At 29.7% G+C, this 576,716-nt stretch overlaps 1 protein-coding gene across 3 annotated transcripts; it reads right to left on the reverse strand.

Moving 5' to 3' along the window:
* Positions 1-127,900: 127,900 nt before the first annotated feature.
* On the reverse strand, positions 127,901-381,973 carry LOC129980848 (glycoprotein 3-alpha-L-fucosyltransferase A-like). Of its 3 annotated transcripts, XM_056091274.1 has the most exons (5): positions 381,248-381,973; positions 298,247-298,289; positions 276,763-276,852; positions 220,481-221,810; positions 127,901-131,764 (listed from the first exon to the last, which is right to left on the reverse strand). In XM_056091274.1, exons 4-5 carry the CDS (start codon positions 221,692-221,694, stop codon positions 131,386-131,388), a joined length of 1,593 nt encoding a protein of 530 aa, XP_055947249.1. In that variant the 5' UTR covers positions 221,695-221,810; positions 276,763-276,852; positions 298,247-298,289; positions 381,248-381,973; the 3' UTR covers positions 127,901-131,385. The 3 variants fall into 3 exon arrangements, with proteins under 3 accessions (XP_055947249.1, XP_055947250.1, XP_055947252.1); XM_056091275.1 differs by lacking the exons at positions 276,763-276,852; positions 298,247-298,289; positions 381,248-381,973 and adding an exon at positions 270,880-270,973; XM_056091277.1 differs by lacking the exons at positions 276,763-276,852; positions 298,247-298,289; positions 381,248-381,973 and adding an exon at positions 258,159-258,227.
* Between the last annotated feature and the right edge of the window lie 194,743 nt (positions 381,974-576,716).

Consider the following 576,716-nt stretch of genomic DNA (forward strand, 5'->3'; position numbering starts at 1 on the left):
ACATTATCTTTAACTTTCAATCCATTTGAATGCAACTCTTAATTGCAAGGTCCCACATTTTCATTAAATATTACTATGTTCTATAAATATTCATCCAAAATAATCTAGATTATTATTATAGTTTTTTTACATCCCACCTGGTCTTCAACAACAATTATGAAATTTCTCATTTAAAGAAACATTACCGTACATTATCTTTAACTTTCAATCCATTTGAATGCAACTCTTAATTGCAAGGTCCCACATTTTCATTAAATATTACTATGTTCTATAAATATTCATCCAAAATAATCTAGATTATTATTATAGTTTTTTTACATCCCACCTGGTCTTCAACAACAATTATGAAATTTCTCATTTAAAGAAACATTACCGTACATTATCTTTAACTTTCAATCCATTTGAATGCAACTCTTAATTGCAAGGTCCCACATTTTCATTAAATATTACTATGTTCTATAAATATTCATCCAAAATAATCTAGATTATTATTATAGTTTTTTTACATCCCACCTGGTCTTCAACAACAATTATGAAATTTCTCATTTAAAGAAACATTACCGTACATTATCTTTAACTTTCAATCCATTTGAATGCAACTCTTAATTACAAGGTCCCACATTTTCATTAAATATTACTATGTTCTATAAATATTCATCCAAAATAATCTAGATTATTATTATAGTTTTTTTACATCCCACCTGGTCTTCAACAACAATTATGAAATTTCTCATTTAAAGAAACATTACCGTACATTATCTTTAACTTTCAATCCATTTGAATGCAACTCTTAATTGCAAGGTCCACATTTTCATTAAATATTACTATGTTCTATAAATATTCATCCAAAATAATCTAGATTATTATTATAGTTTTTTTACATCCCACCTGGTCTTCAACAACAATTATGAAATTTCTCATTTAAAGAAACATTACCGTACATTATCTTTAACTTTCAATCCATTTGAATGCAACTCTTAATTACAAGGTCCCACATTTTCATTAAATATTACTATGTTCTATAAATATTCATCCAAAATAATCTAGATTATTATTATAGTTTTTTTACATCCCACCTGGTCTTCAACAACAATTATGAAATTTCTCATTTAAAGAAACATTACCGTACATTATCTTTAACTTTCAATCCATTTGAATGCAACTCTTAATTACAAGGTCCCACATTTTCATTAAATATTACTATGTTCTATAAATATTCATCCAAAATAATCTAGATTATTATTATAGTTTTTTTACATCCCACCTGGTCTTCAACAACAATTATGAAATTTCTCATTTAAAGAAACATTACCGTACATTATCTTTAACTTTCAATCCATTTGAATGCAACTCTTAATTGCAAGGTCCCACATTTTCAATTAATATTACTATGTTCTATAAATATTCATCCAAAATAATCTAGATTATTATTATAGTTTTTTTACATCCCACCTGGTCTTCAACAACAATTATGAAATTTCTCATTTAAAGAAACATTACCGTACATTATCTTTAACTTTCAATCCATTTGAATGCAAGTCTTAATTGCAAGGTCCCACATTTTCAATTAATATTACTATGTTCTATAAATATTCATCCAAAATAATCTAGATTATTATTATAGTTTTTTTACATCACACCTAGTCTTCAACAACAATTATGAAATTTCTCATTTAAAAATATGATATATTGGTAAAAATCGAAACTTACCAATATTTTCTGTAAAAAAAAAACACAATACATTTTACAAAAAAATTAGGCATCTACATATAATGCTGAAGGACTTGTGAATGTTAAACATTATGAACACATTACCATTTCTCAATCTAGACGCATCATCTATAGTTCTGATTTTCTAAAGCATGATCAATTTAATTCAAAGCTTATAACCATGTTATCACGCCATTCAGTCTTCCGTAATACATCACTGCTACCTTCACTTTCAGTGTGATTTCTAACAATTCCAACAGAAAATCAAGAAATTTTAAGATTTTTGGGGAAAATATAACAATATATTTCGATCTGCAGCATTGTCATATCACACTATGAGACCATATAAACCATAAGAACCATATAATGAGACCATATAAACCACGTAAACTATGTGACCATATAATAATTTAAAAACAACGTATTTAAAAAAAATTAAATTTTTAACTAAATTACAATAAAAACTAGTTTAAAAAAATAACAATGAAAATACAAGTCGTGTATCAGCATCAAAATATCTCATATCAACAACTGTTGGAAAAAATTAAAATGAATTAAGAAATGCAAGATCTGAAAACGAAAGAAGAAATTATTTTCAGAAAAACGGGTATTAGAAAAAAAAATCAGATTCCAACATTGAAAATAGAATAAGGAAAAAAGGAAAAGAAATAATCATCCATGAACGTTAAAGTGATCCAAAAATGTTCTGGAACGATTCTATCAGGGTGGAAATGAAGGAAAACGTATCGCATCCGAGTTGAATATTCTTTGCATTCATCTTTCTTGCGACAGAATAAAATGTCTCCATAAATAAAAAATAAAATCAAACTATGGTATGGAATATATTGAAACCGTAAATAGCAAATATGCAGGAGGAAGAAATGCTAAATTGGAAAAAAAATGCACAGTATTCGCAAGGAAAAATTCAATCAAATATTGCAACCAACGGAAGTAAAAGAATTTTTATTTGTAATGTAGAACTCCCATTTTCATAGTAGGCAACGGTTTATTGTAAAATATCTTCCATCAAACAACATTCGGAGACTAAGAAGTATTTTTTTTTCATCCAAAAATGCTCTGGAACGATTCTATCAGGGTGAAAATGAAAGAAAACGTATCGCCAAGTATACCAAACGTATTTCCAAGGTTGATATAAAACATAAAAATGTTCCATTCAGGGTTTGTTTTAGGACTAAAAAACTTATAGCACTACAGTCAATTTATTGTCAATGATTACAATCAAATTTTTCAAGAGTAACTCCATAAAAGTGAAAACAGTGTTTCTAGTTTTATGTATTTCATACAGATATTTCTTTATTAAGCCAAAATGAGTTGAACTACATCATATAAGCTTCTATCTAGCTGTTTTAAAATATTTTTTTCATATTTATGCATATTGTAGATAATTAATAAAAGCTTAACATCGATCGATGACAACAATCCAATAGAAGAAAATAAAATAAATATTAATTAATATTCGTTTATTCCATAATTTTTGGATTTATTCATAAATATTGCATATTAATAACAACTGCAAGTAATTCTCAAATTTTTAGAAAAAATATGAAGGTCTGAATTTTGGATAAAAAATTTCAAGATCTCTAAAATGGTTTTATTTTAAATTAATTCTTATTTCCAATAAAAAAAAATATTTTAAACGTTTTATAGTTTTTTTCAAGAATTAATCAGAATTATATTATGTGATTATGAAAATTCAATTTCATAATACTTTTGCTTTATTCAAAAGTCGTGCATGTTCCCAAACACTCATACCTTTTGAGTACAATGCTGAGAAATAATTCGATTTGACTTCAAGCTGAATAAACTTCAGCAAAATTTCAATACTCAGCATTAATGCACTAAGAACTATTATCTAAACCAGCCGGTACTCGATTCGAAGTCACTGAGACGATATTGAAGTATTATGTTTATTATAAAACATCTTGCATAAAACAGCATTCGCCGACTAAAAAATATTTCTTGCAATGAAGTTGAAACAAAATATACAAATATTCCATTCGAGATTTTTTTTTTTTTTTTGAACTGAAAAACTTAGGGCATTACAGCTAATTCGTCAGAAAAGATTGCTATCAAATTCTTGAAGGGAAACTCGAAAAAGAGAAAAAAAAATTATCTCTAATCTATCTCTAATTAATCTCTAAAAATTTATCTGAAAATCTAGTTTATGTATTTTATACTGAATACTATTCATTAAGCCAGAATGAATTGAACCATTTCACATAAGCTTTTTTACAACTGTATTAAAATATTTTTCACCTTTACAGTTATTATAGATAATTATGAAAAAATCATAGCATAGATGTCACCATTCAAAATAATAGTAAATAAACTAAAATAAATTTATGCTACAGTTTTAGGTATTATTCATAAATATTGCATATTAATAACAGAATAAAAGTAATCCTCAAGTTTTCAGAACAATAGAAAAATCACTGAGATTTAATATAAAATATGAAGGCTTGAATTTAGGAATAATATATTTGAAGTTCTTCAAGTTAGAACTCATTTCAAATTAATTTTTATTTCCAATGAACACAATTTATTTTATAACGTTTTGGAGAATTAAATTCGATTTCACGATCACATAATATAAATTTTCTACTCAAAAGTCAAGGAATGCAGACAAAACATATACACAAGGATAATTCGTTTTGTTTTCAAATTGAATGAACTTCAGTAAAATTTCAATTCTTGATATTTCTACACTAAGAACTATTATTTAAACCAGTCGGTACTTTACTCGAAGTCAATGAGACGACATTGTAGTGGAAACTTAAGGGATTTAATTAAATCTATTGCACGACCTGTTTCAGGATTCTTTAGAAAAGTGCCCGAGTGAAAGACAATGCAATTAATCAAATTCCGGATTCGTAGAGACAGGCGGTGGCCCAGAGCGATGAACCAATGACAGGAATCTGTTCGCGTGCAATCTCATGGGAGCACCAATCAATTATCTGCAACAAGAGAGTATTCATGATTGCCTGTGAGGGTAGCACTATTTGTGTTTGATACAAGATAGAAGTCTGTACACAGTCAATACCAGCGTTTGAAACCGAGTGCAATGATTACCATAAAGAAATCAAAACGTACTAACTTCTTCTGTAATCAGTCAGTATTCCAGTTCATTTCAAATGCACTATAGGACATCTTAAATCATTCTTTTCCAAAGAAGATAGCACGAGTTTTGCGAAGAATGTTTCGAAATTAGATTTAAACTAAAGACAGAACGGCGTCAATAATTAGAAATATTATTTTGAAAGAGGAAATCTTTCCTTTGTTCAAGGCAAAAATTTATAGTATAAAATTATACTTATCCAAATAAAACGTCAATGCCAGTTAAATTGATAAACATAATTATTAACATCTTCCGCTAATTATATGCAAGTAATTGGAGAAAATATTATGCCTTTTTGCTAATGCAGACTCATATTTTAAAACAGTCTTAGAATGACAATAAGCAAACAACAAACGTAAAATTAAATGCCCAAAATAATATGTCATTTAAAAAGAAAAATTTTCAAATAAATTACAAATTAATTCAAATTTACATTAAACAAATCATTTATACTATAAAGAACAAAAACAGAATAAATGCTGTATGAGAAATTTAAATAATTTATATTTATGCCAGGTGTACATTCGGCTTATTATAAGACGTCCAGTAGTCAGCACATGCTCAGAAAGAGACTGATTTATTTTTGGCCCGATTTCATAAGATAGATTCAGGCATTCCAAGCTTGGCTATAAATTGGCGTTTTGACGTTCATGAATTTCTGTTTTCATAGAAATGATCTATATTAATTTCTTAAAATAGTAGATCTTTACAAAAAAAAAAAAAAAAATTGTAAAATAAAAAAGAATGGGCAATCTACCTAAATTCGGAAAGCTATAGAAAAGAAAAGACAAATAAAATTTTAAAAAACACAACCTCGCATCAGAAAGAACAAGAGCAAAAATATTTTGGAATTAATCTATGATAAGCTATCACATTTTTCACGCCAAAAAAAATTCGCCAAATTTTACAAACGCATGCGCAGTAATAAAAAAAATATATATATTACGGCGGCATGTTGCCGTCCCGTCGGGACAATTACTTGCCATCGATCGAACAACATTTTTCAACCTTCCTACGCATGCGCTGCCTAATGGTCTTTTTATTACTGGGCTGATTGTAAACCCTGCATTATAACTGATAATATTCGACATGGGAAATCGATATATTTGTTAATGACTTTTTGTATGTATGCTTAGCGAAAAAATCTGATCAGAATAGAAAAAGCTAAATTATTTGTCTATTTGAATAATCTATCCAAAATATCATCATAATTGAAAGTTTAAACGTTTTGTTGCTTGATTCTTTATTTTTTTAAATAGTATGCATCCCTAACAAGAGAAGAATGAATTAGCAAATGTTCCTTTCTTCTATAAAATGACGTTTTGCCATGTCAGAAGATTAACATTTATGAAGATTCTTACTAATAACCTCATAAAAATTCTCCATTAAATAAGAAATAAAAGCGTTTTTTTACAAACATTTATGTCTTATGTAGAGCGAAATTATCTCATCTCATTGGATGCCTGATTCTACTACATAAAAAGATAATCAACATCATCCATCATTATTTTTTAATGTTGATCCATTTCAACACAAGTTTAAAACTATTTGGTCATTTTTTTAAAAATAAGATGGGGGACCATATTATTAATCCAAAGTTTTCGGATAATGGCAAAACTTATTCATTGACATAAAAAAATAATAAAATCGATAAAATATATATTCTAGTTGTTTTTAGATATATGTGTTTTGTTTTTCTGCACGAAAAAAAAATGCATGAATGGGTTTTTTTTTGGACATAAAAAAAAGAAATTAAAAAAAATATTTATTTTTTTCTCTCAAGACTATGATATGCTTTTAACCTGTTAACTGATGATGAAGAGATATTTCAATACGAAATGAGTTGCCTCTACGTTAATTGCCCGATTGAAGGTTAATTTGAATAGTATTTTTTCTACGAATGTAGATTAAACGCACATTTTTTTTTATCTCCGTGCTTAATACACTTTAATACTTATAGTCCGAAAGAGTAAAGTAAATCTGATTTTTTCATAAATGATATCCAATATTTCTTAAACGTTTTTTATATAAGACAAAAGCATATACTCACATAATTAGGCAATATTTTGAGGAACAAGTCTTAAGTATTCGTTATTGGTTATGGAAAACCCAGTTTTCTTTTCTCTTTCTGTAATAATTCGAAAATTTAAGGGCAGGTGGCGTTGCTTGAAAAACGAAATATATTTTGTAAATCTATGTAAATATTTTAAAGATTAAGGAAAATTATTAAAGTCTTATTTTTGCTTTGTTGTTAAATTAAAACGATTAAATATTTATTTAAAAATGTTTGATGGCATTTTTGATGCAAAAATGTTTGAGCACATTTTATTTTGAATATTTATTATTATTTCCATTCATATAAGAAGGAATAGGACAAGGAAAATATTTAAGGGTGTCCAAAATATTTTTCTTTGTTTTAAAATATTGGCTATTTAACTGAAATTCACATCTGAAGTGCAAGCATTCTTTGCTTCTACGTACGAGTCTGACACGGCTTTTTTTGTAGAAAGTATCAAAAATTAAAAAAAAAACAATTGTTTGAAATAATTAATTAACCGAAAGAAAGGTGGTGAACTACAAATCAAAGCTGTCAGAAGAATTACAAATTTTTAACAATAATGTACAGTTTAAAAGCCCCACCCGTTATTTTGATCCGCCGAAAAATATCAAATCTATCACCTAAATAAATTACTATATATTCAACCCTTTGCATCATTCTTATGTTACGAGATTTGATCACCGAAAGGTAAAGTTAATGATCACTTTAGACTCTTCTTGTATTTCGGATATAAATTGAAATCCAGTTTTTTGAATCCTAGAAGGCTTTAATATCTGAATATCTCCAATCTTAATAATTCAAGAAATTGATGAACTCAATAGCTCAAGAAATTGATGAACTCAATAATTCAAGAAAAAGTTGAACTTAATTATTCAAAAAAAAGTTGAACTTAATTACTCAAGAAAAAGTTGAACTTAATTACTCAAGAAAAAGTTGAACTTAAGTACCAGATAAGGAAGAGCATCATGAACTTATTTTCTTAAAAAGCGAAATTAAAATGAATGTATATCAACCTTATGGAGCAGCTGCGTTACTTTTATAAGCGTGGAATAATGTAGAAACAAGTGCAAATGATATTTCACAATGAGATGATTGGTGTGTACGAGTTTTCCTGTACAAATTAGCGGTTTATTCACAGCAAGGAAGAAATTATTCAAATGAAGTTTGATCGACTTTCTGTTATTTTAATCTCCAATGTATTGATGATTTAGCTTAGGTTTTTTGGTTCAAGCTTAAAAGCGAATAAAACATCTAATTTACGACATATTCAGATATGTCAAAAATCAACTTTCAATGCAATAAAATCATTTACAAAAAGCAATTTTAAAATTTAATGAGCAAACTTTATAACAGGAAGGGAACATTTTATTAAAACCAAAATATGATATGTTGTTCCTGAGGTTAACAAGTAAAGAATGCTTTATTTTCAATAATTAAACAAAATTAAATGAATCATTAATTCAGAGGAAATGTACTGAAAGTTTCATGAAAATGAAAATTTTTCCTTTTTGCGTAAGTTGCACTTTTTTTACAATGAAGAATGTGGAATGTCGACGTATGTCTAAAATTTTAAAAGATACTAAATCTTTTATGGAAAAAAAACTCACAATTAAATAATTTTATAAATTGAAACAATTTTTGAATAATTGTATTAAGTATAATTTATTTGCCCCAGAAAATCCGATTTAAGAAAGGGGAGACTAAAAGTCGTCTTGTTCCCTCTTATCCTCCATTAATTCGATGTAAATACTCATGAACATTGTAAATAAAGAAGTTTTAAATGAATTTGGAAACCTTAAGAAAAATATATTTCAAAATTAAGTTGATAAATCATTAAAACATCTTTTACAGCTTTATCGAATCATAGATTTTTAAGTCAAGCCTTTAATTTAAAGCCCTTTGCAGAAGATGATTTCAGTAAAAGCAGGAAAACATTAATGAATTAAATACAAGAGATATATTAAATACTTTCTGCAATGTTCGAAGTGAAACTTTGTGCACAATAATATAGTATGTTTGAAAAAATTATTTCTAGAACGAAAAATCTCAGAATTTATAGGATAATCAGATAAGAGAAAAATTGGCACAGAAAATGAAAAAATAACCTGAGGTATTTGGCTCCTTGAAATGTCCTTCCATACCTTCGAATAAATGTGCTTCCGAATCATTAAGTCTATGCCATTGGTGAAAAATTAAAGAAAGGCCTAGCAGAGTACGATCTTTGGTGATTAGTAGAGGTTAATAAGCAAATATGACGCAATTTTATATTATGGGCTACTTCTTCCAGACTGAGTGAAACAGATATTTCGTTTTATTACTTCACTCGAATTAATTGTTGTAGAAATAGGATTCTAACACCAAAGAAAATTATTTAATTCAATTAAGTTTAGAATTTAAAACAAAACGGAACACAATTTAGTTTTGGAAAATAAGAAAAAAATCATTTTTTCTTCTTTAAACACATTTTTCATTAATTAAATTTTAGAACAAATTTCTGAATTTTTAAAAGCTCAATCCTTGTGAAAAAAAGAGAATCTCAAGAATTTACTCTTATTTTAGCTCTGTATTCATTTCTTTGGAAATATTTCTTTCTTCGAGTACACTTTTACGTAATCCATAATCTTTCATTTATTGAAAAGACAGGAGGATATAAATAGAAAAATTAGAATCCAAAGAGGCTTAACATGCTGCACTTCATAAAAATTAAAAGCATCTGTAGATCAAATGAAAGATTGATATTGTTTCTTCGATAATCAAACACTGGTCTCATGTGTTTATTAAATTATTAAAAAAAATGAAGAAATTTGGTATAACTCTTCCATTAGGAAATTTTTTCTCTCTAACAAATTATATTTATAAATTTATATACCATCGAAGGATGCGATAGAGAACTTTGTTTCCTTTAAGACATTTCATCTCCCAAGAAATCTCCTCTTTTCTTTTCCACATTCCATTGTTCAGAAACCATCAGAAATAGATTTCAGCTTATAGTGAATATATGAAGGGAATAAAATAGGCTAAAGGACCTTCAGGAGTGGCAGAGAATTTTTCAAGGAAATTTTTTTTTAATTAAATCGTATGTTTCCGTGAGTGTTAGAGATATGAATACTTTCAAAAGGAATAGTGAAGTTAACAATTTCTTTCGAAAGAATATTTTTAATGAGACATAATTAAGATAAAATGTCAGGATAAATTTTTTCATTGTTCTTTTATTAATTTATTAATTTTATTTTTATCAACATTAATATAAAAAGTTATATTGTTAAAAATGAAAACCAAATTTATTCTTTTCCCCACAATATCATTAAATATTACAATATTTCTATCCATGTTCTGTCAATATCCATCCAAAGTAATCCAGATTATTATTGTCTTTTATTACATCGCATTTAGTATTCATCAACAATTATGAATTTTCTCATGAAATTTTCATTGTTATTTCATTTCCGTTTTATAAAAAACAAGGCATCTAAGTATAATGCCCGAAGAACTTATAAGTATTAGACATTATAAACAGATATTACCTACTCTCAATCTGACGCATCATCGATTGTACTCACTTTCAAACACACGATCAACTTATTCAATGCCTAAATCTTACAAACACGTCATTTTAGTATGAAATATACAATATCATTGCTGTCTTCATCTCCAGTGGGATTTCTATAAATTCTAACTGGAAATCAAGAAATTTGAAGATTTTTGGGGAAATAAAACTAATATTTCTAAATGTTTTACGTTTGATGCACAGCAGGATATAAGTATAGCATACATAAATCCTAAGACCACGCAATAGTTTAAAAACATCGTATTTAAAAAACATTCAGTTTTCTCCAATACAACAAAAACTAGTTTCAAGAAATAATGGAAATACGAGACATGCACCAGCATCAAAATATTCCATGGTAACAACTGGTGTGAAGAAATAAAATGAATTAAGAACTGAGAACGAAAAAAAAAATCATTTTCAGAGAAGCGAATATTAGAAAAAAAAATCAAATACCAGCATTGAAAACAGGATAATAAAAAAAAAAGAAAAAATCATCCATGATAGCGAAAGTAATCCAAAATAGTTCAGGAACGATTCAATCGCGAAGAAATGAAGGAAAACATATCGCATCAAAGTTGAATATTCTTTGCACTCATCTTTTTCTTGCGATGGAATAAAATGTCAACATACATAAAAAATAAAATCGAACTATGGTATGGAATATATTGAAACCGTAAATAGTAAATATGCAGGAGGAAGAAATGCTAAATAGGAAAAAATGCACAATACTCGCAAGGAAAAATTCAATCAACCGATGGAAGTAAAAGAATTTTTATTTGTAATGTAGCATTCCCATTTTTCGAACAGACAACGTTTTATAATAAAATATCTTACATTAAACGGCATTCGGCTATTTAAAAGTATTTATCTGAATGAATCTGAAATTAAACATAAAATTTTTCCATTCAGGATTTGTTTTCGAATTGAAAACTTCATTACAATTAATTCGTTCCAAAATAATTTCCAAATATTGCTATCAAATTCTGCAAGAGAAACTTTATAAAAATGAAAGAATTATTTCTAATTTAAGTATTTTATCGTATTAATTTTTCATTATGCCAGAATGAATCGAACTACTTCATATAAGCATTTGTTCGGCTGTATTAATTTTGTTTCTCATTTAATAGAAGAAAATAAAATAAATTTGAATTAAATAAAATTATCAATGCCACATTTTTGAACTTGGAATATTTATATTTATAAAGTTATTAATTTTTTAGAATATTTATTTTTATGAATAAATATTGCATATTCATAACAAATAAAAGTAATTCTCAAGTTTGTAGAATAATAGAAAAATCCCCAAGATTTAATATAAAAACATAAAAACTTGGATTTCGGAAAAAAAATTTAAAAATCTCAAAAATAGTTCAATTTTTATTTATTTATTCATTATATGAATTCAAAACCAATTATTTTATAACGTCTTAGAGCTTTCATCGAGAATGAAATTCGATTTCATTATGAGATATTATAAACTTTCTACTCAAAAGTCATTAAATGCAGACGAAGCATCTACATATAAGAAGGATAAGTCGTTTTGAACTTCAGTCAGAACTTCAGAACTGAAGGAATTTCAGTAAAATTTCAATTCCCAATTTCTACACTAAAAACTATTATCTAAACCAGGCGGTACATCATTCGAAGTCAATGAGACGATATTGAAGTTGAAACTTAAGGGATTTAATTAAATCTACAGCACGACCTGTTTCAAGATTCTTTAGAAAAGTCTATGTGCCCGAGTGAGAGACAATGCAATTAATCAAATCCCTGATTCAGAAAGACAGGCGGTGGCCCAGAGCGACGAACCAATGACAGGAATCTGTTCGCGGGCATTCTCATGGGAGCAACAACCAATTACCTGCAACAAGAGAGTATTCATGATTGTCTGTGAGGTTACCACTATTTGTGTTTTATACAAGATAAAAGTCTCTACACAGTTTGGTGTTAATTCAATACTAGCGTTTGAAACCGAAGGCAATAACCTTCGGTTATTACCTTCCATAAAGAAATCAAAACGTACTAACTTCTTCTGTAATCAGTCAGTATTTCAGTTCATTTCAATTGCTCTATAGAACTAAATGTCTCCGGGCACCTTAAATAATTCTTTTCCGAAGAAGATAGCACGAGTTTTACAAAGAATGTCTCGAAATTAGGTGATCGTCAATTGTTAGAAATATTATCTTAAAAGAGGAAATATTTCCATTCTTTAAGGCAAAAATTTATGGTACAAAATTATACTTACGTAAATAAAATAGCAATACGAGTAAAACTGATAAACATCATTATTAACATCATCCTCTCATTATGAGCAAGCAATTGGTGAAAATACTGAGCCTTTTTTGCTTATGCAAATATTTGAATCGTTGAATGAGAATAATCAAATTGCAAACGTCAAGGACCCAAATAATGTGTCATTTAAAGAGAAAAATCAGCAAATTTATATTTTGAAGTTTGCATTAAGCAAATTTTTTATACCATAAAGAACAAAAACTAATTAAATGTTGTGTGAGAAATTTGAATAATATATATCTGATAACATTCGACGTCGATAAATTTTTTTATGACTTTCGATATATATGCTTAGCAAAAGAATTATCAGTATAGAAAAATCCAAATTAATTCAGCACATATATTTTTCTATTAGAATAGAATCGAACATTCCTAATAGAATAGAACATTCGACGTCCATAAATTTGTTAATGACTTTCTATATATATGCTTAGCAAAAAAAAAATCATCAGTATAGAAAAAACCAAATTAATTCAATACATATATTTTTTTCTGTTAGAATAGTCTATCGAAAATAGCATCTGAACTGAAAGTTTATTTACTTCATTTATTATTTTTTTTAAAAAGCAGACACACCCACCAAGAAAAGGATTAATTAGCAAATGTTCCTTTTTTTCTATAAAATGACGTTTTTCCATCCGAGAATTTTAAATAATATTTATGCAGATTCTTACCAGTAATCTCATAAACATTCTCCATTAAGAAAGAAATTATAAATTTATTGCTTTCAATAGTGCATTTACCTTTTACATTCTAAATTTGATGAAAAGCTTTTTCTTTTTTAAAAGACATTTATGACTTACGTAGAACAAATATTCGTCTCATTGGATGCCTGATTCTACTACAATAAAAGATAATCAACCTCATTCATCAAACAATTTCAATGTCGATCAGTTTCAGTAATAGTTTAAAACAATTAGGCTATTAAAACTATTATTATTTTTGAATAATATACGAGATGATATTTATTAATCCAAAGTTTTCGATAATGGTAAAACATATTTATTGACATCAGTAAAAAGATAATAACAATATCGATAAAATATTTTTAAATTCCTTTCTTTTATGTACATGTGCTTTGCTTCTACCTTTAACAAATTCAAAAATATTGTTTTACACATGCATATTTTTTCTAACAGGATTTCGTTAAAAATTTTTTTCCTTCCAAAGTAATAATATGATCTGCATTGTGTTAATTTGAATTCTGATAAATGAAGATTTTCTTCAGGATAGAATTCGTTTAAAATTTGATAAATGTCTACAAATTTGTTGGAAAAATCATACATCAAATTTCATCAGTTTAGATTAAAATGTCTTTCAATTATCGTTTTCATAGACACATAGACATAATTCGAAAATGTTCTTTTTGCATCCAGGATTGTCTGAGTCGGGTAAATTCGAATACTTTAAAAATTATAGTACTTTTTCTTCGTATATTTCTTATACGGGAAAGGAAAAAAAAAGACTGTTGGCATCAATATCAAATAATTGAAAGAGAAATATCTAGTAACTAAGTCTAAGGATGCGTGTTCAGATGACTTTCAATATTTAATTTCTACCAATTTCCTTATTAAAAAATCAAGTAATTTTAATTATCTGATATAATGAAAGATTCCAATAATGGATAATTCCTGAGATACTGATAAATAAATAGAACAGAATAGAAAGCTATGAATATTATAATTATAAGAAATCAAATCATTTCATCTTTTAAAATTTAAATTTCAAAATTTATATATGATTATGTTTGATGATACCTAACTTTTTAAATATATCCCATATCTACCGAATGCTGAAAGATAGACTTTATTGTATTATTTGACTACCTTGTAAGTTACAAAGCACAGTACAATTGATACATTGTACAGCACATTGTAAGTTACAAAGTACAGTACATTACAGTAACAATTGAAACACTAGATAGTGATAAAGTAAGTCAATGTGTTGGCCCTATCTTTTGCTTTAGAAGAGTGAAAATTCGATTTATTATCATGTACAAAAGTAAAAAATGATACATCAAATGATTCATTACCAAGGAATTCAATAGACTACGTTGAATATAAACATGATTTTTCCGACTCAGAAAATGCAAAACTTTCTCTAAAGTACCAGATAAGGAGAGAGCATCACGAACTTATTTACTTAAAATGTGAAACTAAAATAAATGTACATCTGGAGCAGCTGTGTTACTCTTAGAAGCGTGGAATAATACAGAAACAAGCGCAAATGAGATTCCATAATAAGATGAGTGGTGTGTGCAAGTTTTCCTAGACAAATTAGAGTGGTTTATTCATAGAATAGAAGGAATTATTCAACGAGGTTAACCTTCTCTCTGTTATTTTAATCTCCTAAATATTCATGATTTATGTCTCAATTTTTGTTTCAAGTTTGACTAAGAATAAAGTATTTAATTTTCGCCATGTTCAAATATGGAAAAGGAAATTTCAGTGCAATAAAATCAGTTACACAAGAGGCGATTTTAAAATTCAAGAGCAAACTCGATAATAAGAAGAGAATATTTTTTTAATATCAAAAGAAATGCTGCCCTAGAGGCTAAGAGTAAAAGAGCCTTTATTGTCAATAATTAAACAAAATTAATTCAATTAAAGGAATAGTTGATTCAGAAGAAATATATTCAAGGTTTAAAGAAAATTAAAAGCTAATTTTTGCACAATTAGTATTTTCTTTAAGATAAAGAATGAGATATGTCGAAAATTCCAAGCGATATTAAATCTTTTATAGGAAAAAAAAACCATCACTTATGTAACTACCCCAATTCGAACAATTTAAGAGTAATTGTCTCAATTGTTATAATTATATTTGTGATAATATTCGTATAATACAACGGATGATTGATTCGTACAAGAAATAACGATTTTAAGTAAGGGAAGACTAAAAGTTGGTGTGTTCCCTTTTGCCATTCTTTAATTCATGCAAATTCGCATGAAAATTGAGAAGAAATTTTAAATGAATTTTACGTAACAATTTTATTTAAGAGGCCTCTGTAGAATCTGACTTTTCAATAAAAGCAGAAAAATATTCGTGAATTAAATACAAGAATTATGTTCTCATACCTCTTCCTAATGATAAATGTATGCTTACTAATGCCTTATACTAGCAATAAAAGTCTTTTCAATAAATGTAACATTGTTCTAACATTTTAATGACTCCTGAAGTCCTAGGACAAAACATGCAATCTGAAACATTGAATAAATAAATATCAAGTTATAGCTATAATTAGTATTATATGTAAAGGGACTTCACTATTATATTTAATATTGCCTAAAATTCTTTCTTCATGTGAATTAAAATAAAAATTCATTTAAATTTTTTCAGAAATTTTGAAAGTATTAGTATTATAAACAAATATCAATTAAGTTAGCAAATCTGAAATGTTAAATAAGGACAACAAAAAAATAAAAGATTTTACTAAGTTTAAGCAATTTATATTAATTTCGATTTTTTGTTGAATACGAAGAAAACCACTTTATACCAAAAACAAACTTTCCTTATTGAAATTATAAATAAAGCAATCAACACTCATCAAACATCAGTAGATTTAAGTTCTATTCTATGCTGTGCCATTTCATTAAATTTATCGCTCAATTCTAGAAATTGCATGCTATTTAACGTCCCTTAGTTGACATTTAAATCAGTTTGGGATTCCGAGTGTGGCATAATCATTCTTATAATAAATCTCAATTTTAACAACTCACCGTTAAAGAACAATTTTTAACTTGTAATTATAATCGCCGCTATTTCCAAAATATTATATATTACTTATAATGCAATGCAGGTAAATCTCCTAGAATAATCTTAAAATCTAAATAATATAAACCCATTTTTTATTTAAAAAAATATTTTTTTTAAATATAAGAAATTCGATTGACGACTCGCATCTCTTATGAAAATAATTTATTCTTTTTTCCAATAAGAATTTCTATTTTGTTTAATATTTTATATTAACACCCCATTTTTTAAACCTGATTTTTTTAAAATCCGGAAGCAGGATTTATTCCGACAGAGTAATTGTAATTTTGAATAATAAGCAGAAATCCTAAAAATAATTGCCAAAATTCAGCTCTCCAAAAAATCTTTGCTCAGCTATTAAATTAGTATCGTTAAAAATATAATTGTTTAGTTTCAAAATGGTATAAAATTCATTTTTGATCGATATTCCCAAAAGTTATGGCGGGAAATTTTCAAAATTCATCTTAACTTTTAATTAAATTAAAATTATAAATGAAATTTCAAAAAAAAATCGCACCCTTCAATCATATTTGGGCAGTAATACTTTAACACAGAATTTTTTAACACAGAATAAACACAGAATTTAGCTTAAATCAAATTAATTGAAATTTAATTTTTTGTGGTTTAAGGTTAATTAGGAGAGATTCTAATTACAGTTTCAAAGAAACTCGCTCAGAAATGCATATTCTCAATTTTCAAAGTTTATACTTTTCAAATTTAATTGTTGTAAATCAAACAGCCCGGCTTGCAGAGTGCCAAACACATATACCTAAATTTAACTATATTAGTAGTATAGATTAGCAATAGAAAGTTAGGGATTTCGATTACCCTTAAACGTCTGCTGATGTCGTTTCGACACCGCGAAATAAAATATACAAGGGGTGTTCAAATGAAAAAGTACGAAACGACACTGTGGGAATAAACTAAGACTTTATTCAAAGTATACACCATAGGCCTGAGCACAATGATCTCATTGATTAACGAGCAGAAGGATTCCTTGTTCCCAGAATTCCTGTAACCGTGACCCAGTCCTTCACAGCGTCCTTGAATTTGCCGTCCGAATTGAAACGCTTCCCTTTCAGTTTTTACAGGGGACCACACACAAGAAAATGGCAGGGCGATATGTCCGGGCTGTGGGGCGGATGGTCGAGTTGCTTCCACTTTAACTTGACCAATTCTGCGCGTGTTACCCTGGAGACGTGTGGACGCGCATTATCATAGAACGGAACCACACCCTCCGGGAGTAGTCAAGGTCTTTTGATCTTGATGGACCTGCGCAGTCTTCAGTGTCTCACAGTACACATCGGAATTGATGGTTCTTTTGTACTCGAGGAATTCAACAAATAGCGGACCTTGGACGGCGAACTCAAAGACACTGCGAAGAGCTGGATCTCGTCACGGCCACAGGAATTCTGGCAACAAGGATTCCTTCGGCTCGTTAATCAATGGAATCGTTTTGTTCACGCCTATGGTGTATATTTTGAATAGAGTTTTCATTTATACCCACAGTGTCGTTTCGTACCTTCTCATTTGAGCACCCCTTGTATAAAATAATTGTAATAACGAAATAATTACAGGACTTCTGTTCAGTAGGGTCTAGTTTTAAGTCTTTTTAATATTATTTCATGTAATTATAATTTATTATGACCCTTTATGTCATAAAAAATTGTAACAAGACAAATTACTTAATCTTGTTAAATGAAATAAAACAATAATATTCATAAACAGTAGTATAATCAGCAAAATCTTAATTTTTGTGAGAATGCATGCTTTTAATCATTATTTATCGTTTTTATGCATAATGTTTTGTACCTACCTCTTCCTGATATAGTAGTATTGAGTTTTTTCTGTACATTTTCTGTACACCATTTTCACGCAAGAGACACTCATTTTTTTGTTGCATTTCCATTACACTCTTTAATTTCACAATTTTTGCGTTTCAGGGAATTTGTAATTCCTTTAAATTCAGTATTTATTACGGGAATATTACCCATTTCATCTGCACTTTCTTCAGATTCTTCGCAGTCATATTCATACAGTCTTATGTTTTCAACGGAATCTAAATTAGAATAAGACAGATCACCGCCATCCGATTCATTCTCAAAGCCCTCATAACAAATTAGTAATTTCATCAGGACTTAGACTTTTTCTACCAACCATCGTTTCAGAGTGTCTGCTGTGTCTGCTTTACACAAGGTTTAAAAATCGAATGATTTTTTTTATGAGTAGATAAGCAAATGCTATGTAACCAAACATTTAGACATAACAATTTTAGTATAATTGATTCATTTCCGCTGTAAACCCAATAACGCCGCATTCAAGATCAAACAAATGTGCGATAGTACTTAGAGAAGTTTGTTTTACTTAGTGAACTATCGTTTGTTTTACGACAGCTATTTATAATAATAAATTGCCTTGGTGTCAAAACGACACCAGCGGGCATTCTAAGTATATTTAGTTGTAAAATATCTCCTAATTAACCTAGAACTATAAAAAAATTTCTGTATAATCACTGTTACGAGCGCCTTTGGCTAAAAACTAATTTTAACTTTAATCATACTAGAGCTATAACTTGCTTTTAGAGCTCTTAAATCAGAATTAACTGCGCGCGAAACCAATGTATATTTTTGTATATGGCAACTACGCAAAGCAAGCAACTAACTATATATATAGCATGTAAATAGAATTGTAATATAGATAGATAATAAAATGGAGTCAGGTTAATAACGAGTGGATTATTTCCCATTATGATCCCACATCTTTGAATCTTATTAGCGGAGAAGCGACTGAATGAAATGAAATTCAGGTAGAGTCTCAACAATCACCATGGAAAATAATTAAAAGTCACGAAAATTTTTCAAATTCCCTGTAAAATTCTGAAAGGCCAACAAACTAAACAGACTACGGTATCCTATAGACACCGACGGACGTTCTAGTGTTAGGCTAAGTATTGTCTATTTCACCTTCGAAGTCATGAAAAGCATTATATGGTTTTCTTGTTTTCATCTGTAGAATCTTCAACCTCTTCATTTGTCCTACGTGTTTCACTATATTAGTTGTTCATATGCTTGCTTATCTTATTGGGGTAATTTTCGTAATTTTATTAACTGTTTGAATCACCACTAAATAATTTTCTATTCCTTAACAGTAATTTTCCATATGCACTTTTCTCTTTTTAACTAATAAGCAATTCCCATCCTCAAACATGACTGTCCATTCCCATTCCCCATTTTTTCTTTTATATTTCAGCTTGAGAGAATGACTTTATATCCATCTTTGAGCGATATAGCAAACACTGAAGATATACGTTTTGGAATAACAAGAATAGTTTATTCACTTGTCGATAGCCTTGTTTTGCTATAGGTGTCTGGATTACTTATAATTTCGAGTTTCCTCTGTGTTTCTAGAACTAGATCTTTTTCTAAAAGAATGCTTGCTTCTGGAGATAGATTTGATCGGGAAGCAAGTGTTCTAGAATGATGGTTGCATCTAGAAGAATAGACCTGCATGTAGTTATTCCAGAAAGCAAACAAATGGTCAAGAAAACTGTTTCTGGCCAATAAATTTCTGATTAGTTGGGCATATTTATTGTAATTAGCATTCCTACTGTTTTAAAAAGAGTCACAACATAATGCTTGGAACCTTGATAAAGAAGAAAAACTTTTTAAGAGTGCGCTGCAAGGTATACAATTTCATAATTTTAACAACATCCCTCAAATTGGTCAGGAGTAATTTACATTTTAAGAATGGGGATATGATGAGGTGTAGTAATGGTGGAAATAGGTACCCTGTAGTTGATAATACATATTCAAAGGAGAAAATCTTGCGGCTGCATCCCGAGATAGCAATATGACAGTTAATTAAAAGAAGTAACCTTTTTTTATTTTTTTTCTTAAGCTTTTTTTGTAGGTGAAAGAGCTGGGGTGAGCTTAATTCATGGTTTTGAGGTCTATGCAAAATTTCGAAACTAAAACGAAAAAACATTCTATCTGCTTTCATTCAGAAGGGCTTCTAATTCGAACAATGTAACAAATCAAAAAATTTTCAACACCCTGTTTGTTTAAAATCCAGGCTGTCTTTCATTTATTCTTATTTAACATCCATACTGACATAGCCTACGCGATTGAGTGTAAGGCCCATAGTAATCAAATGAGGATATTCAAATACATATATACATTACCTAAGACAAGGTTATTGATTACATAAATTATATGATTATGACTTCTGTTTTTTATGAAACTGTTCAACAGTCTGTTACAGTTATCTTCATTTCGCCAGTAGTCTAGAATTCACATTTTTTTTTTTTTTTGGTTGTAAAATTACATGCTAATCTTTGGATATTTGTCGAAGTTAATACAAAGGTATACTATCTAATTGTAAAAATTATATACTGTTCATTATTTTTTACAGAAAATACAGAAATACAAGGGGCATAGTCCCAACCCCCTTTACTAGTCGCTTTCATAAAAATCAGTTTATTTTTTCTAACCTTTTCCTTCTAAGGTACTCTGTGGAACATTGAAGTATTTTGCAGCTTTCAAGCTCACTATCCTGTCTTACAGAACCTCTTTTATAGTATCTTTGCATGCTTTTTTAATTCCAAGATTGTCCTGTCGATTTCACTTCCGTTGGAAAGATTCATTGGTATAACAGCCTTCAAAAATTTAATTTAGTCTTAATTCTTGTAACAAGACAGATGATTACTCGGTCTTACTACGAATACAGATATTATAAAAATAGAACAGAACTATGCTGTTCTTGGAAAAAATCCTTTTTATGTTTTAAGATGTGACATAAACATTTAAAAGCTGAACTCAATAGCGTTTGTATAGATTTAATGGCTATAAAACAAAGATAGTATAAAATCAAAACAACATTGAAGAAAAGACATCATAAAGTAAACACAAAGAATTTTCAGCATCGAGCCATCTAAATATTATTATTATTGCCTTCATATCATCAAAATGTATTGTAGGATCTATCTTAATACTACTACTAAATGCAACAATGAATTGGCCTAATGTAAGCATAGTGCATGATTAGTGACATGTGAAATGGCTTGGCAGTGAAAAGGGCTACAATAAAAGTAACACCACTTGGGCAAAGGAATTCAAAAGAAAGTTATTATGTAAGCAAATGAAATTTTAAACTACTTTCTGCATAATATTTATTTTTCCAATAATTTTTTTTTCAAATAAATTTCTGCATAATATTTATTTTTTTCAATAAAATTTTTCAAACAAATTTCTGCATAATATTTATTTTTTCAATAAAATTTTTCAAACAAATTTCTGCATAATATTTATTTTTTCAATAAAATTTTTCAAACAAATTTCTGCATAATATTTATTTTTTCAATAAAATTTTTCAAATAAATTTCTGCATAATATTTATTTTTTCAATAAAATTTTTCAAACAAATTTCTGCATAATATTTATTTTTTCAATAAAATTTTTCAAACAAATTTCTGCATAATATTTATTTTTTCATAATATTTTACTACTTCAATCATTAATAAGGAAGTAATGAGTATTTGTAATCAAAAAATCATTTTTAATAAACCTGTATTTTAAATTGCAATGAACTTTTTAGTATCATTTTTATTTCAATTTTATATTCAAGATAAAAGTTTCTCTACATATTTGTTATAGCTTTTAACAATCCTATGAATAATGTCATTGATGATTACCATATGCAAATGGTGATGATTACTTTAAATGTTACTTTACGTTTCTCATGCAAGAACTTTCCTGATGTCAGATAATTTCAAATCGATAACACATCTTAAAAACAAAAACAAAAATCCTCCAAATATTTGATTTTGTTGGTATAATTAATTCTTTTAATAAAGTACAACTTCGTACGAATCATACACTCAGAGTAACACTATTTTGAAAGATGTTCTCCTGTATTTAAAAGTGAGTTGAGAATTGAAAAGGGCTACAAACGACAAAAATACCACGTAATACTCTTTTACTAATAAAAAAAAAGTTTAATTTGACATTCTTTTCTTACTTATACTTTTATTTCAGAAAGGGATTTAGTTCATCCATTAAGGATCAAATTTCCTCTTGGTTAAACATTTTCCAACTGTAAAAACATAAAATAAAAAAATAATACCTTTGTAATAATATCTGTTTCGAAAAATAACTTCTTTTATTTCCAATATATTGGGATTAAATTTCTCCTACTTTTGTGGTCACCTAAAAAATGTAAAAAAAGAAAAAAGGAAATATTACTTGTACCATGAAAGAAGAAGAATGAATCTCTATTGAGTGGAGCATTTCATATCAAAAACTTACAATAGTGTATTGATAGGGTTGATTGAGAAAGTCTGACAAACACTTTTTTTTAAGAGGGCATCTTTGTAAAAATTCGACTTTTAATTTAAAAAATTAAAGAGATATGCTTTCCTCGTCTTACTTAATTTTGATTTCAAACAAAATACTTGTATTAAACGATTAAGACATTGTGCACCTTACAGAATCATTTGCCATGTGATACAATGCGGCCCTCGTAAATTGTTCGCTTGCACAGTTCAGTTTAACAAAAGTAGCATTTTGATTTACTGTAATTCTCATTGCTTTCAAACATGCAAGAAAACAGATGAAATTTTAAAGAAATCGATTTTGTAAGCTTCAGATATTACGAGGAAAGTTAATTATCGCTAATAAAAAAAACTAGATTAGAAAAATCATTTGTCAACCGATTCATGGGGAGGGAAGTGCAGCTTCTGTGAGTCAAAAGACTGGAGCACCAGGAGATAGAAGACTGTCTTAGCTACTTCGCCTGCAGATTTTAGCTGGGCATAGTGGAATGGCCTTCACGCCTTGGGTGACCCTACCAAGAGCAAGCTCCCGACTTACTTCACCCATTCCGTACAGGGACACCCTCCCGCCACGATGAAGCAATTTGTAGGACTGAATTGAATATTGAATTGAGGGTATTGAATTCGATGGTACCCCCTACTCATGATTGGTATAGGGCCAATAAGCCGGTCCAGTCCTTAATTCTTCCTTGTGGTTGAAAAACCAACACTTGCCTGTCACGCCTTGCCAGTGCCCACCTTAAATGTCTTTTCTTTTCTCAGGGTGAAAAATCTTATCCTCTTTGCCCGAAATGCTGCTAACATCGGGCCTCTGCTGAACATATTCTAGACTGTTTAGGACTTCTTTGGGGAGAAATGTATTCTTCTCCCTTCCTCGTTTTTGACTTTCTTCTTGTCAACGGATTTTTGGATTTGATCTGACTAAGTCAGGCCATGGACATTAGCAACAACAACACAACAACAGATTACAAAAACAATTTTCACGAAATTTGTTGCCAGTGGCACTTTAGATAAGATTTTGTTTTCAAGTTTTAAAAAAACTATATTGTTTTATGGTACTGTAGTGAAAGCTTATAAGCCAGTTAACAGCTACGCTATACGAACAATTGCTTTTGAATTGTGATCATGTCACTCGGCTGCGAACCACAAGGTCACAGGTTCAAGCCTTGCCCAATTCAATACGCTACAGTACAAATGATTATGTTAAAAAATTAAGGCTTTTTTTTACTTTAGATATCTAGACTTTTGTTAAAGTTTGTTCATTTCCTTTATTTATTTATTTTTTGAGAAAATTATCCACATAAAATCTATTTGATCTTTTGAACTATGAAACTAATCAAAACACATAATTATACAAATATAAATCTAAAAATTTTTTGCAGTAATTATAAATTTTAAATATATAATTATAAATTTGTTATAATTCCTACAAATTAATGCGATATTTTTTGCTGTCATACGATTTTTTTATGATCTTTATCCAGCAAGAACATGAAAACTATACCTCGTTTAGAATGTAGAGTCAAACTCGGCAGAGAAACTCAAATAATAAAATTAAATATTATCTATTTCAAAAAAATTTAAGACCAAACTAAATTACCTAAATATCACGAATTCTTTGATATCATAATATCATACGTGATATTATAGAATATATATCATAATATATATTCTATAATATCACGAAATTTAGAAGATATATGAACCAGGTATTTATTATCTTAATAGCGCTACGATGTTATAGGATTGCTTCCATTATGAAAGCTTCGTTTACATGATAAATAGAATCCAATTGAGTCAATTAAAAGAACACGGATTTAAAGTCAGACAATTTGGATGCATCTTGAACATAGAGTAGCAAAAAAAAAAAAAAATTAATATATATGAAATCAAATAAAATCAATATTCCTAGTGAACCAGCTGTTCGCATAATGTGACTAGTAAAGAAATGCATAGGACAATGAAATAATTAGTTATTATAAATAAGTTGCAAATATTATTGCAAATCTTGAGAAAAGCAATGAAATCACAAGGGAAATATTTCGTTTTATTAGATTTATCAGAAAATTATGTCTGTATATTATAATAAATGAATGGAAGAGGTCTATGAACAGATTATGAAATATCGAGAAGTGCGATGGTGAGTTATGAATATTTTATTCAATGTACATTGTTTTGATTAAATTCACACATTCTACAGCAAGGGGGAGGCAGACTTTTGTAGGGTACGGGCTTCTTCTAATTTTTTTCAAGGTGGCTCAGTGGCGTAGGTTTGGTGAGCTGAAAAAAGGGTCTACAATATTTATTCTAACTTAATAACAAATATGGAATATGTATTTACCAACAAAACTAGAAGCTACTACATATAGACACAAATTTAACATTATCAAATGATGCATTTCATAAGAAACAATTCAAAATACTTTAGAAAATAAATCATTTTCATCTAAAGTTAGTTCTCGTAATTATAGTTAGTAGAAGACTTAATCTGCATACAGTCCGCCAATCTTGAATATCTCGGTATTTATTTACTAACTGCTAATCTTGTACTGGATTTTAAGTTGTCGTCTGGGAGACGGGAAATATATTTTATATTAATTATATTCTCGTTGAAAATGCAGATTCACACAGGGAGGTACAGTCAAAGAACAATATTAAATGATACGCAATTTTTTTTTAATTTTAGGATAATTTACTTTGTCCATTAGATTTCAAAAATTATTCTTTTGTTTTGAACTACGTGCTTTTAAAATTATGTCCTTTTATAAGAGAAAAACTTCGCTTTTCTTGAGTAATAAAGAGAATATATAATTTATTTTCAGTTATTTCTTCCACATCAGTATTGCCAAAAGGGTAACACATGAATATAACAACTGGTTCTAATAAATTTTTCTAGTAAATTTTTGAAAGCGTCCCTCAAATTCGGAGTGATGTTTTATTATTTCATCCTAATATTTCTCTTTGTTTAATGTACCTCCATTTTTAAACAACTCGGCAGAAATATTTTTGAAGTTTTTAGTCGGATTTCTATAAAGAGGTTTATTTTAGTATGCGGGGCTTAGTAAAGGCGGTCACTCATATGTTTTGTTGGTTCACCGGTCGATCGCGATCGAATTAATACCCACCCCTGTTCTATAGCAACTTTGCTGAAAGGAAATGTACATGTTTATAGTAAATATGTTGTACAGTAGATATATTTCCATGAAGGGCATTTTTATTACAATAGAATTGGGAATATATTAATTCTGAATGTGAGTGCTTAAAATGATCCAGTATATGAGGAATAAATTCTATAGTAATAATAATTCGGAAACAACGATTTTATATTTAATTTTAATGCATATTTTTGGTGGTGTTAGGACATTTAGAGTCATTTATTTACATTTCAAATCAAATAAGCTGTAATAAAAACATAATTATTAATTTCGATTGAGCTTCAGGAAATGTTAGAATTCATTAACCAGAGACACAGATTTATAAGGATTGTAAGATGTAAATGATACCTTTCATTTGCTTGTCGGAAAGCTATGCCATTACATATAATAAAGATCCCTTAAAATAGAATTTAGTTATAGCAAAGAGGTTCTTCACATTCAACCAAACTATGCTTTGTAACACAGAATTTGTTCGCTTATAATGTATTTATTCTCTTCCCATGCAATTTTATAGCAGTCATCTGGTAAGGTATCAGGTCATCATCAGATAATAAGCATACAACAACCATGAATATTTGATACAGTCAACTGCTTAATTTATCCGGCTCATTACATTAATTTGAAATAATAAAAACTACAAAACATCGCATAAAATAATGGCAACACGGAAATGAGTTACCATTCAACAAATCGCTAATGCAGGCGATGTTTGGACTATGTTCAATTTTAGGGTCAACTTTAACAGCAGATCATGTATACATCCAGGCTTGTAATTATTCAAAAGACGACATCGCGCAGATGAAAACGGAGAACATGTTTCCAAACATAAAATGTCATTCCGCCCATTATGGTATATTCGTTACTCTAGTAGGAAGGAATATTTTCGTAAATTGACTTAGACAGTTACATTTGAATACGCATTAGTATAATTTTCCCACTATATATAAATAACAAGCTTTTATTCGGTTGCAATTAATCTCAACTGCCTATAACGATTATTTCGTCTCATTTCTCTTGTGATAGGATATCTCTCCTGCCATTAAATTATTGCCACTTTGCCACGTAATTCTATGAAATTCTATGTTTGTTATTACCTGCCAAGTACAATTTACAAAGAGCGAGAACCGCAACTAATATTCTTTTAAATTTGAACGGCCCTGATACTCATAAAATCTAGAAATTATTTGAAATTCGAAAGAAAAAAAAAACACTAACTAATTTGAAGAATTTTTTAAAAGGTATAATAATGCCAGTAATAGTTTCAAAATCATAAATAAAAAGCAAACTTGGTCTTATTTGGTTGCATAGTTTTAAATGCTCAATCATGTTATCGACGTTTGTGCTAATTTCTATGACGTCACAATCGGTAAACGAATTGCATATTTCACATCTTAATTAGCTACGGGTTCTTTTACGATGTTTGTAACGTCACCTTTTCTGTATTACAAAATGAAATACGAATACATCACAAGAAGCAAGAATTAACTGGATCATATACTACAATTTATAAGTTAATACAAGATATTTTGCGAAAGAATTGAAAATTTAAATGAATTTTCTTATAATATGTTGTTAAATTCAGTTACAAATTATGCGCTGCTCTCAGTATTTTAACTGGATATATTAATACGAGGGATGTCTATAAAGTATCCGATCTTTGGCCTGGAAAAATATATTACTTACGTGACGAAATTGGGACTCTAATATCCATCGAAGTAGGCCCTTTGCGCTTTCCCACACTTTGCCCACCCATCCTTCCACTACCGAACACATTCCTAGAAAGTTTCTTTTCGAAAGGTGCTCATCTCCGTTGTCACGTTATGCATTATCTTTTCTCAACTCTCAAACCAAGATCCTTTCGACGACATCTTCAATTTCAAAAACAACCAGAAGTCGGAAAAGCCATATCTGGGAAGTATGAAGTTTGGGAGAGGGCTAAAATTCCATGTTTCGCCAACAAAGTAGGGGTCAAATGTGGCAAATGCGCCGGAGCATTTTCATGATGCAACTGCTAGTTTTTCGTCGTCCAGAAATCTGGTATTTTGCGCCGTAATGTTTCTCTAAATCGACATAGAACTTGTTGATTGTACTCTTTTGTCATCGTTTGTCGTTCCGTTGCGTAATTGAGATGCATTCATGATTGTCTCCGCCAATGTGCCAATTTTGAGTCGGTTAAACGACCCCTTCACTTGTGCAACCACCATAGCATCGTCTCCCAAACACTTGCGGAGTCTTCGTCTCCCAAACACTTGCGGAGTCTTCGTCTCCCAAACACTTGCGGAGTCTTCGTCTCCCAAACACTTGTGGAGTCTTACGAATTGTTTTGCTTTGTGAATCACCAAGCTTTTGACAAAATCTGATGCAGTATCTTTGGTAAATTTGTTCAGTCATTTTGAAAGAAATCAAAACTCCGGCGAACTCTTAAACTCTTAAATCAAACACCGACTCTTAAATCAAAAACCGACGACAGCACCTTATCTAGCTGCCAGCAGACAGCGACTGACACAATCGAATACGAAGAAAGCATTCAAGCACGTGCATTAAATTTTCTTATTCCACTGTGCACAGCAAGGCCGCTTTAGCATCGTTATCGTATTCAAGAAATTTCAAGGTTCAGATATAGATATACAAGGTTCCCTTGTATATTATGCAATATGATACACATACTATGTAAAATATATTAAGTTTAGGGACATAATTGTCCACATTCTCTTCGAAATCAACATCAATTCCTGATATTAAATTCCAAAATGATGATTTTAAACATTACATATCCAAGTTATAATATAATTATATATAAGTTATCATAAGAAAAGTATAAGATCGAAAAGAATGTAAAGCAGTTTCTTATGTTTGAAGGTATCTAAATAATGATACTCATAACTATTTTTCAAATTAAATGGCGATATTTAGTTACATAAATTTAAGATAGAATTATTATATTTTTATAAATATGCATAATATCAATATTATATAATAAATGTTTTTTTTTTTGCTGTTCTAAATTTTTCATTAAAATGAAATGAAACAGAAATTAATAATAAAGATTACTTATTATTAAAAAAAAAGAAAGAAAAGTTCTTATGAAACATAATAAATGATAGAAGTCTTATAGACTTACAAATTTACTTAATCATTAAAAACCTGGTTTCTCAAATCTTTTAAGATTTGCCATTTATTCAAGACTTTGAAATGTATCGCGCCCTCAGAGCTTGAAACAATACAAATAAAAGAAAAAAATTAATAAATAAGTGAAGAAAAGATTTTGCACTTCGAGTTAATTTTTCAGTGTTATTGTAGTATTTTCGCACTACATTAACACTAAACAATTAATGTCGCATTCTGTAATGCGTTGCTTTAGCTACTTTTTCACAATTTAGGATCTGATGTAGCAGAATTAAATAGTTTTATCATTAGAATTTTCAAAAGTGTCAGTTAGATTCCTTTAATAATAAATAACGTTATTTTAAAACAAATGTTTTGTAATTCACGTAAGGAAAAGTAACAGATAATTTCATTAAAAATTAAAACAATTATAACTTTGCACTCAAAACAGTTTGGAACAAGTAGAAATTGATCCTTAACTTTATTAAACTAGCTTTATACACAATGCTTTCATCCAAAAAGGCAACATAATTAATTACATAAAAATCCCCAAACAAAATCATTCCAACACAGAAAATATCCTAGACATTTAGAAGAGAATCTTAACCCAGAAATAAATGGACCCGTTTCTTCTATTCCGTCTTCCACTAATTTGAAACTGGAATCACTCCAGAATTATCATCCGAAATTTCCAAGTTAATCACCCCAAATTCCAATCCTAAAGTGACGCCGGAGATCGGCCATTGTCATCAGCATTTACCGGCAGATCGTTCTGATCCTAACGACTGCCTGGAATGGCTCCCTAGGGTATCGTCCAGAGCCCATCAGCCATCCGTACCAATAAATAACTGGGCAGTTGCTTCAAATTACTCCTCGGCTAAGATATGTATTTACGGATTTTGGACTAATGATTCTTAGAATAAGTTTTATTGCACAAATTAAATCCATTGTACAAACTGAGATGATTTAGTTAAGTTTAACTGAAGTTTGGGGTTTTTAATAAAAATTAGATTATTGAATATATTTAATTTTATTGATTTAAATCAGTTAATTGAAGAGAAGTTGATGAAAAAATAAGTTACTTTTAATTTGCAGTTATACTTTTAATATATTGTCCCGTAGGTACTCTAGTGTGGAACTAGAGTATATGATACATACACAAGAAGTAGAACTAAACCAATTTATTAACTCAACTCTGAACTCAGAACACAGTGACTGGCAGATCTTCTGCTGTTATACTAACAGGGAAAGTTCCAGAATACTTTTCTGGAGACGGTAAGAAAAATCCAGAACACTTATCTGGTAAACTAAAGAAAGGTCCAGAATCTTCTTGAACATGAAATAAAGGAAAACATAAAATGAAGGAATTAAATATTTACACAAACTGTGAATCGCATTGTCCTTAGCGGGATTCGAACCATGCCATGGAGAGTCGACTGCCTCTTTTCATTGTGGCAATAACAATGAAATTAACATTCTAATTTTTTTAATAATATAAACATGTTATCTATTTTAAGTAAAATATGCAAGTACAATGCAACTCTCCATAATATAATTTTTCTTTACTTATTATCCTAAAATGTAATAATTGCATCATATATAGTATGTAACATTTATAAGGTTTATAAGCAATGTCTTTGGTTAATTATTAGTCACCTACAAGTCTCAATTTTTGATGTTCGATATAACTGTCGACAAACAACTATTAATAGGATACATATTAAGTTATTAAGAATAATATTATTATAAATGGTTTTCTGAAAGATCCTACACAACAGTAATAGAAGATTATTCATAGAGTATTATATAAGATTTTAGTAAAAAAATGTACCTGAAATAGTATGGAGTTCAACAACCTGAACATTAAACATAGAAGACTGCATATATAAATGAAACGTAGAGGTGATATACATGATTTTATAAACTAATAAAAGAAGAAATACATAGCAAACTCTTAAATCCTAAAGTTTCAAAGCGCAAAAATCATGTCGTGCAGCTTAACATCATTGAGAAATGGGAAATGGTAATTTCTCTGCTCAGACAGTCTCATTACGGATGTAAGTTATCTCTTATGTAATTGCAGTGGTATGGGTTTTCAGAGCGTTTTACACATCAATGACAACATATATAATACCTGGAGGTATCTTATCGATGTAACAGATTCATTTCCTTCCTTTTCCATGGCCATCACTTCCCTTTATTTGTCACTATGTATCTGTTTTTCCATTGAAATTAATATTGTTAAGGTTTTTCAATAAACGCATGAGCAACACTATCTACAGTCCTACAAGAGTGTATTATGACATAACTTTAAAATTAAAAAAAAATAATTTAACATTGGCCAAAGATCGACTTATATATATCGTTTTACGATGTTTAGTGCTATGTGCATGCTTTCCTTGTTTGAATATAAAACCTGATCAGCAAATATGTTTTAATCTATCTAAACTGCAACAAATGGTAATGAATTAAAAGGGTAACTAGATTTTTTACAGAATTAATTTCAAGGGTTAAATAACCAAAAGAATGGATGAAGAGTCGTCTGCAATTAGTCTTATTGTCAAAGTATGTATCTGTAAAACAATTTCAACTTCAAATTCAAATAGAGGAATAAATTTTGCATTTATCTTCTAAAAAATTTCATTTATGTTTATCGTGTTAAAAAATAAGTAATAAAATTTTTTCCTTTTAAACAAAACCAAACTAATTATTTACAATATTTTTTTTCATAAGATGTTATTTTAATTACACAAGTTGAACCAGCTAATACGTGTATTGACGAATGCATGTTCCAAGTGCATCAGAGATGCTCTATAGTTCTTAAGGAAATAATTATTCTCTGTCGTAGATGATTTTAATAAAATGATTGAGATAATTTATATTAATCAAGCATCACATAAATTAATACCATAAGCAAATATACTTTTACGAAACTTTTTTAAAGTAATGAATAATATGAGCAAATATATTATGAAATTTTTCCCAAAGATCGTCAAATGAGTGTTACGATGAAAGGTCTAACGCAGTAACAAAACGACACTTTATTCTACATGAAAATACGAAACAATGAGGACAAAACAACAGCCAAAACATACGCAAAAAAAGCACTCAAAGTAAAAAAGTTGCAAACAAGTAGAAAAATAGAAATAAACAGTCGTATCAGCATAACGTTCTTAGAAAGAACTCAGGAGAGATACTTCATTCAACTACTCGTCTCTTGAATCATCGTTGAGTTTATCTCAACAACCGATTCACTATTGACTGTCTACTCGCAGTGTTTCTCGGCTGTATATAGATTCCAAAACTGAGAACGTAGGTAGGTCTCTAGAAGAATCATCATAATTCGATTTGTAATGGTGTTATTGCCAAGATTCTAGTAGCTTCGGGAATCTTCAATTTTATTGTCAAATTCATCGATAAGTCGTTAAATTGTTGCCATGAGAGATATCTGTACAACTTACTAGGAGATTTACAGTGCTGAGAAGTAATACTTTAAATTTGGAACAATATCAGAAAAACTGCAAATTATTATATTTGTAAAACAGCCTTTTACACATCACATCATAAAATCATGAGAGGGTCCATTTTTGACACTTCTTTACTCTTTATTTTCTTTCGATTTTTTTTTTAATTTTATTTACGCTCGAAATTTAAAAGTAATTTTCCACCAAATATATGCCAATCCTCATACCGATGTTTACAATTAATTTAGCTTCAACTTAATTTTCCAGTTGACATTTCTTGCGAAGTGGAATAATGTTTTCTTAAGGGGCTACTAGTTTATGAAGTTAGTGAAATTCCCCCATGCAGTAAAAGTTTACTCTTTTATTGACAAATCGACATCATTAAACCTCCTCAGTATGTTAGGTTGCTCTGTTGTTAAGCTTCTCGTAAATTACCTGTAACAGCGAGTAGAATTTTCCAAAGGAGAATTTTAATTACTTTCTCTCAGAAAATGGCTTTCGAGAATTGGAAGCGTCTCAAGAATCATTCTCTCTTCAATTTCCATGGAGGAAATCCAGTCTTACAGATTCTGCCATTTATCCCGAAGGGAGAACCTGAGAACTTATCATAGATAGGCATAACGCAACTTCGAAGACAATCCTCTGTGGAGTTCAGTAATAACCTTCGTAATTAGGAATAGATTTATAGTTAGAAGAGAGATAATCTTAGGGAAACAATTATTTCGAATAATACCTATTACATTTACGAACAGCAATATAGTTAAAGTATTTTTAAATGATTAGTTGATAATTTTACTGACTTTCCCACTTTTCAAGTCCAGAATATATATTTATTGATGGATAAATAAAGTTGTATTCGCATTAGAAAATGTTTAAATAATTATGGTAGTTTCACAAATTTTGTTCCGTTTTTAATGATTTTCTGTCATAAATTTCAGAATAATTCATTATATCAACAAATATTGGGAAAAAATGTTTATTTATAATACTGTAGAATATAGAGAGTTTTGGTTCCAAGGATGTCAAACCTTTAAAATATATTAACCGTTTCGTACTTTCTCAATATGCGATCTATCATATTTAACTTTCTAGTTATTATACGGATCAACAGATGGCATCAAATATATTTTTTATTAAAAAAACGGTATTTTCTCAATATGTGATCTTATTTAACTGTCTATTTATTATATCAACCAATAGGTGGCGCCACATATAGTTTTATAAAAAAAATTTAAGCATAATTTATATTAAATAAAATAATAAAATTATGTTAACTGTTTATTATTTTATATTATTATTGAAAAATAAAAATAAATTGTTTATCAATTGAACACGTCGAACTTAATACCCATGGTCCTTCTAATAATTTGCCGTTGTTCCTTTGGTTGTGAAATTTTAACAGGTCAGAATTGTTTCATTACAACTCTTCGCATTCACGCATTATACTTGACATAATACAAGGATTCTCGAGCTTTCTATTATTCAGGTGAAAAATATACTAGAATAAAAGATGAAAATAAAAACTTTAAATAATTATTTTACATTCCCAAAATGTTTTCTTTAGAACTTAAGTATTCTTCGAATCTCCGAATACTTCATACCTAATTCATTGTGATTGTGTTAAAAGAAAATTCACTTAAAAATAAAAAACAAAATATATATATATTAATTTAGCAAAAAAAAAAAGTTTAATCTGCTCAATTCAATGTTTTGAATGTTCTACTAGAAGCTTCGTTAGGGGAACGCACCAGCAAAAGAGCAATTTCCAAACTGTTTTACTAAGAAATTAATTCCTTAAATCTCTTACCACCCTCTTCTGTATTTTCTTCACATCTAATGAGTCTGTGGGGAAACATAACTCTCGTGAAATTCTAAAGATAGCTAAAAGAACACATAAAAAAAAGAAAGAAAGAAGAAAATCACGATTCTGTTTAAGAATTGTCATTTTGGATATTCTGCGTTTTAATAACGGAATTTGCACATTCTCTTCTTTGCTTTATGCTGCTATTTTACATTAGTATCAGCAAGTTGACTTTTGCTGAAGAAATGCCATGTATATATAAACAATAAATCTGAAAAAAGAAGAAATTATATTTAATTATGTGATAATAGGCAACAAATGTTTCAGACTATAATGTGAAATAGGTTTAGGAAATTGAATTCGTAAAATAAAGTTATAAAATCGTTTCGCTTACTCTATATTTATTTTTACACAGTTTTTAGTCTATTCCTTAATTCTTAGCTAGTAAAACTGTTTTAATTCGCTTCCATCTAACTATATTATATATATATATATATATATATATATATATATATATATATATATATATATATATATATATATATATATATATATTATTCTTAGTTTTTGCAGTAAAATATCCTTGACACAGGGAAGCTTTAAGCAAATAAAGCTCCAAACGACTGACTAGACCACATAAAACTGACTGAAGCATGGAGTATGATTGTTTAAGGGAACCCATGACCTTTTTGAGGAAATGCCGCGTTTTGATTGCGAGATCTTCTTCAAGGTAATCATTAAAATGGAGGAAAATTTTCTAAAATTTTGATATTCGAAATTTAAAGTAAAAACCTCCAAAATGAAAAGTTTCAAAGTACATTTTAATAAAGCATGTGCAGGTTTTTACCTCAAAAAATTGAGAATGCACCAATAAAATTTTATAACATTTTATATAGAAAGAAAATGTTAATAATTACTTGCATGTCGTTTTGGCATTTATAATTTCCTCCAAACTTCGACCTATCAATCAACTTTTGTATGGCATCTAAATATTTTTTACCCTTTTTTTTTACAACATTTATTTTAATTCCAATTCCTATCAAATGGCATTTCTTTCAAATTTTGTGTCTTTGCACATGGCTGTTTCGAAGGTGACCCACTGAATTTCTATAATATTGAAGTAGGGGTATTCTGGTAATGTGCGCAACTGCTGTTTACAATAGAAAAGACCACATTTTTGACATTAAATGCTGCGTCTCGAACTGTTTTTTTAATATCCGTATAAACCCAAATTTTAAACACTTTCTTTTAGATCGTTTTGAAGCATATATCCAAATAAACCATATCGCTCATAATACCATCTATCAAAATTAATTTTTCTATTCCGGTTGAGGGCACATAACCCTAGATCAAGATTTCCACCACAATATTGAACTATAGGAAGTAAACATTTTTGGTTCCAAAGCAGTATAGGGCTTTCTCCTTACAGTGGGAGACAGCGGTCTCTGCCAGAAATGTTGAATTTACTTTCATCACTAAAATATAATTTTCCTCCAAAAGTTATTGGTCAATTGAACTTTTTTTTTATATTGCATGCTAGTAAATCGACATACTAATAAATTCCTTTCTAGCAAATCGACTTTTATATCCAATTTGCCTAGTTACATTTGCGCAATTTCAGTACTTACATTTCTACCAATGATTTGAGATGCTTCAGCAGCAACTTTGATAGCACTTACTTTAGGATGAATTTTGATTTCTTTCAATTTCTTTTCTTTTTAGGGCATCACTCAGATTACGTTTTCTTCCTTCCTCTTCCATATTTGTTTCCCATCAATCCTTTAATTAAATATTTCCATGACTTTCTGGACACTCGTCCAGCTTTCATCAACAATTTTGGTCATTCACTACAAGATTTTCCTATCTTAATTAATTTTAAGACATACTCCCTTGCATAAATACTAGTTTCTCTCCGAGAAGTCATTTTCAATTCCAATGTTACTTTCAAGTTCCTCTAATACACTACATCACACAAAAATGACCGATGAAAAGGTTTAAGATAAGATTACGCAAAATTTGATTAAAAGAGCAGCCAAATGGAAAATATTTTGTTCTAGTTAAACATATTTTTCATAAGTATTCTCAATTGTTTAACCGCAGAATTTACCTGATAAAGATTTAAAGCTATATAAATAATTTCGTTTTTAATGAAATATTTTTGTATGCATACTGAGAATAAAATCTATATTGCTTAATGCCGCTTCAAAAATGATTTATTATAATTATATTTTCTGCGCACTGTTCACTATACAAATGGCTAATCTGCCCTAAAACGAAGTATATTCTTAATTGTTTGGCCACTGTATATGAAGGTCTAAATAATTATTTTAGTTTTATTTGTTGACAATTTACATATTTGAGATTAGTAACAATTCAGTGAGTTATAAATGAGTACCTTGATTTTAATAGTTTTTATTTTTAATTTTAAAATGCCATAATTCACCAAAAGAATTAAGCATATGTGCTAACGCTCTCACGCATATTAAAAAAAAATAGATGGTCATTAACTAAAGCCCTTTATTACCTTAGCACTTAGTCTTGTTCGTAATAGCTATATACTGATTATAAATATTTCATGAATTTATAGAAAAAGGAAAAATCGCCTAGTGTATGTACAATAATTGAAATTCAAAGAATTATAAGAAACTCTTCACAATGGTTTTTGTTTTAAATTAAATCTCAGTTTCTATCAACAAATATCGTTTTATGGAACTCTCATTATCAAATAATATAAACATTCTTCCCGAAATTTATAGCATACTGACAAGACATTCATACATTATATGAACTAACTCAACTTTTCAATTACAGGCTATTCTACTGCAAGGATTATTTTTAAACCGTCAGTATTTCAATCTCAATCTATATCATCATAGCCAAGTTGAAACTTAAGAGCTTTAATTAAATTTATAGCACGGCGTGATACACGATTCTTTAGACAGGTTCGTATGTGCTTGAGTGAGAGGCAATGCAATTAATCAAAGCTCTGATTCGTAAAGACAGGCATTGGCCCAAAGCGACGAAACAAATGATAGGAATCGGTTCACGTGCATTCTCTCGGGGTATCATTTCATTACCAATCAAAGAAGGAAATTCATGAAAGTTCGTAAAGTTGCCAATATTTGTATTCGGTGCCAGAATAAAAGTATTTATGCTATTTTGTGTTACTAATCTTTTGGGACTGAATGTTCTGCTATTCCGATGTCTAAATATATAATTTTTTTTATAATATACAGGTTTATTTTGAAATCACTATAAAACTAAAAGATCAGGAGCATGTAAAATATTTTTCGTCTGCAAGAATAGATTCACCATATTTTACAAATAATCATTAAGAATTAGATTTGCACATAACTTTCTAAACAAAATAAAGAATAGAAACTATCAGAAGAGATAATAACAAGAAATAAAACCAAGAATGAGCAGGAAAAATTTACTTATTGTTTACTTATTGGATTATTAATCCAATAACGAATTTTTACATCTATACTACATGCTAACTAACTGTAATTTTCTTAATAACAATCGTGTTGTTTCCCTTCATCTAAATATTTTTTAATTTATTTAAAATATAGTCTGTCTCACTATATCAGTATGACCCGTATCTTTTTTTCACACTTATTATCCAATTAGATGACCCCTTAACCGTTCCTTATAGTTAAGGAACGGTAGAAAAAAAACCATCTAATGAGACAGAATGTGCGAATCGAATGTATGCCATAAGAGAAAATATGCTAAAATCCATTTATCATCATATGATATTAATTTATCATAATCACAATTACTTTATATTATTTTCAATGGTCTATGGTAGAAGAAAAGGTAATAAAAGAAGATATATAAATACAGAATATAGCCGACACTGGCAGCCAGCTTACTCGCCAAGATTGTTGATTTTTTTTAGATTATTAAACGATTAATATAGTTTGTATTTTTTTTAAATTTCATTTTATTTGACGCGATTTAAAATGATTTAAAATGATTTCTTTTTTAACAAATTAAAAATGTATATATTATGAAATATAAGAGGAAGTGAAAAATATCATTTGGAATTTAATGATAAAGTAATTTTTTAATCGTAATTTTAACATTAGCAAAAGCCCGCTATTCAATATTTTGATGGATGAATTTGAATTTCATAACATTAAAAATGCAACTGAAGTGAACATGACTTAAAATGCTTTCTTCGAGCTACACCAAACCTAACATTAAAAGCATCGTAACATTGTAAATTAAACTAGAAGAATCTATTAAAAGTAAAGAAAAAACTGAATAGAAATGAAATCGATATCATTAAAGATAATTTTTTGAGTTTTGAGATAATGTAAAAAACCGTTTTGGGAAATTAATAGTTTTGGAAGGCATCTATTTCTTATAAGAAAGTCATTGTGAGTATCCATAGTGATGGTTACACCTATTTTCATTCTCGATCATTAAACTTTCAGATTAAAGTTTATTTCTTAAATTTGTTCATATCTTCTAAATGAACGAAATGTTTGATACGGCGAGTATATTTTATAATATAATAATTTTGTTTAATTAGCTAAGTGCTGAATTAAGTGCAGCTGAAAAACGCTGAATAAAGAAGTCTGCTGAAACTTCCGTAGATCGATATGTTTAAATTTCATTGCTGTCATTTCTTAATGAGTAATGAGAGCGATTTTTGTACGACGTAAGTTAGTGTTTTATATATAGAGATAATTTATAATGAAATCTGCATCTTTTAAGTCTGCATTAAAACAAAATAAACAGAGAACTTATCCATGTATTATGAAAATCAATATTCATATACCAAACGCAATAGCAGTGGCAAATGTGCGTTTTAAAAGAGAGATCACGTGATCACACTTGCAATGTCGTAAAATACTATTGCTAAATAACGATTTTCTTTAAAACAATTCCGTATAAGAAATTTATATAGATTGGGAAAATGTGAACATTGCTATATATCAAAAGGCTGTGTATTTAAGACCTCATTAGTGATTCCATGATGATCCTCAAGATTTAAAACTCAAAGTTTTGATATAATAACCCTCCAATATATATAATATAATATTATATATATAAAGTCAAAATATAATTTTTTTCAAGTGATAACTCGCTACATCTGACCACCCGCAAGATTTCATTTCTTGAAATGTTTCTCAAGAAAAGAGCAATTATTTCTGCGCTAGCTGTGATGATAGGTATTGGGCAAGTAATTTTATTAGTTGGCGAAACATCTACTAGTTTAACCGACGAAACTCTACAGTAAGCTGAAGTTCTAATCAATAAATGTGATTAAAGAAGGATTAAAGAAGAATTTGCAAGAGTATCTTATCCCAATTTTGGATTTACGACAGCGGTTTTTTGGAGTGAGTTGAAAAGTTATAGTCAAAAGATTGAATTTATGAGTCTGTCTAAAAAAATGTGTGGCATGAGAGTATGGCAAGTAATAGATCATAACAATACTCTTATTAGATGTCAACATGAAATCAAGCAGGATGTTTGTAATTGCTTACAAATAAGCGATTCAGACAACATAGAGGCTCTGCCATTGCTGTGTTGAAATTCATCAATTCTAATTGCACACTGGATGAGACACAAATGCAAATCCAACGTAGTCAATACCAAGTAAGGAGATTTTGTTACAAAAAAAAATCACAGATAAGAATTATTAAGAACTTCTCATAACATTCTCCTGTTTTCTCTCGATAGTACTCCCAACGATAATTTTTTGCATATATGCCAAGATTCTTTTTATTTTATAACTTTGCACAATGGGGATATGGGTGTTAAATGTATTCGCATTAGAGTTAAGATTTTCAAATAGCAAATATTTTCTTAAAACAAAAATTTAAGATATGAAATCACATTCGTTTGAATAAAAAGGCATAAATATATATCAGTTAACCCTTTAAAGGGACATTTTTTTCTAGTCATATTATGTTAAAATATTTTTAGGCTTGAAATTAGAATAAGAAAAGGGATTCATTTAGCCTATTAGATAAATTTAGTTTGATAAATTAATTTCGTCAATTAATAATTAAGCAGCAAATCAAGACACATCATTTTGTGTAAAATAAAGAACTAAAGCATCTAAGTTTGTCTTTCTAAAAAAATTTGTCAGAACTTATGCCAAACTACATAAATTCATACTAAGATTGATAAATTTGGTGGGAAGCATACTTCCCACGGCCCTAGAAAACGTTAAACTATCAAATATATTATATAATTTCATTAATTATTAAGAGAATAAGAAGGGGGGGAAACCCTCAAGATAGCCTCAGAAAAGCAAAACAGTCATTTATGTGGCTCATCATTTATGTGTAAATTTATGTGGCTCAAACAACATACACATCTATAAATTTTATTCCATTTAAAAGCAAAAATTAGCATACGTTAATTTTTCTAAGTTTTTACAAAAGATTAAGAAATTTTCAGACTGTAAAGAACGAAAACAAATGAAATAAGTTGTATTACTAACTTTCACATATTTCAAATCCCGGATTTTAATAAAAAAATCGTTCCACGTTGAATCAGATACACACATTGAACGCTCACATTAAATCAAATGGAGGTATAAAATCCAAATTATTTTAATAAAATACTTGTTCAATTAATACTGTTTAAATATGCATTTCAAAACATAAATAAAACTTTTGGATTTAACTTGTATCTTTAACCACTTTATTTTTGTTGATAAAGAAAAAAAAATATTCCTGAACATTAAGATATAAATAATTCAATCTTTTTTTTTTAATAGAATTACTTTCTTTCAATTATAAAGAACTTAAAATTAATGTTTATGTTGATTCTTGATAATGAAACAAGGTTTCACCCCCACAGAGAAATAAAAGGCATAAATTTATCTCATTAATTTTAGAATCCCTCTCCCATCCTCTGAAAATAATGAAAAGCATTTTTTAATAAATTTAGAACTCGTATAATACAGAATACCCAAATCTCATGGGCCGTTTAGTTCATAAAAAGATAATTAATCGCATCCATCATAAGTTTTTAATGTCGATCGATTTCAGCATAAAATTGCTTTGCTGATTTTTCTTTTTGGAATAAGATATGAGATCTTATTATTAAATCATAAATTTTCGAATCATGGTGAAAGATATTAATTGGTATCAGACAAAGTAATAACAAAAATCTGTAAAATATATTTTTAGTTCTCTTTATTTTGGAATATGCGTTTTATTTTAACTTAAAGAAAAATATAAGAACATTCTTTATAAAAAGAAGATGTGAAAAATTTTTACAGTAAGAAATATATTTAACCCCCAAAGCAATTATGCATTGTTAAACTGAATATAATTTTTATAAATATATATTAAATATTTGTTATACTATATAGACTTTCAATAAGCAACAACTTATAGGTTATTTTCAAAAGTTCTTAAACGGAAAATATGGCGAGATAATTTTTCGGAAATAATGAATGTTCGTGACCTTTTTCCTTATGTAGTTTCACGATTATATTCGGTTTCGAAAAAAGTCAAAGGTATTCGTTTCTAGTTGGGATAATTTCTTTTTAAATGTTTTTTCCTATTTTAAAATTAGATAAAAATAGAGACTATCAACAGTGGTTATGAAGCGGTAATACAGTACTATTATTAAAAATCTAACTTAATTATTAAATTAGAAATAATAGATATTTATTTCTAATCATCCATTACCTTCCTTTAAAAGAATATTTAAATACCGAATTGGATGCCAATTTATTTAGAACATATAGTTCTATCCATAGACCGGTAAATGCATTAATATGCTTGCAGATTTTGCAATGAATTTTGTCTTTAAAATGAGCAGCTATTCAAATTAAAAATACATTTGCATAGCAAAATCTGTTCAAATTGTCTAAAGATTCTGGGGCACGTCATTTCAGCTTAAGGAAGTAAAGTCAAAATTCTGGTATGAAATTTTTTTTAATAATTATACAAATTAATTGAAAAAAGATAATAAAAAAGGAATGGCGCATAAGAAAATAATGAGCTATAAATCTCCAGTTTGAATTCTATTTTCGTCATTTTGGATCGTCTTTAGAGGTAGAAAACATAACCTAAACTTGAACCTGAGTGCATACATTTATGTTATACAACCAGCGAATTTTACTAGGAGTAAAAACAAATAAGTGCTTGATGCCCAAATACATGAGAAATTTTAAGTGAAAACCAATTTCAGATCTAAAATAACCAGATTTTGAAACTGAAACTGCGATTAACAAACCAAATCAATCCGGTTTCATTGATGACTGATTTTTCATTATACACTGGTGGACAAAATTAAGAGATGGAAGACATTTTCCCAAATATCTCAAAAAATACTGAATATAAATAAATGAAATTTGGTATGGATATAGCTTATACCATGATAATAAAGTATGCGAAACATAAATGAAAGTGCCATTCACTGGCAAGACCTATTGCCAATAAATCCAATGTAGTCTGAACTTAAGGATAAAAGATGACAATAAAAGTGAGGCTTGTATAGTGTGTGTTGCCTCTAGTATGGTGTATGGTCACCCCTGACAGACAGACAGCATGCACAACGAGTATGCATGCTGTTAATAAGGAAGTTAAGGAGGGGTTGTGGAAAACTCTCCCATTCTTCCACCAGAGCAATTTTCAACTCTAGAATGGTTCTGGGGGGATGTTGGCGCATCGCAATATCTCTCCCAAGAGCATCCCAAGCAAGTTCAATAGGATTCAGGTCAGGGGATTTGACTGACCAATCCATTCGTTGAATATCCTCGCTTTCCAGATACTCATCAACCATGAGTGCCCTATGTGGTCGCGCATTGTCGTCTATAAAAATGAACGCAGGGCCAACAGCGCCCCTGAAAAGACGCACATAGGGCTCTAGGACCTCCTGCCTGTACCTCTGGGCATTCACGGAACCATTGTCAAACACATGGAGCGGTGTGCGGGTATCTTGCATGATCCCTGCCCAAACCATGAGTCCTCCACCAGCATAATGGTCCCTTTCGATAATGTTGCTGGGATGGTATCGGGTTCCAGGTTCAGTCCATATCAATAACCGTCCAGAATCAGGTTGTAGACTGAATCTGGACTCATCGGTGAAGAGAACATTAGCCCATTGAAGCTGTGTCCAATTCTGATGTTGTCTGCACCATTCTGCACGCGCTCTTTTGTGGGAAGGAGTGAGTGGGATGCAAATAGCGGGCTTCCTGGCATACAGCCCTCTTTCATGGAGTCTTCTGGAAACTGTCTTACTCGAAATTGATGTTCCTGTAGCAGCCGCGAGGTCCCTAGACAAATGAGTGGCTGTAGCCGTCCTCTGGCGCTTAGCTGAAACGAACAAATACCGGTCTTCATTGGTCATTGTAGCCCTCGGGCGACCTTGTCCTGGTCGTCTGCATACTGCCCCACTACTTTTAAATTGACTCCCCAAATCGGAAATGACGCTTGGTGTTATATCCAATTCCCTAGCAACCTGAGCTTGGGACTGGCCTGCCTCAAGTATACCCACAATTCTCCACCTCATACCGTCATCTAAACGATGATGTTCACTCATTTCACCTAAAACCCAGCAAGAAACAACACGATTATTCAAAAAATGCACTAAAATCTGCAACTGTATTGAAGAGTGGAATGAGATGAACAGATCGATGCGGACTTTTATACCTCCTGCTGGCTTAGCAACGCCCACAAGAATACGTAAACTTATCTCAGGGCCAATAGCGCTACAGTGACCATATATGGCAATCAACTGCCCAGGTTTTGTGCGGTAGTTTTAGAGAAATGTGCGAAAATGCTTTCCATCTCTTAATTTTGTCCACCAGTGTATATAAAAATTCAAAAGAATAATAAATAATTTAAAATATTAGAGAACAACTCAGCAAAAATTACAAAAAGAATCACTTTTAGATCTAATTTTGGAAAGAGTTAAAAATTTAAACAATTATACTTCCTTACATACATGTTTTTATAACAAGATGAAATTGGTACTAAAAATAAAAAATGAATGTAAAAAAGTTTAAATATACAAGTTCAAGTTACTTTCATCAACACCAGTTATAAGAAATTCATGGATCAATTTACTCACCTGAAATATCGAAATGAAAGGCAGATTCTGCTTCATGAGATATATTCCTAAAAGTATAAAATATAAAATAACAGCATCACTATAATAGGAAAAAATATTTAATTTTTAATAAGATTTTAATTTTAAAGTTTCTCCAAGAGTTATTGCATTATTTATGATTTTTAAGTATACATGTAAGGCAGGATCTGTCTCATGAGATTTTCATAAAATATATATTATGTAATGATATTTTAAACTCTTAATTTAATCCAAATTAATTTCCAAAACTTTACCTTAATTTAGCCCTTCCTAACTTCATTCTAAAATATTCTCTTATTTCGTGATCCAATTCCACTTTCAGTTTAATTAATCCCTTTGTAAAAATAATGCGCCATCAAGAACTACGTTTCAAATAAGAGTGACACTTCGGTACCCTTGAAAAGATGTCAAAGATCATTCCCTCGGCGCGTGGCAGGAAATCCTATGTTATATAAGGCAAGTCATCATCTGTTCGTCCCTTTTTTCCCTTTTCTTACTTCTGTGTGTGCCGCGCTGCGTTTTCTTGTATATAATCATGCCTGCCACTCGGAATAGAATAAAACGTAATTAAAAATACCAAGTCTCTTCACTGCTTCGAACTTGCATTCTACTTCAATCAAATTATGTTACATATTATTTAGCCGACAGGATTCGAAATGTTATATTATATATAAACTAAGAGCATTACTATAATAGGAAATTAAATATTTAATCTTTAGATACATTTTAATTTTAAAACTGTTCCAAGAGTTATTTTATGATTTATGATTTTTAAGCATACCTCGTGCACATTGTTTGTTAATTTATTAAATTATCACCTGGCATTATTAAAACAGTATTACGCAAATTAGATTAAATTTATTCTATCTCAATGAGTGTTTAGAACTTAATCGCTCTTCAAATATACACACTGCAGCGAATGCTTTTCAAATTTTCATCTTAATTCTGCTAAAAAAATTTCAACCCATCCAGGAATAGAATTAAGTCTTATGATTACAAAGCAAGTCATACATAGCAATTGAAATATTAAGTAACGACAATTCAAATTGAAGGATTTTCCCTTTCCTATTCATCAGGTGAGAAAGTGTTGATTTATTATGGTACATAAGGAGAGAAAGATATCAAATGATTAATGACCAATGATTTTAATGGAAAACGCTGAAGGTGAACAGCATCAAGAGGAAAACACCACTCTTAGGAAATGTAAAATTTCACTAAATGACTAGATAAGGTTAAAGTTTCACGAACTTGTCCTCTAATGCGAAATTAAAACGAATGTGTATCAACTTCTTGGAACAGCTGAGTTAGATTTAGAAGAGTGGAGTAACTAAGCAAGATTCCACGAAGAGATGAGTGCTAGCCGAATGAGTTTCTCTAGACAAATTAGAGTGGTTTATTCACAGCAAGGGAGGAATTATCCACAGCGCAGGTTTAATCGACATATTGTTACTTTACTCTTCTAAATAATCAAGGTTTAGTTTTTCATTTTATGCAAGAATTAAACATTTTGCTAATGTAATAATTAAGTTTCATCATGTTTAACTATAGTAAAAACAAAACCCGATACAAAATATGACAAGGAAGCTTTAAAAATAAAAAAGGGGACATGCTTTAACACCAAAATAAGAAATATTGTTCCCGATGCCAAATGTTTAAGAATTTCTTTTGTCCAATCTTGAAACATAATTCATTCAGCTAAACATTAATTAAACAAGAATTAAGACATTCATAATGTGAATGAAAAAAAACATTTTAAATCTTGATTTCATCATAATGATAATTCTGACATGGCATGAATGTCCACAGATTGAAAAGATATAGACGTTTATGAATAAACACTCATTTACATTATTAATTATTAGGATTTGCTGAAATGATCAATGGTAAAAATAAAATTTGGCATATTGTCTTTTATAGATTTTTTCAAACATTATAGAATTCCTTCAAATCAGTCTGGTTTCCGAATAGATATGTACACGATAATTGCAAAACGAAAAAAAATTAGATGGGTAATATTTTTTTATACAGGTCTAACATCTGAAGTGTATATGTAAATGTATATATGCATGTAAATGAATAAAATGTATATATATATAAATGTATATATGCATGTAAATGAATAATATATATATATATATATTATATATATATATATATATATAAATGTATATATGCATGTAAATGAATAAAATGTATATATCTTAACATTCGTAATTTTCATAGCCTTGTTCCAAGGTCCACAAGTTTATGGATCGAGGGGGGGGGGACAACTTTATTAGAAAATGTTCAAGAATATTTCAAAGAAACCACTCTCACTACAATCTTCATAGCTTTTACATACTTATAAAATCATTTGGTAACTTTTCAAAATTCGTGAAGATTATTAAGACTATTCCCTGTTTATTAGAATGTAAAATTATAATTGCAGCAATATTTGTAACGAAAGTGACATCAACAGATTATATATCATGGGAAATATACATTCCTGAATCAGTCCATAATCTTTAATTTTGAGATCCAGTCCATAAATTTGTAATCATATATTTTTCTGGGATTTATTTATTTAAAAATAACGAAACTTCAATTTTAGCACATAAACGTATGTATTTTATTTTTATCAATATACTAAATACCTAACAGTTGCGTCAGAAAGTTATAAATAATTTTTTAAATGGTTGAATAACCTGAGGCATTAACTTCACTCAATCTTTCTACAATTATTTTCACTTTTTGACTGTACATTTTTCAACTGAATTCTAAAATTCAACCAGGCATGATTTCCTAATCTGGAATTAAAAATTCCTGTTATATAGGCTCTGTGAGGATACTAATACTCTGTCATTTATTTGCGTTAAAACTATTAATAGTTCAACAAACAATTGGATATAGGATTAAAGCTGAGTTGAAAACATTTTCACTGGATTTCGATTTTAAAACAGACTTCATCTTGCATCCGAAACAATGCAGCCGGAGGATATAAAAAGATTTTGGCATATAAATAGATTTAAAATCGAAGGGATATCTAATACAGCATAGAACTATTCTATATGTTCTAAATAAGAGCAAAATAATCCTCAAACTGCTATTTAAAAATACCACCTAATGCGTTTCTTCACTGAGGACAATGAAATACAAAGGAAGAAAAACTTTTCAATTCTAAAGCCCCGGGATGAAAAAGAAGTCCAAGGACAATAAAGTCTATAAAAACTTTCATAACTTGAGGAGAATTTTTTTTTTCGTTGTAGAAGTTGCTGTAACTTGGAGTTGAAAAGAAAGCATCCTTTCAGTAGAAGAATAGAAAGGAAGATAAATAGAAATATTTTCTTAAGGCCAGTGAAATGCAATGCTGCGATATAGGATCATTTCTGTGTCCAAAACCATCCACTTTGAAAATCGATAAGAAAAGTTGACTCTGAAAAGTATTTAGTGTCTGCAGGACTTTTTATAAGAAATCGACAAAACTTTTTTTATTTTATTTTAAGAAATACAAAATTAAAATATCGATTAAATGTACGTAATTGTAAGACTTTCGAAACAATTCAAATACAAAATCATATGTATGTTTTATTCTTAAAATCAAAATGAAATAATACAAAATATCCGTAAAGGATTTTTGGATTTAATTTAAATTAAAGACAACCAAGAACGATAAATTTGAATTGATTTTTAGAGAACATTTAATTCTTAAATACTTTGGTCAAGAAACTAACTTTTTAAAAACTGTGGGCAAACAAAAGAGAAAATTAGTTTCTACAAGCACAAACATTGACAGAGTATTGACTGAAGCAATCTCAATAATAATATTGTTGCGAATCTGTGATGCGGCTTCCCAGCATAGTTGGTACCATAGGAGGTTCCAGAGCTTGGCGACAAACTTGGCGATCATTTGGTGACTTTGGCGCTAAAATAGATTATACCTGAAACATCGAGAATTTTCCCGATCCGTCCGGTAGGAACCGAGTTACGCCTCGAACAACGTTCCTGATTGGTTGAGAGGCTTCTAGCCCCGCCTCCTAAGACCTATAAAAGGAAGCAATCCTGCCGCTGCCGCGTCGTCGTGAATTGATTAGTCGTGAACCAGATCGGAGAGAGTCGTCGTGGACCGGTGGAGTCGAAGAGTAGTCGGGATCGAAGCTAAAGAACTGGCCTTCCGGAGATAAGCGGAGCAGCGACGGAGTGAAGCTAGTGCTGAACTAAGCTGTGCGCTACTGTCTGCAGTAGAGAGTAGTGTATGCTGCACATCTCGGCTGAAGATAATCGTATTCTGTGCTGTATATAGTTGTCGTCCTTGTGCTGTCCTGTGTGTCTTCGTGTAAATAAACGTCGTTGTTTTATTTTCTACTGCCGCCTGCTGATTGAGCGTTCTCCACACCATATAACTCCCACTCTCCAAACGAACCCCCGGAAATTTCGTAACAATATACTTAAAAATATGCAAGCATTAAAAATAAAAATTGCAACATATACTAGTAGATTATTAAAAATTCTTAATCATGACATGTTCTAAAGAGAATATAGAATTACATTTTCCATTTTCAACCAGCACTTTTTTTATAACAAAATACAGTAAAAACGGTATTAGAAAAGATCGTTTGAGTGTAAATTGCTAGCTTCTTGATGCATAGAATGGCGTTAAGAAATGGTAAATTAATCTCAAATTTACTACATCTTTAAGATGTTTTGAAAGAGAAGCAACTTAAACTATCCAACGTTTTCATGTAATCAAATATAAATTATTCAGCTAATTTTTACAAGCAGAAACGAGATGGATTCACATTTTATAAAATAACCTTAATGATTGCAATGTAGGAATTTTACTTTAATTGCGTCGTTCCGCCAACATTCCTACCTTTTCTTTATAAGCTTAGTAATATATAAAACTGATATAATAAGAATAAGCTTATAAATAATATAGATATTTTAATGAAGTAATTAGTATTTTAAAGCATTGTCACTTATTATGGTAAGATTTGCCTTTAATTAGACAGGACGACACAGAAATATTAAATTTTAATCGCTTTAAATATTGTTTTTTGTAAGCTGAGAACTACGTGTTTTGTTTGTATGATTTTTTGCGGTTAATTTCTACTAAGCTGAAATTTCTAAATAATTTTAAATATTTTAATAAATAAAAATATTTTCTTTTGATAAAATAGACTGAACATTTAATAATATTTTATCTTTGGATGTTAAGAATTAAAACTTCTTTAATTGTTAGAGTATGCTTTTGCGTATTATTTTGCAATAAATTATAATTCAATACAAAATATTTATAAATAATTTCTAAATTTTTTCACATAGATCTTCACTGAAAGTGTTATTTGAAAAGATTTCTGTCAATTTAGATTTATTAAATAATTAACTTAATTATTTAACAAATTGTATTTCTTTCACTTACAAAAAATAGCTTATGCGCAGATGCTCCAACATGCAATATGTTAGCAGAATGTTTCAACAGGTTATTTTAAAATATTTTATGACATTCTATTATAAATATATTAATGTAGTTCCAGAAAACTGCTGTTAAAAATACATGATTTTTATTAATTGTTTATTGAAAAAAACATGAGTAAATTGAAATCTAATTTATGAACTACGAAGAAATTACTTTTATTTATTTCACTTTAGATCAAAGAATTTTCAAATATTCTCAGTTTTATGAATTGCAACAAAAAAAGACTGATTGCAATCAAAAACATACCATGCAATAGAAAGGTAAGGTGTGTCCCCTGGTTATGGGAAAAGAAATTTCCTCAAACAGTTCACAGACCATTAAATTTCAACCAAATGAAGAAAAATCAAAAGATGGTCTAAACAGCCTTCGAGAAACCGGACATTTTGCATCACGGAAGAGATCCTTCGTTTCCCCAAGATCGTTAGATCAATGGATAACGTTCGTGTCTTCTACATGTCTTTTTCTGGAGATAATTATAGATTAGAATTTATGCCATAAACGACCGCAACAAAGAAGAATTAAGAAATCGAGTAGCCATGGAATCCACAAATAACTAGCGACATCTGAAGGAAAATAGAAAAAAAAAGGACTTCATACTGTCCAAGCAACATTTTTAATTGCTAAATTAAGAATGTATTTTACCTGTATCTTAATCCGCTTTATTCATCAAAAACTTTATTAAGTATACAATTAATAGATAGCATGTACAAATATGATAACACTAAGCCAAAGTTTAATGCAAGTACTTGTTAATGATGAAATATTTTTCAATTGGTTCTTGCAACTTACACAAATCTACGATGACTTTTTATAAGAACTTGTTGACCAAAAATAAGTTCGAAATTTTTTTATTTTATTTTATTAATTAAATAAATCAAGCATCTGGTAACTAACATATATCAACGTTTATGAGAAGCCTAATTACATTGTATGTTGTTAGAATCGAAAATGTGCGTAAATTGTAGAAATCGATGATGGTAAAGTCTATTCTAATTAATATGCCTCGAGTAAAAATTCGTTAGTCCTTGACAATCTCTTATGTTAATAAATCGTTGCAGAATTCAATATGACTATATGTAAAAGTAAATGATAATTGCATGTTTTTATTATTTTTCAACTACGACACTGATTTGTGCTAATTATTAATTAAACATATATTAATCAGAGTTTTAATAAAGATGTTTTTAAGAATCATTAATTTAACAATGTAAATTATTCCCATTATATTATTATTTTAATGATTATTGAAGTTCCCAACTCAAAATATGCGAGTTGACACTTTGTATGCCTTTTATTGAAAAAAAATAAATATATTAATTATTGTCGTTCTGATGTTCTGTGTAATTAGAATTCTATAAAATTAATTACATAGAATATTGAATTCGTGTTTTTGAAAATTCCTGTTTTGTAGAAATTGAAATTGGAAAATAATCTAATTTTACAGAAATTATGCAAATATTAAAAAAGATGAGAAAATTTTATAAATCTGAAAGGTCCAATAATAAAAAGCGAAATAACACTGATTTTGTAAAAAATTTTATACTAACTTAATATAACATGAGACATGAATCAACAAATTGCAATTATTACTATCATTGCACCGCTGAGTTGTAAAACTTTTAATCCCCATATTTAACGGGAAAGGAGCAACAATGGTAACATAATGTCATCCAATAATTCGTAAATCATAATCAAAGTTATCACTCAACTGAATTACTGAAAAATGCTGAACCGCAAGGCAATATGTATAATAGGATTCATAAATCTGTAAATCACAATCAAAGCTATCATCAAACAAAGCAGGTGGAAATTTCTTAAACTCGACGGATGTAAGTAGACAAGGTTTTGAGAGGTTTCGGATTCATAAGATAAAAAAAAAATAAGCATTTTGGAAATATTCATTCATTCATTCATTCATTCAGACACTGATAAGAAGTTAAGAAACCACTGCTTTTATAGGTATATCAAGTTCAAAAGAAAATGCTCGTTTTCAGAAGAAGGAAATATTCGACATACATATAGAAATATATTAAAGAAGTATTGAAAATACATCATACAAGCAAGATTTTCATATTTCCAACAAAAATGGGAAAAGAGCAACAATAATATCATAACGTGATTCAATAATTCGTAAATCATAATCAAAGTTTTCACTCAATTCAATTACTGAAATATGCCGAGCCTAAAGGCAATATTTACAATATGACTCATATATCGGTAAAACACAATCAACTGTATCATTTAACCACGCAGGTGGAAATTTCATCAGACTCAACTCAATGGATATAACTGAACAAAATTTTGAGAGGTTTCGGATTCATAAGATAAACAAATAAGCATTTTCGAAATACTTATTCATTCAGACACTGATAAGAAGTTAAGAAACCACGGCTATTAGAAGTATGCGTCAAATTCAAAAAGAAATGTTTTCAGAAGAAGGAAATATTTGACATATGTATAGAAAAACATTAAAAAGCATTGAAAATGCATCTTACAAGCAAGACTCATATTTCCAACAAAACACATGACATTAAGATTTCATCAGTTATCATATATTCATAGTGGAAATGAATACCTATAAAACATTTGATCGTTTATTAATAACCGAAACTTTACAGCTAAATAAATACATATAAAAGAGATTGAGATAACTATTTATAAAACTAACTTCCACTTCCTAGTAAGAGCTGTATTATCCAAATAGTAGCTCCAAAGTAAACATAAGATTATAAATTAAAGGCATAAAATGTGGGAACAATTTTGATGAAGTCTATTAATAGAAGTATGGGAAATTTCAAGAGTGCCAATACTGAAAAATATTTTTTTTCTGCTCCTCAAATTTGCCTGGGAGTCCGAAAGAAAGATACCATAAAATGTAAGGGAAATATTTTATGGTATACTATTAATATCTCTTACGTTAGTTTTTACGACTTCGTGTAGTTTGCGAAATAGGCGGAAATACCCATAATATAAGTTGAACCATAAATTCCTGAATCATAGTCGAAGCTATCCTCGAATGGCTAGTTTTGGTTTTTGTATATCATGTATCATGCAAATATTAGTTAATGGCAGAAAAAAAAGAAAACTTAAATGTTAGCGAAAAGTTGTAAATAAGTGATAAAAAGTTTTGCAAAACTAACAATGTATAGATGTCTAAAAAGTTATATTATTTTTATAATGAAAAGTGAAACTAAAATACAATGAGATCGAAAATTGACATTTTTTGAAAATATTTGTTTAATTTTAACATGAGTTAAAACTAAATGTATTAAATCAAAGTTCATACAGAATACGCTTAAACCACATGCTCCTATTAAACTATAAATAGTCATACATATTCATACAGATCTAATAACCGCAAAAGCCCATATGTGAAAAAAAAATTAATGAATTAAAAAAATTAATTCAAATTAATAAAGGGTTCGAGTTTTAAAATTTAATTGATGCATCGTATTTGACAATTTATTATTGGCAATTATTTTGGCATCGTATTTGGCAATAACTAATTCTATTACCGTCACTACATGTTGGCAAGAACACATATAGAGAAAAATGAAGAAAGTTCAGATTGTTAAGGTTCGAAGACGCGTTGAAGCTAAACTATTTAAGATAGTCATATTTTACAAAATATTTTTTATTTTATTGAATGTGATTTAATATTCCTTAAAAGTCAATTTTCCTTTTTGTTATATGATTTTTTTAATATAAGAAATCGAAATTCACCCAGTAGAGTAAGACAGTGCGCAGAAGTTAATTTTATGGAAAAAAAGGAAAATTTTAGTTTTTGATAAAAATTAGCAGATATTCATATTTTATACAATTCAAGAATATTATTTGCGAAATTCATCCGTTAAGTCTTCCAGGCTGTTATCTTCCTCCGCTCCATTGTGGTTTTCATGAGACCAGCCGCTTCCCATATCGGACCCATTCTTCCCCTTTCTTTGAATAAATCATCATTTCAAACAAGTCAGGATTATAGATCTTCGCAAAGCGATGTTTGTTTAACGTATTTTTACATTTCCACCAGTAAAACCATACAGGATCTAATGCTTTTTACTTTTCTCGAGATTCGAGATTCTTTCTTTTCACTTTTCCGAATTACAGATTTTGACGACCCTCCATGTTTTAGATCTCCCTGAGTTCGAAAAACACATTTTTGGAAAATGTTCGTACGTCCATCTGTCTGTATGGGGTCAAGATAACTCAAAAACATTTTAGATAAATGATTGAAATTTGATATATGGCCTTTAAATCAAATTTGCAGGTTTTATGAAATTCTGAGTAAAATCTGTCCAGAGGAAGTTCGTCTGTTCGAATATAAGTTAATACGCTAATTACAAAAGAAAGAGATCTAGATAAATAACACAAATTTAACATATGTATTGTTAGACAACTGTCAAAGTTTCAGCCAAATTCGAAAACGGGTTAATTGTTTTTTGGTCTTTATACATTCAGAAACATATAAATGAATAATTCGAAAACGTAGATTTCGAGACTTAAATGTATCAATTTTAGTGTGGGATTTTGTGATTAAAAGTGCAATTTTGTGCCAAATCTTTGTTCCAATTGATTGGGTAAAACTTGTCTAAAGCATAAATTCGATTTTTGGATATTTTTAAAGAAACACCAGAGATTAATCGCCAAAAATTCTCGCCAAGGATAACACAATAGATTCAGTAAAGATGCTGAATTCGCTACAAAAGTTAATACTTCATAACTTTTGTATGCAAATGTCATGCGAGGTCTTCTCTGTCTTGAGAAGTTAGAGTATGCGAGTAGGTCACATTAATTATTTGTAATTTTTTCAATTGATGGTAATGTTTAAAGAATTTCTTTACTGATTGAGATATCACGAAAAAATTATCTTTCGTAATCACAATTTTTCACAATTCTTCATTTGTTTTTAACTCGCATTCTAATTCAGTTTTATATCGTGAAAATGTTTATGATCAGTGTTTTTCTTTCGTTTTTATGTAATTTGCTTCAGGTTTTATGCTATCTGACTGAGGAGTTTGATATACGGTAATGATTTTAGTATTTAAATGGAGACCAGCTCGGCGACCTTTCATCGTTAGTTCAAGTGGAATAAATGGGCAGGCCGCAACCAATATAAGCTGAGCATGATTTTTAAATGAGAACACTGATTATACTAATAGTGAGTGTCTGAGATAATTACATTTTATTCCGTTAAAATTGTCATTAAAAAATTACAGGAGACTGGAAGAATTCTTTAATTATTCAAATTTAGAGAATATATTTTCAAATGTTGAAGATATGACCATGTTCCTCTAGTCAAAATTTGCAATACCAAGCTTTCAGATTAACAGGGCCATTTGAAGACGATTTTACAACTTTGGCTAACAAAAAATTTCTTAGCTTAGCATTCTAGCATTTCTTTGTATTTCAAGAACTGTTTAAAACATATAGCTGAATTCTCTTGAGGAATTTTATTTGCTCTTGGAGTTGGATTCTTAAGTATGATGTGTCAGTTCAATTTCTATTTGCTTAAACCCATTTATGCAGTTTGTATTCTTAAATTAAATCCTTTGCTATATAATTGAATACATTTTCAAAATAATAGTCCGAAAAAATAAGTGTTTCTTGTTTAGTTCAATTTTAAAATAAATGTCCGTCTTTCAATTGTTTGCCTTCTAAATTGAAATGCCGAAATTTAATTTAATTACAAAATTCTCTTTATTAATAAAACGTTTCTGCCAGAAATTGGAACTTTTACTTTAGAAAAAGTTTAGAGTTAATTCATTAAGGATTGTTTTCTATCCTGGAGGAGGGTTTTTTTTTTTTTTGAATAAACAGAGATTAAAAGAAATGCAATACATTCGTCTCAATAGTCATTTTTTTTTTAAACAATGGCCTTAATTTTTTTCTTGTGGCGTTTAAAAAAACATAAAATACTTGTACCATGAAAAAAAATGAATAAATCTATGAAAGAGAACAATTTAAATTGAAAGCCCTAAGTAGAGTAATGAATAACATAATTTCAATATTTTTTTTTCCTCCTTAAATAGCACTTTCTAAAAGCTCGTCTTCAAAGTATAAACATTAAATCTAAAAATAATGAAATACTGCTTCATCACTTTGCATATAACTTCAATTCCAAGCTAAAACACTGGAGAAAGAAACTTGAACATTTTACATTTAGTAGAATTTAGCTATGATTTGTTAAATAGTAACCTTTGTTTGCTTTCAGAGTTAATAAAATAGGATACAAATCACAGCTTAGCAAAAATAATTGGTTCCTTCTCTCAGTTTTCATCACCTGATTTAATATTTGCTAATAACTTTCAAACATATAAAACAGCCAAAAATAGAAAAATATATATTGACGGTGCTTTAAAGATTAAAAGGGAGATTAAATAAAAATAGGTTAAAAAATTAATCACTAACAACATATCTTTAACTAGTAATATTCTTTTAAAAATGTTGTTGCAATGGCATTATAGAAAAGATTTTATTTTCAGATTAAAATATACACTGGATGGCCAAATTATTATGACCACCCCCTCAATACAGTGTTAGACCACCTTTAGCCCGTAATACTACTCACATTCTTCTTGGTATAGATTCTGTGTGTTGTTGGTAGGTTCGATGAACTGCACTTTCCAGTTCCTTCAGATTGGATGGCACTGGATCCAGCTGTCTGTGTGATGCTCCATAAAATGTCATCCCACAAATTATTAATTGGATTGATATCTGGCCAACGAAGGTAAGTAAATTCAGCGTCATGTTCTTCGAACTATCTGACGATAATATCACTGTATGACAAGGAGAATTGTCTTGCTGAAAGTATCCATCCCCGGAAGTGTGAGCCATTAACATAACAGGATGTACTTGATCTAAGAGAACACTTAAATACTCTTGGACATTCTAACGTTGCTCCATAGTAATCAAAGGACTCATGCAATGCCAAGAAAACATACCCCAAATAATAATATTGCGTCCATCAGCTTGAAGTGTTGTGGGAATGCAGTTGGGGTCCATGCTTTCGTGCTGTTTTCACAATATCCGAACCCTGCCATCTGCATGGTGTAATTAAAAACGCGATTCATCAGACCACATGACGCTTTTTCAGTCATTTACTGCCCAATCCTTAAACGCCTTTGCAAACTGGAGACGTCTGCTTTTGTTCAAGGCTGACAGCAGAGGCGTTCGAACAGGTCGTTGGCTCACATAGCCTATACGGTGTAATGTGCGCCGCACAGTTCGTTCAGAGACGTTCACAGTTGCTCCGTCATTAAGATTCTCCGCTATTTGACGTACTGTTGCTCTTCTGTTGGAGTGGGAAACTCTGGCAAGTCTCCTTTCAGCTCGAGCATTCAGTAGCCTGTGACTTTCGACCACAAGCCTGACGTTAAGACCCAGTTTTTTGCTTGGTATTCCACTCTCTGTACACATTAATAACTGCTGCTCTAGAACCCTTCACAAGATCAGCCGTTTTGCTTATATTGGTTCCAACGCTTCGAGGCCCTTTAATCATCCCATGTTCAAACTCAATTAAGCCATGTTTTTTGCCCATATCTCCGGGCGTAACACAGTGCAGTTGATGGTTCACTTGCCTTGCATTCCCTTTTTTCAACTATCTCGCCCTTTCGCTGCAATACTGTGTCGCAATAGCTCATTTTACATAAAACTGTCAGGTGGTCATAATAATTTGACCACTCAGTATATATCTTAATAAAAAATCGAAATAACTGACAAATCCATTTTTACATTAGAAATTCACATTTCTGTAATAAGTATGTTTGAGTGAAAACTTTATCCAAATATTCTTTTTACCTGAAAAATCATCAGAAAAGAGCTAAATTTAGACCGCCACCTACAAGGGGGGGGGGGGTCTTGATGTGTAAAAAGTGCGGGATGCGATTCAGTATGATGGTATTATGACTTTAGGATTTTCATTCATTAAAATATTAAGGCAATATTTTCAAATGCAGACCAATGGCGAAATATTCAATTTGAGTTTCTCACCCCAAAACATTTGTCTGCTGTACTGAAAGTCATAAAAGAGAATCGAGAGAAGAGAGAAAAAAAAACAATTTCTAAGCTCTAGATTCATTGTGTATGGCTCTTCTCCAGCATATTAATGCAACTACTTGTGCCACCTATAATAACTTGTTTAGATGCCAATATTTGCTTCTTTTAATATATAGGATGATCATTGAAAGCTCGGTAACCAAATCCATTCTCGGAGTGAGGTTGAATAAGAAATGCGTTATCACGTTTCTTGCAGGATTTCATTTCAGTCGATATTGTGTTCTAAGAGGATAAAAATAATTGCATGTCCTCTTTCAGATTGATTTCATGGACTTATGTGAAATCCTATAAATAAGTTCATCCTGAATAACAATAAATATTGAAATGAAAGATGGTTTTTATTTCAGATTACAAACTATACTTTTATTTTCTCGTATACGCAGCATAGAGAAAATATGATAATAACCAAAGAATTCGAACTCGAAAATTGGACGAATCTCCACGTTATAGACTTCCACGAGATCAAAAAATACATTTTTAGAAAATGTACGTCCATCTGCTTTTGAGTTAGACGGTTGAAATTTGGTATACGGTCTTTACACCAAATTTGCAGTTTTCTTTCAAATTTTTGATTAAAATCTGTTCATGAGAAGTCCATTTGTCCAGCTGTTCGATTATAACAGGATAACTGCAAAATGAAGAGAGATGAGATTTTGTACTTAGATTTAACATCCGTAGTGTACACCTTAGCAAAAAACAGCAGCGTAAACTTTCAGAAATATGTAAACGCGATAATTCAAAAACGCAATGACTTAAATATGAAATTTTGTGTCTACAAGTCAAATATGGATTTTGTGTCTACAAGTCAAATATGGATTTTGTGTCTACAAGTCAAATATGGATTTTGTGTCTACAAGTCAAATATGGATTTTGTGTCTACAAGTGTAATTTTGTGTCAAATCTTTGTTCCAGTCGGTTGAGGAAAACGTGTCTGTAACAGAAATTTGGTTTTCGGATATTATTAACAGCATGCCAGAGATTTCCAAGGATGGCACTATAAATTCAGAAAAAATACTAAATTCAAGCCAAAAGTTACCATCTCGTGACTATTTTACGCCAATGTCATGTAAAGGGTTATCTGGCATGACAATTTTATTAGAGAATATGTGAAAAAAATTTGAGGAGACCAATTCCTATAGTTTTTCCAATTGTCTTGTGGCATTGAGATTTGAAACAAAAAGTAGTGTATTCTTTAAGTGCCTTCTAATAAAAATATTAAATAAATGTTTGAAGATTATATCAAATTGCCTTTCATAAAATTGCTTTTTCTCATGTAGCATTTGAACACGTGAAACGGCTTTAAAGTGGCTCACTTTCTGCTTTGATTATATTTAACTGTTCGGTCATAACATAGACTTTTGTATATAAAATTAAGCTTTTCATATTTTTAACATATGAGCATAGAAACACATTCTGCTTCGTTTCCTTAAATGGTTTTCTTGCTTAATGAAGTTTAGTAATTTTTCTTGTTATATAACTGTATTAAATATCGGCATTCTTTTTCTTTTCGGTTCTATTCTTTAAGGTATTAAAAATATCACTTGCTGTCATTCAAACGTTTCGGAACAACCTGTTTCATTTTTTGCCCTTCAATATCAACATGATTTTTTTTCTTATTTTTTATTTGCTTGCATCGCACACTTGAAAACACTTTTCGAGTGGAAATTTTAAGCAAGTTCTGCAAATATCTCCCTTTTTTTCTTTCATTTGAATAGAAGTGGGAAGCTCTGCTTTCTTTGGGAATAAATATTCACACAGAATTTAGTTACTCTGAATGGGGCTTCTTTTTTGTCACGAGAAGTCCATTATTTTTCTTTGATACTTTTACTACATTTTTAAAGCAAATTCTTTTTAACGGAATGATAAAAGATGTGTCTCAATTGACAAAGATTATTTCTTATGCTTTTAGGTTCTCATTCTCATTTCCATATCGTCAAATTTTATGGTATTTCTTTTGTGTGCATTGGCTACAATGCGGAAAGAGTACTAAAGATCTCAACTTTATGGAAGGTGTTACCTAGATTTATTTCTTTTTACACATACTAAGAGAACTAAAAAAGAATGGGGAGATTACCAACTAAAATTGAAAAAAATTTTGAAAGACATCTCATTTTCAAATATATTTTTCATTTGAAAGATAGAAAGATTGTTGTATTTCACGTTTGTATATTTTCTAATGATTTTGGTCACATTTTTAAAGTACCTTAATTGGAAACGCAGATAAAATAAACATATTAGGAATTACATAATCTTACCATTATAATACATATTATAAATAAAATTAGGGTTTCAATCATTAAATATAAAAAGAAAAAATTATTTTAAAATATAAAGCTTGGAAAAATTAAAATTGTGTATAATCTCAGAGGAACCACAAGAAATTAAGTCATCGAGGCCTCCACAAAAGGTCAATCTGTCCCTACTATAGACTACTTCAACAGTCACAACTTTTTCCCCTTATAATTGCGCAATTACGCATTTATCCGAAAACTGACCAAGATCCAATTTTAAAAATATCCTTAAAAAAAAGATACATCGATCGAATACATCTGCTTTAAACGTGACTCGGAGAATAAAAGAATTCGGATTCACGAAATTCATTTTACACACTATTCAACAATGATATTTTCATCTCAAAAAATACTCGTGTCTTTACAGAAAAAAGTATAGTGAAGAGGTAGGATTTATAGTGTGGGATGAAAGAATATGATCGTTGCCATGGTTACAAGCTCTACTCAAACAAATGAGACATGAGATGTATTGAAGGTATAACACATTTATTTCTATGTCTGGGAATTGGATTGTATATTTTAGTCACTAAGTGTGAGTATTGTTTAGCCTAATCAGCAATATAAAAACATCCACTGAATTGAAAATTCTCTGAACATATCGGAGGGGTTAGAGGGTGAATTGTGATCTCTGATCTTAATTTTTTCTACTAAAACATATTTTCTATATTGAGAATTGAAGTAAATGGCGTTATTTTCTGTAGATAATACTATGTAAGTTCATTGAAATAACTACTACAATCAGTTTTGAAAACTTGCTGTAATAAGTAATGTGAAAAGTGTAAATAGGAGGGCTGGCTAAAAAATATTTAACCTTGAATTTTCCTGCCTATGGTAACGATGCTAGGGAGGCGTCACTATACACAGTTGAAGAAGACAACTTAATGCGCGAGCTTGAATCTTTTTTCTCCGTCTTTGTGCGAGTCATTCGCTGCCTGCTGGTGGCTGAGTACGGTGCTGTCATAAGTGTTGGTCGGATTTTTGGTTTCTTTCAGGATGCCTAAACGAATTGAGCAAAGATACTGCATCAAATTTTGGCAGAATCCTGATGACTCTCAAAGTAAAACAATTCGTATAATTCTGCAAGTGTTTGGAGATTATACTATGGGGGTAACACAAATGAAGGAGTGGTTTAACCGATTCAAAAATTGCCGCACATCAGTGAAAACGATCAAGAATACACACCAAGGATAAACAGTGACAAAAGGATGCTATCAACAAGTTCTATGCTGACTCAGAGATTCAATTTGGCTCAAAAGACCATTGGAAGATGAAAAAGTAGCAGATGCTTCATGATAATGCTACGGCTCATTCGTCACACCTCGTCTAGAATTTCTTGGCGAAACACGAAATTCCTGACGTCTCCCTACTCTCCAAATAGGGCTGCCTGCGATTTCTGGTTGTCTCCGAGCCAATTGTGTGGAGGCGTAAAAGGAGCCTACTTTGAAAGTGATTAAGGTCCCAATTTCATCATATAGGTAATATATTTTTCCTGGGCAAAGATCGGATACTTTTTAAACAGCCCACCTATAATTCTAATGTAAAAAAACTTAGCTTCTTCAGAACCGCAGAAGGTTGCATGCAGATTTGGCATTTAGAATAAACATACTGGAATAATATTGGATATTATATTTATATCATCATCACAAATATGAGCTTAATATATGTACTTAATCGTATAATAAGTTAACTGCCCAGACTATATAAAAGAAATTTGGTCATTTTTTGGTTGACAGTTAAACTGTTTAGCAAAGGCTTTTGTACTAAAATTACAATGCCATTTGAAATGTCTAATGAACAAAGATAAAAATCCAAATCTTCAGTAAAACAATGAATGTTTCTAAAATATTTAGTAAGAATTCCTGATAAGCTTTACAAAAATTATTACAATAAGTCTTGAAAACGTAAAAGATTTAATGAGGGCGATTAATAATGTTAGAAGTGTATTCTTAATACTCTCGAATAATGTCAAACTAGTATTTTGACTACATTGACTCGAAAATCAATAATTCCTACTCATTACCAAGTACTTAATGTGAAATGTATGTTGCCTCTAGCGATCTAATCACTCCGTATTGACTTTCGTATCGATTCTTAGAGACTTTCACCCAACTCATTCTCAATAAAGGATTAATTTGCTTTGGTATACTTTAAGGCGAACAAATCAGCACTATTCTTCGACAAATACGTAATAAATAAACATAGAAATCATGTTTAATTAATCCTAAGATCAATTTAGTTATATTTAGGATGACCTTTCAAGTTGGCTGATGTAACGAAAACTCCTTATTTTATTCTGACCTGAATATTTCAAATATATTAGTACTCATTTTACTTTCTTGTATGCTTAGTATAGAGAAAATCTAGTAATCGTCAAAAAAATTCGAACGTGAGATTTCGACGAATCTCCACGTTTTAGAAATCTGATTTCGAAAAACACATTTTTGGAAAATGTCCGTCTATCTGTCTGTGACAAAAATAACTCAAAAATGCTTTGAGCTAGATGGTAAAAATTTGATAAATAGTTTTTACACCAGTTTTCTATCAAGTTTTGATTGCAATTGCAATTCTAAGTCAAATCATTGCTTCAATCGTTTGAGAAAAACGGGTTCCAAAGCACAAATTCGATTTCTGAACGATATTAACGGCATGATAGGTATTAATCGCCAAAAAAACTCGCCAAGGTTGATATAGATTCTGTAAAATGCTAAATACATATCAAAAGTTAATATTTCATAACTATTGTTCGCCAATGCCAAGCAAGGTGTTCTCTGGCATGACATGTTTATTAGATAGCATGCTAGAAAATTATGGGGATGCCACTGTGGCTGACAATATTCTTGTACATGAAATATACATAGAGAAATTTATCAATTCACCTTTTACAAGTGAATCCAAATGCATAATTGAGAAAGAATGAAAACTTTATTATTTACTGATAAATGATTGCAACACAGGCCATGACAGTGCACTTACTGTTCGTCCTTTCTTTAGATATTAGTCTTATATCAGCAAAGGAAAAGTTTGAGCTTATGAATAAATAAAGAAATTAAGAAATGCTCAAACAAGTCCACAAGTTTATGCAGCAGTTAGGAAAACTTTTTAAATTACTTTTATTACTTTAAAAAACTTTTTTTTAAATTACTTTAAATTACTATTTTACCTTTACAGGGCAAGGAGTGAAACATTTTTATAAATTTACAAAAAAATGGAAATTAAGAGTTTCATGGGCTAATGCAAAACAAAAAAGTTAATACTAAATGTTCTAATCAATCTCCTCAGTTCAGTTTTTGTCCATTTCTCCATTTCTTTGGACATTTTTTTCCAAATGGTAATAGAAATCAACCAAATTTTATTTTTAATTCCCTCTTTAGAGCTTAGAACTACATTCAGTTAAGTAAATGTTAGTCTTTTATGATATACAAGAGAGAATTCCTTTTATACTACAAAAATCCATTTCTCCCATAACTTTAAAATTTCCGTTTGAATGGAATAAAATATTTTCTCTGCGCTTCTTATTGAAATTCAATAAACGGTAAAATCCCCAAAGCATTCTATGAATGCAAAGGGCCTTGCTTCCTTTGTTCGAATAAAAAAATATGAAATCTGTTTGTTCAAAAGATCAAATTTCTCACTTTTTTTTATTATATAATTTCATTTCATGGATAAAAAATTCTTAGTCATGAATACATGAATGCTGAACTCTTTAAATAGCATTCTATTGCAAATAACAAATTTTCTATAATATCTTTTTTTAAATGTTTTCATAGAATCCAACAAAATTTTCTTCGCTTATATCTCTTCATGCTTTTTTATTTTCAGCAAAATGGGCATATATATATTCATTCCCAATCTTTTGATAGCACACAAGAGAAGTATTTCATCTTGCATCAAATCATAGCGCAATCCTCCTTATGAATGCCATCTTGCATCTAATTGTAAGATATTAAGTTTTGCTCGAACAGTTGTTGTTAAACTTTTATTTTAACAGTTAATATTGATATTGTCACGTAGATGAAGTGAATGTAGTAAGTCCAATAGAAATGAACACACTCAAGATCAACTGAAGAGTTTTAATACCAATCTAACCGAAAGTGAAACTACTTATATACAGTTCAAGAACCTTCTAGAATTTGAAGGTCCGCAGAAATGAAGTCCCGCAGAAAATTAGGAATTTACATAAATAACATATTAGAATAATTAATATAAATTTGCATATTTAACATAAGTCTGACATAAAGCAAACTGAAATTAAAAATCAATTTTTAACTGTTCGCCTCGCTTGTATTTGAACCCGCAACCTTCCGCTCCGCTATAAAATGCGTCGTTCAGCCGACTAAGCCATTGGCGCTTCGTCGGAAGGAGCAATTTTCGCTACAATATAACTATCAGCATCATTATGTCGAAAGTTATATCAATATCAACAGTTGTATCAATATATATCAGCTGGACTCTAAGAAACTACTCACCATATTTCCTTAAAGAAGCCAGCTGAAAGAAAGCACTGGTTTCATCAAAAAATAGAGTAAGCAGCTTATACTAAAAGTGATCACATCCCGTCCTTATCGGAGAAGGAAATTAATATATTGACATACAATAAGCGATCACCCACTCATCTACATAGGAGAAACCAAAAATAAAGAAAAGTGAATTAGCTATCAAGAGATCCTTCTACAATGCAATAGTCTTCAGAAATCTTGTATGTTCTCCTTTAATATTAGATAGCATTTAGTTTTCAGAGTGGTGAATTCAAATGTTTTGAGCTCGCTGGAAATCAACATCATAATGTACTTCTTTTAATAAAATAGTCTATTTACTTTCATATTTCAACACATTTTTAAGTTAGCCAACATTTAATTATTTATTTAAATTAATTATATATATATTTTTTTTATTTTAGTAGCTCTTTGAAAAAGTTATTTATTTATTTACTCATGACTTGAAGTATTCATGTTTGTATGCAATTTCAATTATAAATAGATTCTTGGTGTTTTTAAATTCTATAATACTTATTTGAATATAATGAAATAAATATATACTTCAAGAACTACACTACAGAAAATATTAATATCCTAAAATTTTACAATTCATAGAATTTACATTATTTTCCAAATTTATTTAACAACTGTGTTATGGTATTTTTAAATGAACTACTTGTGACCCTTCTTAAGCCCATCAATAATAAGCATCTGCTTAATCTGAAATCGACAGCTGAATTTTCGAAATTAAAGTTGACGCCCTATGTCTAACATAAATTAACCCTTTCTAGAGCCATAAGAAGTATGTGTTCTATTAAATTCATCAATCTTTGAGTGAAATTATGTAAGCTGACAAAAGCTCTCACAAATAAGACAGAATCTTAGATGATTTATTCACAGTTATTAATTAATCAAATTAATTAACAAATCAAATTAAACTTATCAAATAAGCTAAATGCATTAGTTTTCTTAAACCAATCTCAATGATAAAAATATTTTAAAATAGCATGATTTGAAAAAAATTGGCTTCTTAAAGGATTAATATAATATGAATTGTTTCCATTACCGTAAGGAAAAATTTTACTTATTTCGACTGGACATATTTTTCAATGTCATTTAATCGAATTTCACTTTTAAAAACTCATTCTCCTTTTTCTTGAAACCGGCAATTGCCTTTTCTTATGCTCAAGATAGGATAATAGTGTTTAAAACTGAAAAAAATAATTAGATATATTACTATTCTAAATAAATATAATTCGGTAATGTCCACAAAATTAAAAAAAAAAAAAAAATCATAACCCACTGTCTTCTCAGGAATCAATTCATACTTCATATTCATAGCACAGACATTCATTAAATTATGTAATTTAAAACTAATTCCTCGGTATTCAAAATCTATTTATTCAAGATTTGGTAAAAGAGAAGAAATTAATAATATTCTTTTATTCACTTTGTTAAATAAATATTTTCTTCATTTTAGATGTAGAATTTCTATAAAAAGCACTTTCTCCTATTAATTTATGTACTAATTTTGTATAGAATCAGTAGATTTTAATTTCAATCACAAAATACTAGAATTACGTTTTTTCTTCGAAGAAACACATTGGTAAAATTTGTACCCAGCAAATAGACAATTCTCTAATAAATTTCTCAAAATATAATTAATACAGTAAACTTTTTATTTCTTTTGAGAGATTTTTCAATTATATTTGCAAAGGCATATTTTTTTAAAAATTGTTGTAAATTAAAAGACATTCCTTGCAACAAATCCATACAAATTTTGAAACTGTAAAATATTTCGCTTGATTAAATTTGTCAAGAATCATGTCTTCTTTGCAGGCTATTGAGCGGAAGAAAGAGACAAAATGCCAAAGATCACGAGGGATTGAAGGAGTGTGATAAAGTAATATTAATATTCTCCGAAGCAGATTGTTTCGATTAATTACACGCATCCTTGAGAAACTTCATGAAAGGGAAAGTAAAAGAAGGAAGGGTGTGGCATACGGAAGATATATCTCAAAGAAAACTTGTCAAGATTAGGATGGTATTAAAAAGAGTAACTAATAATTCATTTGAAACAATAAAGACACGAGGTAACAAAAACATGACAGCTTAGTATTTTTTATACCAATATTTCTATTCAGACTTTTAAAGTTCTTTCGTTTAATATTGAAAAATAAAAGTAATATTAATATAAGTAACAATATTATAATCCTTTTTATTAACTAAAAAATTGAAGTAAAAAAAATATTGAAACTTCTAAAAATTTTATTAAAACGTCAAATCAATCACTTACACCTAGAATTTAAGTAAATGAAGGAAACGAATGACATTAGAAAGACAGAGCGAAGGTGTAGATATCTCCCATGTTTCAGCATAAAATTGCGAGCCAAAATATCAGCCACTCTTGTACAAATAAAAACTATTCTAAAACATTGACAGATGGGTTTTCTATCATTACATCTAGATTTTCGATTTTCTATGAGTGGTAAAAAGAAAAACAACTGGGTCCGATTCTCTGAACATAGAGATTCACAGAAATAAAGAATATTAGTAGATTACTATCGTTACGAATCTATATTATTGCGCCTCTACGCAATTAGTTTAAAAGTAAGGGCTAGGTTTACAGAAATTTCAGTAAATATTACAGGGATGTAAAGGCAGTCACCCCGATCTTTATGATAAACTTGTAGAACCATTAGTACAGGTTCTGGAAAATGCAAGAGTTTTGGTATTATTCTTATTAAATCTTATTATTTTTGTAGATGTTTTTTATTCTAGGAAACTTATATAATGAAAAAAAAAAATTAAAGCAAATCAGTCTAGTGAATTTTCTCTTTGAACTTAAATTTCAGAGGGTCCTCTGGCTCCAATCTGAGCACTTTTGTGCTGTTGCTGCTGTTGAAGAGCGAATTATTTCTTGCGTGTGTGTTGCGGATTTTTTCAAGTGTAGCCTTTGTACATGCTTCTGCAGTGTTTTACTACTTATAACTCATGTTTCTAGGGGATTGAAGCATCGTTTTGTTGGACTTCTCACCATTTAAACCTTGGATGATATTGATATCACAATATCAATGTGAAAATTAAGAGAAATGATAATAGAAAGAAAAATTAATAATACAAATGGCAATGGATATATATATTTTACAATGTACAATCAATTGTCAGATGCAGTAGAGATTCTAAAAGCAATTATCAGTTTCTTTTTCCTCTGAAGCGACTTTAATTTTTTGTGAAAAACGAAATATCATGGAAAAGTTATTGAATATTGACAAATAATTTCAAAAGTTCAGTGAATCTACAATATAACTCCGAGACTGTTATTATTAAACAAAAATATACAGTAGACGTTAAAAACTGTTCTATTTTACTATGAAAAGTTTATAGTATTTAACTGTTTTTGACGAGTATATTCGTCATGGAAAAATTGCAACATTTTTCGTTATGACGAGTTTATCCGTCTCGAGTAATAAGTAATTTAGAGTAATTAGTAAGAGTAATAATAATTTAGATACACATTCTTCGAAGAGGTGAAACAGTTGACTGGTTAATAAACAGTGTCAAAAAATAATGGGTATAATTAAAGTTTAAGATCAAAGATAAAATCATTTCATAATAGTTCTGATGGCCTAAATAGACTATGCCTACAAATACATCAGTCTACCGCTTTTAATGCGCTTAATCTCATCACTTCTGACTAAATCACTTGGGATGATAAACATTCAAACAACCGTAAATCTTTGATATGGGTAACTTCGCGATTCGTCTCTTGCCAGACTGGGTCACAGCATTAAATCTGAATAATTATGACCAGAATTGCAGAAACTGCAGCATTTATGTAACGTTTAACTTGTATTCAATTCAATGGGAACACGAATATTGGAAGCAGGATACTTCCAAATTTGAATTTATTATGCAGATCAATATATTTACAGAAATTTCACTGCTTTTAATTCTACTATTGAGTCGGCATAGTGAATACTGAATCTCGTGACTATATTTGAAAACGACAGCATGGGAAAGTCAAATAACTCAATAATGATTTATGTTAATTTTAAATTGCCAATAATTTTACTATAGAAGGGTTGCGAAAATAGGATTATAGTAACGCTGTGTTTCGTAAATATTCTAGAGATTGTGGTGAAAGCTTATAAGCCAGTTAACAGCCACGCTACACGAGCAATTGCTTTTGTATTGTGGTCATGTTACTCTATCTGGTCATGCGAACCACAAAGTCTCAGGTTCTATCCTCACCCATACCAATACGTCACATTGGTGACCCGGACGTGATTTGAACACGCAACAATACGCCACAAGATAAACACATAAAAAATATTTGAGATATTTAAACTGCCTATAACAGCTGTTTATTTTCAATTCTCGACAAATTAACATGAAAAACCTGAATTACTTGTTTCTCCATTTAGCATTGTATTCTGTACAGTTACGACTGGAGAAAGTTGCGGATATTCCTGTTTGAATATAATGTATATACCAATATTAATACCAAACAAAAGGATTTGATACCAAAATTTCGACTTATACTTTTATTAATGAAAGTATAATTCACGGCATACATAAAGCAAACAAACACTGTGACACTACGCAAATTCAAAAGTTTTAAGAATTTAATTCTTTGATTAATCGTTACATTTTTTTTTTATATCACCTCAATTTGCACTATTCAGATTTCTTCACAGTTTTACGAAAAAGGTAAATACGCATACGTTCTAATTGGAAAAAAGTTGAAAAGTGTTATGTGGACTTTAGACTAAATTCATAAATCAAATTTTGAACAAAGTCCATTAAAAAAAAGTGTTTGACACTTCTAGTGTCATTGGGTTCGATAACTACGAGACTTAAAGACGTCGAGAGATAAAATTCGGAATACAGATAGATAACATTTGGAATACAGATAAATAAAATAGATAACATTTGGAATACAGATATATAAAATAGATAACATTTGGAATACAGATATATAAAATCGATAACATTTGGAATACAGATATATAAAATCGATAACATTTGGAATACAGATATATAAAATCGATAACATTTGGAATACAGATATATAAAATCGATAACATTTGGAATACAGATATATAAAATCGATAACATTTGGAATACAGATATATAAAATCGATAACATTTGGAATACAGATATATAAAATATATAAAATTTGGAATACAGATATATAAAATATATAAAATTTGGAATACAGATAAATAAAATAGATAAAATTTTGATAAAGAGTTTGATAGATAAAATATCGATCAACCTATGAAAGTTAATCTTTTTTTCTTTTTTACTCTAAAAGGTTCGTTCTTTTAATTAAATTTACTCTTTTATTTTAACAAATTCAGCTCTAATTTAATCAAATGTACCTTTGAAGATTTTGTTAATTTAAAATATTTTTTATTTGTATATTATTTCCAAGACCAAAGACAAATACATTTTCCATACCCCTACGAAAAATCCATGCCATACAATCTTGAAGATTTCAAAATGTATAGCATTGGCAAGGAATTTTAACGCGTTGCACCAAAAATGCCATTTTATTAAATTTCGAACAACGTGTTTTCGCGCAATTCGAGTTGAATAGGAGAAAGTTGAGGATTGAAAAGAAAAATCAAGTAACTGAATATGCCTTTTCTTTTATTAACGATACTTACATACAGCAGCGTACAAAAGACAAAGGGCCATATCCCAACTTCAAAAGATATCGTAATCGAAAGATTCAATTTCTTTCAATATGACAAGAATAGTGAAATATCATCTAAAACATGAGAAGGCGCCGTTTTTAGATTTTTGAACCAATAGCGGGCGGATCGAAATGAAATAAAAGATTAAATTAACAAAGTAGAAAAAATTTGAAACAGATTAATTTTCATAGCTGCAAATAAGGAGAAAAATATTGTATTCCAACTCTGAAAAAGAATAACAGAAATAACGGAGCAAAATAATATTATGTGATCACGAATGTGATCCAAAGACACATGCGAGTGCCTTGACCTGGAAGAAAGAAGCTATAGAAAAGAGAAAAAATAAATGAACGTAAAGAGAACGAATAAAATGAAACTATACATAGCAAGGATAAAACGCGTAGATTTTTTTTTATTAAAGTACTTATTTCTAAAGAGATGTTCCATACGAATATCGTTTCCCATGAAAGTAAAAGAAGACCTATTTGAAAAATAAAATTGACAGTTATTACCAGAGGCAACATTTTATTATATTTTCAATAAGAAGAGGTTTTAAAATTTAAAAAGAAAAGTATTTGGATAGAAGTCTTAGAAGATAAGTCAATATGGGTTGAACAAAAAAAGTGTTATACAATAAGTGCTTTAAAATTGAAAATGGTCGCGCATCTTAAAATCAGCTCGATGTAAAATACCAAATATGAAAGTTTCCCATAATAAATTTTTAAGCTAAAAAAATGGATTTATCTTTTGAATTTTATTGCATTTTACATTCGCCATGCTTTATTAAACGAAGAATAATTTAATTCTATCTATATTTTTATTTCTCAGCTCTATCATTTATTTTCTATAAAATAATTATAATTTACTAAAATATTAATTCATCCATGTTTATATATATAAATGCCTCTGAAGGATTTTGGAAAATATTTTTTTAACCATTTTTTAATTTTGTGTACATGACGTTAAAATAATAATGAAATCACAAGATACATGATGAGTGCAACTCACATGTCATCAGTCATTGAACTTCTTAATTAGTTTGTTTCCTCACAATCTAATTAGATAACAGCATTTTAGGAAGGTTGTCATTTTTTCAAGTGAGAAGCAGTTAATTAAAATATTTATTCATTCCAAGCAACTCTTCGTTAAAATTTATATTTATAAATGACATCTCGAAGTATGCTACATACGCTCAACCCGGTTAATGGATTAACTGAATGCCGTTTTGTGAAGTCTTTTTGAAGTCGTATCGAAATTCATTTCAGATCGCATTTCAAAAAATCATTTCAGATTGCTCTGTATCTGCATTTAAATTTTTTTGCCTCGGATTTGTCTTTGGCGAGCTGAGTTAGGACAGTGCATCAAATTATTAATTGGCCTTTTACGAATACATACAAATACATCGATTTGGCTGTTTATTTTTGGAATCTTCTTCCTTTGGAGCTTTTATTATCCCTGAGCGACTTAGTAATGGATATGGAAAATATGCCACCCCCTTCGTACAATAAGTTAGCCGAAAGTACAAAAATATATCTGAAGACCCTAGATCAAAATATAAAGAACTACAAGTCTTTTCAGTTCTACTAGCTACTACTCAAAAGACAGAAGGAATCTAGAGCTGAAAAAATGGATAGAAGGAAATGAACAGATTGCGTTTTCCTTCGCCTGCCCTTTCTTCCATGTATAATTATTTTAACTGATAGAGAACCATTCCAGTTTTCTATCAGTTGAATACATATTTCTGAACTCAGAAATATGCTGTATCATTACGTCAGTGTCCGTCAATATGTGAATGTCAGTATCCATATTTACTTTAAGGTAATAATATTTCACTAAAATAAAAACTACAAGAGAAAAGTATGAATTCAATAAATATTAATTATTTATTGAATATAGACTATTAATTTATTTAAACATTCTATATAACAATTCTTTTTGTGTTTAAAAAAATACATTTCCATTTCACTTTTAACAAGCAATACATGCATATTGATACATATTGAATCTAATTTAATTAATTTAAATAAATATTCTATATAATGATTATATGTTTAGTAAAATACATGTCAATTTAACTTTTAAGAAGCTATATATGCATGTTGATGCATATGGAAGCCAACTTTATTTATTTAAATAAATATTCTGAAATGACGAGTTTTTTATATATTTATAAAATACATTTCCACTGCCCTTGATATAATGAAAAAATGATGCATATAGTCATATCTGAAAAAAATTGTACTTTTATTTTAAAAGGGATAATTATTTTTAAAGGATATAAGATACCAAATTATATTCACATGAATATGAAATGAAGCAAAAGAAGGAACTAAAACCAAAAATTGATGCATAAAATCTTACTTTAACCCACTTAGAAAATGAGAAATGTCCGTTGTCATTTTTAACCTGAAACACGTTAAGCCTAAATTCTTTCAAACTTGTGTTTGCATCCATTTGTTTTCTTTATAAATATTAATTCTTAATACGCTCATTGTCACTGTTTACAACTCAGGTTCAGGTCTTCCTTCTAATTAAATCACCTTTTCCTTTAATATATCTTAATTGTAGGAGAAATCGAATAATTGAATTAAATATTTGGTGTGAACTAATTAGTTGGTAGATTTGAACCACAGGCAAGTCAAGTAGCGACGAACATTTTAAAAGGCTTTATTTAACAAAACACAGTTAATTTTACAATTTATACCGTCATGGTTTTATTTATATTAATTTCAAAATTAAATAATATCTTAGATATTGCATCCATTATACTTTGGAATAATAATAAACCAATTAATTTATCATGGACATCAAGAAGGAGGTGTCCGGTACCTATAATCCACTTTTGACTTTAGGATGTCACACACTTTCAATCATTGCAGAGTATTCTTTCAAAACATTTTTATAAATTTAATTTAAGATATTGCGTATCCAAATAGACATAAAGCAACATGATAAAGAAAACTAGATGACATTTAGCACATTCAGAAACAAATTTAACATAAAATTAATATAAATTTAAACGAATGCCTACAAGAAGAAATCTATAGCCATTCAGTTAAGCAAAACAAACTATTGGCCAAAATGATTTGTTTGACAGAAAAATCGTTCTCTCTTTATTTCGAAGACCCAAATATGACATATCAATTTAACAAGGTGGTCATTATCCGGGAGTTATGGGAATCATATTTTTGATCATAGGGTGTGACGGCTGGCAATCCCTTAGCGATCAATAAAAATGTATTACACGGTTGATTAGTGGCGCAAGATAATGGTGTCAAAATTGCCCGTTCGCAAGGACAAAATCAATCTTTGATGGATTTTGATTAGTGGCTTTGTTAGAGATATATAAAAGAAATCCTAACAGAAAAGTCAAGACGAAATGAAAACTATTGATATCAAACATCGTTGAAACATGGTGCAAAATATATATATATATATATATATATATATATATATATATATATATATAGTGAATCAATATTACCAATTACACTAACCCTCTTTGTCAGAGTAATTGGGGTATGAAAAATAATATTGTACATTTCAGTTAATAAGGAATGAACTTTGATCTGTCTAAAAGGATTAGTGGTGCCCGGGTCCTAAGGTATTGGCTTTTGGGCTAGAAAGTTGCAGATTCGTAATCCTGATTTCATAGAATAACTACAGTATAAATAGCTTTGTGCTCATTGAATCAGTCAAGTCTTCACCAGTTGTAGCAATGAGGAAAATCAGAAAAGTGCCGGCGTCATGGCATAGGGGTAGAGCGTCTTCCCCGTGATCTGGGCGTCGCGGGTTCGAGTCCCGGTTTGGGCATGGTTGTTCTATGTGTGAATGTGCCCTCCTGTAAAAAGGGGTTGTGCAAGCGAATGAGTGATGCGTGAGTAGCTAAGTCGTACTCTTGGTCCTAGTTGGCGCTACTATAAAAACAAGAGACGCTCCCCCTCCGGCTTAAAATCGCTGTCTTCGAACATCGGGCTTGTCAGTGGAAAGTGCCATAAGAAACAACAACAGCAAAGAAGTGTTGCTAACACATTCGTCAATTCAATTTAACCATGATTCAAAATTGTTTTCAAATTGATTCAGAGTTGGGCATAATATAAATAAAACTTTAAACTGCTTATAAATGAAGATTTCAATTAATTTTTAATCGTATAATTGGAAATGTTTAAAAGCTACGAGCTCCAAGATGGCATCTTTAAGGCAACATGACAGAAATTTTGCATGTGAAAGTAAATTTGAGACATGAAACGGAACTTTAAAATGATAATAATTAGAAAACAAGAAATGTAGAATATTTAGACAATGCGACAAAACTGAAAAATAGGTTCTGTTTAAAAAAAAATCTAATATACATATATATTTACCTTCGTCGAAATATTAATTATTATAAAATGCTAAAACTTTATTAAAATGTAAATATAAAAAAGCCTATGCAGAATTTCCTATGCAAAATTAAAAACAAAATATTCCAAAATTCCAAACAACGAAGGAAAATTAAACATTTTTCGGTAGTAAAAAATAATATTATACAAAATTTAAATTAAAAATATGCTTGTCCCAATATAATTTTAGCATAACAGAATTTCTCAAAAGATGTTTTAATAGAATAAAATTTGAATTTAAATATAAAATCTTTATTTTTAATTTCTATTTTTTTTCACTCCTGCCTTTTCCACTTCAGTTTTCTTTTCAGAAGAAATTAAATTCAAAAGGTATATATGCAAAAGGTTTCTGAACTAAGTACAAACGTAGAGAGGAAAGGTAGGAAACTTCGATTGGAATCAAAATCACACAGGAAAGTAGAGTTCCAAATGTCGCTCTCAAATTATCAAAAGACATCAAAACAAAACAATGACACAATATTTCTTCTTCGTCTTGATGTACTGAACGAAGAATGTAATGAGGAAAAATATTACCGAGTGCTTTATTGCACAAAAGAATAGTCCAAAAGTAAGAAGCATCAAAGGAAGTTTCGAAATTCCGACCATCAGCTTTCAAGGATGATCGATTCAATACGGTGCATGGATTTGGGAACAATATCAAAAAGTGAATGTCGACTAATTTGGCATTAATGAAAGAACTCATGATCACCTCACTCAGTAGTCGTCTACAAGGAGAAATCCGTGCATGCAGACCTCAAAAACCCACTTATTAGGTCATCTATTCATTTGGGACTCTGCTTTATGTGATTCTGATTTTTTATTGATGATTACAAATGCACTTCCAAGTTCACATGTGGAGTTCAGAAATACCCTGTGCATAATAAAAAAAGATACTATCAAACTATTTTTAACAAAATTATTTTCTTTCGCCATGAAATATCTCTCTGATACATTTATTTCGACTCTTAGTGTAAGAAAGATAGTATGCCATAAAGTGATACAAAACTGAACTGAATTCGTCCTCCTTTCCGTCTCCAATAGAAAATATCCAAAATTCTAAACAAAAGATTTTTTAAATAAATAAAAATTATAATGAAATCTACCATCGCAAATTTCAAGTTATCATGCGAGAGCATTATTATTTTTAAGTCAATATTTGTCTTAATTAATTTAAGTCAATTACCAGATTAAACGGTTTGAAACAATCACGAGACTTCTCTATCAGTCTCTCTCCTTCCCTCATCCTCCTCTCTTATATATTCATATTATATAAATTTTTTAAACTTTCATTTTAAATTTTTCTAGGTGGCAAACAAAATTTTGGAGCTCGACCGATTTTGAGATGAAATAACAGCTATAATGTCATAGTTCTACGTCAACCTTTTAAAACCGCATCTGCTGTCAAAGAAACATACATAATAATAATGCAATATTGGTAAAAGCAGATAAAAAATATATATTCGATTAAAAGATGATGATGAAAATTGCCATTTATGCTTTATTCATTGCCTACGCGATTTCCATCTTCAAAAACCCCTAACCAAAACAACATCATGTTCTCACATAAAAAAATTTTTAGTACAACACTAATATTAGTATTTTAATATATGCATCTGTGTTTTCAAAATGTAATAAATGATTTGAAAGAGCCATATGGTTTCGTTATGGATTTTATCTATTACATTTTATGACAGAAACAATTTCTTTTAGTTATGTCTTATACAAAAACCTCAAAAATATGCAACCTTTGACAGATATTTCTGTCATATTAACATCTCGCACTATTAATTTATTTAACATCTTAATTAGATGCCACATCCTATTTGGAACATTTACTGTTATTACAATCCTTATAACAAAAAAAAAACACAAAATATAAAAAAAATTTTAATGATATTTGCATTTTAAATTATTTAATACATTCACTTAACTGCAGATTTAAATAATAAAAATTCAAAATTTAATGCACATGTCTGACACGTAGTCATTATAGCGCAAAAGGTTAAGTAAATAATCAGAACGAATTCACCTCTACCTGCAAAGTGTTTCTATTTAACACACTGACTGCAGTGTGACTCGCCTGTGATCCATACTTAATATCTTATTTTTTTTTACACTTCCTATCTAATTAGAAGACAACTTCTATATTATATTTAGATCTGGCGAAAGAGAGGGTCATCGAGTTATATAGATGATCCAAATCACAGGCATAAACCATGGCAAAGAACGTGTTAAAGATTCATCATTTAAATTTCATTAAATTTAACAAAGATTTAAATCATCCTACCAGAAACCATATCAGAACATATCAATCGAAATAGTTAATGAATAACCAGGTCACAATATCTTCCTGTTCCAAGTAGGAACGAGTCGATTTACTAGCACTTCCAAGGGTGGAGGTAGGTTGCACATGAACTCATTAATTACCAAGAATTTTAGTTGAAAGAGAATGAGGAGAAAAGCACTTCACGGCCGAGATATATGGAAATTACTCCAAGGAATAGGTTAGCACAGAATACCACGAGTGCAGTCTTCTGAAATGCGAAATTAAAACGTATGTATATCAACTTTCTGGAAGAGTTGAAATAGTTTGGAGGGTTGGACAAAGTGGAAACAATGTGCAAATGAGATTTTGAGAATATATAGCGTTGTGCTCAAGTTTCCCCTTGACAAATTAAAATGGTTTATTCATAACAAAAGAAGAATTATTTAAAGGTCATGTTTGGTAGTGCTGTCGCTACTTTGTTATTTTCTTCTTATGTTATACTTTTGTTTAGTTAGGACAAGATGCAAACAAGAAAAAGGTAATTAAGCTATCCTAAGATGGTGTAATTTTAATTCGACAAAAATAATTGAGAAATTCCTGTCATTTAAGCCAGCATAACTTAGGTTTAAAAATAATTACTAGCATTGATTATAATGCAACATATTTTCTTCGATGTAGAGTTTCTTGCGATGTAAACGCCAAAACAGAAGAGCGAAACAAAACCGCGTTTTTTACAGTATTTCTTAATTGTAGTAATAATTAATCACATTAAATACAAATTCAATAAAAAAAACTCAATTTTAATACAGATTTATTAAGTAAGGGGAAGAACGAATTTTAATCAGGTTCTTAAGTTGGCTATTTTTCCTCGTCAGGGGAAAACAAGAATTTATGGATTCGAAGCTGCTTTACAGATAAGTAGGTTCTCGCTTCTATTGTGTACATAACAATGATTTTTGCAGCCGAGTTTGTCTAATCTAAATTAATGGAACCTGTTTCCAATAACAATAGTTGAAGATTAATGCAGATAATGATTATGTGATTGCTCTTAGGTCTTCATCTTCAATTTTAGCCCTTGCCCTAAAGTCAACAGTTATTTGGATCAAACCAAATGTTTTGGAAAGGCGAGATTAATTCTTATCTAATGGAATATACTTAAACTAATCATACACATTATCCATAATTTGTATTAGTTCACAGTAATTATATATTTAATTTTCGTTTAAAATTACTCGAAACACTATTTTAAAAAAATTAAAAAACTATTCTTTCTCCTTTTCTATATTTAATTGAAAAAGGATCTCTTGATAATAAATTACAATTTTATTTTTCTATTTCTCCACTGAATGGAAAGTTGATGACATAAGAAGTTGGTATATGCGTATATATTTTCCACGGTGAAATGAAAGAGTGTGGCACCTAGTGACAGTGGGAGGTTAATTAGCATCGGTATATAAATTTATTTTTCCCCTATTCATCATATATATAACTTTAAAAAGTGGCATAAGAGCATTAATGTTTTGTTTCCAAATATTAATGTTCAGAGTATCTACATCCCTTAAACTAATTAACCCCATTTTACTTTTGTCCTCATTTGTTACGCCACTGATATTAGCAATTTGACTTTCCTTAGAGCTTGAATTTCTGCTTGAAACTCATCATTTCTTACTTTTGATCACTTCGGGGAACTAGAATAAAAAAAATAGGATTACATGATAACATGACACTCCTAAGGCGTGGCAAGAAATTGGAATGAAAGGATAATCTATCATTAAAACATTACATTTAGAGAGGATCTATTACATTTATGCTATTTAAAAGGATATATTATAATCACTACATTCCAAACTTTTAATCTTTTGAAATATTTATCTTAAAAACTGGATATGAAAAGTGGAAATTACCGAAAGTTCAGAAAATCTGCACTGAAATAATTTTATTCTTACCCAACTAATGAAACAAATTTCTGGTTATTTTCGTCTTTTCTAAAATTTAATTTTTGGTAAATAATTTATCATAATCGATATAACAAAACCTCACAATCAATTATTTTATCAAATTCCCTACCAGATGTCACCACTATTAAGAAATCAAAATATAGTTAGAATCAATCAAAAAATCAGTCAACACAATTCAATTATTATCAACACAAGAGCTAAAGCTTTCAAAATTTTAGAGCTCTAGTGCATCATAAAATGAGTAAAACATATCGATTTTAAATTTCCATCATCACAAAATTTAAAAGTTATATAAATGGTCTGAAAAACAAACGATAATAAACAATCGCGAATACAAACGATAATATTTAAAAAAAGTAAAGCATTTATTTATTTCTGATTACTGATATAAAAACTATGGTAATAATAAATATTGATTGTTTGAGTTTATAAAATAATGGTTGTTTATTGTGATTTATCATTTGCTTATTGTTAATAATGGTTGTTTGTTAAAATCGTTTATAAAATATTGGCTGTTTGAGTCAAAATTATACCTTTACATACCGGATTTTATTCGAATTCTGAAAGAACTATTTTATTTGCTACTGAAGCTTTTACTATAGAGATTTTCCTTCGTGAAAAAGGGCCATAAAAGAGGAAGACAATCTAAAGGAAGGTTATTTACTATGCAGGCGGAATAAATGTTTCTGATGACGCAGTGAACAGATTAAACCAAGATATTTCATAGACTTTACAAATGCAGGCAATTTTGAAAGATTAGAAAAGAAGATAAAACAATCTGCGTGTTTTCATATCAGGTAGTTTTCAAAATTTTATATTGTAGAAATGCAAGAACGGATATAATTACTTCACATTTTACTTTTACAGAAATGCTATGATTAAATAGGAAGAAAAACTGCTTTTTTAATTAAAAAGTAAGAGTAAAGAAAAGATAAGAATAAACAACATTTTATAATGATTGAAATAAAGAAAGAACTAAATGAAAAATAAATCAAAATATCAGAAATCAGTGAGATTATTTCAAAAATGAGAAGAAAAAAAACCATTTCGGAATTAAAATCGAGGTGATTTTAGCCATCTCATTTCAAAAAGGAGTCAGTTATAATTTTGGAAAATATTGAAGCATATTTTCTAGTGACGCATATTCCCGCTATCTGAGTGCATTTAAAACGTTGTTTTGACCAATGTATCTCTTTTTAATAAATATAAAATTAGATTGTACTGAGTTTAATCAATTACTGTTGCTTAAGGTATCCGACTACGTTAAAAACAATGGTTTTCGACCACATTGGCGAATTCTTTTATTATTATTTCTCGTAGTTCAGGCTTTCCTCTTTCCAAAATAGTATTTTCTAGGAAAAGGAAGGTCTGATCTATCATCCAGGAGAATTTTAAGCAATTTTTTAGCTAAAATATTTCTTTAACTTCAATTTTCTTAAACTTTAATTTTTATAAAAATTATCCACCGTTAACATGATATCTCAAAAACTAATAAAGGTATTTACATAAAAATTTCAGCGTGTGTTTTAAATACTGTGGGCAATGAAATGAACCAAAAGTTTTATTGTTGGTGAAATACTTTTTCATTTATAGGTGTTTTTAGAAAAATTAAGTTGTAAATTTATGGAAAAAATGTATATATACGTACATTTTTACCCATAATTTCTTTGCATCTCAAAATGTTTCTTAGATTTTGGTTCATTTCATTCATCATTATATTCTATAACTTGTGTACAAAGAAAAATAGGAATGCTGCATTACAATTTTGTGTAGAGTGTTAAACGTTTAGGTTAAATTTCATTAAAATTACTACAAATTTTCCTATTTCTGAAAATATTTTATATTTCCAAATAATTTTTTTGTATATATAGTGTTTATAATTGACAATACATCTAAAAACCATAAATAGTTTTTAAAAAATCCAATTTTTCACAAATATTGCTTCGAACGTAGTCGGCTACCTTAAGTCTTACTAAATATCGTTGTGTAAATCGAATTAACACATCGCTTTATAATGTCATAAATTAATAAATTTATGCACACGTGTGTACCTTATAATTTGAATAAAACGGTTTAAATAAATAGATTTCACGTAAACTTGAAATAGACTTATGTACGGAAAACACCATTAAAATGAAGAGCAGTAAAAGTTCGAACTCCGTCTTTTTCTATGAATCGATGAGGTAAATGTAAAGCAACAAATGCATACTTCTCTGAACACTGAGAGTAAGAGCAGTTCTATACCAGCCGTTCCTCATTAATTCGGGACATGTTTTAATCTGTTAATCGGTGAATTAACTTTTGTTAAATCATTTCACAGCAGAAACTTTTTATTGCAGTAAGAAGTTTATGCCTTAAGTAATAAAAAAATCACTTTTAATGAAAATCACTTTAAAAAAATCACTTTTTAAGTATACAAAAATATATAAATTTAATAATTTCAATTACATAGTGTTAATTAAACAAATTCAGATTTTGTTTTTATCTTATGGTATTTTCTACAAAAGGCATACTACAATGAGACATAGACATAGTTACATTACAATCGGGACACCCAATTCTTTCCTCAAACTTTTTTGAGTAATACAGTTTGCACCTCCTGGTTAAATTTGCTCTTGTAGAATTGTGTGATATATTAACTCCACACAGCTTTAAAGTTAAACTAGATATTTTTGATATCAAAGAATGACATTCTGTGCTACTAGAAGATGGCTGCAGTCATTTCCATATTTTTAGACATTTTACGTTCTCGTATAGTATAAGAGTATAGAGAAAGTATAGCAATCGCCAAAAGATTTGAATTCGAAATTTCGACGAATTTCTACGTTTCAGACATTTTTGAGTTCGAAAAACCCATTTTTGGAAACTGTCTGCCTATCCAGCTTTGACAAGGATAACTCAAAAACGCTTTGATCTAGATGGATGAAATCTGGTATACGTTCTTTATGCCAAGTGGGTAGTTTTCTATCGAATTTTGAACAAAAACCATTCAGAGGAAGATTGTCAGCCGACTGTCCGAATATAACACAATAACTACAAAACGAAGACAGTTTGATATATAAAATTCTGTACATAGATTTAACATCTATAGTGCAAGACATCCATCAAAATTTGAACCAAATCCAACAACCGGTTGAACGTATGTCTATACTTTCTGAAATACGCAATCGCAATAACTCATAGAAACCATGACTAAAATATATGAATTTTGGTATGGGATTTTGCGACTACAATTATATTCCTGTGTCAAATTTTAATTTAATCGGTTGGGGAAAAAAATGTCTAAAACACACATTCGATTTTCAGATACTAATGCATGCCTGTGTTTTATTGTCAAATAATTCGGAAGAATGACATGACAGATTCAGCAAAAATGCTATATTCACGACAAAGGTTAATATTTCGTAACTATTGTACGTCAGTGCCATATAAGGCATTCTCTGGGATAACAGCTTTATTAGCGAGTATGCGAGGACGTTTGAGGAAGACCTCGCTTTCGGATTCAAAATATCTTTCATGATAAGAATCTCTCTTTATACTTCAATTTTCAATAAAATTTGATTTTAAAACTAAAACTTCAAAATCAAATAAGTTCTTGCGCTGTTATCCTACGACATATTAGATCACAAGATTTGGTTTGTTTATGGTTTTGCCAAAATCATAAATAATTCTCAATACATATTGGCGGGGAACTGAATCTGAAATATCCACAATATTTTACTTTTAAAATAGGCACAAGGCGCTATAGAAGTAAAATTAGATTACATTTAGGGTGGAAAATAATCTACAAAGCTTTTTATTTAAGGATTCCATCTAATACTCATCTGGTAACCACTTTTCGGTTTACTTATCCAGGACAAAAAATAAAAATAAATAAAAAATAAAGAATAGTGTCAGTAAGAAGCGTAGTGAAAATAAAACCCCGATAGAATTCAAGATTCAAAAAGAAAAAAAATTCTCGAAACAAAATAAAAAGTAGGAAACTCCATAAGTTGTGAAAAAGAAAGATTGTTTATTTTTATGTGGGAAAAGCCATTACTTGGAACTGAATGGAAAAGTCTCTTTTCAGTAAAAGAACTGAAAGAAAATAAACAAAAATTCTTTCTAAGAGCCTGCAAAAAATGATACTGCTCCTATTTTTTGTGAAAAAAAGACCATCCACTTGGGGTATTTATACTAAAAGCCAATTTGAAAAACTACCCAGATCATCAGTTTCCAGAAATTTCAAGAAATAGCATCTTGACTTCTATTTTAACCGAAGACGTATAGATTCAAAATGTTTTTTTTAATGATCAATATAAGTTATTAAAAACAAGTTCAAAATCAAATAATCAAAATTGAAATATAAATTAAAATTTCTTAAGATTGAAATATTTTAAAATAACAAATATATAAAATGAACATATAAAAACCAGTTCAATAAATGCGAAACAACCTAATATCAAAATTAAGTTACATCACATTTATTTTTTTAAAAATTCCAATCGACGAAACATTTTTTTTTTTTTTTTTTTTTTTACACAGGAAAAAAATGTTTCAACTGAAAGAAATTTATTAGTATAAAAAGATGTATTTATTATTTAAAACAAATAAATTTATTTCAACTTTTTACGCGTATAGATTTATTTCAACTGTTAGCTTAACTTTGGTTTCTGAATACTTTTTTTCAAAGCACAGGATTGTTTTCTTTTATCAAAAATTGGAAACTGGAAACTAATTATTACCCAAAAATAACAATTTAGGAAATTTAGAAATTTTAAATTTTGGAAATTTAGCTTATATTTATTTAACTTGCGAATTTATTATGACATCCACTGCAAAAATATTATGGGGAAGAAATCAACCAAACACCATTCTAAACGATGAGTAGATATCACTTAGATGTATTTTTTTTCCAGTGAATCATTAATAGAAAAAAGTTTTCTTTAAAAATATCTAAATAAAAAGTTTATTGCTTCTAGAGAATATTAGTTCTCATGGAATTTAAATCCTCCGAGCTTTAATGTGCGATTTTCATGTCTGAGGCAATCCAGGTGCAAGTCTAAAGATATCCCAAAATAAATTGCTTTTTCTCCTTTGAGTAAAGAAAAAATCTTACAGCAGATTATTTATTCCTCCCAAAAGAGCAATAAGAAGGTGGTTACTATCAGGAAATTAAGATTGAAAGATGATATTTTAGAATTCAACAGCTCGCTTGAGATAAGGGATATTAAATATGCAAATAGGTACGAAAATGCTCCACAATTTTATTTTATTTATTTATTTTTTTGCAGAGGACTTTTTTTTTATTCCATACAATATTTTTTATATAATTTTGTATAAAATTATTCTTAAAAAACTGTTGGAAAGCAATATTTTTAAAAATTCAAAAACACAGCGAAGCTATTTGAGAGTAATGAATACATCAAAGAGGCTCAATCGCCTACTGATAAGTTGGGCAGAAATGGGCTTTGGGACCGGAAGGTACTTAGTGTGAGCCCGTATTCCTCTAAAGATTGTCCTATATATGTTTCTGGTGCACATCAAAGAGCTGCAATAGCCTACTGATAAGTTGGGCAGAAGGGGACTTTGGGACCTGATCATACCGAGTTTGTATTCGTATTCCTCTAAAGATTGTCCAGTATATTTTTATAGTGGGCATCAAAGAGACGTAACAGCCTACTGATAAGTTGGGCAGAAGTGGACTTTGGGACCGGAAGGTACTTAGCTTGAACCAGTATTCCTCTAAAGATTGTCCTATATATGTTTCTGGTGCACATCAAAGAGCTGCAATAGTCTACTGATAAGTTGGGCAGGAGGGGACTTTGGGACCTGATGATACTGAGTTTGTATCCGTATTCCTCTAAAGATTGTCCAGTATATTTTTATAGTGGGCATCAAAGAGACGTAACAGCCTACTGATAAGTTGGCAGAAGTGGACTTTGGGACCGGAAGGTACTTAGTTTGAACCAGTATTCCTCTAAAGATTGTCCTATATATGTTTCTGGTACACATCAAAGAGCTGCAATAGTCTACTGATAAGTTGGGCAGGAGGGGACTTTGGGACCTGATGATACTGAGTTTGTATCCGTATTCCTCTAAAGATTGTCCAGTATATTTTTATAGTGGGCATCAAAGAGACGTAACAGCCTACTGATAAGTTGGCAGAAGTGGACTTTGGGACCGGAAGGTACTTAGTTTGAACCAGTATTCCTCTAAAGATTGTCCTATATATGTTTCTGGTACACATCAAAGAGCTGCAATAGTCTACTGATAAGTTGGGCAGGAGGGGACTTTGGGACCTGATGATACTGAGTTTGTATCCGTATTCCTCTAAAGATTGCCCTGCATATATTTCTGGTGCACAGAAGACCCATCATCAAGTGTCAAAGGGCCTATCTGTAATGCAACATTGAAGGTGGGAGACTTGGCAAATAAGGGATGATCATTGCATTTGAACACGGATCAGAATTACGATGTCCGTACTAAAACAGTCTTCCTTTTACTAAAAAAGAAGTTACTGACAAGTTTCACGCCACTACATAAATAAAATCAAAGATTTTCATTCAGTATGGATGAGTAAACTTAGATGGAAAATGGGAGTCATATTTGCATGAGAAATCATCAGAAAGAAAAAAATTAATATAGCATAGAGACAACCAAAACAAAAATAAACTGCTGTATTGAAGTTTTGCATAACAAAAATGTACAGGGTCAGAGAATAAACTTTCTTGCAGAACTATCTCAAACATAAAACACATTCAAATCAAAATGGCACAAAATGAATAACTAAAATATACAAAAAAATGGAAGCAAATCCTATACTAAAGATAAATTAACAAAATACAAGAGAAATAGTAAGAAAGAAAATGAAATATTTTGTTAATTTAGATTCAAAATTGGTTTGCCAATTCTATGAAAAGTAGAGATGGAAATTTTAAAGTTGGTGGTCTTGGTTTAAAATCTGTCTCCAAGAAAATATTATATATAAAGCAGTACTTCGTAGAGGAATCGGGTTCTGAAAACGCCATTTAATTTGTAGTGAACTAATCAGGCAGCCTTTTAGACTTCATTTTTAGTTAAAAAGAAATCAAATTAGAATAAAATAAACCAAGCGAAGACATAAATTTAAAAAATCTTCTAATAAAATATTTACCATTGAACATTGATGGGAAAAAAAGTAATAAAATGTAATAACCATTAAACAGAAACACCTTAATATTTATCAAATAATATTCTAGAATACATTTGAAATAATTACTGCAAATAATCCTAAAATATATATTAAAAAAAATTTATTCCTTCTAATTTGAAAACTAAACTTTTTAAAGTAGTGTTATGTATTGTATCATTTATATATTATATCACTAGCAGTACCCGCATAGCGTTGGTCCAGCCATAACATCGCAGATATTCTTTCTCTGATATTCCCTAACCTAACGTTTCTTTCCTCTACATTTTCATTATCGAGCAACAAACGAAGCGCTTTGGCATTTAATGTGCTCCGGCCAAGGTTGGATTTCCATTTTTTCGGGGGAGGGGAGGGAAATAATGAGTTTTGAATGAATTTAAAGTCAGACGTAAACAAAGAAATGAATTGCATATGCATATGACAGCTCTTGCTATTTGCGCTTGCGCAGTTTGAGGTTTTTTTTTTTTTTTTTTTTTTTTTTAAATTTTGATATGACTTCAAACTAAACTAAACTATACTAAATCCTTCCCTAATAAATGCCTTACAGAATGATACAAATATCTCCAATATCAGCTAAGTATTTCTCGAGTTTTTCTCTTTCAAACATACAGACGCTTTCAGGAGACTTCGTTTTATACTATGTATATAGATTATCATCAGCATCTGTTAGAGTTAGCTATATGTAACCATGAAATTATATTCGTTAGAATTATCTTTCTGATCAAGAAACTAAATGCGCAGTGAGAACCCGATTACAAATCCCTAATAACATAAAACAGTAATCATTAATTTACAAATTAACAAGAAAATACAAATTCGAATTGTTGCTTATAAATATTTAGAATCATCCGATACCTCACAAGTACTGTATTCAAACACAATATTTAAAATATAATTTACAAAAGATAGAAAATTTTAGCATACTCTAAATAGAGTTCATCAATAGAAACATAGTAAATTTCAAGATAATTCTTACTGAACACCAATAATTATTTACTGTTTTCCAAATTTGTTTTGTAGGGCAAAAAAGACAAAACCAGGCGAAACGTTTTACTGACTATTAATTTCGTTAGTAAGTTTTTTTTTTTTTACGAATGACGAATTCCTGAATTTACCGAAGAAGCAAATACTCATAATATATTTGCAGTCTTAAATCCCCAAATCACTAAAATATCAAGGAATGGCAAATTTTGCATTTTACCCGCAACGTATATTAGATATGTTTGAATGACAAATGGAAATAATTTAAAAAGAACGAGAAAATAATGAATAGATACTGAAGCTTTTGCAAAGAACAGTGGGTAGTACACCATATGATTTAAAAATCGACTCAAAGAAAGTTCTAGAATCCATAATACAAACAATGGTTTATTAAAATAACAATAACAATAAGGTGTAAAAGGATAATATAATTAAGAAACAAATTGAAATTGGAAAAAGCGATCAAAGAAAAGAAAACACGCAGCAATGAATATAAACATTAACATATTACTACAACTGTCAGAACGTATTTTAGCAGTGTATATATATGCATTACAAGATTGCATTTACTATATCAATGGCATCATCTATTGATGAAGATCCACCATTATACCATGAATGATTCAGAAAAAATAAAGCGTGTAAGCTTTCATAATGTAAACCAAATTCTAATAGTTGAATGAAAATGAATGGACTAAAACCAACTAAAATTCACTAATTCACTCAGAGAAAAAGCTTTTTTCCCTGTTACAGAAGTAAAATAAAATAAAAGACGTAATTGCAACACATCCCTCCCGTTCTTTCAACATAAAAAAACATTAAAATGCGACCATTTATCTCAATTTTAAAGCTAATAAGGGGAACTTCTTAGCGTTTCTTATGATGTGGAATGGCTGAGAATTTTTCAACCCCTACTGGCTCTTACGCTTTTCATTCGTTTTCCACTCTCACATAGGAATTTCAAAGACGTTTTAAAAGTAAAAAACACAAGTTTATTTATTTATTTTTTCGAAAAAATATTTCAACGAGAAATTCAATTACATTAACCTTTTAAAAGCTTTAGTATATCAATATAGTATGCTTGAGTTTCGATTTCCGATATATAAAAGAAAGAATTGAAATTGCCATTATAATATACAACCTTAAGTTACAATTTCTGCCTGAAATGATATATGAAAACCTGAAAAAGTGTCCTTAGTATGTTATAGTATGTCCTTAGTATGCTTTGTTAAAATCGGAGTTATATACAAAATGCACAAAATAAATTAAAAAACAGCACCAAATAGAATTTTGTGAAAACTGAATTAAACATTACCTGAATGTATTTTTGCTTAAATATATTCCAATTTATCAACCAAGATTTCTTGGATTCAATCTCCAGTCAAAATTCAAAAATTAAACATCAATCATTACAGAAATTACCTGCTCATAAGCATAAGAGAAACATTTATTTAAACTTATGTAACTTAAAAATCGACAATCAAGTGTCTTAATTATTACAAATACTACTTTCGAATCCTAAATTTTTACAAACATTTTACAACGAGGCTTTTAACGACGCCATACAAATCGGGACATCCAATACATTCAAGGAAGAAAGGAAAAACAAAAGAACTCCCGATTAAATTCCAATTAGTGTGATTCCTTTACTTTTTTATTACGCAACTGAGCCTGTAACAAGAGTACTGTACTGTAAATAACATACTGTAACAAGAGGCGAGTTACACATGAAAAGTAGCATGATTTAATATCCCAGTATATCTTGTAGAACAAATGTTTTGAGGCGTTCCTACAAAAACAAAAATATTTTAATGTTTATATGATATTTTATAATTATAAGGATAAAATGATGAATAAAAGTGAAATATTTAAATACATATGTAACTTTTGAAGAAAACGCATATCCCGAGGTAAATTTTAGTATGTATTTATGAAAAAAAAATGTTAGTTTTTCAATTTTATTTATGTTATTTCCTACATGTGTGACATATCTTAGAATGTAACTATTATCTAAGAATTATGTTTAAACTATAAAATTTTTGTGTCGAATTTACGAAATTATCAATGAAATTTTGGAATGTTTTCCCAACATTTCCATTAAATAATCAAATCCACTTCTAGAATATTTAACATCAGATCCATAGTTCATTATATTCTGCATAATATAACGAGCATTAATTATAAATTCCATTAACATCTTGATTTTTTTTTGAGATATGACAATACTCATACAGTAGAATTATGAAAAATCTCGTTCTTCAGAAAAGGCATTTAAAGTTTTTATCTGTCTATAAATAAACATCACTTGCATGCCAAATGTTTGCCACAACTTGGCTTCTAATTGACATAAAGACAAAATAAAGATATATTTTGGAAACAGAAACATACCTATTTTTTGAAAACTGTGGAAAAATAATAAGGCGAATTTTCATCCAAATTTATGTTTCCAATCTGGTCGGATATACCTTAATATCCCAATATATTTCCAATTATCTGTTGGAACAAAAATGCAATTTAAATTTAAAAAAATATATATTTTTACCTGAGAAAACATACCAAAATTAATTGAATGTATTTCAATTAGATTTAAAATCAAGGCTTTATAATACGTTTTATATCTGATTCTGGTATCATTTCATTGAATACGTTTAAACAATATTGCAAACAACATCTAACTCAGTTGCATTGTTATAAATGCAAATATTGTACCAAAACAATTAATTGATTTCTTAATCTAATTAACATATAGTAATGGTGAATTTTTTAATGTATTTTCATTAAACAGCAGAATTAAACTGATATGATTCCTTTACTGAATTAAATTAGAATAACAAACACATAAAACAGCAAACGATAAATGATATATATCCTTCAAGATGTCTTAATCCTAAATTGAGGCATTATGTATACTTCAGGACAACATAAGATGCATTTATCAAAGAAAGTTTCAGTGGTTCTTTTTTGCTTAGTGATTGTTAGAATTAATTAATTAGAAATTCCGCCAGAAAGAGAATTAGGTTACTTCCGATTCAACTCCCTAATCCTCTTTAAATAAATGAATAAATAAATCTCTGGTGGATTGGGAATGTGCTTTAAAGAGTTTCTAATTTAGTCTTCAGAAACAGCAAACAAATTATTGAACAACGAAGCAACGTCTCATTATACGTTTACAACAAAAGAAGACTTTTCTCTGAAAGAAATAATCAGAATATTATTCAGAGCTCTTAGAATGTTGTGCCAACGCAATAAATGACATTAGATTTTAAACTATTTTAAACACGCAAAGTGATTTAAATATGGAAACATTCGAAAATTAAGTTTGCGCATTGTTCTAATTGCCACACAACATTATTTTTCTTGCTTCTAGAAGCAGTCATAAATTATACATCAAAATGTCAAATTTTAAAATTAGAGGTATTAAAATAATATATTAAACTTCAATTTTTGAATGCAGAAATATTTTCTAAAAATGTTGATTATAATTTAAATATGAAGTTTTAGATTGCACTCAAGCATTTTCTTTATTTTAAAAACTATAATATTCTAATATGTTTTTCAGAAAGGTACCTCTTGTAAGAAATATTACTTATACTTACGATGCTTTTTATTTATTAACTAATATCTATGCTAGACTTTACTATTAGTTTAGTTTAATTCAATATTAATATTATTAACGTCTATTATTATTTATTAACATTATATTAACGTCCCATTTTAAAGCAATACTAGAATATTTTGTGACGGACCTCGTAATTGTGAACCACGGTCAGATGACGAGGACGACACCTGAGCTGGCACCTCCCCCTCCACACCACACCAGAGGGAGGATGCTTGGCCCTGACGGACTTAACGTACACCAGACCAGCTTACACGACGGTTCTTCGGTGGAATCGGGTCTCGAGCCGGAAACCTTCCAGTTTCGAAGCAGAGGCCTTATCACCAGGCCCCCACGGTCTTACAAAATTTTACTATATTTCAATAAAAAGAAACAACTCAACCGTTGTTAAATGCTTTAGAAATTGTGAATATGCCAAAAATAACATAAAACAATAGTTCACCCTCCATTCCTATGTGTTATCTGGAATTTGTGGATCCCTTTTTAAATCATAATTTGATGAGAAAAAATCGTTACATTTCAGTTTAAACAGCATGCAACTGATACATGTAATTATAGTTCGTACACTTTGCATTACACATTTCATACATAGAACTTTAATTTGAATATATATCCTAATACTCGTATATTTTAGGATGTTACTAAAAGACATACAAGGTGAGGTATCTTACTTATTTAAATTAACTCAGTTAAAAAGTCCTAAATTATGGCAAGCGAATAATAACGCTTTGTTTATAAGATGCAAAAAAGAGGTTAAAGTCTCAATGACACGCACTAAATAGAAACTATAGTATTTACTGAGTAATTGTTTCATTTCTTATCAAATTAAAATATTCCATTCTTATGCAGCAATAAATTAAGCCATTTAATGAGAAAAAAGTGATTTAATGTGTCAGTCGTTCAGCTGGTAAAATCATTTAAGCCGTGACTGGTGTAAGGTAGTAAATTTTGGTCTGCCAAGCGATATGAAGATTATAAATGCAATGGGAATTCTTTGATTTTTGTCAATAAAAATTTGTTTTTATCGACGCTTTTTTATTACTTTTAAAACTTTACAGAATTAATATGTAATTCGATAATTACATATTAATATTTTTACAAATGTTTTTAATTATTGTTAATTATTGGCATAGTCTTTTTTTGGTATAATTATTACTTTCTTTTTACATATTTTCCTCGAGATTAAAATAAATTATAATACTTGAACAAAAAAATCTGGCGATAGAAATAAACCACAATAAAGTTGACGAATAAAAATCATTAAAATTAGGATCCTTTTGTATAAAGCATATTCAATAATATTTAGGCATAAAATGCAGGTTTTCGTAGTATTTAATTTATATTCCAGTATTGCCGTAGACTTGTTATCAGTTTTTTTCTCAAAAAATTAACTTGAGAAAGCACTATATGCTCTTAGTGAAAATTCAATTTATTTGCATTTTTTTTTAACTTTAATATGCATTAAACCGTATGATCATAATTCTTATTTCTGCGACTTTTTATGAAAATATGTATCCGTTTCTTCTAGGAACAGTGGATTGAAGAAGTCCAAATACATGATAAGAAAGAAATTCTAACTTTTAACAGAATTATATTTCACTCCCCTGTTCTAGTTTATGGCAGTCACAAGTGTTGGAGCTTAATTCTGCAAAGTCTGAAGATCATTTTGATTCCAAACAGTTAGTAGAAGATATCTAATTATGTTCTTTTTAAGGACATCGAATAAAAAATCTCCCATTAAATTGGCAGAAAACTGTCTTCCAATCTTACATAAGAAAAGGATATTACATGAATCATGGGGAAAAATGTCGCGCCTTTACTATAATTCTATTTTAAAGGTAATGAAATGTAGAAAAAAAAATTGCTTCAGATAATCCAAAATAAATAAAATTAATAAAAAAAGTACATATCTTTGATTAAATGCAAACGATAATTTATTGGGATATTGTAAACTTAAAAGAAAAGAGAACAAATAAATTTGGAAAAGAAAACCAAAACTATTAGAAAAGAAATCGTTTTCAAAAATGTGAATCAAGAATAAATTTGACCTATTATAAAAATAAACTTAAATGTAATCTTAAAAGTATCGTAACTAAAGTATAAAAACAAATTACAGGCTATTTTAAGAAAAGCAAATAAGGTTTTGAGAATATATTACCGAAATTCAAACTTTGAAAAGAAAACAGATTAAACAGAAAGAAGAAAAAATTATATCATTTAGAATTTACAAAGGAATATTTATTTTGTTAATATTAGTAATATTACAATTAAAAATAATTATATGACATCTACAAAAAAGAAAAAAAAATCTTATATCCTCATTTTTTTTCTATTTATTATTATTCTCAAATGATTTATAAATTATATATTTAATGACTTAAGAAAGTACTGCACCAAAATTTGATGCTGTCTGGAAATATTTGTTTACATAACATATTAAATAAAAACACTGTTTTATAGAAAACATTTGAATTAATAAAAAAAGAAGTATATTTCCAAACATTAAAAACCATGAAATAAATTAACGTTTATTACTTCGTGAGAATCCTAGAAAAATAAGGAGCACTATTTCAATATTATTCTCTGATTACTTTGCCATTTTAATAGTAAGTCTCTATATTATATTCAGAAAGATTTGGGATATTTATAAACGTTTTTAAACTGATATAAATTATTTTATATCAATAAAGTCAATCCTTATCGTCTATTTATGACTGAAAATATTCAACCAAAATTTTCCTATAATTTTACGAATTTGAAGAATTTCTTTTCCATTCCATTGGGATAAAATTAATTAAATGCTGACTTATAAAAATAAATGATTTTCTTGAAATTCATTGCTTCTCATATGCAAAAATTATGATGCCTTTATCGTGTTTATAAATAATGATAAATTTAATTACACATTTTTATTTACCATAGAATGCATAAAAGTACTTAAAAGTAATACCTAAGCCTTCAAACTTTTCTTCAACACATTTCTTTTGTAGAAACTTTTTCTTTCTAATACCTGATGTCATTATAGAATGAATTTGATACTTTACGATAAAAGAAATAAGACTCTTAAAGAAAATCCTATTGTCTTCGACACAATATACTGAGAAACACAATTGATATAAATTCTGTTTTTACTTATTACTTTTCAAGTAAAAAACCATATCAAAAGGAATTTTTTTTAAGTGTAACTTTCTCATATTTTTTCCTCCACATTAATTAACGGGTGACTAAACACATTATTCACATTTTGGAATACAGTATTAAAACTCTTTTGACAGCATTATTTTAAGTATCCAGCGTTCACCTTATGCAACTGCTGTAAGTTTTTTTTCTTCCTTTTTTTGTATTCTACTTTTAAAACGGCTAATTTCTTCCAGCTTCTATAGGACGCTTTATTGGATTTATATATTTCAATACGAAGTACTTCCATATTAAAAAGCAATTTTCTTTCAAATAAAATCATTCAAAACTTTCATTAAAATATATAGTTAATATTATAATTTATTATTTATATCTGAAAAACAAACTTTACTTAGATTAAATAATTTTAATAAGGTAGGTCTATTTTAACCATTTTATGATATATTTGTTCAAAGATATTTTAAATATTTCTTTTATCCAAATTTCTTTTTGATTTTGCACGTATTTATCAAATAACAAGTTTTTTTCACTACAAAAACATTTTGGAACAACATTTATTCTGTTAACTAAATAAATCTTTAAAGCTAACCAAATCCTTGAAATGTCAGTAGTTGAATATTGGAAGAATTTATAGACATAAAGTTATGACATAAGTTTTAATGTTATAAATTAAAAATCGAAATGTTATAGATTTTAACTTTAGGAATAACTATTATATTTTTAATATGTATTTAATGTAATTTCAATGAAAATTAAATTTACAGATGTTTTGCTGTACAATTTCTGAATATATTTGCAAATAAAGTAAACGTATGCCGTCAGATAACATTGCAAAAAGTGAGTGTTTTTCTTGAGGATATCAATTACTATAAATGATTTTAAGCTCACTACGGATTTATGGTTTTCACTAAGGAATTATCAATCACTAAGGATCTCTGTCTAAGGATTTATGGTTTTCACTAAGGAATTATCAATCACTAAGGATCTCTGTCTAAGGATTTATGGTTTTCACTAAGGAATTATCAATCACTAAGGATCTCTGTCTAAGGATTTATGGTTTTCACTAAGGAATTATCAATCACTAAGGATCTCTGTCTTCTCATTCCCATTTACCCTCTCTAATTGTATCCCGCTTTTTTATGAGCCAAACTTATTTCTAATCTTTTCATGATATTTTTTTTAAAGTACTGCAATTGTTCGATTGTGCATTCTCTTCTCTGACCTTCTATCACATTACCTTTTCCTTTCTGATATCAAATTAAAAGAATTTATTGATCTCTCATTTGGCTTTTATTTGATTACCTGCATCCTGTCAAAGTAAAAGGAAATTTTAATAGAAAATTTTTCACATTTGTTTGAAAATTTCTCACTTTGTCGTTTTCCGAATTTCATATCAGTAATTTAAATGATAATAGTATAACCCTAGTCAAAATCCGACAGCAATGGCAATTTATTGTAATGTATTATTGTCATTCATCTTTAGAATATATATATAATACATGAATTGAAGAGAAACTGTCCTTTGTAAAAATTCTTTTAACAATTTTTATTCTTAACTTAGTGGAAATATACCAATTCTTATATCTTTTGTCAAGATTTCTTTGCTAAAGCCATGACGTCAGCAGTGATGCAAACCAACTAAGAAGATAAAAGCATTTAAGAGAGATCGTGAGGAAATATTTTGAGCTTATATATTTTTAGAAAGGAATTTGTTGACACAGCTGTTTGATTACATGGTAAAAATCATAACGCGATCAACTCAAACGATAATAATCAAGTTACTTTGAAGCCGAGATCGAGTGATTAGAAAATAATTTTTAAAATTTTTCGATGAATATAGTTTTCTTTTACTGGTTATTTGTGATTTTTTTCTATATGAGGAGGAAATAAACAGCCAATAATGAATTATTATGGAAAATATATAACCGTGCATAATAAATAAAAATTGGCGAACATATTTTTTTTATTCCAAAATCAATGATCTGGAACAAATTCAGTTTTTAAGTATAAAAACTATACAGTCATAGAAGTAAAAACCATTCAGTAAAATAAATAGTAACAGATATGAATAATATAAAATAATAGTAAAATAAATAGTAACAGATATAAATAATATAAAATAATAGTAAAATAAATAGTAACAGATATAAATAATATAAAATAATAGTAAAATAAATAGTAACAGATATAAATAATATAAAATAATAGTAAAATAGTAACAGATATAAATAATATAAAATAGTAAAATAGTAAACAGATATAGCTATCTGACTATTTATTTTACAGAGGAAATTCCAAGTTCATTTAAGCAAAGTTTTAAAGTTTATAATTTATGAATAAAATTTTATTTACTCATAAATTTGTATGTTTCTCTTACAGCTTTCTGATAAAAGGCAAACATTACTAGTAACAAGCATTAGAATATCATTAAATTATTTCAAACAAAAAAAAATTATATAAACTAATTATACTACTATCGATTTTACTAACTTGAAAGAGGATAAACCAAAAATTAAGGTAATCATAAAAAGATCTGTCAGCAAAAGAAAATAGGAAAACAAAAAGACGTTATTTTCTAAAATGCTAATAATATTATATTTATAAAACTTTATTACAAAATATTTTTCTTTTCCTTCCTTATTTTCCACACCTTAAAGCCCTTAAAATGATATATAATATTTAACTCTTAAAATTAGAATATTATGAAAATAAACTTAAGGCTCTAATGACTGTTTTTGCCAATAGAATATATACTGAAATTGTTTTTAAATCAGATTACAGCACACAGCTGTGTTGATAAAAATCGAAATAAACAAAACAGATGTTTTTATTTTTTGACTACATTATTTGTTTCCGTATTTTCTTTTTATTACTGAAAAGATCACATTAACGCTGAATTAAAAGATGTTATTGTAGAAATAAGATATTAAATCCATATGTATCACGGTTAACAAATTTTTTACTCAAGTAAGCCCTGATGTCGCAAGCAGGAAATAAACTGTTTATTAAAAAATAAACCATATGCATAGCAAAATAATTTTATAACATTATGTCATTCTATTCAAGAAATGGAAGCCATAAATTTTATATCAGTTTTAAAAACTCTGACAATTAAGTGTTAAGTACTAAGTCATTCTTGTATTGTCTATAAAATTTTATGGAATGGCGGAAATTCGTGAATTTTATATTAAACTAAACAAAGATGCAAATATATCAGGATATTTGAATGTTTCGCGTTTCATGAATACGCATCTGCAATAAAGGATGGCATACTAATCATACGTTTGCTCATTAGTTGTGAGAACTCGCAGGTTTCAGCCATTGATTAATGCGATTTAAGGTGAATGCGATGCATGTAGTCAGAACAGAACAGAACAGAACAGAACATCATCTGTTCTAGTCTTGTAGCATTTAATCTAATGCATACATGATATCTGCCTTATTCATTATTTTTATCAAACATTCTAAATATAAAAATTCTAAAAAAATGTGGTGAATCTTTCGTTTAACATTCTTACTTTTTCTGGCACGTCTTATATCTTAATTCGATCTGAAAAGCGATGCGTTTAATTCGCCAAATTGACGAAGGTTTACCATTTTTTTCTTGGGGGGGGGGGGGGTGTTTCTCGCAGCGGCTTAAAACTAAACAAGTACCCACAAACGTATCATTTATTCCTTAAGAAAAGCAGCGGATTTCTATAACATTAGTTCGAATTTTTACCATCCTTCAACTGATGAAGAAAAAAAAAATTTTGCTTCTGCATATCCATCTTCCAAAAAATATGCATTCAGTTCAAACCAACAAAATTTACATTCCATATTTATTACCTAAAACATGCGTCTAACCGATGAAAGGACATAAAAGAGGTAATAAAAAGACAACCTAGTAAATTCCAAGCTCCAGATTCTTTGTTTATGGTCCTTATGTGGCACATCAATGCAGGTATTTGTATCAGATGTAATAAATTTTCATGGATGCAGATATGTTTCTTTTTGCAGAAGAAATGGATATCTAGAATTCGGTCCACAAATCTATTCTCCGAGTCTAGTTTTATATGGAATATTTTTATTCACTCTGGAAGGATTTCATTTCTGTCGATGTAGTATCCTTAAAGGACAGAATGGTTTGCATGTCCTCCTTCCTATTGATATCGTGTATTTATGGGCGGTTCGATAAATACGTTGCTTTGAATAAGGTTGTTTTTCTGAAGAGGGAATACTTCAAAACTTAAAACTACTACCCTTATTTCAATGAATACTTAGATCTTTCATTCTTACAGTGCATTAAGATGCACTGTAAGAATTAAAGATGCGAGATTCTTACAGTGCATATTCTCTTCGTATTTGATTACTTTGTTTCATGGATAGTAAATACATCAAATAAAGGAAAGTAGAATAAAAATGCATATTTGGTTGAAAAAACATTTTAACATTAAATCATTTTTACTTTCTTGTATACCTAATACAAAAAAAAAGTAATTATTAAAAAATTCGAATCCGAAATTTTGATGAATGTCCATGTTTTAGACCTCTTTGAGTTCGAAAAATACATTTTTGGAAAATGACCGTCTATCGATCTGCCTCACTGTGACAAGATAACTCAAAAACGCTTGGAGCTAGACGGATGAAATTTGGTAAATGATCTTTACACCTCATGTGTAGATTTCTATCAGATTTTAAGCAAACTCCATTCATAGAAAATCTGTCTGCTGGCTGTTCGAATATAAGTTAAAACGGTAACTACAGAACGTAGAGAGATACATAAAATTAAGTATACAGAATTAACATCTATAATGTAGGCAAGAATCAAATTTTGAACCAAATCCAATAAGAAGTTAACTGTCTGTCGGTTATTACCCTCAGAAATGTATAAACGCGATAAATCATAAACACAATCATTTAAATATATCAAATTTGGTATGGGATTTTATGCCTACAAGTGTAGTTTTGTGTCAAATTTTTGCAAAAAAGCTTTTAAAACATGAATTCGATTTTCGGGTACAATTAACAGCATACCAGGGATTAATTGCCAAAAAATTGTAGAATCATACACGATACATTTGAATAAAAATGTTAAGTGCTATTCATGCCGAAGGTTGATATTTCGCAACTATTGAACCTCAATTCTAGTCGTTCTTTTGGCATAACACCTTTATCAAAGAGTACGATAGAGAGAGAGACAGAATACACCCGTTTGTAACGTAATTTTCATCAGATTTATTGCACCATCATACGATTGTAAAGATATTTTATGCCATAATGCTCCCCCAATATAGTCATCGCTTCAGATATTATATAATCATAATTTTATGACCCTATTCCTTGAAAAGTGATATGTAGAACAGAAGTCACCAACCAAAAAATAAAGCAATTTTTATGACATCAACTTAAAAGTAAATAATTTCTGAGTGAAAAACAATTAAAAGAAAGACATTATATTTAGAGCGCGCTAATTCTGCTGCATCGAAAATACAAAATTAACCCATCCAAATTAGAAATAAATAGGTTTTAAGTTTAAAAGCAAAAAGAATGAAATGAATTAAAAGGGATAAACACGAAGAAAATGAAGAATCAAGCCTGAAGATTTTATCAAGGGTCAACTTCAAGAAGGGATTCAAACCAATGATTTTTTCTGAATCTCGTAGAAGTATTTACCCCTCAAGAAATTGAGATTTTGAAGATAAAGATTAATATCAATAAAGCAATGACAATAAATTGCACAATAGTAAGCAAATTATTGTTTCAAATCTAAGCAAGACTACAGTAAAACCACTACAAGACAATTATCAAACTACAAAATCAAAAAACATCAATAAAATATAAAAGCAAAGAACATACCAATTGAAAACAAAAACACTTCAAAGGATTTTATAAAGAAAAGGAAACTTGCCACTTTTGACAATTATATCAAACTAAATTCAACTTTCCCGCACTTAAAGCTGTAAACGCCCACAATTCTTGGTCAGTATGTTTCGTTATCAAATGAAGTAAATTGAACAATCTTAGCGCCATCTATTGAGTTGTAAAAAAGAAAAACTAGAAAGCATATCTTTAGTTGCGAAAATATTAAAATATAAATTAGAAATTAAATAAACCTTCTCTTACTGAAACTTCTATATTGCAATAGTTTTGAGGAAAATCATTAAAAGCTAAGTATTTAATGAGACTGTTTGTTGCTTGAGCATAAGAAATTCTGTTACTATGCTTTTTTAATCCGGTTAAATTTTGAAAAAAATAAACTCTTGAAAACTTTAGAATTTAAATTAGAACGGTGATTACTAAATTTAATTGTTTTGAAGTTAAATTCATTCCTTTTATCATAAATATTCACCAGAGTTTTTCCATTAGAAATTTCTATTTTTAAATCCAAATAGATAGTTTTTTGTTGATTTTCGTTCGTTTCAGTTAACTTAATTCTTTTAGATAACAATTAATGACATCATTAGCACTATCTATGTTAATCAAAAGTAAATCATCAATATGTCTCCTGCCATTTATTAAATTATGTTTAATTATTATTTTCTCATAATAAAGCAGGAAAATATTAGCTAAAACACTTCAAAATGCTGCTTCCTTTGGAATTTCCTTCACTTTTTTTATAAAAATTAATCCCGTTAAAAACATAATTTACGTAATTCAATCCAGTTACTTTTTTTTGTAATAAATTCTCTATTTAAATATTCGTCATATATAAAAACACAAGAATCTATTAATTTCTCATGAGGTATATTTGTATACAAATTTTCAAACTTAATATTTAAAGTTTATTAATATTGTTACATTTTAGAAATTCCAGAACTTCTTTGTTACTATTAATTAAAAAATTATCTCCATCTTTAATCTTATTTAGGATAATTTTTAGATATTTCAGTAAAGTTTTCCCGTATAGTAATTATAGTTATCAGTGCTACAAGTCACGAATCTAAATTTTAAAGTTCTTTTTATAGAATTTTACTGTTTGGAACAAATAAGAATAGTTTAAGGAACAAATCTTTATCTAAATCTTTTTAGCGAAAGCTAGCATTCTTTTGTCGAATTCATTTTTCCCGATTCCATTTAAAATGTATGTCGAATTAGAATTATATTTGTTAATTATAGCTTCTTTACAGAAATTTTTACAAGTTAAACAAAAATTGTTTGCTGCCTTATCTACTGCAGTATTAATAAACCGTTCTTTTAATTTTTTATTTCTTTTTTCATCAATGTGTTAAAATAAATTCCTTGTTTTTTGGTTCTGCCACTATTAGAGTTAATTTTAGTCCTTACTTCCTCTAAAATCCTCACTTTCCTTTCAAATTTGTATTATTCTTTTAATATTAGTAATAATTAATTAACTGCTTTTTAAAAATCGTTTCGTAAATCTATAATTGATGTAGAAATGACGAAATAAAAGCACTTAAATGAAACAGAATTTCTCATTTTAATTAAAAATAAATTTGCAGACGATAAAAGGATTTGAATATTATAGTATTTTATATTAATAATTTTTTGCATTGAAAGTAATTTTTTTAAGAATTGTTTGTTTACGGACATGTCGGAACTCCGTTGAGTTCTAATATTAAATAGATTTCCGTGTTTTCGTATATGACGTAATCTTAAAATGTTGATCCTAAATGCTGAAATACGAGCAATGGTTTAAATATACTTTTGTAACAATTAATTGAGTCGGTAATTTTTTATTTGTGAAAGAACATTAAATTATCTTCCCGACAAGCGATAGTATAACAAATAATTTTTAATAAAAATAAAAGCCACGAGTATTTGGAGGATAATGTATCATATTCTTAAAATGAAATTATATGATTTTAACATCACGTGCTGAGTCACATGATATCACGGACATTATATCGAAACGCACATTATTTATTTGGAATGATGTGTTATAGATTCGAAATTAATACAGCAAGGCACATTTCTATGATGCAAGAAAAATTGATCCTTCACTTAAAATTTACATATTTAATTTTTATATAATAACAAATTTATATATTTAATTTTTAAATATTTAAAAAAATATATATTTAACATCACTTTAAACTAATAATTAAATCAGTGTTAAATACAAGAAATCCTATTTATTTTAATGTAATAATGGCGGTACAGCTGTATTTGAACTTGAGAATAGATAAATGAACTTTTGATTTTATTGATTATTTCAGTTTAATCAAATTAATGTGCGGTTTTTAAGCAACACAAGGGATACTTTGGGACGGACCTAATAATTTTGAATCACAATCATATGATGAGGATGGTACATGAACTATTACCCTCTTTCTAAATTTCAACACTACAATAATCGCGAGGATTTTTTTTTTTTTTTTCATTTTCTCGAATTCTTGTGCGAAGAATTGGCTCAATATAGTTATATTCCTATCATTTTTTAACACTTACGAATATAGAAACGATTTTATTGCTGTTGTCTCTTATAGGTCTTCTCATAGACAAGCCCTCTGACAAATTCAGCTATTTGAATCCAAGAGAGCGTCTCTTGTTTCAGTAGCGCCATCAAGAGCCAAGAGTACGTTTTAGCTACTCATGCGTATCATTCGCTTGCACAACCCCTTTTTACTGGAGGGCACATGCACACACCTTACAGATGAAGAAAAACCATATCCGAACCGGGATTCGAACCCGGGACGTCCAGATCAGGCGGAAGACGAGCTACTCCTATGCCAGGACACCGGATTGATTTTATTAGTTTTGCTTGGCAAATTTTATTCGTTTTATGATTTTTTTTATATCAACAATATTCACATTCTATTTGCCTTAGTATATTCACTTTCGGATTGAAGGCATTAAAGAAATATTAAACTACATTCAATCCCAGCATTGTAGAATAGCCAAAAGGTTCATTTTGCACCTAATAGTTGGTATTTATTTCGTCTCTTTCTCTACATTCGTTTAACATTCCGAAAAGTTTCTCCAAATCTTTTAGATTATTCTATCTTTGCTTCCATATGAATGGGGAGAAGAGTTTTGTTCCCTTTTGGTGTAAATATTCATGTAGAATATACTTAATTCTATGACTGAAACTGCATTACATTTTCTGAGAATCAGAATCCCAATCCTCTACCTTTTATTCACCGTTATACTTGTTACATTTCCAAAGTAAAGTCTGCCGAATGGAATGATCAACGAGATGTTAGAACTACTTCAATGGACAAAGATTCTTTTTATGCTTTCAAGTCCCATTCTTATTCTACGTCGAGTCATATTTTATGGCACTTCTTTTGTCTGCTTTTTGATAAGAAGAAGAAAGAATAACTGAGATCTCGATTCACTGGAAACTGCTGTCTAGATTTATCGCTTTTTGCTCCTACTGAGGAGCTATTTTGGAGAATGAAGCCATTATCACCTGGTGCATCTGATTTCTTTTGTGTGTTTCTCTCGTTTCCGGTTGTATATTCTAATGGAAATGTGGGAACCGTAATGGATTTCGGTGCTTTATTGCATTTCATAAATCTTTTCGAACGTTTCATTTTATGAATAAATAGCAGATACCCCATTTTTATTTTTTATTTTTTTCGAATACGAAGCATACAAACAGAATGTATTGTAATTGTCCAAATAGATTTTACCTTGATTTACCTTGAGAGTATGAAGTATCTTCACGTTTCAGATATCCTTCGGACCGAAGTAGACATTTTTCTCTTTAGAATTATGTATGCATCTCCATCGGTATGTCAATGAAATCGGTAACTCAAAGACGCATTGAGCTAGAGTAATAAAATTTTATATATATTCTTACAACTAAACTTGTACATTTCATTTAAATTTTGGACAAAATTCATCCATAGTAATGTTTGCTAATATGCCCATATGCATTTGAACTCGATAACTCAGAAACGTAAAAATTTATATACATAAAATTTTGTACACGGATTATCCCTAACATTATAAATTTGTATGAAATTTGGAATCAAATCCATCAATTAGTGGATCTGCTTGTTGCTCTATATATTCAATTGCATCAGAAGGCTATAACTAAAAACCGCGAAAATTAGATAAAAGAAATCTGATTGGCTTGTGGCTTAAAACTGTAGACTCGTGACAACTGATGTATCAAAATGATGGAAAGTTGTCCAAAATACACTCTAGGCGTTCTTTATTGTATTACGAAGCAAAAATGCAAAGATGTGGTTCTTCTCATACAATCACGCTTGCGGACTGCACTTATTACCTTCGAGAGTTTGCCGTCTCTGTCGCTGCATCATCCCTCCGCTTATATATGTCAAGGAATGCAGAGTATACAAATATGAGCACAGAAGAGCAAGTGCTAGATTATCTAATAAAATTCACAAGGAAAATATTTTTGCTGGTTTAAACTGTAATTATCTTTTTAGAAAATAGCAACTGGAATTTTATTGTTAATAGACATATGATTGCTTTACATATTCGAATTGTAGATTAACAGATTTTTTTTTCAATTAGAAGAATTTTAATTTAAAATCTCTAAAAAATATAAATCTTCATGTATGAAAATTACCCATCAAAAATGATGCTGATATACATATACAGCCTGAGTAAAAACTTTAAGGCCAGTAAAAATTTTTTAGAAAATGGAAACCTATAAACTGAGGAATTAAAATACCATTTGATTGATAATTATTGAGCTTAAATAAAAGTATAAAAAGTAGAAAAATTAATTTGCAAATATTTTATTATTAGAAAATATTACAGAACACACAGATGAATATTTGAGCATGAGTAAAAACTTTAAGGCCAACATAGAAAATAACATATAAGAAAAAATTACAAATTCTTAGAAGGTTGTGTAGGAGCCATTTCTTCAAATATTCTTGTTTTCATGGATGAAACGAGTTTTTGACAAAGGGTGGGGTCGGTTTTATACCATTCATCTTCGATAGTAGATTTCAGCTCTATTGTTGATGTAAAATGTCTCCCATTTGCATAAACTCTTCTTGCTAAGTCGCCCCAAAGGTTCTCGATTGGGTTGAGCTCAGATGATCTAGCTGGCCATTTCACAGTTTCAGCATTGTTGACTTGGAACCAATTTTTTGTGCTCTTACTCGAATGGATCGATGCATTGTCTTGCTGATATTTCCAATTTTATCCAGCAAGACATTCAGCATTTGGCAAAAGATGATTTGTTAGGACATTTTGGTATCCTTGTGAATTCATTCTACCTGAAACGAATGCAATTGAGCCCACACCATTGTAAGCAAAACAGCCCCAATTCATGACAGATCCTCCACCTAATTGGCGCTTGGAGAATATTTCTTTTTCATTTCTTATATCATGCCAGTAGGAATTCCAGCCATCTGGTCCATCCAAATTCCATTTTTTTTTTTTTTTCGTCAGAAAAAATAATTTCTATCCATTGGTTGTCCCAGGTCATGACTTTCTGGCCAAAGTTCAAACGCTCTATTTTGTGTCTCTGCAGTAACTGAGGCTTAGTCAATTTTGCTGTATAAGTGAACCTTCCAGACCTTCTAATTGTGTTATAAATCGTTTTTTGACAAACTTTTAAACCTATCGTCGGAATCAGTTTCTTGGTTGAGTACTATCCAGTAGATGCAAGTTTGCAAACTCTTCTTTCATCACGCGAGGACAAAGCTTTAGGTCTTCCCCCAGTATTCTTTTTACCATAATTGTCTTTCAATTTTTAAAAAAAATGTTGACTACAGTCTTTGATCTTCCTATCTTTATCGCAATAGCACGACTACTCATTCCTGTTGAAGACAAAGCTTCGATCTGTCCTCTTTCACGATCAGTTAACTTCTTACCCTTCGCCATCTTCACAAAGAACACCAATACTTCGAAGAAACGTATGACAAATATTAAAATTGCAGCGTTGTTCACAAGCTAGTAGTTGCAAATGTAATTACACGATTATATTATATTTATTTTTAAAAAATGACTGGTGGCCTTAAAGTTTTTACTCAGGCAGAAATACTAACTTTTTAAATAACCACATGTTTCTCATAATTATGTATTTACAAATTATGTTTATGGCATTTATTTCTTATCAATGAACTTTAATAATTAATATTATTTGAATCCCTTTTATTTCATTTTACATTTTCTCAAAATTTTTTACTGGCCTTAAAGTTTTTACTCAGGCTGTATAAATAAATATATACTTTTAAGATCAAATGTTCATTATTATGCTATTTTTTCATTCTAATTATTAAGCTCACATATACTAAACAAAGTATAATATTCATAATTATGCTGTTTCTGTTGTAATAATATCCCAACTAACTTAAGGCATAAAAAAAAAAAAAAAAAAAAAAAATTAACAAGGCATTGACATTTTATAAATAATTTCTATTAGCATTTCTATAAATATTTTACGTGTTTTAGTAAAGGATTCTTTTCCTGCATCTTATCGATTTGATATAAAAAATACAGCCCCAAATTTAGCTATTAGAAATCTTGGAATGTGATCCGATGGCAGGTATAAGTTAATTTCTCTCTCAAACTTTACAGCACATTGTTTAGAAAACATTAGAGTGGAATGGATATAATATGCAACAGTTTGAATACATATTTTGCTAATTATAGTTATATTAACCATTTCACTGTTTTACTTCTTTACTATCTAATAAGATGACAGCTTCTATTTTGGGAATATTTTCTTATTTTGATTCAAATAGAAATCCATTGAATACTTGACTTATTCGAAGTAATTTTATTATAGAATTATAATCGTTATGAATTGTTTATTTTTGGCTTACAGCTATCAAAATTCGATAAATCGATGTACGTATAGCATACGGGCATAACAGTTAAGGGGTTAACGTCCTGTTTCGAAGGAGTACTAAATCAATTTCCTAAAATACAAATTCCTTCCTCATAAACTAAATAAATTTCCTCGCATTAAAGCCTCCCTAAAGCTATTCCTATACCTATTGATTTTAAACTGCTGTCAAATTACAACGACAACTTCTGCGCCTCGTTGGTGGGAAAATATATGACCCAAACGGATTAATAGTGCATCATACCTTACACTATTGTTCATCGGTGGAATTGTGATGATGTTAATTGCAATAATTATTATATGAAATTACATTTATAAAATGAAACTATACTGTAATAAGTATAATCGTATTAGCAAGCGAATTTAATGAACTTTAAGTACCAAATGAAAATGTAATTTTTTAATTTAATCCATTTTAAAATGCAAGAAGAATTATGGATAATATCACCATTAGTTAAATATATTTTTAAAAATTCCAATAAGTTATTTTGGAATAGAAAACACTTACCTAAGCAATAATTTTCAACGAATTCCTAAAAGTGGAAAAAAAGAATTATCAACTAATTCCTGTAAAGAAAAAAAAATGTCAACGTTTACCCTTTTCCAATAAAAAAATAATATTTGTCAAGCAAATTCGAGTGTACAAATAAAAAGAAAAGAAAGCTATATTGTTTGGAGATAAATGATTTTAAAACAAATGATGTTTCACAATTCATTTTCATTTAATGTTTTCGAGACTAGATGAAAACAATTTTTATTTTTTTCAAAAAATGAAATAGATTAGGAATAATTGCATCAACGTTTTTAATGTTCTGAATAATGTTTTAAAATTTGTTTTAAACTCTTACCAGAGCTCCGAAAATATTGGAGAAAAAAATCATTTTTAATTTGAAGAAAGTGGATAGTTATGGACGAATATTTAACAAAAATAGGAGTTTAAAATGAGTTAAATCTTTGCATCTCGCGATAAAACAATAATTCTACATCTGGGTATAATGCATTAGTTCAGTATTTCTATTTATTTTCACAAGGAAACTAAATACCAAAAAGAAAACAAAGCATTGTTATTTAAATAAGTCATTTTACAAAATGTGTGCTTCCCGAAAATTTGTTCATCTATTTTTTATATTTTTTACAAATCTAATTTAAATAAGCTGCATAAATTTTAGCGAATGCCTAATTTTTTCTTAATCAAATATACAATTACAAACTGAATTAATGAAGATAAACTCATAAATTTTGCATTCAATTACTGAAGAACAGCATTAAAGAAATCAAAAACCAACTTTTTAAATTATAACACAGGAATAAAGATTTAATTTCGCACACGTATTGTACATTAATAACAGGCCCCCATGAAGTCCATTATGTAAATCTCGCATAACTATAAATTTTACTGGAAATTTATTTGCTTGAAAAGAAATCTTTAAAGTATTAAAATTTTAATGCATGACAAAATTTTATTATTTATTTTAGTTTTGTTTGAGTTTTTCTTTTAATTTATTTATATAGTTATTGACAAAATGTGTCAATAAAATTTGCGTGAAACTATATAAAGGAACTATAAGAAATAATATAAAATCTGGCAATATATATAATATATTTAGAAATTTTAGTTCGCTTTGTTTAATTTTACTAATTCTTGTATTTTGGAATCATTTGGAACAAATGGTTTCGATAGATGATAAAATAAATTTGAATTCATCTAAGAATTATTTTAAATCGTTTTATCTTTCCAATAGGAAATTCTTGAGAGAGTCCTCTTTCTTGTACTTAATCCTGGACATAATTTGAGGACAAGGGGGAAGGGGATAAAGAAATTAGCACTTCAGCCAGCCAAAGTGCATAATTTATTTGCGCGTTTAATGTAACTTTGCTAAATATGATCTAGAAAAAAATTTATTTCTTAATTAAAGTTTTGATTTAAAATTTTAATATACAAATAATATATATACTCAGCATTTTAATCCATTTGACAGATCGTTTCTTTGATATATATACTTCCAATTTTATTAAAATTCAAATTTAATTAAAATTAATTAATATTTATTAAATTTAATTAATATTAATTAAAATTTTAAAATAAAATAAATTAAATTCTGTGCCCAGCTTTCGAATCCGTTTGACTCCAACTTTCTGTTATGTATATACTTCCAATTACAAATATCCTAAATTTCTGATTTTCTTGTTAAATATTTTTAACTAAAAAACGCATTTAAAATTCAAAGTTGCAAAGATTCAAATGCGAAGAATCTTTTCCCCAGATTCTTTCGACACAGAATAACGATGTACATACATGCAGCCAAACGCAGTTTAAAACCTTATTGACAATAGTCTTCACGAAGCAATTTGTTTAGATACGCTACAAACTTCTAAATGAGAAAATATTTCTCTTGATAAGAATTATCAGAAAATATACATTCCATTTATGGATAATGAATGAAGGAGAGGGCTCAATGTCTAAGATTAGAGACACCGAAAAGATGGGATAATGCAATGTTAATATTTCAATGGAAGCAGATCGCTTTGATTAATTTCATACATCCTTCATTAGTGTTTCTGCGAGGGAAGGAACAAGTTGAAATAGGGTGTGGCTTCCAAAAGATGCATTTCAAAGATAACTATTTAGATTATGATTTGTAACACTTGCATTTAGAGATAACTGAATGAAAGGAGCAATATTTGTAATTCTAAACATAATCTATCGAGCCGCCTTAGAATTCCAGTATTCTTGCACAAATATATACATTTATATTTATTTAAAAGTACCAATTTTTTGGGTAATATCTTTATACAGACACTTTTTTCAACTTTATGTATTGTCTTCTGGAGTAATTCATTTTAATGTGAAAATTATATGCAATGCTGGTACATTTACAGAAATTTACAGCATTCCATTTACATAAATTTTTATGCTCTACAATTTTTGTGCGAATCGTTTCTTGCACTGAATATTTTTTTTATAAAAATATTCAGTCCAAAGATATTTAAAAGATATATTTTTATAAAATATTTAAAAAAAATGGATTTCACTCCACGTTTTTTTTTTCTCTTATCTGACGTATACAAAAAAAAAAGTAAGAACGAGTAAGTAAATTCTAACTCGATATTTTGACAAATCTCTCATTTTTAGATTTGCCTGAATCCAAAAGCACTTTATTAAACTCAATAATTCGGTAAGTGAAATAACTCAAGAACACTTAGAATTAAATAGACGAAATTTGTTATATGGTCTTTACTCTTAATTAAACTCAATAATTCGGTAAGTGAAATAACTCAAGAACACTTAGAATTAAATAGACGAAATTTGTTATATGGTCTTTACTCTTAATTAAACTCAATAATTCGGTAAGTGAAATAACTCAAGAACACTTAGAATTAAATAGACGAAATTTGTTATATGGTCTTTACTCTTAATTAAACTCAATAATTCGGTAAGTGAAATAACTCAAGAACACTTAGAATTAAATAGACGAAATTTGTTATATGGTCTTTACTCTTAATTAAACTCAATAATTCGGTAAGTGATATAACTCAAGAACACTTAGAATTAAATAGACGAAATTTGTTATATGGTCTTTACTCTTAATTAAACTCAATAATTCGGTAAGTGAAATAACTCAAGAACACTTAGAATTAAATAGACGAAATTTGTTATATGGTCTTTACTCTTAATTAAACTCAATAATTCGGTAAGTGAAATAACTCAAGAACACTTAGAATTAAATAGACGAAATTTGTTATATGGTCTTTACTCTTAATTAAACTCAATAATTCGGTAAGTGATATAACTCAAGAACACTTAGAATTAAATAGACGAAATTTGTTATATGGTCTTTACTCTTAATTAAACTCAATAATTCGGTAAGTGAAATAACTCAAGAACACTTAGAATTAAATAGACGAAATTTGTTATATGGTCTTTACTCTTAATTAAACTCAATAATTCGGTAAGTGATATAACTCAAGAACACTTAGAATTAAATAGACGAAATTTGTTATATGGTCTTTACTCTTAATTAAACTCAATAATTCGGTAAGTGAAATAACTCAAGAACACTTAGAATTAAATAGACGAAATTTGTTATATGGTCTTTACTCTTAATTAAACTCAATAATTCGGTAAGTGAAATAACTCAAGAACACTTAGAATTAAATAGACGAAATTTGTTATATGGTCTTTACTCTTAATTAAACTCAATAATTCGGTAAGTGATATAACTCAAGAACACTTAGAATTAAATAGACGAAATTTGTTATATGGTCTTTACTCTTAATTAAACTCAATAATTCGGTAAGTGAAATAACTCAAGAACACTTAGAATTAAATAGACGAAATTTGTTATATGGTCTTTACTCTTAATTAAACTCAATAATTCGGTAAGTGAAATAACTCAAGAACACTTAGAATTAAATAGACGAAATTTGTTATATGGTCTTTACTCTTAATTAAACTCAATAATTCGGTAAGTGATATAACTCAAGAACACTTAGAATTAAATAGACGAAATTTGTTATATGGTCTTTACTCTTAATTAAACTCAATAATTCGGTAAGTGAAATAACTCAAGAACACTTAGAATTAAATAGACGAAATTTGTTATATGGTCTTTACTCTTAATTAAACTCAATAATTCGGTAAGTGATATAACTCAAGAACACTTAGAATTAAATAGACGAAATTTGTTATATTGTCTTTATTCTTAATTTGTTGATTTTTGTTAAATATTGAACAAAGTCCATTTAGAGGAAGTCTATATACCAGTAATCTTAATATAAGTTAAAATAACTGCAAAACGAAGAGAGCTAAATAAATGAGATTTTATACGCAGCTTTAATATCTAAAATGCAATTAGGTATCAAATTTGGAAAAAAAAAATCAAGGAGTTGATCATCCGGGTTATTTATTATTTTAAGTACATTAAATTGGGTAAATTACATGGTTTACTCTTTTAAATACATATAAAGGGTATAATTCAAAAATCGTAACAGATTAGGCATATGAAATTTGTATTGCAGTTTTAGAATTTGAATTGAGTATCTTTGTTACATTTCAAATTACATATGTTAAAGAGTTAACCGTCTGTCGATTTGTCATTTCAGAAGCATGTAAACATGATAACTCTAAATACCCAATGATATAAATATGAATTTTGGTACGTGATCATGTGATATTAATTGCAATTAATTGTCAAATTTTCGTTTAAGTTGCAATCCACTTAGCACTCCAAACTTAATGTCTGGACCAGCCGGGCTAGAGGGGACTTGTTAAAGTCATGCTAAAGTCCCTAGAAGTGTTAAAAACAATAATATATATATATATAAACTTAATTTATTCCTAACTGATTTCCTAAATTTTTAGCCTAATTCAGTCCATGTAAAAGTCATTCTAAAATATTCTCTTACTTCCTGATATCATTTCACTTTTAATTCAACTGAAGCTGTGTAAAAATTACTGCACAATCAGTTCAACGTATCAAGTGAAAATGATACCACCGTTGCCCTTGATCAACACGTGTATTCAATCACACACACACACACACACACACACACACACACACACACACACACACACACACACACACACACACACACACACACACACACACACACACACACACACACACACACACACACACACACACACACACACACATTTAATTAATAGGAAGACACCAAAGCATTTAATGACTAGTTCATTATTAATTAATGTTATATCCATAATTTTCTCACAATTTTTACAAGGTGTAATAGAAAAACTGTGAAATATTAGCAATTTATTGAAAAGGCTATAATACATTAATATACAAATTAATTTTTAGCGCTCCAAAAAGAAAGCATAACAAATTTCTTAAAACACCTACGAAATCATTTCAAATGACCTTCACAATCACAGAGATATTGTCTCTGTACAAAAGTCTACCTCCTTTTAATCCGGTAGCACTCATTTGGGATTACGAACTTGCGCACAACAGTAAATATTCGATGTGGCTAACCGCCCGGATCATCTCCCGTCTGGAATAAAGCATAGCATTAACTTTAAAAAATATTCATGTTTAAATCCTAGATGCTAGTAAATTATTAAAATTATTATAAGGTTTCGAGATTAAGGACCTACGAGTCCAGGTGCTCCGTTGAAATACCCATCACGTCGTCGTTAACTTTAAATAATGAAAATTCGAATGGCAATAATTGTAATAGTAGCTATATAGAAAAAGTGAATTTAAGTCACATTTATGTTGGTATCCAATACAAGATCAAATAATACAAGAATAGATCAACACAATTTTGAATTTACTGAAAACAATTTTACTGCACAAGCATAAGTATCACGTATAAATTTCAGTGCAGACAATCTCATCTACAACGATGGAATGAGATTAATGCCATGGAAAATTGTTGATTTAAGTCAAATTTATATTTGAATCCAATACAAGATCAAATAATACAAGAATAGATCAACACAATTTTGCAGCACAAGCATAAGTATCAAGTATAAATTTCACTGCAGAAAATCACACTCTACCACAATGATGGAATTAGCACCATGAAGAAATGCGGATTTATATCACATTTATATTTGAATCTAATACAAGAATAGATAAACCCAATTTTGAATTTACTGAATAACATTTTCCAAAACACAAATATCACGTATAAAATTTCACTGCAATCTACCATAACGAAACACTTATCTGTCGATCTGTGAATGAAATGCGTGGTGCTATTTAACATATAAAGGAAATACCCTATTGATGGGTATGACAACTAATAACTGCAACATACAAAATTCTAATCCCACAATAAATTAAAGATTTTTAATGCTTAAATCGTTCTTAATTTTAATGGAAATTACAGGAATAAACGATAATGAATTTTGAATTTCAGAAATTATTCCAAAAACTTTGTAAACTGCCAAATCTCTAATGACACTCTCTGCGATGGTAAACTGATGAAAAGTGTACTTACTCTGAAAGAAATATTTTCATAAATTGACTTCCCACAAATACGTTTGAATACAGGCTTGGGTAATTTTCTCCAGTGCATGTTAATAACGAATAGTTATTCTGTCACAATTAGTCTTAACTGTCTATAACAGCTGTTTCCTCTCGATTCTCGAGCAATTAGCACGGCACTCTGACATTCCAGCTCCCATTAAACCATTGGCTTTGTGCCACCGTTATTCGATAGATTTCGAAAGCATTCCTGAAGTTATTACGTGCTTATAATTATTGGATGCGAAATGATTACTAAGCCTAACTGTAATTGAACATTTATTAAAGTAACGCTAACATTCGTAGAATGGAGAAAGTAATTGAAATTCAAAACAAACGTTTTGAAAGTTTATAAAATTTGCAATTTAAGAAGTCAATATCATGTGGGAAATCATACGAATTCCAATAAGTAACTGATATATTCATTGCTAAAATTTGTTCTACTGTTTGCTAAGGTTAATGTACATGGCGCAAAAATTATACGACAGATGTAAACGTTATTGTCATTTAATTAATTAATACTACAATGCCTTACACTATACAGCCTTCCATACAGCATAATACATCTCATACATTTTTTTGCCATAAAATGGAAATCGCCATTGTAATCAAAATTAAATTGTTTGCGAACTTTCCATTATATCAGGTGAGTTTTTTCCCGACTCTATTTGATTCGTCAAAATTATACCTATCACAAAAAAAAAAAAAAAAAAATCAGTGCAGATTTAAAAATAATTATTTTTTATCAACCCTGATGATAATAAATGAAACAAAGTGTGAAAAAAGAAATTTGATTTAAATCTTTTTTCAGGAGGAGTTTAATGCCAGGTATAAACAAGTGATAAATAAATAAACAAACAAAATGTTGATGAAAAATACTGATTGATTTTTTATATACAGTATTTCTTAAAATCCAACTTACAACTCACTGATTTAACAACTTGACAATCTATACTTCTAAGAAAATAAATCTTTTAAGATTTTTGTTATTATCATGTGTGAATTGTTTTGGTTAGGGGGTTTGAAGCTCGAAATCGTGTAGGCTATGAATATTGAAGATCGAAATCACGTAGGCAATAAATAAAGCATAAATGGCAATTTGCATCAGCATCGCATATATTTTTTAACTTGCTTTTACCAGTATTGCATTATCATTATGTATGCTTCATCAAAAGCATATGCGTTTTTAAAAAGTTGGCCTGCTTTTATCAGTATTGTCTTATTATTACGTATGCTTTTTTGACAGCAGATGCGTTTTTAAAAGGTTGACGTAGAACTATGACATCATAGCTGTTATTTCATTTCAAAATCGGTCGAACTCCAAAACTTAGTTTGCCAACTAGAAAAATTGAAAATGAATGTTTAAATAAATTATATATATATATATATATATATATATATATATATATATATATATATATATATATATATATATATATATATATATATATATATATATATATACAGAGAGAGAGAAAAGTCTAGTGATTATTTCAAACCGGTTCGGTTTAAACTGGTTAATGACATAAATTAATTAAGACAAATAATAACTTAAAAATAATAATGTTCTCACATGATACCTTGAAATTTCCGATTGCAAATTTCATTTTAATGTATATTTATTCTTATTTTTGTTTACTTTCTTCGTTGCTTCAATTTTGCTTCGCTGTTGCTTAACTCTTAAAAATTATATAACTGTATGATAATGAATTCTCATTTTTAGGACGAGCCTTATTTAAGTCACGGAAAGTTCATCATTTTAATCCCAAATACATTTATCAGTTTTGTAGTAAACTCCATAAAACATTTTCCTATGTTTTAATTATGATACAGCATACATTTTTCTAATTGGTGTTTTTGGATGATCTCCTTTAATTTTTTTTTCTAATTTCCTCATTCCACCGCTAAGGACGCTGTAACCTCTCTCAATGAATTTAGCATAGTAATTTTATTATAGCTGCACATTAATTTTATGGCTACACGAGACGTTATTTGGAATTTAAAAAGCTCAAAACGACCTTGCCGATCACTTTTTATATCAATATTACCTTGCTAACATGCTAATTAGAACACTTTTGATTATTTTTAACTGGGGTGAGATATGTTGTAAGAACTCTTGTGAATTCATAGATGTGTTATCTAACTCAAAGGGATCAAAAACATGAAACCCCTTTAACATGAAAATTTTCATTTCCTGTTAATTTTCTTAGGATTGAAGTTAGAAAAAATAACCAAGTTACAGAATTAACTTCGCGTTAAAATAAACAACTTCTGTACTAAAATAATTTTGATAACTGTCATTTCTTAGAAGTTATGGACCTAAAAGTGATTTTAAATATCTACTATAGCCTATGTAAACATGAGCTAAATCGTCAGTTTTAAAAAAAAATAATAAAAAAAACAGCTTTTATGCATACTGTTTCATTGCTTTGCAAATGCTTAAATGTACATGAGCTAAACTAATAGAATGCAGAAATTTAAATAAATAATGTTGTTGTTGTTTCTTATTGCACTTCCCACGGACAAGCCCGCTGTTACGAAGACAGCGACTTAAGCCGGAGGGGGAGCGTCTCTTGTTTTTATAGCAGCGCAAACTAGGGCCAAGAGTACGACTTTGTTACTCACGCATCTCATTCACTTGCACAACCCCTTTTTACAGGAGGGCACATTGACACATCTCACAGATAGAACAACGGAAGAACAGCCATGCCCAAACTGGGACTCGAATCCGGGACACCCAGATCACGGGGAAGACGCGCTACCCCTATGCCAGGACGCCGGCTAATTAAATAATAAAATAAAGGGACAGAAATATGCATTGGCAACGTTATATAAAAATGATCAACTATAAGAAAAATTCAGAAGCATTAATCATTAGTTGCTTTTTAATGTATAGAATTTTATTATAATCTTTATTTTGGAAGAAAGAGTATAAGAAAGGTTGTTTTGACTTTGTCCCATATTTTAAAATAAATCCATTTATCTTCTGATTTGTATTTATTTTTCCTGACAATAAGTATAAAACCAAAAATCTATTTAATCATTAGTTATCATCTATGGTTGTTTCAATCTGCAATGCCTCATTATTTTTTATCAAAAATTGAAAGAAAATTTCAAACTGTTAAGTTAGTTGAAAAAGAATCTAATTTTCCCTTCCAACTTACCGAGATTTTTTAAAATATATAGTCACTACACATTTAGAAAATTATACTTTACTTGCAATGGACCATTAAATTTAATAGTGATACATCCCGTTTTCCTTTTGAGGACATGTTCCAATTTAGCTAACCCACTTTGGGACTGATAGAATCTATTTTTCATTTCTATTTCGAAAATAAAACATTGATTTAGAAATAACTAGGTTGGGTTCGAAAGGCATAGAGCTGAATAGAGATAATAAATAGGGGAAAAAAAAAAAAAAAAACCAACATAGATTCTGACATTTGGTTTGCAACTGATTTTAACTTTTAGAGCTAATATCTTTCTTTCTAACTGCAACTGAGAAAAAAAATTAAAAAAGGATTTGAATTTTTAGTTTGAATATCGTAATAATTTGTAATCGTAATAAGTTTGATTATAACGATAAGCAATATGTGTGATTCTGTACATAACGAATTTACAACAAACAAACAAACAAAAATGTTTACCTTAAATTCATCCAAAGTTTTGTAAAATAGCAGTCCCTCCTTTCGCTTTTTCCTTTTAATGTCCCTAATGTTTTCGTGTACTTAACGGCATTTTTTATTGGTCCCCTTAGATTAAGTTTAAATAGTAATTAATGTAAGTGGTTACCCGCGAGCTACGTTTACTTCAGTATATGCCACTGTACCTCTAATCTTTGAGAAAGTGAAAAAGTGCATTTTAAAGCATTAATTAGTAATAAAAAAAGCAAAACCTGATATTTGTTTTTCCTTCGTCACACAGGAGTTGTTAAAATGCTCACATTGACTTTTTGTAATGTTGTTATTTTGTTGCAGGCGGTTATATAAAGGAAAACACTTTTACTAAACTGTTTTAGTATTAAGTGAGGAAAATTTACTATTGTTAAAAAACAAATTGACGGGAATAAAATTGACATCACTAAAAATCTAATATTTTAAATTTGAAAATGGTGCGCAAATGGGTTCGAGCGATAATATCCTTTCTCAATATTTTAAAAAGAAATTAAAATAGAAAAATGAAAAAAAAAATATTATAAGGCATTGGATTTGCATCCCTTGGGTTGTGAGTTCGAACCCCGAAGGCCGAAGACTCTCCGTGTGTGGGGGGCTGGCACAGGTATAAATCTGTCATGGTCACAAAGTCCTCCATGTCAAGAATAATACCACTGGGGTTCCTAGTTCAGAGGTGATCGTTCTCTGATTCAGGTCTAAATTACGATCTGTGGATGAGTGAAAGAAATGCATGAATGAAGTCCGACCCGTAAAAAGGGTTCTAACGCGTGAGTAGCTAAAACGTACTCTTGGCCCTAGATGGCGCTACTGAAAAACGAGAGGAGCTCCCTCGGCTTGAAATCGCTGACTTCGTCAGTGGGCTTGTCTATGATAAGTGCTATTAGAAATAACAACAACAAAAATATGTTAAGATCTGAACCAATTTTTAATTAATTCTAAGCGAAACTGGCAACTCTAGGTTGCTTTAAAGAGACTTTTTAAAATGATTTTATCATCTTGCATGTCGCATCAAAAATTTTACAAATAGATTACTAGCCCACAAACATTGCGATATTAAAATAATGTTGGGTTAGGGAATTGCATGCCATCTGTTTTTCTGTTTTAAATACCAAAAGTCTTATTCACTTTTATATCATTATATTAAAATTTTATATCATGCAATAGTCATTCTTTAAACACCATTAATTACAGGAAGAATTATTCTCCGCATTGGCCAAAAGATCATAAAATATTATAATCATAACAAATAGCTTAACTATCGATTTTGATCCGATTCCCTTAAGATGAAAAGATGATATTAATTAGATTGTTTCTAAAAGAACTTACAGTTTTCACATTAACGATATACATACACAAGGTGCCCATTCTAATTAAAGTCTGATGTACAATTTCAGATCAGTTATGCACTGAAGAGGTAGAGAAACTGGTACACCAATCAAAAATTGTATAGAGCTCCAACAAGTGCGAAGAAATGCTGCAGCACTGAGTGTCATGGATTTAACTAATTTGTAAAGATATTGCAGAGATAGTTCACACCATGATTCCTGCAGGACAGTTCACAAAGCCATGGAAATGCGAGGTAGTGGAGATCTCCTAAGGACAGCACGCTGCAAAGCATCCCAGATATGTTCGATAATGTTCATGTCTGGGGAATTAGGTGGCCAAGAAAGGGAACTACACTCAGAAGAGTACACCTCGAGCCACTGTGTAGCTACTATAGAACTGTGGGGTGGCACATTATCCTGTTAGAATTGTCCACATTCATCGGAATGCAAAACAGGAAATGAATGGATGCAGATGATCAGAAAGGATCTTAACGTACCGTTGGCCTGTTATAGTCGTGTCTAAACGTACAAAAGTAAACGTTTCAAGCCAACTGCACACGCCCATATCATCACAGAGCCTTCACCAGCTTGAACAGTTCCTTGTGGGTATGAAGGATCCATGGAGTTTTCTACACACCCATGCACGGTCATCCACACGTATAGAATTGGATATCATACAATTGAAAATGTGACTCTTCAGACCAGACAACATATTTCCAGTCATTAAGAATCAAATAACGGTGTTGGTGAGGCACAAAACTTTGTACCCCTGAATCAACAAGTTGGTCTGCGGCTGCGAAAGCTCATATGAATTAAAGTTCGTTGCGCAGTGCATACGCTGACACTTGTTGACGGCTCTGCATTCAATTTGCAGCAATTCGAGGAAGTATTGAACGTCTGTCTCGTTTGCGAGCAGAAAATCGAAAGAGGCAGAGGACAAAGATGATTAAATATATCTAAAATTTAAATTTCTAAATAATTTTTTGTATAAGAAAACCTTAAGCTTTCCAAAAAATAACTTCCCTATAATAATTGTTTAGTGGCGTCTGCAATTAAAACTAATGAGAAGAATTAAAATAAATTTAATCTCCGAATAATGGAAATCATGAGGAATTAAATTAGTCATAGGAAATAGAAATAAAAATCAACAATAAGAGAGAATTGTCGATATTTTGCTCCTGTCAGAAAAAAATGGGTGAGTGTAAATATACAGAAATTAGATTATGCAAAATTTCATTAATATATGAATGATAAAAAATATACGCACGGAAAAGAATGTTATATAATATGAAATTCACAGAACATAATCTTTATTCAATACTAGAATCCCTTGGACAAAGTACAATATTTTAATGTAATAACCTTTTGTGTGTATAGGATATTGTATAGTTACTTCATAATACAAATTTTTATATCTCCTACATCTTCCACATTATGCATATAAGATTTTGCTTCATCTCATTCATTAAGCGCAGTTACATGTGTCTATAAACAGAGGCAATTCATCTATGTTCATCTTACTAAGTTTTTTCATAGTTTTACATAAAATGACATTTATATAAATTCTCATTCTCTCCCCCCCCCCCCCTCCTTCAATCCTTTTCAATTCTTTCGGGTGCCTATTCTAAATAACCGTTCTTAATTACTTCTGTCAAAGAATGGCTTCAAAATTTCGTCATTAATTTTAGTTTAAATGGATATTATTTGAATGAGTAGAGTCCAAAATGTTAATTTAACTATTTCTATTAGAAACAATGTCCTTAACTATTTCGAATATGAACGAAACAAATATCATTTCCCAGTTTTCAACAATCAACTTTGCGGCTTTCCAAACTCAGTCGTGGGTGAAATATGATTTCATACGATGATATTTTTGAGTGCATTTCAATACCGATTTGAATAGAAGTCGCGGCTATTTAAAAATGAGTAAATATGATTCTTCAGCATTTCAATAGCATCGACAATACATGGAGGATTAAAGTTACAATAACAGTTGAATATTGTTCGCTTGGGAGATAAATAATAAAGTGTCGATTGATTTGATCAAAAGCAGCATGATTTCTAATTCAATAACAATGCTATCCTAGAACTATCTTTACCGATTAATATCTCAGTATGTATATCTCAATTATTAACAAAAGGAAATGTGCGTATGTCTGCTAATGGTCTATAGGATGCACTGTTTGACCTAGAGTTAACATATTTCGCCCCAATTTAGTTTGAAGAATAATGCACTTTATGATACGACTTTTATTTATATTTTAATTCATTAGAAATTCAACGAGATTTTGTTTTTGTTGCGATAATTCGTGAACATATTATTGCAAAAAAAAAAAAAATCGGTTTTTCCCTAATTATACATTGTCTTTTTTTAATAATAAAAATTTAGTCCGTATTTTTTTTTTTTTTTTCTGATTTTGAACATTTTTTTATATACACAGAGAAGGCACTGTAATCTAATCGGAATCATATTAGTAAATCTGTGCCAAATTTTGAAGGTTTAGTTTAGCTTAGTTTAGTTATATTAACGTCCCATTTTAAACCAACACTAGGGCTATTTTGGGATGGACCTCGTAATTTTGAACCGTGCTCAGATAGCGAGGATGACACCTGAGCTGGCACTCCCCTCTCCACACCACCGGAAGGACGTTTGGCCAGGGCGTTTAGCGGGCACTGGACCCCCTTACACGACGGTTCTTCAGAAGGAGTCGGGTCCCGATCCTGAAACCCTCCGGTTCCGAAGCTGAGATCTTATCACCAGGCCACCGCGGCCCCTTAAATTTTGAAGGATATTCAGTTAGAGAATGTCCGTCTCTTCGCATATCTAAATATAAGTTAACACGATGATTACAAAATGAAGAGATCTAAATGAATAAAATTTGGTACACAGATTTAGCATCTAATATATGGACACTTAACAAATTTGGAGCCAAATCAATCAAAGGGTTCACTGTAAGTTAGTCAATAATATCACAAGCATGTAAATTCGATAAACCCAAAACCTAATTACCGAAATGTATGAAATTTGTTATGCGATTTTATGACTACAGTTGTAGTTCTCTGTCACATTTTGGTTTCAGTAGGTCAAAAAAAAAAGACGTCCAAAATAAACATTTGGTGTGTTTAATATATGTGGATTAGCTGCATCTCGGAGATTAATCATGAAAACAAATAGCCAAAAATCGTGCTTTTATAGTCACTTTTGTAACTATTGTTCGCCATTTGCAAACGGGTGATAATACAAGAGTACATTTATTTTGGAGTACACGAGAAAATATCGAAAAGACCACTATCTTTGGTTTAAAAATATTTTTTGGCATGAATTTCTATAGTACATTTTAATGCTGCTATAAAAATATCCAGTTTTACTGTTTCATTGAATATTTAATAACGTCATTTGCTTCCATGCTTAAGAGCTCATGAAAAAAATTGTTTATTTTCGCCGTAGGTAAAAAAAAGAAATTGAATAGTATTATTGCGGTAAATTATGTTCATCTTGAAATCACTCGGATAATGGGATTTTAATGACTCTACTTATCATAGGGCTTCACTTTAAAAAGAAGGTTTATTTACACAATAAGCAAAACGGATGTTTAATGTCAACCACAGTTAATACTTATTATTAAATTATGAAAGAACTATCATCAATGACTATCATTATGCACAAGAGAGTTAACTGAAACAAACATGGCCAGATCCCCAATGAGCAAGCTGATCGTCACAACTTGTTAGTATTTAATAACTAATTCACTTTATGATCATTTGAAATTTTGTTGAATGAAAACACCAAATTCGTTGTTAATGATAATTTAATGACTGCTAAAATGCAATTTCAATTTAAGCGTAAGAAAAATATGAGGAGGAAATCATTTAAGGAATTTGATATAGAAACTATAAGCTGATGGCAGCGAACAATCTTATGATAAAATTTCCAATCGGATGATAAGATTTCAGGATAGAGGGTTCGATGTTTCGCTGCATGTGTGAATCTGGTGAGCATTTAACCTATTACAGAATCTTCACATAGCAAAGTATTGAAATAGAGAGAAGAAGTATGCCAAGTGTCGTTCTTGTCGTCTCATTATAATTCAGAGCTGTTATAAATTCCAAGATAGCTACTGTGCAATATTACCAAACGGAATGGTAGTTTTCCAAAGTAAATCTATTGATTTTTTACAGAAAGTAAAACTGGAAATAAAAGCAAAGAAAAACATATTATATATTAATCAAGAAATCAATTTCAGGTATCATCACAGCAAAAAAAGAAATAACGTTAGAGTACTTTGATGACGACAAAAGATATAATGGTTGGTGATATTTCTATCAATTGTTGACAAAAGACTCCACATGTGCGAGTTTGCTTTTTCACACAGTACTACGTAGCAAAACAATTTATTAGATTCAATATAATAGCTAACTAGATAATGTGACGCAAGATCATCGCCCAAAAACATCCAATGTTAAGGATTCAGTCAACCACGTGATCTTCCTGGGCGGAGCTAGCTGCCAATCATGTAAATATCACGTGGTCTCCCTCTTGATGTTAGTATTTTTTTCCTTTTCCCCGATCAGAAGCGAACTGGACCCCTGTACTAGGGGGAGTAATCTCGGCTCTCTCTCTCCCGAGAAATTTTATGTGTAGTTCTCTAGGCTTACTACACTATGGCGTACTCATGTACCTTTTGTTGTTGATGTTACCAATAAACCCCATAAAAGACAACATGTGTCTTCCAGTCATTTCACCCAGGACGCAATCTTCACTATTGAATAAATTATTGTGTAAGCAGTAATTTATATCCATTATTGGCAATTCGTAAGGTCTTCTCAATGACAAAAGTAGACTATAAGTGTATTTGGTCACCTGCCAGAAGTAGTTGGGGCTTTCCTTGGATATATTCCTTTATTTTGCACACAATCTTGATTACTTCTTAGGACTTATATCTGGGCCCTGCAAAATTCACAATAGGGAAAAAATTTCTATCTTCAGAGAATTGCAAGCAGTACATTAAACAATCAAGTATTCAGTGCAGAAATCTTGAGACTCCTATGAGAAAGGAATAATGGAACTTATTAAATTATGACAATAATTATGAAATGAAATTGCGCAATACTGATATGTTAGTGCAAGGCAAAAAAAAAAAAAAAAAAAAAAAAAACCTCTTCAGACAAAGGCGACGATTTTCCAAGCCACATATAATACTACATTGTCCACTGTAAACAACATCTCCCATTCGGGGGAGGGGGGGACTTGATATACGGGGGTGGGAAACTTTCAGTTTGGTAGTTGGTTTTCACTGCACCGGTGGATGCATAAAAGGTGGTGGGTCGGCTACCCTCAACCGATGATAAGACGTGTTTCTAATAAAAGGGGTTGCACCGTCGCCAGTGATGATCTTTATGACTCAACTATAGTTCTGACCATGAAGGTCATTCATATTTATGTGAGTTATCGGAGTATGCATTTGTGCTAAACGACATCTTGTCCCAGTGGAAGTAAGTAGACATTTAAATAACCATGATTTTTCCTTAACCAAGGATGATGGAGCCAAGCATTATGATCAGATAACTTAAAAATTTGCATACCAGGGCTCTTTTCGCCTCGTAAAATATTCAGCAGTCTTGGTTCAGAAGCGAAGACTCGGATGAATGACAATGTCAAAGCAAAGAACTTTACTTTCTTTTGAACGCCACAAATGATAGCATTTCTTTTACAAATCTTTGCCTGGCAATGCTGTATTTCGCACAGCAAAACGAGTTGAATGTCATTATATTTTATTACAAAGATCTAAATTCATAAGAAAATGATAATTTTGTCATTTGAAAAAAAAATGTAATTTTGATTCCTTAACTTGGTGCATGAAATATTTGAAGCAATGAAATGTTTCATTCAATATAAAATAATGAAATGCTGCAAATTTGTCAGTCACAAAATTTAGGAGTATAATATTAATTTTAAAAATACCTTAATAAAAGTTTCTTAGAAATATCTTGGTATTATTGTTACCCATTTATTTTTGCCCCAATTGCGAAGAACTAAATCTTTCATCTACCGCTTGACACCACAGAGAAGGAGGAAACCGTTCTTTTTCTGTGGACTGACACAAATTACTTTTCTCCAATTAATTTCAAATATTCAGAATACCATACGAAGCAGCCAAATTATATAGTGCTTAAATTAAATAAGGTAATTAACAGAAAATGAGTTGAATTAACATTTAACTTCATATTATTTTCGAAGAAATAGCATTAATCGAATATACTTATTTGATGAATTTGCCACTAGTTTTAAATGAGACGGTAATTAATTTATTGATATTTATTAGTAAATTATTAGAGCGCTTATTATCTACAATTCTCATTCTAACTATTAATTATCTACAATTCTCATTCTAACTATTAATTATCTACAATTCTCATTCTAACTATTAATAATCTACCATTCTCATTGTAACTATTAATTATCTACCATTCTCATTGTAACTAGTAATAATCTACCATTCTCATTGTAACTATTAATTATTTACAATTCTCATTCTAACTATTAATTATTTACAATTCTCATTCTAACTATTAATTATCTACCATTATCATTCTATTAATTATCTACAATTCTCATTATAACTATTAATTATCTATAATTCTCATATATTAACTTTCAAATTGATTTTTCACACACAGTTATATTTTGGAAATTAACTGAGAAAATTTTCAGACAACCCGACATGTATTCAATGTTTACTTAGGAGTTAGTAAATTTTACATGACAAGAAAGAGACAAAAACACAATTTAAACCACATTTTTAATTCTGTACATTATCTTGACACAATCACGATATATATTCCACAAGCTGTACATCGATGGGAAACAACAATAAATATTTATTTACCAGCGAAACTAAGTAATAAATAGAACAGTTCAATATGCAATGCTCACATAAATACAATTAATTTATAAATAAAGAAAACATTAAATTTGATCACAAAAAAACTTGAATAAATTGGTCCACTAAAGTGCAAATTAAAACATTTTATTTGTGGTTATAGAGTATCTTAGTAATTGGAAAAAAGAAATTGCATTAAAAAAAATAAAGACATTCCATAATGAATTACGTCAAATTACATTTGACATAATTTATTTGTAAATTACATTTAAAAATGCTGAATAATTTCTGTATAATTTTAATTGTTTTCGTGGTATTAATCATAAAAAGTGTAATATTTTTATAATAATCACCTTTACTTTTTAATGTTTTATCACCTTTATGACTTTAAAAATAAAGAAAACGTAATTTTAATTCAGCTAATGTGAAATCTTGTGAAATGTTTGTGAGGTTAAAAAAAATGTGTTTAGTCTAATACTATTTTTTGGATATATATGATGAGAAAATGCAATTGTTTTTGACATAACAGCATTTGTGTATTAATGCAATATAGAAGAGGAATTTAAAGAAAATTTTTGAAATTGTTCAAATGTATCTTATTATTTACTGGCATAAAAGTCATTTACACACATACGTTTTCCAACATAATCAAATTGAAAATAAAAAGATTATATGTTGTTAAAGAAATGTTATGAGTTACTATTATGAACATATTAATTTTTTATTGGTAGATTTTAAGTACCTTTAAAACATTAAGATATCTTGCCTTGAAATTAAAGCAAGACACACAATACCAGTTTATTCTGCAAATCTAAATAAAAATCTATTGCGGAAAAATTTTATATAAATAGATATAAGAGACAAAGGACATTTTGAAATTTTTTGCGCCTTTCTCGGAAAATCCTGATAAAATGATCAATTCAAAACAAGAGATTACAACGAAAACCTGGTTTAAAGTGACTTGAGATTCACAATGAAAATAGGAAAAAAACTGAAATTTTTGCCCATATTATTTAAGAAAAATAAACCTTTTTTCAACTAGATTAGAATTTCAATATTATTTTAATAAAGGACAAAAATTCTAAGAGAAAATTTGATTTCTTTTAATTTTAACTTCTTAAATAAATACCGTATAATTCCTGATGTGGAAAACCAAAAGAAGAATGACAATTAAATGTTTGAAAATCAATATTAAAAAAATAAGATATATGGACATGAATATTAATTTTCTTACGAAATTTTGGGAATCGGTGCAAGTTATTTTTATTAAGAATGGTAGAGTGATGATGTTCATCTCGCGGAAAAATATATTAATAATTATTAATGATACGTAACGAGGAGGTCAAAATCGTAGAAAGAAAGAGAATATTTAAGAGCAAGACATTAACCTCCTGGCCAAAGTACAGATTGAATCCAAATGAATGCCCTGATTTCAAAGCTTTACTGTACAACAGATAGTCGTTGTATATATGTAAAAGATATGTACTTCAACATATAATATGTTCATGTTTTTTTTTTAATGCCAGCTCACAGATGGTTAGTTACATTTATTTTATTACACAGCATAAGTTGGAAAAGTTGGCTCAATAAATAAACAATCTCGTTGATGAATTAGTAAAGAGTAATAAATTGTGGCTTTGGCCTCTATAATGCCCAAACAGCACTTCGCGAGCATTTTTTTAAAGATATTACAAAAAATCACATGTACTTTCCTTTAATAGTAATAGTTCATTTACTGAAAGTCCCTATTTGTGGCAATATTGATAGAGACATGCGATAGAAGATTTAGAAATAATTGCTTTACAGATTTGGAGAATGCCATACAACACAAAAGAGCGCTTACAATAAATACATTTATGGCGATTGCATCAAAAATCCTGAATGTTTTATCTTTTGATGTAGATATCTTTCAAAGAAAAATGCAGCAGCTATTTCAAGCAAAGCTCTGATATTATAGCAATTATTTTGCATCATTTTATAGTTAATAGCATTTCATTTATTCCACAGATGGCTGATGCATCCATCTTCTAATCATAAAGAACGAGCGCATCTCATTTCGTTCTATTATTTTAAAAATGATGCAGCAATTACAAAGCAGATGAAAAGGAACGTTTGCATTCCTTCCTCTTACTCACGAAAGCTATGACATTAGGTCTATATGTTTTGGAATATCAACACAGAATTAAGAAAATGGAAAATTTTAGGACACAGGAAGCATTTAAGAATGTAAACGTTAATGAGTTGAACTTCAGGGTTAAATTCGGGTATCATAAAATGTTAATAAAATGTCATTGTTTTGGATGCACAGTATCTGATCATAATGCAGAAAGTAAGTGGTACTCATTCGATATTATTATTATGGTATAAATATGTAGCATTTTTTTTTTTTTTTTTTTTTTTGCCAGTGCAAATAGTAATATTGGTTGGTGTTGCTTCGGTATAAATAGTAAATTTTTATGTTTCATAATATGTTTATTAGTATTTTTTATTTTGCAATTACAGATTATATTTTTATAAGTAACAGAAAATCATTACTTCGATAATTCACTACTGTCCCAGTTCTAGATAAACATATAATTTATTTTTTTAAATAAAAAAAACGAATCCCTAAGTAGCACATATATTTTAAAATAATGTATGAAGGGAAACAATATTCGTAATATTGTATTGTTGAATTGTTGAATACTGAGTAATATAATGCCTCACAATATTGCACAACAGACTTGCTACCTGGGATGTAAAAGCAAACTACAGTAGACTCCCCATTATCCGCGCCTGCCGTACTGTTTTTTTTTTTTTTTGCTTCCAAGCAAAGAAAAAATGCTTCCAAAGCAAGAATCAAATACAAATGACTGATTTTTTCAAAAAGGTGTAGTTTTGCAGTTATGCTTTTGTAATTACATAATACATTACAGTATTAAAACAGTACATATGTATTAATTTTTCGGTGCATCCTTGACGCCTCTCGTAAGTGCAAAGCACTTTTCTGTTTTCATTAACAAAATGCATTTTAGGTTAGTTTTGAGTGATATACTAAAATATTAAGCATTAGTGAAACATTTCCTGCTGTTTATTTTACATTTCATTGTACATAAAACGATTTTTCAAAGTTGGAATGACTGTTTTCTCTTTTGCTATACCCGTTTTTAACTTTTTTCGGATTATCCGCGATTTTTGTTATCCGCGGCGGCCACGCCACCCAATTCCGCGGATAATCGGGAGTGTACTGTATAACCATAAAACATTCATTTCTCGTCCCATTGCATTAAAAAATGAACGAAGCCTTAAAGCATACATTGTGGAGACAGAAAACATTCAGGCATTAAGTTTGAATAGAGTAACAAAGAAATCTTTACACGAAAAATATAGAGCAAAGAAATCATGAGTGAAAATCAAGTAATTTACTCATTTTCTTTGCTACACAGAAGAACACATTTTCTTGGTGCCCGAATGTGGAAAACGTACAAATACATCACAAATATACATTATCTTGATGACCAAATACAGGAACAGTACAATATACAAACACACAACAATTTATGCATTCAGCTTTGCAATATATATACAATACAATCACAACCTTCTTGTTATACTTGCTCTTGACTGAATTGTTGAATCAGATTATATATCTTACGAGTTTTTTTTTAAATTCTGTTAAAAATTAGATTTTATAATTAACATTTTGATCAGCAGAATTTTAAAGATTTTCATCATGTTAAAAGTATACTGAACGACCTAGAGAAAAATTCCAGAGGCTGAAAAGTTGCTTTTTAAGCAATGCGTCTTAACCATTCAGTAAAATGCTTCCCAAGTACGTGTAAAAAATGCATATAACTGCAAAAAAAAATATGAATTTGAATTCATAATTCAAATGCATGTTTTCAATAATTGTTCAACAATTTATTCTCTGGTAGTATAGAGTTTGCAGATTACAGGGTGTAATAATGAAAATACTTTTAATTCTGTATTAAAATAAAAAAAATGAGAAAAAATACATAAGATATTTAAAAGACAAAAAAAAAAAAAAATGCAAGACGTTTTGGCAATATTTTTCAACTAAAGTTTAACCATGATTCTGACGAAATTTGTAGGTTAAGAATATTTTGCAAGAATCGTATAGTTATAATTTAACAGCTTATATAATACAGAGTTATGAATGTTGAACAACAAACTCATCGCAATTTTCCTAAGATGACGTTTTTAACTAGACTGGTGTTTTAATGATCAAAACTGAATTTCATAAATTCTTTCTTCGTAGTTTAAGCGTAATTATATCTTTCCGATGCAAACTTTCTTATTTAGATCCACGTAAGTGAAGTAGCCGTAACGTTTCAATAAAGTGATAATTCAAATCAGAATTATGACCTTCACTAAATTTCATTTTTATGCATTTAAGCAGTAAAATAAATCCAGTCAATGATTTTTAACACTACCAACAATAAACAGTCAAGAGCAAATACTTCAAATATCATCACATTTTGACCTGTGCGCTTCCGATCAGTTAGTTTGAAAAAAGGAATAAATAATAATTACAGAAACAGAAATTAAAAACTATGCATGGTTTTGATAAAATATTTCGCTACTCAAAACCATTCATTCTCAAAATTCATTCACATCATATTTATCAATTTTTATGCTTAGTACATCCAGTGCTACATGAAATAAGGGACTGCAATTTATCCACATTTTACGAAGATGTGTTATAAAGTGTTTAAATGAAGCGACATTTAAGAAAAGTTATTTCCACTATTTGCCAACGGTTTCCTACAATAACTTATTTGAAAACAGCAATATCCAGTTCCAGTGCTTAAATTTCATTAAGAAGGAAATATTTATGTATATTAGGTAATACTTCATTCAAATATTTTTTGAAAAATACTCATTGAGTTTTCTTTAAAAAATGGTAAGAATGTAATAATAGTTTTTAAAACATTTGCATTCCAAACCGCTTTCTTTAAATAAGTATATTACTTGCTTTGGAAAAGTACTGAATAGGAAATCTTCCATTTTTAATATAAATTCAGTGCACTAATTTCGAAAGTTTGTACACCAGTGCTGTTAAGAATTAAAATTCAGTACAACGAAAATGCTTACGAAAAAATTTAGCATATGATTTCAAAAATTTAGTTAGAAAAAAAATTTAATTCTTAAAAACAGAACATATTAATACCCGTATAATAAAAATGAAGACTCGCACATTCATTTTCTAAGCTTTTGCAATCAGCAGCAAACAAACAAATTAACAAGAAACATAGAGCACTGCACATGATATTCTTATGCAGAATATTTATCATTTCAAATATCTTTCAACTTCACATTAGAAGCTAAGTATATCAAAAGTCCCTTTAAGGAATGATCTGATACACTGTCAGAGCATTAAATAATAAAATCACATTTAGTAAACGAATCCATATAACAGTATTCCTTATAGCATGACGGTGAAAACATTTATAAATGATTTTACATGCTTCTGAAAGACAAACTAAATTGAACATGCTGTAACGAAATTACAAAGCAAAACACTGGAATGCATCGAAATGGAAACAAAAGACAAATAAATTTATATAATTACGAACTGTGGCTTAGGATAAAAACTTCAACGAAACAATTAGTGCGGTGCAAATCGTCTCAACCAGCATAAAGTTAATATGCTGGTTGAGTACCAGCATAAAGTTATAATGCTTATATCAGCTCATTATATCATACACAAATGTATCGTCGTCACAGATAAATACAAAATCGTTTATGCCAGCCAAACTTTTGGCTTGTTGATGATAATGTCTGACTTGCTTGATAAGTCATTGTAGCATCAGCAATTTAACCTTGAATTCAGAGTTTGTGACTAACCACCAGTTAATTTGTCACCAAAAATTACCCGTTATCGTCCTTGATATCAACCGAATTGGCAGTTAACTGCTGCGGCGGTTTCGTTGCACGATTCCGCCAGTTTCCAGCGCTGCAAGTTCCTGCCCCTGACCACCACTTGTGCATATCAGGATAGGACTTGTGGTAAGGAGGAGCGTGCAACATGGCGCACATCCGACACCAGAAGTAAGTGTTGATGAATTCCCCGGTACCTTTCCAGCGGAAGTACTCGTTGTACAGAGTATCGTTCTTGTCCAGAATGGAGAGGTATTCTGCCAATTCCTTTGGCGAAGCGAAGTCATCAACATGGATGTAAGAGTGGGGTGGTGCAGCTCTAGCATAGTCTTCAGGGCGAGCTCCCATAACAATTGGTACAATATTCCGACTACAAAGAGAAAGAAAATCATATCAATATAATGTTGCAATGATATTTAAATTGCAAGTAAGTACAACAATAATTATAAAACTATTAACTTTTCAAGTTCTAATAAAGAAACATACTTCGCGACTTATATTAAAGAAATCCCCCCCCCATATTTTAAAAATGAATAGCAGATCAAAGAAACCCTTCTGATCTTGATTTTTAAAAACAAAGATATGTAGAAAAATAAATAATTTTAATTTGCTTGAAAAAAATATTCATGAAATCGAATAATTTGAAATGTTGAAAAACCTTATAGTTATTCATACTTTAGATTACATTTTTAAATAATTTCAGCTTATTTCTACAATTGGCTGTACATTATACCAGCTGACAATATAATTTGTAATTGAGGGGGACTTAAGGATAAGACGGATTTAAGGTCCATTCAGAAATATTTCAATTTTTGAAATCATATCTCTTCAATGTCTTTTTAATTGAATGCAAGGAAATAATGTTGGACCCATTTCTTCATTTGTAAGATCTCTGCCTCCAAATGCCATCTTATGCTTTTTAACTACCTGCGTATATATTATCTCTATTATTTGGTGCAAAAAAAAAATCTAACAGTTTTTTTTTTTATTTATTTTGAAAACTTTATTATGCATACAAGATTGATGAGATTTTTCGATGAATATACAAATGTATTTTACTTTAAACAAATTTTTATTCGAAAAAATAAGTAACTAAAAAAAAAGAATTATTAGTAAATTAATTGAAAGCAACTAAGAATTAGCCTTTGAAAACGAATGCAATTCGCAGGAAATAACGGATTAATAATTTTAATAAAAAGAGAATAATTCAATTTTTTAAACAAAAACTGTAAATATTTTCTTAATAAATGTATAGCAAAATACTTTAAAAAGGAAAATAACCGCCTGTTATCAATCTTTTAAAATTTATAAAAGTCCTTATTTTTTATGCTTTAAAAACAAAGTAAAATTAACAACCAAAGTTATAGGTAAAGAGAGATTTCGATAAATACAAGAATATTCAAAGCTAATTTGTATTAATTAAAAGATAACAGGTTTATATTTAATATCTGTTATCTTTATTATATACTAGCCGCCTTTGGCGACCAGCCGGTTCGCCAATCTTAATGTTCGTTAAAATTTTAATAATTAAATATTTTATGCAATTTCTACTTTAATAGCTTCTTCATCAAAATATTTTAAAACTTCAAATTTTGATTGTCATATAATTCACTCATAATATTATAAAGGCCTTCAGTCATAACGTAATATGTATCTCTCTCATTTTCTGTTAGCACCCGTAGAATTTATGCTTTAAATTAAAGTGGAAAGAATTAATCTTCAATTAATATAATAATAATATTTTTTACTGAAACAAAGCATTTTTTTTATAATCTGATTACTGAAAATAGAGTCACTCAGCATTTAAACTTTATGGGCACTAAAGAATATCTTTTTTAATTTATGTAATATCTCAAGAGTTTGTCAACAAAATTTTCTTAGATTCATTATGAGCAGATCGATTAATTAACAATGTTTAAATTTAAATGCATCAAACACTAAGAAAATAAAACGAATCGTTTAAAATAAACGGTTGAAAACAGGCTTTAAAAAAACTACTTAAAAAACGATGTACTTAAAACTATAAGCATATACAAAAAATATATAACTAACGTAAATACAATTTACTTACAAAAGCATGCAACTAACCCAAAAATAATTTAAATCGTCCATTGATAACGGTTGTCATGGCAACAATCAGAACGGAATGCACATGCGTGAATTTTCTTCCCCAGTTACGTAACGCAAATACATAATTTTTCTACGCCAGTTGGGGTAACGCTATGCGGATTAGAAATTTTTAATTTCCTTTATTCTGTTTTATTTTAATTCAAAAGTACTTCAGAATGAATCTGAAAGATCGATTCATTAACAATGTTTAATTTTAAATGCATAAAACATTAAGAAAATAAACAGAATCGATTGAAATAATCCGCTGGAAAATTTTAACCCTAGCCTCATTACTGTTGGGAGAAAAAAAATACTGAAGCTTTACTCATTTGGCGGTGGGGAAAATGGAAGATTTTTTTGGCGAAAAAGTTGGCGGTGGGGAAAATGGAAGATTTTTTTGGCGGGAAAGTTAGTTTTTAATTAATAATTAAAATTCTAATTAAAAATTCGAAAAAAGGAACCCCAGGTGCACATTCCCAACCTCCAAGGTATACATGTACCAAATTTGGTAGCTTTAGGTTCAATGGTCTGGCCTGTAGAGCGCCAACACACACACACACACATTGAGCTGGTCTGGCCTGTAGAGCGCCAACACACACACACACACATTGAGCTTTATTATAAGTATAGATATATCTTTTATATCTCTTAATATTAGAAAGAATATTCAAAGCTAATTAAAAGATAACAGATATATCTTTTAATATTTAATCACGCAAAGTGAATACCCATTACTTAGTGTTCCAAACATCTGCTGCAATCGTGTGTTAATATCTATTGATAAAATCAAGATAAATATTTGACTCCGAATGAATGAGTTGTTCATCTAACATTTTACAGCTTTTAAATTATTTTTACTAATTTCATTGGCTTCAACTAGATTATCTAAGTTAAATTATTATTCTGACAGAAATAAAAAATTCTAGCTTTACTTTTAAATCACAGAAAAATCTTCAGAATTCCAAACGCTGCAAGTAATAGGTTCAGCAATTATAATGCAATATAGCAATAAAGTGAAGGAATCACATATTCAGAAAAGCATTATCATCATTCATATAAAATATAAGACATTGATGCGTTTGATTATGGCATCTAAGGAATGTCAGTAGAAGAGTCAATAATCTTTTGATATAGCAACTATTCTACCATTAAGAAGGATGCTACATATAATTACAAATATTCAGCGGAAAACTTTGATATTATTTACAGAATCTTACCTTAACACTGAAAGTAAACCAAGTGTTTCCATCGATTAAAAAAATCGTGGGCAGAAGTCACCTATTTTAGCAGCGCACTCGTACTTAAATTAGCAGGCACACAGCAAAACAAATAGTTCCACAAAAAAACTTTAAGCGCAATGCATTTTAAGATCCAAAACACAAGTTACCCTCGGGAAATCTGAAGGTAAATCTCACTTTTTTCATTCAGATCACGCCCCACCTAGAAGGATTAGATTTCCACCCAAAAACCTCCCAATTTTTTGAAACCACACACTTTGGCATCGCCAGAAAAGAAGAAAAAAATTATCAATCCACTCTAGGGTTTCTTCCATACTCATTTCTTCTTTCGGAAAATATCCTCCTCCAAGTTTAATTTCCAATGTAATCCATCACTTTTCTTTCGCACAGACGGAAAGGTGGAGATATATCTATAAGAAAGCCAAAATCCAAGACGGCTTAAAAGAGTTGAAGGACATAACAGATAAAAAGCATCTGTAGACCAAAGGAAAAAGTTATACATGTTCCACTGATCATCAATCAAACTCCGGTCTCGTATGCCTTTACAGTTATTTAAGAAATGCGGAAGTTCAGGTAACTTTTTCCATCAGGAAGAAGTTGAATATCACGTAAGAAAGTATAGGGAACATTACTTATAAATTTATTTTCTGCGTCCTTTAAGTCTCTGCGAATCGCAAGGGGTTTCCCGTGTTTTTACGTTTTTCTCTCTGGGAAATTTTAGTTTAGATACCTGCAGCGAATCGTGGATATACGATGGAAATAAAATGAACAGAAGTGCCTTCAGGGATAAGTAAAGAATTTCCAAAGAACGGAGCGATTTCGTATAGCTTGTTTTTCCAAGTCCCAAGTGTAATGATGCATTCTCAAAGAGTAACAGAGATTATAGTTTAAAGCAAAAGAATATTTTTCAAAATGCTTAAATGGAAATGAAATGGTTTGATTTTTCACCAACGTTGAATATTTTACAAATAACACTTGTTAGAGAAATTTTATTCAGAAAAAAATAAATATATCAAATAAATAGAAAATTAACTTTTAAAATTAACCCTATTAATGTATATTTATAATGTTGCCCAATTATTAAAAATGCTGATAATTATAAAATAAAATCTTAATGAAGCAAGATTTAACTAATTTTATATTATTAAATACAATTGGAGCTTTCGCATTATAGCCGTTATCATAAATTTCATTACAGTTATTACAAATTCTATGTAAAGAATTATTTTATTTCTAAATTCAAAACAAACAAGAAATATAATTTTTTTAAGCCAATTCCTACTTTCGCAAGAATTGAACTCGCATTCTTCACCATCACGTGAAAAATACTGAAATCCTCGCATTTTACCGATTGAGCTACTGCTTGTTGATTTCAATTTTCATTACAAACTGCTAAAAATCTATTTAAAATATTAAAAATTAATTAAATTTGATAATTAATGAATTAATATTTGAAAAAATTGTATTAACATCAAGTGTCATCCACTACAAGTTTAAAAAATTGTATTTGAACTTGAGTGGATGAATAAAAAGTATTTTATTAACGATTGAAAATTTGAACAAGATATATAAATATATATAGGGAGAGTGTGAACTAATAGTAGGAATTGAAAAAAGATATAAAAGATATTTTAGAGATACATTTACACATTCTAAAAAATTGCCAGTGTTTTAACATTAAAATCAATTTCAAATAAAGATACTTCAATCTATGTCATAAAAAAAATTATGAATGTTTTCTGTTTCGTTTAATATTTATACTGAAAGCAGATCACTAGTTGTTTTTCTTTAATAAAGTTTATTCAACCCTCATACTTCAAAACAACTATTTTTATGCATATGCCTTTGAGAAATTTGATTTCCTTTTTTGTTATGAAATAATTTCATTTAAGTTCACAGATCTTTTAACCCTTTGCGCTCGGTAAAGTAATTCGATGCATAATTACTCACCTAATACAAAGAATTGTTTATTGCTCCGAAAAATAAATATATCTGATTGTTTTAAGTAGAATTAACCCGTTTAATTAATTTGCATCTTTTTATTACTCAGCAGGTATTTTTTAATCGGGACACTTCAAAAATGGGGATCAGAAACTTCCTGTATGTTTTGTACTTTTGTTCTTGCCATCCTGGTGGTTATGTAAAGGTGTGGTGTCGAGATATCTTCTGCCGATGACAGAACGAACCTCCTAAGGGTGGGGTTGTACCGTGACCAGTGATGGACCTTAGGATGCTACCACAGTTCCCCCCTGTGCTGACGGGGCATTCTGATCCTTCAATATGATCACATGCCTTTAATTGAGATGGGTAAGATCCCGGTAGATGGATCTTGAATTTCCCCGTTTAATTAATTTGCATCTTCTTACTATTCTGCATGTATTTTTAAAAATCAAAATTGAATAAATAAAATGCCAAAATGATGCACCGTCTTGAATGGTGCGTGAGAGTTACCATTCGAGTGCAACGGGTTAATACTAAATTTCCTTCATTGGATGCAATAGGAAAGTATTATTTAATTTTTCAGACTTTCAGAGATTTTGCTGTTTATTACTAAAAAGTACAGCATATTATTTGGTTTTATTTATTCACGAATATAGATTTGCAGCGGCCAAACAGACGATAAATGGCTGTTTGTTTTGCCAGTTGGCGATAAGCATCAATCATACCTACGGAGATGAACTTTGCTCTCCAACGAATACGAGCGACTCACTTCCTGCCTTTGCCAGCTGGCTTAGAACGTCTGTCTCGTGCTGGTCGATGGAATTACGGCCAATGTATCATATTCTATATTTGTTAATTTAATTTGTAATTAAAATTTATTTTTGTTATTTACATGGCTGGCAGTTTTCATTAAGTAAAAATGTTTTAATACTTTAATTTAAAGTAAATTTGGCAATGCGTGTTAAGCCACGCACCAAAGATTCAAAGAAATAAAACTTTCATTCAAAAAGAATTCTTTAATACACCACATTCGTTAAATAACGTCCTTTCATAAAAAAACTTTGCAATGTTTTTGTTTTAAAAGCGTACATTCTTTCAATCTATACAACATCCATGAAAAAGGAAATGGCATAATGAAAAGTATAACTGTAAGCTGGCTCCTTTTCAGACATCAGGTGTTTAAGATTTAACGTTTCCTAAAAGGTATTGAAAACAGAAAGCTGCAATTTTTAATCAACTTGGAGCTGAAAAGTGATCCTCACCTCTAACTGGCGTGCCTTCTCCCGTCTAAACTTTAAATATTTTGTTGAAAAGTTCTGAACAAAATACATGAAAATATTTCAAAAAGTTTCGGAAATGCGGAAAATTCTCGTGAGTTTCTATAATCAAGTGAACGGGACATCAGCTGTATGTCTTCTCCATTCAGATGTGTTTCAGCATGTTTCCTTAAGTTAGCGAGTGCCGTTTTCAAGTTATATGCGTCTGTATTCAAAATTCACGAAAAGCATAAATAAAATTTTGCAAACCAAAGGACCCACGTTTCACTGCATCTCTCAAAGAATATATGCGACCTTTGAGCGAGTAAAGACGTTTAAGTCACGCATTCTTAAGTGACTAACTGGGCCAGCATCACGTGATTTCTCCACATTTACGTAAGTCTAAGGTATTCTTCTCTATAGTGAACGTATCCTATATTATATAAGAGAAACTCTTCCATGCCTTTACTGACATATTCAAATTAATCTTTTTTTATTAATATTTAAAAATATATATGAAAATAATTTTTATCAGTCTAAGAGAGATCTTGATGAACTGAGACACAGCTTTACAAACAACTTCACACAGTTTTCAAGAAATCTTTTTTTATAAGTATAAGTTGATTTTCAAATTGTCGAGGGAACGGAAAAAAAAAAAAGATTTCTCGAAACCATTTCATTTTTTTAAAGATAAAATTATTTCAAAAGATCGAATTAAGAGCTATCCAAATTTTGCAAGGGAGCCAAATCCAAAATTCGATATCCAAATAATAAAAAAGAAGAATGCAAAAAACTCAGGTAAGTTCATAAAGGAAACTAAAAAAATAAAGATTTTAATAAAAGCCAATTTTATAAATAATATGCAAGGTAATATGCTAATTTTGAATTTGCAAGAAACAATGCAAGAAAAAATTATGACAGTAACAGAATATCAATATAAATAAATGTTTAATTTGAAAAGTAACCGTTTCACTGAATTCAAAATGAAACGGATCTATTATGAATGGAACGCTGTTTTAAATCAATAGGTTATCTTAAAAAGAAAAAAAGAGCAAGCTGTCTTAACATTATAAAGTTGGATGCCCTATCAAAAGCATAATTACGACTAATAAAAAAAGGCAATAAGTGAATCGTTACCTTTAAAGCATTAGCTTTCAATGAGACATTGAAATGCCTATTTAATTAAAATAATAGCGAAAAATATCTTAGAACCATACCGCAGCATCAATCACTGGTCCGAATTCGACAATTTTTATTTTATACGAAAAGTGATTCCCAAGAATGTCATCAAAGGATGCTTCCTCCTTATAACCTTCCTGATTTTCAGAGAAATCTCAAAACAGTCCCCCAGTCATAAGTACTGTACCGATTTTTCCAAATTTTATAGCAAAAAAAAAAAATCCTTATACATCATCAACAGGTAACCATTTCCACGGGTCTCCATTTTTCAGAGATATCGTAAATTGACTGATTTTGTCACTTTGCAATCAAAATGCTCAATATTTATTGCAAGCAAAATTTTTAATAAAATTATCATTTGCACGATGTGAATAAGAATTAGCTCATCAAAATTGGTAGATAAGCCTTAAATTAATATTAATAATTTGATGGGGGGAACAGCTGGTCACCGAAGAAGAATTTTATTAGTTTGTATCTTTTTAATAGATAGTTACAAACAAATTTCATGGCACAAATGTCTAACATCAAAAGTACTAAATTTTTAATCAATTTTTTTTTTGTTAACACCTGGAAGTATAGTCTGTAATAGGAAAAAATTTGTAGAGAATTTGTTTTCTTTTTATATTTGCGATTAATATTGTTTTGGTATGGATACACTTCTTATTTTCATGTGTGTCTTACTTCTTATTAAACAAAAATTAATAGTATTAACCATTTGCAGGAACAAGAACTTCACAGATGTGAGTGCCAAAACAATTCATTATAATTCGCAACGAGGCAACACAAAGTATCTAATACGTCATACAAATCGGAAAAATATTTATATTTTTTTTCCGATTGCACAATTCGAAGACAGCATGCTCCTCTTCTTTTTAAGATATATTATTGATTTAAATTATATTATTGATTTAATTATTATTGATTGTGTTATTTATGTAATGAATCCGTTTTAATTCCAGTCTAGTGAAAAGTTAGTTTTAGCTTAAATATATTTATTTATATTGATATTCTTTTACCATCATAATTTTTTCTTGCATTGTTTCATACAAAATTCTTCTAAATGAATTAATTTTCTATCCAAGACTTACACCTGTAAACTGTGTTTCGGCAAACAATCTCAATCTAAGGATAGCGAACATCTTCTGTAGTAATTGCCCGCTGAAGTGTGAAGTCTGCCGTAGTGAATTCTGTGACAAAAGCATATCAATGTGCGACGGGCACATCTTTTCACACAGCTGGTTAACTGTTAGTGTGTACTTTGTAATGTGATGTCCTATTACATTATAAAATGCATCAAAAATATGCTATTATATCACAAGTCTAGACAATATTTAATTACATGGCATGTATATTTAGCTACATGTAATTGTAGTGCAACATACATTAACGCAAACCTTACAAAATTCTGCAATATATGACTGTCCTTAGCATACGGTATATTTACTATACGCATACACATTTCGTTTTTGGCGAGGCTGCAACAAAGTGCACCCCCCCCCGTCATGTGGTGTGTAATTTATAATAAATCACATTTTAATCGAATATGCTTTTAATTCCTCTCGTTTATACATTTTTAATCATCATCATTAATCTTACAAGACCTTAAGATGAGAAATACCACTCAAACATTTTTAAACTTTTAAAAACCTTCAGCTTTTATACTTATATCTAGTACTTTCGGTTCATGTTTAACCCTTTTTAAGGTCGTGGGAAGTATGCTTCCCACCAAATTTATCAATCTTTGTATGAAATGGCATAAGTTCTGACACATTTTTTTAGAAAGACAGAAACTTAGATGCTTCAGTTCTTTATCTCACTCAAAATGATGTGTCTTGATCTGTTACTTAATTATTAATTAACCAAATTAATTAATTAATCAAATTAAATTTATCTAATAAGCTAAATGAATCCCTTTTCTTATTCTAATTTCAAGCCTAAAAATATTTTAACATAATATGACTAAAAAAAAATGGCCCTTTAAAGGTTTAAGGTAGTTCATGTTTTACGTAGATTCATTGTTTCGTCGGGGCTTTTTCCTCTGGTATCAGGGTTTTACTTAAATTTATTAACATTGTACAATCTTGCACAGACACTTTTTTGCATTTTAATGTTGATATTTTCTGATTTTACATTTTAACATTAGTTTCTACAATCTGCTGCGACTTGCTTTGCTTGGTGCAGCATCTCCAAACATGGCTCTTACGCAAGAAAAACCGAAACAACAAACCAACCAACCATCTGCGATATATTTTAACATTCAATACTTCAACAAATTATTGGAAATATTATGATTTATTGGCTTAAATCCAGAATATTTAAAACAAACTTTTAATAATCCAGATGAATGGTAAAGTTTCAGAATTCTTTCAACGTGTCGATTTCCAATGTTTTCTCAATGTTTAAATTACTTCCTTGAAAGCGTGAATGTCAGCACTGCTTTAATAAAAACATAACGACTGATTGGACTCCAAATCGCTTCGCATGACAATAATGAGAGGTATGCAATAACAAATCTCTAGTAATGTCTCCAATTTCATCGAGTAACGGTAGCACAAAGGCAGTGGCTTAATGAGAGCAGGAATGCCAGAATGCCACGCTAATTGTTCGAGAATTGAGAGGAAACAGATGTCATAGGCATTTAAGACTAATTGTGACAGAATAACGAGTCATTATTAACTTCCAGTGGGAAAATTACCCTGAGCTTATTCAAACATAATTGCGGGAAGTCAATTTACGAAAATATTCCTTCCAGAGTACACTTATCATCAGACGTCAATTACAGAGAGAGTGACATTTTGTGTAACGAAACTTATTTATATTTATTTGTGTGTTTGTAAAATGGCTTGAATGATTGCAAATCTCGTTATTTCTACTCTCCTATTCTTCGAACGCACACTGAAGTGGCAATTTTACTTAAATCTATTGATTGATTGATTACCCTGTTTCACGTAAATGCTGAAGTGAAAAGGAATTGAAAAGGATTTTTTTGGTAATAATATTTTATCATTGAATCCTCACCTAAAAAGGATTGTATATCTGCTCTTGGCGATGCTAATAGACAAATTGTGTATTCTTTTGTCCGTTGAAATGAGAGTTTGTGGTATCACGTTGGCGATGCTGCAAACGTGATTTATTATTATTATTTTTTTTTTAACTTAAAACTGTTAGTTTCTTAAACTGGATACGGTGGACTTCACCGCTATAGCAAATTTAAATTAGCCACTCACAAAAATCTTGCGTTTGCAAAACACGGTGATAAAATATCCGATACCGCATGTAAGTGACCTCAAAGCCAACCAATGACGCCCACAACTCAAAAAAATCAATAAAGAACATAATGTATTTATATTTCGTTTCAAGTATAGGAAAATGTGTAAGATATAAGGACAATCTGATTGCCTCTGATTTTGGCAACATATAATTCTAAAATGTGCCGCTTTCCTACCCTTTAAAGGGCCATTTTTTTCTAGTCATATTATGCTAAAATATTTTTAGGCTTGAAATTAAAATAAGAAAAGGGATCCATTTAATTTATTAGATAAATTTAATTTGATTAATTAATCAGTTTGGTTAATTAATAATTAAGTAAAAAAGCAAGACATCATTTTGTGTGAGATAAAGAACTGAAGTATCTAAGTTTCTGTCTTTCTAAAAAAATTTATCAGAACTGATGCCAACCTACATAATGTCATACAAAGATTGATAAATTTGGTGGGAAGCATACTTCCCACGGCCCTAGAAAGGGTTAAAGGGAAAAATTTTTGCTCCTAGTAAATTTTATCTAATTCAAAAATAGTATTATAAAATTAGAAGTTTAAACCATACCAAAATTTCCCCCCAAAAAACTTGATCTTTTCAATCTTCCAATAATGTTTATATACTTGCAAATAAAATATTTATTAAAAATAGCAAACTGGGACATGTCACAGTAATTAAAATTTAATCTGGTTAATAATTAAATCCAGAAATACTTGCGTATGGTAATGAAACTCCTCAGTCAAAACAGAGAGCTATCACTGACACTTCGAAATTTTTATGATCCTCTACACTTTTGAGAATGAAGAGCGGGTGTAAACATATAGGACGCAAATAGACGTGAAAAAGTATCGACTAATCAAATTAATTTTTCTCTTTTTCTTCCAACATTTCGAAGTCTATACATGTTTCTAAGCAAATTTCATGCCAAGCGTTTCTGTCCTCAAATATCTCTAAGGTTTTATTGTATGAAACAAACTGGAATTTGAATTAAAGCAACTAGAATTTCATTCATGATATTTAGGTGACTCATGATCATAATAAAGAAGACCAATTGATATTAAAACACATGAATGAACTCAATCTGCATAAGAAACATCTAAATCGATTAAATAATAAATAAATAAAAACCACCCAGGGAAAATGGTCTTCGAAAAACTTTCTTGCATACTCTCTAATAAATTTCTCATGCCAGAGAACGCCTCACATGAATAATAGTTACGAAATATTAACTTTTGGCGTAAATTTAGCATTTCTACTGAATCCGCTGTGTCACCCGTACCGAGTTATTTGGCGATTGATGTTAATAGTATCAGAAAATCGAATTTCTGTTTTAGACTCGTTTTTCAAAACCGATTTTAACACCGATTTGACCCAAAGCTGCGTTTGTAGTCACAAAATCCCATACTAAATTTGATATATTTAAGTCATTGCATTTTTAAATTAACGCGTTTATATGTTTCTATAAGAATAGGACGACAGACGGTTAACCACTTGGTGGATTTGCCGGAAAATTTGACAGATGTCTATATTATAGATGTTAAATCTGTTACCGAATTTTATCTATTTAGCTCTCTTCGTATGTAGTTATCGTGTTAAATTATATTCGAACAGCCGGACAGACGGATTTTCTCTTCACAGATTTTACTCAAAATTTGATAGATTTGATGTAAACATCGTATATCAAATTTCAATCATCTAACTCAAAGCATTTTTTGAGTTATCTTTGTCACAGACAGACAGACATTTTCAAAAATTGTGTTTTTCGGACTCATGGAGGTCTAAAAGATAGATATTTGTAAAAATCGCGAGTTCCAATTTTACGACGTTTACTATTGTTACGGATTCCACTACTACTAAGTCCGTAAAGTCACCGGATTCGCCTGTAGTGGGTGTATGGTGTGAAAACAATCAGCAGGCCTCAGTAGGAAACACGACAACTTTTATTACACAAGAAGAGACGAATACACAGAAACGACAAATATGCACAGCCGAGACGAATACAGGACAGCACACCACAGCAAACAATAGCCCACAAGTAGTAATCGACCACAGTACACAAAGCGGCAAGACAGAATTCAGCTTCGCTCTACGGTCTCCCCAAACAGCTGAAATTCTCCACCGTCTCCTCACTTTAGCTGTATCCAATTGCCAACTCACTATTACACGACTGGCTACTTGACACGACCACACACAACTTGATGCTGCTTCCACTATAGACAGAAGGACTCGGCACACAGCTCAGTTCAGCAATAGATTGGGCTCCACACAGCGCTGGTCCTCCACCGTTGCTTCGCTATCCTCTCGAAGACTCGATACTTGACTACGTTTCCAACTGCGATTCATTGCAGCTTGAGACTGCCGTCCTTTTATAGTTCCCAGGAGGTGGGCCGAGAACCTTCTGGGCCAATCAGGCGTATCTCAGTTCCTATTGGATGGATCGTTAAAATTCTCGAAGTCTCCAGCATTATTTATTTTGTTGCCAAATTCGTCGCCAAGTTGCCAAATGGTAGTTTGTAGCCAATCTCTGGGGATTACTGGCTCGACACCTGAGCAGCATCCAATACAATACAGATTATTGTAAATCGGTCTTTCCGGTGATAGAACTAACATGGCTGGAAAGCAGCATTACAGGTTTGAAACACTATACTTTGTCTACACCACGCATACGAGAAAGTAAAAAAAAAAAAAAAAAAAAAAAAAAAAACCTTGTGCGTGTAAACTTGTATTTGGTCTAACACGGCAACAACACTACAGCTATCTAGGAAAACAGTAGTAGCCAGTGACTGCATACATACAGCCGACGGCAAATTCATATTTTTCATTTGATGTGTAAGCTATAGTCGAATTTAGTAAATTATTACAGAAATGACGGCGACAGCTGATTTTCTGCATTGGAAAAATCGACCATTTGTGTAACTAGCCTTACATTAGGCATTTGAAGCTGCTGCAATATGTAGGTGGAATTCCTAATGCCTACAAATTGTAGCAGAATTATTATACACAATATTTAGGAATAAGACGCTCATTATACAGGTTTAGCAATATTAATTATTATATCCACTTCAATTCTATTCATTCTACTTCAATATGGAGAATACAGATAAAAGTATATTTTCTGGAGAAAAATTTTTGAACGATTTTAATTTAAATTTCTCATAAATAACGTTAACTGCTTATTTGCTTTAACATTATTTCAGCTAGTTCTGAAATTAAGCATACATTCAATGTTACATAAACAGAAAATTTATCAAACGCTTTTCGATGACGATTCGAATATTATACGTAGTATCTATGAATAATATCAGTGTCATGGAAATTCCTGTAGATTCTAGTCATTACTATTCCGAGTTAATATTGTGACCCAGGCGATTCTGGCAGTAGCTTGGTCAATATATTACAATTAGGGATTGCAATACCGGGATACCGAATACCGGTATTTTGAGCCATTTGTACAATTTCGTAATACCGGTATTCTCAAGTTTAAATACCGGTTTTTCGGTATTTACTAGAAATTTTTAAAATTGTCTCCACTATATGTTCAGGTATCGCGAACATAGCAAAATAGTATACATTTTTGTTTTTATGTCTCCCTGACGGGCGAAATTAATTAGCTAATTAATGGTTTAATTAATTGCTTAAACCTAAATTAGCGAAGCATGGATTATCTCTGAAAGAAAATATTGTATCCATAACGACTAATGGAGCAACAGTTATGAAAAAAAGTTGGAAAGTTGATTGGTGCAAATTCCTACCTTTACATGTGCAATGATCAAATCAATGCTCATGGAATTCAATTAGGAGTAATTAGGAGTATTATACCAAAAATATAAAGAACAGAAGAATCCAAATACTGTGGATATCGAAACTTCGGATTCCAACTTTGAAAAGAGTAAGAGTGAGGGTGATATTGAAAATGAAGATAATGACAATGTAATTGTTGAAGAAGATATTGCTAATGAGGATGAAATATTAACCTATCAAGAATTGCTTCCTATAATTTATAAAGTTCGAAAAATTGTTAAGATATTTAAACGTTCCCCTATAAAAAAGGATATATTACTAAAATATATACTAACTGAAAATAAAACAGAATATATGTTAATATTAGATTCTAAAACACGTTGGAACAGTTTACTCCTAAAGATGGAACGATTTTTGAAACTGAGAAATCCAATCCAAAAAGCAATAATCGACTTAAACTTGTAAACTATTTTTTCAGATAGTGAATTCGACTTAATATCCAGAACTATATCATCTCTACTTCCAATAAAACTGACTATTGAGGCATTATGTCGTATAGATTCTAATTTATTAACAGCTAATGCAACAATAAATTTCATGTTGCAGTCACTGAAAGAACAGCACACATTAGTATCTGAAGAATTATATATTACATTGAAAAATCGCACAGAAGAAAGGCATACCGAAATAGAAAATGTCTTATGGTATTTACATAATTCTAATGATTTTAAAAATGATAATGAAAAGAAGAAAAGAAAAGAACCAATTCAAATCTGATTAAGTTAGAGTAAAGTTTCTAAAAATTTTTTTTCCCACAGACCTATCCACATTCAGAATTCGGTTCAATTATCGAAGATTATGATGTCACTACTGTCGATAGTGAAAAGGAATTGTCTCTTGAACAAAAATTAGAATTAGCGATAAAAAAAATTTCAACGAACCAAAATACAATACAGAAATCAGCTATATCCAAAACCATCCGACCAGAAATCGATTAATTTGAAGATGAGGGATTTAGAGGTAAATACTTGGAAAAAGTATATCGCGCATTGCTGACAGTACCGCCAACTAGGCCAACTAGCGTAGATGCCAGAAGAATGTTTTCGACAGCTGGTAATTTTTACACAAAATTACTTTTCAGGCTTAATGACAGTGCAATAGAGGCATTATGTTTTTTTAGATCACATTTCAAAAATTTGTAATGGTACTACAAACTGAATAGTGATATTTACACTTTTTTTGTGATTTAAATAAATAAGATGTTTCTTTACTTTTTTTTGTGATTATATACTGTTATAATTTATAAGTTACAAATTATTTGTTGTGATATTTGCATTCTCTAACAAAACTGGCAAATAAAACAAAAAAAAAACACCTGTGTTTTCTTTCTTTTTCCAAAATTTCTAATACCGGTATTAAAACCGGTATCCCGGTATTAAGATTTAAAAAATACCGAATACCGGTATTGAAATTTTGGTCCGGTGTTGCAATCCCTAATTACAATGTTTGCAATCTCTGAAGACTGCTATAGGATTGTATACGGAGAGAGTAAACACGTTAGAAGCGAGTACTTGTTATGTTACTCTATTTATGTACTTCAATATAGAGGAAATTAGTTTTGCTATGAATTTTTCAGGTGTTATTATACATATTCTATGATCTTACGTTTCTAATTAGTTTGTACAATAAAACATTGTAAGATCTTTATTATAAAGTAAAGATAATGCCTGCAAGCTGATATTTAAGCCATAATCAAAATGTTCCAATCTCAACTGATAATAAAGGATAATGTGTTCCAATTTATAAAGATTGAAGAATCAAGGTTTAATCATATTTTGAAATAAAGTTCAAATCATCTTTTTCATTAATAGTTCTTCATATTGGTTTACATTATTATGTTTACCACTTATTTTGAACATTAAGAGCTCTTTTCGGCCCCATAATTTTGAAGCAAAATGAAATGACAAAGTGCAAACCTGAGTTTGTAATAACTTTCTCAAGTTACCACGTTAAACCAGTATAAGGACATTTAGATTATTTTAACATGTCCGGAGACCACAACATGCTTTTCAGAGGGTAAAATCGGGTCTCGAACTTGGAGCTGTTTGTTTAATATACTTTTTAAAGATTTTTTTTTAAAAAAAATTGTCTTAGATTTATTATTTTGATTTGCATTCCATGCTTATTAAAAGAAAAAGGTCCATAAAATCACAGGAAGATATAATGCAATGTACAGTTAATTGTTAAATAGCAATCATATTTATCGCATGAATTTATAACCTTTTATGTACATAAAAATCTTAAAGCCTTGTAATATGTTTGTTCAGTCGAAAGAAAAGAAGAAAAAAAAAACTATTAATGTAGGGAGAATTTTTTTTTTTTTTTTTTTTTTTTTTACTACACAGACTACTTTTTTTCAGAAACATTCAAAATAAATTACTTATTGAAATGCGAAGTCATTCAAATGGAAAATGGGGGAAAAGTTCAACTTTCACAAATTCTACGATGCAAAATATAATCCTCTTTTTTTTGTATGGGAAATCTGTTTAATAAATGGTAAACTAAAATGTTCATTTACTTAAAATATTTTGGAAGATCTTGCTTTTACAGAATTTCCATGATATATATGCAGAGAAAATATTTTATTCAAATTAAAGTTGAAAAAAAATATGTATTGCTGCGCAAGGTTTAAATTTTAAAAGCAATTTTTAACATTGTATTTAAAAGGAATTATATTGGCACAAATAGAAATTCTTTACACAAAGAAAGGAGACCTTGTTTAGCATAAAAGGAATTTTCTTTGCATTTTACAAAATATAAACATTTACTTAAACTACTTACAATTCGTAAAACGATTGAATAAAGAACAAATTGAACTGTGTTTTCTTTTTGATTTTAAATTTCTTTCAAAAATATTAGAATAAATGAAAAATTAAATTAAAGGCGACAGCCCTCGTAACAGAATAAGAGGAACATTTGGCTTATTAAGGTTTTGTGTGTGTGTGTGTGTGTGTGTGTGTGTGTGTGTGTGTGTGTGTGTGTGTGTGTGTGTGTGTGTGTGTGTGTGTGTGTGTGTGTGCGCATTAATCTCTTGAACATTTCCTTTTATCAGTTTAAAAACAATATTTCATTCTTTTTCTTCTAGGAAAACAATAAATTTTAAGAGCTAATATATGTTTAAAATAAAAAATTTTACTTTTTCGCATTTATTACTCAAAACACATTGAAGACTAGCGCATGCTGAACAATTTCTGATCTGTTACTTTATTTTAAAAAAATTACTTTTAGATACATAAATCATTTTTTTTTATTTCCTTAGTTGTTTCTTTGCCAAAAATCAAAAGAATAAATGAACTGTAAACGACATCATTCGTTTTGAAATCATTTATCAGCAAAGGATGTAACATTCTTTCGTTTTCATCTGTGTATTCGAATCCACCAGTCAAAGTTCGATATTTTCCATTGCTTTAAGTGTCTTCCTAAAACCATTTTTCTGATAGGAAATGGCGATCACTTACAATTCCTTTTTATTTTTATTTACTTTTTAGAGATTTAATTTAAAAAAAGAAATCGTAGATAAATGCTTTCAATTCCCAAACGATTTATTGGAATTCTCTTGTTTGATAATTAATGGAGTTTATTTCAGGAAACTGTTTGTGCTATAGAAAGCATTTAAATAGAAAATAAAAAATTCTTTTTTTTAACGTTGCACATTATTATTATTATTAGATTTTTATTTTGGCAACTAGCTTTCTGTCACGATTACTGCATCGCTTATTAGCTTTCAGCTGCTAGTTTTTAATGAAAGGTTTGATTTAAAGACTGAAAAATTCTCTAAAGATCTTTTATTTATCATTTTAGCTCGCAATTATTTCATTTGTTCTAAATACTAAAATCAGGTCTCCTCTTTCGACCAACTGATAAACAAATGTCTTCTTACACCAACTGAAATAGAATGATTAATAGCTTTTCACATCATCAGTTCTTCATATAGCGGTTACGCAAAACATGAGAGACATTATTTTTTAGCTTTGCAGGTGTTATTCTATACTAGCCGCCTTTGGCGAACAGCTGGTTCGCCAATCTTAATGTTCGTTTAAATTTTAATAATTAAATAGGTTGAACCGGAGTTTAACCCCCTTCTTCGCCAAGTTGCGATAACGTTCCAAAGCTGGCAATCTTTATTATGCACTATAATTGAACATCTGCTCCTTTGCTTTTGAACATTTCGAAAGGTCGTTGTTGGCGATTTTTAAAAATTGCTCTAAGCAGGAGGTTAAACTCCGGTCGTACCATTAAATATTTTAAGGCAATTCCAACTTTAATAGATTCTTCGGCAAAATATTTTAAAACTTCAAATTTTGATAGTCATATAATTCACTCATAATATTATAATGGCCTTCAGTCATAGCCTGATATGTATCTCTCTAATTTTCTGTTACCTCTCGTAGAAATTATGCTTTAAATTAAAGTGTAAATGATTAATCTGCAATTAATATAATAATATTTTTTACTGAAACAAAGCATTTTTTTAATACTATGATTACTGATAATAGAGTCACTGAGCGTTTAGACTTTATGGGCACTAAAGAATATCTTTCTTAATTTATGTAATATCTCAAGAATTTGTCAACAAAAATTTCTCAGATTCATCATGAACAGATCGATTCATTAACAATGTTTAATTTTAAATGCATCAAACACTAAAAAAATAAAATGAATCGTTTAAAATAATCGGTCGAAAACAGGTTTAAAAAAATACTTAAAAAACGATGTACTTAAAACTATAAGCATATACAAAAAAGTATATAACTAAGATAAATACAATTTAATTACAAAAGCATCCAATTAACCTAAAAATAATTTAAATCATTGAAAATAGGTTAAAAAAAACTACTTAAAAAACGATGTACTTAAAACTATAAGCATATACAAAAAATATATAACTAACATAAATACAATTTACTTAAAAAAGCATGCAACTAACCTAAAAATAATTTAAATCATCCGTTGGTTGCCATGTCAACAGTCAGAAAACAATGCGCATGCGTGAATTTTCTTCGCCAGTTACGTTAACGCAAGTGCGTGAATTTTTCTACGCCAGTTGGGGTAACGCTATGCAGATTATACATTTTTAATTTCCTTTATTCTGTTTTATTTTAATTCAAAAGTACTTCAGAATGAATCTGAAAGATCGATTCATTAACAATGTTTAATTTTAAATGCATAAAACATTAAGAAAATAAACAGAATCGTTTGAAATAATCCGCCGAAAAATGTTAACCCTAGCCTCAATTCTGTTGGGAGAAAAAAATAACTGAAAATTGGCGGTGGGGATTTTTTTGGCGGAAAAGTTGGCGGTGGGGAAAATGGAAGATTTTTTTTGGCGGGAAAGTTAGTTTTTAACTAATAATTAAAATTCTAATTAAAATTTCAAAAAAAGGGACCCCAGGTGCACATTCCCGACCTCTAAGGTATACATGTAGCAAATTTGATAGCTGTATGTCAAATGACCTGACCTGCAGAGCGCCAACACACACACACACACACACACACACACACACACACACACACACACACACACACACACACACACAAATTGAGCTTTATTATAAGTATAGATATAGATTACGGTTGCGTATAAGATCAGAGGCGTTTATTTAGCAGATGTTATTCTACATTACGGTTACGCAAATGATCAGGCATTGCTTTAGCGGATGTTATTCTACATTACGGTTACGCAAATGATCAGACATTGATTTAGCAGATGTTATTCTACATTACGGTTACGCAAATAATCAGGCATTGATTTAGCAGATGTTATTCTACATTACGGTTACGCAAATAATCAGGCATTGATTTAGCAGATGTTATTCTACATTACGGTTACGCAAATAATCAGACATTGATTTAGCAGATGTTATTCTACATTACGGTTACGCAAATAATCAGACATTGATTTAGCAGGTGTTATTCTACATTACGGTTACGCTAAAAATTATTTAGCTTTTAGCAGGTGTCATTTTAAGGTGTTATTCCACGCTAAAGGAACGGAAAATGTGCAGACCAGTTTACATGAATAGAAAGATTATGTTTGAAAGGAAAATTATTTATTTCACATTAATTAGGAGGCTTCGTTTGAGAATAGACTCTTAAATGATAGCAAACGAACGATTAAGGTCGGAAACTACTAAAGAACGTAAAGGCCATATAAGGATCGTGCTTCCAGAATTAATATTGTATTTGTCTCTGTTTCTATTGTACTGCTAATTATTAATGTAATAATGTTAATTTATCAAGTCGAATATGATTTTTTACTGTCAGTTTTAAAAATAACTTCAGTTATGATAAAAAAAAGTTAGTTTAGTTTTCATAACAAAGAAAAAGAAATAGAAAGAAAGAAAGAAATCTAAAATTTTACCCTGGAATCTTTAGTTTATTTTAAATGCGGATAACCAACTGTTGCGAGTAATTTCATGGCCTTATAATACACAAAAAACGGTTTAATTCCTTTAAAATTCCTTCAACTTTTTAAAAATTACCCTAGATATCAAACAAACGCTTAAGATCGTGATGCAATATAAATTTCAGCATTATTTTGTTCTGTGTTATATTAATCTCTAATTCCTTAAGAAATCTTCTGTTTCTTTTCCAAAATGTTTAAATTTCCATCTCTATTTCAAACATGCATCTGATAAAACAAAATTTCAGTTATAACTTCACTTTATGTTTTAATTAGCACGAATTTTTAAATTACTAAAATGAATTTAATGAATAGAAAAAGTTACTAATCCAGCAATCAGGATCGACTTTAATCTAATGAATATATTTTAAAACTTCAAATTTACTGGAATTTTGATTTATTGCTCAAGATAAAAAATATATATTCAGTAGTTAATACAACTAACCCGGTTCCGAATCATCGATATATATTTATTTTAACCCCAATTTACCACACGTGTCCTTGCCTCATTTTGCCCGAATAGTTCTCGTAACCATAGCAACGAACATATCCTCGCATTCCACTCGTGGATGCCAACCCTCCACCCTTTACCGCACCCCCTTCTGGACAGATACAAGTCTATTTCCCGAAACGAGAATATCTTTCCAGTCCACTGAGTAAAATGAAATCCGTGTACCCAACTTCTTTTATTTGGTGAGCCGAATTTAAGGGAGATGCTATTCATTCAAACAGAGACTTTTTTTTACGGATATTCTGAAATTGACCCGTGGTCAGGAGGAAGTATAATTGCACAATGGTAGAGAGAAAAATACAGGCTAATAAACAGAATTAATTATCACCAAATCAAGCATAATTAGCTTTTCGTATGAGACTAAAAAATAATAATAATAAAAAAGATTCTTTTGGTTCACTGTCGCCTCGGATAACAAAAGAAATATGGTCTAAGCTAATTAATTTAACCAAGTTTGATAGCTTTATTCCTATTCTTCCGTTGTTGGGTCAGGGAAATTTACAGAAGGGGGGATGCGAGATCTAGTGCTATTCTCACATTTAGAATTAGCCGATGTGTTCTAAAAAAAACGTCACTTTATTTCAAAATGGCATTTTAACATAATTAACCCTTTAAAGGGTCATTTTTTTCTAGTCATATTATGTTAAAATATTTTTAGGTTTCAAATTAAAATAAGAAAATGGATTCATATAGCTTATTAGATAAATTTAATTTGATTAATTAATTAATTTGGTTAATTAATAATTAAGTAACAAATCAAGGCACATTTCTCTGAGATAAAGAACTGGAGCATCTAAGTTTCTGACTTACTAAAAAAATTTGTCAGAACTTATTGCAACCTACATAATTTCATTTGGTGGGAAGCATACTTCCCACGGCCCTAGAAAGGGTTAAATCACAATCGATCCCCAATGTAAGTGGGTTTTACGTCTGTCCAGAATTATCAACGTTTATCATGTATGATTGATTATATGCAGTGTTGATGACAATTAGCAATCTTTACAAAATCAATTTAAAATCAGCCACATATATAACCACTAATAAGAATGAATATTCAATTAATGAATGACCGGAAAAAATAGAGAAACATCTGAATGGATTGGATGAAAAGAAATGCGATTCATTTGCAGAAAAAGTACATTGTATATTAGGATGATTATCAAGATAGAAGCAAATAATAAACAGCGGGTGTAGTCTCCCGAAAAGCTTTTCGCATACTCAATAATAAACTTGTACCAAAGAACACTTTCTATGGCAATAGCGTACAATTATTACAAAATATTCACTTTTGGCGCGAATTTAACATTTTTTTTTGTGAATCTATGGTGCAATCCTGTTGTTGTTGCCTTATAACACTTGCCATGGACAAGCCCGCTGTTACGAAGACAGCGATTTTAAGCCGGTGGAGGAGCGTCTCTTGTTTTTATAGTAACGCCATCTAGGGCCAAGAGAACGACTTAGCTACACACACGTCACAACCCTTTTTACGGGGCGGACTTCATTCACGCATTTCATTCACAGATCGTAATTTAGACCTGAATCAGAAAACGAACACCCCTGAACCAGTAGCCCCAGTGGTATTACTCTCGACATGGATGACTTTGTGACCACGACAGATTTATACGCGCGTCAGCCACCAAGCACGCGGGAAATCTTCGGCCGGCGGGGTTAGAACTCGCAATCTAAGGGACGCGAATCCAACGCTCTACCAACCAGGCTATCCCGGCCTACTTAGTGTAATCCTTGGGGAGTTATTTGGTCCTTAATCATTGGCATACCGTTAATTGTATCTGAAAATCAATTTTGTACGTCAGGCAAGTTTTTTTCAACCGATTGTAACAAAGTTTTGACACAAAACTGCACTTGTAGTTACAAAATTCCATATTAAATTTGAAATATTTAAGACGCTGATTTTTTGAATTATCGCGTTTACATATTTCTGAAAGTACAGACGGACAGATAATCAACCCTTTGTTGGATTTGGCACAAAATTTAACAGGTGTCTGCACTATAGATGTGAAATTTGCATATAGAATTTTATATAGCTACCTCTTTTCGTTTTCTATTTATCGTGTTATATTCGAACAACCGAATAAACAAACTTCCTCTGTACTTATTTAAATCAAATTTGGTGTAAAGACCGTATATCAAATATCAACTTTTTAGGTCAAAGCGTTTTTTAATTCTTTGTCACAGACAGACAGATGGATATTTTCCAGAATCGTGTTTTTCTAACTCAGGGAGATCTAAAACGTGGAGATTCCTCAAAATGGCTAATTCGTATTTTTTGACGATTACTATACTTTATTTATACTACGTATACGAAAAAGTAATTAGATTATTGTATGAAACTGAAATCAAAATAAATTAAACCTTTGATAATTCGCCGATTCGGACAGAGTCGATTCTGATCAGAGGCCATTGAATGGCTTAACTGAAAAGATATGAGCTTCGCTTGCGTGAAACAGACGTTATCTGCATATTAATAAACAACTTATGGTAATAAGTAAAATGTAAAGCAATAATAATTAGGTTCCTATGAAAAAAAAAAAAAGATAATTTAAACTTTTACTTGCCACCGAATCGGATAACCTGTCTTATGCTTCGCTTGCCGTAACTGCCGAGTTCGATCCCTAGTACTAGTCGATAGATTCTACGGATGTTTAAAATTTTCAGCATCGATCTTGTATGATTACGTACCATTATAGTGACAAGTAGCGGTCTTATTAAAAACAAAGTTAAAGATAACAGAAAAGATAAGGATTGATAAGTAAATCAACCAATGAATTATTAGAGAAAATATGGGGTCAATCGATATCCCGTTTACGAAATTTCGATGTTGCTAGTACATTAAAAAGCTGAACAACACAAAAACATAAATAAAAATGTCTTTATGATGCAGCCTAGGGATAAATGGTAAATTATCTGTCCTTAAAAAAAATGTAACTTACGTTTGACACAGTGAATTCTTCATACAGATTTCTTGACAATAACTAATTAGTGAAAATAACAAACATCACGCGAGAAAAATAAAAACATTTGAATTTTTTTCTATCATTTTTGTACAAGATTGAGTATTAAAAATAGTAATTATAGAATTTTTTTACCAGTGTTGTAATTAAATCACAAAAATAAAATTCGCGAAGTGTTATTTAAGGATGTAAAATATAAAAATTCAGTTTATAAAGGAATGCCATAATGGCAAAAGAGGATTATTGCAGAACAGGCTGCATTTTCAAATTATTATTATTATTTTGAAAAGAAATAAAATTAAAAATCAAAAATACGAGATAAAATTATCCCAAATTGTGCAGACCTAATACACATTCAGTGTGTTATCGAAAATCAGATTCCTTCTCATTAGTGTGATATGGAAAGGGGACCACTTCAAGTATAGTTCTTATATTCAACTGAATTAGTGCTACTGGGTTGTTGCGCGGCAACTGCTTTGGGCCTGCCTTCCACTGCAACGACACTTTTGATTTGTCAGCTCTGTTTCAACCCCTGATGAGGCGGCTTTGTTAAACCCTCCCCACTAGAGTGGGTGAGCCATGTGCACAAACTAGATGTATTTGCTCCCCACTTTTGAGGGAGTATCCATGTAATTAATTGCCCAAGTCAAGGGCAATGTTTGTATATTTTTCTTTGAGGCATAATAAATCTGCCCATATGGTGGTTGGCTCTTGGGTTCTTCGGTGTTCTGGAGTGGTCCCGTTTCCTCGTTTGTCCTTTGTTGTTTAAACTGAGGGACCCGAGGATATTCATTCATTCAGGTATAGTCCTTTTTATAAAATCCAGATGTCTATCCCCGGCTGTTTTCATGTAATTGAGAAAATCTATTAAATCAATAAAGTTCTGCAAAGAATCGCTTTGTTTAAAAATAGATAAACAGTTATTTAAAAGTGTTAATAAAAGGCACAATTAAATGCTGCTTTGTTCGAATTTAATTTTTTTGTTATATAAACTGATATTATCACAGAAGAACTGCCACACTCTAAATATTATGCGGCAACTTGTTCATCAGATTAGCGTTTTAAAATTATAAGGATTTTTATCTTTATTATTTAAATTCCAATTCTTTTAATAAAGAATTCTGCGACTGTTTCCTCGGCATTTTTAAACTACTCATGCATAATAAATAACTGCCCAAAATAATAAAAAAAAAATATACAATAAACCCTCAATAAAAGTTTCAAAAGCTGTTTATTCAAAAAATATTATGCAGTCTAAAAAGAAATATATGCTATCATTCCACTGAATAAAAAGTTGGAAAAAATATGTGATTTATAAAGCAGAATTGGAATTTTCTATGGTTTCCACATTTGTGTCAATATATATGAGAGACAAATTGAAACAGAAACGCCTGTAACAGACCAGGTGACAATGGATCTAAAAGTCGCCTTAGCTGGACAGAAAGAGATAAATCTATCTAACATCTTCTACAGAATTGAGATCCCAGTTATTTTTTCTTCTCTGCGTAAAAAAACGAACAAAAGAAATCCCGTAAAATATGATACAATGGAAAATGAGAATGGAGACCAGAAAGCATAAAAAAGACGCTTTGTCCATTGAGACAGGTCTAACCTCTCAATGACCATTCAATTCTATGGATTTTACTTCAAAAACGTAACAGAGATATACAGTAAAAGAGAAGAAGGGGAAGGGGGAAGGAGCTTCATTTAGAGAAAGCAAATTCTACAAGAATATTTATCCTAAAAGCAAACAAAAACTTTCTCTTCCCGTTGATATGGAAGCAAACGGATTTGAGGACTTCAGAAAACTTTTCAAGTGGAAAGTTTAAACGAGTGTGGAAACGGAGAGGAAACAAAAAAACTGTTCAGATATTGAATGGCGGAAAATGAAACTTTGGCTATTCTACGATGCTTGAATAGGAAGCAGTGTAGTTTCTTTTAATGCGTTCGGAACTAAAGTGGAAATAACCAGGAAAAAAATTACTATAAATATATAGAAAAAAAAATGTGAATCAAGAAAACAAAAGAAACATAATTCCTCACTATGTTTATATCTGAAAAAAACTTAACAGGCATATGGTGCTAAATATATATACTTTTTTTTCTGATACGATTGGATGGAAAATGATATTTTTTTTTTGGTCGCAAAATCTCACAGCTCTTATTATGGTACAATGAATAACAATTTATTTTAAGAAGAAGCATAGCAACAATTAGTTTAACAATTTAGAGCAGAAGTTTCCACTTTTCCGGGACCATAGGTATCTTTACAAGAAAAAATATTGCTCAGAAATCTTTTATAGTAGATAATCGTACTAAATATTAAAATATTTTCGCCATTGGAGCCACCCCCATGTAAGGCTCAATCCTCCAGACAATGAAGGCACCGTCTTCGTTGGGAAACTATCGTTTAGAAGATTCTTTATAAAAAAAGATCCAGTATTTTAATATGGAGTTGATTTTTTTTATCGTGACATCTTGACACACATCATCAATATAATTTTGGAATTCACTGAGCGTTTTAATTCTTTAAATGTAGGTTAAATTCTACGCGTCTAAAACGTCAAGAACAAAATTAAAAAATGAAAAAAGTCAATTTAAGAATACATAAATATGCCTAAAATTACTAATTTATATCAGTACACTTATTAGTGACTACTTTATATAATATGATTTTTAGAAAATTTTATTATTATTAATGAGGTTATTTTTTTAAAAATAATATAATAATTATTATTAATATTATTATTAATAATAATTTATTATTATTAATAATACCATTTCCATCATTTAGTTAAAATCCATTATTATAATATTTACTAATATTTATTACCATCAAGTTTATTTACGACTTGTAGCTGGATTTTTAATTAATAGGACTTGGGTATTTAGACATAACGGAGCGTCTTCTGCAGCCCGTTCAATAGTTCTTCGCAAATGGAAAGCAAAATTCTCATATTTCTATGGTTGATAAATTCAGACAGACTACCAGCAAAGACAAAAAAATTCAGAATGCTGCCTTCATAAATATTTGTGAATGCCATTTTAAGTTGCTTGGTTGTTAGATATACAATCTTTCTCGATCACTTCCTATGCATATTTAGATATATATTATTTAATTAGCAACTGATGTATAATGGAGTTCCAAATTGGACTTCACACATTAGTATTTGGGGAGATCTTTTGCCATCATCCTGTGTTCGTGCAAGCACCCGTGGATATTATTAAGATATATATAGTTAAGGAAAAAATGCACTCGTGTTTAATGCGAGGAAAAGCCCCAACAGACTAAATAATGGATAAAAAATACTTTACTCAACACGAAAACACAGTAATCAAATACAGCAGCAGCGTTCGCTAGAACGATATTGGCAGAAAACTGTAACACAGAAGCAAGAAATAAGTAATAAATGACCGCAACAGTGCAACGATCTCATACAGAACTTGATGGAGATGAATATCCCAAAGAGAATTCGCTCAACTACTCGTCTGAGCTCAACTCAACTCCAGTGACTGACACTCATATAGACCACCAAATTTTCTAGAAAAGACGTCTTCCCAAATGTTCCGAATCCTTCATTTCAATCGCCAAAATTATCAAACTCGTTGCCAACGCTTAGAGTTATTAATCCAGCATTCTTTCAGTATCCCTTAGACCTATCTGTAAAATTCTTCTTCATCAAGAAACTGCGCTATCGAGCAATATCAGAAATTCGTATCAAATATTATTTAATTATTCATTTATGCTGAATGGCATTTTAAGTTTTATTTAATTTATCAGCGAATAAAATTCAATTGAGGTGATATCAACAAAGTACCACATGTATTTGAAACAAAATTAATTCCATTTAGTATGTAGTGAAGAATTTGGAATATGGTTTCTGATTAAGTGGTTACACATTTCAAAAATATTACTATTTTACAAATTACAAATTTTAGCAAACTTTATAATACTGTATAACGTTCGTGTTAAATTGTGAAATATTTATCTAAACGGATGCTCCCGTAATACGAAAATTAGCAAAATACTTTTTAATTTTATACCACATATAAACAGTAGCACACGACAAAAGATATTATGTGTTTCAGATACACAACGATTAAATTTTGATGAAATCGGGCTCAAATTTATGCTTTCCACGAATAAAATCAAAACTGCACTACCAGACAATTATTACCAAGATACCATTACAAACAAATGACACAATACATTTAAATGTCACAAGAAAATGAAAATAAAAAAGGTTTTAAATTAAAAATCTTCGATTTTAGGAAACTGTAATTCAACCAGAATTTATTTATTGGTCGCTCCATAAATTCACAAAACCGATGGGAATGGGGGACATGCAACCAATTTTATTCACAAAAAAACACCACATCAACTGAAGTGAAATCCTTCCAAGGAGAGAATAAAGTATTCCTTATTCAACAAGATACAGAGAATCGATCTCAGCATCGAATCCTTAGTGACCATTTCGAGCGCAAGAAAGAAGAGCATATCCACAGAAATGTATTATAGCTGACACAAATGGTTGCATTGATATCCCACATAAGGACTATAAACAACGAATCTAGAGTTTGGAAATTACTGTTTTTCCTCTTTTATATCCAACCTTGCATCGGATGTATGTTTTTGAGTAGTACATTCAAAATGTAAATTTTATTTTTCGTTTGTATCGGAATGATATTTTTCGGGAAAAATGATATGCAGTATACCGAAATTTGTTTTCTAGAATGTCATTTGTAGGATGGTAGAACCTCCAATTGATGTAGTTGTTTAGATTCAGTTTTTTATTTATTTTTTATTCTGAAGAGAAAAATGCCAAATTTAAGCAGGGAAACTCATATAAAGAGCTCTTGTAATTTATTATTTTACAGAAAATGACATTTTTTTTTTCTTACATAACAGTAATTTTTCAATGTAATATTTCACCGCCGAATAAAACATTTCTTTATAACATACAATAAAGTATTTATGTTTGCAATTTGATGTATTTTATAGAAAAAGGGAATATTTTTAGTTATTTTACGTTTTTTTTTTTTATTTTTACAATTTCCTTGCTTTGTTTTTTACTTTCTCCTATACGTAGTATAGAAGACATTTTCTAAAAACACATTTTTGGAAAAAGTCCATCTCTCTGTCTGTTACAAAGATAACTTAAATTCCGCTTTGAATTAGACAAACGAAATTTGGCATGTGGTCTTTACAACAAATTTGTAGATTTCTTTCAGGTTTAGAGCAAAATCGATTTAGAAGTCTGTCTGTCCAGCTTTTCGAATGTTATTTAACATGATAACTACAAAACGAAGAGAATAAGATGGATAATCAAAATTCGGTACTAAGAATTGACATCTGTAGTCTACACACCTCTTGAATTTTGAGCCAGATTCATCACAGGGTTGACCGTCTGTCCATCTGTACTTTCAGAAACATGTAAATGCGATCATTCAAAATCGCAATATTTGTATACATTTGATATATGATTTTGTGAATACATTTGTGATTGTGTATAGCAATTTTTTCTCAATCGGGTGGGCAAAATGCATCTAAAACACAAATTCGAATTTCGGTTACTATCAGTTGCATGCCAGGAATTAATCGCCAAAAAAATTCATTAAGGATGACACAATAGATTCAGTAAAATTGCTTAATTCACGTCAAAATTTAATATTTCGTACTATTGTACACCAATACTATGCAAAGCGTTATTTGGGATAGCATCTTTATTGCGAGAAAGTTTCGATGAGACCACTTCCACTGTTTTTTGGGGGGTTTTCTTTTATGAATACATTTTATCCATTATACCATTATAAATCAAATATTGTAAGGAATATACCTATCACTCAGTAGAATCATCAGTAAGATAATTTTTAACTAATTATAAATAAAAATAATTTTTTCTACTTGAAATTTTTTTAAATTTGACGTATCTACGAAAACGTAAGGAATCTCCACTGTTTTTTTCCACCTCCTGAGAAGCATTTACTAGCATTAGCTTAATTTTTTTAGCGCATAAATTCTTAATTCATTCTAATGAAGTATCTAACATTATGGAAAACCTTTTTTTCAAATTCGTTTTGTTATGATTTTATTTATTTTGAGTTGTTAATTTAAAAAAATGAAGAATAATTGGGAAATATATAGAATAAGAAATTCTTTATTTCTACTGGGGGCCGTGGTGGCCTGGTGGTAAGGTCTCGGCTTGTGAACCGTAGGGTTTCAGGTTCGAGACCCCATTCCACCGAAGAACCGCCATGTAAGGGGGTCTGTTGCACGATAAATCCGACAGGACCAAACGTCCTCACGTTGGCGTGGTCCTCCGGTGTGGTGTGGAGAGGGGGTGCCAGCTCAGGTGTCGTCCTCGTCATCTGACCGCGGATCAAAGTACGAGGTCCGTCTCAAAATAGCCCTAATGTTGCTTTAAAACGGGACGTTAATAAAAACTAAACTAAACTATATTTTAGTTTGTATTTAAAAGTGGAGTAATTCAGCGTTTTATATAATGTCAAGATATTTCATATCAAATTGCGACTAACCTTAAAATAAAGCGAAAGCAAAATAAGTCATCATTATTTTTGTAGACTAAATTCTTTTATGTTGAAGTCGAATATTTAAAAAGATAATCTTAAAGGAAACTATTTCCTAGACTTCGCCTTAAACTATCACAATACTAAAAGCTTCAGATTTGAACTTCTCGTTACTATATAAATTCAGTTTTTTTTTATATATAATAGTAACATTATTTTCATCTTAAGATGCCTAACAGGATAAATTTGAAACAAATGCAATGGAAAAAATGTCAATCGAGTGAGGCATACTATTTATATTTTTCTTTTATCGTTGTCTATATAGAAAAGGTTAGCTTGTGGGGAAACAGAAATCTTAATGGATCGACTTTATATCTTTTCTGAAATTATAAGTAAAAAGAAAGAATTCGCTTGGGTTTTATTAGAGAAGTGGAGTATGGATTATTTTTATTGTTTGCACTACACTTAAAAAAATGTTCACTCGGAAGATGATATCTTTTCATAAAACTGCTATGCTTGCAGTTATTATGATTATTTTTTTTTTACAAAACTATATTTTTGTAATAAAACTCATAGTGCCGAAACGTTCAAATCATTTTTGTAATTTTCCCCCCTTATTTCAAACTATTTTTTAAAGGTCTTATTTTCTTCAATTTTTGGTATCTACTGTGGCATCACAATAGAACAAGAATTGCATAGATTTTATTTAGTTTAGTTATATTAATATCCCGTATATAAGCAACACTAGGGCTATTTTGAGAAGGACCTCGTCATTTTGAACTGTGGTCAGATGACGAGACGGGTACCTGAGCTGGCACCCCCTCTCTAAACACAAGTTATATCACTCAGTAATCTCGCAATTCATGACTGTTAGAAGTAACATTTGAAGCTTTTAGGTTGCTTCTCAGACTGCTACTAAAATGCTTTGTTTGTTGTTTGTTAAAATGAATGCTTTGTTCTTCCTAATATAATGAAGAAAATGCAATGCGCATTTTGGGCTCTTTGTGTATGTCAACCAATTAAAACCAAAATTCGGCACAGAACTCCACTGTTAATTATAAAATAAATATAAAAAATTTCATATAAATCATTGTGTTTTTGAGTTATAGCTTTTATTTATAAATGTGAATGCGCATACGCGTAAAGACAGGCGGTCAACCCGGTGACAGATATTCTTAAATTTCATATGGATCGACACTTTCAGTGATAAAATTGCGTGCCAAATTTTATCCATTTAGATTATAACGTTTTGTAGTTATTTTATTTATTTGCTCACGAACAGATGGAAGAGCGAAGTTCCTGATAATGGACTACAAATCAAGGTGAAAAGACCATACACCAAATTTCATTCACCTGGCTGAAAGAGTATTTGAGTTATGCACAAGCAGACAGAGGGAGAGATAGATATAATTTCAATACGAATGTGTGAAAAGAGGATTCGTCAACATCTCGAGGTTGTATTTTTCAATACTTTCTCTTTAATACAAGAATTATATATATTTCTCTTTAATACAAGAATTATTGATATTTCTCTTTAATACAAGAATTATATATATTTCTCTTTAATACAAGAATTATTTATATTTCTCTTTAACACAAGAATTATTTATATTTCTCTTTAATACAAGAATTATATATATATTTCTCTTTAATACAAGAATTATATATATATTTCTCTTTAATACAAGAATTATATATATTTCTCTTTAATACAAGAATTATTTACATTTCTCTTTAACACAAGAATTATTTATATTTCTCTTTAATACAAGAATTATATATATTTCTCTTTAATACAAGAATTATATATATTTCTCTTTAACACAAGAATTATTTATATTTCTCTTTAACACAAGAATTATATACATTTCTCTTTAACACAAGAATTATATATATTTCTCTTTAACACAAGAATTATATATATTTCTCTTTAACACAAGAATTATATATCTCATTAAATCCAACAGGTTTTGCTTATTTATATTCTGGAAGTTTAAAAACGTATTTTTAATAAAATTCTAGCATTATTAAAATATAAACCATTGAAAAAATTTTAATTTCAATATTTAATTTGAGTGCATTCAATTAATCTCAAATGCCTCTTTCAATTAGAACCCCTTTTTAATCCAGCCAGAATGTCGGAAGAAAAAACATGGGATGATTACTTTCTTTTTCATACAGTACTTCTTTTTTCACTCAGTAACACCTTGAACCGGTTCTTCTATAAGAATCTAAATAATTAAGTCTTGTTAATTTTCTTATGAAACTAGTTTCCCGCTACGGCTTACAAGTTCAGTTGAGTAATTAAAAATAAAGGAGTCGTCCTAATTGGGATTTCATTGGGGAAGTTTTTTTCCCCCCTTCACTGAATTGCGATTCGTGCGGCAATCGTTAAAAGGCTCGTTAGCTGTGGGATCTGTAAAAATGTTGGATGTAAAAGAGGTAGCTGTTGGAATTAATGATCGCGGCTCGAAGTATTTGAATAATATGAATACTAATTAATGCTATTCTAGTTATACCGAGACTGAGCTATATATGAGTAGTTTGGGGAATGTTCAAGTGTATAGTTTGGGAACTAACACTAAAAATATTGCTATTTGAAAATCAATCTCATTAAATTTAACGGACGCAAAAAGAGAAGTCTTAGTTTTCCCAAAAGAATATGTATGTGTTACATTTATTGATGATGATGTCTACTTGCAAACCAGCAGGGGTGGTCTTTCCAAAACTTTCTCGCATACTCTCTAATAAACTTGTCATGCCAGAGAACGCCTTGCATAGTATTGGCGTACAATAATTATGAAATATTAACTTTAGAAGCAAATTTAGCATTTTTACTGAATCTACCGTCTTATCCTTGGCGTGATATTTGGCGATTAATCCCTGGCATTCGTTAACAGTGTTCAAAAATTGAATCTGTATTTTGGACACGTCTTTCACAACCAACTGAAACAAAAATATGACAAAAACTTCACGTGCTGTCACAAAATCCCATGCCAAATCTCACATATGTAAGTCATGGCGTTTTTGAGCTATCGCGTTTACATATTTCTGAAAGAGCAGACCGACAGACAATCACTCCGCAGATGGATCTGGATCTTAATTTGACAAGTGTGTACATTATAAATTTGTGCTGTGTACTGTAAAGCTGTATGAATTACGTATGTCTACTGAACGTAGAAAATATTGCGCTTAGGAAACCATTAAGATGTGGTTCTACAAAATATTTAATTAAAATTTTCGTCAATTATTAATCTTAGCGAAACATGTCCAGTTATGTATAATGACATGGCAAAATGATTAAGAGATTTATCATATTGCCCTGTTACTAAAATAATAAATAATATTAGAACTACATAAATACCCTGTTATTATTAAAATAGATTAAATACATTGATTGTTAATTCATATTCTATAAGAATTTCCTTTTTATTTTTAAATACATTTTGTCTTGTTTATTTAGTTCTGCATTGCAACCAGTTATAACTGATTTAAAAATAAAACGATTTTTCACACACCCTTTTCTTTTCCTTAATTTAATAAGATATCAAAATTCATGGTCCAAAATTTAAAGCACATCAACATTTCTGGCGATAAAATTCTATACAAAATTTAACCAGCTAATTTTTTTTTACGTTTTCACATGCCAAAGGACAGACAGATAAAAATATACGCTGTATTTCTAGCAATCTTTTAACTAGGTTCAACAGACAAATAACGAATTTTTAATGTTTATCATATTGTGACGCATTAAACCATTTCTAAATTTTTAAATGAATCAATTGTTTATTTTCTAATTCAGAAATTGCGGAATCTACTGAGCAATCAATACTAAATTGGAACAAAAAATATTGGATTTTAATTTATAATGGCTTTTACAAAATGACATCATTGGAATTTAGAGTTTTTAAAATAGCATTGAAAGTTATAAAATAGCATTAGAGTGTAAAATATAAGATAAAAATGAATGATATTTCTCAAAGAATTCTCGAACAAAATCAAATTGCAGCCGCTCTTGTAATACGTCAAAGACGTCGCCCTCTGAAGCCTTGCGGCGCTATGACTCAGTTCAGCTCAAGTGACGGCATGTACCGCACGCATTCACCCATGCTGTTACTTCTGCACTGTTATTGTATCTATCTTAAAATTATTCGAAAATTTTGTATGTAAATTGTCTTTGGGTAACGCAACCTGTACATAAATACCTGTTAGACTAATTAGGGCTTTTTACTAAACCCCTTAACTACCCCACAAAATGAATTTTATAAGATTTGGTTTGATTTAGTTATATTAACAATTCGTTTTAAAGCAACACTATGGTTACATCCGAAATAGCCAATTTTGGGACGGATCTCGTAATTCTGAACCGCGATCAGATGACGAGGACGACACCTGAGCTAGTACCCCCCTCCCAAACTTCCGCACCAGACCAGCGAAAGGACGTTTGGCTTCAACGGATTTAACGTGCACCATACCCGCTTAACACAACGGTTCTTCGGTGGAATTAGGACTCGAACTTGAAACCCTCCGATTCCGAAGCCGAGACCTTACCATCAGGTCACTGCGTCATTAGGTTTTTTTTTTATAAGAAAAATTATTTAAAAATTAAAAACGTTAAATTTAAAAAAAAATCTATAATATCTTTTTCACCAATCTTAATATATAAAGGTTAATGCAAATAAATTTCCCAATTGAAAGGCTTTCAATTCTCTCCATCAAGAACATCAGCGAAATTTTTTTTATAAAAAGCGAATGAAAGAATAGAGAGTGAAAGTAAATTCTCGAAATTCTCACCCATTTCACTTCACGAGGAACGTTAAGAATTTTCCTCTATTAGCTTTGAAATTGAGACAAACGATCGCCTTTTAGTGCTTCTTACATTCGAAAAGCGGGAGCGATCCATCACAATTACGGTCTTTTATTTCATTTTTATTATTTTTATTTTTGAGCGAAAGACGCCTTCTGCTACGAATGGATTCGAACAAGGGGTGGAAATGCAGATCACGCTTTTCAGATGGCGCTTTCTATTACTTAATCTTTCGACGGCGCAAAATCCATTAAAGGATTAGAAATAACGCCGAAAGCCGTTGTAAAAGAGACCTGAATCAATTTTATGAGTTCGGCGCTGCGTTAGTTGTTAGACACGTCTTCGGCTCTTTTCCAGATTTATTGCCTTTCCCACTTTCGTGAAATCTTTTGTACTTGGAACTCGCGACCATTGCTGGGTCTGAATGGTCACGTTTATTCTTTCATGTTGGTAATTCAAACAGCAGCTGTATTTGTCGGTTTAAAGCGGAATGCGAAATGTGGACATTTGTTAAACTGTGGCGTGAAGTTCAGGAATTTGAATATAACTTTATGTTCTGGATAAAAGAATTGAAAAACATTTTTGAAATATTTATGATCGAAATAATAACTTAATAATATCAATGAAAAATTTGCTCATTTTCAATTAATTTGTGGCCTGAAATTTTATGTCACTTATTATTTTCTATATCATAACCAGTAACTATTTAATATTTTAATCTACAATTCACGCTCTGATATGAAAAAAAAATTACTAATAATAATTAGTATGTCAGTGTGAGTTTTGGCATTTTACAATGTTTGTACTGGATCTACGAAACCGATTCAAACAAAAATTTGACATAAAAATAAACTTGTAGTCATAAAATCCCATTCCTAGAGGTAGCGCATCTTCCCCGTGATCTGGGCGTCCCGGGTTCGAATCCCGGTTCGGGCATGGATGTTCTTCATCTGTGTTCTATTTCTGAGGTGTGTGAATGTGCCCCCCTGTAAAAAGGGTTGTGCAAGCGAATGTGTGAGTTTCATCTTCATGTGAGCTAGAAGTCGGACTTCTGCCCTCGGGTGCTCAGGGGTCTTTACCCTCAGAAGCTACTGCACCCCTTTTCCGTGGTAACGCGGACACGACATTATCATAAAATCCCATATCAAGTTGGATATATTTAAGTCATTGCATTTTTGAATTATCACGTTTACATGTTTCTCAACGTACAGACCGACAGACAGTCAAACCGCTGTTGCTTTTGGCTGAAAATTTCACAGGTGCCTATATTATAGATATTAAATCTGAGTATCGAATCTCATTTATATAACTCTCTTCGTTTTGTAATATCGTGTTAACTTATATATGAATAGCCGAATTTTCTCTGAATAGATTTTACTTAAAACTTGATAGAAATTTAAGATATAATCTTGATAGAAAATTAAGATAAAAAATTTGGTGTAAAGACCACATCCCAAATTTCAACCTACTAGTTCAAAGCATTTTTAATTTATTTTTGCCACAAACGGACATTTTCCAAAAATGTGTTTTTTGAACTCATGAAAGTCAAAAGTGTGGAGATTCGTCAGAATATTTAATTCAAATTTTTTAAAGATTACAATAATTTTCTCTTATCTTTCTGATATGAATACAACTGCTTTCACTTAATGTGAAAATTATTGTAAGAAATAACAGCGCGATCGAACTTCTACGCAATTTTGCCACAAGAGCAGTACGACAACGCTAAGCCACATTCGAGATTTATGATTTTAGAATGTTGGCAATATCTTGAAATGGGAGAAATAATCACAGAAGAGAAGGTATGAAGAATAGAAGAGGTCAGTGAATTAATTAAATAGGAGGTGTGAATCACAGGCAAGTGAACCGGCAGCCAATGTGTCAATTATAAACAAACTGGACATGCATGCGTTGCAAAATTTCCTGCCAATAACTCCCTGGATATTAAGCCTAATTATCTTATTCCTTATATTAAAACAAAAATAATAAATATTCAGAAGAGAAAACAATGTTATATTCATTATCAATCAATTATTACGTTTGTTTTTACGATAAAAAAATACAGACAATTTTTACCCCAGAAATCCTTTACACCGCTCGTTTCAAATATTTTACTTTCTATTTATAACTCCCCCCTACGGTTTTAACTTGTTTTATAGTGTCATTGAAATGCATATATTCCTCCGTTATGTAATGGCTAAAAGGCAAGACTTGCCGTTTGATGATAACTTTGATTGTGATTCGTGGATTTATGACTCGAGATATATTATGAATACTTGCATCTCCTTCGAAAAATTCAGGGTATCGTAAGAAACTAGTAAAAGAAATTAATAGCGGATCGTAAAAATGTTTCGCTTGCTTTTATATTCCACTTTTTTTGCACTGCCGGCGCAAATTTGAGAAGCAGTAAAAAAGTATTGGTTTTCAGTATTGGCTATCTTGGAATTTCCCATGCTTTTGTAGATAGACTCCATCTAAAGTGTACTCAAATTTTATGCCTTCTGTAAATGATCTGATATTTAACTTTATCGTGGGGAAGGAATGTATGTGCAGAGTAGTTCTTGCAGTCTATCAGATGATAGTTATTTTCTACCAACAGCCATATAAGCTTCATACTTTTGCTTGATAAACTATAAACCGTCGATTATTGATAACTATTTTCTGTGATGTTTTTCCGTGAGTATTCACAGTTATTTTAAAAATACCAGAATTGATAAAATCTTAATGCCATTATTTTTCTTGGGAATTCTTACTACTCCACATTCCTTATACATACTTAAAATATTTTCTGCTTGAATATTTCCTTTTTAGGCAAATAAATAAAGAGCAGTTTTAAACTTGATATCTGAAAACAGCGATGATGAATTTACAACATTTTGTGAATGAATGTTTTTCGAAACTTTTTGTGAACTTTGATGGCCTGTTCGCAAAGGTCAGTTTCAGGAAACTATTCCACCCAATATTTGATGTATACGTTTTGATTATATTAATTCTGTAAAAATTAAACGTTTTTCTGTAATATGATAAGAAATTCTGATTTAGGAATATTTGCGTCTTGTTTTAACCCTTTAAAGGGTCATTTTTTTTTCTAGTCATATTATGTTAAAATATTTTGAGGTTTGAAATTAGAATAAGAAAATGAATTCATTTAGCTTATTGGATAAATTTAATTTTATTAATTAATTCATTTGGTTAATTAATAATTAAGTAACAAATCAAGACACATCATTTTGTATAAAATAAAGAACTAAAGCATCTAAGTTTCTGTCTTTCTAAAAAAATTTGTCAGAACTTATGCCAACCTACATAATTTCATACAAAGATTGATAAATTTGGTGGGAAGCATACTTCCCACGGCCCTAGAAAGGGTTAAAGAAGCATCTATGAATATTTGGATATTTGTTATTACTGATTATTCAAACTCTTCTTCCATTTAACCAAATCCGTTAATCAGAGAATCGTGGTTATTGGAATACGACAGTCATCAAAGCAGCAATAAACATTGCTAACTAGTTATATTTTGAGGTAAATGTCTGAATTTAACTCCAGTAATTGAAAGTAGATAACCATCCTGATGGAATTCCAAGAAAAACTAATTCACACCCGAGCTTTAATTGAAGGAAAATTTCCAACGCGCAGTCCGACTGCAGCCAGGATTGCTACAGAAGAGCACATCGGCCTACAGTTTATAGCAAACGTTGGACAGAGCACGGCTAAGATAGAATCTATGACTTCCTTCCGATACAGTCTCATGCCTTACCTTCTCATGAAGGAAAACCTCCGGTACACAGCAAACAGCAGCGACAATTGCTGTTAAGACACAATTTGCAAACAAACGCTGGATAATAAACAAGGCTAAGGTAGAATCTATGCCTTTCCTCCAATTCAGATCCAATGTCATGCCTTATCTTTACGTACTATGTCACTGAAAGAAAGGTAGCAGTGCCAGTTCAACAGTCGCTCTCGTCCTTTGATCAAGGTTTAAAATTACAGTGTGTTAAAAAACAGCTTCTGTATTACTTGAAAAAAGAGTGTTGGCGATTTGAATTAAAGGAAATAAAATCCTGCTTTAAATATTGGGTCTGAAAATATAAGAATTTGCTAGGGTATTAGTCAGTTGCATTTCCGTTATGCAAAAATTTTATCTTCATTTTTAAAATAATGAAAAGCAATTATTGAATATGCAAATTTTCTTTTGGGTTTATTTATATACACGGAAATAACATCAAACATGCTTATAATGCTTTATTTCAAATACCAAATAATTAGGTGAATTTTGAAACTAAAACAGAAAAAAAATGAACATGACGTATTTATAGTCATAAATTTAATTAATCATTACATAATTAATGCTTAATTACAAAAGTTTAATAGCTACAATTGAATATTAAATTTAACCAAATTATACAACAATCTATAGCAATTTATATATTTGCTATCTGAGCTAATTAATCAGTATACTGTTTTTATTACAAAATTAAGCACGGCAACGAGATACTTGATACATATTTTTCACAGAATTAAGAGTATAAAGAAATTATATCATACAAACTTACTGCAGTGACTTATTATTATTACTACAAACTGGTGATTATTAAATTAATATTTTTATTATTTCTGAAAATTAAAAACTTGCATTTCAATACACGGAAAAGAAGATTCTCCAAGACTTTTGAAATATTATTTAGAAACCCAATAATAAAGAATGAAATTAGATGAAAATTAATATGTTCATTAGTACATTCCATAGGTTAATGCTTCCAATTTACAACTTTAGAAATGACAAAAATTCTTACCTAATTTATTGGATTAAATTAATCGATCTTAGAAAGAATTTTATGCTCATTAATATTTGTTTATGCTGAAATTGCCCAGTTTTCTGTCATAGCTACAATATAATATAAAAGAATCGATCTTTAAATTTCTCGTCGAATAAAATCGAATTTTGAAAAGCTTTATCATTATAACAAGCAGCACAAGTGTTAACCAATTTCCAGCATGAATTACATTAACTATGATGGATTTTACCATTATCGGTTTAATGAAACGACCTTTAAATTTGATCATGTCTTTGCTTTTAACACCGTATGGTGTCCGATGGGTTCCTCTTAATACATATCGCTTTTCGCAAAGCATGATTTATTTAATCGATATATCGAAGACAAGTAATTTTTCGAAATTATTCTTAGACAATATTCTCTAACTAGTATCGATTGGAGCATTTCCATATTTGTAAGTGTCAGCTTCGAAAATATTTGATCGCAGATTAGTGCTTATAATGCATTTTGGTTTTAATCCTATTCTGCAAACTTTTAAGCAGTAATTATGTTAATCCATTTAGTTATGTATTATGTACTAGTAGCCTTGGGAGATCCAGCTGGTTCGCCTGGCATATTGGTTGTGTTTAAATTCAGTTAAATTATTTAGATTTAACTTCATGTCTATGGTTCCTACTAATTATCTCATACTAATGCCATATTATTTTAATTGTCTTAACATATGATCACTTCATTTTGTATATAAACCTTTGTAATGGAAATCAGTCCCATGACATCATAGCGCTATTAAAAGTGTGAATGTTCGGTTCATCTATCTTTTAATTTCATGGTATTGTAGCTTCAATTTTTTTAATCCGACTCATAAATTATGCAAATATTAAATATAATTGTTTTTTAGTTTTCAGCAGAGAAAAAAAATAAAACGATTAAAGATTTGATGAAACAATGAAAAAAGTTTGAATTTCCGAGCAACAATGAAATATACTATAAGAAATTCAAAAAAGTTTTTAATTGCCATAAAAAATTTGCACGACTATGAAATTGGTATAATTTTTAAAACCTTGAAACAGTGCACAATTTATTTTTGTTCAATAATATTTCTGGAAGTTATCGCGAAAAAATGGTAAAAATTAAAATTTTAATTAAAAATTAAGTTATTTAATTTTAAAAATCCTTGCTTTGAGATGTACTGGCCCACTCAAAATTAGGTTCTGTAGATCAAATGGTCTGGCCTATAAAGCGCCAACACAGACGCACAGACACATCTTCATTGTTAGAGATAAGGAACACCAGAAAAAGCTTTAAAAATAATAAAATTGAACTCATGGGCAACTAATAAGGTTTCATTTCATCAAAAAATCTGTTTGTGAAATGAACATTACACTTAAAATTTTTATTACATTTCCTGGAAATTAATTACAGAGCTATAGGAATTTACGGAGTTATTATAGTTTCATATTTTTCTCTTAAGATACAGAGGAAGTATATACAATTTTAAAGGTTAAATCATAGAGGAAACTAACTTAAATATTTGATACTAATTTTTTCATGAAAATTTCATTTCAGTCCATATTACAAATAATTTAGACATTTGACAAAAAATGTAATTTTAACTAAAATATATAAAATGTAATAGTGGATGTAACAAAATTTTACCCTAGGGTCTATCTATTTGTAACCACTTGAAGTATAAGAAGTAGAAGTTTATATATAAAAGTGACAATTTTCTCAGTTCAAGTGAGAACCAATTTCATTATTATTTTTTGTGTTGAGGAGACTCAGTGCATTCATTCGATGTTGACTGAAAAGTCATTAAATGTAGTTTAGTTTATTTATATTAACGTCCCGATTTAAAGCAACACTAGGACTATTTTGAGACGGACCTCATAATTTTGAACCGTGGTCAGATAACGAGGACGACGTTTGAGTTGGCGCTCCCCTCTCCAAACTGGCCCTTCACATTTAACGGATGCACTAGTGATGTGAGAGTTATTCTTTCTGGTTACTATACTCGAATTATAATGTCAGCTTGAATAAACTCCCCCCTCCCCATACAAGCTAATAATATATTCAAATATTTTAAGAAATACATTTTAATGAATTAATAAGGAAACATCTTTTATTCAATTTAAATAAAAATTAAGATCAGTAAATTAAATCATTGTATCAAAGAGATAAAAAAAATAAGATGATGCAGATATAACTACAGAATAAAAGTAAAATATTCAAAATTGTGTAATTATTTTAACTGTAAACTGTTTTAATATGAATATTCATTACCAAATCATCACAAGACCTTTAAGTTGAAAAAGGTCTTAGACCTTATGTTATTTAAAAAATTCTTTGATGCGTCATAAAATTTGAGGCAATATATTGGACGCAATTTGACGCAATATATGGACAATTCACACCTAAAAATATGCAGCAAGTCTTTAATGATTTCATTTACAATTAAATAATAATTCATTTTCACTTACAATAAAATAATAAATTATGTTCTTTGTAAATCTTATCATGAAGGTTGCATTCCAACGTGACTTTGTCAGAGAACAACGTATGAAAGAACAACAAGTGTGTCAGTAAACAAGACAATGAAATAAATTCTTTGTTCTGCCACAAAAAATAGTATGATAATGAATTAGAGAAATGACTGATGTCGGTGATTATTTCAGTTCTCCTTAATATTTCAATTTAACATACTTTTTGAAAAGAGTTTCATATTTCCGATTGCTTTTAATAAATCCAGTTGCTGAATAATTATTTTTTTTTAAAATTTATATTTTGAAGCGTCTTTATAAATAATTTGATTGAGAAAGTAAAAATTAAGTGAAATGTCATAAATTCTAGCCATTTTATTAAACATTTGTTAAACAGATTGCATACTCTTTCACTAGGCCCCTTCTTTCAAGCTAACGTTTTGGTTACTAAAACATTCTCTTAAAAATCTAACTTGCTGCGAAAGTAATTTTTTTTTTCTTTTTGTGAACGCCCTTTTATGACTCTTTTGGGTAGGATAAACAAGCCCCTGCAAGAGCCTTCTTTACTCGATAGACAGCTGGTGATTTATTCAAGGATATCAACGCGGGCACATCTGGATTATCTAAATCTCAAAATATCGTTAAAAAGAAAAGATTTAGGATTTCGTGGATCTTCATTTTCATGAGGCAAAATAAATCTTTTTTTTTTTTTTTTTTTAGATATTTTTGAAAGGAAACTTATATTTTCTGATGTCTTATAATTATAGAAAACGAATGTTAATCTGCTTAAAAAGAATTTGTTAAAAATAAGAATTTTTTATTCGGCTTTTGTTATAAACATTCCATATTATGGAATGTTTAATAATATTTCTTATCCTAAAAGAAATTGCTAAGTAAATCAAAATGCTTCAGAATAAAATTTATCCGAAAATTTGTTCTAATTTCTGAGAAATTCATTCATTTTCACTTTCTCATACAAATAGTATAGACCCCCCCCCGGGGGGCACCTCGAAATGAGGATGAGATGCTTCCGGCATGGTGGTTGGATCTCGCCATCCTGGAGGGTACACTAATAGGTGGGGAATCTGACTCCTCCCATCGATGACGGGACGTACTTCCTTCGGGATGGGTTGTACCGTGGCCGGTGTTGGCCCTTAGGACTCACCCACAGTTCCCGCCAATGTTGCTGTTGCTGCGGTCCTGTCATTCAGTTTTTATGGTTTAAATCCGCGTGCCTTCGTGGCGGGTCGGAGAGTTAGATGGCTGACTTACACATAGTATAGAGAAAGTATAGTAATAAAAACTCCAATTCGAGATTTTGACGAATCACCACGTTTTAGATATCTCCCTAAGTTCGAGAAACAATTTTTTCAAAATTGTCCATCTGTCTGTGACAAAGATAACTCAAAAACTCTGCGTTAGACAATTGGAATTAGGTAAACGGTCTTTACTCCAAATTTGTAAATTTTTATCAAATTTTGGGTAAAAAAAATCAAAGGATATCCGATATCTGGGTGTTCGAATATAATTTAATACTATAATTATAAAACGAAAAAATTTAGATAGATAAAATACAGTACACATTTAACATCTATAGTGTAGACCCTTGTCAAATTTTGCGCCAAATTCGCCAACGGATTGATTGTCTGTCGGTCTATACTTTCAGAAAATGTAAACACGATAACTCAAAATCCCAATGACTTAAATTTCTCAAATTTGGTATGGGATTTTGAGATTATAAGTGTAGTTTTGTGTCAAATTTTTGTTTTACTCGTTTGAGGAAAGTATGTCTAAAACATAAATTCCATTTTTTGGATATTATTATCGCATACCAAGAATTAATCGCCAATTAACTCGCCAAGGATGACATGACAGATTCAGTAAGGATGCTAAATTCGCGCCTAAAGTTAGTGTTTCGTAATTGTTATGCCATTGCTATGCAAGGCATTTTCTGGCATGACAAATTTATTAGAGACTTATCAGATTTATTGAAACCACCCCCATTAGTTCATAATTGCTTCTGCTAAATTTATTCATAAAAAGTTAAATATGAATGTTTGAACGTTTCTTTGTTATTTAAAACCTAATTAGATTATTTTAATTCTTTGCTAATTGCATTCAGAAATAAAATCAAACAAACTATTTTCACTAGTAAACGAAATTGGTAGTTGCGCGCTCAGGAAAAAAGTCTTTGCTTGAATTAAATATTATATATATATATATATATATATATTCAAAAGAAGTACTAAATATATATTATATATATAGGGCCTCAAAAGAAGTACTAAACACAAATACTATTTTGTGAGTCTTTAAAAAATCAAATGGCATCGGGACTTGTATCTGACTCTTATATTTTAGTTAGGACAGTTGTAACAATTTACTCGTTTTCTTTTGTTAGAAAAAAAAAAAAATCCGAGTTTTTCGTAAAATTTTTGAAAATCCTTCATGCGCTAAATACTTCAACCAAGTCAGCATTCCCTATATTCACTTTAAGTGGATGATTTTCGGGAGAAAAAAAAACAACCTTTGAGTATCTCTTTCCACAGGCTTTTAGAAACAACTTCTGCTTATCTTTGTTTTCATTCTTCTATTGAAAAGATGCCTTCCATTCGATTCCAAGTTACAGCTGCTTCCACACACTCACACACACACACACACACACACAAAAAAAAACCTTTCTCAAAGTTATGAAGCTTCTTATACACTTTATTCTTATTCGAGTTATCCTCCCCTCCCACTTCCACCATCATCTCCGAGTCTTTGAATTCTAGCAGTTTTTGTTTAGCTTCACTGATTCTTTTTATCGACATTGTGCTTTATTCTTTTTTTTGTATCTTTATTTTATTTCATAAAGAACAATCCAAAATGTGGTTAAAAGAAGAGCATTAGATGGAATCCCCAAGTATTTGTTTTGATATTACTTTTCTCATATTAGGCACTCAGAAGATAATTATTTATTTATAAATATGCATTCGAATTTTTAAAACTTCAACCAGTGTTTTTATTTTAAATCTGTCAATCGGATATTGTTTTGGATCCAAATTCAAGTCTACTTTTAAACACTATCAATTTTCAATTCTATCAATTCTGTTTTGGATCCAAATTCAAGTCTACTTTTAAACACTATTAATTTTCAATTCTATCAATTCTGTTTTGGATCCAAATTCAAGTCTACTTTTAAACACTATCAATTTTCAATTCTATCAATTCTGTTTTGGATCCAAATTCAAATCTACTTTTAAACACTATCAATTTTCAATTCTATCAATTCTGTTTTGGATCCAAATTCTAGTCTACTTTTAAATGCTATCAAGTCAAATTCCGCTTTTCTGAAGGAATATTCTACGCTTTTATCTTATCTAGACCGTCTATTTCAGGCCGTTAGATTTCAAAGACACGGAGATCTAGAATTAAAAACAAAATCTTACAAAAAAAAATGTAATTCAGCAGACTGGGAATTTGCCAAGAAAAAAAAAGGAAAAATATTTCATAGTAAAAATGCAAATATTTTAAATCCAGTTAGTTCTAAATTTATTCATTAGAATTTCATAGAATTGACACATAATTCTTGTTATATAAGAAAAGCAAATGCAAAATATTTGGAATGATATTTTAAACAGTAAAATCAATTTAACAATATATATATATATATATATATATATGGAAAAAAGGAGGGTTTTTTGTTATATTCTGATAAATGATTCTAGCGTTGTGATTAATATTATAAAAACTATAAACAATTCCTTCTATTAAGCAGTTAATAGTTTCACCAATCTCTAAGCCTTCACAGAAATTTCTGTTAGTTTTACATTCAATTATAGAATCTTAGTAAGTCAAGAAAAATTATGAAGTTAAGAGTATTTCTTATTTTAATCTAATTGAAATCTGGTATATACGCACATTTAGTTTCAAAACATCAATTATACAAAAAATGAATATAATTATTAGACAAGCAGTTTTTAGAATAATATATGCACGTACAGATACACCAATCAGCTGCCATGGAATTATTTAAAATATATATGTTTAAATAATTATTGCATTTTAAAATTAAAATGTATTCCTTGAACCCTTTTTATTCTTGTTTATAGGATATATTTCTTTAGTACCTCTCTAGTATTTATACATGTCGGAATCTATTAATATGTATTATCATATGATGATTGAGCAAAATAATTAATATGTATTATCATATGTTGATTGAGCAAAGTAATTATTATGTGTTATCATATGACGATTGAGCAAAGTAATTATTACGTGTTATCATATGACGATTGAGCAAAGTAATTATTACGTGTTATCATATGACGATTGAGCAAAGTAAATAATATGTATTATCATATGACGATTCAGCAAAGTAATTAATATGTATTATCATATGATGATTGAGCAAAGTAAATAATATGTATTATCATATAACGATTGAGCAAAGTAATTTATCCAACAATAGTTAATAAATGCACAGTGTTAAAATTGTTAAAAAATAAATTTGATTATTTTAAAAAGATCCAAATGTTTTGAAATTGATGGAAGTAAATCATTTGGCCATTCAAAATTTTCAGGATTTTTAAAAACATTTTATATAATTTCCAAAATGAGATTTAAAATCTTTTTTTTAAAAAAAAAGCATCAATGCGTTTTCTCTTTAAGGAAGTAACTTTCCCAAACCCGAATCTTTATAGAATTTCCATAGTAATATATTTTTTTAAATTATAAGATTTTGACATTTGCCCGATTCTTAATAAATAGTGATATTGAATGAAAAACTCTAATACTTTAAAAGATACCTTATTAGTATAAATAATAATTTAACGACTAATTTAGATTTCATATTAATTTAGATAAAATATTTTTAATTCTGGACACCTGGCATTTCTAATCAAAATACTTATATTTTTAAAGGATAATTCTCCCTCCCCCTCCCTCAGTCCATTTTTTGCTCTTTCAACTGGTTAGATAACTCAGCACAGCGTAAGTAGGCGCAAGATAGTGTTATGTAGTGTCTCTGCAAACAAAGAATTAGAAACTAATTTATAAAATAAATACAGATTTCGAAAATATATATTTTATCATCAGACTGAAGCTGTAAAGTCTAGTAAGAAGTAGACTACATTTTAATTTTTAATTTTCTGCTCCAAATGGGACATTCATTGACAAAATAACCTATTTTTAAAGAATCTTTTTTTTTTATTCATTATTAATATTTTTTATAAGTCCATAAAAACAATTAAATATGTTTAAATTATTCATTTATTGAATCAAGTTTCCCTCCCAGATTTTTGCAAGGTATGAAAGTGACATGTTTTTATTTAAAACAAAACAAAAAAAATATTTCATAAGATATTGTGACAGCTTTTATATCTGCCCTTGATATCATATCGCCTCTTCATGGTCCTTTCTATTTTAATCATAAATTATGATTTCAAAAGTTATCTCTTATAACTCATCTCTCACAATATGATAATATGCAAAGATAATTTAAAGATTTTAAGGATTATGAAGAAATTATTGCTTTAAATTACATATTAAAAAACAATATCGGAAATGAAATAATCAATGGTTTCTTTTATCGAATAAATGTTTAACGTTGAAGAACTACGGTTTGCCTATAAATCAAGACAGCCTTGATTTATAATCAGGGATAATAATTAGTTAGTTAGTTGGTTTTTATGGCGCAAGGACCAGATCTGATCATTCTGCGCCAAACATTTGTTAAAAATGGCTTTCGTGTTAAAAATTAAAACATTCTAAATAGATACAATTAAATATGATGTAAAATTTGAATATCTTTTAAAAAAGTAAAAATATTTGGATGAGGGTTATCTCCTAAAATGTCATTTAAGTTAAAAACAGTCGCTCCAAAATGAACTTGTCGTTGTGTACTAAAATCTTGGCATTCACACAGAATATGCTTAACCGTTAAAACACAATTGCATTTATCACAAAGTGGTGCAGGATCAGAGTGCAAAAGATGTTTTTGGGTCAAATAGGTGTGGCCTATTCGAAGTCTCGCGATAATGACATCTTTCTTTCTAGTCAGAATTTTACTTTTGAAACCCTTGACAGATGGCTGTATTTGAAAAAGTTTATTCGTAGATAGCTTTCCCCATGTAGCTTGCCAGAATTTACTTTGAATTATTTTTATTGCTTGTAATGCATCGGATAATGGAACAAAATTTTCCTTCAACAGGGTTGAGCTTTTTGCTGCCTTGTCAGCTTTTCCATTCCCCCAAATTCCAACATGCCCAGGAATCCAACAGAATTTAATCGTGAAATTATTTTTGAATGAATTATATATGTGCAAACTATTTAGAACTAAGGGATGACTTTCCGATGACACATTCTTAAAAGCTGCAATACTACTTTTAGAGTCAGTATATATAATAAATAATCAGGGATAAAGATGAAATGAACGAAGAAAACGTGTACTATAAATAAAATGCAACAGTCAATCCAATGAAAGAATTTAATATATATAGAAAAAATAAAGAACAAAAATAACGAAATAAAAGGTTTATAATAACTTTTAACTTTTATAATAACTTTTTTGAAAACCATTTAAGATAAAATTCTTATCTTTGCATCTTTTTTTTTTTTTTTTTTTTTGCAAAATTTTTATAATTGCCTTCTGGAAAAAGCAAATTATATATATGGCTCAGACAAAAAGATATTTAGGCACTACTCCGGACTAGATAATATGCATGAAGTATCAAAACTTATAATGCTTCATAAAATACTTTAATTCAACATAGGTTTTCTATTTACTTCTATAAATCCCAGTGTAATGTTCTCGAAACCTTTTATTCCTTTTAGTAAAATTCTAAAAATAGACATCCTGCATAAAATACTTTCATACATAATTGACTATATAGAGTTTCTCGTTTACTGGAATTGGTATTTGTTACACTAAAAGACATGGCTTTTTCATTTCGCTAATTTCTTTCCGAGGACATCGAGGACCATTTTCTGCAAACTTATCTCACGAAAAAGTTAGTCATCAAGTTCTTAGGGACCGATAAAACTACAAGTAGGACAATTTCTTTTTCATGATCCACCAGCTCATTGTTAAATCACACGGGTTCTTCTTCCAGTTTTTGACTCAGCTTAAGGGCTTCTTTCTTCCCAATCTTCCCGAGTGCTTTTATTGAGATTGATGGAGGACAAGTGGGAATATGCTGACCTTTAGTCCGCCCCCACTTTATTCAGAACTTAGTGACAAATCAGTCTTGATTCACTTGATGACTCATAAATTGTTTTGAATTATTTCTACGAATCCAAGTAAGCCAAATAAATATTTTTAAACAAGTTTGCATCATTTGAGTTACTAGTTCTTAACGCATATGATTTTTATCATGTAAAGAAGGCAAAAAAATTGCGAGAAGTTTCTTTTCTTAGAGATTAAACTGAGAATATTCAAGGGATATTTAAAAACTAAGTTCCTTTTTTCACTTTTTGCCGCAGAAACGTTGACATCATGTCCTCCGATCGTGCAGTGGATAGAAATAGGATTTAATTAGACTGCCATTAGGTAACATAGTATTCAAATAATCCTTGGGGTCCTGTTCTAAAGAACAGAAAAACTATAATGTTAGAAGGAATGATATGTAATTATATTATAAGTTCGAATTTCATGAAGTTTCTGTATCAAGTTTTTGTATGTTGTTTTAATGATGTTATCGAGTTGATGGTTGTTACAAATAAAGACTGCTTGGTACCTTCAAGTGAGTCACTGGTTCAGTTTTGAAGGTACCAAGTGGTTATATGCTGATCTTTAGTCCTCCACCATCTTATTCAGTAATTCAATGACAAATCAATCTTGATTCACTTGATGACACGAAAATTGTTTTGAATTATTTCTACGAATCCAAGTAAACCAAATAAGTATTTTTAAACGAATCTGTATCATTTGAATTAATCGTTCTTAATGCATATGATATTTATCTTGTAAAGAAAACAAGAACTTTGCAAGAAGTTGCTTTTCTTAGTTTCTGAATAATTTTCTCAATTTAATCCCTAAATCCCATTTTCAATTTTTGCCGCAGAATCGTTGACTCACTTATTGATCATATTGTCTTTCGATCGTGCCTTGGATATACATAAGATTTAATATTAGAATTACCAAGACCATCATTTTGACGGTTTTCAAATTTCATTCTTAAAATTTTTGATAAAATTTATGTATTATTTTATAACTTTAAGACGACTTTTAATGAAATATAAGAACAATGACATATTCCAATTCAATTTCCATTAAACCATTTTAACTTCCGTAATCAGTATGACCTATACCTATTTATACCAAGACCCGTCAAAATGAAGGCTTTAGAAATTTCAAAGTTTATAATAATGGATCATTTATGCAATGGTGGACATCAGTACGAGTTTACATTCATTTACACATCGCATTTAGACAATTCCTCGAAAATTTTGAATTACACTTTTCATGTAAAATTATATTGATTGATCCAAAGTGTTGGGCAGCTGTTATAATGGGATCTATTTTATTCCGATAATGATTCAGTTTATAACTAAAAACTGTATACCCAATAAATAGAAATACAAAATGTTTGTTTTTTATTAATAATTAATGAATTATTATATTAAATGTTGTTTTTGTTAAATTATATTCTTTTATTTATGTAAACTAAGCCAAAAGTTAAGTAAACAAAGCCATGATGATAATAAAAAACTGTCAATTTGACGGTAAAACTATGCAATTATTTAACATCAATAGATCTAATGTTAGTTAAATTGCCGTTCGGTATCATAGTATTCAAACAGTTTTTGTGGTCTTGTTATACAGAACCGAAAAATTACTATGTTGGAGAGAATGATATGTAGTTATAGTATCATGAATTCCGATGTCACGAAGAAGGAGTTTATATAATTTTGTTTATGTTGTTTTAATGATGCTATCGAGTTGATGGTTATTAAAAATAAGGACTGCCTGGTCCCTCAAACATGTAATTGTTTAAGCTATCGAGTTATTAAGCTACTTTGCATTCTAAGAGAAACCAATATCACGATTTCACGCTTGGACATCCACTTAGCCGACGCATTGGCAAACAGAAGACATTTTCAGAACTTTGAGTATTGGGTTAGACGCACGTTGAGTGTTAAAATATTTTTAGATATTGAATGTCCTTCAATATACGAGTCACCCACTTTCTTAATGCTAGGAATTAAATTGATTGAAAATTTCAGATAAATTTCTGAGATTTACGAACAAAACACGATTAATAATCTGAATGGTAAAGAAATGAATGTCATTTTGCAATGAAATACTTAAAAATGTTCACGACTGAGCAAGCAACAGTCAGTTTATAGAAGTTGAAGAGACATTAAGAAGAACTGTAGATTGTCGACTGATTGTTCCTTTATTACCAAAGGTGACATCTTTCTACGACGAGGAAGATGCTATCACAGATGCTTCAAAAATGGTGGTAACTATGTCGAAAAATAATTCAAGCATTGTACTTCATTTTGTAATGAAAATGTTATTCTAACAATCCTTGTTCCATTAAGCAATAAAAAATACAACTTTGGATAATTCTCGCATTTCTATTGCAATTGATAGTATTTCAAGAAATGATTAGGCCATTTGGGGCCCATATTTCCATTTCGCTCTTAATTCATGTTCCCTTCTTACAAACGTTTTCTATATACAGTTTTGATATTTTAATTATCAGTATCAAACTGTCTTTTGGGTTATTCGCATTATTGTGACATAATCTTTTATTTTTGACGATACTAGTATCCAAATAACACTAATAAAGTCAGAAATAAAAATACATTTTATGAAAATTAAATTTATGGTTGAAACACAGTTTAACTTGTAACGATACCCCACAGCAAAATCTTAAATACAAATTTATAAAAAGAATAATTTAACAGCTTTCCTATTTGAATACTTTTACCTTCGCTCTAAATGAATCATTCCAATCCATTAAGGAAATGTCTGCATATCGTATCCATCTTCACTGAATCTCTTTTAACTTCATATTACTTCACCCTTCTAAGGCAAACCCAATATCTCCAGAAAGTCGATATGCACTTATTTTAATTTTACATTTCAACAGCGAGAACACTTTATCCTTAGCTTAGCCCTCAGGAAATATTAACATTCTTTGGACGAGAAGCACCATCATTATCCAGTCTACCTCCATCTTTATCCACTGAATAGTAAAACACTTGAAGGAGGTCTTTCCACTCTATGCATATGCTAATGAATGGACTGCTTCGCAACCGAGTTACAATAATTCTGTGCTGCTGTGTCATTAACACGTTGTGGTATTCCGATTGATACGTTGTAGCTTTGTTCTTGGTTGAGACAACTTCAATCTGTCTCCAGACAGAGAGAAAATTTATATCATAATGGAGTGGAAATGTTAGACAGCAGGGGTGTTTGTGGGACCCCAAAAAATCCCCTGAAACTTTTACGGACTTACTACCGACATTTTGGAGTTTCGAGAAGGGGGGGGGGGAGAAATGAAAAATTACGATTATGAAGTATTGAATGACCTAATTATAAAAGTTCAATGAATTACTTTTTTTGCAAAATTAATAACCATTAATTTTGCAAAATTAAGACCTTTGAACCCAGGTCACGTGATCGCACATCTGGTCGAACGAAGTCTCTCCCTTTTTTTTCTGCCGCGCCTAATTGCCGAAAAGAATCCAGAAGAGAATGTCCGAGAACCGGGGGAATGAGTCATAACTCGCAATAAGGAAAGAACAAAAAAGAAGTTTTTTCCCCCTTTTCACGCATTATCACTGCCTTTGGAGAAAGAAAGGAAAAGTTTTCACCACACACACTGACCTTGCGTTTTCTGCTTTCCAAGCAAACAAAATTACCCAGATTAAAATAAATAATTCATTATTATTCCTACTTCCTTTTGAACGACGATCCCCGGAATTTCCGGGTATCGAAGCTCAAAATCCCCGGAATTCCGGGGTTTCCCCGGAGCACAAACACCCCTGTAGACAGAAAGTAATATTACATGCTAGAAATGTGTGCTTGAATTCTAGAATTTAATCTCAGTTGTACACGTTTATTATTTTCTGTAGCATGAAAGTGTAACAATTTTCAATTTTCATTTCATACAAATAAGAAAACGGTGAATCTTAACATAAATCAAAAGAAATAATATTACAATATGCAGACTTTAATCAATATTTATTCGATATAGTTGAGATTTCCAAATTTCAAACCTTTTTAATGCGTTAAATATGCTTTTGAATTAATATCGAACTGGTGATCTGTCTAGGAACACAATAATTCGAAAACATTTTGTGCTAGACAGGTGAATTTTGGTATATAGTTTTAATACCAAAGTTATATATTTCTTTCAAATATTGAACGAATCCATTTAAACGAATTCTGCCTATCTAATCGATCGCGTACAAGTGAATACAATAAGTATGAAACGTAAAGCACTAGCTAGATGAAATTTGGTACGCATATTTGCCATCCAAATTTTAGATCCGTATAAAATTTGAAACCACATCCGTGAAGGAATTGACCATTTGTTGATTCATATTTTCTTATGCATGAAATGGGAGCATTTAAAAGCAAATTTGGTGCAAAATGAAATTTGGAGCAAAACAAATGAAATTTGATATGTAATTTTGTAATTACATCCATTGTAGTCTTATAACAATATTTCGGTAAAGTCGTTCGGAAAAAAGCTACCCGAAATACGTATTCGATTAGATGGCTCTTGTGTATTACTCGCATTTATTCTACGCTTATTTGATTTAATTTGAAACTATTTAATTACAAATAGTTGAAGTTTAATCTCTCAAAGAATGCTAATTAAACAAAAATGGGGAAGAAATATTTCTTGGCAGAATTATATAAAAATGATCACACTCAGAGAATTTCAAAAGCTGTGCAAGCTTTAGTTAATTATAAACGTGGTAATACAGAAAACGTTAAATATTTATCGTGCAACAAATGCTAAATGTCAATAAAGTCATTGTTAATGGTCTCTTCAGTGTTCAATATTTCGTTGCTTTAGCTCAAGTATCAAAAGAGATTTGAAAATATCTGATGATAAAGAATTTACTTTCGGTTTCCAGCTTGCCGAGAGGAATTTTTTTTCAGAAAGGTTAGTCACCAACAAAAATAACTGAGCTACAGTTCATGCCCCAATTACGCCTCCTTAGATAGACCATCTCTGATTCACTTTCGGTCTTTTTCATTTTGTACCATCTTCCGATGTCCTTTGACGTCAATGGTTTCTCGTTTCATCATGTCTATTCCGTTTGGATTTCTTCTCTATCTCTCTAACGAGACGATTGTCCGGGGAGGCACCGGAGAGGGACTTTGTCCTTGGAGAGCGGCCGACTTTGACACCATTAACTTGCTCCACTAATCAACCGTGGTAATGCCTCTCCATTGATCGCCAAAAGGATTGCCAGCCGTCACACTCGATGACCAAAAATATGGTCCCCATAACTCCCAGATAATGACCACCATGGCCAAAATGGAATGTCGTATTTGGGTCCTTGAAATGGAAAAGAACCATTTTCTTTTTCTGCCAAACAAATTTCTTTGCCGAGTAGTTTAATGCTTCGTTTAATAGAATGGTAGTAGGATTATTACTTCTTATAAAAGATACAACAAATAATTTATGTTAACCCTTCACATTGATTTTGAGTTTACTCATTTGGATGACTACTGGTATAACTAGTTATTAAACCAGTATACACCATGGCAAAAATAGTTGAAGATTGACTCAAATATTAACCTTAAATTTAATAATCTGACATAAAAATCAAATTTATATAGATTAAATATTAATCTTTTGAAATATTATTTTAATGACACTTAAAGAAGGCAAATTGGATGTGGGAAGTTGATATTAAAAAATATATATATATCGTGATCTTTGCATCACACACACACACACACACACACACACACACACACGTAATGATATTTTAAACTCTTAATTTAATCCAAATTAATTTCCAAGATTTTATCTTAATTTAGCACATCGTAACTTCATTCTAAAATATTCTCTTATTTCGTGATCCAATTCCACTTTCAGTTTAATTAATTCCTCTGTAAAACTAATGCGCCATCAGTACTATGTATTGCATGAAAGTGATACCTAATTTGATACTTTTGCCCTTGTCAAAGGTCATTCCAGCGGCACGTGGTATATACTGTTTGGATATCATACAATATTGCTTAATAATAGAGTATGGCGTTAACAAAATATCCCCAGTATCATATAATATTGCTGAATATTTTATAATAAAAAATCGCACAATATTAGACTATATTGTGTAACATGCTGTGGTACATGAGTCAATTTAATTGCGGTCAGTTGACAAGGTCGACAGCTGAGCTGGCACCCTTTCTCACAACACCAGCGGAAGGGTATTTGCCCCCGACTGATTCAACATGCACCAAACTCACTCACTTGCACGGCAATTCTTCAATGGAAAATGGTCTCGAACCTGAAACCTTTCGGTTCCGAAGCTGAGACCTTACCACAGGTCACCACGGTTTCTGAGTGGTGCATGGGAAATGACACTATAAAATACGCGTGATGTATTTTAAATCTTATTTTTTGAAATTCGTTCGAGAGAAATAAGAATTATAAGAATAAAACTTAAATATAATAAAGTGACGAATCAGTTACCGTGGGACTTTTATTCATGAATATTGATTTATCTACAAATATCTGACTGAACATTGCAATTACACATTCACACGGAATAACACATCATTCTTGGTTTGGTTTAGTTATATTAACGTCCCGTTGTAAAGCAACACGAGGGCTATTTTGTGACGGACCTCGTCATTTTGAACCGCGGTCAGATGACGAGGACGACACCTGAGCTGGCACACCCTCTCCACACCACACCGTACCAGCGGGAGGACGTTTGGCATGACGGATTTAACGTGCAACAGAATCCCTTACATGTCCGTTCTTCGGTATAATCGGGTATCGAACCTGAAACCCTAAGGCTCACAAGCCTTACCACAGGCCACCGCGGCCTCTACATCATACTTGGAGGATACTAATTGGAAACATAATCCATAGTTTGAATTATCTGCTAACATGCAAAAGATACATTTGTTGCATATAACGTATGTAAATTATAAAATGAGTAATATATGGATATGATATTTTATAATCAATAGACAACACAATACGTAGTAATGCCAATATCATAACAGATAATATTTAAATATTTGCACCTTCCTCTTTTTGACTCAACAATCAATACTAAATTAATTACAGTTCTCTTTAAACTATTTGATCATTTTTTTTTCTTCCGTTCAGTAATTTCTAAATTTCAAGTACGGAAATATCTTTCACATTATTAATGGTGAGCAAGAAACAGGAATTTTTTAAAACTTTTTTGATCGAATATTTTCCGATTTTTTTAATTAGTCATTCCATAAATTGAGAACACTGTTATAAGGGGACATGGCTTTTGCCGCTTTGGCGTGGCAGCATATTGGACTTGGTAATCACTGACTTTAAAGACCCAATTTCATCAAAGGTTCGAACGAGGATCGTTGGCGGTATCGCATGTTAGATTTGCCCAAGACAAACTTCCTCAACCTTGTGTGGAGTAGAAGGTAGGACTGGTGATACAGACTCAGACCCTGTTCCCGTTATCTGAACATGATTCAAATTTAAAAAGGCCGTATTGTAGCTTCCAAATGGGGCATAAACCAAATTAAACTGCATTTGGAATTTACGTTTTCTGTTAAATTAAATCTACTATGGTAATGTCTATTTAGAGAAATCTCTGTTAAACAACAACTACTTGTTAAAGACTTTTAAATTGTTATCACGCACTGATGTATCACAACATTGTATGTACAGCGGCAAGTGCTATGGATGCTTCTGTACTAGATTGTCTTAGAGCGGCAATTGGACTAAGTGATACTTTCACTTAGTAAACAATCTATTAAACTATACAATAAGAAATACAAAAGAATGATGTTACAAACCTGGATTTCATTTATAAATTCATAAATGTATCTGAAATCCACATTAAAATGTTTACATTTTATTAAAAATTATCTCAATACGAAGTCAATAAATCAGAATGAGGGGCAAAAAAGATGATATAACGAGTCATTGACCTAAAACCAATTCAGCAATATTTTACATCTTTGATAGTGCTGCCCTCTATGAATGAGATGCAGAAACTGCAGTTTTTTATAATTTGCAAATTTTAATTTATGGTAATAATAATTTCAAATGATATAAACTTATAACGTTTAAAACTTTCAGTACAATTTATCAATTCTGTGAAGATATCTAATACAAATCCGTTGGAAATGAAAGTTCGGTAAGAGAATAAATAAAAACAGAAAATTTCTGACCATCTTTTAACACAGAGTTTAGAATTACTATTTTAACGGAAATGACAAAAGTCAAAATAATTCATTCATATGATGACAAAATTATACGCGCTATGCTATGTAATTGAACCTTGTCTTATAGGAAGCCATTTTTTATTCGAAGTGAAATGGATTCCATAATAAGATTGGCGAGACACATTTCAGGAGCATAACCTGAATATGATTTCAATCCATTATATTAAATGATTAAATAGACTTTTCATAAAAAAAAAAAAAAAAAAAAAAAAAATTAATACTTTTACACATAAATTAAGATTTATTTTTATGTTTAATTTCTAGGATTTGTAATATGTAGTAATTAACACTTGGTGTCCACTTTAAAATTGGCAAATAGGGCCTGCAAAGCAGTTTACTGAATAGAATTGCAGTAATTAAAAAATGAAATAACAAAGGAATGGAAACAAGTCTTCAAATTCTATTTGTTAAATCCGCGAATAGCGCAGGAATCTGAGGGGAAAAGAGAGAGAGAGAGGTGAATTATAAAAAGCCCGTTTTTAGGAAGCTCAGTCTGAATGAAATAGTTAACTGCAGCCGCGTCATCTATTGGGGAAGTTCTCATGCTGGAATCATTCCTAGCACATGATAGGAAAAACCGCTATAGTTATATGATCTGTTGGCACGACAGCATTCTAGATATTTCAGAAGAATAAAATATTTTTATATGGAAATATTATTTTAATTATTTTAATGGTGAATTGAATTAATTTCTCCCAGTTTTGACAATGGAATAACTGAAAATTTTTTTTGAAAATTAGCATCTCAATAAAAGAGCCAAGCACGGGTTGCATTCCAATTAGAATATCGCTACACAGAAATCACATTTTAGTTGATTTCACCATTTTTTTATCTTTTGTGATATCTTTTTAGTTAAAATAGTAAAATTATACTAATATGTACTGAATGTCCTAAATAAGAATATAACTTTATTAATTTAGCGAGAAAAAAACGATGTAGAGTATTTATTAGTAATAAGTAAATTTTTCCACTTAGTCGTAAACATCCTCGGTGATAATTTTGATACAAAATCGCAGAAATTCTCACCTTTCACCGAAGTGTTAAAAAAAATACTTATTAAATGGCAGCTTCTACAAATGAGCAATAAAGCATCTGCATAGGTCTTTTATCAAAAATGTCATACATGATCAGCCAATTAATCCATGATCAGCCAGCGTAAAATGTAGGGGCTAATTCACTGGAAATATACGCGATAAAACAAATAATGTAATTGGAGAAGTAGGATTTATAATAATCAGTATTGCTTATCAAAATGACAGGGGACGATTTTTCATTTAAGAAGAAAGCTGACCTTAGAGTTCTTGGAGTGTATTCTTAAGACGCTTCGTTACGCCCACTTCGTAAACGTTAACCGTGGTCAGATAACCAGAAATGAATTTTTTAAAAAAGTTTGAGTGGTCCAGACTTGAGTAATTTCACAACTCATCAGATTGATAACAAAATATTGGAGCGAATCTGATCAAACAAAATTATTTATTTCATAATTTAATTGAAGACGAGAAATAAAGCTACTTTTCTCCGAAATGCTTCATAATTTTGAAAAACGGCGTTTGATTAAATTTTGTTTAATTATAAAGTATTTCCTACTTCCGACTGCATACATGACAAAAAAAAATTACTATGCCTATAATAAAAAAAGTTTCTTTTTCTATTCTTTAAAAAATAATACAGCAATACTCTATTTGAATAAATATAATAATAATTTTATTATATAAGCATCTTGTGCTTTATAAAACATTTTAATACATAATTATATTAACCGATATAATATACCAATTAAATATAAAACATTTAATGAGATAAGATGGCATGAGACGGTACTGTCGAAAACAAAGATACCCGATTCTTCTAATTGATACATAATACCATCCTGAACGTGTGAGATACCGAAGGAACATAAAAGTTGCATCATATCTAGATACAAGACGGATATTTGTTAGAACCCTGTCATCAACATGCGATCCTCTAATCTTATAACGAAATAAATAGTACTCTATTTTTATGAGTTTGATTTATTTTAATTTTCAATGAGAAAAGAAGGTACATCTTCAGGTTTTAGAAACTGGAATAGTCAGAATTGAAACAGAAAAGTTATCTAAATTTGTAAAATCAGTGGAATTACTACACAAACTTTTTTCGCAGACATTCTAATAAAGGTGATATCGCAGAGGATGCCTTGTATAGCAATGGCGTACGAAATATTAACCTTTGGCGTAAATTTAACATTTTTATTGAATCCATCATGTCATCCTTGCCGAGTTATTTACCGATTAATTCCTGGCATGCGGTTAACAGTTTTCGAAAGTCGAATTTGTGTTTAGACCGATTAAAATAAAAATTTCACACAAAATTTTAAAATTAAAAATTTTCCACACCAAATTCGATATATTTAAGTCATTGCGTCACTGAGTTGTCATGTTTACATATGTTCTAAAAATAAAACCGACAGACGGTCAATCTCTTGTTTGGTTTGTCTCAAAATTTGAATATTGTTTGGACTATAGGTGTTGTTTCTGTGTATCGAATTTTATCAATCCAGCTTTCTTCGTTTTGAAGTTATCGTGTTAAATTATATTCGAACAACTGGACAGACAGACTTCCTCTTCTTGTGTACAGCCGACCACCCCGCCATCACTAAACGTAGCAGTATGGACAGGATTTGTTGTAGCCGACTTCCTCTGAGTGGAATTTCCGCAAAATAAATAGAAAAAATAGAACAACACTAATAGAAATCTACAAATTTGGTATAAAGACCGTATACCAAGTTTCATCCATCTAGATCAGAGCGTTTTTTAGTTATCTTTACCACAAACAGACGGCATTTCGAACTCAAGGGGGTTTAAAACGTGGAGATTCGTCAAAATTTCGAGTTCGAAATTTTTCTCGATTACTATACTTTGTCTACAACATAACTACGCATGCGAGAAAGTAAAAATGGGTTTTGTATATAAGGCTGATATTTCATTGTGACTTGGATGAACTTACACTCAAAAACTTTTAGAAAAAATACTCTTTAAATCAGTATGAATTTTGAAGCCCTTTATTCTAATAATACTTTTAAGAAATGTATACTGTACATATGAAATTGACATTAAATACTCTAAAAAGATCTTTTAAATATAAGCTAAACACAGTTTAAAAACTTCAAGCAGTAAATTACTCTTTAAACGACCCATAACCTTCTAGATTAATTTTTTCTACAAATAAAAACACCAATATAAAAGAAATAGCGATTAAATTTTTTTTTACTAAGGATATTAGCTAACTGGTCATAGTTAAACTGCTAAACGTATATTTAAAGGGAAAAAAAAAAGACAATTTCCATTTAAATTAAAAAAAAGAAGTGCAGATCCTAAAAAGGAATAAGCAGAAATCTCTGATCTATAAAATGTGCAATTTATTCAGACAGAAACTGCGCATATTGCTAAAATAACTTCTTTCCGGACTTTAAGCAAACAGTAACTTAAGCTGAGTCCGCTTTTTTCACTTTCTGAAAAATCTGGAAAGAGTGCTTAAAAAATAAGAGCGAAAAGGGCACACTGCTTTTAAGTTCCACATCACGTATCAGAACCCTGCCTCCCCCCCCCATCTCACTTGCTTATTTATTTCCAGCAAGAAATGCATTTTTTGAAGACAAGGGAAACAAGTTAATAAATAAGTTCAAAAATTCATCAGATGAAAGATTTCGCTAACTAAAAAGTTTAAAGAAAAGGGGATTTAATAAAGATGTGTAGAACTTTAATAAATATTTATTAGCCTTTAAAAGTAAATAAATAAAAGAATGGGCAATAATGCAGATTTGCTTCATGGGGAAACGTTTCAACATGTATGATTAAAATGTTGAAAAATGTGTGAATTCAATGAAGGGAAATAAACAGCTGCGAAATATAAGCGTTTCTTTTCCTTCTCTTTTAAATGAGATTTTAAATTATTTTTCTTTTGGATTTTTCGCTCTCTCAGCGAATTATGACCTCATGAAATGCATGTTATTATTTATCATCGAGAGTGTTAAATGTAAACAAAAAACTTCAGAATAAGCCTCAAGCAGATGTTAATGTTTTCGCACATGTTTAAAACGTGGCTCAGATTGCCAAACGATTACATATAAACGCGCGGCAAAAGTTTCAAAAAAAAATTATATATATATAAGTTCAAAAATATCATTGAGGATATCATAATATAATAGCGTATTTTTTAATTTATATGTCATTTCATTACACCAATATTCATTCGTAACCATTGAAGTAATATAGAACTTCGTTTATACGAACAAATCTTCGATTATACGTCATTTGTAGAGTTGAAGATGATTAAAATGTGATCTTAAGATGCATCAGAGATTGTTTAGATAATCATAGATGGTTTCCAATTTAAAAAACTTATATTGCTTATCTAAAACTAAAGAGACCAGAGGAAATGGTCTCCCCAAAACTTTTTCGCATACTCTCTAATAAAGGTGTTATCCCAGAGAATGCCTTTCACGGCATTCGCGTAACAATAGTTATGAAATATAACATTTGGCGTGATTTTAGCATTTTTACTGAAACTATCGTACCATCCTTGGCGATTAATCCCTGGCATGCAGTTAATAGTTTCCAAAAATAAAATTTTTATATTGGGCGAATTTTGTCATCCGATTGAAACAGAAATTTGACACAAAATCACACATGTAGTCACAAAATCCCATACCAAATTTGATATATGTAAGTCATTGTGATTTTGAATTATAGCGTTTGCATATTTCTGAAAGTACAGACCAACAGGCGGGCAATCCCCTAATGGAATTAGCTCAACATTCATTGATATCTAGATTATAAATGCTAATTCAGTATATCGAATTTTATCTGTCTAGCTCTCTTCGTTTTGTAGTTTTCATGTTAACTTATATTCGGACTTCCTCTGAACAGATTTTACTCAAAATTTGATAGAAATCTGCAAATTCGGTGTTAAGACTGTATACCAAATTTCATCCGTCTAGCTCTAAGTGTTTGAGTTATCTTTGTCACTGTGTTGATTACTATGTTTTCTCTATACTTCTTATAGAAGAAAATAAAAGGCTTACCTCAATTGTATTTGATTTATAATGGTGTGCTTAGTACAGGAAACAATCAACAAATCAGACGATGATTAAAGCTTTTTAACTATATATATCTATCTACCAATTTATATTAATTAGATTCCTACCCCATTTACAAACAACACAAGATTCGTTTGGGGATGAGGTTCGTAATTCTGAATTCCAGTCAAATCACGAAGATGACACCTGAGCTAGCACCCTATTTCTCAAAACTCCACAACATATGGAAAAACTGACGAATGAATGAACATAGATCCATTTACTCGGCGGTTCGTCGGTGGAATAAAGATTCGAATTTTGAAATTCTTCCCTAAAACTAAGCCTTATTTTAAATTATCGAATATAATTTCTCAAATTTCTCAGCATCAGTAATTTGAACGCATATAATCCGATAATGGTATTTGGATTAAGGCATTTGACAACGTTCGGGATGAATTTTTTTTGAAAAATGTTATATTTTTCAATATTTCTATAAAAAAGATTGAAAAAAAAAACATTTATAAAATAAAAATATCAAAAAAAAAAGTTAAGTCCTAAAAAATTTTTAAAAACTGGTAGAAGTGGCTTTTTTTTTTCTTGGTTGAAAAGAAAAAATAAAGCAAAAATCTTCTAGTTTAGTTTATCAAACGATTTACTTAGAATCTTTCAGATAAGTTATGAAATTTAATATCTGTTTAATGAATTAAAAAAACCCTTAAATTTATATATTTCTTAAATATTGGGTTTCGAATATTAAGCAACATGCAATTTTCTACTTTTTTTTCACATTATGAAGCACTAAAATAACTATAAAATATTTTACCAAATGAATAGATTACCTATTCTTCAGCTCATGAGCTGCAAAACGTATTCAGAAATTATAATACCAAATTTGAATAAAAAACATGCATTAAATTTTAATTTATATAGTTTTTTTTGTAAGAAAATTCTTTCGTATTCTATATTTCTATATTTGAGAAAATAGTATCTAAAGATGCAAAAACGTATGTAACAGCAAATATAAAAATCAATGTAACTTCCCAAAAAAATAGACTTAGATACAAAATTCTAAAGGATTATAAAGAAACCTGTTCAAACATTCAGAATATTAAATAAATAAATACAAAAATCATAGTTTCGCAGAAAGACTTTTCAACTAGTGGCATACCATAATAATTTTTAACATCTTGTAAAGCAATCATTTCATACAAAGATATCATCTCATCAAATCGTACTCTTTTACAAAGCAGCATAATTCATTAAATTAGAAATTTATATAGAAGACAGCTAATCGAAACTTGCCGAAAAACTAATTTCTAAACATATAACAATTAAAAATATACTTCCAGATGGGAAAATGCTTTAAATGCTGTAAATTATATTTCGTGATGTTTAAGTTCATAAATGTTAAAAAGATATAAATAGAGTGGACACTCTTCATATAACATCTACTCTCATCTCAGAAATTAAGCGCTTCACAAAATACCACATTAAAATTCAGCCACCGTTTCGGCATTCATAAATGTGCTACAAGCTGTTCAACATCGGAATGCTAGTTATTCCCTTCCTCATTAACCTCAGTATCTTGCCTCTAATGATTTGTTTACAGTTTCTTCATCAAAACGATTCCTCTTTCAAATCTGCCAGAAGGCAAGCATTAACTTCATTTCGTCAACAACTTAACACCTTCGGCTTATGCTAACTAACGGTCATAAATTCCTCATCCAAGACAGCATGTATAGCAGTCTTCACGTTTATAACATTACGTTGCCTTACAGAAATTCTGAAGAAACGGATATCCCTTAATCTAAAGTCATCAAGAGTTGTGTTGAACCTCTTTAGGCAATCATTTTTTCAGTGATATTGATATGCAAACTATTTGTTTCCATTATTATTTTATACTGTCGGCATTTCAGCGAGACAGAAAAAAAAAAAAAAGGAATTTACTTAAAAATAATTTTTTATACATATTCATATGTATTAATATCCTTCAAGAGGTTAAAAAATACTAAAAAGCCCAATGTTTATGTGATTTTATTATTTGTAATTTTTGCTTTTATTTAATTATTTTTTTTTGTGTTTTTTATTCTTTATATAGTTATTCATATAGTAAATATTAATTAATACTGAACATAGATGGCGCAGTATGCTCTAAACCATTTGTATATTTGGAATGTGAGGGAAACGCACTTGCAGACCCATTATTGTAAACATTTCAACTTGAGTGTTGATGTGAAACTGGAGCAAGTAGGCACAGCTCGCTCTTTGTTAGCGGCCAAAGAAATAATGCGTTCGCTTTTTGTTAACAGCAATTTCTATATTTAAATATATTTAATATATAAAAATCACATGTCACGGTGTTTGTGTTCGTACTCCTCCGAAACGGCTCGACCGATTTTCATGAATCTTTTTTATGTGTATTTGGTAGGTATGAGAATAGGTCGTAAAGTATATTTCATAACGCTAGGTAATTAGGGTGTTCCTATCCACTTCACCGTAAGCTGAGGAGATCGACGCTTGCTTGAAATCATCGCCACTGTGACGTAACGTTGAAAAAATTCAGCTAAAAATAAACACGCGCCTCCAAATGCTACAAGATCCATCTGCTGCCACTTTCTCGGATCAATTGTTAGGTATCGGCGATGGAAAAGTTGCTGTCTATGAAAATACTGGATATTTCCCGATGTACGCACATAATACATAAATCATGCGTGGCTGACAGAAAGAGCTATTTTGGCAGCAAAAAATGTGGACGTCGACAATTTCAAGAAACAGCAGTCTTTGCCAGGTGACTTGTATCATACAAATTGATTGATACAGTTTGAGATGCTAACGAAGTTGTAAATTATCCAACACAGTTTGTGAACTCACTGGATTTGCCAGGCATGTCACCACACCTTCTACGACTGAAAGTTGGATCTCAGGTTATTTTACTTCCGAATTTAACCCACCATGTCCATGCAATGACACGCGATTGGTCATTAAAAAATGAAAAACTTTATCGAAGCCACCATTTTGAATGGTAAATTTCGAGCCGAAAATGTTTTGCTGCCACGAATTCCAATGATTCTCACAGACGTGCCACTCCAATTCAAGCGCGTTCAATTTCCTATTAGATTCGCATTCGCAGTGATAATCAATAAGTCGCAAGGCCAAACGATGTCTCTTTTCGGCTTAGATTTGGGCACACCATGTTTTTCACACGTGGCATGTTCTCATGTGGGCAAACTATCGAGCTTTGTGTTGGCTAAAGACGGACTGAGAAAAAATATCGTACACTCAATTTTTCTTCGAAATGAATATTGATTTTCTTTATTTCACTTTTATATTTTAGGACAAAAAAGATATAATTTTTTTTTCACTTTACGTTTAACTTTTAAAAGATCAAACAATGTATATGATCGTTATGTTAATGAAATACATTGTATTGAGAAAATGAATGTTGGCGTTTTTTTGTTTTTATCGGCGATCATCGTCCTCTTTCTGTCAGATCCCATCCCCACACACTTACAATGCATTCGTTAACAACCAAAATATTCAATCGAAATAATTTATAAGGCAGAACAACGTTTGCTGGGTCAGCTAGTATATATATATATATATATTATGTGTTACCTGTTATATGTGTGATCATCGTCCACGTGTGTTCTTATATATAAATATGTGTGTGAGAGAAAATAAACAAGAAAAAGACAAGAACACATCTTTCCTTGGATTCAGCACACACACCCAACAAATTGCGATGCCTTACAAAAAAAAGATATCAATTATTTTCCATAACTATGAAACGAATGTATAAATAGTTTAATATATATTATAGTAAAATATAATATATTAGCTGCCTTTGAATACCAGTTTATTATCCGTACTACAGTTTTTTTTTTATTTGTATAACTAGTAATATAGAATGTGCCGGCGTCCTGGTATAGGGGTAGCACCTCTTCCCCGTGATCTGGGCATCCCGGGTTCGAATCCCGGTTCGGGAATGGTTGTTCTTCATCTGTATTCTATCTGTGAGGTGTGTGAATGTGCCCCCCCCCCTGTAAAAAGAGGTTGTGCAAGCGAATGTGTGAGTTTCACCTTCATATGAGCTAGAAGTCAGACTTCTGCCCTCGGGTGCTCAGGGGTCTTTACCCTCAGAAGCTACTGCACCCCCTTTCCGTGGTAAAACGCGGACACGACATCATCATCATCAGTAATATAGAATGCATTTTTAAAAAAACGTTACCTTGGTTTTGATAAGACTGAAATTAATGGATGAATCTAATTGAATCTGACTACTGCAGATTCTTCAGGGTAAAAATTAAAATGTTTACTCTACGAAAAAGCAGCAAAAGTGAAGATCTTGCTATGGAGAGTTATTATCCAAAGGAAACTATATTTTCATTTTAATTTTAACATTGGCAAAAAGTGGCGTAATTCGTGCAATGGTTGAGGTTTATTCATTTTTTTTCTTTGATTTTGTTAATTACTTTAAACAAAAACATTATAAAAACAGTTACTATTATTTTATAAAAGTCAAATAACAATATAAATATCAAACTTCAAAGCTAAAACTATTATCAACTTCAGACAAATATTGACAAGAGATAATGGATTGAAATGAGAATCGAATACAGAGATTCCATCAAGCACATCATCTTCATATCACCAAAAATCTTATAATTACTAAATAGGTCAAAAGTCAATAAATTAGAACTATTATATTCAAAATGCATCTAATATAATGCTTATCTGATCGGCCACTGCTCATTTTCTGATATTCCTGATATAATCTGATTATTATTAGATTTCACATTCTACCAGAAACGAAACTCAAAGTTAATAAAAACTTTCTGTATCGAATTAAAAATTCTTCAACCCATCAATTTAAATGAAAAACAATACAAACTCAAGTAATTTTAAATCGTTGGTACTTGCACTTATCGGAAGATATTCCTTCAGCTGATTTTCTAAGTCTAGCTTGTTCAGACACTGCAATTAATTTTTCAAACTAACATTTGTAAATATTTTAAAGTCGATAACTTTTATAAAACAATGATGCACAGCTATTGGTATACGTCGATTTTAAAAAAAATGTGGATAAATTGATAATATAAATGCAATTAGAAATTTCCCCCTATATTGTAGGAAGATGATGCAAAATTAGCAGAAAAACAAAACGATCATTAGAAGTAAATTAGCAAATTACGTGACTCGATAACATTACGCAAGCTTCATAAGGAAATATTTCATAAAAAATCTAATTACTAAGATAAATCTTTCCTTTTTTTCATGAAAAACACTACGGTAGTCACACATCACACCGAAAACAAAGTAAACAAATACAATTATGGATTTCTTTCCAACAAATATAAAAAGCTTGCAAGCAACAATCACCAAGAAAACCAAAAGAATTAGCCATGACTTTTGTTTAATAGGAAACGTATAATTGTGAATGAATCTTCTCGATACTAATTAAATGCTAATACTAGTAATTTTTTTTATTTTAAATCAATGTTTAAACATGGTTTAGTTTTAGGCCAAGAAAAAATCAAATTAAAATTTTAGCACTAAATTGTAAAAATGCAATTAGACGCTCATATTATTTACTGGAATTATAGATCTTTAAAACAACGTATAATTAATTTAAAATGATAAAGAATTTTAAATCATTGTGTTGTCAATTATAATTTTGAACATGGAATGTAGCATAGATGAGTGGATAAGTATGCACGATTTCGTTTGAATCTACCAAGAGGTATGGAATTGTATAAAGTTAAAACAAATAAACAGCGAGAGTGGTCTCCAAAAACTTTCTCGCATATTCTTTAATAAAGATGTTATGTCCCAGAGAACGACTTATACAGCATTGGCGTGAAATAATTACGAAATATTAACCTTTGGCTTGAATTAACCATTTTCACTGAATATAACATGTCATCTTTGGCGAGTTATTTGGCGATTAATCGTGGTACGTAGTTAATAGTATCTGAAAATTGAATTTGTCTTTTAAACATGTTTTTCCTAAACGATTGAAATAAAAATCTGACACAAAACTACACTTGTAGTCACAAAATCACATATCAAATTTGATATATTAAGTCACTGCGTTTTTGGGTTATTGCGTTTACACGTTTCTAAAAGTACAGACCGACGGACCGTCAACCTGTAGTTGGATTTGGCACACTGTAGATGTTAATTCTGTGCATCGAATTTTATCACTATCTCTTTTCGCTTTCCAGTTGAATTATACTTGAACAGCCGGACAGACAGATTTCCTCCCAGTGGATTTTCCTCAAAATTTGATAGAAATCAATAAATTTACCATAAAGACAGTATACCATATTTAATCTGTCTACCTCAAAGCATTTTTGAGTTATCTTTGTCACGCAAATAGTCAGACGTACATTTTTCAAGAATGTGTTGTTTGAATTCAGGGTGTTCTAAAACGTGGAGATTCGCCAAAATCTCAAGTTCAAATGCCTTGCTGATTACTATACTTTATACTAAGAATACGAGAAAGTAAAAATAAATAAATAAATGCATTTGTAATTTTATATTATATAAACAGATACATTTTTTCCCCACAAAATAGTTTTATTTTTTTTAAACACAATTCGATTTCTTTGTACTTATCTCTGCCAGTACATTTTTAAATAATTTAGAATAAAATACTCTTTATGAATATTTTTTACCCACCCCAAATTTCCTCAATGCAATGACCCAATCAGGCCAGGAAAAGCTTACAATGGCGAAACCCTTTCCCAAATGGGAAAACATATCAACACAGAAAAGTAATCGGGCTCCGAAACATTTCGTTTATGCATTAGTTTTTTTGCTATTGGTCTCGCGCTCAACGGAAATGAAGCGTCCAGAGAATCCATCTCGCTCATTTCCTGGGCCAGCACATGGTCTATTTATTCCGGTTCAACCCCATTACAAATTACCCGAGATCGAACAGTTGGGAAATTGACGGCTGTTTTTGTTTCATAAACCATATTTTCTTGTGGGGATTTCTTTTTGCAGCGGCAGGCAATTTCCGTAACTGGATGCCGAGGAAAAAGAAAAGAAATTACTTTATTATTTTTCAATGGGTAGTATAAAACGGTTACACGAAGAAAGAACTGTGGTAGACACTAAATTTGTAAATGTCATCATGGAAACCTGTGGGTGTGTTTCTTTTTTTGGAAGGAATAAATGATGGTAATCGATTTGGAGGTATTTTATCCTATTATGAAGAAATGTCAGGGGTTCACTTGGTAAGTTGTTTCAGTTAATAGAAACTGTCATAATTATGTTTGCTTGGATATAGGATTTGCATATTAGAAACATTCTCATTTCCGATAAAAGACTATAAATAAGTCTTTCTCTAATATTAAATCATTCGCTCAGTTTATTAACTTTTTAGATTGTTAAATGATTTATTTGTTTTTTGATTCGATTGAAAAACATCAATTCAAACAGTATACAAATTGAAACAGTATATAAATTACGAAATATTGTAAAAACGGAAGTAAAAATCCTGTTGCTGAATTAATAACTGGTAAAAATATAATGTTTTGATGTATAATTTAAATTCCTTCATAGCACTTAAAACAATTTTTCAGATAATGAATCAAATTAAATTAATAGTGTTATTTCTTTTAAAGAGAAAACTGCGCAGAAATGAAATTGATATCACTAAAAAAATAATTTTTTGTGTCACAAGATAATACAAAGATCATTTCTGTAAGATAAATGTTTTAGGAAATATAAATATCAGTTTCCATAGGGAAGTCAAAACGATACGATTCGACTTAAAATTAATGTATGGTCGCCAAAATTGAACTATTTTGAGACGATTTGTCACCAAAAGCCATTTGTTGCCATATCTGGTATCCATCCAGAAAAGCTGTTTTTTGGCGAGTTTTTGGACGATTGGCACGATGTTGATGTGCTTATCGAGAAACCGTTAATTAATCCGAAACCCTGCCACGATTACTTATCTCCAAATGTTTTAAGCCTATTTTTGATCTAGATTAAACTTTTTGTTTGAAATCTATTTCTTTATTTCATTTATATCTTCTTTCCTCTGACTGAATGCACTTTTTGGTGAGAAGCGAAACATCTCCAGAATATTTGTAATAATAATATGCAGTTCCAATAATTAGCTGAGCGACGCGTTGGATTTAATGTACCTGAAAAAATATTCAATAAATGAAGCAGCCTGAAATTCGTATGACTGTTTGTTGAAATTTGAATGTTGCCATTCTACAGTAAAGTAATAAGCGCTATTTCTGTGCCACATACATTAGCGTTTTACATATATAGATATTTCTTTGACATACTGTTTTTAAATTTCAATTAATTTAAAACGAAATATTATAAATTTAAATTACTTTCCGTTTATGTAGAGACGTAGAGCTAGCTGCTTTATATGTTCTTAAGATTACGCTTGTCATCCGGACCGTTGATTCACCAATTTTGATTAAACATAGATTTTTATGAACTTACTAGCCGCCTTTGGCGACCAGCCGGTTCGCCAATCTTAGTGTTCGTTAAAATTTTAATAATTAAATATTTTATGCAATTCCAACATCTTCAGCAAAATATTTTATTCTTCAGCAAAATATTTTAAAACTTCAAATTTTGATAGTCATATAATTCACTCATAATATTATAAAGGCCTTCAGTCATAACGTGATATGTATCTCTCTAATTTTCTGTTACCCCTCGTAGAATTTATGCTTTAAATTAAAGTGTAAAGGATTAATCTGCAATTAATATAACAATATTTTTTACTGAAACAAAGCATTTTTTTAATAATATGATTACTGATAATAGAGTCACTGAGCGTTTAAACTTTATGGGAACTAAAGAATATCTTTCTTAATTTATGTAATATCTCAAGCATTTGTCAACAAAATTTTCTCAGATTCATCATGAATGGATCGATTTATTAACAATGTTTCATTTTAAATGCATCAAACACTCAGAAAATAAAATGAATCGTTTAAAATAATCTGTCGAAAACAGGTTTAAAAAAACTACTTAAAAAACGATGTACTTAAAACTATAAGCATATATAAAAAATATATATAACTAACATAAATACAATTTAATTACAAAAGCATGCAACTAACCTAAAAATAATTTAAATCATTGAAAACAGGTTAAAAAAAAACTACTTAAAAAACGACGTACTTAAAACTATAAGCATATATAAAAAATATATATATAACTAACATAAATACAATTTAATTACAAAAGCATGCAACTAACCTAAAAATAATTTAAATCATTGTAAACAGGTTAAAAAAAACTACTTAAAAAACGATGTACTTAAAACTATAAGCATATACAAAAAATATATAACATAAATACAATTTACTTACAAAAGCATACAACTAACCTAAAAGTAATTTAAATCGTCCGTTGATAATGGTTGCCATGCCAACGATCAGAACACAGTGCGCATGCGTGAATTTTCTTCGCCTTTTACGTAACGCAAATGCGTGAATTTTTCTACGCCAGTTGGGGTAACGCTATGAAGATTAGACATTTTTAATTTCCTTTATTCTGTGCTATTTTAATTCAAAAGTACTTCAGAATGAATCTGAAACATGGATTAATTAACAATGTTTAATTTTAAATGCATAAAACATTAAGAAAATAAACAGAATCGTTTGAAATAATCCGCCGAAAAATCTTAACCCTAGCCTCATTACTGTTGGGAGAAAAAAAGAACTAAAGCCTAAATCATTTGGCGTTGGGGAAAATTGAAGATTTTTTTGGCGGAAAAGTTGGCGGTGGGGAAAATGGAAGATTTTTTTGGCGGGAAAGTTAGTTTTTAATTAATAATTGACTACCCCTAACATTTAGGGGGATGAAAAATAGATGTTGGCCGATTCTCATAGATACCGGATAAGCACAAAAAATTTCATCAAAATCGGTCAAGCCGTTTCGGAGGAGTATGGCAACGAAAACTGTGACACGAGAATTTTATATATTAGATGATTAGCTCATTCTGGAAAACTTTTCTCTAAAATCCTACAGTTACTTATTATGCACATCATTTTGTTGATCTTTCTATTCAGCGAAATTCGTTGGATTTCGTTCATTTACGGCCTCGTAATACAATTAGTTAAAAAAAAAATAACGCTTGAAAAACATTTCTAAAAAATTCACAGAGCAGCAATCAACTAATATATATGTAGGACGGTGTCCAAAGATAAAGTGAATTTTGAAAACGGAATAATAATAACCGAGTCAAACAAACAATTCATTTAATAAGATTAAATACAATTAAACATTTCAACATTAACAATATTACACTAACTACAGAAAGGGGATAAGACAGTTTAAATAAAGAACATGGTTCACCTGTAAGATAGGGATACCAAACATGATCAAGGCTTAAAGAGGGTTTGCTTCCATTTTTTCCTTTTAAAATGGAGCATATAAAAAGGGTATCGGAGCGTTTGCGCTCGGTAAATCATTCCCTACCCCTGTTGCATCGTAGGTTTACTGGGATTTGGACCTTTGGCAAGAAAACTTGGCGCGGGTGACGGTTTTTAGTTTTCCATAGCTGCATTTCCGGTCGGGCTAATTGGTAATAATGGAATGGCGATAATTTTTGTAAAAAATTTATTTGATCTTTCATTTATGAGATCTTGTACATTCATTTATCTTATTCATATATCTTGCAATAAATGATAATTAATTCTATTATTAATAGAAAAGTAAGACTGTTTTTATCAGAAAAATAAATAGCGGAATTAAATGCATTTAAAAAAGTAAGATATAAGAGAATCTATAGCTGTTTTATTTACTAATATTTGAACAATCTCATATTTCTGAATGAATTTTCTTCAAAATCGCTATTATCTTTACTCAAAAAGGGAAAAAATATACGTGTATGTATATATATTACAATAGTTCACTTAGCAATTTTATGTTTTTTAATCTTATTATACTCAACACTCGTTTGAAACGTGGTAAGGTCATCAGCATTTTTCTCAAGGAAGTTTCGTTTCGTTATCAGAGACAAGGAGTATCTTTCTCATTCATAGTGAGTTGATTACCATTTGGCGTACATTGTAAAATCGCCAAATCTTACATGCAAAGATAAAGTTTATAATGTGGTAGTCTTTCTTGACACTTGAGCGGAAAGGGGGAAATTTATCGAGCGCAAGTACCATAGAACCTATAAAAAGCGTCACACGTCCGATTTTTAAAAGATACGCACAGTTAAAACTTGGTTTTCAGATTCCCCCTCTTGTTTGAAAAGAAGTCCTCTAAATACAGAGTGTCTACTAAAGTCCTTCTACACGCCCTCAACTTTAGAACAGCGACAACTATTGCCACAAATTTGTCATCTAGATATTAAAAATGACCACACGTTACATAGTAAAATCGGTTAAAACGCCACCTGCAGACAAAGTTGTGTCTCTATTTTTAAAAGAAAATAAGATACGGTATACGATACTTTGAATTTCTATAGAATAGAATGCATCTCTTCGATATTCTTAATATTTTGTTTGCCTAGCTTTTATCATTCTAAATATTAGTTACATGGCTCATATATAATATTGTTACGGACCTGGGATGCTGCTTCCCAGCATAGCTGGCTCAATAGGAGGTCACAGAGCTTGGCGTCAAACTTGGCGACCATTTGGCGACTTGGCAACGAATTTTGCGACCTTGGCGCCAAAATAGATTATACCCGAAACATCGAGAATTTTCCCGAACCATCCAGTAGGAACGGAGATACGCCTTGAGCATTCCTGATTGGTTGAGAGGCTTCTAGAACCGCCTCCTAATGTCTATAAAAGGAAGCAGTCCTGCCGCCGCCGGTGTGTGTGAACCAGTGGTGAATTGAGTCGTGGACCAGTGGAGTCGAAAAGTAGTCGGAAGCGACGTTAAAGAACTCGTCTTCCAGGGACTAGCGGAGCAGCGACGGAGTAGAGCTGCTGTGTATGCTGTTGTATACTGCACGTCTCGGCTGAAGATAATCGTCTTCTGTGCTGTATATAGTTGTCGTTTTTGTACTGTCCTGTGTGTCTTCGTGTAAATAAACGTCGTTGTTTTATTTTCTACTGCCGCCTGGTGATTGAGCGTTCTTCACACCATATAACCCCCACTATCGAAACGAACCCCGGGGAAATTTCGTAACAATATTAAAGTAATTCCCAATTCGTTTTTCATACATAGCTGGTAATCGATTGACATCTGGAAAAATCCCAAAATCCCTTTTTTTTTATTTGACAAAACTGATAAATTATTATTTTTTTATTCATTCACTTTCAATCAAAATCATACAAAGAAAATAATCAAAAGAAAAAAAAATCAGTATTAGTAGAAAACAAAAAACAAATTTTGGAATAAAGATGAACTTTCAGTGAATAAATCCCGTTAAGAACTGCAGCTCAGAGACAATCGACCATTTAAATATAATAGCTAGAGTTAAAGCAGGCAGACTTTCAGTATCATTATAACAAACTGCTGATCCAATTGCCATAACGAACTGGGTGATTATTTCTACCAACGACGATATAACAAGATCTCTTTCTAAGAATCGGCGACTAAATGATTTCGGAAGAGTATAAGAGACACTTTTCCTCAAAGATGATTACCCCAGATCGTATTCAAATTAAATGAACTTCCCTCCTCCCCATAGAGACAGCTGAAAATCAGAGTTTCTAAAATATTCTCAAAGAAGTCATGAAGACTTAACTATGTATAAAAATGAAAGTGTGTGCAAAGAGAAGAAGAAAAAAAATACTTGCTATGTAGATTTCTTTACGTCACAATTTTCTTATTTTGTTTCTAATTTGATAACATGAATTTTATTCTTTTTTTCAAGCCTTCTTGTTTAACTCTATCTCTAATCATTTCAATATATAAACTTAAAAAGAAAATCTCAGCATAAAAAAATGAATAAATAAATAAAGAAAGAAAGAACTGTGTGCTAATCTTAATTCAAACAACGATAAAAATACTTATAACTGCTTGAAACTGGTAGGAATTCACACAGATTTCTTAATGTTTCAAAAACATTATATATATATATATATATATATATATATATATTAGGGTCAATAATGCAGATTTTTCAAAATTCAAAAATAGATATTCATACATAGAGACTTGCAGCTATAAGTCACCATGAATAGAACACAATATACAATAATATGAATCAATTGTTTTGTTTAAATTTTATCTCTCCAAATTAATTTTTCGATTTCACCACTAAATGCCACCATTACCTTGAAATTGTCAATGGAAAATAGACACCGATCGAGCACAAACGGTAGAATAGAAAGTTAAATGCATTGATTATCAAAAGTTATGTACAAACATGGTTACATTTCGATATATTTGCCATGAAAGTTGAAGTATTTTTCATAACGGTGCACCAAGTTTTTAATCCCTTCTCAAAATAACATTGCCATCAGTGATGTAAGATGAGCCTTAATGTTCGAAGCTCCTGAGGCATTGGTTTCTAACAGTTTTTCAGTTCAGGGAAGCGATGGAAATCACTCGGATCTAAGTCATGTTCTCAATGAAGGAAAGCGAAGACGCGCGTCATGTTCATGAAGTAGTTCGAAAGGAGGATGTTGAAATGCAAAGCAACAAGCTGGGTAACAAGCATATCAAAACTACAACGTCGGAAGTTTAATGTTTAGACATTCTTGTTCCATATTTCTGTTCCTAAATTATAAAAACTTCCAGAATAATTAGGAGCTTTCAAGGAACGTTAAGGCCCCTCTTACATCAGTTGACGGTTTCGAAGAGGAAAACGAAAATCTTCACTAATATAAAAATGATCCCCTCCCACTCGAATCATTAAGACGATAAAGTCGAAAGATTTTTCGAATTATATTTGTGCAGACCTTCTGGTAATAAATTCCTTTTGTTATCTGCCATATTTTCCCCTCATCAAAGCTAGGGGAGGAAGAATTCGACCTCGAATACGCATTTCTCTTTTTAAATGCCAAAAATTTATTTAGTTAAGAAATTTGTGATTTTTTTTTTTAATTTGGAAATAATAAATAGTTCTTAAAAAACTTTTTTTATTTTTTTTTTAAAGTTTTGTTCATGTTTATATTTATTTGCATCCTCCGTCGTGCCTACTTCGTTAAAGAGCGGACTCATTCATTAAGAGACATTTTGAATAGAATTTTAACTGCAAAATTATTTTATTTATTTATCTATTTGATAATTATTATAAATAGGTGCGTTAATAGGTTTCTTTGTTAGTTTATTCATCATTATTCACTATTCTTCTTCATTTATATTTCAAAAATTTCCTATTAATTAATTTTTTTTAATTACCATGAACTGAACGTTAGTGGCATTTTAAATATTTTTGCAAATTATGAAAAATTCTTATTCAGAAAAACTCCCAACCCATGGTTGCATTAAGAAGGCAGACCAGTAGATATCACTGAAATTTTAACAGTTTTTTTTTTTTCTACGCATCGAGTGAATATTTATTTTTTGATTCAATTACTTTTATTTTGTATGTGAGAGTTTATCTTGAACAAAAATACGATGTTAAGCAGATAGTTAAATATCTATTTTTTTTTACCTAAGAATTTAGATTAAAAAAATTTTTTTATCTAATAGGGGAATTTCTTTATCTAAGAATTGTCATCTAATTTCTAATTAGATGACAATTTATTATTTCAATGCATATAAAAATGCTACTATGTCTGCGTGATTTTTTTCTATAAGTTAATTATTGCATCTTTCAATATTAAAAGTTCTGTAATTCATTCCTTCAATCAACATATGTCACTATACGAAAAGATTAAAACCATAATTTAAAGTACTATGTTAAATATTTCTTATATAATTAAATATTTTCTTTCAAATATATTAATGACAATTCTGTCAGTGATAGTGTAACACTTGAAAAGTTACTGGTTGCGCTAACCAGGTTGTTATTTATCATGGATTTAATTTTTTTATCGATAACTCTGTTCACTGATTTAGACTTACTAATTGAAGCACTACCGATTATTCTGTTATATTAAGCGAACAAAATAAAAAAAAAACCTTAATTTGTACTTTTTATCACTTGTCAGCACTTCAAATTAGATCGCAAAAGATTTACTTAAATTATAGCTTGAAGTCATTTCCATTACAAAAGACAACAGCCATTACATGGAGAGAGAAACTTTGTCCTTCCTTTTGTTGCTTCATCAAGAAATCCAATTGACACTCGTGGTAGTTAACGAATGTCAATCCAACCGTGTACCTTATAAATTCGATCTCACACAATTTGTTCTCCTCTCAAAGATTCTTGTTTTCTTCTGGTTGGAGATGCTAGGTAAAGAACGAGGGAGGGAGAGTGAGAGAGGGAAAAAAATAGAACGACATTCGGAGATAGAAGATCGTCCTCATAAATAATTCATGACGCGCAAATAAATCCGACTCTCTTTTCCAGTGTTCTCTAAGTTTTCGTTGCTCTCCTGGCTGGAAACAGAAGCTTCCCTACCATTGCTGGTTCTTCCTCCCATTTTCGCCGGTTCTGTACCGTTTTTTTTTTTCCTCCACCCTTTGCATGTTTCCCTTTTTATTGGCAAATGGAAGTTCAGTCTCTACGGACTAAAAAGAATTTGGTGATACATAGACTTGTCATTCGAACTTTTGCTTGGCTTCTTTATTATTTTTTATTTGCACCACCATGTGGAGCTGGAGTTTTGAATTTCAGTTCAGTCGGGAAAACGCCCGTGGGTCGTCCAGTGGCATGACGGAATTGAAATTGTTTTCTCTTTTTTGTTATGCATGGTTCGTGGAATTTATATTGGTGCCACTCAGGAAAGAACGGGAATGAAATATATGTTTGTTTGCATTCTTCAGTCTTTTGGGTCTCAAAATCGAATCAATTCATAAGACGCTTTGCTCAGAATTTGCATGAAACAAATAGTTAAGCAGGATTTTCCCAAGTTTCGTAAAAGAATAAGGGATTAATCAATATGAATAAATCCTTATGTGTCAAAAAGTAAAAATACATTTTCGAAATAAATTTTGGTGATTCCACATTACTTAGTGACACTTAAATACATTCATCGCTATGGATGAGAAGAAATGTCCAGTATAATAATAGAAATGTTCACCATCCACTTTTGCAAGGTTATTCTTTGATAAGTTTTGATAAATAATATTCAATGATTTAACGATAAATTTAAGATTATATATATATAACATTTTTAGCAGTTGCGTGGCCGAATAGAAGAAACTTTTAAAGATTTAAAAACTTCACTTTATTCCATCCTAGGAGGCATAATTTATGCACAAGAATAAGTGTTAAGAAATACGTCAGTCTACATTGCGACACCAGAGCAAAATAGAGTGAAATAACTGAAATTGTAATTTGAGTCAGATTTGGATTTTCGGTCGGCTGGATTTTCGGTTACCTATTTGATAAATGTCAGGAATTAATAGACCAAAATAATTACACTATTAAATTCAGTAAAAATTCTAAATTCTTACCAAAAATCAATATTTTGTGAATATTGTTCGCCAATGCCGTGCAAGGAATTCTTATCCTTACACAGGTTAAGTTATACAGGATCCATAAGACGTAAGTGGGGAGGGAGATCACTTTTATTAGGGTATACGAGAAAGCTTTTAGGAAATTATTCTAGCTGGTTTGTAATGCAATTTCTTGCAAGTAACATTCTTTTATTTCAAGATGTAATATATCTTTTATTTCTTGAAAAATCGTATGATTTGCTACAATATACGAATTGTGCATAACTCATCAGAGAAACGCCTGCTTTTATGTAGCCACTGGAAATGGACCTAAATTAACTAATATATCTCAAGGGGCTAACGAAACGACGGCGCGCAGCGTTCAATTTATCATGCCACCATGAGGCTAGAGTTAATACTAAATGGCTAATAGCAAAAGTAGGTACGCGAGAACAAATAACAAGAAACGTCTATGCACGATTTAACCTGGCTGCTTCGATTCGAACCATGTATCTCAATTATAAGAATGAAATAAATTGTACTTTAGGCATCCTTGTTACGAACATTTTGTCTTAATATATCTAAAAGCAACTGCAGATAGATTTACCCATAAATATAATTACTAATAAAATCAAATCAATGGTAAGATGAGTTCAGAGTTTAATCTTATACAACATGCATCAAATTAATCTTTTGATACATTTAACACTAAATAATGAATATTTTAGATAAAGTTGCTAAATTACAACTTCATTTTGAAAATATAAGCAACAAATAATTCTCCATGAAAGACGCGTTTAATTTAAACAGATCTTTTCTTGAAGCTTTCTGGAAGTTTAATCTGGGTTGGATTGCACTGATTTGAACTGTTATCTATTAACATTAACAGTTCTGTGATGCCACAAGTTTCCGCCACACCAATATGATAGCACTTACCGCATAAACTGCCACGCTGAATTTCTTACAATGTAATTTATATGGGCCGGCCACCGGTGATCCCCACGGTAGTCATGGTAGATCCCCACGGTAGTTAATTTTCAGCAAATATTTTAAACTTAAATCAATCCTCCAAAAAGTTCATTTTTGGTGAAATTAACTTCGAAACAGAGATCCTCCAATGCTGAAGCAAGAAGTCACAATTAGCACAACTTAAAATTGAAGCTGAATATAAGAGAAAAAAGAAGAGTTTGACGTCAATAAAGTTATACATTTGTCAATTTAGTACTAATTCAATTTAATGCAAATCATAACCAGCAGGAGTCAACTCCTCAACATTTTCTCGCATACTCTATAATAAAGGTATTATCCAAGAAAACGCCTTCAATGGAATTGGCATACAATAGTTAAGAAATATTAACCTTTGGTGTGAATTTCACATTTTTATTAAATCTATCGTGTTCATGCTTGGCAAGTTTTATAATCCTGGGATCCGGTTAACAGTACCTGGAAATCGAACTTGTCCTTTAGACGTGTTTTTCCCAACCAATGGAAATAAAAATTTTATACAGAATTCCAATTGTAGTCACAAAATGTCATACCAAATTTTATACATTTAAGTCATTTCTGAAACCCCCGCCATTGGATTTGGCTCAGAATTTGATAGAGTCTTACACTATAGATATTAAACATGTGTGCCGGATTTTATTAATCTAGCTCATTTCATTTTGTAGTTATGGTGTTAACTTATATTTGAACAGCAGGACAGGCTACCTCCTTCTAACGGAATTTGCTAAAATTCCATCTGTCTAGATCAAAGTGTTTTGAGTTATCTCTGTCACAGATAGAAAGAGGAACCTTTCCCAAAAATATTTTTTTCGAATTCAAGTATGTCTGAAATGTGAATATTCGTCAAAATCAGGAGACCAAATTTTTTTGACAATTACAATATCTCCTCCATACTACTTTTAAGAGAAAGTAAAAACAGAACACTAAAACAGCAGCTGGCCAGATTATAATTAGGAGTCCATATTTAAAGGCTGATTTAAATTAAAAAGTTTTTCTCCATACAGAATGAATTACAGAAAACTAGCCATACAAATTAGATAATAGTTCCACAATCGATCTACACTTTAAACACATTGAGAATGATTTCAAGGATGTTACAACAAATTTCCCCCCAAGCCAAACTCAAAGATTGTACATAAAACTCAACTTTGCAATTTTGGACTTCAGGAATTTATTAACACACAGCAGAATATATAAATATAGACAATAAAACAAATGGGTGTAGAAATTCTGAATGACATAGTTTACCGCCATTTATAATACAGTAGACTCCCGATTATCCGCGCCTGTCGCACAAAGTTTTTTTTTTTTTTTTTTTTTTTTTTTTTTTTTTTGTACAAGCGTAAAGCAAATGCTTCCAAAGCAAGAAGCAAACACAAATGACTGATTTCTTCAAAAAGGTGGAGTTTTACAGATATGCTTTTGTAATTACATAATACATTACAGTATTAAAACAGTACATATGTATTAATTTTTCTGTGTATCCTTGACGCCTCTCGTAAGTACAAAGCACTTTTCTGTTTTTATTTTACGTTTTATAGTGCATAAAACGATCTTTCAAAGTTGGAATCACTGTTTTTTTCTTTTGCTATACCCGTTTTTAACTTTTTTCGGATTATCCGCGATTTCTGTTATCCGCGGCGGCCCGCGCCACCCAATTCCGCGGATAATCGGGAGTGTACTGTAGATGGAATCTAAATTAAACTAGCATTCAAATGCAAAGATACAGGAAACATTGCATTTTTTATAATTAGGTTGTAGAAGAATCCCTTTTTATTTCAAAATCACACTATAATTCGGGCACATTTAGCCTATCATCGGACTACACTATATGAGACTCAGCATGGTGCATGGAGTAACATCTAAAATGTTCATCAGTTAAGTACACTAGCAACGGATTTATACTACGCCACTTGATGACAACTCACAGTAACTGTTCAAGGAAAGCTACGGATAATTATACACCACTTGGTGACAACTCACAGTAACTGTTCAAGGAAAGCTACGGATAATTATACACCACTTGGTGACAACTCACAGTAACTGTTTAAGGAAAGCTACGGATAATTATACACCACTTGGTGACAACTCACAGTAACTGTTCAAGGAAAGCTACGGATAATTATACATCACTTGGTGACAACTCACAGTAACTGTTCAAGGAAAGCTACGGATAATTATACACCACTTGATGACAACTCACAGTATCTGTTCAAGGAAATCTACGGATAATTATACGCCACTTGCTGACAACTCACAGTAACTGTTCAAGGAAAGCTACGGATAATTATACGCCACTTGGTGACAACTCACATTAACTGTTCAAGGAAAGCTACGGATAATTATATCCAGTAAATGCCATAATAGATGCTTGTATGCATTTAAAGACTTATATTTGAAACCAAATAAGTTCTGTCTAAAATATTTCATTATCAAGAGATCAGTTCATAGTGTTTATAAAAATTAATTACTAAAATACAATAATTACATTTAAATTAATTAAGATCATATTTTAGACAATTATTCTGTAAGTTATGATAAATTAATATAGCATTCCTTGTCCAATCAGCCTTCACAGAAATTATACAATTTTAGGATTTTACAACTAAATAGATAACATAATAAATGTCCTTACACAAACTTTTGCTTTTTACGATCAACCGCATTTTTAATTCAAACAAAAAAATTTTAACATTTTTTTTTTTTTTGTTGATAATTCTATAACGATTTTGTTTTTAGATCTAACCTCTTTTAACACCTAGCCTAGAATGAAAGCAATTCGTAATTTATTTTAGTGATACTAATACTATATGTTCGACAAGTTATTATATTATATATATATATATATATATATATACTTTTCACTCTATATTGAACAAGACACTCATGCATCAAAAACACTATGATAAATTCACCGTACAATTGAAGTTATCTAATATAACTAAACTATTGGAAACTTTATTATACTATATTAAACCAGAGAATAGGAAGAGACATCCCATACTTCACTGCACTTAATCCAAAACCAACTTTTCTTTTTTAAATGATAAACGTGCTCCTATAAATGATTCTTTCTGAAAATATAAATCATACCTTCTTCAAACTTTTCATTTGTTTTCAGTCAGTAACAAATATTGACAACTTCAAAACTACAAGATCATCAATATTTTATAGTTTTAAAATATAATACATCATTTTCGATTAGCATCAGATATATTGTGTAGCATTTCCATTATCCAGCCGACTGATTATAGCATTTTGTCAAACCACATTAATGTACTGTCAAAATACACGGGGAAGAAAATACATTTAACCTTTTTTATAGGGCTTTTGATAAATGACTACAAGCCGGTCAATACTTGCAACAGTCAATACGCCTCACTTTTATAAATTAAAAAAAAAATCCAACACTCTTTTAGAAATGTCGCTCTATGTACTAAAAACAAAGAAGGGACTCCAATTTGCTCCAATAATCATGTTCTATGAACAAGTGCCTTTTATTTCATTTATTTTCAGGCAGTAGCAAATACTGACGATTTTAAAACTATAAGATCATCAATATTTTATAGTTTAAAAATATAATACATCATATTCGATTAGCATCAGATATATTGTGTAGCATTTCCATTATCCAACCGACTGATTATAGCATTTTATCAAACCACCACATTAATGTACTGTCAAAATACACCAGCAAGAAAATCCATTTAACCTTTTTTTTTTTTTAATATACATATAGGAACTTTGATAAATGACTACAAGCCGGTCAATACTTGCAACAGTCAATACACCTCACTTTTATAAATTAAAAAAAAAATCCAATACTCTTTTGGAAATGTCGCTCCATGCTCGAAAAAAAAAATGGAAGGTACCCCACTTTCCTCCAATAATCATGTTCCATGAACAGGTGCCTTTTATTGATTAGCATAAAGATTATGAACTCCCTTGTAACGAGGGAGCAGGGAAAAAAAGGGGCAGAATAAAGAATTACGAATGAAATATTCCAGATTTTTTTTCTCTCTCTCCCTCCCTGTAGTAACTTCTTGGGGGTAATAATCTTTTATTCAGACAGAACGAAGGGAATAAAGATGCGAGAGTACGGTCATTATTCAAATGACTGCGATCTTCTTCAAGAGAGCAATGGACTGCCCGTAATTTTATAGCTATCAGCTTCCACAAATCGGACGGGGAATATAAAGAGCCGTTTTGTAGTTTTTATTGCGTTGCGCGACGACTGGGAAGAACTTCCCATCGCAGCCACGAATATTGCTTCCCTTCCCTTTTTATTCCTTGCGTTGTTTGTTGGAGTCGTAAATCTTGGGAGGAAAAGTCGGTGCTTTTAACCGAGTCAGGTAGTATAGGTACCGTTCCTTTATTATGGCGGAACAAAATGTGGCCTTTTTTTTATAGTAAGGTTCCATGTTGTAGGACTTTTGCATTGAGGATAAATAAACTGCTCTCGTTGTTCTGGCCTCAGACGGAAAGTGGGCAGTAAATTAACGTGTTTTACATGCAAATGTGTTTCGCCCTTTTGGTAACAACGGGAACTGAATTTCTCCCCCTCCCTTCCCATCAATCACATCTGTGTCTTGACTGCACTGGCCTAGAATATATTGATAATATATTAGATGCTACATTTTACTATTAAATAAATAAATTTATACATCACGTCGAAATAGTTCATAATTAATTCTATTATTACTTCCGCTCTGTAAATTAATGCGGTAGAAATTTATACGAAAATCAGTTAATTAGTATTATCAAGGTCATATTTGCCATAATTAGCAATCGTTTGTATTTGTCCCCTTGTTGTATGGTTTTATACATGCAAATAAAATTTTTAATAATCAGTATATATAATCGTCCACCGCCGTCTTTGACGCTGGGAGCAATTAAAAATACACCCTCTCATCTGACCTGCATTAATACAGGAAATGCAAATTCTAACTTCTGTTTTGGTGTCAAAAGGATGAGGCAGACTTTATTAATGAGGGAATTGACTAATTTATTCATGTGTGTATAAAATTAAGGATGAAAAAAAGTTAGTTATGAATTCGTAAACTGCTATTTACCTTTTTGAATTTTGGATTTTAGCAAAAGCGAATGAAGTATCTGGAATCCTGATTCATCATATTTTCACTTCAAGGGCAATTAAAAGTTATAACTTTTTTTTTTTTTAATTTACCAATGCATTTTTTTTTTCTTGGGTCATTATTTGTTTCAATTCAATTTCAGATATTAATTTTGAATTGAGTGCTTATGAATATTAGGTGCAGACAAAATTTTATTGCAAGGAACCAAAAGCCAGCAAGGAGACTGAAGGTTTCCAATGAATTTATCAGCGAAATCCTATATTGACTTTTTAAAGGACAAATTCAAGAAATCAGTTCGTTTTTCAGAAAGCTTGTCCTTAGAAATTTTAATTTGTCTCTATTTGAATGCACAAATTTTAGAATTATTTGTTTTAACTACTACTGTTTTTAACCCTCGGATATGATATTTTTTTTCCATTGCACAAGTGAATATTTGCATAATTTAATAATTCACCAACCTTAATTATTAGAATATCTATAAAAAACTTAACAGAGTTCGCTCTAAAGTAAACATCATTGAAATTTAAACATTTGAAATTTTTAAAAGTCTTAGATATTTGTATGGTATTCATGTTTATATAAATAAAATAAAAAAAATATTAAAAAAACTTAATTATTTATTGTACTAAATTATCTTTTATATAATATGTATAACCAAATTTTTAAAAACTAATACAGGAGATAAAATACTTTTTTGTTAACAAATGAGTCCGGAAGCTATGCAATTTATTTAACGAAGCGGTTAAATAAATTTTATTGTAGAAAATTTTAAAGAGTCCGAAAATATAGTTAATTTTAGCAGAATTATGCAGTTACATTGTATACGCAGTCTAGTAAGATCCGTTTTAATGAAATGGTCCCTCATCAAATTATAATTTAAGTATATACTTCAATTAAGCAATTAAAATTTTGTTTGATTTGGCCTTCTATTTAAATAAGTCTGACCTTAGACTTATTTTCTTTCAAAATAATGGCGTATAATAATCAAAATAACGAACCACACAAATGAAGTCAGCAATTTGACATCTGTCTAACGAATGACACATTTGCGTGGGAAAATGCAAGAATAACTATTGGCCTAGAAAAGTAAATAGGAAGAAAGAAAAAAATCCACTCCCGCTGAATGGCACAGTTTCCGGCTCATTCAGAAAACTGTGAGCTATACGTCACACATCCGCTGAAACAAGTGCAACAAAAAGAAAGTGTGAGAGCAAGCAAGCATAAATGAGTATTTCCTCATCCGGTTTTTACACTACAGGATGAATCACAAACGCTACACCTGTTGAAAAAGTGTCGATCGTCTGGTGTCGGTTGATACGTTTATGCGGCATCGAATACATTTTAATTCATTTTGCATTACAATTTCGAATACATAGTAACGGATACAAATATATCGAAATATATACATTATGATTTCTGCAAGAGTCAATGCAGATTTATGGTAAGATAAAACTAACAAGCTATCTTACACCTGCATAGTTGTAAGTATAGTTTCCACGTTAAGGAGTATTTAAGAAAACAGAATGAGAAAATGGATTTAAGGTATCCGACTAAGTCCGGAGGGGATTTTTCGAAAAAAAAATATTTTAATGTTTATATGATGTTTTTTTATTAATATGAAGATAAAATGATGAATAAAAATGAAATTATATAAATATTTATGTAGCTTTTGAAGAAAAAGCATATTTTCATGTAAATTTTAGAATTTATTTCCAAAAACTTTGTTACAGTTTTTTTTTCTTTGCAATTTTACATGTGTAACGTTACATAGAGTGTAACTATCATCTAAGAATTATATTTAAAAATAAAATTTTTGTATGTAATATTGAAATTATCTACGGAATTTTGGAATTTTTTTTCAACACAATTTATATTAAACAATCAGAAATCCACTTCTACATAATTCAACATCATATCCCTGGTTCATTTTCATCACATTCTGTATAATATAACGAGCACTAATTATAAATTTCCTTTAGATATATCGATTATTTTTTGAGGTATGACGATATATTCGTTCAGTACAATTATATATATATATAAAATTATTCTTTCGAAAATGCATTAAAAGCTTTTAAATCTTTATAAATAAGCATAGCTTACATGCCAACACATGCAAGCGATACATGTCATGACATATTTTGCTGTAACTTGGCTTCTAATTGACATAGTGACAAATTAAAGATATCATTGGAAACAGAAACGAACTTATATTTTGAAATTGCAAAATAAATAAATAAAACGAATTTTCATCCAAATTCATGTTTTCAACCTTGTCGGACACCGTAGAATATTATAAAAGATATTAATTTAATATACACTTAGTAGTATATTAAAAGTAGTAAAGCAGCCATCATAATCTAAAAACTTAAATGGTAAAAATACAAAAATATAGGAAAAGAATTAAAATCCATCCATGGTTTGATTAAATAATATTTTAAATTTATTTTGTAGACATTAAAATATTAGAAAACTGTGTAAAGCAATTAAAACGACGAAATTATTTTTATTTAGAAAGAAAGAAATGTGTCATTTTTTCACGAGTCTTATTTAAGTGAAATTGAATTTAATGTCATACTTTGCGCAAAAGAAAGATTGTTGCTATCTGATCAATTACATCTGAAATAGATCAAACACTTTTCCTTATACCGCCACAAAGGCCACTATAAATTTATACTTGTTTTATTCATAGAAAATATCAACCACCCCTTAAAGACTTGTTTGATTATTTTACTAAACCAATGCCTGTCGGAGTCAGAAAACTACAATGTAATATACAGATATCTTTTAAAGGATAAAAAATAAAATCTTACCTCAAACCGTTCACGAAAAACTTCTCTGTAATATAGTCTTTACAATTGGAATTCTCAAACGCAAGGTAAAACTTATATTCTTTGTCAAGCATTCGGAAACACTTATGTGTTAGAGTTCGGGGGCATTTCTTGTTACCGCAGGAACCATAAATATCGACTTCGATATGCTGTCCTAATTCTTTGGCGTATTCTAGGCGTTTATTCTTTGCATTGCAATTAGACACGAACCATGCTACTTTCTTAGTCTTGTTTGAAGCATAGTTTGTCATTTCTGCTGGAGCATGGCTCTTCTGACCAGGAATGTAATCGAAACTAGTGTTATAAGAAACAAATTTTTCATACGGTGCTACAAGATCCGAATCATGTCGGTAGGTAGCTGTCCAATTAAAAACATGCTTCAGATTCTTAAATGCTTGAGTATGCAAGGGACATTCAAGCAAAAACAGAATCCACACTTGATGAGGTTGCCGTTTGTAGAACGGCCATAAAAATCTGTCCTTGAAAAACAAGGCATCCGCCTGCTCTGCGTCTTTGAGAGACGTCGTCAATTCGCACGTATTGACAGGACATTTATCTCTCAGAAATACTGTCCTTCCCATAGGCAAATCGTTCCAACCGCCTTTACCGAAATATAGCAGAATCTTCTTCAATTTCGGTTTAGAAATGGAGTTCATTGTTGATGACCCAGATGAAAAATTCCAGCTTGACGTGTAGTTCGGTGGGATATACATCAGTTGTTCTACAATGCGATCACCAGAACTTTGTTCTGGCCAGAGATTTGGTTTTGTATTGGCCATACCTGGTTGTGGCCTGACTCCACCTCCTTTCATGAACCATAATTTAACAATACCATTTTCATTTTCAGCAGGCTGCTGTAGTGGTCCTACCATGAGGTTGTTCTTTCTTTCCATTTGATGATGATTAGACTGATCATCCGATTTGAAGAGGAATTTCTTGACCTCACGCCCTTGAGTACTTTTCACCAGCACCTGTTGTTCCGAAGACTGCTGCACCAGAAGGGTTGGAGAATTTTCGAATTTCGGTTTCCGTCTTTGAGGTGTCTCGAACATGATCGGAAAAAATTCTCTATCATTAGATTTTGTTGGGAACAGTAGGGCCTGCTGAGAATTAGATGTCAAATTCAAGACCAGAACCGTAGAACAAATGACTATGACCAAAGTCAGAAGCATCCGGCGAATTCGTAGACGAGGCATTTTGTCTATTTTCAAGCACTATCAAACAAATAGAGAATGCAAATAAGCAGAAATGTCTATCTGTGTAAATTTGGAATGATTTCCTTCGTCATCTTTTCCTATATGATGATAGACACCTGAAATATGGAAAAGCAAAATATCAATATTTGGATATATAAAATTTGCATTATGAAAACAAAGTAAACATTAAACTTCATCATAAAAATTCATAATTAAAAAACATTTTTAATGGCATACAATGTTTATATAACATAAAGCATACAATAAAATATAATTAAGACTGTTTAAACTATTTCAACAATATTTATCCATACAATCTGTGCTAACTCAAGTACAGTTACTTTCAAAATCGAAGTGATGAAAATAAATTTGTTGTTCGTTTCAGTATCCTGAGACTACCACTTTTCGACGATTCTATTTCACCAAAAGGTGAGATCCGGAAGGATGAGCGCATTTCCAGAATTTTTCGTCATTCTTTGACATTGATATCCGCCCTATTAGATATTTTTTGGTTCAATTTTTTCGCTCGTGTATTTGAGTGTCATGACACTTCTGACCGTATTGTTTTATTTTAATTCAAAATTTATTTTGTTTCCGTGAGGAATCGGAGTTTATTGTTAAATGTAAAAATCTCCTCCTTTCATCTTTCCTCTCATCCCTATTTTGACGAATTAAACCCATCCTAACGCATGCGCAAAAGCGCTGAAGGTTTTAGAATCCGTTTGCCAACGGAAAATTAGGGTATGTAGTCAAGAAGAGCAAAAAATATTTTTTAATAATTTTTTTAATTATAAGCGAAAAGGCTTTTTTTAGTTGAATTCAATACATTCATGCGTTTTGCGCACTGGTTTAACGTTAAATATATTGATTAGCAATCTCACGAAATTATCCATCGATCTTTTATTTTTTTCCAACCCAAAGGAAGAGATTACCTGCCGCCAAAAGCAAACTTTGGCCACAGGATAAAAGGAAGAAAAAAAGAGGCTAATAGCTTTTATTCAGTAACGATATCTTTTTCTGTGACTATATACAAGCACTGAAATAAAACACGCAAGGTTTAAAAGCAAACTAAAAGAATAATAAAATAAATTAATGAAGCAGTGAATTAATGATATACAAAATAAATTTTATTCAAGGAATATCTCATTGCAAAATCCCAGTTAAATTCTCCGAATCCAAACTACTTAATAATTTCCTGCGAATAATCTTCTCTGTCAGCCAAAATTTGCTGTGTCTGTCCAGCTCTTTTTTAAGCCAAAAGAAGAGACTATGCGCCAAAAGCGAAATTTGGCCGGGTGATAAAAAAAAAAAAAGACATATCTTTATTCAGTAACGAGACCCTTTTTTTTTGACTAAATACAAGCACAGAAAAAAGAAAGAAAAAAAGAAATTGCCAGGCTTAAAAGAAGAATAGAAGAAAAAAAAAATGAAGCGGTAAATTAATGACATACAAGATAAATTTTGTTCAAGATATATCTATTTGCTAAATCCCAATTAAATTCTCCAAATCCAAAAGACTTAATAATTTCCCGTAAAAAGTCTGCTCCGTCAGACTTCACAAAAATTCCAACCCTAAGTTTAACACAACCTGGTTTAATAAAAAGCCCTTTGAAAAGACTAAGTGCTCTTTATTCTTTGCATAATATATCAACTTTCAATATTTTGTTAAATCTGTTTGTCTTGACGAATTAATAATTTATAAGGAAAAGCAAAACTATACACTTAACAGACTTTGCAAATACCGAATGCCTAATATATCGTCGCAATCCTACTTGACAAGGTCTTAAAGTCGAAGTTTACATATCGAAGCTTTGCTTATCGAAAAAGCCAAGTCACTTTTTTTTTCAAATACAAATTTTTCAATCTATGAAAAAAAAAAAAAGAATTGCTGTTAAAGGGAGAAAAAATGTGAAAGAAGAATTTCCTAAACGATCTGACTGACATTTTTAAGAAAGAAAAAGAAGGAAGTAACAATTTAAAAAAAAAAAAAGAAAGAAAGAAAGAGAAGTGTAAATGAGATAGACTGAAAACATGCATAGTCTAAAAAAGCGTTGAAAATAATTTAACTGCAGGGTCACATAAAATGAGCTACGAAGTCATAAAAAAAATGTTCACATTTGGTAGCCATAGCAACAAAGAAAACTTTCTACATTCTTTAGTAGGGAGGGAAAAAAACGCGTCAAAATGTGTAAAAAAGTATTTTCCTGCTTTTCAGATGCTTTTTATGTTTTCCTGCCTCAGCAGAATTAATATTGACTTATTCGAATAAAGTTTTAAATGGAAAAAAAGAGCCAAAAAATAAATAAGAAAAAAAAAAGTCGGATCAGAAAGTTTGATTTTGAAGAATTTGCTATGACATTTGCCTTGCTTCTGCTCACACTTCTTGCAGTTTTTTTTCTTACAGATTTTTTTTTTATCTGTCTTTTGGCTGCGCAGAAATATGTTCCATTTTAAACGCGAAATCCATATTCTTGTTTGCTTTATAACTTGCTTCTATCGTAAGAATTTTATAGATTTTTCGTGCCACGCATAAAAGGAAGTAAAAATTTACTAACACTTAATTGATAGTAAATCACTGTTACTCAAACATTGTTTCACAAAAAAAGATTAAGAACTATTCTACAAACGAGCAATTTTCTTTTTACAAATAAGTCTAAGGAAAATGATATAGAGAGATTCTGATCTCCATTTAGTGAAGGATAATTCTCATTTCCATGACTATCATTTGAAAATATTAATTAAATTTAAAAGCATTTAATATCATTATTATATTACAAAGTTCTTATTAGTTGCATATTTTTTAAACTCTAGAAAAAAAATTACAAATATAGCTATTAGGGAGAGGTAAAATTTTCTATTGCTTCACTCACTGAAAATAATCGAGCAACTGTAGCTATGACAACAATTTTTAACAAAATATGTTCATTGTTGGTAAAAGGAAATAGTTTCTACAAATAGTATAGCCTTTTTATCTTCAATAGTAAGAGAATCAGGAGGAAAATAAAATTTGGACCTTATTTATTTGAGTTGGTTAGTCCATCTACGAACTCGGTCGAGATCTTCCAATTCCTTACTTCAGGATGTTCTCACTGGTTCAAATCGAATTGAAATAATTCAAATTATTGGTGTGTAAAGCAACTGGGACATAATGCGGAAAAGCACCCAGTAGTCATTGCATAAGTACAATTTTTAACACATATTTTACATTTTGTACCAACCTATTGTGTTCTTTCCTTTCCTAACATATTAATCATGAATTTTGAAACACTTTATAAGTTGCATACTATTAATACCGTTGTGAATTTGCAATAATGATTCCCTAAATAGATAGAGTAATAAGGGAGTTTTACGGGTATCTTAATGGCTACTGAATGTTAACTAAATAAATAATGCTCGTCCGAGGCGACAAATTTAGAGAAAAAATGGAAGATTCTCGAATATACAAGAATTTTGTCTTCTTAAATGCTAATGGATCTGTCTAGAGAATTTGATACATGTTCTGGTGAGAATTAAAATGCGAGAGAGAACTAAAATCCCAATCCATCAATTCTCTTTGGAGTGCTAATTGCTGAGAGAGTTCTCCAATTGTTTAACGGTGAGCGCTCGAGTGTTGAGTCACTATTTAATTATGAAGCTGGTGTCCACTATTGTACCGTTGTTTTTGCCAATACTGTGCTTGTAAACGCTTCGCTGTGTTTTGCTAATTATGTTTCGAGTTTTCTGCAGGAACAAATCTCAATTTTCCTTTATCAAATTTGTTTGGCTTTTTGCCGTAGACAGACAAATGAATTTTCCTTAACAATACATAGATATGCGATAAACGGCAACAGAACTGACATATTAAAACAAGAATGCACTGTACAATTTTCTTTTTTTTTAATGGTCTATATTTTACATATATTCTAATGATACATTATATATCACAGTAATTTTTAAAGAATACACCAATTGAAGTATTATATTATTTTTTATTTGTTAGCATACATAACGGAACTTACAGTCCATTTTTCGGTCACTTCCATCACATTCGACACTACGTGAATCATCTGTGATTCATGAGTTATTGCGAACTAAATTACTCATCCGCTACGTTAACATCCTACATACGTTACGTTAACATACATACATAACATACATACGTTAATATAACTACATCCGTTAATGCTTGCAAAAAAACATGTAATTAGATAAATGGTCGTTATCAAAGGCGTGTGTCGTGGCAGTTACAGCTTTAACAAAGTTCCATGAGCAAAATAACAATTTTTACATTTCAAAATAAGCTTTAAGGACAAAAGTCAAGTTGTTCCTGATATAAAAACACGTTACAAACAATATTTTAATAATAAAAATCAATATCAGAATGCTTAACAAGGTCGATTCCTCGCTTATTGATTTATTACTTAATCTACTTGAAGCCTAAAAACCAAAACGAAACGTGTTTACGAACTTTACGAGAAAACTTAAAAAAAGGAGAGGAAATAATGATAAAAAACAGTCATTAGGGGGATATTAAAGTTACATTAGAATAATCAACGAACATTTTTATTCTTTCATAAATATTCAACGAAATATTATGCGATAAAAAAAAAGTATGATCAGTCCGTCAAAAAAAAAAAAAAAAATGACAAAATGAAACAAAATTCGGCAGATCATTAAGTAGACATTAACCGATTAAATGGCGTGAGATAAAGTCAATTTGTACAAAATGTAACCATATTTTCAAAGTAAGGTAATGATCGTTGCCATTTTAAATTTAAAACAGCATCTAGGTCTGTTTAACAAGATTAACAGTAAAAAAAAAGTTCATAAATGTTTCATTTAATTTTTGTTTAGTTAATAATTATAACATCCATGTCTGTCCTTTAGTGTTTTTATTGAAGATAATTAGAGTAGGAGATCCGAAACTGTGAGGCGGTAAACAATATTTGGTAAGTTGTGTCATAATATTAAATGCCTGTGATTTTTTTCCATTATCAAAAATGCAATAGGGCTTACATTCTTCATCAAATTCTATGGTAGAATTTAAGAAGAAAAAAAACAGTGCAATACACAAACAGGCAATTCGTGTCGAATGATACGAATTGAAACAAAAGAAGCATCTGTTCATCGAGTGAATTAACTCTTTAAAGGGTCATTTTTTTCTAGTCATATTATGTTAAAATATTTTTAGGCTTGACATTAGAATAAGAAAAGGGATTCATTTAGCTTATTAGATCAATTTAATTTAATTAATTAATTTGGTCAATTAATAATTAAGTATCAAATCAAGACACGTCTGTGGTGGTAACATCATAAGCCAGATAACAACTTCCGGACAGGAGTGTACACTTTTGTCTAGTGGCTATGTTACTCGGCTATGAACCCTAACGTTGCGAGTTCGAACCTCAAACATACACAAGATAAAGAACTGAAGCATCTAAGTTTCTGTCTTTCTAAAAAAATTGTCAGAATTTATGCCAACCTACATAGATTCATACAAAGATTGATAAATTTGGTGGGAAGCATACTTCCCACGGCCTTAGAAAGGGTTAAGGAACATAAAGAGGCTACTTTTTTGAAATGATATATCTATCCCATAGCGTATTGCGTTCATTTGCGCCTTCCCTTCAAGTTACATTTCCATGCAGCAACTTAAACACGAACTCCTCTCAATTAATTAGAAATTTTTTTCGCTATGAACGTTCATTTCGGTTTCCGTACGGTTTTGAATTCGAAGCAGTTCATTAGAATAGTACATGAATATAAAGTATTTCAATAGCCATAAAATTCGAAAACGTAATTTTGACCCATCTTCGGATTTCAGCCCGAAATCACATTTAAAAAAAATCACATCAGTCAGTTATTCTATCTGATAGCACGATAAAAAACGTTTTGAGATATAATTTTTATACCATTATAAAGCCGGCAGAACTGTCCACTAAGGTTCATTTAGTAAATTGGTGATTAAACAATTATTCTCATTACTGTACAACGATAGGGATGCATTTATTTCAAGATGGCGCCCTATAGGCCAAGGCATGATTTTCCCGCAAACCGAATGAAAGTATGCAGTGCAGAAAAAGGGAAATGCCAATACATTGCCTGCAGGCGAGACAGGTGTCAAATATTTTTATTTTCAGGATGTTCAGTGCGATTTATTGTTTAGACGAAAGGCTGTGTCAGCTTATATTCTATATGCCAATAGTCTATTTATAAAAACTAAATAAAGTAAAACTATTATTTGAAAGTGGTCTTCGATTTGTGCTAAATAATTTAACTTATAAATTAATTAGTTTTAAAACACTGCAAAGCTTAATAATTTTAAAACAAATAAAAGATAATATAAGAATAACATACAAAAAAAATTGTGAAAATAAAACAGCAAAAATAAAAAGTATTTAAATGCCATGTTTATTCTTAAGTGTGTAAATGTAAAAAAAAAATGTTTAAATAAAAAATCTAGAGATTGGAGAAAAATTCTAAATGTCTGAGACTCGGATACTTTAAATAAATTGGAATTTTGATCGCATTTATAACAGGCCAGTCGCTTTTTACGACTAATTGGTTCGCCAGGATTAAATGGTTGCCAAATATTTCAAATAAATATTTTGTGTAATTATGTTAATTATGTCTTATTTGCTTCCTACCAACGTGTTTTTAAATTTCGAATTTTCATTGCTTATAACTCATTATTTTATAAATCTTACACTGTTCACTATGCTATTTTTTTGTCTATATTTTTATACATCCAATTATATCACAGTAAAAAACAGCATACGCTAAAAAAAGTTTACACTTTTTTCCCCCAAATTCTAAAGTTCAACCATAATTGGAATTAAAAAAAAATTTTTTTTAAATATTACAATTATTCTTTACGCTAAAAAATCAATCAAATCTTCATATCCTGATCATCAAGAACGGAGAAAAAAATGCCAATATGAAATGAAATATTGGTTACGACATGACATAATTCAGTTTCATTTTAAGAATAAAATATACTGTTCGCAAAATATTTTTTTAAAAAATGATTAAAAATACACAGGAAAAAAACAACAGTATTTTTGAAATAATAATCCCTTGATTATTAAGATGACATGAAAATCATTTCTGTGCTGTAATATCTTCGTAAGTTATTTACGAAAACATCAAAATGTCGCTTATTTTTTCATTAAAATTTCAAGAACATAAAGATGAGAAGCCCAACTCCACTTTCAGAGATATACAGGAGCCAAATTCAATAGTTTTAAGTCAAGAGATCTGGCCTGTAGAGCGTCAATACACACTTCTTTATTATTAGAAAAGTTTTCAACTTTTAATATAAGTGAAATTCCATGTTTATTACTACTTAATATTCTCATCTTATTGAATCATCATCTTAGACATTTGCCATGCTTTACTTTTACTTCATATTTTTGATCAAAAAATATTTTTCTATTTTTGCATAGTATTAAATAAGATGATTCTTAAAATATTTTTCTATCGCTGTTTACCTTTGAAATTTTTACAAAAAAATATTTTCGTTAATTCCCAACCAGATGGCGCCTCTATAGCATGTAATCATATAGGTAAACAATTGCATATTATATGTTTGTAGACGGAATTTTGTCTTGTGAAGTAAGTTCGGGTGCAAAGAAAAAGAAATTAAATTTAAATCAAATTAAAGTGACGATAAAAATCTGAGGTGAAAGGATTGATTAAGCAACAGCCCAGTTTTTCAATCTGCATCGATCAAAAATTAAAGCTGAAAGATCATTTAAAACTTATTTATAACAGAAAGTTTAAAAAATTATTTATTTTTAGTATTATTCATTATTTTTTACCAGTCGCCTTTAGCGAGTAGCCATTTCAACGGAATGATGGCTGTTAAAATTTTCAATTAAGTATTTTACTTAGCCTTGCATTTAATACCTCCATCAGCAAAGTAATTAGGAGTTTCTATAGACATATAAGGCATACTATTTTAGAAATCTTACACCTTTTTATTCATTGTGAAATTCCTTTATCTAATTTTCAATCATCGCATTTAATATTGGAACTTTAATTTGAAACAGCAATGATAAAATTTCAACTAATACGAAAAGAAAAAAAAAAATCTTCAGAAAATTATTTTTAAAAAAATGGACGCACGTTTCATAATTGGTTATTTGTGAATTTAAACTTTAAATGTAAATAAAGCAATATATCAAAAACTTTATTAAGATCATTCTTTTTACTGAAATGTAAGTATCTGCAAACATAGGTCGTATCTTCATATTTTCATCAAGAATGGAAGAGATTTCCATGATGAAATATTTGTAGCAAAAAATGAAAACAAATTAACTTTTTTTACAATCTATATACTTAAAATAATGAGGAAAACCAATCAGACAGACATCCAACCAGCAAATGGTCAGCTTTTGCTAATTTTTGTTTCGCATGGAGGCACATAATCTCTATATATGTCACTTTTGGTCCACTACCTTACATCATCATAAGAATTCGTGAGAAACTGAAAAAAGTTCACAATGCAATCCTTAGGAGAAATCTTGCGACAGTGTTCGCCATCAAAATCACTGGACCGTTTTCTTTAATTTTGGTTTCATATGAAAGCTCACAACGACTAAATATGTCATCACAAACTTGATGACCTCCTGCTATTTTTCAGAAAAAAATAAACTCCGTAATGCATTCTCTAAAGGGAAATCTTGCGACAGAGACGGCCGGTTGCAATTACTGAACCGATTCATAAATATTTTATTCCATATGAATGCTCACGACAACCACATATGTCATCAATGACAGTTTGCTTTTCAACACCCTACTTTTTTTAGATCTCTTTGAGCAATTAAGAGTGCATTCTTACATTCTACAGAGCATATTTTTTATGAGAAAAATCTTACGAAAGGATTCGCCAATTCTAATCACTGTACCGATTTCAAACAAATGTACTTCACATGAAAGTCCATGATACCTAGATATGCCCTGAAGGGTTACCTATCAACCGTTATTCTCCATTTTCAGAGAAATAAAAAATTTTCATCGTACATTCTCTACGGGAAAATACTGTGACAAAGTTTGCCGACCTCAACAACTGAAACTATTTCCAAACTTATTTCATATGCATGCTCATGAGCCGTTATGTCATCAATGATCATTACACTCTTTCCTCAACATCTCAAGACATTTTGCATGGTAAAATTGTTACAAAATTTTTCATCCTCAACAATTGGAATGATTTCGCCATTTTTACCGCCACATGGCTAACTCCACTGAAATATAATTAACCAACTTAATGCTCTAACCTTATTGTGCAGTTTTTATTTATATTATTGCAGATATTATTTCATTATAGTTGGGATAAAATATAGTTAATGTAATTGACGTGATTAAATTAACATTATTAATAGGGGACCTTCGACAACAATATTAATGATATTAATTTACTCATGTCGATGGATTTTGACGAAAAATATTTTTTCAAAGGGAAAGAATGTATTATTTTACAGTTATGATCGCATAATAATAGTAGAGAATTCTGATTGGTCAGTTTTGATTGCAATGTGGCGAAAGCAATTGGTTAGGAAAATTAGCAAAATCGATTCAATAACCGAGATCAGGAACTGTATTTTATTTTACGAACTATCTCGGAAATGGGTGTGGAAGGTACAGGACTTTTGATGATATATTGAGTTGTAAGATTTTGCACGAAACTGAAATTGAGAAAATCGAAAAGTTAAACATTTTATTCAGTAATTGTAAATGACAATATCTGAAAAGAATATTCCAAACAGAGAATAAGCGTTGAAGTAATGCTCTTAATATTTCTCTCACAAACGAAAGAAAACGAAAAAGGGGATCATTGGCTTGATATGAAATTCATATAACATTGACATTATTAATTATAATTTTTTAAAAAAATAGTGAATTTGGTACAATGCTTGTGGCAAGGAAAATAGTTTTCTTTTTGATTTTGCTAGCTTTTTTTAATATTATACATACATTATGTATATAGTGGTCGAACAACTGGTCGTCAAGGCGGCTAGTAAATTAACCTTAAACATTTTTTTAAATATTTAAAATAAAAACTACACAGCAATTAAATTGATATTGAAAATATGTTTTTTTTTAATAAAATGGTATATAAGATAATTGTGTCTTATAAAAGTCTGGCATTTACGAGAAGGAAAAAATAACCCGATTAATTTCTAATTAATACAAATTTAATTTTAAAAAAAACCATTCCGAGATGCTCATTTCTATCCTCAAAAATAAAACTAATTTAACAGCTGTAAACCTAACTTCGCCAATAGCTGTAACAATAGATCGCCAACACATACACAGGCGTATTCTGTTTTATTATTACAAGAGATGAAAACTAAAAATTTCAAAAATCTTTTAATATCCGATTGTGGGATTGGAAAATTGTATTTTATAAAATCAAAATGTAGACAAGGAGTGACAAATATATTTTTCCCGTGAGAAAGACAGAGGTGGGGGTGAGGGTCAATGAACTTTCAAAAAGATGCGTCTCTCGGCTTAAAATAAGAAATACAGATTATTAAAATGCCTACGCAATTTATAAAGTGAAAGTGGCAAGCGGGTGTCAGTTTCATGAAATAAAATATCATAAACTACAAAATAATTACTTCCGCGGACTTCCCTTTTCGGAAAAGAACTTTTCGCAGCTATCTTAGAACATAGACATATTCAGTTTGGAAATCATAAACTATTTAAAAGGTAATATTATGATCAAAAGAAACGGAATTTTAAAGCTAAGCTATTTGTCTTGTCGGTTATTCTATTGGAAATACTCCGCAGAAAACACAAAAAAATCAATCGGTTACAGAAAAAATTCTTCTACAAGGCAAGATAAATATAAAACATTAAAATTTTATAGTTATAATTATCAATTCAAGCTTATACTAGCCCATGACATCGATAACATTTATTTCAATCCGTATAAATACGTCACGACAAATGAAAGCACTATTTAAAATTATACTGGCACAATAAACAGAACATTCCGATTAGTCAGCTAAGCACGCAAAATAATAAAATTGAGGAAATCGGTCTAACTGCGAAGTTTGGGAGCTGTGTCAAAATGTTATTCTGAAATAAGTCTATGAAATTTAAATTGATTTTTTTTTAAATAGTCGAGTTTTGGACCGCAGAAGATTGCTGACGACTTATTTTAATATTATAAACTTCGATATAAAAAAAACCCGGCGAAATTAGGCCTGTGGATAAGATTAGATAACTCTTTTAATAGTTTAATTATTATTTTAAATATTATTTTTACAAGAATTTTTTTTCTCATTTCATTTAAGAGCTTTCATATCCAAATGCCGTGCATTGAATATATATCTAAGGAAACTTTATACAACAAATATAAATTCGAGGCGCCAAAAATGAGGAATAAATCAACATTCGAAGAACGGAAGATTTGAAAAATTACGCTACGTATGCTGTTTTAAATTAAAACATAATGATACAGGTTGACCTATTTAAAACCCATCTTTCTTCCTTCCAAAACATATAAAAAAGCAGTGTAATGTTTATAAAAATACAAAAAAAAATCATATATTCCAACGATACATGCTTAAATTGGCCACAGTTAGTATCGCATCAGATTTTTGTTTGATAGATTGTATTATGGATTACTTTATGGAACACCAATACCAAAATGGATCGAATGATGCCTTCAGATTTTTTTTTCGAAGAACTGATATAGTGATATAGTTTGCGGATTATTCGTTTGCGAAACAGGACATTTTTTTAGAGAACTCCTTTTTTTATTTCTCGGCATATTTTTTCGAAAATAAAATTTCCCTGTGGCAAATTTAAAATCATTATTGAGTGTCATTCTATTTCCCGCGGTTATTTTATCGATATTGAACTGTCTGGATCAATGCCATTTGGTTTTCTATCAGAATTATAATTGGGTATTTAATTGCCTACCGCCATAAAAATAGTTGAACACGAAAAACATTTTCCTGTTTTCAATTAACACTTTGGAGTTCTGCAAATTGACGTTTTCACAAAAAATGATTTTGCATGATTTAACTTGTATTTTAGAAATAATTTAGGATTTCCTCGCTGCTTTTCCTTCCATGAATATTGTTTGCATTAATAAGTATGTGTATTCAATAATAAGAATCTGATGATTGGCTGATTCCCATGAATCAAATTAAATTCTTAGATTTAAAAAAAAATTAAAAATCAATACCAAATTTTTGGGCGTTCTTAGATGAATATTGCATTATGTGTTAAAAACTTATTTATTCCATTATACAAAAGGCCCCGATCTTCCTCTTTTATAAAAAGGGTATTTTCCTGTGTGACTCCACATATGCAAAGACTCAGATTGATGATTCAGCTTATTGGATTCGATATGGTGATGTTGCGCTACTGCAGTTGCGCGTAGTTTCGTAGCTTGAGTTACATCTTATATGGAAGACTTTATATTTGAAAGGCGTGCCATATAATTTTGGACCATGGTCAGAGGAAAATAACAATATTAGAAACGACTCTCTACTCTAAGTTTCCACATCACATCTGTGATCCAGTCTGGAGCAATAAAAAATTATATTTGGAACATTACATAAGTTCATCTCAAAGCATTTCACATGCAAAGACCCGCGCAATTAATTTAGCGATAGCTTAAAAGTATTGATATTAATCCATGGAAAGTTAATAACACATATTTGCTGCAACACTTTCTTACAGACTTTTGTAGAGCGTCGGCACTTCCTTTTGGAGAAATACACCAGATGGCGCTGTTCGATAGGGAAAATTTGTGAAGTTTCGAAAGATATTTGTGAGGAAATTCAGAAAAGGCAAAATGACGGTTCTGTGTCTAGAATTGTTTCAAATCTTGTTTTAATTGATTATTTACGTAATTATTCTGGTGCAGCTTCTAGTTGTTTGTTTTTTATGTAGAATTATAGATATTAAAAACTGTACGTTTCTGCTCATATTCTTAATTTACCTTCTAATTATTGTGCGTGTGTGTGTGCGTGTGTGTGTGTGTGTGTGCGTGCGTGCGTGCGTGTGTGTGTGTGTGTGTGTGTGTGTGTGTGTGTGTGTGTGTGTGTGTGTGTGTGTGTGTGTGTGTGTGTGTGTGTGTGTGTGTGTGTTATGCGTTTGTCATTCTAGATGTTTTGGTTTTGTATATTTTCACCTTGTATTTGTGTCATTCACTAATTTTTCACTTTATATAACGGAATAGATATATGATTTTAGATACTGGTACATTGGTACACTGTATGATATTTTATGCTTATGTGTTTTACTGCTTTCTATATGTACGTTTCAACTTTATATCCTGAACCAAGAATAGATTTACTAAATATTTAACTTAAATATTTTATTTTAGTAATATTTAATAAATTAATTTTTTTAATATTTAATAATTATTAAATATTAAATAAAATAATAATTAAATAAATTAATAAAATAAATCAAATTATTAAATATTTAATAATTTAAATATATTATATAATTACACCCTTATTTACCGCCCATATTCTGGCGATGACTATAAGAATTTTAATAAATAATGGTTCTCTCCCCGGCGACTTTCAAAGTCTTACACACTTTTGGGTAGGCGGGTCGTCGAGGAGTAAACCAGACCAAGATGGCGATGTTTCATTAAATAAATGCAAACATGATATGTATGACAAATAGATAAATAGTGTTTGTGCAGCGTCATAATTATTTACACCCACAACAATTACTTTATTGAAGATAACACATATTGTTTTATATAACCTTGCTATAAAAAGAATAATAGTTGAAAAGTCAATTTGGAATTTATTCATCACAGAGCCACATTTGAAATAGGTTTGAAGACAAATGTTTTTAGAGTTTCTGAATAAAAATTCAAACTCAATATCAAAAGCGAACGAGCCAAAACAAACTCATCAATATTGCAAATCTCCAAAAGAAAAATGCAAAGAAAAATTAGTCAGCCGCTCCGGGTAGAAAGACGCAAGAGGATCCTGAATGCATTACACTGTCAGTGCCACAAACAAGCCTGGTGGCATTAGTGACATGTTAGCATGAGCGGAATGCCAAAATATCCAGGAATAAATTCCTCTTCTCGCCTGTAACAGTTATCACAAACACCAGCCTTCTCATTTTTCGAAAGAAGCTATTAATGGTTTTCTTTTGTCGAGAGGTACTCGAGCGTCAAAAGACCCCGAACAAAGAGCCTCCGGCAAATGACACAAATTTTGAAAATTAACCAGACAAAGGCAGCGACAACCTGCCACAATAATATGTCACAAAGAGAACTGTCAAAACTTTTTCCTTGCTCAGGGGCTTCTCAGCGATAGCGGGCTAACTCTCCCTCCCCTGGCAGAGGTTTTGTTCTCAGGTGTCTCAACAAACAAGAGCCTCGCCCGAATAATGTTGGAAGTTTTATAAAAATGACGGCTGTGCATTATTATTATTTAGTTAGGAACAGACGAAGATGAATGCAGAATCGATATTGTATTTTTTGCATTGTTTCCGAAGTTGGATATTACAGTCGCACTGACATTAATTTGATCATTTATTTTAAAATCTAAAAAAAAAAAAAGAAAAAAAAGTGAAATTTTACAAATAGAATAAGAAAATGTTTATTGAATAAAATAGAAAAAAAAATGCATAAAACATATAAACAAGACAAATCAAAAATTATTTCGAGAAAGGGAGGTGAGATGAAAATCCATTTCAGCAATCAGATGTTTGATATTCCTTCAAAAATAATCAATTCTTTTACCTTTATTCTTCCAAATATTTTTATATTATTACTGTTCGTGTACATGTATTAAAACTAATGCAACATTTTGAATCTAAATAAATTTTAAACAAATCCATTTTCTAAAGGATTTTCATCTTTAGATTTATTAACAGCATTTAATTATATTTACACATAAATCGTTATTTTATAAAGACCATTTCCTTAACATACATACATGCATACATCCATATATACATATACATACATCCATACATACATATACATACATACATCCATATACATAATACATACATATACACACATACATACACATACATACATACATATATACACACACACATACATACACACACATACATACATACATACATACATACACACACACACATACATACATACACATACATACACACACATACATACATACACATACATACACACATACATACATACATACACATACATACACATACATACACACATACATACATACATACACATACATACACACACATACATACATACACATACATACACACACATACATACACACACACATACATACACACACATACATACATACACATACATACATACACACACATACATACATACACACACATACAAATACATACATACACATACATACATACATACATACACATACATACATATACATACATACATACATACATATACATACATACATATACATACATACATATACATACATACATACATACATATACATACATACATACACATATATAATTTTATTCGTTACTTTTAGTTTAGTACAAAATCCGAACCCAGAAACAACAACCATTCCTAAAACCACAGAAAATGGGAAGCGACGCTATGCAAAACTATACATGTTATAAATTGCGGATTATTTTTTAAATAATTTGTTCTAAAATTGAGATACTGAAAGATATCACATTTGCACTGCTTACTATAACCTCTAGTTATTTACAGAAACTGTCCTATTTTCATGCATTTGACAAGAATATAATAGAAATAAAAAAAAAAAGAATATAAATTCTTGCTGATAAAGGAATACAAATGAAAAAATAATGATATGCATAAATAAAAATTAAAAAAAATAAAGAATGCAATAATTAATTTAAAGATTCTAATCAAATTTTCAATTTATTAGAATATAAAAATCAATTAAAGATTCTAATCAAATAAATAATAAACATATATCAATTTTATTCCCCTACAACGCTTACCGACTTTGTGCATACTTTTTTTAAAGCGTTTATGTTTTCAGAATTAAAAAAAAATGCTTTAAGTACAGAGAAAAAAAAAATTAATATTAAATGCATATATTAATGCATATAATTTGGACGAAAATGCAATAATCATTAAATGGGATACTTACATCAAAAGTCTGTTTTTTAGAAAAAGAGAAACTCTAGTTCTGTTTCAAAGATATTATATACAATTCTAGTACATTTAATTATGCCTATTTATCGTAATATATCGGCTATTGTTTTTCCTGACTGTAAATATACATTATTGATATTAATACCAAAGAAACATACTGATAACAGAATATTATGAAAGCTTTTGGGCTTGCTTCCCACATAGTACAGCATGGATAATCTAAAGTCGAAATCTACTGTCTATTCTCATAAATAGTTCAATAATAAATTCGTGTTTAGCATCAGAAAAAAAATAATATTTGAGAAAAAAAAAACATATGTACTTACACGTAAATCGAAACAGTACTTTATAATAGAATAACTAAAAATTGCAAAACAGGAAAATTTTCATAACTAGTCTACCGCTGTACATACAAAATGCAATAAAAAGAAAATTATTGAATGGGGATAGATATTAACATAAAAGCATTGCTTGCTAACAATAAAAGAAAACACGGGCACGAAAATACCTTTCAGTTTTAACTAACATAGCAAAAAAAAAAAAAAAGCCTTTGAATAAAATATGAAAGAGCCTTTTAACAGTGCATTAAAAAACCCTCTAACAAATACAGCACCAAACGTATTGAATCAAATATTTATAACGCCGACAGCAATTATGATTATTTCATGAAATTACTTCAGCATTAGTTGCAAAACTTTCGTAGAGCAGAAATATCATTAAAAAAAAATTCTCTAAAAGAACTAACAAATGAGATACAGCAGCAGTTTCTTTTCTTTTCTTCCCCCCCCCCCCTCTTTTTTGTCATAAAGCGATAGACACGCAAAAATCTTCCAACGCAAAGTTTCAAAAGAATGCATTTATTTCTCAAAGAGATTTTTTTTTTTTATTTTTTCTCGAAGACATACAAGAACTTCACCGCGGGCACGCTCAAGTCTTTTCGCAACAAATATGCCCCCCTCCCCCAGTTTCTTTTTTCTCCCCTTTTACCTCATTATTTTCTTCTCCCCCAGTAAATGGGATTTAGAATTATAACGGGAGTGAGTGATTCTGTGGAATGTTTTCCAGCCCGCTTAACAAGGAAAGGACAACAAAGGAGAAAATGTAATCCTGAAATACGATTTTTCTTTCTCCCATTTATATTTACTAATAAATAAACAAGCATAAACTCCTAAAAAAAGGATTACTCTAAAGACTACGTCATCTCGTTATGTATTATTTGAGCGGTCGCTTTTAATTACTAAGAGATGAGGAAGTAGCAGAAAGGCAATTTTTATGTTTATGCAGAAAATGGGTGAAAAACACATTTCTTAAAAAATAATCTCAAAAAAAAAGGGGGGGGGAGTTCCACGCGGAAAGTTGATAGATGTTAATCTAGTTATTTATTCCTTGAAATGCAAATGGAAACAAGGATTAGGCGAATTTTATGTAAAAGGGAAATATTTTAACTCATTAAAGGGCCATTTTTTCCTACTCGTACTATGTTATAATATTTTTAGGCTTGAAATTAGAATAAGAAAAGGGATTCATTTAGCTTATTAGATAAATTTGATTTGATTAATTAATTTGGTTAATCAATAATTAAGTACAAATCAAGACATATCATTTTGTCTGAGATAAAGAAGTGAAGCATCTAAGTTTCTGACTTACTAAAAAAAATGTCAGAACTTATGCCAACCTACATAATTTCATACACAGATTGATAAATTTGGTGGGAAGCATACTTCCCACAGCCTTAGAAAGGGTTAAATAACTCTAAAAACATTGTTTGAATTCTTTCTTTAAACGCTAACAGTGACTACTGTTTGCCAATGGATTTTAAAACCCTCCGCGCTTTTGCGCATGCGTTAGGATGGGTTTAATTCGTCATAACATGAGTAAAAGAAAAGATGACAGGAGGATATATTTACATTAACAATAAAGTGAATTCGGATTTCTAGCTAACGCAATTAAAATAAAATGAGGTCAGAAACGACACGATACTCAAATAAATGCGAAAAAAAAATTGAACGGAAAAGTATCTAATAGGGCGGAAATCAAGATAAAAGAATGGCGATGAATTCCGGAAATGTGCTCATCTTCAGCGTCTCGCCCCTTAGTGAGATAGAATGATCGAAAAGTGGTTGTTTCATAATACTGAAACGAACAGTAGTTCATTTTATATATTGCTAGCCGTCTGCGATGACAAATTTATTTCCCTTGAATACTGATTCGAAAAGTATTTATATAGGATTTTACAAATGTATATAAATAAAAAGCTTATGCAGAGCAAAATCGGGCCGAAATTGCTAATCGTTTTTCGGCAACAGCTAATGCTTACACATTATTTACATGCTTGGCTTGGAAAATATGAGACAATGCTATTTTTGATTTGGAGTTGGAGAACAAAATTACGAACAAACAAAGAATGTAAATCCAGCCATTTCGATTAAAAATCAAAATCGGAAATGAGATTTTGAACAAATGAAAGTGTCGAAGAATCTTTGTATATAAAACGTTAACGTACGTGGCACAGAAATCGCTAATTTTACATATTCGTAAATGGCAACAATCAAATGTAAACAAATCACTGTATGAATATCTCAGATTATTTCAATTAATGTTACTTTTGTACAATAAATTCAGAAGTTCGCTAAATAATGAAGCGGAAAAATATAAAAAATATTCTGCAGAATAAAATATAGGATGGTGTAAATATAAATGATCTGGAAAAGCTTTGAATAGAAATACTCTAAAGAAATACAGAAAGTAAAAATATGTATCTCTCTGCTACTAGAAAATTGAAATTTTAGAAACTGATAGATAACTTTTAATAATTGATTAATAAATAATGTTAGCAATTCATGCAATTTGAAATAATTTAAATTTACTTTTAATAATGGGTGTACTTATAATTTCTTAATACTAATAGAAAAATTTATTTACTAACTCGTATGACTAACAGATAATTATCTATACAGTAAAAAAAGCGAGCTGGGGACACGTAGAGATTTTTGGGAATTAGTGAGGAAGGCGAGCAGGGGATGAAAGAGTTTAGATATTTATTAAGACTAAAAATATAAAAATTTTATGGAATCAGTCTACTGCAAAATACTGTATATGCAAATAATAATGTTCATATATTATAAAACATAATCGAAAATAATCACTTTCGGAATTAATATCTGAAGAAAAAAAAATTTTTTTTAACCTTAACGTTGCCCAAAAGATACGATTAAATGGATTGATGAACAAGGGAGTTGATTAGAATTTCATCATTGCAATAAAAATTATATATTAAATAAGATTTTAATTTATATAGAAAAAAATATAAAGATATGAAATTGGTATCATTAAAAAAGGTACTTTTTAAATTTTAATTCAATGTAAAACTCATTCTTGTGAGATAATATATTTGGAGGACATTGCAGAAAAGCAAAATCTTGCTTCATTTTTAATTAAACTAATATTTTAATTAATTTTTGGGAAAAAAATGTTGTCATCGACTTTTCTTTTATCTCGAAGAGTATATATGTTAACTTTCTTCGAGGAAAAAAACCCTGTAGATTTGAATAAAAAACACTCTAAAAACATTCAACGTTATATATAACAATTATAAATTTATATAAGGAAAATAATCATATATTAAGGTTAAACATTCACGTAATAAATTTATTGCGTAATTTTCAAATAAACAGTCATTAATTGACTGATATGTCAGATTAATGTAATCACAAATTTAAAAAAAAAAACAATATTCCCCTTGATCGATGTAAATTGTTATTTTTTTTAAAAAAAATCCTATATAAAAGAATAAAATAGCATTTAAAATACATATAAATAGTAGCAAGAATATTTTACAACTGCACCAGCGCTATAAATTTCGAACAATTTCAATTGTTTCTCAAAATTTAAAAAAAGTGAAAGAATATGAGAAGAAAGAACAATTCGAAACATCAGCTACAGCGAATGAAACAGCAAATGATGCGAAACACTGGGTATAACAGTGGAAAACGACGTAAATAAGATGACAAGGGAATCAAGAAGGCATGACCAAAATTTTTTGCCCCGTCCTCATTCTTCTAGGCATTCCATGAAATCCAAAAGAAAACTTTAAACAACTCGAACGGGAACAAAAAGAAATCTTAATAAATCAAACCCACATAACATTGATGCAAATAATAAAGAATATTCAAACATTTCCATTTTTATTTTTCTACTTCTTGTTGTGTTATCAGTCCCATGAGAACTACTTTCGTTATTTTTCTTTTCAAAGCACAGGAAAAATGAAGTCGATTTCATTTATGTATCAGAAAAACATACTCTTTTTTTCCCCCTGTGTTTGAATAATGATTTCAGTTTTTGTCAAAGAACTACAAATAATGATGGCAGGAGGTAAAAAATGGGAAATTGATTGTTGCACATAAGCAAAAAATGACACATTTTAAGGTTATTATGAGTGGTTCGGAAAGCTGAAAATGAACTGAGAAAAAGTTTTGTTCATGGGATCTGAGTTACGTTGCTAAAGACTGAAGGAATTGTAATTTAAATACATTTAACATGAAACATTAAGAAAAGGGTGAATTAATTTCGACTCTAACCACTGAATTTCTCTTCATTTGCCAATCAGATTATTAAACAAGATAATCAAATCCTGATAGAACTGACAAACAACTTTTTTAAAATGATGGTAATTCCTTATTTAGTTTAGTTTAATTTAATTTAGTCTCTTAGACCTGTTTCGAAGCAACACGAAAATTGTTTTTGATCTCTCTCTCTCTCTCTCTCTCTCTCTCGCTCTCTCGAAAACCACATTGTTGGAAAATGTCCGTCGGTCTGGAGTGATAAAGACAACTCAAAAACGCTTTGAGTAGGCGTTCTCCTGTTCGAATATATAATGAATGCGATAATTACAAAAACGAAGAGAGCTAAACAGATAAAATTCGGTGCACAGATTTAGCATCTATAGTTTAGACACCTGCCGAAGTTTAAGACAAAACCAACATAGGGTTGACCGTTAGGAACGTGTAAACATAACTCAAAAACGCAATGATTTAAATATATCAAATTCGATATGTGATTTTGTGATTACAAGTATAGTTTCGTATCAAATTTTTATTTTAATCAGTTGAGAAAAAGTGCATCTAAAACAAACATTCGAATTCATGATAATATTAACCGCATTCCAGGGATTAATAGCCAAAAAACTCGCCGAGATAAAACTCGCCACCGGTTAATATTTTCAGGAAAGTGTAAACATAATAACTCAAAAACGCAATGACTTAAATGTATCAAATTCGATATGTGATTTTGTGATTACAAGTATAGTTTCGTATCATATTTTTGTTTTAATCAGTTGAGAAAAAGCGCATCTAAAACAAACATTCGAATTCATGATAATATTAAGCGCATTCCAGGGATTAATAGCCAAAAAACTCACCACCGGTTGATATTTTCAGGAACGTGTAAACATAAGAACTCAAAAACGCAATGACTTAAATGTATCAAATTCGATATGTGATTTTGTGATTACAGGTATAGTTTCGTATCATATTTTTATTTTAATCAGTTGAGAAAAAGCGCATCTAAAACAAACATTCGAATTCATGATAATATTAACCGCATTCCAGGGATTAATAGCCAAAAAACTCGCCGAGATAAAACTCGCCACCGGTTAATATTTTCAGGAAAGTGTAAACATAATAACTCAAAAACGCAATGACTTAAATGTATCAAATTCGATATGTGATTTTGTGATTACAAGTATAGTTTCGTATCATATTTTTGTTTTAATCAGTTGAGAAAAAGTGCATCTAAAACAAACATTCGAATTCATGATAATATTAACCGCATTCCAGGGATTAATAGCCAAAAAACTCGCCGAGATAAAACTCGCCACCGGTTAATATTTTCAGGAAAGTGTAAACATAATAACTCAAAAACGCAATGACTTAAATGTATCAAATTCGATATGTGATTTTGTGATTACAAGTATAGTTTCGTATCATATTTTTGTTTTAATCAGTTGAGAAAAAGCGCATCTAAAACAAACATTCGAATTCATGATAATATTAAGCGCATTCCAGGGATTAATCGCCAAAAAACTCACCACCGGTTGATATTTTCAGGAACGTGTAAACATAAGAACTCAAAAACGCAATGACTTAAATGTATCAAATTCGATATGTGATTTTGTGATTACAGGTATAGTTTCGTATCATATTTTTATTTTAATCAGTTGAGAAAAAGCGCATCTAAAACAAACATTCGAATTCATGATAATATTAAGCGCATTCCAGGGATTAATCGCCAAAAAACTCACCACCGGTAGATATTTTCAGGAACGTGTAAACATAATAACTCAAAAACGCAATGACTTAAATGTATCAAATTCGATATGTGATTTTGTGATTACAAATATAGTTTCGTATCAAATTTTTGATTTAATCGGTTGAGAAAAAGCGCATCTAAAACAAACATGCGAATTCATGATAATATTAACCGCATTCCAGGGATTAATCGCCAAAAAACTCGCCAAGAGTCAAACGATAAAATCAGTAAAAATGCTGAATTCGTGCCAAAAGTTAATATTTTGTAACTATTGTATGCCAATGCCATGCAAGACGTTCTTCGGCATGATAAGTTTGCTAGAGAATGTGCGAGAATGTTTTGGGGAGACCATTTCCCGTGCTAATCATCACAACTGCAACTGTTTCTTACATATGTTAAAAGACTAATGAAAAATTCATTATGTAATATTTTGATAAGAGAGAACTTTTAAAGATAAAACCTCAAAATTAAAACTTCTGGAAGAAAAAAAAAAAACGAATTTCATTTTCTGTATTTTCAAGACGCTCTCTGCGATAAGTGTCCATTCATTTCGGAAACGTCTCAAGTTGAAAAGACCGTCTCAATTAATGAGCATTGATTTTTATTACCAATATCTGAAGGCTACATACTAAAAAAGAGATTCTCTAAGGAAATTAGTATCTTCGCTCGAGTAGGTATAGAATTTTTGAAAAGAGTTTAATCAATCATAACTTTCTGTGACACTTTCAGTAATTAATAACCATGTTCTTTAGCAAGTTCCAAATGACTGAATTACTTGATTTTTACGTCTGAGAGTTTTAACTTTTTGAAAATTACGCCATTGGAGTATTGAAATTCAATTCTTTTAAATTAATTTTAGAGGGAAAAGAAAATCCGAGATAAGTGAAATCAGTGGTACTTGACCAAGTGCAGTCCCATTTGGGTCATAAGGAACAATTTTTATTCGTGAAACGTTTCATGCCCCCCCCCCCCCCCGATTCTTCAAAATCTACAAGATACCATTTTTAAAGAAATCATTGCAATTTTAAACTTTTCCAAATCATTAACAGATTAGCAACTTAGATTTTTCTTAAAAGTATTATTAATCAAGGTTTCGCTAATTATTTCTAATTATTAATTTATGTTTTATTATTAATGATTAATTTGTCAACTTAATTTACTCATTAATTATTAATTTATAAAAATGATTAAATACTGCTTTATAGCACTATTTTATTTGATATTAATTCAATTATTGATGCATTTTAATTATTAATTTATTTTTGTTATTAATTGGTTAACAATTTGTGCCTACAAATTTATATTTGCCTCTGCACGTTAACCTGTACAGTGTTCTAGATACACTTAAGATTTAATTAAAACTTAGTTGCGCATACAACAAACTGTAATTCGAATAATTCAGTCTTTATTAAAAGCTTCAGCCCTTTGCCAGTAGAATACATAATAAATGAAATTAACTTTGAAAAGCAGTCTACGAAGTGTATTTATTCCATTATAGCAGGTGAAAAATAAAGTTATAAAGAATGAATCCTTTGAGGACAAATAGAAACAATAGTGCGATTATTATCAAGTACTTGCCAATAAAACTGTTAAATCTGTATAACTTGGCATTAAACATTTTGTATCAGTAAATACAAACAACTTGGATTCTTATTTCTGCTGGCATTTGCAATGTATGGATCTTCTTTATCGTATACCAAGAACAATTGTCATAATAATCAATGTAATCGTCAGAAAATAATCTCGAGATTTTTACAATTTTCTACATATTAGAATTCCCTTGGTTCAAAAAACATAGTATTAATGCCTACAATTCGAATCACATATCTGTAAATATATCGCACAAATTTTTGGGTTAGAGGGTAGAAATCTGTACGCCTTTATCAAATTTTGGCGAAAAATGGGCAAGAGAAATCCGTCTAGTTATGTGTCGGTATGTGTATAAACAAGATAACTCTACGCCAGTTTTCGTTTTAATACCACAGCATGTGGAAAGAGTAATGCGAATTTTATATGCATAAATTTTTGAACTGAGGTTGGTTTTGAGTTCTAGGGACCAAGACCGGTGAAGATTTGCAAAAATATTTTCAAAATCCTGCCATGAGAATAGGTATTCTTGCTATAAAGAATCTACCTAAAACAAAATGATTTAAATCATTGGGATTTTGCGGGACTGTGTAAGTTTGATGTGTTCTCCTTTCGGCTTTCATACAAAATATGACATTTTTATATTATATAACATATTTTTGGTTGAAGCAGAGTGCAAGTTGAAGATATAGACGAGACGTTGTATTTTTAATTCCGTTTTGTTCTCTCTCGGGAGGTAAACATGATTTTTTTACAAGAAGGTGCAGCGCGGCATAAAAGCAGAAGGCAAAAAGAGTTGAACAAATGATCACTAGTTTTATATAACATAGGATTTCTGGCCAGGCGCCAATTCAATACATGTGGTGACCTTTGACACCTTTTCAAGGGCAACGAAAAGTATCACTTTCATTTGATACGTAGTACCGATGGCGAATTATTTTTACAAAAGGATTAATTAAACCGACAGTGGAATTGGATCACGAAATAAGAGAATATTTTAGAATGAAGTTACGATGGGCTAAATTAGGATTAAGTTTTGGAAATTAATTTGGATTAAATTAAGAGTTTAAAATGTCATTACATATATATGCACGTCAGCCCAAATCATTTTATCAAGGTAAATGTGTAATTTTTTTTTTCTATTTAATAAGAATGAAATATTATTCGCTTTATTATGTGTTTTTTTTTAATTACTATGCAACCATTTGCACTGTGTTCAGCTCGCATATGCTCTCGCTTGACTTTAAAAAGGGGGATATTGAAGGACTTTAAAAAATAAATTCCGCAATTAATTGGTTAAGTCTCAAAATACTACGAAGAAAATATAGTATTTATTTTTCATTTCTTCCTTTTCACCACATTCATCTAAAATATGACCTAGGGTTAAAATTGTGGGATTAAGATTATAAGCCAACTTTTATTGATCTTTTGAATTTTATTATTCATTGGTTCACATATACAACAACAGACTAACCGATAGACAGTTAGCTCGTTTTATAAGTTAGTCCAAAATCTGGCATGGATCAAAAAAAAAAAAAAACCCTATGTGCCACACGTCATTTCACTAGTTTGGTTTGGTTTGGTTATATTAACGTCCCGTTTGAAGCAACACTTGGGCTATTTGGGGACGGACCTCGTCATTTTGAACCGCGGTCAGATGACGAGGACGACACCTGAGCTGGCACCTCCCTCTTCACACCACACCACACCAGCGGGAGGACGTTTGGTCAGGACGGATTTAACGTGCAACAGACCCCCTTACACGACGGTTCTTCGGTGGAATCAGGTCTCGAACCTGAAACCCTACGGTTCCGAAGCCGAGACCTTACCACCAGGCCACCGCGGTCCGTCACTTCACTAGATTTTTTCCGTTTTTAAATTACGATGTTCACATGCGCACAATATATATAGTCATAATGAAATATCATATAGTCCCACCACTGTAGAATCCATTTGAAGGAAACATACATTTTGGTATCAAATCCACAAATCAAATTTCATATTTTTAGATCACTGTGCTTTTGAATTAATGTTTTCACACACCAACCAACATACAGGCAGACAAAATTCCAAAAATGATTCGCTTGAACAGCGGAGAACTAAAACGTGAGGATTTAACAAATTTCGTGGGTTTTCTTCCAACGACTGCAATGTTTGCTATTTTTCAACTTCGTAAATGAAAAAGTAAAAAAATATAAAATACATTTTAGGTTACTACAAATTCTTTAAAACTTTTAACTTATCGGGTAACAAGATTACAAATTTCAAAGAAATAACGAAAGATACCAAAAATACATCGGAGTCAGCTTTCGTGACAGAACTTAAGAAGAGAACTGTGCATCGACTGAATAATAAAACCCGGCATTGCGAACAATAAAGTTTGTTATTGTGCTCCAGAATACAAATCTTCAAAAGTATAGCGTGTTCTTTTTTTTCCCCACCCCTTTCACTCCTAAAGCGCGAAATAACCATCCTCGCAATACAAAGTTCATTTCCGGAAGATAAGAAACACAAATACCCAATACCCCATTCAGTCGTTTCCTTTAAATTATTCAGCGGTAGAACACGAAGAATACAACAATGATAGTATTCCATTTTCGAAAGTTTTAAAAGGAAGAATGCGTATATGGCGCTTTTAACCCGTCAGAGGAAAAGACTGGTGCTAAAAATATCAATAGCTCGCTTGTAGAATCTCTTTACGAATGTTTTAAGAGAAATATAATTTTATACACCACCAAGAAAGATGAATACCAATCTGAAATTCAGGCAGAGTTCAAGATCTAAAGCTACGTGTCTAGGAAGTAGACAGGCATTCTAAAATGTATAACTTTGAGCTAGGTGATACCTGAGAACTCCAAGATTTCTAGACTGCAAAATATATGTTGAAAAGGCTTATATTAAGCACAAAATTCAAGATGGGTTCAAGCTTTATTGCAACGTGTTTTATATTTCAATGAAAATTAGTACAAATGTTGCTTTTTTATTTTATTTTTAAATTCACCAATGGAGTATATTATATATATAAAGAACAGGTAACAAAATGAATGTATTGCCAAAAGTTACGCACAAGCATCATGCTTACTTTTCGACATAATGGCTGTAAAGATCCACAAATTTGCCATATTGGTGAACCGGGTTTCTAGTTCTCTCTTCGAAAAATGCTGCCGCCAATGATGCGAGACGGATTTTAATGTTCCTTTAAAGTTTTTCATTGATTTGGAATTTCTTTGAGGGTTTTTCTTTTTAAAAAAGAAACATGACAGGAATAAGTAAACATTCATCTTCGAAAGTTGCGATTTCGGCATGCTGATCGGCCACTTGTTGCCTGCTATTCAATCATTTTTAGCTTCTTTTGGACTTGATCTAATTGTTGAACAAAAAACTTTTGTAGGAATACAATTGCGTGCTTGTCCAACTTCATCAAAAAAGAGATTCGGAGAGAGGAGAAAGCATCGATTGATTTGCATTGTAGCCAGAAGACCAAAAACTTCCATACAAACAGACAAATTTGGAGTTTAAATAAATACGTTCTCGTCTTAAATCCCCGTAGTAAATAACCCTTTGCATACGATTAAGAGTACCTGAAGGTCTAATTTATTTTTAGACACATTTTTTTCAATCTACTGAAACCAGAATATGATGTAGAAATAAAATTGTAGTCACAAAAGCATATATCAAATTTTATATATTTAAATCATTGTGTCTGAGTTATTGCATTTAAACGGACATGAAAATCCAAACTGACAGAAGGTCAACAAGCAGTTGAATTTTGTTCCAAATTTGGCAGTTATCTATATTTTTGATATTAAATCTGTGTACCAATTTTATCCATCTAGCTCTCTTCTTTTTGAAGGCATCGACTTTCCGCTTATATTCGGATTGCTTGACAGATAGACTTCGTCTGAATAGATTTCGCTCAAAATGCGATAGAAATCAATACATCCTTAAGCAAAGACCATATACCAATTTTATCCGTTGAGCTCGCGAGCACTTTTGAGTTATCTTTGTCACATATGCAGACAGACAAATGTCAAAAATGCGTTTTCCGAACTAACGGAAATCTGAAACATGGGGATTTGTCAAAATCCTGCTTTAGAAATTTTTGACGACTATAAAACTGTCTCGATATGATGAAGTAAAAAAAAAAATCATTTCTAATTGCTTATATAAATATTTTTATTTAAATCGACAATTTATACCTGATTTAGATATACATTCTGTATAGTATAGTTATATATTGACATTCTTTTATGTAACAAACACAACGAGGGTTATTGCGCGGATGCTCTCTTAAATTTGATTCTTCATCAGACGATGAGGAAAATACCAGAGCCGGCACCTTCCTTTTTAAACATCCATCACGACAGTTCTTTGATAGAATCGGATTTTGTAACTGGAATGCGTGGCCTTTCAGCGAAACCTCACAACTGGAAAACCGCATCATTCTACAAAATTATATATTACACATTTTTGAACTTTCATGAAGTATCTAGTACATGAATAACAAAAAAAGAAATTATAAGAACCTTCTTTTTATTTGCTTCCATTTACTCAAAACATAACTTCTTGTTTACTTCCCTCAGAAAATTATTAACCTTACAGTAACAGTTTGAGAAATCCATAATCAAAACAAATAACGAAAAACCAAAAGTAACCAACCTCTCGCTAGTACAACAACAATCTGAATGATCGTTCTTTCAGCCCAACGACGGCCCGTTACTTTCACCCGAGTTACGCAGGTGTATAATTACTTTGTTACTTTCTCCACATCCGATACTAAACAGTAAATTGTGAGATGAGCAAAAAATTAAAAACAAACAAAACGACCATTCATCAAGGCGATGTGGATACCGATTAATAAACCGGACACAGGCTCCCCGAGAGAGTTTAGATTACATTGCAAGTCTTCCTCACCCCCCAACACATTTCCAACCACCCCCCTTTCAGTTCGGTAGTCCGTCCTATCCGGCTAGAAAAACCATTAATTTCAATCTCGAGCGTTAGTTTCTTATCCGCTATTCGAATCCTTGAGATCGCCCGAGAGTTACTTCAGTGAAAGCACGTTGAAAGTCGGAACCTTCTACTGCAATTCCACCAACAGTGTCTACCCCACCCCCTTCCTTAAAGCACTTGGGGAGGGGGGAGAAGAAAAAAACAAAGAAAAGGTGAGAATAGATTAATGGAAGGATTTCTTGGAGGGTAGCCAATGAGTTAAAAGCAAGGTCCTCCTCGGCTCTTTTTTTCATCGCGTAGACAACTCATCTTTCGGTTGTAAGGTAGCAATTTTGTTTTATAAGTTGATTGGTACCAATTTAAGTGGTTCCGTCTTTGGAAATAGCTTGGAGGGGTGATAGAGAAAATTATCGTTTGATTGGTTTCGGCTCTTAATGAGCACGGAAACATGAAGTTGGGGAAAGGGGGTGATGACGGGGAGGTGAGTCAAAGCGAAAATTGTTTTGTTGACTCGCAGTGTCTGAAGTTAACAGCGCAATGAAGTATTTATTTTTTTTTAAGCTTAGGGAAGCTTTTTCTTATGTTTTATAGTATCCAGTAAGACCAAAAACGAAACATATCGAATTATAAACAGCCTCAACAATTTAGCCTAAAGACTTAGACAAATTTTCTTAATTAAAATCCAGGCTTTGGCTAGAACAAAGAGTGAGGAACGTTGGGTAATATCCAAAATATATTTAATTAAATAAGATAAAACACAGAAACAATAAGACAGTTGATTAGAAAATATTTTTTAAAACTAAGATTGAAAATCATAACTAACTGATTTTACAGTTACTTTTATTGGTTTTGTCTCCGAACTGATTCATTCGCGTAAGGTACATGAAAGAAAAAAGAATTCATAACAAATTAGCTTTTTAAGGCACGTAATTACGTCCAAAATGATTACCCTTATATTAAAAAACGTTTTAATAAAGTTATATTTTTGAATTATTGCATAAAAAATTGAAAAAAAAAAAAAAACGTATAAAACCTATACCAATTAAATAACAATCGTTAAAATTGGGAAAAAATATTTTTTTTTTTTTTTTTTTTTGGTTAAAAAGCGACAAAAATCCAATTGCACTTTGGGAGCTATAGAATCAAACACAAAATATTAATGCTTCAATAATTACACAAGAATGCACAGAAACTATGATTCATCAATCGATAGACATCAAGTTTTGAATTTTTACGCATCACTCAATTTCGCTGACTCTCGAATTTCTCCTACAAAATGCCTGAAAAAGAACGAACTCAAATATATTGAATAAAGAAGAACATGGAAGAAAAGTTGTCAGGGGAAGATGGAACATCGCCGTTCAGCTTTTCGCTGAATAAATGTTTCAGTTTCGAATAAACGCAAGCAAACTGACAAGATCGGACAATTTCTTCAAAATGAAAAACGACGAGACTTCAAGAAAGGGGAAAAAGAAGCAGAAATGGGTTTTCAAATATTTCCTTTCCAAACACACTATGCAGTGGATTTCAAGTTATATCAAACATTTAAAAAAAGTTTCATTCTACATGCAAATACAGAGTGGAAAAGGGAGATTAAATCTTAAAAATCTCAATATATTCCGGCAATTGAGCATGGAATTGCTTCTTTTGTGCTGATAACATATTTGAATTCAAAAGGCTGTTTCCGGATTTACTCTGAAATTGTTGTCTGAATAATGTATTTACATTCAAAAGACATTTCCAGTTTTAATTTGCGTTTCCAAAGAAGTTGCTGGATTTTGAAACGGGTTTAATCTGTTGGAAACTCGGATCTAAATTTCCATGTTCCTCAAAAAGGCAATAAAAAACAATGAATTTAATAAGTCTGATCTTTCAATAAAATTCAACTGCCTTTTCAGAGTCAATAATAAAAGAATTGCTTTATAAACAAAAGCACTTTTACCAATCTATAATAGATTATTACCAATATTTTGACACATCATAAAGCAAGTACTCTTCAAACAGACTTCTGTTTTTAACGTCTATTTTTTTCTTCTTATGTCTGAATAAAAAATACGTGCACACCTGAAAACGAATATGAATGAACAAACATATCGGTAGCACTGAATTCTTTTTCTCCTATTAAGAATCTTTCATTAATTTTGCAAAGCACTTTATTTTTCGGTTAGTAGATCACCACTTGTTTCAATCTAATTTTAATAGTAAATTTTAATCGGAGTACTCTTTGTGTCTTTCATAAAAATAAATCGCAAACTTCACGTTGTAATTGCATTTTTTAAAGGTAGATTGCAATAAAAGTTAATAAACTGAAGTCTTCTGCTTCACAATACTCTCATTTCAATTGTAAGTTCATGGTAATATTTTTAGCTCTTTTTTTAAATTTATTTATCTATTTATTTTGTACTACCGCCTTTGGCGACAGGCCGGTTCTCCAATCTTAATGTTCGTTTAAATTTTAATAATTAAATAGGTTGAACCGGAGTTTAACCCCCTTCTTCGCCAAGTTGCGATAACGCGCCAAAGCTGGCAATCTTTATTATGCACTATAATTGAACATCTGCTCCTTTGCTTTTGAACATTTCGCAAGGCGATTTTTAAAAATTGCGCCAAGCAGGGGATTAAACTCCGGTCGTACCAATAAATATTTTACGCAATTCCAACTTTAATAGATTCTTCGGCAAAATATTTTAAAGCTTCAAATTTTGATAGTCATATAATTCGCTCATAATATTATAAAGGCCTTCAGTCATAACGTGATATGTATCTCTCTAATTTTCTGTTACTCCTCGTAGAATTTATGCTTTAAATTAAAGTGTAAATGATTAATCTGCAATTAATATAATAATATTTTTTACTGAAACAAAGCCTTTTTTTAATACTATGATTACTGATAATAGAGTCACTGAGCGTTTAAACTTTATGGGCACTAAAGAATATCTTTCTTAATTTATGTAATATCTCAAGAATTTGTGAGCAAAACTTTCTCAGATTCATCATGAACAGATCGATTCATTTACAATGTTTAATTTTAAATGCATCAAACACTAAGAAAATAAAATGAATCGTTTAAAATAATCGGTCGAAAACAGGTTTAAAAAAGCTACTTAAAAAACGATGTACTTAAAACTATAAGCATATACAAAAAAATATATAACTAACATAAATACAATTTAATTACAAAAGCATGCAACTAATCTAAAAATAATTTAAATCATCCGTTGATAATGATTGTCATGTCAACAATCAGAACACAATGCACATGCGTGAATTTTCAACGCCAGTTACGGTAACGCAAATGTGTGAGTTTTTTTCTACGCCAGTTGGGGTAACGCTATGCAGATTAGAAATTTTTAATTTCCTTTATTCTGTGTTATTTTAATTCAAAAGTACTTCAGAATGAATCTGAAACATGGATTAATTAACAATGTTTAATTTTAAATGTATAAAACATTAAGAAAATAAACGGAATCGTTTGAAATAATCCGCCGAAAAATGTTAACCCTAGCCTCATTACTGTTGGCAGAAAAAAAAACTGAAGCCTTACTCATTTGGCGGTGGGGAAAATGGAAGATTTTTTTGGCGAGAAAGTTAGTTTTTAATTCAGAATTAAAATTCTAATTAAAATTTCAAATAAAGGGACCACAGGTGCACATTCCCGACCTCTAAGGTATACATGTACCAGATTTGATAGCTGTATGTCAAATGATCTGGCCTGTAGAGCGCCAACACACACACACACATTGAGCTTTATTATAAGTATATAGAAGTGGCAATGCATTTTCTAGGAAATACGGAATACCCAGCGTTTTCGAAATACTCAAATAAAATTAAGAAATCAGTGATAAAAATCAATTTGATATTCAGTTCGCAAATAAAATACACACCAAATACGGCAAATTCAGTACAATAAGTTGCAAAAACCTAGGTTTTTTTTGGCAACGTCACCTTTATTGATTGCAGAATTTCGTACAGTTGCGCAAATGTTAATAATAATAGTTTGAATCGAAAAATTACATTCTAAACAAACACACAATATGGGTTACAATTACTGCTCTCAATCATATATATATATATATATATATATATATATATATATATATATATTTCATTTTAATATTTATTACTTTCTCGTATACGTATTGCAGAGAAAATATAGTAATCGTCAAAAATTCGAACTCCAGATTTTGACGGATCTCCGCATTTTAGACCTCCATAAGTTCGAAAAAAAAAAAAAAAAACATTTATGGGAAATGTTTGTCTGTCTGTGACAAAAATAACTACACGATGCGAATTAGAAGAATGAAATTTGGTATGCCGTCTTTAAACAAAATTTGGAGATTTCTATCAAATTTTGAGCAATATCTGTTCAGGGATGCTTTTCGAATATAAGTTAATACTTACAAAGCAGAGCTGTACAGATAAATTTCGGTACACAGATTTAACATCTAAAGTGTAGAAACTTGTCAAATTTTGTGCCAAATTCAATGATGAGTCGACTGCTGTCGGTCTTTAATTTCATAGGTATACAAACGATCTGCAAATTCAAAAATGCGATGGCTTAAATATCTAAAATTTGGCATATGATTTTGTGATAATAAGTGCAGTTTTGTGTCAAATTTTTGCATAAAACAAAAATTCGATTTTTGGATGATAGTGCTAATCACCGCCTGCTAGTGATTAATCGCCAAATAACGCGCGCAAGATGGCAAGATTCAGTAAAAATGCTAAATTCACGCCAAAAGTTAATATTTCGTAACCATTGTACACCAATGTCATGTAAAGTGTTCTCTAGCATGATAAGTCTATTAGAGAATAGGCGGGGAAATTTTAGGAATATCACTTCTGTTAGTCATTTGATATTGCTTAATTGAAAAATCAAGCAACCATTTGTTTCTCTAAACTGGATTTTCAATAATATAAGAATACATATTTAAGATATTCCAATAATATGGAATTTTTTTTAATTAGTTATCCTTACTTTTTGTTTAATATTTATTGTATCATTCACATATAAAATAATAATGTGCAGTGCAATCAAAACTAATATTTGCAATGTGAAAACTAAAAAAAAAAAAAAAAAAAACATTCATCGATCTAGAATATAATTACATTTGCCTCTTTAACTATAATTTATTTCGTTCATATCCATTAAACTAAGAATAACATTCACAAAATTAAAAACAGAAATACCAGAGTTCCAAGAGAGAAAATCATATAAATCTAAATGAATCTCCCCACCAGATTTCGCGTATAATTAGTGCACAGAAAATAAAAGAATGCAGCATTTTTACTAAACCTCGATAGTAAAAGAAAGCTATTTGCTGTAGAAAAATTCTACAAGCTTCATTTCGGGAACTTAAGTGCTTCATGCCGGGTTATTTACGCTTCTCTAATCATTACTCCTTAGAAACCCAATTCTTTCCTTTTGGTAATAAACCAAGCAGAAATCTGAAGTCTTATACTGGTGCAGCTATCCAAAACATATGTCGGTTTACTCCGAGCAATCATCCGAATAAATAGAAATCCGAATTCGTATTAAAAATTATTGATTTCGAATTATTTTCACTTTTGTAGTTGAATATACTAGTGCGTAAATAAATTTGCATTTTTACTTGGATGATAGAAGAATGAGATTGTAGAGAATCATATTAATTTAGAAATAATAATGAAATCGTTTGCTTCTTTCCGACAAGAATTAGCAAATTGTGTTGCGAAATCGTTTTCATTTTAAGGACAACTAAACTCTACAGAAATATTAAATGAAATTTTTGCTTAAATGTCATAGTTCATTGTTTAATTTAATCTTAATTAGTCGGGAAGAATGAATTTGTTATAATGATTAAAAGAAATCAAATGGTGCCATTTTAAAATTTTATTAGTATTATATGCTCTAATAATGTGAAAAACAAAATATTTCTTATGCGATGTATTTTAAAATTATATATATATATATATATATATATATATATATATATATATATATATATATATATATATATATATATATATATATATATATATATATATATATATATATATATTTAAAAATATATATTCATTTGGAACATTAACTATTGACACGCAACCTCCACAGACCAACTGTTTCCCACTTATATTAATAGAACTAATTTATTATTACAAAATAACTTTAATGAACAACACCTTATTACAGTTAATGAAAATATTACAAATATATTTTCAAAGTAATATTTCTAAATTAACATTCTATTTAATTAAACATGCTAGAAAAATATTATTAATTAGCGGATACAATGACGAAATCGGTCCAATTGTTGATGCTAGAGCTGTGTCAAGATTTATTTTACGACAACTCTCAAAAGTGAGGAGACAGACGACCATTTCCCAGTATAATACATATATTGCAGAATACTATATAACATTAAACAATATTCGAAATATCGAATAATATTATCGAATATTAATGAATGCAATACAATATCGCATAATATTGTATAAAATTCTATCTAGTTTGATAACGTATCTATATCATTAACTTTAAGAGAAATAAAAAATCTAAAGGCCTTTTTTTTCCACCCATAGAAACCGGACATTGAAGTAATTTTTAATATTTTCTTGGAAATTCTGATGGGGAGAGGGTAACAGGCAAGGATTGATAAAACACCAGGGATCATAAGTTTTGGAATGGAACAAAAATTTGCGAAATCTTATTATTCTAATTATAACATCATAAGAGCTTTAAGTGATTTGAGCTTAAGAATTGGTTTATTGTTTTTATGCTAACTATTTTAAATACACAAATATGTTAACTGCGAAATTTTAAATATCGTATATACATGAAGATTTCACATTCATTTGCAGTGGTTTTTCATTAATGCATTTACAATGATTTAATGACTTAACACCCAGTAACTTATATTTGCATCTCTACGATGATAGTGTTTACTTTTTTAAAAATTTTGAATAACCTAATTTTTATTGAATATTTATTTTGTTATTAATTGAATACCTCAACACATTGTTTACACTTTCACTTTATAAAGAAAAGTATTTTTTTTAATAATATTTTTGGAAGTTGTTGCTGAAAAATAAAATTCAGCTTAATTTTTAATTAATTAAAATCCTAATAAAAAATTTAAAAAAACTCGCTGAGGTCCACATTCTTACTCTCTAAAGTAAATATGTGCCAAATTTGGCAGCTGCAGGTCAAATGGTCTAGCTTGTACAGTGCTGAAATGTACAAACAAAGCATTAGTTTACATTATTAATAGAAACTAAGCATGAGATACTTTGTCACAAATAATTTTTTAAACAACACGCTTTAATTAATTTGAGACGTAATACAACTCAATTTTCTAAACACTTTGTAAAATATATTCATTTCCTTATCCCACTCGTATAAAAAACAAAATCCATACAACTGCATCTTTAAATTTTATATACGTTTCAGTCTAGGTGACAAAATATGAAAAGTTGATGCATTCCTTCTAGATATCTTAATCGAAAGGATTTTAAAATTCAAAACTGACGAAATTAAGCAGCTTACCATTCCCGACAACTGAGTTTTCTTAAATGAATTAAATTTAATACAACTTAGTAATTTTTTTCTCTCAACTAAGCAAAATAAATGAAAAAATAAATAAATAAAAGCTCAGTCATTTCCCATACCGCAGTATGCAATCAGCGAAATTTAATACTAGTGCGAAACATATGTTACAGACAGATATTCTCGAGTTTTCAAGTTTCAAAATAAAACTCACTATCACCAGTCTAACTAAGTAGACAACAGTATGATGCGATTTCGCACTCAATGCAAATAAAGAGTAGCACACGAGGAAATGTCTAGATAAATGATTAAGTCGTCTGCTGAGTAAATACACATTATCTAACATATGCGTGACGTTGAGTAATTTAATATTCCACGTTGCTGAGCGAAACGAAATGAAATAATTCAGAGGTGTTTCCCGGTCATATTAGTGTACTCCAAAATAATATTTATAATGTGTAGTCAAAAATGATAGATTATGTATTATTCTGTGAGTGGTAACTATAATGAATGTTATATAAGTAATTAAAATACTATATAAGTAATTAAATATACTCTATTCTTATCCAAAATCGTTATATATTATGCTTATAGAGATTATGAGTTACTCAGTCAAGTATTTCAAATTAATAATGATAATTAATTCTGTTAAAGTAACTAAAAAGGGAAAAATATACCCTATTCGTATCCGAAATCGGTAGTTTCAGTTCGTTAGAAATTATGCGTTAATCTACTACGCATTTTCAATTTGTAATAGTAACGAAGCTATAAACACTAACCAAACTTGCCAAAATGAACTTTGTTCTAAAATTGCAAAAATAAAATTAATTAACATTCAAAATCGCAAAATATTCTCTATTAATATTGAAAATCATCATTTTTCAATTTATAACTTTGGAAACTAGAGACCGATATTTTTTCCCATTATCAAATTAAAAAAATATTTTTTCCATTTTCTTAGTTTGATAACTTTGTTATTTCTTTTTTTCGATTGGTAATTTTCAAATTTTCGTTTATAGCTGTGATAATGTATAAAATATCTTTACATATATATTATTTGAAAGGAATACACTTAAACAAACGTAAATAAAAATCCATATATATTTTAATAAGAATGCTAATTTCAGTGATTTTAATTTCATGCGTACTAAGGTACACAATTTTTTTTTTAATTATTTCATTTAACCTTTTCTAGGGGCATGGGAAGTATGCTTCCCTCCAAATTTATCAATCTTTGTATGAAATTATGTAGGTTGGCATAAGTTTTGACAAAAATTTTTAGTAAGTCAGAAATCTCAGTTCTTTATCTCAGGCAAAATGATGTGTCTAAATTTGTTACTCAATTTTTAATTAACCAAATTAATTAATTTTCAAATTAAATTTATCTAATAAGCTAAATGAATCCCTTTTCTTATTCTAATTTTAAGCCTAAAAATATTTTAATATAATATGACTAGAAAAAAATGGCCCTTTAAAGGGTTAAATAATTCTCTGAAAGCGTAATATATCTTCTTTTAATATTTCCTTTCAGATCGGTCACCAAATTCTATAGAGTTTTGCCAGTTTCTATAAAATGATGAACCAACTATTTCTTATCCATTGCAATCGAATTCGTTCTTACACGTTTAAAAGTCCTAGTTTGGAATAATCTGCGACTCCAATCGTTACTAAAAATCTGAAGGTATATGGGATAATGAATATATCTAATTAATAATGAAATTATTATGTTCATTAGCATAACGCTCCATAATGCGATTAAAAAAATTAATGCACTAATACAATAATGTGTGTAGACATCTATTTTATCATTAATAATATAGGTAAACTTCTGCTGCATAGATAATTAAAAATTCTCACTGTCCGCTTCAGTATGCTTTTTTATGAAATAACATACATGCTTATGAAATATTGCACAATCGATCGTTAGGTAAAACACTGTTTATATAGATATATTTTCCTCTTAACACATAAAATTAACGATATTTTTAATTTAAAATTAAAATAAATCCACATCATTAAGTTATTAAGTGCCATTGGATAATGATGCCCAGGGACTGCAACTTAATTAACATCATGATATAAAGGTTTAGATTAGGGGTGAACAGAATATCATATTAAATTTATTGCAAAGTTCTAAAAATCTCGCCATTAATCTTAAAAGAATATTCTAAAATCAAAATTACATCCTTATTAGACATAGCTTCCCACTATTTTTCTTAAATAGTGGGTAAAAAAATCCTTTATTTAAAATTTTTTGTATGAAATAGATTTTAATTTTAAAATCGACATAGTTAATTATCAAGCATCTTTAATTCAATGGCAAACTATCGCCAATTAGTTGAATGGATTAGCTTAGTTATATTAAAGTCCGAATTTTTAAAGCAACACTAAGGCCACATTAGGACGTACCTCATAATTCTGAGCCGTGATCAGATAATTAGGACGACGCCTGAGCTGACATGGCAACTCCACACTTCCGCACAACACCAGTAAGAGGACATTTGGTCCCGACGGATTTAACGTGCACCAGACACGCTTACCCGACGGTTCTTCGGTGGAATCGGGTCTCGAAACTGGAACCTTCTAGTACGAAGCAGACCACTGCGGCCATAACTAAATGGTTACAACGGTTTTAAAGACATTCCATATTAAGGATATAATCAAATTATAAAAAGTCTTGTCACTAATCTTTTGCGCTTTCTTTGAAATTAGATTTTCTTTAACATTAGATTGATGTCATTATTATAAAAGGTGTTAGAATAAAATCAACGAAATTTAAAAAGTTAATCCCAAATTTTTTTATTTCAAAAAATGTGAAAACTACAATAAACGACTGTTAACGTACTTTTGATGTTAAACTTTTCAAAAAAATCGCCAGTGTTAATGCATCTTATACATATGACAAGCAATATGCAAAGTATATTCAAAATTTACACAGACACCTTTAACAAACTTCAAGGGTGTCCTAAATTGTAACAGGAAATATCAAAATACTGTCCGCCTCTTTAATCTAAAAACGAGACGAAATAGAAAAAAAAGTTTCATTTTAAAAATATACCATATATATGCTGCTAAATCTGAAACAAAATTTCAAACTGAAATATTTACAGTTCATTCACAAACCCAGACATTATGTTAAAGCAAACGCACGAAAATTGCATTGTCTGTCTTGACATTTTGATTTAGAAGAAAATTTACAATTCTTAGATTCGGCATTTTCGCTTAGAGAGACTGAAATTTCAACTCTTCTTTTTATCTTACTATTTTAAATTCGGAAAATTCTGTCTTTCAACTTACAGTTGAATGGCACGAAGATTAGAAGCAGCTGCCCTTTTAAGGAAACATGAAAAAAAAAGTTCGCACGCTTTCTGTGAGTAAATGTATGTAAAAATGGCATTAAAAATTAAACAAAGTTATAACTTTTTACCAAGTCACGTTACTGCTCTGCCAGGTTAAACATTTCAAAAATTTTCAACATAAGAGTATTTGAGATTGAGCAAACTTTAAGACGGAGTCTTAAGCAAAGAAGAAACTAAAAGTATTTAAACTCACCAAGCGAAAATAAGTATTAAATATATTTCGTACTTAAAGTTTAGTAAGTGTATGAGTAAAATCAACCTTTATTATTATTAATAAAGATGTGGGCGAGTTGGCATTCTATAAAGTACACCGTTAGAGAAACAGCTACCAAATTTGGTATAGTTTATAAAAATTGAAAGTTGCAAATGTATACCTTAAAAAAGGTTTTTTTTTTTTTTTTTTTTTTTTTTTTTTAAATTTTAGTTAGAAGTTTAATGAAAAATTAAGCAGAATTTTGGCTTTTTCCCGCAATAACTACCGGAAATATTATCCCCCCCCCAAAAAAAACCCGGATTTCATGCTATTTAAACATTTAAAATTGCCTTTTTAATGATTTCAGTTTAATAGTTCGGCAAATTTTTACCAAAATTTCGACTTTTTTTTTCCCTTTTTAATATCCTTTTTGCCTAACTTCCGATACAATTGCTCTGGAATTAAAAATATTTTTACGGTTATATTTAATCACGTGATTTTCCATTGCTGAAAGCTAAACATGAAATATTATGTTTCATATCTGTAGTTTATAAGACGAAAAAAATAAAAAGTGAAGTTAAATACTTAGAAGAGATTAGAAGACAGATAAACCCTTTTGTTTACGTTTTTAATAATGCTAATTTTCTAATGTTCTCCATTAGAAAAACTTATGAACACAATAAATATAACAAATGTAAATCAATTAAAATAGCTTGGTAATTTGAAGACACCCAGTTACATACAACAGTCCACACACCCAAAAAGATTTATTTTGCTAAGATCTAAATTCAAAATAAAAGAAATATTTGAATGATTTGTCTCTTTTGGAAATTTACTGAAATGTAAGCATATACATTAACACACGTTATACATAAAATTATCTATTATAAAACAATGATTTGTCATTTTTTTTCTCATTCCTGCTTTGTTGCGTACCCATCAAATATAACATCAAAAGTGCAAATTTTGCTTGGTACATTTATTTGACAGACATTAATTAGGAAAATATCTCGTGCTTCCAAACATGTGCTTTAAGTTTTGTTTCAAACCCACATCAATGCGAGACTATTGATGTGGGATATCGATCATATTTAATGCCTAATAACCCAGCATAAGTAAATGATTTCGATTGAAATTCGAATTGAGTGCCCTTTCTCTCATGTGTTTACAGCATTATCCCAAAATAAAACATGAATAGGAAATGATAATGATAATTTATTTTGCAGTTGACCAATACAAATTACGTGTACAGAATGCTCCAAGGTTCCTTTTTCGTTTAAGGCGCTATTAAGAAATCAACATGTCAAGATATATCGTTCTTATTTTTAAGGAAGAACGATTGAAAGAAACTAAGATATTTTTCAATGAAAGTTTGTTGAAGAAAATACAGGAAAAATCCAGCCAAAATCGGATTTACATTGCAATCACTATACAAATGCATTAGAACAGTTGTGAGAAAAAAAAGAGAGGGAGCACCAAGCTTTAATCTGGCAACGTCCATCATACAATTTATAAAAGGGTATCATTCGAATGGAAAAACGCATTCGTGAAAATATTTTAATTAAAAAATATTCAATTAAAACCCTCTTAAGGGGTCTTCTATATATTGAAAAAAAGAACAACCTGTAAAATTTAAAATAGCAACACCCATTTTACATAAAATTTCAATATTAAATCAAAAGTTATTCCCAGGACCTGATTTTCATTTATTTAGGTTTATTAGTTTGGAAATTATGTATTAATAGAATTTTGAATATGTAATGTTAAAATAGAATTTTGAACTTTTATCCATATCTTTAAATTTAACATAGTTATTAACCTAATCATGTAGAAATAAGATATTCTATACATTTTGCACATATATTTATTTTTTAAAAATTTTAATAAAAGATGTAATTTTTCGAATTTCTAAAAACTTTAAATATCAGCTTTCTTATATTTGAGCATAAATCAATCAACAAATCCCTTTCGTGAGGACATGCAAAATTTTAGTTCAATCCTACGAGTATTTTTTTTTTCTGTTAAATTGCCTTTACTGCTTCTAAAATGAAGCATTTAGATACGCATTCACAGTTATTTTGTACGATACGAAACACTTTACGTATTATTATATGCATTTTTATGGCCAGTGTGAATGTTCCTAAGCTATGGATAAAAAAGTAAAATATTTCATGCGAAGCATATGTGATCGATATGATCGGAACAAATCCATTATCAAGGAAACATTTGTTTTAATTGGCGATTAAAGCGTTAAGAAAAAATTATACAGATAATTAGACTAATGTATTAATAATCCTAAATAATTCAACGTGCTGAATTTAGTCAAGTAAGAAAATAAATTGTTCGCTCAAAAAAAATCTTTCATAGACTTGTTACATACAATCTATTATAAATAATGGTTTGATCTCATTTTTCCAGAAATCTAAACAGCGTTCAAAAAACAAATTTCAATCGCTTTCTTTTAAAATACCTTCTCTCGAAATCCAAAATGTTTTCATCAATAAATTTATTGTTTCCATATCGATTCTCTTTCAACTGGATCTATTCTGAGAATTTTACAGAGTTCGGTTTCAATAATAACCTGCAATGCATCATGTATTATGACACATATTTCGAAACATTTTCACCAGTGCCAAGAATTTTCCATTTAGAAAATTTTCAGCAAGGGGATTTTTTTTTTTCATGCGTGCTAAATATATTAAGATAGAAAGCGAGTCTTTTTCCGGAAAACTGGATCGAAACAATATTTCAATTTTAGAAATACGATAAAACTTTGTTTCAATTTTCTGTAAATGGTATACGACGCAGCGAACTCCTTAAATTAAGTTTTAGAAGGAAATAAAGAATTCGTCGATTGGCAACGCAGTGATCTGTAAAATAAGATACACATTAGTCAAATCTTTTATAGCCCTCAAGTATTACTTTTTCTTTGTATAGGAGGAAGTAATGCAATCCTTAAAAATTTTGAATTCGAACTTTTGATGAAATTTGACGTCTTGAATCTCCCCTATTCCTCCCTTAACATTTTTGGAATTCTGACCGGTTGCCTGTGAATACGATATTATATATATATATATATATATATATATATATATATACAAAAGTATTAGAATCAAGTTAATAGGAAAAACAAAACAAAAAAAAATGCAGGAAAATATTAGCTAAAGCACTTGAGAAAGCTGTTCCCATTAGTTGCGATTTCGAAACTGTTTTTGTTTCGTTTTCAAACTTTTTCTTACTTAAGATTGGTTACTCGTTTTTGCATCGGTTGGAATTTAGCTGCAGGTGCGCTGTTCCACGAACTGCAAAGTTTTTAAATAAAATATTTTTAATAGTTTTTTTGGGGGAGGGAGGGTTCAATAGGTTTTTTGGTGTATTGCCTAAAAAATTTAAGAATTTTCAGATCATATTTACTTTTTCGAGAATTCCTTGTTTTTGGCGTTTGGGAGATATACTTTCATTTTAATAAATAAGCATTACTATGAGAAAAAAATAATTAAATATAATTTAATAAACGGGTGGAGATATATTGATGACCTACTTTTGATTAACTTCGAAAATACTAATATTATTACTAATTGCTATCCAAAAGATTTAATTCTAAAAGATACAAATAAAAATCAACTTGAGGCTACCTTTCTGGATTTAAAAATCGAAATTGCTAATGATAAAACAATAGTTGGTATATACGATAAAAGGGATGATTTCAACTTTAAAATAACAAAACTATGTAACTACCATTCCAATCTAAACTCTAAAATTTTCAAAAATCTAATTTTCTCACAAGTTAACAGGATCAAAAGGGTTTGCAATAATAAAAATTCTTATATTGAAGCATCCAACATCCTCTTTAAAAATTTAATTAAAAATGATTTTCCTAGAAATTACTGTAATGTCAATTTTTTAATTAAACAAGGTATGGTTTGGGATTAATCCTTTGGCTTAAATAAAAATAGAACTTTACTTGCATATTGGATCACTCAATAGATGGCGCTGGGTGCCTACCTCTGTTTACATAATTTACCGTTAATTTTTTTAAAAACAGGAAATCACAATCGATTGTTTAAAGTTTCCTTGACTGTTGGATGGTATGTTCTGGCCTTTTCGTTTTTAATTTTAATGCTGTTTTTGTTTTTATTGTTATTTTTGTTGTATTTTTACTTTGTTGTGGTTATTTTTTTTCTAATTTGTTATTTTTGTATTTCCTTTCTGTTAAAATAGTATATCTCTTGAGCATAATTTCAGGGGATTTTCGGGTCACGAGGAATCATTATTAGACAATGTCTGTATGTCCTCACAGAAAAAATCCCTTTATTTGAATCCCTGCCTGAGGGTGACCCTTGAAAAAGTCTTCAGGCCGGATTCTTTTTTTAATATTTTTTAATAATTTTTTTGGTTTAATTTTTATTTGATTTTTGTTTTTCCTATTAACTTGATTCTAATACTTTTGTATCAATTCATCTGTGTTTTAGAAGTAGCTGCAATTGCGCTTTCTAAATACTATGAAGTTCTTTTTTTGGTTTTAGTTTAAATAGGTTATAAATTTTAGTTGCGATTTCGAAACAGTTTTTGTTTCGTTTTCAAACTTTTTCTTACTTAAGATTGGTTATATATATATATATATTACGAGTATAATGAGCGAAGGAAAGAAAGATTGAAACATGGCCTTAATATCACATTTGTTGATTTCTATAAAATTTTGAAAAAATTCATTCACAAGAAGTCTGTCGTTCTGGCAATTCGGTTACAAGTAAACACGATAAACATATAACTAGATAGATATCGTTTGATACACAGGTTGTAAAAACGTAATTAACCCCAAAATACTATCTAACTAAATGCAAATCCAGTTCAAATTTTGAACCAAGATGATGACGGTCTGTTTCTTTGGACTTTCGCGAGAATATACACGCATAAAAACAAAAATAACATCCAATAAATGAAATTCAGTATATAATATTGGAACTAAAATTGTAATTCTGCATCAAATTTAGGAGTCAATCGATCGACATTTTTTTTTAACAATTTTACGAAATACAAAACACTTGTGCGAACTATTAAAATAAAAATATGGGCAATTGTGGCGTTCACTCCCTTGATCAAATTAGACACTTTTATGTAGGGAGGGGGGGAGGAGGAGATAAACTTATATTAGAAAGTATGCGAGAATGTTCGAGAAAGCTACTACTTCTGCTTTTTTCCCCCTTCTTAACTATCATCAGGTACGGAAATATAAAAGTTTTCATTTTTTTAAATGATTTTTTTCTTCATTTCGACACTTTTGTTCTTCAAAAAAAAAAATCAACTCTAAAGCAAAATTTAGTACATTGAAAACATGTTCACTAAATGCCATCTAAAAAAAAAAAAATTGAAACAGCATAATGCTTTCATGGAAAGGAAATAAATCTGTGTTTCCTGTTTCTTAAAAAATATCGGTTTTGAATTACTTTCATTAATACCCATAATTTTCATAAATATCTTTTACAATACAATTTTTAATACTTTGTTACATAATTCTACTACCCTCTCTTTTGATGCAACAGATGGTGTTACCTTACTAACATCAAGGTATATTTCCCATGATACTTCTTTGAGGGTCATTATTAGATTGTATTCGAAATGAGTGCCGTGTCATTTCGTGTTCGTGTTTGTTTTGTCTTGTGAAATGTGGAACTTAGACGATAATAAAATAACTATTCCAGAAACTCTATTATATTCATCTACCTCATAATGAAGTTTTAAGAGTCTCTCCCTCTACAAATTTATATTAAAATTAAAAATAAACCTATCTACAGAATTTAGGCCGACACATTTTTGCATATATTTTTATGCCTCAAATGCGTGCTGGAATTTTATTGTTAACATTCAACAAAAATTGGATACGACAAAATTGCAATTAAAAAAATTTAGATAAACTCGAAATTGACTTTTAAAACATGAATGATATTTGATTGACTAAAAAACGCTGCGTTAAAAAATAGGCTTATTATAATTATCTAAGGGTACTGAATATATGTATGACTGCAATGCTACATCTGAACATAGAACTCACTAAACATAAGCAAAATCTAGAAATTTTAAAAAATTAAAATTTGTTCAAGGCCCCTAAAAAGCATGTTAAAGCGTCGGTTAATTAAAATAAATCGTCTTGGAAATAAAAAAAATACTAAAGATTACAGTAATTATAAACTGCGATAAAGTTTTTTTTACCCTATAAACTTCTTCGCACTAAGGTGATAAAAGTATGTGGAATGCATCGCCCCAAGTAAAACAACTTTGCGATTTAGCTATATAATTCATTAATATTTACTTCTAAAAAAGAGTAATTTACGTTCTACCAGCAAACCAGAGATCGTAAGGTGAAGGACGAACTATTAGAGGCATTTCGTGCTGTATCATTACGACTAAGTAAAAAGACTACTAAAAATTCATGAAGCCAAACAATTCATTCAACAACAACAAATAATGACCTTAAAAATTTAATGAATCGCAATATTTAGACTTCCTTATGTTTGAAAAAAAAACATTTCTGGTATTATATGCTTCTTTGTGAACACGGTAATAAAAAAAATAAAAAATGTAGCTAATTTTGGACAGTACCGACAGCAGAATTTGATGTAATATCATATCTAAAACGTTACAGGCATTATAAAATTCTGAATCATACCTAACAATTAATCAAGACTGTCTATATGTTTATATGCCTTTAATTAATACAATAATGCAAACTCATGCTTATTTAAGACAGGGCTCTAGAATAAGTACCTCAAAACATACGTTGAGATTGGGGAAGATAAATGCGATATCTGGTCTTCAAACCAGGATTGTAAATCTATCGATCTAACCGATAAAAGGGTTCACAAAATGAATATTTCTAGCTTCCTTCACTGTATGAACGAAGATAAACACAAAACATTATATTTGCGAAACTTCGAGAAAGGGAAGAATATACTCGCTTATTTTTCACAGTATTAAGTGTTAGTCCTAAGCTACGAATATTTCTGCAAAATCCTTTTATGGCTTAGAACATTAAGAAACTACATTATAATTATTTCAAAACTATTTAACCATAAATAATCCAAGAATTTGTGTAAAAAATATTGTCTCTCGTTTCTATATAAAATACTTAGAAAAGAAATCAAATAACAATTGCAATTTCCTGAAATTTATACAATGGAGCAACGTTTTCCTCACAAGTGTGTACCCGTATTCAATGCAAGGTTATTCACCCAAAGGTTCATTACACAAGGATAAATGTCAATATTCCTCACTTTGTTTACATGACAATTCATATATCGAAGGTGGCCATTTCCAAACCATCCATACATGGTTCTTTAAAATTGCATCATTTAGAAACATTGATCATTATTTTGTATTATAATCATAAAATTTAGTCTTTGTGTCATATAGAACTGTTACATTAATTAAATAAAATATTCGAACCTCAAGGTTAAAACACAATTATGTCTCAGATATAATTCATATACCTTTATTTTTAAATTTTACTTTAACCCTTTAAAGGGTCATTTTTTTCCAGTCATATTATGTTAAAATATTTTTAGGCTTGAAATTAGAATAAGAAAAGAGATTCATTTAGCTTATTAGATAAATTTAATTTGATTAATTAATTAATTTGGTTAATTAATATTAAGTAACAAATCAAGACACATCATTTTGATTGAGATTCATTTGATTGAGATTGAGACTAAAGTATCTAAATTTATCAGAGCTTATGCCAACCTACAAAATTTCATACAAAGCTTGATAAATTTGGTGGGAAACATACTTCCCACGGCCCTAGAAAGGGTTAATATAGCACAGACAGAAGTTCTTGCAAAAAATGTATTCATATATCATTGAATGCAGTTTTATTATAAGTAAATTTCAAAGCCAATGAGTAGTATTTTTCCAAAATATATTTAAAAATTAATTATTTAGGAAAAAAATATGTACAGAAATGAAATTGATATAACTGAAATTATTTTAATTCTAAAATCAGGTAAAAATAGTCATGTGATATTATGCTTCAAATGTATTAAGAATTTTTTTAAGTTTAACTGATTTTTAATTAAAATTTAAAAGTTTAAAATCCTATCATGGTGAACATCTACTAATTAAGAAGCAATTACTAGCTAAATGTGGTAGCTATTTTTCCATCATATATATCGCACTTACTGCTAGTATGAGAGCCCATAAACATCACAATGAAAATTCTAGATATTTAAATAAAATCTAATCAATACTTTTCGAATTTATTTTACAGAAATAAATAAATGCGCTTCAGGCATGTGGCAACGTATGGAATGAATTTTTTGAGATACGTTCGAACATTGTTATTTTTTTAATATTTGCATAAAAAACATGAAAATCATCAAGCCAAAATATACTAGTTAAATGCCAAAATATATTTTTAAAAAATAGGAGAAAAAATAATTCATTTATTTATTTTTTGGCTAAAACGAGGCTAAAATATAACCTTAATCATAAACCTTTAATGATTTGATTAAAGGTCTATCAAATGATTTGCTTAAAATTTTGTGTATAGCATAAGGGATATATTGTCTAATTCCTGAAATAAAACACAAGCTGAATTTTTATCCCCTTTTTAAATACTGACGTTCAACTGATAACACGAAATATTCACATTGTGAAGCACTCAAATGACCATAAAATATTTCTAACTGAATAGATTACTTATTCTTTAGTTTATCAACTACAGATCCTATTGTGAAATTATTACACATAATTTGAAAAAAATATATATGCATTAATTTTAATTTATGAGGTTTCTCATAAGAAAATTCGACCAGAGATTGAAATTTGGAAAAAAAGCATCTGACGATGCAAAATAACATTAAAAATACTTATATCTAAATACAGATACAAGTATGAATGTAACTTCGTAAAATTAAACTTAGAAACAAAATTCTAACGGTTTTATAAAAAAACTGTCCAAACATTAATATTAATTTTTTTTAAAAAAAAAATCATGGTTTCGTTAAACATTGACTTTTCCACGCAGTCACCTAAACATATGTAATTCTACTTGGACATGAAAATTAAATTAACTATTACAACAAATTGCAGCAAGAACATATAAAAGAAAGGCCTCACAAAGTGCAGTAAAGAAAAAGAAATTACCCAACACAAAACGCATCCTTTCACATACCTTTAACCCATCGGCAAACTTTGTTCAGAAGTCAAAGCTTTCGAAAAGCAAAACCTGCCCGCCATTATTTTCCCCGTTGTGTTGCAGACAGGGCATCCAACCACAGTGAGCCCGCATTCCAGCCCCATGACTTTTACCTGATAGAACCCCACAAAAGGTGCAATTAGAACGGTGTGCCGGTGACATGGCAGTGGCAGCTACGAATTGCAGATAGGAGAGGGGGAAACAAGGGAGAGCGAGTAAATTCGCATCAAGGTCAAACGATAACAAGCCACATCTTGGAGAAGCAGATGGTACTTAAGAAAGAATCCTATGGCATCATCAATGATTAAACATTTTTTTTTTCTTTCCAAATTTCTTGAATACCATTGTGTTCGGTCAATATTATTTGGTGTGTGTGTGTGGGGGGGGTAAGATCTGATGCAAGTTTCGGAAGAAATTTCAGCAAAAATTTATTAATACGCTTGCAGTTCAAAATAAATTAAAGCAACACAATATTCAAACAATTAACAATTTAAAAATTCACTCAAAGAATCGGACCAAAAATCAAATTGTTATTAAAGCGGTTTCGAAGCCCAAATGTAATAATCAGAAATCGCATTGAAGCTATCTAAATTATTCAAATTTTTCATTGTAAATTTAAAAAGTCGTTTATAATAATCGTTCTTTTAATGAAGCAAATACATTGTGATTATTTTAGTTTCTTGAAGTTCAAAGAGATGCACAAAAAATCTTAGGGTCAAAAAATTTCTCAAGAAGGTTTTTCTCTACGGATTCATAAAATATTTATATGCAAAATAAATAAATAAATAAATAATTAAAATCAGCTGGATATAAAAGATATGAATGTTTTAAGATTGATTTCCTAAATTTTGAAACGTTTTATTTTTAACGGAAAATGGGGTCATGGAAATTCTCCAAACACTGTAGGGAGTGGGGAGAAAAATTCAAGGAGTCCTGATCTAATATTATTCCTTACACGACTTGAAACGTAAGCAGTCAAATTATTTAAGTTTCAATCAAGTTTCATTATAAATAATAGTAGTTAAAAAAAAAGTGTTCCAGACAGGAAATTCATTTATACCGGATGTTGATTGTGTTAACCATTCGTCAAAAAAATTTAAATATGTTGATTTTGAACGCTTAATGGAGTGAATTTCGCATAAAATTTGAAAAATTGAATAAATTGGACATTGCGTCTATATATCAAATCCAAACGTCTAGCTTAAATCGTTTTTGAGTTAGTATAATGTTTTCAGACAGACGTAATTCAAAAAACAAGAACACAGGGACTTAGAAGGCTTAGAACTCCGGGAAGTTTGAAACGTGTAGATTTCACAAAATACCCAAATCGATTTTTTTTTTTTGACACACCAAAAGTGAAAAAAAAAGTAATCTTATCGCTATTAATAATAAAAATTTGTGTGCGGACATGTGCTGCGATTCTACAGGCCAAATCAAGTTTGGCACAAATATACTTTTGGTAGACGGAATATGCACATCAATGCGAATTTTTCTTGAAATTTGAAATACAATTTTAATTAAGCCCAAATTAATTTGAATTTAGGAGTTTTCGCTTAAAAATGTTTCAAAATATTATCACACAAAAATAGGATTTTACACCGTTTCAAAATTTAAAAACTGTCTTTTTAATGATACTAGTACAAATCGTACGAATTATTTTTCTAAGGGTAATGATTCCCTCACTCTCCCTAATTTCCAACAAAACATTATTGCCCAGAAATTCAAAACGTTATCTTTGTTTCATCAACTATCTGATAGCGTATATTTTTTTCAATTGTTGAATTTTAAAGAACAAGGTTATTTATCTCTGTCTTTTACGAGACGGATAAAAAAAAGCAAAGTTAAAATATCGCGATAATTAAACTACATATTTACATTTTTATAGCACCCTGATGTCATGGTTCTGGTCACCGTTAGCAAGATTCTTGCATACGACACACTTAAATGGCCTGCAAGAGAATTAAAAGAACTCGGATTTAATGGCAAACAGCTTGGCGGAATCTTGGACATGAAGATATTTCAAATACACTTATCTCAGAGCAAATATAACCAATATTCCTGAAAAACCAACTGTCAGCTAATGGTGACTAGTATGATAATTATGAAGATGGTTGCTACCGAAGTAAAAAAATGAACATTGCACTCAACATTATAAATGTAAGTTTTTTTTTTTTTTAAATATAAAGTATAGATAAGTAATAGGCAAGCTTCCAAAGGTGCTTCGTTAGCCCCAAGCAATGACATGACAATATCTCAAGAAATTTCCCCAGAAAATAAATACTAAACCTTTTTTTTTATATATATAAATACTAAATTCCAAGATATCTTTCATAAGTTAACTGAATAACACGGCGCGATTACGAATAAGGGTTACTAATTTATTTATAGCAATATGACATTTACTTTTATTGTTTCATTTATATGCATTGTATTTCTTCATTTCCTTTCTACTGATATTTGTAAAAACCATCGAGAGTGCTGCCCTCTCAATTTTTTATATGCTTAAGCATTATACTACACTTTGTGTTCTTAGTAGTATAATAAAGATAATTGTGTGAACACTTTGGAAAATTTCCTTTGGATTCTTGAGATTAAAGATCTTGGTAAAGTAAAAATAATTGATGTCATAACTAAATACTAAATCGTTTGTTGGGCTTTTGAGTTTTCGGGTATGTACGCAAATATGCGAATAAACGAATAATATAACTTCTGAAAAGATTTAATCTAAAAATAAATATAACTTTATAATTTTGATATAAAGATCATTTACTAAATTCAACTAATGAGTTTGAATAACAACGTTCGCCGGCGTCCTGGCATAGGGGTAGCACGTTTTCTCCGTGATCTGGGCGTCCCGGGTTCGAGTCCCGGTTTTGGCATGGTTGTTCTTCCGTTGTTCTATCTATGAGATGTGTAAATGCGCCCTCTTGTAAAAAGGGATTGTGCAAGCGAATGGGTGATGCTTGAGTAGTACATTCGTACTCTTGGCCCTAGTTGGCGCTACTATAAAAACAAGAGACGCTCCCCCTCCGGCTTAAATCGCTGTCTTCGTAACAGCGGGCTTGTCCGTGGCAAGTGCCATAAGAAACAACAACGTTTACGCACGCACGCTTGCCAGAAAAGCAGACCGCTCACAAATTTAGGCTAAATTCTGTCTAAATTCTAAAAAACTAAATGTATCGAATTCCGTCTACTAAGCTTTTTACATTGTTAATTTATCGTATTTTCATGAAAGGATGGACTAAGTTCATACAGGTTGCTTTTGTACTAAATTTAACCCTTTCCACTTGGATGGTGTCTCACACTCCCCCCATTCAAGACGGTCTATCATTTTGACGTTTTATTTATTTATTTTCCAATTTTGATTGTCAAAAACACGTACAGAGTGGTAAAAAAAAATAAAGATTAATTTTTCAGAGCAATAAACAAATCATTGCATTTGGTGAATAATCATGCATCGGATTACCTTTCCGAGTGCCAAGGGCTAATAAAATATGCAATTTCGGTGTAAAGAATGCACATCAAAAAAGAAACTGTATCGAATGTAAAACATGAAGATTCATTAACTAAACCTCTTATTTTAATAATGATTCCACGATTAGAATATCTTTCTTTTTAAACATTGTATATCAGAAAAAAGGCAGTTTCATCTTGCATCTTTTATGATAAATGCTTCCCTCCTTTATAATTCGCAGAATATGTCTTATCTCATTCAGAAACCATCCATTTACAAACTAATGAACTTGCACTATCTGACAAAACTAGCCGATTTAGAAGATAACACTAAATAGTTACGTTCCATAAAACAGACATGCACCAAATTAACTACAAGAGATAAAAACAAATTAACCACAATCCACGATCCATGTAATGACCTCTTTTTTAAAAAAATTGCCCCCTTTAACATTATTAGATTTGAAAAATACAATTATCTCCATTGTCCATCCTTGATAGAGATATGAGCATTAAGAAAAACCACTCAACGAATCGTACAACGTTAGGGGAAAAACAGCATGTTCAGAGCACTTCGGTTATTAGAGCTACCAATTGCATTGTTATTCTGTAACAGTCGCGGAAGATCCACCGGTTCTGGTATTTGATCATGAATTGGTCAAGTCCCGAGACTCGCTTCATGGAATTAATTCAGCAGACGCGCCAGGCGTGCAGATGGCCTATAGTAGATTATAAGGCTTTTCGGTCACGAAGTGCTTGATTTCGGTAGGATAGGAACTAGGTGTTCACCGGAATTAAATGATGCAGTCATTATTCCCCCAAGCCCACGCATGCGTAGTAGATTATTCATAATACTAGTTAGGGTCGTCAGGGGGGTGGAGAGAAAATTACTCACCGATCTGCATTAATCATAGACAACTCATTACCTGTCAGAACAAGCGGTTTGCGTTAACATACAGAAGCAGTTCATAATGACCTTATCAATTTGAATATAAAAAAAAGTGATGTAGTTGCTTTTAGGACTCCGCGTAGGTTCGGTCTTGACTCTAGTCATTGGTTACTTCCTTTTCCAATTAGTTGAACAAAAATGGCAAAATTCGATTAGAAGCATATGCACAAGACAGATTTTTTTCGGTGGGAGGATAAATGCATTTGAAAGATCGCGATATTTTAAATGAAAACCTGTCAAATGCAGTCCTTTCTTTTGCATTACATGCTAGCACACTTAAAGCAATAACCAATTAAAAAATTTATTTCGTCTTCAAAGAAATTTACATAAAAGTAATTTATGCAAAAAAAAAGATGAATTGAAAGTAGACAATTCATCATTAAATTCAAAATTTTGAAGGGAAAAAAAAAGGAAATTACAGTTTTATATGCATTTACCCTACTGGAAATAAGAAATTATTTATTGTCTTTATTATTATTTATTGATTATTATTGATACATTTAATTGTGAATCCGATTTGGTGCAAGAAAATATTGAATAAAGACTAGGAAAAACGAGTTCACCAATTTTATCAACTCAAATCAACTTATTTAAAATTAAATTTTTCTAGCACTAAACAAGTATCAGAACTTCAAGGTTTATTATTTTTTTTTTCAATTTTAACCAATCAACATAAAATTATTAATTTTTTAATTTTATAGACTTACAAAATCATTAGCATTAATAAATGAAAGTTGATAAGAAAAACATGAGAATATTTCCGAAATAATTTCTTTGTCAGCTGATCATAGTTTTTAACGTTTTAGATCCAACACTAATTTTTGTTTTATAATTGATGGAAATAAATTTTATAGTACGATGTAGTAATTAATTTTACACAGATATGAAATATCAAATATTCATAAATAGTAACAATACAATTCATAAATGATTATTTTACATTTTTTATTGGAAAGATATACTGAATACGAGTTAGTTCTTATCAATCGTAAATATATACGATTTTTAAAAAATACTATTTTAAAGATTTTCCAATTTTAATATCTGAATTTACATGGATGAACTCTCCTGTTGTTCTCAAACTTATTTTTCTTTTTTCTTCTTGGTAAAATGAATATGTCTATTTATAGTAAAACTAATTCATTTATCTTACAGTTATCTCATTGTCTTTGCTCAAATAAATCTCACGATATGCTAAATACAGGTAGATAACAATCAGTCTAAACAGCCATTGAATAGATTAAATAAATTTTAACCATAAAACTGGAAGAAAAAAATATTAAATCAAAGCATAGAACTATTAGACGCTATAGTTCATCGGTTTTCTCTGTAAAACAGAAAAAACTGCTAATATTATCACTTCGAAATCATAACATAAAACAAATTAAACTGATTGATCTAAATAACATTAAATATATTTAGCAAAGATAATTTACACAGTGAAAAAATCCACTCACCAAAACTCATCATTGATAAGAGCTCTTTACAAGACAATCAGTCCAGAGAAGAGATGTTTAATTAAGACGTCCATTTTTTAAAACGAAAACCTAGAAAGTAAAATCTGTATCAGAGAAATTATGGCAATTGCATATTAACACAATATAATCTTTAGGTTGAAATCTACTTTCATATGAATCTTAAATTAGCCGTCAAGATCAAGCAAGCGTTAGTTCTTCTGGCAAGCCTAATGCTAATTTATTTACTAATGTTTCATTTTGTTGAGTTGCACTCCTATTTTGACGACTTGGCAATGTGAAGAGGTACATAAAAGTAGCTTGTTACCAACTAAAGTAATTTATAAGAATAATAAGACAACACATCAAAACTCATCAATAAAAAATAGACATAGTATCAATTTTGATATAGAATTAGATTAAAAAAAATAATAGTATACTTTTATATCGGCGATTGTTAGTAAAATTGTTTGAAAGATGTAACTTCCTAATACATAATAGTAAGCAGAAAATTAAAACTGTGGATCATATAAGAGATAGAAAGAAAAAGTAACTGTCCGTTTCATGATCGCGAGATTATCACCTTTTGACGATTGTACTTCGGTAAGGGAAGGTATGCAGCAAAATGAGTGCTTATAACGCCTCCTAATCCTGCAATCATCTGTATTTGCCCAATTGCTAAATATAAATGTCTTCCTTTCACCTTTTCTCTCACTGGTTTTTTGACGAAATAAACCCCTCCCGACGCAAACGCAAAAGAGCGGGGGGGGGGGGGGGTTCGAATCCAAGAATGAACAGTACGAAGCAAGAGATCCTAAGGATAAAGTTCATCAAACTGTTTAACCATTTAACTGTTTTATTTTCTTTACCATCTAATAAAATTACACCTTCTATTTTGGGAACATTTTCTTATTTTGACTCAAATGGAAATCCATTGAATATTTGACTTATCAATATATTCGAAGTAATTTTAATACTGAATTATAATTGTCATGAATGGTTTATTTTTTGCTTACAACTTTCAAAATTCTTTAAATCGATGCACGTATGGCGTACGGGCGAGACAGTTAAGCTGTTAAAAGTATATCATTACATTTTTAATATGTTAAAGATTTATTTTAAGATAATTTTTTTTTTAAATTTCCTAAATATAAATAATAAATATAAAAAATAAATATACATTATTAATCTATTATGAATCCAAACTAAAAGGCATTATTGAAACAACTGTTCACTTTTATAAGTATTCTAAAAATAGGCGAAAATGATGAATGCTAGAGGTACCTGACCGATCATACTTGATAAAGCGTTAATATTATCCTGATACTTCCACCATTCATAGAATCTAAGTTTTTTTATATTTTTCGAAAAATAAAGTTTATTAATCGAACTGCTTGTGGCTTGATTCAGCCTAGAGGCTCTAGGAAGCTGCCTACCTAGCTGGAGATCCGCTATTACAGATGTCTTCAAACAGGGAAGGTTATTTTAAAACCACCTTGTATAATCTATTAATGAATAACAATTATTATAATTCATTAAAATAAAATGAAATTTTTTAAAAAAAATATCTCTATAAATATTAAACATATTTATTAAATTTCAGATACGAATAGCATAAAGGATGAAAATAACCTTCACCGAAATAACTCTTTCAAAAACAAAAATATCCAACTATTATTAATTCCTCCAAAATAAAATTATGATTCCAATATTTTTACTTTCTCGTTTTTGTAGAGTAAGTATAGTAATTGTTAAAAAATTCGAAATCGGGATTTTGACAAATCTCCACGTTTTATACCTCCATGACACTTTTGAAAAATGCCTGTCCGTCAGTTTGTCAAATTGATAACTCAAAAACGCTTTGAGCTAGATGGTTGAAATCTGGTATACGGTTCTTATTCTAAATCAGAGATTTCTATCAAATTTTGAGTAAAATCTGTTTTAAGAAAGGACGTTTGTGAAGTTGTTCGAATATAAATTAACCTGATAACAGTAAAAAGAAGAGAGCTAGGCAGATAAGATTTGGTACAAGGATTTAATATCTATAGTGTAAACACAGCCAAATTTTAAGCCATATCCAAAAACGGGTTGACTGTCTATTGGTCTTTACTTTCATAAACATGTAAATGTAATGACTTAAATATATCAAATTTCTTGTGAGATTTTTGTGATTAGAAGAGCAGTTTCATGTCGAATCTTTGTTTCAATCGGTTAGAAAAACGTGTCTAAAACACAAGTTCGATTTTCGGATACTGTTAACGACATGCCAGAGATTAATCACGAAAAAAAAAACACGCCAAGAATGATATGATAGATTCATTAAAAATGCTAAATTCACGCCAAAAATTATTTCATAACTATCGTACAGCAATGACATTCAAGGCGTTGTCTAGCATGACAACTTTATTAGAGAGTTTGCAAGAAAGTTTCGGGGACACCACCCCCGCTGGTTTCTGGTTCGAAAACAACCATTCCAACAGAAAACAATCCAACAACATTAAACTTATGAATTAAAATGTAGCTAAAAATAATCCGACAAGAATGATAGATGGGGCTTTTATTCATTGCTGATATAAATTTAGAAAACTTATCATTACGGCCTACACAGATGAAAGAGAAAGCAACGCTAGAGAACCGAGAAGGAAGTTCTTCATCAGAAGATGAAAACGAACGACACTCACATCCTAATTAAAGCACGCCCATTCACATGCGTCACTAATTGAGCTTGGAGTCGTCTAAGCCCTGTAATGGATGCAAGTTTGATTAAGTTTATCTCATTTCTTAGAGACGAATCGGAAATGCGAAGAATAAGGTAAAGGAATTAGTTAAATTTCTTTCCCTTTACAAGGTATCTTATGTTTTAAGACATTGGCTGTAGAGTAAATCACCTGCCATTCATACCTCATTTCTATTTTAATTAAATAACCCGTTTATACTTCATTTAAAAGATAGCAAAAAAAAGAAAAAGGATAATCTAAATAGCTAAATGGTTCGACTCTTGAAGTTTAAAATAGTGCAATGAAAGCGTTAAAAAAATAATCACTTTAGTTTTCATTAATATTGTGTCAAAATAGAATTTCAATTTAAAAATAAATGTTAAAAAAAACCGTGTAATTAGAAATAAACGCTCTTAGCATTTTAAAATTAATTCTTAAAATTTAAAAAAAAAATATTTTTTTAAGTAAATACATTAGAATCTTTATTATTAGCCTTTTCGGAATAGACGGAAATTTCTAACCATATTAAAAGGTAAAGGTGGCACCCGAGACGGCATCCCATTCAGCAGAATCCCGAACAACACTATTATGTTGATATCTGAGCAATGGTGGCAGATTTATCATGTAGCATGCCCACATACATAAAGTATCTTCAGTGGAATCTGGTATCGAATGAGTGATATATCGACTTCGACATCTTATAATTTAAAAAAAAAAAAAATCCTCCCTTTGCCTTAAACCCATTTACTGCCATTTACAAGATATAGAAAAGATTCAAGCAGTTTCCAACGAGATATCTCATAGAAATCTGAGGTAAAATGAAGCGTTTATAAATTTCGCTCGCAGTGAATGGGTTGAAAATGTTATCAACAAAGGAGAAAAAAAAAATTAGGGTAATACTGATTATACATTGTTATTGAAGCGTTAATAATAAGCAATCGAGAATTAGAAAATTCTAAACAAATTTTGACCACATTTAAATTTAAAGGTGTATCTCAAGAATGTACAGAGAATTTATTAGCAAAATATTATTCAGCTTAGTGATAATTTCTGAACAAAGAATCGAGCAAACTAAATTAATTTATCTTACATGTAAAATAACAACCCTAACCACTAAATAATCAAACAAGAATAAACAAATAAAAAATATAATAAACCAAATAAAGCAATAAAACATAAATTGAAACAAGAAGATATCTTCAATAAACATGAATGATAACCCATTTCTCATGTCTTCTCAGAGGTGATTAGCTTAAGAAAAATACTCAAGAAAAACGCAACTGTTTTAATTAGACTCTTTAATTTTCTAAATGTTTTCGGTTTAAGTATACGAAATAGAAAGCTCTGTTAAGCACCGAACGAAAATATACTGTTCGGTGTTTCATCATTTTGGAAATATATATATTTATTAACATACTACCATGAATGCAATTAACAATGACTGATTTCAGCATATTGTGTTTTGACTCTACACTAGATGCACTTGGACACGAATTTCATTATTTTAAATAGTTTCCAAATGATGTAGATGAATCATTTCTTCTCCAAATTTATTACTATACTAAATATATAACGAATTCAGCATACCAACATGCATGATAGGTTTCGGAATTCGAAGTAACGATTCTTTGATAACAAAATCGTGATTTTTCCATTACAACGACGGGTTAGGGTATAATATTGTCAAGGAACGTAATTCAGTAAAGTTTTCGTATAAGTTTCCGTAATATAACACTCCGCAAAAGTTTCATAGTATATATTTTTCTTGTCTATTCTATTAATTTATTGTCTATTCTATTCTATTAATTTATAAAACAAACATCATTATGTTCATTTTTTTAATAACAACTGTACAAGTTTTATATAAAGGAAATTATCGATTTTAGAGCACAAACCGAATTCAGATAGAACTTAACCAGTTGAATGTTTTTGACGAATATACTCGTCATGGAAAAAGTACAGCATTTTGCTTTCCTTGTCAATATTATATATATATGTAATGATTTTCAAATCCTGTCGGCTAAATAATATGTAACATTATTTTTGTTTGCAGCAGATGGCAGGTTTGAAGACATATATGAAACTTTGGTATTTTTAATTTCGTTTTATTCTCTCTTTAATATCCATCCAGGAAAGCATAATTATTAACAAGAAGAAGCACCGCGGAGCAAACACAGAAGGCAAAAAGGACCGAACAAATGATCACTAGTCTTATATAACATAGGATTTCTGGCCAGGCGCTAATGTATCACTCTCATTTGAAACGTAGTTCTGATAGCACATTAATTTTACAGAGGAATTAATGAAACCGAAAGTGGAATTGAATCACGAAATAAGAGAATATTTTAGAATGAAGTCAGGATGGGCTAAATTAAGATAAAATCTTGGAAATTAATTCGTATTAAATTAAGAGTTTAAAATATCATTACATATGTATGTTTATGAAATTTAGATACTCATTTTCCGAAGAGGTCGAAACAGTTAACGGGTTAAAAAATGTGCGAAAAACAAAATGGTACAAAAACCAAATAATATAGCATTAAAGATTAAAACTACCTATTTAAAAGGAAAAAAGTATTTTCAATCCGGATTACACAAACTCTTAATTTAAATCTTCAGGTCAATAGCACATTAGTATTACCAAAGCAATCCAAATTCTTTACAATTTCATACTTCATCCTGAAAAAGAATATACCCAACCATTTAGGAAAACCAGTAACCAAAAACAACTTGAACACAATGGCACTCAACTGTAATTAAATTTGAAGTGCTCTGCCATCTTTAAAAGGCAAAATGCTTTTAAAATCAGCCACCATAAAATCCGAAATGAGAAATACATCAAACGCAACGGCAAAAAGACAATTGGAAACTGTGAGCATAAGGGATTAACTTTCAAAAAATGCCAACCTCTTTCAGGTCATCATGCTGAAAGGCGTTCAAGGTTGTGAAAAACGGACGTGAGGGAATCCATTCTTTAAAAGCAAGGCGTAACAAAAATCCATAGAAATACCAAACGTTTTAACAGCTTCCGTTTCTTTTTTACATAAATGGAAACGCCGTTTGTATAGAAAAAACTAAACGCTTTACGAAAAGAACAAAACTTCAGGCGTTTTCGGATATTTGTTTGCACATTTTATCGTTACGAGGTCAATGCTGATGGTAATTTTATCATATTCATATAAAGTCAAGGTACCGTGAAAATAAATCCTAACGTTTCATTTTTAAACAAAATAAAAAAAAACCGTTAGATTATAGAATATGTATGCTATATAAATGATAGTTTAAAATATTTACAGCATCTATTTATGCATATTTATTTATCAGTACATTCAAGAATTTTGTCTATTTCTAGTTATTACAGTTTAGTTCAAATGTACAGATATTTTTTTTAAATTCAGTTTCCAGCCATTTAAAATTGATGAGATAAGAATTAATATCTGGTATTACCTAAATTGGAAACTTTCCATATCTATTATTAATAAAGTTGCATTGTGTTTGTTGGCGTTGTGTAGAAAAGACTGTTTAATCTGGAATTACTAAACCTGGCATAGTTGCACTTTTAAAAGTGGTATTATTTTAAAATTTTAACGAGATTTAATTGCTTATATGCCCGAAACTATTGTTGCCAAAAGCGACATTTTAAATTCTTTTAAAAATTCTATTTAATGATACCAATTTGATTTTCATATTGTCACGTAGGTACTTAAGTATAGAACTCAATAACACACACAAGAAGTAGAGCTAAACCAATTTATTAACTAAACTCTGATCTCAGATCACAAATCCTCTACTTTTATACTAGCAGGGAAAGTTCCAGAATACATTTCTGGAGACAGTAAGAAAAATCCAGAACACTTGTCTGGTAAACTAAAGAAATGTCCAGAATGTTCTGGAACATGAAATAAAGGGAAACATAAAATCAAGGAATTAAATATTTACACAAACTGTGAATCGCATTGTCTCTAGCGGGATTCGAACTCACAATCTCTTGATTATGAGACCAGTGCTATGACCATTCGGCCATGGAGAATCGACTACGTCTTTTCAATGCGGCAATATAATTTTTTTCTGAAATCTATTAAAACTTTTTAAAACATTTATTTGTTACATTTCAGCAGCAGAGTCCATCATTGTAAATGAAATTCAAAGTTTTTTCATTATTCCATCAAATAATCACGTGATTTATCTCCATTTTTGAAATCTAACGATGAACGATCTGATATCTGTACAATTTACTTCAGGAGTCAAAAGGTGAAACTATATTATGGCAAAAGAATAAATGTAATTTCAAACAAATCACCTAACTTAGCATTTTGATGTCATGGGTCTCGATTTCATTAGGAAGGTTAAGGAAAGTAAATATAATTAATGTACATTTATTAAAATAACGGGTTTTTAATGCATCAACATCAAGTTTCGCATAAAATGTTTAATTAGATAACCTTATTTCTTGGCGAATCAAACGATCGCTAAGAACAATTAATTTTAAATATAATTTAGTATTATATGTAGCTTAAAAAATACATTAACCTGATAAGTGTGAAATGCGATTTAATTTCAAAGGAACTGAATATCTTTCAGCAAAAAACACGACTCTACTGTATAGAGGGACAACGTCATCATGTAACTGCTGTGCCAACGTGAAGCGCCTAAATTTTAAGAGAGAATTTTCCTTTTCAGTTTTCAACAGAACACCAAAAATACTAGAAAAGTCGAAGTAGATTTACTGAAAGACAAAACCATCTATCCATTATTTTTAAAACATTATTTTCCATTAATTGGCGGAGACTCAGGATCGACACCAAATCTGCGATCTTTCAATCCCAAATTCTAGCCACTTCCACCGATTCCCGAAGTCAGCATAAGAATTTTGAACGAAAAGATATATGTCTCAAGAGGAAAGACTTATAGATGTTGTTGGATTATGCCACGAATATTTAGAGAAAATCATGATTGCCTTTGAATATAATAATCTACAGATTACGATTATTGAATTTGAAATAAGTTTATTTCACCATAAAAGAATAGATTAATATTTAAAAAGCAATATATTTTATAACAGAAAATTCATTTCAACCCCATTTTTTTTAAATTCTTGTATACAAAGTATAAAAATAGAAAATGTTTTAATCCTTATCAAAATCAACTCGGTATTTTAATACATCTCTGTTTTAAACCACACTGATTCCTCTCAAAAAATTATTTTTTCACAGTTATATTTATCTGCTAGTAACCATCATGGGATTTTTAACATTTCAAAATTATAACGAGTTTGAGGAATGAAATTCTGTACTTATTTCTGTACTTAAAATTAAAATTGCATATCTCTATCAAATTTAGGAGCATTTCTACAGTCGATCTTGATATTTTCATGCAACTCATCGCTTTAAATCTCCCTATGTCCACAAAAAGGTTTTATTTGATTACTAGCCGCCTTTGGAGACCAGCCGGTTCACCAGTATTACCGCTCGCTACAATTTTCAATTAAATATTTTAAGTAACTTTCTCTTAATAGCTTCTCAAACAAAACATTTTTAATCTTCGAATTTTGATAGTCATGCCAAACTTATACTGTTGTTTAGATCGTTTCGTTCAATTTACTATATATATTTTGCTAATTTGTTGTCATTTCCGGTAAAACTTCAAATTTAATTTAAAGTGGAAATTCCGAAATTGCAATTAATGTAAAGATATTTTTTAATGAAACCAAGCGTTTTATTTTATTTATCATTTTTGTTGTTATTTATTCATTATTATTATTATTGAATATGAGTACTGCAAACAGAATCGTTCGGTATTTAAGTCTTATGTGAACTACAAAATATTTTTCATAATTTGCGTAATATCTCAAAGAATAATTCAACAAAAATTTCTCAGATTCAGCATAAAATTCAGTTTTTAGTTTTGCTTTCAAAAGGATTGAAATGAAATCAATAATAATATTTTGTTCCGGCCTATAAATATATTTCAAAAATTATGAAGTCTAAATTTTATGCAGTAAGGTATCATATTCTGAGAAATATTCTGGACACACCAAATTTTAAATAAATGAATGAATGTTTCTATTTTCCACGATTAACTAAGACTGATTTATAAAGTTTTAAATGTTAAAAATTTAGAAAAACTCAACATTTTCATAATCTTAGGCCAATTAATCTTGAGAAACCTGCGCGCTGATTGGCGTATTTTCTTTAAAACGATCAATGGAAAATCTAAAATAATCCTTTTTTTTTTTTTTTTTGAATAGTGATATTCAAATTTTTATAAATCAGTCAGTTTAAGTGATTAATTTTGTTGATTGGAAATTAATTCGTTATTTAAAATATTAGTGTTTCAAGAACATTTTGTTAAACGTGATTTCCACAGCAGAAGCTTTATGTAAAATCAAAAATTCGTTATATATTAGAGTATTTATTGGATCAAGTTACATAAAATATAATCATTTTCCATTTAGACCATTTTAGCAGATTTGTGTCTATTACTAAAGGTTTACAAATTAGCAGTGTGGCCCTGATTTGAATGGATATCCTGTTCATATTAAACAAAACCTGCCTTAAAATAAAACTGATTTATTGGATTAATAATACAAATAGTGTAAAAGATCATAAAATAATTTTCTTGAATTTATTTTTTAGAAAAAAATAATATTTCATATTTGTTTCATTTCCTACAGACACGTGACGAAAATCATATTTTTGCAGATTTCATTTCCAAAAAGATTTAATTTATTTTTAGTTGGAGCTTTAATCAATGTGATGGCAACACTTTTAAAAAAGCTAATTTTTTCCCATGAATGCGAAACGTGCTCGTGCAGCTTAAATTTTATTTTTATTTTGTACGAAAAAAATTGTTGAAAAATATAGTTAAATTATTTATTTAAAAATTAATTAAAAATAGAAATTTAATGTTAAGGTTAAAACATTGGTATCATTTAAAAGATAAATTTTTGATCTTTAACTTGATGTAAAAATCTTTTTTGTGCGGTAATATTTTCGGAAGTTATAGCAGAAACACTCTAAAATTTCGCTTATTTTTTAAATAAATAAAATTTTAATTAAAAATTTGAAAAAATAACCCCGAGCTGCACATTCCCGGCCTCCAAGGTATACACGTGCCAAATTTCGTAGCTGTTGGTCGAACGGTCTGGCCTGTAGAGCGCCAACACACACACACACACACATTGAGCTTTATTATAAGTATAGATAACTATCCATTTGTGATCATCATGGTGTTTATGATTGCTCCGAAATTATGTCAGTCAGACAAATGAAATGCTTTACACTGAAATTACAGACTCCCTAACAAATTTAAAACAAATGCTATGAAAGGGAAATTGTCTGGCCATCCGCATGCATGTGACATAACTCGCAATTACAACCAACTACATAGATGCTTTATAATTAAAATTGCAGATGTATATTAAATTTTGGGTGCAACCCAACGCCAGGATGACTACGCATTAATATGTCTTTTCTTATGTGTATAAATGAGAACTCAATGTAGTAAGTTAGATATATACATTTTTACTATGTAGTGACCGCATTATTACAAATCTGCACTAAATTTTCCCCTCAATCAATCAAAAGCAAGAAACACTATTCTAAATCGCATATTCCATTAACTTAGCGACTCACAATAGAAGAAGTAAAGAGAAGAACACAGCACTGGTTAAATACTAATTATTATAGAAAACCACCACCAAATATGTGGCAACATATTATATTCGGCAAAACTCCAGAAAGAGAAAAACCAAAAATATATCGAGATTCATAAGCAGCAGTGCAGCAAAATATCGAGAAAGCGCCAACGACGACTTTACATAAAGCTCATTTCCTTGGGATCATCTCGCATACTTATGAAAAATTACTCCCCAAACTTCACACACACTATTGACATTCTTGTCAACTCTGAGAAAGATGGACGACAGCAATGCGACGGGCATACAAGGGTGATGACCCAAGCGCGGCGGGGACTTAAGAAAATGTGCGTTACTGAAGAGAGGGATGACTTCAGTTATTGATCAGAAACGAAACTTTCACGGCAAATACGTCAAACAAGGAACTACAGAGAGTTCCTGCTAATTAAAGACTGGGGATGAAGTGCGTGGCAAATTTATTTATGTTTCTTCACGGTTACGAGGAAGCCAGTGTCTCGATTATGTCAGCATCAGATTAAAAGGTACAATGTTGAAGTTTTCAAATTTTTGACTGAAGCTGCTCTTATGTGATGTAAAGTAAGGCGATTTTCATCTACATACTGTGTGTGTGTGTGTGTGTGTGTGTGTGTGTGTGTGTGTGTGTGTGTGGCGCGAGTGCTTATACGTCTGTTATACAAATTTACGATTTGTGTTCGATCTTTATAAAATCTGGCTCACGTATTCTCCGATAAATGGTCATTACCAAATTTTCAAAATCACAAAAATGGATAGAAGTTCATCAAAAATGGCAAAGTATTCATGTTTGTAACTATAAATTCTGTAAATATACTTTAAAACATCATGTTCCGACAGAAAAAAAAATAATGTTCTCACATGACTCATATTTCGTAATCACCATTATAAAAAAAATCGATAGTTTTCGACCATCTAAAATTTAATTCAGTTTATTTTTTTTTTTCTACAGGGCAGAATTTTTTTCGTGAAAAACCGGTTTTAAACAATCACGTGATTATCGATTACGCATGCTTCGATATTTAAAAAACAGTGGCCTCCCCCGCCCCGCCACCTTAAAATCGTTCGAGCCCCAAAACTTTTTATTCAGCTAGAAAAATTGAAAAAATTATATATGTATATATATATATATAAACTTTGGATACCTCTCCTCGCCGTTTCGCGTTCCTTCCCATTTTCTTCTCAGTACTTCTTCGGACGATAACTTCTTACGACCTTCACTTTATCGGCTAGACAGGAATATCGGGTATATGGCGGACATTCATGCCAAGTTTTAACTTTTTGTTGGAGATAAGTCTTCAAATGAGATCACTTTATCATTATCATTTGCTAATAATCTTAAAAGCGAAAAATTGATGCCTTAAAAGCGATAAATCACCAGTTTTCAAATGTGTCGGAAGCCATGGAACCAACCAATGTGTCGGAAGCTTTGCATCCTCATATTTGGGGTACCCCGGGGTCATATTTGTAAGAGTATGGACCGAAATTTAGAGGACTGCATTGTCCATTGAAGAGAATGGTGGCAGGCTTCTAAAATAATATAAGCTAAATATCTGTTAGATTTGAAATATAAAAGAATTTTATTAAAAATTATTGATCAAATTATAGAAATTATTTTAACTGAAATTTATTATTATTGTGATTCAAAATCATTAATCCCAGCAAACTAACTTGTCGCCAAAGGCGTATACATATTTCGCCAAGTTTTTGCATGGAATTTTAACATTTATGGATAATTTAATTATAAGATTAGAAATGCGCTAATTTGACGGTTAATCGGTTGAAGGCTAAAAACTTCAAGGACCTTGTTTCTATACATGCGTGATTTATTTTTATTTTTTTAATTTATATTCCAAGCGTAGAATAGGCCAAATCATCAATCAAAATTTTGATTCTAACTTCTCTTGTTTCAGTGTACTATTGCCGATATAAAAAAAGCAAAATATAATCAAATAAAAATTAAATATGTTTTACTATTTTAAAAGAATTGTCCTTGAAATGATTAAAGAGGGAAAAAGGCAAAATTATAAAGAAAATTCTATATAATCTTCTATACGATAATCATACAAAGTGGCATACATTTTTCTCGGAGTAACAAAAATAAAGGTAAGCAAAATACGGAACAGATTTAAACCGACTAACCCCACAAACTTAAAATTTCGATTTCAATTATCCGTTCATCCATTCTCCAATTTGTATTAAAAGTATTAAAATGAATATTTTTATGTCTCATAATTTAATGCTTAACATTTTTTCCCGCTAATCACATTAATCAAATAAATATAATTTGGCTGTCAATAACTGGAGTTATTCCTGCCGTGTTACTTGGAATTGGTTATCGTTGAAATCACATAAATTACTCTCCTTCTTCCCCTGACAGTTTTTAGATCCGCGAAGACATAACATTATTTTCTAAGTTACTTTACGATAATGTAGTTCCTGCTAGACTGAAATAAATTTTTATTAACTGCATCCTTGAAGCAAATTTAATGGCTTTATTCGTGTCATAAATAACGACTTAATGATAGCAGAAGCGGTGCATTCTTTTATCTAGAAAATTCATTGTTCTTATTTCAGTCACTATTTTTTTTCTCTGAGATTTCAATATGAAATGTAATACCTAAAGAATTTCTTGTTTATTTAAAGCAATATTTCAAAGCAGAAATGCTCAGAACGAAAAAAAATGTGTTAAATCATATTACAGGGGAAATATTAATTGAAATTTTGTTATTAACACTCTCATTGCTAAGATTATTCCAGTCCCGGTATCTCAGAATACTGGAAGTCCGAGATTCTCTTTCAAAGATAAGAAAAATTCCCTATCCCATCTCTTAGAACTCACAAAAAAATCAGTGATATTAAATATTTGATGTACCAGAGTGAACCCCTGTTTAGCTGTTTGTTATATAATCGGACTTCCTTTGTGAGATATCAGAAAAATCTCTGTCCTGCATCTGGGCAAACGTTTCTAACGAACAAAATTCTCGTCATGGATATTTAAATCAATCATACTTAAAGAAAGGGAAAGGAAAATAACAGTGATATTCACCGTTTTGAGCGCACGCCGTAATTTCATTGAACGGATGTTTGGGCCTTTTCAGTGTTGATAGAGTTGAACCAGCCAAATACAATTCATTCTTTATGTCTTTCAGCTGCCTACCAAAATAATAACACCTGGGAAGATGGGGTACTTCTGTCATGGAGATAATCTTCTGCAGTGGAAGGAAGTTTTTGCTTCCCGGGTGAAAACACTAAGGATATGAGACCGTGTTACTTCTATTGTGGAATGTACTTCTTACGATAAGAGTTGGGACGTATCCGATGGTGGCTATTACGACTCAATCTTAATTTTCATCTCCATGCTGTAGTGGTGACGGCTATTCACCTACTATGGTAAGCATTTCTTAAGTTCTGTGATAACTCTGTATGGTGGTATATATGAGCTGTATACATACATATGTGTAGGTGAAGTGTAATAAGACATATTATATTATATACACGTAAGACGTCCGAAACTATGTAGTTGAAATAAGCTTTAAATACTCCATTGCTGCCTCAACAAAGATATTGGATCACATGTGCAATTAGGCTTAAACCATATATTATACAATTTTTAATTGAAACAGACATATATTTACTGATATAAAAAAAAAAACTAGTATCAACACTTACTAATATATTGAATCTACTATATGTAATTCATTTACTTCCAGATAGCTTTCGAAGTGTTTTTAGTATATGGCATATAAAAATAGACATTGTTAAAGTTTAAAGGTAATTTTAAACAAAATAGTAAAAAAAGTGAAAAAATATTCTTTAATACAATTAAAATAATATTTAATTACAAGATCGAATATTTTCTTTTAAATACAAGTCACAATAATTTTTCAGATTCATTGAATTGAAAATAGTAGTAAAATGGAGATATTTCAACAACAATGCTCCAAACTTTCAACAACAGTTGATTTTTTATGGAATTTAGTTTGACTGCATTCTCTTTATAACTGAATAAAAACAAAATTAAATCTCTTTAAAAAAAATTGTTGTTGGTCTACGTAATTGCTTATATTATCTATTGGATAATCCATCCTTGAATGCAACCAGCAAAAGCAGTATAAGAATCTATTTAGTATGTGGATGGCAAAGGGGCGTTAAAGCTAAAGAACTGTTTTGTAATTACATGGAACCTATTTTTGGAAACGAATTCGATTGACATAAAAAATTGATTTGACGTGATTTTTCGCTAATATTCTATACAAACTCTTCATTTTTTAAAAATAAAATTCACTTCCGCTCACGTAATTTTGTTAGAACCAACAAGAACAAAAACCGATAGGCACCTACGCTTGCGTCGAAATGCTCAAAATGACATCTCGTAGAATGGCCACGCGACCGGAAAGAAAAGCTAGTAGAAAGAAAACAAGATGGGAAAAAAAAAAAAAAAAGGTAATCGCATCTACAGTTTCTGGAGAGATCAGAACTGGCAACAAGATTTCTAGCTGTCACCGAACCGAGGCTAATAGAACGCTTGAAGAAACGGCGAAGGGTAACAGCCGCTGTGACCAGAATGGAATTTAAGTGTCACGTTCACTTAACTGAATAACTTGGCGCCCCCCCCCCGAAAATAAAGGGCGGGTGGACATAGCAAATATCGCCATGTTTCTACCCTGATGTCTACCCAAGCTGAAATAAGCCGTAGCCAGTTGATGTGGCAGCACATTCTGGGAAAATCCGCTTTGGCAATTGGGATGTAGTGAAAAATGACACATCCCACACATAAAGGAAGTTGTCTTGAAATGTTCAACTGGGATAGGTGTCGCCATTTGATTAGAACTTTGGTCTACTGCAGGATTTAATTAAATATAAACATAAAAATGCATAACTATTTTAAGAATAGTATTTCTAAAGGAAGAAAAAGATCCAAGATTAGCAGTAAATTTCCATAAGAAAAAACAAATAGATAAATAAAATAGCATATTCCATCCAATAATGTATGCTACATTTGAAACATTAACAGTACAATTTTGGGATGAAGAAGAAATTAGATCCTCGGAAATTAGATCCTTGCAATTCTCGGAAAAAATAAAAACAGTCAAATTCATTTTATTAAACAAGGTTCAAATTTAGTTTTTAGAACTATACTTAAATACCCACTATCTTAATAAATTGAAACGTGGTTTCTACCAAATATCAAAGGTAAAAGTCAATTAAAATCCTGTAAACAACAGCTATCAGATACCATATGTGAAAATAATCTGTCAATTTATTATCACTTTTGCATATATATGTAACAAACAGCATATATATGTAGCAAGCAGTATAAGCGTAATTATACCTTTAATTTTCTTCGTGTTTAAACAAAAAGTTAATTCTTAACAGTTTTAAATTTTGCCAATCATGGCTGTATATAAGCAACATATCACGATTATGAAAGAGGGCCAAAAAGTGTAGTTTTCACGATATTTTCTCGCCAACTTTTAATACAGGCATTAACACTCTTTTCTACGGCATAAAAACTAGAAATCATGGGAAAATTTGTGAAAGCCACAAGGGATCAGATTTTAATGTACTTAGACTCAAACATGAGTGTTTTCTGCTTCGCAGTTTAGTGAAGAGAATTACGTATGTATTTGAAAAGCGCCAGTCAACCGACTGAAAATAAAATTTAGCACCAAATTATTTTAGTAACCAAATCACTTACCGAAGTTCACTTATTTAAGTCATAGCGTTTTCGATTTGTCGCATTTCCACTCATATAATTGTACAGACCGAAAAAAAACCATTACACCTTAGATAGAATTGGCTCAAAATCTGGTACAGAACTACATTTCATTTGATAAAACTGTATTACAAATTTTTTCCTCCTAATTCATAACGTCTTATTTTACATTTATCTTATTTTCTCGTATACGTAGTATATATTAATCATCAAAAAATTCGAACTCGAGATTTTGATGAATCCCCAAGTTTTAGACCTTCTCGAGTTTGAAAAACGTATTTTTGGAAAATGTCTGTCTGTCTATCTGTGGTAAAAAATAAAAACACTTTGAGCTAGACGGTTGAAATTTGGTTGTTGTTTCTACTGCTCGTCTAGCCAAGCCCACTGACTTTAAGAAGTCATTTGTGGTTTTAAGCTAAGGATACATCTCTTGTAATGAAATTTGGTACATGGTCTTTTGGTCTTTGAAATATGGTCTTTTGTATATGGTCTGAAATATGGTTTTTGTATATGGTTTTTGAAATTTGATATATGGTCTTTGAAATATAGTCTTTTGTATATGGTCTTTGAAATTTGGTATATGGTCTTTGAAATTTGGTATATGGTCTTCATCAAATTTGCAGATTGTTGTCAAATGTTGAGTAAAATATGTTCAGAGGAAGTCCGATTATCTGAATATAAGTTACCATGATAACTACAAAACGAAGACAGCTAGATAGATAAAATTCGGTACACAGATTTAAAGTCTATCAAATTTTGGGTCAATCCAACAAGGGATAGACCATCTGTTGGTCTGTACTTTTAGAAATATACAAACGCGATAACTCAAAGATGCAATGACTTAAAATATCAAATTAGGTATGGGATTTGTGACTACAAGTGTATATATTTTTGTGTCGAATCTGTGTTTTAATCTATTGTGAAAAATGTTGCTGAAGCACAAATAGAATTAATAGTTATTATTTAGATAGTATTAAGAGCAATCCAGGGATTAATCGCCAAATAATCCGCCAAGGATGACATGAGAGATTCACTAAAAATGCTGAATTTACGCCAAAAAGTCGTAGCTATTGTACATCAATGCCACGCAAGGCGTTCTCTGGCGTGATAAGTTCATTAGAGAAAATGCGAGAAAGTTTTATGGAGACCAATCCAGCGGGTTCAGTTATAGTTTTCACAGACAGATAAACAGACAATGTGTTTGAACTCGGACTGGTATGGAATGCTAAAATTCACTAACATCTCGACCACGGTTTTTTTTTAATGTTTACAATACATATTCAAAAAAAGTAAATAAAGTAAAAATTTATATAAAAAATCTTATAAATAAAGTAAAAATTTATATTAAAATCTTATAAATAAAGTAAAAACTGATATTAAGTTATAAAAGTATAAATAAAAAACTTCAGAACTTCAAACGAAAACTTTATAGGTAACTATCTGGGTAAACTTTCATTTTAGCCGCCTGATAATGCAACTGAAATTCCATGTAATAATGCAGCTGAAATTCCATGTGATAATTCAGCTAACATTACGGAAATTAAAATCTGAGAAAAGTGGAAAATACAGAATACAGCTCAGAAGAAGTGAAATTAAAATACAACTGCTTAGAAAATAATTAGTTTTTAGAACGAAGATAAATTGAATTTACTAAGCTACATATAGAAACAAGGAGTATTTATTGGAAACTATCTGGGTAAACTTTCATTTTAGTCACCTGATAATGCAGCTAAAATTCCATGTGATAGTTCAGCTAAAATTACATTCTGAGAAAAATGGAAAATACAGAATACAACGCAGCTCTGAAGTGAAAGCGAAATTCAAACACAAGTGCTTGAAAAATAATTAATTTTTAGAACGCAGAAAAATTGAATTTACTAAGCTATATATAGAAACAAGGTGTAAAACTCGTGCATAATATCGCAATAACTTTTTTAAGAGTTTAGAACAAAAGAACAAATGCATTACGGAAGAATTTCATTCATGAACAATATGAAACGTAGAATTCCATTTCGAATAAATGTATAATTCATACAAAGCACAATGATAAAACAACAAAAAGGACATTATTACGTTCTAAACAAACCCGCATAATCAGTATCGATGCCATCTATACTGATTATACTGGTATCAAATTCGGAAATAATACCGTAAACCGAGACAGGCGTCCGCAGTTTGTCCAGCACAAACATATTATATTCTCACTGTATTCAAATAAGGTAGAAAATGGGCTTTGGATTTCTGCAGGAAGCGATATTTACTATCCATTTTTCGCTGTTGTATATTGTTCATTGTAATAGGATTAATACATGGATATCTGTTTCATTTCGTAACGCAGAATCATTGTGTTACGCGCAATAATAAATGAAATGGAATGTTACGAAATGGAGTCAAATACTCTGTAAAGACTAACTTACAAAGAGATCGTTGCGACATTTTGCAATTATGGAATTAAATTTAGGAATGATGTTATGGCCATGTGTGGCCAATTAGATACTTCAAACGGAAACATTAATTTCAATTAGTTAAACCTATGATAATGTGAAGAATCGGATCAAATTTGGGGATGGATCAAATGTAGGGATGGCAGGATACTAATACAAATTTTCACAATATTGAGATGAAATTAAAATCATATCTACAACAATGCTTTGAAGAATAATTTAAAACATTTCATGATAATATAAATTTATCTTGTAACTTATAATTCTTGTGTATATTCTTGTATATATATTCACTCAAGATTTCTCATTTTATCTATATAGGTGTCTTACTTGAAAAAGCGAGATTTTACACACGGAATTTTTTTTTATAACTAACTATACTAGAGTTAATTTTTTATCTGCTCTCATGCAGACAATGTTATATAACTCCAATTCGGATCCGATTTTACCATGGTAGAACTGAGTGAAACAATCTGTATGAATACCACTCAAAAGCGCTTTGAGTTAAAAGGGGAAAGTTCAATATATGATGCTTATACCGAATTTCAAGATTTCTACTAAAATGCGAACCAAATCTATTCAGAGGAAATTTTTCTAAATGCTACTTAATGCGATAATTACAAAAGTAAGAAATCTAGATGGATAACATTTGATGCAGATTTAAAGTCAAAAGTGAAAATATGTATGGTATTTCGAAAAAATCCTTTAAGGGTTTGATAGTCTGTCGGCCTGTAATTTCAAAATGGCTAAAAAACGCAATGGCTAAAATAAATGAAATTGGATGCGCGACTTTATATCTAAAGTTTTAAAATTTTGGGCAAATAGTGGTTTCAATCGGTAGGAGAAAAAACGCCCGAAACTCTTTCGATATTCCGGTGCTTGTGTATCAATAGTATTCCAGGGTTCAATCGCCATAAATAAGCCAACTGGAATAGTCCCCACAAAACTTTCCAGCATTCTCAAATAAAAGCGTTGTATCAAAGAATATCTTGCATGGCAATGGCGTACAATAATTATGAAGCACTAACTTTTGGCATTAATTTACCATTTTTGATGAATCTATTGTATGATTCTTGGCGAATTATTTGGCGATAAATCCATGGCATGCATTAATAGCATCCAAAAATCGAATTTGTGTTTTAGATGCGATTTGGTCAACCAATTAGAACATAAATTTGACTCCAAACTGCACTTAAAGTCACAAAATCTCATACCAAATTTGATATATTTAAATCAATGCATGTTTGAATTATCGGGTCCATTTATTTCTGAAAGTACAGTCCGACAGACAATCAACCCGTGATTGGATTTGGCTCAAAAATAGAGAGTTTAGTTATATTAACGTCCCGTTGTAAGCAACACTAGGGCTATTTTGGGACGGACCTCGTCATTTTGAACCGCGGTCAGATGACGAGGACAACACCTGAGCTGGCGCCTCCCTCTCCATACCACGCACATCAGCAGGAGGACGTTTGGCCCTGATAGATTTAACGCGCAACAGACCCCCTTACACGACGGTTCTTCGGTGGAATCGGGTCTCGAACCTACAACCCTATGGCTCACAAGCCGAGACCTTACCACCAGGCCACCACGTCCCTCCAAAAATAGAGAGAAGTCTGCATAACAGATAATAAATCTGTATGCTGAATTTTATCTATTTAGCTCTCTTCGTTTCGCAATTATCGTGTTAACTTACAGGACGAACAGACGGACTTCGTTTAAACAGATTTTACACAAAATTTAATATAAATCTGCATATTTGGTGTAAAGAAGGTATATCAAATTTCAATCATCTAGTTTGAGTTATTCTTTGTCACAGACAGACAGACATTTTCCAAAAATGTGTTTTTCTAACCGAGGGAGGTCTAAAACCTGGAGGTTCGATAAAATCTGGAGTTCAAATTTTGTTCTATATGAAAAAATAAAACTTAAAGATCACACGCTAATAGGTTCTTTCATAACAATTGTTTTCTAATGGCAAACGATTAATAATACAAATGCATATTTATTAAAAGTATACAAAACATTTAGGAGAAACCACTCGCTCTGATTATATAATGACCTTATGTTTGCAAGGTAAAAAAAATGTGCTATTTACGGACAAGAAATGTATTTTGCATTATGATAAATCTTTAAAAAAGCACGGAGGAATTTTCATTTGAAGCTTTATTAGTTCAGAAGGAGGCTGGCCAATCACTATGAAACAGTACTTTCCAGAAATGGGAGGAAAAATTTATACTTTGAAAATACATTATCTTCGAAAATAAATACTTCGACCAACATGGGACATTCAAATTTTCAAGATATATAACGTACAGCTTATGAAATTTATTTTTATATACCAACAAGCTGTCAGTCCGTGACATTTTCTGAAATACCTTTATGAAATGAAACTAAGAGAAAGGCGTGAGACAACTCTAGCTTCGACTAGCGACAAATAAATCTTATTTTAAAAAAGTCACACCCATGCCAAAACTGAAAGAGTGTGAAATAACTGAAAGAACGTAAAAACGGAAGAAGGAACCGAATTCGATTTGTTACGAAAATAGAGGAATTTTTATTTCCGCTGGGACCGTATATATGTTTCAAGCAACTAGTTTTATATAAACAAAGTGAATTGCTTATGTTCTTAAAATAACTATTTCTCCACTGTTTAGAAGAAAAATTCAGCATATCTTATTTTTTTCTTTCCTTATCAGAAGTTAAGTATACTAAATTGTTTTTACATTACATAGTTGCGGCATGTAACATAATTCGAGTTAAAAAATTGATAGCAAATATAGCAAATAATATTAAGATATCTCCATTTCCTAAAGGGTTACTTTTAAAGGTTTTTATTAATCTAAAATGCATACATTTAAAACTTTAATAATAATCTGGGGGACTTTCGTGAAAAGGTACAGCATAAAAGAAAACTATACATCGATAAAATTCTTACTTGCTAGCAGTGGAAATACAGCATATGTATTCATTCTTGAAATCTGTAAGAGAAAAGGATTCATTAATTAAAATATAAAAACTGCTATTAATATTTCTTTATTTTAATCCATTAACTGCTTTTTTAGTACTAGGGGGGCCGCCCCCTGCTCGCTTATGTTCGCCAACTCTCAATAGTTTACATTATATTATATATATATATACACAAATTTTGAGTAATAGTATAATTATATTCTGTTTTGAAAATATTTGACATTGTTGAAAAACAGCATCATTAAAAAATATCAATAAAATTATTCCAATATAAAAACAAAAGACCGACTAAATAACATATCGTTACTACAGTCTTTAAATTACATATTTATGTAAAGTATTTCAATATAATATTGAAATCAAACCAAAAATATTCTATTCAACTTACAGATGAATTTCAAATTTGTTCTCTTGTTGCAAAGAAGGGAAGCACAGAATACACACTTTCTATTACACTCAATATTGGTTGATTTATATAAAATGAAACTAAACTACCAGGCGTACCAAATATTTTTGGCGCCGAGTGGTGTACGAGAAATTCCAAAATCCCCAAATGAGATCTTGGCAACTAATTTCTTAAAATACGCGACTACCTACGGGGGAATTTTTTTTTATGAATATCATAAAATATTTTGAATTTTTGCAGTAAATAAATTTGAAAAACATCTATAAGACAAATTATATATATTTAAACTAGAAGTTGTGACAAACAGATGTATGTGACAAACAAAATTACTCAAATTCAGAAGCTTATCAAAAGATTTGTTCAAACTAGTACCTTAACTAACTTAACGATAACTTAAGAAATGTCATCTAGCGTCTCTACCAAGAAAAAAATGTATTTCAAATCAATCTTGAGGCCAACAACTAAAGAATACGAAATCCCTTCTTTCATGCTATGAAGTATTAAAGTAATTTAAAATCTTTAAGCAAAAAACTTATTCAGTAGTTCCGGAAAAAAACACAATGATAAATTATTATATTAAATTTAAACATATGCAATGATTTCCAATTTATAAGGTTTATTTCAAAACGAATTTACCAAAATTAAGAATATGAGAAAATAGCATTAAAAGAAATAAATGTAGCATTCAAATGTAAAATACTAAATATATCTATCATTGCAATTTCCCTAAATAATGAACCTAGAAACAAAATTCAAACAGTTTTATAAAAAAATTCATCAGAGATGAAAAATATCAAATAAAGAATGTTTGATATTTCCCCTCAAACCGATTTCTCAACATGCCATAAAAAGAGAAGAAATTTATAAACATTCAGTGTTAGTTTTCTTTAAAAAAATAATTTTGCGCTCCTTATTTTCAAAGCACTTATTGAAATACAGTTTGGTTTATTAGAGTACGGTGTGATTTAGCACTTTGTAACTGCTTGCGAATATTTCATTCCAAAAAAATTAACAAAGATTACATTTATTAAACTACAAAGGTGGACTCTTTCTTTTCATTAGATACAAAACTGAAGATTATTTCAGGCAACTCAGAGATAATAATCAAAATTTTTAAAAAATGAGACAAAATTTCTCTCAAAAATTTTTAAACTCACTAATTAAACTCGTAAATTTCATAGTGCACAAAAAATATTTCGAAATCACTTTATCTTTGACTCTAAATCCTTAATAAGGTGTTGAAACATTTTTCATAATCGTTTTCATAAAAAAAAAAAAAAAAAAAAAAGATATACGAAATGAAATTCTAAAATATTCTTCCGCGGCAAAAGCAGTCATTAAGCACATGACGTGTAAACAAAAGGAAGAGTTGAGTTATTCTCGATTTGCACGCAGCCGATTCATTTCAATAGCAATTCTTTTCGTTTGCTTTTATTTATTCTTTGTTCCTTTTTATTTCAAACATGAAAAAGATAATTTCTTTTAAAGATAAAAACATTCATACATGCAGTCATCTACTTTCGTCCAATTTCATTAAAAGTAATTGCAAACTTGAACTCATTTTAAGTAGGTTAATAAATTTCCATAATAAGATTTTTTCGTCTGCCAACCAGAAAACAATGAGATTTGCAATGGAGAAGAGGAATTATTAAAAACAGCATACATAAGTAATCAAATTCTGCAAGCCACAATTACTAACAATTAAAGAAGTAGAGTCCACTAATTTATTTACTGCCTAAGTTGGGGAGAAACAAATTCTTCCGAATATAAAGCATTCTAGTTTTTTAAAAAGCTGTTTTTCTAATGTTTTTTTTCTTTCATCTTTCATTTATTTCTTTATTGAGGAATATAAAAGTAATGAAGGGTAATTACAGGCTTCATAAGCTTCTAAAATCTATTATCAATAAAAAATTTCAATCAAATATATAATAAATATATATAATAATAATAATTGAAAATAATTGATTTATTATTTTCTCGCATTATATTTCTATATAATAATGCGAAAAAATTATTTTATATTTCGTTATATTTCTACATAATATAATGCGAGAAAATAATTGTTTTTTAATAAAAAATCAATTTAATTGATTTTTATACAAGACATTTCAATTGATTTTTATTTAAAATCAAATTATGCTTAAATATTTTGAGTGTTCGTCATTCCAAGAGCTCATATGAATTACAGGATGGCCTATTTTACATATCTTCGGCATGCAAGGTTGTATTTAAAAATCAAATGACTTACACGATTGAAATTACAAGTTATATGATTTTGAAGTATCATGCGTTTCAATAAAAATAAACAATTTACAAACATTTACAAGTTCAAAAACTCAATTAAACACATTAATTTACACTTAGAAAACAAAAAACAAAGTTGCAGCAAGTTTATGCAAATTTCTGTATAAAATGTGCTCTTAAAAATTCACAGCACACTTAATTTGAAAGGCAGAAAAGATTGATTAATTCCTTTAAATACGAAAAGAACAATATTATATAATGATTTAACTTTATTCACTGTTAAATTACTCTATTTTTCCCTTAAAATTAGATGTGTCTTCATTTCATTTAAATAAAAAAATGTAGACCACAGAAAATTCTATAAATGTTTGAGTTGCAAAATTACTAAAACATGCGCGTGCGTTATAAAAGATAATCTTGCTTTTTCAAGCTTGAGTGCTTTTGATTTGGAAAGATGGAGGTTAGAAAGTCAAACACACACACGCACAAAAATAAAAATCAAACCATTACTGGCCCTAGGATGTCTAAAGATTTTTGGGTTCCCATCATTTTCCCCATACCTTTCTTCACTATAAACACCGTCAAAGCCCAGACTTCTTTTATTCAATAAAAGATTTGAACAGACAAATATTTACTTCAAGAATGGCTGGTATGTTGGATTTGTTGACCCTAAAGCCATATTTGTCTAACTTGTTCCAAGCAAATGGAAGATCAACAAGTAAATGGCATAAACGAAAGCATGGTTCAAATATGCCATACGGCGATTTGGTTTGGCAATGATAAAAAGAGGTCAAAATCAAGCTGTACTTATGGAATTGGTGATAAATTTATAGCATTCAAAATTGAAACTAAAATGTAGAATTAAAATTACAGGATGAGACAAAATAACTAGTTGAAGTTAAAATATGAAATGCAAAATAAAAATTCATAATGCCGAAAAAGGATGTTTCTCTGTTTATATTTTTATAAGACAGCGTTGCTCTGTTTATATTTATATATTTTAATATTTTAGAAGGGGATGATAAAAGTGCGAACTTCTCCAGGCGATATCGCTTCCAATTCTGGTATGTAGTATTCTAAAATATTATTGATCGTAGAAGTACTTGCAGTGCTAATCTCAAAATCAGCAGCCATAGATTTCAAATCCTTTGTTTCTGCAAAGGAAAGAATACCTTTGCAGTGAAGATCAGCATGAATTAAATAAGATTTCATATTAGCATTGATAAATATTATTTGGTGTATGTAAAGAACTGGTACAAAGAATGCAAGGGGGCGAGATCGACTCGGTGACACTGGATTCCGAATTTATCACAAAGATTTCAAATTTATTTTATCATCAGTTACTAGTTCAAATTCTTTTAAAATGTCTTCTTGTGCGTAACTCTTAAATTCTGGAGAGTATTTTGAAAAAGAAGACATTTCTCGAAATTAAATATTAGATAACTAGCAGAAACTAGATTCTTCACAATTTATCCTAAATCTTGATATACGTAGCCTTTCAGCTTAAGATCGGCACTATTGTGATTTGGGCGAAAGTTACCAAAAGAGTGAACAAAAATTGAGCCAAAAACACCAATAAGTCTCTATTTGCAGCCAACATAATTAGCATCCCGAAACTTTCTCACAGGGGCTTATCCCTTTACCACCGGATAAAATTAAGAATGAAACTAAGAATACTTTGCATGACATTGGCGAGAGAAAGTTACAAAATACAATCTTTGGGGTGAATCCAGTATTTTTGCTGAATCTATGGCGAGGATATGCATTTTGGACGCCTTATTGCGGGCCGCTTGGCAGCAAAGTTTGACAAAAATTAAAACTGTAACCACAGGATAACATGCCGAATTTCAATGAATTACATATTTGTGAAAATACAGACGGACAGATGTCAGCCATTCGATGGATTTGGTTCAAAATTTAATATATCTTAAATGCTAAACTTGTGTACTAAATTTTATTTACCTAGTTTTTGCGTTTAGCAGTTATCGAGATTATTTGTACTCGAATAGGTAGACATACAGTTTTCCTTTAAGTTTATTTCTTTCAAAATTTGATAGAAACCTACAAATTTGGTTGCAATTCCATATACCAAATTTCAATTGTCTTGCTCAAAGCGGTTTTGAGTTATTTTATTCATACACAGAAATAATGTCAAAAATGTGTTTTTTGACCTCGGGGAGATCTAAAACACGGAAAGTCGACAAAATCTTGAGTTCAAATTGTTCGACTATTACAATATTTCTCTATATCTCTATACTAAAAAGTAAAAACAAAAGACTGCGCCGGGATTCACCACATTTTAAATATTCTCAAAATGACTATAAGTCAAATCATCGTCAAATAATCCCAAATCATTGTCCGCCCAAAGGTTTAGAAATTTAATAGGTAATACAAGCAACTGATTTTCCGTTGAAATGCTAGATATGTGTTTATTAACCATTTCTTGGATAATTTCTAAGATTTAGTAAAATTTTTTCACCCAAAATGAAAGAATTAAAATAAAATATTAGATTTATTTCATATGCTTTATCATGAATAAATTTAATTTACAAAAAATGCCATATCAATATTTTTTTATTTAATAATATATTTTGTTATCGCTATATATATTAAGTTATCGGAGAAGAAAATATTAGAAGTGTTACTTTATTACCCTCGGCATTCATTATATCATTCATTAATATAACAGAAAACCCGCGTTTTAATGAAAATTGACGATTAACATGTGTGCCAGAAGAAAATAAACTAAAAAATGTTATGTATTTGTAGTGAAAAGCTTATAAGCCAGTTAAAAGCTACGCTACACGAGCAATTGCTTTTGTATTGTGGTCATGTTACTGGGCTGCGAACCACAAGGTCCCAGGTTCTATCCTCGCTCATCACAATCCGCCACATATTCAATATTCAACTGAAAATTTACAGCTTAGGGAAAGGTACACAGCAAAAGTGTTGTAAATAAGGGCAAAATGATTCGATTTAAAGCATTTTGAAAATGTTCAATGCCATAATGGCAAAAATGGGCCATAAATTAACTCTGCATTTCCATTGCAGATATTTCAGAGCTATGGCAATCAAATAGAAACCAACGGTGGTGGTGTACCCCAAACTTTCTAGCATACTTTCTAATATATTTGTCATGAAAGAGAAGGCCTTACATTTCATACACTAGTTACGAAATATTAAATTTTAACGTGGATTTGGCATTCTTACTGAATTTTTCGTATCATAATTGGTGATTTATTTAGCGATTAATCCCTAGTTTGCATTAATAGGTGCAAAAATCGAATTTGTATTTTAGACAGGTTTTTCTCAATTTTAAACACAAATTTTACTCAACACTACATTCGTAGTTTCAAAATTCCACACCAAATTTGATATATTTAAATCATTGTGTTTTTGAATTATCGCGTTTATTTGTTTCTGAAATTATGGATTCACAGACAGTCAATTTATAGCTGGATTTGGCTCAAAGTTTGATAGTTGTCTTCACTACAGAGGATAAATCTGTGCACCGAATTTTATCTATCTAGCTCTCTTCGTCTATCGTGTTAACTTATATTCGGAAAGCCGGTCAGACGGATATATTCTAAACAGAGTTTTCTCAATTTTTGATAAAAATCGGCAAATTTGGTGTAAAGACCGTATACCAAATTTCAACCTCTAGGTAAAAAAATGTTTCTGAGTTATCTTTGTCACAGAAAAACAGATGGACATTTTACAAGAATGTGTTTTTCGAACTCAGGAAGAACTGAAACGTGGAGTTTCGTCTAAATCTTGAGTTCTAATTTTTGACGATTACTACAATTTTTCTCTAAACTGTGTAAACGAAAAAGTAAAAATTAGGACGAAGAGAAATATGAAAGATTATGTATACCATAGAGTTTTTATCATTTTATTTCATATATAAAATAAATTAGGTATTAATGACAGATAATTTTTTATTTCACTTCTACAGTAATAAGAATTAAAAATCAAAACCTTCTCCTGTTAATTAAAATTTCTAATTAAATCATTCATCCCATTAGCAAAATTTAATCTTATTTTAATTCGTATGATAAAATAAAGAATATCTGGAAGTACTTAAAGATATTTGAGATACATTTCATTTATTTGCTTCTTACAAATGTAAATACAGAAAAATCGTGTAATCCGATGCGCAAGTGAAACACATTTTATAATAAATGATTAAGACGGATTACAGCTATGATCGGATTATTGTATGATGAGATGACTGCGTCATTCTTTTATGTTTGGAGCTTTGAATCTCATTTCTCTTTTAATGTTCAGAAATGTTTCCAAATTCTTATGGCCGATTTTTTTTTCTCTGTAACACTGAGATTAGGAATTATTTTATTGTAACCATTCGATACGCTAAAATAGAATAAAGGGAATCAATGAAGGAAATCCGATTATCAGATTCATAGAATTATTCATAAGAAGGAAGTGCATAGTTACTCAAATTCACTTAACTTGCATTCGTCTTTGAAATTAGTTTCTTTTAGGATGTCTACCTATTTTTATAGCTAGCTCACTTGGAATGATTTCCTGAAAATTTCTGAATATCACTATCCTTAACATATACGAAGATACAGATGTCCTTATGAGCAGCGTAGAGTGAATTTGATTGGATTTGAAGCAAGGGAATGTTACTGGGACGGTGAAAATCTCAAACGAATTCGTAGAAGAATTATCCTGGCAAAAGAAATGACAGGAGGTTCAGATTTCCAGTTCTCTAAAATTCCTTAATTATTATCAAAATTAAGAGATTAATTGCTCCATTATGTTATAACTTTAAATGAGCAATTCTTGTATATGTATATAAACTTATTTCATGTATCTCGAAAACGACTCTAAAGATTTAGATCAAATTTTATATTTAGATAAGGTTTTTCTTTTTAAGTTCATCTTCATATAGTCTTTCTTGAAAAAACGCGATTTTACACAAAAATAAAAACTTTTTATAGCTAAATATTAAAACCTTTTCCCATCTCTCATTCTAACAATGCCATATAGCGCCGTCTCGTAAAATTTTGTAGTACTTGCATTTTTGCCATAGGTAACCTATTGATATCTCAAAATTTAGTGGGATGGATATAAGATGAGGTAAGATTGAAAAATATTCGTAAGTAATCAATATGTGATTTGTATCAAAATATTTTCTCCGAAAACACACGAATTCACTAAAAAACTTCCGAGCGAAGCTAGGTTTTTCCAGATATTAAAAATAATTATTAATATTTTTTATAGCTGTCATTTCTTAGAAGTTAAGAGCCGATATCCTCATTCGAAGATAACTAGGGTGAGCGACCTCCCACAATTTTAACGCATACTCTCCAATAAAATTACCCCCCTCCCCTGCGCATACAATGATAGTCCTTGGGCAAGGCTATAAACATCCCGGATGCTTCCATTTTTATTTTCAGAACCCAACACAGAGTTTTATACCTCATGATATAATTAAAGAAAACTGATATTTATGTATTAATTACATCAATACACATAAATAAATTGATACTTCGTAATATTGGCATGATCTGGTGAGAGATATGTGTTTGTTTGTTATTAATCATTAGCGTGTGGTTAATACACAAGTACCAGAAAATCGACTGTATATTTCGGACACTATTCTTCCCACCGATAAGACACAACTACAATTTTATCCATAATATCACATACCAAACTTCACAGCGTTTTTAAGTTATCGCGTAAATGTGCACGAGAAAATACACGTCAACAGACAGTCAATCCCATGATGGATATGGTTCCATATCCCATGATAAATATGGATCTACATTATAAATGCTAAAACTAGCCACCAAATTTTATAAAGTTTGTTCTTTACATTTTGTAGTATGTTCTCGCATAGTCTGATACACAGGCTTCTAAATGGAATAGACTTGTGGTGAAGCTTTATAAGCCAGATAACAACTACGAGGCATGAGTAATTACTTTTGTCTTGTGGTCATGTTACTCGACTCCGAACCCAAACATGGCGAGTTCGGCCCTCGCTGTCGCCAATCGCTACAGACTCAACGTTTCATAGAAATATGGTCTTAATTTTATGTACTAATTTTTATCTGTCTACCTTAAATCGTATCTGAGTTATGTTTACAGATACATATAGACATAATTCCAACAATGTATTGGCTGGACTCAGGAAGATTTGAAAGGAAAAGATTCCTCAAAATCTCAAACTCGAATTTTTTTTGAGGAATACAATACCTTCCTTCATATACGATAAAATTATTTTATCGTCTACAATACGATAATAATTTTATCGTCTACGATACGATAATAGTTTTATCGTCTACGATACGATAATAGTTTTATCGTCTACGATACGATAATAGTTTTATCGTCTACGATACGATAATAATTTTATCGTCTACGATACGATAATAATTTTATCGTATATGAAGTAAAAATGCATATTACAAAATACATAATCATAAAATATATATTAAGTTTTATTACTCTTTAGTTGCCAAATCTACAATAAAGAACCTCGCGTTTTCCAAGTAGGATTGCTATTGTGTCCAGGTATAGTTTCAATGTAGACATATATATTTGCCCTTGACAAAAACTAATTTATTTTCTACTTAACAGGCACAAACATTTTTTTATATATATAAATCGAATCAATAAATATTTTGAATTAAAAAGCAGCAAAAAGTACTTCAAAACAACAAAGTTTAATACACAAAAAAAAATTAGCAGACAGAGACAACGATAAGCGATTGAACAGTTGAAAACTTCAAAAAGATTCCCAACTAATACACTTCTCGTGCATTAAGTTACAGCAATCTAATCAGTTCCGAGAAAAATGGCTCTTGAAATCAAGTTTCCATTCTCTTGGGTCGTTATTTTCCATTTGAGGAAAGTGACTATTGCCAGCGCTTGAAGCAACCGTAAATGCAATTATACGTTTCCAAGCAGTGCAAAATTGATTCCCCCTTTTCTTAGAAAGGATTGGGGTTTATTGGATTCTAACTACGCGTACTGTAATTAAATTTAGTGAAATTAGCAATAAAAGGATGAAATTTGGATGATCTTGCTGTTGTTAAATAATCACGTGGAAACTAAGCATTATTTATTCTTTACTGTTTCCTATATCATGAGTTTAGTTTTCTGGCTTGAAATTAAAGTAATTCGAAGAACTTCGTGAGAAAAAAAATCATATTTCATGTCAATTGTTTTTATTTCCAGGAAGATACACGATTTGAATTCGAATAATAAGCTTTGTATAAAATAGTGATCTTAAAATAAAAGAAACAAGTCAGTCAAAATTTTTTGCATTCTCTCCAAAAAAGATCTTATTTTTCCAACACCCTCTCCTACTGGAAGGTACTTCAAAAATGAGGAAGAGAAACTTCCGGTATGGTGGTTGGTTCTCGCCACCCTAGTAGGTAGAAAATAGGTCGGTAGTTTGGTCCTCCCATCGATGATATCATCGGACACAACTCTTCCCAAGAAGGGTTTATGTACCGTGGCCTTTAGGACTCGACCACAATACCCGCTAGTCTTGCTGCCCCGGTCATTCAGTTTTTTTTCCGTGTGCAGTCAATTCCTGATTCCCCTACGCCTGAATAAAATTAAGGACTATAGCATGTAATGCCACGAATGCCTTGCATAGCATTAGCGAACAATAGTTATGAAATATATTTTGGCGCCAGTTTTGCATATTTTCTGAATTTATCGTGTGAATATGCATTTTAGACGTTTTTTTGTCGACGGATTAAAACCAAAATTGGTATATTCCGAATTGGTACCATATTCCGAATTTTATTGATTTCGGTCACAGTTTATGTTATTAATTTTCCATGCTATGGAATTATGTTATTAATTTCCACAAAGTATTGATAGACAGACGATCAACAACTTCACAGATTTGGTACAAAATTTGATAAAAAATCTACATTTTAGATGCTAAATCTATGTACCAAATTATATTAATATAACTCGTAACATTTTGTAGGAATCGAATTATTTTGTACATGTACAGCAAGACAGATAGACTTCCTCTTATTGGATTTCGTGTGAAATTTTATAGAAATCTATAAAATCTTATCTAAAGTACGCATTCCAAATTTCATCCGTCTAGCTCAAAGCGTTTTTAAGATATGTTCATAAAAAGACAGCGAAACGAACAGGCATAATGCCGAAAATGTATTTTTCGAATTCAGGGAGTCTGGAACGAGGAGTCAAAACCACGAATTCGAATCTTTTGATGATTACAATATATTCAGGATAATTTGTATATCAGAGGGGAATAAACAAAAATATTAGAATGATTTAGAGTATCGAGTATTCGCTTTTTCTATTTAATATTCAACTGAGCATACGGATTTTATTTTCATTCCCACCTGAGGGATATCTCTGTTTCTCGCTAGTCTTTCAATAAAAAGATGAAATTTTGAATAATTAATGCCGGAATGCTTTCTTTATGTTATTATTATGCTTCTGTTTATTTTTAGAATTCATTTTTAGATGCACGAGATGTATTTTTATTTTAATTTAGGCTTATGAAGATAAACTTTGATTACAAAACAAAAGAACCATTGATATTCAATGCTTTGCTCACTTTTTTTCTATTATTCAAAAAATAATCACTTCGCGTATTCATACTGATTTGCTAATGGAAGAAATGAATGCTAATCTGCATAATACTTAATCAAAAGTACTTTTAAAATTGAATATTAACGGCATTTTATAATATGATTACCCAATATGATTAATGAAGAGCTAATTTAGCTAAATGGATTTATTTATTTATTTATATTCAATATTAAGAAAGTTGTAACGAAATGAAGATTTCGACAATTCACCATTTCCACTCTCCGCCCTTTTGAGCTAGATGGGCAATTTACGAACTCGTCCGAGATTTTTACATTTTTAACAACATATTCCAATCCAGTTAAAATCCAAACAAAAATATTCTAGTTACTTTGTTCACAAGATTACATGGTCAAAGCGTCACATTCATATATAACTTCTGAAGGAAAGGTGGTTTTGAGTTCTAGGGACCATAATAGGTGAAAAACTGAAATTTTTATTCCAAAGTCTTGTTATGAGAACCATTGAAACAGGTAGTCTTTCTATAGGAATCAAACAAATATCTTCAGCTTTGGAGGTCATTTTCTTAAATTTTAAAAAATAAACTGCACAAATATGCGCACTTGGCACTACACATTTACAAAACTGCAAGAGCTCCGTTAAATATAAAATATCAAAACCAGAAAGATTCCAGATTTAAATGCTTAAGAAGTTTAATCAAAACATCCTGATCTCTCGGTGATCGTAACTTCTAAATTCTAAAGGCATGACAAATCGCCCTGCCAAAACTGTCAGCTTTATAAACCACACAGATGTCACCAGGATGTTCATTTCACAAATTACATGTCTCTTAGAGACTGGAAGAGGGGCACTGCGTACCATTACATTCTAAATTCAGATTTAATGAAAACTCCCTGCCAATTCCAGGCAATGAAAACCTTGTCCTGTCCCACCACATCTCGGCCCCTTGAGAAAGCAAACACAAAAATGTACTTGGGATGGGGGATTCAAATTTTAATGGAAATCCGACAGCCATTAATTGAATCCGCTTTCTCGAGGTAACCTGAGCCGGGTGATGACGATGCGATATTCATTACGTGCAGCTGCTACGGCCTTTAATTAAAGTTTAAATGTCTTTTCCGAAGCACACTTAGTTAATTTCGGACGAATGAAGGAAGGCGCTGTCGCCCGATTGCAAATATTGGGACAAGGTTTCCAGTTGAATGGTAATAGTTTTATCTCTCTGGAATGGATCCGGGCTTTCTCCAGAGAGAGCGAGGAAAAATTCGGGAGAGATTCCGCTCTAACGATGGGAAAACTCGAAGATAATTTAAATTATTTCAGATGAGGCGGATAGAAGAGCTTATAGTTCATGTGAGACGTTTTCGATACGGATTTAATTCTTAGCATATGGATGGAAAATAAAGAAAATTGGATAATTGGAAAATAACGATAAAGAGAAATAAAATTTTAATTAAAAGTTTACTTCTCTTTGTTTAAAGGTCTTTGTCCTATAAATATTGTTTTTAATCAAAATTCTACTAGCTTTTTAAAATTTGTTTTTAATTTATTTATAAAGCAGCGAAAATATTCCCCCTCTATATCTTTGTATGCTAATATATTAACTTTTGAATTTAGTTTTATTACTAATAGGATAGTGATGTAACATAGTAAAAGTATTCATTTTTGGAGTTGATTAAAAGTATGCATTTTTGGAGTTGATTAAAAGTATGCAGTTTTGGAGTTGATTAAAAGTATGCAGTTTTGGAGTTGATTAAAAGTATGCAGTTTTGGAGTTGATTAAAAGTATGCAGTTTTGGAGTTGATTAAAAGTATGCAGTTTTGGAGTTGATTAAAAGTATGCAGTTTTGGAGTTGATTAAAAGTATGCAGTTTTGGAGTTGATTAAAAGTATGCAGTTTTGGAGTTGATTAAAAGTATGCAGTTTTGGAGTTGATTAAAAGTATGCAGTTTTGGAGTTGATTAAAAGTATGCAGTTTTGGAGTTGATTAAAAGTATGCAGTTTTGGAATTGATTAAAAGTATGTATTTTTGGAGTTGATTAAAAGTATGTATTTTTGGAGTTGATTAAAAGTATGCAGTTTTGGAGTTGATTAAAAGTATGTATTTTTGGAGTTGATTAAAAGTATGCAGTTTGGAGTTTATTTCATGTACTTGCAATTTCATTGTATTTCGTTACATTTCATGTACATGCAATTCAGTACATTTCATGTAGATCTGCAATCTTTATATGCAGATTATATATCAAAATTCATTTATGACAATAATTGTATTTTAAAATTGGAATTCACTAACAAAGAGTGCCAGGCCAAAAAAAATCATCTATACCTTAAAAATTTGGTAAAAACCTTGGAACAAATCTATAATTCTAGAGTAATGATATATTTATGAATCAAAATTCAAAACTGCTAATTGTAATTATACGATACTTCTTTTGGATAAACGAAGATTAGGCGCAAATAAAATTCAGTAATATGAATTTGAAAAAAGACTCGAGGTATTTACGTTCCCTTAAACTGTGAAGGATTTAACCATACTTCGACCAAGCTATGAAGCCTCTGAAGATCTCTATAAGGATTGACAAGCCTCTCAAGATCTCTATTTTCTTTGGTCATTTTATTATTATTTGTCGTCAGATTACAAAAGTAATATCTGAATTGCAATATTTTACTTTTGTCGGCGTCCTGGCTCAGAAGTAACTGGTCTTCACCGTGATCTGGGCGTCCAGGGATCGAATCCTGGTTCGGACATGGTAGTTCTTTACTCTGTGTTGTATCTGTAAGGTGTGTGAAAGATCCCCCTTATAAAAACGGGTTGTGCAAGCGCGTGTTTAAGTGTCATCTTCATCTACTAGCTGCAAAAAAAAAGTATAAAGACACAATAATTTCCTCTCTCAGTGTGATACACATGGTATTCTAGCGAAAAAAGATTAGAAAATGCAAGTTCGCAATTTCACACAATTCTCTAGAACGCTGCCGTAAACACAAAGATTTTTTTTTTAATGGTTGAATTTGAAACCAAGAGTAAGAGCTTCAAAAAATATAACATTTCTTTATAATGCCACAAATCTATCTGCGATACTTGTTGCTAGAATGCAATGGTACTTGTGCTCTACCGCGTTGTTTTCTAGTAATTATTATTGTTTTACATTTATAGCAGGTGTAACAGTTGCATTACTCTTCCCTTTTGGATACTAGATGGCGATGCCTGATTAGGCCATCCCATTTGTCATCCCATAGTGCATTGCGATTGTAATGAGAATGAGATGTGACGCTGAACTGTGAGGCCGCGCGCGTGAATGTTTTGTGTTTGTGCTTGTTTTAAGTGTGTGAATGTGATTATTAAAAGAAATGTTTCCAACAACATTCGTCCTGTTGCTTCCTGCACAGATCATAATAATCTACATACCACCACATTGGCGCCCAACGGAAAATAATTTCTGATGAAACGGAAGTGAAGTCGTCCCGACGATCACAAGAAAATTTTCCCGCCACCACATTGGCGGCCAACGGAAAAGAAATTCTGATGAAATGAAAGTAAAGTCGTCCCGACACAAGTTATAATTTTTCCCATCCCGGGAACAGTTCATCATTGTGTTCCAGTGAAATGATGAAACGAAATTGAAGTCTGCCCGACGATCGCAAGAAAATTTTTCCGCGCGCAGCAAATTATAAAACGTGTCGTCCCGACACAAGTTTTTCTCATCCCGAGAACGTGTCATCCTGACACATGTGATTATTCTCATCCCGAGAACTGTCTATCATTGTGTTCCAGACATCAGTCCTAAAAGATGAACCAGCGTCTGCCATCTTCGCTTCCTTGATGTCCTAAGGAGTATTCAGTTTTAAATCCTAACTCGTACGGGACGTCGACCCCTGTACCGAGTATAATTTATTATTTGCGCATCTCCAGCAAAAATCTGCATTTAAATCCAGTGAAGAAAGTGTGTTTCTGTTTTTCAAATTTACAGCACGGAAAAGTGCATCAGTTTTGTTTTGGTGGTTCCTGTCCGTATCTGTTCTCAGATAAGTATCATAATACTTGTACATTTTTTTTTTTGTTGTTGTTGTTGGTTAAATTCAATAGCATCCAGCATTTGTTTCGTTGAAATATATTCTAACAACATTCTTTCATGTTTGAATACACCAAAGTGCTTCGTCTTCTGTGAAATGTTTTCATACTATTTAATAATTTCTAAGTTACTTCTGTTTTTATAGCCTATTCATCGTTGCTAGTTTGCATATTGAAATATCTGTATGGTTTTGTTATTTGATCTCAATCATTGAAAGTGCGTAATAATATATCTTTTAAATATTAAGATATTCTATATAGTGAATTTCAAGTAGTTGTTGTATTTCTGTATTTTAATTAAGCACGAAGTAATTTATCGTACTTGATACATTTCTTGGTCCGTAAATTTGCGAACCGAAACCAAAGCTGTTCTCGTTTACTGATACCACTGTATGTGCCCTTGAGTGACGCGCCAAGTCTCATTAAGTATTCATAAGCTCAGTCGCTCTCAAAGTGATTAATCTAAACAAGTATTGAATATGTTTTCTTTTTTCAGTTGCATGGTGTTTTGGTATGAAAAACTGTTCTGATAGATTTATTATTTTTTTTCAGAGTAATGATTCAGCATTTAATCGTATAAAATGTGCAATTTTATTTCTGATTCTCAGAATGTTATTTTTATGGTTAAGAATACTTCTTAATTTAAATTTTACTTGGAATTATTCTGAAAATCTTATTTTCTGTTTTGTTTTAATGATAATGTTTACGTTTTTTTTTTATTCTTTTGAAATTTGAGTATAGGATTTAGATATGATGATTATGATATGAGTATATGATTTGATATATTGTTATTTTGAGAAATTCCATAATATATCTCAAACATAATTTTGCTTTACAAATGTTAATTGTGAATTTTTTATACATATTTTTGCATATTGAAAAGTGAATTAGAAATTGTGTATCAGTAAAATGTTAATATTGATTATTTCTTTTTTTAATTAATTGCAACTTTTATTGTTAGTATTTTGAATTTAAAGTGAACTTTTGAGGAACATTGACTTTTATTTGAACGTTTTTTTCAACTGACTGTGCTTAGAGGAAAAATAACTTTTTATTTGGTTTGCGTAAAGATAAACGTTCAACATGGCATTTATGTCTAAAGGCAGGAAACAAGATTGAATAAAACTTGCCACAGAACTTGGTGAGGAGGTGGAAGGTGATCTTAAAGTGATTGAATTACGCGAATTAATATTGAAAACGTCGATTTACAAAGAAGATTTAGACTTTGTGAAAGATACCCTAGAAAACATTATAACTGAAAGATTAGAACGTGAGGAACGAGAATGTGTCGCTGATGAAAAAGAAAGAATAGAACGGGACAGAGCTTACGAGTTGGAGAAACTCCGTCTGCAAGTGGAATCTCAGAAATTGGAGCAGACTCCTGGTCTTGAACTTTTGCCTGCAGACCAACAAGCTACATTTAACTTGAAAAAGTTGCTCCCTGACTTTGACCCGCAGGACGGAGACATGACCCTATTCTTAAATCTATTCGAACGTCAAATGAAAATTCTAAAAATAGGTAAACAGAACTGGGTTGCTCATCTTCTAGGGCTACTACCTAATAGTGTGGCACAGCTCATCGCAAGAGAACCAGAACAGGAAGCACATAACTTTGATTATATTAGATCCATGTTACTTCAACGGTTTAAATTAAGCGCTGAGAGGATGCGACAACTCTTTGTAACTCACAAGAAACAACCTGAAAGCACATGGAAAGACTTCCATTTTGAACTGCGTAGCTATTTTGAAGCATGGCTTGCAGAATTGAACATAACGAAAATTGAAGAATTGAAAGATCTAATGATCCTGGATCAAATGAAGAAACGAGTTCTTCCCGAAGTCAAGAACCATTTTATTGATGTATGGAGTGAATGGGTTACCCCAAATGATCTAGTGGAGAAACTGGACAGTTATGACAACTTACGCTCTGTAAACCTAAAGCTTGCCTCAAAACCACATGAAACAAAAGCTATTTACCCAAAAAGAAATCAATATAAATCAACCCGATTTGAACAGAGAGATGATAGACAGGGTCTGCCATGGATTCCCAGTCAAAGTAGGCGGAATCCCGGGGTCCCCAGTCAAAGTAGGCGGGATCCCAGCTACAAAGACAGACCCCCTCTGTCATGCTATGGTTGTGGAGAGCCAGGAGTTGTAAAGGCAAAATGTGCGAAATGTAATCCTATGGTTCAAGGAGACCGCACTCAACCTCCAACCCTTAATCACATGAACTTTTATAGTATCTTAATGGAAAGCCAGCCATCAAGCATTATTGAAATTACGATTTGTGGTTCCCAAGCAGCAGTGTGTGCCGACACTGGAGCTACACATTCGGTTGCCGGAGAAAAACTTTACCATTTCCTCAAGAATAAAGGACTAAGATTCGAAAATAGTACTGTTGACATGGCCCTAGCCGACGGGCATGTACAAAAAACAGATATACTCACAATGACGGTAGATATTGGTGTGGCAGGAAAAGTTATCCCCACGAAACTTATAGTCCTGAAGAATTCCAAGGGAAACCGAACTCTTCTGGGTACAGATTTTCTGAGAGCCGCAGGTATCGTCCTGGATCTTCAGAAAGGACTTTGGTATTTCTCAGAGGCTCCTCACCAATCGTTTAACTTTATTGAACCTCCGGCTGATATTAAGTCTCTCCTGGCTGTGCCTGTTGCATCCCATCCCTGTCAACTTCGAGAAAAGGAGGGTACCCATCTCTCGGGCGAACAACGGACGAAATTCAATTCCCTGCTCAAAAGGTACGAGAAATGTTTCCAACCAGGGGGAGAACCAACTCCTTTCATCGAACATCGAATCAACACTGGTGATCATCTCCCAGTCGCCGTACCACCGTATAGGATGTCTCCAACTAAAAAAGAAACATTGAAACAAGAAATTGACCGACTCCTTGCTGAAGGAATTATTGAAGAGTGCGAGTCACCATATGCCTCTCCAGTGGTCCTAATTCCAAAAGCCAATGGTACCATGAGACTTTGTATAGACTACAGAAAACTGAATTCCATCACTATTCCAGACTCTTATCCATTGCCACGAATGGATGATCTTCTAGATGAGGCAAAGCCAACCCCTTTCATGTCAGCAATTGATCTGAAAGCCGGTTATCACCAAGTAAAGGTCCATCCAGATGATCAAGACAAAACAGCGTTTGTTTGCCCGTTTGGAACATACCGCTTCAAAAGGATGCCATTTGGACTCAGAAATGCACCGGCAACATTTCAAAGATTAATAGACCGCTTCCGCAATGGTCTGGAAGATATCTTTACTCTAGCTTACCTAGATGACATTATCATTTTGTCAGAGACATTTGAAAAACACCTCTCAGATTTGCAGTGTGTCTTTGAAAGACTGATCCTCTTCAAACTTCAAGCCAACCGCGAGAAATGCTGCTTTGCATCCCGCAAAGTGAAATATTTGGGTTTTTGGATAACTCAGAAAGGAATAGAAGTTGATCCTGAAAAAATTGCCTCTATCCAGAGCATCCCACCTCCGCAGAATGTTAAACAGGTCCAATCATTTCTACAGACATGTTCCTGGTTCAGAAGATACATACAAAATTTTGCCGAGATTTCACGACCCCTCAGTGACCTCACAAAAAAGAAATCTCCTTGGAATTGGGGATTTCCCCAGCAGACCGCATTCGAAACCCTTAAAAAGTGCCTTACAACACCCCCAGTGTTGAAGCAAGCTAATGGCACCAAGCCATACATTATCCGGACTGACGCAAGCCACTATGCACTTGGAGCTGTTTTACTTCAAGGTACCGGTTCAGAAGAACATCCAATCGAATATGCAAGTCGATTGCTCACTCAAGCAGAACGCAATTATTCAACAACAGAACGGGAAGCACTGGCTGTTGTTTGGGCTTTAAAGAAATTTCGTGGGTATTTAGAAGGTTCTGAAATCACTGTGGCATCCGACCACCAACCTTTACGATGGCTCTTAACTTTAAAGTCTCCGACGGGTCGACTTGCTCGATGGGCTTTAGAAATTCAAGCTTTCAACCTGAAAGTTTTGTATGTTGCTGGAAAAGCCAATGTAGTTGCAGACATGCTCAGTAGACCTGTATGTGATGAGAAAGAAACTCCTTATGAAGTGTGTAACATAGCCATTGCTGACCTGCCTGTCAGAAGTGCTAAAGATATGCGTGAAGCTCAACTTGCTGATGAAAATCTGAAAAAGATTATTGACAGTTTCGAATCTACTCAGAAAACAGAAGATTATGCCAACTGGACAGAACGTGGGTTCTTAATGAATCAAGGTGTCCTTTACAGATATTTGCCAGATGCTGATTCCGAAGAGGCACAACTGGTAATTCCTTCTTCAGAACGTGATTCTATAATGGAAAAACACCATGATGATCCGATGGCTGGTCATTATGGAGAAGAAGGTACTTTTCAAAGAATTGCTAAGCGTTACTATTGGACTGGTATGAGAAAATACATAAATGATTATGTAAAAAATTGTCCAGAATGCAACAGATATAAAGCAAACAACCAGAAGCCAGCTGGTTTACTGCGAACCCCAGTCTATTCTCAAAGATTTGAGATAATCTCGATCGATCTTTTTGGTCCATTACCAAAGACTGAAAATGGTAAGCAATGGATATTTATTATTGAGGATTGTGCAACCCGATGGGTTGAACTATTTCCACTATCTCAAGCAACTGCTAGTGAGTGCGCCATTACACTCATTGAGGAGATATTCCTGAGATATGGAATTCCCAGACGAATCATTAGCGACAATGGGTCTCAATTCGTCAGTGCTGTTCTTCAACAGGTGTGTTGCACCCTCAACATTAGCCAAAATCTCATTCCTGTTTATTTTCCTCAATCAAATCCTGTAGAGCGAAAGAATAGAGATTTAAAGCCTCGACTGGCCATATTGGTTGGAGATGATCACGGAAACTGGCATTCGAAGTTACCAATGATTCGTTTCGCCATGAACACCGCAGTTTGTGATACCACTGGCCATACACCTGCATTCCTCCAATTCGGAAGAGAATTAAGGACTGTTGATGATGTTGTACGAGATTTCAAAGCAGTTGTCGAGAATGACAATTTTGTACCTGAGATAACGCCTTATCTTAAAAGGTTTGCAAACATCATGAATGAATTAAGGGAACGAATAGAAATGAAACAAGACAGAAGGAAGATATATTACGACAAAAACAGAAAGCAAGTATTTTATTCTCCGGGTGATAAGGTTTGGGTAACATCACATCCCATTAGTAACAAATTTAAACGTAAAACGTCGAAATTTGCACCACGTCGAGATGGTCCATACATCATATTAACGCAACGTTCTCCAACTACCTATGAAATTGCTAGCCCAAGTGATCCATCCACCTCCTTAGGAACATATCATACCTCAGCTCTACGTTCGTAGAGTCGAAACATGGAAGCGGATACACCACTGCATCCGATTCGCAAAAGAGGCCGACCACCAAAACTTAATTCCCTTTCCTCAGGAACCAATAGACTTCCGGACAATTCAAATTCTGTCTCCTTGCCGAGACGTCGTCGGAGCCAGAGGGGGAGGATGTAACAGTTGCATTACTCTTCCCTTTTGGATACTAGATGGCGATGCCTGATTAGGCCATCCCATTTGTCATCCCATAGTGCATTGCGATTGTAATGAGAATGAGATGTGACGCTGAACTGTGAGGCCGCGCGCGTGAATGTTTTGTGTTTGTGCTTGTTTTAAGTGTGTGAATGTGATTATTAAAAGAAATGTTTCCAACAACATTCGTCCTGTTGCTTCCTGCACAGATCATAATAATCTACATACCACCATACAGGCTTAATTCGATCTTATTACATTATGACATTTCAAAAGAACTGATTTGATCAAAAGGAAATTAACGGAAAATGGTCACTTAGAGACCTAATATTTTTAACTAATATGCACTTTTGCAGCTATAACTGTTTACTCCTTCACTAATGAATTTATTTAACAAATGGATTAGATAGTTTGGGAACATTCCTGTTTGGGACAATTGTAATTTTCAGTTCAAAAAAATTAAAAAGATATCCAAAATCATTACACGTGCCCAAGAAATTGTCATAAATTAACTGAGTGGTATAATGCAGACTGATCTCATATTTAGCTGCATGAATCAGACATGTCATTATATAATGAAGGGGTAGTCAGGTAACTCTCCAAATTAGAACTAATTTGAGGAGTTATATACAGGGCTATTAAGGAAAAGAAATGCAAAATAAACCTTTTTGTTCTTTGTAAATAAAAATCAAATGAAAATTGAACTTAGTTATTTTAATATTAACCTCTAGAAACACGAATGGCATCGATGCGGTACGATTATTTACTCTATACATCTTTCCCAGTCTCAGGTGTAACGCTTGAAAAGGTTGCAGATATCTGCGCGTGTCTTAATTTCGTCAATGTTAGTAAGTAACGGTGAAATAAACACCTACTGAAATCTGAAACGCTGAATCGTCAAAATGCCAAACACTTATTATTGTTATTATTATTGCGTATGAGAGAGTAAACAACAAAAATTCAAAATTCCTATACACAAGAAAAATTCCACCATGATTCTATTTCGCATTGATGATTCTGCTTTAATATTCAAAGACCTTTGAAAAATCTTTTAAATAATCAGAGTATTTCATTTTGGATCAATAATTCAAAACTCTGAGCTACATATTTTTAAAAAGCCTATTTATGGCATTAAAACTGAAGACGGTTCCATTAAAATAATGGAAACATAGAAATGCAGTTCCAAAGAACATATTAAAATTTTCATTACACAAATATTTCACCTTTATTCCTATTTATCATTCAATTTTTTTTCTTTTCATATTTAATTACAGTATTAGTGATGTTCCAGTATCACATGATTTAATTTTATGATGCTTAGCCAAACCCAAAAAGTTAATTTTTCGTTATCACGAATCCTTATCTTCTGTTCGTCAGAGCGATCTTGGAATATTTAAGTAAAACCTTAAGATTGATTTACATTCGATTTAAGATTGTGACTATGCCTTTCAGGGTGCATGTTAAGAAAACGATTACATTCGTATCTTGCTTGAAAAACTGTAGCCAGACCAACCACAGAAAGTAGTTCATTTTTAAAGCGCACATCGACCTACAAGTATGTGAATAACTTTCATCAAAACCACAGCCAAACAATAAAATCTATAATCCTTTTCCTAGCATGCATATCATGCCTTAACCCACTAAGCCGCCGATCATCTAACAAAAATGGTTTTGCATGAAAAACAATTTTTTTTTTATACGAAATTTGTAAAAAGAGAATATTTTAACGAGACAATAACGAGAAAAATTATCGAAAATATTTTCAATTCATGATGATATTTTAAAACATTAGATGAAAAATTGTTCAAGATAAATAATTTGGAAATGTAAATCTAATTAAAAGATAAAATTGAGTAGACCATATCCATTGCAATCCATCAACATTTCACAGCTCATTAGTTTCTGGCTCTTATGTTTTGAGAAAGCATCTAAATTAATTAGTCTGCGAAAATATAATTTTCGTCACAGCGAATAGTTGGAGAAAAATCGGTCATGGAGTCAGAAAAGCATTCGTCGGGATGTACATTAATTAGCCTCAGGAATTCTGGAGCATGTTTCCATTAGCATACGAAAACAAATTAAGCAAGCACAAGCCACAGCAGAGAAGAAACAAGTGGACTGTTAAACTAATAATATGAATTACACAGAAAGCTGACGCTGAAATTGGTTTTTCTTATAATTAGGATAACGTACTGCCCTCCCCCCCCACCCAAATTCGCCAATTACTTCTATTTCAGAAAATTTGTTTCATGGCAAAGAATAAATTACTTGTGTTTAAATAAAAATTGCATTGCATTTAAAAAAGTTGCCACAAAAGCATTTCCTTCTTATCCAGATTATTCGAAACATTGAAATGTGTTCAGAAAATGAATAATTTTATTTGAATCCTCTAATACTCCATTTGAAAGTCCCTATTTCCACGCATATCATAAACCTTTGACTACGAATTTTTAGAAATCTTTTTCTCTTCATTTTCTATGCAAATGAAGTGAATAGGTTCTAAGCAGTACAAATTCATTCGAAAGTTTTTTCCCAAATAATTTTTAAACTAGAAGCTGGAGCACGATGAAATTCAATCATTTTAACCCAAAAAAAATTTCACTGAGAACTATTTAAACTAATCTTAAAAGGTTAATAGAATGTATATGCCCCGTTAGTAGCCAACAAATTAAGATGCTATTTCTCAAATAAGGAATACATACAAAAACTATCATCTCATCACAAAATATTTTTATATCACTAATATGAGGAGAAATGGCTATATTATATTTATAACTGAAAGGTAACAAGATACATTAGCTTAGAACAAAAATATCTTTAAAAAGAATTAAAAAAGCATTGACATAAAACTAAAAGCACACAATAATCAATTATATCAACAACTATTTACAAAAATATTATTCTTATTAAATCAAATCTGATGAAATGCGTACAGATTCAAAACGAAATAAATGATAGATGAAGTTAGTTTAACCCTTTAAAGGGCCATTTTTTTCTAGTCATATTATGTTTAAATATTTTTAGGCTTGAAATTAGAATAAGAAAAAGAATTCATTTAGCTTATTGGATAAATTTAATTTTATTAATTAATTAATAATTAAGTAATAAATCAAAACACATCATTTTGTCTGAGATAAAGAACTGAAGCATCTAAGTTTCTGACCTACTAAAAAGTATTATCAGAACTTATGCCAACCTACATTATTTCGTACAAAGATTAATAAATTTGGTGGGAAGCATAGTTCCCACGGTCCTAGAAAGGGTTAATAACGAATATATTTTTCTAAACATAAAATTTAATGAAAAAATATATAAAAACATTAATATTACGAATGTTATAGAACAATAAATAAAACTCGATTATATTTAATAATATCGATAATAAATTAAAATAATTAAAGAAATTCTAAAGATATACTCACAAGCAATTCATATTTTCCATCAACAGAGTGTTACCAAACATTAATTTTTCTTTACTCATCTAAATCTGTTTTTGCAATCTAAGTGTGAACAGGGAACTGAAACCGCATGCGATAAAAAAAAATCGCGTGTTTTTTTGTCAGAAAAGGGGAGATTATCCTGCAGTCACAAAAAAATATTTGTGTTTATTCAATAAACAAAAAAGGATTTGACCACCTGTTTCCTCAAAGGCTTTTAAAAATACAGCGTGTGATAAAAATCTAGTGAATCGTTGCATTCGATATCATCGCACAGATTTTTTTTTCACCACAATTTATTTTTAGTCACGGATACTAGGAACTTCACGTTTTTCCAAATGAAAATTGTTAAATAATAATGAAACATAGTAGTTTGCAACATACATTTGTAGTCATACAAATTGGAAAACAGATTTTCATATAAAACAATTCCCTCATCCTTTTATTCCTACCACATAAAATATCGAATTAAATTTTCGCCCCAAATCCACAAACTTTTCTTCGTATAAGCATTGTTTAAAAAAGAGAATAACTTAGGGAAACATTTTTTTTAAGAGAACAAATTTGGAATTTAGAAAATAGATGAAAAAAACTACTGAAGCACTTCTTTATGCAGGAACAAGGAAAGTTTGGTATCTTTGCAAGACATTCGCGCCTTAACACTTCAAAGAACTGTTCCCTCCAGTGAATCCGCTGGTTTTGAAGTTTTATGAAAATACGGATTCCTTTTGTGACACAGGCAAACCATGTTCAAAAGACAAATATAAAAGCTTTTAGATTAAAAAAAGTTTCTTAAGTACATTTAGTAACATTTTAAAGAGATAGAAAGAGCCAGTGAACTGTTTTTTTTTTTTTTTTTTTTTTGGTTGAAAGAATTTAGATGAACTCTCAGCCCACATTGTTGAATAAAATTTTAAAATTCCAAATTTGATAATACATTTCAGAAATGTATCGCTAGGACATACTTGATACATACAGAAATGTTCGCTAATGACATTCCAAAAATTTGGATCAAATTTAAAAAAAAAAAAAAAAAAAAAATATTAGTTTAAATTTTTGCTTTGAAATTTACTCCGAATTAAACTATCATAATCTTCGATAGCTCCTTTCATAAGTATTTTTAATACTTACTTAATACTTTTAATACTTAAGGTTTACATTAGTTTCCCCCACTTGGATTAAAAGGCCAGTGTTTCACCTATTTTATTTAAAGGCAAAAAACCAGCGTTTCACCTTGCAGTCATATCTTTTTTATCCAGTAATATAACTGGTTGTAAACAGCCTCTTTTGAGTAGCCAATTAAACCAATAAAATTACAGTTTTGAAAAAAATTTTCAAGAGCAAAATAACAATTTGATTGGAATTAACTAGTTGTCTACAACTGTTATACCGAAAAATGAAAAGCATTAAAAAAACTGAAATCACTACATCAATCTCGAATTCAATTTAACTACAATAATTCTGTTTAAATTCCTAATATGGAGAGTCAAAATCACTATGAATCAGTCAGCTGATGATTCAATCTCCCCCAGAAGCAGAGCTTCAATACGTTTTAGTCTTCTCAAAATCCTTATATGTATTCCCCCGCATACAAGCCAGATATTCGAAGGAATCGTGAACTTGGTTTTATGTTCGATACACGACGAATTAGGAAAGATTCGCGGCTCGGAGGATTAAAAATATTAAATCAATTGTTCATTAATTTTAAAACAAATGCTCCAATGGCTGAAAAAATAAGTTTGAGAATTTATATTTAATTCATATAACGATAACGGTAATTATCGCTATTTACATAACGATATTTATATTATATTTACATAACGATTTAATTCATATAACGATCACGGTCAATATATTCTAAAAATTAAAAACAGCTTTAAAAAAGAAGCTAGGGAAAGAATAATTAAAACTGAATGAACTAGTACCATTAACATAATTTCAAATTTAACTTCTTATAATTAATTACATAAACGCTACGCTTTCTCCCAGATTTCTTTGTATCCCATTTATTTTCAGATTTATGAAACACGCAACAAAAATTTGAATCCTATTGATAGAATGATAGTGAAATTGATAGTGAAATCCTATTGATTTGTTACTTTCACTCAAAATATTGATTTGAGTAGAGAGAGAGAGAGAGAGAGAGAGAGAGAGAGAGAAAATTAACAGAAATGCCAGAAACAACAAAGAAAAGTAAAAAAGCTTTCAAATTACCAGCAAAGTAGAGAGACAATAAAAAGTGAATGCCAGGAGAAAAATGGAAGCTAAACTTCAGAGTCAAATGCTTCGTTTGGCATTTAAATTGATATTAATAATGTATTAAAATAAACACAGAAACATTTTGTCAATACTTTTTTTAAATTAAATTATTGCATAACATACTTCACGAGCGTCATGTGTTTCCGACTTATTAAATTCAGATTATTATTTTGAAACTCAACAGAATCAGCTTATGTTTTTCTTGTAAAAGTCGAATGTTCAAAGCTATAATGGATACACATTTCAAACCGGAAACATAATAAAATAAAGCGAAAAAAGGCACTTCGTTATTCTGTTTAGATGTCAACTGATCAATTTCAGCAAACCTTTTCAGTTCAATGATTTTAAAGTTCACTATTTGATCAGAGATTTCATAGTATGATGCACTTCAAAATTATCCATTGTGTGTACTGTATAGTAAACAACTTCATAATCAAAACGCGTGCCTCTTATATTTATAGTGATAGATAACCTTAAATATAATCCAGTCAGATTTTAATTATTCTAAACTACTTATTGACTGGATTTTAGGTAATTACAGAAAAGAGCGATTAAACAAATGTTTACAGAAAAACCGTATCCTTATAAAGCCTGTAGCAGTTTTTTGCGAAAAATTGGGAAATAACTAGTTTTATACAGATATAAATATAATGTATTATATTTTATGGAAGCATCAGATTCTATGTTCATATTATATTATATTATATAGGCTTTTCTTTTAGCAGTAAATCATTTTGCAGATGCAACTAATTTACTATCAAGATAAAAAAAAAAAAAGGTCAGATTTGTTACCCATTATTTCAGTTTAGTAATTAACTTATAATTTAAAGACAAAAATTTTATTACATATAATATTCATGTTTTTCTTCAATGAAAAGCATAGTATTTTTAGTTAAATAGTTTATCGTGTTTTAGTGTTAAACGACTACGTACGCCAAAAATTAAAATAAACTTTAAAAATTTATTTAAAATCGAAAAAAATGTACAACTAAATTGATATCATTAAGAAGATATTTTTTAAATTTTAAAAATGGTATAAAATTTATATTTAAAATGAAATGATTATGGCAGATTATATAAAATATATATATATAAAAATAAAAAAAAAAGATAAAAGTGGAGGAAAATAGAAGAATACATAATAATGTAATACTGATAAAAAGCAGGTAAAAAAATATGCGCGATTAAAAGATGATGAAAATTGCCATTTATGTTTTATTCATTGCCTACGCAATTTCGAGCTTCAATATTCAATGCTACACTATTTTGAGCTTCAATATTTATTTCCTAATCAATTTCAAGCTTCAAAACCCCCTAATCAAAACAACATCGTGTTCGCACATGATGATATGAATAACTTAGATTACTTTCACAAGTTCGTCATAAAGGATTAACATTTTATGTAGAAATGTAGTAAATTATTCCATTATACAAGTGTTGTTACTTTTCAGCATTGTTCTTGAAGACAGCACATTTATTAGACATAGAAAACGAAAAGACTAGAACACAGGTATTGACAATTACGCATACAGAACCATGTTTAGCAGTTTGCGGAAGGAATAGCGCCGGAACGAAGCAGAAGCGTTATCACACAGATATTCCTACGCGAGAAAAATAGTCCGCTCGCTTCATCCCAACAACAATTCAACACTTCATACAAATTACAAAATGCAATAAAATTAAATTTATTTAGATAAAATAATTTGGTGAACAAAAAAAACCCAACAGGAATGGCCTCCCTGGATCTTTCTCGCATTCTCCAATAAAATTTTCATCCCCATCCACAATCACATAAAATTGTAGAACTAAGGTGATATCGCGAATGTCTCGCATATAATTGGCTAATAAAAGTTGCGAAATGTAGATCATTGGCGTGTATCTAGCATTTTCATGAAATTTATCGCGTGAGTACATATTTTGAACGTCTTTTCGCCAACCGATTGACACCACACATTTACAGGAAACCAAAGTTGCACTTACAAGATAACACATTAAAATTTATTGATTTAAGTCCTTGTATCTATGAGTTGTTGCATTTATATGCAGAAGAAAGCACGGAGAAATAGCCGATCAACCGTTTGACAGATTTCGCTTAAAATTTAAGAATTTATATTTTAGATTCTAAACGTGTAAATCAAATTTTAAGAACCTCACTTTGCGTTTTGTAGTTACAGAGTTCACGTATATTCGAACAGCTAGACTCCTTGTGAATCGATTTCATTCAAAAATTGATAAAATGTACTATGATTTAGCATTAAGTCCATGTATCAAATTGAATCCGACTATCTCGAGACGTTTTTGATTTATCGTCACAGACCAACAAATAAATAAAACGCAAAAAATGTGTTTTTCAGATTCGGAGGAGGTTTGAAATGTGGTGATTTGTCAAAATTTCCAGTTAGAATTTTTTTATGATTACAATACTTTCTCTAAACTTTATATGCGAGAAAGTAATAAAATATACATTTTTTAAATAATCTCTGTTCCTTTCTCAAATACGGAGTATAAAGGAAATATAGTAATCATCAAACACGTAGAGCTCGAGATTTTGACGAATGTCCACATTTTAGACCTTCCTGAGTTCTAAAAACACATTTTTGGGAAATGTTCGTCTGTCTATCTGTGACAAAGATAGCTCAGAACTCTGAGCTTGACGGATAAAATTTGGTATACAATCTTTATACCAAATTTGTAGATTTCTATCAGATTTGGAGCAAAATTCATTCACGGAGGAAGTCTGTTTGTCCGCCTATTAGAATATAAGTTATGATGATTACAAAACGATGAGAGCTAGATGAATAACATTTGGTACAAATAATTGACATCTCTAGCCTATACACTATCGAATTTTTAACCAAATCCAACAAGGAATTGATTGTCTGTTTATATTTTTAGAAATACGCAAACGCGATAACTCAAAAACTACATGACTACAAAAACTGCATTGATTTTGTGAACTACAAGTGTAATTCTGGGTCAATTTTTTTTTTTTTTTTTCCAATCAGTTGGAAAAAACGCATCTAGAACACAAATTCGATTTTGAGGTAATATTAAAATCCCTCCAGGAATTAATCGCCAAAAAAGTCGCCAAGGATCTCGGAATAGTACCTTTATTGCGAGAAAGTTCGGAGGAGACTACACGATCTCGGAATAGCACCTTTATTGCGAGAAAGTTCGGAGGAGACTACACTCGCTAGGTTTTTAGTCCTACATCACTACTTAAATCTTCTCTCACTTCAAAATTTAATGATGTATAAGTCATTAAATTTTAATTAATAGATAAAATAATATGCTGATATGGAAAACTAAATATTACATTTAAAAAATTCTTGCGTTTTCACTTTCCACCTTTTCTACATCTATAAACCAAAAGACTTGCTACTCCAGCAAGTCTGAGCACAGACAAGTAAAACAAATAAATAAAAGAAAAGAAAATCGTTTTCAATCTCTCCAATGTCTGATTACAGCCGCGTATCAAGCAGGCGTCACGCAGTCATTACGAAGGCAAGAACCATCAAGATAAAAGCCAAATTATCTAGTTTTAGATCCTAACATCCTGCCGGTTTTACCTTTTGCTTGTTGTTAGGAAGCAACCTTCCGTTACGGTACACGTGGTTTCCTGGGACTTTTCTTTCGACTTGTTTTTCATCCCTTTCCAGAAGCACTTTTTTATTTCAACACAGCGCTTTGGCAACGTTTATATGACTTCTTTATTTATGATAGTAAAACTGGCAGCGGTATGAAAGATTTGAGCAAACGATAATTAGAATAAAAGTGGAATTGCTTTAAAAAAGAATTACGAAGGCTTTGTTGATGCAATTTTTTTAACCAAGGAATCTTAACTACTGTACGTTTGGTAATTTTTTACTTTGTTCAGATTTGCTTCTAAACGGAAATTAATCACTAACTACAATCGGATTAAAATTTATTTCTTAAACCTGCGGAAGTGGTCTCCCAAAAACTTTCTCGCATGTTGTATTATAAAGTTCTTATCCCAGAAAGCGCCTTGCATGCCACTGGCGTAAAATAGTTATGAAATATTACCCTTTGACATGGATTTAGAATTTTTAATGAATCTATCGTGTCAACCTTGGCAAGTGTTCTGTCGATTAATCCCTGGCATGCCATTAGTAATATCCAAAAATGTAATTTGTGTTTTAGATTAGTTTTTCCCACTTAAATGGAAAAAAAAATGACACAAAACTACACTTGTAGTAACTAAATCCTACACCAAATTTGATGAATTAAAGTCATTGCGATCTTGAGTTATCGCGTTTACATGTTTCTGAAAGTACTGACAGACGGTCACTCCTTATTTGTATTTGACTCAAACTTTCATAGATATTTATACTATAGATCTTAAATCTGTGAACTGAATTTTCTCTTCATTTTGTAGTTGTCATGTTAATTTATAATCGAACGGCCGGTCGGACATACTTCCTCTAAACAGATTTCACTCAAAATTTGATAGAAATTGTAATTTCACTCAAAATTTGATAGAAATTGTAATTTCACTCAAAATTTGATAGAAATTGTAATTACACCAACATTAGGAATTGTAAATTCACTCAAAATTTGATAGAAATTGTAATTACACTTACATTAGGAATTGTAATTTCACTCAAAATTTGATAGAAACTGTAATTACACTTATATTAGGAAATGTAATTTCCCTCAAAATTTGATAGAAATTGTAATTACACTTATATTAGGAATTGTAATTTCACTCAAAATTTGATAGAAATTGTAATTACACTTATATTAGAAATTGTAATTTCACTCAAAATTTGATAGAAATTTTGGTATAAAGATCATAACAAATTTCATCCGCCTAGCTCAAATCATTTTATCAAAGATAAGTCACAGACAAACAGACGGACGGACATTTTCTTACACGAGAGGTCTAAAACATTGAGATTTGTCAAAATCTCGGTTCAAATTCTTTGACGATTACTATACTTTCTCTATATTGCGTATACGAAAAAGTAAAAAGATGATACATTTACCTGTCTTTGTTGACGGCACGACATTTCACGAGGCGATTTTATAACGCTGATGAAGAAAATAAAAATTATCTTTGTCAAACAATTATATTTTTATGAAGGGTTTTAATAAATTTTGTATACTATGGGAAATAATTCTAATAAAGAGATTAATTTCGTACTACCGCTTTCATTAAATTCGCATAATTCTGTGTTTACTTTAGAAATTGCCAGAAAACTTAAAGTGGTTACTAAATATATGTATGCGAACAGATGGTCCGGTAAAAGACCAATAGTTTTAAGTCTTTAAATCTTTAACTTCCCTTCACGTAACTTTCGGCAATGCACGTTTAAGGTTAAGTGTTGTTCTGCGAATATAAGTATTTAAAGTGAAAATGAGTACCAGAATTCACCGAGAATATTTAAAGAGTCATTCTAGTTCCGCAAGCCTTGCTTTCTAAAACATTATCAGGGAAGAATCCAGGGGCTTTAATGCATTTATTCGCAATTTGTACAGGAATGCAGCAAAGCTTGTGATTTGTTTGCCCCTACATAAAGAATGCAGCAGATTTCCTGTATATTTTCAAAAGTTAATTCTTATTTGAAAAATGATGTCGAGGTTTAAATTTAGATCAATACACCTGGAAAAGTGGGTTGTATATAGACGGGGGAGGTGTCTTCCAAAAGAATGCCAGATATTAAATTCTCATAAACACATAAATATATGAATCTATTTAAGTAAATTGAAAATTCTTATTTATTCTATAACGTTCTCAATAATTTATAAGTAATAATATGCGTATATAAAATAATTTAATAATATTTTGATATAAAAGTCAGTTTCAGCATACGTCGTGTAGAAATGTGATATAATTTTATTTAATCAATGAAATAACTTGTTCTTCTATGTTTAATGTTCCTTCTTTTAATAAAATCATGAAAAAATATCAGTATTCTTATCAACAGAATAATTCTAATTTTTTGTTCCATAGAATTTTCATGCCAATGCAACTATTAATATTCTAATAAAATTGAAATTTTTGAAAATTCAATAGTACATTTTCTGTAAGAACCCAGAATTATAAAAATACATTAATAAAAAATTATAGTTTATTTGTTTAGATATTAATCTGTCTAAGCTTGAAATTAAAATTACTAATCAGATATTAATTGATTGTATAGAAATATTTGGAAAACTGATTGATTTTTTTTCTTTTTCAATAAAATAGTATATTCTAATACAATTTAATTAAATTCATTTCAATATATCAGTTTACTACTAAGCAAATTTAACTACTCGATAGCGAACAGCCTTTCAAATCTTTTTTTAAATAAAATCAATCAATAGGACGGAAACGATATTAAATCTCCAAAATAAAAACAACTACCATTGATATCTTTAAAAAAGAGGCGGGAGAATTTTGTGCTATTTCCTTTTCATGATACTATAGTTATTACATTAATATTCAAACACAGAATAGATTTAAAAGAACACTTTGCAAAAAATTAGTCATGTATTAATATAAGAAAGAGATTCCATATTAATGGCATTTTATATGGCAAAGAATATCGATTCACATAAATATGTATCAGAAAGAAGCATCAAACTCGCTATTAAGAGTGATGAACGTAGCCATCTTAGGCGCATATTATAATGATGTTCATCATAGTATCTAACTGCTAATTGGATTCAAAAGAATTACTGAACTTGTAGTCATTTCTATTTAATAACAGAAAATTATTAAAAATGCTTTATTATATTTTTTAAATAACTCACGCTTTCTTTTAGCATTAAAATGCTTTTTAAAAAGACTTTTCCTAATTTTATTCGATTATTTATGATAGTAAATTGCATTGTTAAATTATTAAAATTTAGGATTTTCAAAATAATCAAAGCAAAATTCGCTTGTTTTGTATTGAAAGTTGAACAAATTCAATTATTTTTTTAAGTTAAGACATAGGATGTCAGAAAAGTATTAACAGTTTTTGCGTGCATTGAAAAAAAAATCAAATATATGTGATATTGAAATCAGGATTTTTATTTTTAGTATTCTAAGTATCGTATGGACAGGCTGAAATATACAGCATTGTCGCCAAACGAGGGTTTTTCTATAGCGATGAAACCATCCACCTGTGGGCGAAACCAATGTGGCATGGTTTGGCACGATTCGGCCGATATTAATAGAAAACCGATACCATATACTATCACTCATTGTACATTATCTTACTATTTATACTGTTATGTGTATACATAGCGAATTGTTAATAGTATTATTACTACTGTTAAAAGTACGCCATAGAGCACAAATACTCTGTACAGAATCAGTTAATTCATTTTAACAATACATAATTCTTCATTCAATTATCATGTCACTGACACATCAACTAAGAAATACTATATAACATCTTTAATATTAAAATCATTGACATAAACTAATATGCGATTGAAACCTGAATTAACAAAAGTTTGAATACGTAATCTCTACAGTGCAGTTATTATTCAATCGAAAAATTTGGTCAAACTTATCACTCACCAAATTGAATAGAAATCAAGATACACAACAATTATAGAGAAAGTATAATTATATAATTGTACATTTTGACCTCCAAGGAACTCTTTTCTTTCAGAATAATTTATTCAACAAACGATAATTTGAATTTCAAAACAAAATAAAGCTTAAATGGCATTGATATACTATAGTCAATATAAAAATATTCAAAATTTATTGACTGTTTTTATGACCGAAACAGTATTAAAAAATTCCACTGAGGCAAATGCAATTTTTTTCCTTCTCGCTATTCCATATTTTTAACCAAATTAAAATGCGTAAAGGTATACACCATTTACGGTCAAATTACATCCATTACAGAAAATAATTTACCCCGCTTCTTCACCATAAGAGAAAAAAAAACAAGTAAAAAAAAATCACTTTGCCATCCTCGAGCGCGGTTTTTAACTTAATGATCGCATGTTCGTTTTCCGCCTCTAACGAGCAGTTTCAGTTTTCGTCCATGAAAAATTAATAAAATTTGGAAGTCATCAAGCTTTACTTGCACCTCTAATTAGCATTCATAACCGTCACGCTTGTTTAGTTGGCATTTGCTCAACTATTATTGTGGGAATAGTTAGAGATCAGCTTAATGAGAATATGACTGAGGTCTTGATTTTCTTTCTCGGTAACTGCTTAAAAGGAATTAAATCAGATAAGTTTTGATTTATCGCTGTTCATAAAATAGTGAAAGAGTGTGATAGCGCCATAGGGACAGATCATTTGGGAAAAGTAACCTGTATACGTGGAAATGTGGTATTTTTATTCTTCGTTTTATAATTTGTTTGTGTAAACAAGCTTATTACATTAACATGATCCTTAGGGGAGGATAAAAATTGTGTCCAAGTAAAATATTTTCCTCTTTGTTTATTCAATGGCGTGATTAAACAGCTACACCACTTATATTGTCTAGAGTCACTGAAGAACACCAGTGAGTGGTCATAAGTTTATTCTGGACATACACATACAGATGGTAAACACTCAATGTTGTGAGAAATCATTGGAAGATACGACTGACTCCTAATGTCAATTTTGTTCTCTTTTCGTTCGGTCACAACAGTGAATGAGAACTGTCAAGAATTTGACCGGAAAATTGCCAGAAGATAGATGGCAGCACGTATTGATGTAGATCAAAAACGTGATGACATCACACCGGTAGTACGTTGTCAGACGGAGATCTTTTTGCGGCGGTAATCAGCGTGGTGTTGTGCTGTGTGATGTTGTGTTGTGTTATGTGATGTTTAAAGTAAAAGGCATTGATGCCTTATGATGGTGTTCTATCTTGTGGATTAAGATAATGGTCGTGGAAATGGATTTACAAATATTGTAATGTAGGAATTTCCTATTCTTTATATGTTGTGAATGTTTGTTTTTTTTATGTTGTGTATTTTGCACGACTGTGATGTCATAAATAAACAAATTTGGCCTATTCACTTGGCTGTTCTTTGATGACATCACAGAACACATAAATGAGATTTCATAGCAACTGAAGCAGTAATTTATCTACTATAGTTATTCACCAAATACTTTTATCCCCTATCTTATTGTAAGACTCCAGAGGATCCATTAAGGTGGTTTTAATATCAATATCCCCATTATTTAAGGATCTATGATAAAGGGGAGATGCGACATCTCTTGTTGAGCAATGTGATTTTGGAGCAATTCTATAGTTCCTGATATATAAAGGTAACACAGTTCCAGTACATGGGGGAGTAGTTATATTCTTTATGTTACTGTATTATCCAGGTGGTGTTTTAATCCATTAGCTGCATGATCGCTATTTGGGGATTTTGGAATTTTAAGTACACTACTCGATGCCTATAATATGTTTCGTACACCTGACAGTTTAGTTTCATTCTGTATATATCAACTACTATCGTGTGCATCAGTATGTGTGTATTCTATGCTTCGTGTCTTTATAACAAGCGCAAAAAACTGAAATTCATTTGTAAGTTGATGTTTTCCAAAATTATCAGATATTTTCAAAACAAAATATAATGTGAGTATCATTATACTGTTATTCAACTTTTTGTTCATGTATAATTTTTTTCGACTAATAAGTTCAAAACAAATAATTTGGCAATTACTCGGTCAATATCACTATCTAACCACTTCCATTAGTAATGGTAAAGAGGAAATAACTTATCTCTAGATGGTCAGCATGAATTCTAAAAGAACAAATCGTCAGTTATTTTCAGAATAAAACCGTATCCCTTGTTTCTGATTCATGTTCTTCAACCATATTATGACATACTTTACTACGCCACGGGCGGTTTGACCATGTGTGACAGTTCTATTTACGGCAAATAAACTATATATTTTTTTTATATTTATGTCTCATTTTTCAGCAACATGACAGCTACTTTGGATGAACCTTGCAATTTCAAATTGTGAATGGTCGATGAGAACGACACCAGAACCAGCACCCCTGTCAGTAAATTTCCGCTCCGCGTTGATGGGAGAATATTGTTACAGAATACAGGAATAGGTAACTTTAATGAAGGTCTATACTATATAAAAATACGACAAAAATTTAAAGTATATTGCTCTTATAAATAAAAAATGTATTTTCTAATTTCTCAGAAGAATCCCCGCAGAGAAAATTTGTGACTTAATTCAGAAGTAGTTTAAAATTTAAATATAAATATGGAAACATAGAAGTTTAAGTGAATATAAACTGAAGAATTAAGGCTTCAAAACGAAATTGTGTTTTTGTCCCTCTAAACATTAAAAAATCTTCTATTATTCTGGTTAGAAACCATGATCTATGTTCTTAACTAACCTCAATGGACTTCCGTGGAAAATACATAAAAGGAAGGGCAAATTATTAGCAGCATATGAAGAACAATTTTAAGACCTTCAATTCAGGCAGAAAAATACAGCGTGCTTTGTTACATTAGTATCCTGTTCAGGAATTACTTTCCACTAACATCAACATAATTGCTCTTCGTAATTTAGCAGAAATTTACAATTTCACAAGTCACGGAAACAATTCAAAATTATCATTTTCTTTAAGCTGATTCACGCAGCTAGGAAGTTGCTTAAGAAATTACAATTCTCAAATTTATTAATCATTTTAAACTTTATTTTTAGCATCTATGTTCACTGCATAACTGAAGCCTGAGATTTAGACCATTTATCTACTAAGATGCTCTCTTCTTCACTGTGTCAATTATGGTACATAAGACATCTAATTAGATAGGTGTGGATCACAAATGGTTCATATGACACTAAATGTTAAAAAATTAGGCGATAGATTCCGTGACTAATCACTGAAATAGTTCAATTTAATCAGATAAACTAATTTAAAGCTGAAACAAATTACCTTTATTTAAAAATTAAGTTTTAGCTTTTGAACCAAAAGGATGACATTTCACTTTTCGCACACACAAAAAACTTGAGAAAAAAAATGTAAAGTACATAGAAAAAAGAACAAATAATTCTTAAAGAAAATACAAATAATTTTAAAAAATAATGCGCGAAATTTTAAATAGAAACTAAAATAAACTTCTAATTATGGGTAAAACTATACATCTACGATATCAAATGCAAAAACCTTCATTAAAACAAATATAAAAAGTGAAAGAATATAAAGGTACAAATATAAAATTACAGATGAATACCTGTACATGCATTGGTGGCCATCGCACATATATTAAAAAAACGATTCATCTGTTGCTTACTGAATCGCTTATTGACCATAGCTGAAATTGTAGAATTAAATGAGTGAAATATCAGACAAAAACAGTAAAATAACGCAACAAAAATAATGAACATGTAGCTAAAATACTAGAAATTAGAAAGGTCTTTATTAATAAAATTTATTAAAAAAATTTCAACTATGACTATAAACATAATCCAAAAATATTCAACTAGAAAATTCGGTATAGGACAAAATACATACTTAGCAGTTAACGGAAACGTCTTTTTGCAATTACCCCATTGAAAGCCAAGCAATTACCCCAATGCAGCAAGGAACATAAAAAAAGGGCAAAAGTATTTACAAAATTACGTGTCCCAAAAATATCGAAAGTCCGTGTCCCAAAAATATCGAAAATTACATTTAACCATGGACGACAGAATGAGATTTTCCAGTTGTTCCGGAATCTTGTCCCATAATTGTTTTTAATGTATTTCAAAAAACGCATAAAGAAAATCGGCACCCACAATACCTAATTACTCTAAAGAGAAAATACAACACTTTCACCTATGCTCCCATTGTTGCAATAATTATTCATCAGCGCATCTTCCAAAATTTATTATGCGCAACTCTTAATTTCGGCAGAACGTGAACTTCCATCCTTGCCCATGGCGAAAGAGAAAATCAATCAGGCAGAAAGGGAATCATTTCTTCCTTCTTTATTTTAGCATTTCGTTGACTAACTAACCGACCGACCTATTATCAGCCAGATGATGTCAGAAAAACTGGTTAAAAACGTCTAGGTACAAATGGGTTAGTGAGGTAATGACATAGGCGGTAGATGAAAAAAGAAGCCAAGGGCACATCGTTTCAAGAAATATTCCATGAATCACGATTTTGGGTTCATCTTCGAATATCAAAATATAAAATTTGCTTTGAACTGTAACCTTTGATCATTTAATCTATCCTAGATTTGCGAAACAGGGCTTTAACCTGTAAACTCCCCAAGCTCGAATAATCTTCGTCAAATCTTGCATTCTGAAAGTTGATAAGTTGCTTGTAACCCTTATTTGCATACGGTTCGATGAATTCCACAAGATACAATGTACTGAATTACAACACACAAAGTGGTCAGTGGAATACATGCTACTACCTGACATCTGATGTTCAGTTAAATTGTTTTTGTACGGCTTGCATAAACCATTTAGGCTGACTAAGTGTAATGAAACAAGCAAACATAGATTAATTAACTGTTTCGCAATACAAGTTATAATGCTTGTAAGTTGCATAATCTTCAGTCAGCGGTGGGTGTCTGCTACCGAATAAGGTGGTTTTTGATTTGTTTTTTTCCCTCATTAACTTTCAAAGTGATTTATGGGGAATGTTGCATTTGCGCAGCTAACTCATTTTAACAGAAGGTTTCATGTAAATAGGTCAACAAAATCCAGAATATTTTAGAGTGGATCTTCATGTTTGTAAGGTCAGTTTCATAGTTGAAAATGTCTCATCATCGCTTGCTGTCAATTATCTTGTTCTAGTGCGTTTCGGCCAAGTTTGGTGGCACAATGTTAGTTTATAATTTATGAAGAATCGACAAAACTAAGAGTTGTCTGTTGAGTCCCACGATGAATTCAGAAAGTTTAAAAAATGCAAAATGTATGTCATAGTTCATGTATGTTTCAAATACATTTATTTCACAATGAATTTTCAGTTGCATTCGTGAAATGTGAAAGTAAATATGTTATCATGGTTCACATTAGTAAATCGAACATCTATTTAAATAGATTCTCTTCTTTGCTATCTCTTATCTCTTCTTTGCTTATTGAGAAGGGGCCATGTAATAAAATAGGTGTGAATCATATTCGATTCATGTGGCGTCTAACTTGTCAAATGAGAAAAAAAAAAAAAAATATGCTTTTTTTTTCTAAAGCTAAATATGAAAGTGCAACTGATATTAGATAATGAAATAGACAAAGATTACCATTTTTTATAAACATTTAATGTGGCTGTACTTCATTATTCTAGGCATGGCCCACAGGAAATCCGATTTTAGTTTGTAATTTAAGAATTGCCAAAACTTTTAGATTTATAATATTTATGTATCATTTTTCTATCAATTGGTATGGTGGATTTTGAAAAGTGAAATTAAAAACAAAAATTCGTCGTCATATATGTATGTTAATTGGAAAAAAAAGAATAGTTATATAACACCACATGATATACCAAACTGGAGAATGCGCTGCCTGATATACGATAATGAAATACACAGATTATCTTTTTTTAAACAAATATTCGATATAGTTGATCCTCTTATTTTAAAAATGCTCCATCAGTAAAACAATTCTTGATGGATATTCACGTTCAATAATACCTTTTCCGGTACTGGTGTTCTCGATAACAATACCATTCCATTCCATTTACCAATAAAATCGTTTAGCCTACATCGTAGCAAGAACATTAAAAAAAAAGAATTTAAAAAAAACCAAGAATAAATCTTATTCTATTGAAATATATAATACTACTATTTAACTCAAATACGAAATGGATGTTTCGAAAATTATTCAATTATGAAATTGAACAAAATCGGAAAAATATTCACAATTCAAATTTCTATATACTGCATAAATTATTCTTTTATCAAATTCAGTATGGATCAATAAAATTTCATTCCGGTCATGTTTATCCCAATTCCTTTAAAATAGAAAAAAAAATTCTTAGTTATCTATTGTATCTTACTCATTTCAATAAAAAATATGACAATAGACAATAAATACCAAATGCAAAAAAATTATCTCTCTAATACAGACAGATGTCAATAAATATGAAATATTGTCAGCCAAAACACAACAGTCGTCTGTCATAAATAATTAACAAATGGCATATCTTTTGCATTTTTAAACAATAATATGACTAAAAGGTAAATTCACTGATAACACGCCATACATCAATCATTTACGAATACGATTATAGAAAGAATTAAACTTTTATTCAATGTTTCAAATCTTTTTTTAAATCAACAATGGTACTTAACATTTTTGAATCGACATTAACATAATAGAAGAGAAAATTGGGAAAATGAATAAAATAAGCTCAAAAACGGACAGAGGATTTCGTAGTATTTGAGAGAGGTGAAAATTATTTTCCGATACTTCAACTGTTAACCTCAATTGTAATCATAGATTTTCCATTCTCAGTTTACAGGGATTCACCAAACTTAGAAGTTGCAAATTGTTTTCATGACCAAGCGAAATTTTTAGATTTCTTTTAACGAAATACACTAATTAAAAATCTATAATATACTTAAGTGGAATTTAAAAATGAGCTAAAACGAAAAAAGAGCTACATGGTTGTCAGATATTTTAAAATTATATTTCATGTAAAAAAAAATGCTGTTTTCACAAATAGAAATCATTCTAAATGATAACTAAACTGTCAATCATCCGATTGATTTCTTTGATGTTAATAATTTGATGGTTGAATCGTTTTTATTTTGTGTTTTGGGTTCTTTGACTTTAAAACAAAGGAAAAATAATTTTCTTATTTTATTTCATAAATGGAAGAAAGCTATTGAAGATAAAAATATAAGTCGAGTTAGTAATTTATATTATGTATATCTACCAATAACAAATATGAATGTGTGTGTCTGTATGTTAGTTCTCTATAAGGGAGATGGTTTGAACTACACAAATTACAAAATTTCGCACATATATACTTTGGAGGGTAATAATGTGCCCCTCATAGCAATTTTTTAAAACTAGAATTAAAAATTAAGATCAATTTTGAGGTTTTTCCGTGATATGTTCTGAAAATGCTTTTAAACAAAATTAAATTTTGCTTCTGGTTTTTTTTTATAGCCAGACAATTTTTTTCTGAATTTTGGCAATTTTCTTATAAAATTTTTTGCCTAATTTCGAACAATATATTACATTTCAATATTTTAATATCTATTGACGGCAAAAAGATCGCGTATATCAAATATAAAATTATCAAGTAAAAATACCAGTTAAAATCGAATGTCAAAATCAACCTGTTACTTGATATAGAGAACCTCAGTTACATTTTTAGAAGTAACTTATTAGGAATTCAAAAATAAAGCAAATTCTTTATATTTTGACAACGCTAAATTTCACGTATCATTTATTTAGAATTCAGTAAATTAATGCAAATAACAAACAGAAAATTCAGAATATAAAGGTAATCGATATATTCACCAAGAAAAATACTTCTTATGAGCCAATTTTATTTCAGTTCATTTGACACTAAAAAATTGAAATCAACAGCACGTCGCTTTTTTAATAGTTATAAATATTACGTTACATGTAAATACAATAAAACATAAGCTGCCATGGTCTGAAATATATATCCCAAAAAATTGCTAATCTTATGGTAAAACAACATTATTTGATTAATAAACACTTCATATGAAGGTTCGTAAAGGAAAGCATATAAACTTATCCTTATAGAAATAGTCACTCAAACAGCTTTTTTAACAATCAGTTCCAGAAGTTTTTGTAAATAGTTCGAAAAATATTTCATGGTTATTTTTTTATATAAAAATTTTATCTCCATTTGTTCAAGAAAGAAATAATATATCTATTCAATTTAAATAAAAGCGATATGCATAAAGAGAAAATTTTAAACAATTCAATTAATAAAACAATATGCATGTATTACCACTTACCCACTAAAGTTGAAGATCGAATGGCAGCGACAGCAATTTTAGATCCGAAGATAATGGAATCTTGATTTACATACAATGCACTATGATTCAACCCAAACGTCATGAAAACATTTCTGGCAAATATTTACCAAATACAACAAAAGATCGCAGTATATGTTGGAAAATTCTCTATCCAATTATTGTAATGAAAGGAAACTTCTAAATTCCAAGTTTAATGAAGATTCATAGGGTTTGTAAATTTGAAACACTATAAATTTGATAAAAGGTCAAATTGTTGAATAGCATCATGTGGTACAAATATGGAAAGTGTGATACCAATTCAGATGCTGTCATCACAAAAATTCAAAATTGTTAAGCCTTTTTCCTATAAGCGACGCCATTCGGCTTTATAACGGAGCTTGAACAAATTAATCAATGTTATTGGACACTTGCTTACCATCATCTGTGTCAGCCAATAGAATGAGAGCTAATAAAACAGTAAGTGGGAAGCTCGCATCATTTATACACAAGGGAGGAGATATTTTACCAATGATCATGAATGAATAAATTTGATTTTTGGAATGGAAAAAATTAATCAAAGTAATAATAAGCAAAATGCATGTAATAAATGCATTCGACAAATGCCGTCAAGAAAAAAAAATGACTTTTCAGCTTTAAAAATAGGTTTCTATTGTTTAATTTTTCCAATAAAAGAAAAACTATGCAAGATGATTAAATATGCAAAAAAACTTAAAGCACTAAAATAATAAACAGCATTAAAACATATAAATAAAAAATGCGAGAACTTTTGCTATTAACGAATCCGAAAAATGATTAATTCATACTGCTACCAGCAGAAAGAAGCGATCACGATAAAGCGTCACCTCTTGCTCAACTTGCTATGAATTAATTAAGGATCATAGAGTTTGACACCGAATGTCAAGAGTAGGCGGTCCATTGACTGCGACCCGAATTTTCACCATGCGAGATGTGCGGCTTATTTTGTTGATGTGTCCGGCATCCCTCCAACAAATGGATCATTAAACTTTTTTGCCAGTGACGTTTTCACCTCAACCGCATATTTTATTGCTCCTCGTCAATTTTATTGATTTTAAATTACCATGTTCCGAAGCGGGCGTGTATATTTAGATGCACTTTGTGCGGATGTGTCCTCGATTCCGCAGAGAAGAGGTTTGGGTGGGCTATTATTGACTACGTGGAACCGGGCGAGAAAGGACTGTCAAAGTCAGCCAGTAATGAATAAAACATTCGAGTTTCGGAATGTGCGTTATCGGATGCAAAAGAGTGAAATTCTAGTGGCAGGCAGTTGTCAAAAAAGGCCGGGAAAATGTCTGCGTTTGAAGCCCAAACAAGATAGAAATTGAACGCAGTGAATTTCTCTTGCGAAAAGCAAGAGAGGCAAATGAATGCTTTAATTGGCCAGAAAAGCTCGAATTGAACTTGTAAACGTGGAGTGATTTCAAGGACTTTAAAACAAAAGTTGGACAGACAATTGGAAAAGTTCCTTAATTGATAAAGGGAAATGAGTGATTTTCTCAGCTCAAAACTTCTAATTAGATTTCGGAATTCTTTTTAAGAAATAGTAATTATTGGAGACATGGTGAAAAGTTTAATTAATCGAATGACTTATCTATACAAATATTGTCGCTATTGTATTTGTGAAGTTCAAATAATTCAATTTCAAGCAAGATGTATCATTCATTCCTAACAATATGTATATGTTATAGTCAATATGACTAAATAATTGTTAACAATCAGTATATGACTAAGCAATTATTATTTTGATTATGACAACAATTATTATTATTATTAACAATTCAATTATTGTTTTGATTATGACAACAATTATTATGATTATTAACAATTCAATTATTGTTTTGATTATGACAACAATTATTATGATTATTAACAATTCAATTATTGTTTTGATTATGACAACAATTATTATGATTATTAACAATTCAATTATAATTTTGATTATGACAACAATTATTATTATTAATAATTCAATTATTTTGATTATGGCTTAAGAATCATTATTATTATTAATTATTAATTAACTGTGATTCACGATAATTTCAAATAAAAAAAATCAATGATCAATCCGTTAATCATTTTTACCGATTTTTCTTAATAATGAGAAATCAATCATTGATTGTAACATACAGAAAATAATTGTTAAGAGCACCAAAACAGCTGAATTATTTTAATTTAAGTATTAAAACGTTTCTTTCTTAATTAAAACACCGGAACAATTTCAAATATGAAAAAAAAATCGTAGTATTTATATAATTTACAATACTACTATAAACAAAATAACTGATGAATATCGTAACGAAGAAAAAAAAATAGATAAAAGTAAAAGTCACACAATAAAATTGAACATAGTGGAAATACCCTTAGCATCCAACACAATAAAAACTGATCTTTCCTTCCAAAAGGTCAGACATTGCCTCAAAGAAAGTATACTTTTGGTGGAGTGAATTTAACAAAGGTGGTTAACCCAATTGCAAAGAAATACACCGAAGGAATATGCAACAGCGAGAGTTATTCTCTTTGTTTTATTTTTTAAGGCGGCCTTTAATACAACAGTAGAGATACAGATTGTCCTTGATTTTTTTTTTAATCTTTTCTTTTCTCTCTCTCTCTATGCTCAAGGCATAGAAGACACGTTTCTTCACAGCAAGTAAACAAAGAAAATATAAATGGCGGTGTTTTTTTCTTCTTTTTTTCTTTTAAAGAAACCGTAACTACCTTTAAAAAAAAATGAGATCGCAGAGCTGTGAAAAAAATTCTAGCGTAATGCGTTTTGTAACAATGTGACATATTTGAATGCGAGAAATGGCATAAATAATAGAAGTCAGAAATGGCAAAACGTGGCTGATATAAATTTTCAGAGCGGATAATTATTTAATATTTTTGGTGCTAACTGCTCAAGTATAATATTTACTAAACAAGAATACGAACAGCTATCAAATAATTTATTACAATTCTACATTCTACTTATTTACATTTCGAATCAATTCCTTCCTATTTTAATACCGTAATTGTTACGGTATTAAAATAGTTTTTTTTTCAGAAATGCAAGCGATTATTATTATTAATATTAATAATTAATAGATAAAATTATTATTAATAATAATATTAAAATGTTAAATAATGCAAACAGCAATACAGCATTGTTTCATTCAACTAAACTAACACGCTAAATGGTAGCTGCACTTGAATTATTTTCAGATGGACCTCGTATGTTTCCCCAGCATTTCGATGAGCCGTTCTATGATATTCTGCAGCATATTAAATGAAAGCAGATGAGCTACGCGGTGTTTTAAAGGTCAATAGGTTCATATGTACCAAGGTTATCGTTGAAAGAAGCGAGTTTCGAACATGCGATCCTTCTACGCCAAATACCAAACTTCACCTCGAGATCAAAGTGGCCCCACTAAAATTTTGCAGACTCATATTGGAGGGGAGGGGAGTTTTTGTGTAGAATGGTATATAATCCTGATAAGGTCACTCAAGATGTGGAGATCATCCCATTTTTCTCTGTTAAGGTGAGCAGGCCCTTAGGGCCAGGTCAGTTTTCTCCCTCTGGTTCCCTAGGTTTTCTGGCCATATGAAGTTGCTTCATTCCTACTACCATTGGCAAAATGGAAAAAATACGTCAAACTTTTATACTCCTTATAGAGTTACTCAAGACATGAAGGCCATCCCATTTTGCTCAACTAAAGCGAGCTGGCACTTAGAACCGTATCCACCTTCTCCCTCCGGTGCCCCAGGTCTTCGGGCCAAATGAGGTAATTTCCTTCCTTCTACCATAAATCAAGGACCCGATTTTATTCATCCATTTTATAAATTCATACTAATGAGTAAGCAAAATTAGGTCATTCGGGATAAACAACAAACAACAGTAGGTCAATATGGCCCTCACAAAATATCGAAAGTGTGGCCATAAAAGATTAATTGCTTTTAATTAATATATACCTTATTACCATTACATGTGTTAATCAATGAGATTGGTCGCCCCAAAATTTTTCTTGAATCTATGGCACTTTTACTGAATCTATGGTATCACCCTTGGGGAGTTATTAGGCGATTAATCCCTGGCGTGCGGACAACATCCGAAAATCAAATTTGTGTTCCAGACGGGTTTTCCCCAACTGATTGAAATAGAAATCTCACACAAAACTGTACTTATAGTCACAAAATTACATACCGCATTTGATAAATGTAAGTCATCTCATCTTTGAATTATTGCATTTACATGTTTCTGAAAATACATATCGACAAGCCAAGCCGTCGTTGGATTTGACATTACAGATGTTAAATCTGTGTACCGAATCTTATCTATATAGCTCCCTTCGTTTTGTAATTACCGTGTTAATTTATATTTGAAAAACTAGAGAGACAGACTTCTTTTGAGCGGATTGTGAACAAAATTTCACAGAAATCTACACATATGATATAAAGACTGTATATTAAATTTTAACCATCTAGAGCAAATTGTTTTTTAGTTATCTTTGTAGCAGACAGACAAACGGACATTCTCTAAAAATGTGTTTTTCTAACTCGGGGGGGGGGGAATTCGTTAAATCTCTTCGAATTTTTGTGACGATGAATACTATGCATTCGAGAAAGTAAAAATCAAGAAAAATTGCAACAGTGTAAGCCCATTATTTTTCCCAACTCCTCTTAATTTTCACTTCACCAAATAAATAAGTAGGCTTATAGCTTTCATGAATTAAATGCCAATCAGCACTAAAGCAGATTTTCGATGAAATAAATAAGGTGCCAAATGAATTAATTTAAAAAAAATTGTTAAATAAGATGTTTTTGATGAAATATCAAAATCTTGTGTTAGGGCACCTAAGTCATATCCAAGAAGATTTGAGAACCCAGTTTCGTTCAAGCTGTGTTCTAGTTACAATTCTAAAAATTAATTTAATGAGCTAATAATCTCCGACCAAACCAAATGTTAAATGATGTCGGCACAAAGCAACCCCATCTAGCAGAAAGACGCAAGCGATACTTGTCGATACAGAAAATTGGAAACCGCCATACATTCCAAAGCGTCAAGGAGAACGGATTAAATGTCTTAATCAGAGAAACAGCCACCGAATTGCATCAACATAACCAATATAAAAACCACCTGTTTTCCTTAAAATACTTAAACAGATTTCAATTTTAATAAACATGAATTTATATTTTATGCTCACTAAAATATATCATAATTATAAAACTATTAAGAATGCACATTATATTAATAACCCTACCATTAATCAAATCATGCAATTAAGTAAAGAATACACAAAGCTTATTTAAGTTACAAGAATTCAAGACCAGCTTCAAAATTTGTATATGCCATATGACAACTACATCCATATGACTTACAACTACAAAATATTTTACCACCAAGTTGCTCAACAGTTGTCCATAATCTGTAGCTTTCATTTAGATTAGCTTTCAAAAAAGAAAAATTTATTGTTTGTAACAGAACAATTTATTGTTTGTACACAAAATCATTTTTACTCTCTTCACTCTTTCAATACTATAATTAGTTCTATGACTTGCATTTAAATATTCTTAAATAAGGTTTTTCCCATTTTTTTTATCTCCATTTTAATGAAAAATAAAGAGAAAATTATCATTTAGAATGAAAATGCCAAAACTAGATATTTATGCGTAATATTTATTAAAAGCTATTATTTCGATTAACAAGACAGCATTGTAAAAAATTTGGACTCTTTTTTTAAAAATGAAATGCATGAAAAATAGACTTAATAGAAAAATAGAAATGCAATATTCGAAACGATGAAACTTCTTACTGAAGTCAGCTATAGTTGATGAAAGTGCTCACTCAAAATCGAAAGCATTGTCCGTCAGCTACCTGCAAGTAATGCGTATATACGAAATGAAATGTCTGAAACACATCAATGCTATAAATCATTTTTAGTAGACATCACGTTTGAAAAGCTCTTGACAGAATTATTGGAAGAATATCTTCGTAGATGAACTAAAGCAAAAAAAATCCGCCAGCGTTCTTTTTTTTTTTTTTTTTTTTTTTATCAAATAGTTTCAATACCATTTCTTTATTTTTTTTATTTAAAAATGAATGATGTGCAATACGTGTAAGTGTATATTGCATATTGTGCATTTAATGCAAATTCTTCATTGATAAACTGGAAAATGATGTTGAATTTAGTTTTGATAAGTGAAATAGGATCTTAATCAGATAAAAACTTCGGTAAGCCGATTGTGAAAAAGTCAAATAAACATTTATTAAAAGAATTTTATGAAAACAAATCGTTTGGCTAAAAAATACAAGAAATAAATTTACTGATTAGATATTTATCTTTTAAATGCCTAACTCATACGTAATAGAATCATCTTTTTTAAAAAAAATTATAAGCTAAAATTAAACCATTCATATTACATTTCTAGCTGCTCGATGTCTTGCGCGGGAAAAGGATTATGTTTTCCAATTCCTGATATTTAGAAATGGAAGAGAATCTTTCCCGACCTTCAACAATGGAACAAACGTGAATGAATATTTAATAAAATGATGAAAGTTAATTGAATTTGAATAATGAAATGTTTATTTAAAAAAATATTTAAATAATATTGTTTTTTAAAAATTTCTAAAATTCAGGAAAAAATTGCACAACAACTTAACTGATATCATTAAAATGAAATTTATTTTAATTATAAATTGGTAAGGGGAAGTGGTCTCCTCACAACTTGCTCGCATACACTCTAATAAAGGCATTATCTCAGAGAATGCTTTGCATGGCATTGGGGGTACAATAGTTGCGAAATATTAACCTTAAGCGTGAATATAGAATTTTTACTGAATCTATCGTGTGACCACTGGCGCGTTATTTAATGTTTAATCCCTGGCGAACGGTTAATAGTACCCGAATAGTATGCGTTTTTCCCATCCGATTGAAACGAATCTTTGATCCAAAATTAGACTTGTAGTCACAAAATCCCATACCAAATTTGATATATTTAAGTCAATGCATCTTTTAGTTATTACATTTACAAATTTCTGAAAGTACAGACCGACAAACGTATTAACCCTTTCCTAGATCTGGCACAAAACTTGAAAGATATCTACACTATAGATATTAATTCTGTGCATCGAATTTTACCCATCTGGCTTTCTCCTTTTCGTAGATATCGTGTTAAATTATATTCGAACAGCAGGACAGACATACTTCCTCTAAGTGAAGTTTACTCAAATTTTGATAGTAATCTATAAGTTTTGTTTAAAAACCATATACCAAATTTCATCCGGCTAGATCAAAGCATTTTAGTGCTAGCTCTGTCAAAGAAAAACAGACGGTCAAAGTTTTTGTGAATTCGGCCCAACATTTGATAGGTGTGTACACTATAGATACTAAACCTATGTACCAAATTATCCATCTAACTCCCTTATTATTGTAGTTATCGTATATTAATTTTTATTCGATCAGTCGGGCAGACTCACTTCCTTTATACTTATTTAGTGCAAATTGATAGAAAATTGCAAATACCAGATTCCATCCATTTAAATCAAAGCGGTTTTCAGTTTATCACAGACAGACATTTTTCAAAAATGTTTTTCGAACTCAGAGGTCCAAAACATGGAGATTCGTCAAAATCTCGAGTTCGAATTTTTTTACAACTATTATACTTCCTCTATATCACGTATACGCAAAACGAATTTACTAAACAATGCCTAAAAGTAAGATCCATCAATCGCTAAAACGGAGGCAAGAAATGTAAATCTCTTGAGAGGAAATAAAATAGACATACGTCGACAGCAACTGCTTCAGACCGTGAAAAATTAAGGAATATTTTGCCCTTTCGTCGCTGAAATTTTAGAGGAAATTATACCAAGAAAAATTTACCCCATCTTAAAAATTTTACTAGTTTAATGGTGCCAATCCATTTCAGAATAATTTTTCTTTGCATTTTTATTAATTCTTTAGAAAATTTAAAGAAGGTTGAAATAAGGAAATACGTAGACTGGTACTTCTTTGCTAGACAATGTTAAGACTTTGAACTAACCTTCTACCATTATTTTTTAAACATTTCTTCTTTCCTTCCATGTATAGTAATAAAAAAAGATTTGTAAATTATAATATTCTACAGAAAAGGAGTATCTATTTAAAACATTGTACATGATAGGATTTTAATCCCAATCAAAGCTGGAATAGCAGCTAGTTGAAAATAAACTCGTAATTTATATTTATATTTAGGTGATCCGCTTTGCATGTGAATATTCATCAAATTTACGGACAGCTATAAATGTTTCACCTTCAAAGGAATCATGATTCGAAGCTTAAAACCAGAAACTGAGTAAATAATTTCCAGAAGTTCCGATTTATATCTAATAGAAAAGCGTGTGCTATATGGCAGACACGTGATTTCGTTTTATGTAGTATTCAGAAATCAAAAAACCCAGCACAAAGAAGATTTTCAATGAAATAGCAGTACCTTACTACTAAGTATTAATTCATTTATAAGCGATCGATCCATTTTTCAGCATTTCATAAATTGTTTACTAGATAGACCTTTTAAAAGCCAAATTAAAATAAATTACAGTTGTAATCAATAAATTGGTATCCTAGTTTGGAAGCTACAAAAAAAGGATAGATTTAATCATTCTGAGTCAAAGTTTAGAAAAATAAAAATAAAAATTATTAAAAACAACAGCTTTCATCGGTTATAAAAAAAAATATATAAAAAATTTGGAGTCCAAAACAAAGTTTGTATAAAGAAGGAGGGGTATAAAAGATTAAAAGAAAGATAATAAAATATCCAAATAATAAGCATTCCAAATATCCAATAAGAAAAATATCCAAATAATAAGCATTCCTAGCATTCAAGGCATCAAAATACAATACACTACGATAGCAATTTTAATTGTTTAGAATATTTCAACCAGCGCCTTACGTTTTTTCGGTCTTTGTCTTCATTTCAACAAAATCTTTTTAAAAATAAGTTATTTCCTTTTTAAATGGATTGATAAAAGCTGATATTTAATTTTTTATTTATTTTAAGTATGAAGAAACTGATTATTTGTATGGCAAAAACAATTTCGTTCGGACAATAATTTTTGTAGGAAACTAAAGTCGTACACAAAATTCTAGATTTAATAACATCTGTTTACAGGATCTAGTACATATTTTAAATAGCCATTATAGTTATATAAATGCGGCTTATTGAAATTCAAAATTCCCTTAAAGAAGTTCAGATATATAGATCAATGATATAGATATAGAATAAATCCCATATATCCCCCCATATGTCTTAGATATAGAATTCATATAGATATAGATCCTTGATTATATGGGAAAAAATCAATGAAAATTCTTTCAAATTGTAATTAAATCAGTAATTTATTTCGCTTTTAAAAGTAATATTATACTGCAGTTTAAACATTTCCCGAAATTACTTTTTTTGCACAAATATATTTCTGCAGCAAAAAAAAAAAAAAGCATTTTACAATTTTTTTTTTTTTAATTTCACATTACAAAGAAACGTTTTTCAAACAAAACAATACAAATAAGGACAATTATTAGGATAACTTTACTATCAATTTTCTTTGTGTTATTGACAGCAAAAAAAACAAAAAAAACTTCCTTACCATGATACTAGAATTATTTATAGGTTTAATTTTTAAAGAGTTAATTAAGATCATTAAACAACGTCTGCGGTTGCGAAAAACTTCCAAGCGAAAGTGGATGTAGTTAATCATCATTCTCCGCATGTCGTCCGAAGACCTCGGCATTCATCATTAAGCTCGCTAATTTATGTATAGCGTATAATAAATCAAATTAACGGGTTATATCAGGTGACGTAAAAATAGCCTAACGCGAATGATATTTGAAATGCCTTATCAATCTTCTAAAAATTCTCGCATTTTCTTCATCGCAAAGATTTCTATGTCTCGAAATTAAATTTCACTACGATGCAAAGTTATCACCGAAATTAATATAAGATTTAGTTATTTATTGATAATTAACTAAAAATGGCAACATCAAACTATTTAAGATTGTTTATTTTTCATCAGCTTATCATGAATATCAAACAAATGATTACATTAAAATTAGTCGTCTGCGCAAGGCAGCTTTGTGTCTGTGATTATTTACATTTTGTTTTTCAGTTAACAATGTTGCAAACTTTCAGCCAATTTTCACCATTGGCTGAAAGTTTGCAATGTAATGAGGAATTTATGAAAATTCCTCATTTTCATAATTCCTCATTTATCATTCTTCATCTATTTTTACTTCCAAACTTTTTTCTTTCCAGGAAGTGTTTTTAAAAACTCATGTATTGTTTAAATAATTAAAAATAAAACCATTGTAATAAGAGCATACTTCAAAAGATCAATTGCAATATTTTATACATTTTCACGCGAGTTCGCAAATTGTACAGACTAAGTCTATGGCAAAGGATACCGACGTGCTCTGGTTGGTTTAAGCCTTGGCATCTTTTTGGCAATGTTTTGCACTCATAATAGTGTAGTTTTTGCTTATTTGGCTCAAACCTTGTACCTTTCATTAGTTTTATGAAAGATACGAGTGAATATCAACACAATCTAATTTTTATTAATGTAATTGTTTTCTCTAAATATTACTAGTAATACTACTAATACTAATTAATAATAATAATAATAAATATTACTAATAATACTAGTAATACAAGTAACTAATGTTTTTTATGCACAGAAGTATAAAAACTATATTAAAGTAATTACTCAACATATGATGCAGTAATTAAATGATTCTTATTTTTCTGTGATTTTCGTGCCTTTATTAGATAATTTATGCAGTCATTGCAACTTGTTGCTGAACGTTTGTTCCTTTCCCATCAACTACATATGGGGAAATGATTACTTAATGCCCAAAACGTATAAATATGTAAGCTTTGACGCAATATTTGATTTCGTAGCTATTTTTTTTTTTTTTAGTTATATCAAAATAATATTAAGAAACACACGAAATTTTTTTAATAAATTGTAATTTTTATATTTCCTGAATTTAGGTTTCTTTTCTTTTTAAATCTTTTCTGCTGTATTTGTGTTCCAGGTTAATGTTACATGTAAACCGTAAAAAATAGGGGGGGGGGATAAATTCACATATTTTATTTATTTTTATAAAAATATATTTCGGTATGGCATCTTTTTGGCAAAACATTGCCAAAAAGATGCCAAGGCTTAAACCAATCAGAGCACGTCGGTATCCTTTGCCATAGACTTAGTCTGTACAATTTGCGAACTCGCCATTTTCACACAAACATAACAAATACTTTCAAAGCAATTCTAGTCCAAATGAAAAAAAAAAAAAAAAAAAAAGCAACTAACTGATAGTTGCTTCAAATACCAACTATCAACATCATGTTCCAAACGATTTAATTATTTCTTGATCGTTTTCAGCTTGAAACAAATTTCTACTAAAAGATATTAGCTTTTATTCACATTCAAAGATACGGATAGCAAAACAAATAGTTTTTCAAAAATTAATTAGCAGTTTCATTACTGAAAAAAATCGTTAGAATAAGGCGATATCTTATTTAATGGAGTAATAAATGTGGAAACAAAATATTTTATTTTTATATACAGGGTGGTCAAAAAAAAAAAACTTCCCCTATATATGAAACCCTAGCGGCCTATCCGCTCAACCAATCGAACCAAAATTTCAGACATGGTTGTTTGAAGGTATGCGCTGGAGATTGTGATGATTCTAAACACAATCACAACTCACAGAACTCACGGTTACGGTTACAGTGAGAGAATTTTGAAATTTTCGAATGGCAACGCCCACTTTTTCCTTGCGCAAATTGATCAACGTATTGAAAAACCACAAATGGCGTTGGAACGATTAGCGTGTGACGAAAATTGCCGCCGTAAAGCATATGCAAAGAAGAGCATTATAAAGGAATAATGACAACACAGAGAGGAAAGAGAAAAAATTTTTTTATTGGAATGGAAAGTTATAATTACAGGTTTTCAACGTGTTCATCTTCGCAGGAGACAACGCATTGCATTCGGGAGATTGTGGACAACAATGCCGAACGTAACAAGAAAGGAGGAATCCGCATAACTCCACGTGTTATGACATCTTGCAATTCTGACACATCTCGTGGACCAGGCGTATACACCTTACATTTCAGATAACCCCAGAACCAGAAATCCATAGGAGTGAGTCGGGGGATCGCGGTGGCCACGAAACTGCAAAGTTACTAGAGATGACACTATCACCAAAGTGTTGTTGCAGCACTGGTCGAACACATCGGGCGACGTGTAGAGGAGCCCCATCGTTCCACGCTAATCGTTCCATACAATGTCCCTAATGACATTTCATTGCTGCAATTCAGGAATAATGGAATTCTGCAACTGTGTCAGAATTGCAAGAGGCGATAACACGTAAAGTTATGCAGATTCTTCCTTTCATGTTACGTTCGGCATTGTTGTCCACAATCTCCCGAATGCAATGCGTTGTCGCCTGCGAAGATGAACACGTTGAAAACCTGTAATTATAACTTTCCATTCCAATAAAAACTTTTTTTCTCTTTCCTCTCTGTGTTGTCATTATTCCTTTATAATGCTCTTCTTTGCATATGCTTTACGGCGGCAATTTTCGTCACACGCTAATCGTTCCAACGCCATTTGTGGTTTTTCAATACGTTGATCAATTTGCGCAAGGAAAAAGTGGGCGTTGCTATTCGAAAATTTCAAAATTCTCTCACTGTAACCGTAACCGTAACCGTGAGCTCTGTGTTGTTTAGAATCATCACAATCTTCAGCGCATACCTTCAAACAACCATGTCTGAAATTTTGGTTCGATTGGTTGAGCGGATAGGCCGCTAGGGTTTCATATATAGGGGAAGTTTTTTTTGGACAACCCTGTACATATTTACATTTAAATTATTATGTGCTTGTTTCTATTAGAAGTAAATATCTAAAATTGTGCATGAATAGTAAACTAACAATTAGCTTTTAAATAGTTTACTTAAAAAAAATATGACAAAATAAAGTCGCATGAAAAATCTTAAGTAAATTGGTCAATCTTAAGATTCGAAAAAGAGTATTACTTTAAGCAATATTTTTTAGTACTACAGTCACTGCATCAAATTAAGTAAATTTTCTGAATATCGAGATTTATGTGGCAAGGGTTGTAGTGAAAATTAAAAATAAATAAATAAAAATAAAACTATTTAAATCGTTTTCGATTGCCGTCGTTGCTGAAAAGATAAATTTAAACTGTTCCGTTCTTTAAATTAAAAAACAAAAGCAATAGCTGAAAAAGTAAACTCACCTTTCTTCTAATCTTTGGTTAATTTAAGTGTTTTATTTTTTATGATACAAATAAACAGTTGAATAAACCAATTACGGCACAAACAAAGAAAATACGTGTATATACAAAGCAAATAAAATTATCTTGCCATCTTTTTCGTTTATAAACAAACGTTGGAATATTTGTTGTTTCACTTTATGTTTAAATCTTTAAAAAAAGTAAAATTCCAAGTTCATTATTATGTTTAAACATGTTGTTTAGGTATATAAGAAGTAAACATAAAAAAACAAAAGAAAAAAATATTTTCAACAAGAAAAATTTGTAGAAATAATAATTTCAAGCATGCTTTTACCACTAATGCTATAAAAAAAGAAAGAAAACAGCAGAAGGAGAGGAAAAATACCTATAAGTAGTTCCCTATTTTTAATTTAAAAAGAATTCATAAATTTTAACATTAAAAATATTTTGTTCATTTTTTGTGGTATTTCAAGAAGAAGAAAAAAGCTCAAAAACTCAGATGATTCAAAGAAAAAAATGAGATTAGGAACTCAATTTAAACTGTAATGATGCATATTTCACATTTTAATTACTTTACATAATTTATTTAATGTTAATAAAATAAATAATAAACAATTTATTGGCCGCAGTTTTATGAATGGCAACAGATATAATGTTTTGAAGAATGGATTTGTTTTAAATCATATGGTTGTGATGAAAAATAAATACTTTTTGAATTTTAATTATGCTTTGAACATAAAAAAATTATTTTTTAACACCTTTTGTAGAATTTAGTTTTGAATTCGTGCTCCTTCTTATTATTAAATAAAAAAAAATCAGTTTTGTTTTCAAGAGTATTATTACATAAAGACGCTGAATTAGATAAATTGTAGAATAACAAATATTACTTCAAAAAATAAATAAGCGGTTGAGATCTATTTTAACGCACTCCTTGAGTTCCTCGAAAATATGGTAACCCAAACAACTAAGCAGAGTAGATCTACAAGTAACCCTTTGGCTAATATCTTTATGTTTTCTTTTATACAATTGCTATACGAACTTTAAGAAAAATTAAATTCAACATATTGTTTCGTTTAAAAGTTTACAATGTAAATCGTTTAAAAGTTTAAATCTGAAAGCCAACAACATCGTTTAAAAGTTTAAAATGTGAATCTGATTCCAAGTTAAATAAATTATTTTGTATAACAATAACATTTTAGACATTTTTTACAATAAAACTTGAAATTATTTGCTGAATGAATTTGTATTATCAATGCAGTTTTCAATTTATATTTTAATAAAAACCATGTTTTCTCAAACATTTTGAAATTGTTCAAAGTATTCTTTTTATACTAAATTTTTTTTCAACGAAATTTAAAATAAAATACACTTTTCAACGGAATTCTAACAATTTTTTCACTCTTTCCAGTCAGAATTTAAAATTCCCTTGATATTTTGATAGTCTTTATAAGGAATTCATGACAGAGAAAATACCGCAAATAGCGGATCTACTAATAACTAATACTCTTTCTTTCCATACATTTTTCCCTTTTAATTAATTCAGAAACCTTACTTTCAATGGTCTAGCGAAGTTACTAAGTTACTGCTTTTGTGATTAGAGAAGCCGTACGATACTTTAAAAAATGTAGAGTGCCCACTTGAGATATCGGAAGCATCGACAGCTGGGTTATAGTTTTGTACTAAAACTATCGACGGAACCAGATTGAAGGAAGTCTTACTTCCGAATTGAAAGAAGCCAAAATACATTATGCCACCATCGCCGGTATTATCATACAGTTTTTCCAAGTTAAGCAACGGCGAACTTAAATTTAAGTAACGGAGAAAGTAAACGAAAACAATAATAATAAAAAAATAATAAAATTTTTTCTGAAAAACACACTTGATGAGGGGGGATACATTTTTCAATTTTAAGAGGAACTCTTTTTCAGGTCACGGAAATTTCATAATTTTAATCGCGAATATCAGACCAATTTTGCAAATGACTGTAAAACTCTGACCTTCATTTTTATTATGACATAACGTAAATTTTTCTAATTAGACATCTTGGCAAATATTCTTCATTTATATATACTTTTTGTACTTTAATATTTTCCGCCTCGACACTGTAATCTGTCTCAATGAATTCAGCATAGTTTACTTTGCTAAAGGTACAACTCACCTCCCTGGCTGTACGAAATACATTTTTGAATTTAAAAGGACTTTACCGATCATACAGTATATAGAGCCTTTCACAAAGAAAAGCCAGGCAGGAAAACGTGAATTTGTATTTGAAATAATTCATAGAATATAAGAAAAATAATAATTAAAAAAATGTATATACCTTCAGCTTGATAGTTCTATGTTTGTAAAAGAAAATCTGATACACATGCCAGCGATTAATCGTCAAAAATATTATGTTTATCACAACCAAAGATGAACCTCTAAAAAATTATAAAAAAAATGTCATATTAGTCATCTGATTATGTTACCAACGTCATGCAGTTAAACCAAAAGTTATTTTTTTGGTTTAACTACCTGCATAAGTTTATAAAAAAATAAAACGAAAGAAATGAGAAAGAATTTTGAATCATGATTTGTAAAAATTATGGAGGCAAAAACAAATCCAAAATATTTAGTTATCAATATTCACAGCACGAAGAATCATTTCATCTCAGCACTAAATACTCATTTCATTAATAACAGGTATTAGCTTTTACATTTCCACTGCATCGAATATTGCTAATGAATGGAAATGGATTTAATTTTTATTGATAAATTATGTTATACAACATAAGTATGCAATGTTATAACATTTTTATTGCATTTAATAGAAAAAAAATTAAATAAAAACAAAGCCTTAGTGGTTGTTCTCCAATACTTTATAATTTATTTAATATACTTTTTCTTTCACTATATCCTGAAATGCGATCAAATGCAAGTTAGAAATATGTATTAGAAATAAGCGCCTGATTGTAACTATAGACAAAATTTAAATAAAAGCAGTTAAAAGAATAAGCCGATATCGATCGTAGAATGACATGAATTTCAAAAAGACTGTACCAAATAAAAACTAAATTGCCCTTGAAGCAAACTCTATAATTGATGATAAAAGCTCGCACGTGCTCGCTTACTGGTTCCAACAAACAATAATTCACAGAAATTGCTTTCGCTCATATTAAATTGCAATAATCTTGTAAATCTCCTTTTAATGGAATAATCGTACGTCGTTATTGAGTAATGAAATGTAACTACATAATATTCTTTTTTCTTCAGCAATACTCAAGTGTATCTCAGAATTATTCAAGAACTAATTGATTCTAACCACATAGTTCAGTTGCAGAAAATAATTTTTCTAGAGTAACCAGAAATTAATAGCAACCGCTACGTGGCACGGGACAATTTATCTGAAAGAGAATTAAAACTCTTAATTAATATTTAATTCAAACTTCGCAAGCGCAATGTTTTGACGTGACTGCAATATTTTTGTGAGCAACAACAGTAATCTATATCATTAAGAAAACATGATTTCAGAATAAATTATTCACATTTTTCTACTTTCTCTCAAAATGGAAGCCGTATGATTATAATTTTTAGAAAAAAAAATCCACGTGTTTTAAAAAAAGTTGATTAAAGTAATTAGTAAACCAAAAATCATTTTTTTTAATCAATCACGTTTTAAAATTTCATATAAAAATAATTTATAGCAAGTATTTTTTAAGAATATTAAATATCCATTTGATATCTGATTGACGCGTAATAACACAGATAAATTGAGGTAAAATGCGATATTTTGAAATATCTTTACGTACTCTAAAATAATGATAATACTAGAAATAAAGGGTGTCCCAAAAGATTGAAATGCGGTTTAGTTCTTTACTCATTAGAGATAAGTGGATGATGTAAATTGCAAAACATTTCAAAATAAGATACACAATAAGATTATGTTAGTATAAAACTTGTGGCGTTAATCTTCAAAAAGTAGACATTTTAAATTTTTAAGCGACCCCTTTAGATAAATTCGGTCAGTTAGAAAGTTTTTCTTTTTCATTTTACAAGGTCATCAGAAAAAATCGCAAAATGATATCTTTAAAACCAAATGATCTAGAACAGAGAAAGAAAAAAACTTTTCACATTACTCTGAAACACTGCTTCTTCGATAAAAATATCGGCCATGTGCAAACTGATAATGGAAATTTTTTTAGATAAAACATGATTCTTACAATGTTTTTTTTTCTTTCTTTCTTAAATAATTTAAGTTCGGCTTATAAATATGAAAAGTGGTAATTCGATGCCCGCATGACGCACAGCCATGCCTATTCAAAGGATGACATATATTTCTATTTACTGCCAGATTTGCTAAATTCAGCCATTGATTACGATGTCAATACAGCATCTAAACGTACGATCTCGCATCAAACACACATAATTAAGCATTTCATTTTGACGTTCTTCTTGTCAAAGCATTTATTCTCAACAAAAGGGGTATTGAACTGAACCAGAAAACAAACTGCTGAACTGTAAACAAATTCCTATGTATTTGTTTAGATTCTTTAAAAAAAAATAAAAGTATAAAATTAGGAAAGTGGCGCTATTACAAATAATCCAAGCGTAAGGAAAAGCAGTTTCATGTACTATCAGCATCTGTTGGTGCATCTTTGCATCAACAATTCTTATTTTACAATTTCCTATTGAAATAGAAAAGGAAATTACCCCTTATTTTCTATAAAGTAGACTTTCCCTAAGAAAAAAAAGCGACAACTAGGCGGAGTTAACAGCAATTATAGCGAGATTCTTTAGTTCCAAATATCTTTTTTTACACCATCTTTGTTCCAAATAAATAAAGGTTACGGTTACTGAATATCTGAAGCAATGACGATGCATTAAAGATCGGGAAAAACTTTTGCCAGCAATTTTTTCTTTCTTTATTAAAAAGTACGAAAACAGTTTAGAAATTAGAGACTTAAAAGAAAAGGCAATATAGCGTTTACATAAAAGCAAAAATGCAATTACACGGCAGATATTTATTAACAAACCCAACTTATCTAATATGGTATGAAAGCCAAATTCTGGAATCAAAATTTTGATAATACAAAAATTTAAAAGGAATTCATACGTTTATCTGTTTTAATAATATGTTAGTAAAATAGGTAAATGGGTATTACAAAATTAATGCTAGATTCTAAATTATTTTTTTTTTTAAAGTTCAATGAATTCAATGGGTGCCACCATAATATTGAAATGCTGATAAAAATACATGAAATAAAAAGAATAAAAATGTTATTATCATCGGTTGGACAAAATTGTTTTAAAAAAACTTTTTTTTTTAAATCCTATCGCATATTCAGGTTATTTTAATAAAATATCCACATTTAAATTTAATCATCCAAATGCATAACATCATCAAATTAAGTTTATGCGAAAACATTACTGACATTCAAAATGTTACATTTTTGTACATTTTGTTTAGTACCTGAGAATGTCCATTAAAAACAATAACAAAAAATATTTACAGAAAAACTGTTATTACGTTATTTGTAGATTGAGAGTCAAATTTGGGTGCGATGCGATCTTGAAAATAAAAGAAAGAATTTGAAAGATTTTAAATTTCCCTGCAATTTGAAAAAAATATGTGACGCAGGCGTAAAATCTTCCTCATAGCAATATGGCAAAAATATAGCGCAATACACAAACAATCGACTCATGTCGAATGACAGGAAAAGAAGGGATAAAAAAGTGCATTTTCAATGAGAAATGAGATTCATATATAAAGAACCAGTTTTCTATACATAGTATATCTCCTACATCACTTCTTCCTCCAATCTGCTGTTTCACTTAAGGTTAGCTTTCCAAGTAGAACCTTAGATTTGATCCATCTAATCAAACTTTTTCTTTTTCGTTCAGAACGTTCAATTCAATTTACACATGCTAAAATTCCGACGTGGTTCGTTATAATTCATGAATACATTTATTATATGTAATAATAAAAACGACTCTTTGCAAAAGCTCATTTTATGTTCATAAAACCTCCTTATGATATAACAGATACTTTAATTTTTTTTTAATTTATTACTTTCTATTTTCACATATTTTTTTCAATAGGAAGAAACGAATTAAGTTCAGATAGAGGTTGAATTCAAACAAATTTAATTTAAAATTAAGTTTTTCAAAAAGAAATTTTAACAGCTTACTAAATACTATATATATTTTTATTATTAATAATATTTAAAAAAAAATTTTTAACACTAAAATTAATATTTTTATATTTCGTTTTGGAATCACCAATACGAAAGCGTAATCAGTTTAATTAATCAATCAATTAAATGATAATTAATTTCTGAAACTGTTAAAAGGTGTACTGTTAGTAAAAATACATAAGAACACAACATTTCAATTTTAGTAAACGAATGAAAAATTGATTTTAAAAAAATCCTTCCTCGCAAATATGAAACAAGTTTTTGAAAAAATAATTAAAACCTAGACTCTTAACACAAAGAGAGAACATCAGCTCTTAAATAATTAAAAGATCTAACCCTTTTTATTATAACAATGCTAAGTTTTGAAACTACATAATCTTCTACGAAACCTAACATATAATTCATATAATTATAATAGAATTTCCCAGAATTCCATGCACTTCTTACCATCAATATATATAAAGACCTTCAAGGATATCAACGTGAGAAATTGGAGAGATTTAATATGTGTCAGTCTCACACTCATAATGGATCGTTATGTAATCCGGATATTAACCTATGATTCTCCGATCATTAAACAAACACTGCTGCCAACCGATTTAAACAAATATAATAAATTTGAAAATATAGTAAATTCGAAATCCTTCGAAATTTATCAAATGTAAAAAAGAAATAATTTGATTTCCTTTCAAAATATCTTGCTTTGAAATTACTTTTGGCTTTAATTAATTTATTTCTTTCACATATATATTTTTCAATAGGTAAATATTAAAAAATTTAAGTATTTTTGAATCTTTATCGATTCAAAATTCTATTTATGAATTTTTAGAAACAATGCTATTTAATACTTATATTTTTCAATTTTTACCAATTGAAAAAATGTAAGTATTTTATAACATTGTTTCTAAAAATTCACCCCGAACATAGCCACAGACTTAACGATTAGCGGCTGAAAATGCTAAAACCAATTGAATTACGAATTAGCGATATACTGTTGTAAATTGCTAATTAATTTCTTTGTAAATCTGATTCATAATTTTATAATCCTATGTTTTAGGAGAGTGTCGTCTAACCAGTATCGTATTTCTGATTAGGCTGAATAGACTGCTGCTTAAGGCTACTATGGTGAAGATGGGCCATAAGCAAGTCATTTTAAAAGATATTATTAGCCTATTTGCCAAAAATATCAAATTCTATCAATTTATCAATTAAAAAAGTATTAAGAAAATATTGCCAAGTTAATTATATTTGGTCAATCTCCAATCTATTTCATTAGGACTAATTGGTTATTACAGTTCTAATAAACAAATATATAGTTTACAAAGGTGAAGCCGCGCAATCTTTAGTTATATCTACTATTAGTAAAGATCAAAGAGCGCGTCCACCTGTGAGTGTGTGTGTGTGTGCGCGCGCGCGCGCGCTTGCGAGTCTGTGCATAGTCGCTCCGCAATCCAGATTTGGTTTACAGCTACGAAATTTGGCACATACACATCTTGGAAGGATATATTGCAATTAAAAGAAAGTCTGACATTTTCCGAAGATAATTTCCGAAAATATTATTACACTGCACTAATTGCCAATTTTACATCGTTTTTAAACATTTTTTAATTATATATACCAATATAGTAATCGTATTGGGTTCTTCCTCATTTTTTACAATTTTCTGAAAACTACTTTTTTGCTTAATTTCTAGCAACAGCTTGCTTTGTTGCCCTGATATTTAAACTGTTTTCAATGCGAGTTCGCAAATTGTACAGACTAAGTCTATGACAAAGTATACCGACGTGCTCTGATTGGTTTAAGCCTTGGCATCTTTTTGGCAATGTTTAGCCAAAAAGATGCCATGCCGAAATATATTTTTATAAAAATAAATAAAATTTGTGAATCCCCCCCCATTTTTTATGGTTTACATGTAATATTAATTTGGAACCATATATAGCAGAAAAGATCAAATCCTGAAACTTAAATTCAGGAAATATAAAAATTACAATTTATAAAAAATATTTTGTGTGTGTGTTTCTTCTTAATATTATTTTGATATAACTAAAAAAATTAGCTACGAAATCACATATTCCGTTAAAGCTTACATATTTATACGTTTTGGGCATTAAGTAATCATCTCCCCATATGTAGTTAATGGGAAAGTAACAAACGTTCAGCAACAAGTTTCAATGACTGCATAAATTATCTAATAAAGGAACGAAAATCATAGAAAAATAAGAATTATTTAATTGCTGCATCATATGGCGAGTAATTATTTTCATTTAGTTTTTATACTTCTGTGCATAAACAACATTAGTTACTTGTATTACTAGTATTATTAGTAATATTTATTATTATTATTATTAATAATAATTAGCATTAGTAGTATTACTAGTAATAGTTAGAGAAAACAATTATGTTATTAAAAATTAGATCGTGTTGATATTCACTCGTATCTTCCATAAAACTAATGAAAGGTACAAGGTTTGGGCTAAATAAGCGAAAACTACACTATTATGAGTGCAAAACATTGCCAAAAAGATGCCAAGGCTTAAACCAATCAGAGAACGTCGGTATCCTTTGCCATAGACTTAGTCTGTACAATTTGCGAACTCACGTTTTCAAGGCGTTATCAAATATTTAATCACGCAATTTTCTTCCATTATTGAAAGCTAAAGAAAAATTTGGTTTAATGTCTGTATAATTTACAAGATAAAAAAAATAAAGTTACAATATCACAAAATTTAGATGGCAGATGAATCGGATAATTAGATTTTAAATAGAGGTACGATATTATATGATAGTTTCCATCAGTAAATTTCCTGCACACAGTAAAGAGAATTTAGCCGAGACAATTAAAAAACACAGCTTTAATGTCAGACAATTTGTAGGAATCATGAACATGGAGTTATGAAAGAACGCTCTATCTTAAATCCAATATACCAAATTTGAACCAGCTTCAAATATTTGAACCAATTGATTGCCTGAGGTGACTAATAATTGATTTAAAACAAATATTTGTATAATGTCACTAAAATGAAAAATAAACCTAAATTAAATCATTACAAATGTGATCAAATTGAAATATTAAACTAAACTGCAGAGCTTGTTAAAAGAAGGAGTCTTAAAATATACACTATTTAGGGCAACAAAATGTCTAAATCTGCCATTACTTTTAAGTTAACATTAAAATAAAATCACAGCACTTGAATGTAAAGAAAAGTTACTCTTTGTTTCATTACATCAAAATTCAAATTCGTCACCGATATCTTTAAACGAAGGTATGTCCCGATTAGAATACGTTAACACTTGTACTTGTAAACTACAAATTATATTCTGTCAAAGATAAGAATGACCGACTTGGTTTAGAAAATTAGATTTACAAAGCAAGAGAAAAGAAACTAAAACGGCTGATAAGGGAAAGCAATTTTTCAAGACCGCATTTAGTGTTTCAGATATCGTGTGCTGCCTGCAATTAGAAACGGCTATCTCTTCAAGATTCAGTCTTTGTTCTGTAAACGTAAGAATGCATTTTGGCACCAATGAAATGAATTTGATGCAGTCGAGCCATATGATTTTCTAACACAAAGTGAAGATATGTTTTTAATTCCTTGTACAGGAAATATACAAAGAGAAAATATTGCAATCATCGAAAAATTCTAGGTTGCATGTTTGACATATCTCTTCGTTTCGGACCTTCTTCAATACAAAACATACATCTTTTAAGCTATAACCATCTATCTCTGAAACTGATAATTCCAAAAGGCTTTGGGCTAGATAATGAAATTTGATATGCCGTTTTTAAACCAAATATGTAGGCTTATAGAATATTTTGAACAAAATCCAATTAAACAAAATCCTTTTGTCCAATTATCTGATTATAAGTGTACATGATAACGCTTGTTTGCCAACGGATTCTCCGTGCTTTTGTGCATGTGTTAGGATGGGTTTAATTAGACAAAATATGGGTGAGACGAAAGATAGAGATGTTTACATTTAACAATAAATTCCAGAAATACGCACATACCTTCCACGTCTCACCCCATAGTGAGATGGAATCGACGAAAAGAATACTGAAACGAACAGTACAAAATATAAAGAGCTAGATACATAAAATTTACCAAGCAGGTTTAGCATGTATCTACTATTATAAATGTGAAAGTTAGGATGGATGGATGTTTGTTAGCCAATCACGCCAGAACGGCTAAACGGAATTGGATGAAATTTAGCTGAGAAATAGATTATAATCTGGACTAGGACATAGGCTACTATTTATTCCGCTTAATTGAGTGGTTAATTGTTTATAATTAACAACTAACTTTCCCGCCAAAAATCGCCAAATGACTAAAGCTTCAGGGGGGTTTTTTCCCACGCCAATGAGATAAGGCTTAACATGATTTTGACTATTTCAAACGATTTTGTTTATTTTCTTAGAGTTCGATACATTTAAAATGAAACATTGTGAATTAATCAATCTTTCGGATTCATTCTGAAGTACTTTTGAATTAAAATAAAACAGAATAAAGGAAATTAATTTATAATCTATATTGCTTTACCCCAACTGGCGTAGAAAATTCATACATTTGTGTTGCTTCAATTGGCGTTGAAAATTCACTGATGCGCAGGAGTAACAAAAGATAAAGCCATTGATGCTATAAATTCCAATCTATTTCCATGCGTACAAAGTCGCGGGTAAAAGCTAGTAATCCATATCTGTCAAATTCGGAACCAAATCCGTCAAGGGTTGATGATCTATCAGCCAGTGCTTTATCACAATACTAATTCAGCTAAGCAAATGGTCCTAAACGCATATCATTCAAAATTTGACAGAAGTCTCCAAATTTGATAGTGAGTCCATACCAAGTTTCATCCACATAGATCAAAGCATTTTTTAAGTTATCGTGCTCATAGATAGATGTAATTTAAAAAACATCTTTTTCGGACAGGGAGGTTCTGAAAAGTAGAGATTCGTCAAAATCTCAAGGTTGAATTTATTTATTTATTTATTTTAAGATTGCAATACTTTCCCCTTGTATATTTCGTACACAAGGTACTTAAAAAGATTTTTTTAAGAGGAATGTCGAAGTTTTAAAATCATTTTATGCATATTGCCAAAACACTGTGGTTAGTGGGGAGCTGGTTTAACGATAATACCTTTTGTTAACCGTGAGCTGCAAGCTCGAATGAACCTTTTTGAACATTTCTAATTTTTTTATGACATAATACAAATAATTTCTAATAATAAAACTTATCCTGGTTTTTACAATATGTTAAATGTGTGAAGTAATGTAGTTTCCTTCAGTATTATTTCCACAGAATATGTATTAAATTAACCGCATGTACTATAGGAAGTGTTTATATTATATATAGATATGTATGCTTCAAGCAGGAATGCGTTTAATGGACAAATATTTTTAATCGTTTCCCTGAATACTGAATGGGATTCATTTTTAGAATTATTAAAATGACATACAAATTTTTGGCAGGAAAAACTAGTATATGAATTTAACATGAATTTGAATATATTTTAATCGTTGCAATTCTATATATCATTTTAGAAGAAAAGAATTAAAAATAATTTTAATTTAAAAACTTGTCTCCCGAAATATTAAATTCGAAAAAATAATGATGATAAACATTTAATATGCAAATTTGTATGCATATGTCGTAAAGCCAATTACATATCATCAAAATGTGACATGTATGTAAAAAAAAACATACTAAGGAAAATATAAGAACTTCGATGTTTACACTATAGCAACTTATGACATTTTATTACAAGAATCAGGTATCAAATTCATCAATTTGAGAATGTATGGGTCTAACTAATACAAGCATTTTACAGCAATAAATGTTTTGGTAAATTTGAATACGACATTTAATATGACAGTAACAGTAATTTGCATCGTATAATCAGCCTACCAATAAGTTACAAAATTAACACCGATAGAAAGTCAAAAATAGGAAGATAAACTAAAAAAAAGATTAATATTTCACACATTATCAAAGCATGCCATATGGATCGAAAATATAAGCTAGAAGTGTGAATTATCTTACAATCATAATTTTCATTACAAAGAAGTCAGTAGAGGTCGTATTCCTACATAAATTGTTGCCAAAAACCCTTGCGTAATCTTTGAGCGTGCCTATAATGATGATTAAAATGGAAGTCTATGATGTCGATATTTTGGCGTCGATCCAATGCTGAAAACACCAATGAAAGCAAAATTCAACATAAACAGAATTTGGGAGAGTAAGAATATATAGCTCGGGTGTAGAGTATTTAATCAGGGTTCCCAGCCATTTCATTTTGGCGATTTTTTTTTCCCGCCAATAACAATGTTCTTTTTTCTTTCTAAGATCTTCTCAAGAGAGGCATTTTTAGGAGTAATATTTTAAACTATAACGTTTGTTTTTCTACAAAAAAAAGAAAAAAAGAAGAAGAAGAAGAAGAAAAAAAACAGAATTTTGGACTGAGGTACATAAAATTTGCAAATTATCTAAAATAACCAAACCAATTTTTTCGGTTATTTCCTGCCTTGACTGAAATCATCTAGATGAATAGTAATATTTGTCTAGATATGCAGTCATAAACTACATTGAAAAGATTTTTTCAAATCAAATGTTTTCTACCTTGAGTTCTAATAAAAAAAAACGTTAAGCTTCAAACGAAACACAAGATCATATGTCTAAGTTAAAATGCTTATTTTTATACAAAAATGCTTATTTATAAATCAGAGCAATAGTTTTTTTTTTTTTTTTTTTTTTTTTTCATTTTTCTCCTCGATCCCTGCTGAACGAGGGTTGATGATAAAAGGGCATCAAACCTAAAATTTTCGCTAACTAAAGAATATATTAAAACAGAAAATATTTTTTTAGTTAATAATATATCCGGTAAATAAACCAGAAAAGTTTAATTGACTCTTTACTATATAGCACGGGTGCCGTTTTCATTTATTATAAAATAAGATGCCTTGTGCAGTTTAGACAAATCAATGGATTTGTTCTTTCTTTTCTAAATATCTAATTATAAAATAACCTTTAGAACTGCCCCTTGGGTTGCTCTTTAATATTACTTCGATTTAAACAAATAATATGAAACTTTAGAGTATGTATTTTTACAATGCTAAGCATTTCTTGGTTATATTAATTCCTAGAAAAAGCAAATTTCTGAAAGGAAGGCAACTTTTTATAGAATTGAAAAGAATAGTTTACACAGAGAAAAACCTTGTCGAAGTTAGAATTAAAATTTTACGTTATTTTCATACGATTTGGCGCTTAGAAACAAACATGAATTTTGAAGGTAACATGCGTAATGAAGAATTTTCTTACAAAAACAATTTTCTCCATCTGTATCAACTATTTATTAGTACATTACTCTGCATAATCTGACAAATAATCCAGATCCGATCGCCAGTTTTGAACTCGTATCTAAGAAGATTCCAACAAATAAGAAAGCAATGAACACAATGACTCTTGAGGATGGCCGTTTTCAATACCTAAAATGAGTGTGATTGCGTGAGATCCGAATTCGTAATTATCTTCATACATTTCGGTGACTAGATAATACTCGAATGTTAAAAATAACATGCGTCAAGGAATTTCCTTACAAAAGTTTCTCAGGCAATACAATCCACGAACACCAAAAATAAAGAAATCAGGAAGATTAAAGAAAATCTGATAAAGGCTAAAGAGACGAAGTGCATTAGATTAAATTGGATTAAGGCTCACATCGGAATATACGGAAACAAAAGACCAGATAAATATGAAAAAAAGGATGCGGGAAAGACCAAATAGATATTGTATTGTCCCAAAATTAAAGAAGGAAATTAGAAGAGACATGACGATACGGTGGCAATTAGAAGAGACATGACGATACGGTGGCAATTAGAAGAGACATGACTATACAGTGGCAATTAGAAGAGACATGACTATACAGTGGCAATTAGAAGGGACATGACTATACAGTGGCAATTAGAAGAGACATGACTATACAGTGGCAATTAGAAGAGACATGACTATACAGTGGCAATTAGAAGAGACATGACTATACAGTGGCAATTAGAAGAGACATGACTATACAGTGGCAATTAGAAGAGACATGACTATACAGTGGCAATTAGAAGAGATATGACTATACAGTGGCAGGATAGATGGATAAAATCGTGCAAAGGGCGCATTACATATGAATTCATACCGGAACCAAAAATTATAAAAAGAATATTTCACCCTATAATAGTGCAAGTTATATCAGGGCATGGAACATTTCCTGAATACTTCGACAGATTCGGAAGGATGCAAGACAACACATGTATATGTGGGGAAATAGGCTCGGTTCAGCGCAACATTACAGAACGTGTTGAACTCAAAGAATTAAGAGGAAGACTCATTATGGATAGTGATATTTTGACTCAATATTATAATACCCAGAAATTTTTAAAAAAATAATGGAAAAGATATCTAGCTTTTTATCCAATAATTTGAAGCTGGTGTGGCATGTCACAATGGAACATAAATGTTGTACCGTAGCCAAAAAATGTTGTAAATGATTGTATTTGCTAAGTATTGTCAGGACTTTGTAATACTGCTTTCTTACGCAGCAAATCTCTTGGTGACGAAGACGGCTTTACAGATATAGTAATGCTGAATGATCCTGAGTCAATAACTCCCGATTTTGGTGACCATTCGGTGATTTGGTGATAAAAATGAAGGATCTAGAATATTCGAGAATCTTGGTGATACCTTTATTAAGACTCGAAGTATCCAACCTCTATTCCGCTTGTTCTAGAACATTCGAAGCTTTGCCACGGAGGCTATAAAACCCCAACGTAGTCGGAAATTAACTAGTTAGCTATTGAGTCAAGAGGTGTGGGTGATGAGATATGTTGGGCTTAAGAGGGTAATTTAACGAAATCTTTCTTTGGAATATTGATCTCCTGTAAGTTTTCTTTTAGTGCATCGTGTTATGTTTTTTATTACCAAAAGTGTGTGTGTGTGTGTGTGTGTGTGTGTGTGTGTGTGTGTGTGTGTGTGTGTGTGTGTGTGTGTGTGTGTGTGTGTGTGTGTGTGTGTGTGTGAAGGTGTCGCCACTGTTTTCTTATGCAAAAATTCGAAAGTCAAGAGCATATCAGTCACAATAATCCCTGCTTATACGACTTAGTTCTGTGGAAATAGAGAGAATGACAGTAATTAAAAAAAATGTTTGTATATTAAATATTCATAGTTATATTAATCTTTATAATCTGGCAAATTCTGACATCGATAGTTGACTTGATTGGTAATTTCAAACTCGAATTTAATAAGGAACCAACGATTCAATAGAAATATACTACGAAAAGTCTTGTGGATCTGCATTCCTGTGATTGTATTTAGAAAATGGGAAAGAATTCAATGAAAGAATGCCTAAAAACATTTAAAAATCATGAATAAAAAAAAGAAAAAAAATCTACTTTGGAACTAATGTCCTAAAGGATTTTTTTTTTTAAATTTTTACTCTAAATTTGATAAAATGCGCAAATGAAATATTTTACGGAACAAAATTGTTTCATTGGAACAATAAAAGGCATTTTTACAAACTATGTTTAAAATTAACTTCGAAGAATTTATTAAAACTAAAGAAAAAATTGTACAGAAATGTGTTTGATTTTTAAAAACTAAAATAGTGTACATTATACTCAAAATCGTCAAATATCTTATAAAATCATGATAAATATCAAGCTTACTTTACATCAATAAAATTCAATCACAAGTCATAAACGAACTTCACAAATTAAATATTATAGATCAAAAATATCAAAATCAGAAATGGAGATTTCAGCATCTTTAAAAGACTAATGCAAAAAAAAAAAAAAAAAAAAAAGTAAGTATTTTACAATAACAATGATGGTTTTTTTTTCCTTGTGAAAGTCTGCAATGTTTGAAAATGAAAGTGCAATAAAATTGGAAAAAATTGTCCGAAACAAAAGAATTCTTTGGTTTACAATCAGGATTAAGTAGTTCTTGCGTTTTATGACTTCCAATGCTATTTGTATTCAAGTCTTTTCGTGCCATCCTCTTTCAAGGTAAGCAGTGCAAGTTTTGCTCTCGTCCGACTTCAAAAGCAACAAGAATAATAAAAAATAAAAAAAAACTATAACTGACATTCACCCGTCAATTGATTGCCCGCTTTGCCGTCTGCCATTTGAAAACAAACCAGTTTTCAGCTGCATTGTTGGACAAAAGCTGGATGATAAATACGACGCATCCGAGCAAAGTCGAAATCTTCGGAATGAAATTAAGAGCAGCTTTTCACTTTCTGCCCAATCAATGCCAGACGTATGCATTGTTGTGAAATTTATTTAGCTCAGACGTGAGGTCTGGACTGTGGTAATCGTTGGACGCAGTAGGGAATTTCTAACCAAGCAGACGTTAATGGGCTATAGGATGAAATAGATTGAAATCAGGTCTATTTAAAAAAGTTATTAGCCTTGCTGTTAAATTAATAAATTTATAGATAGCACTATAAATTTATTAATAGCACTTTATAAGAGTAAAGTGCTAATGGGCTGATGAAATAAATTTTGTTGTTGAAGAACGAGAACACATAGGAAAAGCTGTTGCCAGAACACATAAGCAGAATTTAAAAGCAGACGATTAACAATTTGTACCTGAACAAATATTAATATATTTTCATGATTATTTTTCCAAAATAAAATCTTATATGATATATGAATTCAATGAATTATAAAATATTAAGGCTACATTGTGTCTTTATATTGAATTTTTAAAATCATTATAATTACTAATTGTTAAATTTATCATAATTATCATAAATCATTGTTGGATTTTTTAAATTATTTTATAAATAATTACTTATTAATAAAAATAATGAAATATTAATTTCTTAAATGGTTATGTTATATCTCACTCGGCAAGTACCACAAAAATGTAGTTCTAATATTATATTTGTTCGAAGATAATTATTTCGGTATTAATATAAATAAAAAGGGCTAAATGTAAGTAGGTTCCATATCTCCTTCTAAACATACTGGACCGAATTTTACTAAATTTTGAATACCTATTATTTAAGACAAAAGAAAGATTGCTATCAACTTTTTCAAGTGCAAAAATCAATAACTTAGTTATTTTCTAATTACTCAGAAAATAACTAAAATTTTATGGAGATTTTTTATTCCCCACAACGATTTTGTAGAAAATTGTTCCAGAAAAAATATTTTCACAACTTTACAAGTCAAAATTCAATTTCTTCCTATTCTATTTCTTACCATCTTTACCACTAATTTGATAGATTTTTAAAAAATGTCATTTTTTTTTTAATTTAACGCAAACGATACTGAGATAATGAAATATGTACGTTCTTAAGCGAAAATGCAAATCATCGATCAAATTCAAACTAAGGTTATAAGAGTAAAGCGCTAATGGGCTGATGAAATAAATTTTGTTGTTGAAGAACAAGAACACATATGAAAAGCTGTTGCCAGAACACATAAGCAAAATTCTAAAAGTCTTAAAAAGCAGACAATTAACAATTTGTATCTGAATACTATTAATATATTTTCATGATTATTTTTCCAAAAATAAAAGATCCTTAGTTAATTGTCTCGAAATATTTCTTTAAAACCTTTTTTTGGTGAAAAATCAGCTATAAGCTTCAATATTCTAATTTTAAAACATTTCACTGTGTAAAAGGATATTTATAATATTTTATGTAAAGGCAGTTTTCACGTTAAAAATATTATAGATGAAAGGCTTTTAATTTAGCAAAGCCGATTTTATCAATTAGAATATTACAATGATTAAACTCTTATTTCTAAATAATCATAAACTAAAAATTAAGATTCATTTCTTAAGATTCTTTTTTTACTTTTAGTTAATTTACCCGTGTCATACATATTTAAACCAGCGGAAATGGTCTCCCCTAAACTTTCTCGTATATTCTCTAACATACGTGTCATACCAGAGAACGCCTTGCATGGCCCTGACGTTTAATAGTAAAAAAAATATTACTTTTTGGCGTGAATTCAGCATTTTTACTGAATTTATCGTGTCATCCTTGGCGAATGTTTTGGCGATTAATCCATCGCATACGTTAATAGTATCCAAAAATCGAATTTGTGTTTCAGATACATTTTTCCTCAATCGATTGAAAGAAAAATTTGCCACAAAACTACACTTGTAATCATAAAATTAATTCCATGCCCTATTTGATATGTTTATCTCATTGCGATTTTTGGATTATCGCATTTACATATTTCTGAAAGTACAGACCGACATATAGTCAACCTGTTATGTTTGAATTTGTTTGTACCAGTTTATTTGTATTTTCTGGCACAAGAGCCATCTTTGGCTAAACTGCGCCAAATCAATCTGTTATCGGATTTAGCTCAAAATTTGGCAGGCGTCTACTCAATAGATGTTTAAACTTGCCTACCAAATTTTATCTATCTAGCTCTGCTTTTTAATTATTTTTGACTTATATTCATACAGCCGAACAGATGGACTTCCTCTAAACATATTTTATTCAAAACTTGATAGAAATCTGAAAATTTGGTGCAAAGCCCGTATATCAAATTTCAGACTTCTAGCCCAAAGCGTTTCTGAATTATCTGTCACAGACAGACGGACATTTTCCAAAAATGTGTTTTTCGAACTCAGGGACGTCTGGATGGAAATCCCTCAAAATCTCATTTTTTTTTTTTTTTTTTTTTTTGACGATTACTACACTTTCTCTATAATACGTATACGATAAAACAAAAAAAATTAATGTTAATTAGTCTAGATATCAAATAAAAATACATCTAGTGAGTCTAGATGTAAATGTCTAGATGTAAATACAAATTCAAGGGATTATAAAACAGTTGGTCTACAATATACGCTTATATTGAATCGTTAAAATCATTAACAATGCAGTCGCTCGTTCATTTGCGAGACTGAAAATAAAATTCTGCGCAGTCATGGCATACATGACCTTGCCGAAGGCCTCCCTTCTTTTTATACGAAAGCGAGGAGATAACACCTTTATTAGGGAATATGAAAGTAAATTGAACCACTACCTCTTGCTTTGAAACTATGAGATGTTTTTTCTATAGAAAAAGGAAGTTTTGAAACATAAAACAGATTTTAACATTGATGAAAGTAATTTTTGCTATGTAAGAAAGATTACCAAGATAAAATTAAGGATGGAATTTATATACGTGTTATTTATTTATATAAACCTATATATATGTATACAATTTAACAATCTAAAATGAATTGAAATAGTAAGTAAAACTAAATGCATGCGTTCATTATCTTTTAATCCGATTAGTTTGATAAATTATCAATACTCTAAGCTCTAGTTATTAATGACAATATGTCTATTTGCAGATAGAGTATTTTTTTTTTAAGTCTAAACATATTTCATTTGAATATAGCAATGTCACAAAACATTTACTTTAAAATTAAATGTATAAATGAAAAAGTTCATTAACTTTCGCTATGAAACATTACAAATGCAAAAAACTAATATCAATTCTTCATATATCATGATATCTCTGACTTGGTATCCAATCACATAATTTGATATTTAAAACTGCAACTAAGTCGAAACAATTTAATTAAGTAGCAAGTCATTTAAAAGACAAAATTTCCCTTCAAACGCATAAATTTCGCAAAAGCTTTTGCTTTTTTCCCTCCCTCTAAGGTTTAAGTATTACAAAATATCCCAAATAGCATATGTCGTCTAACTGGAAGGTTAACAAAATTCATGGGTCAAGGGGTATGTATGGCAAGCGCTTCTGTGCAACCGACGCAACAGGTGTCGGTTCAGTGGATAGTATTCTAACAACAACAACAAAAAATGAGACGCTCTCTGAATTAGAAAATTTCAGTGACAATTTAGAATCATTTTTTTTAAATTTATTCCGCTCTTTATTTATAACAATTCGGAAATTCGATTTCCCTTATAAACTGAGGATTAACATTGCAGCTTTATAGTAAGAAAAAATGTGTGCACTCTTCGGCACTTTTTCGAATTTAATATCTAAAAAGTAAGTGCTCTACTCCTTAAAAGAAAAAGAAAAAAAAAACTTAGGAAAGTGTCTCGGGAGAAACCAAAGCTCGTCTAGAAAGTTGTTTGAACTTTCTCTTAAAAAAAGCGAATACTGCTGTCACTTCGGTTGCAATAACTAGCCAATGCCTGTCAGCTGCAAGTACAATTATGTGTGGTTATTGTGACAAATCAGATTATGATTAGCAAAGATAATTCAGACAACACAAGAGAGCTACACTTTAAAAATAGGGTCGAAATGTGGTGATAAAAAGCAATCATGTAACGTCATTAGGATCTTCGTTGAATGGGACGTAGTTACATCTTTCACAAATGAACATGATACAGACCTTGTTAGAATAATGTATAATGTTCGGTCTATACGAAGGCTATTTCGGGGCGACCTTTAATTTAGAACAGGAATTAGACATCTGAGCTACCCCACTTTCTTTTCAAACTTCTACGCAAATCAGCGGAAGAATGACCTGACAGAATTAGAGTGCACTAAAACCATGCACACAGTTGGTATCAAAATTATTACACTCATGTCCTGATGCCGAAACTTTGGCACCAGGTAAAGCATAAGCCTTGCATAGTTCTAAATTTATGCAGGCCCATGATTCTAATTCTTTGATTTTAAACCTCCAGATTAGGGATTGCAATACCGGTATACCGGGATACCGAATACCAGTATTTTGAGCCATTTGTACAATTTTGTAATACCGGTATTCACAAGTTTAAATGCCGGTTTTTCGGTATTTACTAGAAATTTTTAAAATTGTCGCCACTATATGTTCAGGTATCGCGAACATAGCAATATAGTATACGTTTTTGTTTTTAAACCTCCCTAACGGGCGAAATTAATTAGCTAATTAATGGCTTAATTAATTGCTTAAATATAAATGAGCAAAACATGGATTATTCCTGAAAGAAAATATTGTATCCATAACGACTGATGGAGCAACAATTATGAAAAAAGTTGGAAAGTTGATTGGTGCAAATCAGCAGTTCTGCTATGCACATGGAATTCAATTAGGAGTAATAGATGTATTATGCCAAAAAAATAAAGAATAGAAGAATCCAAATACTGTGGATATAGAAACTTCGAATTCCAACTTTGAAAAGAGTAAGAGTGAGAGTGATATTGACAATGAAGATAATGAGAATGTAATTGTTGAAGAAGATATTGCTAATGAGGATGAAATATTAACCTATCAAGAAATGCTTCCTATAATTTATAAAGTTCGAAAAATTGTTAAGATATTTAAACGTTCCCCTATAAAAAGGATATATTACTAAAATATGTACTAACTGAAAATAAAACAGAATATATGTTAATATTAGATTCTAAAACACGGTGGAACAGTTTATTCCCAATGGTGGAACGATTTTTGAAATTGAGAAATCCAATCCAAAAATCAATAATCGACTTAAACCTGTAAATTAATTTTTCAGATGGTGATTTAAATAAATAAGATGTTCCTTTACTTTTTCTGTGATTATATACTGTTATAATTTATAAATTACCAATTATTTTTTGTGATATTTACTCTCTCTAACAAAACTGGCAAATAAAACAAAGAAACACCTGTGTTTTCTTTCTTTTTCTAAAATTTTTAATACCGGTATTAAAACCGGTATCCCGGTATTAAGATTTAAAAAATACCGAATACCGGTATTGAAATTTTGGTCCGGTATTGCAATCCCTACTCCAGATCCGTCATGGGATTCAGAATAGCTTGCGATTTATTTGAATTCAAATGCCAACTTTTGTTGCATCTTTATAAATTTAATGCAAGATAAATTCACAAAAAGCTATCTAATCATTAAAAAAAGAAAATGCTACGCGTTCCATATTATTCATATGTGATTCTGGAGCTTGCGTGTGTAATGGTATTTGTAAAAAAACCATGTAACATTACATTTTTTCAACATTCTTCAGCAATGATTATTCGACAGTTTTGTCCACATATCGTAAAATTCGTTCATTTAAATAAATATCTTGTTTTGGTTCATCTAGAAGAATTATTGGGAGTGGATCTCTTAGTTTCGAATCATGGAACGACAAAAACGATAACATTGTCGATATTCACCTCTTTAAACAATTGATATCATGCCAAAATTTTGATTAATGATATATTAACAATACACAGCGGATATTCAATTCAGTCGGTGTCGATGGTAATTCCGAATTTACGAATCTGAAATTGATACTCTCGCAGCAGGTTATCGTAGTCCACATCCGGTGGAAATTCGAACAGGCAAACCAATGTAATGTCCCAGTAATTGAACATGATCTTGAAATACTTTTATTTATTTCTAAACACAACTTGCAAGCATGGAACTCAAACTTATTATAAAGATCCACTTTTAAATCTAATTAATTAAATACAACGCTCCATAATAACATTTTATGGATTTATTTATTTGCACTGCATATAACACAGACTCCACAGAGAAATACCAATTATAATTCCAATTTTCTTTACCATAACCATATACAAACTTTTTTTTTACAATACTCCACCAAGATCAATGTAATGAGCAGACGATTTCATAGTCTTTGTATTATTCATGAAATTCGAATGTCTTTTTTTTTTTTTATGAATGTATATGGATGACATTGATTCTCATACCATTTTTAATAGAATGAAATAAAGAATTTCAGATTATCTTGGTCTAATTATCCACGCATATCAAATTATGCTTATTATTTTAATTGAAACAAACGCCAACAGTTCAAAGCGTTCAGTATGTTTTCTGCATTTACCAGAAAAATTACTTCTATTTAAGGTTTTGCTGGATAGTTGGAACTTGGATATTGCGACATTTCGTCAGAAATTTCTGCACGACATCCATGGAAATTACTAGTGAAGATTTCAAGGCAATAGGTCGAAGATGTAGAAAGATAATTGATGTTGCTGTCATACACTTTAATGGAATTTTTTGATTACATAAAAGGAATATAAACAAAGGAAAATAAATTTCATCATTCATAAATTACTTCTGCTTTACTGCTGACTTGAGATGATGAACACAGAAAAAGATTAAAGAATTCAAAAAAGACAGACTCAAATATATTTACTATTTCAAATTTTTGTTAAAACTGATTGATTTACTTCATGTCTATACGAAAGCAGGTGAGAGCTACATAAGAAATGGACCAATAATACTGAGTAATAAAGAGAAGGTCGAAACACCGAAATGTACAATAATTATCATATGCCAGATTGTTTTTCAAAGAAAACTGGGGAAAAAAGGAAAGATAGCAATCGATGTTCAGATTAGTCCTTATTTTATATTCTGAAAACACGTCCGAAACAATGCCTTATAGGAAACAGATGAACACAGCGACCAACAGAATGAAATACTTTAATAAATTTCTTTAAAACACACACTTGCATATATACAGAAAAAAGAGAGCGCCCTTCTGCAATGTCTACGCATGGTCGTCATTTTTTTCACACGGTCTCTTTCCTGAGAGCCCTGAAAGTGGTTGTTTGGATTCCGAGTTTTCAGAACAAATTGCATAAAAGACCTACATGAGTGTTTCGGAACAACAATTGTCATCAAATATACCGCCGGCGTTTGTATAATTAGAGAAACCAAAGAATCATTCCATATCCCCAACCACGTACAATTTAATCTTTTTTTAATTTTATATGAAATACAAGCCTTTTAGATATGTCATTAATGGTTGACTGCCCTCTCCTCACCTTTCATTTAAAGAAAGAAAATTTTAAATACTACTTTACTAAACAGAGTAATCGGTTAAAGTTTTTTTTAAGCACTTTATATTAAAACACAGAGTTTCGTATAGGTAGGGAAATAACGTGTACCTATAATGAAGAGACTATGATAAAATTATTGACAGATTACAGCACCAGTAGCGGCAAAATGAGAAAGGTACAGAAAATAACTCAAAACTAATGGATATCAACCATAAAGTACGTTTAGAAAAATGCAGGTTATATTATAATAAAAATACAAGAAAACGTTTCAAGGTGTTATTTATAAATTTGGCAGAGATGTCTGCAATACAATTATGAACTTTCTATGACTTCTTAAAAGAGTTCGTCCTAAAACTGAAAAATGTATTGTCCGGTATTTAGCATACAGTTTTCCCAAGTTAAGAAATGCCACAGTGAAATTAAAACAAAGAAAATAAACAAAAATAATAATTTAAAAAAATGCGCTCGAGAAGAGGGAAAACTGACAATACATTTTTTCAATTTAAAAGACTTAAAAGGACTTCAGTAATCACTCAATATATTTCTACGTGGCTAAATCATAGCGGAATCCAACCCTAACCACTCTACCAATTTCATCTTTTTTGAAAGCTCATAATCCTTAAGTGATCAATCGTCCCCCACCCCCCTCCTCTCTGCCCTACATATTCTGGAAATTTGGCAAAATCTTGAAACAGTTCCTAGTCTCAATCGATTTGCAATAAAAATAACTAAAAATTGGCAATATATTTTTTTAAATGCAACAGGTACCAATCACAAAATCGACCGATAATGAAAGCAATATTTTATGAAAGGCAAAACAATTTTTTTACTTCGGCGCATACGAAGTAAACTGTGAGAAAGCACTCTAATCATCAAAAACTTCGGGATTTTGATCTAGCCTCAAAATTTCAAATTTTCCGAAAAATGAGTCAAGAGTCCAAAAAATACATTGTTTGAATTGCATCTGTCTGTCTGTGAACGTTATGACTCAAAAACACTTTAAAGCAAGGCGAGTGAAATTAGGGATATGATTTTTACTTTAAATTTGTGAATTTCAATGAAACCTTGAAAGAAATTTATTTTGAAGATATCTGTCCGGCTGTTCGAATATAAGAACTACAAAAAGAAGCCCTTTATCCGGTATTTGTATATTAACTGCATCCGAGCAATTAATCATCAAAGAAATATTCAACGATCTCAGTCTCATTAGCTTTTTCATTCGGTAAGGGCATGCGGTTAATACACAAGTGCATTTATTAAAGAGTATGCGAGAGCGTTTAGATGAGGTCACTTCTACAGGTTTCTTTTTGATATACTATTTTTACTTGGTCATAACTTATGAAGTAATGCATATAGAAACATTCCCAAACAAAATATGAATGAACCCCCAGCATGATCTTTAGCAATGAATGCACATTGCTAAGAATAAGTTAAATATATTAAGATCAATATCACATTTCTTAAGTCATAGAATAACTAAATTAAAATGAGCCATAGATACGTAACGATAATCGATCAACCACCATGTTTCTAACTTTCACACCATACCAATGTGAGATCATTCAACTATAATCGCTTTAATAAGGAACGTGGTCATTTATTCGATGAATCTTAGGAGGAATCAGATCTGGAGTCAATTGAACCCGACAATTTTGTCATTAGATCCCAGTTGTCACAAATTGTTAAGGAATGATATAAACTCTTGATAATCATCTTAATCGATGAGTACGTTGAGCTTCTCAACGTACTCATCGCTCTGAGAAGAAAGAAATCACAATATAAAAAGGAAAACTTTACAATTATCTTAAGTGACAAACTTTAAATTGAGTTTGCGGGAGTCAAGTTTAGTTTTGTTTAGTTTACATAAAATAATTTTTTTTTTACAGGAAAATTTCTTAAATTTTATTCTTTTGTTTTTCAATAATTTCTCGTGGTGTGAGTATGAGAAGGAAATATAGAGCTTACCTACCTCTAATGCTTAAAAAATAAAATCAATTTTTTTTTAAATTTTAATTAATTGGACAGATAGTGTAAAAGACGTTGAGTAGTATAATTTCAGTTTATCATAGTTAAAAATGATTAATTAAATATATTAAATAAAAAATTTTGCAAAGTATATGTTGAATCTTTTCCAATGTTTTTTTATATTTTACATCATATTTTGGATTCCATTTAATTTTATAATTATTTTTAATTTATACATGTATTATCGTTAATTTTATATAATTATTAAATTTTCAAGGAAGGGATTCGAAACTTATTTCCTCCTTCAGAAAAGTTGAAATTCCCAATATTCAATTAGCAAAAGACTGCTTAAATAATAATAAACAAAAGGTCTAAATTATGTCAAACAGAAAATTCTAATTTTAAATGGTTTAATAAATAAATCATACGATAGAATAGAAGGTCATTTTTATATCATAATCACATAATAACAATTAGTTTATTCGTTTCTATAGTTGAATGGAAATGGCAGATCAATTGCAAATAAAACACGAAAACAAAAGCAATCCAATCCTTTGTTCCTAGTCATATAAAATGCCAAAGCAAATTCTGAAACAACCTGCCAGGCCAATATATATTATGCTCAAACATACCGTCAATACTGGGATATTCGATTCCACTTAACTTGAATTTCGCTCGACAGAGAACATACTAATGCAAACACTGTATTAGAGTGTATGTGCAATCAATAATCTTTGAATTGGTACATGTGAATTCGAAGTCTGTGCTTTCGATATACTTAGGATAAAATTAATTTATTGTTTCAACTGAAGTTCAAATATATCTTTATAAAACCATTTAAAGAATTCTGATTCAAGAAATTAAATGTTTGCAATAAAGAAAAGGTGAATGGAATGAAACAATTTTTTCTCAAAATAAATGAGATGTAATCAAGTATACGTTTGAAATGCACATAAATTTTAATGGAACATTAAAAGCATCATAGGAAAGTTAATTTGCTTCTTATAAAGTTAAGATTTAAAAAAATCTTTTTTGCTTCTATTATACTTTTATTTTTTATTGAATGTTAAAAATTAGAATGAGTAACTATTATGAATATGATAAGAATCAGTTATTAGAAAAATGCAAGCATTTAATTCCGGAATGCAAAATGGAACGGTATTTTAAATACAATTCTTTCTACTCGTGATTTAAAATTACAAAAGAATGCTAATTAAATGGCCGACAGGAAGCTGATTCAATTACTTCCTTTTTCGCACTGATTAAATAAAAAATATATGCAATTACAAATCACAATAAATCGTCTGCACATAAAAGCGTGACTCGTATGAAAGGAAAACAAAACAATGAGTGAACGACTTACTCACCTACTGAACTTCAGCAGAACTAGCAGGTGTCTGGCATCAACATTCATTCATTATTCGTTTGTTAGAACAAGATAAATTGTTTTCTCCTTGTTAGGCTGATGAACTGAATCGTTTTCTAACACCATATCACAATATACATTACACAAGTCCAAATGTCGATACTTTCTTGTACAATATAGTCCAATACTTTTTCTCTGATCCTTATCTGAACTGAAAAGTTCCTTTTTTTTTTTCTTTAGAGTAGAATAAATTATTTAGGTTCGCTTTACAAATCAGAATACATAATATCTATACGTGCTGACTCAACTGCTCTGCAGTTTATAGGTCAATAAATTTTCACACTTAACCCGTATTTATTCATTTATTCGGAATTGTTCGAATCAGAATATAATTATGGTGCACTAATAATTCTTCAATTGTTAATTCGGTGTGCTAAGAACAATAGTCACAATGATGTGCATATTCGAATAGAATTATCTGAATATGGAATGTTACAATGGCAAAGAAGAGTAATTCAATTTATCTTCGGGGATTATCTATCGTTCGAATGACTAGAATGCAAATATCACAACCTAAAGGGGTAAATTCTTTCGTCAAAAGGGTGATAAATGGGGTAGAGCATGCTCAAGTGGCGTCAGCATGACATGTTTTGTTGTGGCATCCACGGTTGTGTCTTCGCCTGAGTTTCGGCATGAACGAAACGTCTCTACCGGCACCACCGGCGAAGCCATTGCAAAGCCAGTCCATAAACTTCATCCACCGCGCATTGTGTTAGTGTATGACGTCACACATTCAGAGCTGGGCGAGTCCACTACCTGCGCGGGGAACTGGAAACTACATTTCGGTGGTCGTGCGACAAAAATATTAAAAGATGTTAGGAAGCGTGGATCGATTTTGGCGTGAGGGACGATGCAGAAAATACGTTCGGGAGAGCAGCAGCATATAAAAAAAGAAATAAAAGAGCCCGCCCTATTAGGGGTGGCGATGAATAGCGGGGGGGGGGTATTTTCTAGTAGAGACCAGGTGCAAGCTCGCCGTTTGTTGCGAGATGAACGAAGAAAGTGGAGTTGGGAGAAAAAGGGAGAGGGGGGGGGCACTGTAAAAGTTGGGCGAAATCTTCATAATATTTTTTGTTGTTATTATTTATGTTATTTCTGTTTAGTTTATATTTTATACATGTTTATTTATTTAGTTAGTTTACATTTATACAAATTATTATTCAAATATTATTTTAAAAATTGGTTTTCAAGACATATTTAATTTTAATTAATATTTATTTATTTTTGTCGAATAATTTATATTTTATACACGTTTATTAATTTTGTTAGCTTATATTTTATACATATCATTATTCAAATGTTATTTTAAAAAGTGATTTTGAATACAAATTTGCTATATATATATATATATATATATATATATATATATATATATATAAAGTAATTCTGTTTTTAAAATTTGAATTTCTTTTAGCCCAAACCAGTAAATATTAAATAAAACTCAATAAATAAAAATAAAAAATAAAAATCCATTGGATACATTAATTAATATTATGAATTTCACACGAAATGAAGTCTGAAGGTGTATGGTGACAAAAATCACTCTCTCAAACTTAAAAAATTGAAAGCTGAGATTAAAAATTTGCAAGTTTTCAATTTATTCCATTTCAGAATTTCAAAAGAATACCAATGAAATGAAAAATCATTTATAGCCGATAAAAATCTTACAATATCAAACGCCTTGTAAGCGCTTTCGCAAGTTGGCGAGAAAAAAAATTACAAATATATTTTTACGAAACTTTAATGCAGTTATTTCCTGCCCATGTAACGTACGTCAATTCCGGAATTCGACGACTGATATGATTGCAACATAACGATATGATTTCTTTCATCGGATTTATTATATACTTTTACATCTTCGATTCTTTTAACATCCTAATGTTTATCGGTTGGCATTTTAGTATAAATTGTCATATACATATATGATCCAACATGAATGATGGAAAAATTTTGTTTATAGCTCTCTAATTAAATTCAGAATTACCAAATTTGGTACATAGTTATTCCTTGGATTGAAGATAATCTAAAAAAGGATTTTTTATAATTTAATTAAGTTTTAATTAAGAAATTTTAAATCCCAATACTTTTGCACAGTGTTCTTGTGCTATTTATTGTATTTGTTATATATTATTGCACAAATAAACCATTTTACACCTCTCAGAAATTCAGAAAATTAGCGGTATCTTTCTCTAGTTTTAATGAATATAATAATAATGTTTGGTTCCATGAAATGTACTCACATTCGCTTTTTACACATTGACAGGACAATACTCTCTGTTTTTATTGTATACTAGCCGCCTTTGGCGACCAGCCGGTTCACCAATCTTAATGTTCGTTCAAATTTTAATAATTAAATAGGCTGAACCGGAGTTTAACCCCCTTCTTCGCCAAGTTGCGATAGCGCGCCAAAGCTCGCAATCTTTATTATGCACTATGATTGAACATCTGCTCCTTTGCTTTTGAACATTTCGCAAGGCCGTTATTGGCGATTTTTAAAAATTTGGCCAAGCAGGGGGTTAAACTCCTGTCGTACCATTAAATATTTTACACAATTCCAACTTTAATAGATTCTTCAGCAAAATATTTTAAAACTTCAAATTTTGATAGTCATATAATTTACTCATAATATTATAAAGGCCTTCAGTCATAACGTGATATGTATCTGTCTAATTTTCTGTTACCCCTCGTAAAATTTATGCTTTAAATTAAAGTGTAAATGATTAATCTGCAATTAATATAATAATATTTTTTACTGAAACAAAGCAATTTTTTTAATAATATGATTACTGATAATAGAGTCACTGAGCGTTTAAACTTTATGGGCACTAAAGAACATCTTTCTTAATTTATGTAATATCTCAAGAATTTGTCAACAAAATTTTCTCAGATTCATCATGAACAGATCTATTAATTAACAATGTTTCATTTTAAATGCATCAAACACTAAGAAAATAAAATGAATCGTTTAAAATAATGGGTCGGAAACAGGTTTAAGAAAACTACTTAAAAAACGATGTACTTAAAACTATAAGCATATACAAAAAATATATATAACTAACATAAATACAATTTAATTACAAAAGCATGCAACTAACCTAAAAATAATTTGAATCATTGAAAACAGGTTAAAAAAAACTACTTAAAAAACGATGTACTTAAAACTATAAGCATATACAAAAAATATATAACTAACATAAATACAATTTACTAACAAAAGCATGCAACTAACCTAAAAATAATTTAAATCATCCGTTCATAATGGTTGTCATGGCAACAATGAGAAAACAATGCGCATGCGTGAATTTTCTTCGCTACTTACGGTAACGCAAATGCGTGAATTTTTCTACGCCAGTTGGGGTAACACTATGCAGATTAGACATTTTTAATTTCCTTTATTCTGTGTTATTTTAATTCAAAAATACTTCAGAATGAATCTGAAACATGGATTAATTAACAATGTTTAATTTTAAATGCATCAAACATTAAGAAAATAAACCGAATCGTTTGAAATAATCCGCCGAAAAATGTTAACCCTAGCCTCATTACTGTTGGGAGAAAAAAAAAAGACTTAAAGCCTTACTCATTTGGCGGTGGGGAAAATGGAAGATTTTTTTTTTGGCGAAAAAGTTGGCGGTGGGGAAAATGGAAGATTTTTTTGGCGGGAAAGTTAGTTTTTAATTAATAATTAAAATTTCAAAAAAAGGGACCCCAGGTGCACATTCCCGACCTCTAAGGTATACATGTACCAAATTTGATAGGTGTATGTCAAATGACCTGGCCTGTAGAGCGCCAACAGACACACATTGAGCTTTATTATAAGTATAGATAAAGAGAGAGTAATGTAATCGCAAAAAATTGCGACCTCGAAATTTTAACAAATATTTATGCTTGAGATAATAATAATACCAGAAAAATAAATTTTTGGAATTATATTTGTAAACACGATAATCCAGAAACCATTAAAAGCAGCTGGATGAAATTTGGTACGTGGATTTTTACCTCACATTTATAGACATCTATAAAATTTTGCACAAAATCCAGTTTAAAGAAATCTGTCTGGCTTTTCGAGTACAGGTGAACACGATAACAAGAAAACTAATAGCCGGATTGATAAAAAGTATAATACAAGTTAAGCATCTATAATGTAGATCTATCATAAATTTGGGACCAAATCCGCCAAGGGTTAACCACAAGTTGGACTGTACATTTGTATGTAAATGCGATAATTAAAATACTTAATAACTTAGACAAAAGAAATTTGATTCACAGTTTCAGCATCTAAAGTGTGGGCTATCTTCAAATTATCAACCAATTCTGTCAAACGGTTAACCGTCTGCCGATGCGTATTTTCGCATGCACGTAAACACAATGATTCTTACAAATGGAATTTTGTATGTAATTTTGTGATTACAATTATATATGAATGTCATTGCTTTAAATCCATCGGGAAAATAGAATCAAAAATACATATTCGATTTTCTTGTATTTGTGTATTAACCTCATGCCAACAATTAATCATCAAAAATAAAACCCTAAGATATCACGTTAGAGTCATACCGAAAATCGATATTTCGCAACTGCTGCTCGAAATTTAATTTAATAAAGACTTTCATTTAATAAAGTCATTTATTTAATACAGAGATATCGATTTTTTTTCTTCTTTGTTATACTACGAGACACACTACTCTAATATGTGGGAACATGAAAATAAAGTCGTAACATTTTCGGATTCAAGGTCCACACTTTTATATGTGATGAGGTAGGGAGATAACACCTAGGAGATAGATACAGGGTATACAAAAAAGTTTCGCAAGACCACTGCCGCTGTTTTGAGTTAATAAGTAAAATGCTGAAAAAAAAATTCAATTTAATTTTTCCCTAACTTTTATTGATATGATTTTACCTTTGTTTATTTATTTTGATTTAGAAAATCAAAAATGTAAGGCTGTTATTTTTTTTACACAATTTTTATAGATATATATTTTGATACAACATGTTTTAACATAAATTTTAAGAATAATATTTAACTGATGTGTTCGACAGGTGTATATTTTAATAATGTTAAACTAAAAAAATCGGTTTATTAATACATTCTCATTTTATAATCAAATATTATTTTATAAAATATTTTCTTTCTCTGTTTTTATTCCGAGAAACAGTTTCATATTCGTTGGTGCTATATTTTGTTTGGATGCTACAGTTTTAAAATAACATTTCATAACCTTTTCAGTTTATATTTTGTTTGAATATTACAATTCTAAAATAACAATATTATTTTATAACCTTTTCTGTTTTAAATAACTTTCTTCCTTTAATTCGCTGCATTATTTTCGTTGTATATTATTATTTAAATCATTTAAATCAAATTCATTGTTAAATCTTACTTTCATTTGCGTAACAAATAAAAAGTTGGGAAAAAACTTTAAAAAACAAATAACTGTATGTTTATATTTTCTTTCGCTTGACGATTAAACATGTATAAATATTTTCGAATTCAAAAATGTATTTTAAAACTCTAGACGAAAACAGATCTTCATTATCTTCTGTTAAATCTAGTGATGGTTGACACTTCTATCTCAAAATTTATTGCAATGATATGTCTACTCAGAAGCGTATGACAAATGCCAGCGTCAGGTAATAAATAATCAAAAAAAGAAATACAAAACATAAGTAGATTTAAATGTGAAGCAGATCTAGCATTTCAAAGTTCAAACACTCGTCTCTGAAAGTAATGCTGACACAATCAAAGGAACAGAAGTAAAAATTTATTTATGAGAAGAAAAAAAAAGCTGATTTTATCTGTATTAGTATTGACATATAAGGAATTTTCACTTGAATTGTATATAAGATAGTAAATTTTGCTCCTTAGATGCAGATATAAATTTTTACAAAGAAAAATTTATTACAGATAGAAATGACTTTTCAAAATTATTTCTATGTCTTTCGAAAAATTTTCAAAAATCACTATCATTACTAATAATAAAGATTTATGCAAGTCTGTATCCAAGCAAGATGTAACGATTTTGTTTAAGTGATTTGATTAAAAATTCAGCTTAATTTTAACGTCAAGCACCATATTTTCGAAAAATTACACCATAAAAATGACTTTAACATTATATTAAATTTTTTAATTATCTTTTCAATAATATTAATTTTTTACAGACAATTTTTAAGTAATTTTCGAAAAATATTTCGAGCATATTTTGCATCAATATAATTCATTGTTGAAGTGAAACTCAAATTCTTTTCTTTGTTGCTATTAAAATATTTTCTCATTTTTTCCCATTGTTGATGATCGAGATATGAAATTTTGCTTGTTTTTCCATAATAAACTTCTGTAAAAGGCATCTTTTTAATAAGATTTTAAATATTTTTTGTACTCAAATTTAAGATTTAAGTTTAGAACTATACAAGAATTTTTTTAAGTGAATTTATTTTTAAACATGACTGCTCTTGAATGAATTTTTAAATGAATTTATTTTTAAACTGACTGGTGTCATTGGTTGTATAAAGATTTAGACAGAAGATTATGGAAGTACATAGCAGAATGGACGTAGCAATATAAGAAAATTATTTGAGCTATATGTTTGAAAACAAAATCATTAATTTTCATTATGCTTCAAATTATTTATGCATATTAGGGGAATAATGGAATAAAAGAAATATAGTAATCTGTACCATTTACAAACAGAATTGATAAATTCGAGACATAAAAGGAGAAGGATCAACTAGATAAAAATTCTTGTACACTGTCTACTATTTCATTTATAGACAGAGATATGTATGATCTTTGAGGAGTTATATTCTATTCTGTTTCAAAGATAGGAGTAAGATATGCAATATTTTAGATGGGTTGTATTGGATTCTATTTCAAAGATAGAGATAAATTTTGCATTTTTTCTGTTTCATGGAAGGAAATAGGTTAAGAACTATTCTATTTTATTGGTAAAATAGATAATATAGATATTAAGTTTCACTTAAATGAATAATTTGTCTGCCTTCTAGCTCTATTTAGGACCATTTTTTTTTCTCTAAAATTATTCTTTCCTTCTTTCTAATCTTTTATCCAGTCGCTTGTAAAAATATTATTTGAAAATAATGAATTACATTTGAAGCAATTTCAATCAATTTTATAATTCTGCATTTCCTGTAACAATTTTATCGTTTAAATACGGGTGGATAATCAATAACTAATGCACATAATTATTGCATATTGTAATAAAAGATGCAATGAATAAATATATGAAACGAAAGTGAAAGTATTGTCCATTTACTACGTTTCGAAACAACTGTTATTCATGTTGAGGCATTTCGCCCAGCTTGAATCAGTTTGAAAATTAGGCCCTCATAGAATGTATCTGCTCGCATGAAGTCATCGTTAGAATCAAATTTCTCTCTGCCTAAAAAACCTCTTCTTGAATCGAACCACAAAAAATTTGTTGGTGCTATGTCTGGACTGTACGTTCGGTGACCAAAACTTTTCTACCGTATCTTTACAGTATTCATTCTTTTCAGACAAATTCCAGTAAAATGCAATAGCATTGAAGTTAAATTTATATCTTTATGAATTCTTCTGCTAAATATCAGCAATATATGAATTCTTAAAGACATGATCTATTTGTATACAAACCCTTCTGTATCACGAACAAATGTCGACCATGTATAGGTCGAATCCAGCCCTGTAAGACGTCTTTAAGCAATGCCACTTCAAGGGGGTCTCTTTATCTACAAGTTCTACCATCACATATATTTTTTATTGTTTTATTTTAATGTCTATAGAAACAACTACCGAATGGAAATAACAAATGAACTGTGGTTTATCTAATTTTTAGAGGTTTAATATCAATATAGAAACTTTAAATTTATATTTAAAATCTATTTTAGACGTGGTAAAATATTACAACTTTTTTTTTAATATTATCTTAATGCTATAAAAATACGTTTGCTAAAACCGTTATCACTAATTCCATTTACATCGGTTGTCTATAAGCCCATCAATCAAGTAAAAAAAATTGGACTACGCTGCTGTACAAGCCAATATAGATACACGAAATGAAATTTTAAGAATAACATTCTAAAATTTAAACCTTACTTGATTTTAATTTATATAATTTGGAGCACACGACCTTTCTAAATTACATTAAAGAATTAAATTACTTAGAAAAAATATTTTGAGATTCCGAGGGTCCTGAAAGATGTGAGATCTCTAAGTAGTTACCTAATTTTCCTATTTAATAATCCGGTCTTGGCAGTATAAGTTTTATTTTTATCTTCTCTGGTTATGAACAGCTTTAAAAAGTCAAAGAAATGCATAAATATTTATCTTACGGTTGACTATCTCTAAGCTGACTACCGGAATTTCTATTTTTCCTTACCCTCTATTGTCTTCGAGTCCACCCATTTTAAAGGTACGGGGTACTATTTGGCACTTTTACGATTTATTCACTTAAGGTTCAAAAAATCTTCTGTTTATATGTATTAAAATATAAATACGTCAATTTTTTTTAAAAAAACTTTTTAAAACTTAATATATAATTTAAAAAAATAAAAGATATATATTTTTAAAAATTTCCAAATATTCCAAGCAGCTTATTTTTTTTTATTATTATTATCTTTTCCTTATTACCCAATATAAATTTATTTAGAATAAAACTATGAACGATTTTATAATTCCAATTAAAGGCTAATTTTTTAGAAATATTTTTATGCACATTTACTGAATTTTGATAAGAATTTTATTTATTTTTTTCTGAACAAGAATTGACTTTTAACTATCTAAAATAACTCGAAATATAAAATGCATACCCCATTTTCTTTTAATACTTAACCGAAATCTTTGTTAAAAATTCTATTTAATTGCTTCAAAAATTAAGACACCTGGAACATTTCAAAGATACTTAAATCTAATTACAATATCATTTTGAAAAAGAGTCATTGAGATCATTTTGAAAAAGAGTCATTGATTTCCAGCCCTCTAAGCCCTTCAAATATTCATTTTATTCTACAATACATTTTATAAACTTATTTTAGTTGAGTATAAACATATATTTAAATGATGAAACGATCAAAATAAATAAAATGTTTACATGTTTTAGTTCATTTTTGTTTATTTCAGAGTCCACTGTTCCCTTAAAAGACAATGAATAGTTTCTTTAGCTAAAATGGTAATACTTGGTAAAAATATACTTTAAAAATCTAGTATTTTCTATAAATCACTTGTCAAAGAAGATATAAGATTTAACTGATCATATAAGACATAAAATAAACATTCAATTAAAAATGAAACCAATAATCAAATAATATTTTTGAAATTATTTTATTGAAATAGGAACTCATTCATCAAATTAATGTTTAAAAGGCAAAAAATGTCACTCCTCCACCAAACTGAGTAAGAATAATAAATGAAACGGATCCCATTATTCAAATGATATTTTATATCAGCTTCATTGGACAGTTCCATTTTCGATTTCTTTTGTTTTTGAAGGTCCTGGATGTTAAATTCGGTTGCATTCCTTTATTGTCTAAACTTTATGCTATCAATAAATATGTACAACAATTGACCTTAGTGATGAAACAAATAATATTGAAACAGGAAATGCATGCGTTTAGAACAATGCGAATCCGCAAGAAGCGAATTGATCCCACGCCCATGCAACGCGTTTTGGTTCATTTATTTGATTTGGTTTGATTTGCATATCATTTTCAAGCTATACTTCAGTGATTATTTATTTCATACGGCAGCGGAATTGAACATGGCAGTAAGAATTGAACTCATCCGTTTGAATTTTATAATTAACATAATATTTACGTTTTAGTTAGTGTTTGTCGCCTTAGGCGACCAGCTGTTTGCTGGGATTATATTTAATTATATTTCATTTTAATTTAATCATCTAAATATAGTTTCTTGTATATGATTCCGAAAAATTGGCAGACATTAAAATTATTTAACTTTGTCTTACATATGATCAGTTCATTCTGTTCATGGACCTTTCTAACAGAAGCTAGTCCCATAACACAATAACGATATTAAAAACAAAAATGCCCATTCATCTGTCGATAATTTTACTTTTTACTTTCACGTATACGTAATACAGAGAAAGTATTGTAACCACCAAAAATTTACACTCCAGATTTTGACGGATCTTCATGTTTTAGACCTCCATGAGGTTAAAAAACACATTTTTGGAAAATGTCTCTCTGCCATTCTGTGACAAAGATAATTCTGAAACACTTTTAGCTAAGCGCTGAAATTTGGTATACTGTCTTTTTATCAAATTTTCAGAATTTATAGTCTTGATTTTAAATTGCTATCTAATATTCATTGCTATCTAATTGCTATCTAATTTCAAAATTGATAAAGAACAATAATGCTGCTCAATTAAATTTGATGAATATTGAAATACAAACAGAAGAATTTCAATTGAATTAGTATAATATGTTTCATGCATTCATTCAAAATACAAAGTATTATTTTTATAATTGGTAATAATATAACACTATATAGCGTTTTTAAAACAACTGAATTCATTATATTACCTCTGAACATTCATATTAAACCCAGTAACTTAAAGGAGATAAAGATCTAGGTTATCAGTTATTTATGAATTATGTTTCAGTTTTAGAGAGTTTGAGTACATAATCAATATCTTGTTTCTCAGCTTAAATGGTTCATTACAGTTTGCACTACATGGTGGTGCCGTTCTTACTGGTGGTATGCGTTTGCCTCTTCTTGATATGGAGTCATGTATTTGTTATACTAGAATATTTTTAGATATTTAGATAGTGAGAGCGAACTATCGCTGCCTCATTAACAGGAAATGTTAGTATAAGAATGCATCTAATTCAGATGTATTTAAAGTTTTTAAAACCATATTTTTAATTATGACATAAAATTGCCTAATAAAAAATACTTGGGGGAAAAAGCAGTCATAAATTCGTAAACTAAAACAAATATAAGAATGGTATAAAAAATGAATTCAAAACATCTATAATGTTTTCATCACTTTAAATATTTCAGAATATTTCATTTCTATACTTTTTTATTTCGAATAAAATACATAAATGTATTGAATGATTGCCTACTGGAGAAAGTTCTCAATCCAGTCAGTACTTACTAAAAATAATAGCACAGATGAAAATGATGTCAACAGACTATTTCCCAAGAAATTAAACATAGCTTTGAAGATAAACTTGGTTGGTATCAGGCCATTTAACATTTGAGATGCCGCGGGACATCAACATTTGGTGCTCAAACGTGTGACGATCATCAGCATTAACCAGACTTATTGTCTTGTCTTAATTGTTCAGACATCATGTCTGCGGCTTCAAAAGGGTGAAAATGTTTATGCTATTGTATATATCATAAATGCTAGAGGATAAAGTCTTGAATGATGTAGTAGAATTATTATTATTATTTTGTTTTATGTATAACGTTATTTATTTTTTCTAGATATGTTAACATTCTATAAATAGGATAAATTAAGCAAAAAAATTATATGTGTTGAAATACGGTATCGAAAAGGAAATTCAAATTGAAATCTACTGAAATTTTAACTACTTTAATAATGAAATAACCCTTATAATATTAAAAAAAACATTTTTAAATAAAGCAGCATTGTTTGCTTTTATTTATTTTGTTTTTATCACGTTAATTACTGGAGTTTATGAGGAGTTCAGTTTAGTATAGTTAATTTAACTTCTTTTATAATTTGGAAATTTTTGAAATAAAAAGTATTAGATTCAAAGAAAGAAAGGTAAAAAATCCTATTCATGTTTCATACAATTTTGGAACTTTTACAATTAAATTTATATTTTTTGAAACGATTAATTTGAATTTAATCAATTAATTATTTAATGGGCACTCGCTTCTTTTCAGAGGAGGTTCAAAAATAAGGTAAACCAGACAAATTTTTAATCAAGTAAAATAATGTATCTCAAGTTTATATAAAAATAGTATGTAAAGAAATACCTTTTGAATAAACAATTTTTATTTCAAGAAGATTTAGAACATTTTTTAGATTTCAGAAGATGAAGGTTCAAAGCAAGATTTTGTTCATTGAAATGATTAAGCCCTTTTCCAATGTGTTGCGATGATTTGATGAGCATGTAACATAAATGTTCGAGGAGAATGACGAGTCAGTTATTCATTTATCTGACTCATTACAGAGATCCAGAGTTCGTTCCCCAAATACTCTCTTGTATTTGATAATGAGATTTTAACCTAACAAAACTAAGTTTACTCGTCTTTTCATGTCATTGTGTAAAATGATCTACCATAACTATCACAATTGACTAGTTTATGTATTATCATTTTACATTACTAACAATAAATATAGCCTTGAAATGGCATAATTAAATATGGAAATAAAACTGTCTCAAGGATGATTAGTTAGTAATCTTGGTATGCCATATATATCCGTCAAGGCCAAGTGCTGTACGTTGCAAATGTCGTATCCATCGTGCTTTCTTTCAGAAAATTTTCCATTAAGGCATCCAGCTCTCTTCGTTTTGTAACTATTATATTAATTTATATTCGAATAGACGGACAGACGGACTTCCTCTAAACAGATTAATTCAAAGTTAATTAAAAACATTTTTTTTAAAAAATCTTACTTTTATTCGTGTGGATAAAGTAGAAATTTTCCATGTTCCCATTTTCTATATTCCACTTTTTAATTTAAAAATCATAATTATAAATATTATAAAATCTTAAGATCATTTTTTCCTCAAAATGACTATTAGTTGACTCGCATCGAATCAAACTTTAATTAAATGAATCGATTAATTAATAAAGAATGAAATTAAAAGTATTAATTATATGAATCGATTAATAATTAAAGTATGAAAATACTTAAATAATATATTGTCACCAAGAATTTCTAAATATACGAAATTTTAAAACTTAAGAACAGAAAGAGAGTGTCTAATCGATTATGAGATACAATCTTTACAAACCTGAAACAACTCAACTGAAATAAAAATGCTTAAAAATTGAAATTTTCATCATGAAAAAGCATATGTTCATTGAATTGATTTAACTTCTTTTTTACATTTTTCATATATTTAAATTACTTTTAAACCTTTCACCTTTTTTTTCAGAATTTAAAAAATAACTTGGTTCAAAATAAAGAGAAACAGCTCTCAAAATGTATTGTTCATGTTTTGTTTGAAAACTTAGAACTTTAAGGGGTATTTTTTTATATATAAAATTCCTTTCAAACTTCATTTAAATAAATTCTGTGGAGTTTTAAAATTCTTGGAAAGTTTTTCATAAATTATTGTCTTAATTCCGATGTCTTTTAATAGTTCCATTTGTGCTATTCTAAGGTTAAAACATGTCATTTACTAAATCGTTCGGAAGTTTCATTAAAAGTTTCATTAAATCCCAGGATTTCTTTTGCTTCTTCGATTGTGTTTTCGCGAACAGTTTCCGATTCATTAAAGACAGTTTCCGCCTTTGCCTTCCCTTCCAATGACTTCAACTAAAATTAAACTGAGCAAGATTCTTTTAGTGTATTTTTGTTTTGTTAACCTTTCTTTCAATAATTTCTCGGTACTTTTTTTTAGCTAAGCCCGAAGAACACGCCATTAACCGCTGAATAAAACCTTAAAAATGTTTGCAATCATTTTGGAATTGAAGAAATTATTCGTTTCTTGAAATAAAATAAAGATAATATTAGAAAGAGATATGTAAGTATGGAATAAACATTAAAAATCAAAACACATTGGATAAATGTTAAAATCTAAGCATTTAAATGCATTTTTTGTCGCTAGAATATAAATAAAACCCTTCTTAAAACAAGTGATTATGCAATTTACCATTAATTTATTATCTTATTAAAAACATTCAAAGAAACAAACTTGTCATAAACATTACGAATGATTTTTAAAGATATTGCAGTGTTCATTTCAGTCGAATCAATCAATAAATATTATCGCCATCATATTTAAAGAAACTTTATTCTGCAATTGAATATTTGCATAGAAGAACAGTGCTAGCTCAAGATAATTATCTCAAAGTAATCAAGATTAAAGTTTGAATTGATACTGTTCTTCTGTACTCAAAAATAAATCAAAACATGCCTGAATTCAATTTAAAAAAGACATAAAATAATATTCTTTCACTTATTGTTTATAATTTTTACTAATCTATAATATTATTTCCTTAAGATGTTAGTCTCACAATAAGAGAGATTTGCAGATATTTTGATGGATGCTGAATAAATTCCAAATGAATAACTCCCATCTTGGCAAATATTTGGCAACTTTTCTAGCAAAAATTAAGGTTCTGGATAATTCAGGAATTATGGCGATATCTCCATTATCAAACGAGGTTCAAAGATCTTTCTAGATAATTCTATACCCAGTAGGAAAACTATATAAAGGCTGGAGAGCTAAAGTGAGTCAACAGAGTGAATTATCTATTTAGTACAGTGATCACAGATCGAATGTTGCGATTGTTTTACATTGAGCGGCGGTTTGCTGTATTACTATTCAATTAGACACTCAGAATCTGAATGCTGCTTATTTTTGATTTGTGCAAGTATCATCTTTGTGAATGCTTTGTATGTGTGCCTTGTTACTTATGTTTTGTATTTTAAATGAAATATGACATCGTTATTCGTTATAAAGCTTTCTGAACTTCTTTCACAGTACTCATCAATCAATTTTTCATAACAATATCTGCATTTATCGAGTCTATTCATAAATAAAAGGAGTACTTTATATTTGTAACGCCTTCTTTGCGAAGATTAAATTACTTATTGACAGGAGAAATAAAAAGGGTTTTTCTAAACTTGTGATTCGGGAGTATGGAAAAATCTTGTAGCTAAAGTTTTAAAAAATCCAAATTTGAAATTTTATAATTTTTTTCAAAATTCTTTTTTAAAAAAATGCAATAATATAATCTTAATGTAAATAATTTAATTTAGAGTTACTAAATAATTGCATCAAAACAAATGTATATTTATTTCTCATTTAAATGCTCCATTTTTACTTTTTCGTAAACAAAGCATGGAAAAAGTATAGTCATCGTGAAAAAAATTCGTGGCTTTTATGAATCTCCACGTTTCAAACTTCCCAGCATTCGAAAAACACATTTTTGGAAAATGTCTGTCTATCCATCGGTGACAAATCAAACTCAAAAGCGCTTTGACCTAGACGGATGGCATTTGGTATATGGTCTTTATACTAAATGTGTAAGTCTCTATTAAATTTTGAGCAAATTCCGCTAATAGTAAGTCTTTCTGTCCGGCTGTTAAAACATAATTTGACACGATAACAACAAAACGATGAGGGCTGGATAGATTAAATTCGATACATATGATGACCATCGAAAGTCTAGTCACCTATCTAATTTTATCCTAGCTAATTTAAGGATTGGCTGTCTATCGGTTTGTCTTTTTAAAACATGTAAACGCGATAATTCAAAGTCACAATGACTTAAATGTATCAAACTTAGTATCTGATTTTGTGATTACAAGTGCAGCTTTGTGTAATTTTTTTTATTTCAATCGGTTGGGAAAAACGCGTCTAAAACGCAAATTCGATTTTGCGGATACTATTAATCGCACACAAGGGATAAATCACCAAAAATCTCGCCAAGGATGATACGATCGATTCAGTAAAAAATTAAAAAATCTTAAATTCACGCCAAAGAGTGAAATATTTCGTATATGTTACACTCCATTGCTATGGAAGGCGTTGTCTAGGATAACATCTTTATTAAAGAGTATTCGAGAAAGATTTGAGTAGACTACACCTACTGGCTTATATATATTTTTATACACAATTTTTAGGTTTTCCAAAAAGTTTTTTAAATTAAAAATTATTTTTAATAATTTCTTTCTGTAAAAGATACCATCAGTAAAAAAATATATAAAAAAACTCCTTTGGATGCAATTTTTTTATACAGTAAATGACATACATCAAAAAATAATCTTGGGCAAAAAGAAAATCATCGACAATAACGGAGGTAAGCACCATAAAAAGATAAATTCACATCGTTATGGAAACTCTTAGCTATACAAAGTAAAATAAATAAGCGGAAGACGATTACAATTTTGTTGAGATAGAGAAAGTCATTCTACTTCCAGAAAAATTTTACATACTTAAAGTAAATACTGCTCGTTATCTAGTTTTACGAAACCGAATGCGCTGAAACATTTTTTTTCCGTCAATTCGAACACTAATGCATCCTACTTAAAACGAAAAAATACGAATAACAATAGAACTAAAGCGAAATAATACAAATAAAATATCCGCTTAAGCCTCTGTTTTTATTATATATACTACTTCTAACTGCCGTCAGTCCCGACTTTAAAAGCTTTAAGTTCAGTATTTGTGTCTGATAATTCTTTTAGTTTGGCTAAATCCTATTGGATCTACTGTTGAAAGCAGGTCTTTGTGATTCAACTAAAAATTGCTTTTTTGACCTTCAAAGGGATTAAGACCAAAAATTTGCGTGATGAGCTCAACAAAATAAAAGATTTTTTTTAGTGATCAAAACTGCATAATGGCTGTAAAAGGAAACTTTGAAAAGAAGTCTTAAAATCAGTCAGGTGGATCTTTAAACGGTCATCAAAACATAGATTATTGTTGAATATCTCTAGAAAATGACTTTTTAATAAAAATTCTCTTTATTACAAAATAAGTGATGAGACTGGTATAGCCTTTTTTTTACGGCTGAGAATGACTGTTTGAAAATTACAACATTGCACTTCCTGGAAACGGTAATATTAAAAAGATATAATGCTTTCTGTGCATGAATATGAACCTTTAGTTTAGCCTTGTAATCTTTAATATTTTTTTTCAAATAAAGAAAGGTTCGTGTTATAACAAGAATAATAATTCGTTTAGAGATGAGTCATTAAATATGTGCAATCACTAACTATTGCATGAAATGAATGCTACAATATATGACCATTTATCAATATACTGGAATTGCCTGAACAGAAGACCGAGATTTATAATGTCATTGTTTAGAACAATAATGAGTAGGTTAAAACTGTAAAAATGTCTTCTCAGCATGAATATGAGCCTTTAGTTAGCCTTGTAATCTTTATTTTTATTTATTTTGGAAAGCCCTTTTTTCAACTAAAGAAACATTTGTGTGGTAACAAGAATGACAATTCGTTTAAGGATGAGTCATTAAATATGCAAAATACTAACTGTTGCATGAAAACGGTCATTTATCAATATAATGGAATTCCTTAAACATGGGACCGCGATTCATAATGCCATTACTTAGAGCAATAATAAGTACATTAAAACTGTAAAAATTTCTTCTGAGCATGAATATGAATCTTCACTTTAGCCTTGTTATTTTTATTTATTTTCGAAAGGCCATTTAACTAATGAAACGTTCTTGTTGTAACAAGAATGAAGATTCATTTAGAGGCGAGTCATTAAATATGTAAAATCACTAACTTTTGCGTGAAATGAATGCTACAATATATGGCCATTTATCAATATACTGAAATTCCTTGAGCAGTGAACCGCAATTCACGATGACATTACTTAGAGCAGCGGTTCTTAACCTATGGGTCGCGACCCAAAATTGGGTCGCGAAGCATATTTCTAGGGTCGCGCTGAGTCGCAATTAATAGAAATACAAAGTGACCAAGCATTTTGATACAATTTCTACAAAAACACTGAATCTCTATGTGCTTTCTGGTTAAAATTAAAAACCGAAAAGCCAATAATTGTTAAAGAAGCCCTAAAAGTATTATTGCCCTTTTCAACAACATATATGTGTGAGGCTGGTTTTTCGGCTCTGTGTGTAATCAAAAATAATTACCGGAACAAGTTAAATCCTGAAATAGATATAAGGTGCTCCTTGACAAGCATTCAACCGAGATTTGAAGATCTTTCAAAATGTATTCAAGCACAAGGTTCTCATTAAAACTGTATGACTTGCATTTAAAATTTAAAAGACTTAACATATGTATTGATATTTCTTTTTTTTTTAGGAATAAGTTAAAATGTCAATTATTTTCAAAAAGTTATAAATATATTTTAATTTGGTCAATAAAAATTATTAAAAACACTTGATTATTAATTAAATTTTCCTTGGATCGAAAAGTACTTTTGTTTATCTTTATTATTAAAAAAAATAAATGAAAAATTTGTAAGTTAAAAAAATCATCATCGTAGGATTGAAGATTTTTTAAAAACATGAACATATTTCTCAAATTTGGATCGCGGCTAAAAAAGGTTAAGAACCACTGACTTAGAGCAATAACGAGTACTTTAAAACTTTAAAAATTTCTTCTTTCGTTTAATATTCCAAGACTAATAAATAAATAATTTTGTCGTGATTGATTTTTTCAACCTTTTAGAAACTATTATTTCATATCAAATTGATCTATGATTAATGTTACTGCACCCCTAAAAAGATCTTTCTTGCAAAGTTAGTAAGAAAGATTCCTAGATGGAGGTCTAAAGTTAGATGAATTGACAATTTTAATAGAGATTTTCCTGATTCCTCTGTCATTACATCAATCATATCATCAATTATTTCAATATCATCAATCATCATATTATTAATTATTTCAATATCATCAATCATCATATTATCAATTATTTCAATATCATCAATCATCATATTATCAATTATTTCAATATCATCAATCATCATATTATCAATTATTTCAATATCATCAATCATCATATTATCAATTATTTCAATATCATCAGTTGGATCAGTATCATTTATCATCATATCATCAAATGGATCAATATCATTAATCATCGATTGGTTCAGTATCATCAATCATCATACCATCAATTGAATCAATATCATCAATCATCAATATCATCACTTGGGAAAGTGTTGCTGAGAGCAACTTAAGATGAAACGAATCTATAAGAAGGCAAGTGGCGATGATGACTGATTGAATGTTTGAGACTTCAAAGAGAACCATAAACGTAGTTTAAGAAATCATTTTATAGAATCTTCTTAGATGCGTAAAATAACCTTTATCAATTCAATTTAGGCACTAGTTCAATATTTTTTTTTAAAAAATTTATGTCTATCTCATTGTCCTCGTGCGGAAAGCACTAAGAGATGGTCATCCAATAGCTGAAATGAGAATCAATGGAAGAAATGCATTCTAAAAAACACTATAACATCTACTATCTTTATTGATGATGGCCAAAATCTATCGCTTCTAATTATTTACACTTTATTAGATTCATAATATAAAAGCAGTTGACACTCAAATATTTACAAGAGTTCGAATTTAATTTCTTTGAATTATTTTCCACTTATTCCCAAACAATATCGAAGTAACCTGGCTAGAGATACTAGTTCTCGATTGATGTAAAGCGTCCAATCTCGGAATTCAAAGATTCTTGCTGGAAGCGCAGATATGTCATCCATATTTATTTTTCACTTTAATTCTTAGATTAATAGTGTTATGTCAGTCTATTTGCTATAACATCTTCAAGTGACTAGTTGTAAGAAAGTTTCCACAAATGTCTTATGTAAGCTGCATCACCTAGGTGTGATCTCATCCTCTCCTACAGCAGAGAAAGATTTTTTAAAAAAACTAGAGAATTCCTCATCATCCACGAAAAATTGTTTACTTTTGATCGATCAGCCAAGAATTGAAATAAAAATCTAATTTTTTATTCAATAGGTCTATCTTCTACCATTATTATTGCTAAGGAGTAAGTTGTTTATTTTTGTTCAGCCAAGAATTGAAATAAAAATCTAATTTGTTATTCAATAGTTTCATATTCTTCTATTATTATTGCTAAAGAGTAAGTTGTTTAATTTTGATCAGCAAAGAATTGAAATAAAAATCTAATTTTTTCTACCATTATTATTGCTAAGGAGTAAGTTGTTTATTTTTGTTCAGCCAAGAATTGAAATAAAAATCTAATTTGTTATTCAATAATTCCATCTTCTTCTATTATTATTGCTAAAGAGTAAGTTGTTAACTTTTGATCAGCCAAGAATTGAAATAAAAATCGAATTTGTTATTCAATAGGTCCATCTTCTACCATTATTATTGCTAAGGAGTAAGTTGTTTATTTTTGTTCAGCCAAGAATTGAAATAAAAATCTAATTTGTTATTCAATAGTTCCATCTTCTTCCATTATTATTGTTAAAGAGTAAGTTGCTTAATTTTGATCAGCCCAGAATTGAAATAAAAATCTAATTTGTTATTCAATAGTTCCATCTTCTACCATTATTATTGCTAAGGAGTAAGTTGTTTATTTTTGTTCAGCCAAGAATTGAAATAAAAATCTAATTTGTTATTCAATAGTTTCATATTCTTCTATTATTATTGCTAAAGAGTAAGTTGTTTAATTTTGATCAGCAAAGAATTGAAATAAAAATCTAATTTTTTCTACCATTATTATTGCTAAGGAGTAAGTTGTTTATTTTTGTTCAGCCAAGAATTGAAATAAAAATCTAATTTGTTATTCAATAATTCCATCTTCTTCTATTATTATTGCTAAAGAGTAAGTTGTTAACTTTTGATCAGCCAAGAATTGAAATAAAAATCGAATTTGTTATTCAATAGGTCCATCTTCTACCATTATTATTGCTAAGGAGTAAGTTGTTTATTTTTGTTCAGCCAAGAATTGAAATAAAAATCTAATTTGTTATTCAATAGTTCCATCTTCTTCCATTATTATTGTTAAAGAGTAAGTTGCTTAATTTTGATCAGCCCAGAATTGAAATAAAAATCTAATTTGTTATTCAATAGTTCCATCTTCTACCATTATTATTGCTAAGGAGTAAGTTGTTTATTTTTGTTCAGCCAAGAATTGAAATAAAAATCTAATTTGTTATTCAATAGTTCCATCTTCTACCATTATTATTGCTAAGGAGTAAGTTGTTTATTTTTGTTCAGCCAAGAATTGAAATAAAAATCTATTTTGTTATTCAATAGTTCCATCTTCTTCCATTATTATTGTTAAAGAGTAAGTTGCTTAATTTTGATCAGCCCAGAATTGAAATAAAAATCGAATTTGTTATTCAATAATTCCATCTTCTACCATTATTATTGCTAAGTAGTAAGTTGTTTATTTTTGTTCTGCCCAGAATTTAAATAAAAATCTAATTTGTTATACAATAGTTCCATCTTCTTCCATTATTATTGTTAAAGAGTAAGTTGCTTAATTTTGATCAGCCCAGAATTGAAATAAAAATCTAATTTGTTATTCAATAGTTCCATCTTCTTCCATTATTATTGCTAAGGAGTAAGCATCAGTAGGTAAATACCAGAAAGACATGTGGAAGACAGTATAAACGTTAAAAAAAATTATTGATTCAGAAACATGAAATATTTCACAAAACGTCTTGAAATTTCTTCAAAGGAGTGCTTTAGTAGATATTTTAAATAAAAAAAAAAACTAGAAATAAAAACATTCGCAAACTGAGGTTTCGAAATATGTAAAATAATGATTTTTTTTGAATAAAATGATTGAAGAAATAATTATAGCATGTTAGGATGTATTTAAAAATGTTAAATCTTGAAAAGCAATTTAAAGTTTTGAGCAATAAATATAACAAATAGATTTAATTAAAAGAAGCAGACTAAATTAATTATTACTGAGAAATATATTGTCCAAAACGAAAGAAAAAAATTTCAGTTAAAATATTTTTGAAAGGAATACCATGATTTTAATGAATTGGAATAATAAGTACGATCTAGTATTTCTTAAAGATAGCTTACCTGCTTTGTTTGGATATTGAAAAACCAATTTGTGAAAGAAATATGATGAATAATTTTTTTAATCATTCTCTTTATAAAAATCAAGGCTATTATTAAAAAAACTTCGCTGATTAACGAAGAAAGAAATATTATCGGAGAATCTTCATTTGAAAAAAAACTTTATGAAAATTGTTTATTGACGTCTCTCGGTAATTAAAAGAAGCTGGTTCATAAAAGATGACAAAATTAATTAAGAAAGAAGGGAATATATTTCAATATTTTTTTTCTCCTTTTCAAGATTTGTAATTGAAGATAATTATAAGAAACACAAATCAGCGTTTTATGTTTTATTTTAACATCAATATTCGTTGAAGATTTTTAAAAGGATTCTTATATGAATTCATTTTTGACTAAGAAATGACTAGTTTTTTTTCTTTCTTTTTTATAATAAGATAAAATATCTTATTAAATCACAGTTTCTTACATACGAATTAACAGAAGAAAATAATTGCTTTTTTTTAAAAAAAAGGTCTTCTTTGTATTCCCTTTTCTTGAAAATAAATTGGATTTTAGTATATCTTTTTTTTTTGTACGCTAATTGGATATAACATTATGATATTGTATTTGATAGATTAATGCTCCATTTTGATACTGTACTACATCTATAACTAGGCTGTATGTGACAGGCTATCTTGCTTTGATATTACAAGATGGCTGAGATGATAAATGAATTGTCATTAAGATTTCCAAACCTATATGCCACATTCATTACTTCTTACTCAACATGATAGATTTATCTTCTTCCTTAGGATCGATAAAAGATAAAACAAGTGTAGATTTTGTTCTTTTGTATACGGGTTGGTACATCTGTCTTGGTTTCAAATCCTAATTAAATGACTAAAAAGATATTTGAAACGGTGTCGAGATATCTATAATTTGAAATCATCGGGGAAATTCGGCAGTTATCTTTTCTTTTAAAATATTGCATCCCTTTTATCAAAAAATGTCCAACAACATTTCATAATAATACCCATCATTCAGAATATAGAACAATATCGTGGAAATAACGTACAATATCTTATGTTAATAGTGATACCTCTTATTTCTGTGCACATGGTTTAGTATAATTGTTCTCCCAATATATCATTAAAGTTCCCAATGTTTTCTTACCATATATCAGTAAGATTTATAAATAAACTTGTGGATAATCTACAACTAATATCCGATTTACATATCAAATGTATGCTTTTTGGAATTGACCAATAACGAGGAAGGACAAGAATAGTAATATTGTATACAAGCGAATTACATGATAGCAATCAACTTCTAGTCAGTTATGAAGTTTCTTGGATAAGCTTCTTATTTCTACGATGAAATTCCCGTTTAAAATACATATTTCAGATTTCGTTTTCTGGAAATTCTGAGATTTAAGTGCATTTTGTCCATATCTCGGTGGACCTTCGGAAGATTTGAATATCAATACCACTATCTATCTTCCTATATGAAAGATTGTGGGCTTTTCCACCATGCTAGTAAAGTAACATAAGGTTAAGAGTTGCAAAGAAAAAGAAAATATGAGTTCTGACTATTTATTAATTATTGGCTATTTATTAAGCATTAGTCATCATCATTATTATAATTCATCATTAATAATAACTATTATTTTAATCCTTCACCTCAAAGGAAATCCCACTGGGTTATTTTCGAAAATGGTGAGAAAGCGATCAGCTATGTAATTTCATGAAATGTCGTTGTAAAACTTAATTGAATTCTAAAAAATTTTATTTCTTTGTTTTTTTAATGATACTGCTCGAAAAAGTGAGTGCATGTATTGTGTTTCTATCACAATAATAATTTTAATTCTAACAGTTGTTCTGATTTGATATTTGAAATTCTGGATTAAATTTTTCCTTCAAGGTAGCTTTCAAAAATTTTTAAGTTTCATGGCAATCACTTCCATTATATGTTTTCCTTATTTTATAAATATGGATTTATAGATTTATAATCTTTTCTTAAGCATATTTTTAACTGTCACCATTTCTTCGGCAAAAAATGTGTCTTTAGACACGTGACTCTATGATATTCCCATTTGCAAAGTTATTGATTTTCATGAAATCGATATATAATCCAATAGTTAATATGTAGTCACCATTAGTTTTCATAATTGCAATTCAAAATTAAAAAAACAAAATAAAAAAGAAATTAGCAAACTTCAAGTCAACTTTTTTTGTGAAACTTCGTGAGGGGAACTTGTTAAGGAGTTCAGAAATTTTACTTTTTTTTCTTGAATATGAAGCGTTGAACAATATCTCTCTATATATAAAATGTGGCACAGAAATCGATTTTATTTATGTTATTCTCGGATTCTAAAGCCTTTAACGTTTTTGAACATGTATCAGAAAGAATTTATTTCGTCAAAAAGGGACAAAAGTTGGAGATTTTCATATTTAGGAACAGGGTGAACTCAAGATTATTCGCGGAAGTAGAAGGCATAATAACCGCTTATCTTTCTTTGTATTACCTCTTAACGAAGTACCAGGGCCTAAAAATGCTAGTCTCGGTATCCTAAAACGAACAATGCTTATTACCGAATGGCAACAAACCCTCATACAAATTTCAAACTGTTTCATTGAGTGTTTCTACAGTTGTATTTGAATTGAGAGCTTCGCTTAGCTAATTAATGGAGATGCAAAATGTTGTTAGAAATATTTTATAGAACGTTTACTCTCTTATTATAAAGTCTATTCAGGCAGAGGGAAGAAGATGTAAAGGAAATCTAGAAGTAGATTTTAAACTGAAAGTAATCGAGAGCGAAAATACACTTAACCGTCACCTAATGGATAATCTGCCTAATGATTACGATCTGCCTATTGAAATTGCTATTCATATCTAATAAAAAAATCATCTTACAAAAGTGGTTTTCATATTATCTTAACACCGAAAAAATTACCTTTTGAATGATATCGATTCCATTATCATACGAGTTTTTTTTTCATTTTAATAATAATTTTTAATTCTGTTTGTAACTCAATCTGAATAATATCTTTAAATATTATGATGGCTTTCAATTTCATTTATCAAAGCATTCACCCGCGTATTTTCAACTTTATAGTAAGTTTTATTTCCTTATTTCTTACTATATGCAATTTCATAATTTGCAGAAAACTTTTTTTTATTGGATTCATGCATTTCAGTCGTATTACATAACAAGATGAAATTTTTTAAAGAAAATAATTCCATTTTAACCATTTAACAACCTCAAAAAATCAATAATTTAGGCGAAAACGCTGGGTTAAGGGGGAGGGGACTCTCTAATTTTGGGTTTGTATAGAACTAACCCGAAAGGATTAGTTCTACACAAATTAAAAAAAAAAGATTGGGAAATAAATAATTTCTACAAAACAAAGGACCAGACGTGGCAGCTTAATGTGATAGACGGGCATAAACAGACAATTAGAAACTTCTCCATCAAATCACTACATTTGCAAATTTCAGTGGTGAATATTTGAATTGATTTTAGGTAAAAGGAACGAAGTTTACATTTGTACAAATAAAATTGTAACACATTTTTTAAAAAAATTTAAAATAGAAATTAAAATTACTCGAAACACGTTTTTAAATTTAATTTTCAAATACAATGAAGCATAAGGTAGATTTTATTCAAAATTTCGTGACAATGAATAAAGTAGTTAATTTATTATTAATTAAAAGTTTTTCAATTGCACAAGTAACTAACATGGTGGACCCAAAAATTTGTTTAATAAATAAGTACTAAAAGAATTTTTTTTTACTTGAAAATTGTTTTGAGGTTGCTTGTTTCTTAAAAATTTATTTCAAAGTTGATTATTTGATTTTAGTATTCGATAGAGATTGAAATTCAACGTTCAGAACGACATTCCTCCGACATTCAAATCATAAATATATATTTAAGTTACCCTTCATAATGTTTGTTTTGTATGATTCTTTAAATGTTACTAATAACTCATAAAAGAAATTAGCTTTATGAGTGTCTTGAAAAAATTATTTGTCACACTTTGTTATTTCTCGAAAAACTATGAGATACTTAAATTCCTTGGAACAATTCCTATTATCGCAACATAATGTCCAATATTTTGATATATCTCCAAGATTTTCTTCGATATTCTGAATGCCTGACAATATTGTGAGGATATTATATCAATGTTGTTTCGCATTTCCTCTTCTTGATGATGATGATGAGTAGACTATTTTAATCAAATGATGTTTCCTCGTTTTGATTGCAATATTTTTCGAACTAGTCAATTCTAGAATATTAAAGTATATTTATTTATTTAATCTACACTAGTTTCATTTACTTAACTAAAATCCTGTTTGGCCCATGAGAAAAAAGTGTGGTTTGATGAAACTAAAACATGCGATAAGTACATGAACATTCAGAAAAAAATCAGAAAACACTGACAAAAAAAAATTAAGGCTAGCAACTGAAAAAAAGAGTTAATATAGAAAATAATAATACCAAAGTAACAGGATATAACAATATAGAAAAATTAATAAAGTAAAAGGAGAAAAAAATGCTATATTAAGCAGCCATTCACTACAAAATTCTAGAGTTAAAAGTTTGTTAAGAAAAGTTCCTTGAAAAATTTTGAAAAGTAGGGTAAAAGAGAAAAGTTTTCAATGGAGCCTTTCAGCCTACTTCAAAGCCCCTTTTTCATGTTTCCATATTCTGCACTTCAAAAGAATATGTTTACCTCGGCTGTTCCACTTCTTGATATTATCAAATAATCTCTTCTGGTACGTTCTGAAGATACTATGCCCAGTAAAGATCTGATGAAGAAAAAAATCACCCTTTAATCCTTTTAGACTTGCTCTACCATTCCCTTGTGACCATTTATAGTTAGGCCTTCCTTTCTGCGGAAGGTCCGTGGAATTTTTTCTGTAATTTCATTTTAAATTGAGCTTTCGTATCGAAAATCCGTGTGTGCAATCCGTGTAATTTCTTGGTTGCGAGCTTCGCAAGTTCATTGGCTCTCCCGTTTCCTATTTAGCCTGTGTAGGCTTTAACCTAACGTAATTTAATTCCTTTGCCATATTTATCTATTTTATCTTCATCGTTTAAAATTTTCTTTTTTTCATATAAAATTATAGCAATGTATTTTTTCATTTGAAACGACTATATAGTAATCCTATTATTGATTGATTATATATATTCAATATGAAGTGTTAGGACCAAAAAAATTTGAAGAAATATTTAAATGTAGATTCATAATAATTAACTGAATAACTAATTTTTTCAATAGTTAAAAAATGATAAGTAAATCCTTATCAATGCTGGAAATGTTTGCTAATATTAAATAAGTAACAGCAGAATAAAACAGGTAAGAATAAGGCTAAATCAACCAGTTCAAAATTGCACGAATCTCTTAATGCAGTTGCTTTCTAAAACAAATTTGCAGTTATGTGTATTTTTAAAGCTCATTCGCAATGATGCATATAATTCAAGAATTTAAAAAATGATTGCACCAATGAATTCGAAAATTTATCATTCATATTTATATTTTTCGTTATTCTCTCTCTTTCTACATATTGAAAATGAAAAATTACATGCTATTGAAATCTTCGTAAATCTAAGGTCTACAGTTTTATTCTATTACTACACTAAAAATAATATGTATAAAGTACAACTGATAACCGTCACGACACATTTTTGATTTAGTTTAAAATCTATTTCCCCTTACGAAATTGGAAATGACCACCAGTAGCAGGCATATATTATATAATATTGCATGATATTAAATAATATCCATGACACTATATAATATTATTGAATAATGAATAATACAATATGGTACAATATTGTACAACATTATGCAACAGGATGTGTTACCTGGGATTGAAATTTTACTGAAGAAAACTTCTTACACTTTTTCTGATAAACTTTTAAGAGCTGCGAATTAGTTTAGTTGCCACTGGCACATAAAGTAAAATTCTTATTTTATGTATATGATTTTAAAAACCATCAAATATAAAATGCTTTTTGAATCTCCAAAATTATTCTCAATATATTTAGATAACTTGAAGCACAAAAAAAAACGATCTAGAGCACCATATATTTATCATCAATTCTAAATTTTTACAAATTATCGAACAGCTGAGAATTTATTATAATTGACACTTTATTATTAACTGGCGTTAATATAATACATTTTATAGTAACAGTATTAATATATTATATTTTATAATAGCAGTATCATGCTGTTCTGAACTCATTTTCTATTTTTTAGTATATAAAAAAAAGCCCCATTAGTGCATTTTACGATGTATGAAATTTGTATTTTTGGATATATTTCCATGTGAAAATACCATACATTTGACCTATTGCTTTTTAAATGTTTTTAATTAATTTTGAATACTTTTTAAAAGAAATATCTTAATTCACAAAAATGCATCTCATGAAAATACAATAAATCAAACACTAATAAAAAATAAATATTAATTAGACGAAGTTGAAGTTTAAGATATCTGACCAAGCGACTAAATGCTTGCATAAAAACTGCATTAGGTTTTCGATATTAAATGAAGTGCCTAAACACCAGATGTAACAATACTTCAGAAATAAACATTTATCAATATCTCTTATTAACGAAAAATTAAAATTAGTTAGCTGTAATAATTATAGTCTGGTTTGATAAAGGTTAACAAATCAGCTAGAATTGGAGTTACAAATAAAAAAAATCTGATGATAAGTCGAAAGATGATCAGTATGTGCAATTGCCATTATACATTTTAAAATTGTTTTTTACCTCTTATCTTTCTAACCTGAAATAAAAAAACTGAATAGTTACCGTTTTAATTTTAATTTCGATTTATCATTGGTTCTTTTGTTTTTGATATTTCTAGTGAAAGCAATCAAATGCTTTTCCTTTCATGTTCATTTTGATTAATCGTTTGGGATTTTAATTCCGAGATTTCAAGTGAAAACATTTAACATTTCGTGAACTTCAACTTTGATAAATTCATCATTTTAAATCGTTTGACGTTAATAGCCTTTTAATAATCCATTTACTTCATTCTTCCTGAGTCGCTTATTTTATTTATCAGCAAAAAAATATTTTTATTTTTATTTCCGATTCTGTTCATTTCATTCAATTCTTAATTTTATTTAACAATAGTTATTTTTTTTTTTAATTTAAAAGCAATCGAGACTTTCAAAAATCATTTTTTTAACCATATCTCTGGAAGAGACTGTAATTACTTTTTGGAAACTACTCAATTCAATAAAATATCTTTTTTTATATCTTTTTTTTTTCTTCTTATTTTTTTCTTTTCCGCAATGTCATCCTGAGTTGCCCTGCTGATAACATTTCCGTTGCTGTCTTGAGGTGAGGCTTTCCTTCCTCTTCCAAGGTTATTTCCAATGAATTTATTTCCTTAAGTTTTTATCATATTCTTTCACCAAAATTGTAAATAAATCTGAATTTTAAGGTATCTAAAAATTAAGTGTTGTTAACCTGTCTGAGTGAACAATTAAATAGTAATTTTTTCAGTAATTGTTATTTATTCTGGAATATTTTTCTTACTGAGTTAACATTTATATATTAAGTAACAAAATATATAAATTCAAATTATTATGGAAGAAAGTTCATAAACAAAAGATCGATTTCAGATTATATTTGAAATGATTTAATGATTTTTTTTCAATAAAAAAGTCTATTTATAAATTGAATAGTTTATTTCTAATTAAAAGTATATATAAAAATATATTTCTAATTAAAAGTAGTACTATAGTAATTAAAAAGTTGATGAAACTTTTGGTGTGATTGTTTCATAGATATAGATATAAAAATTTAACAAATTTAATTCATAAACTCTTATATAAACTTGTAACCTCATATAAACTTGTTTACCTCATTACCTCATCTCTGATATTTCACCAATTTATTCAACTATTGCAAAATGACATGGAATGAAACACTTTTAAATAATTAATTTAATCTTGCAACTAATCTTCAAATATATAATTTTCATTTAATATTTTCTTATGAATTTTTTATGACAGATATGCAAGAACATATGTCAGATAAAATTCAAAATTTGTACATTCTTTACCCATTTCTTTTACGTACAATTTTTGAGTAACTTACAATCTCTAGAGTTTTCATCAGAATCATCAGTATTTTCTGAGATCAAGTTTTTAGTGTGCATGTATAAGAAGAAATACTTAACAGTCAAATCTGTTTCGTAGTGACAGAAGTCTTAGTCCAAAATATTTGATTGTACGACTTTAAATAAGCATGATCCATGTATTAGTAAGTTTGACCACGTTTGTTCGTAAGTAATTTCAGATGTCATTTCAAGTGCAAGCTAACATTCCATTATGCTGAAGGAACTACTGAAAACGCCGTAAACAATCTCTAACGAGATATACTTATTAACACAAAATGCCGGACAGAATTGTTACGATATTTTCCAGACAATGGCCGGCATGATACCTTCGCGAGATTGACTGGCGTTCAGAACATCGAACAACATCGTGAACATATCGTACAAAATCTTGTGCTAATAGAGATCTTGTGTAAAGAGGCCGTACATGCAGAAAATCATCCATCCAAGAAGAAGATATGGCCGTAATCTAAAAACTTTTGCGCCGTGCGAGTCCTAATATTTGTGCACATTCTTTCTTGATAAGTATGCTATTGTAAGTCACATGGACTATCATGGTGCTCGAAATCGAGAAGTTTATATGTGAAACTCATTCAAATTTGTAAACGTAGTGTCCTCCGAGTTCCATTCCGGCACTTTAATTTGTAAACGTAGTGTCCTACAAGTTCATCTCCCATTCCGGCACTTTAATTTGTAAACGTAGTGTCCTACAAGTTCACCTCCCATTCCGGCATTTTAATTTGTAAACGTAGTGTCCTCCAAGTTCATCTCCCATTCCGGCACTTTAATTTGTAAACGTAGTGTCTTCCAAGTTCACCTCCCATTCCGGCATTTTAATTTGTAAACGTAGTGTCCTCCAAGTTCACCTCCCATTCCGGCACTTTAATTTGTAAACGTAGTGTCCTCCAAGTTCACCTCCCATTCCGGCACTTTAAAAGTTCTTTACGTTTTCTCCATGTATTTTAGAATCAGCTGTAAGTATTCACTGAGGTGAAGATTTTTCTTTCTATATTTGTGGCAGTTAAACATTTCTAATGTTTTAAATCCATCCGTTTTAGTCTTCGTCATTCAGTGGGGGTATTCATATAATTATACGTATGGTTATTAGCAATCATGTATTAGTTGTTTTTTATTATTATGTATAAATTAATTTATTATTATTATATAATAATTTGTTTCAACCTAATAATCTCTGCGAATACTGGATAGGACTGGGTTTCGAAAATTTAAACTACAAGTTCAACGATTAATTTATGCAAATATTTCTCCTAGCATCCAACAAATGTTTGTAAAATATTTTAAAGAAAAATTATTATTCCATTCATGCTGAGTTTTCTATTTTTGATTCCTAACAATACAAGGCAATAGCTACATTACCAAAAATTAAACAATAAAATGAAAAAAAAAATTATGAAGATCGCAACAGAATGTGGTTAGTATGAGATCATTAACTTATCATTATATAAATGACGGAATTAAAACTCTTTCATAGTCATCATTTAACTTTAAAAATGCTTTGATATCTGATCAATTTACATGTTAATTAGCACTGCTTATTATTATTTTTTTCTTTTTGTGAATGCAGTAAATTCTCAATTAAATGGCTGCAAAAGTTTTTGCATGAACTATGGAAAGCATTAAAAAAATTTGATTATGCTATAAATTGAAAAGTTCATGTCTTTAAATTGTTTGTGTCCTTAATCGCTTGAGGGCATTAAAATGCTTTATAATGTTTGAAAACTTAAAGCTAATCTAATAAGGAATATAAAATTTAAAGAAGAAAAAAAAGCATAATACAGTCTTAAAAAAAGACCCAAAAAAGTAACTTTAATGAAGCAATTATCCCATAAAACTTACATCTTAAAATTAAGCTCATATTTTATTTCAGTTATTAATTAGATTAATTTAATATCGCCCGAAAATACTTCTTAAATATAAGAAAATGAAGAATTCAATATTCTTTGATGAAAATTGGTACTCATATTTCTCTGTTTTGTTCCACTACACAGGGTGTTCATTAATTATTGTCGGGATTTCCGTACCTCATAACTTTCGAATAAAAAATATTACGTAAAAACCGATTACGTATTCGTAAACTCAAAGAATTTTATTAATGATATTAAAATGTAAAGCAAATGTGCTAAGATCGCATTGTTGCCAAGTAAAATTCTTTGAGTTGTAATTTACGAATACAGAACCGCCTTCAGCTGAATGCCTAAAAAGTGCAAATTGTGCAAGCTTTATACTTTAATATCATTAATAAAATTCTTTGAGTTGTAATTTACGAATACGTAATCAGTTTTTGCGTAATATTTTTTATTCGAAAGTTATGAGGTACGGAAAGCCCGACAATAATTAATGAACACCCTTTATGTAATTAAAGGTACATCATAAAGCAAAGCAATATTATATATCTTGGTTCTATTTTCTAAAGGATTTAAAATGGCTTTTCTGAAAAATATTGTAATTACCAAATTTTTTTGTGTCATTTATTGCAGTAAACTATTAGAATAATAGCTATTTATTGTAAGTAAATTTTTAAGGCTTTGTAAAGATAAACTAAATGCCTATGGTTCATTTTTCTATGAAATAGCAAATTTTAATCAGTTTAAAAAAATATTTATTAAGGACAAGAAGGTTTATCTTTATTCTTAATGTCATAAAATAAAAAAAATGGCATTTTCTTTACTACAGGATTTAATGAAATATTTACTTTTTTATGATAATCAGACCTTGAAAAAAAACTAAATTCATTACATATTTGACATTTACACTAAGTCGTCTAAGTCTAAAGAGGTAAATTTTATTTCTGAATTCTTTCAGACAATTGATTTCGCATATTTAAATTAGCGAATTTTTGCAAATCGTTTGTATGCGATTCACAGATTAGGCAAACTTTGTGTATATATATTTAAACAAATTTCCATGACGAATGTTTTAGAAAATTTTGTATTTTTACATTAAAATAATGTATTAAAACAGATACATGATATGTTTTATGACAAAACTTAATGACACCTGAAAAATCAGTATTTTGTTATTAAAAACTTAATTCTTTATATTACGTTTTATTTTTTAATGTAATCTATTTTTGTCAAAAATCTAATTAATTATTGTTGCTTATTATATGAATCAATAAAATATTATATTATAGTAATGATGTATTTTTTTAATTAAAAATATTAATATTCTGATATAAAATAAATCACAAGGAAATTTTGATCATATAGTTCTCCAAATCCAAAGTTATAGTGTGAAATTCAAAATAATAAAACAATTGTTCGTTGATTGTATAAAAAATTAATTTGTATAAAATATTTCTGTAAATCTTTAAAAAACCTCATATCTTTGTATTTATATTTTTATCTGATAACTAATTTGCAACATTTATAATCTCTGATTTCAGAATAATGTTTCATGCAAAAATGTTTCAACAGGCTAGGAAGGAATTTTGAAAAAGAATGAGAATAACATTAAGCAATTTCCTTTTATACTTTTTCTCATTTCAGATATTCACAGTGGCATCTAGTGAGACTTTGAGAAGTTAATATGCTCAAAATCGTAAATTAATTAAAATGCAAAATCTTGGCGTGCAAACATTCAGCTTCAAGAAAAGATGCTTCATTGCTTCTTTTCTAAGCAGATTAGATCATTCTGAATCATGATCGGATTAGGGCAACACTTCGGTCGACATTCCTCCTGAAATCTCCCACACCGAGCTTTTAACTACCATAAGGGTTGTTGTTGTTTCTTAAGGCACTTGCCATGGACAAGCCTGCTGCTACGAAGACAGCGATTTTAAGCCTGTGGAGGAGCGTCTCTTGTTTTTTTAGTAGCGCCAACTGGGGCCAAGAGTACGACTTTGCTACTGTCTCATCACTCATTCGCTTTCACAACCCCTTTTTACAGGAGGGCACATTCACACATCTCACAGATAGAACAACAACCATGCCCAAACCGGGACTCGAACCCAGAACGCCCAGATCACGGGGAAAACGCGTTACCCCTATGCCAGGACGCCGGCACCATAAGGGATGTCATGTAAAGTACTCTAGCACTAAGTAAATCCCATTTTTTGCGCAAGAAAATTGAATAAAATGTCTTTATACGGTTTTTAAAAAATTCAATCCAGTTTATTGTTTTCTAAATACACATTTTAATAATAAATATAACAAAAGATTCCATTCCCTAATTTTAATCATGAGTCTCTTTATAATTAAAAAAATTATAAGCAGGCAATTAATTCCTTATTTTAAAATCCGGAACTACATTTACAGCAACATGTCAAAGATTAGAACTACCTACCTTCCACTTCGGAACGCTTAGTCATTTTGCATGTGTAGTGAAAGATGAGAAATATAATTTATTTATTTTTATTCAAAATTAAATGTAATTATTTTTAATTGAATATAACTTATCTTTTCTTTAATATGAGTTATCTGCTAATAAGTATAATCCTGGACAATCTGAAAGGCTTAATATCAATTTAGGAAAATCAGTAAGACTCGTTCCGATTTCAGCATAGCTCCACCTATTACTCTGGTTTCTCATTATTATAATACAATCAAATTTCTGATACCTATACTCAGAAGTTATATCTTTATTGAAATCCTAATTTTTTTTACATGATTGAAAATAAGTAAAAAAAAAGAAGTTTTTGAAATGTTTGAGGATAACAAATAACTAAATAATTAATTATATGATGATAAAAGTAACACATTTTTATTTTTTCCCTTAAACGAAATTTAAAGTGAAAAAGAGCCCATTTTGAATTGTTCGAGGATAAGAAATGCCTATATAATTGATTATCAGATGATAAATATGATATTTCTTAATGGAATTTATTTTTTCATAAAGGAATCTATTGTTAAAAGAAGGAATTTTTTAAAAAAGGAATTTTTTTAAACATATGAGGATAAAAAATCATTATTTAATTGATATTTTAGTGATAATAATGTCAAACCATAATTTGTTTTAGTACAAAAAATTAAAAAGAGCATGTGTTTTATTTAAATTATAAATGACATTCCTTATGCGAAAATAAAAATATCTAAAACTCAAAAACCACTTTCAAATAAGAAAATATTTGTTTAACCACATTTTTAAAAATTCAGTTACAGAAAGAAGAAACTTCATATTTTGGTTTGGAGAAAAATCTCCCCCAAAAAGCTGTGATTCCGTCACCTGGGAGCATGGCAGTTTCAGCAAGCTTCTGACAACTTATCAAAGTATATCTAAAGATTTCAAAACTACGAGAAACATCAATAAAAGATACGGGAACGTTTCTGGATTTGTTTCCTTTTTTCCTCGCATGCAGTCTGTAAGGTTTCAATATTGGAAAGCCTTTCTGAATTAGTAATTTCGAACGTTCACGTTTCTTTGGCAGGCAAACTTTTCGGTTGCTTTGGAATTTCTTAGTAGTCATTCCTCGACTTTATTTGGATTGGAAATGGATTATTCGAATGGCATAAATAATATAGAAATATTTCTTCAACTCATTTTTAGATTTTTTTTTCTTTTCTCCTCACTTTTTTCACTCACACAAACCTTTAGAACCCAATTTGGTTTTCTTCCTTGTAATATGAAGCATAAAACGCTCAAATTCGAAGTCAAAATCTCAGTCCTCGTTTATGACCTTGCCTTCATAATTTTTATTTCAGATGCTGGGGTGAGTAACACCTTTAGTTTGGAGTAAGCGAGCAAACCCATCAGAGACACTTCCACTTCTTATAATTTATATTTGCATCCTGTCATTACATTTATTTAATACTATTGACCTTTGGTGATTAACTGGTATACCGAATTCCGCTGTAGCTGTTTCGGTGAATATTTGTTATATTTAATTTCAATTATTTCGTTTAGATATAACTTCATACCCATTATTTAACCAAACTTCTAGATATTAAAGCCGGATTATTTCAGCTGTCTTATATATATATATTATTTTTATATATGTATATGAACTTAGTTGCCCCCGATGACAACTCATATTACAAACAAATATCAGGTTCATCTATTTTTTAAATTCCGCAGAAAAAAAAAACTTTTAAATTAATCTTTTCTTAATCTTGTAAGCTACACTGATAATAAAATGAATCTTTCTTCTTTAACTTTCAGCAATGGGAGAAAATATTTTCGGAAGCTATCGCGGAGGAACGCTAAAATTCAGATGAATTTTCAGTTAGTTAAAATTCTAATATTTTTTTTACATTTTTAAAGGGTACATTCTAATCTTACAAAGTATATGTAAGTGCGATTTGGTAGTTATAGGTCAAATGACCTGGCCTGTAGAGTGCCAACACGTACGCACGCATTCACACAGTCACAAACTTCATCTTTACTATTAGTAGAGGCATATTTCTGGTAATTTATTGATTCAAATTATCAGTTTTAATGGTGACAAATTTGTCTTCTTACATAATAACTCATTTAATAAACAAATAAACGAATTAATTATCTTTTTGAAATTTCTTCAAAATGGTAACAAAGGCGATGATGGTGTATAAGTATTTAAACATTTTATATATTTATTTATTTCATTATTTGTCATTTTAAAAATTTTCTTTTGGCACAAAGATTGTAGCAAGATATCTTTCTTTCAAGTGATCTTTCCTTTAATTTGATAACTGTTGGTAGATTTCTAACAATAATGACTACTGTAATTTCCTAACTCTGGATGAAAGCAAATGTTAAAGAATGCGCTTCAAGGAAGAAGGTAGTCATGAGTTGAATTATGTCTAGAATGTTTTTCAATTTAGCTCCTTTAATTATGACAAGCTTCAATTTAATTTTATGACTGTCAGTTAATGTGTACCCATCACGATATTTCCTCTACTGATAGACAGAACGTTAAAAAAACTGTCCTATTGCTGAGGTTTAACCCGAGTATAATTATGACTTGAACATCCTTTAGTTTAGTTTAATGACAGTTATTTAGATGGCTAATTTTGGGACGGATCTCATAAGCTTGAATCTTGTTCAGATAACGAGGACGATACTTCAATTTGCACACGCCAAGGGAGAAGTTTGGCTCACAAGAATATGATATGCAGAAAAGTATGATATGCCTGAAAATCTTATAATATAAAACTTTTATCATCAATAGAACTTTATCGACATTTTATTATCAATAGAGCTTATCAGTTTTGCTTGAATATTAATTCTATGAATTTAAACAAGTGAATTTCACATTGCAACCATTAGAACATTTCACTGAAATTTGATCATACCATTTTATTTTTCTAGTGAATAAAAGCAAATTAAGCTCAGAATGAGACAATTTTCAAAATAAAATAAATGAAAGATTTATCAACATCTTTTAGCTTATAGTATAGAAAATAAAACAATTCTGTATAGTTAAAAAAATATTTGTAAAATAAAACATCGTGATTTTAAAAATAGAAAATTAGATTTAAAAAGATGCGAAAATATAATTTCTTAAGTCTTATTTCATGAACAAAATGCATTAATGCCACTTTCAGTTTATTCATTCGTTCTGCTATTCTTAGGTTTAAGCTATCCAATCGCTTAAATCTGAAATCACGACATCAGAAATTTATTTGGGGGAGAAGTAATTCGCGAGTTGTATGCAACGAAGGTTAATGGATTCAAAATTTTCTTTTGGTTGCGAATCCAAATCTGGGTAGAAATGTTACACGGATCATTCCATTTCATTTTTTTTTTCTTTCTTGAAAAATCAGGCAATGATTTTGTTTTCTGATCATGATAATTTAAACCAAGTAAGACATATTTATAGCAACCAATATTTTTTTTCAAATGAAAAAAAAAACTATTGAAGTTTATAATGTAAAGAATATATTTCTGTTATAAAGTTTGCATGCTTTTGTAATTAAATTGTATTTATGTTAGTTATATATTTTTTGTATATGCTTATAGATTTAAATACATCGTTTTTTAAGTAGTTTTTTAAAACCTGTTTTCGACCGATTATTTTAAACGATTCATTTTATTTTCTTAGTGTTTGATGCATTTAAAATTAAACATTGTTAATGAATCGATCTGTTCATGATGATCTGAGAAAATTTTGTTGACAAATTCTTGAGATATTACATAAATTAAGAAAGATATTCTTTCGTGCCCATAAAGTTTAAACGCTCAGTGACTCTATTATCAGTAATCATATTATTAAAAAAAATGCTTTGCTTCAGTAAAAAAATATTATTATATTAATTGCAGATTAATCATTTGCACTTTAATTTAAAGCATAAATTCTACGAGGGGGTAACAGAAAATTAGAGAGATACATATCACGTTATAACTGAAGGTCTTTATAATATTATGAGTGAATTATATGACTATCAAAATTTGAAGTTTTAAAATATTTTGCTGAAGAATCTATTAAAGTTGGAATTGCGTAAAATATTTAATGGTACGACCGGAGTTTAACCCCCTGCTTGGCGAAATTTTAAAAAATTGCCAACAACGGCCTTGCGAAATGTTCAAAAGCAAAGGAGCAGATGTTCAATTATAGGGTATAATAAAGATTGCCAGCTTTGGCGCGTTATCGCAACTTGGCGAAGAAGGGGGTTAAACTCCGGTTCAACCTATTTAATTATTAAAATTTAAACGGACATTAAGATTGGCGAACCGGCTGGTCGCCAAAGGCGGCTAGTATGTAATATAGAAGAATTAATGACAATAATGGGCGTTAAACAATAAGAAAATATTTCAAATCTTATAAATGAAGTAAATTAAAATGATGCTTAAATTTTTTTGTGGAAACATTCTATTGATCTTCTATTTTAAAGGAGATATTTTTGCATAATCATTTTCTTTCTGTACGTCGTTTTTATTTAAATTCTGTGAATATTAAGATTTTTTTAAAAAAAATTTATAGACTAAGTCAACGAACAATAATTAACAGAACATTTCGCTCTTTTGACAATTGTTTTAGACAGGAAATTATTCACACCATAATGCTAATAAGTTTTTCACTTCACTTACTTTTTTAAAAAAACAGACAAAAATAAAATTAGAAGCGGATAATTAGCTGTGTTAAAAATAAATATGATGCATTTCGAATAACTGAAAATGTATGCTTCCGTTAACAGATTAATGAGATTAATATTTTATACTAAGTTTACGGCTCAAAGTTCTCATGTGCAATGTTTTATATTTTAAGTTTGTAAAACAGAAAATGAAATAAAATTTAATAGAGAACAACACCTAAAAAATATTATTTTGCTATTTGAATTCAAAAAGATAATTTTTTTTTGTGAACTATTTTTGGGAGAAAAAATATTTACCATTTATTTCCCAAATTATTATTCAGATTTTATAAAAGCTCTTCATGAATTTTTATGAATTTATTAAAATTATCTTTTAACAAAATTCATACAAAAACTAGAAAATAAAATGATTAAAAATAAAACATTAAACCAGTTGTTTCTTAAGCTGTGTATACTATAAGTTAATACAAACATAAAATATCATCCTTTAAATTAGATGAATCATTATTAATCAAAGACACAAATTAAATAACTATAAATAATAAACTTATATTAATTAATTAACTTAATTGTATATTGATATTAATTAACTTAATAAACTTAATTAATAAACTTTATTAAAACTTTATAATACTGGATAAAACTGTAGAATTAATTAATGGACTGTGAGTATTTCAATTTACTTCAGATGATAATTTGAATTACACAATCTAGAAAACTATTAAGCTTAAAAAATTATTTATTAATGGGCTAATATTATTTCAATTTAATTTAGATGATAATCTGAATATCACAATGTAGAAAACGATTAAGCTTAGAAAACTATTAATTAATGGGCTGAGTGTATTTCAAGTTACTTCAGATGATAATCAGAATATCACTATCTAGAAAACTATTAAACTCAGAAAACTTTTAATAATACTCAGATTACTTTACTTAATGGGATTGAAATTGTCATCGGAAGTTTCAATTAACTTCAGGTGATAATCTGAATATCACTATCTGAAAAACTATTAATTAATGGGCAGAGAGTATTCCAATTTATTTCAGATGATAATCTGAAAATTAATATCTGGAAAACTATTAATTAATGGGTTGAGAGTATTCCAATTTACTTCAGATGATAATCTGAATATTACTATCTAGAAAACAATTAATTAATGGTCTGAGATAATTTCAATTTACTTCAGGTGATAATCTGAATATCACTATGTAGAAAACGATTAAGATTAGAAAATTATTAATTAATGGGCTGAGAATATTTCAGTTTACTTCAGATGATAATCTGACTATCATAATCTAGAAAACTATTAATAGTAGTCAGATTACTCTAATTAATGGGATTCAAATTGTCATCGGAAGCGTCAATTTACTTCAGATGATAATCTGAATATCACTATTTAGAAAACTATTAGAATGGGCTGAGAATAAAACAATTAGAATAGGCTAGGAAACTATTAGAAACATTCTAGAAAACTATTAGAATGGGCTATTAATGGGTTGAGAGTATTCCAATTTACTTCAAATGATAATATGAATTTTGCAATCTAGAAAACTATTAAGCTTATATTGTAAATAATTTTCATATTCATTTGAAATCATAAGTGTGCCATCACACTACAATATAAAATCCATAAAATACGCTATATATGTAGGGATGAAAGCAATAAATATACATCTTTTCCAAAGCAATAAAGAGAGATATTCAGTAGTTTAAATCGTTTGTCAAACACTTTCTACATCATTGTCGCTATCTTTCCCCATTTGCACAAATAATCATTGGTAACACACCTGGCTTAAGTATCTAAACGCTTGTATTTTTATTGCATATTATAGAACCGCTGTATGTAGTTTGGGCAGGTGCAAACAATTTACATCACGCTGTTGGATTATTTACATTTTTTGCAAAACTTTTTATATGATAAAAGCTAGGGAACAAGTGTTAGAAATGATGTGTTTACGCTATTCTCCCTAGCAATGAGTTTAGTTTTCATTTTTATTTTCTGACTCTAGAAATAAATAACATTTTGAATGTTGAAACTATGAAATTCAAAATGTATTACTCTACAGAGTACCATAGTTTTATTGCTTTAATTTGAGTAATAACATTCTAAAAGCTAAGAACATTTCATCTTAATTTTAAATATTCTACACAGATAAAAACAATTCTAGAAATCTTTCAAAAATTATTTTTGAATTTGAATTCTTATTAATTTTAAAGAAAAAAATTATTAAAAAAATTAATTAATAATTTGTGAAATTTTATTTGCTAAATATTATTAATTTATTGAGTTTTATTTCAGGATATTAACTGCTAATTTTATGAATAAAATACTTTGAATTAAAAATAATATAAGTAATTGATTCTCAAAATGCAAAAATAGATAAATAATCTAAATAACTTTCTAAACATCCTTGCTAGCCTAATTCTCCCAACTTCGATTCTTTACTGCGTGAAAATTATTATCTAAACAGTTTAAATAAATAGAAGAAAAAAATTATAATAATCTAGAAGTTTAAAGTTACATGGAAAATATTTTTTTAATATTTGTCTCAATAAATAAAATATTCTAAACTGAAAAAAAATTAAAGTAATTTTATCACAAAAAACACAGATAATTAAATTATCTAAAGGATTTCTGAATATCCTTACTAAAATAATCTTTCCTCTTTTATTGTAAGTATTATTATCCAATCACTCACAATAAATAGACAAAACAAATTAGAAAAAAAATAATATGGAAAATATTTTGTTAAAAATCTGATTCAATTATTATAAATATTCTATTTTAAAAATATTTTCTGTGAAAACAATCTCTTGCAATACGAAAAGTTTTCTGAAGAAGTCACTTTCTTTTACAAACAATGTTCTGATAGTGCGTAAAGTAAGATTTACTAAATGAACTCTGAACTTCAAAATGAGTTATTAAAGATCACGTGATAAACGTCTATTCGGCGTCCAACTGCTCATTTCGCAGAAGAATGCGTGATGCACAGCATAACATAAGAAATTATACATTTAAATGGGAAACATTTATAATATATGTGATGTCATGTGCAATCATTGCAGTGCAGTTAGCAATTTTCGCCAAGAATTTCTATGACAAGTATAAAAATGTCTCTAAATTGATCAGATGAAAAATTAAAAGAGTTTTTGTTTTAAATGCAGTTTTATTAGTAGTAAAAATTTATAAAAAATTATTTTCAGTTTTAAAATTAATTAACCAATTCATTAAAGGATTGAAATATTTAAAATATTTAAGCGCATTTTTCTTATATATTTTAAATTTATAATAAATCTTAAGAACTTTCCATATAATGAAAGAAATATTCATTTGGCTAATCTTCTATCAATATTGTGACAAAGTGATTTGAGAATTAGTTTTAATTTGGATGCAAGATTTTTCATTAAAAAAAAATCTTTATATTCAAAAAATAAAGAAAAAAAAAACCTTTTTAAAAATCTATTCTTCTTATTTTTTTAGATTTTAATACTGATTTATTTTTTGAAATATTATGTAATTTTGTAATCAATTTTGCTTCAAATCTACTACCAGATGGTACCACATACATATAAGCAAAATTTTGTTAAAATTAATCAATTATCTGTTAATTTAATTTTAAAAAAAATTACATAATCATAAGGGCTTATGTCTGAATAAAGTTTTAAAAACTCCCGTACATTAGAAAATGAATGAAAAATCATTGCAAAATTCTATTTTCATATAAATAAATCTTCATTAAAAGTGTCAAATATATTAGAAATAATGACAATTCTTAAAAAAAAAAGAAAGAAAAGAATTTTATTCCTCATTCCTTATAATATCCCATTTTGATAAGAATTATATTTTCATTTTAAAACATTTCTTTATCGCGAGAAAACAATGTTTATACATCACTGGTTACATTGTTTTTAACCTGAAGGTTTTTCTTGCATTTATTTTTGTTATTTTTGTATTTTTGTTTGGAGCTCAAGAAAGAAACACGGAAGAAACAATTTTAGAAAAGAACGTGAGAACATTAAAAAAATAACAACAACTATATTTTATTTTGAAATTCCATGGAATTTATTCTTCACAAATATTTACTTTCAGTTAAGAAAAAAAAATGAAAGAAAATTTCAGTAGTTTTGGCAACAAAATGATGAAAAAGGTTCGAAAATGCATAAATAGTTTATACAACAAAAGAAAATGTAATTCTGTCGCCGACTTTTTTATCTTTTTATTTCAACTGATATGCAAGTAATCGTAACAAATGATACATCATAACTTCTCATTAAACTAACAAAAAATACACAAAAGAACGTCAAAATTATTTCATTTATTTCTGTAATAGATAGGGGAAAATTCATCATGTTTCTCTTAGTCTGTCATTACAGCCTGGGATCTACGAAAGATTATACAGTTTCAGCTCCAAGTAGGGGAAAAATAAATTGAAAAAAAAATCGTTTTACGGAACTTCACACTTCAGACGTATTAATTTATGAAACAGATGTTTATTTCATTTATTTATTCCACTTTAAATGTTTGAATGTAACTCAAAATTGGTCATATACCTGATTTTGTTATGAACATGTTTCATTTTAATTGTGATAAGTGTTTCTTATTTATAAATATAAATAAAAAGAATTAAATAATTACTAATTTATCAAAATAAGTAGATTATAAATATAAAACCAAAAACAATAAAAATCGTTATTATTCTATTAAAACTGTTATAATTTAATGGTTGAATTTTCTTAACAAATATACAAAGGCGCATTTTCAACAAGATGGACAAACAGACAAATTGTAATTTGAAGGAATTTGTATAGAATTTAATAGAAATCCGTAATTCTCGTTTAAATCCAGCAATTTAATTTCATTTTTGTAACCTTATGGGGAGTTTAAATTATAGTAATCGACATAATTTTCAGGGAGATCTAAAATGTGGAAATACATTAAAAACTCATTTTCGAATCAGGGTGCATTTCTTTGATAACTACAATATTTTCTCTTTCTATTTTGCAAATGAGATTATAGAATTGTACAAAATAATTTCACACTTTACACCGAGAAAAATTGACACTGAAAATATAAATAATTTCTTTTGTGTTATAAATGATTTTTTGTGCTAAATCAACTTTAATTACATTTCTAATTCCATAAGGCAAAGACAATAAGTGCATCAGAGAAAGAATGCTATGTATCGAATTTGAACATATTTTTATAGAATGCCAAACATTTAATCGTGAAAATCAGAATTAAAAATATTCAAACATCAAACAACAAACGTTCTGACAACACTTTAAATATGCAGATAATAATAAACACTAAATTTTAATAATCCAGTTGGGCTTTAGACATGACTTAATAAAAAAATAGTAATCTATTTTCATATAAATGTATTCGCTCCATTCAAACTGACATCGAAACAACAATTTTTTTAGTGATGAAAAACATTTGTTGTTTGTTTGTGGAACTAATTTAATCACGAAGAAAACATTCTCTTTTGGGAATAATTAGAATTGTTGTTGAATTAATTAATCCATTTAAAAAAACAAAATTTTTTACATTCCAAATGCATAATCAATGAATTTTATTGAAATTAAATCTGAGCTTGTTTTCAAATCGACTTTTAGTAGTAAAATTGAAAAAAATATTATCAAATTCTTCGCTTGTAATAGAAAAAAAGGCTTTATAAAGTAAATAAGCTCTAGAAACCTGAGTAAATACTTTAAAACTAATAAATAAATTTCATATGAAAAAAAAAATGATTTATCTGCAATAAAAAATGATGAAAATAAAAATTTGTCACTTTTAAAATTATTAAATAAATTTCATTTAAAATGATCTTCTATAATGATTTAATTATAATGCTTGAATCTAGATATGAGAATTTTGGCTAATATCAAAAATATAATAATTAGAATTGTTGTCAATTAATTAAACCACTTAAATAAAAAAAGAACCTTTACGCTTTAAACTTGGAATCAGTGAATTTTAATGAAATTTTATCATCATCAAATTGCGCTTGTTTACTCGTCTACTTTTACCAGAATGATTGAAAAAAGATACTTTCAAATTCTTCGATTGCGATAAAGGCAAAAAGGCTGCTTTATAAAGTAAACAATCTCTAGAAACATGAGTAAATATTTTAAAACTAATAAATAAATTTTATCTAAAAAGGAATTATGTAATGAATTATTTAATGATAATGAAAATTGATGATAGTGAAAAAGTGTGATCCTTTAACTGATAAATAAATTTTATCTAAAAAATATTATCTGTCAAGATTTAATTAAAATGTTTGATTTTAGATATGAGAATTTTGGATTATATATATAAAAAAAAAGTTATCTCTAAAAACTGTTTCCAAGGATTGAAAAAAAAATTTTTAAGATTTATTTTCGAAATTTAAAAAATATATATATACGAAATATAAAAAAAAATGTAAAACTTTTCAGTTGGTTTGATTCAGAATTTTTTTATATTTCGTAATGACAATGATATTAATTTGTAATATGTTTCTCTAAATGTAGTTTTTTGAAATATTATTTTAATTTTGCTACTCATTAATTGGAATATAAATCTATTACTAATTAATCTGATTAATAGAAAGTATTTCTCAAATTTACGCTTCCGTTCATTTTTTTCGTAGAGCATTTTATTTTTAAAAAAAGATATCTAATTGAAAGTTATAGAAGAAAGTATTAAGGCTTCTAGAAACATTTTATGCAGATTTTCCTAACAGTTCAGAAAATATTTAAAGTCTGAAAACAATTTTAACGAATTCGAGCAGCCAATTATTTTGAATGACATTATCAGGGATTTATCGACTATGATAGAGTTCTGCTCCGACTAATAAGGCATGAATTGGATTGATATTTTCAACATTATTTTCATTCATCTAGGTTAGAGAAATTGTACGTGAAACATACGATTCTATCTCTCTCTATATATATGTAGATTAATGTACATAATGTGAAAAAATAATAATAGTATGTTATTGTACGTACTGTAAATACAAATTATCGAAGATTTTATAAAAGTTATAGAAGTTGCAATTATATAATATGTTGTATTTTAAATTTCAGTTTTGTGAAAATAATTGTGGAAGAAAGTATATATAAAGAAAAGTCATATTTCTTGTCTAAAATTAAAAATAAAAGAATTCTTAATTTTTTTTAATATTTTTTTTTTTGGTGAAAGAAAAAAGTCAATCTATTAAAAAGAGTTTTTCCCCATCTTATCATTTTTATCCTCTTCTACTGGTGTCTCGTTTTCAAGTATTCAAAATATTCGAATAATATTTAATATTATTCGAATTTTGTTCAGGAAAATAAAAATTGATTTTTTCCCCATAAATTTCCATTAAAAAATTATCTTATAGAAGATTTTAAATGATGTAGATTGATGATTGATGATTTTGAACGATAAAGGAATTGTTCAGTTTTTCTGATAAAAGATATTGAAGACAAGATATATTCTATATCAGCGAAAAATGTGAATTTTATGCTTGTTTGAAAATGAAATTTTCTGTATGTGTAAAAAAAGAGAGAGATCACATTTTTTTTGTGAGAATTTAATTTACAGTAAATAAAATTTTTATTTTTTTACTTTCATGCATATAAAGATGATTATCGATTGTTATCGATTTCATTTTGTTATCGATTATTCAATCTTTTCCTGATATGTTGGAGTTTTGACACTCTGTACACTTGTGTATTATCGACGACAATATATTATTTTAATATTTTTAGAGCTGAAATATCAAAGAATTGATTAATTAATTATAATTTACTTCATACAAACAGCAATACTTGGTTCTGAATTCAAGGGAGGGGGAGACAAGCGGGAACAATCTCCTGGAAAGTTTTAACATATTCTTTTTTGCCATCTAACTAGAATTAATGTGCGATTAATCATAATTAATGTGCGATTTAGTAACCTTCAGATGGCTGGGAGGCACAGATTGGCTTAAAAACAAGATCTCCATGAACTGTTTATTGGTTTTATGATAGATAATGCATCATATCGAAAAACGTTCTATGTAATAACGTTTACTTAGAACGTTTATAGGATACACTCTTTAGTGGTAAAAATCAAATATAATTTTTATTTAGTCGTGGTCAGTTATTTGCTATCCTTTTATTCAGTTATCTACAGAATTTCACGCTTCTCACAGAAACTGAATGGAGAAAAATTAAGAAAACTTCGGAAATTATATCTCTTATTTCGCATGTGTTAGTCAAATTTCCATCAGGAAGATATTAGAAATTTTAGATATTAACTAAATAAATCTGTTTAAGAGAATTTTTCGCATTAAATTACTTATTATTTAAACATCTGTCTTTGATACTTTTTAAAATTTAAGTTTTATAGCAAAATTAAGGCAAAATTCGTTTCAAGTCAAATCCAGTTAACTAATCCCAATTAATTTTATAGAACCAATTGGGTGGCATTTAAATGTAGCTAATTTAATTATAAAATAGTTTATAAATTTCATATTTTAGACGCAGAGAATTTATAGGTGCCTTAATCGTATATTCTTCCTGCCTATATATGCACCTAAAGATTATAGACTAATTACTATACGAAAAATAAATATCAATTTGAAAGAGATAAAATATTTTTGAGAATTAAATTTATATAACAATAAAAATTTGTATTGATCAAAAACAGATAATCTACAATTTTAACGCTTTCTTAGATTAATATTATAAGTGTCGGTTTCCTACGCTCTGTCCTGTAGAGTACCAATATGCAGATATTGAGATACATCATTGCAGAATCCCTTTTTTTTTACATTCTCGTTAACGAAGTATAAATAGAAAAAGTTGCAATTCGTAAAAGTTGCAAAAAAATTCATAATTTGATGAATTTTGATGAATTGTATTAAAACTCGTTATTTTGGTTCATTTCCATGCTTCAGACTTTTTTGAATTCTCAAAGTACAGTATGCGCCAAAATATACAGTAGTGAAATGAAAGAGATGAAAAAATTGCATTATTGTCATCTGTGAGTTTATTTCCCTCAAAAGAAATTTACATACATACATATACACTATTAGAAGGTTTATTTACCACGATATGCGTAATGTAAATGTTCAAAGTGTGCGCTACCTTTCAGTAGACAATGTTCATATCATTCACGCAGTTTTCCAAACATATTTTGAAACAAAGGTTGCTGCAGACTCCTGCAAAAAGAGATGATTTTTTCACGTAATGCAAGCACTGTTCTTGATGGATCTTCACATTTGAAATACTTTTTCTTTGGTCGAGAGACCCATTTCCAACAACAACTGCACAGCACAACTTCCTTTTCACTACCGCAAACATGTGTAGTTTGAGCTATGCCTATCGACAAGCACAACCACGTGTTCGAAATGCGCGAGTTTCAGTACTGTATAGTTTGGCTTATACTGTACATGTTTCGAAATATGTCTGTCTTTTAATAAACACATAACTCAAGAACACTTTGCAGTAAAGGATAAAATTTGAAATAGGCCTTTACATCAATTGTTAGATCTCAATAAAATTTTGAAAGAAATACATTCAGCAAAAGTATATCTGTCTGGTTTTCCAAATATAAGTTAACATAATAACTACAAAACAAAGAGAGTCAAATAAATAAAATGCGGCACATTGATTTATCATATAAAGCGTAGACATGTATCAAATCAAGACCTCAATCCGTCAAGTTGTTGATCGCCTATCTACCTGTACTTTCAGGAACATGTAAATGTGATTACTTAAATATGCAGAGACTTCAATATATGAAATATGGTATGTAAACTTTTGATTACATTTGTAATTAGTCACATTTTCGTATTAATAAGTTGGAAAGCAGGCCTATAAAATACACATTTTTTGTCCTAGTGTTTATGTATTAACTGTATATCATCGATTCATCTCCAAAAATGGTATTCTAATAGGCTTTTTAATGATTATTTTTCGCTAATGGCATTAGTTTAACGATGCACAAGCAGATTTAATACAGAGTATACGAGAATGTTTCCATGAAGACCACATCCGTTGGAAATTTGTTAGAAGGATAAGTTTGTATCAGTTACATTCTGTGTCCTGGTGTTCATGTATTAACCGCATATCAGTGATTCATCACCAAGAATGACATGTTAATAGGCTTTTTAATCGTTATTTTTCGCCAACGTCATGAGTTTAATGATGTACAAGCAGATTTAATACAAGAGAATGTTACTGGAAGACCACACCCGTTGTAAATTTGTTGGAAGGATAAGTTTGTATCAGTTACATTCTGTGTCCTGGAGTTCATGTATTAACAGCATATCATCGATTTATCTCCAAGAATGGCATGCTAATAGGCTTTTTAATCGTTATTTTTCGCCATGTCATGAGTTTAATGATGTACAAGCAGATTTAATACAAGAGAATGTTACTGGAAGACCACATCCGTTGTAAATTTGTTGGAAGGATAAATTTGTATCAGTTACATTCTGTGTCCTGGAGTTCATGTATTAACAGCATATCATCGATTCATCTCCAAGAATGGCATGCTAATAGGCTTTTTAATCGTTATTTTTCGCCATGTCATGAGTTTAATGATGTACAAGCAGATTTAATACAAGAAAATGTTACTGGAAGACCACATCCGTTGTAAATTTGTTGGAAGGATAAATTTGTATCAGTTACATTCTGTGTCCTGGAGTTCATGTATTAACAGCATATCATCGATTCATCTCCAAGAATGGCATGCTAATAGGCTTTTTAATCGTTATTTTTCGCCAACGTCATGAGTTTAATGATGTACAAGCAGATTTAATACAAGAGAATGTTACTGGAAGACCACACCCGTTGTAAATTTGTTGGAAGGATAAGTTTGTATCAGTTACATTCTGTGTCCTGGAGTTCATGTATTAACAGCATATCATCGATTTATCTCCAAGAATGGCATGCTAATAGGCTTTTTAATCGTTATTTTTCGCCATGTCATGAGTTTAATGATGTACAAGCAGATTTAATACAAGAGAATGTTACTGGAAGACCACACCCGTTGTAAATTTGTTGGAAGGATAAGTTTGTATCAGTTACATTCTGTGTCCTGGAGTTCATGTATTAACAGCATATCATCGATTCATCTCCAAGAATGGCATGCTAATAGGCTTTTTAATCGTTATTTTTCGCCATGTCATGAGTTTAATGATGTACAAGCAGATTTAATACAAGAGAATGTTACTGGAAGACCACATCCGTTGTAAATTTGTTGGAAGGATAAATTTGTATCAGTTACATTCTGTGTCCTGGAGTTCATGTATTAACAGCATATCATCGATTCATCTCCAAGAATGGCATGCTAATAGGCTTTTTAATCGTTATTTTTCGCCAACGTCATGAGTTTAATGATGTACAAGCAGATTTAATACAAGAGAATGTTACTGGAAGACCACACCCGTTGTAAATTTGTTGGAAGGATAAGTTTGTATCAGTTACATTCTGTGTCCTGGTGATTATGTATTAACTGCATATCATCAATTCATCTCCAAGGAGGGCATGCTAATAGGCTTTTTAATGATTATAGTTTGCCAATGACAAGAGTTTAATAATACAGAAACATATTTAATTTAGTATAAGAAAAAATTTTCAAAAGACCACACCCGCTGGAGATATGTTGGAAGGATAAGTTTTTCATTCCTATTATAAGTCCGATGATACATGGTTCAAAGTATTTTTTAAACTTTAAATTGTGAGACATATTTAATATAAGTTGTGTCAGACGCTTTATAATTTGCATTTTATTTATTGTTACCCTATAATTTCCTAATTGAAAATATGGGATTTCTAATTAATTTTTTTTTAAATTTAAGATAAAGAAAAAGCAAAAATTTAGCTACTGCAATAATTAACCGAAGAGAAAAATGTGGATAAAAATTTTATTAGTATATTTATCTCACCTTTCGCTTTTCAAAGAATATTTATCTTTTTATGGTAATTTCTGCAACGCTATAAAACCTAGGGTAAGATTTAATAAACGTTAGCAGGACAACATCTCTATTGCTTTTACCCTTTAAAACCTTCTCCAGACCTGTTTTCGAAACTGCTTAGTTTAATAAAGATTTCGAAGAATCGTAAGACACCGTTCCCCTGAAAATATGTGCCAATAAAATTATACGAGGTCTCTGAATTAAAATTTCATGCTATGTTTTATCATTTAAATCACCTGACGTACAATGTTATAGGTAACGGAATGGTTTGTAGAGCCTCTTCCAGGAACTGCTCAATGGTCTTCAAATATATTCGATGCAAATTATAAAAACTTTTTATCAATTTTTCTTTGAATTCCATCAACAAAGAGTTTGCTAAAAACTTTCCAACAAACTATATGATAATGAATGATATAAACTGACTGATGGAAGAAAATTATGGGCAAATGAGTTGCTTGGAATATACATTTACGGACAAAAAAAATAGGGTATTAACCTTCCACAAATATGCTTAGATTTTAATAAATTTTTCAGATTCAGTTTGCCTAAATTTCCTGATATACGGCTGTTGAGCAATTTGCTTCTACAGCAGATTTAAAAATTTTGTTTCAACATTTTTTACTTACTCGAAAACTTCTGCACAAGAGAGAAAACTCCATAACTAAAGTAATAAAAATTACTTTTGAATATTATGCATAGAGATGCACTCAAAAGTGTGTTAAAATTAGACGAAAAAGATTATGGGAAACAAACTGATGTCCCTGAAAGGCTAATTTTTCCTATGGATTAATAATAAAAATCATAAAACTTCATGAAGTGAAAAGTCAAACGGCTATATAAAAAGTCATATAAAAATAGATTTTTTGTACAATAAAATGCTCCGAATTTATTGAAGAAAACATTTTATACCGAATTTTTAATTAAAATTCCAAAAAATAAATAAATAAAAGCCTCTTTTTATTACATATTATTTACTATCCAAAAGGAACTGCTAAGCAAACTGAATAGCTTTAGGCTCTGTAGAAAGTTTAAGATGATTTTTGCAATATTCATATACAATATTATAATTTACTGATATCATCCAGCATAAAAATCATAATATTAAAAATAACACAAACCATTAGTAAAAAAGGAAAATATTTGATACTTTTTTTAGAGCTTACATAATGGCAATGGAAAAATTTTTGATGCATATCACAAAATTCAAATAATTTTGACATTTTTATTTGGACATAATGAAGAAGTAAAAGTGAGAGGGATGCAATATTTTTTCAAAAGAATTCTACGAAGCTTGCATCGAAATAATTATTAAAACATCAACTAAATTGAACAAGGTTGAGATAAGCCCATATCAATTCCTTTTTTAGAGCTTACATAATGGCCATGGAAAAATTTTTGATACATATCACAAAATCCATATAATCTTGACATTTTTATTTGGATATAATGAAGAAGTAGAAGTGAGAGGGATGCAATATTTTTTCAAAAGAATTCTACGAAGCTTGCATCGAAATAATTATTAAAACATCAACTAAATTGAACAAGGTTGAGATAAGCCCATATCAATTCCTTTTTTAGAGCTTACATAATGGCCATGGAAAAATTTTTGATGCATATCACAAAATCCAAATAATCTTGACATATTTATTTGGACATAATGAAGAAGTAGAAGTGGGAGGGAGCAATATTTTTTCAAAAGAATTCTACGAAGCTTGCATCGAAATAATTATTAAAACATCAACTAAATTGAACAAGGTTGAGATAAGCTTATATCAATTCCTTTTCAGAAAAAGTAGTTAGTCATAAGCCTGTATCAAAATAGCACAAAATTGTCTACTGAAAATATTATTCCAAAGTTTATTTGTATATACATAACATAAAGACACTCCATGTCCTCGAAACTATAATCTTAAATTTATTTCAGTAGTGTCATGAAATAAATGAAGGAGAAGACAAATTATACTCCTTGAGTGTAATGACCTCTCTAGGACTTTGCCAATTAATTAACATCGAAAATCAATTGTTTAATACAAGAAATTTAAAGAAGCTTCATTACTTGCGAATCCGTTAGGCTAGATTACTCTAGTGTGTTATATAATTGTTGACAAAAGCATGTTGTTAACAAGATAATTACTTTTACTCCTTCAAGGACTTTGAAAGCATAAAATTACACAAACAAGATGACAAAAATAGTCACAGAACAAAAACAGAAAACGGAAAAATTATAAGATCAAAATAAGCCTTTTTTTATTATGAAAAGTGAAAATAATAAGGGAAAAAAAGAATAAAATACTTACAGAATTCAATATCATCTTAACATCTTCAATCTGTTTGTTTGTTTGTTTCTTATGGCACTTGCCACTGACAAGCCCGCTGTTACGAAGACAACGATTTAAGCCTGAGGGGAACGTCTCTTATTTTTTATAGCAGCGCCAACTAGGGCCAAGAGTACGACTTTGCTACTCACGCATCACTCATTCGCTTGCACAACCCCTTTTTACAGGAGGGCACATTCACACATCTCACAGATAGAACAACAGAAGAACAACCATGCCCAAACCGGGACTCGAACCCGGGACGCCCAGATCACGTGGAAGACGCGCTACCCCTATGCCAGGACGCCAGCATCTTCAATCTTTTAATATACAAAGAGATCAGTTTTACCTAAACTATCGACTCGTGTTTTAAACTTAACAGGAATAAATCCGCTGTCAAGCAAAATAAGATGGAAATTCTCAGGAATTTTTTAGATTATTTAGAAAATTTAAAACACAAACACAAAAGTGGTTTAAAAAGCAGATGATTAAAAACAGAACAAAATAATGTATAAGCTAATGAGGAAAACCATTTTACATACAGAAATTATTTTTGAATAGAAACGAAAACAGATTAAAAAAACATTATATACAAGAAATGCTTCAGTGCTAAGGACTGTGGTTGAGATACACACCATTTCATTTGAAAAACATCGAAGGAAAAGGTTTTCGTATGCATCGCTCACGAGTTCTGAATGCTCTAATCCCGCGCTTGTCTGTTAAATCTGGATATTCAACGATCCGAGAAAGAAAGGCTTGATAATTCGTCATGGCAAATTTGCAGCTGATTCAGAAATAACTTCTTGAGAGTACCGTTAGAAGTCAAATGCAGACCTGTTGAATTTACCGATTGGTAATCACGGAGATTACAAAAAATATTAATGCAAAATCAACTTTATATCGATAAATGATATATAAAACGATTATGAAGTCGTCTCAGATGTGTGAAAATATTTGTATATTTAAAATAATTGGAAAAAACTAAAAACTAGCCACTGTTCGGAATTCGCAAATTGCTTTTCATTTTAAAGCTCACATTATCACAAACGGTTGTACCTCATCCCCAAAAGAAACTTTGGCATATCCTCCAGGCTCAACAATTAGACTGATTTCACTGATTTATTTCCCCACTTCACAAGCATAGCAAACGAATACAAAATATCTATGTCTATTGGGCAAATGCAATTTAAAATAGCTGAAGCTTCAATTGTTGCGATAATATGTTATTAATTAAAATTTGTAACGAAATTAGTGCTATTAATATAATGGACATAGGTGACTAGTTATTCAAATATAAGATGATCCTGAACTAAAAAACACATATTAACTCAATAATTTGCATTGAAATGAAGACAGAAAGATACCACCGATTACATACTTTATTATCTACACCACTAGATAACGATGTATTCGATGAATATCGTGCAATTTTCATATCATAATCCCTTTTCTGTCCGCGGGAGTACTGTAATTAAATGCTTGCCATAACAATACCATTTGCGTGAATGAAACCGTACTGTAAAAAGTCTGTCTTAACAGTAGACATGTTGCTTTATATTGTTGTAAACAATATGATTCCTGATCTAAATTTGACGAATTGTACATTTGTATGCCGCTTCATCGCCCAGAATCTCATATATAGTATATTACAGTAAATATGATTTATCCGGTGACTATTTATAACTATCAGTGATTATTCATAATCACCCCTAAACTTAGGAGTGATTATGAATAATCGATAATTATATATATATAATTATCGGTTATCGACAATTATATGTTAAAGTAAATGTACTTTATCCGGTGATTATATATAATTAACATTGATTATTCATAATCATTCCGAAACTTATTGGTGATCAGAAATAATCAATAATTATCGATTATCATATAATTATATATTACGGTAAATATGATTTATCTGGTAATTATGTATAATTACCAGTGATTATTCATAATCTGCACCAAACGTATTGGTGATTAGGAATAATCATCGATAATTATACATAATTACCGGAATAATTACATTTATTGTGACATATATAATATATAGTACTTCTAATTATATAACTGTGTACTTTATTCGTGATAATATATAATTACCAGTATTAATATAATTAATACTGGTAATTATACCAGTAATTATATATAATTACCAGTATTCATAATTATTCCTACACTTATTGGTGATTAGGAATAATCGATAATTATACGTATATAATGATCGATTATCGATAATTATATGTTACGGTAAATGAGATTTATCTGGTGATTACGTATAATTACTAGTGACTATGCATTTCCGGATTAATCACATTTACCGTAAAATATATGAAAGATAATTCTACCAATTATGTAAGTGTCTAATGGTAAAGACTGTAATAAATGCTTTCACTAAACTATGATTCAGTTATAAAAATTCCATTTCATTGACATCATTCTTAAGCGAATATATTTTCTTAATTTAATACTTATACATCATTCTACTTTCTTTTATTAGTAAGTTTGTTATTAAGCTCTTTTATTAGTAAGTTACCTACTTTATTAATTTCTGGACCACTTTAAAATTTTTAAATTTTACTTTTATTTCGTTTCATATTTTTGTTTATAGTACGATTATTACGATTTATTTTTAAGCATATAAGTTGTCAAAACAATTCATCTTTCTAATTTAGCAATGTCTCATCGCGAATTATTTTTTTGAAAAATATATAAAATTCCAAAAAACATATTAAATAACAGAAATTTCGGAATAATTTTTAAATCAAGAACAATAAATTAAATTTGTTTAATGAACTTTTGATACTTTGTGACCATAGACTGCACAATTATGATGCCTCTCTCTAAATAAGATGGCCAATTTAATTTCTTATTTCGGCTAATTTTTAACATTATATACTTTATTTAAGATTAAGATTATTTATTTTATTAACTCTGAGAATATGTATTTGTTTTCATTTATTCGTTATGACTCTAGAATGTCCAAAATCCTTGTTTGTACACAAATTCATTATATTATTGTAACAAGTGTTCGCTATAAAAAAAAATTAATAACTAAATGATTATAAGGAAACATAAATGAAACAGACCAATTATACTTGACAAAATATTAATATCTTAATATTTTATCATTCATAGAATTGGTATTTTTTGTAGTCTCATTTATTACTAGAAAAATATAATTTTTAATCTGCATGTTTGAGGCCCTCTATCAGCCTATCCTTCTTAGGCAGCTGCCTAGGCTACCTTAAGAATTTCGCCACTGATAAAAAGTGAAGTGCATATTTCTTCTATATTAGTTGTTAGTTAAAGCTTTCTAACTCACTTGTAAAATATTCACTAACCTGTAACGCAATTTTGTGGAAACATAGATATTATAATGACTGCTTTTAGGAAATATTCTCATTTCTGTTTGATGTAGCTGTTCAATTGGTATTTTTTGTAGTCTCATTTATTACTAGGCAACTAGAAAAATATAATTTTTAACCTGCATGTTTGAGGCCCTCTATTAGCCTAATCTTCTTAGGGAGCTGCCTAGGCTACCTTAAGAATTTCGCCACTGATAAAAAGTGAAGTGCATATTTCTTCTATATTAGTTGTTAGTTAAAGCTTTCTAACTCACTTGTAAAATATTCACTAACCTGTAACGCAATTTTGTGGAAACATAGATATTATAATGACTGCTTTTAGGAAATATTCTCATTTCTGTTTGATGTAGCTGTTCAATTGGTATTTTTTGTAGTCTCATTTATTACTAGGCAACTAGAAAAATATAATTTTTAACCTGCATGTTTGAGGCCCTCTATTAGCCTATCCTTCTTAGGAAGCTGCCTAGGCTACCTTAAGAATTTCGCCACTGATAAAAAGTGAAGTACATATTTCTTCTATATTAGTTGTTAGTTAAAGCTTTCTAACTCACTTGTAAAATATTCACTAACCTGTAACGCAATTTTGTGGAAACATAGATATTATAATGACTGCTTTTAGGAAATATTCTCATTTCTTTTTGATGTAGTTGTTCAAATCAAGATGCCAAAAAAATTTAACTGTTTCTTAATTATTTTCACATAAAGTTTAAGCTAAAACAAAATTTATGATTTATATACTAAAAATTAGTACAAAAAATATGAAGAAATGTAATTTAAAATATAAAGCATTTCATAAGTCCAATTAACATTCCTGAAAGAATGAACATTCAGAGACTTTTCGTTTTTTTTTTATGATAAGATTATTTCTAATATTTATACCTTTTTTTATATATTTTTTTAAAAAAATTTCATTGAAAAAATATTTTAAATTTTGAAGGAATATTGTTTGTTGATTGATGAACGTTGTAATAAATAAATCGACATTTATGAATGTTTCATGTCTTGATACCTGTAATTGATTCGTTATTTTTTCCTTGCTAGATTGCTCTTAACTAGTATTTTGAAATTAAAGTCTTATTATAAAAAGATGTATAATATAAATAAATAAATAAAGTCACAGCATAAGAAACCTGTAAAAATTGCTCTTAACTTTTAGAAAAAATCTTGTTTTTTTAAATCATAATTGCCTCCAAAATTTATTCGTAGAAATTCCAGTAATTCTATGTCTTAAAAGGGCTTCTTTATTTTCATTTGTTTCTAAATAAATGCTTTCAACTTTATTTTCAAAACTGAAATATTTTTATATGTAATTTTTTGAATATTTCCGAAACTTTACTAGTAGATATTTATAAATTTCGAAACCCAATTTCAATGTATTCTTGTTTCAAAGGAAAATTTCATTGTAACTCTACAATTACCTTAATCTATATGATTAATACAGTTTATACATTTTTTTTATCAGAACGAAATGAGAAAAGAAAATCTTAAACATTTCACTCCGAAACCAAAAGAAATGCCTAAATCCACTTTATTTTCATAATTTGACGTAAAAAATTTCTATATTTAACATTCATATGATGAAACTACATCTAAAGCTGTTAGCTATTAGGCTTCTTATGAGGTCGCAATCTTCCATTGTTTCTTGTTAAACTGAAAAGTTAAAACAATAAAAGCAGTTTTCTTTTTCTGTCGATGAAAGTGGTAGTCACTTTCTACATCTTTCCTTTATTTACATATTCTTGTTTGCTGTCATTCTTATTTAATTAATGACATGAAACATTTTCTTTTTGGATAGCGATTTCTAATACTCTTGCACCAGAAAAGCGTTAGAAATTAAACAGAATAATTAGTTATCAGCAAATATTTATATTTTTAATGTTCAAAATGTTCTACTTAATCTGTCGATGTTTATTATTTAAACTTTAAATGCCCTAAGTTTCAAATTTGATACCGGACTTTTAAATCGGATTGTACACTTGCAATCAGTTTATTTTTAATATTTGGCTGTATGTATTATTATTTAAACTTTAAATGCCCTAAGTTTCAAATTTAATACCGGACTTTTAAATCGGATTGTACACTTGCAATCAGTTTATTTTTAATATTTGGCTGTATGTATGCTAAACAAACAAAAGTTGAACAAATGTTGAACAAAAGTTTAAAAACATAAACGTCAGCTGTCAAAATTGTTCAAATAATATGGCATTTTATTTCACAGCCGTATTGAAAGAGTGACATAATTTTAGAAAAAGTTAAATAGAATAAATATTTGACGCATCTCATTTTTCCGAAAAATAAATATACTTTTGAAGTAGATGAGTATCTTATTTTTACTATAACATAATTATTTTCTGAAAGGGCCTGTTTTGATTGAAGAAAATCTTGTTATTTTAGTGAGTATCAATTTTGTTACTTCAGTTTAAAATATACTAAAATATGTATTGCGATTCTTAAAAATTATTTTTCTCTTTATCTGGCTACAATGAATAATTTAATATTTTTTAAAATTAATTTGGAAATTCAGGCTTCTAATGATTAAAGGATTATCCTTTCTGCTAGTTATGTTACACAATTGGAAAATCCCAAATCGCAACCAATTTAGCTTTTTACATGTGTTGTTCTCAGCATTAATGCTCTGAAGGTATCTTTTTAAAAAAATCTAAATTGAGAATTCATTACAATTTTGTAATTGACTTTTTAACCGTATCTTGTACCGTTTTTGAGAATGGAACAATAACACGTTATTTACTACCAAGTGTCATAGTAACCATTCTTATCGTGTAGCGCATTGTCATTTTAAGATACCTAAACACCAAATTTGTGGCTATAGCTGTCGCCGTTCTCAAGTTAATTTAGATTAGAAAGACTTAAGTGGACATCCTGTATATAGACGCCAAACCAGATATTTACCTCAATTACTCCATTCACAGTTCACTGGAATCATTAGCGAAACACTTTTACTCGAGAGGGAACAACTTTGTTGTGCTAAAAAGCAAAACATGGTATTAGAAAACCGCTAGAGAAGGGTAATAATACTTATCATTTAGACATTTTAAAAGTTAAGCTTATGTTATATAATTATTAAAATATGTACTATATTCCATTTCATTGAATGGCCTGTCAAAACGTTCATCGTTTTCATTTTACTTTCCTGGCTACAAATCTAACATGCATAACCCAAAATGAAATATTAACATTAAAGAAATGTTAGAATTGGGAAATATTTCCTTTTTATCGCAATTAGAATTGAGGCTAGATTAAACAAAGCAGAATGTCATAAATGTAATAAATGGCATTTCTTATCTTGTAACTAAATGTAATTACTAATGAGATAGATTTATATTACTCAGTAGAACATTTATTAAGCTTTTTTATTCAAACGCGTTTCTATATCTTAATTGCCCAAACCCACTTAAGTATGCAGTACCAATAGTTAAAAACCCGCATATCATTTCCATACGGGAGGAACACAGGAGATATGTCGTAATTAATTGTTCAACTCTAATTATCTGCATGTCAAAGTTCTTTCTTTTCATATATATCCACTGTGGGTTGACAGAAGTTCAGTGTATTCAGTAATTAATGGAATATAGAAATGTGTTCAGCTAATTAAAATGTATATAACCATTTAAGGACTAAAGGTATTATTTCCAAAAAGTAAGAAAAACAAGTACTGTTTTTCATTTTTATTAATTAAATGTAGTAATAAAATATACTTTACAGCTAATTAAGGAAATATATTAATGTATTCAGCTAATTAAGATGTATATAACCATTTAAAGACTAACAATAAATAAAGATATTGTTTGCAAAAAGTAAGAATAACAAGTATTATTTTTTATTTTTCTTGCATAAATTAAAGTCAGCAATAAAATATATTTCGTAGCTAAATGCCAAACGACTATATTTGCTATGAATTAATAAAAATAGTTTAAACTACAATCCAAAATGGAGAGACAGTTTAATGTAGAAAAATTCGTGAAAAGCCAGTTAGAATGAAATTCAAAGATTTTCTTTGGAAAATTATGTATAGTGCACAAGCCTAGATTAATTTAGATTATTTTTAATGCAATATCTCATTATAATATCGTGAAAAAGAAAAAAATTTAATTTGGAAAATTGAAGAAACTGGATTACTCATTATAATTTAAATCTATGTCTGCTAATTTTAGCTTAATGAAATAGAATATTATTCACATTTTATATAGAAAAAAGAAGACATTTTTTTTCTCAATACACATTTTCTAATAATGTTACCTATAGTAAATATAAAAGATAACAATACAAATCAAATATATACTAGTAATATATATTTAAATTGGGTATTAGACGCATTTAACAAGCAGTCGGTTCACCTGGAATACTGATGGTATTAAATTTAAATTAAATCTCATGTGCACATTGTACTATTCATGCTTCTCTCATCTAAGGAATAATTCTCCTAATAAAGTCGAGTCCCATGACGTCTTAATGCCATTAAAATCTTGTCTCATAATTCTGTTTCAATTTACACTTTATCTGCATTGATGTAAATTCCCTTCCTGATTCCTAAGTAAAGTACTCAGATAATTAGCAATCTTTCTTCTATAGCTTTCAAGTATGGAGGAAAATTATTCACCGAAATATTTGATGATACAATGAAAATGACTTATATTTCAATGCTTTAAAGCAACCTATTAATAAAAATCATCCATATATATGTGTAATGATATCTCTTAATCTAATTTAAATAAATTTATTTTCCTAGTTTTCATCTTAATCATCATTGCTGGCTTCAATATATTCTCACGCTCCAAGTAAAGGGATAAAATTATCTAATGCTTACAACATACTTTTAAAGATACCTAAGATTTCTTTTCCAAAATCGGAACGTGTCAAAGAAATCCCTATCGATACCTAATAGTAAAATCACAGAAGGGAAAAATTCTTCTTTTTGGCTCTTGTGTCGCGATGTAGATTGAAACATCGCTTATTCATTGTCTGAAAATTATACTTCCCGTTGTGAAATAAATCGAAGTTAGAATTTTCAAAAATTTCTTTTCGGCCCTGCATCTGCTAATATATCTAATATATAAAATTCTCGTGTCACAGTTTTCGTTGCCATACTCCTCCGAAACGGCTTGACCGATTTTGATGAAATTTTTTGTGCTTATCCGGTATCTATGAGAATCGGCCAACATCTATTTTTCATCCCCCTAAATGTTAGGGGTAGTCCATTATTAATTAAAAACTAACTTTCCCGCCAAAAAAATCTTCCATTTTTCCCAACGCCAACTTTTCCGCCAAAAAAATCTTCCATTTTCCCCATCGCCAAATAAGTAAGGCATCAGTTGTTTTTTTCTCCCAACAGTAATTAGGCTAGGGTTAACATTTTTCGACGGATTATTTCAAACGATTCTGTTTATTTTCTTAATGTTTTATGCATTTAAAATTAAACATTGTTAATTAATCCATGTTTCACATTCATTCTGAAGTACTTTTGAATTAAAATAACACAGAATAAAGGAAATTAAAAATGTCTAATCTGCATAGCGTTACCCCAACTGGCGTAGAAAAATTTACGCATTTGCGTTGACGTAACTGGCGAAGAAAATCCACGCATGCGCATTGTTCTGATTGTTGGCATGACAACCAACGGACGATTTAAATTATTTTTAGGTTAGTTGCATGCTTTTGTAAGTAAAATGTATTTATGTTAGTTATATATTTTTTGTATATGCTTATAGTTTTAAGTACATCGTTTTTTAAGTAGATTTTTTTAAACCTGTTTTCGACCGATTATTTTAAACGATTCATTTTATTTTCTTAGTGTTTGATGCATTTAAAATTAAACATTGTTAATGAATCGATCTGTTCATGATGAATCTGAGAAATTTTTGTTGACAAATTCTTGAGATATTACATAAATTAAGAAAGATATTCTTTAGTGACCATAAAGTTTAAACGCTCAGTGACTCTATTATCAGTAATCATATTATTAAAAAAATGCTTTGTTTCAGTAAAAAATATTATATTAATTGCAGATTAATCATTTACACTGTAATTTAAAGCATAATTTCTACGAGGGGTAACAGAAAATTAGAGAGATATATATCACGCTATAACTGAAGGCCTTTATAATATTATGAGTGAATTATATGACTATCAAAATTTGAAGTTTTAAAATATTTTGCTGAAGAATCTATTAAAGTTGGAATTGCGTAAAATGTTTAATGGTACGACCGGAGTTTTATCCCCTGCTTGGCGAAATTTTTAAAAATCGCAAACAACGGCCTTGCGAAATGTTCAAAAGCAAAGAAGCAGATGTTCAATTATAGTGCATAATAAAGATTGCCAGCTTTGGTGGGTTATCGCAACTTGGCGAAGAAGGGGGTTAAACTCCGGTTAAACCTATTTAATTATTAAAATTTAAACGAACATTAAGATTGGCGAACCGGCTGGTCGCCAAAGGCGGCTAGTATATATATATATATATATATATATATAATAGAATCAAATTAAATCAAATATTATTTATTTGGTTTAATTTGATATATATATATATATATATATCAAATTAAACCAAATAAATAATATTTGATTTAATTTGATTCTATTTTTCTTTTAACTTGGTATTTACTACTAATTAGTCTAGATTAATCTGTGTTTTAGTAGTAGCTGCATTTTACTTTTTTTAGTTTTTAGTTATTTTTAGTTTGATTCCGAAATAATTTTAATTTTAGATTGTTTCAGAAATAGGTTTTAATTTCATAATGCTTATATTTTTGATTACTATCTATCTATCTACACACACACACACACACACACACACACACACACACACACACACACATATATATATATATATATATATATATATATATATATATATATATATATATATATATATATATATATTAACGAAATCCATTAAATAAATTTCCTGGCATTTAAACTAAGATTAGAAAAATTTAGAAATTTTAATGGAGTAAAAATCAATCATAATTATAATAATACAATCAAATAATTATTTAAAAATCAAGGTTGTATTATAGCATGTTCAAATGTTAGAGCAAAAAAACTCTTATAATTTTGATTTGATTTTTAAATTTAAAAAAAAATTGCTTCGAAATGTATATTCTCACCTTCTAAAGTAACGTTGTCCGAATTTGATAGCTTTAGGTTTAATGGCCTGTCCTTCAGAACCTGCATATACATACACTTCCTTTTATAAGTATAGACTGACATTTTCAAGATGTATGAATGTAATATTTACCAATACAAATTCAATTTTAACATCTTAGGCTTGCTTTGAATGTTTATATTTACCAATACAAATATAATTTCAACGATATCTTCAGCGTGTTGTGAATTTTTTATATTTACCAATACAAGTACAATTTTAACAACATCTTTAGATTGAGTGTGAATGTTCCATTCATTGATCAAGCAGCACTAATTGGTGATTCTCATGACAGATGCAGAAAACGCTGCGATCATCAATACATCTGTCAAATGACTGCATCCATTGATCTAGAAATTCTAAATGGAAAATCTCATATGGTGATTATTGTGATGATTATTTCCTCTTCACATTACATTATTTCTAAAATTTTGTATTCCTCATTCCTTCATTCTTCATCTTATATTCCTCATGGGAACGTTATCTGTAATATTTTTTATCAGGAAATTATGTGTGGATCATGGGTGTTATTGACCATAAATATCAAATCAGTGCGGAAACGAACAAATGACACATATTTCAGATTTTTGCGATGTAATCTGATATCTGTAACTGAACAACCAGAAAAATCAAAGCAGAATTTATTGATGAGTGAAAAATGTCTTTCGTCGAAATGTAAATGTATAAATTGTTTGTGGTACATAGCCATCTTACTGTATTTATAGACAGATATCATCTCTACTACAAATTAAAATAATGTGTTTTCGTTTGTATTAACGCTCTACAGACCAAACTGTTTGATTCAGAGTTACTGAATTTGGCACATACATGTTTTGAAGTACTTGGACATTTTAATTAGAATAATAATAATTTTTTCCTTGACATTTTAATTAGAATAATAATGAAATATTAAATGAAAATTTGTCATTTTTCTCTTATAACTCCGAAAATATTATAGAACAAAAATTACACCAGAATATTAAAAAATATCTTTTTAATTATATCAGTTCTGCTACATAATTTTTTATTCCTAATTTTAATTAATTTTTAAAAATATTTTAAGGCACATTGTATAATATATTTCGTTACAGAAGAAAAACTAAATCATTTTCGTTTTTGCTATTACTGTTTCACTGTGGCGTTTTTCCATTGTTGAAGATCTAGACATAGTAATTCAGTATATTTTCCTATGTTACATAGGTTTTAATATAAGGCATGACTTCAGTAAAATTTTTGACAGTTACTATTTAGGATCAGCTTAAGAATCAAACAATGATGAAGCATTTTTGAAGCATGCTCATTATTAAACACGGCTGTTTTTATCTGTGATATAATTGTAAGCACAAATATATAAATAAAAATAATAGAAATGCATAGTACAATAAGCAGAATGGTGCAAGGCATCTAAAATAATGCAAATTAGATACCTACCGAAATTTGAAATATTAGAATATTTTTCTTTGGTTGATATAGTTACAAAAAATATGTATTTGAAATTTTTAGCAAGTCATTAATTAACTGGTAGCCTGAAGACTATAGTACTCAGTATTATTGAATATCTCTATTCAAAATTGATCGGAATAATAGTTAGATAATTTCTTTTATTTGACCTTATTTGTATTAAATTCTTCAAATGATGAGTAGTATTGAACATCTCTGTTCAAACTGATCGGAATTATAGTTACATATTTTTTTTTATTTGCCCTTATAACATCCCCAAATGATGAGTAGTATTGAATATCTCTGTTCAAAACTGATCGGAATGATAGTTACATAATTTCTTTTATTTGACCTTATTTGTATTAAATTCTTCAAATGATGAGTAGTATTGAACATCTCTGTTCAAAACTGATCGGAATGATAGTTACATATTTTTATTTATTTGGCCTTATAACATCCCCAAATGATGAGTAGTATTGAATATCTCTGTTCAAAACTGATCGGAATGATAGTTACATATTTTTTTTTATTTGCCCTTATAACATCCCCAAATGATGAGTAGTATTGAATATCTCTGTTCAAAACTGATCGGAATGATAGTTACATAATTTCTTTTATTTGACCTTATTTGTATTAAATTCTTCAAATGATGAGTAGTATTGAACATCTCTGTTCAAAACTGATCGGAATGATAGTTACATAATTTCTTTTATTTGACCTTATTTGTATTAAATTCTTCAAATGATGAGTAGTATTGAACATCTCTGTTCAAAACTGATCGGAATGATAGTTACTTTTTTTTTTATTTGCCCTTATAACATCCCCAAATGATGAGTAGTATTGAATATCTCTGTTCAAAACTGATCGGAATAATAGTTACATAATTTCTTTTATTTGACCTTTTTGTATATTACATCCCTCAAACGATTTGATCTTTGAGAATTTCAGGAACTTTTAGTTTTTAAAGTTTTTTTCTCCTGATGCTAAACAGAAATATTAAATATTATTCGGGTATAAATAGTAGATATCATCATTTTGAACAAAAACTAAAACGGATTTCAAGAAAATATATAAGTCTATCGAGAAATTTAAATTTTTTTTATATATAGAAACACTTGTCGCCCTTTTACATGGAACACATCATTTCTTTTTTTCATCGCCCCCCCCCCTTCATATTGATAAGAATCCACATTTTAAAATGAAAAAAAAAACACCTTCATAAAATTTTATCTTTTAAGGTAAACAAATAAAATATACTTAATAAAAATTCTTCGACGCTTAGGCTTTCATTTTCTAAATAATCTTTAAAAGCAGTATTGCAAAACTTTTTAAAGCTGAACATAAAGTTTTTATGATAGAATGAAACTCAAAACAATGTACCTCTTTTATTTCCCTAAAAAATATAACTTGTATTCTGAAAATGCCTTTTTGAATAAAATATGCATCTAATATCTCATTTAATATCTTATGGTTAAAACCAAGAGCTGAAAATAATTTCGAAACTTCTGTTAAAGAATGGTCATCAAAGCATTTCTGTGTGTGTGCTTGATAATAAGCCAAATTCAACTTTAAGTGTCATCATAAAAAAGACAAAAACAAAAAACTTCAGAATTTCTTCATTCTTTATCAAACACTTTTTATCTTTCTAAATGTGTCAAGAAAAAAATTATTTTTGGAATCCTTTTCCAAGGTGACTTTTCAAGTTAGGTTCCAGACATTTTCATGAACAAGAGAGGAAAACACTGTGCTCATTATGAAACATCTCTCGAAGAAGGAATTATCCAATTGAAGGGAGGTTTCGGTCATTAAATCGGAATTAAAGAAAAGGAAATCATTAAGATTTCGAAGCAATTAAATGATTTATTAAGTAGAAAAAGATGTAGATGGTTACATTGACTTCAAACCACTGATTGACTAAACGTAATTGCTCTCATCACTGGGACTGATTTACGAAGTTCGTAATAGTTCTGATAAAAGATTTAATTAAAAATATTAATTAAACTACCTCTTATTATATGTGGGAGCAAAGCAATATTATAAATAAGAGAGTCTTTGGACATCAAAAAATTTGTTCTAAAAGGCATGAGTGTCATACATATGTTGTGACTACTGTAAATAGTCTACCAAAATTAACGCAAGATTTGAATTTGTCCCCATACGTACAATAGACCACCCCATTAAAAACCATCTGACAGCTGAGAGTTTAGGGTTAGTAAAAAGGGAGCATTACATGATAGCACACCATTTTAACGCAAAATTTGAATTAAATAAAAAATACGTTTTTTTTCTTTAACCCTTTTAAAGGCCATTTGTTTCTAGTCATAATATAGTAAAATATTTTTAGGAATGAGACTGGCTTAAGGAAAGTGATTCATTTAACTTATCAGATAAATTTAATTTGATTAATTAATTTATTGTGTTAATTTATAATTAAGTAACATATCAAGACACACCATTTTGTGTGAGACAAGGAACTGTAGCATCTAAGTTTCTGCCTTATTGAAATATTTGTCAGAACTTAAGCCAATCTACATAACTTCATCCAAAGATAGATGAATTTGGTGGGAAGCATCCTTCCGATGGCCTTACAAAGGGTTAAATGGTTGTATTTTTATTGCACCTTAAAGTACACATAATAGGGTTATGTATAGAATAACACATAGGGAAAATGATCCTCACGGCTTTGCTGGCACATACGCACTCTTTCGTCGAAATTTTTGACCATTTTGCTTAAATATGGCTGAATTTTGTTGATGCAGCATTGAATTTCCTCCTTCCATGCACGCGTGTTTGTGGGCTTGTTGGCATAGATATCTGACTTTAAACCCCCATAAAAAGAAATTCAGTGGTTGTAAATCACAGGATCTAGGGAATCAATTCTCGAATTTTTGAATTGTGGCCGCCAGACTTTCATTATTTTTGAAATATTTTTCACCAATGAAAACACGTTGATCTATTGTGAGAACCCCATTTTTACTAACCCTAAACTATCAGTTGTCAAATAGTTTTTACATAGGACTGCCAACATTTTACTGAACGAATGGTGACAAATTCAAATCTTGCATTAAACTTGGGATACCCTTTATAACAAGAATTTCTATAACAATACTAAAAAAAAAAGAATGATTTTTTTTTTCTCATCCAGTGTAATAAACTTAAGGTACATTAGACTTTAAAAGTTACTAAAGAATTAAATAAACATAAATTTATGATAAATTTAATTAAAATTTTCTAAGACGATATTAAATAATAAAATATTAAGACAAAAGAATGTTGAAAGAAAAGTATAAAAAATATTAGATTTTCACATAACATGATAAAAAAATTTGTGACTAGTTCTCATATAGCAGGAGAAACAATTATTTTGTATACTTAAAATACGAGAAAAACAAATCAGTAGGTATAATCTCTCCGAAAATTTCTCGCATACTCTCATATAGGAGTGTAATCGCCCCCCCCTTCCCCTAAAAGATTTAAGAAACTAAAAAAATCTTGAAATGCCTCAAGGACTCAGATGTTTATTTTCACACAGTTCCGAGCATAAAAGTTCTGTACTTGAAATACATTTTACATTTGTACATGAATAAAACATTTTAGACTAATTGGAATAAAATCCACCAAACCTAAATGAAACCATTTTTTCGAATAATTGAAACCGAAATATGACAACCAACTTGTAATTTTAATAATAAAATAATTTATTTAAACCCGTTGCATTTTTGAGTTATTGCCTTTACATCCTTGGAAGTGCACAGACTGACAGACAGTCAAGCCTTTGACTTGTTGAATCAAAATATGATAAGGGCCTATACTTTAGATACTAAAAGTATAACACATTTCAATCATTTTGCGTTTTTCAATGATTGCGTTTACACTCATGAGAAAGCACAAACTAACAAACGGTCATCTCCATGAAGGATTCGGTTCAAATTCTTACACCACTCTATGGACTAAATAAAAATATCCACGTGCAAAATTTTATTTGTTGAATTTTTTACGTTTTTTAGCTGTTGTGTCCACCTATAGTCAAATAGAAGGGCATATAATATATATGTTAATAATAAATAATAATAAGTAATATAAATGTATAAATGTTCTCTGAATGGATTTAATTGAAAATTTGATGGAAATATACAAATATGATGTGAAAGTCTCATACCAAATTTCATGAATCTGGCTTAAAGAGTTTGAGAATTTCTCCATTCGCAAGCAGGCAAACATAATTCCAGAAAAGTGATTTTCCAATTCAGGCAGGTCTGAAACTTGCTGATTTATCAAAGTCTTGAATTCTACTTTTTTGGTGATACGATATGTGTATTTTACGGTATATGTATTTCTGTTTGTATGCTTCAAATAAAAAAAGTATAAAATTGCAAAGTAAAAGATTGCTTTGGACTAATCTGGAAAGAAGTTTCGAATTATGTTATTTTTTATTTTGCAGAGAAATAGTTTAGCATAAACACTGGTGATGAATTTTAAAGAAAACATAATTTGTTAAAATATACCTTAACAAAAATTGAATGATCATTAAGAAATTTATTTCGGAAGAAATTAACTCTTTACAAATGGTTTAGAATTTTCTCAAAGACTCCTACACATTAATAAAAATCAATATTTGGAATGCATACTTCTTTTATAGTGCATCTAATCTTCAAAAGAAGAAATAAAATCAATTTTTTGCATAACAGTAAAGATATAGTAAGAAAAATCGCACAATAGAAGAAAATATCATTATACAATAGATCAGATCAATAGGAAAAAAGATCATATTTCCATAATAAATTATTTTAAATGCTAGTAATTGTTGTTAAAAAAAAAGATGTCGGTGCTGAATAAACTTCGTATTTCCAGAAAATGTTCGAAACGAAACATTCAATGTATGCTCCCTTTACAAAAACGATCCATTATATCAGAAATTACTCTCAGTCGTGATCCCCCGGGGGGGGCACCTCGAAATGAGGATGAGATGCTTCCGGTATGGGGATGGATCTCGTCACCCTGGAGGGTATACAAAAAGGTGGGGGATCTGGTTCCTCCCATCGATGACGGGACGTACTTCCTTCGGGAAGGGTTGTACCGTGGCCGTTGATGGCCCTTAGGACTCAACCACAGTTCATGCCAGTGCTGCTGTTGCGGCGGTCCGGTCATTCAGTTTTCGTTATCTGTGTGCCTTCGTGCGGATCGGAGAGTCAGTGATATGACTTACTTTCAGTCGCTTTGATAAATAAAATATGTAGCATATTTCTCTAAAAATAGATAACTAACTTCGAAGATATTTTTATAGCATAAAGCATTCATCTCTAGTAATAATAAAGGAGATTGTGTGGGTATGTATATGTATGCTGGAGCTTTACAGGTCAGAACATTTGTCCTGTTGCTACTTAATCAGGCATATTTTTGATATAAAACTGTCTTTGCAATGATGCCAATTTAATTGCCATGAAAATTTTTCTTGAGTTTTTTAAAATACTTTTTCTATAATGTTTTATAATAAATGTCATTGTTGCAATGAAATTCAAACCATTTTCGTTTTTTCATCAAATGATTTATTGCATTTCTTTCATGATCAAAGCTAAGGATTAAGTTATATCAATAACTCGCCGACCCCCTCCCCCCGAAGACACACGGATAACAAAAACTGAATGACCGGATCGTAGCAACAGCAACACTGATGGGAACTGTGGTTGAGTCCTAAAGGCCATCACCGGTCACGGTACAACCCTTCCAAAAAGAAGTCCGTCCCATCATCGATGGAAGGAGCCAGATTCCCCACCTTTTTTGTGTATCTTCCAGCGTGGTAAGATCCCACCACCATACCGGAAGCAACTCATCCTCATTTAGAAGTTACCCCCACCCGGGGTATAAGCTAAGGAATAAAGATTCCTCTTATTATCAGCTTAGTTTACATGCGAAATCTGAAGGAGATTCACTTATCACACAAGACAACGTGCAATTTAAAAACAATTTACAAGACAAATTTTTAATAGCATTATGATAATTATTCTTCTTGTATACAGCCGACGACCCCGCCACCACTGAACATAGCAGTATCGACAGGATTTGTTGTGGCCGACTGCTATCTTTAGCATTGTCCATCCTTACATTGATAGATTCATCAAACTGACAATCTCTTCGAGGTAACTGGCCCCAAGCCATAAAGTGGACAATTACTGACCTTCTTCCTCATATTCACATTTGCCTATCTTTCTATTAAACAAGGAACTGGCCATCACTAAAAGAAAATTTCCGCAAAATTCTAAAGATTTCTCCAAAATCTCGTTTTACAACAATAGAAGTTCGAATACTTTCAAACAGTTGGTAAAAAACTGACAATTTTTAACATCATGTCCTTTAGATTTTTAAGATTATCTGGTACTATCAGATTCTTTAGATTCTGTATACTTTCAGATTCTTTTAATTCTAAGATTTCTATGCATTACTTTAAATAATGGTAAACAGTACCGATTCCTCCACAGATGCATTAATGTCCTGATATAATTTGGATTACCAATGGACGGTATCTTCTTATTTTTATTTCTGGATTAGGAACAAAGTTGCAAGTGACTGTTCATTTTTTGGACATATACCATCTGTCAGACTGCATTATGATACTATGGGGATCTATTCCATTAAGGACGTTCGTACACACGGACGATCAAAACAGATCTAAAGCTATCGTAATAGCACGGCTTTAATGTATTTATAATTTGATGCTTCAAATAATTTATTCAAAGAATTATGGATATTGAAAATTTTTGATGATATCTAATTGATTAATTAAGTACATTTAATAATTATTGGGCAAAGGGCTTTTCATTGTTGATTAGTAATCAATGAATTTAGCACAGGTGCTATTTTATATAGGTAAATCTACAGATATGATTATTTCATTTATAAATCCAGGAAATAACGGAGAGGCACAAACAAGTTAATTTTATGGTTTCTTTGTCAGAAAATGATTATTTTTTTCAACAAAATTGCTCAACTTTATATGCAAAGCAAATGAATAGTTCAAATAAATACTAAGAATCTTTTTATAAACAGAAAAATTTAGATTAAAAGATTTTAGATGATCAAAATACAATCGATTAAGGAAATTAGAGAAGTGTGTAATTTCTCCCTAGCAAATATAAAGGAGAAACTTTTTTAAATGTAAAATTAATTGCAATTGTCTAATTGCAATAGCTCGAAGACAAATGCTTTATCCTTTAAATACAGACATTTTTTTTTCATATTAGTTAAGGATGGATGAAATAATGAATGTGTGCACAAAATCTAAATAATTTTACAATAATTAAACAATTAATCTTCGGTTTTTACACAAATTAACTTACCAGAGTTTCGTATTCAAACAAGAAATAAAAAAAAAATTCACATTTATTTTAACTAAACAATAAATTAAATCTGGAATAACTGACGCATGGAAACTAAATAGCAGAGCAAAAATAAAATCCACTTCCTAGCAAATTAGAATAAATTAAAATAATTACTCTTTCAAAATTAAAAAAATACTAACAACAACAAAATCAATGCTATCAGCACCATACACCTTTCTAAACTTGCTAAAACTGAAAATTAGTTGAAATATTTCATGTCATGAAATATTTTATGCGTTATACCTTATTTGTACGGTAAACAAGTTCGAAAGGAGGGAAAAAATAAAAGCTAAGATTTACAATAAACTCCAGAAGACGGATCACGATTAAATATACAAAAACTCATCAATAACCTGCGGAGTGGAAATGTTGGGCTATCTGATGATTTATCGCTATGCTCGGCAACCGTGACTGCAACTTTGCCGGTGATAAAGTCAACATGGGATGAGTTACGAATACGGAATTTTCGATTTTTTAATCGATTGTGAAAGGTAGACGAATATATAAGTAAAGGAATAATATTTAAGCTCACAAGACGTCTTAAACTATAAAGATTGATGCACTTTCAAATATATTAAAAATAGATTTCACTTTTCACACTTTTTTCACTGGTGTGTTTTCGGTAAGAAAGGATTTTTAAGTCTTAGGAATTTAAAAAAAAAAGATTAGTTTGATGTGTGTATGACATATATTTTTAAAACTGAACTATTAGCATATTTATTTAGGGATTTTTTTTTGGGAGGGGGATATGATGTATATAGGTTTGACAAGTTAGAAAATAAAATATGATTAGAATATTAATTTTTTTTCTAAAATAGTATGCAAATTCCTCGTCAGTCAATCTGAAAAAACAAAACAAACAGTAATAGGTTGATTTTTTAGAAATAAAAAAAATTATGAATTTTTAGAAATCTATTATAACTTTTGTTCATTTGGTTGCGTATTTAATAATACATAGTGTCTTTGGAAGGGAATATCGCAATATTGCACAAAATATTCACCTTCGTAATTTTTTGCAAATATGACTTAAAAATCATTTTTGCAACTTGAGAAAGTATATGCAAAGTACACTGGAGACATATTAATAAAATATTCGCCTTCGTAATTTTCTGCAAATATGACTTAAAAATCATTTCTGCAACTTGAGAAAGTATATGCAAAGCACACTGGAGACATATTAATAAAATATTCGCCTTCGTAATTTTTTGCAAATACGACTTAAAAATCATTTCTGCAACTTGAGAAAGTATATGCAAAGCACACTGGAGACATATTAATAAAATATTCGCCTTCGTAATTTTTTGCAAATATGACTTAAAAATCATTTCTGCAACTTCAGAAAGTATATGCAAAGCACACTGGAGACATATTAATAAAATATTCGCCTTCGTAATTTTTTGCAAATATGACTTAAAAATCATTTCTGCAACTAACTTGAGAAAGCATATGCAAAGCACATTGGAGACATATTAATAGAAAACAGAATTTAAAAAATATATTCATTTTTTTGTTGGTTAAAAAACAAACATCAACTATTTCTGTACTGTTTTATATCTCAGGAACCTGGCAAAATAAGCAGTGAAAAGAAAGAACGCTATGCAGATATTCAAACGAAAATAGCCATAAATAATAATAATAAAAAAATAATAACTTATGATTTTAAAATTTTTTCCCTATACATTTTAATAATATGTAAAATATTTTCCTTCAACTTTCATCGTATCTTTATGTAAATGAAATTAGATGGAAAAGCATGTGTGAAAGTATTGAATATTTCCACATCAGAAAACGGATTGGAAATGTGTAGCGGATTGTTATGAGCGAGGATAGAACCTGCGACCTTGTGGTTCGCAGCCGAGCAACAAGATCACAATACAAAAGCAATTGCCGGTATTTCGTAGCTGTTAACTGCTTTATAAGCTCTTCACTACAGTACTCTCCCTCCAATGAGTCGGAGGTGAGACGAACGATATTGCTGTTGAGTGGTGATGTATTAGCTGTTGATTCGAATGCGCCTGTACCCATTTGAGTAGCGCCAAGCGTTATGGCGAGCGAGAGCGAGTGAGTGGTTGCTGTTGCGCCAAGTGAGTCTGACGGCTTTGTGTTGCTGCGTCAAGTGTGCCTGACGACTTTTGGGTTGCTGCGGGTAGATGGCGCCACAACATCTGTACGAAGGTTGAAGTTTCATCGTCCGATTTCACCAATTGTTGTGGATTGTTATGAGAGAGGATAGAACCTGGGACCTTATGGTTCGCAGCCGAGTAGCAAGACCACAATATAAAAGCAATTGCCCGTGTTTTGTAGATGTTAACTGGCTAATAAGCTCTTCACTACAACTGTAATTTATGGCACTGCTGCTACCTTAATGTATTTCTACCTAAGATAATTTTCGCCTATTTAAAATTTATTTATAATTATTTAATAATTATCATATAAAATTTTATTTTTAGATCTCTTAATTGATTTCATAATAATTATATATTTGATAAAGACTTGATATAAAAGAAAAAGAATGAACTAAACTGTTTAGCTACTAAACAGTTATTAACTAAATTACTAGTTTAAAATTAATTTAAATCCAAAATTTATCATGAAACTAATTGTTTTCAACATTTTTTTAAACTTCCCTTACTTTCATTTATAAAAAGCATATGTATTTTTTTCCAAACAAGGCAGAACAAATGAAAAAATCATATCAAGAAGTATAAAGAAAATTTAAAGACATATGATGGGAAATTATTACCGAATTTATCTGGGAGAAAACTTTTAAAGTGCAATATTTATAATAAATTATTACTTATCAGTACTTATTCTTCATTTTCTTTTTTGAGTCCAAATCTGGCCTAATGAAAATATCTTTCGGTGGTGCGTAAAAGAGTAAAACGCAACGGTTTCTAATATGTCTAAATTGCACAATCCTACGGTCTTCCTCTCCTTCAATTAAGTTCAGTCTTTTCAATTATTGTTGCAATAGAAAAAAAAGTAAAGCAGCACTATTGCGCATACGCAGAAGAAACAAATGAGGACTGAAAAAATCGCAATACTTCGAGAAGTGTTTTTTATTTCTTTCTTTTTTTAAATATTTAATCACACCAAAGTCAAATGCATTAGACCTACAATGTATTTAATTATCACTGACTGACAAATCACTACTTCTAATAAAGGAAGTGTAATTTTATAAGCACATCGTTTAACCTAATGCTGCCATTGGTCCAAATATATTTCTGAAAAGTAAATGTGTCCTTCTGGAATAATTTTTCTTTTAAGTTCTAACTAGGATTTTAATTAATTGAAAATTAAGTGAAAGTTATGAATTTCTTCATCTATATGTTTTTAAAGAATTATTGCACAAAATTGATTTTTACACCATTTTAAAATTTAAAAGTATTTTTAATGATTCCAATCGAGCCATCAAGAGTTTTTTATAACAATTTTTTAAAAAATATTTTTAGCATAATTCTGAACAACAGATTTCATTGTCTAACCGAAATTTTCATTTTTTGTTTATTTTTTGTTTCATCGAATATTTAATTACATGAATTTTTTTACGCTGATAAAAATTAAGAAAGAACGATTCAACTAATTCTTTGCTCAATTTATATGAGGGACTAGATGATAAAATTACATTACCTTAAAAGAAAGCGCACAATTTGAGGTAGATTGGTTTCTAATGACCTTTTGATGTAATGAAATTATTCTTCATTAAAAAGGTCCATGTACATAATTAAAAAAAGATGCATATTAATAAATTAATATAGCTTTAATGTCTGTACCAATTTAATGCTTGAAAATACTTTGTTGTGAGCATCATAATCATAAAATTATGTCTAAGAAATTTAGATGAACTTAATCCTTTCTAGGGCCGTGGGAAGTATGATCCCCACCAAATTTATTAATTTTTAGATGAAATTATGTAGGTTGGCATAAGTTCTAAGAAAATATTTTAGTAAGTTAGAAACTTAGATGCTTCAGTTCCTTATCTCAAACAAAATGATGTGTCTTGATTTGTTACTTAATTATTAATGAACAAAATTAATAATTAATCAAATTAAATTTATCTAATCAGCTAAATGAATTATTTTTCTTATTCTAATTTCAAGCCTAAAAATATTTTAACATAATATGACTAGAAAAAAATGGCCCTTTAAAGGGTTAAACAAAATAATTATTTCAAACTAACCAGCCGATCGCCACAAGAGGCTAGTACTAAATAAATAATGATTAGAGTTACTCATTAAAGAAGATTGAAGATGGATTTCATGATTCATAATTGATAAACAGTCAGAGTTTCCTCAAAATTAGGTAAAATTGGGGTTTTTATTCAGAATTTTGGAGAATTTTATAGTTTCGCAGAAAGAGCATTAACCAAAGCCATAACAGAATCTGATTCTCTACTGTATAAAAACGCTAGAGAAAAACATGCCTCAATTAGATAAAAAGTTTCATCTGAGACAGCAGCAACACAGAAAGAATCGCTGAGAAAATTACTTTTTCGTGCATCTTTGTCATATCTGCTTTCGTATTTCCATTTATGCCTTAATTAAGGATAAAAGAAACACCTGCTGAGCATATTATTGATGACAGCTGCAGGGTTCATACTTGCACGCGACTCTGATACACTGTTTGAGTCGCTCGTTTTCCTTTACAAACTATTTGTGCAAGGAATATCCATCGAGTTTTGACATCTCATCTATCAACCTTTCAACGAGGAGCGGTCACGCAAGATGCGATGACTTTCCCAAAATTACATCGGCATTTGACAAAAACACAGCCAGGTAATCACATAAATCATGCTAAGTATCTCAGATATCAAGCCAAATATTTACTCGGAGATATGAACCCGTTCAAGGAGAAAAGACATTTTCGGATGAATCATAGGTTTCATATTTTAAAATTCGATGTTGCATTATCTGAGTTATTATCAATCTTTGAGATCTCGTGTTTTGTAGTAGGGGCATCCATCAAAGAGGGACAAAGGCATGAACTAGCTGGAAGGTTCACTTATAAGCTAGTAAGTTTATTCGTTTACATCGAGCCTTTTGTGATTAACTTCGTATTTAATTTGAGACCCTTCCTTTGGATTGATTAGATGTAAAATTTTATATAAGCGTACAATTTTTGTGATAAAAACTTATACAACATGTCTTTAAGCCCAATGCACTTTTGAGTTTAATCCTTTAAAGGGCCATTTTTTTCTAGTCATATTATGTTTAAATATTTTTAGGCTTGAAATTAGAATAAGAAAAGGGATTCATTTAGCTTATTAGAGAAATTTAATTTGATTAATTCATTAATTTGGTTCATTAATAATTAAGTAACAAATCAAGACACATCATTTTGTATGAGATAAAGAACTGAAGCTGCCTTTCTAAAAAAAATTGTCAGAACTTATGCCAACCTACATAATTTCATACAAAGATTAATAAATTTGGTGAGGATCTCCAAAGATTTGGCCTTAGAAAGGGTTAAAGTGTTTATATTTAGCTTTCTCCTAATGTAAAAAGTTAAAGCTCATTTAATGTATTTTATGTATTTTTAATGTTTCACAACTTAATATGTAATGTTAAAGCTCATTTAATGTATTTTATGCATTTTTAATGTTTCACAACTTAATATGTAATATAAAATATAACGTTTCTTTTCTATTCTTTTTTTGCACCAATATGCATTTTCTCTAGAGGGTTCTTCATTGTTTGCAGGGGTCCAAAGTCATCAAGTGTAGTTTGTTAATTCATGCTAGGCGGAGTTGCTATTCGGCGACCCCATTAAAGTTCTTGCATGGCCTCTGGCTAGGTTCGGGGTATCGCACAGTAAATAGTTTATCTATTATAACTAGTATTTCTTATAACGTTATTATTTATTCAATATATTTTTCAAACTCTAAATAAATATGTACACATAGACACAAATAGACAAACCTTCTGTTTCTGTTGCAAAGTTTCTTCCAAAGGTAGACACAGATCTACTATCATATGTCAAAACTATATATGACACTTCAACCATCTATCTTGTTGCCTTTTCACTTTCTCGTATATGAAGTATGGAAAGAGAAAGTACTGTAATCCCGAAAGATTCGAACTCAAAATTTTGACGAATCTCGCATTTCAGACCGCTTTCACATTCAAAATACATTTTTATTATTTCCTCAAGTTGCTCAACAAACTTTGAATACGATATTTCATGAGTTATATGGATGAAATTTGGTATATCGACTTAACATCGAATTTGTAGATTTTTGTCAAATTTTGAGCGAAACTCATTTAGAGGAAATTTGTCTATCCGGCTATCAGAGTACAAGTGAACTCTATTGCTACAAAACATAAAGAATCACACTAGATAAACTATGCATACAATATATATAATCATTGGAAAATGTACTTTAATGACTTTAACCTCCGACTTTTCTTTCAATCGTGTGAGTTTGAAATTTCAAGTATGTTTTCAACTATTTTCTGAATATTATATTAAGGTCTGATCATAATTAAATGGCATAGAAATTAATAAATATCATAAAATGTATCTAAACTCCAATCGAAAACAACGGATATTTCTGAAAGGAATTTAAAAAAATGAATTTTAGTGTCATCATCAGTGTAGTAATTGTTTCTAAGCGTTCCACTTTATTAAATATTGAACCCAAACATTTGATGTTAAAAATTTCAATGTTTCTAGACTCATTTGTACAATAAAATAAAAGAAGAATTTTTCAAATTCTTTTTTCATTTCGCATTAGTTTAGAGGGTGTTACTAGAAAATGAACTCAGAAATAGAGAAAAAATAGATTAAATATTTTGCAGAAAGCAAATAATCTCATGGCTTCTGAAAGAATAGAAACGTGTCTTTTCTGCCAAAAAACATTTTAGAATTTCACTTAATTAAGCTTAAATTAAGAGTTTTAAAGTTAAAAAATTCCATGTTTTGAAACTTCTACAACAAATGTGAATAACCCTGTCGCTTGCGACGAATTGTGATGTGCAAAGATAGAACCTGAGACCTTGTGGTTCGCAGTCCAATAACATGACCATGATACAAAAGCAATTGCGCGGGTAGCGTAGCTGTTAACTGGTTTATAAGCTTTCATTACAGACTCTCCCTCCAGTGAGTCGGAGGTGAGACGAACGATATAGCTGTTGAGTGGTGATGTATTAGCTGTTGATTCTAATGCGTCTGTAAATGGGTTGGTTGCTGTTGCTGCGTCAAGTGAATCTGATGATTTTTTGGGTTGCTGTTGCCTTTTTGTGTTACTGCGTCAAGTGAGTCTGATGACTTTAGGTTGCTACGTCAAGTGAATCTGACGACTTTGGTTTGCTGTGGTAGCACAATAGCTGAACGATGGTTGAAGGTTCATCGTCCGAGGTCACCAATGTGCGTATTGTGATGAACGAGGATAGAACCTGGGACCTTGTTGTTAGCAGTCTAGTAACATGACCATGATACAAAAGCAATTGCTCGTGCAGCGTAGTTGTTAACTGGCTTATAAGCTATTCACTACACCATCCATAGTGTAGGTACTAGTCCCATTTTGAGCTAAATCCAACTACGAATTGACTGTCTGTCGGTCTGTACTTTAGAAAAAAGTAAACACGATAATCCAGAAACGCAATAACTATAAAAATATCAAATTTGGTATGAGACTTTCAGACTAAAAGTGCAGTTTTGCGTCAGATTTTTGTTTGAATCGGCTGAGAAAAAACATGTCTAAAACATAAACTCCGTTGTTGAATATTATTAACACATGCCAAACTCGTCATTACACGATAGATTCAGTAAAAATGCTAAATTCACATGAAAAGTTAATATTTCGTAACTACTGTACGCCAGTGACATGTAAGGCGTTCTCAAGCATGATAAATTTATTACAGAGTATGCGAGAAAGTGTTGAGAAGACCAATCCCGAAAGTTAATTTTGTATCGGACTAAAGGATAAAAATTACAATATTCCGAAGAAAGATGAAACACGCAAAGGAACTAATCTTATCGTAAGAAAAATGCAGTAGAATTTCTGCAAAAATCGAATATTTTTGTAGATTTTCCCCCTTTCCTAAACAACAAACTAAAGACTTAATAAATTTCTTCCCTATCTTCCTAAGTTGTCATTTCAGTCTCATAAACATAGGGGCATCAGCGAGAAATGAAAAATCCTTTCACATTTCCTTTTACAACTCAAATGACTTATTCTGCCTTTTTTACAAACGGTTTTGGATGATCAAGATATGCCCCCATCATTTTGGAAACGCATGTAAACAGATAAAAATCATTTATTTCCAGAAACAGAGTACTCTTCCATTTCTCATTTTATATCATCAATGCCATCTTTCTGGAAAAAAAAGAATTCCATAAAAAAATGTAAAAGAGAAATTCATAGGTTTAATCTTTCTTTTTTCTATTATCTTTTGTTTCTATAAATAACTATTTGTTGCTTACAGCGAAGATTTTTTTTTAATTTTTATTTTTTGGATTTTATTGGCCCAAGAGCCATGGTGTTGACTATGCCGAGCCAAGATTTTTTTTTGAAGAAATAATAAATAAAAATTCTTTCTCAAGAAGTTTAAATATATTTTCTTAAAATGGTACAATGTGTTTCGTACAGTAAAATATTAGTTTGCATCTGTTTGATGTATTTTTTAAGAAAGCAAACATCTTATTTGTGTTTCCTAGGAATAACATGATGAGGAAACACTTTTTTTTTGCCTCTCTTTATAGTACATTGTATGAAACATTTCAAAAATCCACTTTTAAACAATCAAGTTTTTAATAACATCTGAAAATTCAGTATATTTACTGTATTTTATACGTTTCCTATGAAAGGCAAAACTCTATTAATAAGATTTAATTTTAGAAAATAAATTTTATGAAAACATTTTTAATAAATACCGCTTTTATAAGTACAAAAATAATTTTGAAATTATTTTCTGTTTTAAATCTTTTGATTTATAATTCGTAATTGTAAAATTGATACTATGGAAAATAAAAACCTATCTTCTCTTCTCAATTTCTTTAAAAGATCGAAAAACTTATATGGATTTCAAAATTATTTAAAATGATTGATTGATTGATAATTGAATTATGAAAGTATAAAAACTCTGCATAATTATCCGAAACACACAGGAGCACAAAAGTTCAAAACTTTCAAAATAAAAGGTATTTTCATCATCTCAAAATTCAAAAAATTATCTTTACAATTATATCTATTATTTTACCGAATAGTTTTTTCTGCTTTTAATCAATCTTAAAAATAACATTTTAAGGGTATTTTCCAATAACATATTTCATGTAAAATAAAAACACTTAATTTATTTGACATCAGGTTGATGATTTAACTTTTTTCGGTCAAATGTCACGTTATTCCAATTTAGATTAATTAAACATGTTCGAAAGAAATTACTATATTTTTTTACCTTAAATTTTCCTTATATTTATTTATTTCGCAAACTTTATTTTAAATTTATCATATTTTAATTATTTTATCAAAAATTTAAAAACTAATTATTTTGGAATGACAATTGAAAACGATATTTTAAGAATATTTGATTCATAAAAAGTTTTAAAAGCAATTATTTTGGAATGACAATTAAAAACGAATTTTTAAAGAGTATTTGATTCATAAAATAACAAACCAAGATTTATATTTTAAAAAAGCTAAAAAAGGATAACTTTCACCAATTTTCGGCGTGGCATGTGACTGAATGCAGAACAGATTATAGAATCCTTTATGAAATACTGTTTAGTAGGCGATAAATTAATATGCTTAATGACTTTTGGTGAAGCATAAATTTACATAAATAAGCGGAAAGAAAACAAGTGTATTTACTATCGAACATGAAGGGGAAAAAATGCACAAATGTGATTCTGTCAACGCAAAGGAAGTTTCAATAATGGGTTTATGATTATCACAGGATTCTCCTACAGTGGATTATTTAAAAATAAAAATAATGGTGCAAAATGTTAAAATAACCTCAATATATTATCAAGAGAAAGTTTTAAGACTGATATTTTCACAGCATACTTAGTTTTTACTATCCCAATAATTTTCAAAGAGTCAAATTTCATCAATAAAAAGTTGCAAGTCGTATTTCGGAAGATCGTTGCATTCCTTCAAAAATAAAGATTAATGCACGTATTGCATATACTTTAACAATATATTTCTGGAAAGTCTCCTGACGTTTCACTTATAGACAATTGTAAATTTAGTCTGGTGAAAAGAGAACTTTCTAAGCGCAAACCCATCACTTTCCAGATTCCATTGATGAAATCCGGAAAGTAGTAAAAGAGGATTTGAAATCATTAAAACTGAATAATTTGAAAAATCCTTTCTATTATGGAAATCACGATGCAGACATACAATCCAGCAAAAAACTCGGACCTAAAATTAAAAAAAAAATAGTTTTTACAAGTTAAAAAATAATTAAAAGGCCCAGAAAGCGTTCTAAAAATGTATAATCAATCTCTGCATAATGTTATGTTTATAAATATATTCTTATTTGCATTTTTATTATTGTAAACTGAATTTTATGTTGCATCAGATCAATTTTGTTGCATTATCTTCTGAGATATGCATGCATTATTTGTGATATATTGCATAAATTACAAAACACTGTAGTGCTATAAGACTTGAATGCTTGACGATTAATAATTTGCGTAACTATATTTTTAAAAAAATATCTTTGCTTTCAGAAAAATGTTTTTCTATCAATGAAAATTTAATCATTTCCATTTGAAATTGAAGTTCACATTTTAGGAGAAAAGACAAGAAAATTAGGGAAATAATTGCGAAAATAAACATAATATTGTAAGGCCTCTAATATATTACGAGTTATAAGACTATAAAAATTTGAAACTTAAAAGAATTTTGCTTAAAGAGACAATTGAAACCAAGTAATCATAACATATTTAATTGAAAATTGTAGCGATCTTTAATCCTCCAAACAGCTAATCACTAAAAGTGACTAGTAATAAATATAACTCTTTTCAAGCATTTCAGTTTATTTCCTGAAGCGCTTACATCAAAGAATTTACTTTATGATGGCTGAGTTTTAAATCACTTAACGTAAAGAGTGTCTTATTTATTTGTACATTTTTTTTTACTTTACAAATTTATTTTATTTTGAATTGATTCAGAAAATTGGACATTCAAATCGAGATTAACCAGCATTTGCGATGGTTTTGTGTTTTTTTTTTTGGTTGCTTTGATATGCACCGCCATCTATTGGGAAAATTATGAATTAATTTTATTTCTTTCAAAAAAATTACACCATGAAAAGTTTTTTATTAAAAATCTTACTTTTCAGAACCTGTTCATTGATTTTATATTAAATTTTGAAAATATAATAATAAACTTACCCAATCTATTTAAAAAAATCTTTGAAATCATTTTATTGAATGGTGGACGTGAATTGAATGTAAATCTCTACATATGAATGTAATTATACTTAAAATGTCGAAAACTGTTTTAAGAAAAGTAAACAATTTTATCTTCAAAAATAGTATGAGAAAAGGGTTGAAGATCTGAGGCCTAATATTGCAAATAGAACACATAATTGAAAATGTTAAAAAAAATTGATTGTTACTAAATGAAAATTGAAAATGTTACTAAATTAATTTACAATATACATATAATAGACGATTTTTGATGGTGGAAGAAGTGTGGTTTGCTTTTGGTATTTTTTTCTGATTTTGTGCAATTGGAAATGGCATTTTTTTTCTGCAATGCTGCATTGAATGTTGTTACGTGAAAATCGACGTATTTAAGTCTATATTTATTAATGCTCCCAAGTTTTTCTACTCAACTTAACCCTTTAAAGGGCCATTTTTTTCTAGTCATATTATGTTAAAATATTTTTAGGCTTGAAATTAGAATAAGAAAAGGGATTCATTTAGCTTATTAGATAAATTTAATTTGATTCATTAATTAATTTGTTTAATTAATAATTAAGTAAAAAATCAAGACACATCATTTTGTCTGAGATAAAGAACTGAAGCATCTAAGTTTCTGACTTAATAAAAATTTGTCAGAACTTATGCCAACCTACATAATTTCATACAAATTTGGTGGGAAGCATACTTCCCACGGCCTTAGAAAGGGTTAAGCCAGTGTTGCCGAAGGGCTGTTCTCAGCCTTAAAGTGTTACTTAAAACAATATATGATTTTTGAATTACAGTGTGTTTTATTTATATTAAATCTTTTCTACAATGCATATAATAGAGTAATTGGTAAAATCGTTTTAGACTTTTTGAATTCAAAACTTCTCTCGTGCAGCCAGGAAAGTAACATTCCTGATATAAAGTGACTATGCTGAATTTATTGAGATGGTTTAAAAATTGCAGTAACCCTAGCGGCAAAATGAGAAAGTTGCAAAAAACAAATAAAAAAATAAAGGAGACCGGCCAAAATTAGAAAATCAGATTTTTCTAATTAAAAAAAAAAAATCTACTCTTTACCGTTATAAAAACTGAAGAAAAAGTTCATGGTGTTATATATAAAAATGGTGGAAATAATTTAAAATTTTCGATTGAAATTCTGGAATCCGAATGACATGAAAAAGGATCCGTCTTAAAATTGAAAAATGTATTATCAGGAGATATCATACTGTTTTTCTGAATTAAGCAAATGAGAAGAGAGATAATGAAAAAAGAAACAAAATTAGAAAATCTGAAAAGCACATTTGGGGAAAGATCTGAGATTTTTGAGGGATTCTTTTAAGGCAAACTCATTTTTTCAGGAAAAATCATAATTTTAATCGCAAATATATATGGCAATTTTATAGAAAAACCCTATGAATGTCTTTCTGTATTTTTATTAAGGCATAACGTGCATTTTTAATCATACATCATTTTTGGCCGATCACTTTATTTTGTAACTCTTTATTTCATCACTAAGAGCGTTATGAGCTGTCTCAATAAATTCATTCAGCAGATTACTTTACTATCGGTACACGCTACTTTCCTGACTATACGAGACGAGAGGTCATTTTAAAGTTTTAAAATGACCTTACCGATTACCCTGTATAGAAAAATTAATACGAAAAAATCAGAGCAGATGCACTTTTAATTAAAAAAAAAGCAGATAATATTTATTCTATTCTTTCAATTTTAGATAATGCGATCTTAATAGTCAGAAAGATAATCAATCATAAAAATGTAAAACTCTTAGACTATAAAAAGGATTTTTATTAAAATAATATTATATGAATAATATTCATTAACGTTAAGCAAATTGTTAGGATTTGAACATCTGATTTTGAATAGTTAGTAAAATAAGATAATCGTAAAAACGTGAATCGGTTAAGATTTTAAAAGAATTTTAATGTAGATTAGTTGCATTCATTAGCTTTAAATGAACCATTTGATTTCGAAAATATGACTGTAATTAGTTAGTAAAATCATTCGATTGTAAAACATATTAAAGATCTTTATACTCAGTACGATATGCTATCATAAAAATGTAAAACAGATTATAAAAAGTATTTTCATTGAAATAACTTCATATAGATCATATTCTTTTATGTTAAACCAACTGTTAGGATTTTTATATCTGATTTGATATAGTTAATAAAATATCACAACCATAAAAAATGTGAATGTGTTAATATTTTAAAAGAATTTGAATGTAATAATGTTAGCTTAACCCTTTAAAGGGCCTTTTTTTCTAGTCATATTATGTTAAAATATTTTTAGGCTTGAAATTAGAATAAGAAAAGGGATTCATTTAGTTCATTAGATAAATTTAATTTGACTAATTAATTAATTTGGTTAATTAATAATTAAGTAACAAATCAAGACACATCATTTGTCTGAGATAAAGAACTAAAGCATCTAAGTTTCTGACTTACTAAAAAAAAATTGTCAGAACTTATGCCAACCTACATAATTTCATACAAATATTGATAAATTTGGTGGGAAGCATACTTCCCACGGCCCTAAAAAGGGTTAACTGCATCAAATAGCATTAAATGAATCTTTTGATTTCGAAAACATGATTGCAATTAGTTACTAAAAATGTTTAAACTTATTAATCTTTTGAAATTTAAAATAATTTTAATGAAATAACTCTAAGAGAATCAAATCAATTTGCACCAATGGATTCATTTGATTTTTAGCATCTAATTAATCAACAAAATAACTCAATCTTAAAAATATTAGCCTGCTGAATTTCAAAAGAACTTGAAGAAAAAACATAAAGGGAATCGTGTTCTTTTTTAATATAAAGGAAAATTTTTTATTATTTATTCTAATAACAATAAATCAAATTTTAACTACGCAATAAAATACATTAACGTAAAAATGGTAATCTCTTAGAGTTTAAAAGAACTAAAGGAAATAACTTTAAACGAAACGTGCTCCAAAATTTCATATTGTCTTTAATTTTTCATGATATATTACAGAACCTGTATTTCGTGTATATTTTTTTGTTGTATATTATCAATCTCGCTTCACTCGCTCGATGTAAAGTGAATCATAAATTGAGACCAAATAATAGTTAAGTACAATTAATGAAATAAAGCTCTTTATTTTTGAAAACAATGATAAATTCAACTCTTGAGATATTAGCATGCAGACTTCAGTGGCATGATTCATTAGGGAATGATTCATTCTGAATTACAATAAAATGGTAAGAATAAAATGCATACTAGCTTTGCGGTGGCCTCTGAGAATAAATTTCTGACAAAGGATTCATGTCGAAATTCATATGAATAAATCTTTGGAATGAGTCACTTTAGATTCATGGCACTTTGTTCTGAGATATACTATACTAAATGGCATATTAGTTTGCTAATGTAGGATCGCATTGTCTCATTCAACATTTTAAAAAATTTCTTTCGGAAAATAAAATAAAACATTTTTTTTTCTGCAATTTGTTGATAACAATGACTTACACCAAATATCGTTGCAATGTTCTACATATGCTTAGCTGCTCTTGTGTTGCAAGTATAATTCATGAGATGTTTGAAATTCAAGGTAAATTCGCTGTTACATTGTAAAAAAAAAGAATCGTCATTCGTGCGGGTTAGAATAAAATTGTCCTTATTCAGAATCTTTTAGAGAAAATAAATGGGAATATACTTTTTTCAGCTTTATGTACCTTGGATTATTTATATTTAGTTTTACATAAGAATGAAAGAAAAAAAAAACTGAGTAAATATTCTGCCCCTTTTCTAAAGCAAACAGATTTTATTGGAATTATGATACACATATATATTTGTGGAGCCAATTTCATATTCCTATTTTACAGCGGCTTTAATTTATAGCTTTCAAATGTGTGCAAATAAATATGCCAAGAAATATTCAATCCCTTGATGAATATGCTCCAATTTTGAAACAAATGTAAAATTCTGGTAATAAAAGACATGTATAAATTTTCATTCAACCACATAGTTGCATTTTTGAATTAACTTAATAAAAAACACACGGAAAGGTCGTGAATACAGACTTCCTTTTAGTGGATTTTGTCCAAAATTTTATAGAAATTAACAAACTAAATTACATCTCCTTATTTTTACTTCCACAGATACGAAGTACAGAAAAATTATTGTAATTTTTCAAAAAATCGAAATATAGAATTTTACGAATCTCCACATTTCAAACTTCTCTGAGAGCGAAAAACTAACTTTTGGAATTATGTTTTACTGTCTTTCGATTAGTCTGTATATCTGTCTCGAAACTGATATGAACTAGATGGATGAAATTTTGTATATAATCTTTTAGACAAATATGTAGATTTTTTTTTTATCAAATTTTCAGCGAAATCCTCTCAGATGCAGACTGTGTGTCTGAATATAAATTAATACAATAACATAAAACGAAGAGAGCTAATTGGATAAAATTCAATGCACAGATTTATCATCTGTAATGTCACATTTTGAGCTGAATCCAACAAGAGGTTGACCGTCTGTCGGTCCGTACTTTGACAAGCATGTAAACGCTATAACTCAAACATGCAATGACTCAAATATATGAAATTTGGTATGTGATTCTACGACTAGAATTGCAGTTTTGCGTCAAATTTTAGTTTAAATCGGCTAGAAAATGTGCGTAAACAACTTTCGGTATCTTTTAACCGTATGCCAGGGATTAATCGTCAAAAAATTCATCAATTCAGACAAATAGACAGATTTATCTAAATAAATAAAAATACACTTTGTATTAAGCGTTGAAGTAAACTTAAATCTCTTAAGAGCAAAAGACCACGGCACTCGGTGACAAGATAGGAGGGTTCCAGATTCGAAATCTCCGAGAAATCTCTGATGTATGTTAAATGCACATGGACCCAACACTGGAGGAGAAGATGCCAAGCTGGTATCATCCTCGACATCTGACCGCAATTTGAAATTATGAGGTCTCTTCCAAAAAAACATTAGTTTTGTTTTAAAGTAGAAAGTTAATATAACAAAAATAAACTAAACTCTTATGAGCAAATACAACTTTCGAAGAATATCTTATACTGATATAATAAATTCGAAATTATTCACGATGAATTGATGGAAAACAAATTTACTGATGACAGTTTTAAAAATGAAAATAAATTAAAACGTTACCCTGACTTTGTATAGAGACTTAAAGGATCATTGAAAATAAAATTAATTTATAAATTTCTCAAAAAATACTGTTAAAATTCAAAGAATTTAATTCTTTTTATAATTATGTATTTTATACTCACAGAACTTCCTACCTGCGTTTAAATCATATGAAATAAGAAATATATAACTAATATGAGTTTTCTTTTTGCTCTTATAAGATAATTTCTTAATTTTAAAATTTAATATTGCCTTAAATAATATGCAATATTATATCATGGTATATTAATACCATTACTGTCTTTTAAAATTTCATTTCGCTATATTCTTATTATTAAATAATTAGTAACAATGAAAGTTATTCATTAAAATTTTATCAAAGTGACATTTTAAGACAGTCTTTCTTAAATATATAAACGGTATTTTTGTATCATCATATAAAGTAAAGAAATGTATAATTTATATGCGTTTACTTTTTGCTCGTTTGTTAAAATAAATTTTTAATTTTATAATTTAATATTGTTTTATATATTATGCCATTTTATACCATTAAGGCCTATTAAAATTTCCTTTAATTATACTTTTATTACTATATAGATAATTAGTAATAATCAAACATGTTCATTATAATTTTATCTAAACGGCATTTTAAGACAGTCTTTCTAAAAATATATAAACGGTACTGTATCACCATATGAAATTAGAAATGTTTAATTTATGTGCGTTAATTTTTTGCTCTAAGAAAACAAATATTTAATTTTAAAATTTAATATTCTTTTCAATATTATGTAATAATATGTCATTACTATCTTTTAAAATCTTATTTAACTGTGAATTACTAGATAATTTGTAACAATCAAAGGTGTTCATTAAATTTTATCCAAACAACATTTTGTCAGTCTTTCTAAATGCATAAACAGTGCTTTTATATATACATGCAAATTTTTTTTAGATTCAGTAAATTGTGAATTAATGAAACAGACGCATTTTGAACTGTCATGGCAAACCCTTTAATACAAATTCTCAAGCGATTCACTTATATCTAGTCATTAATACTGATTACTTTTATCTCGGGAAAGATAATAATGAAAATAAGAAAATACCCTGATAAGCATTAAATGAATCTCATAGCTCGTTAACTGTTTTTATTTTATTAGACGCTCAAACTTCAGTAAATTATAATTAAGCTTGTTTCTTTTTCTCGCTAATTTAAATAATGCTTTTCGTTAATCCAAACGTATTTACTTTGTTGCTAATAGAGCAATTTTTTGTTCATTCATTTTGATTAGAACAGCACTGATAAAACTTTTAGATTCCAGAAACAATCCTTAAGTGGCTGTAAATCTTTCTACCCTTTTTTCTTTAAAAAATTTAAACAAAAAAGCTTTCTAGTGAATTTTGCTGATTTTTTTTAAGGGAATTGTTTGTGTTATAAAAAGAGAAGCAATTAATTATCCACTAAAAATTTTGAAAATGTCGCTCTGATTTTTTGATAAAGCAATAATTTCGCTTGTTAAGAGTTGTTTCTTAATGATCCAGAAATAAAGGAACAGCAGAAATGGAGGACAGTGAGATAATTTTATGTCTTTCTTATTAATTTTATGTCAAATTTTTATTTGAATTTGAATTTTTTTAAAATGTGAAAATTTTGTAAACATATTGCAAGTTTTAGCAGTCGCATTATTCTATCTGCTCTTTCATATAATAGATGGCGATGCCTGATTAGGCATGCATCCCACAGTGCATTGCAATTGTTATAGTCTGTGTATTTACTGTAAGCGATTCAAGGTCACGTTTTCTACCGAGTTTCTGGCATCAGACAACCAATAGCCAGGTAGAAAATGTGACCTTGAACCGCCTACAGAAAATACACGGACTATAATAAAAGTTGCTGTTCCGTAAAGGATGAGCGCGTTAATGTCTTGTCTTGTCTTTCGTGTTTGTTTTGTGTGAAATGTGATCATTAAAGAAATGTTCCTGAAAACATACGTCCTCTTGCTTTCACTGAACGGATCATAATGATCTACATCTCATCACGAGTATAAAATATCTTTACATTGTATTTATGTATTATTTCCTTTATTTATTTTGTGAAACTTCTCTTGTATGTAGACAATTTCAGCAAAAAAGTAATTCCACTTGTTAAGAATTGTTCCACATATTGTTTTTTAGTGATCCAGAAATAACAGAACAGTATAAATAAAGGACAGAAGGATAACTGTATGTTTTCCTTATTAAAATTTTTGAAAAAAAAATTGAAATTTGACAAATTTTTTCTGAAATTTAAATTTTTTTTTCAAATCGTGAAAACTTTGTAAACATATTGTAAGTATGAAATATCATTTCTCTGCTTTTATTTATTTATTATTTTTTTCGTTTATTTTGTGAAACTTCTCTACGTGTAGAAAACTTAATTAAAATGAATGATACCAATATAAATGCTAGGATAAATACTGAAAAGTAATGATATCTTATTTTTTAAAATGCAGTAAATAATAATACTACATTAATATTGCAAATTAACATGAAATCAATTAAATATATATTCTGATTATTTGACATCACGAAATTTTGTAATATCGCTTCATAAATTAATATACTAAGAATAATACTACAATGTCCTAGTTATAGATCAGATTAATACAAAAAGCTGACATTATAATAATTTTTTTAATATTTCTCAGGCAAGAAATTCCAAATAAAATAGTTTTAGGTGCAATGATAAACTAAGATGATAAAAGTTAAAATGGACTAACACACTCTTTTCAGTAAATTAACTAAGATGATAAAAGTTAAAATGGACTAACACACTATTTTCAGTAAATTAACTAAACATTATATTGAACTGAAAATAATTGTAAATGCTTTAATTTGGATATCAGGTGTAATAAAATGCTATACTTCCAATATTTATAAAATATGATGTTCAGCATAGTTGTAAAATTGTTCATTGGCCTATTCTTGTTCTTAATTCATCAGTTCTGTCAGGTCATAGTTTAAATCAATAAGACGTAATCTATCATTCAGATAAAAACAAAGTGATTTCTTGAAAATATCAATATATATATATTTCAAAACTCTCCTTGAAATGTATTAAAAATAAGAAAAATGACCTGTGCTCTGATAGAAGGAGATACCTAGGACTGATCTTAGCAATGGCAGTGTAGTTTTACATGAATCATTTTAGCGATAAAAAATCACTAATCAAATGATAACTTACAAATGAATAATTTGGTAGAAGTACTGCTTAAATCTAGTAAAAAGTTGGATAAATTAAATATATGTTGATTTCTTAGAAAAGATTTATCAAAAACATAAACGGATATTATTTCATTTAAATAAAACATTATAAAAGAAGAATTAATTTCCATTACTTCCACTGTAGAATCGTTCATAATATACCTTTCAATTTTTTTAGGGCATATAAAGAAAGACAGCAAATAATTTTGGCATCATATCAAATCCAGAAAGAAATGAATCCGACATATGGTTTCATAATAAACAAATATAACAAAGCTGAAAATATAAACAAATGCATTACGGTTTGTTGTACCTTCGGACATTCATATAATATATGTCATATGTACAAACATATGACATAACAAAATGGTGAGAAAAACTATTCATTTATTTCTCTTGGAAAGATTATTATTATTATTATTATTTTGCAGTGGAATTGATGTTGTAAAAACAAACACGCAGGTAATAGAAGAAAATGGGTACTGAGAAATCTTTAGCCCTATTGGAGGTCCTTTATTTACGGAAGAAAGCATATTCGAGGTGCACTTGTAAAAAGATGAGATGTGGAAAATACACTGGATCCGGAGATTAATGCTTTTTATTACTTTATGTACATTCCCAAGATGATGACGTACATTTCTTGATCACGAAAAATCTTTTATCAGACGGTAAGATAAGTCATTGGGGATGATAGTGGAAATGGGAAAAGATTTCTCATTTTTCACCACTGCACTTCGATTTATAGGACAAAAATGACTATGTGAGAAGATAGGAAAGGAATTTATTCAGCCCTTCACTGCATTCGAATGAGTATTTCACTGTATTCGAATGAGAACACGGATATATTCTACAGTTACAAAAACTCCATTGTATTTTAATTAAATTAGGAGTTTATGGGCTTAGGCATAATATTTTTATTATTTTCTCTCATACGAAGTATAGAGGAAATATATTAATCGTCAAAAAATCTCCATGTTTTAGATCTATCTGTTCAAAAAATATATTATTAAAAAATGTTCGTCTGTCTATCTGTATGTGACAAAGATAACTCAAAAACGATTTCAGCTGATTGGATGAAATTTATTATACGGTCTTTACGCCAAATTTTCAGATTTCTGTTAAATTTTGAGCAAAAAATCCGTTCAAAGTAGTCTGCCTGTCCGACTGTTCGAATATAATTCAACACGATAAATACAAAACAAAATGAGCTAGATACATAAAATTCAGTACACAAATTTAACGTCCGTAGTATAAATAAATATCTAAGTTTGAGCCAAATCTGACAAGGGATTGATCGTCTGTCGGTCAATAATTTCAGAAACATGTAAACGTGATAACGCAAAAACACAAATTCATATATCAAATTTGGCTTGGCATTTTGTAACTATAAGTGTAGCTTTGTGTCAAATTTTTGTTTCAGTCGACTGTGGAAAACCCGTCTAAAAGCAGATTCGATTTTTGGATACCATTAACCGCATGCCAATGAATAATCGCCAAATAACGCCAAGGACGACACGGTACATTCAGTAAAAGTACTAAATTCACGCCTAATATTAAGATTTCATAATTAATGTACTCCAATGTCATGCAATGCCTTCTCTAAGATAACACATTTATTAGAGAGTATACGAGAAAGTTTTAGGGAGACCATTTCCACTGGTTTACTACTTCTGTTGCCGGAAACTTTTCTAGTAATATCTACATAATCGAAAAGATATTTAAAAAGATATTGGAAAACTTTATTCCTCTTTAATTGGGATGTCTGTTGGAAGTTTGCTAATCCTTTCCAGGCGAACTTAATTGGAAATTTAATGGAGGGGAAAATCAAAACTCCTGTTATTCATTGGCAGTCTTAACTAAAATACAGCCTTGATTGTGTTTTAAAGTATTCTGATTTTTTACTACGCAAAACTTGGATAATTTCAAAGATTTCTGTTATTATTTACGATAGGCTAATTCCTATGTGGTGTTTTGATAATGAATGCTTATTTATTTGATAATACAAGATTTTTAGAATCAACAAATTCTATAGATAAAAAATTTGTTTCTGGATTTTTTTCAATTAATTTAATTTAATATATTTGTAATCCTTAATTTGAGAATGTATGTATAGCTAATCTTTGTATAAACGTTTTCCCTGGATCGTAAAACTTTACTAAATATTTTACCATTTTCTCAGTTTCATTGAAGAATTATATAGTGATCAAACCTCGGTGGATTTGAAGTGAATTTAATATTAACACATTCGTTAATCATATTTTTATTATATGATCCTTTATATTTCCATTTCATTTTTATGCTCCATTTCTTTTTTCTTGCATTTTCTATCTGGGTCTCTAACCTCGGTCTGTACAGAGGCGACTCCAATTCATACGTTGTTAGTTTTTCTGTTTCTTAGTGTTTCTGCGGATATGCTTTGTCCATTCAGCGCATGCTTCTCTTACCATACCTTCTATTGGTTATAACTAATGAAATCTCAAAATTTCTTTTTCAGATGGGAGAGAAATTAAGAGTCACTCCTTAAAATTAAGAATCATTATAAGCCTCATTATTTTTATCATGAGAAAGATAACCTAGTCAAACCTCGCTTAACAAACACCTCTCATAACCTGTTTCAGTCTGTGTTGGGTGTGTGTTTGAGGATAAACCTTATATATACATGGAAGAAGTTTCAGTCAGATAGCGTTGTGGAACGCGACTTTGAAGGTTTTCAGCAAGTACTTGTGGAGCCAAAATCGAAGAAATTGTGATTATGGGATTAGAGGTAGATAACTGAGGGATAGCGATATGCATCAGCTGATTGAAAAACATGCCCGAAATATGGAAACGCTTATAGAGTTTCATTTTCTGTCATAGCAAAAAGCTGCAGAAGAGATACGGGCAGGAAGAAATAAGAAACTCTACTGAGCTACAACCTTCAAGTGAAATAAAGAGAGATGCTGGAAGCATGGGAAATTATAGCATCGTACATTGAGATGTATCAACGTAACAAAGCAGTGGTTGTGCTCCCTACACATTCAAACAAATTATAGCATATTTAGAAGAATAATAAATAACATAAAGTGAATTTTAGTTCCTTCATAAACCCTAAAAGTCAACTTTAAACTCCCATAAATACAAAAAAAAAATTAATCCTTTTGATCCTTCATAAAATATTTTGAAATTTACATCTATATTTCTGTGCATACAATTCTTAGCAGAAATCAAGAGAACATTTCGCTGTTCATGGTGTACAACGACTCATATATCGATATCATCACTCACCGAGCGAAGTTTAAATACAGCGGAACAGTCCTCCCATATAGTATTCCTAGAAAAATCTGACTTTCGTAACCATGTACAATAAGCGTAAGTAGTAATATCTGACTTGAATTTGTATTTAATCAGGGACTGACGCCCACCCATGGGGAGAAATGGAATAGAAAAATTCTCGTTCACATTTTCAGGGCATCATTACTTTAAAAGGCATGCGCTTTTTTGTCTCACTGCTGACGTTTTTCAAATCGTTTAACCCTTTCTAAGGCCGTGGGAAGTATGCTTCCCACCAAATTTATCAATATTTGTATGAAATTATGTAAGTTGGAATAAGTTTTGACAATTTTTTTTACAAAGACAGAAACTTAGATGCGTCAGTTCTTTATCTCACACAAAATGATGTGTCTTTATTTGATACTTAATTATTAATTAACCACATTAATTAATTAATCCAATTAAATTTATCTAATAAGCTAAATGAATCCCTTTTCTTATTCTAATTTCAAGCCTAAAAATATTTTAACATAATATGACTAGAAAAAAAATGGCCCTTTAAAGGGTATGTATAGAATGAAACCATCCAGAGTGTTAACAATAATCTGTATCTCATTTTCACCAAAATTCTAAGTGTAACCAGAACAATTGTCGTTAGACAATTTTCTTGAAAAAATAAAACATGCATTATAAATAATAAATGACCTTATTATAAATTTATTTGACTTTTTCTTTTCAGAAAGGTATTTATTACCGTATTTACATAGATTCGAATGAAAAAAAAAATGTTTGGTTTAACGAATTTTCGCATTCCGAGTAAAATTCAGAAACCAATTATGCTCGTTAAGCTAGATTCCACTGTAATGAAAATACAAGAATTTACTGATAAGCTGGTAATTAACCTTAAATCTCATTAATGGTTTTTGCTTTATTAGAGATAAGGAATTTAGTAAATAATGATTAAATTTGTTTCGCTCACCCACCAATTATTTTTCATTCATCTAAACACATTTACTTTAATGCCAAGATCATAATTTTGATTCATTTCAGTTAATCTGGATTGCTAATTTCAGAAAGCATGTGTGGTTTCCCCAAAACTTTCTTGTAAATTCTTAAATAAAGATGTTATCCCAGAAAATAAATTGCTTAGCATTGGCGTATAATAGTAACAAAATATTAACCTTTGATAGGAATTTAGCACTTTCAAGAAAATATCATGCATTCCTTCGTGAGTTATTCCGCAATTAATCCCTGGCATGTGGATAATAGTATATCCAATTTGTGTTTTAGAAGCGTTTTCCCCAATCGATTGAAATACAAATTTGGCACAAACCTATACTTCTACACAAAATCATATACTAAATATTGATATGTTTAAATCATTGCGATTTAGAGTTATAATGTTTACATGTTTCTAAAAGTACAGTCCGACAGACGAACAATCCCTTAACGGATTTGGCTCAAATTTTGAAGATATTTAGATTATAGATATTAATTCTGTGTATAAATTGGATTTTATCGAGCTTGCTCTCTTCGGTTTGTAGTTGTCGTGTTAAATTATATTCGAACAGCCAGTCAGACAGACTTGCTGTAAGCGTAATTTACCCAAAATTTCACAGAAATCTACACATTTGGTATAAAGACCGTATACCAAATTTCACCCGTCTAGATCAATACTTTTTTTAGTTATCTTTGTCACAGACAGATAGATATTTTCCAAAAATGTGTTTTCCGAACACAGGGAGATCTAAAACGTGGAGATTTATCAAAATGAGTTCGAATTTTTTGACGATTGCTATAATTTATTTTTACTACTTATACGAGAAAATAAAAAGAAGCAGTAATAAATACTAACTTTTCATTTTCTTTGGAGAGTTTAGTTTAGTTTAGTTATATTAACGACCCGTTGTAAAGCAACACTAGGGCTATTTTGGTCCGGAGCTCGCAATTTTGAACCGAGGTCAGATGACGAGGACGACAACTGAGCTGGCACCCCCTCTCCACACCAATCTCCACCAGCGGAAGACATTTGGCATGACGGATTTAACGTGCAACAGAACCCTTTACACGACGATTCTACGGTGGAATCGGGTCTCGAACCCGAAAACCTACGGCTCACAAGCCGAGACCTTACCACCAGGCCACCGCGGCCTTTTCTTTGGAGAGAAAGTACGTTACACATCGAAATAAACTACTAGTAAATTTTCATGAGTATTTTTATAATTGTCCTTTGTATTAAAAAAATGAGGTGTATAAATAGATATAGATTCTTAAAAATGATTTGGATGCTGTCTTTACAAATTTCTGATAAAAATCCTCGTTTAAAACTGATTTTTATGTCTTTACTTTGAGTATTAGGAAAAAGAAAGTAAACAGTTTATTACCAAGTTTGCGAAGGTTTTGTTTTAAATAAATTTCTGAATAAACATTTTATTTCTTGATTAAAAATGAAATATAATATCTTTTTTTTTTTTTTTTTCAAAAAGTTATGACTGAGGATAAATATTGCTTCGTGGTCTTTGCCAGTTACTTAAGATTCATCTGTCTTACTTTTGCCCGAAGACAAAATGTTTGGGTCTATTAAATGATAAAATTATTAAAGTAAATAATGTTCTATTTAAAAAAAAATATTTGAATAATTGATAATGTTATGAAGAATTATACAAAAGGTCTTTAATTATCTAACTGAGAATGCATGTTTATTATATACGTAACTTTTTTAATATCTGTTTCAGACGCTATCACTCAAAGATAAAAGTGTTAACCTCATATTACCTTTTTAAATGTAATAAATAATTGTCTCCTTATATATATCATGATTCGGCATAGAAATTTAAAAATTTCATAATTCCAATTGGCAGTAAACAGAATCGGAACTTTGAGAACGACGATAAATCCCTGCACAATTTTCATTAAACTGGCATCATTGTGAAATTTAAAACACCCTTTTTTTTAAAAAAAAACAGAGAATAATTGCGCAGTAATAAGTAGTTACATTTAATAAATTTCACTGCTTACAAAATATCATTTCGCTATTTTAGCAAAAATGGTGATTGATCAACTCAGATTTCCAAACAGAAAATGAAGAAGTTTACCTGATCGATTAATAAAATAAACATAAAGGATAAATATATGCATTTGGGAAGACCTTCCAAAGGGGAGGAAGAACACCTCTGAATTTGGGATAAGAAATTTCCGGCATAATTTGGTCTAGCATCCCATTTGGGTATGGTAAGGATATGGAGTCGAGCTACCTCCACTCCGATGACGAGATTTGCTTTCTAAGGCAAAGGTTATAGCGTGTCTGGTTGCAACAATTAGGACTTAATCTAAGTTCCGACTTTAATGCTATCGGAACGATTGTCATTTAGATAATTTCGGATGCTTTATTGAAAGGCGGCATATGAGGCAAATAGGTATTGAAATGATAAGAGTTCGAACTACTTTCAATCTGATGACGGACGTATTTTCTGCTGGAGGAGGTGTACTGTAACCGGTGATGGCCATTAGTGCACAATTTTGATTACCAGCTGAAATAATGTTTTTTTTTTTTTTTTTTTTTTTTTTTGTCTCCGATCATAGAAAACAGAAATTTTTTCATCAAATACACTAGGATTTTTTTACATGCTTCTAACCTTGTACTCAGAAGTGTTGAATTTTGGAATGATATTTAACACTAATTATAGTAGTAATCATTTATGATATTATGTAAGAACTAATTAACCTAATTTAACAAAAAAAATTTTGTATTTAAAACTTCCGATTTAAATATTAATTGAAGTTAATGTCTTATTCAATAATTTGGACGCATATTAGTTCATTACAAAAATTTTATTTTTAATTATAAATGAGTGCTACTCTGCCGGAATAAGACATTGTAACATTAGGATAACACTTCATTTCCATTGTAACTGTTTACATACCTCTAAAATTTTCTGAAACACATAAAAAAAAGCGCCAAAAATATTTTGGAATCCTGTCACGCTCAGAAAGACATAAATCCGGCATTTGTTTTCATAATACATATATCAAAAGAGGAAAATGTAAACAAATACGTTATGGTATGATGCACCTTGGAACATTTTTGACAAACATATTTCAACATGGCGTGAAGCAAGTTTCATTTATTTTCCCAAAGAAAGAACAAAATATTTCTCTGCAACAGAATTGTTTCTGTAGAAACAAAAATTGAGAAGAAATAGTGAGAATTTTCCCCCTCGTTTTTTCTATAGAACCATTCGTTGTTTTACAGAAAGAGATATTCGAAATTCCTTTTCCAAAAGGCTAAAAGATTGAAAGAGAGACCGTATCTGAGGATTAATGCTTTTTATTAGTTTATGTGCATTCCCAAAATGATAGCAGGCGTTTCCTGATCATCCATACCTTGCTAAAAAGAGAGGAAAAATTGTGATGAAAGCGGAAATGTGAAAAACTTCCACCCATTTTCACTAAAGCCATTTGGTTTATAGGCTAGAAATGACAATGTAGGAAGATAAGAAAGTTTATTACCCCTTTATTTGGCTGTTGTTGGAAAAGGTAGATGAACGATAAAAATATTCTTTGTTTACTGCAGTCAACTGCGTTTGTAGGAGATATAAGATTATTTACTATGAGCAATTTTTAAAGCTGTCATGTTTATATATTTTGAAATAGTCGTAAACAGCACAAATATTGTTCTTGCGAATAATATTGAGAAGTCTCTTTTTTATACATATGCTCAAATTCAAGATGAAATTGGTTTGATTTTATGATCATAAAGCAATTTCAATATATCAGTAGAAATTGCCTACATTACTATAACAAATAATTTTAAGATCTCAAAGTAATTTCAATGGATTGGTAAAAATGGGCTTTATTACTGCATTGGAATTGAAGTTTATTGTTTGATATATAACATATACTTCTTCCTTTTATTCATTTGATTTTATCTAACGGCATTATCTATTTTTACCTTGTGCAATCAAAATGGTTTTCGTGTTTAAACCATTTTATTAGTAGGATTTTTCAGTTGATGTTCTTTTATGTTACGCCATGTCTTCTTGAGAAATTATTTAAGATAAATTCTTCAATTAGGTCTAGACATTGAGACATACATAAAATCTGGATTGTATGCCAAGCCCATAAGGAGGATCATAAAAAATAATTATATATAATTACATTTATTTCTCTTATTCCTGATTGACAAAGATCAAAATTTACATTAGCTTTTCAGGTGAATTCACAATACACCTGAAAATTTGTTAAACATGTAAATTTTCAATTGTTGTACAATTATTTCAGTTGTTGTCCTTTCATGCGAGACCATGTCTTCTTGAGAAATTATTTGAGATAAATCTTCAATTAAGTCTAGACATTGAGACATACATAAAATCTGGATTGTATGCCATGCCCATAAGGAGGATCATAAAAATTAACTATATATAATTACATTTATTTCTCTTATCCCTGATCAACAAATATCAAAATTTAGATTAGCTTTTCAGGTGAATTCACGATACACCTGAAAATTTGATAAACATGTAAATTTTCAATTGTTGTACAATTATTTCAGTTGTTGTCCTTTCATGTGAGATCATGTCTTCTTGAGAAATTATTTGAGATAAATCTTCAATTAGGTCTAAATATTGAGACATACATGAAATCGGAATTGTATGCCAAGCCCATAAGGAGGATTATAAAAATTAACTATATATAATTACATTTATTTCTCTTATTCCTGATCGATAAATATCATAATTTACATTAGCTTTTAAGGTGAATTCACGATACACCTGAAAATTTTTTAAACATGTAAATTTTCAATTATTGTACAATTATTTCAGTTGTTGTCCTTTCATGTGAGGCCATGTATTCTTGATAAATTATTTGAGATAAATCTTCAATTAGATTTAGACATTGAGGCATATATAAAATCTGGATTGTATGCCAAGCCCATAAGGAGGATTATAAAAATTAACTATATATAATTACATTTATTTCTCTTATTCCTGATCGACAAATATCAAAATTAACATTAGCTTTTCAGGTGAATTCACGATACACCTGAAAATTTGATAAACATGTAAATTTTCAATTGTTGTACAATTATTTCAGTTGTTGTCTTTTTATGTGAGACCATGTCTTCTTGAGAAAATATTTGAGATAAATCTTCAACTAGGGAAGACAGTACGCTATATATAAAAACTGAGATGTATGCGAAACCTATATTGAGGCTCATAAAAATTAATTACATATGATTTCATTTAATTCTCTTATTCTTGATAGCCAAACTTCAAAATTCACATTTACTTTTCAAGTGAATTCACATTTCACCTGAAAATTTGTTAAACATATGAATTTCCGATTTGCTAATATGTAAACACAAATAAGTTTACGTTAAAATCTTTGATAAAGTAAACCAAACCATAAAATGACACAAACTTGACTAGTATATTCTTCTTATCAAATTCAATAATCAATTGGTATTTTTGCATTCCATATAGATTTCAGTTTTGTCCCATAATGAAGCGATTTGCTAAGAGCACGACATTGAAACTTCGTTCCTAAAATAAGTTCCAATTAGGTTTGAATGAATGAATTCACTCTGCGCTGGAGAAAGTGAAACTAACACTTCATTTAACTGACTTCCTTAATGTCATCTGCAGTAAATGAAGGGGAATGAAGTCCGGGAAAAGCTATAAATATCTTCTCCAAGATGAGCTGTCATCTTTTAGCTCATAGAGAAAATGTGAGAAAAGGATATTTTAATCATTCAACCGAATCCACTAATGGAGACAGAAATTGCAAAAATGTCGAAAATTTTTCTATAATGTATAATTATACAGGCGCATTGTTGATACATGGCTAAGAATGATTGGTTGTAAATTTGATAATTATTAAGGAGTTGATGCATTTCTAAAAACACTTGTCTCATTAACCCTTTCACAACTGACTCAGCTCAATCGGCAGTGAAAATTCTATCCTGGCAAGCTAGGGTTTGTTTCAAAAAAGGATATGTAAAGTGAGGATATTGTAAGGATGTCCTCGCATTACATCCTGCACCTCTCGATTGAAATAGAAATCAGCCCCTACTGTTGAATTTGTACAGCCTCTTGGGCTAGAACAATAGTCAAAGGGTTAAGCTTGAAACACTCTTGTATGTTGCAGAAATGCATACTCTACTTATGTAAGAATTATTTCACGGCTGCCTTTCATTGCATCGAGTTAAACTCTTCCATTTGACAAAGGCTCTTTTAGTGATTTTTGATATTATGTACCAAATTACAAGATTACAAGTCGATCCACATGCTTCTACCTTTAGACCCTGTACTTAAGAATTATTGTATTACTCGTTCTGAAACCCTTTTATAATTCCAATACTTTTAAGAACTTCTGCTCCATAAATAATTGGTCAATGTCCCACTGTGGCCATATAACTTCAACGGCTTTCATTCAACTACCAGATTGTTATAGAAAGACATCTAGTAGAGCGGTTAATCGCTTGAAATGGGCATACATCCTCTTGAAATATGTTGGTATCTCTCTTTCCAGCACATATCAACAAGAATTGCAAACCGAACCTAACAAGGATTATATGTTAGGGTATGATGTTATGGTTTATACTGACGTCTCTCCAAGTCTCAATAAGTATAGCAACGTATGATACATCTCTCTCTGAGCTTCTGGCACCATACCTTCAGACATCATAATTTCCAACTTCCCTTTTCTTCTCTCTAATGGCTATTGAAGCTTGTACTTTGCGAACAGCATATAATGTCTCTTACAACTGGTACAATTTACTTGAATATAACACATGGATATACCTTTCAACAAACCGGGATATAGCTTTCAATATATCTGGATAAGTCAGCCATCTAACTCTCCGATCCACCACGAAGCCACACGGATTTAAACCATAAAAACTGAATGACCGGGACCGCCGCAACAGCAACACTGGCGGGAACTGTGGTTGAGTCCTAAGGGCCGTCACCGGCCACGGTACAACCCTCCCCGAAAGAAGTACGTTCCGTCATCGATGGGAGGAGTCAGATCCCCCACCTATTAGTGTACCCTCCAGGGTGGCGAGTTCCAACCACCATGCCGGAAGCATCTCATCCTCATTTCGAGGTGCCCCCCCCCCCCGGGAGGATAATATATCTGGATAAGTCAGTAATAAGTTTGAGTACCTGACGTCTTAGTGTATATTCAAATATTCATTATCTGCCATTATCTTATTTGCCCGAGAGAGCAAAACATGTCTACTCTCCTCACCTACGAAGTACAAAACACCGTTCTTATCTATTTTTTCCAGCTAGAATTCTTCTCGTGCCACATAAGGAATTTAGGTTTTATGACCTCAATTAATGGAGTAATAAATTTTGCATTAAACCAAAATTCTTGCTTGCTCTATTGCTTTACGATTTCCACCAAAAAAGCAAATACATTTTAAAAATTATCTTCATATATTATTTAACACGTGCAAGTTGCGCACATTGTTCCTATTATATTTAAAATTCAATTTTAGAAAGATAGTTCAACTTCTATATTATCTCTATTTGAAAATTGAAACACACAAATTCTGGAATATCTAGCTCTACTTAAATAGATTGCAATGAATTAGCTATTCGTTTTTCGCATTATTTGAAGGAGATTGTTCATCAATTTTATCGGTACTGATTAAATATATTATTACAAAAATTGTCTAGTGGTGAAGGAAATTTGACAACCCTAGGTAATAGAAATAGAAGCTTTATTACATCAGAAGACACGATGTGCTGGTTACAAAAATATAGCAAAGGCGTACACATGGAATATCACTAGCAGATATTAATAACACAAACAGATAATAACGAATAGCAAAAACGCATAGCAAACCACAGCTTTTTATTCGCTATTCTATCAACACTCCAGAAGGAGAATAATTCCTCAAATGGGCGTCTCCTCTTTTTTAGGCACCCTATGAAACTTGACGTCACATGAAATTCTCCGAGAGAAATTTCAGATCTTGGTTTCTAATTGATATAAAGTCATAATTTCAGCTTATTCAAGAACCTTCATTTTTTTATTACCAAATACTTCAAGTCTGTGACCAAAGTTGAAGGTCATCTGCTTGAAATCCATTCAGTATGCGTTAAGTTATAAATCTGTGTTTCCAACGATATGATTAACAAAACAGGATAATGATACTAAAGATTCATAACGATGTGTCAACATTTTGCAAATATATATATATATATATATATATATATATATATATATATATATATATATATATATATATATATATATATATATATATATATATATATATATATATATATATATATATATATATATATTGGGATACTATGGTGATCCCGAAGATAAATATTCCCGAGTGAGAATGCTTACCTCAAATCAAGAATTCATTGCATTTGAATATCTTTATTTTGCAAAAAAAAAAAAAAAAAGATAACTTCAAAAATTAAACTAATAAAAAGTTAATGAATCTCAAAACTTTTGTTTTTGATTTTCTAGACTCTTCAATTACCAAAATTAAACTGGCATTGTCACTTGTTTAGTGAAATAATAGTTTTCATTTTACCAAATACATTTTCAAACATATTTTTTTTTCATTTTGATTCCCGGTTTATTAATAAGACTTTTAACTACAGAAATATTGCATCTTTATCTTTACTTATTACTTATTTATTTTTAAAGATTTTTCCAAGAAATAAAACTGTAGTTGTATTGAATGGTATTAATATAAAATTCTGAGGAATCATGAAGGTTAGTTGCACATTAGTTCGAGCCCGAAGCTTTAACGATTAGAATATTTTCTCTTTGTATACTTTTTATAAAAGAATTCTTTTAAAAAGGCAAGAAAGTTCTATTAAATCTGAATAAAAACCTTTCAAAATTAAGAATTTATTTCCATCACTGTCATTTTACGTTCACTGTAACATATTTCATTACATACCGCTCCAGTTTTCTTCAACATTCAAAATTTTGGCATCTTGTCAATGCCAGAGAAGCATGAATTTGATACTTGTCTTCATAACAGATATATATCAAAGCAAAAAACGTAAACAAATACTTAACACTGTAATGCATCTTGGAAAAGTTTTGTCAAATGTATATCAACATCGCCGTGAAAAACTTTTCATTTATTTTTTTTAAAAGTAAACGCAAACAATAGTTTCTGCTGAAACAAGAGCAGAGACAAAAAAAAAAAAAAAGAAGACGCATAACAGGAATTTTCGACCACGTTTTTCCAATTGAATTCCTCTTTTTTTCCCGCTTCTGGGTATTTTTCCGAAAAGATGAGGCATAGAAGAGCACTCTGGATTTCTGAAGATTAATGTTCTCTATTCGATTACGTACATCCGTATGATGATAGCGGACACTTCAGGATCATCCACAGCCTTTTGTAAGAAGGCGGGACAAGTCATTTGGGATAAGAGCGAGACTATGAAAAGATTCATCATTTATCACTAGTGCGTTTCTTTTTTATGACAAAGAAATAGCATTGATTTACTAAACCTTTAATTCCATGGTTAGGAAAAATTCCTGAAGTCATAAAAAAAACTAGCTATCTGTCGAAAGCCGAGTACATTTATAGAAGAATATCTGGAAAACAGAGCATGGCAAGTTTTGTGTGTGTGTGTGTGCGTGTGCGTGCGTGCGTGTGTGTGTACGTGCGTGTGTAAAATTGTGTTTTTTCGAAGAAAATATTTAGATGCACATATTCACATACTGATTACCTATATATATATATATATATATATATATATATATATCAATCTTAACTACATATGAACTGAACATTTAAATAAAAAAATCATGAAAGCCCTTAGGTTAACATGTTATTCAAAACAATCTGCTATATTACAGTATTCATTTTACAGTTTATCTATCATTACTTTTGAACTTACACTCAGTTTTACCTAAATGAAATAGAGTCCGAGATGACGCTATATAACATTGCCAGCATCAGAGCAGACAAAAAAAAGAATCTAATATTTAGTTACAAGAAATGTTTTTTGTATCTAAAATCGCATTTATTTCTTTAAGTTAAGTTTAGTTTAATTATATTAACGTCCCGTTTTAAAGCAACATTACGGCTATTTTGGGACGGACCACATAATTTTGAACCGCGGTCAGATGACGAGAACGACGCCTTAGCTGGCTGTCCCTTATCCAAATTTCCACACCACACCAGCAGGAGGACGTTTGGACCCGACGGAGTTAACGTGAATACCGTAAGTAATACCTTACATTTTGGAATACTATACAATTTCGACTATAAATACTATATAATTTCGACTATAAATACTATACAATTTCGACTATAAATACTATACAATTTCAACCAAAATATCAATATTATACAATTTAATATTATGCAATATTATACATAGCTTTGTGTAGAACATGCATGTAGAATGTGCGTTTTTGGCTGTGAATGCATGATGAACATAATTTATTAGCTCTAGCCACAAATAGAATATCCAAATGGAATGGGCATTGTTGGCAGTATCCGTATATAGGACATGCATTTGAAACACACGTTGCTGACTGTTAATGTGCTTCACATTGTTAAGTGAAATGAACAGTTGCAGAATGCATCCATATGACAAAGCGAAGATATATATGGTGAATATTTTATATCTAAAAAAATTATTTTTCTTCTGTATTTTTTGCTGTTTCCAACAATTCTTTCTAGTCATTTGTAATCGATGCAAACTCTTATATCTCATTGCATTCTGCAGAATGTGAATAAAGACAAAAGTGGAAGTATCAGCTCTATTTTAAAGTGGCATATAACATATATTTAGTTGTCAAAAACATATAACCATGGGAATATTTTCTCCTCCACTTTTTCGTATACTTTTCTATTGAAAATTATGATGAATATGTATTCTTGTTGGCGGTCTATAGACCAGAACGTGTTCTTGACTATTATAAACCGATGAATTAAAAGACCATACGTAACCTAATGAAAATAAAAAAAATTTTAATGTCTTATAATTTGAAAAATGAATGACATCTATGTTAAAATTGAAGTGATATCTAAACGATTTAACTAAAATCAAATGTAACCAAGATTTCTGCCATAGTAACTGATACAGACAGGCGAATAGTAAAGAATATAGTGGCGTGTATATTCTTTAGTCCATTGATGTAGAGTTCACTAAATCAAATAATCTAGAAACGGCTTATGAAGCTTCATTCCTCCTAAAATATGAAGCACAGGTTACAAAAAACGTAATAGATGCTTACACAAAGAAGAGTGCTTGTAGATACTAAAAAGAAAACTACTAAACAGAAAAAATCCTCAGTGCCAACAATTAAAGAACTCACAGTGAGATCAACATTCCAAAATCAGAATCCACTTCTCGCAAGAGCACTTTGTATTTAATAAATGATATCGGATTTTCTAGAAGGATCTATGGATTTTATTTCTCAAAATGGATATCATCATACATGTTGGATTTTAAAAAACATTCATATTAATTGCCAATATTTCTTAGAGTCTCCAGAGTCTTAGGTCTTTTACCTGGAATTCATTCAAATATCCATTAATAATTGTGTGAATATCCCTTTTAAATCATGATACTAACATAGAAGGATAATATCCATTAAGAATTATCTAAATATCACTTTTAAATAATGATACTAACATAGCAGGATAATATCCATTAAGAATTGTGTAAATATCACTTTTAAATAATGATACTAACATAGCAGGATAATATCCATTAAGAATTGTGTAAATATCACTTTTAAATAATGATACTAACTTAGCAGGATAATATCCATTAAGAATTGTGTAAATATCACTTTTAAATAATGATACTAACATAGCAGGATAATATCCATTAAGAATTGTGTAAATATCACTTTTAAATAATGATACTAACTTAGCAGGATAATATCCATTAAGAATTGTGTAAATATCACTTTTAAATAATGATACTAACTTAGCAGGATAATATCCATTAAGAATTGTGTAAATATCACTTTTAAATAATGACATTAATATAGCAGGATAGCACTATTATAGATTCGTAACAAAATAATATATTTTAAGTTTTCCTTATAAACATATGAAATCACTTGAATTCATTCGAAATCCCTTGAGGAAGTAGGGGTGGAAAGAGAAGGAACAAACAATTTAAGATCATGGAAGAAAGAGTCTCATTTTTGAATGATCTACATTCCTCAACCTGTCTCTAAAATAATCAAGTCTCACTATCGAAATCTGTCTTGTTATGACTCAATACATAGCAATTTGTGTTCCGTAATATAATAAAGAAACAAATTAGAAACACTTTTCTCCCCGTTGATTGAATCCCATCTTAACACAGATCATCAACTTTGGTCACAAAATGGTAAACTAAATTTCATTTATCGAAGTCATTGTGATTTTTGAGTAGCCGCTGAACATTTGAATAAAATTGGAAGACAAGATGGCCACATTGTATGACATATTTTGCACCAAATAGTACGATATATACCGAAGTCTTATTATTTGGTACAAAATTTAATACACATCTATATTTCTAAAGATAAAAATTTGTACTAAATTTCTTATATCGAGGTTTTGAGATTTTGAATTACCGTGTTCACGAGCACACGAACAGATGGATAGACGTTCCTTCAATGGAATTCGTTCAAATTCTAATAAAAATCCAGAAATTTGATGTGAGAACCACATGCCAAATTTTATAAATCTAGCTGAATGTAGTTTTAAGTTATCATGTTCCTATGCACACAGGCAGATAGATAGATTCACTTTCAATGGATTTCGTTCAAATCTTGATAAAAATCGAGAAAATTGGTGTAAGGAACAAATACCAAATTTTATAAATCTAGCTCAATGTGGTTTTAAGTTATCATGTTCCCAGTCAAGTGGACAGTTAGATAAATTTCAAAAAATGTGTTTTTCAAATAGCGAAGTTCTAAAACGTGGTGATTTGTCAAAATTTAAAATGGGATAGTTTGACGATTTCTGTACTTTTTCTTTATATTCTCGCACTTCGTATACGAGAAAATAAAAAATAAAAATTTAAAAAAAATTGAAACATATTTTACAATATGATTCAGTCTTAATAAATATCTTTCGAAATGACGGAAAGCACTCTGTATTTATTTTTTCTCAAGGAAAAATACTCTTTCGTCGGAAAACATAATTTTTGTTGTACAAACAAAAATCCACGCAACAAAATCAGATGGATTCTGGGTAATTTCGGCTTGCTTTTGTCAGTGGAAACCCATCTGTTTTCCCTCAGAAAAAGATAATCTAGAAACTTTTTCCCCAAAAAGATGAGAAATAGGAGAGAATACTTCGGATCTCCGAAGATTAATGTTTTTTATTCGTTTCCGTGCATTCCCAAGTTGATGGCGGCCATTTCTTGATCATCCTAAACCTTTTGTAAGATGGCGAGACAAGTCATTGGGGATGAGAGCGGAAATGTGAAAAGATTTCTCATTTCTCACTTCTGCACTTCGGTTTATGGGACAGAAATGACCGAATAGGAAGATAGCGGCGGAATTTATTAAGCTTTTATTTCCCCCTTTTTAGGAAGACGTCCCGGAGCGAAAAGTTATTCGTTATTTACTGAAACCCCATTGCAATTTTTGAGAATATATGAGATTATTTGCTTTGAACAAATTTTGAACTATCTTCTGTCTGTGTTTTCTGATGCTTCTCCAGTTATATTCTAAAAATGCCAGACAAAATGAAGAAAGATAGAGAACTTCATTTGTGTTTTATATGCATATGTGTCTGAAAGTTGTGAAATCTGCTTCGATATTCGAAGTTCCCTAATTGAAAACTTAATTAAGTTGATGGTCCAAAGTTTTCAATAAAGCATTGCCAATAACAATAAAAATTTTGCTTCGTAATTGCTTTTACCAATCACAGTCTTTTTATTGTTTCATACTATTTTAGCATATAAACTGAAATGATTTCCTTTTCTATTAATTGTTTCATTTCTGTTTAACATTTTCGCCAATATTGCAATTTTTAAAATAAATTAGTATTGATTTAATTGTATGCTAAATGTTACTAAGAATTTATTTCACTATATGTTATAATTGAAATTAAATTAAGTTGATTTTCCAAAGCTCGCAATAAAGCATTGCTAATAATAATAAAAATTCGCTTCGTAATTCATTTTGGTAGACGCAAATCTTTTTTACTGTTTCATACTATTTTAGCATATCATCTGAAATGATTTCTTTCTCTATTAATTGTTCCCACTATTGTATAATATTCGTTCCTATTATTGAATTTTTTTATAAATATAAATTATTATTCATTTATATTTATACAAAATGTTACAAGGGATCTATTCCGCTGTATGTCATAATTGAAATTTCAATTAAGTTGATGGTCCAAATATCTCAATAAAGAATTGTAATAATAATATAACTTTTGCTTCATAATTGCTTTTAGTAGTCGCTGTATGTTTTACACTATTGTAGCTTGAAAACTGAATTTTTTTTCTATTAATTATTTCCATTATTGCATTTTTTTATAAATAGAAATTATTATTCATTTATATTTATACAAAATGTTACTAGGGATCTATTCCGCTGTATGTCATAATTGAAATTTCAATTAAGTTGATGGTCCAAATATCTCAATAAAGAATTGTGATAATAATATAACTTTTGCTTCATAATTGATTTTAGTAGTCGCCGTATGTTTTACACTATTGTAGCTTGAAAACTGAATTCTTTTTCTATTAATTATTTCCATTATTGCATTTTTTTATAAATAGAAATTATTATTCATTTATATTTATACAAAATGTTACTAGGGATCTATTCCGCTGTATGTCATAATTGAAATTTCAATTAAGTTGATGGTCCAAATATCTCAATAAAGAATTGTGATAATAATATAACTTTTGCTTCATAATTGATTTTAGTAGTCGCCGTATGTTTTACACTATTGTAGCTTGAAAACTGAATTCTTTTTCTATTAATTATTTCCATTATTGCATTTTTTTATAAATAGAAATTATTATTCATTTATATTTATACAAAATGTTACTAGGGATCTATTCCGCTGTATGTCATAATTGAAATTTCAATTAAGTTGATGGTCCAAATATCTCAATAAAGAATTGTAATAATAATATAACTTTTGCTTCATAATTGCTTTTAGTAGTCGCTGTATGTTTTACACTATTGTAGCTTGAAAACTGAATTTTTTTTCTATTAATTATTTCCATTATTGCATTTTTTTATAAATAGAAATTATTATTCATTTATATTTATACAAAATGTTACTAGGGATCTATTCCGCTGTATGTCATAATTGAAATTTCAATTAAGTTGATGGTCCAAATATCTCAATAAAGAATTGTAATAATAATATAACTTTTGCTTCATAATTGCTTTTAGTAGTCGCTGTATGTTTTACACTATTGTAGCTTGAAAACTGAATTTTTTTTCTATTAATTATTTCCATTATTGCATTTTTTTATAAATAGAAATTATTATTCATTTATATTTATACAAAATGTTACTAGGGATCTATTCCGCTGTATGTCATAATTGAAATTTCAATTAAGTTGATGGTCCAAATATCTCAATAAAGAATTGTAATAATAATATAACTTTTGCTTCATAATTGCTTTTAGTAGTCGCTGTATGTTTTACACTATTGTAGCTTGAAAACTGAATTTTTTTTCTATTAATTATTTCCATTATTGCATTTTTTTATAAATAGAAATTATTATTCATTTATATTTATACAAAATGTTACTAGGGATCTATTCCGCTGTATGTCATAATTGAAATTTCAATTAAGTTGATGGTCCAAATATCTCAATAAAGAATTGTAATAATAATATAATTTTTGCTTCATAATTGATTTTAGTAGTCGCCGTATGTTTTACACTATTGTAGCTTGAAAACTGAATTTTTTTTCTATTAATTATTTCCATTATTGCATTTTTTTATAAATAGAAATTATTATTCATTTATATTTATACAAAATGTTACTAGGGATCTATTCCGCTGTATGTCATAATTGAAATTTCAATTAAGTTGATGGTCCAAATATCTCAATAAAGAATTGTAATAATAATATAACTTTTGCTTCATAATTGCTTTTAGTAGTCGCTGTATGTTTTACACTATTGTAGCTTGAAAACTGAATTTTTTTTCTATTAATTATTTCCATTATTGCATTTTTTTATAAATAGAAATTATTATTCATTTATATTTATACAAAATGTTACTAGGGATCTATTCCGCTGTATGTCATAATTGAAATTTCAATTAAGTTGATGGTCCAAATATCTCAATAAAGAATTGTGATAATAATATAACTTTTGCTTCATAATTGATTTTAGTAGTCGCCGTATGTTTTACACTATTGTAGCTTGAAAACTGAATTCTTTTTCTATTAATTATTTCCATTATTGCATTTTTTTATAAATAGAAATTATTATTCATTTATATTTATACAAAATGTTACTAGGGATCTATTCCGCTGTATGTCATAATTGAAATTTCAATTAAGTTGATGGTCCAAATATCTCAATAAAGAATTGTGATAATAATATAACTTTTGCTTCATAATTGATTTTAGTAGTCGCCGTATGTTTTACACTATTGTAGCTTGAAAACTGAATTCTTTTTCTATTAATTATTTCCATTATTGCATTTTTTTATAAATAGAAATTATTATTCATTTATATTTATACAAAATGTTACTAAGGATCTATTCCGCTGTATGTCATAATTGAAATTTCAATTAAGTTGATGGTCCAAATATCTCAATAAAGAATTGTAATAATAATATAACTTTTGCTTCATAATTGCTTTTAGTAGTCGCTGTATGTTTTACACTATTGTAGCTTGAAAACTGAATTTTTTTTCTATTAATTATTTCCATTATTGCATTTTTTTATAAATAGAAATTATTATTCATTTATATTTATACAAAATGTTACTAGGGATCTATTCCGCTGTATGTCATAATTGAAATTTCAATTAAGTTGATGGTCCAAATATCTCAATAAAGAATTGTAATAATAATATAATTTTTGCTTCATAATTGATTTTAGTAGTCGCCGTATGTTTTACACTATTGTAGCTTGTTAACTGAATTTTTTTTCTATTAATTGTTTCCCTTTTTGCATTTTTTTTATAAATAGAAATTATAATTGAGTTAATTTTAGACAAAATGTTACTTAGTAGTGAAATAATTTATGGCATTAGATATTTGATTTTCTAATTGTCCATCGTTAAAATGTTTAGTTACATCATAACATCTTTTTCCTGTTATCTTGTTAATATAATAACTAGATTCATTATTATTAAATTTGAGACGGCGAAATATATAATGTAGGTGTCTGAAATCTGAAGAATTTGTTATATAACAATTTCCTAAAATTAACATAATAACTAGATTAGTATTAATTGGATTTGAACCGGTGAAAGATATATTGTAGGAGCTTGAAAATCTTGACTGAGCTCGTAAAACGGACTTTTCATCTGAAAGGTATTGGAAATGACAGAGATTTTCATTTTCTTATAAATCTGTTATAAATGTAGTTAAAAAAAAGGTTTAAAATCAGCAGAATTGTTGCTTTAATAAAATACATAACTTTCACATTTAAAGTTTTTCAACAGCAATAATAATTAGAAATTTGGGCAAAAAAGAATTTCAAAACATTAAACACTATCCCCATTTAGTCTATTCTCCTAGAACCTTTATAGAAAGCTTTCATCAATTGCATTCTCTTCCATATTTCTCATATCTAGGAATGAAATCAGGGAAGTAAACGCAAAGGACAAAATGTTCATTTCCTTAAAACCCACACAGGAAAAAAATATGCCTTCTCCATCCGGCTTTCAGATTTTTAAATTTTGTTTCTATTGCTTCATCTGCTTCATTTTATTATATCTTATATATTAACAGTCTGCAGTAATTTTCATGTCGCTTTATTGTGAGGAATTTTATCTAATACCGATTTTACTTATTGAACATATTTTTACCTGATGGACATGTTCTTTTATTCAGTTTTCTTTTATTTTATATATTAGTAGTCTTTAGTAATTTTCATGTCGCTTTATAGTAAGGAATACTGATTTTACGTATTGAACGTATTTTTACTTGATGAACATGTTATTTTATTCAGTTTTCTATTATTTTATATATTAGTAGTCTTTAGTAATTTTCATGTCACTTTATAATAAGGAATACCGATTTTACGTAATGAACATATTTTTACTTGATGAATATGTTCTTTTATTCAGTTTTCTTTTATTTTATATATTAGTAGTCTTTAGTAATTTTCATGTCGCTTTATAGTAAGGAATACTGATTTTACGTATTGAACGTATTTTTACTTGATGAACATGTTATTTTATTCAGTTTTCTATTATTTTATATATTAGTAGTCTTTAGTAATTTTCATGTCACTTTATAATAAGGAATACCGATTTTACGTAATGAACATATTTTTACTTGATGAACATGTTCTTTTATTCAGTTTTCTATTATTTTATATATTAGTAGTCTTTAGTAATTTTCATGTCACTTTATAATAAGGAATACTTATTTTACGTAATGAACATATTTTTACTTGATGAACATGTTCTTTTATTCAGTTTTCTTTTATTTTATATATTAGTAGTCTTTAGTAATTTTCATGTCGCTTTATAGTAAAGAATACCGATTTTACGTAATTAACATATTTTTCTTGATGAACATGTTATTTTATTCGGTTTTCTTTTATTTTATATATTAGTAGTCTTTAGTAATTTTCATGTCGCTTTATAGTAAGGAATACCGATTTTATCTTATGAACATATACTGTTGCATACCACTGATTTTCTCAATGAGGTCGAACATTATCATTTATTAAGGCGAACCCATATCTATCAAGAGCATTTGGTCTGTAATACAAATCGAATAACTCATTTCTATCTCTCGCAGCAATAAGTATTGCTCCATGGAATACATGGAGGACAAAGTAATCACCCAGGAACATTTCAACGCAAATCAGGATTCCATCTGCTCTACAATTGTGTCTTTTGATTATGATCGATGGATGGTGTGATATTTTATCCTCTTCTCATCAACAATGGCCCAAATAATTCTGCAGAATAAATGTGGACTCATTATATAAAGAGTTCAAAGGTCCATTTTTCTCAAGCTTAAGTAACATGCTCCTTTACCTAACGAAATAAGGACAATACATCCTATACCATCGATTAAAAAAGATTCAAAAGTACAATAATCAAGGATTATATGCTATCTTTTAACATAATCCTTGATGTCTTCACATTGTAATAGTAGCAATACCCATCGCAGTTGAAGCGAAATGATCTGATATGAATCTCCCAATAGTGTTCTTTATTCAATTTGAAAAATATTGAAAATTTGGAGGAGATTTTCTTAAAATGGTTGCATGCTTCTCTTTTAACAGGATGACAGGTGTACGGAAAGATAAGGAGAAAGGTCAGAGATTGGCCACTTTGTAGCTGTGGACCAGCAGCCTCAAAGAAGATGTCAATTCGATGAATCGGCCAATGTTATGGGTAGATTATGATATAGACAGCTGTCGGACACAGCAAATCTTGTCGTTACAGCTTCGTTCAATGGCATCGAGGTGATTGGGTATACACAAGAAGAAGTGTTCCTTCATCTCTGAATCAAAATTCTGGAAAAGTAGTCTTCTGAAAGGATTCTAAAAATCGGTCCTATTGAAATATATCTTCTCGAATCAGAATTTTTGGATTAAATTTGTTACCAGAATCTTTCGATCAAATGGCGGAACATGGAATCCCGCCTCCGAGAAGCTATCGAGTTGTGTCAAATTTCCAGTCATTTAACACATGTTACACTTTACTTACATTCTCACCAAACTTCCTTAGCAAGTTCGAGCAATTTAGGTATAACATGACGGTCTAGAAATGTTAAAGGGTTTTAAATAAACTAGTGGAAGTGGTCTCTCTAGTATTTTCTCGCGCACTCTTTAATAAAAGTATCATCCCCTTCCCCACCATTGCACCAAATTGTGGATCTTGACCAAATGTATGAACGTCCTTCTCAATTTTATTTTGTGTGCGAGAGAGATGTGTACATAGCAAAGTAGTACAGAAAACCTGTACATGTGTATTATCAACGGCATGCCAATATTGAACAACAGTTATACCAAATAACCTATTAGCGAATGGCGATTTTGGGAACGCTAATTGTTTAACATCTAAGCACCAGAAAGTAGAATATGTAATTTGGGTGCCTTATGCCTTTTTACCAACTGATTGGGAAAAAAAATTTGACACAAAGTTATAATTAAAGTCACAAGATCACATATCTAGACTATATTCATTTAAGCTATTGCACTTTTGATTATTTATATAACTAACTTATTTATATACATGCAAAAGTACAGAAGATCAATTTGGTACAAAATTTGTTACAAATCCCCAATTTAGTGGCTAAATCTGCATACCAGATTTTATTTATCTAACTCTTTTCATTTGTTACTTATTGTGTCAATTCAGTTAGACAGACAGACTTCCTCTGAATGAATTTCTTTTTGGGAAGAAATCTGCAAATATCATGTAAAAGTTACATACCAAATTTTATTCCCTTGAATTAAAACATTTCTGAATTATTATATTTACAAAAAGACATAATTCCAAATCTCGCGTTCGAAACTTTTGTCGATAACAATATTTTCTGTTTTTGAGTTTCTTGTACGAGAAAATAAATAAACTGTATTTGAATGTAACATCATTATAAAATAGGCATGTATTTCTATGACTATCATAATACATTCAATTGTAATATATCCCATAACACACTCTTCAAACTACGGTTTCGTAACACAAAATGTTATAAGAATGTTTGACATGATGTCAAAATAAGGGTGATAAGAACTTGGCATTCCTCTTAATAACAAATGTATCAAAACAGAAAATGCAAGCAAATATTTTACAGTGTAATGCACCTTGGGGCATTTTTGACAAACATATTTCAACATGGTGAGAAACACATCTCATTTATTTTTCGTAAAGTAAGAAAAATCTTCTTTCTACAAGAAAGTTATGTCCGTGGAAATAAAAAAGGAGAGAAAAGAAGTGATGGATTCTGGGAATTTTCGTTTTCATTATTTTCTTATGGAACATTTTTTTTTCTAGAAAAACACATTGGAGATATTTTTTGTTTCAAAAAAGAGGAGAAATGGAAATATACTCTGAATCTAGAGATTAATGATTTTTATTCGTTTACGTGCAATCCCAAGAAGAAGGCGGAAATTTTTTGATAATCCAAAATAATTTGTAAAAAGGCAGGACAAGTCATTTGGGATCAAGATATAAATTTGGAAAGATTTCTCATTTCACGCTAGTCTCTTTCTGTTTGCAATAAATAAATAACATTATCGAAAAAAAGAGAAGAAATTAATAAATCTTCATTTCGATGATTTTAGGAAAAGTATAAAAACATTTCGTTGCTTACCGAAAGGCAAGTGAAATTTTAAGCAAAAATGAGATTATTTATTTTATGATATATATATATATATATATATATATATATATATATATATATATATATATATATATATATATATATATATATATATATATATATATATATATATATATATATATATATATATATATATATATATATATATATATATATATATAATTTTCATTTTGAAAATGTTATTTTGAATATATTTAAAAAAAATCTATTGGAAATTTTTAAGAAAGCTGTTCGCGGTTATTATAAAACGTTTCAAAACATAACAATTCTTGATTTTAAATTTTTTAATTAAATATTTAATTAAGTGGAGTGTCTAGAAGTTAACCTTACACTTTGGCTTATGCAATACAGTTCCCGTTAAAATTTTTCAAAGGATATACAATTATTTGCCTTGAGCAAAGTTTAAACTATATTTTTCTGCATTTTGAGATAATTTTCTAATAACAACTTTTAAACAAATGTTAGAAGCGAGTAGAAAATAAATATTTGTCTCATTTATTGTCGAAAACTGTTAGAAAATGTGGACGTTTCAATTTTATTAATTTTGGCTACAAAATTAATTACCTGACTAGAAACTCATTAAATATTTTCTCGCAAATATTAAATCTTAATCTTTGTAATTATGTTCGAAATTTCGAAAAAATTTTATTTAAGGCCAGAAAATTCACCGAACAATAAACAAATGTAAATACATTTGTTTATTGTTCGGTGAATTTTCTGGCCTTAAATAACAATTATATTCCTATTAATTACAACCAGATATTTGTATAATGTTTAGAAACTATTTAAGAATTTGTTTATGTAATTTAAAACCAAAGAATGAAAAATAACTCCATGAATTAAAATCAAAAAGAAATATTTTCTAATTATATGAATTTGAACAATTTAAATTTCTTCCTTATTGTCAGAAATGCATCTGTATCATTTTTCATCTTTGCAAAAGACCTTGTGCACTTTAGGATTTCATTATTCTAGCAACGGTAGGGAACTGAGTTTGTAATCACTGATAGGGAGCATTATTTCATATTCTCCTTTCGTTTTGACATACGTAGTTTTTTTTTTTTTTTTTTTTTTTTATTAATGAGGATCGACCTGAATAGGTAAATCCGCAGATGTATTAATTCATACAGATATTAACTTGCCATGGTTTCAAAAGAGAAAAGTGTATCCTTCTTCCTGCTCTGAATTTCACTCTTTAGAACATATTTTTTGTTTCTCTATTGAATACACTCATTAGAGTATATTTTTGTCTCTCTGTTGAGTGCACTCATTAGAGAATATTTTTGTTTCTCTATTGAATACACTTATCAAAATATATTTTTGTTTCTCTATTGAGTACACTCATAAGAGTACGTTTTTGTTTCTCTATTGAGTACACTCATAAAAGTACATTTTTGTTTCCCGATTGACTGCACTCATTAGAGTTCATTTTTGTCTCTCTATTTAATGCACTCATTAGAGCACATTTTTTTCTCTATTGGATACACTCATAAGATCATAAGAGTACATTTTTGTCTCTCTCTTGAATACACTCATTAGAGTACATTTTTTCTCTATTGAAAAGACTCATAAGATCATAAGAGTAAATTTTTGTTTCTCTGTTGAGTGCACTCATTAGAGAACAGTTTTGTTTCTTTATTGAATACACTCATTAGAGAAAATTTTTGTTCTCTATAAAATGCACTTTATAAGAGTACATTTTTGTTTATCTATTGAATTTTCATCTTTTAGAGGATATTTTTTTCTTGTGACTTCCATTACGAAGAGGATATTTTCTTTTTCTACTGAATTTCCACAATGTAGAGGATATTTTACTTTTTTGCATAAATTCCACTATACAGTGAATATTTTTGTTTCTCTCTCAAATTCCCCTCCTTCAGCGGATATTTTTGCTTCTCTATTGAATTCCCATCCTTAAAGCAATATTTTTATTTTTTTATGTATGTTTCAATATGTCAAAAATGGTTTGTTTTTCTACCGAATTCTCACTACACAAAGGATATTTCGTTTCCCTGCTTAGTTCTCACTACGCAGAGAATATTCTTTCATTGCTTATTTCCCACGTCTTTAAGGTTGTCTTGTTTCCCTGCTTAGTTCTCAATACGCAAACAATATCTTGCTTCACTACTTACTCCCTGCAATGCAGAGGATATTTCGTTCACCTTCTTCTTTCCCGCTACGCAGAGAATACCTTTTCTTCTTGCTTATTATCCAATTCTCAGAGGACATTTCGTTTCCCTGCTTAGCTCTCACTATGCAGAGAATATTCTTTCCCTGCTTAGTTCTCACTACGCAAAGAAAATCTTGTTTCCCTACTTTCTACCTATAGTGCAGAGGATATTTCATCCGTCGTAATGAGAATTTAGCATTCCCCCTATGCAGAGGATGTTTGGGATTTCGCTTAGTTTTAATCTAATGATAAAATCGAATTTTTTAGCCCGATATCGGGAAATAATACTGGTTTGAGCTGCCTTCTCGAAACGAAATTTTGATTTTATTGTCTAAATAATTGTTTGATCCCAATCTAGATTTGGTAATAATTTTAAAGCTCTTAAATATTTTTAAAATATATTCCAAGCATCTCAAACTACAAAATAGTAAACAGATGTAGAAAAAAAATGTTGCAGATTAGAAGTTTTTAATAATTTGAGAACTCGCAATTATATAATAAATTTAAACAAGCCATTTAGGATAGAATTAAAATTGTAAAATAGTTCTTATTTTTCACTTAGAACCTTTAATTTATGGACAGAAATGGCATTACATCAATACATAAAGATATTATAATGCCTTTACAACGCTGTTTTATGACGGAATTTTTAGGCGATAAGAATATAATTAATGAAAGCTGATTATATTTTTAAAGAAATCCGAACTAATTAATTAACGCTCTCTTTTAATAGATATTGATTATTTGTATCTAATTATCTTAGAGAATATCTCAATCATTCAAAAGAAGAAGAAAAAAAAAGTGTCATTCATGATTATTTTCAAGATTACTTTGAGAAAGAAAAAATTCCCATACTAGAAAAGTTAATGGTAGATTTTGTAAAATTGAAAATTTCTAATTTTTTTTTCTTTTATTCGATATATTTCAATTTTGTAAAGGCGGAATTAAGTAATCAATTCTTCATTCACTTCTTAACTTGCTTAAGGTTAGAAATTAAATAGCTTGTATAATCTTATTAAAAATATACGATCTTAATATTTTCAAATCTTAATTATCTGCCAATTATTAATGAAATTAGTATTATAAATTAAATATAGTACTTTGTTTTCTTATCAATGACTCCAAACAAACAAACAAACAAAATTAATTTTTCATTTTGTTGGTTCAAGGTCATGTTAGCATCACGGAGGAATCAATGGATAATGACACTAAAACAACATTTTCTGTTCAACAGCGAGATATATTCGGCTTCCATATTATGATACAAATGGCCATTTCGTACACATATGTTTTAACTATAGCAGAAGTCTTCAAATCGGCAAGTTCTTAAGAAACTGCATTCTATTAAATAATTTATTTCAGCTTGGTCTTGTATTCTAATGCGTATTCTCAATGTCAAGTTCATAAGGCTTCGCATTAGTCAGACAAATTTCAACATGGGCACCTGTCGAATATAGGTGACATTTCACAAACGAAGTATTTCTGCACTGTTCTTGAGCACATATTCCGTGCCCTTTTTCGCAAAAAATAGAAGATTCCACGCAAGAAAAATTAAGAAAATGTTTTCTTGATTAGTCATCCATTTATTCTCATCGAGCCATACTTCTTCTTTTATACAATTTTCGATAAGCAATATATCACGGTTGCAAATATTTCTTAAATACAATAATTTTTTTTCATAAATTACTAATTTCACAAGAAACTCACTGTGTTTCCACGTGTTCGTTAAAATAAATTCGCTCTACTTTTCCTCGTGACCTATGGATCGCTTACACACCACGTGAACGTCTACTTTTCTTGATTGCGAAGCAAACAATAAATCTTTTCTGCATAACATTCAAGACAACGGGAATGTGATGCCATATGGGGTTAGGAAGGGGAATTAATCCTGACAGCACCTTTTATTTGGAGAACATTGTCCCACCTGTTAAAAATATCATCCCAATTCAACACTTTCTCATGTTTTAATTAAATGTCTTGTTTTTAATTATCATCGCATACGTTTCTTACATTCATCAACTTTGAATAAACAAGACCTAGTGGAAGAACAACTCCATCCAAATCATTTTAGAATTTTACATATATCTGATTTTTTCTCCATTCAGATTCATTTTTCATATTACTTACATATTTTTTTCTTGCTTTTTTTTTATCCTTTTCCAAGGACTATTTAAGATTTCTCCCATGTTTTCTGTTTTAAATGTATATGTCGTGCAATTAGCCATATATATCTTTTGCGCCAGTAAACACCAAGCAAACCAACTAAATAATACTGAGGGTTCCATCTGGTAGTGGGTAAAAGAAATAGCAAATCTCAGAATTAAAAAAAAATTTAAAACCTCTTAAAATTCAGTTTTTGCTATTTATTTAAAAATGAATTTTTATATAAATGCTTCAATTTTAATATGCTAATTACATGAAAGCATTGATAGAAATATATTACATAATTGCATATAAAGTATTGTTGGACTTTAGCTTTTCTATATTTGGATACATTACATTATTTTCCATTTGTAATATGTACGGTAAACAAAATATGAAAATGAGATATCTATGTACCAAAAATCACCCTAGCATAGAAGAACTGGAAAAATATGAGCGGTAATAAATTGTCTAAAAGCGGATGAAGCATTGGATCAAATAAAATAAAGATGTTTATTAAACCAATCCACAGCCTCAAAAAATAATATGCAGGAAAATAAGTTCTTTACAAAAAACTTATAACTTTAGATTTATAATTTAAAACATTATTAATAGTCTCCCCAAAAGTTTCTCGCATACTCTTTAACAAACTTGTCATGTTGCACAACGTCTTACATGGCATTGGCTCACAATAGGCTACGAAATATTAATTTTTTGGAATGAATTTAGCATTTTTACAGAGTCTATCATGTCAATCTTGGCGAGTTATTTGTCCATTAATCCCTTAAATGCGTTAATAGTACGCAAAACAGATTTTATTTTTGGACACGTTTTTCTTAACCGATTGAAACAAAAATTTTATACAAAACTAACTTGTAATCCCAAAATCTCATCCCAAATTTGATATATTTAAGTTATTGTGTTTTTGAATTATCGTGTGAATTACATATTTCTGAAAGAACAGACCAAAAGACTATCAACCCATGAATTTGATTCAAACTTTGACATGTATTTTCACTGTAAATGTTGCATCTTTGTACCAAATTTTATCTGTCTTGATCTCTTCGTTTTGTTGTTGTGTTAATTTATATTCTAACCATCGGACAGACGGATTTTCTTTAAAAACATTTTAAACAAAATTTAATTGAAATCTGTAAATTTGGTGTGAAGACCATCTATCGAATTTCAACAGTCTATTTCAAAGTGTTTTTGAGTTGACTTTGTCACAGACAGACAGACGTACATTTTCCAAAAATGTGTTGCGATTCGTCAAAATTTCGAGTTCGAATTTTTTTGAAGATTATTATACTTTCTCTATATTACGTATACGAGAAAATAAAAGGTTTGATAATCCTAATTATACTGCAAGTAACCACTTACAAAAAATGTTATATTCCAGTACATTTTTAATAAAAACAAAACGAAAAAAGAAAATATCTCATCAAATTCAGCAATATATTTTATTTGTGAAATTCAATAAGCAAGCTGTATTCGTTGGCTGGCTCGCCTTTAGATTCAGTCGCTAATGACGGGACTTGGCAAGAGCGAAGTTAAGAAAATAACTTCTTAACGTCGTTTCCAGAATAAGTCCAATTAGGATTGAACGAATGAATGAACTTAGAAGAAGAGATAAGGAAAACTAACACTTCATTAAACACGATTCCTTAATGCCATTTCCGACAAATGAAGGTGGATGAAGTCCTGAGAGAGCTATAAATATATGCAACATAAATTGCCGTCTGCTAGCTCGCAAAGATAACACAAAAGAATAATTTAGTGGCAGTCAGTCGAGTTAACTAATGGTGGTAAAAGTCACAGGAATGCAAAATAATTTCTTTTAAAGATGATTATTTTGACTGGCTTATCAGTACATGATGCAGATGGTTGGAAATTGACTGTTTTTTTTTTTTTATTGTATCGATCAGTGCTTCACAATAATTAGCATGTATAGGTACAAAAACGAATAAGTAGATAATTAAGAATTAAAAATTATAAAACAACATTTTTATGGAATTCTTAAAAATTGGAAATAACATTTTTTTTTAATTCAAAAGAAAAAAAAAGTGACCAAAGAAAAAAAATTATAAAAACAAGTGTTGCTGATATCAATAATCAAAATATAGTAAATTGGCATTCTGATCACAAATATTTTTAATTGTTGAAAAATATTGTTTATTTTTTATATGTTTTGTTCTTTTATTTTCTCATTGTGTTGTTATCATCTCTGGCTTTCACCATTTTCACCTTGATCTTTTTATTAAAAATATTTTTTTCAGTTTTAATGCAAATTGGGAAATTTCAATAATTTGTATTTGCTCGTATGCTAAGTACTGTAACTGTCAAAACTTCGCCAAAAAAACTCTGGATTTTGATGAATCTTCACGTTTCATGCCTCCACAAGTTAAAAAAACACATTTTTGAATTTTTGAAATTGTATATGTGTGAACATAATAAATCAAAAACGCTTTTAGTTAGAAGAATTATATTTAGTACATAGTTTTGTAAAGAAAATTTATAATCTTAGAAGAAATTCATTCAAGAAAAGTCTGTTCTAATATAAAATAATATAAAGGCATAAACATAGAGCTGCATAAGGAAAATTCAATACACAGATTTAACATCTAAAAGCTAGATGTGTATCAGCTTTTGATGGATAGACGTCAAAGTATTGACCGTCTGTTTATTTGGTTTTTGCATGTATTTAAACGCAACTCAAAATTGCATCACTTAAAAATATATTAAATTTGTTATGTTATTTTGCAATTGCAATTGTAATTTTGTGCGAAATTTTTGTTTCAATCGGTGGGGGGGGACTCCAAAATACACATTCTGTTTTCTTCTAATGGTGTATTATCAGCTTCTCAACGATTAATCGCTTAAGATGCAGTGTTAATAGGCTCTTTCAGTAACTTTTGTTCGCTTATAACATGTTAATAATGCGTAAAATACATTGTTTACATAATATGCTAGAACATTTCGTGAAAAACTGCTTCTAATTAAATTTTTATTTACATTTTAATCTTCAATGTGCGTGATATTTCATCATTATGAAGTATGAAGTTTCATTATTATAAAGTAACCAATTTTATAATCAATTTTTCAAAAATTTAATTCGAATGGCTCCTCTGGTAACTCAAGGCTAATTAAATTTAAATGACTAATTGATAATTATAAAAAGCGTATAAAAAATTAAATAATGCATTTTCATCGAGAGTTCACACCTGCATAAATATCGTGACAAAAAGCACATTATTAATTCAGTGGAAATTCTATTACAAATTTCTATCATTACAAACATGAAACAAGTAAATATAAATCAAAAAATGCGTAAAATAAAATATCGGAGGTTATATATCAAATACTTATAAAATGAAAATATTAAACCTTTCTTACAAATGTTTGTAGACAATTAGCACAAACAAATATTGTAAGAATTATTGTTGAAACAAATTGAAACAAATATTGTAAAACAGTTACATCAGTTATTTATACTTTTTTTCTTATATTCTAGCTTTACTTGTAAAATAAAATGCTTTTCTCTATCGTTCAACATTTCGAAATTCTTTCACATACTCCTAGACGTTTTAGTAACAATATCAAATGAAAAATAAAATAGAATAAACTATTTTGACTAATATATTCTCTATATCTAACTCACTAATGATTCATAATTTTTCTTCTGGCATTAAATTGACAACAGAGGTGTACAGTTTTAGGGAATAATGAAGGTATTTTGGTAAAATCAAAACAAAGAAAATAATAAGGAGGAAGGGAAACCTAACACTTCATTAAACAGGACTCTTAATGTCATTTCCAACAAACGAAGGAAGATACATTGCAGGGAAAACTTATATATATATGTACCAACTAAATTACCAAATACCATCTTAACAAATAATATATGATAAAGGTTCAAACTTATCAATTAATTTAATTAACTAACGTAACAATGAAAGCGAATCCTTTACATGGGTGGTATATTTTTACCTGGATATTCTGGCGTTCTTGCCTGGAATTATGATAATTATTTTATCAAGGCATAATGACGCATTTTGGTTTTGTTTAAGTTTCTTTAATAAGATAATAAAAAATAATTATATTTTAATCTTATTGTAATCAAGAGTTTGGCGAAAGAAATAGTAACTAAGAAATTACCCATTTTTAAATTATTTTAATTAAATATTGTATTTTAGAATAAAGTTTCGTAATTATACAGTCTGCAGTCTATGAAAATAATTGTAGATACAAATGCCGAATGAAATTAAACAAATTATGTAAGTAATAGATTGAAGTAAGAATACATTAGAGATTATATTTATTAATGAGAAAATTTTTATAGTATATCATTTTTAATAATTTTTTTTTATCATTCTTTGATTTATTATTTTATTTATTTTGAAATTTTAGAATTGTGAAAAATTATTCTGCATGGAAAAAATTTCAAATTCCTTTTTGTAACATGTTTTTTACTGTATTTTCTGCATATTCTTCTCTTTGTAAGAAATTTCACCGAGCTTTGTTTTTGTACATATGCAGCAGATGGAAAACAGCAATGGCTTAAGGTTCAACATTTCGGAATATTTTTTCTGTACAAAAAAGAGGCATATCAGTTTCTCTTAAGATTCTCTTGAAAAACAAAAACTTTAAAATGAGGAATGTATTAAAATAATAATATACTTAAATAATTCCTACAAGATCAAATAAATTAGTGATATAAAATCTAATAAAAAATTTGGAAATGCTGTATTTCCCCAGTTTTAACGTGTAAACCACCCTTGGTGGTATATATCAATATATGACGAAAAATGTTAGAAGTTGTAGATAATTTTTTTATCAAAATAAAATAAAAGTCTTTGTGGTTGTACACATGGAATTGAAAAGAAATATTATTTTATTATTTTTACAAGACTTGAAGGAGTCATTTTGATGTTTTACATGAGTGACGTGAACTACTGTGATTATGAGTACGAATTAATTTCTTAACTATCATCACTAGCATAAAGATATTGCACAATAGTGCGCGAAATTTACAACTTCATTTAATACAAGAATTAAATTTAATAAAATCTAGTAGGTAACTAGTAACACAGAATGCTCTTCCTTATGAATCTTAACCTTATGGTGGTATGTAGATTATTATGATCCGTGCCGGAAGCAACAGGACGAATGTGTTTAGGAACATTTCTTTTAATAATCACATTCACACACTAAACAAACACAAGACAAGACATTTACGTGTTCAGCTTAACAGGGCGGCATTACATCTCATTCTAATTACACTCGCAATTCATAATGGGATGGCCTAATCAGGCATCGTCATCTAGTATCCAAAAGGGAAGATGAGATTAATGCAACTGCTACAAACTATATACCCTACAATGCGAAAGAATTATTCAAAACATTGATTACGGGCATATCTCTTTACTAATTATTATTGCCAATAACAATTTTTCATTTTAGGGAACACAATGTCAAATTTCAGTTTTCTAAATTCATTCCTTTTCGATGCTTAGCACTTAAAGAGGCTTTGATATTTTTGGGTGAAGAAACTAAGATAGATTAGGCAATAAATTAAAAACTGAAGTATGTTTCAGATATCAAATTTCGTGTTTAAACATGTTTTATTCAAGAATTCCTATTTCTTTTCTAGGAATAAGAGTGGATTTTTAATGCCAAGCTTAATCCTTGAATTGTAACAATTTTGTGCCAAATTTTATGGTAATTCGATTTTGGATTGAATATTTACTACTTTATTATTTTCAAACAAAAGTATGAAATATCAATCTTATATTGTAGACCAGTTAGTGGAAATATCCAAGTCTAAGCACTTCCACAAAATGCTACATTCCAATAAAATTCTTTGCTTAGAGAGGCAAATGAAATGCTCATTCTAGAACAATGCATCTTCCACAAAATGAGTAGGAACAAAATTTAAAGTATAAATACAATTTTAGAATCAAATGGATAATAATAATAAATGTCAAATAAATGAATGAATATCAAGAATATATTGATTAAAAAGTATCCTCCTTTCAGCTTTCTCATACATTTCCACAATATAGCACAACCGTATTCAGTTTTTTCTTTCTGCGTAGGGAAGAATATCCAGTGTCTCTTCTGGATATTCTGATTACGATATTTTTACGACATTGTTCGGCATTCTGAATATCAAACAACATCGCACAATATTTTTTCTAATACTAATACTTTATCTTTTCTAATGCCGGTGTCCTGGCATAGGGGTAGCGCATCTTCCCCGTGATCTGGGAATCCAGTTCGGGCATGGTTGTTCTTCATCTGTGTTCTATCTGTGAGGTGTGTGAATGTGCCCCCCTGTAAAAAGGGGTTGTGCAAGCGAATGTGTGTGTGTGTCATCTTCATATGAGCTAGAAGTCAGACTTCTGTCCTCGGGTGCTCAAAGGTCTTTACCCTCAGAAGCTATTGCAGAATCTTTCCGTGGTAACGCGGACACGACATCATCACCATCATCATCTTTTCTAATACTTTATTTTTTTATCTTTTCTCATACAAAACACCTTTTCTAATAGTTTTTCGCACAATATCTTTTCTGATACTAGTGTTCTTTAACTTATCAATTATGAACAAATTTTGATACAAAGCTACATTTTAGTATTGTAGAAACGATATTTTTAAACAAATGAAATTGTAAGTTAATATCAATAGATAAACTAGTGGATATGTCTTTTTCACAATTTTTTTCCTATATTTCTACAATATAGCGCATTAATTAAATTTTTTGAATAAAAAAGAAAAATTATTACGAAATAATCAATCAGAACTACATCTTAAATCGAGCCAGCTTGTTTGCAAAAATAGAACCAATAATGGTTTTTCCAACTCTATAATATTTAAAGCATTGATACATAATGTCACGTAGATACTTTAGTATAGAACTCAATGACGCACATAAGAAGTAGAGCAAAACTAATTTATTAACTGAACTCTGAACTCAGAACATAGTGACTGACAAATTTTCTGCTTTTATACTAGCAGGGAAAGTTCCAGAATACTTTTCTGGAGACAGTAAGAAAAATCCAGAACACTTGTCTGGTAAACTAAAGAAATGTCCAGAATCTTCTGGAACATGTTATAAAGGGAAACATAAAATCAAAAAATTAAATATTTACAGAAACTGTGAATCGCATTGTCTCTAGTGGGATTCGAACTCACAATCTCTTGATTATTAGATCAATGCTATGACCATTAGGCCGTGGAGAGTCGACTGACTCTTTTCAATGCGGCAATATATTATAAAATACATACTTGCTTGAAAAAAAATCTCAAAATTCTGAAAATAAATCTAATTTAATAAATTTATCAAAGCTTTTGGAAAAAAACTCAACATTCCAAACAAATAGATGCTTATATATTTTGCAGTAACCCCTCCTGACAGTAATGTTCTAAAAGATAATAATTTTTGGAAACACGGATCAACACATTTCGGTCATAAAAATTCAAAGCACTTGTGAATTGAAAATCCCGTTATTACTCATCATCGATAATCACCCCATTTGCGAAAATTCACCCGAGACCACTTAAAGTAACGACTGACTTAAATTTACCTCTCGTGTTATTCATTCTGATCAAATTATTATCGGTAAATTTTCCGCTGTTTTGAAATCTGTTTGAAATGAACTGTTAATTTTATTTACCGATATATTAACGCTCATTAATCAGTACATAATTTTGCTTCTTATCGTTCAGCTGTAAAATTATTTGAATATTGAAATTAGTAGGTTAAATAATAGCACTGAGGATGTATCAAACAGATGTACCGGACATTAGATAAAAATAGGTCTTCGATCTAGAAATACAATCCAGAATAGGCAGCTGCAGAAATTATTATAGTGAAATTGGAAAAGGATAATCCATTTTTATGAATTATCATTTCAAATATATCATATTCGTTACTGATAGAACAAAATCAGAATCTATTTATAATTATTGTTCCTTGATTATAATATTAGAGAACAGTATTTCTAGAATATACATATGTCCAACTTTTTTTCTTGATAAATTTTGTGATTGTAAACAATATTTTTTAAAAATATGATTGTATAAATTTAAGACACTTTGCTAAAAAATCTCGATTCTTTTTTTTATTTTAAATTTTAACCGATGCCTTTTGGTTTTTACTGAAATATAAAATGTAAAAGTAAAATACAAATAAATTACTCAGTCACACATTACGAATCTGCAAAGGTAAGCTTCTCTGAATTCGTTCCGTTAATTTTTTTTTTCAGTTAGGTAATATTTTTGTTAATCACACAATAGAAATAGGCATAAGAAAGCTTCTCCGAATTCCTTTAGTTAGTTTTTTTCAGTTAGGTAATATGTTTGTTAGTCACAAAATTGGAATCGGCATATGTAAGCTTCTCTGAATTCAATCAGTTAGTTGTTTTTTCAGTTAGGTAATATGTTTGTCAATCACACAATACGAATCGGCATAAGTAAGCTTCTCTGAATTCATCCAGTTAATTTTTTTTAGTTAGGTAATTTTCATAAATATGCTTTACCAGAAAAAACATTCTAAGTTAACTCATAACCTTCAGTTTATGAATCGGTGCGATTAAAAAATTATTAAGATGCTTCAATAACTATAGGATATAATAATTACTTCCGTATGTTCCAAATACAACTCGAAACTAATAAAATAATAAATTGAAAATTCCTTAAAAAGAATCTTACGCATCTAAAGTATATAATATTTGATGAAATTGAGCCTCCAAATGGTAGACAATTTTCAATTTTATCGAAGATTAACTTATAAAATATCATAAAAAATCCTAAAAGTATAAATTTTATATGAATTCATGATTTTAGTCATCAGATTAACGTCTGATAAAAGAAAACTATAGAAATCTAAGTATAAAGTATACTATAGAAATCTATGTACATCCGGTTAATATAAACATAGACGATATATTTACATAGATAAACCAGTAGACTGATTTCACCGAAATTTTCTTATGAAGGTAATATCTCAAACTGACTACCTCTTCCACAAAGACAGCTTTGAGTTTCGCAATGTAGAAAAACAAAACTGAATTTGAACGCTTTTTTTTTCAAATGGAAGTCAAAATTCGATATGTAGCTACATTTTAATAATGTGATAACAAGCTAAATATTTATATAAACTATTGCATTTACATTCAGGCGAATGTACAAACTGGTAGACGGTCAATAGATTGATTTTAATCTTAGACTCTTGTTTTCGCTCTCGATAGCTCAGTTTTTATAAAACTCAATCACATATGAATGAAACACAAACGGACTGTATCTCCATGGTTTTATTATCAACACACACTCTCTCTGGTGTTCACACACACACACACTAAAAAGTTATATCATTTCACCACTTGGTGGTGCTACAAAATAGTAGGTGGAGTGTTCTGCTGACTTATTGGCGCCAACAACTCTCTCAATTTGAATTAGACTCTAAATCTGTATATCAACTGGTCATGGTAACTTTAAAAGTTACTTGTACAAATTTAATTTGTTTCCGTCCTCTTCCTGCGATTGTGATATTGGTGGGGAGGAAAATGTTGAACATGTGCTCCTTCTATGTTCCAAGTTCGTCAAAGAAAGACAGATCCTAAGACTGGCTCTTAAGCACATGAATTTAAATTGGCCTACAGAGTTTCACCAACTTATTTCCACCAGAAGTGCTTTTGAAAATTTCTGTAAATTTATTGTTGACATATGTAATCCTTCATAACTGTTCAATTTTCTTATTTTTCTTTTGTAATGTGTTACATACTTACTTCTGTAAGCCCCGTGTGGTACTTTGTGGTGCACGGGGGATTTATAAATGTTCAATAAAAAAAATAAAAAAATCTGTATATCAAATCTCATTTATCCAAGTTGTTGCGATTTTGAGTTATTTCGTTTATTTGCGCTTGAAAGTATATATCAAACAGCTATTGATTCCTTGGAGAATTTATTTACGAATCAACACTCTGAATGCTAAATATAACCACTAAATTTTTGTTAATCTAATTCTTCACATTTGCATCATCGTGCTCCCTTGCATTCGGATATACAGACATTTTTTGTATGAATTTCGTTTAAAATTTGATGAAAATCTTTTTTTGTTCAAATCCATGTCTCAAATTTTATCAGTCTAATTCAAAGCGTTTTTGAATTATCGATTTCAAAACGGGACAGTCAGAACAACAAACAAACAAAATTAATTCTAAAATTGTGTTCTTATTTTTTTCATATATAAAATACTTTCTGTGTGTATATTTGGTTACCAGAACGTAAACTGGGTAAATTGCCCCTCTGAAAATTTCTCACATACTCTCTAATAAATGTCTCACCCTATCCTCCCTTTTTCCACATAAAATATTGGGGGCCTTTAGATAAGACCATGCATGCACGAGTACTCATATTTTTATTTTCAGAGTCCCACACATGTGAGTTACATGCTTTGGGACAATTAATAATATCAGTTATTATATGATCCGTCCTATTATATGAATGTCATTAGCAGATAATAGTAACGAAAAAACTATATTTGTTGCGAATCGATGTTTTTGAATTATTGCTTTTACATGTATTCGTAAGTACAGATCAGCAGACTATCAATCTTTATATAGATGTGGTACAAAATTAATAGTAATTTATAATTTAAATGCCAAGCCAAATTTGATTTAAGATGTTATGTGTTTGAAGTATCGCATATATGTGCATGCAAAAGCACTGCCCGACAGACGATCAATCTAGCTCTAGGTCAAATGCTAATGCATACGCATATTCTCCTTTATTATAATTAAACATATATTATATATATTGTTACAAATCTGTGGTTTTGCTACCCGATAAGAGTGGCGTCATCTTGAGAAAGACCGTTGTAAGATCTGTCCTGAGCGGCTGCCTCGTCAATGACTAAGAGCTTGGCGACAATTTGGCGACAAAATGGATCATACTGGAAAGTTCGAGAAGTTTCACGATCTATCCAGTAGGAACCAAGATACATTCTGGTGCGCTCTGATTGGTCTGAATATTCTAGCCCCGCCTCCTGGAACTATAAAAGACGGACACTCTGAAGCTGCAGTGAAGTTGTGTGTATCGTCAGAAGTCGTCGGTGAGAGGTGTCGGAGTCACCGACACGTAGAGAAACTGGAGGATTAGACAGCAAGAAAGCTGCTGAACTATAGCGATTAAATGCGATACGTTATTATGATTGATCGACGGTATTTTGTTGTAGAAAAATTTTTGTAACAATATATATATATATTGTTTATTTTCAGATAAAACTAAAAACAAAACTAACGAATAAAGAGAGAAAAATCAGGTAGAAAAAAAAAGATATCAATATAATGATACATTTCAATTGTTAAAAACTCCCATTTCTAATTTAAAAATTCTATTCTCACGCAAACGTTAAATCTTTTAGAAATTGTTGTCATTCTCCTATAGTTAGTATTAAACAAACCAGAAGTAATGTAAACTTTTATAAACATTGATGATTTGAAATCAGAATTCAATTATTGTGCAAATTAATTCAAATGCATAAGTCAAATTCAAATCTTCAATATCTTAGAGCAAACAACCGTCTTCTGCCATTCAAGTACATTAAAATTATGAAATATAATGTAAATTATTAAACTTTAATGATGCAAAACTATGCAGAAAGATATACAGTTACCAAAAGTGAAGCAATTCCATTTGGTTGTCCCAAATCCTAATGGGAGGTTCGGAAGGTATGTTCAAATATTTAGGATCAATACCAACTAATGGACACATATTACGTTTATCTTGAGGTCTGATTATCTGCCTGTCAGAAAAGAGACGTAAATGGGAAGAATAACTGTCAAGAGGTTTATACAATTCAATATTTACAGAGAATATCTTTAAATTCATATGAAATCAAGTAATGTAAACACTATCTCAGAATTATATTCACATAATAATTCAGCTACTTTTGTCAAATTTAGTATTTAATTTATGACTATCTGAAGATTGCTTTGATTGATTTGTATATGTTTCGGTCTTTTAATTGATTATGGTCGTTTCCTGAATTGTTTATGTAATTTAAAAGAAATTTAGCTATTATTTGAATATTAGGAAAAAATGTGTATCAATATATTAATGTTCTAGGTTAATTAATGTAATAGGTTAATAATAGAATTATTTAACCTCTAAGTGATAATATATGTCTTAAGTAATATCTGCCATCCTACTATTACTCCAGTAGCACAAATATAGTGTAAGTCAGCCATCTAACTCTCCTACCCGCCATGAAGGCCAACGGATTTAAACCATAAAAACTGAATGACCGGACCGCCGCAACAGCAACATTGGCGGGAACTGTGGTTGAGTCCTAAGGGCCGTCACCGGCCACGGTACAACCCTCCCCGAAGGAAGTACGCCCCGTCATCGATGGGAGGAGTCAGATCCCCCACCTATTAGTGTACCCTCCAGGGTGGAGAGATCCAACCACCATGCCGGAAGCATTTCATCCTCATTTCGAGGCGCCCCCCGGGGGTACAAATATACTGTATATAATACAGAAGATTATTGCAACATTGCGCAATAATGTATAAAATCATATAGTATTTAACAATATTTTATAATATATAATACTCACAATATCGTATAATATTGCATAACAGTTCAAGTGTCATATAAACAGAAAAAGTGTAAGGCCATTGAAATAATACGGTATTATGACAATCGGTATTTGATGCTTTAAAGTACTGCATTGAGGATCGCTACGAATAAAATATTTAATTGAAAAATATTACTAATATACGTGGCGAATTCTGTCGCAAAAAGGCGGTTCGATTGTAATACAAAGAATTATTATACGGATTGAAAGTTCTTGAATTCACAAATATCAGTTATTTGTAGAACTTTTATCCTATTTTTTTTACAATTACCTGAATGGACAACAAATAATTCCACAAATTGAACTCAATATTCTATTGATTTTAAATGAGAGGGAGGCAAAGCAGAAGTTGAAAAGAAGCTTTAATCCTTAATTATCCTCATATATTGGAAGTGAAATAAGCTAAGGCAAAAGGACAAAACTAAAGATTTAAAAAAGAACAGCAAAATCGGTGTCCCAAAAACTTACTAACCTATTCTTTAATAGAGGATTCCCTCCACGCTTTCTCTCATGCATAAATTCGTGCAGCTTCGAAAAGTAATGAAGCGAAATACTCTAAAGATTTAAGATAAGATAAATATTTAAGCAGGTTTACTATAACCGATGTTGTTTCAACAGCAAAAATATGATTTTTCAATAATTTGAGTAATATTAATGATGGTCTTCGACATTTTTCAATAACTTCAAAAAAATTTTAAAAAAGAAAAACACCTGTCTCAGAAACTGAAAATTCCGGAAATAATTTGAGTGTTGATTTCTCGCGCCAAAATAATTTATTTTCTAAAACACTGCATGATGCTATGCAGTATTCTTCAATGTTTTCAGATGCATTTAAAATAAAATCTATACATACATAGATACATTTCAAAGCACGATGTCTGGAAAGTGGTTGCAGCATTGCCCAAATCAAATTGCATACAACTGCTTTCCGAGAAAACAAATGATATATAATTTCAACTTCTTGAATATATTCGAAAATAATCCTACCTTTATGAAAAATTTTTGCATGTAGTGAAATGAAATCATTTTAGAAATTTGATAATCATTTTTTTAGCAATAAAGGTTCAGAAACCGATAATAAATAGACAATAGTTGCTTCTTTTCTTAAGAATCCTGTACAACAGCAAGGTATCATTGCTGTTTGATGGGCCTAAATGTAACATATGCAGAAACTTCTTTCTAGCAATTTTTAAAATGTTATTTGTCATTCATTGCAGTTTTGTAAACCCGGAAGGTGAGGAGGTATGTATATAGTTAACAATATAAAGTTCTGCAATCTGATTTTTTTCAAATATGTTTTAAAAGGTTAGAAATTTTTTTGAATCCTTTAAAATCAATATCAACAATGAGAATGGAAGCAAAAAAGAAGTTTAGTATTACTAGCTACACAATTGTTGTTTAATTTAATACACTTATCAAATAAAAACGATTTTTTAAATCAGGTATTATATTAAAATGATATAAAAATCAGAAACAAGAATTAGAAACAAAACAAATAAAAAAAGAGACATAAACAAATTTTTTACTTAAAGGAAAATTCGTTGAAATTTTCATTCAGATACCATGGAGCTCTCTGTCGAAAAACTAATTTGTGATGATAAGAGGGCTTGCTCTGGTATACAGTGATTTCTGAGTTTAGTTGCTTGCAGTTATTGAACAATTACAACCTGTATATTATTTTTCCAATCGCTACAGAAAGTGTCATTGATGGTTGAAACAAAGCTTGAATACTTGCTTCTCCTTAATCATGTCCCTCCGCCAAAAAGAAGTTCTAAACATGTGTGTGTGTTAGAGACAATATTTTCATCATACCAACACAAAATGGACATTGCGAACTTTATAAGACCTTTTTTAACCCTTTTCAGGGCCGTGGGAAGTATGCTTTCCACCGAATTTATCAATCTTTGTATGAAATTTTGCAGATTTCTGACAAATTTTTTTAGAAAGACAGAAATTTAGATGCTTTAGTTCTTTATCTCAATTAAAATGATGTGTCTTGATTTGTTACTTAATTATTAATTAACCAAATTAATTAATTAATCAAATTAAATTTATCTAATAAGCTAAATGAATCCCTTTTCTTATTCTAATTTCAAGCCTAAAAATATCTTAACATAATATGACTAAAAAAAAATGGCCCTTTAAAAGGCTAATAAGAAAGAGGATGAAAATGATTTTGAGATTGATTCCTAGACCATCGAAATTCTATAGATTCCGGAGACATTTAAAATCTTAATAATACGGAAATTAATATTGAAAATTATTGATATATCACTTACCTGTACAGTTGTTATCACTAAAATGTGGTTGGTTATCTTGAAAGAAGTAAGAGGTAGGGCTTTATAGCAACAAAAACTGTTATCTCTATGTGATTGGTTACTTCAACAGTCTTTGAAGCTGTTAGTGATTGAATACTGCCTAGTATTGGCTACATTTTCAGAGTTAGTAGTTGAATAAACAGTTTTAATAGAAGAAAATAGGCTACATAGAGAGCTTTCGACCACTGTATCAAATTACGAATTAACTCCAACGATGCTCTGTCTTCCAGATGTCACTGACTAAGCTCTTATCCTCATCAAAACTTTTAACTTTTCGGTTTTTTTTTTCACATCTGGCGGTTACTTACTTTATCCTTCAGTTTGGATTATGGGTCCATTTTTTTAGGAGATAGGATAACATCTCTGTCTGCATTGGCACTGTCCTTGTGTTATCTAGAATAAATGGGAACACATGTTAAATAAAGATTGTGATAAGCTTAAGAAATATTGATTGAAAAATTTATTTGATCATTTTGATTCGTAAATCAGAATTAGAGACAATAAAAGCAGTATCATTGAATCAGAATCTTTATGCAGAAGACTCTGATAGTTTTAAAAATTCGTAGTCATTACATGAATAAGTGATGTAGTTACATAAAAAGAATATTCCTTGAAACAATTATAATTTTTAAACCTTAATAACTAAAATGAACAAAACTAAATTAAAATCTTTACAAGTGAATATTATCACTATAATTGGCAGAATGGATATGCTCTGATCATGGAAATTTTCTCCAGATTATTATCTTGCCAAAGTTAGGAAACTGAATGTTGTAAGAGCACAGTATGAAAAAGAAGAAGTTTTATCTTGACGTGTTTATCCATTATTTATACATATGATGCTACCAGATATACAGCAATACCTGTTGCCAGATACACAATAGAGTTAATCACCTGACATCATATTTGTATGAAAAACAGTAAGGCCTGCTTCATTTAACATCTAAATACACGATGCCTTATGCAGTGTTGTCCCTTCACTTAGTTACTCATCGTGTAAAATTCGTATATGAGTCTAATGCTGAAATAGTTCGTAAAATTTTACTTGTATTGAATAAGAACATAATATGATGTAAATTGGATGAAAAACTGCTCATAAAAAAACAAAGAATAGCAGGTATATTCCTTGGTAATGTTAAAATGAATTGATATTTTCTTTGTCTGTTTCGCAATTTTTTTTCGTAGAATCTGTTAAAATCTCATTTAAGATATTCTGTGATATATACAATATGCTGAAAAATTATACAGGGTAGGCAAAAAGTCCGTAAAACTTTTAAAATTTATAAAACTCGGAAAATTAAGCAAAATAAAAAATAGTTTGCAAGTTTAGCCTCTAAGTCAAGGGATTTTTTTAAGATAAGGGAAAAAAATTTTTTAAGCCGGTAGGTGGCATTTTATACATACGTGAAAGAAAAGAAACTCAAATAATAAAAAACCATTTATTATAGAAATCTGTGTTCCACTTGTCCACCCTCATAGGTGATAAGACATTTCAGGCTGGTCACAAATCCAGCAACGGGAGAGAGCAGCATGTCCGTCTGTATACATGACATCTCTCGACGGATTGCGTCTTTCAATTCCAACAGATTGGATGGACGGGATCGATACACCCGGGATTTTAAATTTCTCCATGGCCTGCTGGTCTGCTGGTGTCAGATCCAGAGTCCGAGGAGGCCATAGAAACTTGGTTTCTGTCATATTCCTGTGCACTGCAGAGCCCTGCAGCGGATTCTGACTTTAATGTTTCCATTTCCGCTGCAACGCGCGCCAAACTTGGTCATCTTACGTTTCTTGGTCTTACTCGATCCAGTTTCCTCAAATCACTAAACAAGCTTTATGAGGCCTGCTACTATTAAAGACCCTTTTCCAGTCTTCACATTTTTCTGAAGTCGGAATTTACGCAGTGCAACAGTCGCTGATTCCTGGTTCATGTAAAACAGCTTCACCTATAATGCTTTATCTTTCCCACTCAGCATTCTTGTTCACTTACATGGCATGTAACGGAAAATTAGTTCTGAATCAAGAGCGTAAGTATTTATAGCCGCCTGTCTCCTTTGCATATTTCCAAGTCGTCTGTACCAGCGCCATCTGTCGGATTTTTTTAATTGTTTTTCTTACCTTAAAAAAAACTCAGCAACCAATCAATGCTACACCTGTAAACCGTTTGTTTTATTATTATTTTTTATTTTGGTTATTGTTGTTTATTTATTTTGGTTTGGGTTGGTTTGAGTTTTATGAATTTTTAAAGTTTTTACAGACTTTTTGCCCACCCTGTACTTGCTATTCCTCCATTTTTCTTCGGTATAAATACTTTGCAGAGAGAACAGTTAATGCCAAATTATAACATGAGATTTAATTCAAATTAAAAAAAATACTCGCAATGAATTAGTTGACTACTAAATGCTACTTTTTAATATTAATAGAGGAAGGAATGCAGGCAGATGTGTTATATTAAACAGAAAAGCGTAACCTTAAACTACCAAATTTGTCTCAAATTATTTTTGGATTATGATAATATTGTGTGTGTGTGTGTGTGTGTGTGTGTGTGTGTGTGTGTGTGTGTGGTTATGGCTGACGAAGATCTTTCAGAAATTTTTCTGAAGTAGGGTTATGAGTGGTATTGCAATAAGTAGCCCCTGCGGCTTAAAAGATTTGGGTAGAAATATATGAAAAAAAAAACCGATAATTATCCCCCCAAAATTTACAATGAAAATTTGGATCAAAATCATTTTGATTCATTACTTAAATTTTAATAAACAAATAGAATTATATTGCAGCATATATCATGTTTTTTCACTCTTAAAATATTATACTTTTGCATAATTCGTAAATGAGATATTAAAAAGGTCACTGAGTGTGAGTAATGAATAATTTTATATTAAAACTATAATGAAAACAAATTACACCATTTTTGAATCTGACACTTGTGAATCTTTGTCATACACGACACATGTGGGGATATCTTTAGAAACGAAAATAAATAATTTCAGAATATTACTCTCTTTACCACACAAACTGAAGAGGAAAACAGCAAAAAAATGTAATTAATGATTATATTTTTTTACAGACTTCTTCTCCATAAATAAAATACCTATGATATACTACATATACGTTTTTATAACTTTCTCGAAATACGAAGAATACAAATTGAAAGTATTGTAGTTGTCAAAAATTCCATGTTAGAATCTTGCGGATATATTACGTTTCAGTCCTCTCTGAGTCCCAAAAATTTATTTTAGGAATTATATCTATCAGGGAATGTTATAATTCAAAAACTCTTCCAGCTGGACGGATAAAATTTGATATATGGTCTTTCACAAAATTTATATATTTATCAAAATTTGAACAAAATTCGTTCACAGGAAATGTATCTATATGGCCGTGTATAATTGAATTCGATAACAATAAATCGTAGAAAGATAAATAAAATGTAATGCACAATTTCGCATGCAACTAAAATGTAGCTTCGTATCAAATATTTAACCATTTCTTCTGACTGTAATAGTTTTCTATTGATCTGTATATTAGTATATGTTTAAACACGATAATTTAAAAATGCAACGATTAGTTGTGCGTAAATTAATATACGATTCTACTAACAAAATTGAAATTCTGTCTCCGTATTTCGTTTAGATCGACCGAAAAAAAGTCTACCGAAATTTATACTTGGTCTACAGTCTCTGTCTTTTCACTATAGAATGAAACATTCTCCTTTTATTGTATTATGCATTTTATATTTACTTAAAATTATATATATAATTTTATTTTCTTATATTATGTTTGTTATTTTTTTCTTTTACTTTATTATTTCGATTTTTAACTATTCAAACCCTGCTATTAGTTTTAAGTTTCATGCATTTCATCTTTTCAAATATTAGGGTGTCCCAAAAGTTTCTTTCTCATCGCGCTATGAATGGTCTTATATGGCTCTGCATGTGCAAAAAATGCATTATTAGCCGTCAATGTCATTGGTTTCAGTCGTGCCAGAGCTCTACTACACCCCAACAGGGATTACACACCAAAAAAATTATTTTGCCCATTTGGTGGGATTGGAAAGGCGTCATTTTCTACGAACTCCTTCCTTAAAGTGAAACAATAAATTCTACGAAATACTGTCATCAGCTGGATCAATTAAAAACTGCCATAGCAAAAAAAAGAAGTCCAGAATTAATGAACCGACGAGGCATTGTTTTTCATCATGACAACGCCAGACCACATATTACATTAGTTGTAAGAGAGAAGCTCTTACAGTTCGATGGGGTGTTTTACCGCTTCCTTCTTACTCTCCAGATGTAGCTCCATCTGATTATTATTTCGTTCTGTCCTTAAAAAATTCTCTTCTCGGCAAGAGCTCTAAACCCAACAGAGAAATAAAAGCGTACCTCAAGGATTATTTCTTGTCCAAAACACAACAATTTTGGAAATTAGACATAAGGAGGCTTCCCGTGAGATGGAAGAAGGTAATAGAGCAAAAGGATTATATAAAATAAATAATATCTTAAACAGTAAATATTATGTATTCATTTCATATTAGAAATATCAAAGAAACTTATGGGACACCCTAACATCTAATATATTTGTAATTTCCATAACTTTTAAATACTTACTTATTTTATGCAAATTTTGTATTACATCTTATCGATGTTATTGGAAGTTATAAGTAGCGAGAGAGAGAAGAGAATGAAAGCCTCTGCGGTATCAGTCTGATTTGTTCTATCTGTGCGGGATTTCGCGCGATTATTTGTAAATTACCCGCATATCCGCTTTGGATTGGCGGATTTCAGTATCTTGGATATTATGAAGCCCAAAATACTCATTTCCAGGACTTAATGTGAGGGTCGGATAAGTTGCACTTCGCTCGTGTTTTCACTCTTTCCTTTTACCCCGATCTCCGACTGCTTTGTAATAAACTCCAAGTATTCGTGGTATTTATTATCATGCTTAAAGTTCATTATTTCCATGAGAGAGGGCTTATTAGAATGTATGCGACATTCTAATAAAATTTGAGATTGCTATCGCTGTTAGCGCTGAAATGGGGCACATGAATAAAATAAATGGCCTTTTCAGTAATTTATATTATATTGAAATTACTAAATTATTTGTCAGGATTTTAATAAATAAAAAAAATAACTTTTAATCTCTAGAAAACTACTCTGTTCTAAAGTGAATCTCTTTCGAGGAAGTTACTTTATTGACTGAATCATCAAACAGCACAAAAGCTATTTGTTACTGAGATATAATACAAAACAGCTGATCGATTATTGAATTTTTACTGTAGTCAAAAACTACCTACCAGAAGTAGCCTCATTAGCATATGTGATGCCCTAAATATGTTTCTTCTTCTACAGCTTGCTGTTGATTCTTCATCTATTGCTGCATTCTTATCTACATTCTTAGAAATTTTTCTCGCTCAAAATTGTGCCAAGAGCTTTACTTAAGTTATACGCCGCATTTATTTCTTAAATTATGCTTATCTCCAAACAAACTGTGTTAAGAAATCTCTTTATATTTATAAGTACAACTGTGCATTTCTTGGAGATTGCATATAATTCGCATGCGGTCAAGGATAGGTTTATACTATAAATATACCAAAGTTAAAATGTCATGCATAATACAGAAACATACCATGGCTATGTATATATATTAAGATAAAATAAGATCATCGATGACTTAATAAATGTATATGACTGTTGGACATTTTTTCTGACTTTTCATCACATTTGGCTTTAAAAAAGTGGCATAACACAATAAGCACGAATTGTCAACACTATTACAATATTTTCACGATATTGTATGGCTTCCGGAATACTGGACAAAATCCTGGAGATACTATATGTATCTTATTCAAATAGGGCAACACACAAACATTTTATCGTCAGGCCTCCTCTATAACACTAGTACCCGTGGCACATATCTTTTTTTGCTCCCTCTCTCAAACGCTATGTCATTAGCGTTGTAGAAATGTGTGTTATAGGAAATTACATTATAACGAAAAATTATCAAACAAAAATTTAAGTGAAATTAATTTTCCTTACTCTATGATTTCCTATTTCGCAAATATCCAATGTTCTTTGCCTACCCAGTCGTCATACAATAAGCGTTAAAAGAAATATCGTAATATAAGACATTTTTGTAACAGATCTATGTAAATATATTTCAAATATTGCAGATTTCACATAAAGCGCAATTCCCTATACTATTTCTTCGGTTTCGGTCGTCGCATCACTAGTACTGCCAATTATCTTTGCTACACTATTGTAACTGTATGGATATAGAAAATCACTCTAGAAGAGAAATTTATCTAACAGGAATCTAATGTAAATACATACCCGTGCTGCAAATTTCTTGTAAGGAGTAAATACTTCCTATTCCCTCCCCTGTCGCTTCGTTATTAGCATTGTATTAACATCTATTAAAGCAATCAAGTAATATGGGTAATTTATGTAATAGAATTTAAATAAATTTCAAATACTGCAGATTTCCTATAAATAGCATTTCCCAATTCTATTTCATCCCTGCAGGTTGCCGCAACAGTAGTACTTCCAATTACTCTTACCACGCTGTTGGAGTTGCACAAATATGCCTTTTAGAAAATCACTCTAGAAGAGAAATTTATCAAATACTGCTGATTTTCTATAAATCGTATTTCCCAATTCCATTTCATCCCTGCCGGTTGCCGGAACAATAGTACTGCCAATTACTCTTACCACGCTTTTCGAGCTGTAATGCCGCATCAATGGTACTGCCAATTACCCTTGCCACGTTATTGGAGCTCCATGAATGTGCTTTATAGTATTATCACGCTAGAAGTGAAAGTTATCTAACAGAAGAATAATGTGATTAAATTTCCACTACTGCTAATTTCCTATAAAATTTTTGTTTTTTTAACACTTTGCTTTGTTTAACACTTGTCTTTCCTTTCCTGGTCGCTTCGACATTTGTATTGCATAAAGATTCATTGAAGACATCACACAATATGGAAAATTTATGTAACAGAAGTCTATTGTAAATACATTTCCCATACTGCAAAATTTCCTACAACCCATATTCTCACCACATGGGCTTTCTACCATCATTATGTGCAAACCAATGCATTGAATGCAATTTATGCTCGCCACTTAATATGCTATATATGATATTGTATCCTACTTTATATTTCAAATAAACATAAATAAAAACATCTTTTCTGTCAATTAGAATTTTTAAAAGCTAGCAACATAAAAAAATATATAATTTCTCCGACTAAAGTACAAAATCTAATCTTATAACCAGAGTGAAAAAAATGCATACAAGAAAAACCCTCATTTAGTCTTATTTTTCTCTTCGCTTCGACTGGCCATTCAGCCAGCTGGTGCGAAACCATTTTTATTGACCAATAAATGGTCAGCCAGACGCGAAGGTGGTCAAGACTCTTTTTCCAGTTCCCATTTATGGCAGCTACGTGGGCCGAGGCAGATCTAATGAAAGAAAATTTCCTCGGATGCTACCAATAGATAGTCTCTGAAAAGAGAATAAAGTATTGCGTGTGTATACCAGTGAAAGTGACATGATTAAAAAGATTAAAGTTGAAAGATTTTAATTCTTGAGGTTATTTGGACTTCGTATGCTAACAGCGAATAGTCTCAAGAAAGAGAATAAACTAACGCGTTGGTTCTCCAGTGAAAGTGAAGTACTTATCTATTCTGATTACTTCTCTTCTCTAGACATTGCCCTAAAAGTCAATGGTTAAAAAGATTTTAAATTGATTTTTTTTGTGTGTGTTTTATTTGGACTTCAAAAGTTCTATTAATTCATGGACAGAAATATTGTGTATTCATAATTAAAGGAAAATTCTATGCAAGTTTTAATTTTTTAGAAGTTGAAAAATTTTTTGAATCCCAAATTCAGTATATTATATTTAATATATATATTTCAGCATGCAAAATATATTATCTGTATAAGTTAATTAGTGATATTTTTTTTAATTTATTTTGTTAAAACAGATAGTAAAAAGGAATATTTTCAACAAAAGGAGGTCTCTTTTATTATATAAAAATGACCATTTTTGTGAACAGATTTTCATAATTTTTTATTAAAAATCATGATAATATCTATGCGTTTACGAGAAGTTTCTTTTTAGTCTAAAAAATGGGCATGCTTTTTACCAGAAGAAATTAAATGTTAAAAGAATTAACATATCTCAACTATTTCTTTCAAAATCTCCTCTGTTATTGATTATCATCCTTGGCTAAAATTAAAAATGTTAAATAATTTACCTTTTTTATAAGATTTAAATAAAGATATCAAACCTATAAACATAATATTGTTGCTAGAAATGTAGGTTTTTCATACCCTTTTATTTAATTGCACTTATTTCCTGTTTGTAAAGAAAGAATTTTAGCATTCACTTTGCACTCAATTCCTTATGTGTTAGAGTCTGAGAATCTTAAGTTTTTTTTTGCAGATTATGCAATATCTTTATATTTTCAGAATTCAACTATCAATCAATTGATTAATTGCATTTTTTTGCCTCCTGGAAACGAATTTTTAAAAAAAGGATTTTAATGTTTTATAATATTTATAATCATAAATTATAAAAATATAAATAGTAAAAAATAATTAAAATAAAAGACTGCTTTTTGTTTATAAATGAAGTTGATTTTTAAGAAAATTATTTTATTAAATTTATTTCAACTGAACAATGATCAGAATTTAAGCGTGACATTCTTATCATTATTGACTTCAAAAATCAATCTATGGAATACTAATACAAGAAATCAAGTGAAGATTCTGCAGGAACATTAGGTATTTTTGTTGGTTAATTTTTTGAGAAGATATGAGGCTGTAATTACTCTAAATTATAATGATACGTTAGCATTCTACAGAGAAAAAGACGTTGAATTAGTCAACTTTTCTTTTCTTTAATTTAATTTAATTAATCAATTCCCTTAATTTTAATCAGTAAATTTTAAAATATACTTTATAACAACAATTTCATTTTTGTAATGAAATTGCAACTACATTAATTGTTGTTAAAAATATTTAGTTCTTTTCATTTTTCACAGCTAAGGTTCTTCTTATTTCTTCCTTTTTTGTATACTGTGTAGGTGTCTAAGAAAGGCTTCAATACAGGTTTGGGTATTTTTGAGTTTTCTGATAAATGAAGATGCAATTTAATTTTAGAAGATGAAAATACTTCATCATTTGTACGCTTTTAAATAATATTATTTTTCAATAATACTGATACAATAAAATATTTTTTATTGTATCAGTACATAAATATTTCTACAGGATATCACCAAAATTATGAAATACAATTGATGAATTCCCAAAATATTTCCAGCGTTAAATGATTTCACTAACTATTCGTACATGAGCAAGGTTCGATTCAACAATTTAAGTGTTTATTTAATTAAAATTTAATCATTTTTCATTTAAAATAAGTTTTAGTTTCAGTTGAAATAACAAAGAAACTATATTAACGAATACATAGAAACTATAAACCCAACAAGTGTAAATCTTCTAAAGCGGTATTGATAATAGACAGTATTTCGAATAAATGATTTTATGTTTTACGAACTCACTAATCTCGGAGCATCAGTTCACTCCTAAAGTGTAACTGAAAATAGAATAAAAGAGATGTCACTTGAAAGTTTAAAATATCATAATACAGAAATATTGAAAGACAAAAAAAAAAAAAAATGAAATGAAGCCTTTTTGTAGTTTTCACCTTCTGTCCCAATGAAATCGGCAGTTCAGAGGAGTTGACCTGGCTGAAGGATTTCAATTTCCAAACATAAAATATGTATTTAAGTAAGTATAATTCATCATTTATGTCACAGTGAGTTTTAAGATTCATTTAAAAGAAAAAAAAATGTAAAGAAAATTCCAACTTCTAACCGCAAACATTCTACCATGTTAGTATTTTAGACTTCATAGTAGTTAAAGTTTTCAGATCTCATTCACTTGTTATCGAGAATTCAAATAATAATAATGTATACTCAATAAATATGTTTAATATAGTCGTCGTAAATATACAGTAACAAAATAAAAAAAAATGGATTTTTATTATTTTATAATCAAGCAATAAAAATGCATTTTTATAGTAAATAAATTAATAATTTATGATTAATTAAAAACTATATAAAAATATTATTTAAAAATTATTAAATTAGAGAAAAAGTGGTAAAGAAAAATAATTGATTATTGTAAAATTTATATTTTGAATTTTAAAGTGGTGCAAAAACAATTTCTGTGCAATAATACGAAATCAGTCAAAAAATTAATCATTAAAAAAACAAAATAGGAAGGCAATTTTGCAATAAATATTTTTGCAGCTTAGAATTCTCCTCAAAATCTACTTTTAAACACAATTACCTCCATTTTCAGCATGTGTCGAGGATTTTCAATGTGTTCTTCAAAGAAACTCAATTAGACATCATTCACGTGAGAAATAATTTCAGTTGATGGTCTTCCGTGGCGTTTGTCCTCGGCAATCTCGGTACGCCCATTTTGAAGCATTGTGCTTGACTTCACATTGCATTTTCATCATAAACTTCATGCAACTGTAATGCAATTACAAATTTTTGCATTAAAAAAAAGAAAAACCGCACGTATATCTAATTTGGTTTAAGCTGTTTATACTTGTCTACAACTAACTTGGCAAAAAATAAGTGCCTGAAGTGCTGACAAAATTTCATCAAAACAGCGTTTCCCTGAAGATTTCTACAAAGGAGTACATTTATCTTTTACTGCCCATATTTATTCCGAAGTTATTGAAAAAGGAGTGTTAAAATTTTGGTTTATTTAAAAAAAAATCTAATAAAAGTTTGTTTTCATGATCATATGTTACCCAAATATTAATTTTGCGCTTTGTGCTAAAAGTATGAATTCAACAATGGGCCTGTAAAGTATTCTGAACAATTTTTTTCTCTGTCGTATTACAGATAATATGTCATTTACTTAAGAATCAATTTATAGATAGTATGCTAACTTAAAAATATTATCATGCTAAAAGTACTTGAATGGCACATTCCTAAAATATACGAGGATTTCAATGTCTAAAAGTTTTTTTTTTTGAATAGATATAGACAGAGTTCATAATTTTGAACATAATTTGAAAATCTTGTTAGATATTAATAAAACTACCAAACGTTATATTTAAATTTTAACAAAATCAAAATTCAAAAAACTAAAAAAAAATTGTATTATTTAGATATTTGTTGTTGTAGATGTTGTTAGATATTTGGAAATTTTATTCCTTTACACTCACTCTCCTTCCAATTTTACATGACATGGTTCTATAGCTTTGTAACTTTCAAGGTCAACATTCCACGACATTCATTATTCTTAAATGTAAAGAAATTTTCAACGTTAAATTCAAGACGACTTTTATATTCAAATAGATTTCATAACAGTAAATGCAACTGTAATATTTAGAAAAGCATTAAATATTAAGAAATATGTTACATAGAAAACAGAAAAACGAATAGAATCAAACAATAATGATATATAATAAAAATAATGGGATTTAATCTAGTATCATTCTAAGATCATTCTAAGGGCCATTAGACAATAAAGGTTCCTTAGGCCCCTTCATCTCATCCTACAAAATCAGAAAAAATTATTGATTGTATTTTAAGCTCTGTAAAAGTAGTGTTTAAGTCACAAACTTTTTAATGAATTGAACTAGCAAACCATTTAATCGAGTTCACCTTCAAAATAAATGGATTCAGTTACAATAATAAGAAAATTAAAATTTATAAGTAAATTTTAAAAAATTCTTTAAAAGAATCCTAAGACTTATTTTAAAATAATCTAATTTTTTTTATAGTTTTATTGAATATAAATTGATTTGCCGGCGTCCTGGTATAAGAGTAGCGAGTCTTTCCCGTGATCTGGGCGTCCTGGGTTCGAGTTCCGGTTCGGGCATGGTTGTTCATCTGTTCTATCTGTAAGATGTGTGAATGTGCCTCCCTGTAAAAAGGAGTTGTGCAAGCGAATGTGATGCGTGAGTAGCTAAGACGTACTTTTGTCCCTAGTTGGAGCTATTAAAAATAAGAGACGCTCCCTTGGCTTAAAATCGCTGATTTCGACAGCTAGCTTGTCCATGGCAAGTACCATTAGAAACAACAGCAACAATAAATTGATTTATTAAATATAAACAAATTGTCGTGCGGACGCATTAGACTTCTACACAGAGAAATTTTGTAGCTGCATGTAATTCAATGCTTCGTTTAACTAATAAATGGAGCTACAAAATATTTTAGAAATGGTTGGAAAAAAGCTCACCGTGTCGCCAAAAACTCCATTCAGTTAGAAGAAGATGGATAATCGCTAGCTGAATAATCGATATGACTTGCCTGTGGAAGTGGATGTTCATATATTCCAAAACTGATATTTCACATAAATTGTTTTTGTATCATCTTAAAATTTTAAAAAATCCCCTTATAAATAATATTTAAGTTTATTTATGTGCATTTTCTAATTTTCTAAATTTTAATTGTAAATATGTTTATAACGTCATAATGAAATCACTCATCCACTAAAAGAGTCAATCACGGGCTTTTACCAAAACTACAAATAAATTTGAAAAATTGGCGTCTTTGGATATTAACTCAGATGTAGAATTCCCCACTCCCACTTTTATTTTTATTTGCAATAATTTGTATACACCTTTTCAATTGAATTGATTATTTTTAGTCTCCCAATTTTTTCAAGAATTTACTTCCATGTTAATTGTTCAACAACTTAAACGGACCATAATATAAGTGAACAAGTTGGTCGCCAAATCGAAAATAGCGTTTTAACAGTCTTCTGAAAATTATTTTGGAGACTTCCAAATAGATAAGACTTTTAATTTAAATGTAAGAAACAACTTCAAAGAAATGCACTTTTTGTAAGTCGAATGTGGTATTTTTTAGTGTTAGTATTATTTCTTGAAAATTACATTGTTGCATATTTTCTTCAAAATATTTAAATTTCGAAAACTAAAAATATATTTTACGCCAAACTGCAAAAGAATACACAAAGGAATTCTTTGTCTTCAGGAATACATTATTAATTTTTCATGGCAAAAAAATATATCGACAATTCAAAATAAGTTTTTATTATCATACGTGCCTCATAACTCATTATTTTGTAGAAACAATTCCTACAAAAGAAACGACTGCGAGCATCTAAAAATAAAGTTATCAGGAAAGAAAATTAGGAAGATGCAGGAAAAAAAAATGTCCTCTATATTAGATGGAAGTGTTTCCGAAAAATGTAATTTCCTCCTCTCTGGTCTTCCTTGATGTTTCTATTGGCCATTACGTTCAGAGAAGACCAGAAGACATTTTGGAGAACAAAAATTCAGCCTTAGCACTTCTTATTTCATTAAGTTAAGAGCTCCGAATGGATCTTCTTTTTGGAAATTTTTTTTCCTCCATATGGAAAAAAAATTAGATAATATTTTGAGATAAAATAAATATGTTCTTCGTTATTAGTTTTTTTGTCTTGTTAGTAGGTAAAAATAAGACTCTTCTTAGATATTTTTCTTTTCGTTTATAAAAGTATAAAAATTTTAAAAGAAAAACATTTTTTTAATAACTTAACATAATATTAAGAATCTGTAAAAAAAAATTTCTTTTATTGCATACTGAACATTGCAAAGATTAGTTTTAAAAATACAAAGGTTGTTCGGAATTTTTTCGAAAGATTTTAATTTTTTGAAGTCATATTTTTATTTAAATTTCTGGATTTAAAATTTCTATATGATTGTTTTTGTTCTTAAATATATTCTGTTCTTCATTTATTTTTATTTTTCTAAAGATTTTTTAAAGATTTTTTTTATAATTCAGGTATAAGTTATTTTTCACATTTCTATTCAATAATTTTAATTTACATTCTATTAACAGTTATAATTTTAGATTCGTCAATGCATTTTCCAATAGTCCAAATACTTAGGGATGACAGAGGTGTCGGCTGTACATAAGTAGTAGTCCAAATACTCGTGCAAAAAGTCGGTGGATGATATATCATTGATAAGAATAGATATCATAGATATAATGATACCTATTTTTATGAATGATATATGAGAATGATATTGACGCCAACACCACACATTGAATGACGCCAATGAATGACACCAACACGCACACATTGAGCTTTAAGTTTTCTCAAAATTTGTTATTGAGTTAAAATTTCAATGATTCTTTTTTTTACAATTACACTAATTGAAGTAAATCTGAACTAAATCCAACAGATCTGACATCCTTAGCCTTCAATTTTTTCAAAACTATTAATTTTTATGATGAACTCGATTTTAAAACTCGTTGATTTTCAAGCAATTTCTTATATTCATTAACATTTTACGACAAACTGTGCATGAATTATCATAGCTTTACAAAAATTGGAGCTTTTTTATTAATCCTTATTTTTGCTTGAAAATCAATTTTTATTTCATTCTAAATCATTCAATTTTTATTTCATTCTAAAAATCCAATGTTTTAACTGAAGCAAAAAGAATTATTTATTATAAAGTATTCTTTTAAAAGGAATTAATAGCATATTCTAATTGTAAAGATTGTAACATGATATCATTTCTCGACTTCAGTATCGGTAATAAAACAAGAAACAAGACTACATTGCTGAAGAAACAAAAACCAGGGTGAAATAGACTCGAAAAAGTTGTTAACAAGATTTATTTCGTAATTACGCAAAGGGGAAATTAATTATTTTTCGAAAATGAAGGTGCTTTTTGTTGTACTGCGTAGCACCTTTTTTGAAAGTAAGGTACAAATGAAAAATTTCATCATTAATGAGGACAGGGCGCCCGTGACGTGGGCGAAAATCGATGTCTAAGCGAAAAGACTAAAGTGATGTAGGTAGGTACATTTGTACGAAAATTAGGACGAAAAGCAAAAACTAGAAAAAGTAAAATATAATGAATAAGGGATAGAACTGCTTTTAACTAAGTCTAGACTAATATTCCTACTTTGTCCTGGTGACAATTTTTTATTTAATATTACATTAGTTGACTAATCTAATAAACAAATTATCTATTTTTCATTTTCATCCCTTATTCATATATAGGTGTTTCTCACAAAGATAAAAGATATTTCTACTATATTCATCCTATGTTTTTTCACTCGTTTTTATTTCTTAATGACCAAATTTGTGGGGTATAGCACGAATTCCACTCTACGCAATTACTGATGAAAATACACTCATCTATCTTTCCCATTTTTATAACATGTTGGACAGAGACATCATTCAGCGTCAAAGACAGATACCACTCATTCCATCTACTGGAATAAACTTGGTTAGCGAATTTGATGTGAGACATGAACCTGTGAACATGTACACAAACTAGTGCATCCGAATTAGAGCAAATAATAAACCCTGAGACTAAATTTTCACACTCATTAACTGCATAATATATAACATGTTTTGAATAATGATGCATGTCACAATAGAACATAAATGTTGTACCGTAGCCAAAAAATGTTGTAAATGATTGTATTTGCTAAGTATTGTCAGGACTTTGTAATACTGCTTTCTTACGCAGCAAATCTCTTGGTGACGAAGACGGCTTTACAGATATAGTAATGCTGAATGATCCTGAGTCAATAACTCCCGATTTTGGTGACCATTCGGTGATTTGGTGATAAAAATGAAGGATCTAGAATATTCGAGAATCTTGGTGATACCTTTATTAAGACTCGAAGTATCCAACCTCTATTCCGCTTGTTCTAGAACATTCGAAGCTTTGCCACGGAGGCTATAAAACCCCAACGTAGTCGGAAATTAACTAGTTAGCTATTGAGTCAAGAGGTGTGGGTGATGAGATATGTTGGGCTTAAGAGGGTAATTTAACGAAATCTTTCTTTGGAATATTGATCTCCTGTAAGTTTTCTTTTAGTGCATCGTGTTATGTTTTTTATTACCAAAAGTGTGTGTGTGTGTGTGTGTGTGTGTGTGTGTGTGTGTGTGTGTGTGTGTGTGTGTGTGTGTGTGTGTGTGTGTGTGTGTGTGTGTGTGTGTGTGTTATACAGGCAGGCTTTTTGACTCAGACCCACAAAAATCGACACATTTACACTTTAGAATATGAGGATATACACCTTTAAGCTTTTTGACTCAGACCCACAAAAATCGACACATTTACACTTTAGAATATGAGGATATACACCTTTAAGCGATTTTCTAGAAATTTTTTATTATCATTTTAATTAATTAAAAATTAAATTAAGTTTTGGGTTTTTTTCCGCGATAACTTCAGAAAAAGCTTCCACATAAAAAAATTTTTTTTGATTGTTATAAAAATTTGGATTTAAGTAACTTTTAAAATTGTCATTGTCTTGAATGAAACCCAAACTTCTTTCATTGTTTCACTACATATATAATAACGTGATGTTTTCCATGATAAAGAAGAATTCTGTTTGATAATTGTATGATTTATATCTTTATTATCAGCAGATTAAGTAAATTTCAATATAAAGTAGGGTTTTACTAATTAATTCTAATTTTTTGTAATTTAATAATTTATTTTAATTTTGTTGGGCTTTAAAACAGCATTTAACTTCTAAACCGAAAAATGTCGAAAATGTTTTAAAACAAATCTGTTTTTAAACGTTGCTTCATCATGTACAAAGAAATTAATAGAAAAAATAATGAAATTCCTGGTACAATAAATAGGATGGCTTCGAAATTAATATAAAACAATAATATGATATTATATATATATATATATATATATATATATATATATATATATATATATATATATATATATATATATATATATATATATATATATATATATATATATATATATATATATATATATATATATATATATATATATATATATTAAAAAATTTGATTTCAAAAATATTTTAGTGAAGAAACCATTAAGTGCCAATTACATAAGATATTTGATTGAAATTTCTGAAACTGCTGATTCCTAGAAGCCAACTGGTCCCCAAAAGCGGCTAGTTAATAATAGAAATCAAAGCGAGCTAATTTAAACGCTATAGGATTCACTAAAATGTTCACTGTTAATTTTGGATTCAATGTAAATACTTTTGTTGTTGTTGTTGTGAACTGCAATTCAAAATCCCATATTCAGCTCTTTGTCTTTACCCTTCCGTCGTCCTCTCTTGTCCGCGAGAATTTCTCCTCAGCGTGTTAAAAATAAAAACTCAAACAAGTAAACATTTACAAAGTACTTTAAACGTTTAAAAATTTTAAAATGTAGAAGAACGCCTAAAGCGCGTCACGGCCGCCCTGCAGACGTTTCACTTGAAAGCATTAGACGCGTTATAGACGACGAAGAGGCTAGTGTAATGTCAATTAAAAGTTAATTTTGCATTCTAAATGCTTCATGCGGTTTATTTTTGTTTCAGACAATGATGTTAATTTAGAATTTATTACTCTTATTGATTTAAAAATAGAAGCCAGAAAAGAATTAAATGACTTGTAACAACTTTCGTCCCTTTTTCAAAATTTTTATCGAAGCTGTAAAAGACAATTTATAATAATTTTTGAATTTTTACGGCAAAAAACAAAATGTAAGAATATATCCCATTGTAATATCAAAAAGTTGTATGCCAGCAACTACATAAAACATACAAAATTTTCAAGTAGCAATCAGAACCACAAGCGATATGTGGTATTTTGTGCCGATATACAATCATCATATATTACATACAACAGTTTGAGAGCAAATTCAACAAACTTGTTGATTACTTAGAATCAATTAAATGTTTCAATCACTTTGACGTACGATATTTTGATATGATAATGACGATATGCAGTTGTTATAAGTGAAACAATTGTATTTAGTCACCACGAATGTAAACATAAGTGAAGCTAAAATTCTGAGGTAAGGAGAACTTAGGAAGTATTGCCTCAAGACACATTCAAATATTTATGTCATTACCTACTAATGGGAACATATTGTGTTTATCTTGAACTCTGTCTACCTTCCTATCAGGAAAATACGAAGCATAACTTCTGCGGGGCTTGTGTAATTTAGGATATATCTCACAGAAATATCTCAATTCAGGTCAAAGCTTCTAATGCAAATATCAGTCAGAAGGTATTCGGTCAGGAATTTAATTAAGTTTATTTAAGGAAGTTTAGTGCAGAACGTTATTTCGTGTACAGAATTTTGTTTAATTAAGAAACTATTGTAAATTAAATTAATTTTAGAGCACTTAGTACTGAACACATTATTCTGTGTCGTTATTTGAAGAATACATAATTTTGAATTTATATATATAAATAATTTTAATGCAAAGAAATTTATTCATTTAGTTGGGTAAACTATAGTACTGATAATCTAAAATTGTCTCTATGTGTGTAATATTTTAGAACATTAGCATTTACAACAATTTGCAAGTTTTCATGTTGATAAAATTTAGAATATATTTAGGTCATTAACAAACTAATTTCAATGATAAATAAAAAAAGAAAATATAATAAAAATATCTATAGAATATTCTTATAAAAAATAAAAATTGAACATTAAAATTAAAATGAATTTTCAGTTTTATATGTAAGTATTTTTTTACACTTCAAACACATTTTTTTAAATGTAAAAATGGATGAAGGGAAGTTATTGTACATTTTTATAAAGAATTTAATAATAAAAAATCTAGATTAATTAAATTATTTTAGCATTTTTATTAATTCTATATTAAGGAAAAAAAATTCATATATTTAAATTCACCCGCAGATTCCTTTTTTAACTTCACCAGATAAGTGATGAAATGCATATTTTTTTAGAAAAAAAATGAATTTTATATAAAATATTAAATTTGCATTAGCCTTTTAAAAAGATTTAGATATTTTTTGTAAGAAACAAACTTTAATAAACAGAAATAGTGTTACATTTTAATGCAAAAAAATTAATCATAAAAACTAATAAATTATTGAATTACTATCTATTTTTTAGCAAAATTTACATTTCGAAATTAATAAATTTAATAAATATCAGAGAAAGAATTGTTTTTATAAATGGACTGTATATTAACAGCGTTTATCTATCATTATTTAATCCTTTCCTCGGATATTTTCTTTTTCATCATTAATATTTCTAAAATGTATCAACTATATCTAGCATAATAAATTCTTATAAAACTTTGGCAAGTTATTAGCCTAAATTTTCATCATTACATCATCGTAACTTAAAATTAGCATATTTTTTTAAACTTCTTACAAAATTAAATTATAATTGTTCTTTTTTGAAAATTTAGCATTGTATTTTTTAGCATTGTAAAACTTAGCATTGTATAATTAATCTAATAATTTTTGTTGAATAATTTGCGATTTTTAACGACTTCTCTAATTTTAGAAAATTAATACAAATAAGAAACATTATTCCTCAGTTTTACAAGAGTTATAAGCATAATATATCAGCTTTAAAAAATTTTCGTTTTCATAATTATTGTTTCGATTTCTCATATTTTATTTTTCACCTTTGTCTTAGTGCTTTTAATTTTTGTTAGTGCTAATTCAAGTATTTCAGAGGAAATGTGAAAACATTATTAAAATATCATTGGTTTGATATTTGCTATAAAAGATATTTTTTTTTTAACATTTTGAGAGAATTTTACAAAATAATAATTGTGTTTTTCTGAAAATTTGAAATCTTACTTTTGCTGAATAATAAAAATTTTAACTCTTCTATTTAGACACAAATTTCCATAAAAAGCGTCATCAAAGAAACTCACACTTGAATGTTAAATATTTATTTTTCATTTATGCAAAGTATATTGATTTGTTATTATTTTAATTTTTTTACAAATCAGGCAGATAAGAAAAGGCATTTTTTTTACTTAGCAGTTAGTTAAATTATTAAAAAAATATGTAACAGATAAAAATTTTAAAAATTATTGGTTGATAGTTAATATATCAATTTAACGACCTTTTTTTGTAGATTCTCCCTATGATATTTTGCAAATATATCTGAACGACTAATTTTTATATATATTTTGCGAATAATTAAACTTTTTACTTAAGAATATATCATTCTATCCGTATTTAAGCAAATTCATTGTTAAATTATATTTTTTTTTATGTTAATGACCATTAACAGTATTTTTTAAAATCTTTTTTGAGTCATTAGAAATTTAAATAATCGTTTTTCTCTTTTTTGAGACAGTTTAATATAAATACTTTTTTTTTATTTTCCCTCAGTCAATACAATAGCAAACGATATTTGTATTCCTCTCAGAATCAATACAATAATAATGCATTGATTATTTTAAAGCTATTTATTTCTACAAAATGAATAAAGACAAATTTAAAAAGACAAGAGAGGTTATGAAAGTTAAAACATGAATAAATACAACACATTTATGAATTATGAAACAACTGTATTATAAATTTCAAAAACATTTAAAAACGAAGAATCAAAATAAGCTTTTTTTTTATCTACTTCCTATGATGTTAATACATTATTTTCAAATAATTAATTTTTCTAAATGTCAATTTCATTTCCTGCTGTGTTATTTCTAAACATAGAATTATTTATTATTCACTCTGATAATTTTTCCAATAAATTTGAAGAATGATAAATATTCAAAAGAATAAAGGGATTTTTAGAATTTTTTATCCTTTAGGAATATAAAAACTCATCTTGCAATTTTCATTTCATTTCAAAGTCTTTTTTTTATGAATAAGCAGTCCACTTTTTTTAAAAAAATGCTTATCCGAAATAATTAGTAGCGTTATTGATTTTCTGTCAATCTTTCGTATTTACGGAAATTCAGTTACTCAATGAAATTGAATATTTACATTGATATTATATTTTCATTATAATGACATGTTATGTTATCAAAATGCTATGTTGAAAGGTCAATGGTAAATATTCTTAAATCTAAATAATATTTTTTCTTAAATTTATTCTTTCCATTAATATTTTTTTTTTCTGAAATATTATTTTTTTAAATATTTTCAATTATTTTTTACTCATTATTTGTATTATTTTCTTCGTTTCCTTGAAATTCAAACGTTTTCATAGTTTGCGCAAATATTTAAAATACTTTTATTTTTATTTTTACTTTTTTACTTTCTGATATACGAAACTATAGAGAAAGTATTGTGATCGTAATGAACATTTGAACTCAAGATTTTGATTAATCCCCACATTTAAGACTTCCCTACGTTAAAAAAAAACACGTTTTTGACATTATGTCTGTCTATTCATTCGTCTGTTTATTAGACTCTGATTTTGAATACTGCTAGGATTGAATATTGGTATCAACAACAAATACGATTTCAGATTCATTTTTACAATAAAATATATTATATATATTGCTGTAAAATAAGCACAAAATAATTCTTGAATTGATTGAAAATAAAGAAATTTCGTGGAAAAATTGGTATAGTCGAAAATATAAGTTTGTTTCTCTTAAATTTTAAGATAATGTGAGATTATCGCAGAAAATGGTAAAATGTTACTTAATTTTTAATTAATTAAAATTTAAATTAACATTTCAAATTTTGCGCATTTTGGAGGTGTACATTTCCAATGCACGCTTCTTTTCCAACGTATGCATATACATGCCATGCTTGGTAACTATTAAGCAGCCTGGTAATGCAACCTGACCTTTAAAGCGCCAACATACACATTCTACTCTAATATGAGTATTCAAAACAATATTAAAAGGATAATTCGGTTTATTAGTACATAAAAAAGGAAACATGACAGAACAACTTTTTTATCCTCATTCGTGCTTACGACTGCAAAGTGAAACTTTACTGGCTTTCGATTCGTCAGTTATATTTTCTTTTTTCATTTCTCAGAGCGTCTTTCTAAGACTACTAATTTTCTTTAAAATTCCATTTTATAATTCACATGTAGAAAACTCAATTTTTTTTCATGGTGGGCAGGAAGGCAGTAACTAAACATGAAGGAAAAGACTCAGCAAATCATTTCTGATATGAAGAAAAAGCTCGAACTTTTCAGCTCTCCAAATCTACATGCTACCAAACTTTTAACCATAAGATTCGGGTAAAATTAAATCACAAAATATCTTAAAAAGCAACCTGTCCAGTTACAACAAAATACAGCTTACTGATTTCTAATCTTTGGAAAGCAATTTGCCCAGTCTATTAAGCAATCTATGGTACCATCAATCTTCCCCTTCTTTATCAGTAATTAACGTGACCATCATATTTGCATTGATACAGTAGGGTTAAGTAGAATACGTATGTATAATTTATGCATTTGAAGAAAAATCCTGACGTCAGAGTAACACAGTGTATATTGTTATCCTTGGGCAGAATAAAATCATCTACTGATATAGCGCCACTATTGACATTAGAAAATCCCATAGAAGCGCTTTGACAAATTAATGAACAACGTCATCTATCTTTAAATGACAATAAAAAAACCCTTTCAGCTACCGAGATTTAAATCAAAATATTTATGCAAATGACCACAAACTGTAAGAATTCATATGCCCTCGAATATTTTTCTTTCTAAATGACTTATCTAGTTCATACAGTAAACTCTCTAGAAGCTGTCCATTAATATTGCCGCATTAAAAAGAGGCAGTCGACTCTCCATAACCGAATGGTCAAAGCACTGGTCTTATAATCAAGAGATCATAAGCTCGAATCCCGCTAGAGACAATGCGATTCACAGTTTGTGTAAATATTTAATTCTTTGATTTTATATTTTCCTTTATTTCATGTTCCAGCAGATTCTGAACCTTTCTTTAGTTTATCAGATAAGTGTTCTGGGCCTTTCTTACTGTCTCCAGAAAAGTATTCTAGAACTTTCCCTGTTAGTATAAAAGCAGAAAATCTGTCAGTCACTGTGTTCTGAGTTCAGTTAATAAATTGGGTTAGCTCTATTTCTTGTGTGTGTCATTGCGTTCCATACTAAAGTACCTACGTGACAATATTATGATGAAGTATGCTATATCTGAAGTGTTTCTTTCCTTTATGGTTGTGTTTCTAGTTGTACTAGCAGATATAATAAATTTCACGAGGCAGCCCTGTTGGTGAAAGAGAAATGCAACATCTCTTAGTCATGGTAACTTGAAAGACATTAATAAAGTACAGCCTATATTTATTATGTATGGTGTTAGATTGCCTTTCTCAAAGATTTTCCACAGGAAATCGTTACCTCATATTTATGTTAGAGAAATCCTTTAGCAGCAACCTCAACTACTGACGACAATTGCCGCTAAAACACACTAAGTTTATGAATGATTACTGCTAGGAGCATAAAGACAGGGGAATGGAACATAATCTTTTTCTTTTGATTCAATTCTTCAGTCATATTTTTCCTTGATCCACAAGACACTTTTTGGGTCTTCTTCAGCCGACCATCCCACCATCGTTGAATGAAACTGTATTGACAGTATTTGTTATGACCTACTGCTGTCTTTATCATAATCCGTCCATAACACCGGTCACTTCTCCAGAACTGACTTCCTTTACGAGGCGGTTGGTTCGCAGCCACAATGTGGTATATCTCTGATCTTCCTCCTCATCTTCCCGTACACTTATCATTCTGTTGCACGAAAAGCAGGTCACCACTTTAAGAAATCTCACCTAAATTCTCAACATTTACCCAAATTGTCGTTACACAGCAAAAGAAAGGCAAACACTTTTTCAAATAGTAAATAAAATATTGTCAATTTTTATCATCAATATGTCTTTCAGTGTTTTAAGATTTTATTGAGCCATCAGTACTCTACTTAAAGTCATTATGTTCAACTTTTAAATTCTTTCTTAATTCCGAGATTTCTAATCATTACTTTAAATTATGATAAACAGTTCCAATTCCAACACAAATGTATTTATTTTCGCGCATTCTTCCAAATCTTTGGAAGTATGAGGAAAATCACCTATAATCCATTAGACACTGACAAAAAATTCATTTTCAAGAGCAGGTGAACAATTGCAGTGCATATGAAATTATTTTTCTCTGCAAATGGTTATATGTAATTGCTGTTTCTCTAAACTACTAAAATCCCCCAAATCAATTATTAAACGAGGGTTATTCTGATTTTCCTTTGAATTACAAATAACTCAGAATGCCCTGGTATTATTCAATCGAACACAAAAGAGTCCTCTAGATAATAAGACAATTTTTCAAGATTCAAAATATACAGAACCATGAAACAAATTTCTGTTGACGAAGAGCAATCACGAATGAATAATATAGCAAGCTAATAGAAAAACCAGCTTTCCAGAAAAATTCGGGTGTAGTTTATTTTTCCTTCCATCCAAATCGTCTGGTCACTGCACCAGCTGCTGCGAAACCATTTTTATTGTCCAATAAACGATCGACAAGACGCAAAGACAGTCAAGACTTTTGCCCGGCTCTCATATGTGGTGGTGGCGTGGGCTGGGAAGACATAATGAAAACATTTTCCTCAGATGCCACCAGGAAGTCGTTTAGGGCAAGAAAAACAACACAGGGGGAATGAGAAAGTGTTTAAGCTTGGGAAAGAAAGCAAATATCTCGTCTTTTCTGATAGCTTCTTGACAGTATATTTATAGTATTGGATAAAGATATTTGGATAGAGACAGCTTAAGTTTGACTGTATTGCTTTGTGTAATGTTTTGCTTTATTTGAAGAAAACCGATGAATTAACAATATATTGTTTAAAACTCCACAAACGATATGCGAAAAATATTTCCATGAAATGAATTTAATATGAATGAATTCTAATTAAACTAAAAGAAACCGCATTATCTATATTGCCGTCTCCACGCATTTAATGTGTAAAGGACAGCGGCAATATTTAGTTTGAAAATTACTGATAAGAATTTCAAGCGCTAATGAAATAATAAACCAGCTTAAAAATAGCCACAAAAACATATTCTTAACAAGATTTATTTAGTTATTAAGCAAACGAGAAACTAATTATTTTTTTGGAAATGAACCTAATTATATTCTACCGCTTTTTACTGTATTGCTTTGTGCCTAATTACATTCTACAGCTTTGAAGTTACAATGAAAAATGCTATCATTAATGGAAACCTTATCTCCTTTACACCCAGTGGAAAATCGATAACTAAGTAAAAAGAGAAAAACGTGTGCTATTGTACTGTAATGAAGTAAATGTTAATTATACGAAGCGTTGAAAAATATTATATCTATATATCTACATTAATTTTTGTTGCCCACTGCAACACAAATTGTATAAGATATTTAGTTACAAATATTATGAGCTCATAAGTAAATGTTTTGTGAGGATTTCATGACAATCGATTCAGTAGTTATTTTTTTTCTTAATTAAAACTATGTTTCCTCTATAAATGATTTATTTTGCCCATGCAAACAATATATCGATGTCCAAGATTTGCTTAAAAATCTAAGTTTAAAGTAACTATTGCATGAAAAAAGAGCTATTTAAATCAGATTTATCTTATTTAATTGATAATGTCTTTGAAATTTAATTGAAAGATGTCTATATAATTTGAAATTTTTTTCAGTATTCCTATCTCTAAAAAATTGAATCAAAATTAAAGCTCTTTAACCATGGATGGAGATTTAAATTATTTATTTAAAACAGCTGACTTCATATTCTTTGTAGTAAAAGCATATTTAGATTGAAACTTCAAAATTTAATTTAATTTTGTACCTTCTTTAAAAACGAATTATAATTTATTTTAAAAATTAATTATTACGGTGTTTAGAAATTTTTTTTATCAAATATTATAAGGTATAATATTCTTTGGTGTGTGTGTGTGTGTGTGTGTGTGTGTGTGTGTGTGTGTGTGTGTGTGTGTGTGTGTGTGTGTGTGTGTGTGTGTGTGTGTGTTGTGTGTGTGTGTGTGTGTGTGTGTGTGTGTGTGTGTGTGTGTGTGTGTGTGTGTGTGTGTGTGTGTGTGTGTGTGTGTGTGTTTTGAGGCTTTATAGGGTAAATCGGAGGACCTGTAGATGCCAAATTTGGTTCTCATATATTTTGGAGAGGAAAAAATGTTGACCTTTGATCGAAATTTAAAATTTTATTTAGAATTTTTTATATATTTATTTTAATTTTAAATTACAATTTCAGTTAATTAAAAATTATTGCGAATTTTTGTGTGTGTTTTACCGCATTAACTTCCGAAAATATAATTATATAAATAACTGCTTATTTGTTTATTTATTTAAATTTTTAAATTTAGAAAACAAATGTATTTTTTATGTCGCGGATTTAATAGTCATGTGTATTTGGTGTGAGTTTTGGCAAATTAATGAAAATGGGGCTTTTTTCCTCATTTTCAGCAATAAATATACTGTTGCCCTGAAATTCAAAGCGTTTTTCTTGTTTCATCAAATATGCGAAATTGTAATTTTCAATCATTGTTAAACACTAAAAAAAAAAGAATTTTGTTTAATATCTGTATAGATTTTAAAACAAATACAAAATTAATAATACTATGAAACTGTGAAAATAGATAAACTAGACATTTATGTTGTTTATGTTGGCACGTGACTGGTCTCCATTAGATAGGTTTCTGTACACAATATACAGAACATATGTAAAATAATAAAAACTAAACATCTTTAATGTCTGGCAGTTTTACGAAATCATGGACAAGAAATAATTATATAGTTTAAATGATTATCTCGGATGAACTAGTTGGTCATCAAATACGCCTAGCTAAAAATAAGGTTACAGTAACAATGTACATTTCAAGGGCAAATATGAAATGCGATAACTTTAATCATCTGTTATGTTATAAGTATTTCAAAGTTTACTCCCTAATAATGAAGTATAAGCAAAATTTAAATCAGAGTTTTCAATAATTAATAAGATAAATAACATTTCTTTAGCAAAATACCTGAAGATATTCATTCGGAATATAACAGGGAATAAAATATAAAACTACTTTTACACAAACCAGTTTGATTTTTCTTTTTCCTGATGGAAAAAAATGTCTTTATTTAAATTGGTAAGAACTTAACTAACCTAAGAATCAAAATACTTCGATTGTTTCTCATTCTTATACTAGGCGCCATCCTATTTTTGATTTTAAAATAACTCCTACGTGTCAACACTATGAACATATCATTACTCCTTATCACGTTTTGATAGTATTTTGTTTAATATAATAATCAACACCTACTCAACTTTCAGACAACTTCAGTTACTCTCTCCGTATCTGTCAGTTAAACCCACGCGTTCATCGTTTTTCATTTTTAAAGTTCATAAAATTTTATTCATTTGTTTCTCTTAGATTTTGACCTTCAGTACTCAAACTACTCATAATATTCTTGTTTGATCATTGCAACAAATATTTTTATTATTAGTCTGCTTTTCCACACAAAATCTTGATCTTATCTTTACTATTTCAAATGTAACTAAGAATCTCACTAAGCATAGTAAAAATGCTGACTCTTGAGTCAATAGATAGGATAATAAACCAAGCTCTCCTTTTCGGCAAAATGCATATACCCAAAAATGAATCTGACTTTTGATAGCAATGTTGATGAATTAAGTTGATAATTGTATAAACAATTTTTTTTGTGCCTTATTCCTTTCTAAAAGCTGCATTATTACAACCTTTAATAAATAAATTGTTATTCTACTAATCGTAGAAAATAATAAGTCTCATTGCAATATTATACAGAGAGAAAAGCAATGTCAGTTTTACAAACATTTATCAATCTGTTTTTGAACATACAGATTTGACGACTTGATCCTATTTTTACTATTTCAAATTTAACTATGAATTTCGTTAAACATGATAAAGATTACACTTTAAACAACTAAGTAATTATTTTCTACGATTAACAGAATAACAAGTCTCATTGCAGTATTTTAGAGAGTGAAAAACAATGTCAGTGCTACATACGTTTCTTAATTTTCTTACTCTGTAGCCACTAAAGGAAACAAGTGATACAAATTCTCAAATATATATATATATATATATATATATATATATATATATATACATTGACAAAAAGACCTGATTCTTTATGATTGGTCTTAGCAGAATCAGTTCCTGGAAAGGATATATCAATGTGAAGTAACTGCTCATAACAAAATTAATCTTTTAGAAAACAATATATAATTATTTGAAAATAATAAAAGTAATATTTATTGTTTTACGCAAAGGTGCTATGTAGGTTCAGAATTGAGGTAGGGACCTCCAACAGAGTCGAGATCCAAATCCGTGGTTCTTCTTCCGTTAGCAACATTTCCATTATACCATCATAGACAGTGATATATTTAGACAGTAAATAGAATCAAAAATTATATTATATATATATATATATATATATATATATATATATATATATATATATATATATATATATATATATATATATATTGATGTACCTCTTCCTCTGATCTATTCAAATATATTTTAATTGAATGCTCCGAAATCAGAGAAGAAAGTTATGGAAAGTTATAGGCACTACACACAAAATAATTCGATTTCAGGAGATATGCTTTTATTTAAAATAATATTTGATTTTCATTCAATATACTTAAGCAACCATTTGTGACAAAAATTCCCTCTTACTTAATTTGCAATTGCAAACAAAAATGTGATGTTGGCACTGAACTTGCCGATATTTAATATAACGTAATCCATTAAAGTACCTTAACTCGTAAAAAAATCTCGTCTGATTGAATATAAGAATTATTGATTTTAGTTATGAAATATTCAGTTTTGCAGCTTTAAATTAATAACAGAATAAAAATTCAGTTTGTCAATTTTTACGTAATTATATTCTTTATTTACTGATTGATAAAATTCGTTGCGCATCTTTTGTTGATACTGAATAAAACCATACAAGAGACAGCAGCATTTGTAGAAATTCATAATAGAAGTAAATAGTAAATTCGAGAATAATAATAATACTCAAAGTACTCAACCAGAGAGCTCAGTCCTCGATCAACTACCCAAAGAGAGAATCCCCCCCTTCATATGAGCACCTTCACATTTATAATTTTCTTAGCATGTCTTAGCATCGAATTTTTCAAAAGGATCTTTGAAGTTTAGCACCGAATACTGATATCGCCATAATTCTTGTATTTTCTAGAACCTTTCTCTTTCGTCAAAAATTCCTAAATGGTTTCCAAGAACGGGTTCACTGGTCTGGCATCCATTCGGCATTTCTTAATAATACATGCAAAATCTCTCGTCATCGATGATATTATGATTGCAGAAAAAAATTCTAGAAATTCGAACATTACATTTATTATCAAAAGCCATAAGACCAAATGGGGAAAAGCTTTAAAATTACGTGGGAATTTCTGAACTTTCTAATGATAAGTTACAAAAAGCTGTTCCGATTTATGGTACATATAGAATTAATTATTCTAGATTTAATGAACAGAGTCTTAATATTGAAGTTTTTCTTATTTATTAACTGATTAATTATTCACTAAATTTAATTGATTATGCTAATTAAAGTATCTATATATTTAAAATAATTAGAAAAACGAACTAATTTCACATATCAACCATTGTACAAATTTCGCCAATTTTATTCTATCAGTTGTCACCTGTTCCCCCTTTTGTATCGAAATTTTAAAACAATTTAACTGTTCATTTCCTATGAAGGAAGTCAGAGAGTCTTACAGGCACAATCATTTGACCGATTTTGACAATTTTTATTTAATTTAAGACTTCATGACGTCTAGATATTGCATTAATGCTCATTTAGCACCCTCCGCTTAACAGTTTCTTGACATAAAACTTTTCGCCAAAACCTAAACCGATTTCGCCAACCTATTTCCCAATTTTCAAGCGTAACTAATCCATCAAAACGTTTTATGTTTATTGTGCAAATATAATTTAAAATATTACTTCAATTTGATGTGATTAGTCGTAATTCATCAAAGCTGATCTGCAGTACTAAATTAATGCTCTTAATAATTCAGGTGAGCAGCTGATCTCTAAAGGCGGCTAGTAAAAAATAAAACCGATATGCATTTTTTTTATCACGATTTTCATATACCTACTATACATTTAAAAACTTTTCTGTATTTCACAATCATGTTATACTGAAAAAAAAAATATTTATCCATTTTAATTAAATATGCCTTCCATTAATATGAAAATGTTTCTTTTTCTGCCATTTTTGAATGTCAAAATTTTGAAAAAAGTAGAATCGCAATGCTAATACAAAAATAAAAAATAAAAGAGTATAAAGGATTGCAGACTGCAATAATCACTTTTAAAATAAGAGTTTTTCCATTACTCTCAAAACTGATTCTAATCATAGTTATTATAACTCTTATCTTCCTAACATTTCTTCAAATTACTATTTCTATGTTGAACTGACAAGTAATTATCTTTTACTTCAGAGGATAATAATGTCTAGAAATATGCGAATGTATATTTTTCTGAAAAGAACTGAATCAAAAAAATATATATATCTTTACACCGATATATATCCAATCATAAATATCGCTTTATTCAAATATTTGAGAAACAGTACAGTGTATTTTTTTAACGAAAATAAGTACTACATTTATTTAGCTTCGCTCAAAAATCAAATTATTGAAATGATTGTCTAGACTGCTCAAGGCAAATTGCCGAAACTAAAACATTACGAAATTTTCTGTCTATCTTTTTTTTATCATAAAATGATACTTAATATCTATTAAATTACAAATGTGAAAATAAAAATTTTCAAATATGCTCTTATAAATAAATGGAACGAGTATCACTGACATTTTTTCTATGTTGTTATTTTGTATTATTAGCGTAAAATGCTTTGCAATTCAATGAAAATTATAATAACTTCGTTCAGGAAGGAATTACAAAAATGATTGTCTAGACTCCTCATGGCAAATTAGTCAGAAATAAACATTGCGAAATTTTGTCTCTTATTATTGACCCTTAAAGTAATAATATGAAATTACAAATTTGAAGATAATTTCCAAATACACTTAAAAATAAACGGAATGAATAATCAATAACAATTTCTTCTACATTGTGTTATTTGCTATTATTAGTACAAAATGCTTTGCATTCAATGAAAATTATGATAACCTTGTTAATGAAGGAATTACAGAAATTATTATCTGGACTGCTCATGCCAAATAACCGGAAATATACATTGCAGAATTTTGTCTCCTATTATTGACCATTAAAGTAATGCTTAATATTTATAAAATTAATCATAGAATCGTTAATCTAGATATATTCTTAAAAATTAGCGAATATTACCTCCCCGAAGTTTTCTCGCATATTCCCTATGAAAGGTGTTGATCCCCTTTTTCCCCCCACATAAAAGTTGTCGGTTTTGGACAAAGTCGAAAAGGCCAGAGTACTCAGATTTTTATTTGCATAATCCGCATATAAGTGTTTTATGATTCGTAATATAGCAAAGAAAACCATGTATGTGTATAGTAATATTTTTTTATCAAATTGGAATTAATTTTTGACATAAAACGGAATCATATATTGAATTTTATTTATTCAAGTCTTTGCCCTAACTTATTTATGATCAAATGCCAGGAACTGACAGACAAATTTATATAGATACTTGAGCATCCACACCGGTCTCCAAACAGCCAGGAAAGCAGATGCCGATTTCAAGATTAACAGAAAGTCTAGGTACAGTTGAAAAACAGATTGGATGTAACATTTGGTGCTCAGAAACTGTAATGAAGAATGCTTTGTTTAGAAATCTACAATATTGTTTCCTGTGCATTTAATCTCATAATAAAGACGATTGATTTACTGATATTTTAATTGATACTGAATGGATGTTTGATTTACATTCGATCTTGGTGACCATTTGGTGTATCTGGGTGTGCGTGTTTAATCCAAGGAAAAATGTTTTCTTGTCTTTTTCTTATTTATTTTCGCTCACACACATATGTAACAACACACATGGACGATGATCACACGTATATAAGGTAACACACACAGCCTCAATAACTCACATTCTCCTTTATTAGTATTAAGGTGTAAGTACACACTTGAAACTTCGAAAATCGTACAAAATATCGAATATTTCTTATTGCTTCAAAATGTTCTCTGGTCCTTTAGTTTTCAAACGATACCAAGATGTTGCCAATATTTGGAATATTTCTCGAGTTATAATTATTTTTCTTGAAGTACTTTCTCTAAAAACTCTAGTCTCGGGTTTTTTAAACTCATTTTTTGAAGAATGATATTTTTCCACTATGTTGCTTCATTCAAACAAAGTAACTCAACAAGAAATGAACCAAATACAAATATTTATATATCAAAATAATCTGTATGAAACAGTGGATGTTTTGTGCCTCAATCAAAGTTATATTTATAGAAATGAATTTTTAATTGCTATTAAAAAGATAAAATTACAGAAAAAATCTCGCTTTTTCTATTTATCGCTGATGAAAAAATTATTAAAAGAACTATATATTTTCATAACTTCGTAGAGGCAGACAACATGAACATTAATATTAGGCATCATTTCCAACTAGAATTATGTGTCTTTACAAATTAGAATTTAAGATATCGTGTTTCAAAAAATATGCTAATTAGCTCATTAAATATTATTTAATTAATTAATAATTAGTGTAATATGGTTTTTTCTCACTGAAATGAGTTTACACATATATTGATGACCTACAGTAAAAAAACTGGATTTTTAAAATTAAAATTTTTAAAAAATCTTCTAGTGTGTACGTACACCTTAAAAATTGTCAATTATTTTGTCAATCTGTCAAAGATTTATTCCGTCATCTATTTATCAACAAACAGGGATGACAAAATAACAATAACAAAATTGGTTATTGTGAAACATAACACAACTGGACATTTTACAAGAAATCCAATAATTTCCCCAATAGTTCAGACACGCATGTCGAAGCTAAATTCATTTAATGGTAACTTCCAGATCTTCACAGTTTACATTAGCGTATTTACCACAAGTTTCATCAAACACATTATCACTCCTTGTTGAACTAAAAGTCAAATAAAAACACTGGTGAAAGGTTTCGCAACCCAACTTAGCAAACTGATGGAAATTTCGAAAGAAATGTCTCAAAGCGAGCTCAAATATTTACGATCCATGTCTGCTAATGAAAACATATTGAGCTTGTTTTGAAATCACATTATATTGATGTCAACAAGGCATAGTAGATGGGAAGATTGACTTCAGAAGTGTTTATACAATTCAAGATTAATCTCACAGAGACTTTCCAATTCAAAGCCGATTTGCAAATACCATTAAAAGGTATTTGGTCAGCAAATAGGATGAAAATAAAGCATGGACTTTTGGCATTAAACTCGTTTCTATTTTAATTTAAATAAAATACAATCATATTAATAGTAATAGCATTCTTTATATTAATAGCATTATATAAGGTCAACTAACTTTTAGAAAATATATCTTATCAAATCAAATAAAAACTATTTAAATTATATTTAACATAATAAACATGTAATATTCTGATTATTATTCTACGCTCACAAAGCGAGAAACTGATTGGTGATATCCGAACCAATAGTTGGGTTTAGTTTAGTTATATTAACTCCCTGCTTTTAAAGCACACTAATTTGGACCTCATAATTTTGAACCGTGGCCAGATGATGAGGACGACACCCGAGTTGGCATCCCCTCTCCACATTTCCACACCACACCAGCGGGGTGACATTTTGTCCCGGCGGTTACACATTCTCGCTTACAAAGTGGTTCTTCTGTGGAATCGGATCTCGAACCTGAAAACCTTCGCTCCCCAAGACGAACCCTTACCACCAGGCCACCACGACTCCACCCAATTTTTGGGACTGGGATCTGTGTAAATGTTTTATTTTGCGGTATTTCTTAGGAGAAAATGGATGAAACATTTTTAGCAACACAAAAATAATTTCAGATTCTTTACAACAGTAAAATATATTGTAAGGAAGTAAGTTTAAAAGCATTTTTAACAATTTATTTAAAGAAGAGAAAAAAGTGTACGACAATTAAGTTGATATCAGTATAAAAAAAATTTTCAGTTATTAGATGCTAAAAACATATTTCTATGTATAAGCTGTAGTATTTTCGGGAATTATGAGGGGAAAAGCCAAACTTTTGCTTAACACAACAGGTGCACATTCCTATCTTTCAAAGCACAAACTATGCCAAATTTGGTAGCTCTAGTCTAAAATCTATCCTGCAAAGCTCAAACACATAGACAAACACACACTCACACACATCATCCTTTATTATTATTAGATACTCTTTTGGTGATTAGTTAATTCTTCAGGACTAATGATTGCTAAACCTTTCAATTAAATACTACTTTGATTTACTTGGTTTTAATGGCTCCCTTAGTGAACCCTTTAATAAACTTTTTAGATGATGATTTTTTCATAAAACTCATATTTTGTTTTAATAACTGTACAGCTTTCTATTCTTTGTGTTCTACATCACATGATGAGTTATAAGTAGAGACAAAGAAATAATTATGTATTTCAACAATGAAATATAATACTTTAAAATATTCCTAAAATACTCTTTCAAAAATTAACTAAACATAAAGAGAATTATTAAGTAAAAGGTGATGTTATTGAAAAGATAGTTCTTTGAAATTAAAGAGGGCATAAAATCCATTTTGTGCTGCATTTCGAGCGTGCGCATTTTAGAGGCGTGTCACCTAAGGCATATACACATGATGGATGCATTCTCGATTTTATTTGGTAATTTTCCGATTACGCCAGGGTAATAAATTTTTTTGGCGATTTTCAGATTATGCCAAGATGGTCATGTTTATGTTCTTTTATACAAAAGATGCCAAGATGGTTGGCGATTCCATTTGCCGACATGTTGCCTTTTTTTGTGATTTATTACATAGCCGTTAGTATAGAATCCATCTATCGCCTGGACGCGTTTTGTGAGAACCAAAGTGTATGCACAGAATATTTATAGAATGTGCAGAAAAATTTCTTACTAGTTATTTTCATATATCCATCCTATTTATATTAGGAATATTGTTGAATGCATAGCGTTTTTAAAACGAATTAATGTTTTATAGAAGCCCTTAAAATAAGGCAATTCTTAAGGGCAGAGGACAACACATTAAATTGATTAAATCTTCTAAGTTACAGTTATGATAAGCGAATTTTGAAACTATCCTACAAGATATGTGTTTTGTCTCTTAACTAGGAAGTATAACATGAACTGTTTCACAACTAACTAAGAATTGCTGAATTGTTCGTATGCAGATCAAAGTTATATAAAAGAGAACCTAACTTATTGTATTTGGCCATGTACTACAATTAAAGATTACAATCACGGATTAAATTGCTACAATTACAGTAGAATATCTTGTAACTATCCAAGGAATATTTGTACCTTGCTTTAAAAATGAAGAGCAAACCATGAATAGCGTCACACCTAGCCAAGAATTGCTGGATCATTCAAATATAGATAGAAGCTCTCTAAAATGGAACTTCAATTTTCATGATTGGTTTAATGGACTTTCTTTCGTTCTCAAAATTAAAATGCATCTTTGGCATACAGTTAAATGCATGCCGATAGTTTAAAAGATAAAAGGTAAAGCATAAAATTAGCCATACATTATGCATCTAGTGTCTCAATAAAGGGATTCGCAACTGTCTTGTCAATAATGCAAAAACCGCTAGGAATAGTAGTTTGCAAGTCTTGCAACTCTTTGCAAGTTCGTCTTCTTTCGGGGCATGCTGCCTATAACAGCACGTATTTATTCAAAAATCAAGAATTTTCTAATGTTGTATTTCATCAACAGAACCCAAAGAATACATTTTATTTATGAATTGCGATTTCTCTGAAATTAAAGATTGTGTAATTATTATTTGTTGATTTTAAAAAGTTTAATGTTTTACCTATTATTACAGCACAAATCTTAACGTTAAATTTTTCAACATTGTTCAAATATGAAGTTATTTTTCTGATTTATAAATTATATTTAGAATTCAGGTTCTTTACTCCGTTTATTACAATGTTTCAGCGAAATTTATTTAATATGATATGATGTTAGGTTTTATTGCGCGAAACTTAATATGTATCCTATTCCGAGGTGAACAAATATTTACCTATCACTAAGGAATAAATTCATTTATCTCAAATAATAAATTTTTTCGAATAAATCACCCTTCATTTTCTATTATGTTCATCAAAGATATTATAAATATTATACCGTATTAAACTTTCTAAATTCAACATAAGCCTTATGTAAATGCGTGTTTATTTGTCAAGATAGAAAAAACACTATTGTGTTGACAAAGTACCAATTGTAACTTCGGAATACACAAAGGTATATTTGAATATTAATATAATAGCTGGTAATGGGTATTTATTAGTTTTGTATTATAATTAGATTACTTTCCAGTTATTAGGGGAGCTTTTATGAAAGTAATTATTCCTTATTATTATAGAGTTTATAATTCGATATTTATTATTGAATTCTAGGCATTCAATTAAAAGCTGCAAATGCAAATGTAAGATAAAGATATTTCTCAACAAATATACTCAAAGAAAGGAAGTTAACTCTTAAGATCATCACTTTGTGTGTAATTATTTCTGTAACTTTCGAATTTTCGCAAAATCTTCTCTCAAAAGGTAAAAAAAGGGGTTCAATATTTTTCAATAGTTCTCTTGTATTTGAAACTCTTGAAATGATTGATTCAGATTTATTCATTTAAATTCAGATTGATTCAAATGATTAACAAAAAAAGAAGTTTTATCAAAGAAAAATAAGAAAATTTGCTTATTCTCAAAATACAATAGGTAGAGTTCAACTTGATATACCAAATCCAAAATTGTACACTGCCCGCACAAAGAGTCCGCCATTTCTGAAACAGATGCCTTAACTTGAATTAAATCGAAATGCCTCTGCATTCTTCAATTCAAATTCAATTCAAAATTTTTGTCCATGTTTTCGATTTTAAACGAGGAAATAAAAAAAAAACAGTTTCTTGGTGCATTGTACACACTCTTTATAAATTATATTTATCATACAGTAATCTATGCAAATTATAGATTACTGTTCAGTATCTCTATGTAAATTATAACTATAACGCTGGTCAAATACAATACAACAATGGTGTAAACATGAGCACTTATGTTGCATGTACTAGCCAGAATGTAGGCAGACCAGAAGAATTTTATCGAATATTTTTATCTAAGTTCTTCAGTAGTTTTAGGCAATACTGGCGTGTAAATGTTGATTGTGTAAATGCTACAAGCTATAAATTATGTTGTAATGCTATGTCTTCAGTAATTTTAAGCAATACTGTTCCTTAATTGCTGTTTGTGGGGGTACTGCAGGATGATAAAACGCGCTATAATAATTGGAGAAAGTAGCGACACTTTTCAATACTTGCATGGATAGCTGGTCAGTAATTGTTGTCCGTGGAGGTACTGCATGCTTATAATCGATGCCATAATAGGAGAAAGAATCATTCTAATGTTACTTTTATGCAATATTTCTCAGTAATTATTGTTTGTGGAGATATTGCATGCTGACAAATCTCATCACAGTATTTGGAAAGATAGTCATCATTACTCTTTCCCTTGTTGGAGCCAACTTGAACTGATTTTACCTTAGACAACCTTGTGTCAATTTTCAAACTGTTCTTACCTGTTATCTTTCGGTATTCTTCAATTATCTTGAGTTCATCGAAGTAATGGAATTATCTTGGGTTCATCGAAGTAATGGAATTATCTTGAGTTCATCGAAGTAATGGAATTATCTTGAGTTCATCGAAGTAATGGAATTATCTTGAGTTCATCGAAGTAATGGAATTATCTTGAGTTCATCGAAGTAATGGAATTATCTTGAGTTCATCGAAGGAATTGAATTATCTTGAGTTCATCGAAGGAATTGAATTATCTTGAGTTCATCGAAGGAATTGAATTATCTTGAGTTCATCGAAGGAATTGAATTATCTTGAGTTCATCGAAGGAATTGAATTATCTTGAGTTCATCGAAGGAATTGAATTATCTTCAGTTCATCGAAGTAATGGAATTATCTTCAGTTCATCGAAGTAATTGAATCATCTTCATTTCATCAAAGTAAATCAGTATTCTTCAATTTTTTTCAGTAGAAATGAAACCAATTCTCATCACTGGAAATAATTGATTTATTCTAGGATTCACCATGCTCTTTCTTAAACTTTAAAACTACACGATCTTTTCTCCGGTTTTGCATTTATCAGGCATTTCAAAATTTAGCACTCATTTAGAACGGGCGTGTCTTACATTAGAAAAATTATACGATATGAGAAAAGAATCATCGCATGAAATAAGTTACTTTTTCTTAAGTTCATCGTGTGTTATTTGCCGATCTTTTTGAATAGAATCAATAGCAGTATTTAATATTAATTATTTCAAAGATTCTATATAATAAGAATCCTTTCCTTTTAATTGGCAAATGATACTAAACCATTATTTCTTGCAATACTTTTCCAGTTGATACATTTTTATCAATCCCACTGGAAATGGTCATTGCATTAAAATGCATTTTGAAAAGGAATTTCAGCAATATAATAAAAATTTCATTTATTCTGAATCATTATCCGCCTACATGTTTCTATTTATTAAAAAATAAATTTATTTATTAATCAATTAATCACGGAACATTAAAGTGTGTTGCAATATGAACATTATTTTTAAATCATTATTCTTTTAGAATCTAATTATTCTTACCTATTCAAAAAAAAACCCTCTAAAAAGAAAAGTTTATAACGCTTTTAATTAAAAAAATAATAAATACAAAATTTTAAATATTCGCTTAACACCTCTTTCTAATTAATGTCATTTCAAAGAGAAAATGCAATATTAATCTTCTAAAAGGCTCTTTTTTTACTAATAATCTCATTTTGCGTAAATCAAATACTGAAAGACAAAGATTAATACATTTTCTATGCATAAAATTGTCTCATTTTTTTATAATATTAAATTAAATAAGTAGCACTTTTTTTTTCTTCGTAGCTATTCTTACATAAAGTGAACACGGATAAATTCAAATTTTATTATTTTGGTAGCAATAAAAAATACTAAAATGTCAAAGGGAAACTAAATTACTTTCCACCATGAAATTTTATTTGCTTTTCCTAATTTTTTAAAAGAATATTATGGTGAAAGCAGAAATTTTTATTAATAAATATTACTCCCCTTCTGATTTTTATCTTAATTCAAATGTAGAATTTAATTTTGAGGAAAAGGCCGACAACATAACAATATTTTATGAATATCTCTCAAAAAAACTCTCACTTGAGTATGGACATGGCATACTCAATCAATAGATTTTCTAGCCCATTATTATTTAATCTTTCACCTCATTATTTCCTTCTCTATCATTAAGCTTTTTTAAAACTAAGTGGATTGTGCAAAATAATTTATTTTAAAGATTCGCCAGTGGCGTTATTAAAAGTTGGTTAAGTCATAAACATTTCCGCTTTCATACATTGTTAATGAAAGGAGTTGCCCAAATTTCCATTATTTTTAGTAGCATGTTTTTAAAATACTTGTATGATATGTTTTATTGCATTTTTCGAATTATAATCTAAATCCTAGGTAATAATTTCTTTTCAGATATTGATTAAATTAAAGATGCCCATTATGAGCAATTGCGATCTGAAATTTTAGTTTCGCTCATATAAATAACAGACTATTGTAATCATCAAAAATTTGAACTTGAGCTTTTGAAGAAATTTTCAAGTTTCAAATCTTCTTGAGTTCCAAAAACACATTTTTTCATATTATGTCTGCGTGTCTGAAAACACGATAACAAAAAAAAAAAAAAAAAAAAAAAAAACCATTTTGAGTTAGATGGATGGAATTTGGTGTATGGACTTTAACCCTTATGTGTAGATCTTTATCTAATTTTGAACGAAATCCATTCAGAGGAAGTCTTTCTTGAAGGTCGAATCCAAGTGATCCTGTTAACTACAAAATATAAAGAACTAGATTGATAAAATTTGGTGCATAAGTTTAATGTGGAGGCTCCATCTAAAACTGAACCAAATCTGTCAAAGGATTGACAGTCTATCCTTTTATATGTTTGCTTGCAGATAAAAGCAAAAATTCAAAGCCGTAATGACTTCATTGCTGTGCAATTTGGATATGAGTTCTTGTGATTACAACTGTGAAATCGTGAAAAATATTGGTTTCAATCGGTTAGAGAAAAAGCTTGCAAAGTATATATTTGTATGGACCGGGGTGATCACTTTTGTCTAGTGGTTATGTTACTTGGCTACGAACCCTAGCGTCGCGGGTTCTGTCCTTCGGAATGCAATCTCCACATATCTCTGTTCGCCAATATCATTCAATAATAACTTTTAGTAATATTATTGAATTTTTTATCGTATTTTATTGTGAAAAGATGTAGTATATTAAAGTTGCATTATATTAGCATGATTAAATTATTCTAATAAATACTAAGCGCTTTTGACTTAGTTCTAATACAGCAATCTTGTTCAATTTTGATTAAATAAATTTCATCAAAAGGAAGAAACACTGTTATAAATGATGTTTGTATAATAATGATAATGCATTCGGGTTTTTTTGCTATGTTTGCCAATTGGCATAATTAATTGGCTAAATTCGTCAGTTGTTGAGGTTGGAGTTCTACCTAAGTTTTATATTTCGGTATGTTTCGAAAAAGCAGATTTAAAGCGCAGATGCACTAATAATACAAGGGGCTCACGAGCTTTCATATGAAATAGAAATTGGCGAAATCAGTGCATTACATATTTTATTGAATAATTATGACAGGGATAAGCTATCAAAATGTCTCTCATAGAGAATGCACAGTGGAGTAGTGTTTGGAAGGTTTTTCTCAAAACTAGAATATGGTTGAAAACAAGAGATCATGGACGATTTATATAGTTGATATTAACCATCATAATAAATAAAAGTTGATGAAGTCAATACAGTTTCTAGTTGACAGACTGTCTCGTAAGTTTTGACAATTATGTAACTAAAAAATTGAGGGCGAAAGCCGCTGTCGCCGAAGGAAAGGGGCAAGTATTTCTCGAATAATCTCTTAACAGAAAACTCATTCTATCTCTTCTCTTTATTCTTACATATAATTTTTTTAATTTTGCATTTTTCTTAAAAAATGATTCTCCATAAAATGTTAAACCGACTGGGATTTCAGAAAATTTAATAGCATTTTGATATATTACTATTCAAAGCTTACTTCCTAAAAAAACACTTTTAAAAAAGTTCTTCACTTTTGTATTTTTCTTGTTTTAAGCACAGTAATAATTTGTTGAAAAATGTTTTAATGTCTCCTCTTTAATCATGAAAGCCATCACAACAAGCAATTTCTTTTTCTTTTTTAATGTCAGATGACATTAAAATATCCCCTTTAGACGATTAATCGTTCTCACTGTCACCATTACTTTTTTCAGTACCTATAAAAGGTGAATCTTTATTCTTTAGGATATTTTTTTAAATTTTATGAATGATTAATTTTCAGAAGCGCTAATGGATTAATGATGCATGTGTTTTTATCTCTTCGCTTTCATGCAAGTCCGATGAGGACACAAAAACTCATCTTCAAAATTTTCACTTATTTTTTCATTGCAATTTTTTACGAACAACTGTTCTACCGTAAAAAAATTCTTATCAATATAATTTGCAGATTACTGTTTTTCTATTCTTTCTTTGTGTTGCATTATTTTTTTTTAAATTGTAAATGATGTTGAGGCCGTAATTTTGGATATATTCTCAAATATCACAGATGTTTGTAAAAAAAGGCTCAAATTCTATGATATTGAAGATATAATAATGCACGAATAAATATATCACGCATTATTTTTTGAGATTTGAAGTTGAGAGATACTATTCGGTAATACCAATTTTTACCATCATTTGTGTTTGATATTTTTAGATAAATCCTTAAAATTACTAAAATGAGGGCAAGTTTTTTTCAGTAATTGCAGCTGAAACAATTTTATTCATATTTATAATTATGAAAATATCTTTTTTTAATATTTTATGTCTAAAATTTTTTACCTCATGCTCATCGTTTCTTAAATTCTAATTTTTAATAGTTTTCTATTAAATCGAATTATCGTCTGTTCAAAATATGAAAAATGAACGATTTGCATTCTAATTTGTTTGGTACATTCTTTCAAATATAGTTTGCTCTTATTAATTTTTATATTAGTTATGTGATTTTATATCTTGATGAAACTGAATTCTTATTGTTTTATTAGAAATATACTTATTCAAACTTCGTTATAGAACATAATTCAAAATTAAAAAAAAAGAAATTATTTCATTTTTGTTACAATTCAATATATATTATTTTTAATAAAGAGTCTCGAATTTCTTTTGGTTCTGTGTGATATAAATTTACTGGTAATAAAAATTATTATTGTTATCTATCTTTTTTTTAGTTCCTCTAGTTTTTAGTTATCATTTTAATCTATATTCACACAGACAGACATCTTCAGAGGGTCTCAGATTGCTCAAAGTTTTATGAAATTCTGCAAATTTGATTTAAAGACCAAATTTCAAATTTCATTCGTTTGGCTCACAGCTTTTTTGAATTATTGTTATCTCACACTACAGACATAATAAAAAAAAAAAATGTGTCTTTTTTTATATATATATATACATACAGGCAGATTTGAAATGTGATGATTCATCTATATATCGATTTCATATTTCAAGACTATTACAATATTTTTTTATTTGTAATATTCCATATACGAGAAAGCAAAAGCAAATACACAAAAAATATGCATGTGGCCTATCTTCCATCTTAAACGATTGACCGCCCACCAGCTGCTGCGAAACTAATTTTATTGACCAATAAATGATCATCCAGACGCAAAGATGCTCCAGACTTCGTATTCAGCTCTCAATTATATGGCGACTGTGTAGGCCGAGAAGAGGCAAGAAATTTTCTTTGGATACTAAAATCAAATCGTCTCAAGAAAGAGAAACACAACACAAGAAGAGCGAGTAAGTGCGTAGATTTGAGATGAAAGCAAAAAATTTATCTTTTTCCCTTTGTTTCTATTTCGCAGATTTTGTCAGAGAAGTAGGCTTAACCTTAAAAAATATTAAGCTTGAAAAAGAAATATTTTCATCTTTACGTATAACTTGACAAATCTTAATGAAAGAAGTAATGTGAATAGATTTAGAAGATTTATATTAATTTAGTTAATACATATTCACTTAATATATTAATTAATCATTGCTTAATATATATTCATAAAAAAATTAGAATGGGAGATCATTTTTTGCGTGCTTTGACTTAACTTCACCAGATAAATTTCTTGCTTGTAAATATAGTATTTTATAATTGATGCTAGAAAATGATTTCTTCAAATTGGTTAGAATTTGTGAGACCAAAAATTCGTGAAGAAAAAAATCGCATGGTGCTAAATAAGGAGTTTAATGAGGATCGGAAAAGCATATGAAATTAAGTTTTTAAAATAAAATGAAGAAGTGTCTAGGAACACAGGTCGTATAAATGCATGTCATGCATATTTTTTCAATGAACAACGTGTGACAAACCGCCAATGAACTGTTCGATCTTTCTAATCGGTCTCTTAGTGTGATTAGACCATATTGGTTCACTATCACAGTGATTGTGTTTATAATTTCTACTGTTAGATCAGACAATGGATCGCTGAATTCACCTTCCATTGAAATAAATCGATTGTCATCCTTCATTAAACACTTTACGCATTGATTAGCTGTTCTGTAGAGAAGGTTAAGCTTCCCGTAGCACTGTATACCCTTCAGCTGACGATTTATAAGGTAAAAATGAAGTTTTAATGCGTTCGCTACACAGTTTTGACGTAGGCGAATGTAAAACAATGTATACTTGGCTGGCTGTAAAGACCACAACAGTAACGTCCTAACCATGAAATATTCGCGAACTATTTCCCCCATACATGAAAAATCAATTTCATTTCACTAGCTTTTTTATTTCCTTTAAAAAATTAGGACCATTCTTTTTTAAAAAGCTCTCATAAATATTAGAATTAATCATGAAGATATTACAGTCTCTATGATAGCGCCAAATTCGTTTCTTTGGAAATACATAATGGAAAATATGCTCTTATATGAATTGTACAAAATCAATAAATTGGTATATACGATACTGCATAATTTCAATTATGGAGGCTTAATCTTTCAAGATATACAGCCACGGAGCGATGCATTTATAAATTAATTATGTAATTCTGAAAGGATTTAGAAAAGAAGAACTTACTGAAGATTAGTTAGATTCAACGAAACCTTCTAGATAATTTACGATCAGAAATACTGTTTTCTAAGAAATACAAACGATTCTATATTTTCTATTATTTTTCCAATCAAATACGTATTTTCCTGAGACATTCATAGAATCAAAAATACAAATTTAAATTCAAAGAAAAATACATCAGACAATTTTCGACTTGAAATGTTTTCGACTTGAAAAGAACTGTAGATAATAACCTTTTTCTCTTATTTTTTCAGATGTACAGATATTGTTCTGAGTTACTTGAGTTTTACAATCGGACATTTAACGATTTGGAAAAGAACGCTTAAATCCAAGGGAAAACAAATAAAATAATTTATCGTCTGTAATTTTATATGTCTTCTAGAGAATGTAAATTTTCGTTTTCTTTCATTTTATAATAAATAGATCTTGTTTGGACCTTTTTTGAGTCTCCCAAGTTTCTTCATTTTCTTTCTCGCTTATAGCAGATATTATTTTTCCCTCCTTTTATTGAGAACATCTTCTTTATAAATCCAATCATTTCATTATATTTTAGGCGTCGATGAATCATTTTACCTTTATTTTTGTTTTCTGTCTCCTGTAATTTCTCAAAAATAAAAAAATATGACTCAATTCTTCTTATTTATATAGCTGCTCCTTTTCCTAATGATCATATTTTAAGATTTTGATCTCCGCCTACATTTCTCTGTAATGTAAATTCGAACGTCTGGAAACTTTCAGAAAATAGAAAGATGTGTCTCGACCTAATGTTTCTATTTATTTTGCAGAAGACTAAGATTTATTTGTATTTCAAGATTTTTAGAAATGTTATTAAGATTTTTATATTGAAATAATCTGTTCAGTTCTCATAATGAAGCTTTTTAAATTTTATGACTAAGAAAATAATCTGCTAATTCAAAATTTTTTTGTTGCTTTTTATAAATTATCTTCAAAATTATGTTCTATTAACTACATGGCATAATTTATAATTAAATTATAGGAACGTTTTAAAGTATATCCGGCCAAATATTTCAATTAAACCTCATTCTATTGAACAAAAAAAAATTAAATTCAGATGAATTTTATTAATTAAAACCTGATGAAATCTTAATTTTATACTTTATAAACCTTACAATTAATCCTAAAAACATTTTTTAAGGGTAGCCCATTCTTATTTAATTCTTTACATTACATTTTTAAAAATTGTATAAATTAAATATTGATTCTTTAATTATGTCTTTAAAAATTACTTATTATTAAAATATAAGCAACTATGTTCTAATTAATACATCAACCTACGAAAAATGGTGTAAATATTATTTGTTCCAAAATAGAGCAATGCACTTTCATAAAAACAGTAATATGAAATATTGAAGTTAACTACACTGAAGAATTAACTTACTATTACATATGGTAAGCTTTAAAGTTATTATTGTTACAAATCTGTAATTTTGCAACCCGGTACGAATAGTGTCATCGTGAGAAAGACCATTGTAAGATCTGTCCTGTGCATGCTGAGCGGGTGCCGCGTCAATGACCTCAGAGCTTGGCAACAAACTTGGCGAGTATTTGGCGACTTGGCGATGAATTTGGCGAGTTTGGCGACTAAATGGATAATACCAGAAAGTTCGAGAAGTTTCATGATCCATCCAGTAATAACAGAGATACACCCAGGTACGCCCTGATTGGTCAGAAGATTCTAGCCCCGCCTCCCGGAACTATAAAAGACGGGAACTCTGAAGCTGGAAGTCGTCGTGTGTATCAGAAGAAGTCGTGTGTATCGGAAGAAGTAGTGTGTGGATAGTCAGAGAAGTTGTGTATGAGAGAGTCGGAGTCGCCGACACGTAGAGGTCTTGGAGGATTAGACAGCAAGAAAGCTGCTGAACTATTAGAGATTAAATACATTACGATTGATCGACGGTATTTTGCTGTATAGAAAAATTTTGTAACATTATTTTCATCTTTATATTAAAAACAATAATAAAAATATAAAAGCCATGTTCAATTCAGTTATATTAACGTCCCATTTTTTTAAAGCAACACTAGGGATATTTTGGAACTGCCCTCGTAATTTTGAACTGCGGTCAAAGGACGAGCAGGACACTAGAACTGGCGCGCGCCCCACTCTCCAAATTTCCACACCACACCAGAGGAAGGACGTTTGACCCCCACGGATTCAACATGATCAGTCCTGCTCACGCAACAGTTCTTCAGTGGTATCGGGTGTCGAACCTAAAACCTGGTGGTTCCGAAGCTAAGGAGTTGCCACTGGTCTACCTCTGTCCCTCATAAAACCCATGCTGGTGAGAATAAAATATTTATTTGCCATAAGATATTTTTTATTTTTTTATATTTCGTAATAACATCAACAAAACGTATGGAAATGATACCAGATTTCGTTAACTACTCTCTGACATTCAGACAAAGTACCAAATCATAAGTCAGTTGATCTCTCACACTCTAAACGACATAAAAATGTAACTGATTCCAAGATAAAATATTTTATCCATTGTGCATCTGATGAGGGTAACAAGACATTTATTTGATATAAGGTAGTTTATTTTTCTAATAACACCACAAAACATTTGACAGCAATACCAGGCTTCTTTAACTACTCGCTGGAAGTTAGACAAAATACAAAAACATATCAGTATTTAGTCTTTCACACTCTAAATGCCTTAAATATTTAACTTATTCATTTGATCCAAAGAGTGGATCTGATGATGGTAACAAGATATTTGCCATAAAGTAGGGTTTTTTTGTTTTTTTTTTCATTTTTCCCAATAACACCAACAATCCGTTGATCTCTCACAATCTAAATGACATAAAAATGTAACTTATCTCAAGATAAAACATTTTTTCCACACTGCATTTATAAGTAAAAATAATTTCATACATGACACTTTAAATGCTATGAAACCTGACTGGAAGATATATATAAAATACGACCATTAAAACTTCAGTTTTTGAAAATGAAATGAAACATGATTCAACTGCCACCATTTTCGTATAACTTCTATATTAATTTTTTTTAAAATCGAATTTTATTTTAAAAAGATTCAGTGAAAGTGTCAAATTTGAATTTATGCCAAACATACTGGAGAATTTAAACAGTATTGAAATCTAAGCAGTCAAAATAAAAAGAATATTAGTCGTGTAATTAGAGAGTAGTAGTAATATTGAAAATATTGATAAAGTGCGTCCATATAAACTGCAGTTTTTGAAAATGAAATGAAACATGATTCAACTGCCTCTATTTTCGTATAACTTCTATATTAATTTTTTTAAAAATCGAATTTCATTTTAAAAAGATACAGTGGAAGTGTCAAATTTGAATTTATGCCAAACATACTGGAGAATTTAAACAGTATTGAAATCTAAGCAGTCAAAATAAAAAGAATATTAGTCATGTAATTAGAGAGTAGTAGTAATATTGAAAATATTGATAAAGTGCGTAAATATAAACTGCAGTTTTTGAAAATGAAATGAAACATGATTCAACTGCCTCCATTTTCGTATAACTTCTATATTAATTTTTTAAAAAATCGAATTTCATTTTAAAAAGATACAGTGGAAGTGTCAAATTTGAATTTATGCCAAACATACTGGAGAATTTAAACAGTATTGAAATCTAAGCAGTCAAAATAAAAAGAATATTAATCATATAGTTAGAGAGTAGTAGTAATATTGAAAATATTGATAAAGTGCGTCCATATAATCTATATAAATATATATGGATGCATATCAAGCTATATGAAGAAAAAGTATGTTTCAAAACATAAGAAAAATATGAAGATGATTAATTTTGGCATTGTAGTGGTGCATATTTGAACAAAAAGGCAAATAATAAGATTCTAATCAGTAAAATTCGAAATATATAAAATATTTTGTTATGATAAGCCTATATTCATTGAACTTCATTTGTTATTAGCATAAATTAATTTTCCATAAAACAATTTTTCTTAGAAGATAGAAATAAAGAAATCTGCAAAAAACACAATTTCATTACTGAAATAATAAAGAACTCTGTTTCGTTAAAATATAAAAAAAAATTGATCCAAAACAAGGTTATATAAAGTATCGAGTTTTCAACAAATGATAATTAACTTTATATAGCAAAAACAAATCTTAAAAGATATATCAGACAGTATTTTATCGTCAAGAATTCCGAAAAATTTATTACTTTTCAGAAACAATTTTTACTAAGAAAGTACTTCTGCGTCTTTGAAAATAAAATTTGGGACAAAATAAATTAGGAAAATAGAGAATAAAAAATAAAAGATATTTTATTAGTTAGAAGTGTTTTCGAAAAATTTAATTTTCCACTCTCATGATTTTTTAGTGTTTCTCTTAGCCTTTCCCTTTCAGTATAAATCAAGAAACGCTTCAAGGAGCAAAAATTCATTTTAGGTTCTTCATATTTTATTAAATTTAGGATTCAAAGCTAATTTCATTTGTAGAATTTTCTATTTTTTACTTGTTTTTACACAACTTAATTTATTTTCATTTTTGTGAAGATGGAACATTGTCGTCGATATTTTTACTGACTTCTTATTAAGATAGAAAATTAAAATTATGTATAGTTATATATGCTTCGATGAAAATGTAAACTATATCTCTATTAATAGTAAAAATGTATATGTTTGTATGTCTGTGATTATCTTATAGTTATGCAGGAGCAATGCACTTAGTTTAATATTAGTTAGATTTTTTTTAATTAAAAGTAAAATTTGATATTTTTAATTAAATTAAATTCCGAAAATATACAGAAATAAAAATACACAGAATAAAAATTTAACTTTATATTTTTAATACATTTTTAATGCATTTCATATATTTCATTTTTAAAATGAAAAATCGTTTGCATTTTTTTTATTAACATTTCACTTTAATTTTTTCCATTGTAGGTTATCAGAATATGAATATTCGACTTAATTTTATATGTTGAGATGGTTTTTAATATAAAACAAGCTTTTTTTTAATAAAAGTTTTGAAATTTTGTTGTTCTTACAATTAAAAATTTTATTTTAAAATCAAGGCAGTGATGGAAAATTTTTAAGGTGTGCCTATTTTTAAAATCCACTGTTCTTTCCTATGATAAATTGAATGAAATCAAGATATTGACTGAAAATTAGGCAAACGTATATTGCAATGAACAGAACGATCTAAGGCTTCCAAATCATTTTCATTCTACTAATATTTCACTCTAATTTTTTCCATGGTTGATTATTAAGATATGGATATTCGGTTTAATTTTTCATGTTGGGTTGGTTTCAATATAAGGCAAGCTTTTTCATAAAAGTTTTGAAATTTTAAAAATTAAGGGTTTTACTTTAGAATTAAAGCAACAATGAAAAATTTTAAGAGATGTGCATTTTTAAAATCTACTATAAATTTTTTCTATTATCTATAAAAAAATTCCTATCTATAATTTTTTTTATCTTATTCGTATTTAAAATAAAAAGTTTGTACTGGCAATTTATAATCAAAAATAATGAAAATAACTTAAAAAATTAAATTAAATATCACTTTCTTTTACATTTTTTTAAGGAACCAACGGAATGATGGCTGGTATAAATGAAGAGAAAGTATAATTTGTGGGGGGAAAAAATACCTTACTTAATGAAAGTTATATCCCTGAATTTTTCTCCCATATTCTCTAATAAATGCAAATTACTAACCGCATGCTATTGGCGAACAATAACTGCAAAAAACAGGATCCCGCAATCAATAGCACATACAGAAGAATTTCAGCATCATTTGATTATTAAGAACCTGAAAATTTCATTTTAAAATCATTTTTAATTAGAAAGGATTTCAAATTTACTTTCAGCAAAGTAATATATTAAACGAAATTTTATAATTTCTTTTAGAAAACAGAAACAATGTAATCATAGCAGTGTAGTAAACGAAACAATATGCCGCAAACTATTAGCATACTTTTAATTATTGCTTTAATGAGTTTTTGTAGAATTACTTGTGAGAATTCCATAAAGAGAAAAATATTTTCCTTAATATTGGAAGGGGGTTTTTTATATAATTTTCTTTTTAATAAACAAACTATTTCCTTCGTAAAAGCAATCTTCTTTGAAAAACCCAATACAGTAAGTTTCCCAAACTAAATTTAATTACTGAAATAGGAAATAAAAGCATACACTTTATTTTTATTAAATAGTAAATATGTACAAAATTTATTACACTAGATATTTTTTATCCAAAAGAACTGTATGAAATGACACGAATGTAAAAAATTATTTACTACATCAAATAACTCATTATTTCTCATTTCCATTACTTAATAAAAGAAATGACTAAAGTCATCTGAAAATTAAGTTGGATATAAAGATTAGAAAGATAGAGAACTAAAATTCCTACGTATTAGGTGGAAGTGTTTCCAAGAAATATAATTCCCTACTCTCAAAAACTTTTTAGCTCTTTTATTAGATGTCACTTTCAGCAGATATTGGAAGACATCTTATAGAACGAAATTTCGGCTCTACTTCTGATTTAATTACGTTAAGAGCTCTGAATGAATCTTTCTTTTGAAAGTTTTCGTGAGTTTAGTTGGGTTTTTTTTTTCCTAGAGAGAAAAAAATTCAGATAATGTTTTGAGACAAGATAAATGTATTTAATTTTATTCACTTTCCTATTCGTAGGTGAAAGCAAATAGTTTTATTCACATAGTGACTGTAAAATATTTTTTATGCAGAAATCTATCTGTTCCGCTGTGAAAATTCAAGAAGTAGATTGAGGTTTGAAATTTTTGTATATTTAGGAATCGATTACATAATAGCCGTTGCATTTATATAGTGTTACAAACATGTAATGTTACTTCTCAGCACGGTTAGTTCAATCCCTGGAACGACCGTTTTATGATCAGCTCTGTTGGGTTCTGATCGGGTGCCGCATCGTTGATCTCAGAGATTGGTAACAAACTTGGCGATGAATTTGGAGATTTTGGCGACAAAGTAGATATTACTGGAAACTTCCAGAATTTTAACAATTCAGCCAATAGAAACCGAGATGCACCTAATTGGTCCAGAACCTTCTCTGCCCGCCTCCGGGGAATTATAAAAGGCCGGCAGTCTCAAGCTGCAGTCAGTTAGTCGTGAAACAAGTCGTGTATTGAGTCCTGGAAAGAAATTGCGGATAGTCCGGCGAAGTGCAAGCGTTGTGTGGAGCTTAAGCGTTTGCTGAATTGAGCTATGTGCCTAGTCCTTATACTTATTGTGGAAGCAGCAACGAGTCGTGTGTGGAATAGCCAGTCGTGTAGTAGTGAGTCAGCTGTTGGATACAGATAAAGCGAGGAGACAGTGGAGAATTGCAGACTTTTAGAGAGGTCGTAGCGTGAAGCTACGTGAATTCCCTCATTCTGATGAATTCTATCTGGTCGTTTTGTGTGCTGTGGTCATTATTGCTACCGATTAGTACTTATGGAATGACGTGTATTGTAGTGTGCTGTTGAGCGTTGCCTATCTTCTTCTCGGCTGTATATATTTGTCGTCTGCGTGTATCTGCGTATTCATGTCCAATAAACGTCGTTCGTTGTTTACTGCTGAGGCCTTCTGATTGTGTTTTCACATCATACTCCCACTACAAGCGAACTCGGTGACTTTACGGACTAAAAAAATGGAATTGAAGTTCCGTAACAATATTTTGAATGTTATTTTATAATTTGTTTGATATTTTAAGACATGATAAACATATGTATGCTATTCCTCAAGTAGTACAACATGGTATTACACAATAATGTAAAAAATATTACACAATGTTGTTAAACAATATTACACAATATTTTTAAAAAATATTACAGTGTATTGTACAATATTATTTGATATATTATTATTAGATATATTCTATATAATATACTCTAAAATATTGTATAATATATGTAGGTTTCTAATTACTCATCAATTATTATCCTGTTCACACTATTATTAATTATCCAGTTCATTCATTGGGCTATATAAAGCGCTTTTTGCGATACTTTTTCCGTCTTTATAAACTTTACTTGGTTTCTACATCGCAATAGCAGTTTTAGAAAGTGGAAATAAGAAACAGAAAATACCATTTTATAGGTCACAGCTCTATTCCTTAAAAGACGCGCTTATGAAGCATCTATCACTCAGATGATTTTAGAGTAAATCAAATAATAAAGTTGCTGAATGTAATAAATCTTTCATTATTTTATATCGATAAACTTATCAGTTTATTAATCTAAAACTCCCTAGTAGCTAAAACTCCCTCAGTTTATAAATCTAAAACTCTCTCCCATATATTTAAAATAATATTGTATGATTTTAAATAATATTCACGATATTATACAATATTGTTTAATATTGATTAATATAATATTGTATAACTAGCATCGCTATCTGAGTCTTCTGAGTTTGTCGCATAATAAATTATCGCATGCATGCGGAATAAACTCAAAGCTTTTAAATAAGAAATTCCTATTTTCTATTCTCTGCTTCCAAATTTTTATCATGATAGAATAATCAATCTCAGTTTTGTTTAGATAGCGTTCTAAAAGCAGTGCCTATTAAGAAGATAAAAGCATTTTAAACAACATTTTATTTTCACTATTATGAGACTGACTAGTACGTATTTATCGTACCTCAAAGCTTCAAATATGTTGCGATAGATATAACATCCAAAAAATATAAATATATGCACTATTGTAACAGGAACGTTCTTTTTAAATCTAGATTTTCAATGTAAGGAATAAGCCTCTTTAACGGAAGCAAAATAATAAAAGGTAGAGTGCTATAAAATTTTTTAAAATATTAATTTTATGTTTGATTTTTAGTATTCTGAAATCAAAGCATTGTCAAATTAAATATTTCATGTTTTCCTTTTATTTATTTTAAAGATAATGGAAGGAAATCGAAAAGAATATTTTATTGTATTTATTAAATATATATTAATGTTATTTTTAAAGTTTTTTAAATAATTTTCTACAGATTTTAAAATAAAAACTGCAAAAAATCCAGGCAACTTTGCTTTTTACATATATCCTTTTATATATTACCTCTTTAGGATTCTGGCTTTCTTGCAAATATTTTTCATTATCTTAAGAGCTTTAGAGTCATAATTTCCTTAATATACTCTGCACTGCAGCAGTGATTATTCAAAAATTCTAATGGCTTCCAAAAATATTTATATTTTTAAGCAGCTTTTTGTAGTTTAGTGACAAAGATTTGCTTATAACATTTTTTTTCATACTGCATACATTATGGCATTTCACCATTGTGTCCTAAACTAAAATTTTCAAAGTATTAATGTAAATAATTGTGACACCGCCATTTAGTGATATACCACTTCGCTGTTTTAAACACAAATATAAATTTCAAAATATATTGTCCAAAAGCAAATAAAGCAATAAAAATAAATGAAGGAAAAACAATTCTATATTTTTAGCAATATATTGCTTCTGAATAAGAAAGTGTTTATTGAAATTAATTGTTTACAAATTTTATAACTCTTTAAATGTCCACTTCCGGTTTCACAAATTTCACTTCCGATTTATTGTTTAAATTATAAACTTTGCTTTTAATAATCCTAAAAACAAAAATAAATCCTTTTGGATAGGTAAATATATGACCTGTAAAGAAAACAAATAAAACAAATTTTCGAAAATTTCCAGCAAAACGAAGATTTTGTAGTGGCACATATTTTACGATGAGATTTGTTTCTGGCAAAGATTGTGGGACTAGAGAAGGATTGCAATGACATCGATGAACTGGTAGAGTAGCAAATCCAAACATTCATGGAGAAGCATTCTGTGTCACAGCAAAAAGCTGCTGAGGAAATTTGGTCAACAGAGATAGAATCAATAGACTACAACAGAGCAACAACCTTCTAGTGAAGTAAGAAAGGTGCTGAAAGCATGGAAAATTATTGCCTCGTATATTATCACCCTGATAAGGCAGTATCAACACGGGCTGTAAATTCATTTAACGAAAATGCGTTGCCTTATCTCCACAAAATTTTGAGATACAACCAAAGAAAAATATCTTTAGATAATTTTCTTATAAAAAAGCAGACATTATAAATAATAAATTACATTATTATAAATTTGTTTCATTTTTCGGAATGGAACGTAATGTCCTATTTTGCATAGACTCTCCTATGGCAAAAATTATTTCGCTTAAAGTGTGTCGCATTACGAGCAAGATACAGGTACGAATTATGTTTGTAAGAGATATTATACTATATTTTAATGAATCTACTGTAAAAAAATATGTTTTTACTGCGTGAATGTGCCAATTTTACAGCCTATTTTTTTTAAAAATTGATACAAAAATCACATACTGGATTTTATTGATTTGACTCATTGCATTTACATGCGTCCGAAAATATAAGCACACCGACTGTTAATCCTTTGACAGATTTGGTTCAAAATTTGATAAAAACCTATACGTTAAATGCTTTATTTGTCTACCAAATTTTGTCTATCTAGCTTTTTTGGCTATTGAATTCATCTTATTCGAATAGCAAAAATCATAAATTTCCTCTGAAAGTTTTTCTTTCAAAGTTTAATAGAAATCCACGAATTTGATCTAAAATCCATATGCAATGTTTCCTTCGTCAAACTCAAAGCGTTTTTTTATATCATCGTATTAACAAATAGACGAACTGATAGAATAATGAAAATTTATTTTTCGAAGTTGGGGAAATCTGAAATGCGTTAAATACGTTAAAATCTCGATTTCAAATTTTTAACAATTGCAATACTTTTTTTATACTTTTCTATAAAAAGCAAAAAATATATAAATTTAAATTATAAATGCAGATTTCTTTAAATCAGTTGAATGAAAAATCGAAAAAACTGTCCTCTTTTCCTTTCAAAAAATTTATTTCGTTTCAAAACTATGTTGCGAACATGCGCATAACATCTTATGTTACAAATCAAAGACAAAGCAACCGTGCAAGAAAACGACGTCGTTTTAAATTGTGATTAATTTCTTCTAATTTTCGCTTCATAGTGAATAATTTTATTTCCTGTGAAAAATTTGTTTGAAATTTAAGGGAAAGCTTCTATTTATACTCTAACGATCCGTAAAAATCTTTGCCGCAACAGGCACAAAAGAGGATTTTGCTTAATAAAGTCAAAAAATTTTAATTTAGCTGTATTTATTAAGATTTTATTTATGTTTCCACAAATATAGATTCTAAGTAATTTAACTTCATTTTTTAATTAAATTTAAAGGTTTCAAAAGAGTTTTATACAGGATGTAATTTAATGTTGCATTGAAGTTTGTATGCATGAACGCATCGTTTTAGCCAAAATTTAAATATAAACATCCTGTCAATGTTTTATTTCAGTGTTCCATTCTAAGAAATAATCATGTTTCAATTATTTTAAAATCTTTGCAATTAGAAAAACATGTTCTGAAAATGATATTGGTGAGTTCAAAGGCGGGCAATTAGAACTGAATTGTTGTTACAGAAGAGTTCGTGGAAGTTTTCGTCATCGAAAATGCAATTTCTAATAAAATCATGATCTATCTTTACGACATCAACTTATTTTCAAAGAATTTTTTTCACTTTCTCGTACGCGAAGCATATAAAATGAAAGTATTGGAATAGAAAAAATAAATTTAAAATCAAGACTTCACATTTTATATTCCTTGAATCCGAGAGAAAAACATTTTCTAGAATTATTTCTATCTGTTGGAACCTTTTATAGAGCATAAAAATCCGGGCATCAGCAAATAAATTTTTGGGGGTTATATCATGAAAAATGGATGATGTAAATGCTAAAACAAAAATTCGTTTAATTTATGAAATAAGAGATGGTAATTATACTTCCAAAGATCGTTCAGGGGAAACTAAAAGTTGTAAGCATACTTACTTACTACTGAGCGTTAAGGGTAAAAACAACACCAAATGTTCACTAGTAAATAAACTTACCACAATTTTAGATAATTTAAAACAACTTATTTAATTTTATTTGTTAGAAATCAAGGAATTGCTCGGAATTCAAATTCAGTAATATCTTACATTAAAGTTTGAAAATCATTTTTCATTTGATAGGACGGACCGCTTCATTGCATAAAAATAAAACTGTTGCAATCTGATGAAATTTTATTAATTACATCTTATCTACATTAAGGCTTGAGAAATAAACTAAAATGTAATAAAATACATTATTCAAATAATAAGTACATCAAAAATGAAGTCCAAGTATACTTAAAATAATTAATAGGAAGATTCCGAATTTTAAGAAACTCCAATTTTGCTAACAGTTTTTGCCATTTTTAAAAATGAATGTTGAATTTAAATTAAATAAATTCATTAACAAATACTGATAATTAAATATAGGAATATATTAGACATAAGAAAGACAACAGAATGAAAAATTTTTCTGAAAACTTTTCCGGGAGTTAGAACGCTGGAACTGTAGTTGTTTCTTACGGCACTTGTCGCGGACAAGCCCGCTGTTCAAATACTGCCGATTTTAGCCTAAGGGGGAGCGCCTCATTCGCTTGCACACCCCTTTTTACAGGAGGGCACATACACACACCTTACAAATAGAACAGGAAGAACAACCATGCCCAAACTGGAACTCGAACCCGGGACGCCCAGATCACGGGGAAGATGCGATACCCCTATGCCAGGACGCCGGCGCGCTGGAACTTAATGCTGTTATGAAACCCTCGCACCGTGAACGGATAGTGGTAAGCATACTTACCACTTCTGAATTTAAATGATATTTAATTATAGATTTAATGCATTTCTGAGATATTAAGGTTGCTCAATCAAATGTTAAGTTTCAATTATCATATTTAACATTTTAAAATACTTTTTTGAGGCTCAATTAAATATTGTATGCAGGAGGTAAGAATATATACCAGAGAAATATAAAGGTTTAAACTATGAATAATGGAAGAAGAAATCCTGGAATTGGACATATATTTATGTCGGTTTCATGCAGAAATTCAAATGCAGATCTGAATTGAATTTTGAGTTAAATTCGATAAGCTGTATCTTTCAGCCGTCAATTCGAGGGCTTGTTAATGCGATAATTCAAAATCTGGAGCAGCGATGTTTTAATGTTATCATCACATTAAATTATCTTTAATGTTATCATCACATCACCTTATCTCATCAAAATTACACTCCAGTGTCAAATTTTGGACAAAACCAGTCAAATTGAAAAGGTTCTGTCTCAAAATTCATACAGGAATTTCTTTATATGTTAAATATAAACACACTACAGTGTGAAGTTGAAGAAGCTGAGAGGAGAACATTCCTACTGGTTTCTTAGAGAACTTTAGAAAATTTTCAAATTTTGAACAAAATTAACACCTGCTCTTAACATTAAAAATACACTCCTGTGTCAAATTTTGAACAAAATCGTTCATATTGAAAAGTTTCTATTTCAAAATACGTACAGGAATCTCTTCTTAGTACGATATTTTAAATATTATACAAAACACATCACAGTGGGGAAGGGTACGCGTAAGTATAGAGGAATATGCTCCTACTTGTTTCCTAGAAAGCTTTAGAAAATTTGCAAATAATTTAAATTTTTTCAAGGAAACTGATAGTGATTAAAGAAATATACCAGATTAATTTCTCCCTAGTATCACACAAATACTATACAATATTGTATGACATTGATCAATATTCGCAATATTGTATAATATTGTGGAATATTGATTAGCATCATATAATATCAAAATATCACATAATATTGCAGAATATTGTGCAGCAAGTAAAGCTACCTATTTAAGTCTTTTAACCCTTTCTAGGGTCGTGTTAAGTGTGCTTCCCACTAAATTTATCAATATTTGTATGAAATTATGTAGGTTGGCATAAGTTCTGACAATTTTTTTTTACAAAGACAGAAACTTAGATTCTTTAATTCTTTATTCTTACACAAAAGGAAGCGTCTTGATTTGTTACTTCATTATGAATTAACCAAATTAATTAATTAATCAAATTAAATTTATCTAATAAGCTAAATGAATCCCCTTTCTTATTCTAATTTCAAACCTAAAAATATTTTAACATAATATGACTAGAAAAAAATGTCCCTTTAAATAGTTAAATATGTAGTAAAACTGCCTGTGCATACGGCCGTGAAAAAAAGAACAGTATAAGGAGCACACAAAGGAAAGAAATTCATCCATTAATGTTCATTTTATGCGGAACACACACAAAAAAACATTACTACTCAA

The sequence above is a fragment of the Argiope bruennichi genome, chromosome 8, assembly GCF_947563725.1.
Source record: "Argiope bruennichi chromosome 8, qqArgBrue1.1, whole genome shotgun sequence".
Classification (NCBI taxonomy): Eukaryota; Metazoa; Arthropoda; class Arachnida; order Araneae; family Araneidae; genus Argiope; species Argiope bruennichi.

Coding starts and splice junctions, on each gene's coding strand:
- LOC129980848 (XM_056091274.1), bottom strand. CDS start 221,694: ATGCCTCGTCTACGAATTCGCCGGATGCTTCTGACTTTGGTCATAGTC. Junction 131,765..220,480: donor TTTTTCGTGAACGGTTTGAG/GTAAGATTTTAT, acceptor TTCTCTTTGTAG/TCGGAATATTGTACCAATTG.